General features: G+C 43.0%; 3 protein-coding genes, 1 long non-coding RNA gene, 1 other non-coding gene and 1 pseudogene across 9 annotated transcripts; 2 read left to right on the top strand and 4 right to left on the bottom strand.

The window, feature by feature from the left end:
• Positions 1-10,582: 10,582 nt before the first annotated feature.
• SOX7 (SRY-box transcription factor 7) lies at positions 10,583-28,353 on the bottom strand. Of its 2 annotated transcripts, XR_004818571.2 has the most exons (3): positions 27,914-28,353; positions 22,796-24,130; positions 10,583-10,797 (listed from the first exon to the last, which is right to left on the bottom strand). XR_004818571.2 is itself a non-coding variant. In XM_025462922.3 (2 exons), exons 1-2 carry the CDS (start codon positions 28,149-28,151, stop codon positions 23,202-23,204), a joined length of 1,167 nt encoding a protein of 388 aa, XP_025318707.1. In that variant the 5' UTR covers positions 28,152-28,353; the 3' UTR covers positions 21,287-23,201. The 2 variants fall into 2 exon arrangements, 1 of the variants encoding a protein (XP_025318707.1); XM_025462922.3 differs by lacking the exon at positions 10,583-10,797 and having other exon boundaries at positions 21,287-24,130.
• Positions 28,354-61,116: 32,763 nt separating this feature from the next.
• PINX1 (PIN2 (TERF1) interacting telomerase inhibitor 1) lies at positions 61,117-153,448 on the bottom strand. Of its 2 annotated transcripts, none has more exons than XM_025462921.3 (7): positions 153,267-153,448; positions 146,560-146,669; positions 144,601-144,693; positions 142,453-142,531; positions 128,712-128,804; positions 121,916-121,992; positions 61,117-61,999 (listed from the first exon to the last, which is right to left on the bottom strand). In XM_025462921.3, exons 1-7 carry the CDS (start codon positions 153,283-153,285, stop codon positions 61,526-61,528), a joined length of 945 nt encoding a protein of 314 aa, XP_025318706.1. In that variant the 5' UTR covers positions 153,286-153,448; the 3' UTR covers positions 61,117-61,525. The 2 variants fall into 2 exon arrangements, with proteins under 2 accessions (XP_025318706.1, XP_048956931.1); XM_049100974.1 differs by having other exon boundaries at positions 153,242-153,430.
• A 178-nt stretch (positions 153,449-153,626) lies between these two features.
• Positions 153,627-164,731, top strand: LOC125753645 (uncharacterized). The gene is made up of 2 exons (XR_007405940.1): positions 153,627-153,809; positions 164,321-164,731. It is a non-coding gene; the product is annotated as an uncharacterized LOC125753645 (long non-coding RNA).
• A 51,801-nt stretch (positions 164,732-216,532) lies between these two features.
• On the bottom strand, positions 216,533-531,669 carry XKR6 (XK related 6). Its single transcript, XM_049101362.1, has 3 exons — positions 528,489-531,669; positions 246,157-246,353; positions 216,533-221,770 (listed from the first exon to the last, which is right to left on the bottom strand). Exons 1-3 carry the CDS (start codon positions 529,256-529,258, stop codon positions 220,806-220,808), a joined length of 1,932 nt encoding a protein of 643 aa, XP_048957319.1. The 5' UTR covers positions 529,259-531,669; the 3' UTR covers positions 216,533-220,805.
• LOC112669656 (transcription initiation factor TFIID subunit 13-like) lies at positions 323,227-324,099 on the top strand (annotated as a pseudogene).
• On the bottom strand, positions 434,612-528,420 carry LOC112669655 (uncharacterized). 3 transcript variants are annotated; one of them, XR_007405978.1, is made up of 5 exons: positions 523,994-524,199; positions 521,607-521,729; positions 441,548-441,660; positions 440,965-441,023; positions 434,612-439,446 (listed from the first exon to the last, which is right to left on the bottom strand). It is a non-coding gene; the product is annotated as an uncharacterized LOC112669655 (transcript). The 3 variants fall into 3 exon arrangements; XR_007405977.1 differs by lacking the exons at positions 521,607-521,729; positions 523,994-524,199 and adding an exon at positions 528,074-528,420; XR_007405979.1 differs by lacking the exons at positions 521,607-521,729; positions 523,994-524,199 and adding an exon at positions 528,219-528,420.
• Positions 531,670-562,247: the final 30,578 nt, after the last annotated feature.

Genomic DNA, 562,247 nt, shown 5'->3' with positions numbered 1-562,247 from the left:
AAGTTTCAGATTTTTCTTAAAGTATTCGTCCTTTCATCCACTTACCTACTAACGTATTCATACATCACTTTTGTTTAACAACCACATCTCCTGTGTGGCTGAATCCACAGCGACCCAGAGGGAAGTATGAGAGCTGCCACCCTATTCTGCCCAGGCCTGACCAGGATCATAAAACACTCCTCCAGCCTGTGTGGGTGAGATGTGTGTGTGCACACATGTGCATGCCTGGGTGTATGCTTATAAGTATGTGCGCATGAATGTGTGCGTGTGGGGATAGTGAATATGTGCATGTGTTTGGGGGGAGGTGGAAGGGGCAACTGCTCCTGCCTAGGCTGTATGCTAGAGACCCCTGGTGCTGGAGCAGGAGAGTATCAGGCGCCCTGGCCAGCCTGGGAAGAAGCTAAACTGAGAGCACTGTTCTCATGTCCACAAGACGCTGGAAGCAGTGGTTGACACTGGACTTGGTCAATCAAGTATAAAAGAATTAATAGCTCCCTCTTGCCTTGCCTTTCTCCCACGTGGATGAGGACTCAACCATCTCATCCATACCCAAGGTCCCATCCTTGTCCTGCCAGTGCCCAGATAGACCTGCAGGACCCCTGAGGCTTTGAACCCTTTCAATCTCAGGCCACTCAGACCCTGAGCTATAGACAGGTGTTGTCATCCCCACTGGACCTGGAACTTCTCCAGGAGGACTCCTGCCACAGCCTGGCCAGTGTCTTCCTCTAGCACAAGCCAGGCCTCCAGCAAGGAGATGGCTGCTCCCTGTAGTGGCTGTGAGGGGAATAAAGTGGCTCTCGCAGCCCTGTGACCACACAGTCAGCCTGCAGGGCCCTCCCTTCCCCGCAGGGGCAGCTCTTCTCCCTAACGTGGAAGGGCTGGAGTCAGAGCTGGAGTTTCAGCCACACGCTAGGTGTAAATGTTAAAAAATGTTTGGGGAGAGAAGGAAGAATGAATGAATGAATGAATGAATGAATGAATGAATGAATGAAAAAATGTTAGGAAAATCCTGAAACTTCCTTTCTCTGCCCAAAGAGGTATTGAGAATCTTACTAAACTTCTCAGATATGAAACACTCCTTCCTCTTACCAAGGCCAAAAGCAGAGTTGTAGGTCTGACCATGTGATGGAAATAGGAATCTCTCCTGCCCTGCCTTGCCTATGGAATCCTCCAGTAGGCTCAGCCCTGTGCTAGAAGTTTCAACCTCAAGAAGTTCTCCCTAGGGGCACCTGGGTGGCTCAGTCGGTTAAGCATCTGACTCTTGATTTAGGCTCAGGTCATAATCTCAGGGATGTGAGATGGAGCCCTGCATTGGGCTCCCTGCTGGGCATGGAACCTGCTTAAGATTCTCTCTCCCTCTCTGTCCCTCTCTCCTGCTCCTGTGTGCACTCTCTTTAAAAAAAAAAAAAATTCTCCACAATTAGCAAGGGATATAAACACCCTATACCCATCTGACTTCCAAAATCATTTGGTGTACATTACTCAAGGACAAGCAGAGGAGGCCTGGGGCCTTGGTGTCCAAGAAGGAGGGGGACACCCCAAGTACTCTGCCTCCTCCAGTTCCTGCTCAAACACAAAGATGTCCTGGTTTCAGAACTTGTTCAATATCTATTTCATGGGTAGCTAAGTTGCATTTGGGAAGGAGATAGGGTGTCACAAGGGACCAGAAATGAAAGAAGCTACAGGAACAAATGGATTTAAGGGTATGGGAGTGGAGGCCTGAGGCCCATGGGAGTGGAGGCCTCAGGAGCTAAAATTGGACTTTCTACATCAAGGTAAGACCAGAAAATGGGTGGTCCCCTTGGGCAACCCCTCCCTCAAGCCCACCCCAGGGAGGACCACTGAACAGCCTTCTGCTGCAAGTCCTGGAGGACTCCAAGTCTACTGTGCGAGGGCAGCATCCCCACCTGTGCCCCCAGGACACTGACACCACACAGATGTGGAAACCTCAAACAGAGGAACTACCCTAAAACCAGGCTGAGATGGAAGCATCACTTAGAGCCCAAGAATAAAGCACCTGGAGGTAAGGTGACCAGACATTCTGTTTGTCATGGATGGTACCGGTTGTCCCAAGTGTGTCATTGTTTAATGGAGTTCTATTAAGAATTGCTTTAAAAGAAGCCAAGATCGGATCGGTATCCCTTTGCTTGTACTTCCATTTCAGCCCCAGTCGCATCTCTTGGTGTGTGAGTCACGTGTGCAGTGAACGAGTTTTCACTTAAACTCTGGGTTAAATCTGGAAGAGGAGGAAGGCTGACCCGCCTCGCCTTCCCAATCCTTTCCCACCCCACGGCAGCCCTCTCAGGGACACTGCATGCAGCTCCCCCTAGATGCTGAAATGCACACAGACAAGAGTCATTCCCCCCGCTGTGGTGGTGGAAGATACAGACTCAGTGTTTCTGTGGCTGCCAGGTGTGCCATGGCCTGCAGGGTACAGGAAGCCACAGGCCACCAGGCTCCAGGTCAGTGGGGGACAGTAGGAGTGAATGACAGGCACGAAGGCAGCCGTCTTCCTCCAGGCTTCATAGACACTCATGGGAGCAGCCTTGCTTCAGTGACTTTTCCACTTACTGTGTGGTATCAATCTACAGCTATTTATCTTAGTGTTTACTACTGCCTTCCATTTTTCAGTAAACCTTCAGTAGCAACGAGGTCTCCAAAAAAAAAAAAAAAAAGTGCATGAGTCATGAAAATGTAAATACATTTCCCTTTTTCAATAAAGTTAATGGCAAAACCGTAACATGCACAAAATGGTTATCAGCACTTACCATCTGCCCTGAGAACCACGGTGATGTCACTGACTACATAAAAAGCAGACACAGAGCTGCTCAGGAAGCATCAGCATCTAACTCAAAGGTCATTAGTGACTTTAAAAACATTGTCTAAAATCCTGATCAAACATTATTCTGGGCGTGTCTGTCAGGGTGTTTTTGAATGAGACTAATAGTTGGATCGGCCAGCTAAATAAAGCAGATTGTTCTCCCTAATGTGGGTGAGCCTCGTCCAGTCAGTTGAAGGGCTGAATAGAAACACTAAACTCCCGTCAAGTAAGAGAGCATGCCCCCTGCCTGACAGCATTTGAAAGGGAACATGAGCTCTTTCTGTTTCCACGGCAGCCTGCCAGCCTGAGACATCAGCTGTGAAGATTCGGGACTTGCCAGCTTCCAGAATCATGTGAGCCAACTCCTTATAATGCATCTCTTCTACGAGTACATATGATCTTCTATTGATTGGTTGGGTTTTTCTGGAGAACTCTGCTTAGTGTATTTGTTAATTCCAAATTCTCTTGCATACATGCTAAGAGTGAAGTGGTAGCTGTTTATTTGATAGCATCACTCAGAGAAGAACATCACATATGATGAAATAATGCCAGTTTTATATTTGTGGAATAAAATGCATAAATAGAAAAAAATCTGGTAATTTCAATAACAATTCACTTTTTTTTTCATCTAATTCAGACGATCAAAGTAAAGCTTCTAGAAATTCATTCTGTTCAAGGTGAACCATGTCTCAATATTGTGAATACTGCTGGAAATTCAGCTTTTTAGAAGTTCAGCAGGACAGACCCAAGTGATTGTTTCTGAGGTACTAGTATCACTTCAAATATACAAATGTTGTTAGAAGGGATATTCTCACTAAATTAAAAAAAAAACAACAACAACAACACCTCTAGAGCAGAAGCTGGGCCTCCAGAGGTCTGACCTGCATCAACAGGGTCAGAAAGTGTTAGAAATGAGGGTGGAAGTGAGAATGGTGAAAATTAACAAGACAGGAAACAACAAATGTTGGAGAGGATGCGGAGAAAGGGGAACCCTCTTACACTGTTGGTGGGAATGTGAAATGGTGCAGCCACTCTGGAAAACTGTGTGGAGGTTCCTCAAAGAGTTAAAAATATACCTGCCCTACGACCCAGCAATTGCACTGTTGGGGATTTACCCCAAAGATTCAGATGCAATGAAACGCCGGGACACCTGCACCCCGATGTTTATAGCAGCAATGGCCACGATAGCCAAACTGTGGAAGGAGCCTCGGTGTCCATTGAAAGATGAATGGATAAAGAAGATGTGGTTTATGTATACAATGGAATATTCTTCAGCCATTAGAAACGACAAATACCCACCATTTGGTTCAACGTGGATAGAACTGGAGGGTATTATGCTGAGTGAAATAAGTCAATCGGAGAAGGACAATCATCATATGATTTCATTCATACAAGGAATATGAGGAATAGTGAAAGGGATTAAAGGGGAAAGGACAGAAAATGGGTAGGAAATATCAGAGAGGGTGACAAACCATGAGAGACTCCTAACTCTGGGAAACGACCAAGGGGTAGTGGAAGGGGAGGTGGGTGGGAGGATGGGGTGACTGGGTGACGGGCACTGAGGGGGGCACTTGACGGGATGAGTACTGGGTGTTATACTATATGTTGGCAAATTGAATTTAAATAAAAAAAATCCCCCCCCCCAAAAAAAAGAAAAAAGAAATGAGGGTGGAAGAGGGATGGGAGAAAGTGATGAGGAACTCCACACAACAGACTCAGATTCCTTCCACAAACACATTGCACTCAGAGCCAGTTGGGATTCATTGGTTCATCCCTCAAATATCACTTGACCAGCTGTACATACCGGATGCTGTTAGGCATTAGGGATTCAAGGGTAAACAAGATAGACAAGGCTCCCATCTTTGAGCTCATGTTCAAATGCAGAACATGAAGAAGCAACTAAATGAGCAAGATACCAACTAGGATGCGAGATATGAAGACCATAAATAGGTGCAGAATTGAAGTAATGTTGGAGTGACAGGAACTTTGTTACTGAGGTACATATAAGTGCCCATTTTATGCCAGACACTGGGATAGGTCGCAAATATAAAGAAATGAAAAAAGACTCAGTGCCCTAAATGAGCTTGCGGTCTGAACAGGAGGCAGATGTATACACATCTAATGGTAACACGAGGAAGAAGGAGATAAATGCGAAAATATACATACGAAGAGGGGAAGTTTAGTATTATAGGAGGGATCAAGGAGAGGTTCTCAAATGAAGGACAATGTGAAATGAGCTTTGAAAGATAACTAGGATTCTAACTGAGGGGAAATAGAAGAAGGCATGTTGTACAGAAAGAAAATAAAAGCATATTACAGGCTGTGGCTGGAGGAGAAAAGGGAGGAGCCAGGACAGCAAGCAGACTGTGCCAGCTGGTGGCAGGGATGGCACAATGGCAAGTGACAAACCCACACATGAAGCAGGGGAGGGTTATACAAAAAAAGGGAGAGAGCGTGGACTCCTGACCTGTGGGAAAAGGAGCCTTTAAAAGGTATGGCCAGGACAGGGGCGCCTGGGTGGCTCAGTCATTAAGCATCTGACTTTTGATTTTTGTTCAAATCATGATCTCAGGATTGTGAGTCAAGCCCCACATCAGGCTCTGCGCTCAGCACGGAAGTCTGATCCTCTCCCTCTGCCCCTCCTCCCTTCCTGGTACACTCTTGTGTGCTTGCTTTCTCTCTCTCTCTCTCTTGCTCTCCTTCTTGCACACACACATTCTCTCTCTCTAAAATAGACACGTGAAGTAAATCTTTTTTAAAAAAGAAAATACCTCATTTTTTTAAAGGCTTAGGCAGAGGAGTAAAATTATTGGAGGGACATAGAAGCTAGAAGGAGACCAGGAAGGAGGTTATTAAAATAATTCAAGCCAAGTATAATATTAACTATCAGGTGTGCAATACACAAATATTTAGTAGGTGCCTATTGTGTGCTAGCGACTATTCTGAGCCCTGAGAATACTACACCAAACAATAAAAAAAAAGTCACTGCTCAGGAAAGTGCTAATCTAGTGGGGAGACCATAAGAGAGAGAGAGAAAATGAATAAACAAGTAAAATTGGATATAACACATGGTGACAAGCTGTGTGTGTTGAACACATACCGTGTGTACCAGGCACTCTTGTAAGCACTTGTTATGTAGTCACATATTTTATTCTCATGACAATCCTATGATGTACGTACTAGTATGACATCATTATATAAATGGAAAAACTGTTGAGCAGGGGTTAAATAACATCAGGCAGCATAGAGCTCATACTCTTCACCTCCATGTTTTACTGCCTTTCATGTTGTCTTTGCATGTTGTAGAAGAGAAAGAGGAGAGATTGATTGAGAAGTTGCATCTTTATCTTGTCACCATTGAGGTGTCTCTCCCCTGTCAGTGGTTTGAGCCAATGTGCATACACCCATTATCTGACTGAGGTCAGTAAGACAGGGCAGGGAATGCTTCCCCCATGACAGATGAGAACATGGAGGCATGGACAGGTAAAATGATTGCCCAAGTTCACATGACTAATAGCTGGTGAAGCCTTAGCAGAAGCAACCAGAACTTCTGTCCTCTAGATGAGAGCTCTTGGCTCATCCACCTCCTCAAAGGACACAGTCCCTGTATAAGTGTATACCATCCAGTGCCCCTATATAATGGCTTCTGGTACAGAGCTCAAGTAGGTGCAGAACTCAAGTAATAAGCCACTCTTCTTGTTCAGGGCTCAGACATGGAATGAGGCCACAGCGTCTATTCTTCGATGCTGGAAAGCCATTTAGAGCCCAGGGAACTGGACGTCTTTAGTGTATGGAGGACACTCATGTTCAAAATCTGAACCAGGAGATAGCTGGTGGTTGAAACTCAAAGCCAGGAATAAGCTCCAGCCTTTGGGGCAGCTGAGATAGGCTGACAGCTTCATGGAATATCTACTACCACATGCTGAGATATGGCACTAGACAGCCAGCTCCTCAAAGGTCCATGTCATCCTGGACACCTCTTTTGAGCTACCTCTTCTCATGGCTTCATCTCTGATTTGAGCCAAAGCTACAAAAAACCCTTCCAGGCAGATTTTGTCCACTTTATGCCAACAACACCTCATCTTCAGCATATGCCAAATGTCTTCTGCTTTCTGCCTGGGGACCTCCCCGAGGTCATAGCATGGGGCACTATCAGGAACCCACATGGTACTCATGCATGCACATTCTAGAAGTACAGGAGGCTTAACATCCCATGGAACAACCCAGCTAGTTAGAAATGGGAACCCATGGCTAAATGCTTCTCCTTCCCATCCCTCAGGTGGACAATATTGAGACAAAATCTGTAGGGTTCCTCAGAAGGCCCCAGTGGGATCAAGCACCAGTCACCCACAGTGGTGGATGACTCAGAGGCACACCTTATATTGGTTTTCCTCCTTCTCTGTTTTCTTCTGTTTTGTCTTCATTCCAGCTTATGTTGGTTTTCCTCCTTCTCTGTCTTCTTCTGTTTTGTCTTCATTCCAGCTCTCTAAGGTCACCTCCCCAAAACACTATATGCTGCAAGCAAACCTTTGCCTTAGGTTCTGTTTTTGGGAGGAGCGTAAGCTAAGACACACATCTTCATCTTTGGATCCCCATATACCAGCACTAGCTCTGTCTGTGTCCATTATCTATGGCTGCATAGCAAACAATCCCCAAATTTAGTGGCTCAAAACAAGTCATGATTTGCCACTTGAGTAAGATTCATGCGGATGGCTTTTCTCTTCTCCACAAGGCATCAGCTAGGACAACTCAGCCAGGGTTGAAGGATCCACTTCCACAATGCTTGAGCTCCATGGTTGGCAAGTTGATGCTGGTTGCTGACTGGGAACTTATCTGAGGCTGTTGACTCAGAGTCCCGATTCTCCTCCACACGGGTCTCTGTGTGTGGCTGCCTGGTTTTTCTCGCAACATGGCAGCTGTGCTCCAACCAGGTGCAAGTGGAAGCTGACAGTAAAATAAAAGGAGCACATAGAGCATCACTTCCACTGTGTTCTATTGGCCAAAGCTGTATTAGGCCCAGCCCAGAATCAAGGGAGTAGGAAAATAGGCACAGGGAGTGACATATTTTAGCCATATTTGATCTGCCAGATTGGCACAGAACACCAGGTAAATGAAGGGTTAAATAAATAGTTAATTACATAAGCAAATTAATTGATTAATGCTGCCAGCCATTACTCAAGGGTAATCTCCCCTGCACCCATATAGCCACTGTCACTCCAGCTGAAATTTTAGAGTAAAATACTACCTTGACACTAATTTATCTGAGACTGGAAGTTTTCTTGGCCTGGGTGCTGTAGAATTTAGAGCTGAAGAGATCCACCACAGACAGCTCACAGTACAGCCAAGGAAAGTGAGTCCCAGGGATCAGAAGGGATTGGCCCAAGGTCACTGTCATGGCCACTGTCAAGGAAAACACCCACCCAGGGCTCACGTGTCCAGCCCCTCTGCTCTTCCCGCCAGGCTGCGGTGCTGGGTGGGGGTGGGCGGGCGGGGGGTGCAGGAAGGCGGCCTTCCCCATCGGCAGCTCTGCCTGTGAGCCCCTTTCTAGTCTCTATCCCTGGACGTGCCGTGCTCCGATCTGTGCAAGCAGCTACGGACGACTCTCATGGAAGGAAGCCCATGAGACGGCTGAGGGTGTCAGTGTTGGGGAGGAGCTCAGACTGGACTCTCCTTAAAGCCTCTCTGTGTAGTGTGTGCCCATCACCGCCACAGCCCCCACTCACACCAGCTACTGCCCCATCCACAGTGGGTGCTCCTTCATTTGGGGAGCGTTTGAGGAACCCCTGGAATGCGTGAGGCACAGAGTAGTATGCAGACACAGCACAATAAAAGCCATCTCTAACTGAACACTGAGGACCTCCCGAGTGCCAGGCACTCTATCTCATTACCCTCATTTCACAATGGGAAAACAGGTTCTGAGGTGTGGGGGAACTTACCTGTGCTTCCTGCCTGAGCTGCTAAGTAACCTCCTGAGATCCAAACCCTGACCTAACCCTAACTCTCCACCCTTTCCCCTAAATCAGCCATCACACTGATTTGATCTTTCTCTTCTAAGAGGTTCCATCTGGAGGAGAAGCCAAAACACCATAGGGCAGTATGTGATGAGGGTGGCAGGTGCTTAGGCATGCAGGGGCGGACCGGTCACAGAGGAGGCAGGACTCAGGCAGGCGCAGGAGGGCACAGAAGGGTAGGCCCCAGCGACAGGGAGCGTAGGGCAGGGCTTCTGAGTGGGCGGAGCCCCAACCTGAGCCGAGGCTCCCAGCTGGATAGAAGGGTGGATGGTAAGAGTTGGAATAAGTCAATCGGAGAAGGACAAACATTATATGTTCTCATTCATTTGGGGAATATAAATAATAGTGAAAGGGAATATAAGGGAAGGGAGAAGAAATGTGTGGGAAATATCAGAAAGGGAGACAGAATATAAAGACTCCTAACTCTGGGAAACGAACTAGGGGTGGTGGAAGGGAAGGAGGGCAGGGGGTGGGGGTGAATGGGTGACGGGCACTGAGGGGGGCACTTGACGGGATGAGCACTGGGTGTTATTCTGTATGTTGGCAAATTGAACACCAATAAAAAATAAATTTATTATTTAAAAAAAAGTTGGCAGCAGGGTCAGAGGAGATAAGGCTGGCTGCTGGACTCCTAGGGGCTCAGAATATCTGTGTAGGAGTGCTGGGGGTGCTCCTGCCCTCCTAGTTCTAGAAGGGGAACTGGGAAGCCTGGTCTGAAGCTGCATTTGCATAGCAAGCTCTGTCCTTTTGTAAACTGTGTGCACTGGGGCACCATGCCCCCTCCACGAAGCCTGTCTTGGTGCAGAGGGGCATTGGGGACAGAAATATGAGAGAGAACCCTAAATATGAGGCCGTGTTCCCAGGGTAGGGAGCCACTGTGATTCTCAGGTGGGCCATGGCAAGATGAAGCATAAGGTGCAGTGCTCATTTATTAAGTGCCTGTTTGAGTCACTAGATGACAGCATGAGATTTCAATCCACCTATCCGCCCTAGGCAGGGCCAAGGGGTGGTCTCGATATCCCCATTCTTCCAGCTGAGGAAACTGAGGCTGAGGCTCGAGGAAATGAGGTGACTCACCCTGGTTCTCACAGCTAGCTAGTGGGGGAGCTGAGAGCCAGGTCCAAGTCTCTACCCCCTGTGCACACTTTCTCTCCCCTGCAGCAATGCACTGGCAGGGGTTCAATCTGGAAAGGTACAGGAGACAGGAAGACCATGTCTTGCACAGTCACGGTCTGGCTGGACAGAGAAGACGCACATGGGAAAATACCACCCAGAAGCACCCTGGGCAGTTTCTAGCAGAGGGAGACATCTCCAGGCTCAGGCATACCCCAGGGCCTTTGCCCCGCCTTCCCAGGAAGAGAGGTTTCCGCCCTGAGCAAGACTATGCACGTCAGAGGCTGAGGCCTGGCAGCCCAGGGCCCCGGGCCGATTCCCAGCACTCTCAGGGCAGCTGGGCCAAGCTGCTGACTCACTAAGCAAACTTCAGACAAGTCCTTCCCTCCCAGGCACCCAGCATGGCAATGAAAGTGGGCATCCCTGCGTCCCTTGCTGCCCAGATCTGAGCCTGCACTCCCCATGCCAGAGCAGCCGCTCCCACCAGAGCTGACTCGCAGCTGGTTGCACGGGGAAGGGGCTGCATGATACAGGAGATGAAGGACCGTGTTGTTTGAAAACTGACATTCAGTGGGAAAATATAACCCATACTTAGAAAGTGGAAACCGTGCCTACTTATTTTCCTAATACACACCACCAGAAAGAAAGCTCCGCACACTTCCTGGGGAACATGCACAGGAGGGAGTCCTAGGGTGGCTGTGCTTCTGGAAAGAGGGGTCCAGCTGAAGGCTGAGAAACCCTTCAGGTGTCTTCAGGTGGCGATTGTGTACTTTGCTCATTCTGGCACGAGAGGTAGGTCCTCGTTTAGGGCAACTCGGACTTCTTCAGCAAACCACAGGGTGTTCATGGGGTCTGAGAAGATAGGGAACAGAAAAGCAACTTCTAGAAGAGCCCACAACAGAATGTTCATCATCCAGGAAGAGGTATGCATGGATGCTGAAACATATTCAAGCTACATTTTTGCTTTTCAAAAATGTGAGTTTACAAAACAATGTAATGCCAAGAGTCTAAAATAGAGTTTAAAAATACTTATGTGAGCATGCGCGTATACCTAGGAAAAAAAGTCTGAAAGGAATACAACACAATGTTAACAGCAGGTGTCCTTTGTACGGAGATTATACGGAGGATCTCTCTCTCTCTCTCTCTCTCTCTCTCTCTCTCTTTCTGTTGTTGTATCTATGTATTTCCAAGCTTTCTGTATATATCTCATAACATGTTTAATGGAGGAAATAATAAAAGGTTTTTTAAATTAGGCTCAGGAAAGGTAACTTACCAAAGGGCTAAATTTACTTCCAAGGCGAACTTAGCATCCTTATTACTGTAGAATTAACAGCCAGTGGAGCACCTGGGTGGCTCAGTGGTTGAGGCTCAGGTTGTGATCCCAGGGTTCTGGGATCAAGTCCTGCATCGGGCTCGCCACAGGGAGCCTGCTTCTCCCTCTGCCTGTGTCTCTGGCTCTCTCTGTGTGTCTCTCATGAACAAATAAATAAAATCTTAAAAAAAAATTAACAGCTTGCTCCTTACTAATAATAATGCTATGTAATACTACTAATAAATGCTATGCATTCATATATATACACACATACACGTATAATATATATACATATATATATATATCATCTTCCCAGATGCAGTACCAATTTTCTTCCTAATCTGCTCTGGTGGGGACAATATTACAAATAGTTTTCATTCCTGACTGATGGCCAAGGGTGGGGTATGAACGCGGGCTAGGAGGTGGCAGAGAGCCAATGTAGAATTAAATTTTTCCAGGGATCACCAAGAGGTGATTGTCTTAGAAATTTATATCTCACCATTGATCATCTCCTGAGCTATTCCTATTGCTTCTATTTATTACCATAATCTGAAAATTCTTGACATGAACCAGTACCAAAGAAAAACTGAGTCACGGAAAAACAAAGCGACTTGTCTAAGATCAAACATCAGGCAGAGAACTGACCTGTAAGTATCCAACCCCTGCGTAGCTGTTCAATCACCCAACAGATGTTGATGGGACACCTACTATGTGCCCGATGCAAAGTAGGCCCCGTGGAATCAAAGATAAATAAGGTGCCTTGCGAGATAAACACATTCCCAGACTAGTGGGAGGATAGAGGGTCAAAAACAGAGATTGCCTCATTGCACCAGAGATGCTGTGTGATGGGAATACGCAGAAGTTGGGGCTGCGAACTTGGTTGGGGTAAGGACTGGGACAGGGTAGGTTGGATGGTGGAGGGTGCGTGGAAGAGGCTCTCTGAGGGGGAGGAGAACATTTGAATTGGGTCCTGAGACATGAAGGAAGAATCCACAGAGCAAAGATGTGGAGAAGGACTTTCCGGCCTGAGGGAACAGCCTATGCAAAGGCACTGCCGTGTGAGGAAACGAGTCCTATTTGGAAATTTGCTGTGCCCAGAACTCAGGGTGTGCTATAGGGAGTGAGTCAGGGCACAAGAGGCTGGCCAGGAGAGTGGGGCCTGAATGTCCTCTGAAAAGTCTAAGCTTTACCTCATAGGCGAAAGTTTAAGCAAAAAGGTGGTATTTCCAGGCCTTATGGAACTTCTAGCTGGACTGGAGGGGGACAGGCTCAGAGTGATAGCCAGTGAGTGATAGTGGTGAGGGCCTGGAGTGGGCACTGCCCAGGGTTCTCCAAGGACCATGGAGGAACCCCAGCATCCCTCTGGAGACCAGCTGCAGCCTTTGCACCGGGTCATGCCTGACGGGGAGGGTTGCTCCTCTGCGTCAGGGTTACATGAGGACCTGCCAGGCTAGGCTCAGATGACAGCGGCCTCTTACCTCATCCTGTCCAGCCCAACAGCCTGTGCAGGGAGGTAGAAAGATCAGGTGATGTGGGTAAGGTGGGGCTGAGTCCCAAGGAGGTGGGGCAGGGTGATACGTGGGAGCAGGGTCAGACCAGGTGTCCAGGGGCCTCATGTGTAGCCTGGTGACAGAAGCTGAGCCTGATGACAGAGGCCCAGAGCAGCGGAGCCAGGATGGGCTGATGTGGTAGGAGATGCTCAGGGCCTGGGTGTCAGAGGCACCGCTCCAGCTCTGCGCAGGGTGGCGCTGCACTGGGCACACCCCACCACTACCACTTCCCTAGAGACCACTCCATGCTGAGGCCAGGAGCAGAAAGGAGGGGAACTCCCTTCTTTTCTTTGCTTCTCTTTCACAGGCTTCGAGAGGCAGAGCATTCTTCCCCTTGGAAACTGTTGAGTATAACCTCCTAATTTATGGAAGTCCAGAGTGGGAAAGTGATTTACCCAAGGTCACACAGCAACACAGCAGGCATGTGGCTGAGCCAGCCCTGCAGAGCATAAAATGAAAAGGTGTGGACCCTGAATTTCTCCCTTCACCCGCCTCTCTCATCTCCAGGTATCCCACGAACAGGAGACCGCCCATCTGGGAGGACAGCAAAGGAAGGCCTGGCGGCCCAGGTGGCCCTGTGCCCTCAGCCAGGAGGCAGGTGGGCTTGCTGCTGGTGGAATTGGTACCCTCCTGGGCTGCACCTGGGCTCTTGAGGCTCAGCTGTGGTTGTGTGGATGCTCACCCCAGGGAGCAGGCTGAGAAACAGCCTTGCCTCGGGCACGGTCCCCGTCTGCTTACCGGCAATGACACCTGACTCCACTCCTTTGCCCCACCTGAGCATCAGCTCCAGGACCTGTGAAGGGGGCATAACCATACCTACGCCGGGATTGCCATGACAATCGCATGAAATACCAAATGGGAGGGCGCTTTATAAATGGCAGTGCACCGAGTGTGAAGGTAGAGGGGCTGCCTGGCTGCCCACGTGAGTGTGCACACTCAGGTATTGTCCACACCTACATAAACATTTTCACCTCGGCAAGTATGTGTTTGTCCGCACCGGGCATCAAATACTCTCCCTTTCTGCAGTTCGGTTAACTGAGAATCAGCCTCCACGTGAGGGTGGGAGTGGGGAGAGGGGTGCCTTCACCAGCGGGGCGGGAGGGGGTGGCCAGCCTGAGGGAGCGCCACGCAGTTGTAGGGGGCTCACCTGCTATGGGTGGCCCAAACTCCTGGTGGGGCTTGTGTGAATGTGTCTCTGAGCCGTGATCCTACACTCTGGGACTCTGTCCTTATTTCGAAACAGTGTTTTCGAAGAAGCATCTCTCCCTTGCCTTGGGAGCCTATGTTCCCAACCTGGAGCCAAGGCAGCCTGGCTTCCAGGGAGGAGACTGGCCCCGGGGGACAGGGTGGTGGGTGGGAAAACAGAAGAGGATGTTCTCTATGGGCAGAAGAGAGGGGAGCAGGAAGCCAGGTCAGCCCAGCGCCACTGAGGAGGAGGAGCTGTCCCCCCAGGCTCCTCCCTCCCTGGTGGGGTGGACTGCCCTGAGGGGGCCCAACCCTCTTAAATGCTGGCCACTGTTCCTGCAGTGCCAGAAGTGTCCTGAGTTCTGAGTCAGTCCCAGATGGGGACTGCTAGGAGGGCGGCAGGCCGTGAGCTCCCATGTGGCTCTCCCTCCTAGTTAGAGACCTAGAGGCCAGGAGCAGTGCTTGGAAAAGGTCAGAGACTCTCTGCAGCCACACAGCCCCGTGAGGGCAGAGCGGGCCAAGGGTTGGGTCTCAGGGCCCAGCCTGGCATCTGGCCTCCCATGACCTCCGCCCTCGGGGCCCTTGGACAGTTAGCCGGGTGGGAGGGGGCTGCTGTGTGGACCAACCGTGAGTAAAGGGACAGGTTTTCTAGGCCCAAACTCCAGGCATGAGATCTGACAAACACATGAAAGCTTTGCAGTCACTGCCCCCCTTGGAAATGGTTGACTTTGGAGCAAGAAGGCTTCCGCTCTTGGGGGGACTTGGATGGCGGGGCCCTGAGACAAACCGGAGTCCCTGGGCCTGGAGCCGGAGTGCCCTGAAGGTGGGGACCTCTGGGCCGCTGGGCCCCAGCCTCATTTCCTGTGGCTGCCATGGGGACAGGGGCGGGGGAGGAAGGCTCGGCCTGGGCAAGCTAATCTGGAGAAGTGATTTTCCTCCTCAGCCAGTCCCTCCCTGGCAGGGCCCTGGGCGAGAAGGTAGGCCCAGCCAGGGCTCCCAGGGAGGGGCTGGCTTATCAGGCAGGAAACACTGGGCTCCGGCCACATCCTCCACCTCCTCCTGGTCACAGCAGCTCCCGTGGGCAGGAAAATACTCAGCAGCCCGGCTGTTCCTCCGCCCTCTCAAGGCCCCTCCTCCCCACCTCTTCATCTTCCACCACTGCTGCTGCCCTTGGAGCCCTGCCCTGGCTCCCTGGCCTCCTGGCCTCCCTGCTGCCCCTGACCCCCTGCTGCCTTTTACCCTGGCCCCCCAGCTCCTACAGCCTGGGCACAGGGTTGGGGGAGGCAGGGATGGCAAAACAGGACACGGGGCTCCCTTGGCTCCTGGAGATGTCTGGGCGGCTCATCAGGCCCCTCTGGTCCTCGGAAGCCACCACTTGTTCCCTGAAGTGGCTGGGAACCCTGGGGCGGTATGCCTGCCTCCGAGCATAGTGCACTGGGATTCTATCCTCTGGGAGGCTTGTTCCTAGACTCCCCCACCCCGGGCCAGCACCCACCAGACCAGCTGGATTTTAAGAAGCACAGGAGGGAGGTCTTCTGAAGGCCTGCCACACGGCTCCTGCCTCCCCTCCCATCTCATTCCCAGGGCTCCTTTTTCTCATTACCCCTTGCCCCTGCACCTATGCCACTAGCCCTTGCCCACAGCTAAGACACTCCCTCCACACACTCCCGCCCCATCCAGCAGAGAGAGCCGTGGGGGCATCTTCTCCCATAGCCCTGTCCTAGCCACCCTGCTTGGCTAAGGAAGATGGACCACCTCGGTCCTGGAGGGTCTCACCCCTTCCCTCCCCACGGCATCTCCCCCGCCCCCCAGAGTGCTGCACCCGCTTGTACTACTCTCAGTGGCTGGCTCTCAGGCAAGTCCCCTGACCTGACCTCTCTGGGCCTCCATTTCCTTTCTTATCACACCTGGGGGTTGACAGCATGATAACAATACCTTCCAGCTCTGACCTCCAGTGATTTTTTTTCAAGGTCACAGAACTGGGCCAAGAATTTCCTAATCCCAAACCCCCTTGTTCATTCCAGTGAAAATATCACCATTCTGTTTACACTAGGACGCCTCCAATGGAGTGCTGGTCATCTGCAGAACAAATCACTTTATCACAGATTTTAAGGTTCCACAATTTCCCTGACCTTCATGGTGCCCTGAGATATGGAGCTGGTGCTTCTGCTTTTCAGGGAAGGGAATGAAAGAAAAGCAGGTTCTAGGACTTGTCGGGTTGGAATGGAAGAGCTATGCAGCTCTCTGCCTTCTCTGACATGATAAGGACTAGTCGGTGTGGAGAGACACAGGCCAGAGCACGCACATGTGGCCACCTGCCCTCTTCACATGACCTGTTACCCACGGAAGCCACAGCCCCACCTTTAGGTTTGTCATCAGGACTTCTAAGATGCAACAGCCAGCACCCCGAGGCCTCTGGAGGCTGCAAACACTTCATTCATCAGAATCCAGTGAGTTTTCCAGAATCCAGTGGAACATTTTTGTTGTTTTAAGGTCTCCCCCCTCACTTGTCCCAGACCTGTGCAACCTTATAGTCCCTCAGAGGGATGGAAGATGAGTGACCAGTGGAATTGTGGTGAGCAGAGCCAGGAGACCCACCATTAGACCCAGCTGTGTGACCCTCTGAGAAATGACTACACCCTATGCCTACATGCAGAACATTCCAGAAGTGCCCACGGAGTCCATGCTCCCATTCCCTGGTGAAATCCCCTACCTCCCTCTGTCATGCAGCGTACAATAAGACCTTCCTCCTCCCACCCCTCCCATGTCCCTACAAAGTTCAGCCTCTGATTAAGGGGAATGCAGACCTCAGGAGGACCTGGAGGAAACCACACCCTAACCAGGGCCTCAGACATGGCCCCACAGTGGCGAAGAGCAAAACGGTATGATCACCAGCCTGCAGGAATGAGGAGTACCTGAGCAAGATGGGGACAAATGTGTCCCTGTCCACAGATGACGTCAACCCACATGGACTTGGACTGAAGCAGGAGGGACTTAGGTGAGGTACAAGACAGAACTTTCTGGTGATGGAAGTTGTTGGACTAGCTTACAGAGAAAGATCCGTTTTTCTGGAGGACTCTCAGATCAGATAGAAAGCCATGTGCCAAGAGTGGCTATGACGCTGCCCTCAGTAGAGGCAGGAGAATGGTATAAATGACCCCGTGGTCTCTTCCAATCCTGCTCAGTGTCCAGACAAGGAAACCAAATGAGTCATCTGTAATCCCCCTGGCCATATTGTAGGTCTGTCCCCTTATATCTCCCAAACAAGCAATCCCAGTACAACAATTGCATAGTTCCAGATTTTTCAAACTAGTACCAGCTTCCAAGCCTAAAAAAACAAAAACAAAAACAAAAAAAAACCTCAATTGTTTAAAGAAACCTGAAATAGACAATAGGTATCCTGTACATGCATAGAAACTTTATGATTTCTCAAGTATCTACAAATCCACCATTTCCTTAGATGAAACAACAGGTTCAGGGATTTACTCAAATCCTAATTAAAATCCAGTGATGTGGTAACGTCAGACCTCTAGGTTCAGGCATTTTCCAGACACCCTCCTAGAGTGTTTAGAACTCTGAGTGCCCTGTGAATACAGCCAGCAGTGTATTGAGGTGTATTGAGGGACTCAGAAACCAACCCAACTGCCTTGCTGATAGAATAATCCTTTCCCCTGCGTAGTAACTTGATGCTCAGAGAAGGACATGCCATCCATGGTGTTTAGGCAAAGGAACACTCACAACTTGCCAATGGAAACCAGCAGCAAGCACATAATAGGTCCTCAGAAAGACAAAGCCACCATGACAAGTGAAGCCAATTGAGCATGATTTAAGTCACTCATAAGTAGTCTTCAGGTGTTTTAATTCTTCCTGTTAAGAAAGAGTTAGTTCATTCTGGGAATTGAATGGAAGCATTTTGTGCCTTCACTACCAATTGAGACTCTTTGGGAAACCCAACACACCAGCAGTTGAAGCAAAAGCTGTAAACCTGTTCGTAGGTCTAGATCTGGTGATACCTTGCTGGAAGACTAGCCAAAGATATAAACAAGTAAATGTTAACTGCAGTGTTATTTATAGTGGAAAAAAAGAAAAGTGGAAAATCGAATATGGTGAAACTTTTATGTTTCCTATGACTTTTGAGAGAATAAAGCCAAATACCAGTGGTACCTATATCTACACTGTGATCACACCAGGTACAATTTTGAAGACACAAATACAAGACTAAGAAGTTCGGCATACCAACATGACTATATTGAATATAGCTATGTCAAAGTCATGGAGTGGCTAATTTTTCTTTTTTCCAAATTGCCATTTCAACTGGAAAGAAAATACCTCTTACAGAAAAACTAAGTCTACAGCACAGGAAAATGTTTACTTAATATTAGTGAATAAAAATGTCTATTATAAAAGACATACGCATACATAGAGTTAGACAAAAAAAGATTTTTTAAAGACTGGATGGACATATGTAAAAAAAAAATTACCAGCAATGTCTTGAAGTTATGAATAATAGATTATCTTTTTTCTCTAAACTTTCCACAAAGACTTTCTCTTTTAAGAATTTAAATATCAATAGGAGATAGATAGATGATAGATATGGATGGATGCATAGGATGGATGGATGGATAGATTAAAAAGATGGATGGACTAAGGTAGATAGATGATAGATGATAGATGATGATAGATAAATAGATAGATGATAGATAGATAGATAGATGATAGATAGATAGATAGATAGATAGATAGATAGATAATAGATAGTGTGTGTGTCTTTTCTCCCTTTTTCCTTCTCTCTCCCCCTCCCCTCTCCCTTCCTTCCAAATCCCCTTCTCTGGGAGAAAATCAAGAGCCTAATTTTCAAAAGGAAAGCAAGCAGTTACAAACATTACAAAGCCAGCTCTATCCAGCTGCTCTGGGATGGGATGGTAGAAGAGATCATCCTGCAGTACACTTGTGCCCCTTCCTGACCTGTTTACTACAGACTACAATCTAGCAGGTGAGAGTGACTAGCCATAGATGTATCTCCAGCCTCAGAGCCCTGAGAATTAGACACACACAAAGGCTCCAGGTGTTGGTGTGCAGAGAGATAGGCAAGGAAATGGGGACCCAGGAAGTCTTAGGCCTTTACCAAGAAGATTAACTGGAATACTTCAGATGTTTATTCATTCATTCATTCCTTCATTCCTTCATGTTACTTTTGAGCGACTACTATGTGTCTATCTTGCTGGGGAAGATGCATATGGATGGGGGATTCCACCGCCAAGCAGTAAGCACTGTCACCAAGGTCTGCTCAAGTCCCATAAGAGCTCAGGGAGGTCAGTGACTGGCCCCTCCACCAGGCAAAGTTGGGGACATATAAGCTGGGTTTGGACAGTGTATGGGATGTCGTCAGACAGGTGTTGGGAGTAAGAGCTCCCCCCTCACTGGGATAAACACAGAAGTATGGGGAAGGAAAGTATCTCAGAGAACAATAAACTTTTTGTACAATAGGTACCCAGTGGTGGGTAGGGAGATGCTCTGAAAGGCTTCTGGAAAGAGGAAAAAGATTAGCTACCGGGGCACTCACATGGAGCCAAGCCAGGTGCCACGGGCGTTGAAGTTCATACAGTTGGGAAGGCAGGGGCTGGGGGCATATGAATACATTACCAGAGCTAATAAGTGAGAAACCCAGAAGCAGGAACTTCATTGCATTCACATGACCCCACTTCTGTGTTCACCCTGGGTGCTGTGGGTGATGAGCAGGTACTGAAGGATCTTTAGGAAGAGTGAGATAGTAACATCTACATTTGAGAAACGAAGGACAACTGTGCACACCCATCAATTCTCATCACCAAAGCGGAAGATGCTCTTGTCCCTGGGGACAGATAGGTTCTCAGAATGGGCAGCTAAAACTCTAAGATACTCCTGGCTTCTGAGCACAAGAATTTCACTCACAGCTGAGCAAAGTGAAAGAGCAGCCCTGTCGCCTGCCTGTTTCCTGCCCTCCCAGAGGCACAGACAACGTCCCTGCCCCCACAGTATGTCCTGCAAAGAAATATGCCCATTTGGCAGTGCCAAGGGCGATGTCCTGTGCAGACGCTGCCCAGTGAGTCCTCCAGACAGCTGATGACCCTGCAGGCGGCCACAACGGTGGGCCTGGAAGGCCATGAATTCAGGTTTTATCTAACTCTGACCCTATAATTTTCTCTTTTCTCTTTCTTTCTTTCCCCGAAGCTGTGATAGGTCTGAATTGGACTGCGTGTCATTCCATGCCATGGTGAAGCACTAAAAGAGTCATGAAGTCTCTAGACTACTCAGCTGACGCTGCCAACAAATGTATCTGATGAAATGCTGGAACTCCAGCCTCCACCAACTGAGCAGGGTGAGCTACAATGCACCACCTCCCACCTGGGCCTCAGTATCCCTGGCTGCACCATGAGGTGGATGGATGACAGGGCCCCACCTAGGATTGTGAGTGAGGATTAGCCCATAAAACTGGCCATAAATGTCCCTACACCTATAAAGTGCCATTAAAGTAATGACTATAGATTATGATCAGAATTGAAGGATGAACATATGCCCATTTGGGCCCTCCCAGAACCCACTCCTTGGCCCAGAGAGCCTGGAAGACACAGGGCTACCCTTGACTTGAACAAGTTACAACTGCCTCCCCACATAGAGAAGCCAGGTACCATGACCTGCAAGGGGACTGAGTAATCATCAGCTTTTTCCAGGCCATCTTTGGCTGAGATTTTAATCCTAAACCTCACAAGATGTTACATCCTTTAATTACCGATCCGGGTGCTTCTCTACCTTCTCCACAGCATTCCAGCAGGTTTTGAGAGCCTGCGATGTCTTGTTAAACCACATCAATAAATGCAGAGTAAAGAGAGAAAGCTAGGTATTTTTCTAGATTATTTCAAAAAAGGAAAAAGTGTGGCAGCCTTAAGTAAGCAAGCAATTGGGCAGAACTTACGTCCTATTACGTCCTATCTTGAGAGTGCCTGATAATTACCTCATTCCACTTTATAAATGTGAAGTCATCCTGAGGAGAAAATTGTTCTGCAGGTAAATTATGAACTGGTCTTTTCTTACGATTTTTACAACAACAACGCTGTTTCCAATGTGTCAAATAAGGCTTTATCTCTTGAGCACAATTCATAAAATAAACCAACCCTACTAGATAACATTTTTAAAATAAAAAAATTACTGTAGAAAGTATTTTGACCACTACTATAAAGGAGAACCGGGCATAATATCTATGCCTCCCTGGAACACCTTTTCTGTGTGCAAAACTATATTTCAAATGATAGAATGGTCATGGTACAAAAACATTTATTTAAATTAAATATTTTAGACAGATCAATATCTACAACCGTTCCGAAGCATGTATAGTTCTTACAAAAAAAAAAGTGGAACAGTTTAGCTTAATATCTGTGACGATGTTTTACAAGATTATTAATATACATTCTGGACTGCACCAGTCAATCATATTGTCAACGATTTACTATTTATTGCCAAATGTCATATACAGCAATAGCATAAAGATTAATTATATCTTATAAGTAATTTTATAGTAGGACACCTTGGAAGGAAAAAAAAGGATCTCTCAACAATATAAAATATAAGCTAAAAATAGGAGAATATATAAAACACATATTTCATACAGGCAATAATATGCTGCAATTAAAAGATAAAACAGCTGCCTTTTCACGCACTGCTAGGTATGTTCCTTCCAAGGAGGTTTGAGAGAAGGATGGAAATGTTTTTGGGGTGGGTCAGGGCTCAGAAACATTTTCTGAATCACAGTGCGTTTCTGTTCTTTGGGAAGTCTGTATAGTGAAGGGAAAGTTGAAGTGTTGGCTGAAGATGTTACCGAGAACCAGCTGTCTGGTGAGAAGAAGGGATTGCCATCTCAGCCGTAGTAGGAATCATGTTTAGTATTTTGAAGCCAGGGGATCTTTGAATTTGTGGCCAATTCAGGGAAGGAGGAAGAACAGTGCAGAAGAGAAGAAATCCTGGGAAAGGAAGAAGGGGAGTCGGAGACAGTGAGAAAGAAGCTCCTTTTGCACGTGCAGAGGGGAGAGTATGCTGAAATTTTGCTCAAGCAATCCACACATTCAGATTGGAGGTAAGTGATGTTGCTGTGCAGAAATCCTTTTTGGGCTCCCTGCTCTTTGGGTCGTTAAGAATATTGCCAACATCAACCAGAGTATCTGATGTAGGGTGGACAGACGTGCATTTAAGGGTGTGCATGCAGGTGTGTGTGTGGTGCACATCCCACATACACGGACTGTATATATTCAGGCTGTGTGTATTCTCTTGAAATGCGTGTGTAATAAAAAATAATTTATCTTTAAAAATAGGTTTAAAAACCAGTGGCTTGAATTCAATCCCATTTTCAATGGTGCAGTCAACCTTAGTGGTTAATTCCCCAAATCAAGACGAATGTTTTGTTTTGTTTTGTTTTGTTTTGTTTTTTCTCAAATTGGAAGAGTCCTTTTGCAAGACCATGATCATTCTGGAAGGCAGCCAAATGCACAAAGCCAGTGTTCTTGGGCTGCGCGCACGGAGTTATCGCCGGGTTGGCCGTTAATGAACTTGCTAAGTCAAACTTCGTCTTCCTTTTAATTAGCCTCGAAAGAATACTAGGTCAGAAAACCCTGGAGCAGAAGGAGCCTTAGATGTCAAGTCTGTCCCCCCACTTTACAGACTGCGGGAGGGGCCTGAAGGGGAAGAGAGAGGGGTGGGGGTTGCACCGGCCCTCCAAGGCCGAACCGGGACCGGATCCGGGGTCCTCGGGATCCCAGCCCAGGGCTCTCCTCACCTGGAGGACCCAGAGATCAGGCCCGCTGTACCCCATGCGTCTGGGTCAGAAGCTGGAGAGGTGTGAATGCGGCGGAGAGTTTGACACGTTCCTTCCCGCGATGGGGACCGGGAGAAGGGAATGAACCTCTACCGGTTAACCATCTTTCAGCAACTACCCTGCCTTACTCCCGGGGTGTGGAGCCAATGAGAACCCATCTGAAGGAATGCACTCAAAACGCAGGCGGCCGGGAGCGCGGAGACGCTCAGCTCGGCAGAGCCCCCTCTGCGCCGCGCACGGTCAGGCCTGCACGCCCCGCGGCGGTCGCAGGAGAGCGGGGAGCCCCGCGCGGTGGCCTCGGTGCTCCGCGCTCGCTCGGGAGGCGGAGGACGGCGGCGACGCAGGGCTGGGCTGGTTGCCTCGGGCTCTATGACACGCTGTAGCTGTTGTAGTACGTGGCCGTGGCATCGGCCAGCACGGAGATGAGGCTGGTCTCTGTGGGGCCTGTTGATGTCACCTGGGAGCCCGGGGCATGCCCACTGAGGGCCACAGCCCCTGCGGCAGAGTCCGGGTGGCCAGGAGTGTTCAAATACTGGTCGAACTCATTGCGATCCATGTCCCCCAGCAGTTCCACCTGGCTCAGCTGATCCAGGGCATCAAAGCCGGGGTGTTCGGGAGGGGGGGAGAGCTGGCCAAGGTGGGCGTGGAGGTTGGAGTGGAGAGGGTGGTAGGTGGCAGGGGAGTAATAGGCAGGAGACGGGGGGCAGGCGGGTACGGTGGACATCATAGAGACGCCCGGGGACTGCCCGAGGGCCAGGGAGCCCAGGGGGTGGCCGCAGTGGAGGGGGCTGGGGGCGTACTCCGGTGAGTAAGGGGGCCCCGGCAGGTGCGGGATGCGGCGGGAGTGCGCATGCTCCTCCTGGCAGGGGGAGGAGAAGAAGGTCTGCTCCGGCTCCAGGACGTCCAGGGGCGACATTTCTGGGGGCGTGGGCAGCCCGTACGGGTACGTGTCCACGCTGCCGGGGGTGCCGCCGCCGCCGCCGCCGCTCGGCCCCTCGTGGTAGCAGCCCCGCAGGCTGGGCAGGGCGGAGCCCGGGGAGTACTCACCCCTGTCCTCCTTCTCCCCCAGCGCCCCGCGGCCGCCGCCCCTCTTCTCGGGCAGAGCGTTCTGGTCCCGGGACAGCGAGCTCAGGAGGAAGCCCGGGTCCACGCGCTTGCAGAGGCGCTTGGCCTGCTTCTTCCTGCGCGGGCGGTACTTGTAGTTGGGGTAGTCCTGCATGTGCTGCAGGCGCAGCCGCTCCGCCTCGTCCACGTAGGGCCTCTTCTGGGACAGCGTGAGCGCCTTCCACGACTTTCCTGCTCACACAAGTCAGAGAAGGACGCTTTCAGCATCTGCGCCACCTGGGGAGGCCGGCGCACCTGTCTCAGGAGCCCGTGCCTCCCTCCCGGCATCCCACATGCACCTCCGCCTCGGTCCCCCATCCCAGCCGCGGGTCCCCCCGCCCCCAACCCACTGCAAGGACACCCACCGCGGACTCCTCGCACCCCGCTCCCAGCCCAGATCCCGGCTCTGCGAGGCCCAACCAACCTCGCCCCGCGTGCACCCCGCGAGACCACTAAGGCCCCCCACGCACTGGGTCACTTCACCTCCGCTGCAAAAGCCGCTAGGTGATGTAAACGTATAAACAATGCGGGATTCACAGCAAAAGGCCCGCCAGACCCCATGTCAGACACAGAATAAAGTATATAACGACCACATTGATTTAGGCTCTCTCTCTCTCTCTCTTTTAACCCTAAGTGGATCACGTCTAATCATCTGTGGCTTTTAATGAAAACCCTGTGCCTTGGCTGATTATCGCGCCTCTCAGGAAGCCAAGCTGTATTTTTTATGGCATAAATCCCACAGGCCTTCTTGTGAGGGAACTCAAGATCAGTCAATCTTTTCAGAGATATAAGTAAATTAGAGGATCTCACTTAGGGAACAGACCATTATCCCTCACATCTCAGGTTCAGTTAGGACCCTGCCATATAAAGCCCATTATGAGAATGCGAGCATCTGCCTGCAACACGCACAGGCACACGCGTACACAGTGCATGCACACATTTGCATTTGCATGCACACAGGTGCACACACTCATGCTAACAACGCTCCCTGCTGTCTCCTTAGTTAGTGGGCTTTGACTGTGGCAGGGGGCAACTGCTCAGCCATTGACTCTTCATACAGAAGCAAATTCTTTAGTTTCTCTGGGTCTCTCTTTTCCTCATTATAAAATGTGTTGCAATACTATCCAACTCAAAACTGTCTCTTTTAAGACGCACCCCACACTTGTAGCCCACTGGTGCTAAAGAGCTGGGTTTACTTGCATTTTCTATCCATCCTTACTCCCTTTTGTGCTGTTTTGTAAATTGCTCTAGCATCGCTGTCTCATCTGTCAGTACGTTCATTGCACATCCCTCTGGCTGCTGGTTTTCTGAAGGTCATTTCTGGACACCTTACACTGTTCTCTCCTTGAGTGGACTCGGGATTCTGCAACTTTGAAAGTTCCCTCCTGATTAACATATCCTGAAGTTTGAGACTGACTAGCTCTGAGGTTAAGTACCCCCACCCAGAACAGCTGGCACAGGCACCAGTACAGAGCTATGTGTACTGCTGCCTTGGTACCCCCACTGGCTGACTCTGCATGCCTGGCCCTCAAAGGGCACTGAGGGAGGGCAATTATTAGAGGCGCTCTACCATTGGGATATAAGTTTATAACTATTGTGAGAGAGTTGTCAATTAATATAATTAGCCATCGCTTAAAAGGGCAACTCTAAAAGTGTCAGGAACTCTGGGTTTGGGGTTGGTCAGCAGTTCCCAGCCGTGGCTGAGACTGCAAAGTTGTTGCAAGAGGCCCAAGATCTAGGTACACCCCACACCCTGTCTGTGGACTGAATATAAAATGTGACTCTAGTTTCTAAGTGTACGTGGATGCCATAATTTGAATAAAATAGTCATTTTACATGCCATTAATGTATAACTGTCCTTATGTGCCTTCTCACTCACAGTATACTAAAAAGAGTGGTGATACCAGGTGATTTTTTTTATTTATGCATTTATTTCCAGGTGATGTTTCTAAGGTTAATGATTGGAAAGCTTATAGTTTAAAAAGTTGGGACTCTTGCCTAGGTCAGAAAGGAAAGGGCTGGGCAAGATCATGGGGTGGAAGGGGGACATCCTGCTGCCCCCTATTAAGAAAGTCCATATTTTTTGTTTGAAGATTTTATTTATTCATGAGAGACACACAGAGAGAGGCAGAGACATAGGCAGAGGGAGAAGCAAGCTCCCTTGATCCTAGGACCCCAGGATCATGACATGAGCCAAAAGCAGAGGCTCAACCACTGAGCCACCCAGGTGCCCTAAGAAAGTCCATATTTTAAAAAGCTCCTTGCCCAGGGCCAAGGCCTGCGTGGTTAAATGGGAAGGAATCAACATCTTCCTGCAAAATGAACTACACCCTCTGGAAACCTAAGTGCAAATTGCCAACAGAAATCAGCTCACTAGAGGCATTTGTCAGGCAGGTCCTCTCACCTGCCCTTTCCCTGGGAGCACACAGCCACAATCCTGCAAGGCTCCCCATCCTGAGCTCCTCTCCCACCTCTGGCCTGACACAGCAAGGGAAACCTCACTCTGTTCTGGTCACAGGAGCTGTGTTTGAGCAAAAGGCGCAGTGCCTGGGCCCACCAAAAAAAAAAAAAAAAAAAATGTTGAGGGGCCACCACACACAAAAAAGTGTTTTCATTTCTTTAAAAACCTGAAGGAAAAAAGGAACTTTTTGGTAAATATTTTACTGTATTGTATATATATTGTATATATTAATATATTTGTCTTTATGCCCATACAGTATGAAATATAATTTTTAGTATTTTTTATGAAGAAAAGGGCTCCCTGAGACACTGATCCACCAGTGTGTCCTGGGCATATCTAGCCAGGGGACTAGACCATGGGTAGGAGGCTTTTAAAACCAGCAGCTTTGAAAGGGTTGGAACCCTCTCTGTGGGCCTATAGGTTTAGCCAGCAGAAAGGTGGGTGACAGCCCTCCCTCCATGGTACTGCGCTGAGGGAAAAGGAAAAAAGCTCAGTTCTGGGCAGGTGGGGTTGGGGAAGATCAGGCCAGCTTCAGGTGACCACATTCGGTCCCTTGTCTCAGGGCCTGGTGCCCACCATAACTACAAAACGCTTTGAAAGTTTCTACCACTTAAAATGAATAAAAACTCCGTGGAAAGGCAAAAAGGTTAGAAGTAGAGTGGAGTTGAAAGTGCTCAGCTCCAGACGTGGGAGAGAAGAAACCCCGAACTCCAACAAATTTTCCAACGTGCCCTAACATCCTTCCTCTGGCGTCCTGGGGTCTCTGGCTCCTCCCGGTCCCCAGGCCCGCTGCCCCCGCTGGAACCGGGCAGTGGCGGGCTCCAGGAGAGAGACTTCACTGCCGTCCTCAGCATCTCAATCACAGAATCTATGCTCCTGCTATTGAGAAATACACGATCGAATGGAGTCTATTTGCGTACTTTTTTTTTTTTTTTTGCTGCAGGTTTAATAATTAAATTAAAAGAAGGGATGCGTTCCCTCAGGGTCTCTCTTCACGAATATTCGTTTGATAATAGTCACAGCTTCCTTCTGTGATTGTGCCAGTGGTAAAGTTCAGGGAATGGTGGCTTTCCCGCTTCAGTATCCCTGCCAAACCCCGGTTCCACCAGGCCTCTGCGTTTCCGTCCTGACCTGTGTGCGCGCAGGTCCCGGTCGCCAGGGCGACGGGGACCTGGCCGCCGTCGGCCCCGCCTGTCCCCGGGGACCCCACTCTCGGCTCCCGTTCCAGCCAGTGGGCTTCCTGGCCCACCCCAGCGGGCCGCGCGGTTTCACTCCGGGCCGCGTCCCGATGTCCCCGCTCTGAACCCGGGTGGCTGCGCGCACACCGCGCGCGCACAGATGCCCGACCCCGCGGGCACAGGAGCGCCCCGCGCGCCCCCGCCCCGAGCGTACCCACAGGCCGGGCCCCAGCCGCGAGCCCCCGGGATGGGGATGGGGGCCCCCGCCTCTGCCCCAGCCCTGGCCCTGGCCCGCCGACCTCCCGGGGCGCCCGGCCCGCCCGCCGCCTTACTCACCCAGCATCTTGCTGAGCTCGGCGTTGTGCAGGTCCGGGTTCTGCACCGCCAGACGTTTCCTCTCGTCCTTGGCCCACACCATGAAGGCGTTCATGGGCCGCCGGATGCGGCTCTCCGAGCCCTTGTCCCCTGGCTGGCGGGGGGCGGCGGGCGGCGACAGCCCGTCCGACAGCTCGGCTTCCAGGGCCGGACACTCGAGCCCCTCGGGCCACGGGTAAGCGCCCAACAGCGAGGCCATGGCCGCACGGGGGTCCCCTCCCTCGGCTCCCAGGGCAGGCGCTGACCTGGCCCTCGCGCGGCCCGGGCGTCCAACTTGGCTGGCAGCCGCGGCCCGTCCCCTTATTTATCAGCTTGGGGCGGCCGCGTCCTCCAATGACTCTCGAAGGCGGCGCGGCCCCTCCCTCCGTCTCGGCGCGGGCCCACTCCCGGCGTCCCGGGCCACCGCGTCCCCTCTCCGACCCGCCGGGGGGGGGGGGGGGCCGCCTCCCCGCGCCCGCCCCGGCCCGCCCCGGCCCGCCCCCCGCCTCCCCAGTCCCTCCCGGAGTCCGCGCCCCGCCGCCTCCCGGCCCGCGCGCCCCGGGCGCAGGTGTCGCGGAGCCGGGAGCCGGGCGCCGCCCGCAGTCCCCTCGCCCCGGAGCGGAGCCGGACTCCGGGGCCCTGTCCCGACGGGCCGTGGCCTCCCGCGGCCACACTCCGCCAACTCCTCCCCGCCCGGAACGCCGCGGAGGACCGAAGCCAGACAGGTTTCGCTGGGCCTGGCCGGGCGCGAGGGACGAGGACCAGGAATCCCCCCGGAGCAGGCTGTGCGCCGTTCCCAAGAGAACACTCCTACTTTTTCCAGAATGACCCGGGCTTCAACAGCCTCGCCCCCAGCCAACCTTGGCGGCCGGACCCTGGCAAGGGCTGCGGATTCCTCCCGCCCGGGGTTGCACGCTGAGCTCCCGCAGCCCCCACCCTCCCTCGACGCCCCGGGCCGTGCGGACGGCGGTCCCGCGTCCTGGGTTCTCCTTTATTCACTCTGCCGTCTGACCTCTCTCCTCTGACACCCTCATCTCCACTAGTCTCCTAGGGCCCAGGGGTCTCCAGCTCCCACCTCTCCAGCTCTTCTCTCGGGGAATTTCCCTATGGTTGCCTTTTCTCCCGTCCCGCTGGCTCCTCCGGCTCCTCCGAGTGGAGTCGCTCAGACCCACCCCTCCCGCGCCCCCCAGGACTTTCCAGTTCCTCTCACCCCGACTCCCCAGGGTTGGACAGCAGCTGCAGGCTCTGGGCCGGCGCTCAGCTCGGAGGGCTGAGGGCTGGGAGCTCACCAGTCTCTCCAAGATGCCAGGCCCCTGCCTCCGAAGCCAGCTCACGCCCTACAATGCGTCGTGTCCTCCTGGTCCCTACTGCAGCACCAGAGCACAGTGGGCACTCAGCAACTGCCGAATAAATGAATAGGTGAGTGAGTGAACAAGGCTTAGACACACCCTACTGTAAAAACAACAACAACAAAAAAAGCTTGATTAGATCCTGGAATTCAACCTACAAATATTTACTGAGGGCCATCCTTGTTGAAGGGCTTAGTAGAGGTGACCCTGGAAGGAGGTAGCATGGTCATGGGAAGACCCTGGGGTCTGGAGTCAGGACCTGTCTTCAGCGTTTGGTTACTTAACCACTCTGGGGAAGTCAGGTATCTCCCTAGGCCTTTTTTCCTAAACCTAAAATGAGGACGATATTAAGACTTGATCTCACAGGGCTGTTGTGAAGATTCAGTGAGAAAATACATGAAAGCTTAAACACTATATGATGCTTGATGTTACTATAACTCTAGATGTAAAGCATTGTAAATGCTAAGACCAAATTTCAATATCTTAGTATGCACTGAGTTCATAGGTGCCTTGTATACAACATGTGTTCCCAGACCGACCTCAGGGACCCCAAGGGAGGTGGATGGAGTAATGCAACTTCTCTGTTGTTTTTTTTTTTTTAAGATTTTATTTATTTATTCATGAGAGACACACGGGGGGGGGGGGGCGGGCAGAGACACAGGCAGAGGGAGAAGCAGGCTCCATGGAGGGAGCCTGATGTGGGACTTGATCCCAGGTCTCCAGGACCATCGCCTGGGCTGAAGGGAGCGCTAAACCGCAGAGCCACCCAGGCTGCCCAACTTCTCTGTTTTTAATTCCCAATTTAACCTACAGACCCCGGATGATAATTTTCATCCTAGAAGGGACTTTACTTCTAAAATAGGTTGCTTAATTTTCCTCTCCTTTCCCAGCAGGATCCAGCAGCAGCAGCCCCTGGGCCCTTGCGCTCCACCCACTATCCTCACAGGTCAGAGCTGATCAGCAAAGGGAGAGGGGAGCCGTGCTGGCTGCAAAGAGGGTGTCCCGCAGCCGGGAGAGCATCCTGGAACCCGAGGTGGAGCGGCAGGGCTGGCTGGCGCCAGGGACCAAGCCGGGAACAGGGAGAAGAGGGGGGCGGTGCGGAGAGAATGTGTCCACGGTCGAGGCGGACATCCCTACCCCGGGAAGCTGAGGCCATTTCCCGTGTTGGACCCCTGTGCCAGAAATTCCTCAAGAAAAATCCTTAGGCCGGGACGGTCCAGGAGGAGCGGGGCGCTAGGGCTGTGCCAGGCCGCGGGAGCGCACCTCGTTGGGGGAAGGAGGGGAGGAGAAGGGATCTCATCCAGGGACCGGGGAGGAGGATTTGCGCTGCAGCCGTGGACCCCTGGAAGAAATCGGCTACCACCCTTTCTAAGCTCGTCGCTGCCGGGAGCAGACAGTGCATGCATGGCCTGGTCCCAGTGCGAGGCCCCTAGGGGACAGCGCCCCCTTGTCGGCCGCGGGCGTTCCCACTCCAGCCCCCAGCCTTGGCGCGGGGTCCGCCGGGTTCCCGAGCCCAGCGCGCTCGCAGAGGGGGCGGCGCCCAGGCACCAGCTTAGGAAGAGGCTCGGCCCGGGGAGCGCAGGGCGGTCAAGTGGGATTCCGGAGACCTTTGGCAAAATTGGAGAAAACAGCCGGGGGCGGGCGCAGAGAGAAACAAGTTGTGATTGCTGTTTCCAGTTGTTTCATTTCTTGCACTGCGTCTGGGGAGAGTGCACCAGACTTGAGTTGATCAGGGCCTGGGCGTTAAGGGCCACAGGGCTAGCATGGGTGCCGCCCTCTGCTCACGGGAACCTGGGCTCTTTTGCTCGCTCCATTCCTTCACTGCTTAATTTGCACCACACATTCATTTATCTGGGCAACTATATGTGAACGTGCCCCGGTGCAGGCGGTGCTAAGGGATGCGGGTCCCTGCGACCCCTCTGCCTCTCTCGTCATTGCGATCTTCAGTCCTCCCGAACTCCGTGTAGACCTCAAGCGTCCCCAAAGCCAGAGGCTCGAAGGGCTGAGCGGGGAGGGCCAAGACTGGCGACCCTCTTCCCTTCCCCCTCCCCTCACACCCAACAGCCCCAACACTTGCTGGGGACCCCCCAGGACTGCAGCCAGGTGCAGGATGAGGTTCCCAGTGGTGAATCCATAAGCAATCGACCAAGAAGTCTCAAGTAGGAGCTATGGAGTTGGGTTCACAGTGGAGGAATGGGGGTTCCTGCAGACATGGAAGAGCAGGGTTCCAGTAGCAGTCTGTGTGTGACTAGCAGGGACACAGTGGACACCACCTGAGTACCGGAGCACCATGCAGCTGGACCTGTCCGCCCACAGACGTGAGCCTTACCTTCCGGTGTGTATTGCATGAACTGGCTCTCCGCTCCTTCCAATGATTTTTGCATTCTTTCCTTCCTTTTCTTTTTCCTTTCCTCTTTCCCTAGTTCCCTCCAGCCCTCCCTCCTTCCTTCTTCTTTCTCTTCTCCTCCATATTTTCCCCTTTCTTTCCTCTCTCCCATGTCTTTCTTTAGCTCTGTAGTTGAACACCGGTTTTTAGGAACACAGATCTTGGAGTCTGAAACCCCCAGTGTAAATTGCTGCAACTTACTAGCCGTGTCACCATAGTTCATTTACTTGATCTCAGCCTCAGTTTCTTCATCTGTAAAAGGAGGATAAAATCACGATTACTGATATAGTAGTTGTGAAATCATCTCCTATACGTTAAAGAATTGTGAAATGTTATAATGAATGAATGACATTCTTAATAAAATTAATAGGTTTGGGCCTTCAAAACTTTCCCCTGGAGGAGTTTTCCTTACTCTATTCCAAACTTAAGAATTTTGGTGCCTCTAGGAGAAGGAGAAGGGGAACTGGGAGCACATTCCCTGCTCAAATTGGCAGCTCTGACACCAGAGCTGTGCATCTGGACTGAACTGGTAGAGCCAGAGCTGCCAGCTTTCATCTCTCCAGGGGTTTTGTGTGTATGTTTTGCTGGTGCATTTTGTCCCTCATACCAGGCTGGAAGTTGAAGTCATCATCACCACCATCATCTTGGCTCACACTAATTTATCTGTATTTGATTGACAGTCTTTGTAAAGGTCATTTGCTGACTCATCTGGGCTTCTATACAAATCCTCTTTGAAGCAGGCAGCCCAAATGGTGTTATTAAGCACTTTCCCTGATGAGGCAGGTGAGGCTCCAGCACGCAAGTGACAGAGCAGAGACGTGGCCACACATCTCTTGCCTTCCTGTCTTTGCTACCTGGTTGCAGGGCTCCCAGGGGTCAGCTCCTAGCTTCCCACGCTCAACAGAGCCCCAGGCTGGAGAGAAGGGCTCCTAACCAGCTGCTATGTCTTTCACTGTCCCTGTGCCCTCTCCAGTCTGGTGTCTCCAAGTTCCATGGGACCTTGCCTCATCCAAAAGGTGTTTGAAGTTCAAGGAAATGTGAAAAGCAAATGAGTAAACCCCATTGGCAGTGGGTGAAGTGCATGCTGGAGAGCCAGGAAACCTGTCCAGGCCTGCCAGCTGCCTCTCCTCCTACTCCTCAAGGCTGATCCAGCAACAAGAAGCCCTGACTTCCCTCTGAGAAGCTCTACTCAGAGTTTCTCTTTTCTAACCCAGAGGAAGTCTCTTCATAGTCATTTAGGAGAAATTCATCAAGGTCCCTAATTGAGAATAATTTGGGTAGGTGGGATTAAACCACACAGAACGGATTTAAGAGGTACCAGTGGGTTTACCAGAGCATAAGGAAACTCAGACAGAGCTTCATTGCATCTGAGGTTTAACTGCTTTTCTACAGGGGACAGAGGAAAGTAGAATAGGGTTTCTAAACGGCATTGTTCCTGAATGTGGCTAGTGTACACCTCCTGCCAATATCCAAGCCCCCTTGTAAGAAGGACTTCATACTAACAAAACACTGAGGTCCAGAAGCCCAGGTCTTCTTGAGATGGCCCAGATCAGACTTCCCATGCACAGAATCCCCCCTCTTCAAAAAAGTGCTCATCTCTGATTAGTCATGTCTCCCAACAAATGGTGGCAAGAACCCTGACTTGAAGTCAGAAGACACAAGTCCAGTCCATGGCCTACCACTGGCTGCACAGAGCTGAACTCTGTCACTTAACCAATGCACAGGGTGTAGAGTTATGTGAGATCCAGTGAGTTCATGAACGGCTTGCCTGTATTGTATGCACTCTCCGGGGTAAGGCAGAGAGAAGCCAGTGCTCATTCTGGGATTTGTGTTTGCTTCTCCCCAGCACTGAGGGCCAGGAGAGTTCCAAGCCAAGAACACACCTTTTCTACATTAATTTTCTCCTACTCCACTCTGAACAATGACCAGTTTTTCTCCTATAAGTACTATGTATGTAGGATTGCTGCACTGAAATGACCTCTATTTAGTCAGAAGCTAGACTTTCAGACTTTAGATGGAAAAAAAAACAACAAATTACAGGAAAAACCAATAGTTGTTTCAAGGGGGTATTTATCCTACTGCCTATTCTTTCCAAATGGAGGAGGAAGGGAAACTAAACTAGAAGTCATCTTTAAATAATACACAATGGCAATAGGAATAAATGGGAACAAGTCTTTTCTCAGACTATCTGTACATGAGTTTGATTTCTGGGTAAATAGTGGCAAGGTCATGACTGATGTCATGAGGTGATACTGATAGGGATCTCATCATGGAGAACTCTGTCATCAGCCAATGATTCTGGTATGAGAAGCTAAGAATACATCTTGTTTGTTTAGCTTATGAAATTGTCTTCATGGATGGATTTCAACTTAGCATTATTTTGTGTTGTGCTTTTTAATAAGGTATAACATGCCTATGGAGAAGTCTGTGGATGGTGACTGCTGGCTGAGATTTCACAAGGGGAACACAGCTGCATAAGTAATGCTCAGATCATGAAACAGAATGTTACTAGCCCTACTATTCTTTTTTATTTTTTTATTTTTAGCCCTACTATTTTAAGGCATCTCATTACCACCAAATTGTAAGTTCCCTTAGGGCAAGATTGAATATCATTCTATTTTATATTAATAGAAAATTTGAGGTATAGCAAAGCCAACATATCAGGGGACAGTTGCTATTGGAAAGGTAGTTACTCACAATTCCCAAGAGGGCACTCCATACTCTTGGAGACACATGGGGAAGCATTGGGAGAGGGGCAAAAGCCTTCATTGTGGTTTCCTTAGAAAGGCAGTGAGAGAGAGGAAGCAGGGTTAGGATTGGCTAGTCTGAAGAATTTGGGTGGGCTCTGGAGTATAAGAGCTGTCCCTGGTTATCTGGTACTGGCCTTGAGGTGATTTGGGCAGGTAGATAGTGGCCGAGAGTGCAAGATCTCCATAAAGGAGGTGGTTGTGGGTGTGGGTTTGTATCTGAAAAGTGCACTAGCAGTTGAGTTGTTTACTATGTCTAGGAATTGGCTAGCATTGGGAGGGGGCAGTCCCTTCAGAGTCAGCAAGGTCCCTGATATCAAAGCATTAAGATATAGACAACAAAGGACTCTGTTAATACACAGTTATTTTTGATACTCTAGAACCTAAAGTAATCTGTTGCACATAAAGGAAATTCAGTGGAAAGGGAAAGATGGAAGGAAAGAGGAAGAAAGGGAGGGAGAGCAGTGGGAACAATGTGCAGTGGGTGGGTGGCTAGGTGGACAACAAGACAGCTCACTTCCCACAAGCACTGAAGTAAGTTGCCCATAACAACTCATGTGAACAGGCTGCATTCAACAGCTCCTGGATTTATATTGAGAAAGATGGGATGTCTCGGCAGTCTTAGCTGTCCCTTTATGAAGACTTCACTGGGAAACACACCCCTCATTCAATATATCCACTTCACTGGGAAACACACCCCTCATTCAATATACCCACCCCATCATTCAATATATCCACTCAAGAACCATCTAAACTGGTTCTTGAATGATTTGCCCCACATTTCCACTAGTATGTAATAGTGATCCAGGAATGGATGTGCTCCAGTTTTCTACTGCTGTGTGATTAACCACCCTAATACGCTAGGTGACCCTGTGGGTCAGGATTTTGGATAGTGTACAGTGAAGGTGTCTGCTTCATGATATCTGAGGTCTCAGCTGGAAAGACACGAATAACTGAAAGTAACTTGAATGGTCAGGAGCTGAAGCTTATCTGGAAGGTTCTTCAGCCATGTGTTTGACACCAGGGCACTAGGGCACCAGGGCTGGGATCACTCAAAGGCTGAGCTAAGTGGAGACTGTTAACCAGAGTGTCTATTCATAAAATTCCATATTGTATTGGCTTCCTTTTAGCATGGTTGCCTGATTATAGATGGACTTCTTAAATGTTAACTAGGCTCCAAAAATGAGAGTTCCCACAAACAAGGCAAAAGCTACATAGTATTTTTTTACTTTGGCCCAGAAGTCACATGGCATCACCTCTAACCAATATTCTATTGGTCAAAGCAGTCACAAGCCTGCCCAGATTTAAGGGGAGGGAACATAGATCCTCAAGTCTCAATATGGGAAGGGTCAAATAATTGTGGCATGCTTTAAAACTACTATAAGATGTGTGTATGTGTGAAACGATGGTAGTAAGAACACCATAAATTTAAAATTGACAAATAACTAACTCATAACAACACTCCTTCCCACCCCAAGGTCAATGTCAAGACAAAGAAGTGTGTCACCCTCTTCTTCATGTCTTCTGCCCACATACATTACACAATACCATTCCTTTAAAAGTTCTTCAAAGCTTCCCTAAAGAAAATAATAGAAATAGGGTAATAATAATTTCATTTTTAAGATGGAGAATGCTGAGGCATAAGGTGTATAAGGGTCATAAAACAATTATAGAATGGGACTGGGTCTGGATATGGAAATTTCACTTGAAAAAAGCTTAATGAGTTATGAATCCACATTTGGAGCGGTAATTTGTAAAGTTTTATTGGAAGGAAAAAAAAAGTTTTATTGGAAGGGGTGGTTGAGGTATTTAGTAAGAACTGAAAGTGCAGATAAGGAAAATGGTTTCCAAGGCCTTCTTCAACTGGGTTTTTAACTGTTACCATCCTCTCACTTCCAACACTGGATCTAGTCAACATGTTTGGAGCAGAACTAGTAACAGTCCTGTTTACTTATATAAACAGGTATTTTACCTATTTATTTTTAGCTATTTATTTTTAAAAATAATTTGAAGTGCTCTTACAAATCACATCTTGGTTCATTTCCAAACATCCTACAGGGAAAGCAAGGAATGTATATTATTATCACCCTAGTTTTATAGATGAGCAGCTAAGAATAATAGACCTTAAATGACAGCTAGTGAGTGGCAGAATGGGTAAAATGATTCAGCCCAAGGCTCTCTCAAGACACATTTATTGCTTAATTCTCCACAAGATATAGGGCCTGAAAGAAATGAGGCTGGATCCAAATAAACAACATAATGTGTAAGAAAGTAAACTTTAAAATACAGAAACTTCCACTTCTGCCCATGATGGAGAAATAGGGATCAGATATATCTTCCCACCTTCAACCATTAAACTAGATGAAATATATAAAACTAGAGTTTTCAGACATTGTTCACAGACAGTGTGGAACAATAATGATGCTGGAAAAGATAAATAAACAAGGTGAACCCAATAAGGTGCCCTGCTCATTGTCTGGAGAAAGCTTCCAGATCATAGCACAGGGAAGAGAAACTGAAACACACCAGGGATTTTGCTGTGTCAAGGAGACAATGTTCTCAGCTCAGGGATGACAAAGCAAAGAAGAGACTACACAGAGGATGAGTCTGAAATGATTTGCAGAAGGGTCTCCTGGATATTTGGCTGAATATTCATCTGCACATGTATGTGAAAAAATATGAAGGCTGTATGGGGAAAAAATCTAGAAAAAAGTAGGATAAATAATCTGAGTTCACAAAGTTCCTGTCCCTACCGGCCAAGGTATAAAGACCTCTTAATACATGAGGCATCAGGTATTGTCCTCAGAAGAGTATTGCCTCATAAAAGAAGTACAACTCATAATCAGGATAAAAACAACAACAACAATAGAAATAGAATCAGAAATGGTAATGGAGATAGCAGATAAGTATTTTAAAATAACTATTTTAAATGTACTCCATATGTTCAAGAAGACAGAGGAAAACAAAAACATGATGGGGACAGAAATAAAAGATCTAAAAAAGACTCAAATAAAAATTTTAAAGGTGAAGTATACAATATTTGAAATACAAAATATACTAAGATTAACATCAGATTAGACATTATAGAAAAAATATTAGTAAACAAGAAACAACCTATTCATAATGAAAAGCAGAGAGAAAAATAACTGAAAATAGAGAAGCAATAACCCGTGAGACAATATTAAGTGACCTACCATAAAAGCAAGTGGAGTCCAGAATAAAAGGAGATACGGAAATCCATATTTGAGAAAATAATGGATAAAATATTTCCAGAGTTAATGGAAGCTATAAATCCACTGTTTCAATAAGATCAACAATCTTCAACCAGAAGAAATATAAAGAAACCACAAAAAGATACATCATGGATGAACTTCTGAAAATCTTAAAAGCAATCATAATTAAAATGACACAGAACTATAAAGAACAAAGATAAGAATTACAGCAGAGTCCATGCTTGAAACTATGCAATCCAGAAGACTACAGAATAACTTTTTAAAGTGATAGAAGAAAAAATTTTAAATTCACAACCTAGAATTCTATATCCAGCCAAAATATCCCTTAAAACAAAAGCAAAATAAAGACTTTTCAAACAGGCAGAAACTTAGCGAATTCATTTTCAGTAGCCTGGCACTACAAAAATTCTGAAGGAAATTCTTCAGGCAAAGGTAAGTGATACCAGATGGAAATTTGGATCCACATAAAGGAATGATAATATATGGGTAAATATAAAAGACAGCTTTCTACCTTAAGAACCTCTTTGAAAGATAATTGATTCTTTAAAACAAAACTAATAGCAACATATAATGGTACTTATAACATGTAGAAATAAAATATTATGACAATAGCCCCAAGGCCATGAGAAGGGAAATGAAAACATACTGTTGTGATGTTCTTATTTTATATGTGAGGTGATATTACAGTATTTAATGGTAGACTGATCAATTAAAGATAAATGTTGTAAACTCTATAGCAACCACTTTAAAAAAAGAGCAGAGTTACTGTTGACAAAATTATATCAGAAAAAGTTCAATTAATCTAATTTATCCAAGACATGAAAGGAGGAAAAAAAAAAGAGATAAAGACCAGATGGGACAAACAGAAAACACAGATTAAAACCCAATCATATTGATGATTACATCAACCATTTGTAGCTTAAACACTCCATTTAAAAGGAGGAAATTGTCAGATTGAAAAAAGAAGCAAGACTCAACTATATGGTGCCCATAAGAAAATCACTTTAGACACAAAAACACAGATAGATTAAAAATAAAAGCATGGGAATTCTAGTTTCCAGTCTGGCATGTAAGGAGCCTGGAAATCATCAATCCCATTCTAACGATAAGAAAAAAAAAAAAAAACTGAAAATCAACAACTCTTCTTAGATCCATCATAGAATTGAGGGTATGAAAAGTCATAGATATGAAATAATAAAAATATATATTCATCTCTGTCCTGGTTCCTAGGACAGAGCTTCTGAAACCCTTGCAATTTCCTAAAAAGGGCACTAGTAGCATCTTTGTTCTTTTGAGGTGATTCTGAGTGGGCATCTCGATGGCCCCTGGATAGAGGTTGGTCACCAGAAAGATCAAGCTTGGGAGGCACCTGGGTGGCTCAGTGGGTGAGCATCTGCCTTCCACTCAGGTCATGATCCTAGGGTCCTGGGGTCGAGTCCCACATCGGGCTCCCCACAGGGAGCCTGCTTCTCCCTCTGCCTATGTCTCTGCCTCTCTCTCTCTCTCTCTCTCTCTCTCTCTTTCTGTCTCACAAATAAATAAATAAAATCTTTTTAAAAAAAGAAAGAAAAATCAAGCTTGGAATTTTTCAGCCCCACTTTTACTTCCCCAGACATGGTAGTGGAGCTGCAAATGGAGTTAATAATTGATCTCGCCTACATGAGATAGCCTTCATAAAATCCCCAAAGTATGACATCTGGAGAGGTTCCAGGTGGGTGAACACATACATACCAGGAGGCTAGCGTGCCCCAAACTCCTTCGGGATAGACTCTCCTGTGCCCTACCACACCTTGCCCTATCTACCTCTTTATCTGGCTGTTCATCTGTATCCTTTATCATATCCCTTAATAAATTGGTAAACATAAGGGTTTTCCTGAGATCTATGAGTCATTCTAGCAATTCTGTGGAACCCAAGGAGGGGGGGGTCATTGGAACCTCTGATCTATAGTCAGTTGTTCAGAAGCATAGGTAACAAGTGAGTTTGCAACTGGCATTTGAAGTGCATGTACACAGGAGGGGAGCAGTCTTGTGGAACTGGACCTTTAGCCTGTGAGATCTGATGCTATCTCTGGGTAGATAATGTCAGAATTCAAGTAAATTATAGGACAGCCTACAGGTGTTTCAGGGAATTGCTTGGTGTGGTGAAGAATTTCCACACATTTGGTGACCAGAAGTGAAATTCTTTGTGTGAGTAGTAAAGGAGACTCACAGGCAAGAAACATACAGTAGGGAAGAACTGGTACTTCCCCCCTAAGCAGAAGGAAGAAAACAGGTTTTTCCAAACACAAGGCTAACTGCTGTCCCCAAGACTGAAGAGTCAGATAGGTGGATACAAAGAATCACAACTTACCTGAGCAGAAACCCATAAGGAGAATCTTCCACAGGAACCAGTACCGGGTTCCTTTTACTCAGTACATCATATCTGGCTTTCAAGAAAAAAAAAATACAAGGCATACTAAAGGCAAAGAACACTGTTTGAAGAGACAGAGTGAGCATCAGAACCTAACTCAGATATGACAGGGATGTTGGTATTATCAGACTGGGAATTTCAAATAACTATGATTAATATGCTAAGCGTTCTAGTCTAACAAGTGGACAACATGCAAGAACAGATAGATAATGTAAACAGAGAGATGGGAATTCTAAGAAAGAATAAAAAGAAATGTTCAAAATCAAAGCACTATAACAAAATTGAAGAATATTTTGAGTCTTTTGGTTCATTAGTAGACTGGATATGACTAAGCAAAGAATCAGTGAGCTTGGGGATATGCTTTTTTTTTTTTTTTAAGATTTTATTTATCCATTCACGAGAGACACACAGAGAGAGAGGCAGAGACACAGGCAGAGGGAGAAGCAGGCTCCATGCAGGGAGCTCCATGTGGGACTCAACCCCAGGACTCCAGGATCACACCTTGGGCCAAAGGCAGATGCTAAACTGCTGAGCCACCCAGGGATCCCTGGAGATATGTCAATAGAAACTCCCCAAACTGAAAAGCAAATAGAAAAAAATGGAAAGAATATTCAAGAACTGTGGGACAACTACAAAATGTATAGCATATGTGTAAAGGAATTATATTCTCATGTAGCAGAATAAAAGAACAGAGAAAAAGGAACAGAAGAAATATCTGAATCAATAATGACCAAGAATTTCCCAAACCACATAATCCAGAATCTCAGAGAAGAGTTCCAAGAAAGATTAATGCCAAAAAAATCTATACCTAGGTGTATCATATTCAAAGTGCAGGAAATCAAAGACAAAGAAGAAAATCCTGATATAGGAAAACTTGCCTTACCTAGAGAGGAATAAGGATAAGAGTCACATTGGACTTCTCTTTAGAAATCATTCAAACAGGAAGAAAGTGGAGGAAATGGTCCAAGTTTTCCACATCCTCACTATACTTGTTACTTTTGGTTTTGTTTTCCTTTCCATAACAGCCATCTTAGTGGGTGCAAAACAGCTTCTTGTAGTTTTAACTCACATTTCCCTAGTGATGTTGAGCATTTTCTCATGTGCTTATTGGCCATTGGCAAATCTTCTTTGAAGAAATATATGTTCAAGTTCTTTGGGGATTTTTATTTTTTAAAATATTTTATTCATTTATTTAATTGAGAGAGAGAGTGGGAAAGGGCAGAGGGGACGAGAGAGGCACAAGTAAACTCCAGGGTGAGCATGGAGCCCCATGCAGGGCTTGGTCATGCGAGATCATGATCTTAGCTGAAATCAAGAGTCAGAGATTAACCAACAGAGCCACCTAGGTGGTCCTCCTTTGGACATTTTTAAATAGAGTTGTGTTTTGCTGTTGAGTTGTAGAATCTCTTGATATATCCTGGATATCAATTCATTACCAGATATACTATTTGCAAATATTTTCTCCCATTTCATGAGTTTCATTTTTATCATGTTCTTTCATACATAATTTTTTAAAAATTTTGATAAAGTCTAGCTTTCTCTTTTGCTGCCTATACTTATGAAGTCGTATCCAAGATATAAATGTCAAATCCAATGTCATGAATTTTTCCTTTATGTTTTCTTTCTAAAAGTTTTAGAATTTTAGCCCTACATTTACATCTTTGATACACTTTGTTAATTTTTATGTATGGTGGAAGGCAAGGATCCAACTTTTACTTTTTTGCATGTGAATATCCAGTTTTCTTTAATACTGTTTGCTCAAGACTGCCCGTTCCCCATTTAATGGTCTTTGTCACCCTTGTCAAAATTCATTTGGCCAGGCGTGCCTGGGTGACTCAGTTAAGTGTCTGATTTCAGCTTAGGTAATGATTTCGGGGTCTCGGGATCAAGCCCCAAGTTGGGTTCCTGGCTCAGCAAGGAGTCTGCTTCTCCTCTGCCCCTTTTCCTGCTCATACTCTCTTTCATAAATAAATAAATAAATAAATAAATAAATAAATAAATAAATAAATAAATAAAATCTTTTAAAAAAATGTTTGGCTATACAGGTAAGGGTTTATTTCTGGGGGTCTCTATTCCATTGGTTTATTTATCTTTCTTTAAGCCAGTACCACAGTATTTTAGTTACCACAACTTTGTAGCAAGTTTTGAAAGCAGAAAGTGGGAGACTTCCAACTTTTTTTTTTTTTTTAATGATTTGTTTGACTATTTGAGTCCCTTGAGGTTCCATGCGAATTTTAGGATGGATTTTTCTATTTCTCCCAAAATATGTCCTTAGAATTTAATCAAGATTTCATTGAATCTGTAGATTGTTTGGGCAGTACTAACATCTTAAATATATTAAGTCTTCCAATCCATAAACATGGAATGTCTTTCCATTTATTTGTTTTCTTTAATTTCTTTCAGCAATATTTTGTAGTTTCTTAACCAAGCCTCCTGGGTTGAGTTTACTACTAAGTATTTTATTCTTTCTGATGCTATGTTAAATGAAAATTGTCCCTTAATCTCCTCTTGCATTACTTATTGTTAGTGTATAGAAACCAACTGATCTTTGTGTGTTGATTTTGCATCCTGCAACTTTGATGAATTTGTTTATTCTAAGTTTTGAAAAATACATATATAATCTTTATATTTTTCTACATGTAAGATCATGTCACTATGAACTGAGATAGTTTTACTTCTTCCTTTGAATTCTGGATACCTTTTTTTTTTTTTTTTTTTGGCCTACTTGCTCTGACTATGATGTCCAGTCTTATGCTGAATAGAAATGGTGAGAGTGATAGTTAAGAGACCAAACCGATGGTGGATGGAGTGGAGGTGGGCGGGGTGATAGGTTAAGAGGATGACGAGTATTAAGGAGGGCACTTGTTGGGATGAGCACTGTGTGCTATATGTAAGTGATGAATCACTAAATTTTACTTCTGAAATGGTGAGAGTGGACATCATTGAATTGATCCTGATATTAGAGGGAAAGCATTCAGGTCTTTCTTCTTTGACCATGATGCTGGTTTGTTCATATATGGCCTTCAGTATGTTGAGGTAGTTCCTTTCTATTCTTCACTGGTTGAGTGTTTTTACCATGAGAATGTTGAGCTTTATAAAATTCTTTTTTTTTTTTAAATTCTTTTTTTTTTTTATCAGTTGAGATAATCATTTCTTCCCTTTCATTCTGTTAATTATATGTATTACATTGATTGACTTTGTATGTTGAATCATTCTGGCATTTCAGGAATAAATCCCACTTGGATTATTGTGTAATCCATTCAATATGCTGCTGAATTCCGCTTGTGAGTATTTTGTTGAGTATTTTTGCATCTATATTCACAAGGGGTATTAGTTTGTAGTTTTCCTTGTGTCTTTGTCTGGCTTTTGTATCAGAATAATGCTGGCCTCATAGAACAAGTTTGGAAATGTTTCCCCCTCTTCCATCTTTAGAAGAATTTGAGAAAGATTGGTATTGATTATTTAAATGTTTGGTAGAATTCATCTGTGAAGCCATCCATTCCCAGGCTTTTCTTGGGAGACTTTTGGTTTCTGATTCAATCTCCTTTGTAGCTCTATTTGGATTTTCTATTTCTTCATGTTTCAGTCTTGATAGTTTGTGTGTTCCTAGGAATTTGTTCATTTAATCTAGGCTATCTGATTTATTGGCATACAATTTTTCATAGTACTTTCTTATAAGAGAGTATTTATATATAATCCCTTTTATTTCTATAAAGTTGGTGGTAGTGTCCTCTCATTTCTGATTTTAATTATTTGAATCCTCTCATGTGTGTGTGCTCTCTTTCTTTTTATTAGTCAGTCTAGTTAAGGGCATGCCAACTTTATTTATCTTTAATGAGAAACAATTCTTGGTTTTGTTGGTGCTCTCTATTGTTTTTCTATTTTCTATATTTCTTATCTCTGCTCCAATCTTTACCACTTCCTTCCTTCTGCTAGCTTTGGGTTTAGTTTGTTCTTCTTTTTCTAGTTCCTTAAGGTGTAGAATTAGATTGTTGATTTGAGACTTTTTTCTTTTATAATGTAAGCATTTATAGGTATAATTTTCCTTCTTAGAACTGCCTTCTTTCACTGTATCTGATAGATTTTGGTATGTTGTGCCTTAAATTTTGTTTGTATCAATATATATTCTAATTTGCCTTATGAGTTCTCAGAGTCATTGGTTGCTTAAAAATATGTTGTTCAGTTTCCACATATTTGAGAATTTACTAGTTTTTTTTCTGCTGTTGATTCCTAGTTTCATTCTATTATGACTGACAAAGATATGTTTCTGTGATTTCAGTCTTCTTAAATTTATTAAGATTTGTTTTGTGGCTTAGTATATGGTGTTTCCCAGAGAATGTTCCTTATGTACTTGAAAAAAACGTATATTCTGCTGTTGTTGGGTGGGGTATCTGTATACATCTGTTAGGTTCAATTGGTACATACTGGACCAATTGTTTCTTTGTTGATCTTCTGTCTGATTGTTGTTATTGAAATTGGAGTTTTGAAATCTCCTACTATTATTGTATAACTATCTATTGCTCTTTTCAATCCTGTCAATATTTGTTTCATATATTTTAGAGCTCTGACATTTGGTGAATGTCTTATTATAATTGTTATAGGTTGGTGAATTGACCGTTTAATGTATAATATCCTTGTCTCTCATAAGTTTTCAACTTAAAATTTTTATATTTTAAAAAATGTTCTGGGGGATACCTGGGTGGCTCAGCGGTTTAGCGCCTGCCTTTGGCCCAGGGCATGATGCTGGAGTCCTGGGATCAAGTCCCACATCGGGCTCCCTGTGTGGAGCCTGCTTCTCCCTCTCTCCCTCTCTCTCTCTCTCTCTCTCTCTCTCTCTCCCCCTCTGTCTCTCATGAATAAATAAAATCTTAAAAATGTTCTGTATGCTTATAGCTTCTCTTGGCCCTCATGTCCTCCATTACCACTTTTCTTTGTGTTCATCTAACTTGTAGTGATACATTTTGATTCTCGTCTCCTTTTTGTATATTCTTTAGATATTTTTCTGTGGTTACCAAGATATACATCCTAAAGTCATTAGAGTCTACCTTGAATTGATACCAACTTAATTTCAATCACATATAAAAACTCTATTCCTTTACAGCTCTGTTCCTCTCAATCATGTTATTGATATCACAACTGGCACCTTATATATTGCATAACCCCCATCATAAATTTACATTTCTTTGTCTTTTAAATACCATAGAAAATAAGAGTTACAAATCAAAACTATAAAAATATTATTTTTTATATTTGTGTATTTATCTTTACTAGAGAACCTTATATTCTCTCTCTTTTTTAAAGATTCTATTTATTTATTCATGAGAGACAGAGAGACAGAGAGAGAGAGAGAGAGAAAGGCAGATGGAGAAGCAGGCTCCACGCAGGGAGCCCGATGTGGGACTCCATCCCGGGTCTCCAGGATCACGCCCTGGGCTGAAGGCAGACGCTCAACCACTGAGCCACCCAGGCATCCCAAGAACCTTATATTCTCATATAGCTTTGATTATTCTCCAGTGTCCTTACATTTCAACTTGAAAGACTCTCTTTAGAATTTCTTATAGAACTGATCTAATGGCAGTGAACTCCCTCAGCTTTTGTTTGTCTGGGAATATCTTAATTTCTAGTTTTTGAAGGACAGTTTTACGGGATATAGAATTCTTGATTGATAGGTCATTTCCCCATCATCCCCCAATTTCATCATTTTAAATATATTGTCCCATTGCTTTCTCCTGCAAGATTTCTGCTGCGAAATCTACTGACAGTATTATTAGAGATCTCTTGTATGTGATGAGTCACTTTTCTCTTCCTGCTTTTCTCTATCTTTGGCTTTCAAACAGTTTGATTATAATATGTCTTGGATTCATCCAACTTGGAGTTTGTTAAGCTTCTTGGACTCATATCCATATATTTCCTCAAATTTAGTAAGTTTTCAGCTATTATTTCTTCAAATATTCTCTCTGCCCCTTTCATTCTTCTCCTTCTGGGACTCCCACAATGCTTATTTGGTATGCTTGTTCATGTCTCACAGGTCTCTTAGGCTCTGTTCACTTTTCTTCCTTTTTCTTTTTGCTCCTTAGAGTTGATAATTTCAAATGTCCACTCTTCAAGTTTACTGACTTCTACATATTTGAATCTGCTGTTGAAACTCTCTAGTGAAAATTTAGATATTGTATTTTGCAGCAGAGAATTTTGTTTGGTTCTTTTCAAATAATTTCTATATTTTTTATTATGCCATTTTGTTCACATATAATGTTCCCGAGTTACTTAGTTCTTTGTGTTTTCATTTAGCTCTTAGCAAATTTAAGACAGTTGTTTTAAAGTCTTTGTCTAGTAAGTCCACAGTGTGTTTTTTCAGAGACTATTTCTGGATATTTTGTTCCTTCAAATGGGGCATATTTTCCTGTTTCTTTGCATGTCTTGTGATCTTTTGTTGAAAATTGGGCATTTGACACAGCAAAGGAAATAGTCAACAGAACTAAAAGACAACCTACAGAAAGGGAGAAGGTATTTGCAAATGACATAGCAGATAAATGGCTAGTACCCAAGATCTACAAAGAACTTATCAAACTCAACACCCCCCCAAAAAAAGTAATCCAGGTCAAAAAATAGTCAGAAGACATTAACAGAAATGTTTCCAAGGAAGACATACAAATAGCCAACAGACACATGAAAAAAATGTTCAACTTTACTTGGTATCAGGGAAATACAAATTAAAACCACAACAAGATGCCACCTCACACCAGTCAGAATAGCTCAAATTAACAAGACAGGAAACAACAAATGTTGGTAAGGATGGGGAGAAAGGGGAATCCTCTTACACTGTTGGTGGGAATGCAAGCTGGTGCAGCCACTCTGGAAAACAGTATGGAGGTTCCTCAAGAGTTAAAAATAGAGCTACCCTACATCCCAGCAAATTCACTACTAGGGATTTACTCCAAAGATACAAATATAGTGATTCAAAGGGACACCTGCAACCCAATGTTCATAGCAGCAATGTCCACAATAGCCAAACTGGGAAGAGCTGAGATGTCCATGGACAGATGAATAAAGAAGAATGGAATAAATAAAGAAGAATTGTTCCATAACAATGGAATATTACTCAGCCATCAGAGAGGATGAATACTTACCATTTGCATTGATGTGGATGGAACTGGAGGGTGTTGTGCTGAGTAAAATAAGTCAATTGGAGAAAGACAATTATCACATGATTTCACTTATATGAGGAATGTGAGAAACAAAACAAGATCATATATTCCCTATGGGGAGGGAAAACTGAATGGGAAGTTACTAGAGTGGGGAAAAACCATGAGAGACTCTTAGCTAGAGAAAACAAACTGCGGGTTCCTTCCGGGGAGGTTGGGGTTGGTGGTGGATGGGGTAACTGGGTGATGGGCATTAAGGAGGGCCCGTGATGTGATGAGCACTGGGTGTTATATGCAACTGATAAATTGTTGAACTCTGCATCTGAACCAAATGATGTAGTATATGTTGGCTAATTGATTTAAGTTTAAAAAACAAAACTGGACATTTGAGAAAATGGCTGCCCTAAAAGTCTTTGCAGATTGGCAGGAAACCTTTACTAATTAGCATGTCTCTGAGTCTGAAGATCAGCACAGGGTGAAGGCTTAAGAGTTTCTTAGGTCTTTTCTGGGCATGTGTCCTATCTGGGCTTATGTGTATATGCTCTCTCCTTGTATCGTTCCCTCCTCATTTTCGTTTATTGCTTTTAACCATCTTAATTTCCCTAAGAGTCTCAGCCCATCTTCTTCTCAGGGTCTTAGATGTTCTGTTATATTCCTCTGCCCACAATCTCTTGTCTCCACACATCTGTACCTCTATAGTCCCCTGTAATTTTACATGCTGTGGCACCTACCACTTCCTTCCATGGCTTCCAGCCTAAGATCCAAACCTTGCTGCTATTCCTGTCTGAGCTCTGAGTCAGGCAAGACAGATACAAGTCTCTTGGTTGGCCCATAGATAGGCCCCTCTACTCTCTCTGGCCCAAGGGACAGAACTAAGGGTTGGGTCATTTCCTCTTGACTTCATTGTGGGGTAGTGAGGTGAAGGCAAGTGAATAGACCATGAAAACTCCTAGCATTTGAGTGTAGTGTATTCTTGATTGGGTGTTTCTTTGGCTGATTTCCAGAGATTCTACAAAGTTCTCTTAGTTAGCTTATAGTTGTTTATTTGATGTTTTTGTTGAAGAACTGAGACCTGGAGCTTCCTAGTCTGTCATCTTGCTGATGTCCCCAGTATTTAGTTTTTCTGAGTGATTTACACAGTATTTTTAAAAATTTCTTTTTCTAACAGTTCATTAAAAGATAAAAAATAAAATTGTGCATTGACCTTGTATCCTGTGAGCTTGTTAAACCCATATCAGTTCAAGGAGAATTTTAGGACAGATTCCTTGGGGGTATTCTATATACGCAATCATATCATAACCCAATATAAAGAGAAAAATGCAATGAAAGGGTGGGAAAAACTTTGGACACTTTACATTGGATGATATAAGAATGGCCAACAAGCACATGAAAAGATGCTCAATGTTATTAGTTATTAGGGGGAAATAAAAATTAAAACCACAATGAGATACTATTATACATCATTAGAATGGTTAGAATTGGGATGCCTGGGTGGCTCAGCGGTTGAGCGTCTGCCTTTGTCTCAGGGCGTGATCCTGGGGTCCAGGATCGAGTCCTGAATCAGGTTCCCCACAGGGACCCAGCTTCTCTCTCTGCCTATGTCTCTATCTTTTTGTGTCTCTCATGAATAAATAAGTAAAATCTGTTAAAAAAATATTAAGTGGTTGACATATTTAAAAAAGAAAGATTGGTTAGAATTAAAAATATTGAGAATATCAGGTGTTAGGATGTGGAACACACAGAACTCTCATAAACTGCTTGTGAGAATGTAAAGTGGTAGCCTTTAAAAAACTGACAGTTTCTAAGTTAAGCAAACATTTATCATGACCTGGATATTCCACTCCTAGTTATTTCTCCATGAGAAATGAAAGTGTATGTTCAAATAATGACTTGTATTTAAATGTTCATAGAAGCTTTGTGCTTAAGATTATGCAATTGCAAAAAACTCATACGGTCATCTGTTGAGTGGATAAACTGGTCTGTCCTTAAATGTAATCTACTTAGCAATAAAAATTTACAAACTACTGACAAATACAATAACACTGTTGAATCCCAAAAACATTATACTAGGTTGATATGGTTCCACTTATATGAAATACTAGAAACAATAAAACTATAATGTTGGAAAGTAGACCAGTAGTTGCCAGGGGGCCAGAGCATGAGAGGAGGTGATTGATTGCAAAGAAGCACAGGGAAACTTACTGGCTGATAGAAATGTTCTATAACACAAAAATTGTAGTGATTATATAACTATATCCACTTCTCAAAACTCATCAAATTGCACACTTGAAAATGGTGAATTTACTGTGTGTGAAGTACACTTTAGTCAGTCTGACTCTAAAAATACAACATTGAACACTAGACATGCGTTTCTTTGGGCTACAAGTACCCACTGCCCCACAATACAGCAAAATATGGGAATAAGAAGAAATAATTTAATTTGTTCACATATTGTTTATGATTTATTTATTCAAAAATATTTCTTAAACATGTATTGGGATGGGCACAGTGTTAGGTGTTAGGGATACAATGAGGAAAAGCTTCTCCCATGGTAAGTATGGGAAAAAGCACATATTCAATGCCAAAAGGAACAAAGAAGAGGGACATGTAATGTAGACTAGGAGTAGTCAGGGAAGTGGGAAACTGTGAGCTAAATACTGAGTAATGAATAGATTGTATTTCTTTCCAAACATGTTCACATAATGATCCTCAGGGATAGCTAGGATATGTAGCCTAGGAAATATTGGGGGCTTTGGAGTCAAGCAGGTGTGGGCTCCTGTAATGGTCTGGCTATTTACTATTTACTAGCTGTGTGACCTTGTGAAAAATGCCAATCAATTAGAATCTCATTTTTTTCACACTCTAAATCTGGGTAATCATAATTACCTATGGATTGTTTTGAGAATTAATGAGAAAATAATCACCTATATTCCAGCTTAATAAAGATGTCAATAAATGATAATGAGATACATGCATCAACCACACTCCCTGGTTACCATAAACTTCTATTATCCTGGTCAAATCCTAGGAATGAGTAAAGAAGGGTCTGGGGCTCCTGAAACTCAAGACTCTCATAGTGTCACACATGACCAGCAGAGTTGGTGTAGTGGTCTTTGTAGCCTAAGCACTTCTCAGGAGCCAGTCAGGAGAAGGACCTGGCCCAGGAACTGGGAGAGGAAGTCATCCAATCCTTTTCCTTCCTACCCAAGGCATCTCTGCATCAAACTGCTCCTCTGACTTGCATTTTTCTGAAATTTTTTTAAATTAAGCTTTTAATTTTAATTACAGTATAGATAACATACATTAGTTTCGAGTATACAATATAGTGATTCAACAATTTTATATATTAGTGCTGATCATAAGTGCCCTTCTTAATCCCCATTCCCTATTTCACCCAGCCCCTCACCCACCTCCCCTCTGGCAACCATCAGTTTCTTTATAGTTAAGAATCTGTTTCTTGGGACGCCTGGATAGTTCAGTGTTTGAGCGTCTGCCTTCAGCTCAGGGTGTGATCCCAGGGTCCAGGAATGAGTCCCGCATTGAGCTCCCTGCAGCAAGCCTGCTTCTCCCTCTGCTTATGTCTGCCTTTCTTGAATAAATAAAAAAACTTTTTAAAAAATCTGTTTCTTGGTTTCTTTCCTTCACTCATTTGTTTCTTAAATTCCACATACAAATGAAATCATATGGTATTTGTCTTTCTCTGAGTAATTTATTTCACTTAGCATAATCCACGTTGTTGCAAGTGGCACAATTTCACTTTTATGAATGAATAATATTCCACTGTGTGTGTGTGTGTGTGTATATATCACATATTTATCCATTCATCTATCAATGGACACTTGAGTTGCTTTCATAGTTAGACTATTGTAAATAATGCTACTATAAACACAGGGGTGGATGTATCTCTCTGAATTAGTGTTCTTGCATTATTTGGGTAAATACCCAGTAGTACAATTACTAGATCATAGGGTAGTTCTATTTTTAACTTTCTGAGGAAATGCTATACTGTTTTCCACAGTGACTGTGCCAGTTTATATTCCCATTTCTGGTGAAATTTCAAAAGTTCTCTCCAGTTGTTTAAGATTTTATTATTTATTTGAGAGAGAGAGAGCATGAGGGGAAACAGGGGAAGTGGCAGAGAGGGAGAGGCAGGCTCCCTACTGAGCAGGGAGCTCAATGTGGTGCTCGAACCCAGGACCCTGGGGTCACGACCTGAGCCAAAGGCAGCCGCTTAGCCAATTGAGCCACCCAGGTGCCCCTCCCTCCAGTGTTAAAACTCCCAGATCCATGAAGTAAAACTCAAAACACAAAACACTAGCTCTAGCAAAAAATTTCAAGGTCTCCACTCTTGACCACCCTCTGAAGAACAAAAACCTTTCCAGGAGTATAAAGGGGTTTGGAGCCTGGGGAGACAATCATTTCATCTGTCACTTCATGAACTGGTAAGCTTGGTCAAGGCACGTGGCAATTCTGAGCCTATTTCATCATCTATAACATGAGGAATGTAATAATACAGCTCCTACAGGGTTGAGGTGAGCAAGATAGGTTGTCTCAGGGATAAACATTTGCAAGGATCTTCTGATTTGAAGACCCATTAGATTATGTGGCTAGAGCACACTTGTTCTCCTTGTTAATATTTGTTCACTGGAGACAGAGAGTGCCTTGCCCTATCACAGCAGGATTTTGTAAACCCCCTAAGCTAAATTGCAACAACTTGCTCCACTCAGAGCCGCCTAGGAGATCCAGGTAAGGGCAGGATCCTGAAACCTGTCACCTTAGAAGTCTGAGTCAATGTAACCACACCCCAACCCACTGTGCCCTAGGGCCTGCTCACAGGTTACCTCCTCCAGTGAGGATCCCTAAGCATTCCTGGGACTCTGATGTCTTCAGGATGACCTGACCACACCTTGTTTCATCCTGGAGCTTGTCAGTCATGAGAATCACTGCAGCACAGAAAAAGTGGTTCAGGAGCCCTGGTGATATCTCCAAGAGGACTGCTGCTGCTGGAACTTCCTCATCTGAGGGGACACCAGCCACCATCCTATGAATGGGGTCCTCAGCTTTTTCTAAGAATCACTTTTTTACCCCTTCCATTTGGAAGAGAGAAAAATGCATTGAGGGCTGTCAGGTATTTGGTTTGGTTCGGTTCTTTTTTTTAATCTAATCCTACAACTATCCCTCAAGGGAGGCTTGAAAATTGGGCCCTGGGACGAGGTTATGAGATCTCCATAGCAAGGTGACAGTCACAAGGAAGGCCTAGGGGAGAAACGGGGAGGAATTCATAAGTAAGGTGTCAGGTTGTGTGGGGATGTCTTACATATACCCTGTATTACAGTGTTGAGGATTTGAAGTAAAGTGGAGGCTATGGCAACAGCAATGCACCTTTGATGATTCATTCTCATCCTGGGATACACTTCAGGTCTTCAGAGCATGCGCTCTGGCTTAGCTGTGGCTTGTTCATTTAATTCTTCACTTAAGAGTCCTCTGTACCTGCTATGGGCAAGGCATTGTCCTGGGTGCTGTAGAGATACAAAGCTTAACCTCACTTCAGAGACCCCAGGCTTGAAGGGAAAAATCATACATCCCTAAGTTCTAATACAAGGTAGACTTTGGTAAGTCAGAAAGCAATATGAAAATTCAGAAAAGGGAGAGATTGTTTCTGGGAGCTTTTTGAGTAAAGGCTACAGAAATTATTGACATCACCTGAGGCAGGAGTTGAAGACCAACAGGTAGAGAAATTTCAATTCAGCTGGGAAGTGAGCTCAGTGAGCATGTCTGTACAGCCTACACACTGTAACCATCCACATTTTGGCAACCCAAATGCAACTCTGTTCCCATCTACCCTTTTTCTTATGCTGTCTCTCGCTTTCTGGCTCTCCTCAACCCACCCATTTCCCCTTACTGGTCCCATAAAGGCTTTGTGTAGGTTGTTAGTACATCCAATATTTCTTAACTAGATAGTTTACTTTTATGCAAGGAATGTAGTCATCCATTTTCTAGGACATACTAACTTATTCACTAATAACCGAGCACTATAAAACTACACATCAGAGCACCTGATCTGACCTTTCCATCCCCACATGTGAATACAACAGGCTCCATACTGCAGTGCCTGCAGAACCCACAGGATAAACAGGGTAACAGTAGAAACTTCTTACTTAAATCTAAATACAGCCACTGCTTGCTGGTCCAGGGACTGAGACTGCTTGGGCAAACTGTGCTGAAACATTTCTCTGACACTGTTTCTAAAAAAAAGAAAGAAAAAAAAAAAAAAGGAAACAAGTCCCAGCTTGCTCCCACTAGAGTCAGCCAACAGGTGAGGGAAGATAGAAGCAAAGGTATGCACTGTGATCTAAAGCAAATGTTTCATTTTTCAGAAGCATTAATATTTTCTGTAAATTAGAAGAACTTTTTTTTTTTAATTGGCAAACAGGTTTTAAGAAGCTCAGTGACTTACTCAATTTCCCACTAACTTGGAAAACAAAATCCACTGAGAATTTCTCATGTGCAGTGTACCCTAAAATATTTTCTATAGTCCATACTAATAGTAACTCTAACTGTAATCTTTACATTGTCAATTGCTTTCAAATATATTCTCATTGTAGATATAAGTTGTTATGTGTAAGCCTCACTGGTAACCACAAAGCAAAAATGTATAGTAAATACACAAAACATTAAGAGAAAGAAATATTTAGAGAAAGCTTAAAGAGAGAGAGAGAGAGAGAGAGAGAGAGAGAAAGCTTACCACTGAAGGGAGTCATCAAACCACAAAGCAAGAAAGGAAGAAAGCAACAGGGAAGCACTACAAAAACAGCCAAAAAATAATTAACAAAGTGGCAATAAACATACCTTATCAGTTACTTTAAATATAAATGGATTAAATTCTCCAATTGAAAGACACAGAATGTCTGGGTGAAAAAACAAGACCTGTCTATATACTAGCTGCTAGAGATATACCTTTTTTTCCTTCAAATTTTTACTTTAATTCTAGTTAGTTAACATATAGTATAATACTGGTTTCAGGAGTAGAATTCATCACTTACACATAACACCCAATACTCATCTTAACAAGAGATACATTTTAGATATACAGACACACAACACAGACTGAAAGTTAAGGGCTGGGAAAAGGTATTCTATGCAAATTAGAAACAAAAAAAGAAAGCTGGAGTAGCTGTACTTCTATCAGACAAAATAGACCTTAAAACAAAGACCTTGTAAGAGACAAAGAAGGGCATCACATGATAAAGGGGTCCATTCAACAAGAGAATATAATTTTGGAAATATTTATGCACCCAACACAGAAGCACCTAAATATATAAAGAAAATATTAACAGACTTGAAGGGAGAAATAGACAGTAATATAATAATAGTAGAGGACTTTAATACCTCACTTACAACAATGGATAGATAATCCACACAGAAAATCAATAAGGAAATATTAGCCTTAAGTGACCACAAGACAAATCTTCATTCCATTAAGAGGAATAAAATCATATCAAGCATCTTTTCGAACCACGATGGTATGGAACCATACATTAATTATATTCTTCATGAATGTAACTGAAAAATTCAAATACACGGAGATTATACAACATGTGGCGGAACAAAATGGGTCAAAGAAACTAAAAGAAAAATAAAAAAAATATCTTGAGACAAATGTAAATGAAAATGTAACATACCAAAATCGATAGGATGCAGCAAAAGCAATTGAGAGTTCATAATTATGAATGAGCTTACCTCCATAAATAAAAGTCTCAGATAAACAACTTTATCCCTCAAGGAGCTAGAAAAAGAAGAATGAAGCCCAAATTTAGCAGAAGGAAGGAAATAACAAATAGAGCAGAAATAAATGAAATAGAGACTATATTAACAATAGAAAAGATCAAAGAAACGAAAAGGTTCTTTGAAAAGATAAAATTGACATAACTTTAGCTAGGCTCACCAAGAAAAAAAGGGAGAAGACTCAAAATCATAAAATTAAAAGGAGATATTACAATTGGTAACAAAGAAATACAAAGGATAAGGGACTACTATGAACAATTATATGCCAATAAATGGGACAACTTAAAAAAATGGATAAATTCCTAGAAACATACATGCCAAGGTTGAATCATCATGAAATAGGAAATCTGAACAGGATGATTACTAGGAGAAAATTTGAACACAAAGGTTACCAGGAGATTGAATCAGTAACAAAAAACCTGGTAACAAACAAAAGTTCAGGACCAGATAGAGTCACTGGTGAATGCTACCAAACATTCAAAGAAGAATTAAGACCAATTTTTCTGGGGATCCCTGGGTGGCTCCGCAGTTGAGCACCTGCCTTTGGCCCAGGGCGTGATCCTGGAGTCCTGGGATCGAGTCCCACACTGGGCTCCCTGCATGGAGCCTGCTTCTCCAACTCGGCCTGTGTCTCAGCCTCTCTCTGTGTCTCTCATTAATAAATAAATAAAATCTTTAAAAAAAATTTTTTTTAATTTAAAAAGATAATTTTTCTCAAGCTCTTCACAAAATAGAAGATGGCAAAACTCTTCCAAACACATTTTACAAGGCCAGCATTACCCTGATACCAAGATCAGATGAGGATGCCACAAACACAAAAATAATTACTGGCCAATATCCTCAATGATCAGAGATGCAAAAATTCTCAGCAAACTGTGAGCAAACTTAACAACATTAACAGGATCATACACCATGATCAAGGTGGATTTATTGCAGGAATGTGAGGATGGTTCAACAACTGTAGCTCAGGCAATGTGATACTTCATTAAGAAAATGAAGGAAAACAAATATAGGATCATTTCAATAGATGCAGGAAAAGCACTTGACAAAACTCAGTATGATAAACTCTCAAAAACTGGGTATAGAGGGAACATAACTCAGCATAATAAAGGACATATTGACAGGGCCACAGCTAACATTAGACTCAACAGTTAAAAGCTGAAAGCTTTTCCTCTGAGATCAGGGACAAGATAAGGATGTCTACTCTCACCACTTTTATCCTACATAGTATTGGAAGTTCTAGCCGGGGAATTAGGCATGGAAAAAAAAAAAAAGCACTCAAAATTGGGAAGAAAGAAGTAAAACTAACTATTTGCAGATGCTGTAATATTACATATAAAACCCCCTAAGGACTCCACCAAAAAGCTTTTAGGGTTAATAAACAAAGTTGGTAAAGTTGCAGAATACAAAATCAATACATAAAAATCTGTTGCATTTCTTTCCACTAATAACAAGTTATCAGAAAGAGAAATTAATAAATAATCCCATTTACAACTGCATCCAAAAGAATAAAATACCTGGAAATAAATTTAACCTAGGTGAAAGGCCTATGTATCAAAAAGTACAGGACATTAACAAAAGAAATAGAAGAAGACACAAATAAATGGAAGGATATTCTATGTTCATGGATTGGAAGAATTATTAAAACAACGTACAGATTCAATGTAGTCCCTATCAAAAGTTCTAGGTATGCTTCACAGAAATAGAACAAACAATTCTAAAAATTTGCACGGAACCACTAAAGACTTTGAATAGACAAGCAATTTTGAGAAAGAAAAACAAAGCTGGAGGCAAAACATTCCCTGATTTTTAAGTCTATTAACAAAGTTACTTTAATTAAAAATGTATGATACTGACATAAAAACAGAAACACATCAACAGAAGAGAGCCCAGAAATAAGCCCACACATATATGGCCAATCAATTTATGAAAGAGGAGCCGAGAATATACAATGGAGAAAGGACAGTGTCCTCAAAAAATGGTTTAGAGGAAACTGGATAGCTACACAGAAGAATGAAACTGGACCACTATCTTACACCATACACAAAAATTAACTCAAAGTGGATTAAAGACTTGAACGTAAGACCTGAAATCATAAAGCTCCAGAAGAAAACACAGGCAGTAAGCTCCTTGATGTAGATCTTGGCAATGGTTTTTAAAATCTGATATCGAAACCAAAACAACAAAAGCAAAAGTAAACAAGTGGGAATACATCAAACTAAAAGGAAGCAAAGGAAGCTATCAACAAAATGAAAAGGCAACCTACTGAATGGGAGAAAATAGCTGAAAATCATACATCTGATAAGGGGCTAATATCCAAAACATATAAAGTACTCAATGGCAACTCATACAACTCAATAGAAAAAAAATCTAATTAAACAATGGGCAGAAGATCTGAACAGATATTTTTCCAAAGAAGACATATAGATGGCCAACAGGTATCTCCCAAAAATGTTTGACATCATTAATCAGGGAAATGGAAATCAAAACCACAATGAGATATCACCCCAAACCTGTTAGAATGGCTATGATAAAAAAAAGATAAGAAATAGCACATGTTGGTGAGGAAGTACGGAAAAAGGGGAACACCTGGGCAGTGCTGGTGGAAATATAAACTGGTGAACTACTATGAAAAACAGTATAGAAGTTCCTCAAAAAATTAAAAATATAACTACCATATGATCCTGCATTTCCATTTCTGAGCATTTATGTAAAGAAAACAAAACACTGCTTTAAAAAGATATATGCACTCCCATGTTCACTGCAGCATTATTTACAATGGCTAAAATAGGAGGAAAACCTGTGTCTGTCAATGGATGGATAAAGAAATTTATAAACATAGAGAGGAATATTATTTGGCCATAAAAAAGAATGAAATTTTGCCATTTGCAACAACATGGATGAACCTCAAGGTTATTATGTGAAGTGAAAGAAGTCAGAGAAAAACAAATACCATATGATCTCTCTTACATGTGGAATCTAAAAAACCTAAGTAAACAAAAAAAGAAAAAACAAAACCAAGCTAATAGATACAGAAAACAGATTAGTGGTTGCAAGATATGGGAGTGCAAAAAAATGGGTGACTGGTGCTATTCTTTTAAAACAGAGAATATATAAATAAAAGTAACAGTGATATGTGAAGTAAGAGCACCGACAATAGAAAGTTTTGCTAACAACAGGTGAAACTGGATGTGGTAAAGGAGCATGGATTTGTGACCAGGGCAAAAGGTCAGTAGACCCTTGGGCGTTCTAGTTCCTGCTACCCTGTGGCCATCTCGGAGTCAGGTGGAGAGACAACTGATTCATCTGGTTCTCTGGGAGCAGCATTAATCTAGCTACACAAATTGAAGGAGGCCCTTTTAAAAACAATTTATCTGTAAAACGGAATTACAATAGCGGTTATCTTACTGAGTGTTGTGAGGACTACATGAATTATTTAAACTGCTTGGAATAGGGGCCAGGCACATAGGATTTCATGTAGTAGTAATTATTATCTATTAAAATTAACAAAAAAAAGGAAAGAAGGGGACTACAAGACAACATTTGGGAACCTCCTTGTTGGATAAATCTCCAATCTACTTGCCCTCTTAAAATCTGCAGAAAGCACTGAATACAAAATCTATTTTTATCCAGATAATATAAAGCAAAAAATAGGATTTATATGTTAACAATTTTAAAATATGCCTAAGAAATGCAGTTCTCAAGAGGATTTATTCCATTGTTCTGACTTCCACTTATATCCAGAAAACTAAGTGTCCTGAAAAAGAGACACTTGGGAAAAATAAAAGCTAAGGATGTCCAGAGAAAATAAAGATTTTTTTCCTTCAAAGCAAATGGTCACACAGTTTGTTCTTTGCTGATGGTGTGCCTTTTACTCAGGGTAAAAGGTACCCATTCGGTCATTAAAATCATTTCAAAGTTCTGCAGCCCATTAAAATAATAATCATCACAAAAAAATAAAAATAATAAAAAATAATCATCATCATCACAGTCTACAGGCTTGCTCTATGGAAGCTGCACTTCATCTTGCAGTGTGATTGCCTTGGAATGCCAAAGAATGTCCCTTCAGCACCTCTGGCCTCTGGTCTTCCCAGCTGGCCCCTTCACTCCATTTGACCTAGATGCATTGCACCTGCATCCTAAATACCTGTGTGTTTCCTCTGCCTACACACAATTCAGTGTATTCTCCTGGCACTTATTTTTATCAGTAAAATAAGTTTAATAACATATATATATGTACAGACACACACATACATATATACACACACATAAAACTATTTATATATTTAAAAGATAGCTCCCTTTAGGTTTCATACATTCCAACTCCCTTCTGGAACTCTAGTTTCATTGACGAGACAGGGCAGAGACAACTCAAGCCTCCGAAAAAAAAAATGACTTTAAACATTTTGGGTATTTTGGGGCACCTAGGTAGTTCAGTCGGTTAAGCATCTACCTTCAACTCAGGTCATGATCCCAGGGTCCTGGGTGGAGCCCTGCACTGGGTTTCCTGCTCAGCAGGAAGTTTCCTTCTCCCTCTCCTAAGCTCTGGAAAGAAAAGAAAAGAAAAGAAAAGAAAAGAAAAGAAAAGAAAGAGAAGAGAAGAGAAGAGAAGAGAAGAGAAGAGAAGAGAAGAGAAGAGAAGAGAAGAGAAGAGAAGAGAAGAGAAGAGGAAAGGAAAGGAAAGGAAAGGAAAGGAAAGGAAAGGAAAGGAAAGGAAAGGAAAGGAAAGGAAAGGAAAGGAAAGGAAAGGAGGAAGGGGAGGGGAGGGGAGGGGAGGGAAGGGAGAGAAAAAGAAGAAAGAAAGAATGAAAGAAAGAAAGAAAGAAAGAAAGAGAAAGAAAGAGAAAGAAAGAAAGAAAGAAAGAAAGAAAGAAAGAAAGAAAGAAAGAAAGAAAGAAGAAAGAAAGAAAGAGGAAGAAAGTTAGTTAAAAAAAAAATAAAAAGAAAAGAAAAACCCTGGGTGTTTTATTAGCCTGGATCAAAGCCTGGGACCTAAATTCTGGGAGCCAAGATAAATCTCAGAAACTAGACCTCGGGCTCTGAATTCCTAAGAATTTTCTCTGTGGGGTGTGTGTGTGTGTGTGTGTGTGTGTGTGTGTGTTTAAACAATTAGCCCTGTTCAGAATCTTTAAGGGACTTAAAACCAAACATTCTTTATCGATTTTTTTCAATTTTAAGCACCTCAGGGCCACGGTTCCTATGTAATGCATGACGAGAGTTAGAATCAAGGGCAAAAGGTCAGCAGACCGTTGTGCGTTCTAGTTCCTGCTACCCCGTGGCCATCTCGGAGTCAGGTGGAGGGGAACACACAGCCTCTAGTGCCCCAGCGCCCCCTACACCTGTGGTCACAGGCCTGGCAGAGTGGGCCAAAATGGCAACCTGCGAGAGCAGTGCAGGGAGCAGGCAGCCAGAAATGGGGTTCAAGAAAGCAGAGGGCTGAAAGTAAAAGGAGGGCAGGGAAAAGGGAGCAGAAGAGGAAAAGGATGGAGAAGGAACAGATGAGTAGAAAGAAGACAGAGGGCAAACAAGCTGCAAATGCAGTAGGGACGGACCTCTAAACTTGAAGCAAGCAAACTTTTTCACGTGTCCCAAAGAGGGCATGGGGAGGCCTGAGGTAAAGCTGCACAAGGAGAGATTAACTAGCACACAGGGAGACTGAACTTCGCCAGGGTGTGGCAGAAGGCAGGATGAACACAAAGAGGTGAGACCACTTGTGTGAGCAGGATGGAAAGATAGCTAACTATTTATACTTTAAAGTGCTTTCATGAGGTAGTCCTAATGTAGAGACTGCCTGATTTCCAGAGGAAATTAACCTCATGCTCTTAGAGCCTCAGCATTTTTGAACCTCCTGAGGACCTCCTTATCACTACAAGTCAGTCAGACCCATGACAGGGGACCGTCCCAGAGCACTAGCACATGGGAACAGATCTGACTGCCCACATTCAGTGAGGAACGGCTGGCTGGAGGCCTCCTAGAGAGAAGACCTCCAAACAGCCACCACTCAGTGGAAGAGGATATTAAAAGTTTCCTCATCAAAACGAAAAACACTGATTTGAGAATGTAATCATATAATACCTGCTTGGCAAAAATGTACGGTTGGCTATAGAACAAAAAGAACTATCTGAATCCAAACTATTGCCTCTTAATCCTTTAATTAGACTAAGTCCTTGAGAAGGAAGCACAATTCATTGTTACTGAAAGAAATCAAGAGCAAATATAGACTATGAAAAACCTACACACACACACGTGCATACACACATAACGATGCTTTCATATACAAATGAATCAACACTCATGCTGAAGGGCTTGCAGTCTAACATGAAATATATTTGTTTATGAGAGCCATGATTTGGGACATTAGAAAGTTCTCCAGAAATGTGGTAGGAAAACTGTGGTAAGAGGGCGAGACTCAGCAACCCCCGGGCATGTCAAAAGATGTGCACAAACTCTCTTGGGTGAACTCTGCTCTGACTTCAATCCAAAAGGGTTTGTACAGAGGGCCCGACAGCTTTAGTGGCTGGAAGGCCCCAGCTCGAGAGAATTTATTCGGAACCTTTCTTCTTTTTCTTCTTCTTCTTCACAGGTGTGTCATGTAATGTAGCGTCGATAGCTACTTCAACTTGGTTTTGTAGCTTTTTCTTTTCTCTCCTTTTCTTGGACTTTAGGGTAATGTCCTGGACATGAGGTGGCCACACACAATCTTCTCCATTTTCAGCAGAAACACCAGAATTCTTGTCCCAACAAGGGTCTCCAAGCTGCCACTCAACTTGGTGTCTCTTCTTCTTGGCCTTGGGTACGGTGTAAGTCTCCACTTTTCTATCTTTTGCCTCTTTCTTTCTTTTCTTTCCATTTTTTCTTTCCATTTGGGTCTCTGCAAAGTCAGGCCCTGCTGCTATGACCTGTGGCTTGTTCTTTAGCTCTGCCATCCTCTTGGCAAAGTACTCCTGGATGGTGAAGGCACTGGTCGTTGTAGTGGAGGATGAGTTCCCATCTGGAGTGGCAGGGCTGGAATCATCCTAAGGTGGGGGAAAAAAGTAAAACCAATTAAGCATCAACTGCTTATTCCTCACAGCATCCCAGAGGATGCACAAGGAGCTACTTACACTCAGGAGGCAGCCAGGCTGAGTGCGCAGCTGCCACCTTGTCTCTTTGTCCCTCACTTTGATAGAGCTGAACTGCAAAGCACAGAACAAGGTGGCTAGACACTGGCTGAATACTACATGTATTCAAACAGAAGCTAACTTTATAAGTAAGCTGGCAAGTCACCTACATGGAATACTGAGTAAACAGCTCCTTAGCAACAATGTTAGAACTGATGACTAAGTACCCAGAATCTCTCTTAAAAAAACAAGGACATTGAAGTCCTCCGGCTCTTTGATTTTGTTGGACACCTACTTCAGCTCTGTTATGGATTACACAAGTCTCTGTGCATTGACCTAGAAGCAGAGATGACACATGCATATGTTAACCCTTCCTGTAACAGGAGCCCAATGCCAATCCAGTACGTGGTATGTCAGAAACACCTGTCTCCTCACCCAGAAGAGGTCACATCAAGGTTTGAAGTCCAAGTGTTCCTTCTCCACCCACAGATTAGCATGGGGAACCCTTCTTCTCTCGGCTAGGGGTGGGGAGAAGGGAGATGGCCCCATCCCTACTCTAACATGGACTAGACATGTTAGACATGTCTTGTTTCCAAATGTAAGGAATTACTCACTCATTAACAGCTGGGATTGAGTGAGGTTTACATTTTAATTTTAAATAAATGTATTCAGCTATAAGGCTTTAGAAGTGAGAAAATTCCTAACTCAACAGGCTGGGATAAAAAATGAAATGCCACTATCATCCTATGGGTTGTGGCTGGCTGGCAATAAGATGATGAAAACCTGTGAGACAAAAGTAAGTATCTATGAGATGAAGAATACAAAGACTATGCTTTAAGTCAAGTCAATGTCCAGAGTAACTATGCCCACAGAAACCTTTAAACTAATTGAGTCATTAGACAATAATTCTAAACTTGGGTTTTCATAATTACCTGGCTTCTTCCTTCATATTTACTTATTTGCACAGAAGAGATTGGTCCTTTCACATTGGGAGTGCGAAATGGGTTTTCTGAATAAATTCGTTACTAAATTAGGATTCTACAAATTATTCTGAACTTGTCAAGTAAAGATCTGCCTATGCAGCTAACTTTATTACAAACCAACATATAAATGGACCATGCATTTTCTTGATACAGAACTAAAAAACCAGCTCAGTGGAATCCATGTAGCATTCTTTCTGAAACCCCAGGAGAATCAATATTCCATCAATGAACAAGTGGGCCTTGAGTGGTCACTGCCCCCAGAGAGCTCTCACCAAAAGGTACCTTGCCAACAACATCACAACATATCCAATTAACACAAATCACATTTTGGGCTAAAAACACAAAATCATGCGGTCAATTTTTAAAATTTCAAAATGTAAAATGCAGAACAGATGGAACAAACCAACTAAGCCTTGGGAAGAAGTTCAAATGTTACCTATCAGCATTCAATACTGGCTACAATCCCATCAGGTAATTTCACACACAAAAAATTTAAATACAGCGCCCCAGGAGGGGAAAAAAAAAGTCACTTGTCTTTTCACTCTTAAATGTTGAAAAAGCTGAAATTCTGCATAGAATGAAAAATCTCAAGGTCTCTTGGTGCTAGCTAATCCCCATTTGATCGACAAGAATCCTCTTGCCCGCCATTTAAGGGCACACAGCCACACCCAGACAGCAGACCGTCTGTGAAGGTAAGGTGGCCCATTTATGTAAAACAGGTCTCATTTAGTTTCATGGCATTAAAAGTAGTTTATCTTATGTGGGCCAACTCTTCTGATGTCTGAGGAACTGAAATTTAAATTATATCCTATGGCTCCTTACCTTGCTCACCCTACGTATTTTTACTTCCTGAATTCCCTCTTTGAACAGTTAAATCATAGGAACTAATTGCTCTTATTAATCACACTTTTAATTATTAGGAAATATAAAAGTATTTTTGAGTCACTTGTTGAATTCAGCAGGCCTCTCTAATCCCAGAAAATAACTATGCTCATAATCAACTCCTTATGGTGATAAGGATTTTAATAACCACGGGCCACTGCACACCAAGCTTAGCAGGGCATGGAGACAATCAAGAGGTGCCAGCACCCAAATCCTATTGATCTCAAAGAAAGTGTAGGCAAAACAATGGCTTGCTGAGGGCCATTTACTGCCAAGGGCAGCCACCCTCCTACATGGTAGGAATGTATGTGTCTGTTTCAAAAACCACGGAAACAGCAGTAATCAGTTGCAGATCTGATAGTTGTAAGAGCAGTGCCCAGGACTCCTACTTCATAAGCTCCTATTTTATGATTTTACACAGCATAAACCTAGTTTTACTATAGCGATTGTAATCCCCGTATTCTATATTCTTGGCCATGAATATAAAAGATGTACACCTTTTTAAGAAAATGAAAACTTTTTCATGTTTGGATTTACTTCAACGTGAAAATGTACTGAGAAAAGCAAATGACTATTTCTAGTCATTTGAAATAGAGACAAACTTGCATTGCTCTACATTTTCATTAATCATATAATACAACCTCAAAAAAAAAGCTGTAATGCCACATGTGACTTCGTCTACGACTCTGTAAACTTTTGAGAATGCACCAATTTGCTAGCAGTGTTCTAAAAACTAGCCAAATAAATTACAAATAGCTTGAAAACTTCCAGTTCCATACATACGACAAAGAGAGGTATGGTTAGCTAATCATCTTACTAAACATTTGATCTAAGCCTAGAAATTCAGGAAAGTTTTTTTTTCTTTCCTTAATTCTTGCTATTAACTAATGCAGGTCCTTAGGTGAATCCCATAGCCTCTCTAGGCCTCAGTTGGCTACCATCAAGTCAAAGTAGGTTAAACAAGGTCACTTCTAAGGTCCCTTGAGGGTCTACAACTTACTCATCTCTGAAATGACATTTATGATGGCCATTCCTGTGATAGAAGAGAGCAGAGAAGGTACAGGGAGGCAGTATAAGCAGAAGAGATGAACTCTGTTCACAGAAAATCACCACCCCAACTGTCAAGCCAAGATGCCGCAGTGAGACCAATGTTCCCACAGTGTACTCACAGAAAAAACATTTCTACATCACCTGTAAGAAAGCATGTGGCCGAAAAGTAGATCCAGTAATATCATTTGGAAGAGCTGAAAGAGCCAAATACTAGTTGTATTGAAGAGCTGTTCAGAATTTGTTTAAAACAACAGACACTATATAGAGGCTAAAATCAATAAAAGTAAAAAACTGGAGCAACTATTAACTGGAGGATGAATTTATTTTATACCTATATCCTGGAAATCATCCCAAATACTTTTTTTTTTCATCCCAAATACTTCTAAGAAAGGTAGTAACAATCTATAACTTTTAAAAATGATAATAAATTCTCTTTCTGTACTTAACAATTTTGAAGGTTCTTTTTCTATGCCTTGGCTTGAAGATCTCCACTGATCCTTCAACTGATGGGGTTTCAAAGGCACTGATCCTGCCCGATGCAGGATCTCCACTGAGCCTTTACATACCCTAAATTTGTGTTCTCCAAAGGCAGAGAGCATGGGGGATGTGTTAATGATTTTACCTGACTGGAATCAAAACTGTGGTGGGCTTCTGGAATGAATAATGGGCAACCTCTCCCTTGGCTTTTATGCCTTCACAGATTCTTTAAGTCCCGGCTTGAGTGGGCCAAGAGTTTGAATAGCTGCCTAGTAACACTAAGTCCAAGGAGAAATGCAGGCTTTCACTTGGGTCTAGTGAAGGATACAGGTAGCACCGTCATTTGTGGGAGCTGGGCTCCATCACGTGCAATCCCCCCAGCCTTTGTGCTGATCACAGTCTCCTGTCAGTTCACATCGGGCAGGGACGTGTCCGAAGTAACCATGCATGTTCAGGACAAAGCAGGATACCTAAGACGAAGAAGCTTTTCAAAGAAAGAGGTCCGTGAACGAGGAGGGGGGAAAACAGTAAGGGAATAACAAAGCAGTTTTAAAACAAACCTCTCCCTAAATTTGTAATATATCCACCGTAATGCCTTCCTTTTTGTCACTCAGAATGACCCAAGGGTACATTTAGAGTTTTGAAATATCTTACTAGTATTTTAGAAGCTACTCTTTTGAAAATATAAAGTGAAACAGTTTCTTGAGTTGTTGTTTCATGAGTTAGTATGGTCTGTCCCCAGAAAAACCTCAGTCTTCTCATTTCTCTCAGAGCTTATGAGTATGCATTAAAAAAAAGAAAAAATCTGGTAATCAGTTTTCCCAAATGATGGCTGGGGTCTGAATTTTTACCCAAGCAAGAAATATTCTGTGGCTTAGAACTCAGGAGGCTTGTTCCTCACTTCACAGAACCTCAATATGTTATTTTATTTTATAATTTTTTAAGATTTATTTATTCATGAGAGACACAGAGAGAAAGGCAGAAAAGGCAGAGATATAGGCAGAAGAAGAAGCAGGCTCCCTGTGGGAAGCCAGATGCAGAACTCAATCCCAGGACCCTAGGTTCAAGACCTGAGCCTAAGGCAGACATTCAACCACTGAGCCACGCAGGTGTCCTGAACCTCAATGCTTTAAAGTCAGAAAGGCACCATGGGAATGCTCCACTCAATCGCAGAAGGAAAACTTGACCCAATGTGGCCATACCTGGATGTACTGAAGAAAGCAGCTATCATTTCTTAGACACCTTCAACATGCCAGTCACTTATTATCATAAGTCAGCCCATGGGACCCTCACAGCAACCTGAGGAGCATCATTCTGCAGGTCTTGTGGCAGGACCTGGCAGCAGGAGGACTCAGATCCAAGGCTGCCAGACATGACGCCCTTTCTCTTTCCAACATGGTATCCTAACTTTTAGCCTGTGTCACACAGACTCACTTGTCACTGATTCTCTCTTTAGATTTGTATAGCAGCTGGTCATATAATCCATGGACAAAGATCCATGCTCAACTGACAGAGGGCAGAAAGTAACTGATACAAAAGCTTCGTGTAGAAAAAAAGCTCATCAGAAATAGGTACCACTTTCTAAACAGAAAAAAACTGCTTATCTAGTTTGCGGTTTATATAAATAAAATATAGCCCAAAGCCAGGCTGAAGAGTTTTATAATTAGTCAAAGTAGCATGTAAATTCACTTAGCAAAGTCTGAGGGTTTTGAAGCAGGAAGTAAAAGCCAAGTCCAACCTTCCACCTAAGGCAAGACTCCCTCATGGATCGATGTCTTAGGACTTCCACCCAGACACCTCCAATACAGACAGTGATTATTTAGTGAGACGGGCAGTCAGTCCCTCCTATTGTCAACTTGCTTTGTCTCTGTTTTCTCATCAGCAAGTTAGATTCTAGTGGTTCAAGCCTATACACTTTGTGCCATCCTGAGAGCTGGAGAATCTTAGGACCTAAACTCATCTTTGACATTCTGAATTACCACTGGGATTGGGGGCTGCAGGGCAGAGGGATGCAAAGGAAACAAGACCTTGTGGAGAGAGATCCTTGGGACATCAATTATAATATTCCACAATCATCTCAGGTGCCTGAAAGATGCCTATAACTATGCATGTCACCTTTTCTTCAATATCCACAGAATTGTGAGTTTGTTGTTTCCCTCAGTTATTTCTCTCCAGAGACTCTGTAGCTCAATGAGCTATCTGCTCAAGCACTTCTTGGTTCAGAATCTTCTGTGTCTTTCAAACATGTATAGTAAGATTAACAGCAAAATGCCCAAATAAAGAGGATTCTCTATTGTTCTCTGAAGAATGTTGTATTTTTCAGGGCAGGAAAACAGAGCAGTTTGGGTTTAGAATTCAGTGAGGTGTCTGGGGCAAACACACTCTAAGTATAAAATCTTAACTTATGATAGCAGATTAGTCCAATGATGGGGTTTCAAAGGCAAAAGCCTTTCAGCTCACAGGCCTTTATCATATGTCCCTGCTGATCTTAAGTGACAAGATGGTTGAAGCCTTTTGATTTTCATGTTAAAACACAAGAGATCATGCTGTAACAGTAATCCTTCAATGAACCTTCTTTCCTCATTGAAAGAAAAAGTAGACACCCCAGAGCTCAAAAGTAATGGTTTAGTAACTGGAGTTATTAGCTCTGACAGCTGTTGCCTGTGATGAACAAATGCTCGCTTCTACTCTCCTCTCTCGTCAGCTTGTGCTGGATTAGTCTGTGAAAAGTTAAGAAAGCCTGGCAAGTGAGTGGTTTGAAAGAACATTTTGTATCTTTTCCAAATTTTTCAGCAGGACAGCTCTGACAAATACAAATTATGTCTTGATGTACACTCCTGGGGTGTAGAAATTGCACCCATTCATTTTGGGCAGAAAAAGTCATGAAGTAATTAAATCACTTATCAGGATGAAGGCAGGCACTGCTGGAATTTGTATGCACTAAACCCTCTGCCAACACACAGAGCAGAATGGGCTGATGGAGTCACTCATTATGTGGGCCTATGATGTTCCTGCAGATCCTTTATACATAGCCAGGGGCATCACCTTCTTGAAGATGGAGCGTAAAATTCCCTCCTTCAATAAGCCTGATCCCTTGTGGAACATCCTCTCTTGTCTGTGGCTAGCAATTAATTAGTTACTTCTATTTTCTGATTTTGCACAATTTGCTGTGTAAGCATCTTCCCAAGAAAATGTTAAGTTCCTTGAGGGCAGAGATTGTTTCTATTTCATTTATATTTGGCACACACTCTCCAAGGAGGAACAATCACATGGTAAGTGCTCAAGGAAAGCACATAAGACACCAAGTCCAAGTGGATCAAGGCTGGGAGATACTCCCACTGCTACCCACTGAGCCACAAGCTTTGTATTTATTGGTAATAAATTTGTCTGCATATCAGGTAAGCCTAATGACTAGAAGGTGCTTGGAAGGGTAGGAAGGAGTCTGCATTTTGTAGTATACGTTCTTCCCATCCAGATGAAACCATTTCCTTCTCATCAGATGTCACTATGCCTCATGGTACACACTGCTTCTTTAATTACTGCAAGGTACAGTTGAGTGCCTTTTAGAGTGATCACCCAGTTACCCTCTATGGTCCTTAGTGATGCAGAGGAGTTCAGTCAGCCGATGCACACTTCTCCTCTGGTCTATTACTCCACATGTTACCTTAGTCACCTCCCAGGAGATTAAGTAAATCGGGAAAGAAAAACCATAGGTGCTGTGTTGTATGAGAATTGTCACAAGCACTCTGTGGGACTGGCTGAACAAATTAAAAGAACAGCCTGCATGGGCTGAATTGCTCTTGTCATCGAAAGAAAAGGTTGGACAGCAAGAAAGTTCTAGGGCCTATCAGAGTAGGACCTTATTCTGAAAAGAAACAATTGGATGAAAGTTCCACTATAAGCTCCAGTTGCAAGTTATTAAGGGTACAGCCTATGTAGCATCCTGAGCTAAAAATATAACCTGGGAAAGCCTCTGATTCTAGACAGTCATCAAAATGGGTTTGTCTCCAAAGTTTAAGCTAAACAATGATCAATACTGCTAATCAGAAAGCAGGAATTGTGCCATTGTGCCAGCACTTCTCTTCCTGCTTTCCAAATGTACCTTTGTGGTTTCCATAGAATTGAAAACATTTAGTGTTTTACTTACAGAACTGTTTCTGCATTTACAAAAAGTTTAGTGTGGAGTCTTGTGTTTTTTCTTGTTTTTTTTTTTTTTTTTTTTCCTTCAAGTCTTCATCATTCATATCTGGAGTTAGGCTAAACAAAGTTTCAGTTGTAACCAATATGAGGAATCTGCCAGGGAAACATAACTGCTTTTATTTGTTTGTTTATTTATAAAAGATTTTATTTATTTATTCATGAGAGACACAGAGACAGAGAGAGAGGCAGAGACACAGGCAGAGGGAGAAGCAGGCCCAATCAGGGAGCCTGACGTGGGACTTGATCCCAGGTCCCCGGGATTAGGCCCTGGGCCGAAGGCAGGCACTAAACCGCTGAGCCACTCGGCTGCCCCACAACTGTTTTTAGAGTTAAAAACAAAAAACCCTGATTGAAAAGAAATTTTGATTAAAAGTTGGGTTAAAAATAAAAAATACAATATTGGCAGAATTATGCAGCAACTCAACTGGAAAGCACCTACAGACACTGTGTATTTTGGGGGACAGGTGGCCAAGTGTGCAGATACAAACAGGCTCTAGGAACCCATGGCACGTGTTAGAAGCCCACTGTGCAGGGGTTCCAAGAGAGCGCTGTCTGCAAAAGGGTTGGCAAACTATGGCCCACAGGCCAAATCCAGCCTGCTGATCTCTGAACACCTCACAAACTAAAGAAAGGTTTTTACAGGGCACTTGGGTGGCTTAGTTGGTTAGGTGTGAGCCTTCAGCTCAGGTCATGGTTTTAGGATCCTGTAATTGAGTCTCACATCAGGCTCTGTACTTGGTGGGGAGCCTGCTTCTCCCTCTCCCACTCTCCCCTGCGTGTGTTCTCTCTTGCTGTCAAATAAATAAAATCTTTAAAAAAAAAAAAAAGGTTTTTACATTTTAGGGGCACCTGGGTGGCACAGTTAGTTAAGTGTCTGACTCTTGATTTCGGCTCAGGTCATGATTATAAGGTTGGGAGACTGAGCCCTAATTTGCGCTCTGCACTCAGCATGGAGTCTACATCAGATTCTCTTTCTCCCTCTGCACCTCCCCATTCCTCCCTCAATAAATAAATAAAAATATTTTTTTTTTAAAAAAGGTTTTTACATTTTATATGGTTAGGGGGAAAAAATCAAAAGACTATCTCATGACTTGTGAAAATTATGTGAATTTCAAATATCAGCGTCCATAAATAATGTTTTGAATTTCATCAGTAAAGAATTTGTGGAAGTTTGTTTTCTCTCTAGTATATAAATAAACATAATAGATGCTAAGCAAGTATTTGCTAGACAAATGAGTCAATTTATTATGAAGTATTTACTTTTTGAAAGTGTTAGATACTTTTGAGGTATACACATACATATACACACACATATATATGGAATTGGGGGGCTTTGAGTTTGATGGTAATTCTCAGTGTCCTTCACTTGCTACCTTCCTGAATTAATGCCAGTGAATGGCAGAGAGGCTGCTAATTGAGGTCTGATTTCAAGCAGCAAAAGATAATAGACGAGGACAAAGTTTGGTGGTGAAAGTTTTATCATATATCAAAAAAAGTTTGATCATATATCAAAGTGAGCTTTCAACACCCTATAGTCTTAAAGAGATATTTTTCTAATAACTTTGCTTGCAGTTTACAAACTCAGACAAATTAACTGGACATCTCAGAGAAGACAATGAAGAATTGGAAGGGACAAAATATCTTGTTCTGTACTGGACAACAGTAGAGCAATACAAATAATCCCAAATTCCTCATATTAAGGCCAATGCTAACAAAGCTGTTCATTTCTTCTTTTCTCCTTTTGCCTTATCAGCTGCTCCAATTACCATTCATTAAGAAAAGCCAACATAAACATGTTTTAAAAGGATGGTTCTCTATGGCAACAACTTCTCAAGTAACTGACATCAAAACTACTGACAAGAGTCATACAGCCTCTGGGGGAAAAGAGAGGAAAGAAAAAAGCAGCAGGTTTCCTGCCTCCCTGAAAGGTCCTAAGGCTTGGAAAGTTGCAGTGACTCATGTGACAACATTTCACAACATACTAGCCCTTATAAGATAAATGAGGCTCCTCCAAAGTTAGAAATGATCAATGTGACATAGACACCAAGTTCTTTGAATGAAGTCTAAAAATAACCCAAACTGACTATATTTTATAATTCTAGGTCAACTGGTTCTCTTTGCTGCTCACTGGAGGCAGGACAAATAGCTTTTATCCATAGTTGAAAGCTAGTATCTGAATCGTAAAGAACAGAAGCAGAGGCTACCAGAGGATCTGTCTCTTCCATCTTTATGCCACAGAAGACTTGAAAATTGTTTAGAAATCATGAAAACTCAAACTTAGGCTACCTATTATAGAAAGCATAGCATTTCCTGAAGAACTCAGAGAACCTAGCATTTTCAAACTGGGATTAGAATAGGAATAGTTATCTGGAATAGTCAAGATTGTTTTTAAGAGAAAGATAAATTAAGTAAATGAAGTCACTAACAAAGTTTCTTCCCTTAGTTCTTGTGTATTATGTAAAGTTAACCTTTCTATACTCTTTTTAATTGATCAGAAATCAAAATAATAATTAAAAACATATACTTCTTAGGGTAAATAATTCTATATTTAAAGGACATTTAAGTTACTAGTAAGACTAAATAAAATTGTAAACTCATGAAGCAAGTAATAAAAGTAAATGACACAAAAATGCAATCTTGAAAGGCTCAGGTCCAAGGATTTGGCCATCCTGTCCCTCATGAACAGCCACCGAGCAGCTACTATTTACCTGACCAGAGTTGGTACCCAGATAAGATAAGTCTGTCTCCTATCCCAAGGCAGACAGACTAAAAAATAATAATAAAAAATGAGACAGTGGTAGATCTCAGGTAAGTGGTCTTCCCACCACCAAAAAAATTAAAATAAAAAAAAATACATTGGAAGAATTTGTTTTTAGAATAAAGAAAAACTAAATGATAAGAAAACCAACAACAAAGCAACTTTCAACAAACCCCTAACTGATTATATGGAGATCACGATTTTAAAGAGCTCATAGCATGTAAACATTACTACTATTAAATACACAACTCCTCTGTGTTATTATACATATTAAACATATAATCTCTTATTTTTATGTAGGCTATAATAATTATTTTTTATTTGGTAAGGAAGAATGATAATATATTAAAAGTTTAAGCAAAAAAGAACAAGTAATGCCTCCTCCCTACCTGCTTGGAATCTAAAAAGGTTCTATAAAGTAAGACCTGCTTCCTGTTTCTGCCCCGAAGTGGCTCCACCTCTGTGGAAATTCAATGCCCTGTTGCACAGTGCTTCTCAAACTATCAGGGGTGAAGGGCCAACTATTTTTCTTTTTAAAATCTCCAGTCCATTGTGGAAGGAGACTTTTATACATAGACCAGGACTATTTACTAAGTAAATAAAATACAGTATACAATAACATAGAATACAATACAGTAAAATATTTAAGAATACTGGGAAGGTGAAATTTTAAAAAGACATAGTAAACACAAGTTCTTATTTATGAAACTTAGTATCAAGCTATAAAAAAGTTTCCAGATGCCTACCCTTTTCTCCCCCTTAGTAATTATTTTATTGTTTTATTTATTTTTTAATTTTTTTATTGGAGTTCAATTTGCCAACATATAGCATAACACCCAGTGCTCATCCCACCAAGTGCCCCCTTCAGTGCCCATCACCCAGTCACCCAACCCCCCGCCCACCTCCCCTTCCACTACCCCTTGTTCATTTCCCAGAGTTAGGTGTCTTGCATGTTTTGTCACCCTCACTGATATTTTCACTCATTTTCTCTCCTCTACCTTTATTCCCTTTCACTAATTTTTATATTCCCCAAATGAATGAGACCATATAATGTTTCTCCTTTTCCAACTGACTCATTTCACTCAGCATAATACCCTCCAGGTCCCTCCACATCAAAGCAAATGGTGGGTATTCGTCGTTTCTAATGGCTGAGTAATATTCCATTGTATACATAGACCACAGCTTCTTTATCCATTCATCTTTCGATGGACACCTAGGCTCCTTCCACAGTTTGGCTATTATGGACATTGCTGCTATAAACATCGGGGTGCAGGTGTCCCGGCGTTTCACTGCATCTGTATCTTTAACCTACCCTAACTCTGTCCTTGCCATGGGCTGGCCTGTGACCACACTGTGAGGGGCAGCGGTATAAAGTATTAGCTACCAAAAGAAAGAAAGGTGATGATTCAATGTAGGACAAGTGGCAATCACCTAAGTGTCAAAAATTGGACTCACATCTGACAGAATGTGTGATCTTAGACAAGTCACTGGCCTTTCTGCACCTCACAATAAGTCATTTGCAAAATGAGGAAGGACGGCTACTGAGTGACTTTTCTCAAACACAGTTTTGCACTGTGTGTCATTCTTCAAATGGATTCTTAAACAAAGGCCAATAGGTAACACATCAGAACTGTGGCTGAGGCGGGGCTAGGGAGATTGAAAGCTCATGTCCTAAAACTCCTCTCCCCTGGAAAGGCCCCTGACGCATCTCTGGAGAAACTCCGAGGGCTCTATGCGGAGTTGGAAAAAAAACAGCTATGGTTTTTAAGGTCCATTAAAATTCTAACATTCTACCACATAGCCTTGATAATTTCACAGCACTTAGAATCAGGAGACTAAGCTTTCAAGAATAAAATCAGGCCTACACTATTATATAATATACACAATTCTTAAACTTGTCATTAACGTTTAGAATTCCAGCAACTGGCTGTCAGAAGTGTCCAGTGAAAATTTCTTCCAAAAATGGTAACAAAGTATTAAGCCCGGTCTCCTCAATACTGTAAAGTCCTAAGTTGCAAACTGGGTGCTGAGGATCCAGATGATTCAGAATGATGTCATTCTTCCCGCTTCACCTGGTGAGGCTCCAAAGAGGACACAGAGGGAGATGGTAATGCCCAGATGCACATCACTGGTGCCCCTTCAAACTATAACATGAGAGGCGAAGCATTGCCTTCTCACCAACCATGGCCATGCTCTAACCCAAAGGAAGGTTCCTCTTCATCCTATTTTCATTACATCACAGGATGAAAATCTGGCAGAGAATGTCATTTCTGTTTTCCTGGCAGGACAGAAGGATAGAAGGAAAAATGAGCCAATATTTCACTCTTTTCTTCCAACACTGGGCCATCTGTGTGTCAATTTCTTATTTTTTTTTTTTTTTTTTTTTTTCATTTTTTTTTTTTTTTTTTTTTCATTTTTTTTTTTTTTTTTTTTTTTTCAATTTCTTATTATCACAAAAGCTCTCAAAACCATTTGCTTGATCTGTCAACAAACAAAAAGCCAAATAAATCTAATCCTTTCAGTCCAAACCTATGCCCTGGCAAAAGTCTAACCAAACAAAACAGTCCAGTGACTTACAACTCTTGGGTTGTTCTGGTAGTCCTTCCCTTCACCCTCCACTTTTTCTTCTTCTTTTTTAATGAGCGTTTTATTCTAAATTAGGTTTGTTAACTATAAGACGATATAAATTTTTACTGTATTAAAACAACTTTCAAAAAAGCAATGACCCACTTTCTCCTTTCTGGCTCTTATAGAAAGTAGAGGAAGGCCCCCAATCCCTGTTTGAAGTCCCTGCTGCCAGGAGCTGGTCGGTTTATGTCTCTTGTCCTAGGACAGGAAAAGGATGCACTCTCGGCACCATGTGCTAGAGAGAGATAAGGCCAGAGATTTCTGTCCTCAGCACCTTATCAGCTCTTCCTGCTACTTTCCAGAGCAGACAGCACCAGGACTGGCAATAAACTAAACTAGTCTAAGGCCCGGGGGGTAGAGGTGGGGGTGCGCGGTTGGGTGAGCAGCTTGAGATTGGAGGGAGGGTGGGAGGAAGGGGAAGGGGTATAAAATAGAGAAAAGAGCTGAGGTTTTTAATATATCTTAAAATGCTTCAGCCTACATAAAATTGTCCTCTCCCCTACCCCATTTTAAACACATTTGTTTTATATCTCTTTTTGCTAACACTGCAGTCACAAGGATAAAAGTTTTTATAAGAACTTCCTCTCTGGTTGGAATGCACCACCACTTTCCTTGCTTTGAGCCCTGCCCCTCACTGCCTTGTGCTACTGGCTCCTGGGCACGTAGCACAGGATCCATCTGCCGTTGATGCTCTGACAGGGGCCTATAAACCACAGGCTGCAGAGAGAGTACTTTCTAGCTTTCTATGGGTACCCATGCTTCATTTACACAACTAGCATTTTCTGGGCCCAATTCCATTTCCATGTTGCAAAGGAACAAGCAGGGCTATGAGACACACCCCCCAATACAGAAGGAGGTCAGTCACTGATGGCCTCTTTCATTCTGCAACAAATCACACCTGCGAATCCAAGAAGGTAGCCATGCATTAAAAATCCTGGTCCTTTTTGGGCTGGGGAACAAAGATCACTGCTGGAGAAGAATCTAGACCAAGCAGGGAAATTAAAAATTAGTTATGGCCTCAGTTATTTCTAACGAACTAATATGAAAATAATACAAATTTAGTGGTCTTCTTTTTAAAACTATTACCATGGAAATTTCCAAACATCTAGGAAAGTTGAGAAAACAGTAAAATGAATATAATAATAATATCCAATACCAAGCTTTAACCATTATCAACACATAACCATTAACAACTTTATTCCCATTAATTCAAAGCAAATCAAAGATATACTTCCATCTATTAATGTCTTAATATGTAAGTCTAAAAGATAACAGCTCCAAGAAAAATCCATAACTAGAGTACTATTATCACATAAAAAGATTAATAGAAATTCTTTCACATCACTAAATATTTATAGTCTGTGTTCACACTGCTTTTATGGTCTTTTAAGTTATTTCTTATTATGGTTCATTTGTCATCTATTGTGATTAGTTGATGTGTCTCTTGTCTTTTAGGCTATTCGTTCTCATTCCTTTTTTCGTTGTTTCAATTTCTTATTGATGAAACCAACTCATTTGTGCTATAAGGTTCTCCCAGAATCTGAATTTTGCTGACTGGATCCCTGTGGTACAGTATGGGTTAACATGTTCCTGTCTCATGGATGTCCTGTAAAGTTAAATCTAGAGGCATCTTTCTTTTCTAATGCAGTGCTTCTTCAATACAGCATGTTGCTTTATGAAAAACTGGGATGGATTCATGATTAAGTAAGCTTGGGAAAACAAACTCATGCTATTCCTCCCTTTGATTCATGATGTACACTATTATCTGAGATATCTAGTAGCTGTTACACTTCAGAAGTTCCCAAACTTATTTCACTTTGGAACCCTTCTTGGCATAAAATTCATCGACATCCCATGGAATTAGTGTTCTGCTGAACCTGCTTTAAGAAAGTCTGTTCATACAAATACTGCCATAATCTATTAAGATGAGTAGTTAGTTCTCTCGATTATATCTTACAGCTAAATCTTTGATTTACCTTGTTCTAAGGGGGCGGGCTTTTACCAATGAGCCATACATTTTATGCGAAACTGGCAGACACCTGGTAGAGAAGTGACAAGAGTACCAGACAAGCATTCTGTTAGGAAAACCAGCTTGCTAAGTGACTTTGGAAGAAGAGGCTAGCTCTTCCCTAGATATCTCATTATTAAAATGGTAGTAACCATTCCCAGATTTAGTCAGAAATATCACTCTTCCATCTTCGAAAGGAAGGCAGCAGAGAAATAACATGTCTTAAATCACACAAGTATGTATATGTCAAGTTTTAAGACTGCCTACAATCTATTTTCTTTTTAGCATTATGTGCAAGCCATCAGAACTATATATATTCAGAAAATTGGATAACCAGGGTGAAGAAAGATCTTAGAACCAGGCTCCACTTAAAAGTTTGTGCAGAGTTCAAACTATAGAATGATGAATAATTTCTAATATAATCAAGAGAATAAAAATGGAGAACATAATTAAGAATCAATGAACATATAACAAAATTAAAGTTTTAGAAAGCAATCCCTAAATATAAAATGAAACATATACATCTGATTATTCATTAGTGTTGAATACCTACACAGAATGGAATTCCAACGACTTTAAAACAGCATAATTTGACTGTACATACCCTAATGGGATACCCCGAGGACAAAAAGAACTGGTAAAACAGAACCAAAAAAAACACCTCAACCTGTTTTGATAATCAAGTTACTGCTGTTATTCTGTAACTATCATGTATGTAATGGGAAATAAACAAATGAGTAAATAATAGTATAATGGTTTCATTTCTAGAATCCATAGATTTCAAGAATTCTTATTGTGGGGAAATAAAGAAAAAAGATTAATATAATGTTAAGTCCTATGGTTCTGAATTTGAATCAGTAATACAAATATAAATTCATAATATGTTTTATTATTAAAATTATATATTTCTATCCATGTAACAAGGTCTAGGTACAAAGACCAAACCTAATGGCAATGAACAAACCTACTGCCCAGACTATAGTCTCTAAACATTATTTACCACAAAAAGGAACCAGGAAGAAATGGATAACTCCAAGTCTGAGGCAGCAAATATAAAAAGTAAGCCTGGAAAATCTCTTACAAGGTAGGAAGGAATGATGAAATACCACTATAGGGTCATGTCAAAAGAATTCAGGAACCAACTTGGAGACGCTTCTACTGGGCAAAGATGGAAAATCTGATCATCAATAAAAATAATAAAGGTAACATACTGAAACAACAGATATATTTCACTCCATGAGCGATAGAAAAAAGGAAAACTCAATTGGTCACTTTCAGACAATGCTAGAGAACCTTTCACTTGAACACTGGTAAATAAAAGTAAAAAATCATTTATTTATTACCTCAGGGTAAACAGATGTGTGGAAATTTCTATTCTAAATTTCATTCTAAAATTGGAAAAAAAAAAAAAAAAACAAGATATGAAGGGAAGCCATAGATTGAAAGAAACTTAAAAATAGGTATCAACCGTTACATGTGACCCTTATTTGGATCATGATTCAAAGAAATGTAAAGAGAGCCAAAACAAGGGGTGCCTGGGTGGCTCAGTTAAGAGTCTGCCTTCAGCTCGGGTCATGATCTCAGGGTTCCCAGGAATTGATCCCTGAGTCTGGCTACCTACTCAGTAGGGAGTCTGCTTCTCTCCTTCCCTCTGCCACTCCCATGTGCACTCTCTCTCTAGCTCCCCTGCCATCTCGAATAGATAAATAAAATCTTTTTCAAAAAAAGAAAGCCAAAATCTATAACATTTTTGAAAATTGAAATTGAACACTTATTGATTGTTAGCACACAATTATTAAGAGTATAATAATGGTCTTGGAATTATACATTTTTAAAAAGTCCTTTAGCTTTTAGACATATAAGCTGAAGTACTAAAATACTTATGGATGAAATGTTATGAGTTAAGGAATTTATTTTAGACTAACACAGGGGAGAAGTGTCTGGGGCCCCTCTCTATCCACCTTCATAGTCTAGCCATATACGTATGTTAGCTGTCCCCCAAAAGGCCCTTTGCTTTTTCAAGGATCTGTGTCTTTGTGGAAATGCTCTTCTCTCCTCCTCATGAGGACTTTCAACCTGGCCAACTACTGCTACTCCTTTAAGATGTCACACCATATGTTACTTTCTTTAATGTCTGCAAGCTGAATGCATCGCTACATTACCTATGTTCCAATGCCTTTGTTCCAGTTGATCATGTACATCTTGACTTCCCAACCGGACTGTGTATAGGAACTTTGTCTTATTTATTCATTTAATCATTTGTCATGCAACAATGCTACTGGGTGACAAGGTCAAATATCCGAGTTAAATAGAAGAAGGAATTAGAAAAGTCTCAAGCAGGGATCCCTGGGTGGCGCAGCAGTTTAGCGCCTGCCTTTGGCCAAGGGCGCGATCCTGGAGACCCGGGATCGAGTCCCACGTCAGGCTCCCGGTGCATGGAGTCTGCTTCTCCCTCTGCCTATGTCTCTGCCTCTCTCTCTCTCTCTGTGACTATCATAAAAAAAAAAAAAAAAAAAAAAAAAAAAGTATCAAGCAGGGGGGAAAAAAACAAAGAAAAAAGAAAACAATTAAAATAATATTTCTCAGCAGAAAAATGATGAAATAATGAGAGATTATTACCTGGAAGGAGTCACAACCAAGACTCTAGGCTGAGCCTGATCCTGTAGTTTCAAACACAGATAAATAGAAAACAGTCTCTGTTTATGGCTCACTCATAAGTTCAACACATAAACATCTAACTTTATCTATTAATTTTAAGAAAGTGCCAAGGTATCAGTTCTAGGTCTTTATAAGGAAAAAGGAGCCTAAAATAAAATGTGACCAATGATGATAATGTGTCATGTATCAAGATCAATCCAATTCCAATTAACTGAGATCCATTAAAAAACAGAGTATTATGAATGCCATGCCTTTGCCTCCTTAACAATATATTTATCCTCTTAAAAGGGAAGAAGGGATGAGACGAGCATAAGGATGAGAATCTAAAATTAAATGATTTTTTTTTTTTTCAGAGAGAGAGAGAGAGAGGCAGCAAGCTCTCTGACTTCAGCTACAGCAACTTCCTCCTAGACACGTCTCCAAAGGTAAGGGAAACAAAGGCAAAAATGAAGTATTGGGACTTCATCAAGATAAAAAGCACCGCAAAGGAAATAGTCAACATTTCCAACAAAACCAAAAGACATTTGACAGAATGGGAAAACATATTTGTAAATGTCTTATCAGATAAAGGGCTAGTATCTAAAATCTATAAAGAACTCATTAAACTCAACACCCAAAGAACAAATGATCCAGTCAAAAAATGGACATGAATTTTTACAAATGGCCAACAGACACATGAAAAAAATGTTCAACTTTATTACTTGGTATCAGGGAAATACAAATCAAAACCACAATGAGATACCACTTCATACCAGTAAGAATGGCTAAAATTAACACAACAGAAAACAACAAATGCTGACAAGGATGAGGAGAAAGGAGGAACCCTCTTACACTGCTGATGGGAATGCAAGCTGCTCACTCTGGAAAACAGTATGGAGGTTCCTCAAAAAGTTAAAAATAGAGCTACTCTATGACGTAGCAATTGCACTACTATGTATTTACCCATAGACACAGACATAGTAATCCAAAGGGGCACTTGCACCCCCATGTTTATAGCACCAATGTCCACAATAGCCAAACTATGGAAAGAGCCCAGATGTCCATCAACAGATGAATGCACAAAGAAGATGTAGTATATATATACAATGGAATATTAATCAGTCATCAAAAAAAAAAAAAAGAAATCTTACCATTTGCAACAATGTGGATATAATTAGAAGATATTATGCTTAGTGAAATAAGTCAATCAGAGAAAGACAATTATATGATCTCACTCATATGTGGAATTTAAGAAACAAAACAGAGGATCATAGAAGAAGGGAGGGAAAAATAAGACGAAATCAGAGAGGGAGATAAACCATAAGAGATTCTTAACTATAGGAAACAGGCTCAGAGTTGCTGGAAGGGAGGTTGGGGGGATGGGGTAACTGGGTGATGGACATCATGAAGGCACATGATTTAATGAGCACTGGGTATTATTTACAACTGATGAATCAGTGACCTCTACCTCTAAAACTAATACATTAATTAACTGAATTTAAATAAAATAAAATAAAATAAAATTTAATAAAGAGAGAGCGAGTACATACATAAATAAGCAGAGAGGCAAGGGGCATGGAGGGGCAGGAGAGGAAGAGAATCTTGGAGCCCAACGCAGAGCTCAATCTCAAGACTCTGATATCATGACCTGAGCCAAATCAAGAGTTAGATGTTTCACTGACTGAGCCACGCAGGCACCCCAAAATTAAATGGTTGATTTAACTAAGTGAAATGTCAATATTTAACTTTAAAAAAATAGCATAAATTTTTGAAAAGATTTTCTTAGGATCATACAGAAATAGGCACACCATTTCCAAACTAGAACTTCAACAACCTTGGAATAAGAATTAGGTAAATATCTAAAGTTTACACTTTATTTACAAGCTTTAGTGATCTGTAGAAATAAAACTAACTTTACTGCTTTCCAGAGTCTACTCAGCAATTCCTGTAATTTAAAGCTACCCTCCTTTTAGAAAGGGCTTTGATATGAATGTTTAGATTTTACTTTAGTAAAGTAGCTTCTGCAAGTTGGCTTTCTTATTTGTAGAAATAAAAACCCAACCAAATCTAGGTTGTTGAAATCAAGACAAAATAAGTGTAAGCACTTATTAAAAGGGATTTGGAGTTCAGGCTCACAAAATGCTTCAAGACCAGTCAAGTAAAACTTAGAACCTCCATATGATTTTAAGAGTTGGAATGAGAATTACAGAAATCCTGGATGTCAGGGCACAGAATTGACTGGAGGCTGGTTGTCATTATTGCTACTACTGCTTGAAACAACTCTGATGCAGAAAAGATAAACTTGTCAAAGAACAACAGCTGACAAATCAAAACCCAACCATTTCAGCCCTGTGCTGTTTGTGGAGATTGAGAGCCATTTGAAGAAATAAACCTCTGAGTGAACTTCCTAGAGGCTCAGTTGGCTTCAGATAAGAATTAACAGAACCTTGACAATCAGAAAGACCTACCAGCACTCTGATTCCTGATAAGAAGCGAACTTATAATTTAAATCTTAAGGGGGGAAAATTATTTAGAAAATCCTTATAAAGGTAAATCTCTTTAGGTTAAAGATGGAGTTTAAAACAGAATTTTCGGGTTGTTATAAAGCAATTCCAATGGAATTACTGAAGATTACAATTTAATGACTGACAAGCATCAAAAAATATGCTAAACTACACTGAGAGCTATTAGTGAGATCCTATTAATTTAGGGCTAGGTTTAAGCTTCTCATTCTAGGGAAGAAATGACCCAGCAAATTAACAAGTAAGAGTCCTGCTTAAGAGTTTACTTTAGAACCAAAGTCCACAGAGACAAGATTCTTAAAGTTCATCCAATAGTGTTTCAGTGATAAATTATTCAAATGACATAATTACAAAATAGCTTGAATTACAAAGCATTCCTAAGGCTAAGGAAAATAAATTACTTAAAAGAAAGGCTTTCAGGTAGCCTCATGGAATTTAATGATGCTCACTTAGATACAAACATTTGCTGTACTAATTACAATTAGTTCTTAACAAATAATCAGTATTTTTTTTTCCTGTGGCACAAAGTTTCTTTAACTCCAAGCTTCAAGAAATTAAAGAAAATCTTGAATTTTCACAACACTGAACAAAACAGTGTTGAAAGGTCCACTTGCAAATCCCTGATTTAGAATGTAGGTTGCCTGTGTATGTGTATCTGCATCTATACACACACATACCCTATTTAAGGCTGGAGTAACACATTGTTACAAAGGAACACAAACAGTGCTGTGACTAGTTCCTTCCTCCTTAGCTAGACAAGTATTTAGATTTATTGGCCAGGCATATCAAATTGCAGATGGTAGAATTAGTTACCTAAAAAGATTCTGGGCTGTGCATACTAGTAGAGGAAGGGGTTTTACATGGTTAAGATTGCAGATCTAGAACATAATAAGTAGAAAGATAAAGCTGTCCATTTTATCACTGAAAGTGCACAGATTCTATGGGACATGAAATGTTCGGATTGTACTTTGAGTCAAGTAACTTGGGCAGGTCAGCTTTTCTGTGTGTAGAAACAGAACCCTCCCGCCTCAGCCTAGGTTATTGAGGTCAAGACATAATTGTTTTTTCAAGACATAAATTTAAGCATTTGTTAAAATGGTATTTAGAGTTCGTGATCCCAGTCATTTCCCCCCTCATTTTCATTAATCCAAAATGCCTTGTAATGTATATATACAATAATCATTTGTTTCTTTGTCACTATAGTCATTAAAAGTAATTAGCTGAATTTGATGGCCAGAGAAATCTAATATTTTTTCAGCCTTTCTGTTGTTTTGTAGTCAACTAACCTTAGTGTAAGTTTGTGATACTCTGATGGGATAGTAAGGTGGTGAATAAATTAGGTACAATTTACCATGTGCCACCATGGGAAGAGCCTTAAACTGTAGGCGATTTTCTTGAGGCAAATTAAATCTGGTAGTGGCCAGCCCAAGTCTGTGAATGGTGTGGCCATTTTCTAAAGTCCATGAGAACGTGAAGAGGCCCTTATGTCATTGCTTCCTCTTCTCACCTAGTCTGTTCTGGGACATCTGTTTAACACCAAGTAGCTCATCCATCTCTGATAAGCAGGGGAAACAAAATGTGGAAGCTGTGTGATTTTTTCCTAGGCCAGGGGAGCCAGGGCCATGTGGGCAGAATCACACCCCCAGAAGGAAAATGGAAAAACCCCCAAACCTCTCTCCATTTGGCTGCTGTACAGGCAGGATCCCTTTGGTTCTATTTTCAGGAAATTAAAATGAGCACAGGTAACAAATGCTGTACTGTGCCCCCCAAATTCACCCTTCAGACCAATGAGTCTGTTCCCCAAGGAGCTGCTAACTCTCAGCTGTCAGGCCTCTCTGGGAACCTGTCCTAAGGTCACACTCCCACTCCTGGGGGATAGGGAGGCTGGACCCAGTGACTGGTCAATGCAGGGCCATAAAACCCAGCTTCTGTCAAAGATCTAGGGTGGCTTTGAAGAGGCCCCTGTGGAGTCAGCTAAGGACATGTGACTGTATCATACATAGCAGGCCAACTTCTCTCCTTGCCCAATCCTGCTTCCTCTTCTTTGCACCCCACCTCCCTCCCCAACTAGTAGCCTTGAAAACACCTCTCAAAGCATTTCCTACATGCTAATTAGTGTCCATTTTTAGACTAGGCTTCCCAAACTGATCTGCAACAACACTGGCCTCCAGGGCTCTCTCCAAAAAGAGTTCTCAGCTGGTAGCAGATTGCCTGTCTCTGTGTTCGCCTTAATGGTGGCCCACAGCTCAGAGGTCCACTTCCACCCTTAGTAACTCAGTGTCTACAAGCCAATGTGTACATTCTATTGTTTTGGAACATTTTTAAGATTCCTAAGTAGTCTCCCTGGTCTGAGTGAATTACCTCATGAGCCAACGATTACTCTGTGTGTGAGTGTGCGTGAGAGAGAGAGAGAGAGAGAGAGAGAGATAGAGGTGGGGGGGAGGTAAGAAACATGTGTATTCTTGGTTACAAAACTGCAGAGACTTTAGCAGTCTACCTGTTACCTGATTTTCCCCCCATAAACTCTACTGTTTTTAATGTGAATTTGCAAAATGTGACATTTTTCATGAATATGTACTTTGTGTTATACCAGAAATGCCCAGGCACTAAGCATCTGCCTTGGGCTAAGGTCATGTTCCCAGGGCCCTGGGATTGAGTCCCATGTGGGCTCCCTGCACAGTGGGGAATCTGTACCTCCCTCTCCCTCTACCCCTCTCTCTCTGCTCTTTCTCAATTATTAAATCTTAAAAAAAAAATTCTGTATTTGATGTGATATTTTATTTATGTTTGACATTAATTATTTTGAAGAGCTTACAAGTCTTTCTGATTACATTGTAAATCACATAAAGGCAGGAACCATATACCTGGTAAAGAGCCATGCAAGGAAAATTAATGATAAACAGGGGGTCCAGGAGGGATTAGTAATTTATGTTATAAAACGATCTTGTGTAGCATAGCATTTCTTTAAAAAGTGAATGTATTATTTTTTTTTTTTAAAAGTAAAGGTACTAAAGGACACTATAAAGATAAAATCAACAACATCCAGAATATGGAAAATTCTGTAAGACAAGGAACTCCAAGTTTTCTTTAACAATAAATTCCAAAGAAGTAAGAAATGGGAACCTATAGGTTAAGAGAGCAAAAAATCATTATCAATCAATCACAATATATAGATGTTGTTAGAATTCTAATTCACACATACACACAAACTAAAAAATTCTAAGACAGCTAGGGAAATGTGAACACTAACTGGATTTGATGACATCCAGGGACTGCAGTTTTTATTTTATTTTTTTTTAGAGTGTAATAATAATGGTACTGTGGTTATGTGTTTAAGAGTTATCTTTTTTAAAAAAAGATATCTTTTAAGAAAAAAGTCCTTATCTTTCAGAGATGTATAATGAAATGCTAAAATAAGATAGTAAGATAAAACGATATGATGTCTAGGATTGCTTCAGTAACTGGGGGGAGAGTGGAATACAGCTGACACAAGACTGACCATGAACTGATCATGTGAAGATGGGAATGGGTAGGCAGGAACTCTTTTACTTGATTTTTTCTTTTACATTTTGGGCTTTCCACAATAAAATGTTTTTAAAAGAGAATGTAGGCCTGCTAGTCTATAAGGAGAAGTTTTCCTCGAGTGCAGTAAGAAACCCAAGGCGTCTGTGCATAAGTGAAAGTGATCACTAACTGGCCCAACTGACGCCAGCAGTTCAATTATCATAAGAGAAATCATCATGAACTCCCATAGAAGAAACAAGGCAGAGGGGAACCCAACCAAAGCAACAAGGTAATCCCATATGCACGCTGACTCAGACAGGAACAGAGAAGCCAGCAAAGTGATGTGTTTCCCATATGAGATCATGATTGGCCACCAGCAGCCACTACTAATGTTAGAACAGGGTTTTTCCCTTAAAGAGTCACAATTCCTCTTGCTAGCAAAACAGGAACTGATCCTTACAGGAATATTATGTAATACCAGAGAACTGAGGCAATTGGGAAAAGCAGGATGAGGGGTAGAGAAGAGTGACAGGATGAAGGTGGAGGCTGGAATGGAAAAGCCTCTCAGGGGCCCTTAAAGGGATCAAGCCCAGGACAATTTCTGCAGCCTCATCCCTTCCAGTTTCTTCTTTCCCTCGATTACCAGGCAACCTACAGGCCTACCTTGTCTTTTCCACAAAGAATGAGCAGAACTAAGGAGATACTAGGTAAAGAGAAGAATAATGAGCCAATGAGAAGGGGATGAGGTGGAGCATTCTGGGCAAGCTCCCTTTCACTGTAGAGAGCAGCGGTCAAGTGAGGAACATTTTAGGAATGCAGCCAATCAACAGAGTCCATAAGCAACATACTTCACAGGCTTAGTGGCAGAGCTAAAAATGCAAGTCCTAAAGAGGTAATATGTATGAATTTTGAAAAGGTCATAATACAGTATGCATACATTATGATCCTGCCTCTGAGACAGCCAGGAAGCGGTAGACTCTATTTCTACCAAACCCACTCACTTCCCCATGCCAAGATTATAATTATGGTTATCCCTGGGTATCTAGATCATGGTTTTTTTTTTTTCCTCCTTCTTAGTGCTTATCTATAGGCAATAATTTTTCTGCAGTGACTACTGTTTTTACAGTTAAAAAATCATTTGAAATTAACACACACACATGCAGGGAAAAAACTTACAAGCTTAGGGAAGAGTGCTCTTTCCTCTAGAATGATCGCATTTGGACCAGAATGCTGTTATGCCCAAGAGGCAGCTGCACTAATCATAGGAGGGGGCATTTTCGGAGCTCTCTATAGTACTGGATCCATGCACTTTCACTTCTAGATGGTCCTAATGCCTCTCTCAAGGTCCTTCCCCCCATTAAACCACACCAGCTTGTGTCTAGAGGGATTCTAATGAGGCCAAATGAAAAAGGCTTCTGCCACATGTAGTGATAGCAGAAAGTAGCCAAATAATAAGAAAGCTTAGCAAGAAGACAAGGTTCAAGAGGGAGAATGGGGGGGATCCCTGGGTGGCGCAGCGGTTTGGCGCCTGCCTTTGGCCCAGGGCGCGATCCTGGAGACCCGGGATCGAGTCCCACGTCGGGCTCCCGGTGCATGGGGCCTGCTTCTCCTTCTCCCTCTGCCTGTGTCTCTGCCTCTCTCTCTCTCTGTCTGTGACTATCATAAATAAATAAAAATTAAAGATCTATAAAAAAAAAAAAAAAAAGAGTGAGAATGGGCTTTGGCAGATGTGTCCATGACAACAGTCAAAAGCAAGGAGCTCATAGTATCAAATGAAGTATGAAAAAAACTAGTTAATAGTAATGGCAATGAAATGACAGGCAAGTGAAATGTACAGTAAGTGGGAAGGAAATAAAGGAATGAAGTAAACTACATGGAAGGCCGAGGGTGGTACATACATTTTGTTAGCTAATGTTTCATTACTGATCAGTACCTACAGACTTGCTCCTCCCTTACATCTTTCTAAATTGCAAAACTAAACATACACCCTCCCCCCATGCTTTAAATCCTTTGGTTACTTCCAAATGTTTGCAGAGACTACAGTCTAAGCTCCTAGTACGTGTCTTATTAGGATTCTCTAGGAACCTACAGAAATCTTCCAACCCCTGGTCCAAAAGTCAAAACTAATCTACAGGGAGACTTTCTTTTCTTTTGATATCAAACCCCTCAATAGTGGTTTCCAAAACTTTTCAGTGGAGCACGTACTGGCAATAATATATATATAGCATCCAAGGGTAAATGCATACAGTTGCTCACTAGGAGCTGCTGTAGGTGACCAGCCCTGGGACAGCAGCTACTTCAGGCCCCAACCTGACTGTTCCAAAGGCTCAGGGAATCAGTATCTTGGCACACCTGCAATCCATTCATGCACACTGGCTGCTAAACTCGGCCTCAGAAATCTGCTGGCCTCATATGACTTTCTAGCAAGAGTTTGACTTAACAGGTAGAAGAAAGGCAAGGCTGGTCACGGCCTCTCTCCAACACTGACCAGGGCAAAAAGACTTGTACTGGCCTGTGATACCGCTATAGTCCCTGACCGGGCCCCCTAGTGGAAGTCCTCTTCTAGCCCGACCTGAATAAAGATAGGTTTTAGAAGTCCTGTGGCTCTTAGGACAACCTCTTCCAATCTCAAACTCTACTCAGAGGTGCCCTTTACACCTTGCCTGATGTGGGGAGAAACACAAACCTCCCTGTCCTGGCCAGGGCTTCCCCTTTCTTCCCTTCTATAACTCAGACTGAACAAGGGGTAGGACTGAAGTTTATTTATATTGTATCATAGTCAGAGTCTCTGGATAAAGGTCCATTTATTTAGAAACCTAGACAACCAGTTTCTAATCAGACTAGCACATTTCCCACACAAGTTGGCTTGTGCCTGACCTCCTAATGCCCTCTCCTGGCACTCTGCAGCTCTCCATGCTTTCTTTCAACTTTGTGTCTGCACGCATTGCTACTTCTGCTTGAAAAACCTTCCCTGCCTCTTCTCTTACTAACCCATTTGTCCCTGACGGATAAGCTATGACACCACCACCCCCAGGAAGGTGGGCGCCCATGTGTGCTCCTCTAGCATGCATTACCAAACTGCACTGAAATGATGAACCACTTCTCTCTTCCATGCCACTGTGAGCTGGGAGGCTGGACTATGCCTTATCTTCCCAGCCCAATGCTTTGTAGAGTGCCTGGCACACAGCTGATGCTCAAGAACTGTTTATGGGATTAATGAATAAGATAAAGCAGATTTATAGTAAAAAGAAATAATCTTAGTGATTAAATTAATGAGACATTTGCAAATGGTGTGCCATATGCAGACCATGGACTCAGATAAGGTTTAATGATATTTTTAGGATCTTCAGATGAACAGTTGTATTGACAGGTCAATGTAATAGGAAAAAAGAGAATTAGTTAAGGAACATGATTGCTTTCATGTTGTGATATAGAGCTCACAGTATATTCAACTCTGAATTAGAAACAAATTGCATTCAAATCTACATCTGTAAGTATATCATATATATATCATATACATATGATATACACAATATATGATATGGCTACAACCTGTATTATTTTCATAATATGTGCTATATAGGTGTAATATACAGTATGCATGATTAAACAAAATAAACCATTTTATTATTTAAGACTCCCATCTTATAGGCCATTTTGGGTATTGTTCAACCTTTTCTCCAATCAGGCATCTCTCACTGCCATGTGGAAGCTGATTCTCCATTCACACTCCCAGTTCTGTTTCACACCATCCTCTTCCTACTTCCATGTTTCTGCCATATCACACTCCCTAGATGTGAACCTCAGTGGACTAGTCAAACCATTATGAACATCTGTTGAGTGTGTACTATATACCAGTACTTTGCTAGGGATGGAGATCTTAGCCTTGAGGAGCTTTTAGAAGCATGAGTTTGAGGTAAGTACCTGCCCTCAAATCTTCTGAGTGTCTGAGCTTTCCTTTAACTATTTTAAAGAGCATTTTATCTAGAGAATCCTCTATTTGCTGGTATACATAAAAACTTCAAATTATTACTTATGGCAAAGACTCTTCTAAGCCAAGAGTTGTGTTACTGAGCTTGGTTTGTTCAAATGTTTTAACTAGATAATTATATCCCCACCAAAAACTTCAAATGGGCTCATGCTAAAGGAAGAATACATGTGTCCACTAGAATGTAGGCACTTGTTTTAAATATTATTATGAAAGGTTATTAATTTCAATAATCAAACAAAAAGGACTCTACTTTCCAAAGTAAAAGTAGGGTGTGTTTATAAGTCATTTAGCCTCAGGGATATCTGTCAAAGCAACATGAATGCAGTTAATATTGTTATAACAAATCATGATAACGTGAGTCACTTATGAGCGTTTTAGTGTATTCCTTATTACCTGCAGAGATTTAACTTAAGATAAATATAAAACAAATATTATTGAAAGGAGTATCTATTAACAGATTCAAACAAGAGGCAAAAATAATTCAGCTGGGGTGTGTGAAAGTTATACAGCCTAGAATAGCTTTAACATAAGAGGACAACTGCATTCAGTGATTTACAAATAGTTCTAAATTTGAACAAGTGTAAACTGTTTAAAAAAAAACATTTGCTAATTGCTTAGCAGTTGTTTGTCATTAAACATAATAACCACTCATTTTTCTCTTCAAAAATGAGAATGTTATGGGAAGGCAATGAGGGGTATTTCTAGGAAGGAGCTCAGAAGGACCAAAATATTAATGCCCATTCACTGGTAATTTAACATCAACTAAAATTTGTAATTACAAATATATTTGAAAATACATAGATCCTAGTGGTGCCTGGATGGCTGAGTCAGCTTAGAGGTCTGCCTTTGGCTCAGGTTGTCATCTTAAGGTCCTAGGATCAAGTCCTATGTTAGGGAGTCTGCTTCTTCCTCCCCCTGCTCGTACTCTCTCTCTCTTGCTTCTAAATAGATAGATAGATAGATAAATCTTTAAAAAATTTAAAAATATATAGATCCTGTAAACATTCATACAAACACCTCCATTAACCTATGAAGAAAGCAACTTTGTTTTCTCACAAAAAGCAGCTTTATTATGTATTTGCTGAAGGCTGAAATAGTCTTACAGCCATACCTTGCTTCATTGTATTTCACGTTCATGCACTTCACAAATACTGTGTTTTTTACAAATTAAAGGTTTGTGGCAACCCTGTGGAACAAATCTATGGGTGCCATTTTTCCAACAGCATTTGCTCACTTCGTGTCTCTGTGTCACATTTTGGTAATTCTTGCAATATTTCAAAGGTTTTCATTATTGTATTTGTTATGGTTATCTGTGATAGTGATTATGACTTATTGAAAATGATTCTTAGCATTTTTTTAGCAACAAAATATTTTTTAAGGTATGTATGCTTTTTCTTAGACATAATGCTATTGCACACTTAACAGATCACAGCATAGTGTAAACGTAACTTTTATATGCACTGGGAAACCAAAACAGACTTGCTTTATAGTGATATCTGATTTACTGTAGTTGTCTGCAAACGAAGCCTTAATATCGCTGAGGTATGCCTATACAAAGTGAAAAGGATCAAAGTTTTTGCTTGTTATTACTTTCAAATGAGAAGATAATGGATGCCTTCAAATCATACTTTTAGGATTTAAAACTAAAATCTGAGTGCATGAATATTTTAAAGCATTTTGGTTTTAGTGACATCAGATACATAAAGTGCTCTGAATCTTCCCAGGATCAGAAAGACCATTTATCTACTGTATTTATTTGGGGCAAGCTTCCTTGTTCATGTCAGAATGGGAAATTTAACATTACCGAAAAAGAGAAATGGTGATAAAGGAGGTAGAAACGAATATATCACATGCTCCCAAATATTTACAGGGGGTAAATGTTATGCTCCTCTAGAAAGTGGGTATTCATTTAGAGAATGAGAAAATAAAACTCAAAAGCATCTTGATTTTACAAGTGCAAAATTCTAAGATGAATTCACTCAACAACACAAATTACTCAGGTTGGGTGAAAGTGGTAATATCAAAGTAAGAAAATTCATCAGACCTGCATGGCTAAGGGCTATCAAACCTCAACCCCAGCCAATTAGGTTCACAGAATTTCTCTAACCTGGCCACTGACCACGAAGTTGGCTCTACTCCCATGCTCTCTTTCTTAGCTGCTATAATCAATGAGGTAGAAAGGGTCCTTTCTAAAAGTGCCAATAGAAATTTTCAACAATCAATGTCACCTCAAGTAAAAAAATCTCTACCTTATAACTTCATGACTTACTTTCTAGTCACTGCTTGTAACCAAAAAAACCCCCAAGACTCTTAAAGTTTTATTACCTAAATAGGTAAAGTTAAAATGCACATGACCTCACATTTTTATCTACTCTATGATAGGGAGTTCCAAATATTAGGACAGTCACCAAAACCTAGGAGTTTGCCCTTATTTATTCACAAGTATCATTTGTCTCTTTTTCATGCTGCCTAAGCAGTCGTTCTCTTTCAAATGAACACAGAATTTATACAGGTGAGTAAAACAGAGCAATTGCATTATCCTCACAGAAGAAAGGATATTTCAAAATGGTATTATGAGTAAAGGTATTTGAGTAAGGGTATTTCAAAATGGGAACTGGCTGAGGACTTTGGATGCCAAGTGGTGAAAGAGCTCTGAAATTTGGGGAACTAGTAGATTCAGGTGAGAAGGAGACAAGATTTCTAGGGTTACAGATACTGATGGTGAGAAAAAACACACCCATTAAGTGCTAAATGTGTGGAACTGGTGTGTCTGCTCACATAAGAAAAGCTCCTAAGGAATTGCAGGGAAAAACCAGGTAGAGGGGCAAGGAGTGCTCCCATCTGAAGTCAAAGACCCCGGGCAGGTGAAAGGTACAGGTGTTCCCTGGGCCCAATGGAGCTTAAAAGACTTTTGATTTGGTTAATTTCAACCAGCCTGGAGATGAAGAACCAATGCATTTTATCTTTTCTACCCTGTACTCCAGCCTCCATCATAGTGTCACTTGGTCACCGTATCAAATTTCAGAGAGTAGAATGGGAAAAAGGATGACAGTAATTCTCTATTATCTTGATGATCCATCTAGCTAGGCATGTCTCGACACTGCTGTTGTATTTGTTTTGTTTTGTTCTGGGAATACATTTTCCTTAAAATCATAAAATGTTTAGGACACAAGGAGTCCAAGAAAACGAACTTGCTAACTTCTGATAGGTTATAAAAACTCATTATTCTGTCTACATTTTTTAATTGGTAATTTCTTCTCTTAGTGACCTAGAGCAGCTTTCTCCAATGTGTTCTAAGAGATGTCAACAGGTAGTTTTTCAAAAGAGGGGTCCACAGTCCAATAAGTAACAGAAACTTTGGTGATGTACCATGTTTATTACTACATAAAAGGCTCTAAAAAAGATGCAGTTTAAAAACAAAGTTACATAATTGTATGTTTAATGTTTCCCAAATGTATTTGAACACTTGACATGATAACCATTAGCCCTTTCCCTCCTTTCCCCCAATATCTATTCATACTGTCTCTTGTTCCATGGAACACCTTGGGAAAACCCTGCCCTACAGTAACGCTGACAGTAAGAATCCACCAGAAGAAACAATACCACAACCTGAACTGAAGCTGATCCAGTCCCTGTCTCCCTGATCCCACTGTGGCCCACCAATCAGTTTGCAGCACAGTAAAGCAAAACAACAGCAAGTAGGCTGCTGAGCTATGGTCAAAAATATCTGTTGTTGTTTTTTCTTTTTAACACACTCGTGACGCTTACAAGTTATTTTACTTAACCTCTCCAAATCTTCCTCATATTTAATGCCTGTCTTGTCTACCTCTCAGGGTTGGAGTGTCTAATGGTTAATAACATTGAGACTGTACTCTCTACACCAAAATCACCAAAATGATGATTTTTGTTTAACCTCTTCCTGTTTAATCAAAAAGCCCCAGTTTAACACTATGCACCTTCAGTATTTAGCTCAAACCTGCAAGGCAGAGCTTGAAGTAGCCTATAGTGATGCTCTACTGATCTTAAGTTCTGAATACATGGTTATAGGAGGTTATAGCAAAATAGTTGTTAAACAACTTTGTGAAGACAAACATAGTCTAAGTCACGTGAATTATTGCAGTTTGAGGAGTATTAATAAACCATTATTATTTTTTTTTATAATTTTTTTTAATTTTCATTTATTTATGATAGTCACATCAGAGAGAGAGAGAGAGAGAGAGAGGCAGAGACACAGGCAGAGGGAGAAGCAGGCAGTCTCCATGCACCGGGAGCCCGACGTGGGATTCGATCCCGGGTCTCCAGGATCGCGCCCTGGGCCAAAGGCAGGCGCTAAACCGCTGCGCCACCCAGGGATCCCAATAAACCATTATTTTATTCACAGTCAAAAGAAATCCTCTAAATCAGAGATTTAGAAAAAAATTTGGGCTCGGGCGGCGGCTCTGTCCGGAGGTGGCTGCGCGGCCCCGCGCGGAGGGGGCTGTGCGGCCCCGGGAGCAGCTCGGCGGCGGCAGCTCCGGCAGAGGAAGAGGCTCTTTTCTTTTTGATTTCTGTTTGCTTCCCCCACCCTTTTTTTTCCTTTCTTTCTTTTTCTTTCTCTTTTTCTTCTCTCTTTTTTTTTCTTTTTCTCTTTTCTTTCCTTCTTTCTCTCTCTTTTTCTCCTTTTCCCAATACAACTTGTTTTTGGCCACTCTGCACTGAGCGAAATGACTAGAAGGAAAACCTCACCTCAAAAGAAAGAATCAGAAACAGTCCTCTCTCCCACAGAGTTACAAAATCTGGATTACAATTCAATGTCAGAAAGCCAATTCAGAAGCACTATTATACAGCTACTGGTGGCTCTAGAAAAAAGCATAAAGGACTCAAGAGACTTCATGACTGCAGAATTTAGATCCAATCAGGCAGAAATTAAAAATCAATTGAATAAGATGCAATCCAAACTAGAAGTCCTAACGACGAGGGTTAACGAGGTGGAAGAACGAGTGAGTGACAGAAGACAAGTTGACGGCAAAGAGGGAAACTGAGGAAAAAAGAGACAGACAATTAAAAGACCATGAAGACAGATTAAGGGAAATAAACGACAGCCTGAGGAAGAAAAACCTACATTTATTTTTTTTTTTTTTAAATCTTTATTTATGATAGTCACAGAGAGAGAGAGAGAGAGAGGCAGAGACACAGGCAGAGGGAGAAGCAGGCTCCATGCACCGGGAGCCCGACGTGGGATTCGATCCCGGGTCTCCAGGATCGCGCCCTGGGCCAAAGGCAGGCGCCAAACCGCTGCGCCACCCAGGGATCCCAGAAAAACCTACATTTAATTGGGGTTCCCGACGGCACCGAAAGGGCCAGAGGGCCAGAATATGTATTTGAACAAATCATAGCTGAAAACTTTCCTAATCTGGGAAGGGAAACAGGCATTCAGATCCAGGAAATAGAGAGATCCCCCCCCTAAAATCAATAAAAACCGTTCAACACCTCGACATTTAATAGTGAAGCTTGCAAATTCCAAAGATAAAGAGAAGATCCTTAAAGCAGCAAGAGACAAGAAAGCCCTGACTTTTATGGGGAGGAGTATTAGGGTAACAGCAGACCTCTCCACAGAGACCTGGCAGGCCAGAAAGGGCTGGCAGGATATATTCAGGGTCCTTAATGAGAAGAACATGCAACCAAGAATACTTTATCCAGCAAGGCTCTCATTCAAAATGGAAGGAGAGATAAAGAGCTTCCAAGACAGGCAGCAACTAAAAGAATATGTGACCTCCAAACCAGCTCTGCAAGAAATTTTAAGGGGGACTCTTAAAATTCCCCTTTAAGAAGAAGTTCAGTGGAACATTCCACAAAAACAAGGACTGAATAGATATCATGATGACACTAAACTCATATCTCTCAATAGTAACTCTGAATGTGAACGGGCTTAATGACCCCATCAAAAGGCGCAGGGTTTCAGACTGGATAAAAAAGCAGGACCCATCTATTTGCTGTCTACAAGAGACTCATTTTAGACAGAAGGACACCTACAGCCTGAAAATAAAAGGTTGGAGAACCATTTACCATTCAAATGGTCCTCAAAAGAAAGCAGGGGTAGCCATCCTTATATCAGATAAACTAAAATTTACCCCGAAGACTATAGTGAGAGATGAAGAGGGACACTATATCATACTTAAAGGATCTATCCAACAAGAGGACTTAACAATCCTCAATATATATGCCCCAAATGTGGGAGCTGCCAAATATTTAAACCAATTAATAACCAAAGTGAAGAAATACTTAGACAATAATACATTTATACTTGGTGACTTCAATCTAGCTCTTTCTACCCTCGATAGGTCTTCTAAGCACAACATCTCCAAAGAAACGAGAGCTTTAAATGATACACTGGACCAGATGGATTTCACAGATATCTACAGAACTTTACATCCAAACTCAACTGAATACACATTCTTCTCAAGTGCACATGGAACTTTCTCCAGAATAGACCACATACTGGGTCACAAATCGGGTCTGAACCGATACCAAAAGATTGGGATCGTCCCCTGCATATTCTCAGACCATAATGCCTTGAAATTAGAACTAAATCACAACAAGAAGTTTGGAAGGACCTCAAACACGTGGAGGTTAAGGACCATCCTGCTAAAAGATGAAAGGGTCAACCAGGAAATTAAGGAAGAATTAAAAAGATTCATGGAAACTAATGAGAATGAAGATATAACCATTCAAAATCTTTGGGATGCAGCAAAAGCAGTCCTAAGGGGGAAATACATTGCAATACAAGCATCCATCCAAAAACTGTAAAGAACTCAAATACAAAAGCTAACCTTACACATAAAGGAGCTAGAGAAAAAACAGCAGATGGACCCTACACCCAGCAGAAGAAGAGAGTTAATTAAGATTTGAGCAGAACTCAACAAAATCAAGACCAGAAGAACTGTGGAACAGATCAACAAAACCAGGAGTTGGTTCTTTGAAAGAATTAATAAGATAGATAAACCATTAGCCAGCCTTATTAAAAAAAAGAGAGAAGACTCAAATTAATAAAGTCATGAATGAGAAAGGAGAGATCACTACCAACACCAAGGAAATACAAACGATTTTAAAAACATATTATGAACAGCTATACGCCAATAAATTAGGCAATCTAGAAGAAATGGACGCATTCCTGGAAAGCCACAAACTACCAAAACTGGAACAGGAAGAAATAGAAAACCTGAACAGGCCAATAACCAGGGAGGAAATTGAAGCAGTCATCAAAAACCTCCCAAGACACAAGAGTCCAGGGCCAGATGGCTTCCCAGGGGAATTCTATCAAACGTTTAAAGAAGAAATCATACCTATTCTACTAAAGCTGTTTGGAAGGATAGAAAGAGATGGAGTACTTCCAAATTCGTTCTATGAGGCATCACCTTAATTCCAAAACCAGACAAAGACCCCACCAAAAAGGAGAATTACAGACCAATATCCCTGATGAACATGGATGCAAAAATTCTCAACAAGAGGATCCAACAGGATCCAACAGTACATTAAGAAAATTATTCACCATGACCAAGTAGGATTTATCCCCAGAACACAAGGCTGGTTCAACACTCGTAAAACAATCAATTGATTCATCATATCAGCAAGAGAAAAACCAAGAACCATATGATCCTCTCATTAGATGCAGAGGAAGCATTTGACAAAATACAGCATCCATTCCTGATCAAAACTCTTTAGAGCATAGGGATAGAGGAAACATTCTTCGACATCTTAAAAACCATCTACGAAAAGCCCACAGCAAATATCATTCTCAATGGGGAAGCACTGGGAGCCTTTCCCCTAAGATCAGGAACAGGACAGGGATGTCCACTCTCACCACTGCTATTCAACATAGTACTGGAAGTCCTAGCCTCAGCAATCAGACAACAAAAAGACATTAAAGGCATTCAAATTGGCAAAGAAGAAGTCAAACTCTCCCACTTTGCTGATGACAGGATACTCTACATAGAAAACCCAAAAGCCTCCACCCCCATATTGCTAGAACTCATACAGCAATTTGGTAGCATGGCAGGATACAAAATCAATGCCCAGAAATCAATGGCATTTCTATACACTAACAATGAGGCTGAAGAAAGAGAAATTAAGGAGTCAATCCCATTTACAATTGCACCCAAAAGCATAAGATACCTAGGAATAAACCTAACCAAAGAGGTAAAGGATCGATACCCTAAAAACTACAGAAGACTTCTGAAAGAAATTGAGGAAGACACAAAGATATGGAAAAATATTCCATGCTCATGGGTTGGCAGAATCAATATTGTGAAAATGTCAATGTTACCCAGGGCAATTTACATGTTTAATGCAATCCCTATCAAAATACCATGGACTTTCTTCAGAGAGTTAGAACATATTATTTTAAGATTTGTGTGGAGTCAGAAAAGACCCCGACTAGCCAGGGGAATTTTAAAAAAGAAAACCATATCTGGGGGCATCACAATGCCAGATTTCAGGTTGTACTACAAAGCGGTGGTCATCAAGACAGTGTGGTACTGGCACAAAAACAGACACATAGATCAATGGAACAGAATAGAGAACCCAGAAGTGGATCCTGAACTTTATGGTCAACTAATATTCGATAAAGGAGGAAAGACTATCCATTGGAAGAAAGACAGTCTCTTCAATAAATGGTGCTGGGAAAATTGGACATCCACATGCAGAAGAATGAAACTAGACCACTCTCTTTCACCCACACAAAGATAAACTCAAAATGGATGAAAGATCTAAATGTGAGACAAGATTCCATCAAAATCCTAGAGAAGAACACAGGCAACACCCTTTTTGAACTCGGCCATAGTAACTTCTTGCAAGATACATCCACGAAGGCAAAAGAAACAAAAGCAAAAATGAACTATTGGGACTTCATCAAGATAAGAAGCTTTTGCACAGCAAAGGACACAGTCAACAAAACTAAAAGACAACCTACAGAATGGGAGAAGATATTTGCAAATGACATATCAGATAAAAGGCTAGTTTCCAAGATCTATAAAGAACTTCTTAAACTCAACACCAAAGAAACAAACAATCCAATCATGAAATGGGCAAAAGACATGAAATCTCACAGAGGAAGACATAGACATGGCCAACATGCACATGAGAAAATGCTCTGCATCACTTGCCATCAGGGAAATACAAATCAAAACCACAATGAGATACCACCTCACACCAGTGAGAATGGGGAAAATTAACAAGGCAGGAAACCACAAATGTTGGAGAGGATGCGAAGAAAAGGGAAACCTCTTACACTGTTGGTGGGAATGTGAACTGGTGCAGCCACTCTGGAAAACTGTGTGGAGGTTCCTCAAAGAGTTAAAAATAGACCTGCCCTATGACCCAGCAATTGCACTGTTGGGGATTTACCCCAAAGATACAGATGCAATGCAACGCCGGGACACCTGCACCCCGATGTTTATAGCAGCAATGTCCACAATAGCCAAACTGTGGAAGGAGCCTCAGTGTCCATCGAAAGATGAATGGATAAAGAAGATGTGGTCTATGTATACAATGGAATGTTACTCAGCCATTAGAAACGACAAATACCCACCATTTGCTTCAACGTGGATGGAACTGGAGGGTATTATGCTGAGTGAAGTAAGCCAATCGGAGAAGGACAAACAGTGTATGTTCTCATTCATTTGGGGAATATAAATAATAGTGAAAGGGAATATAAGGGAAGGGAGAAGAAATGTGTGGGAAATATCAGAAAGGGAGACAGAACATAAAGACTCCTAACTCTGGGAAACGAACTAGGGGTGGTGGAAGGTGGGGGAGGGCGGGGGGTGGGGGTGAATGGGTGACGGGCACTGAGGGGGGCACTTGACGGCATGAGCACTGGGTGTTATTCTGTATGTTGGTAAATTGAACACCAATAAAAAATAAATTTATTTAAAAAAAAGAACAAAATTTAACCATACGCATCTAGGGAAAGAGAAACCTGAAATTCACCTTTATTTCTAGTGCTTCATCATCATGACAAAAAATTCCCCAAATCATCTTTTGATATTTTCTAATAATTTGCATTTAAACAAACTAATAACATGCAGAATAGTCACAAAGAAATTCACGGTAATTTCTTTAAAACTTTTGGTCATTAGAAAATAGTAAAACAGCAATTAATATCCTTTCAGTTTCTGATGGAGAGAAGAAATATGCATTAATATATCCATACCAGAAAAATATCAGTCAACTTAATAATGCAATGAAGTATAAAGTTCTAAATGGTGAATTTATTCAAAACAACTGCTATTTTTCTTTAGTAGGAAATAAAAGCAAGTATTTTTAAGGGAGAGAAAAATATATTTACCTTGATTTTTCAGGTATAAAAACTATACTGGAAGTGAAGAATAGATCAGGTGAGACAGAATCCATTCTGGATTTGTCCTATCAATAGATGTGCGTCTAAGATAATTGCAGACACGGGCAGGCTTTCCTTGAATAAACTCAAATAAACTATAATAAAGGAATTTTAAATAAAGTTAAATTTCAGAAAATTTAGTTGAACTTCTCCTAGAGTACATCTGACTTAGGTAACACTTAAGTGTCCACGAAAAGCATGTGTTGTTGAAATAATGAAGAGAAACACAATGCTTAGCCTCAAGGAGTTACCACTTAAAGTTGACTTCTGTGCCCTCTCAAATCCATTTGCTTTAAACATAGCTGGAAACAATTCAGAATGAATTACTGTGGTTACATACTACTTTTACCAGTTTTTAACAGGTGCATGGCTTAAAAGTCAATATAAAGGCATAGTTTCACTTGATGGACATTATTAAAGAGAAAAAAATGTAATTTCTTGTTATCAATCAAGCTTGCAGCTAGGACTCCTGATTAATAAAAGCCAATCAGGGAATTCAAAACCTATATTGGTGGGTATTTAGGAAAAGTCCTTTGGCAGTAAGCTGATTAAAACTAAAATCCTTCCATACCCTCCGCCCCATCAATTGCTTTTGTAACTCTTTCAAAAAGGGAGAGCCACTCTTTCTTAGAAGAAGCAAATTCTTTTGAGTCTAAATGCCTAGTCAGTGTTTTTAAATTGCACATCACAATCACCAGAGGCTTGTTAAAAATGTCTGTATCTAGAGTCCAGGTAAAGCCTATAATATGCATTTTTTGACAAGCTCACCAGGTGATTCTTCTGCCTAATAACTTAAGAACTGGAGGCAGTCAATAAATTACTGCTCAGTAGCTCCTCCTAGTGTCAGCTTTTCAGAAAATACTCGTTTTCCCAAATTGTGCACAAAAAGCGATTACAATAATAGCCCCTCATCTGTAGCTACTTCCAAGACCCCCAGTGGATGCCTGAAACTACAGACAGTACCAAACCCTACAGATATATATGTTTTTCATATACTTATAATGTTCTATTTATGGATTAGGTACAGTAAAAGATTAACACCTATAATAATAAAGTACAACAATTATAACAATATACTGTAATAAAGGTTATGTAAATGTGGTCCCCTTCTCTTTTTCTCTCAAAATATCTTATTGTACTCTATTCACCCTTCTTCTTGTGAGGATGTGAGATGACAAAATGCCTACATGATGAAATGCAGAGAGGTGGATGTGTGACAAAAGCATTGTGACGTAGCCAGTAGGCTACTTGTTGACCTGAAGACACATCAGAAGGCGGATCATCTGCTCTGGAACCACAGTTAACTATGGATAACTGAAACCATGAAAAGCAAAGCCACAGATAAAGGAGGACTGCATTTATTATCAGAACAGCAATCACCATCCAAATCTTCAATTACCAGGGGTCAGAGGAAAGGGTATTTGCTTCCACTAATGGGGAAAATACCTAAATACCTTTCCCTCTTCTTACCTATTTGGTTAGGGATTATTTAGGCTGTTTGAGTTACATATTTGCCTGTACATCATTTTCTGCTTTCTGTGTAAGAAAAACTGTCCCTTCCATCACATGAATTTTAAGAAAGTGAGTTTGTACACACACTTCTATGAAAAAGAAATTAGAGATGAAGACCCTTCCTACCTTCTTAGAAAACAGATACGGGCACAATGATACTGAAATTTTTGTCAATAAAAGACAACCTTTAGAAAAAGGTCTTTTATTTTTGCCTGATTTTAAAAATTTCAATGCATTTGGAACCTATTCTATTCCATTTGGACAGAAGAAAAAAACTATAGAAAATAGTAGGTTAATCAGTTAAATGTATGATAAACCTGCACTTATGTTTTCTACTATTAGCATATCTGAATACTGTATCAATGTAAGATAGTCTTAATAAACTGACTTTAAAAGGTATGTTCATTCCTTGAAGTGTTCTGATGTTACTGCTTTTATTATAAGACAAACAGTCTCCTTCAGGCCCTAGAGGCCTGACAGTTGCCAGGGAGATGATGAACAGACGTGACTGCTCCTGTTTCATTTTTCTCCAGCCTGGCTCTGGCTCATTCACCTTATTCTGCCTTCAATAGCTGCCAAAAAAGATTCTAATTCTTTTCCCAACCAAATCTGCCTGGCTTATGAAAGTCCATCTTTGATAAGGTCTGAAATGCACAGGTGACTGGCCTACCCTGGAGCAAGTACACAGGAGCGGCCCAGCCACTCAGACCAAAGCCAGCTGGGTAGCGACAGCAGAGCTAATACCACTTGCCGCCCCTCTCTCAGTTGGGGTGCAGTAGACAAAAAAACATGATGTCTGCAGGTATCTGAGTGAGGGTGCATGGCATCTGAGCAAGCAGCCATGGGCCATAAGATAAGAGTCAGCTGGCTGGCAGATAAGAGAACAATATTTAAGGACTATGGATTTGAACATGGATCTTAGGAATTTTACTGGGCAAAGTAGGTTTTTTCCAAGTTAGGGTGACTTCTGATGAAGCTGAACAGCGAACCTGTTATGAATTAGGGTCAAGGTTAGTCCTTACTGGGCTATTTGTCTCTAACTGCCTCCTGAGGCTCAGAAAGATTACATTCCTGCCTAACGCTGCATGAGTCCTAAGAGCCTCCTCAAGACTGAGACCCAAGTATGCAAGGAGCCCATACTCTTCCCACTACTTATGCTGTTTTTGCATTTGTTACTTCTGCTCTTTAGGATTTTTTGTCCTTCTTAGTTTTGACTTAAATTACATTTTTCTATCTACATTGTCACTTACACAAAGTTAGACCCTGGATTCAGGAACATTACCTAGTAAGAGCCTGATAGAACCTGGTACGGGTCTGTCTCAGGGGTTAATGAAACATTTAGCACCACATATGTATAAAAGCACTTGCCCAATTTAAGGGTGACCCCGTTGCTCAACTGCACCACTGCAATCAGATGTTACTGCAGGGTTTTACAAAATACCAATGATAATTACTTTGTGATTCTTTTATTGAAAGTGCTGTTCTGAGTAAATTGGATTTCTCTTGATCATGGTTAACTAAAACAATAAAATGGAGTTTATCCGTTTTATTGGTTGAGAATAAAGTACAAATTCCTAGTGTGACACTAGTCTCAAAAGAAAAGGCCACTACTCTTTTCTCTGTACTTTCCCACAGCCCTCGACCAAAGTGCTGACTTAGGAGGTCCCACGTATCTAAGTAAGTGGACAACGAATCTGGCCCAACTCTTCTTTCTGCACAGGCAAACCTTAAGTTTGTATAAGATAGTCACCTCCTTGCTGGATCCTTGGCATAGGTCTCTTCAGCTCTACATTTTATTGTCACAAACTCAGCAAGACACAAATATATGATATGTATGTACAGCTACTAAAAAAGGGAATCCTGGAATATACCACAGAATTCACAGATTAATCATGCCTCATGATTAATCAGAGAGCAAAGGAGGTGGGAGGAAATAAAGGAACGGAATGGGCTCCCATTTGTAGCTCATAGAATTGCCCCTTAAACTCTATTTCTCATGAAGTAGGAGAAAATTAGTATGACTTCAGGTATTTACTTGTACTTATTCCTGCCATTTCAAAGATAATTGGACTATTTACATCCACTTTATAACTTAATGAGTCTCACAGTACTTTCACACAAGTTATTTTATCCACAGTTTCCAGATGATGAAGCAGAAGCCTAGAGCAGGTAAGTGGCCAGATAAGTGGTGCCTTTATTCATTACTTAAGACAGGAATTCTCTCAGCCCAGCCCTTTGGTGGTCAAGCTCCAACCCTATGGATCTCAGTTTCCTTTTCTTAAAGTCAAAGGAAGAACCAGATGGTCTCTTTCAGTTCTATACCTTTCCTACTCGTTCAAAGTCCCACCGAGGGTAAAGTGACAGAACTGGCACTCTCACCTAAATACTGTGGCTTTTAAATCAATCAATACTCACTGAACTATGCTAAAGCACTTCTAGTGAAACAGAACTTCTGTTATCATCGTAACCTCCCCTCCTGGATGTTTTGTGCTTGTAATCAGGATCTCAAGAATCCTAACTGCTAGACCAATAATTTTGCCTAAAAGACTAAACAGAGATATCATCACAGTCTCCCGAGAGACTCTGCTGGTCACAGACTGAAAGTGGTAAAGAAAACATCACATCATGTACAAGTGCCACTGAAATGTGGCCAACTTATAGTACTTTTCCTCCAGTGTGAAAAGTAAAAGACATTCTATATGCCTTACAAGTCACAACCGTGTCCTACAAATAAACTGAGAAATGTACAATGAAGGTAAAGAAAAGGACCCAAAGACTTCCAAGAAATGAACAAACAAAAAGGCAGCTTGGGCAATAGAAAAGGGAAGGAACAAGATTTAGAGTAATCAAGAAACTCCTTGGAATAAGTCATAAATCCTAAAGTGTACATTTCTGAGCATCTTCCTTCTCCAGAACATACAGAATAACTTCAGGTACGCTAAAGACAATTTCCTCAGAACTCCTCATTCCACACATATGCATACATGCACACACACACACAATTCCTCACCCCACATACAAGGTAAACTTTACTCTATGAAAACAACTTTCATCCATGGAAAACCAATTAAATTTGGATACTCCAGATCTGGAAGAGCTTTGCCTTCCACTCCTTCCATCTCATAAAACCACCACTTTTTAAAACCTGATCCTATTCTGGGACTGTTGTCTCTCTGCCAGAATCCAAATGATGACGCAAACCTATTGGTGACCCTATATTCCTAAATCTTCCTCCTGGATCTAGATTTCCCAAGCCCTCATGAGTAGTCAGATGACAGTGGACTAAGGAAGAATCAGCTACTCTATCACCACACCACATTCTCCATTACATGCAATTGGGATGATGAACCATACATAAGTAAGGAATATGGTAGACCCGCAGCTGTGAGAGGATGACGTGCTCAAAGAACAAAGGGATTTATTCTGTAGAAGACTCAAACTAGCCATTACCTTTCATCTCCTTTATTGTGTCTCTCTGTTGGTTCCCATCCCTGATTTCTATTAATATTAGTATAGATGACAAGAAGACTTATTGAAAGGATTTGAGGAAAGAGTAAACTAGGACATATTAGGACAAAAATAAACAGGGCACTAACGACTATGCACTTGAAAGATGACCATGACATTTTGAACCTACCACACAAAATAATCACACCATTCTTTCAGTAGAGCTAAATTAAAGAATATTATAATTAGGAGATTCTTTACCAAGTTTTAGATTATGAAAACTCTCAATTAATACACAGTGAGCCCCCAATATTATTATCAACAATTAACAAGGTTTTGCCACATTATTAAATCATTTCTTTGATCTTCATGTATGTATTTCTAAGCAAATTCCAGATACCAAGTCATTTCACTCCTACTTCCTCCAGTATAGATCTCTTTAAAAAAAAAAAAAAAAAAAGACATTTTTTTTTTTATACTATCACATTAGACCATCGTGGGAAACTCTTTCATGAAGATGTTACTCCCTGAGGGCAGCGATTCTTGTCTGTTTTGCTCAACGATGCATCACCAGTGCCTAGAACACCAGTGCCCAGCACAGAGACATTTAATAACAATCTGAATACATAAACGAGCCACGACTTTAAATATCAATGCTTGTTTAATTCAACAACCTTGCATTCCTTGTCTCCCCTCCTCAATGGCCGGAGGCTGGACTTGGGCTGCACTGGACGACTCAGACAGGCAGAGTAGACAAGGCAAGGACAGTTAAAGGCGGAGGCAATGGTGTAGGGAAACAAAAATTTGAGAGGACAAAGGCTGTCTGGAGCTGACTGAAATGGTCCTGGTGATCTGTATTTTGGATCAGCGGGTGTTAGCTCTTAGAACACAGACCAGGTGAGCTGGTAGAGGGCCTAATACACTCAGCTAAGGGACAGTGCATTTGTTAGACACAGGGGACTATTCGAGCAGGACAGTAATGTCATAAAAGAGGGATTTCATGAAAATAAGTAAGAGGATGTCCTGATAATAGAAACTACTGGGGTCAGGCAGACCACTTAAAGAGAGTAATTCAGCGGTAATAACAATTGGTAGTAATAATGGCCATGACTTTGGAAGAAATGGAAAAGCAGAATGAATGTCATAGATATTAAAAATACAAAATCAACAAGAATCGATGATGAACTGACTGGACATGAGAAGGTGTCGAAGGAGAGAAAGAAATCAAAGATCATACTCAAGTTCATTATCTAACTATTCTGGATAAATACAACAAACAATGATGGAAAAGATATTGGAGCTTTTACTTTTTCCCTCTGCAACTCTGGGTACATTTAACATACTCACTGTCATTCTCAAATGAAGTGTTCCCACCAGTGCTTTAATCTAAGACTCAGGACCAGAGAATTTAAGGCTAGGTTCAAAGTCCCAAGGGCAGTTACCAACAGATCTAACACTGAAATGGAAATCTTCTCCTGTCCCTCAGTTCATTACTCTTTCCACTTTGACATCATACCTAGTTTCCATTAATCCTCCTCAATAGTGCAATTGTAACTTCTAAGGCCAACCTGTCAGGACGTGAGGTCTGTCTCTCCTGGCAGAACACCTTGTATTCCTTCGGTGGGAGAGGAAAATGGGAACCAGGGACAGGATGTCTGAGCTTTGGCTTCCTGTAATGTGTGTCTGGAGAAAACATACAATGGATGCAGCTTGCTGGCTATAGGAATCACACCCAAAAGGCTTCCATGTTAGGGTGTTCACCATGTGTATTTCTGGAGGTTTCGGATACTTTCTGCCAACCACTCACACATTTCTATACAAGAAATTAGGAATTATATATTTCCATGATATACTAAGCAAATTACTTGTGCTTAACCCACAGGAGGAACCAATACTAGAGCTGAGGGAAAGAAAGAGTAGTGAGGAAAGTCACTTCCTTCACTTCACAGGAGGGAGGGCTTCTTCAGTCTTCCTCAGCCATATATTCCAAAGGTGGGAGTAGGAGATAGCCATGAGAGGAAGGAGCAAGAGGCAAGTGGAAGAGAAAGTCCACATGAAAGACTAGGGATGATGTAAAATTTAGTTTATATCTAGGCCAGTCCTGTTTGAAAGCACCTTATAAGGAAATAAATCTGAGTAGCAAATAAGTGTTTGTTTGTTGTTTTGAAACAGGAATAATGCCAGGGCCAGGACTTGAAATCAACCCCAACCCCCCAGCCCAAGTCTTTTGAGATAAAATAGTTTACATTTGGAACTAATGGATAGGAAAAGGGGTTGGTAAATTTCCAAACAAATTTTTCTTTTGATGTGGAAGGGTTTCATATTAATGTTTCTGATCTTCCTTCCTTTAGTAATGATTTGCTGAATATCCCTGTGCATTAGGCCCTTGATGCACTTCCAGAATGGCGAACAAGAACCATTTTTTTCTCTAAAATAAAAATGTGTAAGGAATACAAAGCGTTTAATCTCTGGGTAGACTGACCTTGAGTTCCACCAGGCAGGACTAAGCTGCAGCTGGAGGGCAGGATGAGATGTTCAGCTGGCAAGAAGGAGGCCAGACTCTGATGCAATGGCCTCCCCACCCCATCCCTCACCAGAACCCAGGCCATGGTCCCCAAGTAAGAACGCCTTTCTAGACAAACTGAACCTCACCAAAGGAAAGTCCTGGTGCCTGTGCAGAGCTTCCCATTGGCTGTTTGATGACGGACTCAAGTAAAAGCCAGAGAGCAAAGGGACATCAGATTACAGGGAAATTCTCCAACATGAAAAAAGCCAAAACCAAAAGGAAAAAGGAGCTCAGAGGAAAAAGAGAAAAAACAACCTGGAGCTCTAATAAAACACTGTGCTCAGAGATAAGGGAGCACTCTGTATCTATGAAACAAGAACAGGATGCTATTTAAAAATAAACGAGGGCAGCCCCAGTGGCGCAGTGGTTTAGCGCCGCCTGCAGCCTGGGGTGTGATCCTAGGGACCTGGGATGGAGTCCCATATCGGGCTCCCTGCATGAAGCCTGCTTCTCCCTCTGCCTGTGTCTCTGTCTCTGTCTCTCTCTCTCTCTCTGGGTCTCTATGAATAAATAAGTAAAATCTTTAAAAAAAATAAAATAAAAAATAAAAAAATAAAAATAAATGAATACAAAGGAACAATTGGATGATGAGAAATAGATCTTGGAAATTAAAAATAGGGAGAAAAAACTTAAAATTTTAATAGAAAGATTGCAAGAAAAAGTATCAAGAGGATCCTTACAAAAGTAGAAGATACAGAAAAATAGGAGACATAGATGAAAAAAATCTGAAGAATAATCCAAGATGCCCACTGTGTCATTAGTGACTTCCAAAGAAAATAGGAAAAAATTATCAAAGAATGAATAAAAGGTTAATTCTCCAGAACTGGTAAAAGAACATGGATCTTCACATTGGAAGATTTATCAAGTATCTAGTGAATAAAAATACCCAACTAACTCACACTTCCATGAGAATTTAGAAATCCAAGGATATCCAAGGATAAAAAGATTCTAAAAACTCCTAGCAGAGGTGAGACAAAACAGATATACGTAAAGCACTAAAATAGAAACAGCAGCAAAGGAAATCAGAACGAACTAGAGTAATACTTTAAAATCCTGCAAAGAAATGCTTTTCAGTCCAGAATGCTATAATCCACCCAATCTGCCCTGGTATTAGGATAGAGGTTTTCAGAACTGTAGCCCTTCTCAGAAAGCTGGAAGAAGATGAGTGAGGAGACACAGGACAGAAGAGGTAGTGGGAGCAGAATGAATGGAAAAGTCTGAGATGATAGTAGTGAAGCAAACAAACAGCCAGTCAGAGTAAGCAGGAAGTAGGGGGTCCTAAGAGGGAGATCCCTTGGGAAAAGACTGCACTGATTAGCTGGTGTACTTTACATGGCAGAAAGTTTTATATTATAAGGTTATTAGAGGGTATAAAAAAAAATACATGGACATACCCTTTGTTCCCTGCCAGAAAACAACACAAAATTATAAAAGGCAATGTACACTTATAAAAGAAATTATAGTACACTATTTGGCTTAACCAAGAATAGTACCTATATAGTCATAAAAATACAGATACCAAATACCAAATTAACTAATACTTATGTCAGTACTTTGAGTGGTAAAAAGGCATAACCTACCAAAACGGAAGTCCAGAGATGTCAAAAAAATTAAGGCATCAAGAATATCCATGTAAGATATTTTACAATATGAAAATAAATACCATATAATTTTAAAAGAACTGGAAATTCTATAGGGAACACTTGGGAGGTGAAGTAGTGCGGGATGTGATGGAAGAATGCTGCTTTTCATTAGAAGCTGATGAGTGCAGCTCAATTTTTAAAATCAATACGTATCTATCACTTTGATTAAAAAAATAATAACAAACATTCAGTGAGTACTCCCTATCACTCTGTGCCAGGGACTACTTCAAATGCTTTATGGATGACCTTACTTAATCTCCAATCTAACAATCCTTTTAGGTAATACTATTATTAACCCATTTTAAGGATGAGGAAATTAAAGCAGAGAGATGTTGGGTAACTGCCCCAGGAGCTCCCTGCTAGCAACTGATGGAGCCAGGATTCAAAATCAGGCTGTGTGGACCAGAACCTGGAGATCTTAACTCTGAAGAAGACAAGAAAATATAATTTCACAAATTTTGGAAAAAGTGGATTTCCACCTATTGATAAACATAGTCACAACCCATCAGACTAACAGACATGAGTAAGTGGAAAGCATTTATTTTCTCATATCTAAAATCCTATATTTTTCTATCAACAATAAAAAACGCAGCCCAAACAGCAAGAGCAGCAGAAAAGAAAAAGTTGGAAAAAATTGCAGTCACACAAAGTATAGTTAAAAAATGACTAAGTTTCCTTGATATATGAATTTGTTGGAAAACCATTTATCAACAGCCTGTTTCTCTCTAGCAGAGTCCCTCAAGCCGAGAGCCATGTCATTCCCCTTTGACTGATTAATTAGCCAATCAGGGGACATTTTTCATTGTGAGGCATGATGGTTTATTCCAGCTAATGTTTGGTCTCTAATGGCGACATATTAAAGCCAACTCGGCTATTTTAGCCCTGTGGAGTGACCAAAAGGCAAGGATAGAAGATAAATCAAAAGAGCTCCCTTCAGTTTCCCTTCAGTCCTTAACAAAACCCCCAAGGAGCAAATGGCGGGAGGAAAGATCCTCTACCAATAAAGAGAAAAAAAACAAAGAAAAGAGAGGTGGAAATGCCTTCAAATCAAGGGGATCCTCTCCTGTGTCTGAGGAGCAATAATTTATCCTCTGTTGATTAACAGACCACTGATAGAACAGGCACCAAAAAGTCAATATCTAGCTCTTCTTCCTTTTATCAAAAGCTGTGCTCAATAGAAAATCTAGCTCTGCAATGCTTCTTACTCACTTGGAATGATTTCACTGGCACACTGAATGAGAAGAGGCCGCGAACAGCCTGATTTCAGGCACTTTTCACACTAGGATCTCACTTCAGTCAAGCAGTTGCCCACTGCGCTGCAAATCCTCCAAGCTTCTCATCAGCCCTATGTCTGTGACAGGCACCAAAGCATAAAGAAGAGATGGTCATGTATCAGAGGAATACAAGTTCCTACAGAAGAGAGATGTGAATATTCACATATCCAGGAGACAGGAAGCACCTCTCAGATACATATATAGTATACTGCCGAGCCCAGTCAGCAAAGTGGTTCTAAGCAGCTACTCTTTGCTGCGCAATTCCACTTACATACATAAAACTACCTGGCTTTCTCACCTTCAACTATGCCAAATATTACAATTAACAGTTTGTGTCAAATGAGATCACAAACATGTTCCAGTTGCCTGGAACAAGATCTACCACCACCACCATCTTTAACATCATCCTCATTATTTTATGAATCTCAGAATCTTTCAGACAGGATATCGATTCTCCTGATTCCTTGTAATCTTAAAGTCAGACTACTTATACACTTACAGTCAGATGCCTGGACCCCCTTGACATTTCAGTTTGAGACCCAGGATACGTTGCTCATGTTACATCTTCTTTTCTATGCCTTGTCCATTCAGAGACTCCTGCCCTTTGCACGAGGATCAACCATCAGTTCTCTGTAGATTTTTCTGGCATCATGGTAAAAATTAATGGTTCTCTGGTCTGTGTTTCCCTAATGTCTAAAATATAATTCAACAACGGAGTTCAATTCAACAAAAACTTCACTGAGAACCTACTCCATACCAGGCATGGTTCTAGATGCTAGAGAGTACAAAAATTCCTGCCTTCACTGGGGCTTCCAATCCATCGAGGAAAAACAGTAAACAATTTAGTGTATCAGTCGGCAGTAACTGCTATGGACAATAAAACAAAGGAGAGGGTATAAGAGTGTCAAGGTTTTTTGTTGTTACTGTTTGTGTTTTCAATTATAAATAAGGTGACATTTGGATAAAAATGTGAAAGAGGCAGGTGTGAGCCATTCCACATAAAGGAGCCACCAAGTACTTAAACTTGGGGTGGGAGCATTCCTGAAATACTAGAGGAATAGCAAGGAAGCCAGTGTGATGAGGGCAGAGCGGATACAAAAAAAAACAGAAGATGAGGTAAGGCAGTAGTATGTGTCTATGTGTATATGAGGGAGAGAAGACAGAGACTGGGTGGCAGGGCAGGGGGCATAACAAACAGAACTCCAGGCCATTGTAAAGATTTGCCTTTCATACTTGGGAGAGTTTTGAACATAGTGATATGATCTCAATTACACTTATTAAAACACTCAAGCTGCTATAGGAAAAATACTGTAGAAAAGACTCTCACACTCTTCTAGAGAATTTGTTACATTATATTCAATATATTTCTACATCTATCCCCTCTCACAGAAGACCATGAATTCCAAGAAGGAGGCCAAGTCCTACTGTCTTTGCAGCTTTAGCAATTAGAGTAATCATCAGGATATACCAGGTAAATTTTTATAACCACTGACGTTTCTCCAGCTTTTCCATTATTAAATAAGTGCCAACAAACTATGTTTACTGTAGAAAAGAAGAAATCAGAACTGTACATAACCTATAACAGGGTATCTTTTGTGTCTGGCTTCAAAAGCATTAATAGAAGTAAAGATTGTACTAGGTACAAAGAATCATCTTGGTTCAGATTTAATATCCTTGGTAAACTATTTACTATTTTGTCCTTTCATATCTCCAAGGATGTTATATTGTTCAGATGGACTTCACTGAAAGAAAAGGGCAGGGTAATGGTCTCCTGTCTCTTCTCTTAGATGGCATTTAATTCCACTTGTAAATATCTCCAAATGTTAAATTTTCTATGATGTCTCTAAGTAATTCAAACTGTCCACTCCTCCTTTGAGGAACATTCTTTATATCTAACTTAATCTCTAAAACTCACATTATAAACCTGTTTTCCCTTTCTACTGTTAATAGAATCAGACTCATTTCCACTGTAATGACAGAAATTGTCCTGCTTGATACAGGGGCATAAACTAGATGATCCTAAGTGTCTATCTGTCCTTGAGATCCTATCATCTTTTCATAATCAGACTCCAACAGTACTAAAACACTGTAAATCTTTGGGGAATAAGGATAGCATCAAATACATTTTGAAGCTTTTGAAACTTGTTAAATTCAGTATCATCATCTCCATGAATACTCACTAAGTGTTGATGGTAATGAAGAGCTTTTACCTTAGTTTATTTATTTTAAAGCAATAAATTCTTTGCACATTACATCTACCCCAAACTATACAGGACATCCCATTAGAAGGAAGATTACTGCTTTAATTATTACTTATATTAAGTATTAATTTTAAAATTGATATGCTAAGAAATCCTCTATAATTGCTATGATGGCAAAATGGTAACAAAAAACCTCTTTGCTGGAGGACTTTAAAAGGGAAGATTTAATGCACCTGGGTGTTTCAGTCAGTTAAGCGTTAACTCTTGATTTCAGCTCAAGTCATGATATCAGGGTCATGAAACTATCCCTCACATTCAGCTCCGCGCTTTGAAGCCTGCTTAGGAGTCCCTGCTACAACCCCACCCCACACACATTCTGCCAAGAAAGAAAGAAAAGAAAGAAAAGAAAGAAAAGAAAGAAAAGAAAGAAAAGAAAAGAAAAGAAAGGAAAGGAAAGGAAAGGAAAGGAAAGGAAAGGAAAGGAAAGGAAAGGAAAGGAAAGGAAAGGAAAGGAAAAGAAAAGAAAAGAAAAGAAAAGAAAAGAAAAGAAAAGAAAAGAAAAGAAAAAAGAAAAGGAGAAGGACTTGTTGGCAATGAGTGAGTTTAGTCAGTACATATATTAATAAATACTGCTCAACATATGACTATGTGCACATGGATTAAAATTTTCTCATTTCTATATTAGGTTTATTACTCACCACCTTAAATCTGTGTTAACAATTACAATGATGACAGTGATCTTGGCAGCCACAGCTAAGGTACGCTGGGCATTTACTGCATGCTAGCGACTTGCTAAGAACTTTACATGGCTTTATTTAATTTTTGCTAGATAATTTATTATTATCCTCATTTTATGAATGAAGAAACTAAGGCTCAGAGAGGTTAAATAACTTGCCTCAAATCAGTCTTCACACTACTCATGGGCTCAAAAGCAGGCTTATCAAACTCTAAAGTTAAAGAGCCTATTCTCAATGCCATACTCCATTGAATGAGCCTCCCTTTAGAAGAAGCCCGAGAAAAAATAATTCATTAGATGACATCATTTCCTCATTCCACTGGTTAAGACAGATCTACCAGGTTCACCATCAATACACAATCACAGAACCACAGAATGACAGCTCCTTAGAGAGCCATTTCAGTTTTCTAGGCAACAAACCACCGCAAAACTCAGCAGCTTAAAACAACAATCCTTTCCTTATCACACACTATTTCTGTGGGTCAGTAATTCAAGGAAGAGCTTGGCTGGGTGGCTCTGGCCCCAGGTCTCTCTAATGTGGTATTGACCAAAAAGTGATTAGAGCCAGCACAGCAGCGGGTGGCCAGGACCTTTCTCTTCACATAGTCTTGGGCACCTGCAAAATTCTCTGTGCCATACTCTCTTAGTGGGCTAGTTTGGGCTTTGAGCTTTCTAACAGCTGAAAGGCAACTGGACCGCTTAAATAAAGGCTGGAGCCTTGGAGAGCAACAAGTATTTTAGCCAGTAAGGCCTTGTAAGTCACACAGCATCCCCTCCTGTGACATTCTATCACTATAAGCAAGTCACAAGCCTTCCCAGATGGAAGGGGAAGGGACTGAGCTCCACCTCCTGATGAGAAAGCTGCAAGGATCGATCTAGAAGAGTATGTGGAATGGGAAATATCACTGAGGAAAGTCTATGGAAAACAGAATCTAGTAAAGGACATATAATTCAACACTCTCACTTTATAGATAAGAAAACAGAGTTAACAGGCTGAAAAAGGGCCATCGAAGACAGCTAACTTCACCTTGACACTCAACATTTCTAGTAACTCTTTTAAGTCTTGGATTGCTAAAACAACTTACTATTTTACCTCAATATTATTCAATTTCCTGCTTTAAGACACCAAAGATTTTTCACATTCATCTCCTGGATAAGGAACCTAAGTAGATAAAGCCAAAATTGTCCAAGTACAGGAGAATCAAGAAAAGGAATCCAAGAACGTTCCTTCCTTTTGTAGTCTATGAAAACGTAAAACTTCAAGTACCATTTCAAATATGAGTATTTCGTGTCTTCTCTTTACTTTAGAATCAGGAGACCTTAGCCTTGGAAGTACTCATGTGCAGTTAGTTCAGACTCTTATCAAGTACAAGAATTCCTCACAGAAACAAACTGTGAGGCACATCCTACAGCTGACCAGCCCATGCTGCATCCTTTCTCTGAGGAGAAATCTTCCTGTATATTCCATCCATCAGTACTAGTTCTTCCTTATGAAGCATAACAAAACAATCTGTTCCTTTTCTAGAAGACCAGTAAAACCATTTGGACATTCAAAGTCAGGATTTCTCTGTAGGCAAGGCAGAGTTTCTGCACTGCTCATTTGCTAGCTGCTGTCCTGCTTTCCAGATACTTTGGTCCCTAATGCCAGTCTCTGACCACATTCTTAAAATATGGCACGCAGGCTTCAAAGAACAGGCTTCAGCCTTTATTTCTGTCACGAGGGCAGAAAATAAGCAAAAAGGATGTTGCTTTCAGCATGATACAGCCCAAGCCCATGTGCAGGATGGCTGCCACACTACATACTTAGGCTTATGTGATACTGTAGTCAGGTTACAAGTCCTAGCCTCCAAGTTAATGCTCATTTAACTTCTACCAAATGAGATCTTTCTGGGATTAAATGAGACTTTGCTTATCTTCATAAAAGTTTATCTATTTCGTTTTGGTTAAAGTGTTTTCCAGCTTAGATTATTTTGGATCTTGATTTTGTTATAAGTGGTCAAAATGATGACGAGAATTACTGAAGTCACGAATGCTGGTAAAAAAAAAAAACAAACTTTAGACTGTAAATGTACTATTTGGCCTGTTTGTGGTATTAAATTTCAATTTATCTCTAACTAAAAGGTTCTTCATTAGAAGACTGCTTTAGCAAATACTAGGCTGGGAAAGCTGTCCAGCTTTTGAATCCTGATGCCCAGACCTGGGGTGAAGATTGGGGAAGGCAGAGTGATAGAGGTTGCAGGGAAGGGGATAGATTCAAATTTAAGAGTTCACATCCTGTAAACCGTTTACAAAACTCCACCTAATTCATGAAAATAGGTTATTAAAACGAACATCTCGACCTAAGGAGGAATGACTTTTGATTCAAGGACGTTCCAAGAAAAAATGTTTAAAAAGGCCTTTTCCAATCATCTTCCCTTATGAGGAATTGAAGTTTATAGAATTAAAACAATATCCCATGAAATCAGCAAGAAAAAGAGAAAGGTCTGCTTGGAATTGACTTTTCAGATTTGACAATCAGTCAGAAATGGGAAAGAAAGGGGATTCATGATAACTGACAAGGAAGGGACATAAGTCATGCTTTGGTTCAAAAAGCAAAAGCCGTCAGATTATTCAAGCAAAGAGATCATTACCTGGGGTATCCGGGGAGCATGCAAGAAATCCAAGGTTTCTAATTCAATCAGGTTACAGAGGGGGAAGAAAGTGACAATGATTTTGCCAAGAGCTTATGCCAGAAACATGCTGTTTAGAGAAACAAAGTAGGAATGCTGGTAACACATTCTCGATGCTTGATATGGTTTAGGAGTATTTTTGCTAGTGATAAGGCTGAATCAGGAAACAAGCTGGATAGAGGAAGGAAACTGGGAAGGTGGGGGAGGGAAAAAGTGAGAAGCAAAGAAAAAAAAAGGAGTATCAGGAAGTTCAACAAGATAGGAACTAGTGGAATTTGTTTTTCAGTGTCTCCAACTCCCACACCAAGTGAGAGAAGACACACACACACACACACACACACACACATTCTCTCTCTCTCTCTCTCTCTCTCTCTCCCCCCCCTACAACTCCTGGCAGGCAATGGCCAGCACAAGTACCTGCTGCAGGTCTCAGGGGGCTCCCTAGTAATTTCAGTTCAATATATTCGATCATTTCTTTGTCTCCATATAAAAAGCGCATACATCTCCAATTTAGGTGCACTCCAAACCAGAGTTATTGTCTTCCTAATACAAAGATGATGGGGAAAGGAAAGGAAGGGACTTGGAAATTAAAAATATACAACCAACCATTCCCAGACAGAGCAGTTTATTAAAAGTTTTCTGAGTAACTGGTAGCTTGTGATGATCTCTCATTATTTAAGCAAGTAGTTCTGAACAGCAAGATTCAAACAGGGCAACAGTGCCTCTAGATAGGCTCTGTGGCTGGAGGAAATACTGAGCACCAAGAAAAAGTAAGGTTCCTGGAGACAGGAAGGCTCTGTTCCTCTACATGACATAAGGCTCCCTCCTACGACACAAAGAAAATTTCATTGTGATTTTTTTTTTAAACTAGGAAGAGATTTTTTTAATGCAAAGTACTGGATTTTAATGATTCTTTTCGGATCAAGGACTCCCTGGAAAATCTGATGAAAGTGTTGGACTTTATATATCCATACCTACATGTACATGTGCCCAAGAATTCTGCATGCAAATTAGAGGAGTTCACCAATCCACTATAAGAAGTGTACCCCAGGGAGCTCTGCCGTACTGACATGCCACAAACCTGTCAGGTAATAATGGTATCACTTTATAGATACACATCACTTTACAGTTTCATAGACTTCTGAAATTATACAAGTAAACAACTTAATTGATACATTTTGACTTTTTTTTTTCTTAAAAAAAGATTTTATTTATTTATTCATGAGAGACACAGAGACAGAGAGGCAGAGACATAGGCAGAGGAAGACATAGGCAGAGGGAGGTTCCTGCCAGAAGCCTGATGCAGGACTCGATCCCAGGATCCCAGGATCACACTGAGCCGAAGGCAGATGCTCAACCACTTGAGCCACTCAGGCTTCCAATACATTTTGGACTTTAAAGACATCAAACAATCTGATTTCTACAAGGCATTTTCTAAAGATATGTAAGATAGAAGACATAAAATCCAGCAGAAGACATAAAATCTAACCGGCCTAAGTGCCCAAGGTAGATCACAGAAACTATGCTCAGCCCTTAAAACCTGGGTATTGATCATTACTGATGTGAGAAGACTCATCATATAATTGTGAGAGATTATGTGGTTCATACATACAATATTCAATTTTGAATTAGATAATTTTGTTGACAGTAGTGGCTGCAGAGGTTAAGGTGGTGCAGGGGAGGGGGTAACTGGGAGTAGTCTGAGGAAGATCTTTGCAGTGAGGGAATAGTTCTGTAATTAACTGAGACCGTGGTTACAGGATCTATTTATGTGATAAAGTGACAGAACTACACACACCAATTTCAATTTCCTGGTTTTTACTTTGTGCTATAGTTATGTAAGACGTAACCCCTGCGATACCTGGATGAAGGGTACAAGAAACCCCTCTGAACTTTCTTCAACTTCCTGTCCATCTGTAATTACTCCAAAATTAAAAGTTTTAAAGCAAAAACACAGGAGAAAAAAAATCAAGGGCTGCAGCTGTTTCTCGGATATAAACGTATTCAGATCCTTCAAATCATGAGACCAGAAAATGCACAAGTAACATAACATCTATGCTCTAGAAACTCAAGCTAGCTCTCTTAATTCAGTTCCAACAGCAAAGTATAATGGTTTCCAAAGCTGGACCAGGCATTTGTAATATGCTTCTGAACCCATCAGAAAGGTAGTGATGTTTTGAAAGATGAACCACTATTTTCAGCAATATGAGAGTAACAGCCAACCAGTTTCCCACAAAATGATGATAAAGTATTAATGACTTATGCCTTTGACAAAAATCTCAAAGAAAACTTCTAAGGCATAACTAAAATCATTTAAACATAGATTTTTTTTGGGGGGGGGGGACAGGAAAGTTAACTAACTTTGAGGTAGAGGAGAAAGGACAATGACTCTAGAGTCAGAGGCACCTGTTTGTGCCACCTTGGACCTTCATAACAAGTCCTGCTGAGCATTGGTTTCCTCATTGCTAAAAAGGTGACAATAATGCCTATTTCATAGGACTGTTCTGGGGATAAATGAAACACTATCATAAGTGGATAGCAAGTGATTGGCACACAGATGCTTCATAAGGTTGTAGTTTCTTTTCTATCATTACAACTATCAGGAATTATAGATATCAGTAAGTTTGGTTTAACGTGAGAGATAGGATGTTGCCCAAGCCAGGTGTGGTCAATGCCCAAGGTTCTTTAAATCTAGATGCAAAGACAAGATCAGTATCAGCTCCTTATCCAGAGCACCCACAAAGGATTATTGTGTTAAAAATCAATACTGCCACAGTGTCTAGGATTCTTTAGGTATTTGACCTCCAGCAGCACCTTTACCTTGGCAATGCCAAATATAAATTCTAGGCCAATGTTGCTATGGGGGTCAAGGGAGTAAACACAAAGTGATACTCCTTCCAACTACAAACAGGAGCCAAAAGAGGTGGTTTTTTCAAACAAATCTGATCAAAGGCCTCCTGCCCTTGGCTGTAAGAACTGTTGTAACTAATATGGTAAGGTTTCATAGCAACAGTTTATTCAAGGAAGGTATGGGTGTGCCTCAAGAGAGCCAACTCCATATGAAAATCCAAACGTATCTAAAACTTAAACTACACAGAGAGGTAAACCAAGAAACTGACTCTCAACTATACAGAACAAACTGATGGTCACCAGAGAGGAGGTGGGTGGAGGGATGGATAAAATAGGGCTAGGGAGAGCCCTTGTGATGAGCACTGGGTGTTGTATGGAAGTGCCAAATCACTATATTGTATACTTGAAACTAATGTTACACGTGTGCTAACTAGAATTAAATAAAAACTAAAAAAAAGTTAATCTGCTTTACAGAAATACTTTTTAGTTGGCATCTTAAAATGTGATTAAAGACATTCCATCTTACATATGCCTATAGATATGTGCTAAATGTAAAACATCACAGAGGCTTTGTCTATTCATGTGGTACATTCAACAGTGTGACCAGTAGCATCAGCATCACCTGGGAGCTTCTCAGAAATGCAGACCTTTGGGCCCCAACCCACCCTCAAGAACTGGAATCTGCAGTTTAATACAATTCCCAGATGGTCTGTGTACATATTAAGATTCCAGAAACCCTGTCCTAGGCAATATTCATAACATGAAAGCCAGGAGCTCTCCCAAGTGTTACATACCAATCCTTACTCGATAGTATCACTCGAGTTGTCTGGGTAGGTTTTATTTTAAATTAAAACTGTTTTTTTCTTCTGATACTTATTCCTGGGCCCTAACCCCAAATTTGGATTTAACTGGTCTGGGGTGAAACCCTGGCATTAGCATTTTTTTAAAGTTCCTCAGGGAACTGAGTGTAAGTCCTGTTACACTCTACTGGCAGACCAAGCACTGCACCTTGATATAAAACTGCCTCACCAAACAATCAGGATTTTCAATGCAACAAGAGGAAAGTCTTAAGCTGAAATGAGAGATTAAGAAGTACCTGGATATAAATGCTACACAAAACACAGTATTATATCAAGGCTGGTCTCTTCCACATCAATTGCCCGTAATAGATTTTTCCCTAGGCTAGTACCAGGGAATTGTTTCCGAAGCTCCTCAAATACAGGCTCACATCAACAAGGTCATGAATGACTACACCACAAAAAAGCCAAGAAATGCTCGATAGTACTGAAAAACCTCACGGCACCTAACATCAGGACTTACTGACAGACATCTGTCAGAGGATTAGAAACCTCTAATCTCCTATAAGAAAAAGCTTTTCTGTGCTTACCCACATAAGTTCTTTTATTTATTTTTTATTTTTTTTCACATAAGTTCTTTTAAAGTTCTACTTAAAGTCCATCTATAATACCCTTCCCTGATCTGTTCAACTGTAAAATTTCAAAGAGAGTGCTAAAAAAGACCAGGGTTGCAGGCAGAGGGGCTGACAGCAGGGAGGAAAAAGAAGGTCAAATAATCCAAGAATGCAAGGATTTGGAAATGCCAGCATAGTGGGAATCCAAGACTGAGAGACCTGGAACAGAAAGGTTATCATCAGAGATCCAGGGTGGGCCATGGGCTGATGCAAAGGTATAAGGTGTAGGGACCACGGGAGGGGATCGTTAGGGCAGGGCAAAGCTGTTAGAACACCCTTGAGGATACTGAAATTACTGAGGAAGACCAAAGTAGAATGATTCAAGAGGAAGACTCATACAAGACTGACACAAAGTCTTGAGTGAACAAGGCAAAGGGCCCTATCCAATCCAGGTCACACAGTAACCACTGAAGGGCAGAGGTGTGACCAGAAGCAGAACTGTCTGATGATCCTCAGTTCTTTCCATCAGCTTCTCAGTGAATGAAGCATCCAGTGTGGCCTGATGTCAGAACACCTCCTCCCTAATGACCCACCTGCCTTTGACATGACTCAACAGAGACTTACAGACACCGCCCCTGAGCGAGCCAATGGGGCCCAGGCCTGCCTCCTCAGTCCTCAACCGCTAAAGGTGTAGAGGCAGAAAAAGTGCTGAAAGATGGAATTTAGTCCCAACCCACAGAGGAAATCACCGAGCACGATTTCTAATAACTAGACTCTTTGAAAATAATATTAAGTAACAAATAGCTACTGTCCTGAAAAATTCCTGTCGGTCTAGAAAAAATCAGAAATAAATGACACAAGTCTTTTTTTTTTTTGTTCTACAGTCACCAAGGGCCTTGGCTAGGAGCCAATAAAGAAACTGTAAGTAGGACATATCAGATTAGTTGAGTAATAGCTATAGCAACCATAATGGCAGATTTTTGGAGACAACATCAATTTTAAAGTTTTATCCCTTTATCTCCAGAAACCCAAAACTTCTATTTTGATATCCAAACGACCTAACACTTTCAAATTGCTTTTAAAAGAGAATAGACCAGAACAGGAGTACATACATGATACTGTTCCTCCCCAAGCCATATCCCAAATAGTTATACAGTCCAAGCAGAGCAAACAAAACCACTACATGCAACCACCCCTCTCTCCTGGAATAGGAGAGACATTTTCCCCTTTGAATAAACCAGCAAAGACATTCCTCCCCAAGTTTATTCTAGTCCTCACACAAGGGAAAAAGCAGGTAACCATATCCTTTCTCAGAATTCTTGTAAAATATATTAACTTCCAACTATTATTATTGAGAGGATCACATTTAGCTTCTATATGAAGCCTCTCAAAGTGTTTTTTGGTAAGTTTATCTAAAAAGTACTACCGGTAACATATAAATAGTTCTATGCACAGAAAGTCAAGCAGTGTTGAAACAGAACATATATCAAATGTATGTGGCTTAATACCTCAGGAGTCTTCTTACTCTGTCTTTTTCCAAAAATGCAGTCAAGATCTGTTTTGCTCCGACATGATAGATCCTTCCCTAGAAAAACAACATGGTGCCTTTCAGTAATGCCATTCTTCCTAAAATAAGGAGCATAAATATAAACTAGGACAATCCTGAAAGCAAAATGGGTTTTGGAAAAGAAACAATTTTGTAAACTACTGATATTCTGCCTCCCCTTTGCAGACTACAACACCTTAATTAACAAATAAAATTAAATTTAAAACTCAGGTAAGTATTTTAGAACCGGAACCCCTGACATTCTCCTAATCACAGAAACAATCAAGAGTACGTAGCATGAGAAGAAAACTGGATTTTAAAGGTAACTCTACTACTGGTATGCCTTTAAGGTATGACTTCTGGGTCTCCAGATTCCCCATTTATAAAAAGATACTATTTATAAAGAGACATGAGTTACTTAAGATTATGAAATGCAGAATAAAAACACTGCTAGCTACATAGCTTTTAAACACACAGGAATGAGGGCACACTGTATTTTTAACACATAGAAACTTAATAACTAACTGAATGAATGAAAAATTTACAAGAATAAATGGAAATAAAAATGACTATAGAAGGGTGAAAGGATTTCAGATTTTTCTCTTTAAAACGTTCTTTACTATTATAGCTCTATCATCTTTAAGTAAAAGGATACATAATAAGAGCAGGAAATTAAATGGCTTCTGGCAAAGCACTGTCCAAAGGATCTATGATTCTTATTAAAAACACTAAACTCTTTCACTTAATTTCAAAACCCACAAACCAACTAATTTAAAATTCACTTCTTTGGAATTTCCTCTTCTACCAATAATACACTGTGAGCAGTCAACCAAATCTATTCCCATTTGTCAACTACATGGTAAATCCATTTTAAAATGTAACTGCTACATGTAAATTCTTGAGGCTCTGGGGGAGTGAGACTCTGGGTCAGACACAGGAATTTGTGTTCTGAGTAGGAAGCCTGAGTTCCAATGTCACAGACTCACTTGTCTTCTTAGTTTCCTGTAGCAAACTGACTTGGCAAAGTAATGGCATGACCCAGAAGGTTCTAGTTCACTGACTATCACTGGGGCATTCAAATATGATATTGCTCAGTGACTCCATGAAATTAAAAAACAAAACACCCTTCGATTTAATGCAAAGCCAGGCGCCATAACCAGTTTCATAGGCAGCAGTACTAGATTCAATGGTCCAGTCAGTACAACCTGTTCCTATCAGGAAGGATAGGCTCCTCTGGGGGCTCTGTGCTATTCCTTTTCCCTGAGCTAGAAACAAAGCCTTCCTGGTTCTGATTATTAAGCAGACCCAGACAAAAGACTCCAAAGGAAACCTCCTTAAGAACAAAAAGAAACATATCCCAGATAGGAGCACAGAAAATGAATCAGAAAGTGGGGAATAAAATTGGTCATGGTGGGGAGAAGGGGACAAATCCTCAGGAGGTCTAGAGATCTATTCTGAGCTTTGTCATCGGCATAACCCATTTTGCACTGCTAAGCACATTCAGGGTGGCAGTTTCTATTTCAGAAAAAGGGAGCTATACTTAGTTCAAAATATGTATCGGCCATCTTTCCCTAACCTACCTTCTGGAATGGAACAGATACCTAAAACAGACTCAAATTAAGATTTCTTTTAAAGCAATTCAATTAAAAGGAATGTTAGAGGGACCGAGGAAGGGAGGGTACATGCAAGATCACAATTCTAGAACAGGATGTCACACTATGAATGTGCAGAGATTGAAAACAAATCTAAACATAGGGCAAACTGCCAAGCTGGGGGAGACGGTAAGCTGTACCAATGAAGGTGCAAGTGTTTCTAAGGTTTTGGTGAGAGGTTCCTGTATCAGAAATATTTATCCTTTAGCAAAGTTCACTTAAGTAAGTGTAGAAACCAGGATTGCTACAGGCCTTGCTCTGGATTTGATCTGGAAAACAAAACACAGAGAAGAATTAAGAGTCAGAGACCAATGGAAAGATCAAAATCTGAAGATTAAAAAAAAAAAAAAATCTGAAGATAGAAGTGATACTGAAACAGTTATTAGTTAATGGTACCTGTTGAATAGTTTATAAATGTTATAAAATTATGGCCACTTTTGAATAAATATTAATATACTAAAACTGAGTTTGAAAGCTTATTGGTCTCAGTTCTGAATTAAGGTCAACTCCTAGAAAATACTGCTGATAAACTTAGCTGTTAAAGAGAATGACAATCAAAAACAGAACACAATAGGAATTACATGTTATCTGTCTGGATTTGGTTCATCTATCTGCTAGTCTTTAATTGGTCATAACATTTTGAGAACTAGGAAAAAATGCTTCCAGTGGCCAAGCTGATGTCACCAAGTCCATAAAAGGATGAGCGGGTGCTTTCACAGAAGAGTTCTTGATGATCTTTTTTAGCTGTGTTTCTAATAGTCATGATGAGGTTTTCCAGTCCATCAAAATGGCAAAGGAAGGGGGGATGGTACCGCTACAGCCAGATACATCTATGACACCAAGAGGTTCACATGGGAAGCAAATGAAACTACAAAAAAATATAAGGACTTAAGAAGCACAGAGATTTAAAAAAAAAAAGAAGAAGAAGAAGAAGAAAAAGCACAGAGATTTGGAACCTCGTATTTTAAGGGCAAAACTCATATAGAACCCAAAACGTTCTATAAAAAAAAACACAGTACTACAGTACCATATTAGAACAAAGCCTGGGGGGGGGGGGAACAAAGAAACTTGAGTTTTCTACTCAGGGTAATGGGGTGAGGGCCAGGAAATATAGGTGGGAGAAATACATACATTTGTTAAAAACAACACTTTAGGTATTTGTAGGTACCTTCACTTGCTTGGAAAATTCATTTGCATTCCCGAGTCAAGAAGGATACAACATATGTTATATTTTGAGTTCTGTTTTTAAGGAAAATACATTGGACCAATAATAAGCCCAGGTCAGAAGATTATGGCGGTAGCACTGAAAGGGTGACGTCAGAACACCAGGCAAGCTGAAGGAATCTGGAGTAGGGGGATGAAATAAGCGAGACCCTTACAACCAACAGAACAGCCAGAATTTTTTCACTGCCTGCAGTGGTGCTATTTTAGATTTAAACGGCAAAAGAATCCCAAGAGGAAAAGCTACACCCATCACTAGCAGAGGCTATGGGGAGGAAGCAAGCTAGGAGTACTATAGTCTGTGTGTCCAGGCTAGCGAGCCAGCTGCCAGGTCATGTGCTGTCCAGGCAGGTTCTGTGTTTAAGAAGCAAATATTGCCAATGGTCACAAGAGTAAGAAGTCTGAGTACAATCACCAGGATGAAGCTGCGCAACCACAGTTCCTGCCCCTTTCTTCCACCCACCATACAACTGTCAGGAGGCAGAGAGCAATGCTCTCTTGAAACTTTGCACTATATATTAAAACCTTTAAAAACGGTATTGTAGGGCAGGCCTGGTGGCTCAGCGGTTTAGTGCTGCCTTCAGTCCAGGGTGGGATCCTGGAGACCCGGGATCGAGTCCCACGTCGGGCTCCCTGCATGGAGCCTGCTTCTCCCTCTGCCTGTGTCTCTGCCTCTCTCTCTCTCTCTCTCTCCCTCTCTCTGTCTCTGTCTCTCATGAATAAATAAATAAATAAATCTTTAAAAAAAAAAAAAAACGGTTTTGTAGAATTTGATCTTTTCCTCTCCCTAAGGAGAAGACAGGGCCTGACAAACATTTTTCGAATTAAAAGAAACTGCATGCAAGTTTAGGCTTTTTAAACAAACATGGATGATACGAACTTTTGAATTAGATAATAAATTGTTTCATCATTAAGTTAAAATCATAAATTTGGGACTCAAGAAAGAAATATGTATCAGAATGAAAATGATATAGCTGATAGGTAGGCAGTAGCAAATTTTACATTGCTGTTTGCTACTGGAATCTCACTAAAGTCAAATTTTTGTCTTCATTCTTCCCACCAAGCTATGTATAATACCATCTTCCCATGTTTTAGTCTCTGGACCACGGATGCGAGTTACAGTATAAAACATCCTCATCAAAGAAGTGAATGAGTTACATTCACTAGGAGCCTACTGGCAGGCTAAAGTGTTTATCATCCATTATGCTGAACAACCAAAAGTTCCATAAAATGGGTCATTTCCGAGAAATCATAAAAAGGGACCTACTTTAGGACCCAATAATGATTTAAAAATCTTTCCTCATGTTATAACAGTAGAAGCAGAGTCTGGAAGAAGGTAAATGCTGAAGTGATCTGAGAGAGTAATGCAGCACCCAGGATCCCTGTGATCTGAGAAGATCATCCACCTTAGAGACAACTTAAGGTTTCTCATTCATATCCAGAACAATTGCTGTACAAGGAAAGACTTTAAATGAGAGAACTCTATTCTTTCTCCATGGCTTAAGATAGCAAATAATTATTTTCTGGATTTCTGCCTCCTTTTCTCACCTTTTCCACTCATTCCCCAATCTGCGTTTCCTCTATTTTCCCACTCAATCTCCTCTGCTTCCTTTCTGACTATGTATCTTGAACCCTCTTCCCTGTATACCAATGCCCCCCTTCTCCCCAAGCAAAGCTAATAAATCAGCAAACCTCATTCCAAGAAAGTGAAGGCATAACACACCAAACAGGCTGACAGGGTCACCTGCCAAGGGAGTGGCTTAACTAGAAATAGAAAGCAGATACTCCCAGCATCCATTAGATTAAAGTAGATTACAGAGGTTTATCCCAACTGCAGCAAATGCTTCAGGTGAAATCATGCATGTAGTTAGGTACTAAAGGGAAACTGGATTTGCTAAGGTGAAAGCTTAGAAGGCTGCCCTACCATCTAAAAGTTACAAGCCACTTTTAGTTTAATTGGCTCAGCATCTTTCTGCTATATCTTTTTTTCCTATAAATTCTAATGAAAAAAAGAGGGATTATTTAAGGACTGGTTATAAAGTGGCAATTTAGCCTGTACTCAGAAAGACTGAGGAGCCAGCAGGAACTGTCTTCTGTTCTACAGAGGGTCAGGAGTAGAGAGAAACCCTGATCAGAAACCATACAGGAAAACAACAAAGAAGGGCCTCGCCTGAGAGAAAGGAGAAGGGATAACATGAAGAGCCATACAAAAACCATACCGGCTGGGAGAGGTAAACAGAAAATGCCCATCTCTCCTTGTACATGTTCTGAAGCTATTCAGCTCCCAACTCCATTTAGCTCTGCCATGGGTTCTCACTTAAACCAAACCCAGACCAACCTTTTGGGGTTCTGACCCCAAATAAGAACCACCATTAACAGACTAGTGGGAATTCTAGCTCCCACTGCTATTCAGGCAAGTTCTAGGAGTCAGGGAATTCCCAATCATATTAACTAGACTAAAGCAAAGGGATGTGTGTTTCTCAGCCTATGGAGGTAGAAAGGCACATCCAGGGGGTACCTGGGTGGCTTAGCGGTTGAGCCTTCAATTCAGGGAGTGATCCTGGAGTTCCAGGATCAAGTCCCACATCGAGCTCCCTATAGGGAGCCTGTTTCTCCCTCTGCCTATGTCTTTGCCTCTCTGTGTCTCTCATGAATAAATAAGTAAAATCTTTAAAAAAAAAAAAAAAAAAAAAAGGCGTGTCCCATAGAAGAGCCATCATATGGTATCTAGATTACCACAATAGGATTACATTCATATTTATACTTGTAGTATGTAATAAGTAGGCTTTTACCTGGAAAGTGTACTTAATACACAATACTGTTCCATAGGAAAACATGGGGGGGGGGGGGGGTAGTTGAGAAGTTCAAGTTAAATTGTTTCTTACTAATACCAGACTGCCACCTCGTGGTTACACAGGACAACTGCACTTGCAAGTGGCTGCAATAGTGGCAAGGGAGAGGGAAGGTGTTGATAGAGGACATTAGGATTCACTGGCTACCCAGTTCTCAAATACATTTTCTAAAGCTACTTTGCAATGACCATGGAATGTCTAAGTTAACACTCCATTCAATGCCGGAATGGTGTAGAATAATGTGAGTCAGCTTGGGAGTGAGATTCCTCAAAAACAAGAAAATATAACTAAAGAAGTTGAGCGTGGAATTAAGATTATTTTCTGACCTAGCCACTAAAAGTCTCTGTTCTCCTTACACAGCAGGTTGACTTCTGCTTCCAGCTTTGCCAGAGGACTTACATATAGTCTAAAGCTAAATATGGGGTCCCACGTCGGAGCTAATGAACCCGCACTTTAACTAGATCTCCAGGTGATTCACAATAGATGCTAAAACTTTAGCACTGCTTTAGATCAATCAAACCAGTTAGTCCATCCCTACTTGTCCATTTTGCACGTAAAATATGAAAGTTGGAGCACCTAGGTGGCTCAGTGGTTGAATGTCTGCATTTGGCTCAGGTTGTAATCTCAGAGTCCTGGGATAGAGTCTTGCATCAGGTTCCCCATGGGGAGCCTACTTCTCCCTCTGCCTATGTCTCTGCCCCTCCCTCTCTGTCTCTCATGAATAATGAAATCTTAAAAAAAAAAAAAAGGGGGGGGGGGTAGCCCGAGTAGCTCAGCGGTTTAGTGCCGCCTTTGGCTCAGGGCGTGATCCTGGGGACCCGGGATCGAGTCCCATGTTGGGCTCCCTGCATGGAGCCTGCTTCTCTCTCTGTGTCTCTGCACCTTTCTCTCTTTATGTGTGTCTCTCATGAATAAATAAAATCTTTAAAAAGGGGGGGAGAGGGGCTAAAAATTTGGTGAAAGCTAAAAATGCTTTAAGAAACCTACCATGAACACAGATTTCAACAACAAATAAAGAACTGCTTAATTTTACCTTTTGTGAATTTCATATAATGAACACGGTTTTTGGAGATTTTGGACTTTTCTTCGAGGCTGAAAGTTTTCTTCTCTTTGTTGTCTGAGGAATCTTAAAAAAGAATGAAAAGTATTAAACTCTGACTCAATGTAATCCACTCTCATTTATTCTCTTACAATGACATGGTCTTATTTAAATGGAACCTTTAGGAGTCCTGTCATTTATTACTGAACTCCAATCAAACGATTAGAAATATTCTTCTTAAACTGTGTACTATGAATCAAGCATGACCATTCACACAAAATTTGTAAAATCCTCGAGGAAGAGAAATGAAAACTTGTGTTTACACAAAAGCCTACACATGAGGTTCATAGTAGCCTTATCTTTATCATAGTAAAATACTAGAAATTACCCAGAATTCCCTCAATGGGTGAATGGCTAAGCAAATTATGGTGCATCCTTCAACTGAAACATTACACAACAATAAAAAGGGTTTGGGGTGGACCTCAAGGGAGTCGTGCTTTGTGACAAAGGTCAATCTACCCACTGTATGTTCCATTTATATAACATTCTCAAAATGACGAAACTATAGAGCCAGACAGGGATGAGGAGTGCTGGGGTTGGAGGGGTGGAAAATGAGTGTAAATATGAAGGGGCAGCGTGAGGCAGCTCTTTTGTGGTAATAAAACAATCCTGTATCTTAACCATGGTGATGATTACATGATTTTATACACATGATAAATTCCACAGAACTACACACAGATACACACACATATATGCATGAAGGCTAAAAAACAATACTTAACAGTCTACACAACTGTCAATTTCCTGGTTTTGATGTTATGTTTTAGTTATATTAGATGTCAGCACTGGGAAAAAGTGGGTGAATGGTACTCAGGACTCTTTATAGTACTATTTTTGCAATTTCCTGTACATCTATACTTGTTTCAAAATCAAAAGGTCTTTTAAAAGGTGAATAAAGGTAGGTTAAGTGACAATTTTAAGAGATCAGGCAGTGTGACGGAGCAGAGCTGGCTGGCACTGAGCCATCGCCTCAAACACTAGATTTCACTGGAGACTCACATTAAGGACAAAAATAACAAAAACAAATTACTGAGGAATAAATTCATGTGTTGACTCCTTTAATAAAAGAAGAAAATGTGAGCCAGAAAGTTGTCCCTTGCCTAAAAGAGCAAAGCAAGTAGATCTAGAGTTAGAGTCAATTATAAGATAGTAACTAGTTACCCGTATTCCCTCACCCTTATCTATGTGTCAAGGTCAGGCAGCAGAGCACTGCACACACACATAATCATAGGGAGAAAGAGACTGAATTTTCCCAAAGTTATGTCATAAAGAACTACAGACACAAAGTTAGAGAAAGGGGGGAAAGGAAATTTTCACTTTAATACTCGGGCAAAACCAGCACATGCCCACTGAATGTTATGGTAGTTAGCTGTAATCCTTTCCAGAAATTAGTTTTTTTTTTTTTTAAAGACTTATTTATTTATTCATAAGAGACATGGACTGAGAGAGAGAGGCACAGACACAGGCAGAGGGAGAAGCAGGCTCCTCTCAGGGAGCCCAATCCTGGATCTCAGGATCACAACCTGAGCCGAAGGCTGGCACCCAACTGCTGAGCCACCCAGGCATCCTGAAATTAGCGATTTTACAAACAATATGGATTATAAAGTAAGGATCCGAAGGATATAAAGACAGATATTTTAAGGTTTCAGACAATGCCTGGCATGGGTTAATTATAGCACCAACCTGAAACCTTCTCTTCTGCAGTCACTTTTCAAGAGCTTGGGGTTTTTTTTTCAGACATCCCACAAGTAAATTTTTCTCATCTTTTGGAGGTCAAACACTTAAGGCTCATAATATTCTTAATTCTGGTGTTCCAAACATAAAGTCACTTAGTAAGTTCAGAGCTTAGATGATAGCTATTATCAACTGAAAGCTTATTAATAAAGAAGTACAAGGCACTGAACTAAGAGCTTTCTATGCATTCTTGCAGTTCACTTCACAATCATCCTACAGGGTAGAAGCCATGATGATTAAATTGACTTCAAAGAAAGACACTGAAGCCCAGAGGGATTAAATATGGCACACACAGGAGGAGGCTCTGAAGGGATCCAAACCCAGGTGGGTATGAGTGATAGTCCACATTCTTACCACTACACTGCATCCCCAACAGAGCTGCTCCTGCACTTCAAAGGACAGTAAGCATCACCGGGGGAGCTTTTCCCTCTGCCAAGGACACAGACTTCCCACAGTATATGGAGCATAGACAGCTAGATCTTAGGGGAATCGGCCTCTATCTACTAGTCCATATGTATTCTTTCTCCAAGCTGCTCGGATTCTGAGTGGATGCAGCAATCTGCCTCTCCTCCTCCACTTCTCTCACATGTTCTTCCCTCACTTTTCAAGAGAAGTGTGACTCTTCTCTTACCAGGAATAAATAAGGCACAGGCCAAAGTACTAGGAAGCAACCTTTAGTCAAAGCAGCAAGACCAGCTCCCTCCCCACACCAATGTATCTCACCCAGAGATGCATTTCCAGAAAGATTTTACTGTTATAATAATTATTTATCAAAATTTATAATGCCTCCCAGTTTTATTAATTGTAATCTACTGATATAATGACAACTTAATCCACAGAAAAAATATTCACCCCTAAAACCTTGGAGTCATTAGAAATAAACCGAAAATTTCTATGTATATGTTTTGGGCATTGAAATAGAATAGGATGATGAATTCTAAAAAGTTTAAGCAAAAAAAGGACATCTTAACATAAAATGCTATTGGGTATATGCAATGGAAACACTGTTTCAGAGGAAAGGGAATTAAGAAATATAATAGTTCTAACTACCAAAGGGCTTGCTGGGTGTATTTCTAAATACGTGACAATGGATATCAAATAGCTCTAGTATTTATCATCCACTGGATACATCTGAGACTGATGTAAGGGTTTTGTCTTAAAATTCCAATATTTCCCAGTAGGCCAGAAATGATATTCTTTGCAACTATCTAAAACTATGATTAAAAACCTTACAGATGTTGCTCTAAAAAATGTAAGACAGGACATACTGGTTTTCAAAATGTATACAAAAAACCCTTGAAGATCCCTGTCCTTAACAAGAGATCGGCATCCCAGTTTATTTTCAGAAATCTTTAAAATCACAAAGGACAAACTATCTGAGGGAAGTAACAAACATTTCCTAAAGCCCTGAAGTCAGTCTGCCAAAAAAGCGAAGTTCAGTCTGGTAGAGAGAACTAATTAATAAAATTATTCCTAAAAATGAAATTTTGAAGGATATACTGAGTTTTATGCCCCACCAGAAAATAAGGGTTATGTCTAGAATCTTTGCAGGATTCTAGGGAGAGGATGGTATGGAATCTCTGCTTAGTTAAAAGGCGTACTGTGTGAATTTGTAAACAGTCTTAAGGAAGTAAAAATATTATGGTAGAAAAATGTTAAGAGGTTATTGGGCCATCTGCTTTTCAGCTTGAATACGTGTAATATGAACAAAAATTCACTTGAATGAAGATATTGTATTTACCAAGGATTACATGGCAGAAAAATAACCTACTAGTTCTTCAGGTCCATTCCTTGGCCAGGTCTTCCCTTAAAGGAATATTCTAAAGGCATTCCAGCACCTGGTTTCTGGCCGGCTCTGTGCCTGCTGCAAGGCTACTGGCACCCTCTAGTGGTCTCGAGGTGGAACTACTTCCCCTCTGCCTTCTACTTGTCTTATGCACAGAAGAATCAGCCTGCACAGATGGACCTGTGGACAGGGCTGCATGAGGACAAAGGGCTACCACCTGGAAGTCCTGACTCACTCTCTGCCTTCTTAACAAATAATACAGGGTTCCCTGGGTCATTTCGCTGACTGTATTTCTGGGAATACACCACGAAGGCCTGACTATACTGTCTGTGCTTAGCCTCAGCAATTAGCACATGGAACAGTGATTCTATCCCAAACCAGAGTTTTTGCAACTACAATGGTATTTCTCAGAAAAAAGTAATCATGATACCCTCAAAGAGAAAAGGTAACTTATTAGCTATCACTGTCAAATCTCAAAAGCAAGTTGCTCAAAAAGCTTTCTTTCCTTAGTACCTACAAAAAAAAAAAAAAAATGAATCTCATGGCTTTCTTTTTGGAATCCTGAAGCTGCTAATTTCTTAATAATTCTATCACCTAATAAGTTAAAGTTTTCTCTAATTCAGTACATGAAGGAGAAAGTTATAATACCAAAGTGTGAAGTCAGCTCATTTTCCCTCTTCAAGGATGAATGTGTGGATCCCTTGAAGAAGAAAGAGAGCCCCAGACTCAAAACCTTCTGCCTCGATGACTATAGTCATGCAAAGCCAGCTCAAGACTATCTGACACACTAATCAGGTCACTGAACTTGTGTAGGAAAAGTGACTGCCATTTATACGTCACCAGATACTCATTAAGGTAGAATGTGTTCCCTGATATTCAAATCAGGTTACTCTTTAGTTAACCTTCATTACAGGTTTAATAAGTCTTAAATTACTTAAGTAACTAAGTCTACCAGAAAGGGACCCAGGTAATTTTTAGATTTCTTTTACTGTGACAAATATCATCACATATAGGAGCATCTGAAGCCTGTACAGTTAGTCATAAAGCAATCTCTCTCCCTGCCAGCACTTCCTAGATTAGAAAACAGAACACTGCCTGAATCAAGAAGTATCCAGCAATCCTGTGCCCCCTCTTCCTAGAATGGAGTTTCTCAACCCCTAAACTATTGACAGTTTGAGATGAATAATAATTTGTTTGAGGAGGGAGGGGCATAGCTATGCTGTGTACTGTAGTATGTTTAGTTGCATTTCCGGCCTCTACCGCACTAGATAGAAATAACATCTCCCCAGCTATGACAATGAAAAATGTCTGCAGACATTGCCAAATGTTCCATGAGTGCCAAAATTGCCTCCAGTTGAGAACCACTGTCCTAATAGCTACCATTATCCTGATTTTTGTAATAATCATCCTTCCTCTTGCTTTTTGTTTTGGTTTTAAACATTTATTTTTTTTTGGCGGAGAGGGGGACAGTAAGAACCACAGCAAGTTCATAAAACATAATGTCACAAATAACCTATGTAATTGCCAACCAGAAAAAAAACAAAAACAAAACAGAACCCTAATATCCCCCCCAACGTTCCCCACGGGTCCCTTCTCAATCTCATCCCCTTTCCTCTCCCCTTAAGTAATCACGATTGTGACTTTCATAGTAATTGCTTCCTTGTGTTTTAAAATAATTTGACCACCCCGGTATGGTACCTAAATCCCAAATTTTTGCCTGCCATCTTTTCTAAAAGTGGAATCATACTGGGTATTATTCTCTGTGTCTTCTTTCAGTCAACATTAAGTTAATGAGATCCTTCTACACCAGTGAACATACAATAGCCTACGGGCCAAATCCGACCTACCACCTGTTTTTATAAATAACATTTCACAAGAACACAGCCTACACCCTACACCCTACACCCAGGAGTTTATATACTGTACTGTATATTGCTGATTTCACACTCCAAGAGCCGAACTGAGTGGTTGTGACAGACACTATGGTCTGCAAAGTAGTTCTCTCTGGCGCTTTACAGAAAAAGTTTGCCAACCTCTGCTTTGGACTCTTGCATGTAAGTATACTTCATTTCTTTGCATTTACAAACAGAACAGTTTACTTCTCCATTCTATGGTTGATGGACATTTGGGTTATTTCAAGTTTGGGGACACTGCAGATTATAAGTATTCTTTCCTTTGGACTGAAGTGCATCCTTTAAAATTTCCTTTATTGAAGGTCTACTGGTGGTAAAGTTTTGTCTGAAAACATCCCATCCACTTTCTTGAAAAATATATTTGTTGAGTGTAAAATTCTAGGTTGCCAATTATATTTCCCTCTATATTTATTCCAATGTCTTTGGGTTCCACTGTTAGGAACTCTGCTTTCATTTATAACTGTTGCTTCTTTGAAGGGAATCAGTATATTTTCTCTGGCTGCATTAACATTCTTCTCTCTTTTGTGTGCATGCCTGTATGTGTGTGTGTTTGTGTGTGATGTTCTGCTACAATGTTACACTATTACATCTGCTATTATGTTTGCAAGTGAATTTTTTTTTAATATAATTTGCTTGAATTAAGTTTTCTGGATCTGTGGATGTGTTTTATCACTAATTCTAGGCCATCTTCAGCCCTTCTGCTCTTAAATTCTGCCGCTGCCCCATTCTCTCTTCTCTGCATTGCTGAACTCCTATTAGATATTAGATCTTCTCACTTTATCCTCCAACTAAACTTCTGTTTTGTATTTCCATCCTTTCCTCTTTCAGGGTTGCATTCTGGATAACTGTCTTCTGATCTATTTTCTAGACTTTCTTCAGCTGTGTCTACTTTGTTATTAAACCTAATAGCACACTCAGTATCCAAGCCTGTGTGTGCTAGAAACTGGTTCCATTCATCAATAATGCAAACTTAGCAAAACCTGATAGGAAAGAAAAAGCTTAGGAAACAAGGAGATTTGGATAAATATTCAAAGAAAACCCTCACCTTCCAAAGCTTTGCTACTTTCAATTATTTGGGAACTGAGAAAGTGAGGGGAACAATTTATTTTGGTATTTGTTTCATTTCTTTCTTTTGCACTAGATTTTAAGCTTCTTCAGAGAAGGGAATGAGTCTTTTTACCCATTTCTGCAACCTCAGTCTTCAAACAATACCACCAAGAAAGTGAAAAAACAAACCAAACTGAAGAAAATATTTGTAGATCATATACCTGATAAGGGACTGACACTTGAATATATGAGAAACTTTTACTAAACAATAAAGACCCATAACCCAACTAAACATTGGACAAAGGATCTGAATATCTATTTTTCCAAAGATGACATACAAATGGCCAATAATCACATGACAAAATGGCCAACATCTCCAGCTGACATGGAAATGTAAATCAAAAGCACAAGTAGATACTACTTTGTAGCCACTAGCATGGCTATAATCAAAAAACAGATAATAACAAGTGTTGACAAAGATGAAGAGAAATTAAAGTCCTCCTACACTGCTGGTGGGAATGTAAACTGGTGTAGCTCCTTTGGAAAGCAGCCCAGCAGTTACTCAAAAAGTTAAACAAGTAACCACATCACCCAGTAACTCCACTCTGTATACACCTTAAAGAAATGAAAATAAAAGCCACACAAATACTGACAATGTTCACAGCTGCATTATTCATAATAGACAAAATAATAGAAACAACCCAAATGGCCATTGACTAATGAATGGATAAATCATGGTATATTCACACAATGGAGTATTATTTGGCAACAAAAAGGAATGAAGTACTGACACAGGCTAAAAGATGAACCTTAGAAACATTATGCTAAGTGGTAAATCAGTCACAAAAGACCACATGTTGTAGAATTTCATTTATATGAGATGTCCTGAATAGGCAAATCCTTAGAGACAGAAAGTAAATCAGCAGTTGCCTAGGCTGGTTGGGGGGCTCATGGGGGATGATGGCCACTGGGTAAAGAGGTGATGAAATGTTTTAAAATGGGTTCTGGTGAAAATTCTGTGAATATACTCAAAGTCATTGAACTGTACATTATAAATGGGTAAATTATATGGCATGTGAATCATATCTCAACAAAGCTGTTAAAACACACACACACACACACACACACACACACACATCAAGTCCTTGCCCTAGCTCTCTCCAGATTCTTAGCGGTTTCTTCTGGGTTTTACTTCCTTCCTATTTCTACATAATATCCTTATATTGCTATGTCTTACCAATTTCCTATTGACTTCTGAAAATGGCACTAAGGAACAGGATGCAATTTTCAGCTGGCAGTAAGTGTGGACCTTGCTGAGACAATGCAAAGAAGCTAACTGGGGGAAGAATGTTCTAGAGAGATGGAGATACTAGTACAAAATCCTAAGGCAAGAGGATGCTTGTTATAGTCACAAACCAGCACAGGGATCAGTGGCTAGGATGGAATGGGTAAGAAGGGGAATGGCAGGAGATAAGGTCACAAAGGGAAAAGGTTCATATTATGAGATTCTACAAGGACTTTGGCTTTTATTCTGAATGAAAAGGAGGCAACAATGGTGGGGGGGAGGGGTAGTTGGGGCAGGGGTCTGAGTAGGAGCAGCACAGACTTACACTTTGAAAGGATCACTCTATTATGCTGAAGGAGACCATGGATGGATGAAGAAAGAGAAATTTAGGAGAATAGCTCCTAACCAGGGGTATTTTGCTCAGGAGACATCTAGCAATGTCTGCAGATATTTTTGGTTGCCACAACTGGGCAGAGGGAGAGATACAAACGACACCTAGCAGGAAGAGGTCAGGAATGCTGCTAATCATCCTAAAATGCATATGACATGCCTCACAGCAAGGAGTTACTTAGCCCAAAACATCAGCAGTGCCATGGCTGAGAAAACCAGCTTTAGAGGCTGCTATAATAATCTCTACAAGAAATAACAGTTGCTCAGACACTAGCTACAGTGCAGGGGACATGAAGCAGTCAGGGGTTGGGTATATTCTGAAGGTAGAACCAACATTTCCTAGTGAACACAGGTCCTTGGCTTCAACAACTAGAAGGAGGGGACTGACATCAACTAAAATGGGGAAGACTGTGGATAAAACCATTTGTGGGGCAGGGGTGGGAAAGTAGCCAGAACTGGAGTTTGAGTATATTAAGTTTGAGAAGTTGATAGCTGATGACACCTCAAATGAAGATACTGAGCTGGGGGTTCAATACAAATCTGGAGTTTAGGAGAGAAGGTAACGCAGTCTCAATAAATTACCAAACATTCCAGCCATGGTTTATATCCAGCCATCATGTAATAAAGAACTGGTGTAGCTAAAAGATGAGAGAGGTCCCAGGACTGAACTGGAGGGCCCCCAGACATGACAAGGCTGGGTAAGAGAATCGCAGCAGAGATTAAAGAGGAGTGGCCAGTGAAGCAGGAAGAAAAGCAGGAGATGGTGGGGTCCCGGAAGCTATGGAAAGCGAGTGATTCAAGGAAGGGTGAACATCACCTGTGGCAGGTTACCTTACCTGCCACAGGTGAGGTAAAATGAAGATTAAAAAAATGCCCACAGGATCTAGTAACATGAAGTCACTAGTAACTTTGCCAAGGGGAGTTTCTGTGGAGCAATAAGGCAGTCTGACTGAAGTGGGCTTAAAAGAGACAGGAGGAAGATTCCCTATCTTCTGCCCATGAAAGGGTAACTGCTATGAGTCATGCCCCTCTACCACAAGTAATGGGAAAACAAAAGATATGAACCAACTCATCAGACACTGGACAACAGGCAGTACAGGACTGTCATCCTTGACAGATGGGCAACAAAATGATGTGAGCTCTAGGACTGCCTGGCTTTCTGTCAAGAGGCAATTTCTGGATGTGGCATAAGGAAGGGAACCCACAAAGTGTGCAGGGTTGGGGGAAGTCTTACTGAAATGAAAACACATGTCCACAAAAAGATATATACACAAATGTTCACAGCGGCTTTGGGTACAGTAAGCAAAAACTGGAAACAACCAAATGTCCATCACCAGGTGAATGCATAAACAAAGTATGGCACACTCAATGGCAAACTATTCAGGAATGAAATGAACTATTAATAAATGCAGCATGGATAAATCTCAGAATCATGCTGGGAAAAATATGCCAGGCAGAAAAGAAAATAGAAACCTAATCAATATGGATAAATCAGGGGTTGACCAGGGCCAGAGAATGAAGTAGGGGGCAGGGGTGGGTGGGGAGGGAGGAGCAGGGGGCTGACTGGGAAGTGACCCAAGATAATTTTTTGTAATGATGAAAATTTCCTTATCAAGGTTACTACAATTACAAAAGTATATACGTTGACCAAAACTCACGGAAATGTACCCTCAAAAATGAGTACATTGTATTGTATTATATATAAATTATACTTCAATGAAGTTTATTTTTAAAAAATATTCTAGGTAGAGTCCTGCTTCTAGTAATGGTGAACTGGCTCATTTCAACTGTCTCTCTTGCAAAGAAAACTACAACACAATATTGGAGGGGCAGGGTGGATGGCTCAAAGACCTGACAGTGGAGCAAAGCAGAGAATTACAGTCCCAATTAACGGTACGGAAATCCAGAGAAGTGAGTGTGATGTTTGGGGCTCCCCCTCCTGCACCCCCACTGAGAGTCTGTCAATTCTAGAAGATGCAAAAGAGAGGTGGAACAACTAAGCAGACCATCCACATGACTCAAGGCATATTACAAGTTTTTACAAGAAGAGAATTAGAACTGAAATCAATGGATAGAAAATTTAGAGTTTTGTGGCAAAAGGGAGAAGTACAGAGAAGTGGCAGTAAATGAGATAAATGGGCTCAAGGAACAGTTTTAAAATTAGGTTTTAAACAGTTTTTTGAGTAGGACATAACACAGGTGGTACACAGTCATGAAGGTACAAAAGGACTACAGTAAAAGCGAAGTCGTCCTGTCATCCCTCTGCCCCAATACTTAGCTCCCTTCCTAAAAGCAATCACTCTTACCAGTTTCTTCAGTATTTTTCTGCAGATATTTTATGTATATAAAATATTTACAGAATAGATATTCTGAAGCTATTCTAGGTATATCAACCTCAGCACCACTGATATTTGGAGCCACCACCACTGATATTTGGAGCCAGTTAAGTCTTTATCACTGGGGGCTATCCACGTGCACAACAGGATACTAAACAGCTTCACTGGCCAGTATCTGGATGCCAGAAGCACCTCCACCCCCAGTTGTAACAACCAAAATGTCTCCAAACATTGTCAAAATCACTCCTAAGTGAAAGTCACGGATATGTATACCCAACCACACACAAACATGCATTTCCTCTCTATATTTTTCTACAAATGCATGCCATACATACGGTTCTTCATCTTCCTTTTTTACCTTAAAATAACTGGAGATCATCCATCAGTCGCATAAAGATTTCAAATTGTATTTACATCTTGCTGCCACCAAGTACAGCTATTTATAATGTTCATTATCGTAAGAGCATTCTATTTTTAATCTGGGGAGAAAGCACATCATTGCCTTTGATTTCATTAATGACAACTAGGAATAGCCTAAGTATCAAGCCCAAATGCATCCACCTACAAGTATCACTTTTTATTCATGGCACTATATTCTAATTACTAAAAGTAATCAGAGGAAATATTCTACTTTGGAGTTCCATCTATACACATAACAATAATAATAAAGATTATAGCAGCTAATGTATATTAAGTACTTACTATAGAATAGGCAGTGTTCAAAATATTTTAGTCATAGTAATATATTTAATTCTCACAAACACCTTTCAAGGATGGTACTATTATCTCCCTTTCACCAAAGAAGAAACCAAGAGACAGAGATGTTCAGTAATTTACTTAAGGTCACATAAGTACAGACATCAGAATCAAGATTCAAATCCAGGCAGTATGGCTTGAGTGTTCATCTCTAAACCATGACATTCCATTACTCTTCAGTCAAAACCTTTTAAGTCTTATATGATCACATTTGCACTCATATCTGTCTTTCTACTGATTTCAACCGACATCCTGAATATAAAGATGTTTCTGGGTCCTTGAGTTTTACCACTGCATAAATCCCGCATTCCTAACACCAATCTAGGTAGTGTTTTCACAAAACATTTCCTTATGTTCTTCTCTAACAAATTAGCATCTTTTATATTAGGACCACGTATCTTTTTACAGAGAATTGTTAGGATACTTCTAATAGTTATTCCATGGATAAGGGAAACTATCCAACTTACAGATTCCAACAAGAAGGAATCAGGGAAAATACAAACAGCACCTTTCCCTGCATGCCTCACTGCAAATCTTCCTAGAGTTGGATCTGCCCTATGATTTTACCAATGACCAGCATATCCTGCTAGCTACCTAAGCAAGGACTGCCCCATATAGCTACATATCCTCATGCCTAACTTGGGATCCAGCATGCAGCTCAACGAATGTTTGCTGAACTTGGCTAATTTTTAATTTCATTCTACAAAGTTCTTCCTCTTTTAATTTAACAAATATCTTTTGATAGTTCACTATGTGCCAAACATTGTGCACGGGGAACAGAAAGAAATTCCTTTTAAAACTATTTGCAGAATACAACTCAACAACAACAAACCCAGTTCAAAATGGGCAAAGGAATTGAAGACATTTTTCCAAAGAAGACATAGAAATAGCCAACAAGTATATGAAAAGATGTTGAATGTAATTAATCACTAGGGAAATGCAAATCAAAACCATAATGAGATATTGCCTCACACCCATCAGGATGCCTATTATCAAAAAAACGAAACAAAAACTACACAAAATAAAAAACCCAGAAAATAACAAGCATTCACAAGGATATAGAGAAACTGGAAGACTTGTGCACTGTTGGTGCAAATTTAAAATGGTGTAGTCGTTATAGAAAATACAATGGCAGTTGCTCAGAAACTTAAAAATAGAATTACCATGAGATCCAGCAATACCACTTCTAGATATATACCCAAAAGAACTGAAAGCAGGGACTTGAAGAGATGTTTATACATTCATGTTCACAGCAGCATTATCCACAAGAGCCAAGATGTACAACCGAAGTACACACTGAAGGATGAATGATAAACAAAACGTGGTCTATACATACAATGAAACACTACTGAACCTTAAAAGAAAGGCAATGATACAACATGGATGAACCTTGAGAACATTATGCTAAGTAAGATAACCCAGACACAGAAGGACAGATACTGCATGATTCCACTTATATGAGGTATCTAGAGTAGTCAAATTCAGAGACAGAAAGTAGAATGGCTGCGAAGGGCCTGAGAAAGAGAAAAATGAGTTTATATTTAAAGAGGACAGAGTTTCAATTTTATAAGATGAAGGGTTTTATGGATAGATGGTGTGGTAGTTGCACAACAGTATGAATGTACTTAATGTCACTGATCTGTACACTTAAGAATGGTTAAGATGGTTAATTTTATATTATGTATATTTTACCAATGTTTTTTAAAAACCTGTTTGCAGAAGAGCTAACAGTCAATATTTCTTCAGTGAATATCCAGCAAAATTAACTGAAGTTACATCCCTGCCTTCCTAAGAGCCATGAGACAAAAAACTTCCCTTAAAAATTAAACCAAAGGCCCACAAGTTTGAGGATTCTACCATCCATGTCCTTCCCCTCAACAGTATTATCTTTCTCTTAATTTAATGCGTAATGCCCAATATTCAATTGTTTCATTTCCAGTTTCTAGGCCTTAGATACACAATTTCTAGTACTGATGCCCTGTAACAAATTTTACTATACCAGAGTATTCTGAATTTCTGACATACATTCAAAGATACAATGCACTTCACTAGGTAGAATCAATACAAAAAGGCTTTTCTATGAAGAAAAGCTGGCTTCGGTTTGTGGTCCCACTTGGTACTTCTTGCTTTCTATTTTTTTCTCTTGTTTTGTATTTTAAAAGCAACTTTTTAGTCACAACTCAAGGATCCCTGGGAATCACTTTACTAGTTGAGGTGGTAAACTGATTTACCTTGCCATTCTCAAACTCCTACTGAGAAAAAAGTATTTGCTTTCAATGGTGAGAGCACTATTAAACATATACAGAAATGGCTATCTGTAATACCTTCAATTTCAGACATATTATGCTTACAGTAAAAGGAGTTGGTAAAAATTGAGACATTACATCTTCTATAAACCTAATGGATAACAAAGCAAAGGTTTTTCTACCTGTTGTTTCCTGCCCATGGCAAGTGTTCAGGTCAGCCAAAAGCTGGTTAAAATCATCCTGATGAGCAATCCAGTTATCCTAAAAATACCCCAAAAAATCAATTAAAGGCAAGCCTGGAGTTTAAATACACTGGTTGAGATAAGATACACTTTAGAAGCAAGGAAATCTGGTTGTTAATGTGAAGTTTTAAATGTTTCATGAAAATATTATGCTATAAATTTGAATGAAGAAATTAATACAAATTTAAAATCTAATTTATCTATATTAATATGAAAAATAGGCTTTGGGGTGCTTGGGTGGCTCGGCTAGTTAAGCATCCAACTCAATTTCAGCTTGCGTCATGATCTCAGTGAAGTACTCCATACTCAGCAGGCAATCTGCTTGAGATTCTCTTTCTCTCTCTGTACCTCCCCAACCACACACTCTGTCTCTCTCAAATAAAGAAATAAATATTTTTAAAAATTCAGAATATTTTAAAAAATCAAATTTAAATTTTTAAAATTTTTTAATTTAAATTCAATTGGCAACATACAGAACATCATTAGTTTCAGAGACAGAGTTCAGTAATTCATCAGTCGCATATAACAAACACCCAGTGCTCATCATACCACATGCTCTCTCTCCTTAATGCCTGTTACCTAGTTACCCCATTCCCTCTTCTACCTCCCCTCCAGCCCTCAGTTTTTCCCATAGTTAAGAGTCTCTTATGGTTTGTCTCCCTATCTGATTTCTTCCCATTTCATTTCCTCACCTCATGGTCCTCTGCACTGTTTCTTTCTTATACTCCTCGTGAGTGAAACTATATGATAATTGTCTTTATCTGACTGACTTACAAGATTAAAAAAAAAAATTTAAAAATAGGCTTCTTGGAAGCCTTCAAATGTGGATAGCTTATCAACAGTCCACTTATAACCAAATAATCAACAGGCAACCTCTTTGCTAAATACTATAATAAAGAAAAATAAAATTATTATTTTTTTCTCACTATGAGAATATTATGTAAGTCAAAGGGAAAAAAGCAGCAATAGACTTCAGGGCTCTCTTCTTTGCTCATTTGCACTTAAAATATTTTGCCTAACTCTATCTGTTCGTGTTGACCCCAATTTTACAAAAGAACACAGAGGAAGGGAGTAGGAAAGACTCCCAAGTACACTGGAGCACCCTCGCAGTACTAACACATTCATTATAACAAAAACAATTGGACTTTAAAAGAGAATAGGCATCTCCAAAACAATCTAAACCAACGGGAAGCAAGGTATCAATGTTGGAACTTGCCTCATACACACTTCTGAAGATGATGAAGTTAGTTAAGGTATGTTAAATAGGCATATTGGGCAATGCTTCTAAAAAATTAAGTGCACTATACATCTATCTCTAAACAACCACCTTCAAAGCCAACCTCATATAAACTCTTTCTTTAGTGTTTTAAAATTTTAGCTACTCTATCAGCATGATTACTATTTCTAGTCCATTACCTAGTATACTGAATCAAAATAATTTGGTTTACCTAAAACAGTTCTCCAGATTTCCTATCAGATTCTGTTGCCGTAAAAATTTAAAACAAAGCTTTCAGCTTAGGCACTTTATAAGGTAAACAATAATACTGAAAATGAAAAGCATGTTGGGCCATTAATTTTTAATTACAGTGTTATGTTTTCAAAGCATCAGTATTTAAGGGGAAATGTGAATAAATTCAACTGCTGAACACCAAGAGTCAGAACTAGACAACTGGCACAGAGATAGGTCACCACTTTCTTGCAGAAAAGACATTTAGTTTCTTTCTGAAACTAAACACTACCAACTTTTAATAAAATAAACAAATATCAAAACACAGTTAAAGATGAAAATTCCTTACTGTAACCAAAATTAGTGTTTTTATAAAAAGAAAATTCTTTTCAAAGTTTAGCAATAAAACTAATTTGGATCTCTCAGACATAAACAAGAATCCCATAAGGACAACAAGGGAAGGTGGAGGCACATGATGTGATGAAGAGCCAGCTTAGTTATGGGCTCTTTAGTTAACCATAACATGGAGGATACACCCTTGAACAGTTGAAAGCTGATCAATCTGATTGGATTAAAATGTTTATATTTATAAAAAAGCAAATAGTGCAGAAAAAAACCCCAGTAGACACAGTGTTGCTCACTTCATTATTGATTGTAGCTCCAAGTCCCAGATGGTTATTTTTAACTTGAACTTTAATATGATCTGTTGCTCCTTGCTCCTGAGCCCCTAAACCCTGTGGAGATCAAACACAAAGAGAATTAGCATTTTTATTAGGTATAAAGACAGATTGCATCTTTCTTCATCAACCATTCAATTATTAAATATCCAGGAGTGAGGCACTATTCTTACCCTCAAAGAGAACACAGTCTAATGGATGTATGTCTTCCAAAGTATGTCTGTAATACCAATACACACAGTAACAAATGCTAATTCTTCAACCTGACACCCACCTTACGGACCATGTAAACACTGTGGAGAACATGCCTTTTTGTGATGCTCACAATCAGAGTACTACCACCAAACTAATCGAAGCCCATTAGAGATATTACAAATCTATGGCTCTCTCCATTAAATAATTTTATAAGACAACACTGAGAAAGTAGAGAAAGGGGACCCCAAGTCCCCTGCATCAATTAACACTCATATTGTTAAGTGTCCCAGAGAACTTAAGTGTACTGAAGAAACTAAAAGGCAACCAGGTTGGCTCTAGGTTAAGTGGATAAAGAGAAAATAAGATGATATAAAAGAGACAGACCTCACAGGACCTTGAATATTATGGAAGGAATTTGGATTTAATTTTTTAAAACAACAGGAAACCGCTGAACTTCTAAGCAAGGAAATGCCATGATCTAATTTTTGTATTTTAAAGGGTATTGTGGCTGTTGTTTGGCAAATGGCCCAGAGGAAGAACAGAAGGAGGGGAGGGAAGCAGCTGTGAGGCTGCAGCAGTGACTGGGGCCAGCGATGATGTTATGTAGCCCAGGACAGGGCCCTGGGGAGGGAGAAGTAATGACTGGGGAGGCGAGAAGTGAGAGAGCTAGAGGAACCAAGCATGACCATTTGCACAAACGGGGAAGACTTGAGAAGCAAAAGATTGAAGGGAGGGGGGGGGTGGATCAAGAGTTTTATAACAAAAATGATAAACTTGAGGTGCTTACTCAAGTGGAAATGTCAAGCTAGGCTGGTGAATTTACAAATGTGAAACTCAGAGGACAGATCTGGACCACGTATAGAAAAGGGACAGAAAAAAAAGAAAAAAGAAAAGAAAAGAAAAGAAAAGAAAAGAAAAGAAAGAAAAGAAAAAAGAAAAGAAAAAGAAAAGAAAAGAAAAGAAAAGAAAAGAAAAGAAAGAAAAGAAAGAAAGAAAAAAAAAAGAAAAAGAAAAGGGACAGCTCTCAGAATTTAGAAAATTCAAAGCATGGTATGGAATGAAAGTGCTCACCTGAGCAGACCACAAAAAAAGCCCAGGCTGAACCCTGAGGAGCTCCAAAGCTCAAAAGCCTGGAGGAGGAAGAGCCAACAACACATTCAGGAGTGGCCAGTGAGGCAAAAGGAAAAAACAGATGGGAGGGCAGTATTGCGGAAGCCAAGACAGAAGTATTTCAAGAGTAGAGTAGTCAATTATGTCCAATCTGCTAAGGGACTGAATAACATGAGAACAAAAAGAGGAGCTACTGGATTTGTCAACAAGATCAGTAAAGTCCTTCAAAGGAACCATTTAAACACAAAGATAACAGTAGAAATCATATTTCAGTCAAGAATAAATGGAGTGTGAGGAAAACAAGAAAATGTGTATTCTAAGCTGTAAAGGGGAACAAAATTACTCTTAGCAACATAAAACACTGAAGGTTAAGTATGATTCTAAGTGCAGCTAATTAATAGGTACAATTTATGAAAGATGCCAATCACGGCAGTTTAAATGATAAAGAGAATTGACTTTCCTGTTCAATTCTAACTTTATCATTAAATTCAGTTATTTCTCCAAAATAACTTATTTATCTAAAATACAAATTTCTCCCAGTCTCCAAAGAAAGATGTGTCCTCCTCCTGATTTGCCTCTTTTTTTTGCTCCAATTTCTTTTGCTCTTCTCCAACATACCTTTCCTTTAGACCACCCCATTTTTTCTAGCATCCTCTGGCCAAACTTGGAATCATCATTGCTCCACGCAGTGTTTCTTGGATCCACAGCCCACTTCTGCTTCCTCCGACCTGTAAATAACAAAGTATCTCATCGGCAACTCATCTTTCAAACCTGGAAAATACTACACAAATATACAGGAGACCTAATATGTACACATATACTTGCAAAAAATGTGACAAACAATATGTTTTATTACATACAGATACTGGATTCAACATTTGATGAAATATCATAAGACTGGATCACTTACCCTGGCTTTCCCAACTGTATATTCTCAATATACAAATTGGCCTAAGATAAGAATAACAATGTTCCCTCCATATGTGACAAACAAAAATAAATGATCTACCATCACCTGGCCTTCCACACTCAACTAAAGGTAGAAATTGAAAGCACCTGTCAACACAGGCGTCACCATCACCAGTAGCAACAGCAGAGACTACAGCTTTCCTTCCCATACGTCACATACCAAATGCTATCCATACGTTGTACTCAATTTGCAGTAACCCAATGAGGATGGACATCCTGATCTCCATTTTTCAGACAAGAAAAATCTGAGATTTAAAGAAATGTGTCTAATGCCCCCAAGCAAAACTCGGAGCCTCCATACAAAGCAAGGTTCAAATGACGTCAAAGCTTATATTCTTAATCCACAGTCATTATGATCTTGAGGAGAGCCAACTATACCCTCCCTATCTGTGATCGACAGACACTTGTGATACCATCCCTCGTCACTAAAATGCCCTAAAGCCACATGCCCCTTTCTCTGAACTTCCAGAAAAAATTATCTGCTGCTTTTCTGGCATTTAACTCACATTCTTTGTATTGTGGCTTTTATATCCATCTCTTCTGTTTTCTATTAGACCATCATTTCCTTATGGCTCATATTTGTGTGTTTTTCTTTTTTATGCCTCAAGAAACAGAAAATACTGTGCCCATAGCAGGTACTCAGTAAACATGTAAATGGAGGTATGACTGAGTTAGAAACAGAAGAAATGAAAAAAGAAGAAAGGAAGGAAGGAAAATAATTAAGGGAACTGCTTTGAATTCCTTCATATTAAGTATTTTTTAAATGCATATCAATAACTGACCATTAGGAACTCAAATTTATAACTGTAGTTTCAAGGAAAATGACCAGAGATACAGAACCTCAAAAGTTCATAGAACAAGAACACAAAGCCTCAAAGTTAATTATGGCCAAGTAAGAAATTTGGAGGTCCTCATTATTATTCACCTACTGCAACAACCAAAGCGCAGTGTCTCACTATCAACAACAGTCTTGTAATTTCATCCTCCCTCCTCCCCTCCCTTCTTTCTTTAAGAAAGGTAGCTGAGGGGATCCCTGGGTGGCGCAGCGGTTTAGCGCCTGCCTTTGGCCCAGGGCGCGATCCTGGAGACCCGGGATCAAATCCCACGTCGGGCTCCCGGTGCACGGAGCCTGCTTCTCCCTCTGCCTATGTCTCTGCCTCTCTCTCTCTCTCTCTCTGTGACTATCATAAATAAATAAATAAAAATTAAAAAAAAAAAAAAAGAAAGAAAGGTAGCTGATACATACAGCACCTCACTTAGATGTGTCTGGAATCTTAGAAGCTGGACTACCCTACATCCTCCTACAAATGGACCTTGAAAGCTTGTTTAAAGGTTCTAGCGGGGAAGCGTAGCCATTCATATACCCTTGACCAAAGAAAGGTCCTCCTTATCCCTCCTGTATTGAGGAAGGTCGTCCTCTTCAACCTAGCATGCAGTTTCAGGAGAGGCAAACATGGAGCAGTGAGGAAGGGGACTCCCGCCTAGATCAGCCCAATCAACCCTGGCAATCAATGGAGTAACAGATGTCACAGCCAGATCACCCTCACACCTTCACAACATAATGTAAAAATAACACAACTTCCAGTCAGAGGGCTAATTTTACTCCACGTAAAATCAATAAAGAGACCCAAACTACATACATCCTAGCAAAAATAAGTAAACCTTTTACAAGCATGCAGAAAAAGGCTACTTATAAAGCAAAACAAGTTGGGCTCAAATCTACAGTTTTGCAGGAAAAATGTGACCCAAAAGTGCTAACCATGGCTAAGTTACTTTTTTTGGTTAACATTTATTTATTTATTTATTTATTTATTTATTTATTCATGAGAGATACAGACAGGGAGGCAGAGACACAGGCAGAAGAAGCAAGCCCCCCAAAGGGAGCCCAATGTGGGATTTGATCCTGGATCCTGTGAGCAGAGGCAGACTTTCAACCGCGGAGCCCCCCAGGCATCCCTAAGTTACTACTTTACTATCTTAGCAAATATACAGCTTAACGCTCCCTCTGCTAATAAACAACATACTAGATCAAAGCCTCGTTAACCAGTGTTCTCTCCATAAGGCTGCTTACTGGTATATCAGAATTCATGCCTCCATACAGTAAGTAGTGCTTGCCAGGGGGTTCTGAATAGGGCTTAAACATTTCTGAGAATGAATGAGGCCACCCCTTGCAATAAAAACTCTAACAGTTTATGTTACATATGTGTACGCAGCAGATAATAAATAGTGCTTATACAAAAGACCCCCAAGGTCAGTTCCGGCAGAAATGTCAGATATCCTCAACCAATGGGGTAGGATAGGGCTTCCTCAATAAGGATGTTAAATGGAGGGGGAGCGGTGCCCTCCCTTTAAATAAAAAAGGGCAACAATGGGTGAAATGAAATTTAATAGTATTCCATATTAGAGACTTTCCCAGAATCTTTACTACTCAGACATGTAGATCCTCCTAGGGCAAGTAGGCATGCCATGTTTCCCAAATTTATTTAATCAGAACCTTACTTTCCTGAAACACTTTCTGGCTCTATGCTGTAGAAGTTTCCAGGTTTGAGAAATCCTGGCAAGAAAAAGACTGTCACTGGTCTGTGCAGATTGGATCAACATTTACATAATGTGTTGTTATTCTTATTCCAGTTATTCAGCTTTGCTAACCCTATGTGCAGAATGGAGCATTGCAGGCCTCCCTGCTAGTGTTCGGAAGGCTTGCTTACAAGGTTAGCAACTTGGCTGGGAACTTGGGTTTCAGGAAGGTTCCTAGCATTCTCAGAATTGATGAAGGGTTCACTATGCCTGTTTATATAAACAATATGGTTTATACTGAATATTCGGTTTTCCTTCTGGGAGTCAGGAATTTTGGTATATGCCAAGCAGAGCCTGCCTAAAGACCAGCCTCCAGTAAACATAACAGCAGTCCCTAACAAACTTCCCTGGTTTGCAACACTTCACAAGTGTTGTCACAACTTGTACTGGGGTAATGAAGAATGTCCTATCTGACTTCACCGAGAAGACTCTGGAAGCTTGTGTCTGGTTTGCCTTGGACTTTGCTCCATGTATCTTTTCCACTTGCTGATTTTGTTCTGCATCCTGTAGCTGTAATAAATCTTAGCCATGAGTACAACTTTCTGCTGAGTCATATGTCCTGAATCTGAGCAAATCACTGAATCTGGGGTGGTCTTGGGATGCCTGACACTATGTGGAACAGCAGTATAAGTGACAGACGTGGGCCTCAGGGGAGAGTACCCTGAATTTGCAGAATCACTACTTGGGATGATGTATTTATTCTCTAGCAGGGACTCCCCCTATGCGGAGACCTAACTGTAGATGGTTCCATCAGGACACTTTTGGGGTAACCCCAATAAACAACCCTCCTTACAAGAGCTGTAAGAGATTTCATTTTTCAATCACTCCATGCCTAATACCACCTGGTTTATGCCAGGATTCAGCTTACTCTGAAAGGTATGTGGAGTCCTAAAAGCCAGGAACAGTTTTGTCTTTTTGTCTTGAGATATTCAAGAGCTCAAAATATACCATCCATGTACCATGTATTCCTATTTAAAAATTCAAGACAATAATCAAACTAAAGGAAACTGCAGTACAAAATCTTAATGCAATGAGCATTATTATAATCCATTAATTATAGTGTGATTTGACTACAAACATGATTGGAAGTATCCAAAAATGGTCTTAAAAAGAAAAGAATCTATGAAAAAAGTAGTAACTTGATAAAAATCCGTGTCTAAAATTCCAAATAACGTAATGACTGGGAAGTGAGTAAATTCTTGTCTTACATAGGGGGAGGTTTATCTAAGCTAGATTCCTTGTCTTACATAAGGGAGACTCAATAAAATAACACTTGATAATTACGGAAATACTAATAAAAAATATTTTTGAGACACCAAAAGAGAACTATTCGATTTTAAAAACAGGATAAGTGCCTATGGCGAAAATAAAACAAAATATAGTCAACATGGCAAAGGAAAACAGAGGAAACAGCATGTTTAATGAATTGAAAATGTTCACTAATGTTAAGTGGGGGGAGACTGTACCTACAGAATTACCCCAATTTTATAAACTAGAAGAAAAAAATAATTGCTAGGAAGTGAAATTATGAGACTAGCATTTTTCTTTGCTCCTATTTTCTTATTTCTAAAATAAGAACAGCAATCCTGGGGCACCTGGGTGGCTCAGTTGGTTGAGCATCAGTTGGTTTTGGCTCAGGTTATGATCTCAGGATTCGAGATTTGCACTCCACACTCAGCAGGGAGTCAGCTTGAGATTTTCTCCCTCCCCCTTTGCCCTCCAACCCCTACCTCGCTTGTTCGTGCTCGCATGCTCTCTCTCTCTGCCGAATAAATAAATCTTTAAAAAACTAAAATAAATTAAGAACACCAATCTTTTGTTTAGTATTTTTTTAAGATTTTATTTATTTGAAAGAGCGAGAGAGCGCGAAAAGAGCACAAGCAGGGGGAGTGGCAGAGAGGAGAAGCCAACTCCCCACTGAGCAAGGAGCCCAGCAGGGCTCAAACAACAGGACCCTGGAATAATGACTTGAGCCAAAGGCAGCCGCTTAGCCGACTGAGTCACCCAGGTGCCCCAAGAACACCAGTCTTATTAAAATAAGAACATCTAATCACAAGGGATGCCAAAGACAAACAGCAAGTTATTTTAAAAGACAACACAAAATATCATATATTGTCATGGCGAAGATTTGAAAATTTGGAGTCACAGTGCGGAGAGAGGAACTGAAAATATTCCCTTGAAATCATGCAATTTGAATTACTGATGCCTACAAACAGCATTTCACACCTTTATAATAAGCATTTCATATTTTGAAACATTTCATGTTCACTATCTCACGGATTTTTTTTAAAAGCCAATCTAGTAATGAAGATAATAAAGAAGTTTTTTAATATCCTGGAAGAAACTGATCATGGAAGAGACAAAAATGAACAGCAGAGCCAGGGCCAATGTGTATGCTGAAATAATCATATATCAGAGAATATTAAAACCAGAAAAGATCCTAGCAGCCCTAGTTCCACAAATGAAGAAACAGCGCCGAGTCCGTCTAAAACATATTCTTTTCCAGAAGTCTCTGTTTTAAAACAATAAACCGCTGGCCCAGTGACCAAAAAAAAAGGTAAAGACACAGAGATAACTAGATCAAATTTGTCACTTTCTAGCTCAAAGACTCGGGACAAATTATTTTCTTCTGAACCTGGATTTCAACTGCTGTAAAAAGGGAACGGTGCCTTCCTCCTTGTGTTTTGGGCTCCCATTCTTCCACTTTCTTAGATAAGAGGATGCTGACAGCATTTATTTCATTGAACCCCTGTGTGATTGCTGTTGGTCTGTTAAACAAGCTGTTTCTGTTCATTGCCCATTACGCACTTTGAAAAAAAGTGATGGGCTGGCTTTTCTTGAGCAAAGCTCGACTGCCATCTGGTGACAGGCAACTTTTAGTTAGATACGTCCCGAAAAAGTCAAACAGCCTCTCAGAGAGAGAGAGAGAGAGAGATATAGAGAGAGAGAGAGAGAGAATGAATTCAGGAACTTCACGAAGTGAAGACAACAGTCAAACTGAAGCGAGCTGCGGCGTTGCAGCCAACACTTCTGTCGTGCAAGAATGTTAACAATTCCAGCTAAGTCCGAACGGCCAGTCTTACTCAGAATCACTCGTTGGTCCTGCATCCTCTTAAAAAAAAAGAAAAAAGAAAAAAAAAAAAAGGCTAACTTCTTGCGTTTGATGTCTTCGAGAGCAGGATTTCACGGCCTGAAGAGATTCTGCTGGCCCAACCGCCTGCTTTTTTTAAAAAAGATTATTTATTTATTTATTCATGATAGAGAGAGGCAGAGACACAGGCAGAGGGAGAAGCAGGCTCCACGCAGGGAGCCCGACGCGGGACTCGATCCCGGGTCTCCAGGATCGCGCCTTGGGCCGAAGGCGGCGCCAAACCGCTGCGCCACCCGGGGACCCCCCACAACCGCCTCTTCGTAAGCAGAAGCAGCTGAGGCCCGGAGAAGTGAGAGAACAGCTCAGGGTTTGCTCGGCCGGCGTCCGGGCTCCCGGTCGACCCACCGCGCGCGCGTGCCCGATCTGAGCGCAAGGACAGGAGTCCCACGTGGACACTCGGTCTCTTTCACTAGCCGACCGGTAGCTAACTTCCCGGGAAGGCTGCGTTGGAAATCTCCGCGGCAGGCGGGGCGAGCCGAGCCGACCTGGGCTTCCCCGTCCCCCCGCCCCCCACCCCCCGAGGGGGCGTCCTCCCGCCCCGCCGCGCGCCGGCGACCCGCATCCCCGCGCCCCTCAGCCCGCCCCGGGGGCGTCGCCTGGAACCTTCAGCCTCGCGCCCTCCACTCACGCTCAGCCAGCATCGACATGTCGACAGCCTGGAACGCCGCGAGCCTCCGGACCTGAGCGGTGGCGGCTACCGAGCAGCCGGCTCGCGGAGAAGCGAGAAGCGCGGGGCCGGCAGACCAGGTGGACCGCGGCGGCCGGGCGCGTACTGGTGACGTAGTCGAGGTGCGACCGGCCCTCGACCACGTGGCGGCGAGTGGGCGGGGCGAAGGAGTTGGGGAGGTGCGCGAGCGCAGCCGCTCTGGGGCGCGGGTCGGAGGGCGGCGGGGCGGGGCGGGGCGGGGGTCCTGTGCGGCTTGGCCGTGAGTGCCCCGGGGCGAGCGCCCGGAGGGTTACCTGTGCCGTTCTCTGTTGATTACTAAATGCCAAGCACGGTGCTTTCTGGAAATAAACATGATCCCTGCCCTCTGTTAGCTCACAAGAAATACGTAAACAACAGAAGTTAGGGCGGTCCGTGCATTTGAGGAGTTTGAGAAACTCACCTGGAGGGGAAGACCTTGCACTACGGTGTCTTTTCATAATGTCCTACTTCTACCCTCTGGGGTAGGTAGGTAAAGCAGATACCTAAGCACCTATCTATGGGATCCCAACTTAGGGGGAGAACTAAATGTGGCCAAAATTTTTGTCTCTTTGTAACATGATGTCTTCAGCAAGACTAAGTTGCTCTGAGCTTTGCCTTTATCATAATTCTGTCTGTATCCACACCAATACCTAGCAAAATAATTTGAAGATGATAGGGGCTCTGCAGCCGTCTGTGACTTTTACCTGCAGTGTCTCAGTCTCCAGGGGAGCGCCAATGAGATTCTGGCGATGAGACTCTTAGGCAGTTAGGAAGGATGTGTTTTTGCACAGGTGGCCCTCCCGCGGAACTTCAGGTGATGGTATAGATAGAAGGCTTTCGGGGATGGCTCAGCGGTTCGGCGCCTGCCTTTGGCCCAGGGCGCGATCCTGGAGTCCTGGAGATCGAGTCCCGCGTCTGGCTCCCCGCACGGAGCCTGCTTCTCCCTCTGCCTGTGTCTCTGCCCACCCCTCCTCTCTCTATGTCTATCATGAATAAATAAAAATAAAATAAAGAAGGCTTTCCCCTCCTAAGTAGAACATAAAGAGAGCAGCCAGGTGCCATGAGAAGCTGTATGAAGGACTAGACTCCTGTTCTAGATGAATCTGCCCTTTAACTAGGAGTCTTGACAAACAGGGTTAACTTCTCTAGTTTCATAAAAATCAGAAAAAAGAAACACAAAAGAATAGTTACCTCTATCAGTGAATATCCAGGAGCTGAGGGGAGTGAGGAGATGCAAAATTAATGGAATTTTTATAGCTAAGTCTGGGACCCCGTAAGTTGTGACACGGAGAACAGGATTTAAGTGGGGAGTTGGACTTGCACAAAATTCGAAAGGCAGGATTACCCAAGTCTTTGGGTAATTAGCTTATCTGTTTGATGAGACCGGAGAAAACAGAAGGTAGTTACATAAGAGTGAACAGTAGTGAATTGATAAGGAAGTCAGAATTTTCAAGCACCACAGATGTTGGTATGTGACTGCAGAAGATGGTTCTGTCTCTTGGATAATTAGAAAGATTGAGACAACTTTTTAACACTGTTTCCGTGGTCCGGGCGATAGGTGGTCAAAACTAAACTAAGATTGTTAAGTGTAGCAGTGAATGGCAAGGAATGGTTATGCCTTGTGATCTGGTGAGATTCTGCCTTTCCAAGAAATGTTCAGTCAGAGGCCACAAAGGAATCCTATAGAAGGTATTATCCATTTGAGTGAAGGCAGGATAGACTAATGGATTCCAAGGTTTGTTCCAATTCCAGCATTTCTTGTGTTTGTGAAATATCAATGAGGATTATCTATTGAAAAAACTATTGTCAAGTTTGGAATTTAAAAAAATAATATATAGAATCCTATTTATATGTTTTAAATTGTCAGCTGAGAGTGAATATTATGCTTGTAAAAGTAAGGTGATTCAGTATAAGACAGTCTTATTCTTCAGTCTCTTTCTTGGCAGACCCTCTAAGAGCAGTACTTCTCAACCTTTAATGTGCATGTGAATCATCTGAGGATCTTATTAAAATGCAGTTTCTGGTTCAACAGGTCTGGGATAGGGCCAGAAATTCTGCATATCTAACAACCTTCCAAGAATGTGGGTGCTGATGATCCACAGACCTTACTTTGTGCACAGGCCATCAAACAACCAAAGGTATAAATGAACTCAGGGTTAAAGTATATTTTTTTTCTTCTGTTCAAGCAAAGTACTTGATGAAAAACACCTTTAGGTAAAGGTGACAAACACTTTCAATATACTTTAAAGAACTGAACCTGGATCCATCCTAGTCCTTTCCTTCAGGCAATCAAAGACCAAGATAAGAGACAGATGATTGTTAATTCTTTAGCTTTTTTTAATGTATATTTTTTATTGAAGTTCGATTTGCCAACATATAGTATAAAACCCAGTGCTCATCGTCAAGTGCCCCCCACAGTGCCTGTCACCCAGTCACCCCATCCCCCAACCTACCTCCCCTTTGGCTACACCTTGTTCATTTCCTAGAGTTAGGAGTCTCTCATGTTTTGTCACCCTCTCTGATTTTTCCCACTCATTTTCTCTCCTTTCTCCTATAACCCCTTTCACTATTTTTTATATTCCCTGTTTCTTTAGCTCTAGCGAATCACAATCAGCACCCACCCCCGCTGCCCCACTCCACACACACACACAATTATAAAAGCTAGTTACACATTCTGTACAGTTGCAAAAAAGAATTCTCACACGTTGTACTACATCTGTATACTATATGTCAGGTATATCACTAAAATTTTTGTCTATAAAATAGAACTGAATCTTTCCAGTTAATCTTAGCTCATTCCTAAGAGGCACCAGGCTGATATAAGGGAAGGAAAAAAGCAGAAAACATGACAGAGTCTAAATTCTACTACCAGCTTACAGTGTGATCTTGGGCAAGTCAGGTGGGGAGGGCAAATATTTCACTTCTTTTGATATCACTGATCCAATCTATGAAAAAAGGATGATCACTGAGATTATTCCAGGTCTGAAAGACTCTCATAAAATTACTCTAATCAGAAAAGCATAACTTGGGACGCCTGGGTGGCTCAGCTGTTAAGCATCTGCCTTTGGCTCAGGGCATGATCCTGGAGTCCCGGGATCGAGTCCCACATCAGGCTCCTTGCATGGAGCCTGCTTCTCCCTCTGCCTGTGTCTCTGCCTTTCTCTCTGTGTATTTCATGAATAAATAAAAAACCTAAAAAGAAAAGAAAAGAAAAGCATAAGTCAGTGATATGAGCATTAAAAAGAATATAATATCATAATATTTAAGAAGTTGGATTCTGAAGCCAGACTTCCTGGGTTCAAATCTTAGTTCTGTCACTAGCTGGTAACCTGCTGTGTCTCTGAGCAGATTACATTACCTCCCCATTCCTCTATTAAGAGGAATAATGAGATGATTTGATATATGTCAAGTGCTTAAAATGGCATCTGGCACATAGAAAGCATTCAATACAGTATTCAATAAAGCACTGTTATAATTTTAAAGGAAGTAAAAGTTAGAATGATTATTTCAACAAATGTTTGTTTCAGACATTGTGCTTTCTGCTTGAGTTACAAAGGTGAACAAAAACAGTCATGACCCTTACCCTTTTGTGTTTGCAGAGAAGATAGACATGAATCAAATAACTACATACATAAATATAAAACTAGACCTGAGATAAATACTGGAAAGAGAAAGACATGAAGCTAGGATAGAATATAAGAGGGGATTTAGGAAAATTCAAGAAAGCTTCCACAAGGAAGTGAGAAGTGTACAGTGGCCAGGAAGCCAAAGGTGCCATTATCCTCTCCAAACTGAACCCAGAGAGTCTGGAACTTGAACAAACCTGAGAGACTAATATCCATGAGCAGTCAATAACCAATGCCTTCCTCATCTGTGGCTACTTGTACACTGTCAGCAGCTACTTATCACCTGATGCCACCATCAGCTTTGTCTATGACACAGGCATGGGGCACAGCAAGGCCCTGACCATCCCATTCAAGAACCGCTACAAGTACAGCAGCATGCTTGATTATAACCGCCTGGAGAAGAAACTCTTACCCTGGGACAACTTCAACATGGTCACCTATGACATCGGGCTCTCCAAGATGTGAAAAGCCTCTCATATCAGGAAAAGCAACAGAAGATGATGTTTAGGGCTCCTGAGGGGAGAGCCAGCCAGGCAAAGCCCACACAGCTTTTCTCTGCTTTGTAAACCTTCATTATTAATCCAGAAGAATGTGCTTTCTCACCATGTCTAACTGTGAGGAAATAATATTCAAGGGACAGTTTCACAATAGGTTCCTTTCTTCTGTCGGCTTTTAAAGGGTTATTTAACCCTTTAATAGTTCAAGTTTTGTGGTGATTTGGGGCAAAAGCTATAATGCGTAGTAGTTTTTTTTTGTTTTGTTTTGTTTTGTTTTCATGAAAACCACAAGGCTTTTTATAAAAGTCCCTGACTGGCTAAAGAATGTATATTTGGAGGAGGAGAGTTAGGACAAAACAGCTTGCCCCATGTGGCCTCCAGGGTCATCCTCTGCATGTTGCATGGTTGCCATAAGCCACAATAAAAAACAGCACTTCTAGAAGAAGAGGAACATCTCTGCGGCCTGCCCTGAACATATGTATCAGTTGGCTTCTAATGCTTCATGTAGTGTCCAGTTATATAACCTCTGCCCTGTGAAATAAAGTGATATTATATACCATCATCCTTGGAAAAAAGAAAGAAAGTGAGAAGTGAATTAAACCATGGCCTATTCCAAGGCTTGATGTGGCTGAATGCAGAGCAAGGGAAAGTAAGGCCACATAATTGAGTAAGGGGCCAGTTCTTATAAGGCCTTGTGGATCATAATTAGGATTTGGATCTTTATCTCAAGAACTATGGGAAGCCATTGAAAACTTTTTAAGCAGGGGAGTAATACACATTATAGTTTCTAAAAGCTCCCTATGGTTTGTTGTATGAACAGAACATATTGAAGGCGGAAAGATATTTATAGGGAATCCAAATAGCAGGCAATTGTAGTTAAGGTGAAAAATGAAGGTGGTTGTAAAAGTGATGATTAGTTGTTTTTTTATATTCAAAAGACTTTTAGAAGGTAAGGTCAATAGAAATTGATGATAACCTGGATATTTGGGAGTTAAGAAAGTTGTCAAGAATCTCAAAATTTCTGTAACTGAAATGGTGGCATTTGGACATAAGGGATAAAACAAACTAAGTTTCAGACATGATATGATTGAGATGTCTTTGAGTATGAGCATCATCAGTTAGACATAGGAGTCTAGAGCTCAGGGGACAAGTTTGGGCTAGAGATAAAAGCTGAGAATCATGCAAATTCAACATTAAATAAAGCCATGGACAGTGAAGTGTGCATCCAGAAGGAATATGGAATGAGAACAGCAAAAGGCCGGGCTTTAAGGAAGTCTAACATTTAATGGTGAGAAGAGAAGGAAGACTCCTAGGAGAGATGGAAGGTGTTGTGTCAGAAGTAAGAGGAAAAGCAGGGGGGAAATATTTAAGAGAATGATGAAGTGGTCAATAATGTTGAAAGCAGCCAGAGATCAAGTATGAATACTGATGATTCTATGTAGCAATGAACCAATTTAATTGTGTCTGAAAGTCTCTTTGTAGACTAGGTGATTAAAAAAAAAAAAAAAGAGTAAGTGGAGGGAATTTAGAGTCCTGCAAGATAAAAGAGAATTTGAAAGAATTAAGGAACAGGTATTTTTTTCTCCAATTTCCCACTCCACACACCTAAAAAGAGAACCACCATTCGAAAGGGCACTTTGCCACACAGATCAGGTAGTGCTCTTGAAGTAGAAGTCTTACATCAAGCTTTCCGCGGGTATCCTGTTTGTCCCTCTGCCTATGTCTCTGCCTCTCTGTGTGTGTCTCTCAAAAATAAAATAAAATCTTAAAAAAAAAAACTACCTCTTAATGAAGAGCCTGTCCATGAAATTAATAAACAAAAATAGTCTTCATCTATACAAGGTTTCTTTTTTTAAAAAAAGATTTTTATTGTTTATTTATTCATTCATGAATAATAGTAATTATTATTATCCTGAGGTCCTCGATCTCAGGACCCCAGGATCACGACCCGAGCCAAAGGCAGGTGCTCAACCACTGAACCACCCTGGTGCCCCTATATGAGGCTTCTATAAGAAGAAAACAGAAAGTGAAAATGGAAACATTTCAGCTGATGAAAATCTACACCTGCAAAAACAACCAAAAACAGAAGAAAACTATAGAAAAAAAAAAAAGAAGAAGAAAACTGTAGATAAAATTCCATATCAAATTAGTTACTTGGTGATGTGGAGGGGACAAAACGAGTCAGAAATTCAGACTAACAGAAATGCACACACACACACACACACAAAACAGGAAGAAATTAAATGCAGATTGATTGAACACAGGAAGGAAATGGAAGTAAAATAGCAAAAGCATATCAGAAATGAGGACAAAATTACAAGGTGTCCAAAGGAATATATTCAAATTAAAAGTTAATAGGAGATATTGAAGAAAGCTAAGCAAACAACTGAGAGAGTGAAAATGAAATAATAAAAAGTTTAATCAGTGCCAGATAACTGTTGAAATGGAAGAGACTATTACTCAAGAAAACTCTCCAGAAATAAAAGAGGATCTGATTCTTCATATTTTAAAAGTCCATCAAGTACTTGGGAAAATTGAGCTACAACAATCAACTCCAAGACATATTCTAGCAAAACTATTAGATTTTCTTACAGAGAAAAATCCCTAAGTGAAATAATAAAATCATTGGACATTATAATAAATATGTAATATATACATAATATAAAATTATTGAACATTAATTAATGGACATAATTAATTTTTTTTAATAAGGGCAAAAGAATTAGGTCATCAGACCTCTCAATGTCAATGTAGAAAGCAAGGCAACCACAGAGCAGCAATTTTTAAGAAACTCAACGAAAGAAAATATGAATCAAGAATTTTATATCCAGCCTCGTTATCCATCAAGTGTCAAGTCTGTAGAAAACCAGTTTTAAACATACAACAACTCAAAAAAAAATAAAATAAAATAAACATACAACAACTCATGATCCTTTTTTGAGAAATCTAGTAGAGGACAAGCTTCATCCTATCAAGCTGGGAAAACTTTGTGAAAAAAGATGGTAAGTGGAGTGCCTGGGTAGCTCAATCAGTTGAGCAGCCCAATGTTGGTTTCAGCTCAGGTCATGATCTCTTGGCCCTGGGATTGAGCCTTTCATTGGGCTCCGTGCTCACTGGGGAGTCTACTGAAGATTCTCTCTTTCCTTCTCTCTCTGCCTCTCTACCACTTGTGAGCATGTGCTCTCTCTCTCTCTCTCTCAAATCTTTTTTTTTATTTTTTAAAGATAGTGAGCATTTCATATACATAATTGCAAACAGGTTCTTTCCTTGGTGCATTGACCTTCTACCAAAAACAAATCTAGGAAGTGGATTGTAGGTCCTGTTTTAGATAACATACCTTGGATGAAGGAGGTTGTAGGATCAGGTGAAATAAACCAGAGAGGAAGATTCCCACTTAAAGATGTTCTGAGGCAATTAGGGTCAGTTCATTCAAAACATTTTGCCTTTATTCTGTTGGGTGTGGAAATACTGCAAATCTGAGTCAAAGGAACCTTTCCAGTTCCTGTAATACAAACTCATGGGGACTCTCCTAACTTTGGTCTGAATGTGCCATTTATCCATTTTTTTAGTTTCTGCATTTTGGTTCAAATGTTCTAAGTATGTCTTGAGTTTTATCTCTGTGATCTGTGACAGGGATAGTGTTGGGCAAGTTACTTTCAAAATGTTTTCCTCTCCTCTGTAAATTATATGACCTAGGGTGTCATATTAAAAGTTTGATAATTTAGGGACACCTGCTCAGTGTCACAGTGACACATGGCTCAGTTGGTTAAGCATCTGCCTTTGGCTCAGGTCATGATCTCAGGGTCTTAGGATTGAGCCTTGCCGCAGGCTTTCTGCTCAGTGGGGAGCCTGCTTCTCTGTCTCTCTCTCTGTCTCTTTCTCTCTCTCAAATAAATAAATATATAAATAAATAAATCATTTTTAAAATTCCATAATTTAGAGAGGGCTTTACTACTTTCGAAGTCTTTTATAAATATCTCATTTTTATTTCAAGGATGCTAATGGTAAAATTTAATTTTAAGGTCTTAGCTTAGACCTTTTTGGCACTGTTTAAGTTAATCCAAGCCATCCTATCTTCACTCACAACCTCCTTCCACTATCACCCATGCCAAGGGAAATGTAAATCAAGGGTACTTAATGACAAGAGGGGGTGTAAAATCCAGGCATGTAAAATTACAGCTATTCCTTATCAGAAATTGAAGCAAGCAAACAAAATTTAAGTGGCAACTAGTTTTAAGTGTCTGCAAATAAAATTGGGGGAACTTGGGACAGCATTAATACCACAAGAAGACAATAACAAGGAAATTAGGTGGCAGATTAACAACATAACAAGCTTTTTTGTTTTTAACACTATTCTTGCTTAGCACTTTAGAGCATACAAAAATAAACAATACAGTACAGAACAATAAACAATACAGAACCTATGGAGCTCCTGTTCTAGGGAGGAAATGAATATGGACAAACTTAATTCTCAGGCAAGGCAGATTGTGTTAAATATTTTTTTAATTTAATTTTTATTTATTTATTCAGGAGAGACACAGAGAGAGAGCAAGAGAGGCAGAGACACAGGCAGAGGAAGAAGCAGGCTCCATGCAGGGAGCCTTACCTGGGAACCGATCCTGGGACTCCAGGACCATGCCCCGGGCCAAAGGCAGGTGCTAAACCTGCTGAGCCACTCAGGGATCCCAGATTGTGTTAAATATTTTAAAGTGGCGCAGAGTACTATAAAAGCATCAGAAGGAGAGAAAAAATCCTCTTCCCATGTCAGCATCACCTGGGAACTTGTTAGAAATGCAAATTCTCATGCTCCACACTAGACCTCCTGAAACAGAAACTCTAGGATGGATCCCAGCCCTGTGTGTTTTACTGAGCCCTGCAAGTAATGTTTATGCCAAAGTGGGAAAATTGTTGATGTCAGATATTTACACCCAGTAATATAGTTTCTAGGGAGTCCAGAAGGAAATGTTACCAATTTTATGTAAATGTTTGTATTCCAAAGTGTCTTGCAGCCTAAGATGTGAGATGAAAAATTGAGAACAATGTAAGTTTAGGGGAACTTATTAATTGTTATATTTATATGTCAGTTAAGACACCAGCCACATTTACCATCCTTGCTATGGGAAATTGCTCAGCTAGGAGTGGCAGCCCTGGGTTGTTTCCTTTATAGAAGCCCCATCTTTCATCTCTGAACCACTTTGCCAGGCTAGAACTTATTGGATGAGGTATGTAGCCACTCCATAACAAACAAACACCCACTGGTGCGTACCACCATAAAAAGCTGGCCAAGCATGGGATGATGGTGATGAGCTGAACTAGTCAGTCTTCCTCTTGGCAGTTTGAGCTAGGAAATAGGAAGAAGCAGCCAGATTATAGAGGTAAAGAATGTTTTAAAAGTTCTGTTTGTGGTGACCGCCCGCCCTTTGGAAGTAAGGAAAGGGGGATGTCTGAATGGCTCAGCGGTTTAGCACCTGCCTTCAGCCCAGGGCATGGTCCTGGAGGCCCAGGATCGAGTCCCACACTGGGCTCCCTGCATGGAGCCTGCTTCTCCCTCTGCCTATGTCTCTGACTCTCTGTGTCTCTCATGAATAAATAAATTAAAAAAAAAAAAGTAAGGAAAGGGCAAGAGGGAGAGAAAAGTTTCAGTGAGAGAAGAAATTTCTACAGAACATGGTTATAATTATCTCTCTCTGGCAAAAAAGAAAGAAAGTAACAGTGATACCTGGTAGCTATTTTGTTTTATTTTTTTTATGTATTTAGAATAAAGGTAAAAATAAACCTACCCTATGAGCCAGCAATTCCACTTCTAGGTATTTACTTTTTACAAAAACACACAAGAATGTTCATAGAGGCTTTATTCATAATAATTAAAAACTAGAACCAGTCCTAGTGATCAGCACCTGGCAGATGGATAAATAAAGTGGCACATTCCTGCAATGGGATACTGAGCAGTGGGGAAAAAGAAACTACTGACACATACAACAACATTCAATGGGATTGACAAACCATGGCCTATGGGCTGGCTACCTGTGTTTGTAAATGGAGTTTTATTGGAACAGCCACCCTCACTTAATGATAACTCTTGTTGAGCTGTTTTCTGGCTACATCAGCAGAATTCAGTAGCTTCAAGAGACTGTATGGTCCCAAAGGCTAAAATATTTACTACCTAAAGATATTAGGAAAAAGTTTGCTGTCCCCTGAATTAATCAAGAAAACATGATGCTCAGGGAAAGAAGTATATACTCTGTGATTCCACTCATGAAATTCTAGAAGAGCAAAACAAATCCAGGTGTGAAAAAATCAGAACAACTGTTGTCTCTGGGGAGTGGAGCACAAATTGGGAAGAGGCACAAGGAAACTCTCAGGGGTGATAATGGTGTGATAGATTTTGATCACCATTTCGGTTATGCGGTTTAATGCCTCTTTTGGGGGAACTCAGAGGTGGACTCTTAAGATTTTACATTTTATTGTGTAGACATGGAAAAACCTGTTAACAGACATTGAAACTTAGGTAACAGAATTTGTGCTGAACTATTTAAGGGAACATATTCTGATGCCTGCCACTTACTTTGAGATGCACCTGACATACGTGGGATTAATGGACGGAGAGAGGATAGATGTGTGAATGTGTGATAGAACAAGTGTAGTAAAACTTTGGTGGATATTCACTATAAGATTCTTCCAGTTTTACTTTATGCTTGAAAAGTTTCATAATGGATTGTTGGGGACAAAAAACAACACTGATAATGTTTAAGATAAGATGTTGGGGATGTTTTCATTTACATAAATACAAGGACTTGAAAGTAATGTTGTACCAACCTCTAAATAAGATAGAGTAACAAATCCAATAGTAAATAGACTCTCACTCCTTTTACAGGATTTTATGGAGAAATGATCCATGAAAAACAATTCCCTGCTTCTACTAAAGCAAATTTGCTGGATGTGGATGGCCCTGTCTTGATGGCCAAGAGCTGGAAGTTGAGCCCTGTGATCATGAAGGATGTTGCTGTAGTCCATGTATCCTTTCTGTTCAGATGATGGTCACATATATATGCCAACATTTGACTTTTTCTTGGATATTCATCCAGTGCAGGCAAGTTTTGACTGGAGGAGGCTTACCCATACTGCCTCTGCTTTCCGCCATAGCTTCCTGAACTGCAGGGAATGGGAAGAATGTCCTAACCATGCTAACCAGGGTCCTTGTCATGGGATCACAACCAAGAGAATGGGTGTCATTGTCATCTCTGTTCTCAAACTCTTAATGTAAAGTGTTCTCAATTTGGTTGAACTCAGGTGGTTTGAATGATCCAGGCCAGAAACCATTCTGTACAACAGAAGCAGCAAGTTGGTGTATAAAAGGAATACTGAGATCATGAGGGGCAAAGCTTGTTAAGGTGGGGCATTGGAGGGAATAGTCACAGGTCTGGCTGATGTGCTGGAGTTTCTCTGGTTCTGAGCAATTCGCGTCCCTTCACTTCCTGCAAGGCCCAGTTATTTGTCTTTTTTTCTCCCTTGGTCAATTTAGATGAGACCCTTCATTCCTTATTACCTGGTGGTCCCCTTACAATATACTTCCTATTATTTGAAGTAACCCAAATGAGTGCTGGTTCTTATCACAAAAAAAAAAAAAAAAAAAAAAAAAAGGAAGGAAGGAAGGAAGGAAGGAAGAGAGAGAGGGAGGAAGAAAGGGAGGAAGGAAATAAGGAAGAAAGGGAGGGAGGAAGAAAGGGAGGGAAGAAGAAAGAAACAAAACACATGGGGAAGTACTTAACCAAGTTGTACCTACATCTGATCATCCATAGTTCATGTAATTTTAGTAATTTAAAAAGTATGTAACTTATATGGTCTCATTCATTTGGGGAATATAAATAATAGTGAGAGGGAATAGAAGGGAAGGGAGAAGAAATGGGTAGGAAATATCAGAAAGGGAGACAGAACATGAAGACTCCTAACTCTGGGAAACGAACTAGGGTTGGTGGAAGGGGAGGAGGGTGAGGGGTGGGGGTGACTGGGTGACGGGCACTGAGGGGGGCACTTGACGGGATGAGCACTGGGTGTTATTCTGTATGTTGGCAAATTGAACACCAATAAAAAATAAATTTATTATTAAAAAAAAAAAAGTATGTACCAAGGGGCACCTGGGTGGCTCAGTTGATTGTGCCCAACTCTTGGTTTCACCTCAGGTCATGGTTTCACGGTTGTGACATCGAACCCTGCATGGGGTTCTGCACTCAGTGTGGAGTCTGCTTCAGATTCTCTCTCCCCATCCCTTCCTCTCTCCCTCCCTCCTTCTCCTTCTCTCTTTCTCTCTCTCTCTCCCCCCCAATACATACATACATACATACATAAAATCTTTTTTTTTTTACATACATAAAATCTTAAAAGAAATATATGTACCAAATAAAAGCCTAAAAGGTCAAAATACCTGAACCGTTAAGCTTATTTCTTGTTGGTAAGGTTATGGTTATTTTTTGATCTTCCAAATTAAAATTTCCTCCTGGTTATGGTTCATATATTCTTGCTTCTTTACACAACTGATAATGTTTTTATGTCATGACACAAATTCTGTGTCATATGTTGGCTGTTGGAGGATTCGTATTCCTTTACATATTTCGTTCTCAGGTTAGGTTTTTGGGGAACGATATGATCTTCTTGAGACTTTCTCCTAATTTTTGTTAGGTGGGTGCCCACTGGTCTTTTAGTTTAGGTGTAATCTGGTCCCACAACTGAGCGAAGACTTCTGAGGATACCATTTAATGCTCCATGTGTTCAGACTTCTTCCTGCTCGGGAAACACAGGTTATTCTTGGCCTTGCATAGGCTCTGGGGGTTTTTCTGCCTACTTTTCTCAGGTAGTTCTTCCCCAGCAGTTTCTGTACATGGGTTCCCTGCTCAGTGCCCACTGGAAGACTGGACGGGACCCCACTGATGGTATGGGGAGCCTTCAGTATAGTTCTCTTTTCTCCAAAGATAGCTCTGTGGTTTCTAGCTACCTTGATCTGTGTCTCCCCAACTCTGTGAGACCTCTGGGTTCTGCTGGGGTCCCTCCTCCATCCATGTGCAGCCTGGAAACTCTTTCCAGGCAGGAAACAAGATCAATCATAAGGCTCACATTCCTTACATCCCATCTTTCAGGACAAGGGGCACAGTTATTCACTGCCTACCACTCAGTGTCTGACAACCAGTGTTTTGTATCTTTTGTCCACTTTTGTGTTGTTCCAGATGGATGGATAAATCCAGTCCCTGTTATTCCATTGTGGCTGGAAGTAGACATTCCTAATACTTTCTGAATGTTTCAAGTTTTTTACAATTTGTGTGCCAGCTATGTATACTCACAAAAGTCTTTAAAAAGTAAAATTATCCTACACAGTAGCAAACTAGTACCATGAAAGTTTTAAGCTAACAAACCAGATTTGACCTTCAAATCAATTTTCACCAGTGAAGACAGATGAACCTAACATGGCATAAAGCAGAAAATGAGATATGTGCTCTGAATTACTTCTCTTACAAAACAACAACAACAACAAAAAAAAACAAAAACAAAAAAACACCACCCATCACCACCACTGTCTGTCACCAAAAACAAACTGTAAACATTTCAAAGAGCATCCAGAATTTCCACAGAACTGTACACTGTGGCCATGGAGGGAGGGGAGCCTGGAAGCAGGCTGATGGAAATAGCTTTGTTTTCTTATTTATTTAAAGCTAATTCTGCCCCGGAACGTCACTGTAGGCCTCTCCTCCACCCTCCCTCCACCATCCGGGGATACACAGCCCATGGAGTCTGCTTTTGTCAGTTAGCAGGGGAGCTTTGTCTATTATAAACTCCCCAAATGTACCAATACAGTTATGCAAACAATGAAAGACTCATCCCCTCTCCAGAGGGTTTCTCCTGCAGTCCTGCCAAAGCCTGCCTCAGGCCATTGAGGAACACAAACTGAGAAGCACCCTCCCACTCTCAGATTCAAAACACCAGAAATGGGTGCTTGATATGATATCTTGCTGAGACTTATCTGCCCATTCCCTGGTAGGGTGTATATGTGAGGGGGGAGAGTATCTTATCTTGCTACGTTATTCCCCCCTGTAATCTCCTCCAAACTCAACCTGGTTTCTGTTGCCTGACTTTTGAGTCAGGAGAAAGTATCTGACTTTTTTTTGTTAAGTCGACATGCCCAGTTAATACCAATTCAGGGCTCTCATCTTCTAGGCCTCCTTTAATTGATTTTCTTGTCCTCTCTTGCAGTATTTGTATGTTATAGAAGCTCAAATAGGAAGACAAAACCTAGCTAAGAGCTGTGTGAAGGGAAGGCTCTCTATTGATCCCAGTCCAGAAATGCCTTCTGGCTTCCTGGCAGCAGTTCTGTCCTGAAATTCCTCCTCTGTTTATACTTCCTATCAAAATGTTAGGACTTCAAGCTTTAGCCTTTACAAAATCTGTAAAACTCAGCAGTGGAAAAATCACTTCCAGAGATCAAATTCACACAATAATGTCAAAAGAAAAAAAAATCTGATTTCCTTGGTGCCTTACAGTTCTTTTCTTTATTGTCTTAGATTAACCTTCTCTAGCACTTGAGTGAGGTGGTGACACTTTAGTTTCTTATATCTTGAGATGTTTTCAGGGCTGCAGGTGGAAGAGGGGAGGGTGATAGGGATGAGGACAGGGAGATGCTTGCAAAGGGAATGAGTAGACCTCACAGGGTGGGAGTCAGGGTGATGGAAAAGGATGTGTGGTAGCCTGCCTAGTCAGTGCTTGAGTGGGTTTCCAGACCTGAGCTGCTAGCTGAGCCCCCCAACTCCCTGCCCCATCCTGAGAGTGGGAAAGCATCCTGTCAGGCAGGGACCATGGCAGTTATGAGTAGAGATTCTGAAATCTCCCAAAGAGGTTTCCCAAGCCTCATTCTTGCCTCTCCCTGATGCCTTCTAGAATCTTCTTTCTGGCTTCTGCTTCTCTCTAGGTAAGCAGTCCATAGTCAATGGAACTCTATTGATGTAGTCTGCCCTCCCCATGGTGATCCTCTGGAGTGCAGTAATTAACAGAGTAAGCTCCAAAGTTAGAGGATTCAAATCTAGCTCTGACACCTGCAAATTAATGTCATCTCTCTTATTCCTTATCTGTTATCCAAAGGGGTTGCTATAAGAAAAACCTACCAGGATGCCTAGTGAGCTGTAGCACTGTAATACCCCAGGTGGCCACTGCTGTTTGCCCTGAGAAGTATAGGCAGTTCTTGGGGCTCAATCTGCCCCTTCCTTATTTTTCATGTCTCTGTCCCTCTTTCATCTTTTTTGGTCCTTTACCAGTTGCTGACCCTGGGCAAGCTACTAAATGTTCTGTGCCTTGTTTGTTAAGGACAATAATGGTACCTCTTTCAATGGGTTGTGGTGCTAGTTAAATGGAGCAATTTAATGAATGCCCTAAATGAAGTTCTCACATCATTTAGGACAACACCTTATGTGGAGAAGGAACTAAAGACATCCTGTTTGTGTTGGAGTGCATACAGTTTTGTTTTTTCATTGCACACCAAGGGCACCATCTTAATCTGTCCAGTAGTGATCTCAGCATGGGTAACAGATGAGAGAGATTCCTGGGTGGTGGCTATCTTTGGACCTAGAATCCCATAGAATCGTAGACCTGTTAAGCCACCAGCTGGGGTCGTTGATGATTGAGGAGATGGTGAAGAGGAAGCCATGATCATGGAACACAAGTACTCACACTAGGTTTTTGTTGTTGTTGTTGTTGTTTTAAGGAAATCTCTAGAAGTCTTTTTAGACATTTTTGACTTACATAGAGTTAATTCATGTTTAATGTCCCTTTAAAAAATTTTCTTATTAGAGACAGTAAGTACTACCATTTGCAAAATTATAGGCACCCCATTTTTAAAAATCCCACTTTTAAAAATAAAAAGTATTGGTAATAATCTACATATACATAACATATACAGTTAGCATATGCACGGAAAAATTTGAGACTATATTCCAAACTGCCAATATTGGCATTTTCAGTGGAACAGGAAAGGAATTACAGGAGACTTTATTTTGTGCAATATATATTTTTATATTGTCAGAACTTTTAAATCATAATGACACATTTTTTCTTTATTATATCAGAATAATTTAAGTACATATGTTCTGTTTATTAATGCAAAAAGGGCCATGCATGCTCCCTTTAAAAGTATTGTCTGTATGTGAAATAGAACAAAGTATTTTGCTGGAAAACTTAGGTCGACTTTATCCACTCAATCCAAGGCATGCTGGAAACCCATTATAGGCACAGATGACAGAAGTTTGTCGAAGTATCAGAAACCATGGGACACAGTTAGCATTCTCCTGAGGCAGAAAAGTGGGAATGACATCCATCTGCCTGTGTTTGGGGTCCCATGTGGACACCGTTTGTCCTAACATGCCTGCCTGTTCCGAGCAGCGCTGCCCTGCCACAGAGCTTTGATTCTCCTGATGTCCCACAGTTTTGATTCTCATGATGTCCCAGTTCCTACTTCCAGATTTGTCTCTTTTAGGCCTCTAGGCTCCCACTTCTTGATCCTGGCTTGAATTTCCTTCTTTCTTTCTTTCTTTCTTTCTTTCTTTCTTTCTTTCTTTCTTTCTTTCTTTCTTTCTTTCTTCTTCTCTCTTTCTTTCCCTCCTTCCTCCTTCCTTCCTTCCTTCCTTCCTTCCTTCCTTCCTTCCTTCCTTCCTTCCTTCCTCCCTCCCTCCCTCCCTGTTTCTTTCTTTCTTTCTTTCTTTCTTTCTTTCTTTCTTTCTTTCTTTCTTTCTTTCTTTCTTTCTTTCTTTCTTTCTTTCTTTTGTTTTCTGGCCCCAATTGTCAATCACCTCTCCTATCCCAGACACTCAGATACCATGACCACCTTTCTAGGTCCATCTGGACAGCCCTGCCTGGCATTGGCCTATGACACAACTCTGGAAATTCCTAGATATCTGAGAGGGGAACTTTGAAGAAGTTAACATGGCTTTGAAACTCCCTTCTGATGAAAATGACAACTGCAACAACTGTGGTATTTGCAGGCAGGCTAGCCATCTATGGCCTTGGTTTTTAGATTCATCCAAGATGTGTGTATCAACAGTCTGTACCTTTTATAATTGCTGAGCAGGATTCCAAGGTCCAGGTGTACTACTGTTTAGCCATTCATCTGTTGAAGGGTATCTGGGATGTTTTCATGTTTGAACCATCACTACAAACATCCCTGTACAGGTTTTTGTGTGAACATGAATATCCATTATCTTAAGATAAATGCCCAAGAGCTCAATTGCTGAGTCATCATGTAATTGGACATTTAAATTTGTAAGAGATTGACAAAATATTTTCCAGAGTAGCTGTACCATTTCACTTTCCCATCCACAGTGTATGAATGGTCCAGTTTCTCGGCATCCTCTCCAGCATTTGGTGTTGTCATTATTTTCTGGTGGTATTTGATATTTCATGTAGTTTTATTTTGCATTTCCCTGATGGCTAATGATGCTGAACATCTTTTCATGTGTTCATTGACCACCTATATATCCTCTTTGCAGAAATGTTGGTTTGAGTCTTTGGCCCATATCTAACTACTTCTAAAAAATTAACTCTATAGAAAGTCCAGTGATGTGAATCACAGAGCCATAGGAAGCATCATTTTATATTTGTTAGCAGCTTTTGTGGGGGCTAAGGAGGGGTCAAGAAGATATACACTGTGCCCTGCCCTCTAACTTCTTCCTTCAAAAGACAAATATATACTGAGCTAATGGGGTCCAGGTTTCAAGATACCAACTGGATCACATTTTCTAGTGGTCAGGGTCACCATATGTGGTGAAAATCATGTGTCCTACACAGATGTGGCTTTCTTCCTGAAGACAGAAGGAACAGGCTAAACCAGGGTTGTCTCTCCGGGATGGGCTTGTCCAACTTGCTGTCTCTCTATGCCTCTCTGCATGTGCCCTTGTGACAGCCTTGTAGATCTTCAGCCAGCTAGGGAAGTAGATACATGTAAGGCAGAGAAGCCTCACTTAGAGGCACGGGCTCCAATCTTGTTTACCAGACCCAGTGCACTGGGGTAAACATCACATTCCCAGGTAATGATGAAGCACAGTTAAAAGAACCTCATTTGGTGCTATCAGGATCTTGCTTGAGCCACTTCCTTTTTCATGGAGCTATTAATTCTCTGAGTCAGACTCAGCATGGGGAAGCCAAAGGCAGTGAATGATAAAGGGAATATCTATTGATGAGATTTGGCTTTTAATGGGGGATGAGGTTGACAGACCCTATTCCTTTGTGCACCCAGGCTGGGTGAATCTTAATTCTTCCACTGTCTTCCCAGGGTGAGGACATTATGATACCTTCCTAAGGTCACTAGTAATCTCCTTCCAAACCCTAAGGCCTTCCCCAGCTCTCACTGTACTCTCTCCCTGTCACTGCCTGACATTCACTAATTGCTTTCTTTTTGTTTTTTTCACTAATTACTTTCTTTGTCATATTCTGCTTTCCCCATATTTTATTTTCTCCCCTGCACTATCATTTCTTCCTCCTCCAGATGTCTAACATTAGCTATCACCTAAGGTTCTTGTTTGGTCTTCTCTTCTTCTCCCTATAGTCTCACTCCCTTCTAGGGCTCATTCTTTCTCAGAATTTCAGCCACCTCCCCTTTTAGATGTCGCCCAAGAGGACTTCCCTCCTGGACTTCTGTATTCTTTCGTGTCCTCTGCAGCTCTTTGCTTTGCTATCAGTATGCCTCCATGGCTCTTTCTGCCTCAGGAGCTCTTCTTCCTGGTTTCCTGTTCCTAATACTGGCAAATCCACAGTTAACTAGACCCAACAGGGTTCTGTTCAGACCCCTGTTACAGTCAATGCATCCTGTTTTGGCAGAGAGGAGGTTTGTTAGGATTGAATGTGTACATGAAGTGGTATAGTGACAGTGTGGTGTGGTGGGAAGAGCACAGGTTTGGGGGGCCAAGAGTCCTAGAAATCATGCGTAGTTCTGCCACATATAGGACAAGGAGGTCAATTAACCTCTCTGAGGTTTAGTTTCTGTATCTATGAAATGGAGAAGATATGAATACCTAGCCAAATGGAGTGATATGCTAGAAAGTGAGTTATAAATGATAAGTAGTTGTATAGTTGTAATAATTGTGATAATGATTCTGTGTTTAACCTAGTTATCGAATGCCTTAGCTAAAATCCAAGTATTTTTCATCTTAAACTTTTCTTCTTCTTGGTCCAGGGATCCTATGTGGTTTTACCCATTGTCTATATAACAAAACCCAGATGAATGTTGAGTTCAGAATAAGAGGGCATGTGAGAGTTCTCCATTTGGAGAAGAACTACCTTTGGCATAGTTCAAGGCATTGTCTCCAGCTTTTTTCTAAGAATAAAGACTAAGGTCATGGGAGTCTAGTGAGTGGGAAAGGAGGGATGCCAGGATGTCAGCTAAACTGGTGCTGAGCCCAGCATATTTTTATACTCAAATAAGTTAGGAAAGAGGATTGGATGGATGGTTGTGAAGGGAATTGGGAAAGAAGTCTCCAAGGTCCAAGAGAGAGCTATGCTAGCTGCATAGGTTCTCCATTGAGCCGAGTATTAACTCTCTTTATTCAGAGTAATCTAGGGGTTGATTTCTATAGCACCCTTTATGTCTCTCCGATTGTGCAGTTAAATAGGTTTCCTTTCTCTTGTCTTCTTTCCCAAAATTCACCAGCTTTTGCTTAGTTTTACCTCAGTGAGCTCCAGGGGTTTGGTAAAGACAGAATGTCTATTCCAGGAGAGAAGGAAGGCAACAAGGGACCCTCTCTAATCACATACTTATGTAAGAATAGTAAAGCACTGGGTAGGTAGTGGTGACTTTCGTCCGTGACTTAGTGACTTGACAGAGCTCAATCTAAACACACACAAATTTCTCCTGAAATTGTAGCCTCTGCAAATGGTTTCTGACTGTTAGACTTCATGAGTTCTCATCCTTATTAGTTGGTGAGATGGGAAGGTGACAGACATTAAGTTTTCCTTCTAGGCCTCAACCTCCATAATATATTTGTAGAAAACATAAGCAAATATTAAAACCCACAAAAAGCCAGCTTTGAGCAATTGATCTTCTAGCTTACTATATTTACTTTTCATTATTTTGATTTTATTTTTAGAATGTATTGTTTCCTTCATCAGGAAAATCTGAGGTGCTATGCAAAAATACATAGGCCACAGATATTTTAAAAATATGAAGAAATCCAGTCAAAGGGAGAAAATATAGGTAGGAAAAATAAGATAAGTCAAGGGTAAAGTTAGTGTATAGAAATACATACAATAAACATGAGCTAAGAGTCCAATGTGGCCTTAAGCTTGTAGCAGCCAGTGTAAAAAGGAAAGTATTATATAATGCGAAGTGACTAGTATTTCTTGAGTGTTACTATGTAGTGTCAAAGATAAACAAAGCTGGACAGTATTTAAAGTGCTTAGGACAGACTTTAATCAGTACTATGTGCATTAGGGCAATAGGAAAAAGAGTCCCTCCAGCATGAACTAAACTCAACTTTGAACTGTAAAGAGGTGACTGGACATTATAAAGGAGAATGAGGGGATAGTGAGGATTAGTGAGGTCTCAGTAGGGTCAGGAAAGTGAAAAATTTTGAAAAGCAGGAAGGGGGTTGGCACGTGTGAAACCCTTCTGGGTTTGCCAACTGGTTCTTATCCTTCGGCTTCTCCCCTCCCACAGACAGGGCCCTATCTTCAGGCGTTGCCTGGACCAAACAGTGAATTCTTTTGGAAGCCTTGAGTTTTTTCAGGCAGGCACTTTAAGAGGGGGACTAGGGTCATCCAGGAGATGAAGACTTGAGCCATTATAAACTGTGTTAATATTTTGCTCAAGTCTTTGTAGGCCAAGGTTGAAGCCCAGTGGATGAGAGCGCTCAGGGGAGCCTGCCCACAATTTGGTCAAGGAGAGAATCATTGTCAGGAGCAGGCATTGTTCTACATTTTTTTAAACATGTATTATCCTATTTATTGTTCACAAAATCCTGCAAGGTGGGTGATGTTGTCCCTGCTTTACAGATGAGAAAACTGAGGTGCAGAGGTATTAACAAGTTTATACGGACAGTAAAAGCCAAGAATTAAGTCCAGGCATTCTGATAGCACAGCTGAAACTAATATCTTAATACTTAATTATTGCCATTATAAGGATAGGGCTGCCTCTGTGGATTGGGGGTCTCACCTAAAAGGTGAGATTATTTACTACATCAGACACCAAAGAGAAGAATCCTGGCTCTGAGAGGAAACAGAAAAGGAGCAGAGAAACTCCTGGAACACTGTCCAGGGGGATTCAGCTCTCTTGGACTTACTAAAAAAGTAGACAAGCTCTTGTTAAGAGAGCTTGGTTGGAGAGGGGAGGGGAGCCCACAACAAATAACCATCAGACAATAAAGTACAAAGAGCTGAGCCCCCATGTCCTGTACACCGCCACTGCTTTCTACACAGGATCTGTTTTTCCAGTTCTGGTTCTAGGGATTTAAGAATGGTGTCTGGAGGCTGTGCCAATCTACTAGGACCAGAGCTGAAATAGCTCAGATCATGTGTAGAACACAGTGATAGGGGACAGGACATGGGGGCTCAGCTCTTTGTATTTTATTGTCTGATGGTTGTTTCCCTTTCACTCTTACCTGATATTTAGTAAGGACATTTGGAAAGCAAATCTGGAGACTATCCCTCACCAAGTAGGAGAATCAGGTGGAAGGGGGGAAAAAAAAAAAGCCCACTTGGGAATCTATGCTCTAAGCAGAGCTGAGATTCCAGAGTTATAGATATGTTTTCTTGAAGTCATGCAGCATCATTTTATGATTGTAGGCTCTTGGTTCACAGTCTAAAAGGGAACAGCTACTCCCAGAAAAACAAACAGAAAATGAAAAATTTCCCATGTTTTCCTTCCTTCTCTCTGTTGATGTTGATGTGCATTTCCAGGCAGAGGGCAAGACACAGCAGATTTTCCATATTCCTAATGCAGCTTCTAAAATTCCTCCCTACACTCCATAAAAGGGGTGCCTGCGTGGCTCAGTTGGCAAAGCATCTGACTCCTGATTTTGGCTCAAGTCATGGTCTCAGGGTTGTAAGATTGAGCTCCACATGGGGCTCCTTCCTGGGTGTGGAGCCTGCTTAAGATTCTCTCTCTCTCTCTCTCAAAAAATAATAATAATAAAATTCCTTCCCTAGTGCCCAAAGCCCTTCTTCTTCAGAAGGATATAGATGGGGAGAGTTTGCATAACAGGATGAGTATATAATTCAAATAGAGTTGGGGGGTTTTCAATGTACATATAAATACTGTTAACTATTACTTTGTGTTCTACATTTTTCCTAAGTATTGTGTCATGTGTCCTTTTGAAGGAGCCCCCTAAACCTTTGCCCCTTTTGTACATGAGACCAGACCAGCCCCCATTGGCCAGAAGCCTCACAGGCTGCAGTGTGGTCTGAAAATTCAGCACTGATTAGTGCTCCCTTTCCAGCATCTGAAAAGGGGAGTGCTGAGGGGATCTGAAAAGCAGCCATGAAGGACAAGGCTGTTCCAGGTAGGCCCAGTGTTGTTTATCAAAGATTCTGGCCCCTCTCTTTCTCTGCATTTGTCTCTCCTGTGCCCGTTATAGGCTTCATATTTCTGCCATCCTTGTATATGCCGGTGGGAGGTAGAAAGGGGGATTCCTTTACTAAAGGTGCTGCAGCAACATATGCTTCCTTGGCTTGATATATATTGAGGGGCTGGTGTGTGGGTCTGCCCCATTCAAGAAGTCATTAGAAGAGGATTATGAGTGTGTTTGATTGAATATGCCCCAAAACCCAGTCTGCACAAGACAAAAGAACCTCTCCTAAAGGGTGGAAAATGCCTCAAGGCAAGCAAACAGGTGGAGGTCTACTCTCAGAGGTGTCAGTCAAAGAGTTTAAGGGGGACTCAGGCCACCTGGACTTCTTTTCCACTCTGCCCTAGTCTGGAGCAGAGAGGATGAAGAATTCCACTCCCAGTCCCATGGGTGATCTCTTCCTTCTTGTGGCGTTGAAGGGAGGAAATCAGGCCAGGTCTGAGAGAGAGTAAGCAAAAGAAGGGACCAGAAGGAAGAAGCTAGGTGGAAAGATGAGGTGCAGGGCAGGACACAGAGGAAAGATGGCTCAACTTCTGCCTCTCTTGGCTTTAGAAGAGTATGTCCAAATAGACCTCTGTAGACCTTGACTGGATGCCTGGGTCCAGGGGCTGATGGGTGGTGCACTGGGGCCTCCCGGAAGTAGGGTGTCATGCACATGTGTGTCTCTGTGTGTCTGTGTGTGGCCAGCAAGTGTGAACTTGACAGAACACACCATTAGCTATGGGGATTTTTGCAATAGCCTCTCACCTAGATCCAACTGTCAGGGACCAAGGTGTTCCAAATTTCTCTTTACAAGTTAAGGAGAAAAGAGGGTCTAGAATCACAAATCCCCAAATGTAAATACACATTGGCACAGGGGAAGAATCTGAAATTCTGGACTCACATTCCCTAAGAGCAAATTTTTCACACATCTGAAAAGGGTCTTCTGCATTGCCTTTGATGAACTGGGTTAGCAAAGCAGATCAACTCAATTTAGAAAGGATTTTAGTTTAAGGTAATAAGCACCTCCCACATCCTTTCTTTAGAACCCAAGCTCTCTTTAAACAGCTAAATCCTCTGCAAGCTCAAGATTACCAGCCAGTTTCATAGGAGTTTTGAAAAAGAGTTTTGGAAAGGATTGGATTGAGTGTGTGTGGTGTGGGGGGGAAGGGGGGTTCTATGCCTTTCCTGGTAGGTGAGTCTTCATAGCACTGAAGAGCTACTTATTTTATATAATTGGCAACTGATCATTTCTAAAGTATTGACTTAGGACTTAAAATATCTGTTAATGAATCTCCTGTGTGGGACACACAAATGTTCCCAGAAGAAGAGGCCAAAGATAGAGTGGGGGCAATTAAGGAATCAAAGGGAGGTCCCTTGACTCACCAGCATGAGTTGCCTTCCTCTGATGTGTTCTTGCTGGCTGAGATAAGCTTGTACTCAAGGAGCCTAGGCCAGAGGGGAGGTGCCCAAAAAGGGCAGAAGGAGATCAATCAAGTGGCTGATTGCTGAGAATGTCCATCTCTCCTCCCAGAGTATTAGACATAAAATCTCTCTCATTCTCTCCCTTCTCAGAGGAGTGCCACATTGAGCCAAACTTCTACTGGGAAGAAAGGTCTGATGGATCTCTTTCACGTGGTGTTTCTCTGCTCCGAGATGACATCTTTTAAAATTAGAACATGTTCAAACATACAGAGAAGACTAGAGATTAATATCATGAGGCTTGTAGAATTACCACCTCCTTTGCCAAATATGCTTGGAAAAAGTTTTCAATAAAGCCCTGTGGATGCAATTGCATTTGACACCTCCTCCCTCTTTCTCTAGGTTCCCCCTTTCCTGCTTCCACCTGTCCCCACTTCTGCCCACCTGTTCTCCCACCCTCCAGAAAAGAGCCTCAAAAGAGTACAATTGTATTCAATTTTGTGTTTATAAGCCCTAAGAAATTATACTAAGGAAGCAATATGAAAGCATTTAGTTGGTTGTCAGTGGGCTTTGTTTGAAGGCACCTTGCCCCAGGGATTCATTTGCAGAATTTCTACTGGGGGGAAACAAGTGTTATGTCCAGATAATATAACCCAGAAGTTTTCTGTTTCTTCCCACCCCTCACTCCCCAATACTTTTAACACTGATTTTTCTCCCTAGCTGCTTCTTATCTCATCTGCTTTGGACTTTTCCCTAATCTGGCCCTTATCCCAGCCTTTGATTGCTAGCCTGCGTTTAGGCTCCATGAGCAAGTAGTGGCATCTCAATGGTGCTCCCTATGTGCAAAGGTGGGTGTCAGTATATCAGGAGGCAGTTATTTGATGCCTGGAGGGCCCACCCACTTACCTCCTCATTTCCCCAGTAAAATCTCTTCCACTCCCCGGGGGTCTCCAGCTGTTGCCCAGAAGCCTTTGGTTGAGTCAGAGGCAACACTCTGCTCACATTGATGCCAATAAGCCCCAGAATTTTCCACTCCATGATTATTTGTCCCTCCCTGACCATGAATAAAGGAAAAGCCACACACACACATATGTTATTAAAATGAACTGTTTATATTATCTCAGTTGAGTCAATACATTATAATGTATTAAAATGGAAAGGTACAAAATTGAAATAAATACTTTCTGATTCATGTATAAATCTTTTTTTTGTCAAGATGACTTTTATCGTCAGTACATGTCACAAGAAAACATTTAAAATGACATTGAAACAATCATTTAAATCATGGTGCATGGAGGAAAAAGGTAAAGAAAACAACTTTTGGCTTGTTTTGGCATGAGACCTTGATACAATTTGGGTTCCCCAAAACCATGTGAAGGGTGGTAAAATAGAAATGCTCAAAACTGACTTAAAAAAATAAACAGGCTTTACAAAAACCCTCTTTTTGATAAACCCAGCCACTTCTCTACATGGTCTGCACTTACAGGAGATACATTCATTATTGTCCATGGGAAGACAGCAACTGCCTTTCGTTTTAAAGAGCTTGGTGGAGAGGCTGACGAAATACGCTGCAGCTGAAGGTGATAGAGAATGTTCAGGAGAACAAAAGTCTAGATGGTCTTCAGGAACGGCACTGAGAATGACGGGGTGTGGAGGGTCTCTGGAACAAGAGGTGGAGGGAAGGGAGCATGAGGAGTCCAGATCTGAAGCAAAGCCAAGTCTGAAGGATAGCCACGGTTGTCAGCAGTGAAAGCATGGTATGGGGATCTCTCCCCATCTGAGCAGTTCTGGGTTTGTCCTTAGCCTGGGCATAGTTCTGTTTCAGCAGAGGCTAACCCAGTGCTTTGGAGATGGGGCTGGGACTCTTTTCAGGCACAGCAGCATTGGGGAGACAGGGACAAGTGTAGGGGTTAACAATGAATGCCAACAAAGGGGCTTTATCTTCTGGTTCTGACTGCTTATTAGGTGGTTGTTAAGGCAATAAGGACTTTAGCAAACTAGAAGTTAAGGGCAGCTAAAATTCAGCCAGATTGAAGGTAAACAAAAGGTGAGAAGGAGTCCCTTTCTCCTCAGCTACCTTTCCCCCCAAGCCCAGGAGGCCTCAGCTCCTGAAGCTCTGAATTTACAGTACGCAGTAGCAGAGGGTGTGCCCTTTGGAAGGCTCCATAGAAAAGAAGGCGTATTCCTGACTTGGGGCATTCTATTCTCCAGACTCTTTCTTGAAGTTCTTTCAGGAAGGTGGGCTATGCTCACCCAGCTATCGAGCAAAAAGTGGAAGCACCAAGGTTTGTGCAGTTAAGGTAAATCCTTTGCTATAGACTGTTTCTGGCGCATCTCAACAGCCTTGAACACCGTATGTCCTAGAAAGGCAGGCTTGATGCTCATATGCTTTAGGGAGACCTGTGCTCATGTGGAAAACAGTACTAGCCTTTCAGGGTTCAGGAATATTTCCCTGTGTCAGATTGAATGACAGCTACAAAGTCCATGGAAGCATGAGATCCTTGGAAGGTTTTGTGAGCCCATGGGTGGGTTCTTAGGGGAGTAATAGAAGCTCCTTTAAATCCACTTACAAAGAGATGTACAGAAGACTAGAGAGAACAGATGGAAGAATCTTTTCCTTTCTTCTTGGTCTGGAGTAAAGGAGATGGACCTTGAAATGCAATAGGATAAATCTTGACAGTTGCCTGCCACTCTGAGCAGCTTCAGGCAAGATGCTGGACGATCAGACTACTGAGACCCTGGAATTGAAGAACTGGCTCTTGAGCAGTTGCTAAAACCACTTCACTCCAGCAAATGGACCACGTGTGGTCTCGGTGAACAAGACAGATATCCCCTCATCCTGTAGAATGAGATTGCAGTCTGATGCAAGAGCCCTCCAGGGAATGCCTGGGGCCTGAGGATTCAATGTCTTATGCTCTAATTACTGAAGACCCCCTCCACAGGGAGCATTCTTGGGGACAAGATGTTCAGAAAGAAATGCTGGTTGTTATGGCCAGCCATCTGAGGACTTGTGCTCTGAGTGACCTTTCTCTGGTAGAAGCTGTCTTGTTTTGGTCCTAAAAATAGGGGGCAACATTTCATCCAGGAATCCAAGGATTATGACAAGTCTATATGAAGCAAACGTGATCATCAAGCTGTGGGAGTACAGATGAAACAAGATTGGCCATGGGTTGATCATTACTGAAATCGATTGGTAGGTCTGTAGGACTTCATTGAACAATTTGACTCTAATATATATTTAAATATATGGTTTGAAATCATCCATAATACAAAACAAGTCCCCTTGGAGATTACCTAGCTTAATCCTTCATTTTAAAGGCAGAACCCAGTGGTGAAGTGCCCAAAGTCACATGGGAAGTTAATGCATAGCCTGTACTAAACACTATGACTCTTTCTGCAGGGATTAGGATATTTTGGTTAGCTTTACATGTTTAAACAAATGTCATATTCTTCAGCTCTGCTCTTACCACCTTGAAAAGCAGGTGTCTGTTTTCACAACTCCTGTCAGTTAGCCTTAAGAATATATTAATAACATACGTACCATACCTTCTCTCATGAAGCCCTAGGGAGCATTTTCTTTGAAGGCTCTCATCAGCCCCAACATTTCAAAGGGAGACCCTCACCCTAAAGTTTGATAGCACAAAGCAGTCACTGTAGCCACTTCTCAGGGGAACTACCACAAAGAAGGACACTGAATGTGTCCTTCCTGAGTCTCTGGCAGCATCCAGTTTCCTCTAGAAGCTGATAGAAGGCTTGGTGGGGGAAGGGGAAAATCACATTTATGACAGTGGTAGGGGCGGAAAGGGGTAGGAGTGTCAGTCCTTTAAAGGAATACATTTCTATAAAAATCTTCAACTCAGGGTACTTGATCTCTTTAGAGAAACAGCACTGTGATCTAATTGGAGTTAAAGACATCTCTCCATCGAATGAGAGTAAGACTTTTAAGAACTGGAGGCTGGGAGAAAGGAAAGCAGGACTCATTGGGCCCTTCTCAGTGATGACACTGAGAGGGAATCAAGGGGCTTCAGTAGCAAATCATAAACTTTATTTTACAAAATAAAATATAAACATTCTAGATACATCCTCATAAGCTTATGGGGACAAACCTCAAAGAGTCCTCCCAAAGGAAAACAGACCAGTTAAGCCAGATGCTTCTAGGCTCCAATAAGGGGGAATGTGAGGTCAGAAAACCTCTAGAAGAATGACACCCAAGGAAGTCCTTGGGCCCACCATTTTGTATAAGGAAAACACACTTTGAGTTCTGGTAGCTTGACTGAGATAAAAGTTACCAGAGAGGGGCACCGTCTGGCTCGTTTAGTGGAGCATGCATCTCTTAATCTCCGGGTTGTGAGTTCAAGCTCTACATTGGGCAAAAAGCTTACTTAAAAAAAAAAAAAAAAAAAAAAAAAAGTTAGCAGAGAGAGGTGCATATTAAATAAATTATGAAGACTTGCTTGGATTAAAAAGTTGTGGGCTTCCTGAAACGCATAGCCAAAAGCAGCTGTGGAAAGTTTTTCTGGAGCAATCAAATGCCCTGGGAATGGAAGAAATCCAAGAAAGTCAAAATGACTGCACAAGATGGGGTAGCTAGGTGGATGGACAGATTACTCTGATTATTAAGAAAAATCCATTCTAGCAAAAGATTTAGTAGGGCAGTTTATAGATTCTGCTGTTTCTTATTCTCATTGTTCTTCCTTGCCCCTCAAAAATATAGGTAAATAAGATAACAGCTCATTTCTCATTCAAAATCCTAACTCTCTTAACTTGGCTTACAGGAAGGTAGACTTGGAGAGGGAGTGTGTATATGTGTGCGTTCACATTGCCTGCCATCATGAAAAAATAAGCTCCTCTCTCCCAAAGACTTATATAAAGCATGACAGCATGGGAAATATCTGAATTTCACAAATTAAAAGAGAAACACTGAGCTACTGGTTATAAGTCAGGAGAGGGACGAAAGAGCATTTCAACATGGGATCTGATTCTGGCTCTGTGAATTTCTAACTGCATTTCATTGGAAAAATTACTTCATCTCTCTCTGGGCTTCAATCTCCTCATCTGTACAGGGGGGAAATTGAGCCTCACTGACATTCATAATCTGTGGATCTAGGGAACTGATTAGTAGTCTGGAATAGATATAAGGTAGGGGCTGAATTCTAGGATCAAGAAGTTCTCTGCTAGCTTTGCATCAAAGGGAACAAATTTTGTCTTTAGGAATAATGGGTAAATTTTCTAACAGGTTTCTGGGACTCCTGGCTAATGTCACCGTAGGAGAGGGTTTGGGAAAGAGAGATCCATTCCCTGCACAAGGTCAACATGTTCATGCCACTCTATCTGGTAAATTCTGGTCTTGGAACAGTCAGGCAGGAAAAGAGCAGAACTGGCCATATCTGTGGAGTCCTGCCCCTTTGCAGTCAACCTTGACTCTGAGGAAAAGTAGCAAGTGCTATTTAAACCTAATGAAAATTTCAATAAATTTTGAAAGATATCCACTACCAATGGTCAGTAATGAAGTCAATACTCATGGTCACATACATCACAGGAGGTTGAAATGCCCATGACAAGATGCTTATGAAGTGTTTGAGCTCTGAGGTCTTCCCTCTGAAGAGTGAGAAAAGCACTAGTTTTCTCCCTGGTCGGCTGTCAGGATTGACATTTCACTACAGAGCCAAGAAGCCTGAAGACCTTAAAGGACTTGCTATGTCTCTAGATCTGAGGAGGAAGGGAAGACCCATTTGGAGACATGTTGCATCTGTCTGCCAAAGACCAGTGTCTGCAAAACCTCCAATACTGGAAATATATGTGCTTCTAATACAACTATGTATGTTGGTTCCTAGCAGTGGGAGTGGGGTATCTATCAGAGTTTTGAGTAGGAAAATAGAAGATGGCAAACTCCTTTGTATGCCCTGAAGAAAACAAGCCCACAGATTCTGATTGGATTAGAGGAAAGGACAGAAGCTCAATTCCATTGGTCAGAAATACTGCCTATTGCCAAGCTGTGTGGGAGCCACCTAGCTGAAGAGACTTTGGATGCCAGGGTAACCTCAACCTGGAACAGCTCTTGACTTTAAAGATGTGCCTTCTCAACCCCCACCTCCTGCACCCCCCAAGCAGGTCCAGATGCCCTGAGGAGGAGAAAGGATGTTGTAAGCATGGTTTCTGAACACACAGCAATTAAATCTCTTAGGTAGTAAAAGACCCACTCTTGCTCTAAGTGGACTGAAGACTCAAGAATGTATTGTTGCCTCCCTTCCCCAAAAACCCAGCACTTCCTCATCTTACATATGATGAAACTGAGGCACAAGGAACGACAGACAGTTCTTCTGCATCTTTCATATCGATCTAGTTACACACCTGGGAGGAAAACCCAGGACCTCTACCTCAGAGTCCTTCAACATTTTCCACTGCCTTTCTCCATACTTCATGGTTAAAGTCTGTCTGCCTGTCTATCTATAATATATTATATGTATACTATTATGTATAAAATATAAATAATTCTCAGATTCCTAACTAACTTCCTGTCCTCCTCTCCTCCTTTATATAACTAAGTTTGAGAGAGGGGTGGAAAAAGAAAGATGTTCCATGATGAGGGAAAACCACAGTACTGCTCAAAGGAATAGGCTTCTGGAAGGAGAGATGACAGGCTTTGTCTATGGGGCCGGGGTGCTTCAGATCTGGACTGTACAGCAAATTAAATGGAATACAACTCAACAGAAATTGGCAATGTAGACATCTGTGCCAGACGAAGTGAACTTCCACAACCTGGTTTTAAGGAACAGTAAATACAATAGAGATAGATAGATACACTATGCTGAATCTTGAGTAATAAAACAAGTTATAAATAGAAGTATGCTAAATTAAAGACGGACATCATAGGGAATAGTCTGGTCAACAACCAATCACCATTAGAATCAAAAAGTAAACCGGCCTTTTCACTGAGTACCTCCACAACGTTTCTCAATGCACTAAGTACATTTTAACCATGCAAAAATACACAAACATCTTAACTAGGTTGTTTTTTTTTTTGTAAAAAAAATCAAACACCAACATTATGCATTTTTGTTAATTATATTGGTTAAAGTTACAGCCAGTGGCTGTCAAATATCAGATACATCATATACATATTTTTATACAGAATCTGGACAACACAACATTACACATCAGAGAGAGAAAGAGCGAAAAAGAGAAAGAGATTATTTGTTCCTTTGTGGGTTTGTTGTTGTTGTTCAGTAAAGAAATAAAGTAAAATATGAGAAGCAATGCTAAGAAGGAAAACACTTCAACAAGTCAGGAATACAGAGGGAGAATCGCTAATCAGAAATACAGGAGGAAAAGAGTTCATAGTTAGGTTTGTGTCTAGAATTTTCTTCACTAAGAAACAAAAGTGCACAACAGGTGTATTGGTTTGGAAAAGCCGAAAGAGCGATAACATCATGCTGTCTGGTTCCCAGCACGTTTCCAGCAAGAAGAAAAAAAATCATAATCACAAATTAATTTCACAAGTTTTGTTTTCAAAAATGTCCTCCCTTACCCAGGAAGCTGGGTATTGCAGGGGTGGGGGCAGCTCAGTTTCGAGAGTCCTTGGCAAAGGTTTGGCCAAAACCATTGGCCTGAAATTAGTTGGAGATATGAGCTGTCTGTGGAAATTCACGCAATGAAATGCAACGTCGGCTTGCTCCAGTCTAGGCAAGGATTCCCGTTGCCAGCCAGTGATCTGGCAGCGGAAGGACACACCCCCATGACAGGTTCTGCTAACCAGGCCCCATTCCTGCCCCTTAAACATTTGGTGTCAACACAATCCTAAGAATTCAACCTGGAAAGAAACAAGACCTTGAACACAAGCTATGGAAGCACTATCGTGGTCACGGTTAGATACAAAAATGTGAAAATTCAGATGTAATCAAAAATACAAAATCAGTTTCAATAAGATTTGCTTTTTTTTTTTAAACCATTACAGTGCAAGGTTTTTCAAATTACAGTAAAAGGTATGTGTCTGCTTACAGTAACTAGAGTAAGTAGCTGATTTTGTTCTGCTAGAATCAGAGGTCCCTGATAAGTGAGAATGCACCAATCTGAAATCAACCCAGCACAAGAAATGGATATCTTAACATAAACACAGTTCACTAAGGTCTTTACCCCTTCAAATAATAACAAAGGAATGGTGGTGTTTGCACAACTCATTAGCATGAGGTTCTTTCTCCATTACAAAAAGCAATAATAGACAAGATGGTATTAAAATTCCAACAGGAAAAGAGCTGGAGATCTGGGGCTGAAGGGTGGAGCATCTGAAGAGAGTTTCCCATGTCACTGAGCTTTCCCACTGTAGTTAAAAAGAATCATTTTATCGTGAGCCTCATTGGGCAATGCTGCTCTGTGCTTCAAACCCCTGTTCCAGGGAAAAGGAGTGGCACCACCTCATGGGATTAAAGGAAACCACAACGGAGTCATGCCTTATTGTGCCATCAAGAATCACCCCCCAGGAAAGAAAAATAGAACTGTAAAAACAAGGACTAGGAGGCGGGAGGGGGCAAGAGGGGGCAGGGACAGACTAGTAAAAGTGTAGCCCTCATCAAGACCACTGTGCCTCTTAGAGTCTTGTGTTCTGGAAAGGAAGAAGAGGAAAGAGTCAAGAACCCTAAATTACATGGAAGAGAAAGAACCACCATTCCCCTAGAGCTTTGCCTTTGGGAGTGGGCAAATGACTAAAAAGAGAGCAATGTGGCTAAATGAAGTGATAAGGTGACAGTTTGTGTCATGGGACAGGAGAAGAGAGACAAGGGTAACTGAGGAATCATCTCCTTTTGAGATTTGTAGAGCCAACCAGTCCGGGATGAGTTAGGAAATGCAAGACACACTGGAAGGCTTCAAGGAGCCCTTCTCTCTGTGTCCAAAGGAAAGGGGCAGATGTTTGGCAACCTTGGGCACAGCCATTGGTTCAGAAGACTTTGGAAGCCACACGGAGCCCCTCTTCTTCATGCAGCCCCTCTCCTGCCTCATCCTGGTGCCCATGAACCCCCCAAAACTACTCTTTGAACTTATTGACTGGCCCCTTCCTTGGTCCCTCTGAGTTCTTCTGAAGAGTATATGGCAAACTCTTTCTGGATTTGTTGAAATTAAAAGGGGATTATTTTATGCTGTCAGAAGCATATTATTTAGGACCTGGAATCTGCCAGCCCTTTGTAAGGCATGGGCAGCACCCATTCATCTCCTGTGGGATGAGCTTGGATCCATGTGCTTCAGGAGAGCAAACCCTTTACTCACACCCACAGCCTGAGAAAGGAAAGAAACATGAATTCCTCTGCCATGTTAGAAAGTTTCCCTCCCTTTGAAATAGAGTGTGAGATGCTGTGAGCCTTAAAAACATTCAATAACTTTGTTTATGGTCTGGCCCCTGGAGGAGATTTGGGCTTCCTCTACAAATTTCACTACATTCCTCAAGGAGAAAAGACGGTTCTGGCAGACATTGCCTCTACACTGTTCTGGTTCCTGCTGTCATGTGTGGATAGGGACAGCCTTAGTACATGGCTTCCTACAGCAGCTGTCCCATGGTTTGTTCTGCCCCAGCAAGTTGTGGAATCAGGAAGAACCTGGATGTGTGTGTCCATCACTTTTTGCATAAGGTATTCACACTTTCTCATTCCTTTAGCCATATGAGATCCTGCACCTTTCCAGGCTTTCTAATCACATTTCCTCCCTAGCTCTCCCAGAGTTCAGAATCCTTCCTGGATCTATTAGAGCAAGGTGGATACCCTAGAAACATTCTTTGTCCTCCCCACCCAGCTCTGACTCAAAATGCAGTCCAACACCTGGTCCTCTGGGGTACCAGAGGGAGTGACCCCCAAATAAGCCTTCTGCTCATGGCTCTGGGTGTCACTAAGTGGGTTCCCTGTCAGCTAAGGGACCACTGACCATGGGTCTTCCCTCAAATGAAGGATTTTGAAAAGGTACAAGCTGTTTTGTCTCAATGGCCTTACAAACACCTATGTTCTTCTTGAAATAATCTTCAGAGCTCTGCTTAGTTAGATCTGCTTTCTCTAAATGATGTGTTTCTAATCTGGTGGTTGATGGATGAAATAACACTTGAAGATATATGGTCACAGATGTATTTACATGAATGAAGCAACAGAATGAAGTTAAGGAATGACCTGCTAGGTCATGTGCCTTAAAGGCTTAAGAAATGTGCTAAGATCCTTCTGTTCTAAGCTCCCATTGCTGTCCCCAGGCAAATGTGAAGCCCAGTGAAAATGCCCCATAACTGGGCTGTAACACCCCCATTTTTGGTACCTGGGACTATTTAATACTATTTACTATTAATGATGGAGCTGCATCTGTCTGGAAGAGATCCCCAGAAATGGTGTTTTGGAGAGCAGGAACATTTAGTCCAGCGACATTGGTGGGAAGCAGGCTGCTGCTCTCCTACCTCCCAGGAGGATGGAGATTAGACATCACTGACTGGGGCATCAGATTCCCAGGTCAGACCCTTACTTCCTTGTAGTGGTGTGACCTTGGGCAGCCTAACCTCTCAGAACCTGTTTCGTCATTTGCATGTTGGGTGGACACTACTTTACTCAGGGTTGTTGAGAAGATCACATGAGATACTGCATGTGAAAGCACTCTGCAGACATTCAGGAGGTGTGGGTAGATAGCCTTATTCACCTCTATGAGAAGCATCACAACTACTACATGAAATGAATTAGATAACATTCTGTGTCCAGAGTGTTCTTAGTAAGGTGGTAATCTGCTGTAAGCAGAGCTCCAAAAGACAGTAGGGCTTGGGGGAGTTCTTTGCTTGCTTTGATTTTTTTTTTTTTTTTTTGCTCAATAATCTCTGTACATCCAATATGGCTGATTCTTGTCTCATGATGAGTGGATGCTCTGGTCTTTACCCCAGTCCACATAAATCACTTGACATCAACAACAAAGAAAGGATTTTAAAAAAAGAAAGAAAGGATTGAAGGAAGCAAAATGGTTTTTACCTTCAAGATATATATATTGTGAATGTTTAGTAGGATGATGAGAAATTGGTTTCATCTTATCAAGTAAGAGAAAAGTATAGTTGAATTGATTTAGGGGATGTTTACTTTTGATTTAAGGGCGATCTCTGTGGGCTCTTAACACTCATAACCATTAGGATGGGTTAAAAAGGGAGGAGCTAAACTTTTTTCAGGTTTCTTAGAAGTTTAGAGTCTAGAGACAGTTATTTGTCTCATTTGTTGGTTGAGTGTGTGCACTGATAACATGATTTTAGGATGGACAGAGCTTAGAAAGTATCATTTTCATTTTGCAGAAGAGAGCTGGTATAATGGGACAGTGGTGAATCTGGTGCTCCTGCTGCTACACCTGGATTGCAAGGAGGTATGACCCTGCTTGGGGGCGGCGGGGGGCGGGGGGGGGAAGTGGGGCTGGAAGACAGCACCCTGTGGCCATGTGATGTAACAGCACAGCTTCTTAAACAATCCATCTCTCTCCTACAGAAGTCCTTCCAACCTGCTCTCACCCAGCCATGTGTAGAGAAAAGTGCTGGATAAACCACAGGTGAACTTCTATGGTCTAGTTTGCTGACTCAACTAGGAGATTAAGGAATTACTATTTCCTATGGGTAAAAACAAAACAAAACTTTGTCTCATCACTGTTAAACAATGAGGACTTTTTAAATAATCAACACCTATGAACATAATCTGTAGCTTTAAAATAGACCTATGTTAAAATTATGTAGGTAATGCAATGTGAGTTAAGGTAATATACATACACATACTATATATCTAATATTTTGGAATTGGGAAAATGGTTGATGAATACAATAGATGTGATATGTCTTGACTTCAGAAACTCTTGATAATGCATCTCAAGACGTATGTTAGAATTCATCATGAGAATAGAACAGTGCCAAAGAATTATTCTTAACAGAAACTAATGACAAATCACTGTTGAACTAATAGGACATTATGAGAATGTTTTGGGGGGATGACCCAAGGGCTTCTTGTCTCATAATGAAAACTTAAAGGTTAGTTGACTGATCCAAGGCCAGTGCCATGCTATTGGCCCCATCTCTCTCTCTTGGCCATTCTTAAGAAAATGGCCTTCTCTCTAGTTCTCTGTAATCCATGTACACATTTATAGCATCTTGCTTAACCTAACCTCTGTAAGTCCATGAACTCAGATGGAGTCATATGCTCTGTGGACATAAAGTAATGATGGCTAAGAGCAATATTTAGAATGGTGTAAAGATGTTGAGTTTCAGGTCTCTCATGTTTCTTGGAGGCAATGCAGTAAAGAGGTTTTCTATGGACCAAATATTTGTGTCCACCCAAATCCATATATTGAAGCCCTACCCCTAACACAATGGTATTTGGAGGTGTGGCCCTTGAGAGATAATTGTTTCAATGGGGTCATGAGGATGAAGCCCCTATGGTGGGATTAGTGCCCTTGTAAGACAGAAGTGACTAGAGATCTCTTTCTGCCATGTAAGGATAAACCAGAAGGCAACCATCTGCAAACCAGCAAGAGACCTCTCACCAGACATCAGATCTGCTGGCACCGATTGATCAGGGACTTCTCAACCATAAGCAGTAAATATTTGTTGTTTTAGCTACTCAGTCTGTGTTATTTTGTTATAGCATCCAGCACTGACTAAGACAGACTCCATTTCTAACTTTCCTGATGTACATCACTTTCAAGTCTCCAGATCAAGGCTAACATGCTTATGGGTGAACCAACCTGCTCTCTTTCTATCTGAAGGAAAGAGGAATCATCTTATCCCTGTCCTCTCTCTCTCTTTGTCTCATCTTCTAGTCAAGCTACTTTTCCTAAGGCAGCATTGATTTTTGAGAAGGGATCCTAGTGATCTTACAGGAGAAATCTGCTAAAAATGGCTGTCAAGGGACCTAATATATTGGTACATGCTGGCAGTTACTTTAGGATAGGAGGGGAGGAAAAGGAGACACGTTGTTTTCAGGTCCTAAACCCAGGTGTGCCATCCATGAGGAATGTTTAGCAGTCCTTCAGAAAGATGGATGCAAGGAGATACCTCACAACGTTCCAGGTCATCACCTCTTCCTTTATGCTCAGAGAGCTGTTATCTATGCTTATCACTTTCAGTCTTATCTTCCAGCCTTGAAGCATAGGTTTTAGCTCTTCAATCAGACTGTGGAAGCTTAAGAACAGGATCTAGTCAAGTACCTGGGATATTTTCTGGGTGAATGTTGAGTAAGAAGACTAAATTAATGAGCACAATGAAGATACGTGGTGTGAGTTCATGAGTCTGCCTGGGCCCTTGGTTCTCAAGGGAGGAGATTTCCTTTAACATCAGGAGAGATTGCTTTGGTTTGGGGAACTGACATGAGGCAAAGCAAGATATTCACAAGCTTCCTAAAGCTAAGTTAGAGCCAGAGCTATCCCAGTTCTTCAGGTTAGTCAGTTTGAAGCAGCAACTCTTATTAGATGCAAAGTGTTGCTGTTTGCTTTCTTTTTAGCACCTTGGGCTCCAAAAACTAATGGTGCCACTCAATGCCCTGATTTCTTCTCTACAACATGGATGGATCCCGCCCTAAGGGCCTTTTGGGAACAATCAGATGAACATTAACTGACTTAAAAAGTAAATTCTCATAGTATATATATTTTAGGCACTTTTTTTTTCAGGGAAAATCATAGAAAATAAGAGAAAGAGTTTATTTTCCATATGTGAGATATAAGATGATTCCTCAAAGCCCCTGTTCTTAGGCCATATCAATATGAGTGGTTTATGCACTGGCTAAGCCATTTGGAGCTGCTGTAGGCTTAGATAAATGTGCCATTGTAGGGGTGAGCCCTCAAAGTTCAAGTAGGCAGAAGGAAAGAAAAAGAAGGTAAGATGCCCTCACCAATTTAAGCCAGGGGCACAGTGAGATGGAATAAAAAAGGCAGAGGACTTTTAATCAAGACACCTGAGCCCACATCATGGTTTTGTCATTAATCAGAGAAAGCTGGGCAAAGCATTCAGCCCCCTAAGTCTCATATTTCTTTTCTGTGAAATAAAGCTTTATATTAAGTCCCCCTTGGATAATAAAGTTACTATGAAAAATAAGTTAGGTAAGCTAAATAAAAATATATAGAAAAAAATTTAAAAAAAAAGAACAAAGAAAAACATTGAGCAAAGTTCTTGGTATGAGCTAAAACTGAGATGAATGATAATTTGGACAACACATTCTTGAGCAGATGACTGGAGTGTGAAATACATGGGAGCCAGTGAGTATCAGGATATCACCTTCACTCAGCCATACAGATAGTCAGGCTCAGCAGAACCACAACTAGTGGTGGGAGGTAAAGGGAATACTCAAAATTTAACATCTTGAAGCTTAGAGTCAAAAATGACTTGTGCAAAATAGAAGCCCCCCTTTTCTGAATGGATACTGGGCTGATATACTTTGTCGACCCAGGGGTACAGGGGGTCAGCATCCACTTGTTCTGAAGAGATTCTGGGTTATGGACTGGCAACAACACAGTTATTTTAAGAAGGGTAAAGAAAGAATGACTACAATGGACTAGACCTAGGAAATGAGGGGTTTCCAATTGGGAGGCCAAGCCTGTTTATCCTGTTAATTGGTTCTAATGTTCAGAACAGCCACCCCCTGCATTTCCACTGAGATGTGCTGAGAGTCTGAGGTTTTTATAAAAGGCCAGGCCACTCTTTGAATGAGAAATATGAATTCCAGGAATGGATCCATCAGTGGTTCATTGCTCTGCTTCTTTGTACCTTACATCACTCATCCAATGTCTAAATGTCTAATTTTTTTTAAAGTCTCAGAACATGGAGTTAAGATGAACAGATTGTGGAATAATCTATGTGTAGGACTGAGAGAATTAGGTGCCACTGGGGAAAGGTCAGAAAAAGCCCAATTTTTCTTGGCCTTCTTTTCCATCTATACTCATTTTGTGGTATCTGGGAGGGCCCAGAATCACTCTATTTATAGGAGCAACTAGGTCTTTGTTCAGATTCCAAAGACTTAGTCTCCATTAGGGTATGCTGTGCCCACAGTGACCAGCTTCTAGGCCGCTACAAAGAGCACCCAGAGCTTAATGAGGTCTGCAGAGCTTGAGCTCTGGGAAGTTGCAGTGGTCTCAACTATTCTGGAAGATTGGTGTGACCAGAGTTGAACTGAAACCTTATTAAGAAACAGAGAGTGGGCTCTTCTGTGTCTCTTGGGAAGCATTAAGCTTTAAGAAATTCCATTCATTATTCAAGACTTCCTCCCCTTTGACCTTAAAAACTCAGTGGTTCCAGACATCAAACCTGGAATGGTCCATTGACACCTTCCAGTCCTTCTGATTTCCCTTCACCAATGGAGATACCCAAATCATCACCACTTTAAGGTTTCATCTCTTCTGGCTTCTGCCATGTGGGAAGGACCAGATGAATGGGTTTTAAACACAGCAAAGTTACAGGGAATTAAATTTTGAGCCAAGGCATGCACATCAACGTATATGAGCACCCACAAGCCCTGCTGCAGGGAAGGTATGGGGAAGCCTTGGAAAGGGAAAAGCTATCTAGAAGGGGAAGCCATTCTCTGGATCACATTACCAATCAAAGAGAAACTGGTTGCAGCTTGAAGGGCCATTCTTTCAACAAAATTGGGTGAATGGTAACAGACCGTGAATGTTAATATTAACAGGCAGTATAGTTGAAACATAAGTTTCTGGAAATTATCTTGCTTTCTCATAAGAAAGCAATCAATGTGAATGAATAATGTAACATGAGCATGACCATCTTTGTGCATCCTATGGATCCTTCAAAACTCAACTCAAATGCCAATCTTTGTAAAGCCTTCTCCTTCACCTCAACTTGGAAGTATTGCTTCCTGTTTTGGATGCCCAGAACACCTCACTTAGGACTTTAATTCTCACTGTATTATGGTTATTTATGTAAATTTCTTGCCTCATATTTAATTCCTTGGGGTTTGTTTCATCTTTAGAGCCACTTCAGTTCTAGCTTTGCACTAGACAAAGTAGGTGTTCAATAAATATTTGATAGCCAAATAAATGATTGAATTTAAAGAGGGAATCTGGAAGGAAAGCTCAAGTGGGATAAAATAAATCCATGATCTGCCACCTTGTTCTTGCAAAAAGGATCAGTGAATGGAAAAACCAGTGCTTTGAGAAATCCAAGGTTAAAGAGTCTTTACCATGACTGTACCACATCTTGAATTTAGGTATCATTTATATCACTCAAATTCTTGTATCATTTACCACATCCCATTGAAATACACCTCCCCCTCTGACTTCAAAGTTCTTCAAGCATAGAAGCTATTCCTATTTCAAAGTAGGGTACCCAGAAAGCAGCTAGGGAGTCAAGTGGATTTCAAATTGAAGATTTCTCTGGAAGTTCAAGACCAATTAACAACCATGAACTGGACTGAAAGCATCTCTGTCTAGAATAATCACATCCCAAGACAACCTTCAAAGGGGGCAGAGAAACGTCATCCAGACTAGTAATGATGAAAGAAAAATCACAGCCTCCTCATGGCAGTATAAAAAATTTCCCACAACAGCCCTACAACAATAGTCAAGCCCTCAGATTAAGACACCTTGCAGAGACCTGCTCTCTTTTCAGAAAAGAAAAAGGAGAAAATAACACGTTTCCACAAACAAGGTCAGGTTCAATACCCTTTCCCCTTTCCCATGCTTGCTCTGACGTGTCTGGAATTCCCTCTCAACCAAGGGAGTTTTTGCTCATAAATCAGCAGCGGGGCACTACATGGACAAAACTGGGTAGTCTGGGTCAGAAGTCATGTCATGCCCTCTACTAGGGTTACTTTTAGAGATTGATTCACTCAGATCCTTCCCCTATAAGAAAAGGCTTAAATCTAGTGTTTAGGGCTACCAACACATGCACCTAAAAAGTCTCTACTTCTGATGCAGCAAGAAGTTCCTTCTATTTATTCTGAAATCTCCTAGTTTTCTGTGTCTTGGTAGTGATTTGGAGGTGCAATAGGTGTGGGCATCCAGGAAGATTGGCACCAACTATGAAAATGGCCCAGAACTTGCATTGAGAGTGAAGTCAGTCTAGTATTCAAACTTCAGAAGGGTCTCTAGTAAACAAGGTGTCTCCTATGGGAAAACTGAGGACCTGGAGATGTTAGAAAGATGGAACAAAAATAAGATGGTGTGGATAGCTCTGTACTGAATTTCTCTTGGCACTGGGTAGGCTGGAGGGTGATGACGCAAGAAACCCACCTAAAACCAGGCTCCTCTGAATCTGCAATAGTTATGTCACCAAAAGAGCAGTGAATAATAAGAATTGTGCTTTCTAATCCCTAAAAAAAAAAAAAAAAAAGCAAAACATTTAAAAATATTTAATTATTTCAAAAGAAATCTTGGAATCTGGGGAAGCTCAGTGAGATGGTAAATTCCTCAGAATCAAAAACCAACTTTGGAAGCATATTGTCATTGTGCCTTGTGGGTATGTGTTGTGTTTGTGTGCATGTGAGTGATTATATCATATATTCCCACTCACCTACTTACAAGTATATATATAAATATATATTTATCATTAGATTTTCCTCCCTTCAAATCAACACCAGTGTGTTCTACCTTCAGTACACATATATTATCTGAATTCCAATTCATAAGCAGACTATTAATACCATAAAAATGAGAAATAGCTGAGAATAGGCAAAGTATAGCCTAGCCAGAATTGTTTTAAATGCTGGTTCAGCATTGCTAAAGAACAAAGCAAAGCTCCCCAAATACAAGCTTAAATGTCTGTTATTAATACACGCTCATAGTTCTTTAAGATCATCAGAAGAAAAAAGGGAGAAAAAAAGGACATATATGAAATTAAATCTTAAGTGTTTTCCTTTTTTGTAGTCACCATACACATTTTAAGGGAAAACTTGCCATTTGTAGAAATGATTCTCCCCCCTTCAATTACTTTTCCCTAGCTTTCTCTAGAGCTAGGGAATAATAAAACATGCACAGAGTTTTGCTGATTTTTCATTTTTAAGGATATTTCACTCTAAATTATAGATCTTTCCTTGTCCCATTTAAAACATATTTAATGAGTTTGAGAAATGTCTTACATATTTTGGCAAAAGACACAGAAAAACAAGGGTTGTTGAACCATACAAAGTATCTAGGGCTCACAACCTAGATGTGCTTAGCTTAAGGAAAATAATTGTATTTAACACGTAGAAAAAGGGAATCAGTTGCAGACAATCCACCTTGCATTTTCTATTTAAGATTCTTTCACCCTGTACTGTAATTGGTCAGGATTCTTCTGAAAAATTAGTCTTTATGGCATTGCTGGCTTGTAGACTACAAATGTTTCCAAATCACCATCTCTCTTAACACATGGTATGGAAAGAGAGTTCCAGAAAGTTTAGAGAAGATGTGAGGGCTGGGCACAGGGTAGTTACCACTAAATAGCATAACACATAAGATCAACCTGGAGAAAATGGCAAAATCAAAAAGTCAAAAGCAGCCATATGAGATAAGAATGTCAGTGAGTACCATATTCCATGCCAGGAAATTGAAATTTAAAAAAAAAAGAAAAAGAAAAAAAGAAGAAAGAAAGAAAAAGTTGGACATAAATCAATATTGAAAGCTTCAAAAAGTCAAAGCCAAACCAATGTTTTCTTTTTCCCCCTATGCACAAACCTTTTTTTCTAAACCCAATGGCATTGAGATTAGTGATTTTATCTGGAAGATTCAAGTCTGCAGAGACACTTCCCTTCCATTTGCTCACTTGAGTCCACAGAAATAAAGCACCTTTGAAACCAAGAGTTGTTCAAGAATCCTAGTGTCTTATTCAATGTGTCGAAAAAGTACAGTTAAAATAATTAGAATAATTCATCAAATGACAAATACAATTATATTGACTCTAGTGAATAGGCAAAAGGGCTCCCCAGGACAATTCACAACTAAGAAGATAGAGCACAATAAAAGGCTATGACATTTCATGAATATTCTGTGTTATAGCTTTGAACTTTATTGCAAAGCAAAAAATATATATTTTTATATATATATATTTTTATCTACATTTCACCTCTGACATTGTACACAACACGAAAGCACAGAAAACCAAAAAAATCATAATGAGGTAGATACATAACACTTACAGATGGAGGAGACTAAAGAGTTTAAATTTGGCTTAATACTGTGGTCACCAATGTATGCATTTTTAACACAGCAGCAAGCATTGATTCACGGGCCAAGAAGCCCAGTGATCTCAAACCCAAAAATAAGCCCCATTTAAAAATACCTGCTTCAAAATGAAAAAATATATATATGTATATATATATTTTTTTAATTCAGGGAATCAGATGTGTTCAATTGCAAACCCTGGTGAAATTAAAAAAAAAAAAAGTTTTTTGTTTTTGCTTTTGTGCCAGGGTGAAAAAATGTTACTTTCACCTATCCAGTAAGGAGTAACCTGTCCCATGGGATTCTTTTCTGCATACCTGCTGGGCGGGGTTGGGGCAGCCTCAGGAGCTCTGCAGCCAGCTGTTGATTGTAAGGGAGCAGGGTTTCTTCCTTTTCCCTGGAGTAATGCTGACCTCTGCAGCTAAAGTAATGGGGACCTCTACCCTTTGAGGGCCCTTGAAACGCCTGAAAATGGCTGGAAGTCTCTGGTCTCTACCTTTCTGGGATCATGTGCTCTCCTAGAAGGTGAGGCAAAGAGTACTGACAGTTTGGGGACACTGGGATCATCCCATTTGCCTCATCTTTCCCACTTATAGCCTTTCCAATGGTGAACTGAGAAGGCCATCTTCCACCTCAATTTTAATTATGAATGCATTTTCACTGTAAAATGTGAAGTCAGGCAGTGGTGGCTGCTGCAGAAACCAACTCCTTCCTTGTCTGCTGTCTTGAATGGAAGGAGGATGGAGTGAAGAGAGAGAACACTTGGCTGGTTGAGGCAGCAGCTGGGAGGGCAGAACAATGAAATGATCAACCAAGGAAGGAACAGCTCAGGCAAGTGCAGATGGCCAATGGAGACCTCAGGGGGTTCAACTAAAAAGCAAAGGAGTGACTTGGGTTTGTTGACAGTGCCTAGAAGACCCCAGAAACCCTAAAAGGAATTCAAGAGAAGCGAGGCCCAGAGACATTAATAGGGATAAAAGTGGAATTGAATCTAAGTGCCTTGGATTGTTTCATTATCATTTTTACTCTAGATACGATCTGCTTTTGTAGGATTTGCTCTACTGGGAAATAACTGGGAACAGCTGCAGGACAGGCCAGCCTCAGGCAAGAGAGGAGACAGAGGGTCCTGGAGGAATGCTTGGTGAACTGGAGATAGTGGGAAGATAGGCACAGGAACTGATAAACAGGTGAGAAGATTGTCACACAAGCAAATTATATTTCAAGGAAGCTTGAAGTCAGCCTATGCTGGGCAGAGGCCAAGCACTGTTCTCCAGAAGCCAGAGTGTTAACTGTACTGTCCATGTGTTTGTGTATCATCTCCTCTGCTGGACCATCCTTCTTCTCTTTGTCTTCTCAATGCCTACCAGAGGCCTGGCACATAGAGGGCATCATCGAGGTTGGATTGCATTTTTGGAAAATGCAACATGGGATGGTTTGGGAAAGAAGAAAAAATGTCCACAGTGTTATAAGAGTTTTGAAGACCCTATATTCCCCCTCCTGGTAATACGTAGAGCATTTTCCTGCCTTCCTAGATGCATCTCAAGTGAAGACTCATATTTGAACTTTGAACATAAGACATCATAATGAGAGGAAATAATACAGTAGCAGAGCCCAATGAGAAAGGAACTGAACACAATTCATCTGAATATGTGTCAAAACTGAGGTTGCAGTGAAGCAACTCAGTGAGGCAACTGCCTCCGTCCTGGCTGGGCTGGAAGATTGGGGGATGGGTGTGCAATCTGTCTTGAGCACTTAATTCCAGAAGGCAAAGACAAAGTGGGCTTGCAACCACCACTCTTAAGTGATTCCCAGGCTTACCTTACAGGAGTTCCTGGGCCAGGCCAGGCCATGGGCACTTCCAAAGGTCCCAAAGCTCATTAATCCAGAGGCTAGATCTCTGTCCCCTCAGAGACCCAAAGCAAAAGTCATCAATCTGGATCGCAATAGGCAGCATTCAAATAATTATAAAATGAGGACTATCTGACTACCAGGCATTCAATAGTGAATGAAGGCAAGGAGATTTTTTTTCCCTTGGAGGTACTTGAGAAGAAATTTGATATCTTTTTGTCCATGACTGTGAGGATGAACAAAAATTAGGTGGTGTCTGAGTCTGCTTCAAACCCTGAGATTCCATTGTTCCTTTGTGCTCTGAAGAAGCTTCAGCTCTGCTCAAGGACTGAGGGATTTTTCTTTGTGTATAATTATTGGGCAATGGCAGGATTAGGATAGCATGTGTGTATGTGTGCATGCATGCACACAGGTATGCTCAGAGGCTACCCAGAAGGCAATAAGCTGACAGAATTGTAAGCAAACATGTAAAGCATAAGGCCGACTCAAAGAAAGAATAAGTAGGGTTCATTGTTCCCTTCCCCTAGCTCTCTAATCTGTGCTTTCCTGCCCACTTCCTGTCCTTTGTACTCTTCCTCTCTCATTTTTAGTTTTTCTCCCCTAGTCAGTTCAGGGAAAAACGTGACAGGGAAAAACCATTCTCTTAAGCTTGATATTTTGATGTTGGTCATTTCACTCCCTGGTTTAGGCATTCATAATGTCTCCCAATGGCTTATCATCCCAAATCCAAATTTATCAGTTCAGTTGTCAAGTCCTGTATCAAATGCATTTACCTATCTTGTTATTTTATTATCTTTCTGGTTTGGATCAATCACAGAGATCACCAGGCTCACCTCTGTGTTTTACACATGGGAAAACAGGCTCACAGAAGGCAAGCTACTGGCCCAGGAATGATGGGTACAAGAGCAGAATGCAAGTTCCCATGTTGCTTTTCCCCTGCCCTTCCCCTGGCCTTGCACGGGGAGCTTCTTGCAATGCCTGGCCTAGAATTGCTCTTACTCTCTGCCAGGTCATAGTCATTGTCTTCAGAAACCTACTCAGAATTTACCCTGTGAAGTTTAAATTTCTGAATTTGGCCATAAGTCCAACTGTTCAACTCTTCTCACAGATCCTTAGAGAAGTAATCCACTTATCTGGTAGTCAGCTCACCTTTCAAGACCACACACTTAAAAGCAACAACAACAAAACACAGAAAGAAGACACAGAAGTTCTCAGGCCAACCAGAAAAGACATCTCAAAGTGCTTATCGAAAGGGTCCAGTTCCATGGAAGTGTCCAAGAACTCATACCAAAGAGGTCACGCTCAGGGTGACTTGTGGGAAAAAGGCATCCTTTTTTATGGGGATACCTTATTGCATAACTCATCACTAAACTCATAAATGCCCTAAAACCTCCTGCACTCTTTTAGCCTCCCTGGCCATCCACAAGAAAAAAAAAATGCCAAGTCTGCCTTCATCCCAGCTAGTCCTTACTGGGTGCTCTGAGCTACCTGGTCTTTATGAGCTATTGGGACAGGGCACAAGGGGAGCCTGGACTTTGAAGAAGACTGACCCCTGGCTGTACCCCTACTGACCATGAAATCCTGTGCAATCGTGGGGTCTCCAGAGCCTCAGTTTCCTTATCTGTAAAACAGGGCAGAGTTTCTTGCCTTTTGAGATTATTGCAAGGACTTAGCTGAGATCATTGTATGAAGGCACCTGAGATGGAGCCTTACACATTACTTGCACTCAATCAAAGTTAGCCAAATCTCAGTTCTCTTCTCCTCCCACAAAGGGCTCTACTCCATCATGGCTGATGCTACCTGTCCCAGGTTACATTGGCCTGACTCTGACATCCTGACATTCCTGAGATTCCAGTAATCCTAAATACTCCTTTCCTCTAAAGGAACCATTCCCTTCCTTCATAAGAGGAAACACAACGTCTCTGATGGGACTTCTTCAGAATCAACCAGTCTGGGAGAGCTTGGGGCTATACCTGATTTCTCTGGCCCTCGAACTTGGAACTCTAAATCTATGGGCCCCACAGGATCTCAGATGCCAATCAGTGGCAAGAACCTGTCTAAAAAAGAGTCAGCCCACACACTCCATCAGGCCCTGTCCACTTTGATGAGGAAGATCTTCCTCAACAAAGGTTCTATTTGTGCTGCTGATGAATTGTCAGGCCTCAAGACAGGTATGTTTCCCAGATCTAGATTTGTGGTGGAAATTCAAAAATGGCCATGTCCCTTCCCAGAGAGGCATGTTGTCATAGCCCCAAAATAGGTACTGAACACTCTGCTTTGGCCTTGGTCAAGGAGCAAGAGATCTAGAACACTTCCACCCTTTAGGCCCTGTTCATTTTGAACCGAGCCCTGAACCTTATGGAAGATCTGCAGCCTCTGGATCCCTGAGGTCCTCTCAGGGCCGAGCACCAATGGGCAGGCCAGAGAAGAATGGGGTCATGAGGCTGGACCTTGGTAACCTCTGAAAAGCCCAGTCTCTCCACCTCCCCAGCCACTGTTTGAGGAGGATGAGGAGTTGGAAAATTGCACGGTGTTCTGGAAGTGATTCCCTTGATATTTTCTGAGCAGTAAGGACAAGTTGGCTTCTGGGAAAGACTCCTGGATCTGTGCATGCAGAACCATACCCCAGGATAGGCCTAAAGTTCTTCAGAATACTGCCTTTGAGGGTAAGAGTGCCCCCTTTTCACAAAGAGGAAGAAAGGATGAGTGATACATTTCGGGGATGGGTCTTAGCAGGTGTGACCTATGAAACAGGACAAAAGCAAATGAACAGTACTTCATTAAGATCCCCTGAGTAGCTAAGAGTATGTGTAGGAGTGAGGAGGCAAGCAACGAGGCCCACAGAGAAAATGCATTCTTATCAAAGGACCAATTTTCTTCCTTTTTCACTCCAAAGGAATTCCGTCTAAGCTCCCACCAGCCATGGAGTGGAAGCATGTTGTGCTGGAGCAGTTAGGCAGGCAGTGTCAGAATTTATCTTTTCAAAACTGTCTCGGATGGCTCGGCCACCTTGTGCAAGGTTTGTAAACCGTGTGCAAAACTCAGACTTGTGCAGACAACCAAAGAAGTTGAGAAGCTGCCTTCTGCGCGCAGGGCTTTCCCTGCCTGATTTTGTGCTTTGACTAACCCCATCATCTCTCTTCTTCCCAGCGGCTCTTTTTAAAGCCTGGTGAAGGCCTGAGAGCCCAAACTGGCTCCAGGGTAGAACCCGCTGTTCTCCCAATCCTGAGCATACGTTTCAAATACCTCTACAGGGCGTGCAGCCCGAGGGCTGATTTCGCACATGCTTTTGATGCCAGGCTCTTGAAGATTCTCATTATATCTAACTCTCAAAAGGAAAGCAGGTGCAATAACCCCACTCAGCATGTTGCAGCCATTGGCTGGCAGGGGAGGAGGGGGTCTTAGCTGAAAGTGGTGCAAAGGTAGGGAGGTGGGATTTGGCACTGGGTAGAGCAGAGAGAGTAGTGGGAAGAAGGCAATTGGCATAAAGCGAAGATAGAAAATAGTCACCCTCTGGGGATAGGTTACTCCATACAGATAACCACAAATAAGGAAACAAAAACACCTGGGTCAAATCCTTCCCAGAGTACGCCAGCTCCCCGGGGGGTGGGGGGGGCAGTCTGCATTCTGGACCAGGGTGTAGGTGCTGATTGAGCTGAAGGTCCACATCCCTCCCCCACCCCTCAACCCCAGAGGTCACATGCTCATTGTCCCACTTAAGCCAAATTTTTTTCTTGCCTTAAGTCAACACATCCCCAAAACGTATCCTATAAAAGTAGACTTTATCAAGAAAGCAAATATTTTGAATCAAGAAGAGGATGCAAACAAGTTGTAAACATGTAACTGAAACATAAAAATACACATCAGTCCACTTACAGAACCAAACAGGGTTACATCGAATCATTTAAAATGAAAGCAAAGAAAAACTCATCTCGGGAGCTCTTAAATTTAGGAAAAGAATCACTGGAGCATGCTCACCTTGAACCAGGGATTGGATATTGTGGTTCTTGTACAAAGGGAAATCTGTGAGGGGGATGGAGGTCCGAGGTGAAGGAGGGAGGAAGATTGCATAGTTGTGAAACAGTGGCTTCTCATCAAGGTGAACAAGTGCGTCCTCTGATAAAATAGCGTTTGATTTTTTTTTTTCTGTTCATTTCTGTTCACGATATTTTTCTCTGTCCACCAAACATGTCATACATTGACACATATATACAGTACACACACACACATGCTAGTGTTAAACACCTGAATTACACAGCCATACTTGAAAACGACCCCTCACCACTTGTTCCGTGCAAAGTTTGCATCCACCATTACCCTTGTGCTACATCCTGACCCCATTTCTCATCAAAACTCATCTTTTGGATTATTTCTTTCTTTAGCAAGGAAAGGGGTGGGTGACAACGGGGTGGTGGGTTGGGGGAGGAGGCTTCGGGGAAAGCACCGGAAATGGTTCTGTATTCTCACTGAACTTCTGTGGCAATGCCTCGCATTTTGGTTATGCGCATACTCATTTTTAAGAGATAGGAAAAACCAACTGCCTCTTTTTTTTTTTTAAGCTTTCTTGAGGTAAACATCATTTGCTAACACCTTAGGCAGCAGACACGTTTTACAGTGCCGTCAAGAAACTTTACAATAAGGAGGAAACAACACCAAAGTGTAACATCGATGCTCAAGGACATTTAGAAAGCACACCTGCATTTTAATTCATTTCCCCTTCATCTCATTTGACCAACTCCTTCTAGTCACATATAGAGCAGAACAGAAATGTGATTAGTTGCGTATATCATACTGGGCATCTCTTATCCCAACCCACCATAAACCTCTCTTGCTCACATACTAAAAACTGTGAGTCAATTGAAAAATTAAAACAAAGATGAACAGACTTTACATATTTTCATCCTTTCTATCTGCCTCAAGCATATATATATATATATATATACACACATATATATATATGATAGTTTACATTAATATAGGAAATAGCAGAGGTCTTTTAGTTACATTTTATACAGAACCACTGCATCTTATCTTTTTTTCTATGCTCTCTCTCTTTTTGGATAAACAATTGGCTATAACAATCTATAGTAAGGCTTCACAGAAAGAATTCTGCATGTTTTGTTTTTCTCTAAGAACCAAAGTTTATAAAATGAGGTTTGATTCTAGCACCTTATACAGTATTAGTGATGTTGTTCCCTTGGGAGAAATTAGCACTACCCAACATCTCAGGTGAATCCCAATCAGTTACACAGTTCTCAAAGGTATTGCCAAAGGGAGGACATACAGCACGGTGGAGATGGAGGAGCAAGAGGGAAACAAAACAGAACCCCAAGATTAAAGTCTCAGCAACATACAAATAAAATCTTAAAAATATGTCAAGTTGCCGTCTCCAAATTAATAATGATTTAGTGTTTTTCAGTGCCACCAATGAATCCTTTTAGGTTATCCTTCCCCATGAGGTCAGGAAATATGATGTCCATTTTAGATGGGGAGACTGAGTCTGGGAGACGGATACAGGTCATGGAGGAAACTGTCTGGGTTAAGAAACAGGGTTGGGGATGCCCAGCCTCTAGCCTCTTATTCCCAAACTATTCCTCATCAACTTTAATTGGGGAGTTGAGATTTTGGAAAATCAACTGATTGGCCACTGATGAGGAAGCAAAACAAACAAACATTTTTTAAAAAATATCAGCACCAAAGGAAGTTCAAAAGAAGCTGCTCTTTGCTCCCTTATCCAATATCCCATGATATGGAGACAGCAACTTTCACAAGAAGGGAGAAGCAAACTTGTCGTAGGAGTAACCCATTTCTTTTGTGGGTGCCCTTCCCCAAAGTCAAAACGCTCCACAGAGCTGTTATTTCCAGTTGAGTAGCATCGATTTTTGCAGAGGAATGATCAACTCCACCAAAGCTGCATCAGAACCTCAATTATATAATTATATAACTATAGTGATATCTCTATCTCTATATCTATTTATATATGTATATATTAAAGTCTTTTACTGCACTGGCACATAATACCAAGGAATAGTACTGGCATTGCTGTTTGCTGCAAGTGGCCGCCTTGACTGGAGTTACACAAGAGAGAAGCACCACAAGAGAAGGCACCACAAGGTTTCAAGAAGTTAAATTGTTTGTTGTCACCGCCCTGACCTCGCCATGGTGGGGAAACAGAAAAGTCCTTCATCTATAGCAAGGACCCTGGAAAAACTGATTCCAAAATTATCCCAACCCATGTACATCTGTTCATTTCAACTCAATAAGGAGAATAGGAAGAAAGAGCCTGACGTGGCCCGTTTTACTGCAATTTCTTTTTGGGTACTAAGAAAGGAAAACATTTTCAGGTTTAAAAAGAAAAGGAAGGGGAAGGACTCAGACATTGGACACCAAGCCGTCCTAAAAAAGTGAGAATAAGGACAAAAATCTTGTGCTAAGGAAAACCCTACATGGAAATGTGTCTCTCTAATATGATTTCTTGGTAGCAATGCATTAGGGGAAAAAAGAGAGAGAGACAGACAGAGAGAGAGAGAGAGAGACAGAGAGAATGACATAGGCACCATTAACCACAAATAGCACCGAGTCTAGATTGATGAGGACAGATAGATGTCCATGTCTGTCCACTGAGAACCATGAGTGTTGGCTTAGAATCAACATGACTTCATCCTTATAGCCTGGCCAAGAAAACAGGAAGTCATTGGCCATTCAGAGCACCAAGAATCACATGTGCCACTGATGAACCAGGAAAAGAGACAGGCAGCCAAAGACTGCAGAGTGGATGGTAAATGGCATTTTTATTTGTGTTACTTGCCGGCCTTGAAATGACCCCTTCTGTTTCTCATTCTAGTTGGGGGAACACATTCCACATGGGAACAAGGAACCTGTATTTGTTGCAGGAAAGTCTGAACATGGGGTGAGGGGTGCAGAGTTCCCCTCACCAGCCAGTTTCCTTCCTTTGCTCCTAGTCTGGGTCAAAAGAAGGGAAGTCAACCGGCTATGCTGGTGCAATCTGCAAGGCTCCTAGGATTTGCTATCTAAGCCAATAGTAACAGGATGGGGAGGCTTGCAACCAGGATCAATATGGCTCACTGCAAGGACCCCCTCTTCCCAAACTCTGGTCAATGCTTCAATTGAACGTAGCAGGCTGGTTGGGGTTGGGAGGAGAGTGGTGGTGGTTCTGATATAGCCATCTCTGTGGCTTACTATTTAAATTGGATTATTGCTTTTCCTTCTGGTTTCTCCAGCTGGAGGTTTTTAGCTTAAATTTTTTAATTGTAATGCTAGTCTATACTAAAACTGATACTCTCATTTCAGTGTGAAGAAAAATACATTATTCCTACCACCTCCCAGCAACCTGAATTATTTTTCCAAACCTACTTCTGGGGCATGGACAACAGGAGCAAACAAAAGACCTCTGCCAGAGGAGTCGTCCGTTTTCAAAGGATCTCCTCTAGAACCTTCATGGGACAGAGAAAAGTCACCAGGTTATATCACCCACCCTGGTCCTTTCCTCCACATCTCCTTCTCTGCTATCTTCACCCATGTGCCTCTTGCCATAGCAGACCTGGGGGTTTTGGAGTCTCTGCCCATGATTATAGGAGATGCTCTCTGTCCATTAATTTCTTCCAAGGGTTCCCAGAACTTCCTCCTAGACAGGAAACGTAACACTGGTCTCCAAGCCCCTGCTTCTCCATTGACCTAAGGTCCCTGGTATCCTGACCACAGTCCCAATAACCACAACAGGTGGAGTCTAGATGGGAAAGTGCAATTCTGAGCTGCTAGGACAAGGAAGATGGACTCCCCAGCCTTCCTCTTCAGCTCCTCCTGCTACAGCTGGCCAGTAAACATGGCAGAGAGAAGGCAAATCCAATTCTGTCATTATAACCTGCTTCCTAAATGAAAACAGGTGGAGGGCACAACCTGTAGCTAACCAAGCAAATATAGCATTGGTTTGTGGCCTGGAGAAGGGAAATCTTGACGGGCTTAGCTCAAAAGCTCCTCCTCCAAAGGTCTTCCTTATTTTCAAAGCCAAGCACTCCCTCCACTGGACTCTTGCAGCATATGCTTTGTGCCTCTATGTATTTATCATATTCCACCTTCCACTAGAGTTCTTTGAGCTTCTAGCCAAGTCGTAGTGGCCAGAGGGTGTTAAAGCTAAAAGAAACATTTTGGAAACAGAGAAATTGATGACTAGAAAGGCTAAATAATTAGTCCAAGGTCACTCAGTGCTGGGCCAGAGCTCAGATTTACCGATTTCCTCCTAGGAATCGGATAATACTATCCCATTATGATGGGTGGAGATGTCATTCTTAGCCTCTCTACTTCTCAAATTTCTATTCAATATTTTTCCTCCCTTACTGCATCACCCATGGACAAGGACTGTGTTCTGCATATAATAGATACTCAGTTAAAGGAAATTATTTTTTTTTAAATAAGAGCTTCTTTTTCCATCCAAGGGGCTCATTAATTATGTTGCATATGTCATCTGCCAAATGCTGATGGGCTCTCATTGATCTGTAATGCAGATTTTTCCGCATAAGCCATACCTACACAGACCATGTAGGTCAGATGTAACAAAGGGCAAGAGTCCCTCTTGGGCTTCCCCCTACCTTCTTTGGCTAAGCCACTTCTAAATAGTCCTTTTTCTAGAGAGAAGGGTCTAGAAATAGACTCATTTGTATTCCCTTAGGTTGAGAATTTGGTCAACAGTAGGTGGCATAAACCTGTATGTTTGGGAGGCTCAGCTGATAAATCTAATCCTTAGCCCATTGTTCACTGTAAATTATTTTTAACTCCAGCAAAAAGTAAAGGAAGACATAGTCTGAGCTTTGAAAGCTATATTCTGCTCACACAGCTGCTGCTCAGAACAGAAGAAAAGGAAAAAGGCAAGATTTGCAGCCAGATACAAGAGTAAGTCTCATGTGGGTGACTAAAGCTTCAACAGAAAACTCCCCATCTCAATGAAATGGACAGAGAGGGACTAGGTCACACAGCATCAGCTTGGAATTGCCAAGTTCCAGAACTTTCCTTTTATGGATGCATTTGTTCAGTGGGGGAGAGGGGAATTACTAGAATATCAAAATTAATGGTGTTTATGACTCTGCTTTCTTTAAATCCTCAAATATATATACATATTATATATATATATATTATATATATATATAAACTAGTTTTTCAGACATAGCTAATGCTCAAAGTAAATAGAAGCAACAAGAATATTTTGTTAGCTTTTTAGGGAAAATGATAAATTTTATGTACTCAAGGCTTTGAATTACCTGAGAATTTCAATAGTTTTGCTCCATAAAGAATCAGTTAGCAGTGTCACCAGCTTTATTGGGTTAAAATGGGAAGAATGACTGGTAGACAAGTATCCAAGAAAGACTAAACAAATGTGAAAACATTTTGAAAAATAGCCATCATTTTTAGAAGAGAGATTCAATTCCAGCCTTCTGACCCCTGCAGGCTGCATCACCTCACCAGGCAGATGCCCTGAGAGAGCCCAAGATCAGGTGAGCACATGAGGATACCCAAAAACATGACTGCAGGGTTAAGTCAGTGAGTTCAGGGCCACGGATCTGTAACCTGGTCTCCAGCAGACACAAAGTTAGAAAATGCTGGAAAATTGCCTGGCTACAGGGAGAAAAATGTATTTGCTTTGAACAGCAAACCACAGTGACAACCTACAGATACCAAGAAATGACAGAGATTTGAGGGGATTCTATTCCTCTTTCATTCTCTCTTCTCTCTCTCTCTCTCTCCCCACTCTTTGTCTGCCTCCATCCCACCCTTCCTCCTTTCCCTATTTGTATATTTTCTTCTGTAACAAATCTGTAATTTTTTTTTAAATAAAAGAAAAGAGCCACATAGGAAGGCAGGGCTGGACCATTAGCATCTCCAGGATTGTGCTCTCATCTTCCCATTTCCCACCTTCAACTTTTCCCCCTGGTAACCCAAGAAGCCGCTTTTTCAGTGACACCAATGGAATAGTCTTGTCACAAAAAAGTCCATTCAGGGGAGAAGATAAGGGAACTATTATACACTGGGAATGGCCCTGGGGATAAGGGGACATCGATAGGGGAGGATGTCACGTATGCTCCTGCAGTGGCATTCCACCTCCACTGGCTGCATGCCACACTGCCAAGACATGCATCTGTGACAGGTTGGGGGGAGGACCCCAAAGGATGCTCCTGTGGAGTGGGCTTGAAAGGGTCTCTAGGTGTTTTGTCCAGCCCCTGTGGTTTCCTCCCACCTAACACAAGGCCTTTTGGGTAGCAGTGGATATCTTACTCACACTCATCCAGATCCCATCTGTTCTTAGAATATGGCTCACATCACTACCGGTGGCTTCTCTTGCCCTTCCAGTCAAAGTAAGGACTTCAGAATGAAGGTCGGAAAAGAAGGCATGTGACTCAAAGCTCTGCATTGCCTTCGTATCTTTCCTCTTCATGTAACCTCAAATGCTCTTTACCCTATTGTGGAAGGACTGTTCTAGCATAACCAGATATCCTGGCACCTTGGGTCATGTGGGTTCTATCATCAGGGTGGGAGGGAATTTGAGTGACTTTTTCACACCCAGTGTACCTGTTTCTTCCCAGGTCTGTCTGGCACACTCCAGACTTGTAGCCCTCTGGACAATGGGAGGTGTGTAGTACTGCTCTAAAATCAATTCTGCCTCCTACAAAGCAATCGCTCTGAAATGTCTCTCCTCTGTTAGTTACCACAGGGGGATGTCAGCCTCCCCAAGTCTCAGGAGGGGAGGGGGGCTGCTTCATTGGGCCAACTTCACATCACGTGGAGACACCAGTACTGCAGGGCCAGACCCATCAGGTTTGGGTTTCCCTGGCCAGAAATCCTGGCAGCCTAAGGACATCTAATGGTGACCAGGGTCCAGGTAGTAACTTCCACCTTGCTTCTCCAGGTGTGCTTCCCTCTCTGCACTAGCTCTGGGGAGGACTGTGCTAATGGGTCAGAGTTATTCGGTTCGATTTGAATTCCAAAAAGTGGGGAGCTATTGAGAAAGCTGCTGCCCAGAGTCTGCAGGTTGCTCTTTGGACCTGCTGAGAATGCTGGGAGCAACAGGAGAGTCTCAAAGTTCCAGCGCAACCCCTGTCGGCCTCTCATCCCAGATGGAGGAGATGGAGGCACATTTCACTCCAAGGGTATCTTCTTGGCCCTGAGCCCCGAGGAAAGAAAAACCCATCTAAGCTAGGTCTATTTCAAGTCCGGCAAGAGCCCTAAACATCAAAATGCTCTGTTTCATCAACTTTTTAAGCCCTTTAAGGAAAAGATACATACATATGTGTGTGTAGTATACATATGTATACATATATATGCCCAAGATTGGCATATTTATGTATCTAGCTGTGATCAATAAGCTTCGAATGCAGTTATATGGTCTTGTCCTTTAATGAGGCTCCTAGATTCTGCACAATTCACAATAATCTCAAAATCTCAGATCACCTCATAGCTTGTGGCTTTCAGTGTGCGTTCTCAGTTGTGTGCGCTCTCTCTCTCTCTCTCTCTCTGGCATTTCACTATAATTTTGAGCAAATAAAAATGATGCCCTCAGTCATGAGGAAGTGCCATAGGTTCGCCTTCAGGGTGACATTGGAGGGAACCCTACCTCAGTGTGAGCCATCACTTGGCACAGGGGCTTTTTGTTACATTGATGCACTAACTGCTCTAGATAGCCCAGGGGGTGTGTAAAGGGTATTTTCACTTGGAGGCCCATATTGGCCTCAAAAGTTATCAGTGCATGCCCCAAATGCTGAAGTCATATGGTCAGCCCCTCTCTCCTGCCCTCCATTCATAAATCTCCTTCAAGACCCTTTTAAAGAGCCTCACCTTTTAAAGGCATACATGTGTATTTAAATGAAGAAAGAAATGCAGCCCAGCCTTGACCTTAGGCAGAGAGGGTGGGGCCATGGCTCAGAGAGGGGTTGCAAGGACAGGTCCTGTGTGGTTGATGATGTTTCTGGTGGAAGCGTGCAGCAACAGTGGGTTCAGGGAGAGGGAGAAGGCTAACGGAGTTCAGTTTGGACAAACATCCTGGCCTGAAGCAGTGTGCCTATAAGGACTTGCCTTAGAGAAGGAAGGCCTTCTGGAATGAACACCAGAGGTGGGACTGTCTTGGGCACAGGCTGGAGAAAGGCGGAGAAGCAGCTGAGAAGCACAGTATGATCTGGGGCCAGGCAGCACCAAAACTGAAGACATCTCTTCTTTAGGTCCTGGGTTGGAAGGAAAAGGGCTCTTTACTATCTTGGGTTCCTACAAAAACTCACATGGGGCTTCTCAAGTCCTGTGCCCAGGGTGGAGAGGACCCCTGTGGACCACAAAGTCCCATGTCTTTTCAAACCAAATAACCTTCCCTTTCTCTTTGTCCCTTCTGCTCTCTGAAAGGAAAAGAAAGGAATTCTTTTCTTTCCCTAAAGAGTGGCATCCTGTAATCATTTTAAAATAACAAGTGGTTTCACTCTGGTTCTAAAACACAGAGGAAGCCCCCACTGAACTCTGAGAATGTTCTTTCTGTGGCATGGAGATATCTGGGGATCCAGGGAGACAGCCCTAGTAATACTGAAAGAGCATTCCTCAAGTTAAGCTCTGGGGCACTTCCAGGAAGATTTGTGTTGAGACTGGAATTCCAACCTGCTTAGCTCAGTAGGTGGTTTGGCTTTTTGTAGAAACTAGCAAACTCTGGGCACATCACTCAATGAATAATTTGAGATGTGCTGTATTTTAGAATACTTGAGAATCCAGACTTGGTTGCTTGAATGTGTTTGGGAAGAGAAGAACTTTGCACATGGAAAAACAAATGACAAATCTTAAAAGGCTTTTGATAGCTAAGCAATTGAAAACTCCTTCCCCCACCACTGGAAAAAAATTTTTTTAAGACAGGTCATGTGTTTTGATTTGTTTTCTAATAAAGACCCTTGTCTTTGGAAGCCAAGACTTTCCAGCAAACAACAGTATACCAGACTCTCCAAGGACACAAATCAACCAAAACACATCCAGCTACTGTTCCAGCATAGCATAAGCAAACTGTTCTCTGGGTCTGGAGAGAGAAGATGAAGGCTATGGGAAAACTGAAGCTGAGCAGGACAAATGACCAAAATAATAGAACCATATCTGCTGGTCACACGATGCGCTCACTGAGATTTGCCTTCATTTTCCCCCAATGGGAGAAGATCAACCAATATTTGTTTGCTTCTCAGAATAGCATTCTCTGATGGAAGCCAAAGGATTTAAAGCCCTTCCTCCTTGCCCAAATATTTGGGAAGGAAAGAAGACTAGCCTTTCTGGGCGGAAAGACAAAGAACATCTTTCCCACATAGAGATAACGCTGTTATTCTGTCCTCTTGTAATCATTTAAAAATATTCATTAATCATAAAAGAGGAGAGGAGCTGGATCACCTTCCTCTTGCTCCATGACACCTAGCATGGTGCCTTGCACACTGTAGGTGCTCAGTTGAAGTTTAAAAGGATTGTAAGTAGGAAGCAAACTTGATAAGCATAATACTTTTATCCTCAAAGTGCTTTACCGAGACATTAATGACCTTATCCTCACAACACCCCTGTGAGGTAAGTAAGCAGTACTCTTCCCATTTTATAGAAAGAGAAATTGGCCCCAAGAGTGACTTGACCTAGGTCCGCAGAAGGGTAGAGTCCTGGATTTTTTTTTTTTTTTTTTTTACTTCTAGTGACATGATCTGTTCATGAGAAGGTGACTTTCTTTTCTTGAGATGGTTTCTCTGACTGTTTAGTAAAACAATAATGCTTAAATAGTTCACTCAGTAAAATTGATTTCCTCTGAAAAGAATATGCTTTGCTATTTCCGCCCCAGAGTGTGTAGGAAGTAACAATTAGATGGTTGCAAATAATTTCTTTCCACATACTTCTGGAAGCCTTCCTCTTCTTTATCATTCTTCCTACCCATCTACCAAGTCATTTTGTTCTCTGTGCTTCCACGTGTCCATCTTCGAAGTCCTCATTCATAAATGCCATACAATTCATTTGCCATCCATCCCAGTCAAAAGAGGAGTGCCGATGAGAACAGGGAGTCAATCTGAGATCTCGTTTATTCCTTCTTTCAGGTAACCATCAGAAATACCTTGTGGAAACAAATAATTCCAGCACGATTTGGCCTATCCACAGAATGGTCAGATACAAAATCAAACAGATGTCATTATTGAATTCCAAACTATGGTCTGGTCCCTTGTGCTGTCAAAACAATAATATTAGTCTTGGAGAGCAGAGTCAGAGCAGGTGGGAAAGGAGTTCTTGTCAGGGATCCATAGCCAAAGAGCAGGAGGATTTGCAGCAACAACTAGAACTTGCCTGGGTGAACTATCTGTTCCTTTGGGACAGTCTCAGAAGGTGCCTTTTTTTTTTTTTTTTGATAGAATTTTTACATTGAAATACACCTGAACCCCAAGGAATAGGGCAGAGCCAGAGCCAGGTTGACTGATCCAGAACATGTAAAGCTTCTAGAATTTTCCTCTCCAAGAAGATTCTCAGGACCAATAGAAAATCAAAGTTGTAGCTGGTCCTCCTGGAGTGCTAGTGTCATTCTCCACTGCTCCCACCTGCCCTCACTCTAGTTTAGTCCTAAGAAGAACATGAAGGTTCTTAGCATGGGTCTGTTTTCTTGCTCAAAGGGTATCTTGGTAGTTGAATTGATAACAGTCAAACCATAGTAAAAAGAAAAAAAAAAAAAGAAAAAAGGAAAGAAAAAGAAACTCAACTAAATTTTCCAATTCAAACGTTGAGGAAAAAAATACCCTGATTTGGATAAAAATCAATAGTGATATTCCCCAGCCCCTGTTTGTCTCTGAATCTTTGCCTGTAGGCTCCACTCAAAGCACACCAGGGAATGATTAAAACCCACCATTGGGACCCACATTTTGGCTGATGGATTTTTTTTTTTAAAAAAACAAAGTTTTGTTTCTTTATTCTGCAAAGAGGCAAAGAAATGAGTCCATTTGATGATGTGAGCCTTAAAGTTGAAAAAGACTGTGCGGAAGAACAAAAGTGAGGCATAGTTCCTAAAGAGCTTTCACCCACGTTAAAAACCATCCAAATGCTCCCCATGCACCCATTCTCTTGTCTGCCCAAAGCTCAATGAATATCAGTTTTCAAATTGATCCCTCCATATATTCTCTGATACTTTAGGAAAAATTAATATCAGGACATTTGGTTTAGAATTACAAGTGGCTGGCTTGAGCTAAGTGACCCCTGGTCTCCTGACCAGAGTACCGTTGTGCTGGGTTCACAGTGCTGTGAAGTATCTAAGAACTATAGGTGTGTGAGACTTCTCCCTTCCAGCTGTACTGCTCATCCTGTGGGCTTCCAGGTGCCACCACACCTGGAGAACATAGTATCCTTCGGTGGTTCTACTTCCCAAGTAACGAGGTCACCACTATTCTTTATATGATGCCTTCGCTACAGGCAATAATGACTGAACCCTCACAGTATCCCTGAGCAGGAGAGAAAGAAGAAGTAGGCCTTCTCTCCCTCCACTTTACAGATGGAGAAACCAAGGCACCGAGAGGTGAAGTGAGTTATCCATGATCACAGTGGGGACCCTGAATCAGCCTGTGATATTTCCTGATCTTTCTGGGTCTAAAGAAAAGCTTCTAGGAGGTCTACAGCTAAAACAAATCTCCTAACCCCACTGTAGCCTGAGGACCCCAGAACTATGTTGGGTATAGAGAAACAGACCAAGGGAGTTCATTTAATAGGTGGCCAGTTGTCTATATCCACCATGACATATGGCCAAAGGCTACTTCTAGAAAGATGTTCACTGAGTTGCCAATTGGCACTATACCCAAAGGAAATTATTATTTTTTTTTGTCCTCCTTGGTTTAAGGATGGATTTTAGGAGTAGTCCTTCCTGTATGAGCATGGGTGAGCTGACTGAGTTCAGTTTGCATTGTGGGGTCTTGTGATTCATGTTAGGGATTAGCAGGGGCAAGCATCTCCTAGCTAGGCTTGCATATTGTTCTGCATGGGATGAAGCAGGCCAGGGCATGGGATGAGGCAGGCTCCCCTTAGGACCTGCCTGCTCATTTCCAATTTGGTCTATTTTTAGCCCTTGACACAAGGTGTTGACCATGTGCAGGGGGATCTCCTACGGTTGTCCGTCTGCTGCCCTCAGGAGCTGCCATTAATAGCACTCCCGACCTTTGGCTCCAGTATATACCAGCCATGTCCTGCCAGCCACTGCAAGGAAAGGTACAGGGAGCAAGAAGGCACAGCCCCTTTCCAGGAGGCAGAGAAGAAGCAGATGGTGCCCAGGAGAGTCAAGTAAGGCAGACAGAACCAGGCAGGCAAAAAAATAAAGCTGCAGGCAGATCAAGGCAGTGCCCTTGTCTTTTGATATTTGGCCAATAGCACAAAATGCAGTGTTTTAAGCAAGAAATGAAATCTTTAAAATAGCTAAGGATGGATGAGAAAGAGGCTTGTGTTGTCATTCATTGCAGGGATGCATCTTTTTCCCCAGTGAGAGGTTTCAAAAAAAAAAAAAAATCTCTGAGATGGCAATGTTGCCTTTCTACAGGTTTTGCAACTGGGACAGGCACACGTCAATTTAGGATGCTCTGAGGGCAGCCCTCTTACAAACTTATGATGTTGAAGCCTGTGATAGGCTAACCACTGCAATTCCCACATCCAGGAGGTTGATCTGTGGATGGAAATGCAATGTTGCCTATGACTGTGGCCAGTTTTGGATGAGGAGATAATGAGACAGACTTTAACCTTGAAGAATTTTCCCATTTTATTCACCTCGTTCACACCCGGACTTTAATAAGAGGGGAGCTGATGTGGATTTGAATTCACTTCGCACGGGATACTTGTGAATGCGTCATATGGAGAATCTAGTAGTCAATACATGTTTGAGAATGAAATGAACAGAACTGCTACCTATAAGGCTAATCCAGCCACTGGGGTGTATCCTTCTCTTTGACCGTGCAAGGTCTTTCCAGGTCTTTTTTGAGCTCTTCAAGACTTTTCCTTGTTTCTGAGGCTACACTGGGAATATCACTTGAATCTAGGTGAGATTAATTGCAATGAGCTCTCTTCAAACTTTCCAAATTTGAATCCCCCCAAGCAAATCTGGTGGTGTTATTTTAACACTGTTCAGTTTGGCAAAGACCTAACAGATTTTTAGCTTTTTGATAAGACGATCAAATCAGTGTACACAAGGAGCGCCTCCTCATAAAGGCCACCACCCAAAGTGCTGTCATCACACAGAAGCAGCCCGACAAAGCTCACTTTGAGTAAGGAGCCACTTTCCTTAGAAAAGAAAATGGCATCCAGTGTGCTAAATAATTTTAGGTGACCCAATCTACCACATTTGAGAAGCCGGGACCCAGAGGGTGTGGGACCTATAGGTAGAATATGCCTCAGCCCCAATGTCCTTTGGAATCTGACATTCTTTTCTCCAGACCAAAGGCTCTAACCATGCACACTGCTGTCTTCTCCTTACACCTGTTCCTAGGTAAAGGAGAACATTTTGCCAGAGTCCAGGGGCATCAGGACTTAGGGCTTATTACCAAGCCCTCTATCCCTAGGAGCAAGCAGCAGGATAAATAGGCAAAGGGGAAGTAAGCTTTCTTGATCACACACATCAACACAGAGAGGGTAGTTTCGGTGTATACAAAGGAGTGGGGCACCATCCATTTAAGAAGTTCTCTAAACAATCTCAGCATCAGAAACCTCTGTTTCTGACACTATGTCTATGTGGAACCGAGTAAAAGTAGAGGGATAATTGAGAAGATGATGTCATTTGATGTTTTTTAAAAAAAAAAGAACTGTAAATTTTTCTAAGAATAAGAATCCTATTGGGCCAGGACCTGCTGCCTATGCCATGAGATGTCACAAGGCGAATAGAATCATCCTCATGACCATGGTCCAGACAGGGATTTGTACTCTTTTAAACCACTCTGGGACTCAGAAGGGCAAGTTAGGCCACCAGGGCCATAGAGTATTGGCTGAATTTGTGCTTGGGGAGGTAGAGTGAGGGGAACCCGGCAGGAGTGGGAGAGCCCCTGGGACCATAAGGAAGTATTGTGTTCCTCAACTGGAATGGGACATGTGGCAGCATGTGCTATCAAGAGCAATGGGGCCTGTTCCCCATAGCACACCTGGTTCCCAACTTATTTGGACAGGTCTGACCCTATAGAGCAAGGTGAACTTTCTAGAGACAGAGTGGAGAAGTGTGTTAAGAGAAATTTGAGGGTGAGTGAGGCCAGTGGGGGCTCATCTGGTGAACTTAAGCCTTCTTAGCTCCCTTCATCATGGCCTTGAGAGACATAACATTCTTATTTGGGATGTCACAGGCTGGTGACAACCAGCTCACGGGATGTCACCTCAATGTTTTATGAGGAGTGTGAGGTTTCCTTTCATTCAGAGGCCCAGAGAAGAGGCACACTCGCTGAGCAAGGGAGAAACAGGGCCTGCAGAAATGATGCTAACAAAATCAGCCTGATTTTAGAGATAGCGCCATATTTCTGAGAATGAAAAGAAGAGCCAAAGTCTCTATGGAGGGTTGTGGGCATATTTGATGGGGTGAGTGGCAATAAGTAAAGAAAGGGGACTAGTTTTCTTTTATTCTACAGCTCCTGGTACAATGCACTTCTCTCCTACCAGAACTAAATATTGGGAATTAATTAGTTTTCATCAGTCATTCCCTCCTCGGGTGGGGGTGAGGGGGTAGCTGGGGCAGCCTGACCTACTGCCTCATCATCCATAAGAGGTTTGTCAGCTGCTCAGGCAAATGGCAGACTAAAAGCAGGTTCTCAGTGTGGGATGAGACCACCACTTCTCCTGAAAACAAAGAGTGACCCTGCCACAGAGCTGTCTGAAAGGTCTGAATTTTCAGAACCAAAGTCTTCTGGATAGGGAGATAGATCTCCCGGGGGAGTAGGTGGAAAAAGCCAGCTGCCAGCAGCCCTGTGCAGGGGGGAAGCACACCAGAGGAGGAGAGAAGACCACAGGCAAGTGGCTGGGTGGGACTAGTGGACAGAGGGTCTCCAGGTGATCAGAAATGTAAGGACCTGCTATAGGCTGATGGTACCAAGAAGGCAGATGGAAACTCTCCTTTGGTCATTCTCTTTGTGTGACCCTGCCTCCCTCTCATCGTTTCTACTTCTTTCCAGACTTTTTCCACCTTCTGTCCCTATGCAAAACCAGATTTCCCTGCTGCTGCTCATAATGCATATTTTCATTTTCATCATTAAGGAAGTAACCAGTGTGAGGGAGGGGTGGGGAGTAACATTTCAAGGGATGAGTGTGCCCTCCTGACTAAGTCTTGCTAAGCCCAGTCCAGCAGAGGTTGAAAGAAACGATTTCTGAAATGTCCTGTGATCTTCTCATTTGTTCCCAGGGGCTAAGGCCCCAGAGGGCCCTCCCTGAGTTGGAAGTTGTTACCCCAACTTTTGGCGCTCTAGGTCTGTGAGCTTCGGTGATTTTCATTTGCGTGTAAACATAAACACACACACAAACACACACGTGCACGCACATGCTTAATGTGGAATAGTAGAATACAAGTGTCAAATTAAAGCCCGTGGCTGTGTCAAAATGAAACAGAAAGAGAAAGGAAATAAATCCAAGGAGAGGAAACAAGCCAAAGTGGCAGAGGTCCCAAAGGGATGCGTGGGGGACAGTGTTGAGGATTGTTCTAGTGATGGATGTCTAGAGGGCTCTAGGCACACAGAGCCCCAGAGCTGAGGCAGACAAGAGTTGGGACCCCAGCAAACCAGGATGGGATGGCCCCTCGCAAATGGCCTCACCTCCTTCAGCCTCAGCAGAGTAAGCAGCAAGCTAAGCCCTCGGTAGGAAAGCAGAATATAAAGGAAAAGCACCTCTGACCAGATTGGAATTCCCAATTAAGTGTTGAGTGGCCCATGGGCCTGTCCCTTAGCTGGACAGAGAGACAGTCCCACATGGCCGGTCTTTGCCAAGACCTAGGTGTGCTCTGTTCATCATGCTTCCTAGATGGCTGGGCACGAGGACCATGGGCTCTCTGCACCTCCCCTCCTTTCCTCCTTTCTGCCAGGGAGGACCTGAGGGAACAACTGAGTCAGGGGGACAGGACCACACTGCAAAGTTTCATAATAGCAGAGAAAATCATAGGGGTCTGAACAAAAAAAGGAGCATCCAGTTTATAACTGAAATGAAATTGAAAACTTGTTCTTTTTTTTCTTTTTTCTTTTTTTTTTTTTTTAACAGATTTAGATAAACAATAAAGGGGATGGGAAAGAAAAGCTTCTTTGAATAATAATTTTTTTAAAAAAACCACAAACATAAAAAAAAAATCCTCAGTTTTTGAACTTATCTTAAGAATAGTTCAATGTGAGGTCTTGCACCCTAAACAGTTATATCTGGAATTTAAAAAAAAAATTGCAGCTCCACACAACAAAGACAAACAGTATTTACTGAAAAATATTGTGCGTGTGCACGTATATATATACACATATACATATACATATACGCGCACACACACACTTTATATATATATATATATATCTTTTTGTGGAGATTTTTTTGTGTGTGTGATTTTTTTTTCTTTTCCTTTTTTTTTTTTTTTTTTTTTTTGTGCCCAAGTAGAGATACAATGGGATTGAAAAGATGCCCTAGAACAGAATATTCCTTACAGGAGCAATACTTTGAAAAGTAACATTTAAAAATGGTTGAGCATACTTGCAACACCTCCAGAAATTCAACTTGGTACAATGTGAAAATAAATAATTGAATCAAATCTTCACCCAAATGACGTGGCCTCAGACCCAGAGTACGCTGCTGGTATGAGTCTTGCCAATCAGACAGGGGCTGATATTCAAGCACCATCCCCTCCTCCCTGCAACCCACTCCCCAGCACCCTTATACTCCACCTCAGCCATACCCAGAGTCTGTCTTGTATCCATTTTCTACATTTCTGGCAAGACCTTGCAGCAGACACATACACACATATATACGTGTGCTATGGGCACACACATACACACACGCACACACACACACACACACACTCACTGCACACACAAAATTTCCCACTCAACCCAGATGCACCAAGTGAGCTGAATGACTTTCAGCCAACCACAATGGTGAAAGACAGAAGCACCAAACAATCTTTGAAATGGGTCAGTTATTACAATTTGACTTTTTTTTTTATATTCTAATTTTCCTTAACTTTTGTTAATATTTTTAAAAAGCACAAATGAAAAATGAAGAATTCTTTCCAGATCAATTTAAGGCTTCCCACCAAATGGAAACAGAAGAGGCCTTACACAATATCACATGTGATAAATGTATACCTTTCACGGCCTTAAAATGACAGAACAAATCATTTTTGCCGGTCACTGATTTAAGTATTGTGCCTTTAAATTGATGTCATTCTTTTTGCTACTATGCTGAGTTTTATTATTACTGATGTTCTTTGATTACATAAATGGAAATTTCCTTTAATTTGCTTTAGAATTGCCTGTTCTTATAGAATTATTGGGGTGGCTTTTTGTTTTGTCCTGTTTGCTTTACCCCAGGATGCAAATGTGATTCTTAGCAGGTGAATGCTAAAATGGCACATAGTCAGCCTTCAAGTACCTTTTCCAGCCATCTGAGTTTCAAACAGCTAGCCTTTTGGCTCCTAGAAGGCGCTGATAAGTTGGGGGCAAGGACAGGTGACAGGGAGAGGAATCAAAAAGGAGGAGGGGCTCCTATGCCTTTGCTTTTGGTAAATTTGTTTTGTTCGATACAAATAATTGGATAGGAAGAATGATTGCTTTGCGGTTTTTTGTTGGTTAGTTTTTGTTTTGTTTCTAGATTTGTTTCATTTGATTGTTTAATTTTCCCTCTCTTGGTGCAAAAGTCACCAGAGAGTTTTGCATGAGGAAACATGACAGTACTTAATGAAACTCAGCACCTATAAGGGCATAAGGCAGTTGAAGGTTTTGTTTGTTTGTGTTTGTTTTGTTTTGTTTTGTTTTGTTCTTTCAATCAGCACCAATCCCGTAAATGATCTACACTTGGTGTAAGGTATAAAACTTTTTTTTTCTTTTGGAGTGGAGACAACTCCTCCTTCTCCACCCTATGAACCATAGTGTGGGATTTTTTTCAATACTGTTTCTTATGTGTAAAAAACAAAAGAAAAGTTTTCTTTTTGTTTTTACTTACAAAACATAGAGAATATCTTTGTATACATACAGCGACTGGAAAGAAAGCTTATCTGAAGGGGTTGTGACTTATTCTTTTCTTTTTTTTTTTTTTGTAGCATTGGTGGTGGTGTTGGTGGTGGTGTTGGTGGTGGTGGTGGTGGTGGTGGTGGTGGTTTTGTGTATCAGGGGAAGGGAGGGTTATATTTCTTGTGAGCGGTGTTTACCGCAAACCAAACTTAAGGTTCCCTTCTCAACTTGGGTCAAGATGCTCTTAGAGTGAAGACTCATACTGTAACAACTCATAAAGGAGCGGTCCGTCTCGATACCGAATGCCTACTGCCGTCGGGGTGACATACTGCAGAATGTTAATAGTCCTTCTCAACCTCCTGTCTACAAAATGAGCATCCCAAGCTGGGTATCTCTTTCTTGGCATGTCAATCTTAATGAGGGGCCCTTCTGGGGGATAAGGACGCCCCGACGGGGTAGAGGGCACCATGGGTCTCACTTGGAAAACGGGCAAGCAAGTGTCAGCCGTGAGATCCTCCTGTTGTTCCGTTACGGCTCTGGTAGGCGTGACCTGGGTCCCCCGGTACCCAGGGGTCTGAGGCGCCATGGGCTCAACATCGGGGGGCAAAGGGATGCCCCAGAGCAGCTCGGCACAACAGGAGCTGGCAAAAATCTTAGCTCGCGGCCCCATGGGATGCAGCACACCATAATATAAGAGCATCAATGCGATCCCAGCCACAAAGCTAATAAAGACACAACACAGTGCTGGCACCGCATAGGAGTCAGTGGTCTCCGGGTTTCTGTAAAAATACCAAAGGAACGTCAAGGCAGCATTCTCGGTCAAGACTATCGTATAATATGCAAACATTCGATATCGAGTCCGCCCTTCCTTGACGTTAAACCAGCAGAAAATGTACACAATCCCTACCACCATGTTGAAGAGGATCTCCTCCCACTTGGACATGCAGAAGTCTGTTCCGCCATGGATGATCCAGAAGGCCATGGCGCACCAGTGAACCACCACGAAGATTCCGAAGTAGAGCTGGAATATGGAAGCAAAGAGGGCAAAAGAGATAACTCTGGATGAGATGGTGAAGAGGCGCCAGAAGAGGTGGATGAGGGCCCCTCTGTAGCTCATACTCTTCTTGTCGTCCCTGGAGTCCCGCAGCAGCTTGTGATAGGAGGCTAGCACCCAAGCCAGGGACATCAGGGAAGTCACAGAGGAGACACCTGCCGGAAAAGACACAAACCCACACAGTCAAAACCTTGGACATCAGGCGCCGGGCACAGCGGGGGCTGCCAGCCGAGGAGATGCCCACACACACCACGGTCTAAAGGAGGAGGGAGAAAGAAACACATAATCAGGTACTGGATTTTGAGGTCACAGCTGTTCCCTAAGCTGGCAACTTCTGGGGTCTAGGTTTACTTTTTACCACCCCCCCCCCCAGTCCGGAGATCCTGGGGACCCACGACTCAAGAGTTAAGCAGAGGCTGCTGTGCCTGGCCAAGGAGCCGCGACCTGGGCCTGCCATGGGGATTCACTGCATGTACTGTGGGCCAGGAGGCATGTGTTCCATTTTAAGGAATCATGAGCTTGCGGGGATCCTTGTTGCACACCGATGGTGGCCGGAGTCAGTGGCCCCGTCACCAGCAGCCTGTGCTCTCAGAGGAGCCCACAGAATGGATCACTGATAGTGAAGCCCCACAGCTTGCTCACTATCCCAAGTTACTACAGCTTGGGATTCTCCTCTGAGAAGGGACTGGAGTCTCTCTTGCTCTTTGGTCATCAGTTCACTCAAACTTCTTAACTGAGGCTTTTGCCTTCAGTTTCTCCATCCCCTGCCTAAGGCCATCCTGACCAAGGGCCTTGGGATATCCTGTCTGTTGTAGTGGCTGCCTTTCTTATTCATTCTCGCCTCTCTCATTCTCGTCCCATCCTTGTTGCCTTCTCCAACCTACTACTCTGCTCAAAGTTCTCTGAGGCTTTGACTTGGGAGGCCCTTCCTTGCCTGATCTCAGCCCTGACTCAACAGTCCTGTTGCTCATGCTTTGGGAAAGCCTTTTCCACTCCCTTATCCTCTGCATTTCTCCTCGGCGGGCAAGTGAACGTGTCTGATCCCAAGGGATACTTCAATTTCGTAGAGCAATTTTATTTGTAAGGCTGCTTATCGGTTATGTGTAACTAAATCAAACTAAACACAACAAATAGTTACTGGAGTCTCTCCAGCTCCACCCACAAGAAACGAATTAGGTAGGTATTACCACACAACTCCCTCTCAAGAGAGACTCCCCATCACTCCTCAACACCCTCACGCATCTTCTCCACTCTGTCTACCTGAAGGCTCTTTTGTTTTTCCTTTCTCCCCAGATTTCAGAACTAAATGCAACCAAATTCAATTAGAATCCTGAATATGGTCCTTTTGGCACCCCTCTTCCTACCAAGTTCCCCACTCTCACACCAGACACAATTCCCCTACAACATTCTTCCAGACTGAAGTCAAAGTCACCACATTAACCTCTGTCAGTTCAGAGATCCAGAAACTGGCTCATCAAGAGATTCATGAAACTGCCCCAGCTCTGAAGACTTTGATTTGTCTTTCCCTGGGGCCCTGCTCACAGTCCCACTCCCCTCCAAACATCAAGGGGAGTCAAAGTCCCCTGGCATTTTACACTCTCCCTGTATTCACCTTCCTCACCCACCTCACTCACATAGCTCCCTTCCAACATCTCAGAGACACTCAGGTTTACAGCTTGCAGAACAATATAGCACAATAATAAAAACCATTATGTGGCATGAGCGTAGAAAAACCCCAGATTGTTAACTGTTACAATGAGTTGTAATATTCTTTTATATGCTTTTGTAATATCAGCAACCGCCACTGAAAACAAACAGAAGAAACCATCCCAATTTCGCCATAGAAGCCAATCTTGAAAACACCTAACAAGTTTCCTCTCACCATTTTGGAAAGTTCTGGACACAATATTTTGTGTGTCCTTCTCCGCTCTTTGTACACACAGGACATTTCCACTGGCACCTGCTGAGGTCACATATGCTCCACAACCATGACACAGTGATAGTGCTAACCTTTCAGAGCCTCCTGTGTTCTTGATGTCTAGTGGGGTAGAGCAGGGAGGGGAATGGGACCTCTTGGGAGTCACATGATTTAGGCTATCAGTTTCCAGAGGGTAGGGAACGTGTGATCATCTTGGTAGTCGGTGCCAGGCTTATTACCAATCCTGGAGCATCATCAGAAAGTTCCTTTTAAACTTCTTTGTGACATCAGCCCTCTCCTGGTGAACTCGTTTCTTGATGTTAATAATCTTGGTGGTACAGCTGACCCTTAATAATCAGATGGGAATTCTATAGAAGTTGAATGGGAAGAAGACTTGATTTTTTTTTGTTCCTTCTAATAAATCAAAATGTATTACTTCTCCAGTTCTAAGAAAAACATGAGTGCCAAGCTCATGAAATAAGAAAAAGCAGCTTAGCTTTTGCCAGAGCACAGTCTAACTCAGTCTTATTCTGAGTGTGTTTTTGAACAGACTAGGCGGATGGAAGCAGGACAGCCCCTCAGCCTTCATTCATGGTACTGATCTCTGTGCTCTCTGTGTTGTTACACTTACCCCGTCCACACCAAATATGAATAAACAGAAATTCAAATGTCCATCAATCGCACATAGCAAAGCCAAATTAATTCTTCCTCATTATTCTATCTTCTGGGTTACCTATGACATCTCCAGATCTAATACTGTGGTTCTGAGGGCTAGTGTTCTGTTAACACCTGCCTCACCTTTCATGAAGTGTTACAGAAACTGCTTCCCTCAGAGCTAACCTGTACATGGCCTTGGTTCTTGGTTAATGTTTCTGGAACTGCTCTCTGGAATATGGCAGGAATGTTCCCCAAACATCATAAGACATTAATGTGAATTACAAGGAGGGATTGGGACATAGTTACATGGATGACAGATCACTTCTGTGGGGCAGTTGGCCAGTGGATGCCCAGCCCCAGGCTTGCCTCTCTGCCTTATCTGTTCCCAACTTGGTAGGTTTTAGGTCACCAAACAGTATATCCACAGGAAGCTTCATAGACCATCCACTTCAACCCACTCATTCAACAGGATGCAGAAGTGCAGGGATTTGGGTTCCTTACCAGGATTACCCTGAGAACCACTGACAGTACAGCTAGGCCCACAGTACAGCTCTCTGCTGGCCTGATCACGTTTGTCCTGGCTCTTCATTCTTAATGCTCCCTGTCCCTTTGTCAGTTTGGCTCTCGAGAGGCCCACCAGGGAGCACCTTTCTTGAGGTCATATGTAATAAAGGTCATCAGCCTTCTCTAATGGCAGATGTCTATTCTAACACCAAGCTGTTGGCCCCTCAGGGTCCTGAATGCCACACCACATCCTTGGCATTGTGCAAATGCTCCAAGTTAAAGGGAAAAGGGAAAGGTGAAACTTCTGATATGTGGCGTGGGTGCAGGATGCCCAGGGCAGAGGCCTTGCCCAAGACTGGAGAGCATGTTTTTTATTTTTTTAATTTTATTTATTTATTCATAGAGACAGAGAGAGAGAGAGGCAGAGACACAGGCAGAGGGAGAAGCAGGCTCCATGCAGAGAGCCCAACGTGGGACTCAATCCAGGGTCTCCAGGATCACGCACTGGACTGCAGGTGGTGCTAAACCGCTGTGCCACCAGGGCTGCCCTGGAGAGTATGTTTGTCTGGAGACTCTTTTCTTCAGAGTATGTTTGTCTGGAGTCTCTTTTCTTCAGAGCATGGTGAGCAGGGACAAAAAGGAACATGAGTGGGGGCCTCATGCCATGGTAAGCCTGTCCTACTCTTTCTGCCAGCAGCATTGGCAGAAATGATCCTGGGGGGGCGTGGTACGCCTGAAGGTGGCTACTTTCTAATTCACCACATTCACCAAAGAACTCCCTGTTCTATGCAAAGCTCTAGACATATTTTTTGGGGAGTCCAGAGTTAGTGCTGCTAAAGGGCTGAGTACATCCTAGAGGGAAACCAGAAACACCAGAGATCATGACCCCATTTGGAAAATAAATAAATAAATAAATAAATAAATAAATAAATAAATAAGGACCCCATTTGGGAGGTGTGTTTCTTACTGGATGCTCAACAGAGAGTAACACTTAGTCTCCAGGGACTCAGAAACCAATAGTACAGGATATTAGATACACTTGTTATCAACTCATCTCCGGGAAACTTTTCTGAATCCTATCTATGACATTGGTACATTTGTTATACTTGGTCAATGAATCAAATGTCCCATGATTTGCCACCTTTGCATCGTTTCTCTGGACAATGCTTGTGGCCTCACAAACCCACAGGACCATAAGTGCACCTTGAAGAACTGTCAGCAGAAGGTGCTTCAGGGCAACCAGCTAATTCTGGAGGCTCCACTGGGGCAAGGGAGGGAGGGAGACAGATGTGTTCTCTGTGTACCTGACTGTCCCAGAGAACATAGCATGATTCACTGAGCATGTATATCCATTATCTTATTTAGAAGAACTTGGTGATGTAGGTACTTATTGTGGGCTGACCTGTGTCATCCTTCCTGCAAAAAAAAAAAAAAAAAAAAATCATATGTTGAAGCCCTAATCCCTAGGACCTCAGAATGTGACTGCATTTGGTGACAGGGCCTTTAAAGAGGTGATTAAGTTAAATAACATCATTAGAGGCAGCCCTAATCCAATTTGATTTGTGCTCTTATGAGAAAGTGGGATTTGGTCACACAGAAACACCAAGAATGTGCTCACACAGAAGAAAGGCCATATGAGGACATGGGGAGAAGGAGGCCATCTGCAAGCCAGGGGAAGAGGCCTCCAGAGAAACCAACCCTGACTCCACCTTGATCTTAGACCTCCAGCCTCTAGAATGGTAAAGAAATAAAGATATGCTGTTTTAGCCACCCAGTCTGTGGCATTTTATCAGAGTAGCCCCAGCAAACTAGCACAGTTTTCTAATTCCATTTTTTAAAAGATTTTATTTATTTATTCATGAGAGACACACAGAGAGAGGCAGAGACACAGGCAGAGGGAGAAGCAGGCTCCCCACAGGGAGCGCAATGCAGGACTTGGTCCCCAGACCTGGGATCATGCCCTGAGTTGAAGGCAGATGCTCAATCACTGAGCCACCTAGGGGTCCCTAATTCCATTTTTTAGAAGAAACTTAAGATATTTTTCAAAAACCATATATCTGTCAAGAAGTAGAGTCAGGATTCAAACTCGGCCTCTGACACCTGTGCTTGAAAGTAACCACTGTACTAATGGGCCTTCCAGACATGATCTTAGAAGAGACTGCGTGAGGGGAGTGGAAAGAAAGTCTAGGCACCTGGGTACAAAGGATTTGAATCTTTTGCTGAGTTGACAAGAAGTATAGTAGCCATGGGTATCTGAGAGAGGCACTTGGTTTTGGAGCTACAAACCAAATTTGCATTCTAGTCCACCTTCCTCAGCAGAATAACATTCAAGCCACAAAGAAAGAGGTGACTCCAATAGAATTAACTGAGATCACTTTCCCTCTGTCAAGTGATTAATCTTCCAAGGCCTGCAGTGTATTCCATTGCAGAGGGAAGACGTACAAGGTTTTCCTTCACTGCTGTGGCTCACTTGGAAGATTTCTGTCTCACCTGAGGTCAACCCAAAAGCCAATGCATTATCCTGGCCAAGACCCAAGCCCAGAGGAACCAGCCTTGAAAGGGACCTTGTGGCCCCCAATGAGATTCTCAGACAGGCCTGGGAACATTTATGATTTGCTCCCACTATGGCTCCATGACTTTCTGTCTTCCAAAGATCAGACTGGAAATTGTTAAACACTTCACGTTCAGCTGTGACAAGTTCTGGGCAGTGACCTTCATGGCTTGCTCACTTTTCCTGGTGCAGATCAGGAGGTGGGGCTTGTAGCTGGCCCAATGAGCCAACTGGAGCCCAGCCCCACCAGCTGGGAAGACACTAACCTGGAGCCTCCTAGCGGGTCAGTCCTCCTGAGAAAAGCTCACGAGAGGGGCCTTCACGTTCTGATCACTAGACCCAGGGTTTAAGATTTCCAGAAATGGAATGGCCATACCTTATGGCTAGCCAAAGGAACAGAGAGGGAGGGGATGCAATTTGCAGTTGGACACTCCTTACCAAAGAGGGGTAGTCATTAGGGAGGGTCCAATTTGGTGGCATCAGTGTGATATCCAAGCATCACTCTCACTCAAACTTATGCCAGTTGGGGAATAAAATAAAAAATGTGAGTGTGGATGTTCCATTGCATGAGAAGCATAGGGACATGGTGTCTGGGGGAGGACAGCCTCTAAAAATCAGAGAGCAAGGGGCTGATGAAGTGGAAGAATCAGAAGGAAAGCTATGACATAGTGGAAGGGATCAGGGTACAGCCACCAGGGTGAGGTAGGGAAGTTGATACATGACAAGTCCAAAGCAGGGCCATAACCAGAGCAGGGCTGCACCAAGGGGCCATCAGGTGGGAGTCCCAACACATCAACAGAAAGAGAGCTTGAAGGAGAAACCAGACACTATAGTATCTCATGGGGAGAACCCAGCATGGGGGTTCAAGGAATACTCTGAGAACACCCAGGGGGTATTGAGAGATGGCCACAAGACTTTCTGAGTGCGAGTAGATGAAGTCAAAGGCAGGACCTTGTTTTGCAGGGTGACATGTGCACACCCAGTTCTGTCATCAGCTGCTGTCCCCCACCTTTCTGCCACAAGTGCTTAGTTCCACCACTAAATCACATGTTGGAAAAACATTTAGAAGAGGGGTTTGGTGGGGGCACTAAGCACAGGGTAGAGCAGGGATAAGAAGAGTCAACCACGCAGATTCCCAGCTCCCTCTCTCCTGGCTCCCTCCCATCAGCATATAACCAAGGTCAAGTTCGTCCCATCTTACAAAGACTAGATCCTCCCTGAACCCTATACCTTCTGCCAGTGAGAAGCCACCTCCCTGTGTCTCTTCTCTTCCAAACTTCTTGAGGGTAATCTTGCTTCTTAACTCCCCTGCCCCCCTCTTTACTCCTGACCCTCAGCCCCAGCATAAGTCATCAACCAATTCCTCAGAGCACCATGCAGATGACTTGTCTCTCCTGATGCTGTGTGACATTTGGCATTTGGATTCATTCTGTCCTTCCTCACACTTGACTGTTAGCTATTGCCCTAGTTATGCCATCCTTTCTTTGCTGGGCTGTTATCTCCATTTTATAGGTTAGGAAATGGACCCTGAAGTAAGAGTCTTCAATATGGCTGCAGCCATATTCTGACATTACATTCATACTCAATTTGTATCGTATCGTACCCCTAGAGGTTCTCCAAATCAAGAAACATGCTCAACTGGCTATTTGTCTACCAAGGTCAACATCTATATCTTTGGACCTTTACCTCTTCCCTGAAGCTAATGTAAGGGGAACTCAACCATTTGCTCTTCAAATCCCCCATGTGTATTTTCCCCATACCTAGCTCCTTTTAGGTGAGTGATTCTTCATTACACCCATTCAACTTCCCCATATCTTCCTACATTTTTAAAAAGTCCAGTCTCTTCTTGGAAATGCTCCCAAAATAAAGATAAAGCAGCTGTGTGTATGGTTCTCAAAACATTCCTGTCTGCCTCCTGTCCTCACCTCCATCCAGGAGACACAGCAAGGGAGCACTGATACAAGGTTACCTTCCTATTCAGACAACAGGGGGAGGGAAACAAGCCTCGCCAATGCCATCTATGAGCCAGGCCCAAAGACGCTGAGTAACTTGGCCAAAGTTACACAGGTAGTAAGCGAGAGAGCGAACAAACAAAACCTGGGATTATCTCACTCCTCATCTGTGATCAGTGTGCTTGAGCTGGCTCATCCTGGCTTGTGAGATCCAATTGTGAAATTTGCAGGAATTCTGTGGGCTGGCTAATGTCATGCTGGAGGCTTGAAATAGGCGTGGTGGGAATGTTGATACTACAGAAATTTCTACTGCTACAAATCAGAGGTCCCCCAACTCTGCTAAGAGCTTGTTGTTAAGTATTTACCAGCATGCTGCTTGTCAGGATCTATTATCCTTCTTGAAAAATGTAGTGGGCCTCATTGCAAGTTAGATGGGCCCCATCAGGCTGTCCTCCATATTCCAACACCATACTTCTAGGCAAACCGACATACTACTGGCTATCAGTGAGAATTATACTTAACAAGTTTGATGTGAAACCGATGAAGAAACCATTCCCTTTTTTAAACTTTCACTAACAATAGGCTTACAGTAAATAATTGAAGATCTGACAGTCTTTTTTAAGAGTCTTTTGCAAGCATTGACGTCCTCATTTTTGTCACATTTTTGTGTTTGGAAGGGTGTGATCCCCACATGAGATTACCACATGGTAACCACCTTAAAACACCCTTGATATTTCCAGACTGACCCTTAGTGAGGGTCCAAATAGAAGATGGCATCTACCATCTGTGGATGGAACCCTCAGGACCTACAAATATGTGTGGCTGAGTCAATGTGGAAAAACCCAAGGGCAATCAGAGTGCCCTAGTGTAAACAGAGGGAGGGAAGACTGGAAAGGCTTGGGAAAGCTGACATCTGAAAACCCGTACCACACCCTGAAGAAAAAGATGGGCCAAGGAGGACAGAATTTGGCCACTACACAGGTAATCCCTATAGTAGAACATTATCTCACCACGGTTTATAGGAAATATCTCTTTACTGCCTCTGTATCCAGGCTGATCTTCATCTGCTAACCGTTATTAATGATTTCAATAATAATGATCACTCCCCTCTACTAAACAGCTACCATGGCCCCAACTCTAGGCTAACCACTTGACACACATTAACTCAATCATTCTTCCCTACAAATGTATCTGAAGCAGTGGGCTGATCTGAAGATGGGGAGACTGAGGCTCACAGGCTGAGGAAATTTTGCATATCAAGTAGTTAAGAAATCACAGAATTAGGATTTGAACGCTGGCCTGCCTAAATCCCAAACTCAGTCCTTTTTTAAACACCCGGAAAGGTATGTCTCCTCACCCATACCTACAGATTAATGAATTAGCATTCAGATTTATACATCAATTTCTTATCAGTTTGGTTAGTGTGTGGCAGCCCTCTGATCATCTCTGTGAGCACTGACAAAGTCAAATTTGTGGGCCTGCCAATCTGAACTCTCAGCCCTGGAAGGCCCTGAGTGTCCCAGGATATTGGGAGGCACATCCATCTCCCTTGCCTGGACCTTTGGCATGGCCTCCTAACTCATTTCCCAGCATCTCTGCTTATCCCAACAATGTATTCACTAAGCTAATATGTGCCCCTCTGCGTGGCCTCCCAGGCATGGTAGGCTGTCCGTGGTCACTGATTTTCAGGGCCTTTCCCATGGGGCAATATGCATTCCTGCCCTGTTGAACTCAGTTGTGGTCTGTGGCTTGCTCTGACCAGGGAGACATGAGTAGGAGTATGTGTGTCACTTCCAGGCAGAAGGCCATGCTCTCCCATGCTCCAAGAATAGGCCACTCTGCCAGTGACCTGGGACAGATGTGCAACAAACAGGAAATGAATCAACTTTTTAAGCCAACAGAATTGTTTGGGTATTCTACACGGCAGCATGGCCAGCCCATCCTGACTGATGTGCCACCTTGTTCAGAGTTAACACCATGGTCGGTCCTTTTAAAAGCCTCCAGGGACCTGCATGCTACTGCCTGGGAGCAACATGTGTCATCTGTCAGTTACCTTCAGTAACTCCCTTCCCCAATGAGTGCAGATCTAATGTTCTTTTCATGGTGTCAGGCTTTCGTCCAAGGCCCTACATGATCCATCCTCTTGCCCTCTGCAGGGGCTTAATGGGTATTGTGGGGGTGGGAATCACCTCCCACCAGCTCCCCGAACTCCCTCAATCCTAGATGTGCTCCAGACTCCCTCCCACCTCAGCGCATAGGCATTTGCTCTTCCTCTGCCTGAAATGCCCTTCCCCCAGATAGCCAAGTTCCTCACCGAGCCCTTGACTCAGAGACCTGCTTCTCAGCCAGGCCATCCCTGACAACCACGTTGAAAAATTGTCACCACCATCCCCCATGTCTCCTCCCACTTCCCATGCTTTATTTTCTACCTTTGCATTTCCCCCACCATCTTGATAGACTTTATCTCTTATTCTCTTACTTGTTCCTTTTTTAAATTAAAAAAAAATTTTTTTTTAAATTTTAGTGCATCTGTTCCAAGGGTAGGGCCGTGATTTGGTCTGGTCCTTCTGAAACTACGTGCAAAAGTGTGTCATAAAAAAGTCTATAGCTATTCTCTGATTCCCAAGTGGGCCCATAGGAAAAGGGGCCTGTGACCCCACTAGTCATCACAACCACCCACCTCTACCCCTGAATATGGGACAGGGGAATTCCCTAGTTAGCCAACATTTATGCCTTTGTCCCTAGGAAGAAATAGTTGAGGGTAGAAGAGAGAGAGGAAGAGAAAATAACATTTATTGGGTGTTTCACATGTATTAGGCATTATGTCACATACTTTGCTTATGTTAGTTACTTCATTTAATCCTGACAAATGAAATATCTGTTGGTGTTCCATTTTACAGACAAAGAAACCAAGGCTCAAAGAGGTAAGTAAGAAGGTTTGCCTGAGGTTACTGCATCAAGCATGTCCTTTTATTCTTGACTGCTTTGATATCCAGCACTTTGCTGATCCTCCTAGGAAAAGCAAGAACTTGGTGCCTTTCCCATGCAAACCAACCAATCCAGAGGAGACCATATTCAGCCCACAATGCTCACAATCATCCATTTAACAGCAGGGCAAATATCCTCAACAGGGGTGATTTTGCCCCCACTCCCAGCAGGGACATTTGGCAATGTCCCAACACCAGGTGTGAGGGCTACTGGCAGTCAGTGGGTAGGGGACAGGCGTGCTGTTAGAGCTGCTGTAAGGCACAGGACAGCCCCCCAACACACAGAAAAGAATTATTTGGTCCCAGATATAGTGCTGATGAGGCTAAGAAGCCCTGTGATTGAGTATTCCTATTTCCTCAATATTCTCAGTAAGTCAAAAGCCAAACTGGGAACCTGGGTATTTCTGATAGCTGGAGATTGAAGCTTTCTAAAGAGTTCTCTCTGAGAAGTGACTATGCTGGAAGAGGCCCATGGGGTACAGACATAGTGCAACATTGGGAGAGGCTATGAGAACAGCATTTTTAAAGTCTGTTATCTGTATAATGAGTCTCTTCTGAGCGCCACACCAGGGGCTCACGGCCACTCTGGGAACCAGCGGATAACAAGAAGGTAGCACCGCTCTCCTTGAGGAGCATCAAGGTCGAGCACTGATATGTAAAGAACCCAGCAGAGGAAAGCTAAAGCTAGCCCTCTGTTTGCTTGTCTCCTAAGACACTGTCAGCGCTATCAAAATACTATCTTCACAGCCAGCTGGAGAAAGACAAACTTTACCGATTCTAGAACAAATGTCAGCCACTCAGCTAGCATGGTTCAGGCCTCACAGATGCCTGGATCCTGGCTGGCCTGGAGCACACGGTGGGGAAGACCATCTGCTGTCACTGGAAAGTTCCAGTAAATCCCTTCTCCTTGAGGAGCTCATGGCCAACTAGGCTCAATGCCCTGATGTTCCCAGAGTGAGTGCATTTTAACCCAGGTCGTGAGGTGCCCTGGGAAGGACACACGCCTTGGTATAAACAGATCTGCCTTTATTTTACTGTTTTTGGAACCATGGGTAAAAATGTGGATTTGGAGTATTTAATGAATTATGAGTATAAAACATATAGGCACAAATTTGATATATATATACATACTATACACTATATTCATATATCTATATATAGTGTGTATATCCGTATATCTATAGAGAGAAAGAATACACACACAAACACACACACACACACATTGTATATAAACATATTGAATACACATTGTGTATCCCATACTACCAAAGATGCGTCCTCATGATGGTCATGTCAAACAATCCTGAGCCTCAGGACACATGTAAAAGTGCTCTGGAAATTGTAAAAGGCTTCACATGCATTAGCTCTTCTTAAGTTTTAATTTTACTGATATTGAAATGACTAAGCAGTCAAGTCAGAGAGAGTAAAAAGCTTCAGCCTGGAGGGGGAATGGCTTTGAGAGATGGCTCCACTCAGCTTCTCGGTGCTGCTCTTCCTATTTGGAGTTTATAAAATCTAGACTTCAAATTTTTGAATTTTGCCATGGGATGTCAAGGGTGTGTTCCTGGCATATTACAGGATGAGATCAGACCTCTCGAGCCAAAGGCAAAGTTCATCTGCAGCCTCCCTGTCCTTCCCAAGCCCCATCAGAGACGTGATGGTGCGGGGCCTGCAGGCTTGGTGTAGGAGGGGACTTGGAACATTATAGTCATTTAGAAGCCGATAAAATATTTTTTTAAAAAAAGATGTGTTTATTTATTTGAGAGACAGAATGTGTGAGTGGGAGGGGCAGAAGGAGAGGGAGAGAGAATCTCAAGCAGACTCTGCACTGAGATCATGACCTGGGCCAAAACCAAGAGTCGGATGCTCACCCGACTGCACCTCCCAGGCACTCCAAGCTGATACAATCTTTTTAAAAGGCTGGAAGTCTGAGTGCATCCTGTCTCCCATGGTGTGGGATATGATATGGTTGTCAAAACCCTAGAAACTCTTATCAGCCAAAATGGTCTTGGATTCCTTTACGTGGGGCCACTGTGGCCCTGAGGATGACTGACCCTGAGTAACTAGAACTTCACTGTGGGCGTTCTGGCCTCACGGCCTCCACTCAGCACTCAACAGTGCTAGCTGTGTTTCCAGAGCTGGGACGGAAGCTCAGGAAAGGCAAGGGGCACAGGGTGGCTCTCGCATACCCTTTCGTTCTGCGGCAGCTCAGGTGAGCGGTTTGGCCGAGGGAAGCAGGGCTGCTGAGCAGGTGAGGATGGTGGGTGCCTGGGTGGGCCTGACTCAGGGGTGGTCCTGGCCCCTTAGCTCAAATTCTCTGTGGCCAGCGGCCCTGGATGAGAAAAGCCTTCCAGGGAAAATGACGTGGTGCCACCAGAGCCTCGCTGAGGACGGCAGCACCGTGTGCCTTCCGTGCCAGGCGGTAGAAATACTCGCCACCGTTGTCAGACTGCCCCCTTTGTGCCGAGGACAAACACGTTTTACTTACTCCTGACAAACCCCCTCTGAGGCAGGAGTTATTAGCTGTGGTGCACAAATGACGAGCCGCGAGGCTCAGAGGAGGCGAAGGCCGCGTTGGAGAGGATGCAGCTCCTCCGTGCACAGCAGTTGTGTAAAGCCAGGCCTGGTGATTTGCTAATATAGAAAATAAAATATTTATTTTGTTTGTTGTTAGCCACCATGCAAAACAGGACGCAGTGACTTTTCTTTCAGGTGACAGTCTCAGGAGCCCAGCAGGCGGACAAGCAGAAGAGGACTCAGAGGGCTGGGCTGTGAAAATAAGGGGAATGAGAGGGCCCCCATGTGGTCACGGGGTGGGGAGCAGATTTTCCAGCCAGCAGGCCCCTCAGCTCCGGGGCCTGAAAGCCTAGAATGCACTAGAAGGCCTAGGATTCGTCGAGGACTCAGCTCTCCGCTGGTCAGCGTCCAGCCAACACTTACCTCGGGTTGGCTGGCCCTCGAGGGAAAGCCACCCTAGAACTCCTCGGGATGTCCCGACCGGCGTTGCACTCCAGCTGGGTCCAGAATTGAATGAGTCCCTGGGGGCAAATTCTACAGATGAACAAGTTGAGGCTCAAACAAGATGTTTCGCCCATAACCACGCTGGACGTGGAACAGCTGAGGGGGATAGGGAACCACCCCAGGGGGGTTTCCTTCTTGAGGTCTCTGCCATTTTGCCCTCCTCCCCAGTGGTGAGACATGTGTGACACAGGAAGGCATTGTTTGTGACACTCGTGGGCTTGGAAATCTTGGAAATCTAAATCCTTGGAAATCCAAATCCTTGGAAATCTAAAGGAAGAGAAAAGATCTATTGAAGAGCATTTCACTGTAGTCTGTCCTGGATGGAGCTAAAAGTTCCCACGAGGCCCAGAGTTCAAGATTGTCTCTAATGTGAATGTCAAGCTAACTAAAGCCACTGCCCCAATTTCACTGAGATTTCCCCCTCTTTTCTCTTCCTTAGAGTCACAGGCTACCAGGACTGAAAGGGTCTTCAGGATTCCCTCCTGCCTTCACTCATAGTAGCCAGGCCCAGAGAAGATGAGATTGCAGGGATCTGCCCCAGAATCCGGCACGGCATTCTAGCACAGTGGACTCCCAACCCAGTGCTCCTTCTGCCAGCCTTTGCCCTCTGCATGGAATTTGGGGGAAGACCTCACAGGGGAGCAACTCTAAGAGGGGCAAAGTATCTTGTGTGGAAATGGAAATGTTCTCAGATGAACTGTAGTAGTGGTAACAACCCTGGGAATATACTAAAGTCAATGACTTGTACACTTCAAGTGGGTGAATTGAATGGTATGTAAATTGTATCTTAATAAAGCTCTTTAAATAAAAAACAAAACTAAAACTAAACAAAGCAGCAGCTCTGCTGGCAAGACCTCCAGGCCAGGCGAACCTATAGAAGCAGCCGAGGGACACATCTCAGCCTCCTTGCTACTACTCAGACACCAGAGGGCTCTCTTAGCTCAAGGCCTTGCCCTTGGCTGTTCTCTCATCCTGGCACACTTGCTTCCAAAATTGGCAGGGCTGGCTCCCTCCCATCCTCACATCTTTGCTCAGAAGTCACCTTGTCCAGGCAACCTTTCCCAGCTGCCTTCTGTTCTCCTGTCACCTCTCTTTCCAGATTCACCAGTCTCCTGAGTGCCTGTAATTTGCTAACATAGAAAATAAAATATTTGTTTTGTTTGTTATTTGCCTCTCCCTCAAGAAATGTAAGCTCTGTGAGGGCAGGGCTTTCTCTCTCTTTTGCTTATGGCTACATCGGGCCCCAGCTCCTAGAACCGTGCTTGGCACATTGCAGGTGCTTAATGACTAGTTGCTGAGTGAGTGAATACGTGGCCCAAATACAGTTTCTGCTCACTGCTTACTTCTGAATTTGCAGCCCCTCAGAACCTTCCCCCACAAGGTGGTACTGGATAGCCTGTGTGAGCTCAGGAAGCCTGCCCAGTGTCCCTCGTTGTTCGGGCACTTCACACACAAACATTTCCAGGTGGCCAATTGCTGTTTCATTGATGGCAGGTAACTCTAATAAAATCGATTTAGTTTGCCTTTCTCATATTTGTCCTGCTGCTTTAAGAAGTCTCCTTTGTCTGAACATCATTTTCTGTCACGCTTAAAGATTTGAATTCGTGAAGAGGCTGGATCTCACGTGGAGCATTCCTACTGCAATTTTAAAAAGAGAAAAGAACTCTGCCTCTCTTTTTCTCTTGGCCAGCTGTTAGGGGCAATCTCAGCCAGGCCTCGGTTCAAGCAGAAACATGCACTGGAAGCATTGAGGTGTCTGCTTAAAATCTGTGCAAATTCTGTTTAAAAGTGTAAGGCCTTAAAGAGCTGTCGAACAAGGAGCCGTCGGTAGCTGAAGCTGAAGGTGCCTGGTCAGGGGACCCTGTGTGCAGACACCAAGTATGCATCGCATAGGAGAGAAGGAGGGTGTCTCCTCAGAGCTGGAGGGAGAGTGGGGAAGCACCCACCACTCCCACCACTGTGGGGGAAACCGGAGAGGCCGAGTTTGTGTTCGGGCCCAGATGGTGGTCACGTCCATGCAACTCTCTTTCTTTCAGTGAAGATACAGGGCAGCCGGAGAAGGTAGTGAACAGGAGATTACACATCTTTTCCTTTCTTTATCTGCTCCTGGCTCAGCCACAGACAAGTGACAAGCAGCCTGGGAATTGACATCAAAGGCTGGAAGACTTCTGTGCCGACTTGGTGGGAAACCCTGGGGTAGCTCTTGGAGATGAGCAACTCTAGCCCAGCACAGGAGTTGAGCTATGGAGAAGGGTTCTCTCCACTGGTAAGGGCTGGGGGGCACGGAGGCTCCTATGACTCTGGACAAGGTGCTTCATTATCTGATGTTGTTTGATGCAATGGATCAATTGGGTTTTGTTTTGTTTTTTTAAAGATTTTTTGTTTAATTGAGAGGGAGAGCGCATGAGCACAAGCAGGGTGGGGCAGAGGGAGAGGGAGAAAGAATCTGAAGCTGATTCTGCACTGAGCTTGGAGCCCGACATGGGGCCCAATCCCATAATCCTGAAATCATGATCTGAGCCGAAACCAAAAGTCAGATTCTCAACCCAGTGTACCACCCAAGTGTCCCTGGATCGATTGTTTTAGTAACAAGTTTTACTTCTTGGTAACGAGAAAACTGAGTGGGAAATTCATTAGCTCTGGTGTAGAGCACAGATTTAAAATCTTCAGACCAGATTACCATCACTTTCTTGTGGTACCTTCACCTTTTAACCTTTTAACCTTAATGATTGAAGAATTAACTTTTGTGTTCCAGACATTGAGAGTGACAGCTAATGTCCCCATGAGCAGGACTGGAAAGATACCAGAATGCATTTTTTTACATAAGAAGAAAGGAATCTCCCAAGAAGAGGGACAGGGAAGTCCTCCATTGTGTGTGGGGGTGGTGGGGGTGGTGGGTTAGCCTGTTTAAGCCACCCAACAGATAAGAAGCAGCCCTCTGGGCCTTCCCTTCTTCTGAGAGCCCCACCTAGGAGGCTTGGTCCCTCACACGAAGGGAGAGCTGACCACAGAGACTGGCAAACTGACGCTGGAGAAGGTTCCTCCGGGATGCATACCGTCCTTCCTAGGGAAAGGAAGAAGCGCTCTGGGGGCTGGCAGCTGAAGACAAAGGCATAGACAGTTTAGCTCAGAAGGAGCAGAGAAATGTGAATGAACACTTGCCTTTGTGAATTGCTTGGATGCTGTCCGGGTTCTTGCTAGAAAAAGCAGTAAACGTGAAGCTGAAGTATAAGTCACCGAAAGGGCTTTGATGTAAGCAGAGTCAGCAAGTGAAGTTAAGAAAGAAGATTATTAGGAAGGTCAACACCAAAGAGATAGGAAGCAAAGGCCCTAATTAGATCCTAGAACTTGGCTGTTGTTTAAAAGAACACCAGTGTCTGAAGGTAGGCTTTAATATTTTCTCATGCCTCCTTGCCTTAGTAAAGATGCTTGTTTTTCCTAACTTTGGTTACTGATGGCTAGGTGGAGGGTAGGAAGAACCACCTGGGCGAGGCTTGGTATTTGAACTACATCCTGTAGATGCCATGCTGCCATCCCAACTGCAGGCCCAGTGCGGCAGGAAGGGGAGGCTTTTCTGAGAGCCTTCCTTGCTGTGTGACCTTGGGCAACTTACTTACCTCTCTGCGCTTCAGCTTCCTATATGTTAAACAAGGAGGGTGGATTAGGTGGCCTAGTCAACCTCTTCAGTTCTAAAGATCGCATTGCTCTAAATCCCTTTAGACACTGAAGTCGTGAGGTTCAAGTTTTTTGATACCAGAGGTGCCTTTCTGTGTACCCTCTGCCAGCATCTGGCTGACCACCACTCACAGGGGTCCTGCAGCACCTGTAAAGTTTTGCACAGTGGAGTGTCACCCATGAGAACAGAGCAGATCTGTTTTTGATCCTCTCTGAGAGAAGCGCTTGCCCTAAGGAGAAGCGGATCCCCTGTGGGTACCAGCTGGCGCTGTTTTATGCATGGCGGTGGCTCTGCCTTCAAGTTCCAGCTCCAGCCCTGGAGCTTCTGGTCCCATCCAGGGACTTCCTAGAGGATTGAGGGGGACACATATGGCTCAGAGGGTATCTCAGGATGCCTGGGGTTTTCTCTGAGGATTCCCAGAGGGACCTAAGAAGACAGAAGGAACATGCACTGTATGGAAATGAGGGGCACTGGGTTTTAATATCAAATCTCTCACTGATTGGGTAAGCCACCCACGTGTGTCTAGCCAAGCTCTCTTGGTCTCCAGGGTCAGAATAGAAACTAACCCCAAGGAAAGGCCAGCTAAAGGGCTACGTGTATTTATCACTAATAGGCATTTGAGGGAGCTGGAAGGGTCCTGCGTCTCAGGCTCATTCCCTCACCCCTTGGTCAGCCAAGCTTAGCTCCACAGTACGACAGCAAGTCTCTGTGCATGCTTAGCAGAGGTGGCTTACACAAAAGGCTCTGGAACACTAAGAATATTTTCAAAAAGCCAAGCCCTGGGCAGAGATTTCAGGGGCAAGAGGCAGAAGCATCATCTTCTGACCTTGTCAGTATAATTGCATCTAAGATACAGAAACACTACACACACATGCATACACACACACACACACACACGCATGCACATGTGCACACACACATGCTGGAGCTGATGGATCCACAGTGCATATCAACCTCTGCTCCCTCCCCGCATCAGTAACCACTTCCTGCAGAACCCCCAAAAGTCTGTCTCTTCAAGTGTCAGACACAGCCATCCTTGCTAAGGACCCAGGCATTGGGGCCCAACTACCTCGGCAAAGATCCCATCTGTATCACTTAGAAGCCTGTGGCTGCCTCGTGCTGTTATTTAAAGTCTCTGGAGCTCAGTTCCTTCATCTATAAAATGGGAACAATAGAAAGTATCTACTCATTGGGCTGCTATGGGACCTTAATGGGTTAATCCATGTAAACCTCTTAAACTAGTCTCTGGCACGCAGCTGAGCTCCCCAAAAATATTCAACTAGCACTCATCACCGCCGCTGCCCCCTACACTTGCCACAATGCACCTTATGGTCTCACCGCCCATGACCACTCACTCCCTGTCTGATCTTTGCTCCCCCAGGCCTCTGTCTCTTGGCGCTTACCATCCCCCTGTCCACAAGAGCCACCCAAAATTCTTTCAGGCCAGCTCCTATTCATCCATCAAGATCCAGACCAAATGTTACAGCTCCTGTCATGCTCTCAGACGCAGTTATATATCCCTCCTCTGTACATACGCCTAACAGAATTTAAAATGTGCTGCACCAGCCATAAACTCCTGAAGGACAGATGTCTTCACAAGCCCATTTCCAACACAGCACCTGGCCCATGGCAGGTACCTGACAAATGGTGGTGGTGTGATGCCAGGGGAAAGTGGTCATCTGAGCCCTATGTGAAGGATAACTCCTCAGTGTGGGCTTACCTGAAAAAGGCAGACTCAGGAGCCATGTGGGTGCAAGGGGCCCACCCCCATGCCCCCTGTCAATGTTCATGTGGAAGCATCAGAAAAACCCAGAAGGAAGGAAAAGTGACAGAGTTGCTAATTCTTGATCTATTCTCCCAAACCTATTCCCCCAGAGAGCCTCTCCCATCTCAACACACCCAGTTAGAAACCACCAGCTCTCCCCTCTGTCACTGCCTATACCAGTTCTACTAAGTCTTACTGTTCGCTCTCCAGAATGGCCCTCAAATTTGTGCAGTTGGTGTTATTTCCCAAATGCTCTCTTATCCCATAATTTCATCCCTGGGATCTCTTAGCTCAGCTCTTCTTCTTTTCCTGAATAGCAGGGGATCTTCTTTAAATGCAGGTCTGATCCTAGAGCTTTCCTGTGTAACTCTTCCCATGGCACTTGGCGCCAACTCAAGCTCCTTGCAGGGTCCCTTGGACCCTGCCTGATCAGGCCCTCGACTTCCTCTCTATCCTCCCCTGACATCACTTTCCTCCCCCTCCCTACCAACCTCAGCTATGCGGGGTCCTTTCACTTTCTGGAACAAGCCAGGATTTTCCTACCTCAGGACCTTTGCACATGATGTTCCCTCTGCCTGGAAGACTATTTCTGCTCCTCCCACAGTTGGCTCCTTTTTCTTCATTTATACTCAGCTTAAATGTCAGCTCTCTAGAGAGGCTTTCTCTGACGCTCCTGCCCAAGGTAGGCTCTCTCTACCCCTCACCATATTATCTGTGGTCTCAACACCAGGTTTGTTTGCTCCAAAGCACTTAACATGTGTCATCAGCCTCATTGTTTTTGTTCTATCCGCTCAGAAAAATGGGAGATTCATGAGGGCATGGACCACATCTGTTATGTTCTCTGTTGCTCCTCAGCACATAGTATGGTGCCCAACTTAATGCATCTTTGTTGAATGGCAGATGGTATCAAGTGCCCAGCACATGCCAAGCAAAGTGCTATAGAAGTGTGTGTGCAGCTCACTGGACCTTCACAACAACTTCAAAATTCACCATTCACACTTTACAGATCAAAAAGCCCAGTTAGGAAATGAACTTGCCTCATGCCATAAAGTCAGTAAGTGGTAGAGTTGGAAGTGACACTGTGTCTCACTTTTCCTGCCATGCTGACTGCTTTCCAAGCCCTATCACTGCCTACAATACTGGCAAAGCTTTCAGCAGACACTGCCAGTGTCACCATCAGGGTGACATGTCAGAATAATAGGCTCCCTTTATATCTTTATTTTATTTTTGTTCAAACTTTCAAGACATCTGATTTAAGGAAGACCCTGCTGAGATGCTCAAATAACTCTAGCATAATATTTGTATGGTTGTTTATTATTATCATATTTTTCACTTACATCTGGTCTTATTAGGAAATTGAATACAATCTGTCTTGCAGGCTGAATACTGAACTCTTAGCCCAACAATATGTGAGGACCACAAGGTGGGGATGGGAAAGGCTGGGAGAGGTTGGCATTGGGCAAGATCAACCGAAAACTCACCTATTAAAGTGACAGAGGCAGTGACCTTCCTAACCATCTACTAGCATTAACAGTATAAGTGGACAGGTGTCATCAAAGCTCACCAAAGCAAGGCCAACTAGCCATGGATCCTGTCAGCACAACTTGTAGTCCAATTCAGAAAGCAGATCTACAATAAAAGCTCCACCGACAATGACAAAATGACCAGATGTTGCATCTGGCATGACATCAGTCATGTCATCAAATGCTCCTAACAGCTTTCTGTAGTAGGTACTTATATTACCCCACTTCAGAGAAAACTGAGGAAACAAATGGCTCAGTAACTCCCTAAAGGTCAAACAGCTGTCATATAGTAGGACGGGCGTCACCCCCATCTTTCTACACTGCCACTAGCCAAGCATTCCCATGGCTGCAAGACTCCACAACATCATGTCCCTCCCAGGTTTGCAGACTTTCTCTCCCTTCCTCTAGTTTCTAATAGTTAAACTGATTTTCTTTAATGTGTCTACATTTCATAAGCCTTTTATTGGAAAAGAGAAGGAAGGCATCTATTTCTAAACAAAATGGTCCAGGGATAAGCAGACATTCTAGAAGTTAAGTAAGAGCGCAATCCACGCCCCCTGCAGTCTGTGCCCAGTGAGGGCGAGGTCCCTTCCTTCCCCTCAATCCAGATACCGCTGTAGACCACATCATTGTCTTGAGAAACCACAGTCCAACAGTAAAGGCCACTGACCAGCAGTTCCCAAATGCATTTAACCATGGAAGCCTATTTAGAGAAACAGCTATTCCACCTGCCAAACAAATGTGGGAAAATGCTTCCCCGACCTCTGAATGAGCCACTGGCTCTAAAAGAGGGGTGTATGGGAGGAAGAGCCAGGGGAGATCTCCTACAGCAGACACCCCACAGCAGCATGACCCTTGCTATTTAAACTTTTCTCCCTGGGAGGAGGGCACCCAAGCAGCCCCTCGTCTCGGCCTTCCTGGGACTCAGCCCCACCAGCCTCCCACATCAAGAGGGCTCTTGGGGAGCAACATCTGCTTCCCCTTGAGTGTCCAGGGATTTCACATTCTGCTTCTCTATGTCTATAATCTGAGAAACGATCATAGAAAGGACAGGTTCATCAAGAAGACTGGGACACAGATGAGCTGCGCTGCCAAAGGGGGTGGCAGGGAGTCTCTCCCTAGGATCTCACCCACACCACTCACCGCCAGGCTCTGGAAATGACAAATGCACAGCCTTAGGTGCCCTTAGAGCTTGACAGCTTACAACGTGATCCACATTCATTATATTCTTGCATCTCCCCTATTAGGTATTAGCACCATCTTCCCCGTCATACCAAGCAGAAATGGAGGCCTTGTAAAGGTGAGGGACAATGTCTAAAATCACAGCAGGGCATAAGTGGCAACCAGATTCTTGCTCTGAGATGAATGTCCTCGTGGGAGCTCATCCTCACTATCACTCTGCCACCTGCCTCATCTATTTGGGGTGTCAGGATGTGGCCAAGAGTGCAAGAAGGATAACTTGGCTGCTCTGGTGATACACTGGGGTTGGGGAGAGACTTGAAACTGAAACAGCAACAGAGGTTTAGATGAGGGTCTCAGATAGCAACAGAGTCAGAAAAAGGAAGAGAAAGAGGCCTCCCCCAGCACCCCCCTCAAGCTGCCCCATGGAGCATATTGCCCTGGGCTGGGGAGCTGCAGCCTGGGGATCTGAGGGCAGCAGGTGTGGAAGCTTCAACAAGCCAACATGGTCACTGTACCCATCCCTGGGCACTCCCTCATGGCTTGCACAGCAAGGATGTGCATGTCAGACCCTGTGACACTGGTCTTGCCCCAGAATCAATCCCTGAGCGATTCTCTTGGTCGTGAAACAAATGGTGTGTTCTCTGAATGCTGCACACTTTTCTCTAAAGTCCAGAGAAGCAGGGACTCCCAGGGCCTCAGCGTGGGCAGTCACACCAATTCATTGCCTGAGCAGATGGCCTGGCTCACGGGCACCCTGAAGACAGGGTTCCCACCTTCCCTCATTTTCCTGATGTCAGTGGCAGTGTGTGGGTATGTGAATGGGACTCTACCCAAGAGAAAGGACAGACCAGATGGACTGTCAGCCCTGCCGTCCACAGTGTGGGTTCTTGCTTAGTGTCCTGATGCCCCAGTGGAGCTAGCTGTCTCTTTAGCTCTTCTCCAGAATAGGTCCCTGGTGCTGCAGACTAGGGCTGAGCCCGGGCTCCAACAGCTGATGCCCAGAGGTTGGGCGAGACTTCCTCTTGACAGTGGGCACTGCTCCTCAAAGTTCCCCTTTCCTTGCTCCTGGAGTGAAGGGTTGGCAGGACTGCAGTCAGTGTTCTGTGGGACTAGGGAAGCTGCCCTGAGGCCTCTTTTCCTTGAGGGCACTTCAAGCTGGGGCTGTCCTGGACTGGGGATGGGCAGGAGGATTCTGCTGGGAGCCCAGTTCCCATAGGGTGGGGAACTCTGTTGGCAGTGCAGCTGGGTTCGAGACTAGGTCCTTGGGCTCTAAATGTCAGGATCAAGTTCCCTGCCCTAAACCTTTGGTTGGCCTTTGAAGATTAAACAATATTTTTGCCTAAGTGACTAGTGGAATGGAGATTACAAAGGGCCAGCCAGTCTGGAAAAGATAAGGAGGCAAAGCTGTTCCATGAAGGCCAGAGCTTGGCTGTCCATGACAGACCACGTGGAGAGTGCTCTGCAGATGTTCATGAACATGGTATGCTGGAGTACCTAGAGAAGCTGTGGGGTCCAGAGGTGAGAACCCACAGGCCAGGAGTCCCCAAGGGTCAGGGATTGGTGGGGCATGGAGAGCTGCTCTCTTGCTACCCCAGATCATACAAGCTCATGCCCTCTGGAGTCAGGAACCCCTAGGCTGAGTCTCCTCAGCAACATCTCTGCTCAAATAATCCTAGTGACAAGAAACTCACTGTGTACTGAGACATTCTTTCCATCACTGGATGGCTTCTGCTGTTTGAAATGTCTGCCACATGTTGAATCGATAACACTCTTTCTGCAGCTCCCTCCATCTCTTTGGGATGACCACCTTTCCTCCCTGACATCCCTTCAAATGTTGGGATTCATGCATCCCAAGCCTTCCTCAGACTAAACGTTTCCAGTGTCCCTGCATGATGCAATCTTCAGCCCCTCCTCATCCTAGGCTTTCCCCCCACTGCTGGAGCTCCAGTCCCACTGACATATGCTCAGAGATACAAGCATGGCATTTGCAGTCTGTCTGACCATTGGTGATCTGGTGTGAGACTCTGCCTTGACCCACAAAGTCTAACCTTAAAAGGGCTGCTCAGGCAACTAGGTGGCACCTAGAGACTTCCCACTGCTATGGAGCTCAGTGCTGTCTGACTGGGCTCTGGGGGCTTCTGGGGCTCCTTGGAGACCATCTGAGGCCATAGGGGGAATGAGGCAGGTGGGACCAGTGGATGAGTGCACCTGGCTCTAGACCCCCCACACCGATGTAACTAGAACAGAACTATTTGAGCATGTTTTTAAATGGGGCTGTTACATAAACTTGGGTTTGAAGCAAGAGCACCACAGCTTTAAAATGTCTAAAACTGCTGGCATTGCCTAACGTGATTTAGTCTTTTGTCACATGCCATCCCTAGGCCATCTCCCCCATCCCATGGATGTATAAACACCTCGGCTTAGGCTAGCACCAAAGGAAAGAGACCATTCCTCCTAGATTGGGAGACCCAGGGTGCTCTGTTCTTCTGTTCTCAGGGACACCTGAGCTCCTGGCTCTGCTCTGTTCACAACCTAGTGGTTGTGAGCAGGTGCAGTGGGCTTGCACACGGGTGTATGGGGAACATTTGGACCGCTCACAGGCTCTTGGTGTGGGCTGGGTCAGCATCACACAGGGGCCTGGGCATTCTGGGGACTTGAGGATCAGGTAGGACAATGGCCATAGGGTGTGCCAGGTACTGAGGGTGCAGGAGGTAGTCACCAAGTGGTCTCCAGATGGAGGACAGGGCCCTGTCCCAGCCCACGAGGTCATTTCCCCAGCCTCCTGTGGATGGGGGGAACACTCACAGGGCAGCGTCTCAGCGCTGTTCTTCTGGATCATTATGCAGAGCTGTAGCACCAGTTGGGGGGCGCTCTCCAGGAAGGTCTCAAGGAGGCGCAACATGTTGACGTCTGCATATTCGTACATCATAGCCCAGTAGAAACGTCGCTGGTGTTCCTTCTGCCGCTGGCTCTGAATCCCCAGGTACATGGTGCGGATATACCTGCAGAGAGAACAAGACAGAACACAGAGAGCGTGGGTAGGGGCAGGAAATGTGGAAGGATCATGCCATTCCCCAGAGCCAAGACCTGCCTATGACAATCTTCCCTCCTTCACTCCGAGGTTTTCCAGAATTTTGGACCAGGGTTTTTTGTTTTTGTTTTTTTCCTCAGCCCACAGACAAGGTGCTAAGGCTTTGGGCTAGAGGAGTTGGGGGCAGAAGGGAGGAAGGCCAGGAAGGGGGTCTTAGGCAAGTCCTCCCCATCCTGGCCTCAGGCTACTCATCTAAACAAATGAAAAATGAAAGAGTGGGACCAGATGATCTCCCAGGGCCTGCCAGTGAAGCATCACAGGTGAGCTCCGAGGACATGTGATCTTTCTCACATTCAGGATCCCAGGGGGAACATTCCAGCAGGATTTCATCTCTACCACACAGCCCTGCGGCAGGGGCTGTGATAGGTAGGGGCATGTGGTAGGTAGCCCTCTCTGGGGGAGGAAGCAGCATTTGTGAAGCTCCTACTAAGTACCACTGGTTGGCTGGCCATGTGGTGCCAGGGTCCCAATGGACAGGCAGGGGTAACTCTCATGTAGGACAGACAGGGAGCCGCTGGGCCATCGTGGCACCGGGTTCATAGCTGGAGAGTGGACTAGGAGCTTGCCCCAGGTTATTGGACACCAAAGTCTGAGCTCTACACTAGGGAAGCACAGAAGCTGCAACGGAGCATCTGAACGAGGGTGGCATAGGACACAGTCACTCTAATGTACTGACCCTGCTCCATTGCGGGGGACAAGGAGCAAAGAAGGTGGGTATAGGTGGAGGGCACGGTCTCTAGATTCAAATGCTGGCTCTGTCATTTGCTAATTGTGGGATCTTGGATGAATTACTACAACTCCGTGTCCTTATTGCCTTTCTTGAACATGGGGAAAAAGAAACAGCATCAGGGGGTTGGTGGGGAGATTACAGAGATAACATGTGTGGTGGATGCACATTCTGGGTTACCCATGGCTCACTGATACCTGAACTTTCGGAAGCTGTCTCTAAGCCACAGTCAAGGAGAGGATTAAAGGTACCATCTAAATCAGCCAGCAGCCTCTGGGGCCAGGATGAAAGCAAGGTTCAGGATCCAGTTAGGATACAGAACATGAACCATACACCAAGGGCCACAGCCAACAGGACAGAACCACATGTATGACATGTATGACCTTGACTGTCCCCTGGGAATGCCTATCACTGTGCCCCCTAAAACACAAAGCCTGAATCACAGAGGTTGAGAGAGTAGGGTTGATATACTATGTAGTCCCTGCGGTCCTCAGGCACAGTTAGATGCCTACTTGGAGCTGCTAGGCAGTCCCTCTTCTCTGTCCCCAACACCAACCCCAGCCTGGTCCCTGCCATCACCTTCTTGCCTGAATTGAAGCAGAAGCCTCCTAGCTGGTCTCCCAGGGTCCACTCTTGCCCCAGAACAACCCATTCTTCATAGAACAGTCGAGGTGCTCTTTGAAAGTCATAAATGCAATCACGCCCTCCCCCCTGCTCCTTTCAACCCTCTCACAGCTTCCCATAATGCTTTGAATAAGATCCAAACCCCTCCCATGGCTCACGGGACTGATCCTGCATGCCCCTTCAAGCCTACCTCCCACACTCTCCCTACTTCTTTCTTGTGTCTTCTCTGTCTCTTGAGGAGCACAGGAGCTTGTCCACTGTTCAACACCATCTCCCTAGTGCCTAGGGATGTAGAAGGAAGACTCCTGTCCTCCAAAGCTGAGGGGTCCTGGGGGTACAACACTGTGAAGGTAGCCCACACCCATGTTTGCAGCAAATTCATGAATAGCATCATAAACCAGTCCTTGAGAAAGGCTCTGTATCCCCCCACCCCAGAGCAATGAGAGGAGTGGGGAGGTGCCCAAGACCTTTATCAATGTTACAGAAGCTCATGCTTTAGAAGTAAAGATGCAAAAGCATGCACTTATAAAATAGCTTAAAACTGTAAAGAGATGCTCCTCTCCAATTCCAAAATGGCGGGCTTCTCTCCAGAGCACTAAGCATGTCCTGGACCCATCAATGAACAAGCACTCCAGGGTCTCCTAGACTGTGCACCAAGACACAGAGCAGCCTACTACACCACTGGTGTACTTACAATAAACACACTGGCAACAAGGACACCCATTTCACACCAGATGAATAACACTGAGTCTGTCTCTCTGGATCTCTAAGAGACTTTGCATGACACTATCTCTGAAGAGATCCACCCGGGGAAGCTGGGATGGACATCTCATTTCCCTCCATATGCCTTCTCTGCAAAGAGCAGAGCAATGGTCCTGCTGAAAACTAAAGGGGGAAAGATTGGGGGCAAGCACCAAGGGCAGGGCGGCTCTGCATGGGGGCTGGTGTTGTGGAGGCAGGTGCATCAGGTCAGCCCCCTGTTGGATGCCTCATCTGGTCATTGTCGTTTAACTAATGGGGAAACCAAGGCTCTGGAGTGAAACAGAGCACTGAATGCTGGTTTAGTTCCAGGTTCTATCGCTTACTGTCTGTGGTGTGTCCCACGAGTCATCTTCTCAAATCAGGGGACCAGGAGTGGAGGCTAGGAAAAGGGCAGGGATGCTGTTGGAAAGCTACAGGATCATTGAGAGAGAGAGAAAGAGAGACAGAGAGTGAGGCAGAGAGACGCAGAAACAAAGAGACATAGAATGAGACAGAGAGACACAGAGACAGGCAGGGAGAAACACATACACACAGAGAGACAGAGACATGGGAGGGAATGGAAAGAAAGAGAGTAAGGAGAGGAAAGCAGTGTCACAATTTGGGGTCTGAGGGAGAGGACCAACTGGAAGAAGTCATGGCAAAGATACATTTGGGCAGGGGAAGGCTTGCTGCAAGAATATAGGGTCAGAGGTAGTCTGGGAGGGGTTGAGGACCATCGAGGGTAGAGGAAAGTGTCAAATTGGCCCATCTGATGGTGGCCTAGGAGGCAGAGCCATGGAGGACAAAGATGCACTGGCTGAGGTTGAGGCTGCAGGTCCAGAAGCTCCACACGCACTCAGAAGAGCCATGTTCCCAGTGGAGCCTTGGTGCCTTGGGTCTCACAGGTAACTGTGGACTCCGTGACCCCAAACTAAGCTCTACCCACATGTGGCAGCTGTAGCACATGATGCCATGGACCAGAGACTCCCACAGGGACCAGATCACAAATTCATCCTACCTCAGGGGTGCACTCAGACCATAGACTCTGCTTCTCCCAGCCTCACAAGGTGGCACAAGGTGGAGAGATGGTTACACAGCAGAGCCAAGCCTACTCGTCCAGACCCCAGGCCAAGGTAGCATCAACACTCAGATTCACCTAAGTCTGTCCTGCTAGGGCAAAAGGAACACTTGATCTGCACCCTCCACCCCCATTTTTCCCAAGCCACAGGCCCCTGTGCCCATCACGGCCATAGAAATAGAAGGCAATAAGCCCAGAACATGCTGACTCGAGTGTCCTGTCTCAGAGAAACCAGCCTTGAGTTTCTTCTATGAGAGCATCACAGGATATGGGAAGAAACGAGGATGAAAGTGGGCAAAACCAGAGCCTCTCCCACTGTGCTGATGAGCAAACAGATGCTGCCCACCCAGAGTGCACCAGGATCAAGTCTTAAACCAAATCTGGAAATCATGCCTCCTGAGACACCAGCTCACGCAGCCTCCCACCCTGTCGTGGGAGCTGCACCGCAGAATCCGGTCCAGGACTTCCCTCCCAGTCAAGTGCCTTCTGCCTAATTCCACAGCCTCTGGCTCCTGCACTCTTCCTCTCTCTGCTTGTGTCCTTGGGTCCCCAGTAGGCAACTGTAAAATCCAGACTGGGTCTAGGTGACCTCTGGGGCCCCCCAACTGGCTGCCTCTGCTAAGCCTGCAGCCCCTGTGCAAAGTGTGGCCACAAGGTGGCGCCAGACCCTAAGCGAAGCGGGAAAGCGGCTCCACATGGTGATCTCATCCCCAGCAGGCAGCCTCCTAAGGCCTGCACTTCCATCAGCAGCACTGGGGTGCAGATGTCTGCAGGCAGGTGAGGCCCAGGGCGGGGGTCCCCACAGGGTGGGCTGCTCCTCCGAACCCTCATTCTCTCCCCTTCCCTGGCGGGTTCCAAAAGCTCACCATCCCCTGGACATTAGTTCAGGGGATAAGCCATCCAACTCTCTTCCTGGGTTTGCTTCCACATCTTATGGCACCTGTCATGCCATCTCGTTTCTAAGAACAGAGGATGGTGAAATGCATGGCTCTAAAAGCAGGGAGGCAGGTGTCATCGTAGAACGAAGGCTCAGGAAGGCTGGGCCTAGTCTTCAGTCTGCAGGACTGCATGGCCTTGGGCCAGTTACTCCCGAGGCAAGGCTATTCTCCATCCCAGAGGGCAGGCTGGAGGACCTCAAGCTTCCAGCATTTTTATGACTTCATCCTTTTTTGAGTGGGTGGCTTCAGAGAGTCTGAAGTATGGCCTAGCATCTTTATAAATAACAATAGCTAATGTTCATATGGCTTTCATATGCCAGGCGCTGTTCTGAGCATTTCGTACTTATAAATCCATTTAATCCTCATTTAAGCCTCTGAGGTAGATACAATATTACCCTCATTTTACAGATGGCAAACTGCAGCACTGCTTAACGAATGATCCTCAGTTTACCCAGCGAGGTAAGGGGGTGAGCAGGGCTTCAAGCCCAGCAGTCTGGCTTCAGGCCCAGTGCTCTTAGCTCCTAACCATGCACTGACCAGGGATAGACCATTTGCCTCTTTTCTTCTGAGTTTGGTCCAACTTGTTCCCCTACAGTGGGAAAACGGACCACCCTGGGCTCTTGTCCAGTTCTTCCACTGGCTGTGTTACCTTGGGGGACATCTCCTAACTCCTCTGAGCCTCAGTTTCCATATCTTTGAAATGCCTGGCCCAGAGTGGGACCCCAGGATATGCTGAATAAATGAATGCGTGCAGTCCTGCCCCTTCAAAGGGTCTCAGGGGCTCAAATACCTGTGAGAGTCTCCAGGAGGCCAGAAGGCTCAGAGGGCAGCTGTTGCCGCCTTCCAAGGCACTCCCCTCCTATCTTTCCTTCAGCCTACTCTGCTTATTCTCTCCCCAGTCCTGTCTCTTCCTTTTACTTTATAAACCATGGAATTGTTTAAAGCTCTTTCTATCTGAGACACCTGGGTGGCTCAGTGGTTGAGCATCTGCGTTCAGCTCAGGTTGTGATCCCAGGGTCCTGGGATCGAGTCCTGCATTGGGCTCCCAGCAGGGAGCCTGCTTCTCCCCCTACCTATGTCTCTGCCTGTCATGTGTGTCTCTCATGAATAAATAAATAAAATCTTTAAAATAAAAAAAATAATGAATAAATAATTCTCTCATGAATAAATAAATAAAATCTTTAAAATTAAAAAAAAAAAACTCCTTTTATCTGCCTCTAGAAGAACTTCCTAGTTCTCTGAGCACATTCTTACCTTTATACCAGCCCCTCTTGAGGGAATATAATTTGTTATCTTCTTTTTCCCATTGGCTCATCTGAAGCTCAGACAGGTCGAGCGATTCCCCCAAAGGCACAAAGCCAGTCATAGTTCAGGCAAATCAAAGAAGCTCTTACCCCATACTATGCTGCCCCTCTCCCAGGAGTTAGCTGTAGCTCTACCTAAAACTGGCTCAGATGGGAAATAAGTGATTTCTAAAAGAGGCAGGAGGCTGAACAGATTTGCTGTCTGGGCCTATAGTCACCTGCTGCTTCTAAATGACACTCTCAGAAACAGCATTTTGAAACCTCTGATTATAGAGAACAACCTGCTCTCAAAGCCCCAAATGGTTCTGTGGGGCCTGAAACTTAGAGAATCCTCTTTAAGAAAAATAAAGTCTACCGAACATTTAAAGTAGAAATAGCAGCAGTTCTACACTTTTTCCCCCAAAAAGTAAGAGAGGAAAGAACACTCTCTCATTCATGTTATGAAGTCAGCATTCCTCTGTTATCAAAGTCAGATAAACACCGTATAAGAAAATAAAACCACGGACAACATCCCCCATAAACACAGATGCAAAAGGCCTCAATGAAATATTAGCAAATCAAGTCCAGTAACGTATAGAATGATATACCATAGCCAGTTGGGTTGATCTTGGGAACGAACGTAAGGCTGATTTTACATGCAAAAATTAATCCATGCAATCAATTATATGAATAAAACAAAAACAAACATTACATTAATTGATACAGAAGAAAGCATTTGACAGAACTCAACATTGATTCACAATTTAAAAAGAAGAAATTCCGACAAACTAGAAATAAAAGAGAACTTCTTTAACCTCACAGATGAAGGATACCCACCAAACCTGTAGTTAATATCATACTCAAAGAAAGTTGAATTCTTTCCTCTTAAGATCAAAAACAGGCAGTGATGTCTACTCTTTCCACCCTTACTCAGCATCATATTGGAAGTCCCTGTCAGTGCAGTAAGAAAAAGAAATAGAGTATATATAGATTGCAAAGAAGGAAGTCAAGTTGTCCCTATTTGAAAATGACATCATTATCTAAATGGAAAATCCCAAGGGATATGCGAAAAAGCTCACAGAATTAATTAGTAAGTTTAGCAAAGTCTCATGATACAGTGTCAGCATATAAAATTAAATATATTTCTATAGACTACTAATGAACAATTGGAAATTGAAATTTTAAAAATATGCACCACTTAAATTAACTCCAAAGAGTGAAATGCTTAGAAATAAATCTAATAAAATGTGCAAGGATTGTATGCTGAAGCAACAAAACGATAATTTAAAAAATCAAAGAAAATGTAAATGCTAGACATACCATGTTCATGGGTTGAAAGACTCAATATAGGGATGATATAATGACAATTCTCTTCAAATTAATGCATAGATTTAACATGATTTCAGTAAAGGTCCCAGCACGAGTTTTTGCAGGTGTAGACAAGCAGATCCTAAAATTTATATGGAGTGGCAAGGAACTAGAACACCCAAAACAATTTTGGAGAAAAAAAGATAAATTTAAAGAAATCATGCTAGGTAGTGATTTTAGAACTTACTAGCAAGCCATGGTAATTAAGACATTGTGGTGTTGGCAAGGAGAAACAGATCAATGGAGCAGATAAGAATCCAGAAACAGACCTACACATATAGGGGAAACTGATTTTTTTAAAAAGATTTTATTTATTTATTCATGAGAGACACACAGAGAGAGGCAGAGATATAGGCAGAGAAGAAGGCTCCCTGTGGGGAGACTGATGCGGGACTCCATCCCAGGACCCCAGGATCATGCCCTGAGCCAAAGGCAGATGCTCAACCACGGAGCCATCTAGGTGCCCCAGGGAAACTGATTTTTGATTGAAGGTGCAGAGATAATTCAAAGGAGAGAAGATAGTCTTTTCAACAAATGATGTGAGCACAATTAGTCCCTCTCATGCAACAAATAATTTAAAACATATCAGAGATTCAAAGGCAAAACTATAAAGCTTTTAAGAGAAAATCTTTGTGACCTTGCATTAGCAAAGAGCTCTTAAAAATAGGACAGCCAACAATGATCCAAAAAAGGAAAAAATCGAATTGGATTTCAACAAAATTAAAAACTTTTGCTCTGTGAATGACATTAAGAGAAGGAAAACACAAGCTGTGGAATGGGAGAAAATATTTGCAAATCACATATCCGACTAAGACAGAGAAGAACTTGTCCCCAGAATATGTTAAGAACACTCAGAATTGCCTACTCACAAGAAGGAGGGCAGAAGAGCCCAAGCAAAGGAGAAGCAACAAGACTTCCTGCCTCTCCTTCCTTGGGCCTGGCCCCCAGTGCCTGCCGCAGAGGTCAAGGCTCCCCTGAGGGCTGAGGTCACCCCCCTTCCCCCTCCCCCACTCCACCCCCCCACCCTCCACCCCTGCCACCAGGGTGGGAGGAGGAATGGCTGTGGGTCACTGACTCACCCCTGGGAGACTGCCCCGAGCCCAGTTAGGGAGCAAATATGTAGGGGCTACAAGGATTTAAGGCAGAGCCAGCCTCACGGCCCCACCTCCAGAGGTCTCCCCGGGACAAATGAGCAGTTGAGCTTGCCTCTGGGGTGAGGCCAGGGATCTTAGGGTCAGATGAAGATCTCAGGCCCAGAAAGGGCTGTCTGAACACTCTCCAGCTCCCACCACTCACCTGGCACCTGGCTCCTTCAAGAACCCAATTCTGGGTGCTTATATTGCACCCAGGGAGTGGTGGTGCCTGGGCCCCTGTCTGGCCTTGGTCCCTAAAGCTTCCCTTAGGAAGGGAAGAAAGAACCCAAGATGAGGTTGGCATCCTGAAGCAGGAAGTACAAACAGGTCTTGCTGGCACATGGATGGGACTCCAAGTGCAAGTCCTGCCTTCCTTGAGGACTCTGTGCACAAGTCTCCTGGCTCGGGGCCAGCTGGTGTCACTGTGCCAGAGCCCACGTGCCAGTCAGGGAAGGACTTGACCTCAGGAAGCCACTAGAAATCTGCTGGACATATGCCTGGTGGAGGTTGTGGCAGACGCCGTGTTTCATCTGCAGCCCACAGGTGCAGGGGCGACCCTGGAGGGGAGGGGAGGGGAGGCCAGGTTCTGGGGGCGGGTGGAGAGTGGTGGTGGATCTCACCTACTTGCCTCAGGGGCATCTGCAGACGCAGTCTGATGGCAGAGCTGAAACAAACCCACACAACGCAGCTCCCGTCCTCCCCGTGGGGCTCCTAGGGTCTCGCCAGCCACTGGCGTCCCACCTTGAGGAGCGCGTCTTGGCTGCCAGCAGAAGCGCTCACCCAGAACATACGGGACTTGCACACAGAGACCACAACATGGTGGTCACGCACATTCCCCTTTGCCATAAGCTGATAACCTATCACGGGTCAGCAAGTCGCCTCCTTCCTCAGCTGGCAGGGGCCCCAGGCTCCCTGAGTCTCTCCATCCCACCAACTGGAAGGACAACCTCTTCCCTTCAGCCAGCACAGAGTTGTGGTTGGCTCCTTGCAATGGGCTGTCCTCCCGGGCCCTGGACCATCATGCAATTGGCTCAGGGCAAACGGGATGCCGAGGCTGAGGTCATGCGAGGACACAGCTCGGAGCCCGGCTGCTAAGCTGCCAGGAGGCCCACAGGGCTGGGCCTCCTGACCAGGCTCCTCACACACCAAGGGAGGGGACAGTAGAGGTTCGATGGATCCTGGGGGGGGGGTGGCGCAGACCCCAGCGGGGAAGAGCCCAAGGAGGGGGCTTTTCCTCTTTGCCTCCATGATACCAGGAGCCCCCTCCCCTGAGGCCCTGTCCTCCTTCCACCCTCCCCTGCGTCTGCCTCCTTGCCTACAGCCTTGCCCCACCAGCTGGACAGCATCCTGCCTTCTCTCACCTCACTCCTGCTGCTGAACACCCCTCTACTCACCGTCGCTCCCCCAACCACAGCCTCAACCCTTCCCTGTTAATTGCTTAAAGTCCCAAACTGCAGAATGTCTGCAGGGTCGGTACTCGGAGGAATAGAGGATAGTGTAACAGCAACACGCCAGCTCAGGATAGTGACCTTACCAGCCAGCACGCACCAGGCCTGCGTCTTTGCCTGCACCAGCTCCTTTAACCACGCCCCCCCCCCAACTGCATGGGGCAGGCATCATCAGCCCCCTTTGGAGACGAGGAAGCTGAGTGAGGAGCTTGCTGGTGCCACCCAGCCAGGGTTTGCCGACCCCACACATGCCCCCGGAGCGCTGTGCCCCTTTCTTCATAGCAGTGACCGGGGGGCTGCTGTGTATGTGCGTGAGTGGTAGCTGAGACCTGTCCCCACCCCGTGGGATCCTAAGCCCAGGAGAGTAGGCACTGAGCCCAGCTTTGCACCCCTTGTACCCCCCGCTCCTGGCATAGCACCTAGCACACAGCAGCAGCCAGCAGAGCATCTGCTAACTGAGTGAGGTGACAGGGCTGGGCCTGAATCCCCACCTCCCGACCACAGAGCCCACCATCTGGGTGGCCATGCTACCTGGTGGCTCCTGAGAGCCCCAAAGTGAGGACGCGGGAGTGGCCGGCGGTCTGAGACCAGCAGGGCACTGGCTCACCAAGGAGGACCCTGAAGCCCAGAGGTGGGTCTGGGCCAGTGCCATAGCAGCACTCAGGTCCCCAACAGCCGGTCCAGGGCTGGGGCCCCTCTGCCGAGCCAGGGCTGCTTCTGCCACCAGCAACCAGGCCTGTAGAGTAGCCACAGCTGGGGCTACACATTGACCCCTCCGTGGCCAAGAAGTGTTCAGTTCCTTCCAGAAAGACTCAGAAAGCTGACCTCAAACCCAAGACACTTTTTTCTGAAACTAACAATAATACAGTCATTCACCTGGAGAGTTCTTTGCTATTTTTTTTTAAAGTCTTTATATTTTTGTTGTGTTTAAATACAAGTAACCATGCCTCTAGAACCACTATGATGCACCTCTACTCTTCTCCTGGGTGAGCGTGACACACATGCTCTCTCCCACATACACACACACGCAACTGCATTCAGACACACACCACCCCAAGAAACCACTCCACACCAACACCACACACACACACACACACACACACACACACACACTGTACTCCCAATGTGTTCACACTTTGCACAGCAACATCCCCGGGGTGTACATGGTAAGCACATATGACCTTCATAGACCCACACAGCCACACCACATAGATGCAGTGTGTTCCGCACAGCACAGAGACACACATGTACCAAGTGCCATATACAAGTACATGCTACACACACCTAAGCCCCAACCGTATGGACACCTGTAGGCACATAACACAGCTCTGTGTCACAGCCAACCCTGGATTATAGAAGGGATGGTCTCCCACTGGTGCTTCCCCCCCCCACTCCCCCCCCCACCCCCGAGTGCTACCTCTCCTGGCCATTCACTGTCATCACAGCCTCCTAGAGGAGGGTAGGTGGACACAGAGGGCGGAGGGAAAGCCAAACCCACACCCAGCCCCGAGCCGTGTTCAGTAGCTGCGAGCCACCTCAGAACAGGGGCACTGCAGTACTAGGCAGATGAGAGGTGAGAGGGTACCGGGGTTTCCAGATCCGATGACACCCTGCCCCGAATTTCAAGGACAGAGCTAGGCTGGCTGCCACCAAAGCACCCAAGGGCTCACTGCCATCTGAACTGGCAAAGCACCCCCCCGACCCTGTTCACACGTATTCCTCGTTGCCCCCCCCACACCTGGTTTATTTGGGAATCCTGACCTGTCTTGAAAGCAGTCCAGGTGCTGAGAGCCGCTGTGCCACTGTAAGGTCTGCCTTGTTGTCTGGCCCATCCTTCTAGGGGTGGAAGTACGGCCCCTCATGTGTCCTTTCCATTTCTGACCACATCCCAAGGCTGGAAGGATCAGGCCAGTGGCCATGCAGTGGCCGTAGGAGAGTGTGGCCCAAAGGAGAGGTGGGGGAAGGAGGCTTCACAGGGCTCCTGTGGAAACCACACTAGTCTGGGACTTGTCGCCTGCTGAGGATTGCTGAGCTGGGCCACCAGGGCCACCAGGGTGTCAACTGGGGAGCCTTGAGGCTGCTGTGGCATAGAATTGCGCTCCCACCCACGTGCATTGGACTCTGCACCCAGTAGGAAGTGCTGTGGCAGTTCCCTGCGGTCCTGAGTGGAGCAGGCAGTAGGACAGAGCAAATGTCCTTCCAGTCCTTCCCGATCATTCACAGATCTCAGGGGGATCAGCACCTGGATTGTCACAGACAGGGCCAGGGAACAGCCGCAAGTCTTCGCCAGGTTACTGTTATCACCATTCCCATCTTACAGGGGAGGAAATTGAAGTCGCCCTGGATTTGGTCACCTAGGTGGCTCCCCCTTGGCTCTGCACCCAAGAATTCAGTCTCTCATCGCCCTCACCTCCCTCCTACACCTGCTCCCTGCTCCCTGGCTGCACCTAATGGCTGTCCATCCCGAGACCCTCGCGGCGTGTGCCCATCTCTATGCTGTCCCCACCACCTGGAGAGCCAGCAGGCTCTCTGTTCCTCCCCACAGAGTCCACAGCCTGCAGGTAGGTAGGAGCAGGGCCCTACCCCCACATGCCTTATTCCATCCACATCACAGTCAAATGATTTTCCTCCCCACCGTCCCCTTATCCTGAGTCCCCAGTACAGTAAGAGCTCCCATTTATTGCATTTCCCTGGAAGCCAGGCACCATGTAAGCACTCTACACATATTAAGTCATTTGACGCAAAAACTAAGATTGTCTACAGTGAAGCAATGGAGAGAAAGCCAAAGGACATAGTGACTGGGATTCACACCTGGTAGCCGGGGTCCAGACAGGCTGCTTCTAACCTGGTACACTATATTCCCCTACTGGTTATCTTTCCCTCATTCCCCCTCTTTCCCCATCTTATTTACCCTCTTCAACAACCTCATATATTGGATAACTTATTAGCTCCATTTTACAGATCAGGAAACTGAGGCTCAGAGCGATTAAACAGTACGTCCAAATCAGACAGCCTAATTTAAGTCTCTGTTTGGCTGTTACCTGCCTGTTTTCCACTCCTCGAGGCCTCTCTCCTCCACCACCATTGCTATGCATGCTATCCCCACTGCGGCCAACTCACTTATGTAGAGAGATGCCTCCCTAGCTAGAGTTTAACTCCCAGGACAGATATCTGTATAGCCAGTGGCCCCGGCCCACCACAGTGAACATCCTCAGAGGTGCTAACGTGGATACAGCCCTCGTGCTGACAGAAGACTGGTTTCATCAGGCCAAGAGATGCCTGCAACCCTAGATTCGAATACCTGATATGCACAGTCCCCAGCACGGATGGCCAGATTGGGGCCAGGAGCTCAAGGAAAGGGCAGGAAAGATTTGGGCCCTACACAAGAGAAAACTCACCAACAGCCGAGGCAGGATAACGCTACAGCGAGACAGGTTTTCTGCCCCTCTCTGGACAGTTTAGGAAGACAAAGCAAATCCCCTGGGGCTGTGAGCTGTCAGACACTCCCAGCTCTCGGAGGACAGCGGCTGCACCTGCCCGGGGCCCTCTGGGCCCTAGCACTTTATCACGGGCACAGCACTGCACATCGAACACCCACATGAGCATGGACACATGTGCCCACGCACACGTCCACCTGTGGACTACCTCAAAACCACTCAAAATGCCAGGTCCAGGTGGCTCGAGCCCTCGAGCCTGGCACAGGGGAACGTGTGTGCCCACACAGCCCCAGTGTGGGCCATGGGCCCTCTCTGAGGATGAGCACAGACCCTAGAACCTTCCACTTCCTAGCTGGCCCTGGAAGCCCCTACCTCCCCCTCCCCCAACACACACACACACTCCAGCTGAAACGCCTTTGGTGTGGAGGGAAGGTAGAGGGGCTAGCTGCCAGCTCACCCCTGAGAGCAGCGCATCAAATCAGAGCTATTTTTAGCCTTTCTCCCCAGCGTCCCTGACATCAGCTGAGCAATGGTGGCGGGCTCAGGGCACACGTCTGGGAAAGCAGGCATGAAATGGCATTTCTTTGCAAGGGCCTGGGAGAAATAGCAGAGGAAAGTAGCTTAAAGCTTCAGGGAGGGAGGTGGTTTCACTGGGTGTCATCCACCAGTCTTCTGGATGGGTCTTGGCTGAAGGGTGGCCTAAGTATCCTTCAACATTCCTGGGTTCAGAAGAGCGTAGCATGGGTGACAAACTGTCCCACTCTCCCCTGCCTCATTTCCCTGCCAGGGCTACTTCTCTGAGACTTTGCAAGAAACTTGATTAAAAATATTGAAACACTTTGAAAATCTACATATTGGGGGAATGCTTCTTGTTCTCCATTATAAGCACCCAGAAGGCCAGAGACCCAATTTTGGGGTTTCGGTTTATCTTTTGCACATGAGATGCATGGGACATTGCCAGGCACTTGGTTGGCATTCAGTGTTTGTCTCATGAAGGAATGAACCAAATACAATCCTTGAGCTCTAGAAAGTTCATGCATTTATATTCTAAGTGCCTGGGGCAGGTGTAAGGAAAGCCTCCCTACCTCTAGGATTGGGGTTGCCCTGAGTCTCCACTGGGACATCTGGGACCTAGAGTCCAGTGCAGCTCAGAGGCCTCCTCCTGCCCTTCCTCTCTCCTTCTCTTGTCCTCCAGCCTCACTCTGGCCCAGTCCAGGTCCTCAGTACTGAATGATTATATGACTGCGCTTGATTCTTCACTCTGGCCAACTCATGCTCTTTCCAACCAGGAAGTGAGCCTGTCGCGTTGCTAGAGCTGCCTTGTGCTTTTCTGCTTGGAAGAGGAACCATGGCCATGTCTGAGGCCACTTTGCTGTTCCCCAAATTAGGATGTAGACTCCTGACAAGAGCCTCCTAACAGTACTGTTCTGCCCACATGCTGGTCAAAGGGTATTGCCAGGACCCAAGGCAGCCTTGGGGTACACAAGCTGCCCCAGTAGAATGGGGGCAATCAGCCCTGCCTAAATGGGGGAGATCATTTATGGCTGGAAAAATGCCTCACAACTTTTTGAGGGGTCCATGATCCAAAGTAAGGTTGGCTGCATTCAGCCAGAGGCTTTGGATCGTGTGATAAACATGTGAACGTGACCCCCACCCCCAAGAGATGCAATGGCCTAGGAAGGCACGCAAGGCAGGAGGACATGCCTGTGCCTTTGTCATAAGGCTTAGGTTCAGGGTGTAACTAAAACACTCGTGTCCCCTCACTAGCCCCAGTAGATCTGATGGCCAATGAATGTGAAACATTCGAGAAGGCCTTTGTCTTATCCATACTCCCTCTTGGGGATCATGTACCCCAGTGGTTTATTCTCTCATGTTACCCTTTCATTTGCCCTAGCTTTTCCCTTTCAGATCCTCACAAGCAGCAACCCAGACCCCTCCCAACTCAAGCATTCTACAGAAATAATCGAGTTCCCGCTGCATGCCAGGCGCTGTGCTAGGTACAGGAGACCCAGGCTCGTCCCGGCCATTCCCCCTTTCCATCGTGCCTTCTCATCCCACTGCTCTGTGGGTCCCCATGGAAGATGCAGTCACTGCCCCAGTGGTGTGTGAGTTTTGTACTCAGGCTCTGGAAACCACCCTCCAGCTGTGAACGCTGCCGTCGGTGAGCAAGGAACGGACTGAGGATGACTCATATGACGACTCACTGATGGACTTGACCCTGTTGTCAAGGTTTTCCCACAGTGTCCTGTGTGGCCTTGGGAGCATTCCTACCCCCTGCATTTCCTTCTTAGTGGAATGAGTAGACAAGACCAGAGGTGCTCTCAGGTCCTGGCACTACATTGACCCTGCACACCTTGTAGGGTCTGGTCTGCTACTCACAGACTGCTTCAGATCAGAGAGTGGTCACCCTGCGGGACTTGGGCCATCTCCTCCCAGAGCATCCCTGCCTACCCACCCCAAAGCTGCTTTCCTGCATGGGAGAGGCTTAGGGTCTCCCAGGAGTGCAGCCCCTGCTCCTCCAAGTCCTCTTTTATACCCAGGCCTCTCTCCAGCCTAGGAAGCCAGACAACATCATGTGTGCTATTTCCTGGGGCCACCCAGGGAAGTAAGCTAAAAATAGAAATAGACAGTGGCATTTACAGAGGTTGCACTGTGCCAGTCAGAGAGTCCAGAGCACACTGCCAGGTCATGCCAGGCTAAGGCCCACTCACCAATGTCCTGGGCAGCCCAGCCTACCCAGAAGGCCCCCCAAAGTCTGGCAGAAGAGAGGGTGGCAGAGGCTGGGGTGTTCCCCTGCACCCAGGCCAGGGATATGCCATGTAAGCCTCACATTCAGGCTGCTGGCTTCCTGACAATGTCCCCACTCTTGGCTGGGACACCAGGGAACGCAGGAAGAACACCGGCTCAGAGTCAGGAAGCCTGGGCCCCAGGGCTACCTCTGCAGTTGACCAGCTTTAGGGTCTGGGACTCCTTGCCCCCTTTGCCCAACCCCAGACCCCCATCTGTAAAGTAAGGAAATGAATGATAATTTCCCAGTTCCTCTCAAATTTCTAGTTCTTAGAGGGCAGCCGTGTAGACTATAGCTGTTCCATAATCTGCAGGGAGAAGGGCCCATCTTTGTGACCCAGCTCTGACCAGTCTTCCCCCTCTCTTGGCAGCAGTGACACAGAAGAGGTCATAAGAGGTGGGGCAACCCTTAACCATATGGCCAGGGGTGAGGGCTGGCTCTAACCATGACGCTTACCAGCTTTACCCGGGGTGGGGGTAGGCATGGGAAGCAGTGTCCAGCCTTGGGCTTCGCTGACCTCCCAGGCTGGAGATGCCTCACTGCTGGGGCTCCTAAGGCCAGGAGGCAGCACGAGCCCCTTCTCAGGGCCAGAGCTGAGAGACCGAGTCTATGCCAGCAGTCCCTGGCAGGGCAGAGGAATCATGGGTGCGGGCCTTTGCTGTCATTCCCACTGACCAGCCCTGGGATGGCCAGAAGCACACCAACATCCCGAGAATCAATCACTTCATCCATAAAACGAGGATAAGGATTTCTTGTGGATTCTCTTTTAATTTCTTGCAGGTGTAAGTGAAGAATAATGTATCCGTACAACAGTCTTCATCTAAGAACACACCACCAGACCAGAAACAGCCTAGTCTCCTCCCTCAGACAGAGAACGCTTAATAATTCATTCATTCATACCTCAGCACATTCTGAACAGAATTTGAGATGGCAACAGCATATGATACAGTTGGCCAGCACCACAGACCCTTCACTCACTGGCCATACTATCCCTCTCCCAAGATTGCCTGTGAGTAATGGTTGAACATTTTCTAGGAGGCAGGCAGTTTGCTAGAAGTTTCTCATGTGCCATCTAATTTAACCCTCACGCCGGTCCCATCAGGCGGGTATTATTTCTGTGCCTGTCTACACTGAAGCAACTTGAGATGATCTGTTCCTTGCCCAAGGTCACAGCACAAGGTTGGGGGAGCTGGGACTCACACCCAGAACCGACTATGAGCCCCAGAACACTTCAGAGGCCCTCTGCGAAGGTGCTTGCAAGACCGCCAAGGGCTATTCAGTCAGGATCATTCATCCATCAGCTTTTCCAGGAGAAGCTATCCTGGGCCAGTCCTTGGACCAACATGGCATCCCACCCTCAACCCAACCCCTCACCGCACCCCTGGAACTCATGCTGCAGGTGCAGGCAGACCAAAAACAAAGGATCAAATAAATAACATCATCCCCCAGGGTGATAAGTGCTGCAGGAGAAATAAAGTAGTTAAAGGGATGGAGGCGGAGATGCATGTGTGTGTGTGTGTGTGTGTGTGTGTGTGTGTGTGCGCGCGCGCGCGCACGTGCATACAGCAGGAGAGGCCCTTGTGGAAGAGACAGGCACCACAGACATGAATGGGGGTAGGGGCTGAGCCATGCAGAAGGAACCCCCAGTGGGCAGCTCAGAGAGGGGAATGGCTACAGGAGGAGCAGCAGGGACACCTGCCCGGGGTGTAGAGATTGGGCAGGAGTAGGGGGACTTGGATTACCTGGGGCTCATCAGGGTGGAACTTGGTCTTAGTCCCAAATGATGGTAGTAGCTACTTGTACATTACACATCACATTGTCCCTTTCTGATCTTTGTCCCCATGTCTCTCTGCAACCTTACTCAAGTCCTTTGACCTCTCAGGAGCCTAGTGTCCTCACCTGCAAAATGAGAAGGCTGGTCTAGACAACCTTAACTGCCATCATCTCCTTCCATGCCATCAGTGGGCATTCGGGAACAGAACCTGATCCTCTCCTGGGGGTGAAGGGCATGTCTGGGGACATGTGGCCTAGCCTGGGGAGCTTGCAGCCCAACCTGTGCCCTCTACTCAGGCAATTTCTCTGGGAAGGGGTGCAGCCAGCAGAGTGGTGCTGTCAAGCATTTCCCGGGCAGAGGACCCTGATAGGAACAGCTCTTTCAGAGCCCAGGGCCCCTCCATGGCCAGCCCCAGCTTAAGCCAGCACAAAATGGGCCTCTGCACGGTGGGTGGCCTCTGTGGAGGAGGGGCAGGAGGGATGCAGTTTCCTCCTTACCAGGCTTGAGATGGACATGGAGAGCCCAAGCCTGGGGAGGGAACCAAAGCAAGGAGTCATCATCTGGTCTCCATGACTAGAATAGATACTGGTCTGGAGGCATGACAGGTGCATCAAGAGTCAAGCACCCATCCCTGGCCCTCCTTCAGTAGGCTAGGAAAGCATGGGATCAGTTTTGGTGTGATTCTGAGCCAGGCTGGGTGGCTGGGAAGAAGGGTCAGCTATACAGTTGTCTCTTCCTTCCCCTAGGCATGGCACAGTCTGCAACATGGCTTCCTGTAGCCTCCCTGCACCCCTCCTCAGCCTTTCCAGAGGCCCCACCTCAGGCCTAAGTCCCACATTCCTCCAGGCCAGGCCATTACTGCTCCCTAATGGCAGAACATTTTCACCAACCCCCAGAGAAACCCTGAACCCACCAACAAGCACTCGCACCCCCTCTCACCACAGCCCCTGGCAAGCACCACTCTGCTTTCTGTCTCTATGAGTTGCCTATCCTGGGCATTTCATAGAAATGGAATCATGCAATATGTGGTCTTTTGTTTCTGGCTTCTTGCACTTAGCATAATGCTTTCAAGGTTCCGTGGTGTTGTAGCATGTGTCTATATTCCTTTCCTTTCTGTTGCCAAGTAATATTCCATTGGATGGATGCACTACCTTTTGCTTCTTTACTCATCAGTTCATGAACATTTGGGTGGTTTCTTCTTTTTGGATACTATGACCAGTGCTGCTGTGAACATTCACGTTCAAGTTTATGTGTGGATGTGTGGTCTCAATGTCCTTAACTATATACCTACTAATGGAATCATCAGGCCATACAGTAACCCTGGTGTAACTTTTTAAGGCACTTAGGACTATTTTCCAAAGTGGTTACATCATTTTGCTTTCCACCATCAATGTATGAAGGTTCTAATTTCTCCAATTCCTTGCCACCATTTGCCTTTTTTATTTTAACCATCCTCATGGGTGTCAAGTGACATCTTATTGTAATTTCAATTTGCATTTCTCTGATGACTAATGATGTTGACCATCTTGTCAAGTGCTTATCAGCCATTTGTATATCTTCTTTGGAGCAATGGCTATTCAAAACTTTTGTTCTTTTATTAATTGGCTGGTATCTTTATTGTTGATTTGTAAGAGCTTTTTATATATTCTAGATACCAGTCCCTTATTAGATATATAATTTGTTAATATTTTCCCCATTCAGTAGGCTGTCTTTTCACCTTCTTGATGATGTTATTGGAAGTACAAAAGTTTTTAATTTTGGTAAGGCCCAACTTGTCTATTTTTTTCTTTTGTTGCTGTGGTTTTGGTGTTATATCTAAGAATGCTTTGCCTAACCCAAGGTCATGAAGATTTACTCCTAAGTTTTCTTCTAAGAGTTTTATACTTCTAGTTCTTACATTTAGATCTATGATCCGTGTAGGATGATTTTTATGTGACATGTAAGGTAAGAGCCCAACTTTATTCTTTTGCATGTGGATGGCCAGTTATCCCAGCACCCTTTTCTGAAAAGATTATTCTTTCCCCCATTGAATTGTCTTAGCACCCTTGACAAATATCAACTGCCCATAAATGTAAGAGTCTGTTTCTGGACAATTCTGTTCCATCGGCCCACCTGTTTATCCTCATGATAGCACCATGCTGTCTCACTTACAACAGTTTACAATAAGGTTGGAAAGCAGAAAGTATAATTGCTCCAGTTTTGTGATTATTTTTCAGGATTACCTCTCTCTCCCCTACACCCACCCTTTCTTTCTCTCTGCCTTCTAACATGTGCGGAGCACAAACCAATGTCAAGTGTGTCATGTGTATTAACTCAAGTAACATGACCTGTGAGGTAGGTTCTATCGTGGTCCCGATAGAGGATAGAGGACATTTTCTTCCTTTTGCAGAGGAAGATAATGACACCAAGAAGTCAAGTCACTTGCTTAAGGGCACAGAAGTGGTAGGTGGCAGAGTTGGGAGGTGAACCTGAGCCATATAGCTCTGTTTCTTTAACAGATACCAGATAGAGATGCCAGAGACATGGGAGTGAGCCAGTCTGGCCCTCCCCTTTTCTAAAGAAACAACTGGAGTATAGAAAGGCTAAGGTTCACTGTGACAGAGGTGAGATGAGATTCAGGTTCACAGATCTTGGTCTTTTCTGCATACACTGGCCACTTCCTACGTCCATGTAGCCTTGTGTGTTCATTTCAATGTAAAGTTGCCTTGTTAAAATGGCGGGAGGGTCACAGTGGCCATTTAGTGATTCCTTTGGATACTGGGCAAGAGGGCGGGGGCCATGATGCTGACCAAGCCCTACACAAATCCATGGTATTCTTCACAGGGAAAGGGGCCTAAACCTACTCTCCAGGGATCAGGGCTAGGGCAAGGACTGCAAGGGGTCACTGTTCCCACCATACTGTACCATCTATCACTATCTGTCTAGTGGCATCCTTGGAGTTTGTCTCTTTCTCAAAACTGTAAGTTTCAGGAGTTTAGTGGCCCCGTTTCCCACCCTTGTGATCCTATAGCAGCTGGCCCAGACCCCAGCAGGCACATAGCAGGCCTTGGCTGATGCTGGCTGAATGAAGTGAGTGAGTCATCTCTTCAGCCTCCTCATTTGGGGTCTAGTCTCCCCTAAATGTTAGCAGCTTTCATTGGATTCATACCTCCTGGACCTCCCTGGTGCCAAATGCAACCACCTTCTAGATGTTGTCACCCCTGCAGAGAGCCCCCCCTGGACAGAGCCTGGTGCTGAAGCTACATCTGTCTGTGAATGACAGGCCCACCAGCCCAGCAAGAAGGTCAGAGCTGGGGTGGCTCTAGGCAGGAAGTAGGGCTGCTGACTCATGAACCACCTGTCTCTGCACCTCCCTCCTGTCTGTCCCAAAACATCCTCTCTCAACGCATCCTAAGCCAAACCATTCCTTACTCCTTTTGTTCATGCTCTGCAGACTCCTGAAATGTCCTTTCCCCTTCAACTGATTAACCCCTCACTACTCAAGACCCAGCCCAAATATCACTTCTGGGAATACTTTGTCACTCTGGGCTCACTGGGAATTCATCACTCTGGCTCCTTCCCCTATCTCCATTCCCCCAAGGAGACAGCCCCTCCTCTGTTTCCCTTCTCCCCCAGAACCTGTCACTATGGCACTCAGTGCACTATATAAGATAGTCTAAGTTTGTTGTTTTGTTTTTCCTTTAGTCTCCTTTACAAGATCATGAGCTCCTAGAAAAGGACTTGTCCATATAAGGCTGGGCTCATGGACATGCTCAGCTACTTTCTGAGAAGGAAGGAGGGAAGGAAGGAAGGAAGGAAGGAAGGAAGGAAGGAAGGAAGGAAGGAAGGAAGGAAACGGGTAGAGAGTAAATCAGTGGATGAATGAAACTACAGGTTATCACCCCAGGGAAAGCATTGGAAAAGTCACTCAGTGATCAAACTAGTCTTCAGACAGCTTTTAGTGGATTATTGCTGCCTGGACCACCCAGCTAACAGCTTAGCAAGCCTCTTCCTACCCCTGCAGGAGCCCCCAGGGACCAGCTGGGAACCTACTTCCCCATCTTCAGCTCCTCCCTCTTCCCACATAGTCAGGACTTACATGCCCCTCAAGTTCTTCCTGTCATGGAGGAGAAAAATTGATCAGGCTAATTCACACTAAGATGAGAATGGCTTTTGTTATTCCACCAAACAGAGGAGATAAATGCTTGAAGTAAAAGGAATGATGGTTCCTGGCAGCCATGTTTCAGACAATATAACAGCTCCCATTGCAGAGTCAACCCCACACTCCTTTCTTCTACAGGAAAGATTGGCTTTACAGGCCTCCTTTCTGTAGAGAAGTCTGTCTGACCAGCCACAAAAATTCATCCTTAGACCAAAAGACTCACCTCTCCACAAACCAGGCAGAGCAATCAAAGTATGCACTTCTCAATCTACTGTTTCTCTTGAGTCTATGATGTAGATGAAATAGGTATTATTATTCCTCTTTTGCACATAAGGATACTGAGGGCTGTGAGGGTGTGACTCAGTGAATTTCACACACAGGGACATTTAAGGTCATGCACCGCTGGCCAGGCCAGTCTTCTTGGGATCTCCAAAACCACCCTCCCCAGCCATGGAGATCCTGCTAGCTCTCCCTGGCTCTATTCATCACAGGCATCCTAGAATATGAAGTCATCCTGTTTAGAGGGGAATCACTCCCAGAAATGGCTACCCAGAAACCCACTGTGGGCCAAATTTATATGTTGAAGTCCTGACACCTCAGACACTGACTGAATTTGGAGGCACGATTTTTAAAGAGGTCATTAAGATAAATGAGGTCATTGGGGGTGGGTCCTGATCCAATATGACTGGGGTCCTTGTAAGAAAATGAGGGTAAGACAGACACACCACCGACTGAGGGATGACTAGAAGAAGACACAGTGAGAAGGTGGTTACTATGGGCTGAATTGGGCCTCCTCTCACCAAATGCATATTTTGAAGCCCTAGCCCTACTGTGACTGTATTTGGAGTTAGGGTCTTTAAGGGGCATATTAAGGCTGAGATCATAAGGGTGAGGCTCTGATCCAATAGGACTGGTTTCCTTATAAGGAGAGAGAGACACCAGAGGTCTCTCCCTCCATGCACACACAAGAGGGAAGGCCATGTGAGGACTCAGGGAGAAGAAGGTGGCTGTCTACAATCCAGGAAGAGAGGCCCCACCAGAAATCCACCCTGCTGACACCTTGGTTTCAGACTTTCAGTCTTCATAACTGTAAGAAAATGAGTTTCTGTTGTTTGAGCCTCTCAGGCTGTGGCACTTAGTTATGCAAGTCATCACAAACTAACAAGGGTCCTAGGACCATCCATGTAGAAAGAGAGCCTTCTTTTATTCATTCAGCAAAGAGGTGCTGCATGTGTGCCAGACCCGGTGGCCATCTGGTAAGGAGGTCAGGTGGGGCCCAGAGTGTGGGAGGAGGGGTTCTGAACCCAGACTTTCAAGTTCCAATCCCCCTCCTGCTGCCAGTCATTCCTTCGACTTAAGCCAAATGAGGTAATGCATCCTATCTCACTTTGCAAAGATAATAGAAAGTTAGAGGTAGAATGGGCAGGAATCCAGCCCCTTCCTTTACAGATGAAGAAGATCCAAGAGAGGTGTGCTTCACTGTGACTTGTCCCCAGGTCTCCCAGCTCCTGGCCTGTGTTTCTTCTGCCATCTCCTGTGTTCCTTTGTGGGTCCTCGTCTGGAGCTACTTATTGCCAATGGGAAGGGTGCAAAGGGAAGGGGAGCAGGGGCCACTTGGTTAATCACAAGTTGTGAATCTGCACAATGTGCTTCTGTGGCTGGAGGGCGAGATTACCTTCCACATCCCAGTGGTCACTTCCTTGGTTTTGTTTCCCTCTATTTTCAGCCCAGGCTGAGATGCCCCAGCAGGTGGGGAGTGGGCATGGACGCTAGTGGCTTGCCATGACTCTAGCCCTGTTTTGGGCCTATCTTCTCCATCCTGGGGCACAAGCTCCAGACTTCCTACAAAGTGGGGATCGAGGCCTGCCCCATACTCAAGAGAAGTCTCCCAAGTAAGCAAAGAACTCACACTGAGGTGGGAGAGGGTGAGACCCTGGCTAATTGCCAGCAGGGAGGGACACTCAAAGCACAATGGCAACCCAGCAAGCTTCAGGGAATCAGGAGTCTGCATGAATAAACGATGTTCCATGAGAAATTCAGAAGGCACCAAAGAATGGGGAAGATCAAGCCAATGACTTCACAGAAGCCACAGCCAATAAGCAAAGCCAAATGGCTGGCTGCTCTCGTTGCCCCTCCCGCCCTACGCTCTATCCCAGCAGCCACTGAGGAGAGGTTGGACTAGAATTTGGAATTAAACTGCCTTCAGCTTCTCAGTTACAGGTGAAGCTTCTCTCACATCTTTCATCCTCATCAGAAGGAAGAAGCTCATTCTCTCCTTATAGGTCTTTCCACTCAGCTGTACACTTCATGTCTAGAGAAGTGTCTTTGAGAAGCAGACCTGAGGTCCACTGCATGTCCCTTGCTCCACTTACTCCCCTTCGTGGTGACAGGCTCCCAGTGATGGGGAGATTAAGTGTCAATTTCTGGCAGCCTCCCAGGAGACAGACAGGCAGACCCTAGGATACTGACGCCACAGTCATAGGAAGAAAAAATGAGAGGGCGTACAGGACAGATGGAGACCTCACCTGCCAAGAGTCTCTGACCCCCTGCTCTGAGCCCTATCTCACTTGTACAGCATGTTCTCATGCCTCCCTGGCCATCCAGTCCTGCCAACAGGGACCTTCACTTCATCCCATGGTGGGGCTCTCCTTCCCTCCCCGGAACCAGCTAAACTGGGGACTGGAGAAATCCCTGTGGGCCCGAATTGGCTTTTTTAATACAGGAACTCGAACTATATCAAATTAGGAGCCAACAAGTATACTTAATCTTGGAATCAACTCAATGTTATTATCCTTTTTTAAAACTGAGTTTTTAACTCTCAAAAAAAAAAACTAGTGAATTATAGTTAGATTTGTAATTAAACATTGACATTTTCTAAATGTACTAAAGTAAAACAAAAGAAGAAACACACAGAGATTTGGAAAGTGTATTAGTCCAATAATGTGCTGTGTGACCTTGGGTAAGTCACTCACCCTTTCTGGTCCTCCGTTTCCTTCATTTATGTCAGGTTAGAAGATCTCAATATCTTTGATTGCTATTTATCTAATCCCTGAATCTCAAAATAATCTCCAAATGGACTCTGAGCACAGTCTTCCATGAGGTTCAATTCTCTGTCTGGATGATAACCAAGACAAGTCATCTGGAAAAGGAATGTTCTATATGTGCCATCTGTGAGGAGCCTGGGAAACAGAGGACCGAACCCTAGGACTTGGGGAGCCTGCTGACTCTTTGGAGCCGGCACTAATGTAATTATGTGATTAGGACGTTCATCTTGGTTTTCACTGTGCTTCATTTGGTTAAATCAAAAGTGACAATGAGCTGCCTGGTGGGTGATGCCATTCTCCCAGGAGGGCCCATTTATTCTGGGCAGGGGTCATCCTGAGATCTGAATATCCACTAGCAAGGCGGGCAGATTAGGAGGCTTTTATCTCATGGGAAGGAGTGTGCCTGCCTCAGTGAAGGGTAGAAGTCATCAAAGCTGGGGCTGGAAAGGAATGGGCCACCACCCAAGCCCACCTTCTCCTTTCCCATTTGCAGAAGCACGCCTGGGTCTCTAGCTAACAAAGGTGGTGCCCACTTGCACCTGCAATTTCTCATCTTTGAATGGAATGACTCACTTCTTCTTCTCTCTCCTGCGGAGGAATGAGGAGTTCAACTGAGAAAGTAATACTGAGAGTTGGAGGGCTTCCGGAGAGAGAAAGCAGAAGGTGTTAGGAGGGATCACTTGCGTTCCAGTTATTTAGCTCTAAGGGCTTGGCAGCAAGTCCTGAGAGCATCCCTGCTTTGGGAAATGGGTGTCTCCTTCTGTGTGAAAGCTACCTCTATCTACACTTTGATGGGAACACATTAAGCATAAGAAGAGGGCCCAAGCCTCCTGGAGACTGGAGGACATACCTGTACAGGGCTCCTGCAGCCAGAAGTGGGGTACTGAGTTCTGACCACCTCTCCTCGGTCACCCTGGGCATCTGCTTGCTTTGTAGCTCCCCAGACATGGGCTCATGCGGAGATAATGCTGGCTTGTGTGGCTTTGCCTGCTCTCCAGGATGGCCAAAGGGTATTTTCTAGTAATTCACCTTTCCCTGCTCCCAAGTGAGCTTGGTGTGGAGGCCACAGAAACGAAAGAGGGACAGGGCTCCCCCTGCTGCCTCATAGAAAGGGGTTACCCTTGTTCTCTGAGTCCCCCAGTTGGGGGGAGAGGGCAGGTAGGAACAATGGATAGATGCTCTAGGGAAACTGGTTTTGCCCACTGTGTAATAGTCAGCTGCAGCTGCTATAACAAAACACTGTACACCTGGCAGCGTAAATGACACATAGACATTTATTTCTCATGGTCCTAGAGGCTGGAAGTCCAAGAGGAAGGCACTTGCAGATTCTGTCCTGGTGAGAGCCCACTTCCTGGCTTACAGATGGTGACCTTCTTGCTGGGTCCTCACAGAGCGAGAGACATCTCTGGTCTCTTCTTCTTATAAGGACACAATTTCATGATGGAGGCCCCACTCTCAAGGCCTCATCTCCAAATACCATAGCATAGGCTTCGACATATGAATTTGGGGGATTGGAGACACAAGCATTCAGCCTATAATACCCTGTATCAGAAAAGACAGGAAGAGGCAGAGGAATCAACCATATATGCAGCTGGACATTCCTTCGGACCCTTTACTCTGTGTTCCTATGGCTCTGAGAAGAATCCCAGAATGACTGGGAAGTGGTTCTTAGTGTCCCTTCCAAACATAACTTCCATGATCATGGAACGATGAGAGTGAAGCCATGAGGAGCACAGAGTGCAAAATTTAAGGTGGAATTCATTCTCAGGTGTGACTCAGTGCTTACGCAGCCCCGTAAGTGATGGCCTTCTCACATCTGTGCCCTGGTGCCTCACTTGACTCCCACTAGTCCTGGTCTTGTCTTCAACCAGCCCTGGGGTCCAGACTCCCTCCAGAATGCACAGAGGTCTTTTCCAGGCAGGTTGGTTCAGGTATAGGCTCCTCCAGAATGTCTAGGGAACCTTCAAACCTGGTAACTCAGGAACATTAGGCAGTGCTCAAGGCATTACCTTGACAGCCTCACCTCTGAGGGAAGGGAGGCATGAGTTCTCCTGAGGCCTTCCCTCTGATAAGGGAATAATGTCTCCACTTGAGAGGAAGAAAATGGAAACTTATCACATTTCCACTGAGGGTGAGGCACTCGTGCATCATTATCTTATTTGATCTCCAACACAGTCCAGCAAGGGAGGCTTGTTCTCAACTCACAGATAAGGAAATAGAGGCTCAGAAATGTAAAAGTATTTGTTCAAGGACACAGAAGTAGAACCCCAGTCTGACACCAAGTCTGCCTCATGGTCTCAAGGCCCCAATTTTCACTTATCCTCTCACTGTCTCACCTACTCATCCATCCGGTCCCTGAAGAAATACTACTTGAGGGCTGGGGAGCCTGGCTCAGTCGATTAGGCATCCAACTCTTAATTTTCGCTCAGGTCATAATCTCATGGGTTGTGGGATCGAGCTCCACGTTGGGCTCCTCGCTCAGCTTGGAGTCTGCTTCAGATTCTCTCCTTCTGCACCCCCTCCCCAAATAAATAAATCGTTGCATGATCAGGATTATTCTAGGAGCTTGGGATACAGTTGGCCTTCTCAAGATAGGAAAGAGAGAAACATGTAAGCTACTAAACAACAGTGCTATCAAGAAAGCAAAACCAGGATGATGTGATAGGAAATGCTCTTGGCATGGCCAGGATGGACTTGGGGGGAGGTCTCTCTGAGGAAGGGACATTTGTCCTGAGACCTGAATGACTAGGAGCCAGCCACACAGAGATTTAGAGTAAGAATACTCAGGGCAGAGGGAAGAATGAAAGTCTGGGTGCTGGGGGGAAGGTCAGTAGGGCTAAAGGCACCAGTTAACCCACCAATTAAGAAGGTCACACTGGCTTTCATGTGTCATCAAGCAGGGAAGCCAGGAGGCCATGGGGTAGCCAATTGGCTACTGGCAATATTCCAGACAAGGGAGGGTGGGGGCTTGGATGATGATGGGAGTCATGAGGTGGAGAGAGGTCGATGGTGCAGAATGGCTTTTAGACAGAAAGCTGCAGGACTTTGTCACTGACCAGCCATGAGCTGGTGACAGACACAAGAATTGGGGAGGGGACTCACTGTAAGCCAGAATGCTGACACCTATTTGACACTCAGAGCAAGTCATAGTCAACATCTGTTGAATGAAGGAAGGAAAGAATCCAAGGAAATTTTAAGATTGTCCCTTTGGGTAGAATCTCATTCATGTGGACACACCCAGATGGAGGCTGTATGTGGCTTGAGTGTGCCGGTCAGCTTCGTCCTGGCAAAACCTCACTCAGGTCCCAGAGGGAGGCAACCAGGGCCCAGAATGTCAGAAACCAGAAATGTGCACCCCGATTTGCTTCTTTTTACTTTTATTTTATTTTAAAGATTTATTTGTTTGAGAAAGAGCAAGAGAATAAGCACAAGCAGGAGAGGCAGAGGGAGAGAGAATTTCAAGCAGACTCCCTGCTGAGCACAGAGCCCAGTGAAGAGCTTGATCTCACAACCCTGAGATCATGACCTGAGCCCAAAACAAAGATTCAGAGGCTTAACCAGACATCAGTGCCACCCAGGCATCCCTCTTTTTACCTTTTATTTATTTTTTAAAAAGATCTTATTTATTTATTTTGAGAGAGGGAGAGAGAACACAAGCAGGGGAGGGGCAGAGGGAGAAGAAGACACTCCCCCCACCCCCGCAGCCCGCTGAGCAGGGAGCCTGATGCAGGACTTGATCCCAGGACCTTGAGATCATGACCTGAGCCAAAGGCAGACGCTTAACCGACTGAGCCCCCCAGGAGCCCCTCTTTTTACCTTTTTTTCCCCTCTTTTTACCTTTTAGGCCATAGTCACTTTGTTTCCCCACAACTCCCATGTGATCCTGCTGTTGTTGTAGGGGGGTGTCATGACAAAGAGGGAGGGCCAGTGATCAGGGCCAGAACCTTTCCCCATGCCAAGAGCCACAAGAATCATTCTTATTTCATTGACAGTATAAAGGGGCCATTTTATATTCATCAAACACAAACACATGTCTAATTCTGCACCACTTTTTTTAGAGTAAAAGCTATACCTTTTATTCAGGAGGAGAGCATTAAGCACCTTCCCCCCTCAAATGCTGATCTCACTGCATGCTGTTCTTTGAAGTACAGTGAAGGAAGTCTTGGCCTAATCACGACTTTGTTGGGGGTGCCAGAGCCAGGAGGAGGGGCGCCTCCTGAGAGCACAGAGGGGACTTACTTTCAATCTATCTTCAGAGGTAAGAAAATGCAAACCGTAAGTAGGCTTACATGCTTTTTTTTCTGAAGCATAATATTATCATCCAATGGAGGGGCTAGGAGATGGTGTCATACAATCCAGTCCCGTGACCTGCTTTGAGAGATAGAATCACACTGCGCCTCAGAGGCCCCCAACCTGAAGTCCGATTTGCCACTGCGGGGTTAGAGTCTGGCTGTAGCAAACCCCAAGAGGGACGTCCCCTGGTGCCCCGAGAGACAGGAGGATTCGACTGCCTCCTTCTGGGGCTGTGGTCCAGAGAGAATTCTCTCTGAAAGGTACAAGTGTTGGGGACCCCTGGGTGGCTCAGCAGTTTAGCTCCTGCCTTCAGCTCAGGGCATGGTCCTGGAGTCCGAGGATCGAGTCCCACATCGGGCTCCCTGCATGGAGCCTGCTTCTCCCTCTGCCTGTGTCTCTCCCTCTCTCTCTCTCTTCCTGTGTCTCTCATGAATAAATAAATAAAATCTTTAAAACTATTTTAAAAAATGAAAGCTACAAGTGTATTTTTGTTTCTTCATGTTTTGCATCTTTGGAACATAGAAGGGGGATTAGGTTCAAGATCTCTTATCTCCTCTGCTCCATTTTTAGGCAGATATCCTGGTTTATCCGTTTTTGAAGCTCCTGAGGATCTCAATTTGGGCTGCCATCAGAATCTCCAAGTATCCACTTTTGTTTGACCCTGAGCATCCTCGGTAGTCCCCCTATGGCCCCCCTGGGCCCCGACGGTCTGAATCCTCCTGACAGCCACCGCTTCTCTGCTCAGCCCCTCCAGTGGCCGCCTGCGCACCCAGAGCCACAGCCACAGTCTGACCTTCCCTCTTCTCCCCCTCGCTCACTTGGCTTCAGCCACACGGGTGGCCCTCAGCCATTTCAGACCTGCTCCTGCCTCAGGTTCGTTGCACGACCTGGTCCCTCTACCCAGAAAGCTGTTTCCCCAGAGACGCACATGATTCTCTTCTTCACTCTGTTTCTTAGCAAGGCCCTTCCTGGCCACCCTGCTTATTTTATTTTTTTAAAAGATTTTATTTATTTATTTGAAAGAGAAAGAGAACTAGTGCATGGGGGGAAGGGAAGAGAGAAAGGAAGAGAAGACTCTCTACTGAGCAGGAAGCGCCATGTGGGGCTCGATCCCAGGACCCTGGGATCATGACCGGAGCTGAAGGCAGATACTTAACTGCCTGAGCCACCAGGCTCTCTATGGCCACCCTGTTTAGAAGAGCAGCATCCCCTCTGAATGCCCCCCTCCCCTTTTCTGCTTTAGTTTTCCTCAAGCCACTTTTATTATCTCAACTATTTTACACTTTTTTCCTTTACACTGTTTCTTGCTTGTCTGCCCTCACTAGAATGATCGTGTTCCCAGGGCAGGGATTTTTGCTCAGTGGGAATCCCCAGGACCTAAGACAGAGTCCGGCACAAAATAAGCCGTTTTTAAGCATTCGTTGAGTCAATGAATGACATGAGCAGAGCATGAACGTAGGGTCAGCCCTGGATTCAAATCCCAGCTCATAGCCGTATGCCACCGGGTAAGTTAGTGAACCTCTGTCTAAACCTTTGTTTCCATGTCTCTAAAATGGGTGGCATAAGCCCCACCGCGTAGGGTGGCTATGGGGAAAGTGTAGGCCATCTAGCACAGTGAAGGACACAGAATAAAGATTCAATAGAAACTAGCATTCTGCTGTCTCCTGCACACCCCCGCCCACAGACGTCAGTGGTTGCAGAGTTCCCTGGTGGTGATGGAAGCGCTCAGTGTGTGCAGATGTGTACCCTGGGTGCAGCCTCGCCAGCCATCCAGAGTCCACAGACTGGAAGGTGTCTGAGCTCTCAGGGTACTCTTAGCCCTGGGTACCACTTGGGGTCTGTGAACTCCAACAATTCCCTCCTGGAGGTCCTGGGTTGCATTTACTTCCTCAACCTACCTCCCCAGGTCAGGGGCTGCTTGCAGCCTTCATGTATCCCAGGGGGACACTGTGTGTGGAAAATGAGTTGTGAGAGAGATAAGCAGTTGATTCTATAAACCCCGCATCCCCACACCCTCATGGGGCTTCCAGAACACTGGTTTTCTCAGCTCTGCTAGACTAAAGGGCACTGGACCCCTCAGGGCCTGTCCTGCTGACCCTGAGCCTTACTCAGGGCTGGAGCTTAGACCTGAAGGCTCAAAGCCACAGAGAGAGCAATGGCCCCCAGGGCTAGGGCCGCAGATTCTCCACAGGAGAACAATCGTGACACACACTACTCCCCAAGTGCAACCCAGTTCTACAGACCCTGGGCACTTCGATCAGGAGAAATGACACCACCACCGTCACAAGACATTCAAGCAACATTGTCTTGGTCTGGAAACAAAAAATTGCCCCCAGAAGTCTCCCAGCAATCTGCTGTCACTGTGACCTCTACTCACAGGGTGTCCCTGCCCATCCTGGAGCCTGAGTTCGGCTCTAGGCCAACGTGGGGGCCCATTATCTTCTCGGGTTCTCCAGCAACCGCAGCTTGGGACCCGTCTTGCTGCCAGCCCTGCTCCTGATGCCAAGGGCATGAGCCTGGGCTAACGTCAGCAGCATTCTTTAAAGCCCTCCTCCCTGCACATGGCTCACGTCCACAGGGCTTCAGTCTGACTCCGTTTCCCTGACCGGAGGAGATCCTGCAAAATCTGTAGTCCACAACACCTTGCACATAGTTTTCCAACCCTTTTCCATAAGGGGCCAAACTGTTCTAGATCGCCTTCCCTTCCCTCTTCCTCAGAAGGGCTGGCCAAGGACCACCAACTGGTGGGCACTACATGGTGGGCATGGCTCTGGGTGGGGTTCACTGTAGAGGGAACAGAGCTACAATGGAAGGCCAGGCTTCATTGGTCCCCTGAGGGCTCTGAGGGCCCACAGACAAACCTACATGCGGAGTTGCCTGGAGCCAGCTGTCCTTCCGCTTTGCTGTTGCGGCCGGCACCCAGCACAGTGTCTGGTGCACATAGAGCAACCGGCTGCATGAACGCAGGTGGGAGGAATACAAGAATATGGCCATGCTCTGGCTTTCCAGCCACTTTACATGGTAATCTCAGGCACTCCGGGGCCCTGGGGGAGCAGTTCCAGGTTACTCTCTTTCCAGAAGGAAAACCAAGACAGCAAACAGCTCACTTGAGACTCGGAGGATGGGAGGGGTTGAGGACCTGATGCCTGAAAACACACTCTCTCTCTTTCCAACAGCTGCAGGGTGTTGCCGGGGCAACAGACGGCTGTCTGACAGAATTTGGCAATTTAACTCTTACTCTGCACAAAACACGAAAGTGAGAAGGATTTAACAGATGTTCCCGCTTCCGACAGTTCACACAGAGGAGAGAAGCTTGTGATGCATCTGCTCTGGGCCGAGTAAAGGCGCTTCCGACTTCCTGGTGGTAGTCTCATGCTCAGCAGGTGCAGTCTGCCCAGTTCCCTGAGAACCAAAGGATGGCCTTCAACATCCCAAATACTCCATTTCCTCAAGGGCACTGAGCTCCCTTGCCAGCCTCGACCGAGGAGACTGAGTTGGAATCTTTTTCAGGTGCAGTGATATCAAAGGTCTATGGTGGGGACTCTCAGGCTTCAGACTACATCAGAATGACCTGGGTGGGGAGAGCTATTTGCTAAAACACATATCGCTGGGCCCTACCCATGGAGTTCCTGATTCAGTGTGTCTGGGACGGGTCCCAAGAATTTGCATTTCTGACAAGTTCCCAAAGGATGCTGATGCTGCTGGTGCAGTACCACACTTCGAGGCCACTGGTCTATATAGCCTTGCCACTCAGAGCATGGTGCTGTATTGTAGGGTCAGCATCACTTGGACATTTGTAGGAATGTAAGTTCTCAGGCCCTGTATTCAGATCTTCAGAAAGGAATCTCCGGGGGCAGGGCCTGGGAATCTGAGTTCTAGCAAGGCTTCAGGGGATGCTGTTGCACCCTCGTGGTTGAGGCACTTTGTGCCAGGGCAGCAGCGCTTGAACCTTTGCTGCCTATTAGAATCACCAGAGGAGCCCTTTGAGCACTCCGCTGTTCTCTAATCTCTGGTGGTAGAGGGCAGGCCTCCCTCATGTTTGGAGCTCCCCAGGTAACTATAAGGCGCTAAAGCCTGCGAACCTCTGGTCTGGAGCCCCACTCCACAAGTGTGGTCTCAGGACTACATGAATCTCACCCAGGAGCTGGTTGGAAATGCAGAGGCTCAAGCTCTCCATCTGCTGAACCAGAATTTCCATTCCAATGTGATCTCTCAGTGGTTGGTATACACAATGGATTTAAGCTCCATTGATCTAGGGACCTCTCCTGCCCATACCTACTTAGTATGACTTATGAACAAACCATTCATCCTCTTTGAGCCTCAGTTGACTCATCTGTAAAATAGGTTTAGTACGTAAACCAGGAACAATGTGTCACTTAAACGGTTGTTGTGCGATCAAGGAGATAATACAAGAACTTGTGTTCTAATAAATTGTGTAGGAAAATTTTCAGCCTCCAGACAGCCCAGACTGCCACCTCTTTGGGTTTTCTAAATTGCCCAGGTCTCTGTTGGTCTAATGTTCCTTGGAGCACAGCTAGGAGACTGAGCACCTTGGCCAGCTTGGAGGTGCCAAAGCTAGGTGGCCAATGCAAGCAACTGCCAGAGCAGAGGAAAGGGAGCATGGGGTGCTGGCCTGAGGCAATGGGCTAAAGCTGGAGAGTGCCTGGCCCTGAACTAGGGATGGGGCTGTGACCACAGGAAGTGGGGTGGGTCCAGATGAGGTAGGAGAGGCAGTGAGCTCTGAGCAGCAAGGAAGAAGGGCAGCACTGGTTCAGCACAAAGGAGCAGATATGGGGTTTCAGCCTTGCCTTCTTTCTCCAGACAGCTCCTCTGCTCCTGCTGGGTTAGGGCAAGGCCTAAGGCTCTGGCTGGACAAGTACTGGAGATCAGAGACCTGCCCCTGAGGGCGCCTAGATGGTGGACACCCCCAGCTCAGAGCATAGCCCCAAGGACCTCCCACCCTGCCAATCAGAACAGAGATGGAAAACACCTGTGCATCAGACCTCCTCCAGAGTCACCTTCTCAGGCATCATGGGACAGGTAGGATGGGGCCCCCCATAGCACCCTGCTGCTTCTCAGAGGCCCTCACCCTGGTCCCTGTGTTGCTTCTTCTTGCATTTAGGCTTTGTCACCTTGGCATCCTCGTGCTCAAGAGGATGGGAGTCACTTCTCCCTTGCAACCTGGTTTACACCTGAGTTTGCTCCTTCTGGGGAGTCCCAGGTTTCCTCCCTCCTCCTGACAGCCAAAGAGATAAGTGCACTTGCAGACTAGACATGACTTGCCTATTTAAAATTAAGTACAGAGAGCTTATTATTTATTTTTTTAAGATTTTATTTATTTATTCATGAGAGACATAGAGAGAGAGAGGCAGAGACATAGGCAGAGGGAGAAGCAGGCTCCCTGCAGGGAGCCCAATGTGGGACTCGAGCCTGGATCCCAGGATCACACCCTTGGCCGAAGGCAGATGCCCAACCACTGAGACACCCAGGTGTCCCAAGAGCTTATTCTTTAAATCAATAAGTAAAAATCAGTCAATAACAGAAAGTACAGGTCTCCTTCCATTCCTGTGGTGCTAGAATCTTCCATCTGGCCTGCAGATCTTCTCTATGCTGTGTGCACCAGGGGGCTACATCTGTCCGTGGGCTCCCTTGCCCTTTCCAGTTGGGTTTAGTCAGTGAGGAGAATGAGCAGGAAGTCAGGGACAAGAAGGGAGCCCACCTTGGAGCTGGCTGTGTCCCTGACTCAGCTTCTCTGGGTGACCCTCCCTGCATAGCTCACTCTGGACCACAGTGACCGCTATCTCCCTCCACCCACTCAGGGCTCAGAGCGTTAACAGCTCCCCACTGCTCCTGGCTCCAGGGCGCTGCCCTAGCTCTTGGTGTTCTGCCTAAATTCTGCGCACCATCTTTATTAAATTCTCCCTAAAGTACCAGCTTGACAGGTCTCGCTACTTTCCTGCCGGAACACGACCTGACACATTGATCAGGGGAAAGAAGGACGAGATGGAGGAAAAGAAGCAAGAGGAAAAGAAAGCAGGGGGACAGTGAGGAAGAGAATAAGAAGAATGGTCTGGAGGAAAAAGAATATATAGAGAGAAGGGGGGCTCCAGTGCCTGGGGAAGCCACACGTCCACCCCAGCAGTTTCTCCCCCCACCACAGAAAGTGCTATCCTTTACTTTTTAACTTCAAATCTGATTTTTTCCATGAAGACCTATTTTCTACCTCCAAGTTGAAATTGAAGGTGAAAAGGGAGCACAAAACATCTGAGGCTTTTAGAAGTTTCCTTAGGAGATTCAAGAAGCACGTCCTAAACTTGAACGTACCAGAATCACACTTTCAGGGTCCTTGATAAAAATAATGATTTTTGGAGAGTACCTTTAAGATTCTTATGTCCTAGGTTGGGGTTTGGATGGACCTCAAAATCGGTATTGTCACAAGCAGCCCAGGGACTCTGAGCAGCTGGTCGCATGTGCCACTATGGAATAATCCACTTGGATGCCTTACTCATAAATGTCTTGGTAACACTCATGAACTGCTGTCCAGACTCCTAAGAAACCACAGTCCAGGGATGCCAGGGTGGCTCAGTGGTTGAGCATCTGCCTTTGGCTCAGATTGCGGTTCCAGGGTCTTGGGATCCACTGCCTGCCTGGGATCCACTGCCCCTGGTCCCGGGGTCCTGGGATCCAATGCCTGCCCAATGCTGGCATTGGGCTTCCTGCAGGGAGCCTGCTTCTCCCTCTGCCTGTGTCTCTGCCTCTCTCTGTGTCTCTCATGAATAAATAAATACTATCTTTAAAAAAATAAATCACAGTCCAATTTTCTCAAACCAAGCTCGGCCTGGCTAGAGATGTTACCTAGTGGTATCCAAAGAAACTCAGTGAAAAGGACTGTTCAGGAAAGATTCAATTAAAGACAATGGGTTGGATTATATAAATTAGTAGGTGAAAGGTCTCCCTATGAATGGAGCAGAACAGGAGAAACGTGGGTCACTAACCTCATGCAGGCATCCCTGGCCGGAACTCACAGCATTAAAGGAAATAGAGTATAGTAGCCCAAAGGGAAGAGCAACAGCAGAGTTAAGGGCTAGATGGAAAGGCTCTAAAAGGCCAAAGGAACACTGCAATTCGGCCTTGAAGACAAGAACTTAATGGCGCTCTTTTAAGTATGAAAGGTCATTGAGAGGAAATGGAAGTATCACCTGTTCCTTTCACTGAGGGCTGAGCTCAAGTGAGGTCAAGGGCTCAGCCTTAAACTCCTGCCCAGGGGCCACTGGACACTGACTTTGCTGGTGGTGCACTCCCCCAAAGACTCTAATACCAAGACTAACTCTCATTCAACTGGGACAGTTTATCTGCAGTTCAGCCAAAGATGGGATACATCAGGTGGCCTTTGTTTCACAACCACAGTTTAGCTTCTTACCTGTATGAGGACAATGGATGAATGTTCCCCTCAGTTCCCACGTGGGTTCATTATGAAAATGCCATGCTAATCCCAGATGCCCAGAGAGAGAGCCCGCTGAGGCCTGCCCCACTCAGGTGACAGTGCATGTCAGACCCTAAATGCTCACCACAGAGAGGCAGGGCTTCCAAACAATTTTATTTGAGTTAATTGTCAACACCCTTTGGGCTCAGGTGGTAGGAGCAAGCTGTCTGGCTTTGCTCAGATACCTTGGCTCTTTTCCATGCTTTGCACTACCATAACTACACTTCCATCTTTGCACGTGCTTCTCTAAAGACAGGGAAGAGACAGATCACTTTGTGCATTCTATAAATAATGCATCCACCATCCTATAAGGTCAGGGTACCAGGCTTGGCAGCAACACAGTGCTGAGTGGTGGCCCAGTGACAGAGCCTGTGTACTAGACCCAAATCCACTACTATTCCTCGTGTGGTGATGGGCAGATCGAGACAGCCCTCTGGGCCTTGGGCAACTCATCTGTAAAATGAAGGCACTGGACCAAATATTTGCTCAGATCCTTTGTGGTCTGAATTCTCCATGTCTGGAAACTAACATATGACTCCACAAATATTCATTGAGTGCCCACCACGTGCCTGGCACTGTCATAGGTGCCAAGGCACAAAGTCTCAAGTTAACAACACAACAAGCCCTCTCTAGAGGATTTAAACATAAAATGACCAGGACCTGGAGATGCTCATTGAGACATCTAATGTTTGCAAGATACAGCATGTGAACCATTCATTCCTATAGAACCTCACTGTTATTCCTCATCAAGGTAGATTATCAATTCCTCTGCTTCAGTTTTAAGACAGGGAACAGACATAGAGTATATTATTTTAACTATAGAAATGGTTTCCCTTAGATAAAATTTAACGTCCTTACCCTTAGGTTTTATGAGGGAGCAAACTGAGAGACATCCATTTGAGAAAGGGTCTGTAACAAAATTCCAGCCAGACACTGTTACTTCTGCCTTTCATAAGAGGACACAGGGAATAAATCCCATCAGTGCCAAGATGTGCCTCTTCAGAAAAATCTGAAGTATCCTTTGATCAGGGAATATGACATATTTCTCTTTTTGCCTCCACTGTTGGGAAGCTCAGTGATAAGCTCAGTTGAGACTGCAGTCCTAGTCCTCTTGACACCTGGCTCACCTATTCTTTGGCCTCTTGTAACTGGGTTTTTATTTTAGATTCTTTTAAGTTTCCTGTTCTGGTGTGTTTTGTAATTGTGAATAGACTCAACACATTTTGGGATTGAGTAGGAATAAATATTCCAGAAAGTCACAGAAGGTGAAAACTGCAAGAGACCTTCTCTTGCACCAAAGGTAAGCAACTTATCTAATGCTAGGCAGTGGTTTGTGACTGAAAGGGGACTCAGGTCAAAAGCCCTGTCCCCTCCTTCACCTTTCACAGTATTATCTAAGTATCCTGGTAGGATCTCCTCTTGCTAGTGGGTAGCTGAGGTCCCAAATACAGGAGAGATGGAACACCTATTTTGAAAGAATGAACTTGACCCATGTTATAAGCTAAGAATTTAAAATAACCCATCACTAATCGTCATAGATGTCTCACAACAAAACAGCTATGGAAAAGAAAAATGCTACACTGGCCATTCCTGTGCACACTATTTGGGGGCATTCAGTGCCCCTATCTTCCTGCCATCCCATGTCCCCTTCTTTAGGCACTAGAAGCATGGAGCCAACTGTGAGAATGAGTAGCTCACCCAATCAGATACATTTGCATCACTTCTTGTGACAGGTGACACATACAATCAAAATATGTTTCTTGGAGCTAAATTCTCAATTCCTGATTTCCAAAAATAGATTTGCCAGTGTTTTCTTCTTAAGATGCCTTTCTATTTCTGTAAGCCTCCCTAGAACCTAATCCCATAAATGACAGTGACTTGCATTATTATTATGGACCTGTTATTAAATATCTGTTAAAATAGTTCTGTTCTTAGCACTGATTAGCTACAGGTTGGAACACTCTGCCCCCATCCCTATCTGCTCTGGGGTTTATCCTGGCCTGAACCCCAGGGACCCCAGGTGACTTCCCTCTCAAGGAAGTCTGCAGGTGACTGAGTCTCACAGTTTGTTCACATTTTGAATATCATCCCAGCTTCAGCAGAACAGAGCTTTCAAGGAGAAACAACATGCTGTTTGGAGTCTAAGTGTCTGTTTTGCTTATTGATAATGTAGGACCTTGGACAAATTCTTTCACTTCTCTCAGAATCATAGCTGTCTTACAGGGTTGGTAGGAGATGGACAGAACATATACATGAGGTGCTTTGTAAACTCTAAAAGGGCCATGGGTCATCATCTTGGGATGAATCAGCCATGGTGGGAATTGGTAAGCTTATTAAAATTGTACCAAGAGAAGATGGATAAACAAAATGTGGTCTATCCACACAATGGGGTATTATTCAGTCTTAAAAAGAATAAAAATTCTGACACTTGCTACATGGATGAACCTGGAGGACATCACACTAAGGGATAATGAGCCAGTCACAAAGACCAAATACTGTCTGATTCCAGTTACATGAGGTACCCAGAGTAAATAGACACAAAAAAGTAGAATGGAGTTGCCAGGAACTGGGTTGAGGGGGAGAGGACATGGGAAGTTAGGTGAAGTTTCAGTTCGGGAGGATGAGAAGAGTCCTGAAGAGGGATGGTGGTGATGGGAGTGTACTTCATGCTGCTGACCGTACATTTAAAAATGGTTAAAATGGTAAGTTTTACCTTATGTGTATTTTACCACAATACGAAAAAACTTGAAAAAGAACTATATCAAGAGTCACACACCACAGGTCCCAAGAGAGACACTGACATGCCTTTGGAAGGAATATTCATACATCTTTGGGTAAGGAGCATGCATCATTTAATTCAGTAAGCCATTAAGTAAGAGTTCTGCTCTCCCCCCATTTCGTGGGAATGTGTCTGATGAAGCTTAAGATTAGTTTCTTCTGGACCAGTAGGGCATTCCTGGACATCATTCAGGAGCATTCTTTGAGAACATGTTCTAGGACTAGAGTTTTAATTAATGGGACTGATGGAACATCTATTTTGAAAGAATGAACTTGACCCATGTTATAAGCTAAGAATTTAAGGTAACCCATCACCAATTGTCATAGATGTCTCAGTATCCAGCACAACAAATAGTTATGGAAAAGAAAGATGCCACACTGGCCATTCCTCCCAGGGCAGTCATCAAAATGCCCACTGCCTGGAAAGCCTACAGAGGGTTCCCTAAGTTTAGGGTTCCATGGCTGCTGGCTCTGGTCTGTGAATGAGGGAAGGAGTGACATTAGTTGAGCCTCAAGGTATCAGATTTTCCCAAATATTCTTTCATTCAATCTTCCCAACTGCCTTCTGGAACCTATTCTATCCCTACTTCACAGATGAGAAAGCTGAGGCCCAAGAAAGGCATAGGTTACTGATATTTCTTGAGGACCCACAATTTGTTGGTACTATAGAATGTAGACTAGGTGCTTTTCAAATGGCATCTCATTTTTCTAAACTATTTTTATTCCTCCCCTCCTCCTTTTTTAAAAGTAGGAAACTGAAGCTCAGAGAGGTTAAGCCATTTGCTTAAGGTCACACAGGGAGTGCATGAGAAAGCCAGAATGGAACACATATCTCTCCAACTGCCCAATGGTCCTTCTCGTTATATCCCAGTTGCCTTTGTGGGATGTGGGAGGGAGGAGTAGATACCTCAGTAGGTGTCTGGCAGCCAGCTGGGTCTCAACAGATGGCAGCAGACTCTGGTATGTTAGTCTTCAGAGAACATTGTGCTATATACTTCTGGTTTTAATATGTAAGCCAGGAATCAGGGTGAAACACCTCTCCTTAGGAGTGTGGGATGAGCAAGGACTGACTGGAGAGCCTTTTACTGACAGGAAGGTGGATGGACACAATGATACAGTGGGACAAATGCTGCCAAATTCTCTCCTGAAGTCCTTTCCAAAACAGTGCATGGGCAGCAGAGAGTTAGGACCACCAGCTCAGGGGGAAGCAGATGACTCTAGGAGAGGCAAGGGTCCTCCTCCTCAACCCCAACCTTGATCACAGGCCCTGCCACACAGACTCTGGTCATCAGGCAGCTCAGCCACATCCTGGGCTAGATCCTTTTGCAGGAAAAATTACTTTTTATTTCACCTCCAGCCCAGCTTTGGTAGGGGATCAGGTGACAGGTGAGTAGTGAGTTACCATCTAGGATGCTTGGAAAACTGTGTCACTTTTGTCCTCATTCTGCCCCTTTCCGTCTTGCTAAGAAATGTTACCCCAGTGAGATTCTATTTCTTTTCCAAGAGCTGCCACCATAGAAAAAGCCTCCGTCTGAGGCAAGTGGCAGAGGAAAGAACACAGAACTCAATGTCAGGATACTGGGGTTCATGGGCAGCAGGGGGACAGCGCTTGTGTCCCCTCCACAAATGCATATGTTGAAGTCCTAACCTACAATGTGATGATATTTTGTTTGGACCGGGACCTTGAGAGGTGACCAGGTCCAGGTGCTACCATGAGGGAGGGGCTCCATGATGGGCTTAATGACCTTATAAAGAGAGGGGAGAGAACTCTTTCTCCCTCCATGAACACACACTGAAGAAGGGCTGTGTGAGAGCATAGGGAGAAGGCAGCCATCTACAAGCTATGCCACCTGCTGGCATGTGACCTGAGGTATGGCTTAGCCTCTCTCAGCCTCAGTGTCTTCTCTGCAAGTGACCCACTGACTCTACAACCTGCAAGGTGCCAGCATTTGGGCCAGCAGCTACAGGGGATGGGAGAGGACCAGCAGCTACAGGCTGGCAAACAGCCCCTCTGCTGCCCTGGGCCAACAGTGCTGTGGGAGGGGGTGTGACGGCCGTGCCCCCAGCTGTTCCCCCATCTTCTACTCATGAGCAGGCAAGAGAACTGCTTCTCCCAGCAAAGAACACAGCACAGCATCGAGGCGGACTGCTGCCCACGAATAAAAGCAATTCTGGCAAAATCCCCCAGCTCTCTGAAAAGCCAGGTTCAAATAAAGTTGCAATGAAAAGCAAACACCAGCTAAGCAAAGTGTTTCAAACCTTTGTCATGTGAGTGGGCCAGAACAGTGGCACTTTCCCTCTGCGGGAGTGTTCCCGCGCCCTCGCCCACCAGCCTGCTCCGGGCCCAGGGCTTAAAGAAGGAAAATTATATCTCTCCTCAGGCCCACGCCAGCAACAACACATGTGCTCTTGCCGATCCGCATGGTTGGTCTGTGGGCTGGAAAAAAGGTGAAGAATCAGTTCCAGAGACTTTTTCAAGAAGTAGAGGCACAACCCCCTGCAGAAGCGCTGTCCAGAGAGTCAGGAGGCCAGAGCTCCAATACCAGCACAGAGGTGGGCTGGCCAGGAGCTGGCAATGCATCCGATGGTCTCTGCTCAGGCCTTGGCTGTCTCTATCACATTCTTCAACGGAGACTTGGGTTCGACTCCCTGCTCTACCACATGGACCAGTAACTCAATCTCTGAATCTCCCTCATTGGAAACATGATAGTATCAAAACTTGTCTTCCACATTGTGGTAGGATTTATGAGGTGATGAATGGAAAAACCTATGTATTTATCAAATAAGTGAACAGAAGAGTAAACAGGCCCAGCAAAGGGCCAGGGTTCTCCTTCTCTCCTCTACCATGGAGGCTAGATGAATGGGAAGTGACCAGAGAGGAGACATGATTCCCAGGAACCCAGGAAACCTGGAACAGTAGGTGGTCCAGTCTCTATTTGTAGGTCAGGGACCCACAAGCCAGAGGAGCCAGCACATGCCATCTCTGCATCCTACCTAGTCATGGTAGAGCAATTTGTGTGCATTGCTGTCTTCACTGGACTGCCAGCTACTTGTGGACCATGTTCCTGCATCTGCTCATCTAATAAGTGACTATTGGGTGTCTGCTAGGTGCCACGCAGTGGGTCCAAGGGGATGGAAAAGAGACAGCCTACCTTCAGAAGTGCCAACTCCGAGAGCAAGAGGGCAGAGCCCAGACCCTATTCCTCCCTTTATTCTAGTGCCTGGCACAGAAGAGGGCCCAATAAGTGTTTGCTGAGTGAATGAACACCACAAAGCCATTGAAGCAGTTCAATGGCATCCTTGTTCCTAAACCAGCCCACTCGCTGACCTTCTCACCCTCTCTCTCTGTCACTCTCTCAGAACAGACTACCCCGGACAATTTTGCAATTACTTAATTTACAATTCATTCCTCCCAAACTGATTTGGCCTCGCCGAAAGCAGAACATATCTGGCTGCCTAAGTGCCCAGTTACTTGAGGACTCAACTGACCCAGGAACATATGTGTGGACACAGAATGTGGTCATGACGCAGTATGCACGCCATCAGTGCCTGAGCTTGCAGACCCCAAGGCAGGTCATTCCTCCCTTGCTTGCTTCAATCATTCTACCACCTTACTGAGGCCTGGGCCACAAAATGTTGAATGACTTCCAAGGTCTAAGGATGCCCCCCTGAAAGAAACAAACTTCAAAGTGGTCAAGTGACATGCCTGAGCTTACAAAGCTAATAAGGTTTCTGAGTTCATGCCTGGGACCTCCCTGCATAAGACCTCATCTCATTGAAGCTTCCATTAGGAGCAGCTTTGCAGCCTCCCAAAACTGGCTGGCACCACAGAGGTTGACCAGCCCTGCCACCTCCGCGTACTAATATGGAACCCAGGGAGAGTTACCCCGCATTCTGATCTCATTGGTGTGCCCGCCCCCACTCCCCAACCACACTGTCCTCTGGTGGCCATCTGGAGAACATGTGAAAAATGATTATCTAATCCAAGGCACAGCTGAAGAAACAAGATATAGAGGTTCCTCAAAAGATTAAAAATAGAACTACCATATGTTCCAGCAATTCCACTCCTGCATATTTATCCAGAAAAAATAAAAACACTAAAGTAGAAAAGATGTCCGCACCCCATGTTCACGCCAGCATTATTTATAATAGCCAAGATATGGAAACAACTGAGTGTCCACCAATGATAAAGAAGTTGTGCGATATGTACAGTGACCAAAAGGCACAAACTTCCAGTTACAAGAGAAGTTAAGTGCTCGGGATGTCATGTACCATATGATGACTAGAGCTACCACTGTTGTATGACACATAGGAAACATGTTAAGAGAGTAGATCCTAAAAGTCCCCATCACAAGGGGATTTTTTTCCTTTTTCTTTTTTCTTTTCTTGTATCTATATAAGATGGACATTAACTAAACTTACAGTGATCATCGTTTCATAATATATGTAAATCAAATCATTATGCTGGATGCCCTAAACTTTTATGTCAATTATATTTCAATAAAACTTGGGGAATAAAAGAAAGAAACAAGAGAATTCCCAATAATCTAAGAGTTTGTTAGAGGGTTGGGAAGGTGGTAAGTCCCCCATCACTGGAGTAATTTGAGAGGAGACAGGTGACAACCATGGTTATAATTCAAGCTCTGTCACAAGTGGCATGACACAAATATCAGTAAATAAGCACCAACAGCTTTTGACAATCAGAACAGCTGGGCCTGGGCTCTCCAATTAATTAACACTTTTGTCACCACTCTCAGCAAAGGAAAAGAGCTAAAGTCCCTCTCTCTAAGGGTCTATAATTGAGGTGAGTCCTGGGATGGAGGCAGCATAGGGTCATGAAATGAGGTGGGGCTTTGGAATGTGTGAGTAACTTAGGCAAGGTTCTTAACCTCTGTGATTGGGGATAAGCCTGTTTTACCTCCCAACTTTGCGTAAGGATCACATGGGCTAATTTTTGAAAAGTGCTGTCAGAGCACTCAACTAATGGCAACTATTATTTCAGCCACTCATGGTAATGGGGTTATGACTTTAAGACGTGGCTTTTCAGAGTAGAAATTTTCATCTGCATCACTCTAACTTCCATATTTTGTCTCTTTTTGATCCCACATCTGAAACCTAAAGGGCTCACCTTCTTGAGCTTCCTTTCCATTTCATTAGCCAAAGTGATGGAAGAAGAAAGGGACTGGTGCCTAGTTCCTGAGCACCACCTGGGGTCTCAGTGACATCCTATGACAATCTAGACCTCTCCCTCTACTAACACCTAAACCATAACTCGCCACGATTCAGAACAGATTTATAGAAGAGAATAGATTTATTGCCTGATATGCATATTTAATGACCTTCAAAGATAGTTCATAAATACACCATGCAATTTATTGGTATTTAATGTTATACATTAATTAATAATTTTAAAGCCATCCAACATTTGCCAATTTGAAAAACTTAATATAACATTCAATAACTCTTGTCAAGACTTAATAAATTTCCATGGATTTATACATCCTGCAAAATGCACTCCATCTCAAACAAATTAAATAATGCATATAACATGGTATGGGGGGAAGAACAATTTATTAAAGCCGATTTAATAGGAAATAGGTGTATTTTACCACTTGAGGTTTTTATTAGGGACTCTTATGCATTCTCTTTCAAAGAAACAGAGAGGTATCTTAAGATACCCTGTTCACTGTGGCTATATTAGATGCAGTATACGCCTGACTCTAACACAGAAAGAAATGTGGTTCCTCTTTCCTTTCCTGTCCCAGTTCTGTTACTGGCCTTCCTCCTTTCTTAGCTTTGACAAAAGTGCTCACCCTCAGCCTCAGGCACTGTTTCCATGGATATGCCCACATCCAACCGCCTGACCCCAGGCAGCAAGGGGTTTCTCTACCCAAATTTGTGCCTTAAGCTCAGCACTCTGGTACTACTAAGAGGCCCCTACTCACCAGCCACATCTTTATCCCCAGAAGCAAAAAGACAACTCTCCCTGCAGGCTGACATACTACCTTGTCCTGTCATTCTCTGCCTAGGAAATTAAGTGACTCTCGTGGGCTGTGGTCAAGGCCACACTCCCTAGCTGGACATTCCAGGCCTCCTGAGTGTTGCCCTGCCACTTTCCCAGCCACAGCTCTACATAATCCCATGCAGAAGTCCCCTCCAGACAAATTACCCTGTTGCCATGCCCACATCCATCCCTCCTGTGCTTCCCCAGCCTGGTATCCCCAGTGCTGAGAGCCTCCTACTAAAGTCCTGCTTAAGTGTCAGGCCCCAGCCCCATCTTCAACATCCTTTCTGCAGTCTCTCTGAGTCCCCAGCTGGAAAAGAGCTTGCCTTCATCTGCAGATTCCCTGAGGGTCTGGTGGCAGATCTGACTCTACCTATCCCCTTTTCTCTTGTTAGGAAGGCTCTCTGAAGGGCCGTAGCTGACTCACCTGCCCCCCTACTCCTGCAGGGCCCAGTGGGGCTTAATATGCATTTGCTGAAATAACACATGGGAAAACCAACTAATGTTCCTGTATATTCACAGAAAAACAAGGAAGTAAGCAGGTGCTTGGATTAACAGGCACAGGAGTCCTGGTGGCCCTGGGCATATTCAGCCCCGCCCATTAGCCAGCATGATCCAGGTTCCTGGTGGAACCACCTGGAACCCAGGCCAACTCCCAAGGAGAGGAAGCAGCAACATCACCACATCAGACACAACCCCTCTGACAGTCTCTTCTCTAGTCAGGTCCTCTAAAAAAACTCTTGTCCTTCTAACTACACAGGCAACCAAGATGGCAATGCAGCACTGTGGGCAAATCACACTTCTCTGAGCCCATTTGGTTCTCAGTGAAGTGGGCTGAGCACATCCTGCCTGTGTCCTAGCATCCTCATGAGGCCACATGAAGTCACATGTTTGCAGGTCCTTTGCAGACACACAGAGCAGCTGGAACTGATGATAACCATAGCAGCTTCTTGAAGGCTTCTTGAAGGCTCTCCTCTGGGCTCTGACCAAGGCCTGTGCACTCTGGGGAAAGGTGGTTCAGGTTGGTGAGCTGGTATGCAAACCTGGCAGGCAAGGTCTTGCCAAAGGCTAGAGGACCTGCCCCTCTTGGTATTGCAGAGGCCTTATAAGGACCTCTGCAGTGACCCTGAGAAAAGCACCCATGGGAAGTTTCACCCCCACAACCCTAAGCAACTGCTGTAGTTGGCAATGCCCCAACCTCTCCCACCTGGACCTTGAGGTTGAATTCTATTCCAGGGAACATTCTATCTGAGGCAGACATGCAGGTACCAAAGGAAACCAGAGCCGAACAGTAGTTAAAGGTAAACGCAGATTTTATTCAGGAACCATTGCAGTAGGAGAAAGAGACCTCAAACTAAAACCAGGCTCAATTCCAAATATAACAAGGAAAAATGGGGAGTTATAGCCAAGGAGCAGGGAGGCAGGTCAGTGGATAGAAAGTTGCATAAGAGGGGGCTTCAGGGTAGGGACGATGGCAAAACTGACCCACCAAAATTCTCAGTGAAGGCAGGCCGCAGTGAGCTGACCTCACTTGAGGGTTCTTGTGGGCAAGGGGATTGATTCAATACTGAGAGTGGGGTTTCTGGCTAAACTGATTAGACAGGGCTAACACTGGGCAATGCAGGAACAGACATAGAAGTGCAATGCCAGCTGGAAAGTGGGTTCAGAGGAGGCTGACCAAAGTTTAGTCTTGGAGGTATCATCAGTGGTCACAATGAGATGCTTTGGGCAGGCAGGACCACAAAGTGGGAGGGGTCTCAAGAAGGCTCGCTGGGCTGGGCTCCAAAGGTGACACTCCCCATCCCTTTGGGGGTGGCTGAATTAGGGAGAGCAGCCCACAGGAGTGGGAGTGCACACAAGGTTGGGGAGGAGCAGTTGGCTGGGATCACAAGTGGGAAGGGACAGAGAAAGGTTGGCAAGGCCCTCTGAGGTCCAAATGAAGAGGACCCTGATTCCAGGTGGAGATGCTGGCACCAGATGCCATTGGTAATAGAGAGCTATATCTGGCTTATGTATATAGGAAGGACCACTCAGAACAGGGATTCCCATCCATCTTTTTCGTTGCTGGGTCCTAAACACTGAAAATGTGGCTAACACACAGCAGATGCTCAAATGGTGTTGTACAGGTTGAGACTGATAGATTTTGATCACCACCCTCTCATAAATTATGACCAGTGAACTCGGAGCTAGAGGAACTAGAGAGAGTGACATGTTTGGGTAGTAGTAGGACCCCATAAATTGTTGTAGCAAAAAGACAGCAAAAGTAAGTTCATAGCAGGAAAATTACCAGGGAAATGTGGATACTTGTTAAAAATTTTAAATTCCTATCCCATTCAACTCCCCTCCCCAAAACCTTCATTGTCTACTTATCCACATCAGGTAGGCTCAGGTGTGAATCTGAATTAGAAAAAAAGCAGAGCAACACACATACACACAAAACTCATACAAGAACTCAGAGATAGGCAGCATGGCCGTTTCCCAAAGACCTGTGTGCCCATGAGTGTGAGTTTGCATGCATACACAAGAAGTAAATAGATTTTATGAGAAATAACTTATTCAGAGCTTCCACAACAGCATGAATTCTATAAGTTGTCCGTTTGGGACTATAAGTTTGGGATCCACAACAGTGTTCCAGCTGGGGCCCAAGGTGGTCTGAACCAATGCACAACAGGGAAGATCCAAAGAAAGGAATGGTTTCCAAGATGGAGCCAGCAAGACTTGGTAAGACATCAGATATGAGGGGGACAAGAGTGAGGACAAAGCTTTGGGAAGAGATGAAGGGTTTTCAGGAAGTGGCCAGGTCTATCTGAACCCTATTAGCAGGTGGTTGGATAGAAGTAGTTAAGAGAGAAGATAGCTTACTATTCCTAACACTGAATCTAAAAATTCATAGAATTATTGGCGCAGAGATCTAGAATAAATCTCCCAATTTAATATCAACTATGCTTCCTAAATAATGAAATCTAACAAAACTTCTTTTAAAGATGTCCAAGCAGTGACATGGCCAGGCTTCCTTCTATAACTTGTTCCCATGGCTGACTACCCTTGTGTCCAGCAATCTCTTCCTTCCAATTAAGTTTAATCCTTCATGCTCTATCTTATGTCTTTCTTTACTTATTCCTTCTTCTTCCAGTGGAAGGGCCACCGTTTCTGTGGTTAATAATAGCACCTACTATTATATAGATAGGTCACACATCTCAAATCCAAATAACGGCTGATGGGTAAGTGGGCAAATCCATGAATTGTGTTTTTATTCAAAAACCTAATTGTTTAGAAACAGTTCATGGCTTCTATTAAGGCGATTCCGATTCAAAAGGCTAGTTCCTAACACTGTATAAGGTAAGGCCCACGCTGATCAAACAAACTTTTGTGCACTTAGGGCTACAGTCATCATAGAAACTTCGGTGGCTGCCCTAAGTCGAGGCTACTATGAGGGCAAGGACTTTAAGGTGGAAGTGCAATCAGTTCACACCACTGAAGTCTGCACATGTTAACTCTCCTCCTTATGACATCTTTCCAATCAGCTTTCAAAAGTGAATGGCAGGTGGCAAAATTAATAGGGGGCAGTATAGTAAAGATAAATAAAACATACAGTAAGAACTGCACATTCCCTTTTATTTCTCCCCGTTGAAAATCATTTCCAAGAAAAAAAAAAAGGCAGTCTGGGGACACTCCCCACGTGTCCTGGTTTCTCTAGGATCCATAGTATAATGCATTAAAAAATGATAGGCACACTAACTTGTTGGCTTATGGGCTTAGGTCCCACCTCTGAAATGGAACATGCAACTCCCTCTCCTATACCTGTGACTCTCCTCTCCACCCCAAGACTGAGACGGAATTGAGGTGGCTCTGTTGTGATGAAGAGCAAAATAGGTAAAATGTTCTGATTAGCATTGGTTAAACTTCACCAAGTTAGTATTGGTGAAAAGGCCACAGTCCAGGAGAGATCTCTCTGGAGTCAGTTTTATAAGCTCAGAGGAAGTGCTTTGGGTGCAAAAGTCAAAAGGAACCAGAAACTGATTTGCGGCTGGAGGTAGAGCCCCTAGCTTTTCTCAGAGTCCCCACATGCTGCGATCTTCACCTGCAGTAGGTACAGATGATGTGGCTGAAGGAGGACCAAGTTTGCCCCAATGACTGGAAGATACTCAGAGGGAGCAAGTCTATGGCAGGGACATATGGCTGCATGTCCAAGGACAGGCTGGAAGAAGAGCATCTAGGTAGGTCGGCCCCACTGGGACCCCATTTATGCTCCTTCCTAGTTCTGTGGCCTTAGGCAAACCATTTAACTTCTCTAGGCCTTTTTTAAATCTGTAAAATAGGGGTATATACCAATTACCTCACAAGTTTGTAAGAATCAAATAAAAGACTGTATAAGAATGTCCTGCAATTTGTAAATAATGTACAAATGTAAGCTCTGAAGTGGATCTGAAGTGAAAAATAATGTAACAAAATAAACTTAAGAAAAGTAAAAGGGAAGAATTAATATTGATACAAAAAATTAATGAATCAAAAAAATTTAAATGCAAAATTGATATATAAATTCAAAAGGTCTTATTTGGGGGGGAATAGAGTATATTGTTAGTTACTTAACAACAAAAGAAGAGAAGAAAACAGAAGTGCACAAAATAAGAAACAATCACAGACACAGAAGATATTAAAGGAGTCGTATATGACTTATTTGCAAATTATACAGCTCAGTCTGTGAATCTGAATGAAATGAATCGTTTAATAGAAAAGTACAAATTCCCCAAACCAACCTCTGGAAAGATAGAGGAAAGCTATCACAGAACTGATCCTTTAAAAAACCAGGGCCCAACTGGACTGACTTTACAGAAAAGTTCTATCTAATCCTTACATAGAAACAGACAACTGCAATGCTATTGAAACTGTCCAGAGCAAAGAAAAAGAAGGAAATCTCATAAAAACTAGTTTTTTATAAACTCTTGTAACATTGGCATCAAAACCCAAAAAAGACAAAATATAAATAAAAACTGCACACCAACTTATGAATATTATTACAAACCTTTAAATAAAATATTAACAGAATCCAGCAGCACAGTAACAGAATGACACCTCTTACACAAATGAGTCATGTATTCCACAAACACAAGGGTGTATTAAGAAATCTATTATCATAACTCTCCATAGTAACGCATCGAAAGGGAAAAATCATACAATCATCTCCATAAAGCCGAAAAGGCATTTCCTAAAATTCAACATTTATTCTCAGTCAAAATAAAACATGTTTTCTTCTTAATATATGATAAAATTCTTACATGCATACATGTACATATGCACACACACACACACACATCTCAAATCCAAAGTCTGTGTTGTGCTTATTTGGGAATTCTAGAAGTATCTGCAAAATGTAGATCAGCAATACAGATTTTTAGCATTGGTTGGTAGTAGTCAACTCAACTAGAGATAGAGTAAGAAAGAAGCTTAATAATTAGAGAGGAGATGGCAAAATAATTATGATTTTCAGGTGAAAACTCCAGAGAATCATCCAATAAGTAAAAGAATCCAACTATGTGGTTTTACAGAATTAATAGAAATTATTAGCTTTTCAAATGGAAACGATTAGTAAATGAAAGCAAATACCAACGTAATAGGAACACAAAGGGTAAAATACACAGGAACATGTTTACTAGGAAATGTGTGTGAACTCTGCTAAGACTTATATAAATGGAAAGGCATCCTATGTTCTTGGATGGATGGAAGTCCTAATATAGTAAAGATTTTACATTCTCCCTAAGTTAATTTGTAAATTTTTATTTTTTAAAAAGTTTTTAAAAAAGATTTTATTTTATTTATTCATGATAGACACAGAGAGTGAGAGAGAGGCAGAGACACAGGCAGAGGGAGAAGGAGGCCCCATGCATGGAGCCCGACGTGGGACTTGATCCCGAGTCCCCAGGATCACACTCCGGGCTGCAGGCGGCACGAAACGGCTGTGCCACCAGGGCTGCCCAATTTGTAAATTTTTAAAAAAGATTTTATTTATTCATGAGAGACACAGAGAGAGGCAGAGACATAGGCAGAGGGAGAAGCAGGCTCCTCACAGGAAGCCCGATGCAGGACTCAATCCCAACACCCCGGGATCACAACCTGAGCCAAAGGCAGATGCTCAACCACTGAGCCAGCCAGGTCCCCCTAATTTTTAAATTTAATGTGACTTCAATAAAAATACCAATGGATATTTGTTTGACTAGGTAAGTTGATTCTCAAATTCACATGAAAAAATAAATGAACAAGAAAACTTCTGAAACTTCTGAAAAATAAGACTACTAACAGATGCTAAAAATATTGCAAAACTATATAATAGTTAAAACAGTGTAGTTCTGACACATCAGATACAGACAAGTCTACTGAATAAATGAGAAAGGCCAGGTATAGACTGAAAAGCACACTGCAATAAGATAAACAACAAAGTGGCATTTTGAGTTAGTGGGAGAGGGGAATGGATTATCCAATAAATGATGGTGGCACAGATCATTAGACTTCTGGAAAGACAAAGGTGGATCCCTACTCCTACTTCACAACACATAGCAAATTAATTTCAGATATATCAAATATTTAGACATAAAATGAAATTATACTCGGATTAGAAAACCAATAGGAAAATATTTGCATAATCTCATCTCTCAGACAGCCTTTCTTTTTTTTTTATTGGAGTTCGATTTGCCAACATATAGCATAACACCCAGTGCTCATCTCATCAAGTGCCCCCCTCAGTGCCTGTCACCCAGTCACCCCCACCCCCCGCCCACCTCCCTTTCCACTACCCCTTGTTCATTTCCCAGAGTTAGGTGTCTCTCATGTTCTGTCTCCCTCTCTGATATTTCCCACTCATTTTCTCTCCTTTCCCCTTTATTCCCTTTAACTATTTTTTATATTCCCCGAATGAATGGGACCATATAATGTTTGTCTTTCTCCGATTGACTTACTTCACTCAGCATAATACCCTCCAGTTCCATCCATGTTGAAGCAAATGGTGGGTATTTGTCATTTCTAATGGCTGAGGAATATTCCATCGTATACATAGACCGCAGCTTCTTTATCCCTTCATCTTTCAATGGACACCGAAGCTCCTTCCACAGTTGGCTATTGTGGACATTGTTGCTAGAAACATCGGGGTGCAGGTGTCCCGATGTTTCACTACATCTGTATCTTTGGGGTAAATCCCCAGCAGTGCAATTGCTGGGTCATAGGGTATCTCTATTTTTTTTTAAAGATTTTATTTATTTATTCATGAGAGACAGACAGAGAGAGAGAGAGACAGGCAAAGGGAGAAACAGGCTCCATGCAGGGAGCCCAACGCAGGACTGGATTCCGGGTCTCCAGGATCAGGCCCTGGGCTGAAGCAGCGTTAAACCACTGAGCCACCCAGGCTGCCCGGGTATCTCTATTTGTAACTCTTTGAGGAACCTCCACACAGTTTTCCAGAGTGGCTGCACCCGTTCACATTCCAACCAATAGTACAAGAAGGTTCCCCTTTCTCCACATCCTCTCCAACATTTGTTGTTTCCTGTCTTGTTAATCTTCTCCATTCTCACTGGTGTGAGGTGGTATCTCATTGTGGTTTTGATCTGTATTTCCCTGACGGCAAGTGATGTGGAGCATTTTCTCATGTGCTTGTTGCCCATGTCTATGTCTTCCTCTGTGAATTTCTGTTCATGTCTTTTGCCCATTTCATGATTGGATTGTTTCTTTGCTGTTGAGTTTTTTTTTAATATTTTATTTATTCATGAAAGACACAGGGAGAGAGATGCAGAGACACAGGCAGAGGAAGAAGCAGGCTCCATGCAGGGAGCCTGACGTGGGACTCGATCCGGGACCCCAGGATCACGTCCTGGGCTGAAGGCAGACGCTCAACCACTGAGCCACCCAGGGATCCCTGCTGTTGAGTTTAATAAGTTCTTCATAGATCTTGGATACTAGCCCTTTATCTGATATCTTCTTGCAAATATCTTCTCCCATTCTTCAGATAGCCTTTCTAAATATGATATTATATCCAGAAAAAAGATCTACAACTGTTTTAAAATTAATTTTTCATTAAAAAAGATATAAAATTAAGACAACCCATTGGCAAGATTTTTGTAACTCATATTAAAGGTAAAAGGACAACCATCATCTTATATTATATGGTCTTGGTCCTCTAGAGAAGTTTTAAAAGTATTTTTTCCTACAAAAAGGTGGTCGAACTCTGTGATCAGCAAGAGAGAGACTTGGCAATTTTTGAGCAAAAAAAGGAAGTGGGAGGCAGTAGGAACGTCAACAGTTAAAAGAACAAACTTTAAAATTAGACACAGCTGGTTTAAATTGCAGCTCTACCACATATCAGCTGGGTGGTCAAGGGCAGTATTTCTTTTAATCTCACTGAACTTCAGTTTTCTTATTTACAAAGTAAGAATACTAAGATCTTTTTCATAGGTTTGTTTTAAGGATTGAATGAAATGCATACAATGGGCTTGGCTGAGTGCATGATATATAGTAATCTATAAATATTACCAATATATTAAGAAAATAATGTTTAAGCAGCTACAAATATTTAAGAAGCTCCAAAATACAATAGAGAAATGTATCTATGTATAGGATGAATAATTGGGTGCCACAATACTATATTCTGAAGAGGCACCTTCTGGGTTAGAAGTCTGAAATGACATCACTAGTTAGCTGATTCAAAGCTCTCAATAATCCATTTATAAGCAGCATTATCACCAATTTACGGTTGAGAAAACTAGGAAACCCATCCTTCCAGCTGTTCAGGCCCCCAACCTTGGCCCCCTTGGAGTCAGCCTTGACTTCTTTCTCTCTCATACCCCACATCTAATCTACTAGTGTATATTGTAGACTTCAAATATATATTCATATTTTAACCACTTCTCATCAGTCCTCATGTGACCGCCTTAATCCAATCCCCTACAATTGATCTTCCCTGCAGGAAAAACTCCTACCCTTGTCCCCACACTACTCTTCACTATAACCAGGGGGATCCCGTTAAACTGTAAATTATCTTGCCTCTTCTATCCTCAAAAACCTGCAATGACTTCCCATTTCACTCAGATCAAAATCCAGAGTCCTTATTTCAAATGCCAAAGTCCTTATTTCTGCATAGCAAAGGAAACCATTAGCAAAAATTTAAAAATCAGCTATAGCATGGGAAAAATATTTCCAAGTCATATACCTGATAAAGGATTAATATCCAAACTATACAAAGAGCATATATAATTCAGTCCCCCAAAAAAAATCTAATTAAAAAATGGGGAGAGATACTGAATAGACATTTTTACAAAGAACATATTCCATGTTCCATTCCATATTCCATTCCATATTCCATTCGAATGGTCAATAGGTACATGAAAAGATGCTCTATATCAGTAATCATCAGGGAAATGCAAATCAAAACCAAAGTGAGATATTACCAGACACGTTAGAATAGTCATCATTAAAAAGAGATAAGTGCTGATTTTGTGGAAAAAAAGAAACCCTTGTGCACTGTTATACAGTATAGATTGGTACAACCACTAAGGAAAATGGTATGGAGGTTTCTTAAAAATATAAAAATAGAGCTACCATCATATGCTCCAGTAATCTCATTTCTGGGTATGTATCCAAAGGAAATGAAATCACTATGTCAAAGAATTATCTGCACCTTCATGTTCATTGCAGCATTATTCCCAATAACCAAGATATGGAAACAACCTAAGTGCCCATCAGTGAGTGATTGGATAAGCAAAATGCAGTGTGTATTATGAGATATTTATTATTCAGCCTGAGGAAAAAAAATTATCCCATCCATTTGTAACAACATGCATGGAATTGAGAGTGTAATGATAAGTGCAATAAGCCTGACAAAGACAAACACTGTGCGATCTCTCTTATATATGGAATCTTAAAGAAAAAAAAAAAAGAAAAGAAAAGAAAGATAAAACTCATAGGAACAGAGTAGAATAGTGGTTGCCAGGAGTTGGGGATGGGAAGAAATAGCAGAGGATGGTAAGAGGGTACAAACTTTCAGCTGTTAGGTAAATAAGGTCTGAGGATCTAATGTAAAAGATAGAAATTAAAAAAGAAATCCAAAGTTCTTACTATGACTCTCAAGACCCCTCATGGTATGGGCCCGGATCTCCTCTCTGACATCCTTTCTTCCCACCCTCCCTTCTGTCTTTCCCATTCAGCCCAGATGGCCTCCTTGCTGTTCCTCAAATATTGTAGGCAAGCTCCTGCCCCAGGGCCTTTGAAGGAACCTAGAAGGCTCTTCACCAACATCTGCATGCCCTCCTCTGTATTTCTTTCAGGACTTTACTCAAGAACCACCTTCTCTGGGCCATGGGTGCATGAGGGTTTAATGACACTCTCCTCTCTGCTTTGGAACAAGTTTAAATATTTCCATTTAAAAATAGGTTTATTTAAGTCGACTTCTCAGAGGGGCTCCTTCCAGCCATCTCATCTAAATCTCAACACTGCCCCCAACAGTCACTCCATATCCCCAACCCCTGCTTTGTTTTTCATTCCTCTTCACTGTCAAACATTATCCTTATTTATATTATCATTTATCTGCCTACTTTCTAAGATGTCAGCTCCAGGAGTGGATGGATTTTTTATCTGTTTTGTTTGCTGCTGTCTCTCCAGCACCTAGCACAGATCCTGATAGGAAAGAGGTGCTCAGTAAATTTTTGTTGAATAAACAAGTGTATGAATGAGCTCAACCATTCTCCTAAGATGTTCAATGATTTTATTTGGTAAATTCTGGTCTCCTTTGGAATCTCTTGCTTTTGTTCTTTGGAAATCCCTGGTAGACTTCATAGACATTATGTAGACATATCAGCACCATATAGACACCGCCGTCATTTCCAGGAAAGCTGAGAACCCCACTGTCATGCAAATGTAATCCATGATCTGAAGGATGAGGAGGACTCTAGGCTCAATTCCATTTTTTTTCTATCCCTTTTCTGCTTTTCTGTGCAGGGTACACACAGATATCAGGGCTCTTGAGGAACAAGACAGTATAGATTTCATTACATATTCCATACAAAAGGGAATAATTCTGGGCCTGTTCTGAGGCCTGTCAGCAACTCAGAGTCAAGAGGTCTAAGATACATCACAATCTCAGACCTTGGCACCAGTTTATGATATCAAAGGAAGAAAAGAGTTCAAAGAAAGCTACTGATCCCAACTTGTCACAGAATAAATTGGCAAAAATAAAGAACCATGACTCTATGAATTCAAGGTCTGCAATCTGCCATAGGACTTAAGGCATAGATTTAATCTGCTAATAAGTGGCTTGTGGAGTATTTCCCAATGACAAAAATTCACAACATTCTAGGTGACTCATGGGAAAAGACAGAGAACACTATCCTGGACAAAAAGACTTACTTGCTATATGTTGGCAAGTTGAATTTAAATAAAATTTTAAAAAATAAAAAATCCTTAAAAAAAAAAACTTACTTGACATTTCCAATGGGATTCAATTCTGACATTCATTGAATATCACCAGGAAGAAGTTACATCCTTCTGTTGATTCACCACAGCTACCTATGTTAGGTACTAGGAAACAGACAAGGTGACGTCTACAGCCTAGTAAGGGGCATGAGCTCTGTGCCAGTTGTATTATATAGGGAGTTGGGTAGTGCCTAAGAGGAGCAATGTTCAGGTAAGTACAATCACCTGAAGAACCCAGTGGTTGAAGAAAATAATTGAATAAAAGACTCATTTGCTTTAATTAGGGGAAATGAATAATGAGATACCACCAAAGTTGAGAAAAATTATATGTGGATTAATGCTTTTCTTATAATTCCTTTGGTTGGATTATTAGAGAGAATACAAGAAAGCCGGATGGAGGGTCATTACAAAATGACTTGCAATTGGACATAAGAATAGCTAAACAAACAAACAAAAAAAGAATAGCTAAACATTGTGTAGGTCAAAATCACAAACCATATGAGACATGAGATCACCAATATCCACAATAGATATAATTCTTTTTTTTTACAATAGATATAATTCTAAATCATATATGTTTCTGTCTTTGAAAAAGTCATGAGGAAGGAGAGAAGAGTCTAAAATGACAACCTCTCAATACAGCAGGATGGCTGGAAGAATAGGTTCAACTCCTGGCTCTGACACTTGATGGATATGTACCATTTAGTAAGTTCTTTAGCCTCTCTAAATTTCAGTATTATCCATAAAATTGAGCCAATATCATTATCTACCTGAAAGAACTGAAGTTATGAGAATTAATGAGATAATGCATGTAAAGCATTTAGCATACTGCCTAGCAGATAGTATGCACTCAAAAAGTTTTATTCATAATATTGTAACAATGCGGTGGGGGCAAAATATCCTGTCTGGGTCACAGACTTTTGGAAAAAAAAGTGCTTCCTTATGAACAGGAAATAGTCTGGCAGAGGTTATGTGAGAAACGATCTGGCCACACTCATTGCCTCTGTCCCTTACTTCTAGTGTCTTTCTACTGACTTTTGTTTGCTATATGCAGAGTCAGATGAAATGTCATGATTCAGTTTTGATCTACCCACATTCAGGAGATCAGAAGGTCTACAGAGCAGATCACATACTGGGAATCAGGTCACAGTCACTGTTTACCATGTGATCTACAGGAGGTCACCATTCTCTCCTAGAAAGCAGTGACAGTCCTTGTAAAATGCCAGTTGAGATCATGACACTCTACACCTCCTATGAGAAGTTGTAAAGTGATGGACCCACTATATTAAAACAACAACAAAGGGGATCCCTGGGTGGCTCAGCGGTTTGGTGCCTGCCTTTGGCCCAGGGCGTGATCCTGGAGTGCCCGGATTGAGTCCCAGGTCGGGCCACGTCGGGCTCCCGGCATGGAGCCTGTTTCTCCCTCTGCTTGTGTTTCTGCCTTTCTCTCTCTCTATCATGAAGAGATGAATAAATTTTAAAAAACTTTAAAAAAATAAAAATAAAACAACAAAAAAGTTTTGTAACAGCTAAGTATCAGGATGCATAGTGGTTATGTTTGCAGAGTGATTTTCAATGCAGTGTTAGCAAAGAACTGCTCCAGGACAAAGGAAATTCTATTCAGGAGCTATTAGTGAGTGAGGCTGCCGCTGGCCATGGTTCTGAAAAGCCATCTCTGGCTCACAAGCCAGAGTGGCTGGGAGTTACCAGCGTGTGGGGCTGCTATGGAAGAGTTGACTGTTATTTTCAAACCAAGAGCTGCTGACCATGGATCTGCAAAGCCTTCTCTGGTCCAAATAATAGCTATCCCTGGTCACGACCCCCGGTGGCTCAAACCTGTTCTCAGTGTTTAAAGCTTTGCTCTAGCTGAAGTGCCTTCCTCTTTCCTTTTAAACTCTAGTTAGCTTTTCCTTGATTCTCTGGCTAACTGAAGCCCTGAGGATCATTATGATTCAGAGGGTTCAAAGAAGCAGGTTCAATTTCAAGATTAATTTGGATGTTAAGATCTGAACAAGGTGAGTCTATCTTTTCTGGATCCTCAAGATTGCCAGAGATCTTAGTTTGCAGCAAAACAATAGCTTAAATTAATAGAAGAACAGATGTGGGGGACCTTCCACACAAAGAATGACTTTTTTTCTTTTAATTTGTTAAATCATTCACATTCATTTATTGCCAGGCTCCTGTTAGATATTGGGAGATGGGATATGAGGGCAAATGGAGGCTATCGTGGGCCTGGAGACCTGATCTAGTCCGGGGTCAGGGGAGACGTCCCCAGAGAAGAGCAGGCAGGGGAGGGAGACAGAGGGGAATGGTGCTGGGCGGGGTTGGGGGCGGAAGGGTCCCAAAAGAGGGAGTAGCTGGGCGAAGGCCCTGAGACGGTGAGGAGTTTGGTGCGCTTGAGAGCTGGAGGAGAGCCGGTGTGGCCAGAGCGCAGGGTGCTGGGCTCAAGCAAGGTTCCCTATGGACTTGGGTGAGCAGTCTGTGGTCAACCTCTGGACTCAGATCAGATCAGAATCATGGTTTCTAGTCTAAATTTCATTAAAGGTGAAGTTGCGGGATTACTGTCATCAGTGATTTATATTCAATATCTATCCCCTATTCACTCTCAACTTTCTTTCCTCATCCTGTGTAAGATAACACTCTTCCTTTTATTCCTGACCATACATCCAAATTGGAACCGGTTCAAACACTTTTCATCTCTGGTTTTGCTTCCAAATACATGCAGTGGGTAAAGCCTAGTGAAAAAAAGTGGGAAAATATAATTGGATAATTCCATTCTCCACTAAGATCCTGGCTCCATATTTCAGCTTCCTTTTTATAAACAGGTGGTTAACAACTGATGTCATGAGACAGCCATGTGATGGGTACAGCAGGAAGCAAAGAACTGGGCAGGAGTCCTACCCACAGGCCTTCATAATCTAAATATCAAGATCTGCACTCTTCAGGGAATGGAGATCTATAAATAGCAGTGTGATATCATCACCTTCTAGCCTGTTGCTGCTCAGCTATCAATTATTTTTTTAAAGCTTACAAAAGAATTAATAGATAGTGGTAAATTCCATAGCACCATTTAACCATAAGCATGCATGTGCATGCGTGCATGTACACACACACATGCACACTACAGACCAATAGATTTTAGTGGCTACTTATTAGAATGAAGAATTCATCTATCCAAAAGCCCACTTCTCTGACTGTGTGCCAGAGCTCTTGTATCTAACTTGTCCCTAATGCCTACTCCATGCTTAGAGGGGTAGATGTGTTCCTCTCGATAATTCCCTGGCATTGTATATAAACAAAGTCTCTATTTTTTTCTATAGTGAAAAACTCAGGGTTTAACCTTGAATGGTAGCAGCCTGTGAACCTTTAAAATAGAAAGGAACTCTAATCCTCCTCATTCTTGCCATAAAGTGAGGCCTAGATTGGGCATGGCAGGAAAGAACCTGGGAGTAAAGCCTCCAGTTCCACATGACCTTGAACAAATTTCTTGACCTTCTCCATCCTGCTACCCAAGCAGTGACTCTGTATTATACACATTAATTCTGCATCTGGAGAGAAAGTCTCCAAGAGGATAAGTGTTGCAGTGACAGTTTTGCAGGAGATGAGAGAAGAGGGTTGTCCTTGGGGCACATCCACAGCCCCTGAGACAGCACCACCAAATGGACTTCCATGATCTCAAGCTCAGCTCCATTAAGTCCCTAAATGGTGCTAACCCTCAAGCTGATCTGAAGCAGCACGCCAGCCACCTCAGAAGGTTGCAGAATGTCACCTTTCCCTAGCGACCTTGGATTCTTAACACTTCTTTTAAAAATTGGTGTCTGGTCTCCATGAATAAATACCAAAGAGGAAGAGAAGAGGGTAGGTGGGAAATAAAGAAAAGATTCTGTTTAAAAATGTATATATGTGTGTATCTACATTTATATAAATAGCAACCAAAATGGAACATGGAGGGGCACATGCTATTTTAAGGACAAGCTGCAGTAGTAAAGTAATCTCCTGAGTGATGCTACTTTCTGGCCACATGCCCTCGCGTCCAGGCGAGGCTGTGGTGCTTTTTATTCTAGTCACATTGAATGCCTCTTGCGAATCCATCCATCTTAATCAGCACCTACCATTCGCAGCAGCAACCCTGCAGTCAGGAAGCAGAGGAGCAGACAGCAGGAGAGGACGGGTGTGAGGGCAGTGGTGAGAGGTGACGTCATAAAAGGAAGGAAAACAAGAAAGGGGATGGGAAAGAGCTGGTGAGGTGGGGGAGGAGGTGAAAGCCCAACTGGCCAGTCCCTCAGCTTCCACCTCCCTCATTCTGAATGGATGCTTCCTTCCTTGGTGTAACTCTCCCAGCCAGGTGGAGGGCTGAACGGTGAGCCAGCCTGGAGCCTGTGTCTTCAAGGGTGGACACACTGCAATGCTCAGAGGTTTGAGGAGCAGATGTCCCTACAACTGAAGCTCCTGATGCAGGGTGGATAGGAGGTGCATGGCAAGAGAGAGGCCAAATAGCTGTCCTCTGCATCTTCCCTCTGCTCTGCTTCCTCTGCTACTTGCCTCACCACATGCTGGGAGGCCCTATATCATGGAACAGCCCTGCCCCAGCTACCTGACTCATTCATATACCCTGAATCCTCCTCTTTTGTCCTTTGGAATGTGTCCATTGGAGTTTCAATCACTTAAAGGCCAGGATCTCCCAAAGGAAGTCTAGGGCTCCCCACCCCACATAGCCATAGTTACACAAGCCCCACAACCTCAGTCTTAGCCCACCCCATGCAAACAGTGTGGGGCCCTAGAGTGAATTCAGAGCTCAAAAAAACTTGTGCCCATCAAGCCTTGGTTTGTCCTATCATAAGGCCTAAATCCTGCCTACTATTTCACTCAACTGCAATAGTCAGAACACACTAGAAACTATAATTGACTGGGTTCCTAAAATCCCTGCCAGCCCTTGGGCCCTGACCCTAACCCCTGGCTGGGAACTGAAGTCCCTCTGCAAAGCAACCCACAAGGTAAGGTGACCACTCACCAATGTCATCATGCCAGGGAGCTCCTAAGATCTAAGCCCCTGGGGAAATCAGTACCAATCTGAATCTAGCCTGAGCTTGTTGTATGTCTTCAGACCCTCTTGTATTTTAGTTACTATACTATCTTAACTGGGCCAACACCCCAGGCCTTGTTCCCAACTTTCCCAGCTTTGCTCCTGAAGGTGGCACTCAGCAAAGCCCTCTGGAGTTTGATGTTTCCCAGGCAAGACTTGGCTGAAGGCCTTAACCTGGGACTAGTGGGGGGTTCTGGTCATCTCAAAGTTCAGAGTAAGTAGGAGACCAGCAGGAGGCTCTCTTTCAGAGGGAGTACAGAGGGGTCTCTGCAAGGTAACTGTCCTCAGGCCTGGTCAAGAGGTTGCAGCTGCTCTAAGAACCAAATCTAGAAATCAGACAATCAGAGTTAGAGGTGACTTATGTGTTATTTCCACATTATCTCTTAATGTGAGCCTGAGAGGTTTAAGGAGACTAAATGACTATGAAGTGCTTATTCTCTGCTTATATGTGTGTATTTATTTAATCATCAGAACAATTAAAGACAAGAAAAATCATACCCATTTACAGATGAGGAAGCTAACTCAGAGGACTTGGGTAACTTGTCTGAGCTCCAGGACTAATCAATGGTAGAGCCAGAATGCAAATAAAAATCTACCTAATTCCAAAACTCATGATGCTCCCCTCCCTCATTCCAGGAAAAGGACAGAAATAGCATGAGGATGAGAGAAGAGGAGATGAGTGGGACACACAGAAAACAAACTTCCTGTATCACAATCTACATCTTTGTCAAGACTGTTTTAAGAGATAAGGTTGACCCTTGAGTTACAGTCTCCAGTCTCCCATCAAGGACTGCCTGTATTTAGACAGTATTGCCTAAGAACCTGGGTGACATAGGCTAGAACCACATGACAAGAAGCCTTAACAAATAGTGACCATGGAAGATATAGACAAGAAAGCATTTTTGTCTTTGCTACCAGTGTGTGCTGGTAAGATGCAGGAGATGGGAAAAATCCATTTGTAATGTATTGAATTTGGGGTGTTAATTTGAAAGGCTGAACTAGAAATCAAGAAAGCTGCTTCATTGGAGGCTGCAGCATGCCAGAGAGTGAAATTAATGGAGGAAGAGGAGCCTCCTTCATTGGAGATGCCATGAATATGAGAGAGGTAAGCCAGCCAGGGGTGGAGCTCCTCTTCCAAGGAATAGGGAGTGAGGGGCCTCAAACAGTCCTTCAAGTCATTTTCTTGGTCACCTTCAATGAGAGGGCTTTGGGGACATCCCATGTTCCCCATGATCAATCTTCTCAGTATTTCTAAGATATTTCCTTGTTGTGGACCCCACAGCTGAGGGCTTTGAGATCTCATATCCTAAGGAAAGGTCACACACATACACACACACACACACACACACACACACACACATACACACACAGCCACTGAAATGCTGTACACTCAGATCTGATATCCAGCCCTTTCAGGAAACCACTCAACTATTGAGAATCTTAGGAAAGCAATGGGTACTCTGTAGGAAAAAAAATATCTAGACCCAGTTACCTGCATATTTATATTCGATGCCAAGGAAGAGCCCTCTGCTCCAGAGAGTTTCGCTGGACCAAAACAAGCTTCTGCTTCTAGAGACTGTCTTTGGGGAACTGGATAGGAATATCAGCACCCAATGAGAACAGAACCTAATTCCATAAACAGTACTCTCTAATGGGGTATGGATGGGAGCTTTAATCTGCTTTTACTCCAACTTTTCTCTCTTTACCATCTATCACAGATCCAAGTTATCCCCTGAGATTCTCTTGAGAATGTCTTTAATCCAGCTTCAGTGATGTTCAGCACCAGGAACACACTGAACAAGATGTAGCAGGGCAGGGGGCTGAGCACTGTGACTGGGGGGAAGGGGTTGACCCACTCTACTTACTGCATGGGGTAGTTGTAAGGATTAAGTGGAATTATGTCTATATATCAGTCAGGGGTCTCCAGACAAATAGAACCAGTAGGATATATAGAAATACACAGAAAGGAGAGTGATTATAGGAATTGGCTAACACAGTTATGGCAGTTGAGAAGTTCCATGCTCTGCTTTCTGCAATCTGCAGAACCAGGAAAGTCTGTGGTATAATTCAGTCTGAGTCTAAAGACCTGAGAACCAGGTGCAGCAATATTCAAAGGCAGGAGAAGAAGGATATCTCAGCTCAAGGAGAGAGAACAAATTTGCTTTTCCTTCACCTTTTGTTCTATTCAGCCCTTCAATGGTTTGGAGGAGGTCCACCCAGATTGGGGAGGGCATTCAGCTTTATTGAGTCGACCAATCCAAATGCCGATCTCTTTTGGTGACACCCTCACAGACACCCAGAAATAATGTTTCATCTAGCACCCATGGCACAGTCAAGTTGACACATAAAAATAACCATGACAGTCTATAAATGCACTCCACAAGGTTAGTTTGTTCTTGAGTCCGTTCTCCTCCTTTGGGAACAATTTCACTGGGCCATGTGACAGGGTCCTATTGATTAGGAATTAGTATATTATTCCATTGTTTGATGGGGTTTTGAGAGGTTGTAAATCTGTACACATTCATACACACATACCATTCATCAATTACCTTCCCTTCAATTGGTTTAGCTCCAGGGGTTGAAATCTCTTTGACAATACATCTTCTCTTTGCTGGACATGGTCAGGTGGGCATTTAGTGAATGTGAGTAGATCATATAAAAGACCTCCAATTTATCCTTACCGTGTGTCTTTGGGAAAGTCACTCTTCTGCTTGGGCCTCAGTTTCCTTATCTATATGTATGATAAGAGAGGTTAAACTAGATCTTCTCTAGATCTCTTTTCAGGATTAACATTCTGGGATTCTAAGCTACCCATCCATATAACTATAAATGGAGAGAGAACATTTATCTTTTTTTTTAAACAATTTTATTTATTTATTTATGAGAGACACAGAGAGAGAGAGAGAGAGAGAGAGAGAGAGAGAGAGAGAATGAGAGACAAAGAGAGAGAGAGAGAGAGAGAGGCAGAGACCCAGGCAGAGGGAGAAACAGGCTCCATGCAGGGAGCCTGACGTGGACTCGATCCCAGGTCTCCAGGATCAGGCCTTGGGCTGAAAGCGGCACTAAAATCACTGAGCCACCCGGGCTGCCCAGGAGAGAACATTTAAAGGAAGCAATACCTAGAAAGTTAAATACCTTTCTTTAGTAATCATTATTTATTGTCAATTTCTCAGATTAATAATATTTTTCATAAATATTGATTAAAATATCCTTTGTAACTAGTCATGACTGTCTGTTTTCTATGAAGAGGCCCTTTCAGGGGTGTGCAGAATTGTAGGCATGCTAAGTTTCCTATTAGCTGGGTGTCCAACACTCTAGAAGGCATTTTCTTCCTGTCCGTGATTTCTGTTCTTTCCTGACAATATTTTCTGACTGCTCCCAGCTAATTTGAGGAAAGGCTTTGAATTGTTTTTCTCTGGTCTCTGCTTTTTTTTTTTTTTTTTCCCTTACATTCTTTACATACGGCAGAAGTTAAGTGTGAAGAAGTGGAACATATCTCTACACTGCTGAGAGCAAGAAATAAAATTTTCCCAATTACAGGTTTCCTCTGTAATTTTCCTCTTTGAAGAATAATAAAACATTACACCCACCCGTTTGCATTCTCTTAGCTTCTTGTCTCCAGTTTAAGGAGAAGGTGTAAATGGAAACATACATATGCCGTTGTGTGAAGACTGCTCTGGTCCATAGAAAAGAGACTGGCCTTGGGGGAAAAAAGAGTCATAAGCAAAGATGTCTTTATAGTTCTTCCTCAAGCCACCTCATATGTACTGACTTTCATATCTTCTCTACACACTTTATTATACATGACCCCACTCAGCAAAGACTTACAGAGTGCCTGGTATATGTCAGGCTCTGTGCTTGACCCAAGGACTACAGCAACCGCAACAAAACCTTAGAATTATCTCATCTTTTCTGTGTGTTGGATGCTATTCTAAGAGCATGCTTTCACTCACTCAATCCTCAAGACAACCCTACCAGGTAAGTATAATTACAATTTATTTTGTGTAGATTGAAGAGATGGAGCACAAATTAACCCATGGCCAGAAAGCTAGTTAACTGGAAGAACCAGGATGTAAACCCAGAGAATGGAACTCCAGAGTCTATGCTTTTAGCCTCCTCAGAATATTGCAGACCCTGCCTTCTCCCTCTAGCTGGCAAGATAACCATATGAAGAAATAATTAAGGCACCACAGGTAAAATGTCTTCTTATAGCCCAGGGTTGTGGAGAGGAGGCCACTGCAGGTAGAGGGAATAGCACATACAATGGCTTGTAGACAGGAACCTCTGTAGGGGGACCATGAAAAGCAATGAGCATGCGGGTGAGGTAAGGAATATTGATTGGGTAGTATGTAGTTTTTATGTGTCAACTTGACAGGGTCATGGGGTATCCAGACATTTGGTCAAATATTATTCTGGGTGTTTCTACGAGGGTGTTTCTCAGTAAAATTAGCATTTGAATTGGTAGACTGAGTAAAGCAGATTGCCCTTCCTAATATGGGTGGTCCTCATCCAATCCAATAAATAGATCAAAAGGGCAGACCCTCCCTGGAATAAGAGAGAATTCTTCCTGCCTGACAGACTTCGAACTATTTTTTTGTTTGTTTGTTTGTTTGTTTGTTTTTTTCTGCCTTTGGACTAGCACTGAAACATCAGCTCTTCCTGGGTCTTGAGCCTGCCAGACTGGAACTATGCCATTGGCTTTCCTGGTTCTCAGGCCTTTAGACTCAGACTAGAATTACACATCAGGTGTCCAGGGCCTCCAGCCCTCCAACTACAGATCCGGGGGCTTATCAGCCCTCCATAATTGCATGAGCCAATTCCTTACAAGAAACATCTGTCTCTGTCTCTGTTCTCTATCTCTTTCTGCATCTTCTATTGGGTCTGTTTCTCTGGAGAACCCTGACCAATTCAAGTAGGAAGTGCTGAGGGGAATAAAAATGAAAGGCAAATTGTGTCCAAATGAAAAGTGATTGAGATCATGGATGAGAAAATAAACAAAGCTGTCTCTAGCCCTTCCAGAGAATTCCATGTTAATAAGCAGCCAAGGTAAAACTCTCAGAGTAGAGTGTCAGGCATGATCAGGGCAAGTGGGGGACATGGGGAAGGGACTTCACAAAGACCCATAAAATAGCACAATGAGAGGCATTTGCAGTCCTCCTCACAGAATGTATTCTAGAGCTGAAGGGGAATTTATAGAGATCCTAATCCTACCCTCTAGTTTATACAAGAGAAGGATGGGGCCAGGAAGAGGAGGCAACTGGTCTGGGGTGATGCCTGTGTGTGCAGCAAAAGGATGTCCCCAGCTCTCCCTGAGACACCGTCCAGAGCTCATTCCAAAGATCATGCCTCCTCCCACTGACCCAGCTGGCCCTGCCCAAAACACATCCTAGAAAGCTTCCCTGTGGTGTAAAGAATGGGGAAGAGTAGCCGCACATGCACGCGAATATACACACATACACACATCCCACGGTTGTCACTTTGAGCCTAATTGTTTTAACACCAGCTGTCAGGGCTGCAAAATTCTTCTCTGGTACCAGTGACCTGCAAGATCTAGAATAATGAGGATGTGTTTAAAAATAGTCCAGATTCCTGGAATTCACCTTTCCTTCTCACCCTCCCATCTCCATCTTACTGACAGGTCTGGTAAGAACTCCACTTCAAATTTATGAGTACAAAGCCAAAAACTATGATTCAGATTTATTAGGAATGGAAGAGAAAAGTAGTGGACAAGAGCAGGAGCTGATGAAACAGGGCCTTGGGCTGTTTGTCCAGCAAAACAGGTTAGAAAACTTGGCAGAGGATCAAACCCAGACTCCAGCAGATGGACTCTCCCCAGCTCTCCAAGTAGGGTGCCCATTTCCACTGCCCCCAGCCAGGCTTCAGTTCCCCTAGGCAGACAAGCACCTCAACCCCTATGATCTGAACACCCCTTATTGGTGTTAGGCCCACCAGCTCCCTGGAGCCCAGCTCAGACCCCACAGACTCTGCTCCCTGTCTCCAAGCAGCATGGCACTGAGGGATAAGCCACCTCTAAAGTCAAACGCAAGGTCAAATCCTGGCACAATTGCTAACTAACTGTGTGACTTGACAGTCAAATTCCTAAATCTCTTGCAATCTCAATTTTCCAACTATAAAATCTAGCTCCTATGATTGTTCTAAGGTTAAATGTGAAGTATAAATTATCCTCTACTCCATGCCTAGAAGTTACCAGAAATCCTCAAATATTTGTTCCTTTACTTTCTCTTTGTATGCCCAGCTGTCTTACTCTTTCAAACACACTTTGGTAATGTTAAGTAAGGGAAATTTCAGTCAGAAGGAGCTACTATGTTTGTGAAGGGGTTCAATCATGGTGTTCTTTATAGCATTGAAAACCTAAAGGCAAGTTCTATGTCCTACCTTGAGGAAATGGCTAAGATTTATTTCTGAGGCACCTAGGTGGCTCAGTCACTTAAGCATCTGTCTTTGGCTCAGGTCATGATCCCGGGGTCCTGAGATCTAGCCCTGTGTTGGGCTCCCTGCTCAGTAAAGAGTCTGCTTCTGCCTCTGCTCTCCTTGGGTGTTCTTTCTCTCTGTCTCTCTCTCATAAGTAAATAAAATATTTATTAAAAAGAAAAGAAAGATTCACTTCTATGAAGTTGTATGCAGGCATTCAAATTCTATTTTATTGACATGAGAAAATGCACATAAAATGATGTCAAGAGAAAAATTCAGCATGAAAATTGTATTTATAATATCATCTCATTAATGTGAATGAAAACACTATAATAAAATTAGGCAAAATGTTGACAGATTGGTAATGAGTAGAGGCCTTATCAGTGAGAGTTTTCTCTTCATTTGTACTTTTTTATTCCCAGAACAAAATGTTTAAAGAAATAAATGAATGGTCGCCAGATTTTTAGTTTCAAAAGAGAAGAACAGGGCTGATACTGTGGGGAACAAAAAGTCTCTTCCCAGGCACCAAAATAAATTAAAAGTTCTGAAAAAAAGCTGTTTTCCATATTTAACCAAGTAGTGAGGTAGCCCAAAGAGTTGGAGGAGATGAATCTTGTTCTACAGCCAGTTTGACTGGTTAAGAAATGAGTTGAGGGGAGGCTTTAAAGGAGTTGGCTCCCATCCTACAGACGAGATGGGCGTGACTGCATGCAGACAGAACCTGCCAGTCACTGTGGGACAGCATGAGACACTCAGCTCTAGGCCATGGTGAAAGGTGAAAGGCATGGGGCAGGGTCCAGAAAGCATGAGACAGCATGAGACACTCAGCTCTAGGCATGGGTGAAAGGTGAAAGGCATGGGGCAGGGTCCAGAAAGCTTCTCTGGGATTTAAGACCTACTAGGACAACTCTTGTGTTGCTTATGAACAATTGAGGATTCAGAGAAATACAGGAGAGTAAGATGTCTGGCCGCATTGTTTCCATATGACTTGTCCAGACCATGAGTTTCGTTAACAGGGATTTCATCTGTGCAAACAACCCAAAACTCTGTCCCTGGAGGAGTTAGGAGCACCTCACCCAACACACTCATCTTACAGATCAAGAAACAGACCCATGGAGGTAAAGTGTTTTTTCCGAATCATGGAGTCAGTTAAGATGTACTTTGGATAAGAATCAAGCCCTCTTGACTCCTAATCCTGTCTTCTTTCTACCAATTCTGGATGGTGAAGTCCACATTTTTAGAAGGTTGTTTGAAGCTCTATGGAGAAGGGGGCAGAAGCAGAGGCTGATGCAGCCCTACTGCCCTGGCACCCTCTAGTGAACAAACAAAGTCACTGCAGCTAAACTCCCCACAAGGCTGAAACAGGATCCAAATGAGAAACAAGCTAACCATGTATCACAGCATACTGTTTTCTTCCTCACTGAGCACATAATTGCATTTCCATATACATATACTACATGTTTTGGAGCATCATTATTCTTTCCTAGAGATTCTTTCTGTTGTTTCCTCTCCTCAAGCCTTTGCCTTTCTGCATAGGAAGGCATACCCCTCCCCCTACTTAAACCAAACCCTACACATATCTGAAATCCAGATCTAGGCAGAGGAAAGAACAGAACAGCTGCTGGGTGTATATGTAATGATTTAGCACATGGGAAATGAAAAAATGGAACTAACATTTATTGAGCACATGCTAAGTGTTAGATACCATACATGTATTTTCTTCTCTTACTGGAAAACAACCCTGTGAGAAAAGAACCCCATCGTTTTTGATGGGGAAACCAAAGGTCAGAGAAGTAAAAAATGATCTGCTGAGAGTCACCCAGTTAGGAAGTGGTCTCCTTATAACACACCGCCCTGAGGCTCCCTCAAATAACAGCTGAAGGAAATAGTGAGGAAGGGACAGGGTCTTGATTCTCAGAAGCTCCAACTATTATCTTATTGACAACAATAAAAGTTTATGCCAACTGAGTAGAAATGTGTCTGATGAGTAAAGAAAAATTCTCCTCTGCTTCCTGGAGCTGATCCCCGGGTGGCAATTCTGGGCCAGCCAGGTTCACTCTGTCACTGCCTCTGCATCCATGGGCCTCCACAAGGATGAGGGACTGCTATCACTGCTGCATCTCGGGAACTCAATAGAGTGAGGAAAGGAGAGCAAAGAGAGATTCCGTGTGCTGAAGCAAAGCTGGGATGAGGCAAAGAAGGAACTTCCTGCTTCTGCATGCCTCAGAACCTCACTGACAATGAGTCACCACAGCATCCCTGGCTGGGCTTCTCAGAGCCAGTCAAGAGCTAGCAACATGTAGGCTCTGGATCTCGTCCCACTGACAACCCAGGAGACCTTGGGGTGCTCATGTCCCTTTGCACTTCAGGCCTCCTCAATCCATACACCCTCTCTCACCACCTCCTTGCTCCCCACAGCACTTCCTTTCAACAGACCTATGGTTTCTAATCAGATCTTTGGGATTATAAGGATAACTCTGCTTTTCTTCTCTCATAGATGCCTTAAGAGGATAAGTCTATGTTCTTACTGCATGGGTTCCAAAGAATGTAGACTCATCCTGAGTTCTTGTCAGGGAAGTACAAATCACTTCAGAGCACTTCTGCCTCTGTGCACTTTGTTCAGGGCATGCCCCAGCCAGGAATGCTCTGCTCTCCCCTGTCCTGGAAGAGCCAGCACAGTCCTCCACAAGGACCCTCCCCTCTGAATTCTTAAAGCCCTCTATGGCATACTTCCTTTGTATTATAATTACTTGTGTCCATATAGAATCATCCCTCCTAGACTGAACTTTTCAGGGGAAGAATCATTCAGTATACTGACATGGCAATTTTATAATCCTTGAAAAGACCAAGCACTCAGCAGTGTTTGTCATTCTCTTCACTGCTGGGGGAGAAAGGAATCGTAGAGAATATAAATTGACCAATATATATACCAAGTAGAAAGGAATAGATGTGGTAAACGTCCAGATCCCCTCCCACCGCCCAGCACAGTAGGCCCTCAGTAACATCCCTGACAGGTGATGTGCTACTGACAACTAATTCCTCCCCCTAACCCCTGACCATGGGATGGATCAAGCCATGAGTTCAGTAACCTCAAGCGTTGTCTTCTCCCATCCAGCCCCACCACCATCATGGCCAAGATGCCAGCTCTGTACTGAGCACAGAGAGCCAGGAAAAGGGTAAATAGAACACAGTCTCCATCTTCAGATTCTAGTGCCCATTCCAGCTGGGATGTATAACTCAATCTTGGAAATAATCTGGGTGCAGTTACTGAGCAGGGCACCTTTGGATTGAAATTAGGGTTGTGTGAGATATTTGAACAGGAGGCCCCCATGAGAGCTCCAAAGCCCAGAGAAAGGAGGTGACTGGCCCAGTTAAGGGCAGTGCTGAGGGCAGACCCCAATTTCGCAGCACTAGGTTGGGGGCTTTATGCACTGTGCTGCCTCAGCTCACAAAATTCACAGCCAGGAAGGATTCAGAAGGGAGACTCAGCTGGGACTAAACAGGTTAATTCAGGAAGGACCACTTCCCACCCCAAAGCAACTAAGCTTTGAAGTAATTAATGTATTTTTTTTTACTATGTATTTTTTCTATGGCAGACATTCACAAAACACAGATCAAGCTGCATAGCACCTGCCTGAGGAGTGATCACATTCTATCAGAGGAACAAGTACATCATTGTCATCATTGTCATCCCCATCATCACCACCTCCATCATCAGCACCATCAACCCCATCATTATCACCACTGCCATCATCATTACCATCATTATCACAACCATCATCACTATCAAGCCCATCATTATCACCACCACTACCACCATCACTACCAATGCCATCACTATCATCATCACCACCACTATGATCATCATCACCATCAACCATCATCATCACTACACCACCACCACCCTCAACTCCATCATTATCACCACCGCCAGCATCATCATCACCTCTATCAACACCACCACCACCACCACCATCACCCCATCTTCATCATCATCAGTGGCAGCTTTGGTCATCATACAAATACTAGGTATGATACCTAATTTGTGTTAGCTCTGTGGGTCACATTCATCATCTCTAATCCTCAAATAATCTTTCAGGAATAGAAACTATGATCCCCATTTTACAAATGAGCAAAGTAAGGCTCAGAGAAGCCACACAACCTGCTCAATGTCATACTGCAAGAACTGGGATTCTGGAGTGGGTCTATTTGACTGCAAAATGTTCCCTCTTTCTGTTTTTTTTTTTCAGGCTGTCTCCATCAACAAATAATTATGCTAACACATGATAAATGCTCTAACAGACACAGGTAAGGAACTCTGGGAACACAGAGAAGGGTGTGGTTAATCCTGCTTGGGATGGTGAGCAGGAAGTTCAGAGAGGAAGATAAGAGTTAAGGTGAACCTTTGGGAAGGCTTTTAAATTCTGGAGGAAAGAGAGATGGCCATATGTTTCAGGGAGAGGAGGGAACATGTACAAAAACAGAGAGTGGGAAGGAGTGTTGGGCAATGAGTATACAGAAGGTCCTGGAGCACTGCATGAGTAATTAGTGAGTGAGGGAGAACAGTGACAGCTGGGACCAGAATGTCCCCTGAGCTGCAAAATAGTTACGTCTATGAGTTTGGAGGAACATTGGGAGTCTGGAGCCAGAGCAGTGAGATGCTCAAGTCTGTCCTAAAAAGCTCACTGTGGGACGAAGATATATCAACAAGGATGTTTATTATTCTGATGTTTATAAAAAGTGGCAACTGCCTACCAGGTCAGCAATAAGAAACTAGTTAAAGGAACTCTTTGCTCACCCATACCACGGAACACCGTGCAGTCATTAAAAATGAGAGTATGTATGATCCAGCAATTAATCTGAGTATATGCCCAAAAGAAGTGAGAGCAGGGGCTTGAAGAGATATCTGTACGCCCATGTTCATAGCAGCACTATTTACAATAGCCAAAAGGTGGAAGCAACCCAAGTGTCCATGAATGGATGAATGGATAAACTAAATGTGGTCTACACATATAACGGAACATCATTCAGCCTTAGAAAGAAAGTAAATTCTGATTCTGACACACGCCACAATATGGGTGAACCCTCTGGTTAAGATTTCACTCCTCAATAAAAGAAAAGAACTGCTAAGGAAAAGGCTCATTTTATGCCTATCCCTTTGCTTCCAGCCTGGGGTGCTGCTTTGATACTTGGAGCTGCAGCAGCCAATTTATGACTACAAGGGACAGTCAGGAGAGTCACAGAGACAGGGGTCCAACATCCTAATATTTTTAAATTGCTAAGTCATTCCTGGAAATGCCCATCTCCAGCATCTTATCATGTAAGATAATTAAGTGCCTTTTGGGCTTTTCTTTACTGAATATTCTGTTCCTTACCACCAAATACATCTCAAGTAATATGCCTTCCTCAAGACCAGGTGGTAATGGGAGAGCTTTGGTTGGTCTGGCAGCAAAGCCTGGGTCCCAAGGTTTGATGCCTGAAACCTGAAAACCAATTTGATGCCTGATAACCAATACTTCCTTTATAACAGGTCAGACTTCCGGAAGCCTTTACATGCACAAAGAAATAAGGCTGCTAACATAGTTGCCACCCAGTCATCAACACCACTTTGTCATCAATTTTTAAGAAGTTTGGCACAGAACAGATTACACCAAACCCACAGAGGAAGACAGGCTGGTGGAGCCAACTCTTCTCTACTCCACCCCAGCCGACCCCTCAGCAAAACACATCTGGTGAAAGATGCAGGAAGCAAAACAAAAAGAGGAAAAACTCTATCTGGATCTCATCTACTCAGATGAAATGGTGGGCCAGATAGCACTGTGGGTACCTAAAGTTTATTTTTGTTGGCCCTGGCTTCATTCTAGGCATCTTCCTCTGTCTGGGGTTGCTTCCCTTTCCTTGAGGTGGAAGAGGTAAAACTCAAGGAAGTGTGGCAACCAACAGGAAAGGAGCTTGAGGTCACAGAGGTGGATAGCAGGGCAGAGGTGTGTAGGCCCCAGAGCAATGAAACCAGGGCTAAGTGAGGAAAGACAAGGAAGCATGTGTCTGCCTTTTTCTGGCTGTTGCTTACAGGGACTGAACTGCATCTCTGACTGTTGCATTTGCTATAGGAGGAGGACAGCGAAGCCCTGTGTCAAACAGGGCCTGCCAGCTCTGCGTCTGTACCTCACTTGTGACACCTGTGGAGAAGCTGTGGTTTAACCAAGCATTTTTTCACAATGCCCTGTCCTGCTCAGAAACCCCACTGGCTCCCACTGTCTACAGAACCAAGCCCGATCTCTTTCACCCAGTCATCCACAGTACCCCACCACACCAGCCTTGTCTCCCACTTGGCTCCCCCTAAGGCTGGCCCTGGCTCTCAGGCAGGTGGGCCAGCACGTAAAAAATGGCGACTTGCCCCAGGGATTTCTCTGATTCCTTCTTCCTCAGATTGGAGCATCCCATCCCTTGCTGTGCTCAGTCTCTGGGGGTCTCCACAGGCTTCCCACAGAGTCCATCAGCAGACAGAACACACTGTCTGGGCTGAGATGCTGCTGGGAGCCTGTTGGAAGCCTGGGTGAGCCACAGGCCATGCTGCTCATCATGCAAGGCAATCCAGTCATAGGGCCCCAGGCCTGGTGATAAAGAGCACCTGTGTCCACTGCAGCCTGGTGGCCCTCCCAGAGCTGAGGGACACCACTTAGATGCAAGAGGACCTTCAAGCTCACAAAGAGCAAGGGCTAGAAGGAGTCATTCTTCTTAAACTGTTGTCTAAAGTTGTATAAGGAAGTTTTATAGCACAGACAAGAAGCCAGGCCCCCAGTTATACCGTTCTAGAAAGTCAATAGATGTGGGTTGGTTCTATTTCATAACTTCTTGGCCTTTGGCAAGTTGCTCCATAGTAAATCAATCTCTCTCTCTCTCTTTCTCTCTCTGTGGAAAGAGACAGGGCCTACTGGAAAGAGCATGAACTTTGGAAAAACAAATTTGGGTTCAAAATTGGTCCTACTCATTCTTCCTTCCACAGAACACCTGACCAGTATGCCTCAAAACTGTCAAGAAAAAACAAAAACAAGAAAAATCTGGGAAACTGTCATAGTCTAAAGGAGTCTAAGGAGACATGATGACAAAAAAGCAATGTGATATCCTGGACAGGATTCTGGAACAGAAAATGGACATTGGGGAAACTAAGGTAATCTGAATAAAATATGGATTTTAGTTGATAGTAATGTGTCAATATTGGTCCATTCGTTGTGACACATATTCCATACTAGCAAGAGGTGTTAATAACAGGGGTAACTGGGTATGGAATATATGGGGACTCTGCATTACCTTTACAATAATTCTGTAAATTTAAAACTATTCTGAAATGCAATGTTTATTAAAACATAATAATAACTGATCCCAGGAGCACCAGGGTGGCTCAGACAGTTAAGCCTCTGAGTCTTGGTTTTAGCTCAGGTTATGCTCTCAGGGCCATGGGATCAAGTCCCACATGGGGCGCCACACTCAGTGGGCAGTCTGCTTGAGGTTCTCTCTCACTTTCTCTTTCTCTCTGTGTCTCCCCGCAGTCACAAGCACATACTCCTATAAATAAATAAATAAATAAATAAATAAATAAATAAATAAATAAATAAAATCTTTAAAATAATAATAATAACAACTGGTCCCAGCACTTCACATGGTGTGACTTTGGGCAAATTATTTCCCTTCCCTAAGTGTCCATTTCTCATTTATTAAATGAGATAATGATTTGTACCCTGCAGAGATGATACAGCACATGTAAAATGCCTTTCTAACACAATGCCTAGCACACAATTAGTGATCATTAAACATTTTTTAAAAATTCCACCCAAGAGACGAGATGCATTTATGAGTCAATAATAACTAGTACACATTCAAAATTTCCCAATTTCCCCCAAAATGTTCTTTAAGCTTTCTTTGTTTCTTTTTTTTTTTTTTTTCCTTCAACCTCAAGGCTCATATATTCTGTTTCCACTGCCAGGCCTCTTTACTGTCCTTTAGTCTAAAACAGACGCCCCTTCCCACCATTTCCTCTTTCATGACATTGACACAAAGTGAAACCAGATTTTCTCAGGAGTCCAAAGAACGCAAGTTTCGTCTCCCATTCAAGTACTAACCAAGCCCAACTGTACTTAGTTTCCAAGATCAGACGAGATGGAGAGCATTTAGGCCTGTATGGCTGTACAGTGACCACCAGCTTCCTACCACTGTAGCAGCTGAAATCTGGCTAGAGTGACATGGCCATTTTTATTTGTAACCTCCTGTGATGCCATGCCATGCTTACTATGTGCTAGGCATTTTGCTATGCACAGTGTATACATTGCCTCTACATTTCACAGCAACCCTATCAAAACAAGATTATTATCTGTTTGACAGATGAGAAAACTGAGACTCAGAACAGTTAAGTAACTTGCCCAAACCCACAGCAGTCAGCAACAGAGCTGGAATTGAACTCTGGCCCCAAACTCAAGCACCTTCCCACACTGAAGTCCCTTTAGGGAACCCCCACCTACTAGGAGAGACTGACATGAAAACAAACCATTATAACAAGGAGACAAACAAGCCTACAAGGACAGGGGTCCCAGGTAGGGCCTTGGGGAGGAAGTGGATCCTGCAATAGTCACAGAGTGGATGGGCATCTTCCAGAAGAGGACAGGTACTGGCAGATGAGACTGAGAAGGGTCCTGAAATTTCCATTCATTTACTCATTCATTTATTCATTCATCCATTCATTCAACAAGTGCTTAAGAAGATTCTACTAAGTGCCAGGTTTATCCTAGCTGCTAAGGATACTGCAGAGAACAAAATGGACAAAGACCCCTGGCCACATGGAACTTAACGATCTAATGGGGAAGAAGAGAGTAAGTGATAGAGATGGCTTTAAGTCTTACAGACAATAGGTTGCGAGCAAGGCTGCGGAGCTCTGGAGGCTGGCTGGTGGCATGGCAGACGAGGAGGAAGACCCTACTTTTGCGGAAGAAAATGAAGAAATTGGAGGAGGTGCAGAAGGTGGACAGGGTAAAAGGAAGATACTTTTTTTCTAGGGCAGCCCGGGTGGCTCAGGGGTTTAGTGCCGCCTTCAGCCCAGGTCATGATCCTGGAGACCCGGGATCGAGTCCCACATGGGGCTCCCTGCATGGAGCCTGCTTCTCTCTCTCTGCCTGTGTCTCTGCCTCTCTGTATGTGGTGTGTGTGTGTGTGTGTGCGTGTGTGTGTGTGTGTGTGTCTCATGAATAAATAAATAAAATCTTTAAAAAAAGGGAGAGAGAGATTTTTTTCTAAAGGATTGTGATGTATGATGTATGGGTTTGGGGATGACCAGAATCCTTATACTGAGTCAGTGGATATCAATGAAATGACTCATACTGACTTCCATGTCAACTGGAAGACAAGGTCAGGTACAAGTTGAAGATATCATTTTCTTGATTTGAAAGGACCTAAGGAAGTTTGCTAGGGTTAAAGACTTGCTTACTATGAATGAAGAATTGAAACGAGCTAGAAAAGCTTTTGATGAAGCAAATTATGAATCTTGACACTTTCTGTATTTTCTGAAGCTTCATTATTTTCTGGGGAAACCATGTATAATAACTGTATATTTTCCACAGTAAGGTCCCAATATCTATCCATGTATATGCGAGATGGAGAAACACAAAGTTTTCAGCTTTTATCTTCAGGTCTTCAATTTTAGAGTGAAATTTGAGCCTTGAATTCCCTGCACTTATATGACTATACTTGAATTACTTGTTGGGTTTTAATGACCACATGTAAGTTGAAGTACCTTGCAGTTCCTTCTAACTTTGACTGTCTAAATAAGGAAGTAGTATTTATGCGTTGAGTGTATTTGTGCCTTTGTAGGCTATATGATAGCTGTTTAATATATGAAATCTAAAGAGCATCTTTGATTATGATTGCTAAGATGTTTCGTGTATTCTAAAGTTTTTAGACAACGGAAGTCTAAGAAGTTATTAAAAGAGTGAATTGCTTTTTTTGGTTTGCTTTTTTTTTTTAAAGAAGATAATACAAGAAAACAATAGTGTTTTGGAGGAATGTTTATCTGTCTTAAGATACTTGTTTTTTAATATTCTTTAGCTTACAAGAATGATTTTTTTTTTGTTTTTTAAACTAAAAGTTTCATGTGAATTCTTCTGTATTGGAAGGCTTTGATTTAAAACCTTTGGACTTAATAATGTACTAGTTGTCAAGTTTTAAGAGAACTCATTTTCCTAGGTCAGATTACAGCTTCTAAAAATAAATGCTTTCAGTAGTAGAAGTGGTGTTACTTAAAAAGCTGATGGAAGGATAAGCATTTGGGATAGTGTTTTATTAACGTTTGTTAGTACTTGTTCATTGTGGAAATATGTACTCGACTAAAATCGTATATGGCTATGGAAACTACTTTTGTAGTTCAGGATACACAATTTTTGTGTGTATTTAGCTTATCGTATTAAATTCTTAAATTTAGATTAAAATAAGAAATAAAACTGCATTGAAGGGGATTACTGAATATTTCTCTTTGTGAAATAATGTTTTGTGTGCTTATAAACATAAATCAATCAGTATGCAGGAGAATTTCACTTTCTTAACCTGTTGATACAAGGAATAAAATGAAAAATTAGATTTAAAAAAAAGTGTTACAGACAATAAAGCAGAGAAGGGACAGGGCATACCTGAGTCAGAGGGTTGTGATTTTTAATAGATGGAGAGGCCTCATTGAGATATTTCAGTAAAGACCTGAAGGAGGGAGTGTAGGGGATGCTGGTGGTAAGAGTGTCGAAGAAGAACAGTCCAGTCAGAGATAGCCACCAAGGCAAAGCAGCCAGCTAAGAGCTGTACCCTGCTCTGGGGTCCACTAAGAGGCCCACATGATTCCAGAGAAGTGACATTCATATACCTAAAGCTGTGATGAAATGGTTCAGGCATGTTCATGCCAGGCATCATGCCGCCAGCTTTGGAACCATTCACTCCGTCAATGATAGAGGCCTTTAGTTCTGTTTATGTCCAGGAGTACCCAAGTGAGGAGAATGTGGAACATGGCATGCATGGCCTTTAAGCCTCTTTTAGTGCATGCGGAGAAATCCACCTACTTCAACTGAATCTACCTGCTTCACTGAGCCTAGAGTCAGCCCCTCACCACATCCCCACACCCTGCCCCTGACCACCAGCATGGGGACACATGGGAAAGTAATGGCCCAGGCCAATTTGGAATCTGCTTAGGGAACTGCTGTGTGGGTAAATTACACCTGGCAAGTCACTATATGTGTCTGTGCCTCCATTTTCTCACCTGTGAAATGTGCATAATAATGACACCTATGAATAATGACACATAAGAAAGATTACATAAATTAACAAGTGAAAAGTATTCACAACACCATTTTCACATAGTAGAAGCTCAATAACTGAGCATCTGTCCATTATTAGTGTCGTTATAACCACTGCCGCTATTATTATTAGCATTGTTCTTGGGGGTAGCCCCAAACTATACTCTTAGTAGACCTAAGAGTTTCCAGCACCATAGCGGGAGGGAGGAGAGCTGGAAAAATGTAAGCAATGGGCAAGATATCCTCCCTTCCTGCCACGTGTCTTCCACTCCCCAGTTTAAATGCCCCTCTCCACGATCATCTCCTTCTTTTCCAATCTAGTGCCTTCATTTTTCTGGATTAACCTTGGTTTTGATAGTCTTCCCTAGTAACTCATCTGTATGTACATTAGCACCTCATTAATTACCACAAACATACACATTTTGCCTCATGTCGAGCCACTTCTAATCCATTGCCATAACAACACAACTCCATTCTAATAACTATCTGCGCTTCCAGGACACCTGCCATCCATGGCCTGGCTCACATGCCCTTGGGCCCCAGGAATGTGGCAATGCCTTGTTGAATTGCAGTGTTTTAGCTCATCAGAGCAATACAAGCTCTTCTACATCTTTGGACCACACCCAGCCTCAGTCTGAAGATAAAAATGTGAGGCCCAGAAAGGGGAAGTGAATTTCCCAAGGTCACACAGCAGAGTATGGGGGGGGGAGGGTAGTTGAAATGGGAACCTGGGTTTCTAAGTTAACACGTATTACGTGCTTACTGTATACCAGGCAGTATACAGTATTTCATTTTCACGGTGACCTTAAGTGGCAGATGCCATGAATACCTCTGTCTTACAGAGAAAGACACCGAGGCTCAGCGATGTTACAGAACCCGCCCAAGATCTCCTGCTGTATGTAGGGAGATGCAGGAGGAGGAGGCTGAGAAGACTGATCTGATCTACCAGCTGGTGTTCTAGGGGTCTCTCCATCAAGGAGAAGGGAGGGCTGAGAGAGAGAGAGAGAGAGAAGGATTCAGCACAGCACCTCACAAGGTGAGGTTGAAAAATGCTGACTCTTGTGGCCAAAGAGGTGCTGGATCGGGAAACAAGTCTGTGTGTATTTATTTGAGATTCATGCTCGCGGTTCTCCAGCTGCCTGCCTGGAAGGGCTCAGTCTGGGGCAGCCTGGCAGAGGCAGGCTCCAGACGATCAAGGACTGACTTTCCTACCAGCACTTGTCACTCCAGATTCATTAAGAGAGACACTTAATATTTGGCCCCTTTTTGTGAAATCGCAGTGCCTGTGTCTGGCCCAGATCTGTGCTGCTGATGGGAACCATGCCATCCATTAATCCCTAACTAGAGTAGAGAAGAGTATATCCCTGCAATTGGTATGGAAACCGGTGCCTGCATATTTATATTGATTCTCTACCCTTGCTTTGCAGAATGAATTAAACAAAAATCAAAACCCACTTCAGGCGGGTTCCTTAAGTAGGAGGGATTTGCTAGAGGAAGTCCAGGGGCCATAGAGGGACCTCTAGAATCAACCTGTTAAGGTTGACTTAACAGGGGCCGTCTACCAGCTGACCTGTACCCAAACCACTCCTGTGGGAGGTCCCTGTGAGGCCACCAACCTCCTCCAGCATCTGCGCTCCTCTTCCAACATCCAGGGCTGTAGGACAGACCCAACCCATCCCAGGCCGCTGCGTGAAAACTCAGCTTTGTCCAAATACTTCTTCACTCACTCAGCAGACAGGTCTAACGGGCCAGAAGGGATTTGTTAGGCTCTCCAGATCCATCATAATCTGAGTGTTTAAAGGTCCCCAAATGCCCATTTAGACAATCCACATTTTCTAACAGCTAGTAAATACTCTGGGACCGGGTCAGCATTTTTAAAGGTCCTTAAATAGCTCATTTGCATAATCCATATTTTCAGAGCCCCTAAGCATTTGTCCTACCTACATAATCTCAATCTTTATTATGCGTGAGGAAGAAAAGGCTCCCAAGGAGTGTAGCAGCCCTTCACATCCCTTCTGGGAGAATTGATTCTTGTTTTTTTTAAATGACCACATTTTCAAAAGCAGGCACAGAGCTAACCACAAAAGGAAAATATTTAAAGTGAAGCTGTTAACCTGTGTAGGCCTGCAAATGTTCTTTCCTTGAAGGCAGAAAAATCCCCTGCAGGCTCCCAAGGATACTAATTACACAACTGGCCCCTGCAAATACTCCAATTAAGGTTGGAGGCCTCCCCCTCCCTCTTTCACCCATTTGTTCCCTCCTGGAGGCCACGTAAGAAGAACACAGGTTCACCTGAACATCTTTCTCAGTGTTGCTTTTCCAGCTGGGTCTTAGTTCAAAGCCTTCCCTGGGATTAAAGAAAGGCAATTTGCTAGGAGAAATTCGGGGGTCAGGACAGTGGGCCATTCAGCGTACATCCTGGGTAAAACTTTTGCCCAGTGGGCCATGGGAAAGTTGATTCCTAAAGTTATCAGAAGAGAGGTCCAGGGACAGTAAGAAAAAGCCCCTATTAAGATAAATCCAAGGCAAGAAAGACCCACACTACTGTCCTTCTGCTTTCTGGGATGGAAAAATCATCTGTCCCATTAGGAAGGACATCCAAATTCTGAAACACCTGCCACCACAGGCAAAACACGGATGACCCTCCCCAACATAATGCTGAACTAAAGAAGTCAGGCCTGAAAGAGTCTGTATGATTCGGTTCCTACAGACTTCATAATAGACAAAGTGACTCTATGATGGGAGAAGCCAGGATGGTGGTTGCCCTGGGGTTAGGGCCAGAAAGATGTGGGATATTTCCGAGGTGCTCATAATAGCTTGATCCAGGTGCTGTTTACCTGGTATGTTTACTCTGGGAACATGCACAGAGCTACACTCTTTTAAGGGGTGGGGGTGGGGATGTGCTCCAAATCCGTTTAGTTCCAGTTTCAACTTCCCCAGTTTCTTCTAGCACTGCACTTAAATCTCCGGGTGCTACCCCTTTATTTGTGCTCTTCTGGGCATATCCCAGATGCCCAGCTCTCTGTGAAAAGGAGTTCCTCATCCGAGTCCGGATTGCTGACTTAAGAAAGGTCTGGGGCAGGAGGGAGTATTCATAGGAACAAGGATGTCTCTCAATGGACTGGGGGTTTCTTTGCTGTTCTTTGCCCCTAAACTAGAGGAATGACAACAAAACTCTGCAAAGACTGATGTCTCCCATTTGAATGTCTTTGAAGCTGGGAATGGGCGCCAGGCCCGTGACTGAGTTTCTCCATCCTCAGGCAGGCTGCAGAACCCGCCCAACTTAAGACCCACCGTCAGGTCCTTCAGAGACCGACTGGAGCTCAGAAGCAGCAAGAAGAAGGAGGTAGAGAAAGCCAGGGAGGAGCTTGGGGGAGAGAGATGACAGGGTGGGGAGGAGGAGAGGAAGAAAGAGAATTGACCTGTACTGCGGGCCTGCTGGCTTAGGTCGGTGGCGATGCCAACAAGTCACACCCAGGGCTCTAAGCCTCCGCGCTTTCTGGCTGGGCCGCTGGGCGGGGGCGACTACGGGGGCAGAAGGACTCGACGATGCGGGGCCTGAGCTCCTTCTCGCGGCAGATCCTTCGCTACCACCCTGCCCCGCCTGCTCCCCCACTTGCCACCACTCCTCCCGACCCCGCCCCACCCCTCCGCCCGCCGTCTGGTGCCCCCTGCTCCGGGCGCCCCCTCAGAACCCACGGGCTAGGCCGAGGGACGCGTCCCCTGGCAACCGGGAATAGGGCGGGAGGCTCGGCAGAGAGCGCGGTTTCGGGGTGGGACCTTCCTCCACCCCGACGGCGGCCCCTGCGCCCCCAGCCCGGGAGGGTGAGGGCTCGCTCGGCGCAGCCAGTCGGCGCCGTGGGGGCGGGCGGGCGTGCGCGCGGGGCGCCGGCCCGGGACCCCTGGGGAGAGTGGGCGCGGGGTGCGGGCCCGGGACCCCCGGCGAGAGTGGGCGCGGGGCGCGGGCCCGGGACCCCTGGGGAGAGTGGGCGCGGGGCGCGGGCCCGGGACCCCCGGCGAGAGTGGGCGCGGGGCGCGGACCCGGGACCCCTGGGAGAGTGGGCGCGGGGCGCGGCCCGGGACCCCTGGGGAGAGTGGGCGCGGGGCGCGGACCCGGGACCCCTGGCGAGAGTGGGCGCGGACCCGGGACCCCTGGCGAGAGTGGGCGCGGACCCGGGACCCCTGGCGGGCGTGCGCGCGGGGCGCGGACCCGGGACCCCCGGCGAGAGTGGGCGCGGGGCGCGGACCCGGGACCCCTGGGGAGAGTGGGCGCGGGGCGCGGGCCCGGGACCCCTGAAGGGCGTGCGCCCGGGGCGCAAGCACAGCGCGCCCCCCGCCCCTCCCCGAGCCCTGCGCACCCGGAGCCTGGAGACCCCACCGCCCGGCTCGGCCCAGCGCCCGGTCGCCTGCGCCCGCGCGCCCCCGCCCCCGCCCCCGCCCCTGGGTCGCCCGGGCGGTCACCAGGCAGTCCCCGTCCGCGCCCCGAGAGCGCCGCCCGCCGGCTGGTCGCGGGGGCACGCAGCCCTGGGCGGGGGCGTTCCGAAAGCCCCCGCCTTCCTCTCCTCGGCGGGGAATGACATCATCCCCCTGGAGCCGTCGCCCCCAAGCCTTCGCCTGCTGCGTCCGAGCGCCACCGAGGCGTCCCTGCCTGCTCTCGGGCCCCTCTCCTCCACACCCCCGCTCTGAGCCCGCGTAGCTTTGCACCCCGGGCCTCCCCATCTCTTCCCGAGCCCAGCCTGCGAGGCCCAGAGCCAGGCTAGCCTCCTTTGCCTCAATTCTCTCAGTTCCTTCCTAGCTTCCACTTCCTCTCAGACGCCCTAATTCCTGAGCAGACCACCTTTCAGATGCTAATAGGATAAATGGATAGACACACATAGATAATAGATTCATATAGATGATAGCTGGACATATGGGCAATAGAGGTAGATAAATGATAGATAAGGATAGAGATATATATAGAGAGAGATGGATAGAAAGATGATGGATGGATGGATGGATGGATGGATGGATATATAGATGCACAAATATATACAAAAAACCCGGGACTCCAGTCTGGCCAGGCCGGTACCCAGGCTCTCACAACCTACTCCATGGAAAGGAAGCTGCAGGATCCCAGCTGCATAAATGTGCAAACTGTAACGTGCCTCGAGTAGTTTTGTCTGAAAACCCAAGTTCTGCTTGCAGATGGCTTGAGCACAGCTCCAATCCTGCTGGGCTTGCCTACTAGCATTGCCAGACTAATTCGCCCATTCTTTCAGTAAGCATCTGCTGACCTACTGTGTAGTCACATGCTGCTGAGTCCTGTCAGCCAGAGAGCAACAGGGTGTGTGCGGACTTGCTAGGGGCTGACATTCTGTCATCAGATCCCCGCACACTAACTCCGTGTGATAGGTGGCCCAGGACAGGTGATGGATGGAGAATTAGGAAACACACAGGAAGGAAAGCATTTGACCTGGGTCTTGAGAAATAGGTTGGGGAGAGTCCCGGAAGGAAAGGCATTTCAGAGGTACCAGGATGTACCCTGTACATAGGAGTACAGGGTGGTAGGCCTGGAACGGGGCGGGAGGATCAGTTTTGCAGGACTGGACGGCCAAGAAGGTAGTGCACCGTGCTCAGAGAAGAGCAGGGAGCTGGCTCAGGCCAGATTGAGAGGGGCCCCAACCATCAGCTTAACTCATCAGAGTCCTCTGCTAGACCTGTCCCCAGGCACCTAAGGTGACATAAGTGAAACCTCAGGCTCTTGGCCAGATCTTCAAACTATGGACACGTGACAATAGAAGCGCTGATCAGCCCTCTTAAGGGAGGCGCTCCAGATGTCAAAGGGTTACACTGCTGTCAGCAGGCCTTCCATCTGCCGGGCCTGAATCCCCCCACCCACCCAGGACTGCCTCCCCCTCAGGGTGACTCAGCTCATGGCTCACTTCCTGCCACCAGCTGAGATGTAATTGGTTACCATAGTGATCCCAAGGCTCCAGTTCATACCTATCTTTCCTGGGTGTCTAAATGGCTCCTGAAATGAACACTGGGGCACAGCTGCTCACCTGCGGAGGTATTTGACAGGCAGCATCTCTGAGCCTTCTTGCCCTGCATGAACTCAGAATGGGGGCGATGGTAGGAAGGGGGGACCTCATAACAGATGTCTCCACCATGGGGATGCTAGGCTGGTACTTCTCTCCATAAGATTCAGGTCTCCAGAGGGAGAGGAACAGAAACAGGGAGGCAGGGACTAGAACGACCATCAGGGTTTAGTGTCTGTGGAAAACCCAGGACTTTCCACTACTCCAGGTCGTGACACATAGGTACCCTTCAAGAATACACATGGGAGAAAGGTACACTTTTTTGTCCAATGTTATCATTCTCATCAAAGTTACACACACACACACACATGCACACACACGGAGTGCCATAATACTATTCCTGAAATGTGGTCTTTTACTCTCCTGCCCCAAACCTTCAATAGCTCTCCAGTGCCAGGAAGGCCAAACTCCTCACACTGGCCCAGCCTCCTTTTAATCTCTCTCTCATGATCTGGCTAGTAACCATCCTTGCTGCCCCTGACAGTCCTACCGCCACAGCCTCAGCAAACTACTTCCTGCTTCCCACAGGTGTTCCAGCTACCGTGCTTATGCCAAGCTGACCTTCTGCCTGGACTGCCTCTACTCCATGCCCATGAACCCAGGTCACCCTCAGCCTCAAGGCTCAGCCCCAGTCCTCAGGCTTCCTCATCTCTGTCTTACCCCCAGTTAAAAGGTTGAAATCCCTCCTTCCCTCTTCCTGGTTTCATTTGCTGGACCCCTGTTAGAAAAGACAATCTGCCATGAATTATGTAGACTTCAGCCTATCTGTCACCCTCCCATGGCACATGGATTTGTTTATTTTGGTGTCCCTTTATTCCAGAGAGGGCCTAGCATGGAACCAGAATTAAAATGAATTGCACAGCACTGATTCACTCTCCCTCTCCTCTCTGTGTTGGTTCTGAAGAGCTTCACCAGAGATAAATGAGGAGACAGACCCTGGAAGGGCAGTCATTGTGCACCCACCCATGGGAGTTTCTCTCCCCTGGTAGAGAGGTGGGATGCCAAGAGCAGAGGGTCCAGATCCTTCACCTCTGGACTTCTGGACCATTCCCCCTTCAAAACGATACTTCCTTCCTGCCAGCTCTTTAGAGTTGCAGCAGCCCAAAGGGGAGATGGATTTCTGGGCCTTCTTCTCTGGAGATGGAGACAGGGCTTCCTGACATCCGGCAAAGGAGGCAAGAGACTCAGTAACAGGCTCTGAAACATGCAGATTGTGCTGCAGCTACTCCTAGGCCCAGCTCGGGGCCCAGAGTTCACCTAGTGGTCGAGTAAGCAGCGCTTGGCGGCAGGCTCTGGCTTCCAGGACGTGACTGACTGAGGCTGCGGTTCAGAACCCTGCCAGGCCCCAGCCGAGCTTGCAGACACAGCCCGTGCAGGCAAGGCTAACATGGTTAATTGGTTCCAACCTTCAGCTAAGAGTACAGCATTGATCGAGTACCCGTGGGGCTCAGAAGCTGTGACCTCTGAGGATTCTTTACTTCCTTATAAGCTTGAACCCAGAAAAGAGAAATCCGATCAGAGGTCGTGGTGTTTACTTCCAGCTGGGCCAAAGTGTGGCAGAAAGGCAGTGGGTTATAAATAGTGGAGAAACAACTACGGAGAAATCAATGGAGATGAGAGAAGAAGGCTCTCTTCCCCCTGGCAGGGCATGGCAGGGAAGAGCCAGACCTAGTTAGAGCAGATGACAGGAGACAATGGGCCACCTTCCTGCTCAGCCCAGCCACAGTCCACTCGCCTGTCTCAGAAGGGCTCGCACCTGCCCTGACTCCTGGAGCACAGGCGCTTACTGGATGGAAATGAGATGAGGGGACTTCAAGTGAAGGTCTCAGGAGCTGAGTTTGGACTCTTGGTGGAGTCAGGGGTCAGCCCCAATCGGTGTGACTGAATGCAGGAAGCGGGTGCCGTCTGCACACACCACACCCAGAAACCTGGGCCCATTCTCCAGTCATTCCTCTATCCCTACAGAAACTCATCCACACATGCAGTCACCCAAATATCTAGGCATGCAAGAATTAATTCAACAAATAGGAATTTGTTGAATTAAGAGTAGGAGTCCCTACTCTGTGCCAAGGCCCGTGCTAAGTTCTGTGTGACTTCTCCTGTAAAATGGTAGTAGTAGTTCTACCTATGACCTGTGCTTCATGGGGCATTCGTGATAATCAAATGAGAAAGCCTGTGAAGCGTTAAGCCCATGCTGGGCAGTTTGGCTTGACAGGGAGGAGCCCTTTGGGTGCTTCCAAGAGAGTCTCTAAGGGACTCCTTCCCCCCTCTCGGTCCTTGTAATCCCAGCCAAGGAGCCCTCGATTGACATTATTGGCTAGTTTTTCAGGCCAACTTTGTACTTTCTCCTAATATGAGGATTGAGGATATATTTTTGACATCCTTCCAAAAGTATGCTCCTCCCAAACTTGTGTATGACCCCAAGCAGGTCAGTTGACCCCTCTGTGTGTCTTTTCTCATTTGTAAACTGGGCATAGTACAAGTAATTATCTTATAGGATCGCTGTGAGGATCTGAAGAGTTCACTTACACAGTGTTCAGAACCGCTGGCACACAGTAGGTACTATGCAAGGGTGAGCTACTTATCAACATGACCCTATCTGCCTGTAGGAAATTAGGATTCACGCTCACCTTTTATCAAGGACCTCAGGGAGTCTATTGGACAAATGCTTCCACCATCAAGCCCTAGTCTCCCCAGGTCTTAACCCACCTCCATACAACAGCTTCCTTGTGGAGAAGATGCAGGTCCTTTCTTATAAGTTCAGACTAGAGACTTTAGAGTCTCACAGGGGAGGGAAGGGATAAGTAAAGAACAATGTATTTGCTCTTCCTACAATCTGGTGGCTGAAAAGTCTGGATTTTCATTGTGATAAGGAGAAGAACAAGGCATACAGCTAACATGACTGGCAGCTGAGGGTTTCTAGATGCTGCAAGCTTCCATTACCTTCTATCAGATTAAGGATGCTCTTAGTATCAAACCTTTAGGCAGAGACACTGCCGTGTTTAAGTAATAGTTTCCACTCACAACACAAATATTAATCGATCATTATTCTTTTCTTCAGAGCCTAGCATAGTTCATAGTAGCTCCTGGTCTTCTGCCCCTCTCAAGCAGAAAAACAGTCCCCGCTCAAAAGGAGTGATAGGAAGCTGTGACTGGGAGCCCAAGCAACATCATTTAGGATCCTCAAAGCTCCAAAGTGCATGGAGACTTTGTTGTGAAGCACATCAGAGTTCATGATTGCTGTATATTCTTGGTCTTGCTGTACTTTTAATTCCAACGAACAGCCAAACAGAGCTTCACATCTTCCCTTCTGTTTTATTCTATGTTAAGCCTTAACCAGCCTCCAAAGATACCACCAAGATAAGGCACAATCCCTGCCCTCAAGGAACAATTAGGGTCAGCTTAACTCCTTGAACTTGACCTTGTTTCACATGGACCTCTTTCCTTCTGCCAGTGTCCCTCACACCACCATGGCTGGCTAGTACTAATGACTACTTCTGTGTTCCCAAGCATTTCCATATAGCCCCTGCCTCTAGCTGAGCACTGGACCGGACACTGCAGAAAACAAAGAAAAGAGAGCCACCAGCTAGCTGTAAGGAGCCCACAGCCCACTGCAGAGCTTTGCAAGGAAGGTAGCCAAAACAGGCCCTGTCTTGGAAAGCTTGCAGTCCACAGGCAGCATGTCCTAGACAGAACAGCCCCCTCTTTAAGAGTGCAACGTTTTTCACGCATGTGATTATGACATGTAACAGACAGTAGAGGCCAAAAGCACAAGCAGTCTAGAAAAAGGCGCAGTAAAAAAATAAAAATAAAAATAAAAATAAAAGAAAAAAAGAAAAAGGCGCAGTAGAGCAGCATTCCCATCAGCACTCCTGGAGAAGGCCAGAGGGTGATGACTAAGCCCACCATCCTGCCTATGTTACCATGACCATGACCCGGAGGGCATCTTTAAACATGGACTCTGGTATTTGTGCTGTGAGTTCAGTAAACCAAAACTCTCTTGATGAGAAGTGGCCAAATGGTCCGGGGGTCCAAGGCAGAGCATCCACCATGTGCATGTGCAACAGCACATTAAGACATTTGGCCAACACCAGAAGTCAGATCCTGGACATGATGGGGGCAAAGACTGAGCATCAAAGTGTCAAAGTGGGTCATCCCTCCAGGGATGGAGCTGGTGCTCTGAGCAGAGAACTCATGTGCTTCCACCTGTTATCTTCTTAAATCCTTACAACTAGAACTAACATTGATGATTCCCCCTTTACCGATACAAAAACAGGTTCAAAAGGGTTACCTTGCCCACTGTGTGTCAGTTGGTAAGTAGTAGAACCAAGACCCAAGTTTCTTGTTCCTAAAGCCTGGGCTTTGTCACTTATAGGGTGCAAGCCTACAGCAATAGATAATTTCCATTTCTATATTTGTTATTAATATTTAATCAGTATTTAATCCATCAGGCACCTCTGAAACACCCTCGCTGTCCTAGGGCTGCAGCCAGGTGTCTCTAACCCGAGGCTTCCCAGATTTGGGCTCCTGCTTTCACAGCCCGTGGCAAAGTGCCACTCCTCTGCGCTGACTGTACAGCGCTCCCGGTTACCCCGCTGAGGCAATTTCAGCTCCAATTTGTTGAAACTCCAGACCAAAGGCTCAGCCTCAGCCTCTGATGTGCTGAACAAAAACCAGAGACAGGAACTTGTCTCAATCAGTGAGTCGGGATGAGCTGTGAGAAAGTGCCGGGGCGGGAAGGACGGCTCGCCCTCAGGTGTGGTGTCCCCATTTCTCAGGCGCCCAGCGCCCTCAGTCCCCACCTCGCCCTCGCCGCTGCCAGGACCCCTGCGCTCTGATCCCTGGCGGACCCCCACCCGCCTGCAGACCCCCTGCACCTCGCAGGCCCCAGGCCCCCCAGGCCTCTGATGCTGGTGGTCCAATAGGCCACTGTTTGAGAAACACTGCAGGGGGTGGGGGAGGCAGAAGCCTAGGCTGGGGCAGGAGGGGGTGTGGGAGTGAGGGTGGTTGGGGTCTGCGCTCCTGCAGGTGGAGATTACTTGATAGAGAGAGAGATGCTTTCCATCTTAGAATCTGAGATGGTGTCTTGGGGATAAGGGTGGTGGAAGAGGCAAAAATATTTTCCAACCCCCTCCCCCCCATTTAGGGTTGAGGAAACCCACAAGCAGAGAAGGGCCTATGCCCTCAGTATCTTTTAGAACTGCTTTTTCTGCCAGGTAGCATTTCCCCCCAAGGTACCGGCTGCACAACGACGCCTTCCTCCAGCCGAGAAGTTCTATACTTACTAAGACAGGTGTGCGCGTATGTGTCTTTTTCTGCATCCAAATGTTTACTCCTTTTCTGATGTCACCACTTTGGGTTGTTGACTCCTGTCCCACCAGCCTCTGCCGCTGGGTGACCTGGGACAATTCACGCAGCTTCTGATGGGTCTCCTCACCAGTGAGATGGGCATAAGACAAAACCTGGGTCATAGGGGCGCTCCAAATATTAAAGAAGGTAATTCAGGTAAAATGCCTACTAGAGTTTCTACCACATTAAAAAACAAAACAAAACAAACAAACAAAAACAATAGCATGAGTTGGCCATCATTGTTATTAATGAACTCAGGCAGCTCTCCTTACCATGTATGTGGCTCTCCTTAGCCCCTACCACCTGCTGTGGTTGGCCAAGGACTTCACCCATTTCCATGCCAGCCCCACCACACTCTGCCCTTGGGACCAAATTACCTAGACTTCTTAGAGGTGCCCTCCTCCCTCCTTCATTTCAGACACCTGGCCCCTGGCTGGCTGCCTAAGAGATGTGGAAGAGAGTCTCCAGTTGATGCCTCTTAAAAAGACAGTACACAGGGCGGGAGTTGTGAGCCCTGGGGAAGCCAGCCCTGGACTGTCCCTTCTTCCCCAAGGTTGCAAGCGTTATTAGTAGCAGCTGTGGCTGGCCCAGTCACATGGTGCCACTAAGCTGGTCAAAGCCTGCTCCCTAACTCAGCTGTCTCAGAGTCCCTGTGGCTCACAGTAACCAAAGCCTGCAAGGGAGGCCAGGGGGTCAGATCTCCCCGGGGAAGAGGGCTGGGACATTGAACAGGGAGAACAAGGTGCTCCCACCTTCCACAAGGCCTTTGAGCTGATCGGAGCATGTCACATCATGCAGGGGTTAGACAGGATTTATTTCATTAGAAGTTCAAATGCCTGTGACAAATTTCCAGACACTTTTGTTCCGGCCCCATCTCCCAAACACACACCCATCTGTCGGAACCGTGTGCTCACCTCTGCCAGATTCATGTCTACTCAAATAAAAACTTCAATTCGGTGGTTACATTTGATGTCCCTGCTGCCTTTCAACACATTTTTACATAATCTGACTTTAGAGCCTTCCTTTATAATATGCTTCTCTTCTAAAAGGAACCGATACTTTGGTTGATGGGAGTCTATTAAAAAAAAAATGCCTATTGAATACCTGCTAGGACCAGCCAGGAGCTAGACATTTGGAGTGCAGGGAGGAGCGGCGGGGGATAGAAGGGTGCCCAAGACACATCCTTTCCTTCCAAGAAGCTTCGAGTTGGGGCAGCGTGGGAGGGTGGGGGAGACAGAGATTCACGCAACTCATCCCAACACATGCCAGGCTTCGTAAGCACTCTGAAAGAGGTGAACGCAAATTGCTTCAGGAACGGAAGACTAATTCCTGCGTTTGCATGGGCCTGTGATTGCAAGCTTGCGGATTCGAGAGTTAGAATTTATGAATATACAATCGTGGTGCGTGAAATAAAGCTCTTGATCTAATAATACTAACACATGCTAGATAGAGTGTGACCAGATGAGTAATTAGTGAAGCTCTGGGGTGTGATATTGTTATCTGCCCTTGTAGAGGGAGGGATAGAAACCACCTACATTTGTCAACAGCAGTGTTCTCCAGTGTGGCAACCTCAGGCTGCACGTGGCTGGTGAGCACCGGAAATGTGGCTGGTCCCCACTCAGATGTGCCATGAGTGGTAAGCCCACATCAGATACCAGACTTAGTACGAAACATTTAAATATCTCAGGAAGAAATGTAATATTGATTACACATTTAGATGATAATATTTCTGATAGATATTGGGTTAATAAAACATCACGATATATACGTTAGTAAAATTAATTCCACCTACTTCTTTCTAGTTTTTTTTTGAATGTGGCTACTAAAAATGTAAACTCCCAGAGATGATTTATATTTTTGGGCTACATTATATTTCCATCAGCCAGGCGCAGGTCTAGAGCATCATTTAATACCCACAGGTCTCCAAAGTACCCATTAGTCCCATTTCAAAGACAAGCTAACCAAGGATCAGAGAAGTGGTGAACTGCCTCAGGTCATACACATTAGGTATCATGAATCATCTGGGTCCCACCTGCTTCCTCACCTGTGACACACAGCTTGTGCCTCCTGATGCGGTATAGTAAGAGCAGGACAATGCATTCTCAACTATCAAGTGGGGGCCATTATACACTAAAAGTAACCCCTCATCCATTGCCTTCTACTTTCAATATCCACTCATTGTTACAGCTCCCGAGGCTGGGCTGAGAGCCCCCTCCTCCCTGGTGCCACCCCACAGTCTGTCATCGCCTGGCTCATCCCACACTCCTGTATTGTGGTGACCCATCGTGGCTGCTACCGACACAAAAGTGGTTCCTGAGGGCACAGGGGGACCTTCCTCCCTGTATTGCCTATGCTTGACACTGCAGCTCCTGAACAGTAAATTCTCAAATGATTGCGTCATCAATCCACGACTTGCAATGAGGACTGGGCTCCTGCACAACCATGCTACTTTCTTGTTAAATAGCTGACTTTATTTTTTAGAGAAACTTCAGGTGCACAGTAAAATTGAGTGGAAGGTACAGAGATTTCCCCTATATCCTCTGCCCATCCTCCCCCACACACAGCTCCACACCATCAACATCCCCACCAGGGTGTACATGGTACATGTGCTACAATTGATGAGCCTACACTGACTCATCACTATCACCCAGAATCCAGTTTGTGTTAGGTTCACTCTTGTGTTCACCAGGTGTTGTACATTCTACGAGTTTTGACAAATGTATCACGACATGTATCCATCAGTACAGTTTCATACAGAAGAGTTGCACTGCCCTAAAATCCTCTGTGCCCCACCTGTTCATCCCTACCCCCTTGAATCCCTGGTGAACACTGATCTTTTTACCATCTCCATAGTTTTGCCTTTTCCAGAATATCATATAGTGGGAATCAAGCAGTATGCAGCCTTTCCAGATGGGCTTCTTTCGCCTAGTAATATGCATTTAAGTTTCCTCCACGTCTTTCCATGCTTCGAAATGCTCATTCCTTTATAGTGATGATTATTTAGTGATAACATTCCACTGCCTTCATGTACCACAGTTTGTTTATCCAGTCACCTACTGAAGAACATCTTGGCTGCTTCCAAGTTTGGGCAATTATGAATAAAGCTTCTATAAACATCCATATGCAGGTTTTTTTCATGAACATAGGTTTTCAACTCCTTTGTGCAGATGCCAAGGAGCACAGTTGCTGGATCATATGGTAAGAGTATGTTTAGTTTTGTTAAGAGACTGCCAAACTGTCCTCCAGAGTGGCCGCACCATTTTGAATTCCCACTGGCCATGAATGAGAGACCACACTACTTTTGACGAGCGGATGCCACCTTACTAGGAGCTCTACCTTGGTGTCCCCTGCCTACTGAGCCCAGGCCCCAGCTAGCCAATTTTACTGGGGCTCATGCAGGTAGTATTTAGCTCTTGGTAGATGTACCTTCGCTCCTTAGTAATAATTATGCTAATGGCAAGCACTTAATATGAGCTGGGCACTAAGAAAGCTCTCTGTGTGTGCCATTCCGCTCATCCTCAGAGCAGCCCTATGGGTGGGTGCTATCATTATCTCCATTCACACATGTGGACCCTGAGGCTCTGCTATGAGAGTGGCTTGCCAAGGTCACTCTGCTGGTGGGTGGTAGTGCTAGGATTCGAACCCTCTGCAGGTAACCCCTGGGCCGGGCTGATCCTGATACGTGTCTCTCCATCTTACTCAGCTGTGAGCCCTGTGAACCAGGGTCTTAGAAAGACCTTACTCACTGGGAACTGTGCCTCCTTGGCAGCCATCGTGAATGCTGGCTGAGCCCTCAGTGACCCTCCCCATCCTATGTCACAGGTACTGCTCTTCTCTTCTTGGCTGTCCCCAAGAAAGCCACTATGTTTCTCCACCATCTATGCCCCTCCCTCCCAGGCTCCTGCACCCTCACACCCCCACTTTTCTTTCTGGGCTGATGACTCTCAAGTCCGATACCCAACATGGCCCAATGAAAGACCCTCTGTCTCCCTATATCGGATTGTCATCAGCATTTCTCCCTTTAGGAGGCCCTCTGCCATTACATTCACTCTTATGGACTGACTGCCCACCCACCGCACCCCCACAGAATTCATGTGCTGACACCCCAACCCCTCATGAGATAGTATTTAGATGTGGGCGTTTAGGAGGTGATTGGGATAGATGAGGTCATGGGGACCCATGATGGGGGTGAGAGCCCTAATAGGAGGTGAAGGGACAGAGCGCACTCTCTACCATACGAGGACACAGCAAGAAGGAAGCTGTGTGAACCAGAAGCATTCCTACCTGAGCCCAGCCATACTGGCACCCTGACCTTGTACTTGTGGCCCCCAGGAACTTGAGACATAAATACTCATTTTAAGCCACCCAATCTGTGGTATTTGTTTGAACAGCCCAAATGGACTTAGAAAGACCTCACTGTCTCCCCTTGCTGAGCCACTGTATCCCCATTTCCCATCTCAGTTATATTTCCTTTGCTTTGCTGCCAGTCTCCTGAAACCTGGGGCTCCTCTCTCTTATTCCACCCTCACCTCTCAATTTTCTCTTCAAAACTCCCTTGGGCTAATCCTTTCCTTTCTATCCCTGCTACACTCTGCTATTCCAAGCAACTTCCATCCACTTTGCAGCAATCATTACAATCTAACTGGTCTTCATACCTCCAGTGCATCCTACCTGTAAATCTGCAACAGTAATAATAATACCCAAACCATGCACACCACTCCCCAATATGCTATGGCTCCCAAGTGCTCACTGGATTAAGTCCAGTCTTTATTATTATTATTTTTTAAGATTTTATTCATTTACCCATGAGCGACACAGAGAGAGAGGCAGAGACACAGGCAGAGGGAGAAGCAGGCTCCCCACAGAGAGCCTGATGCAGGACTCCATCCCAGGACCTGGGGATCACGACCCGAGCCAAAGGCAGATGCTCAGCCACTAAGCTACCCAGGCACCCCTAAGTCCGGTCTTTAGTATCCATAATTTTCAGGAATGCAGGCCCTTAGGCCATGCTTGTCCCAGCTCACCCCACATAGATCTCTGCCCCTGCCTGGCCAGCTCCTCCCTTGTCTGCCCCAACTGTTCTCATTCCATCTCTAAGGGGCCCCTGACTGGAAATGCCCTCATCCCTCTTCCTTTTCCATCTGGATGCCAGTAGGCCTTCCAGAATGGTCCTAAATCCAGTCACTCCATGAAATTGCCTAATAATGCCAGCCCCATGGAATAGTCTTTCCAGACTGCCCTCAAAAAGACCCCTGGTGCTGCCACTGCTTTTTTCTCCCCTGACACCTGGGAGACCCTTGTGAAATAAGTACCTACAGTGGGCACCTACAGTGAGAAGGTACCCAGAAATCCTCCAACTGAACACCCTTGATCAACGCAAATAATCCTAGTGACAACATCTGGTAAAATACAACCTCCCTCTTAAGAAATCTTTTTTTAAAAAGATTTTATTTATTTACTTGAGACAGAGAAAGAGAAAGAAGAAACAGGAGGCAGGAGAAGCAGGCTCCCTGCTGAGCAAGGAGCCTGACACGGGGCTCAATCCCAGGACCTTGAAATTATGACCCAAGCCAAAAGCAGATGCTTAACTGACTGAGCCACCCAGGTGCCCTTTCCTCTTGAGAAATCTGGTGCATGAGCTGAATGACACTCATGCAATGACCCCATATAAGTGTCCTATAGAACCTGAGATCCTGTGAGTCAAAGAGATGTTTCTCAGGTGGAGAGGGTATGGCTCAGCTAATGTCCTTGTGGCTGTGATGACAGGACCAGGTCTATCCCAGCCTCCTGTTGCCAAGGGCGAGGGGCCTCTTGCAACGTGTGTCAACGGCATAGACTGCTAACGGGTCATATCAAAGATATCCCAGGCATGGAGGGTGGGATGGCCTGAAGTGAAACCTCCATCCTTTTTTAATGCCCTCATCTGAAAGACCCTAGATGGGGAGACCAGCCAGGAAAAGCCTCCCTTCAGATCCATCATCCAGTAGACATGTTGCTGCCCTTCACAGATGTGAGTCATGTGCCACGCCCAGGGTAAGCGCTTTCAGTGCTGCTCCATTTGATTATAAAAACAATCCTATCAAACAAATGGTCGGTCTATTACCATTTCAAGGATTAGGCAACTGAGGCCCAGAGAGGTTGCACAGCTAATAAAAAGCAGAGTTGATCCAGGGGGCACTGAGCATCTATCTCCCTGGCTCATAGTGAACGTCCCTTCTATAACAGCCCCTCCCCTGATCCCAGGGGTGGGCCCTGCTGGCCTCTCTGAGATGACCCTGTCCATGGGATCCTGTTGATTGGACCAGAGACAGACTCCTGACTCAAACTGAGCCAATCAGAGGCCCTTCCCCAGACCCCGCCCAATCACCAGAAGAGCACCTGACCCAAGCTGAACCCATCAGAACTTGGCACTGGGAGAGAAAGATGCTGAGAGAGATGGAGAGCAGGTGGGTAGGGAGGAGCACCTCGGATTCTTTGGACATCTACCTCTTGATGCACGATCCCAGGGTCCAGCTACACTCTGGCCTTGGGTCTCCTGAGATCCCCGATGGGCTATGCCAGCTCAGGTGGTTTTAGTTACATCGAGAAGGCTACGAAGCAGTAAGAAAACAGCCCTGGGGCTGCAGGGACAGTCAGAGCCCACAGAGGCTTCTGGCTCAGGAAGCTAGCTCCACAGTGAAAAGAAACACTCCACTCTGCTCCACTCCCACATGTAGACGGGCAGTGAGGACAGAAGCATGAGGCGGTGCGCACCCAGGAAGCTAGCCCTGGAAAGTGGAGACTCGGGGACACTCAGCAGCTGTCTGCCAGCACCTGAGGGCTGCCACACACAGAAGGGGGAATCTCTCTGAGCTGGGCCAGGGAGCAGAAGGAGGACAAATGCCTGGAAGCCACATGGGGCTCAATTTCGGGGACTGGAGAGAAACCAACTAGGAGGTTTGCTCTCTGCTCAAGTGCCACCTTGTCCTCCAACCCTCCCCTAGCTCCTCTGCCTAAAACGAGCCTCCCATGTGAAGCTAGGACTCTGGTCACACTTCCTGGGCTATACATATCACTTTCTACCCAGTGTAATAGTAAGTTCATATTCAAATCTTCACTCTGTACTCGACTGGAAAGCGTAGAGGCAGAAGCCACGATTAATCTCTTTTTGTCTTCCTAAAGCACCCAGCCCATTCTCCAGCCCGTGAAAAGAAAGTGTGGAGGGATGTCTGTTGAGTAAGTGCACATCGAGACCCCCAGCAGGCAGCCTGTTCCACCACCACCCCCAACAGCTGTGTCCCATCAGAGCTTCTAAGGGGGGGCTTCTCCTGGGGACAGGAGACTGGGCTTACCACAAGGTCCTTTGCAACCCCTGAATTACAAGGTCTTGGTGCCCCCTAGAAGAATCTTGTCTTTGCTCATCCAGTTTTTCCTTTGCTTCCTTCACAAGTTGGCACTAGACATAGGGCTGAGAGCCAGATTAGCGACGAAAGCTGTCAAAAAATATCTCCCCTCCAGAAAAAGCAAGGGAAAACAACATCTTGGTGGGTTTTTCCAGGGGAAGAAAAAGTGAAATAGTCTCTTTCTGCCTTCTATGTGTTGCCCTAAAATGGCAGTTTTGCAGAGGGAAAACATATTTTTCCTGAGCAAAGCTGTTTGTGGTGTGAAAGATGGAGTGTGTGTGCTGAGTACAAAGACACAAATTGGCCTGAGGCTCAGCCACGCACGCTATTTTAGCAGGAGTTTAAATTGTGAAGGAAGGGGTTGGGGAAAGAAAAAATAAAATCTTTGTTTTGTGAAAATGGGGAAAAAAAATATTGGCCTGGATCAAATTCAAGCCTGGCATCTGGTACAAAGGAGGCCTGTAATAGAGATGCACTGGATGAAGGAATAAATTTTGAGGGGGCAAGCACCCTATTTGCTCTCTCTAGGCTTGCCAGGGAAGGTGAAAGCTCCCACCAGCAGCAGGGCGGCTTGGCACATGGGGCTCTGCACAGACTGGAGCACCGAGGGTCTGCCCTGGGGCAATGACCAGTCATCCCTCTGAGCCCTACCTCACATGGCGCTTGAGAAGACTGAAGGCAATAATGCCCATAAAGGCATTAGTACAAGCTCTGGCTCCTGCTGAGCGCTGAGGAGTGGTGGCGGCTGTGATGGTGATGGCATGAGGATGGTGATAATGATCGAGGTGGTGGTGATGGTGATGATGATGGAGATGATCAAGATGGTAATGATGGTGATGGTGAGGATGTGATGGTGGCTCTTGCCTCACATGCCATGGCCACAGCTACACAGCCCCTTCTTCCCCTCACAGCTCTACTAGCCCCTCTGTCCCAGGAAGGACCTGCCTTGAAGCCTAACCTGGACCAGGGCCACTCAAAGATAGTCTGAGAACCACCAGCAGCAGAAAGCTCCCTGGGTGTGTGTGAGCAGTGCAGATCCTCAGCCTACCCCAAAACTTCAGATTGTGACTCTTGGGAGGGGGCCTGGGAATGCATCTTTTAAACACTTCCCAGGTAGTTCTTCTGTACAATGGAAGAGAACTGCCTGTGAAGTCCAACTCCCTTTTTTACAAATGACAAAACTGGGGCCTAGAGAGGAACAGGTGAGCAGCCCGGGGATAGCAGAGCCAGAACCAGACCCTCAGACTCTGAGAGCAGTGTAGTTGTCACCGTAGCACAGACTGTCATTTATTCAACAATGATGGGTTGAGTGCCAACCATCTACAGAACACTATCCAGGACCAAAACCAAATCAGATGAAATGCCTGCCCTCAACATGCGCACTACCTGGGTGGGGGAGGGGGCCAGGCCAAGGGAACAGGGGAGGGGCTGCATGGGGAGGGCTGGAGAGAAGTATCGAGGGTCTCAATGGTTGTGTGATATAATGTGGAGGGAAAGAACTTTACCTGGGTTTTGCAAGAGGAACAGAATTTGCAAGCAAAATAAAAAGAATGCTGTGGGCAGAGAGAATAGCACAAACAAAGGGATAAAGGTGGAATGTAGGGGATATTTGTGGGAATGAGGCAGAAGCTCCTGGAGGGATAGGGCCCATGAGACACAGGGTTGGGGAGCCAGAGAACATGAGCCTGATACTGTGCTGAGAAGCTTGGATTTTATCTTATAAGCAATAGGGAGTCATGGGAGGCCTTCCAGGGAGGGAGGAGCATGCATCTTAGGAAGGTCAGCACAATGGCTACCTAAAACCAGGTGGATGGGAGGCATCCTTGGCCCCAAACCCTCACTCCAATGGTGCAGGCACCCAGGAAGGCCGGGGGCTGCCAAGCCCCAGGTGGGACAGCTGCAGCTGCCTAGGCCTGTCCACCCTCCTACCTCCCACCTGCCTTTGACAGGGACAGGGGTGACAAGTTAGAAGGGTATATATGTGACATTTAATGGCCAAGGCTGCTCTGTGCTGGGTCTTGACCCAGCACACCCATCTCCGTGTATCTCGGCTCAGGTTGCCTCTTCCCTGGTGATAATAAATAAGATGGGCTTCTCCTGGGGCATGTTGCTGCTGTGCTGGCCAAATCCTGAGAGGCAGGGTGGGAGAAGGAGGTAGTAGTACCAGCTGGTCCCCCAAAGACTCTGAGTCTCAGATCTACATTCAGTAGCAGCCTGATCTTGACCTAGTTGCAGATTGTCTCTGAGCCTCAGTCTCCTCATCTGTAAAATGGAGATGATGATACTTATATTAAGGGGCTACCCTGAGACTGAGAGACAGCATATGACAAATGCAGCTCAGCACCCAGCCCAGCATGGGCACAAGCTATCTGGTGGCTGCTCAGATAATGATGATGATGATATTCATGATGATGATGATGATGACAATGATGACAATGATGCAGCACCCCACTGCCAGCTCACCTCACCGCCAGCATCGGCAGTGTCATCAAGTCATCTTCCTGTGTCACAGCAGCTCGCAGGCACCAAGAGACCAAAACACAGACGGAGCCCTTGGCTTCAGACCCCAAGCAAAGTGAAGCCCCTGGAGAGATGGAGAAGCAAGACCAACTGTCTGTGCCCACACAGGCTTGTCTGGCCTCCACGGGGCAAAGGATCCAAACAGGGGTGAACTGTGGCTCAGTGCCCCCACACAAGGGCAGCCTGAGAGGGACCCCAAAGCCTGAGAGCAAAGTTGGCTCTACAGCTCAATTTCCAGAATGCAAGCTGCATCTCGGGGTTCACGGTGAAGAATCCAGAGGCCTGCAGGGTCCCATCCTGCCCAGAAATAGCACGAGTAAGGATTTCACAAGAATGGGCAGTAACAGCCCCTTCCGTGTGCACAGACAGTGGTGGGTCATTTACAAAATACCTTCCGACGCATCATCCTGTGGGGGAGGCAAGGAGGGGGTCAGGGAATTGATGCTGCAGATCGGGAAACGGAGAAGAGGGAAGTAAGTGACTTCCTTGAAGTGCCCCGGCTCCTGCAAGGAAATAGGCAGGTCTGCTCCTCACCTAGCGCCGCTCTGTGTCTGATTAGAAGTCACTGATGAAAGTCCCTTCCTTCCGGGTACAGAGAAGAGCTTTCTGGAGGTTGTAGGATTCTCAGAAAGTGTCTAGTCTGATATGCCAGATGGGTCGTCCCGGATGAGAGGAGGGGCCCTAGAACAGCACACCCGGTGCCCTGCCTCGGTGAATCCTGTATGTTTAATGTAAGAACCCCACAGAGATCTTCTAACCAAGTAGGTTTCAAGCTGCTGAACTTGAATCTCACCACCCAGTGTGGACCAGCGGTGTCAGCATCACCTGGGAGCTTCTTAGGGATTGCAAATTCTCAGTGTCCACCCCAGACCTGCTGAGTCAGGATCTCTGGGGGTGCCACCCAGGAATCTGTATTTTAACAAACCCTCCAAGTGACTGCACACTAAATTTTGAGAAGGCAGGACACTAAATCTGACGCACTCTAAACTTTGAGAAACATTGCTCTCAAAAGTGACGCAATGGGATCTGGGCAGGGTTCAGCAGAAGTTGGAGGAAGTTTCATGAGGTTGATATAACTATGTTGTTGTTTTCTTTAACTACTCTATATTTTTTAAGATTTTATTTATTTGAGACAGAGAGAGAGAGGGAGGGAGAAAGAGAGAGAGACAACAAGCAGGGCGAAGGAGCAGAGAAAGAGGAAGCAGCAGACTCCCGGCTGAGCAGGGAGCCTGCTACAGGACTCAATCCCAGGACTCTGGGAACATGACTTGAGCCAAAGGCAGATGCTTATTGACTGAGCCACCCAGGTGCCCCTGTTTTTAAACCACAATCAAAACAAAACAAACACACACACACACACACACACACACACACACACACACAAAACCCAGCCTGATGCTCTAATTATGTATCAAATTTTGATATCTTGGTGAGCACAAATACTATCAATGGGCTTATGTCACAGTTGTGCAGGCTGGGCCCGGAGCCTCTCAAGTTCGAACTCCCTGGAAGATGGTTGTGGCTGCACACACCCGAGCACATCAAATGCACTTGCTGGCATACTGAGCTGGCGCCCGCGGGCTGTGCTCACTGAATGGCAGGCGTGAAGATGCTTGAGACACCTTCCAGGCTTGGTGTGAAAGCCAGCTGTGCCATCACAGGAAATACACAACTTGTCCTGTTCTCATCTTTTCACAGAGAAGGTCAATGCCTTTCGTAGGTGTTCTATTTATTATTATCCCATTCATGTTTATGATATAGGATGAATGTCATTTAATGTCTCTACTGTGGAATGAAAATTAGCCAAGACTCCTCTGTCAAGTTTCTGGATTTGTTTCACCCAAGAGAAAACAGCTCAACAGTTACAAGTTGGGCCATTAGGAAACTCTTACCACTTACAGCTACTGATTTGAACTGATCAGAATGCTCTTAATACTGTTACACACACGCAAAACGGAAATAGTTGAACCCCAACAATGACGTGTCAGTATATTAAATAAAACCCGATTTCAAATCTGTGTATTGTCAGGATGGACCCATTTTTCCCCATTTACCAATTTAATAAAAAGTGAACATTCTAAACTTTAACTTATAGGATCTCTTTTTATATGAACAACATTACTTGTACGTATTTTGTATTTGGAGACTTCGTGTAGGATTTAATTTGAGGAAAAGATATCTCTACTTTTAAAGAGAGAGAAAATAACTTAAATCAATCCTCTCATAGATAAGGGATCTGGATCCCCATGAGGTTATGGGATTCACCTGAGGTCACACAGGTATTTTAAGTATAATTAAACCAGAGAACAGGGAAGCATTTGTTGTACAGCGGGACACTAATAAATCAAGGGGAGAGGGGAAGAGCATACATCAGAGACTCAGAGAAATAATTCTAGTCATTTAATAGATTTAGTGGTTTTCACCCTTTAAGAATTTGGAGAAATAATTATTTTTGTTCAATTTGGCCAGAGGGGGGTAAATGGGCTTCTATTGGTTATGTTAGACATAACATAGACATTAGACAATGGGAAGCCCACAGCCAGACCCCCAAACTCTCAGTTCACATTCCACTTTCTGCTCCTGGAAGGGCAGGTCACTTAGATCAGGTCACTCAGAGCTCACATTCCCCTGGTCACAGCAACTGGTTCCAGGAGGACCCAGAACCCAGCTGGAGCCAAAAGACCCAAGCAGACTGTGGCAGGAAGAAGCCTGAAGTGCGATCACAGCCACAGAAACCCAGAAAGGAAACGTACACCACTCAACTCACCTGCTTGGCCAATGAAAAGCTAAGAAGGAGAAACACACAAATGTATTTGTAAGTCATGACTAACTAAGTTAGTCACAAGATCTAACTTACAGCTCTGAAATAGAAAAGAGGCAAAGTTGAGGGGAAAAGGCAGGGAGAGGCAACATGGAAGGACAGAAAGTGGGGACCTGGGAGGGTGACCAAGGATGACTGTGCAGGTGAAACCCAGGAGCAAAGGCTCTGCAGCCTCAGGGGTGAGGGGCCCTCCAGCAACCATGGCTGGGCTGAAGCACCCTTCCCCTTCTTACTGGGCATGGCCTGTATGTGTTGGATGGGGATTTACAGGCTGGCAGGCCCCGAGGGACCTCTGTGTACCTCTGTCCTTCTACAGATGAAGACAATGGGGCCCAGATGGAGCCAGGGCCGGTTCCAACAAAGGAATTGGAGCAGAGAGCACCCCGACTTCCAAAGCAAACTAGAAGACTGGAACTGTTGGGTGTAAGGGGACAACAGGCCAATGCTGGTGGCCCACGAGCCAGCCCAGTGACCACCTGGCCTCTACGAGGATCCGCACCAACTCTCAGTTGTACTGCCTTCTTCCCTCACACAGCCCCCTGGATGGCAGGGGCTTGAACACATGTTTGTTGAATGAATGTCCAAGGCCCTAGCTATGTGTTCGACTCCCACTCAACAAGCAGACAAAGGTGGGGAAACTGCTCTCCAAAGAGAAAAAAGATGTCAGCCGTTAGCAGAACAAGCTTCCATTCACTCTAACAGCCTAACGTGCTAACTGCTGGTGCTGAATTATTCATGCCCCCACGGCTGGAGTTTCCTGCTCTCAACAATCACTCACGTCCCCATCCCATGGGGCTCTGGCCAGCCCTCCACCCCTCTTGATTTAGGGAGGGAGGCAGTAGGAAGACAAAGTCACCACAAACCCTTCTTTAGAAAGGACCAGGCTTTGCAGTGAGAAAAGCAGACAGGCAAAGGGGTCCTCACCTCCCTTCCTCAGAAACAGGCCTTTTCCCTCCTTCCTCTCTCCCTTCCTTCCTTCCTTTTGGCCTTCCTTCCCTTCCTCCTTCCGTCCCTCCCTCCATCCTTCCTTCTCTCCTTCCTTCCCTCCTTCCTTCCTTCCTTCCTTCCTTCATTTGCTCCTCCTTTGACCTCCTCTCAAGATGGGAATCATGGGAATCACAGGTCACAACTGTCTCTTTCCCACAGGGAAAACCAAACCTCAGAGTTTGGGGACCTGAAGAAGACCCAGCTGTTGAGGTCAGTGTATCAGTGCAGTGGACGCAGGGGGCACTTCCTGGACACCCCTCCGGGTTACCAGGGCTCTAGGCCCTTTATGGACAGACAACAGCACATTCCTTCTTCCCCTCAACGTATGTGTGAGGTAGTGGTTACCACCCCAGCCAAGGCCAGTGAGTAAACGCTGTTTAGAAATGAGGGAGCAGGGGCACCTGGGTGGTTCAGTGGTTGAGCATCTGCCTTTGGCCTAGGTCGTCATCCCGGAGTCCTGGGATCGGGTCCAGCATCAGGCTCCCCATGGGGAGCCTGCTTCTCCCTCTGCCTATGTCTCTGCCTCTCTTTCTGTATTTCTTATGAATAAATACATAATATCTTAAAAAAAAAAAAAAAAAAAAGAAGAAGAAGGCTGGTGAGATGGGAGCCAGAGGAGAAGTCAAGTCTCCCAGGGAACAGAAACAAGAAGCAGGGGGGAGAGGACCAGGGCCCAGAGCCCTGGGTGGGATGAGGGTCAGGTGGCTTGGAGGCGCTAGAAAGGAAGCCCCCTTCCAGTTGGCCCAGGCCAGGAGAGGGAAGACCTTGGGGCCTCACACTGCTTGTAAACTACAAATTGTTCAAAACTGTGTATATACGCCCACACACATATGTATTGTATACAAACATATAATGTGCACATACGGTCCTCTTGCCACACCACTGCCACTCCCAGGCCCCCTCACCCCGAGCTAGGCACTGTCCTGTAACCCTGCAGAGGGCTCTATGCATGTATAAGCATATAGGGACACATTGTCTGATTTTCCCTTTTTTTTTTTTTTTTTTTACCAACTGGAAGCATTCGAAACACACTGCTCTTCCCCTGGCTCTTTTCACTCCACAGCACCACTTTGGCAGTTTACTATAACACGAGGGTCCGCAAAGTGGGTCCTGTCGTGGGTCCTGCCATTGCGAAGTGGGGCTGCCCTGGGCATCCTAGTACTCAGGCCCTGAGGGGGCTCCACACACTCCTTTCCCTGCCAGGCTTCCAGAACCCAGCAAACACGGGGGAGGAGCCCGGCCAGCCCCATCAGCTACCCTGGCGCCAGGCCAAACTGTAGTTCAGCAGCCAAACTGTAGTCCAGAAGCAGTGACAGGGGTCACTGCGGGTCATCCCGTCAGACCTCTCCACACTGCAATGCCCCCTCACCAGCCATGGGTGACTGAGGCTTGTCAAGAGGGGCTGCTTTTCAAGCAGGACCTTCATGGAATGCCCAGAACATTCTGGGCTCCCCAAGGACGCTGTGCATTATGAGAGGATGAACAATTTAAGCCTATAAAATATAAAATATTAACTTAATTATTATAAATAATGCATGCCTGATGCCCTCTGCTAAAGACGAGGGGAAAAAAATAAACACTTTTAGTGGGAAGACTCACTGAAGAGGCAAGGATGGGAAGTGGAGGGTGGGGAAATGAGTCTCCCAGATAGGGCACAAAGCAGCGGGAGCTCAGCTCCCAAACTGCAAGTCTTTGACAATCTAAAGTGAACTCTCCTCCTCCCAGGCTGCTGCCTCCTCCTCCATGCAGCCTACCCTGATTTCTCCCTCCTTTACCCACTTAGAGCTCTCTGGAAGTTCTGCCCTCAAGGGATAGGACTGGACCAGACAGAAATGGAAGGGAAGGGATCCCTGGGTGGCGCAGCGGTTTGGCTCCTGCCTTTGGCCCAGGGCGTGATCCTGAGGACCCGGGATCGAATCCCACGTCGGGCTCTCGGTGCATGGAGCCTGCTTCTCCCTCTGCCTATGTCTCTGCCTCTCTCTCTCTCTCTGTGTGACTATCATAAATAAATAAATTAATTAATTAAAAAAAAAAAAAAGAAAAGAAATGGAAGGGAAGGGATAGTAAAATAGAAGAAACCTACTCTCCGCCTTGAAGAGCTAGTTTTTGGTTACTTGTGCCCTGATCTCGTTGCCCATCATCTGCCCAGCTCCCTGAGGGCAGAGACTGGGTCTTACACATCTTTGGATCCCACCCCTCTTTTGACAGCCCAGAAAACTTCTCCCAGGGGAGCTTGCCCACAGGAGGTCTCTCTCTCTCTCTCTCTGTCACCTCTGTCAGCACAGAGCGTGCTCTATCGCTTTTCAAGCATGTCTACAAATCTTCCCTCCGCTCTTCCCCCTTCCAACGCTGTCTTGTAAGCAGGTGGGGGTGATGGCTTTCCCATTCTACAGACCAGGAAACAGGCTTAGGGAGCAAAGCTAAAGGACTCTAGCTTTCTAATCTCCTCTCCCGGGATCTCTGCTTGCCCAGAGGCCTTATTTGTTCTTTGCATTGCACTTTCCACCCCGAAATCACTCGTATGGATGCTAATTATATCGATCTGGTTCTGATTGCCCCAGTCGTGCCAGGAGCGGAGGAAGAGCAGGTACTCCCAACTCCACCCTCCTTCCTAGGTCTGGGGGACTCATTCATTATATAATGACTCAAAGTTTTCATCTTCCTTCTTAAAAAAAAAATTTTTTTTTAATTTAAATTCAATTTGCAAACATTTAGTAAAACACCCAATGCTCATCCCATCAAGTGCCCTCCTTGTTTTCTTTCTATAAGACAGAGCTGCTACTATCCCCTGCCTCATTGAGCTATCGAGCAGATGGCTTAAACCCAATCACTCCTTCTAGTGCTTACCTTGGCACACACTAAGTGGTCTCCTGAGTCCAGCCACCATCATCACCAACCACAGAAGGAAAGCGCTGGCTCTGGAGCCAAAGGCCACAAAGCAGTTCGGGCTACATCTAGGACAAAAAAACAGAGCCCCTTGCTGCCAGGCCAGTGCTCGTGGACACACCCAGAAGGCTCTTTGAGTGATCCTCATGGTGACTCTCCTGTCAGCTGGGCCTCCCCAGCCGGCATGCTCACCCCCCCCCCCCCACATGCTCGGGAGCCACTCACCGCCCTGCAGGACGCGGTGCTCTCTGGCCCAGTCCCTCCTGAGACCAGACAGAGGGCAGAGCCCCGCAGAACCAGGGAACCTCAGGGAAAGCTCCAAGAGCCCTCCATCCCACTCCCACCTCACTGAGGAAGAAATCCTCTGTGGCTTTTCTCAGGTGACTCATCTAAGGTCAGGCTGGGTGTTCATGTCAGGACAAGACCAGATATTGCCATCTCCTCAGCCTCTGCATGGAGTCCGAGCTTCTGGGTTCACATCCCAGTTCTGCCCCTCAGGAACCCAGGAGCATGGGCTCCTCCTCAGCTTCTCTGGGCTTCAGTTTTCTCATGGGCAAACAGACTCAACACTTCCTCCCCGGGATTCCTAGGAAGAGCATACACCCAGCCTCAAATCTGACAACTAATTGCTAAGACCTCACTCAGTAAATGTGAGGTCTTCCTCCGAGGCAGATGCCCAGTTCACTCCACACACACTCACCGGGAACCAGTCTATGCCTCCACCACACACAGGAGACTGATAGGGCTTAGTGGATACCACCAAGAAAATTGGGAGGAAAGAAACGTGTTCTGTGTTTCAACACTTGTAAGTTAAAAAAACAACAGCCACAGAATGACCGTTATTTTTATAAAGGAAGAAGAAAGTAACTAACAGGTGTTGGCAAGGATGTGGAGAATTGGAACTCTTGGACACTGTCGAGGGGGGAGGGGGGATGCACAAAGGTGCATCTGTTGTAGAACACAGTATGGGGTTTCCTCAGAGAGTTAAACACAGGACTACTATATGATTTGGCAATTATACTTCTATACATATAATCATAAACTTAGAAGAACAGCGAATTGTGTAGTCCAAAAGAACCAAGAGCGGGAAGGGAACCCATGTCCACAGCAGCACTATTTGCAATAGCCAAAAGGTGGAAGCAACCTAAGTGCCCATCGAAGGATGAATGGATAAACAGATAAATGAAATGTAGTCTATCCATACAATGAACTATTTTATTATTCAGCCTTTAAAGGGCATGTCCTTGAGGACATGCTGAGTGAAAGAAACCAGTCATAAAAGGACAAACACCATATGATTCCATGTATAGGAGGTACCTAGAGTAGTCCGGTTCATAGACAGAGAGTAAAATGGGAGTTGCTAGGGGCTGGGGGAAGTGGAATGGGGAGTTAGTATTTAATGGGGACAGACTGAGTTGGCAAAGATGAAAAAATTCTGCAGATGGATGGTGCTGATGGTACAATGTGAATATACCTAATGCCACTAAAACAGTACACGTAAAAACAGTTAAGATGGTAAGTCTTATGTCTATTTTACCCCCCTCTCCCTCCCCATACACAGATAGCCATAACAATAACTAAAATAGAATTACATGGTCCCAGGAACTTTACTAAGCAAATGTTACTTTTTTTCAGGTACTCCTTACAATGAGCTTATAACTGGCAATAAAAGTCCCAGTTTTGCAGATGCTTAGAGTAGATCTCCCAGCACCCAGAGAGGAAGTTTGATTCTTCCCCAGCAGGATGGTCAACTACAGTTTCTATGGAGGCCTTGTCTCCTTCTGTTCCCACCAGCCAGTCCCTATGCCCCTCTGATGAGATGCTTTCAGACTTGCAGAAGCTCATACAGAGATCTCATCCTATGTGTATCAATCAACATCGGAGAGCAGAGGAATGGACGATGGCTGGGACCGGTGTACAGTCTATTTGTTCTAGGAATGTTGTTGACTCTAACTTGAATAAGTTATCCATGACATTTTGCAGGAAGACTCATTTTTTAAAACAATCCAACAAATAACACCAGCCAGGCCTCCATGGGACATCCTGATTCTGATAGGAGCTGAATGCTCTGACCTCGCACGACACCCTCCTCCGAAGAAGATACACAGCTCAAGAGAGGGAAAGGGACCAGGAAGGTCAGGAGCTTCCCTGAAAATCCGAGACAACTTTGGAAGTTTCCTAAGATCCTCCTGTATGTATCTTGTGACTCAACTTCAACAAATGAGTAGGAATCCGGGTCAAATGACATGCCTGCTCATTTCTGGGTGTTAAGCTGATAGCAGTAAACAAAACAGATGAGGCCCCTGTTTTCATAGAAACACAATTTCAGTGGTAGGAGACAGGCAACTAGCTGATGAATAATAAAGTAATGTCAGATAGTGGTAAGCGCTGCATACAAAATAAAACCAGGTAATACCACAGAGGGTGATGAGACAGTACCTACAGCCCAGCAATCCTGTGCCGGCAGTGGTCTATATATCTGTCCCAGTACAGCCACCACGAGATGGTTAGGGGATCTGAACTGAACAATCTGTAGGTCCTCAAAGTACCATCCCAGTGAGCAGCTATAGCGTCCTGTAGCTTTCTGATTTGAGTCCTGCCTTGACTCCTGCAGGGGGGCACAGCCGGCTACAGTGGTGCCCAGAGGCCAGGCTAGGCCTTTGTGGGCCTTGAGAAATACCTAGAGAATGGGCTAAAGATACAGGTTGATGGGGCCAACTCCCAAGTGTCAAACTTTCTAACTGGAACTTGAAAATTGGTATTTTTTATAGCACCCCAGGGGATTCTGATGAGCCCCAAGATTTGAGAAGAACTGATCTCATTGGTCTCCAGACGCCAGAAAGACCTGAGAGTGTGGGTACCCCTGTCTGGATTACTCTTGGGCTCTGTAGCAGGTGTACGGTCTTCAGGATTTGGATTACTCTCCATCCCAAGGAGCCCGAACCTCAGGCGGCCACCCCTTGGCCGGTGCTCAGTCTCTGCCTCATCCTGAGCCAGACCCTGGGCCTCTGCTCCAATTCCTCCCAAACTTGCATTCCCGAGCACTTCCTTTCCTATCCCACTCCCCCCAGTCGGGCAGCCTGTCAGTGAATGAAGCCGGGCTTGGCTGGCTGCCCAGGTACTCAGTGGCGGCGGTGGCTGCAGGTTTTTATCAATGGGATCAACAGGGCGTCTGCCAGGGATGAGTCAGGACAAGATCCTTGTGACTGCTGCCCCGGCTGGCATTCTGTAGGTCACCCTGTAGAAGTGGCTGGCCTTGGTGGCAGAAAACTTTTCTGGGGACAGGAAATGGCTCTGAGCTTTGGGGAGTTCAGAAGGCCTCCCCGGGAATGGGCACCATTCACCGGCTCGCTGTGGGGATGTTTATTTATATAAAAGTCTTACCTGGCATTCTCATAGCTAGAATAGGCCCTTTGGCTTCATGAAATATTCTGTTAGCATCTCCCACTGCCTCACTTTATTCTTATTTGGTGAGTAGCCCAAACTTTTATCTGTTCTCGCTGTTCTCAGGACAGGATCGGGCAAGAGGGCTCAGAGCTCTCCTTAGGCTGTTGCTGTGTGTTAGTCTCTTTATTTGCAGAGACATCACTGCCTAGAGCAGAACCAGATGCTTAGAACACAGCCTCAGGCTTGGGGCTGGCTGTCCCCTGAGCTTCTCTGCAGGGCCTGAGGGTTAGCCCTGGCCAGGGGTAGCCCGATGCCCAGGAGAGAGAACAGCCTAAAGACCAAAACCCTGCAGGGCAGCTGGATCTGTCACCGCCACCACCACCAAGTCTTTTACTCGGCAATTTGAGAGAAGGGAAACAAACCAGCAGGCAGCAATCAAACCCACCTCTGCAAAGCAGGACCACAGAGCCTGCCAGATGTGCCCATCTTCCTCAGGGGCTCGTGAGGGCCACATCAAGTGAGATACCCAGGTGATCAAAGCAAAAGGGTATGGGTGATACCTTCTAGTCATGGATGAGGAATAAGAAAGAAAAATAAAAGGTCAGCCAAATCCGATGGGCAGATTTCTCTACCATCTCTTCTTATTTACCTTTAAACACCCTTTAAGAATTACCAAGGGGCAAATAGGGTCAACACAAGGCAAGCACAGAGACACTGTCCCTGTGCCCTTGCAGAGTAGCTGAAAGGATATTTTCCTTTACCCTGCCTCAGTTTACCATCATCAAATAGGAACATTGTTCCAACATTTGTTGCTTTCCCAGGGCCCCCCGCCATAACCATCAAGCTATAAGATGTTCACCAATAGTTGCTCTGAGACCTTGCACAAAATGTTCTGTTCCTCAGGCTTTTTACTTGCAGAATGTAAATATTTGCAAAGAAATGCCAAAAATATTCTCTCACCCTACTCCTGGAGCTGGGGCTGTAGTGGCTAACACAGGATCCACTGTCTGTTCTATAAGCTCTATCATACAGGTCTCATTTGGGGTTGATTCAATGACATAGTTAAGTAGCACAAAGAAACATGCCCCATACAGATCGGGGGCCTGTGCAGCATCAGCTACAGAGCAAGGATATCATTTCAAGCATTGGACCCACTGTTGGCCTGTGGAGATTATGACTGACCTCAGCAATAGAGGAGGCCACGCCAAAGTCCTGGCCGGAGCAGGTCACTCAGTCCCTCTAAGCATGACCTCCTCATCTGTAAAAATAAGGGGGTGGACCTGGAAAAGGTGGCCTCGGAGGTCCCTCCAGCTCTGCCATTTTACAGTTCTACAAAGAACAAGGAGAAAAAGACAAGTGTGTTAACAGGAACATTTTTTTAGGTCCCCAGCTGAATCCAAGAGATAGAAAAGTGAGGAGAGGGAGAGAAACAGAGGTGGGAAGAAGCTTTCTCTTTATAAAAAATGCATCCTGAGTTTGGGGATCCCCAGCAAGGCAATGGAGGAAGAGGAAGGGAAGCTATCAGGGAAGAAGAAACATGTAGATATTTTTCTTTCAAAAAGATGAGACATTTGGTAGAGAGTGACTTCTCCTTCCCACATCCACATCTACCAAGTACTCACACATGTGCCTCTGTCCCCTGCCTTTTCCTTGTCCCCGAGGATGAATGGTCATGATCTGAGCTGGCCCCATAACCCAGCACCGGCTCAGAGACCCAACCCGGCACCTATCCCCTCTTTCCTGCACCATCGAATGGCTGGCTCTCTCTCCTGAGTCACGCTCATCAACATAAGAGCATTCTGTGCCTTTTCCTGCCTTCAGACATTGAAAACTATCCTTTGACCTCACAGTCCCCTCCAGCTACCACCCTTATTTCTTGGCTTCCACCTGGAGCAGAACATCTCAAAGAAACTGTCAATATTCAGGGCACCTAAGTGGCTCAGTCGGTTAAGCATCTGCTTTTGGCTCAGGTCATGATCTCAGGGTCCTGGGATCGAGCCCCATTCAGCGGGGAGTCTGTTTCTCCCTCTCCCTTTCCCCCTAGCTATTCTCTCTCTCGCTCTCTTGCTCTCTCTCAAATAAATAAATAAAACCTTTAAAAAGAATTTTAAAAAGAAAAAAAAAAAAAAAAGAATTTTAAAAAGAAAGAAACTATCAGTATTCACTGCCACCAGCTGCCATTGTCTCCAATCAAGCTTCCGTTCACATCTCCCCAAATCACCCTTGTCAAGAGTCAGCACAGACCTCAGTCTTCCCAAGTCCGATGATCAGCTCTGTGTCTATCGTACTTGGCCTTGTGGCAATATTTAATTCAGTGGGTCATTCTCTAGCTGTTGAAATCCTTTCTTCCCTAGGTTCCAGGACATCCTCCTAGGTTTCTTCAGGCTCACCGGAGGCTCCTGTTCTCTCTGCTCCCTCTTCTACTTCCCATCATCCCCCTGAATGCTGGAGAGGTCAGATCTTAGCCCACCATCTCTGTTTATTCTCTCCCTACGTGTTCTCATCCAGACTGTGGCTTTTAGTATCGTCTTCACACTGAAGACTCTTAAACTGACATCTCCAAGCCTTATGTCTGCCCAAGTGTCTCAGTCCATGAAAGCTGCAATAACAAAATGCCATCGCCTGTGTGGCTTATAAATAACAGAATAGCTTTACTTTTCGCAGTTCTAGAGACTGGAAGCGCAAGATCAGGAAGCCAGCAAAGCGGGGTTCTGGTGAGAGCTCCGTTCTGGGCTGCAGACTTCCACCTTCTTGTGGCATCCTCACTGGATGGAGAGCAGACTGGATGGAGATGCTCCCGGACTCTTAACAAGGACACTAATCCCATCATGAGGCCCCTCCCTCATGATCTCACCTAATCCTAATCAAGTCCCAAAGGCCCCACCTCCCAACACCATCACATCGAGGGGTGGGGTTTTTAGATGGGCATCTTCCAATCCAATGAGGGACTGAATAGAACAAAAAGGCAGAGGACTGACAAACCGCTCTTTCAGCTTGAGCTAGGACATCCATCTTCTCTTGTCCTTTGACAACTGGGGTCCTCACTGTCAGGACTTCAGACGCGGACTGATCTATGGCCTGCTTTCCTGGGCCTCGGCCTGCAGACGGCAGATCATAGGACTCCTCAGCCTTCGGGATTGCATGAGCCGATCCCTGGGAACCAATCTCTTCCTGTGAATCTATATGTATCCTATTGGCTGTTTCTCTGGAGAATCCTAATACATCCTCCTATACTGAAAGCCCTCCAGTGGTTTGCTATTCTACTCAGCATAATATCCCCATTTATTCCCATGGCCTGCCTCTCTATTCCTTTCCACTGTCCTCCTCACTCACTCAAACTGGCTTCCTTGCTGGTGCTCATACATTCCAAGCATGTCTCCACTCTGAGACCTTAATATTTGTTGTTCCCCTGCCTGAAAGGCCTGTGCCCCAGAGCTTTTCAGATCTAATATGCCTCTTCCGTCACTATGCACCCTGCTTGAAAGTCACAGCTCAGGGAGCCCTCCCCCATCACTGAATCTAAAGCAGCAACCCCCCCCCCCCTCCAGGTGCTATCCCCTTCCCCAGCTTGCCTGTCTCCATAGCACTTGTTATCATTAGAAATTAAAATGATTTATTTTATTTGTTTATTGCCTTCCCCATGAGCCCATAAACTCCAGGAAGGTAGAAATCTTGTCTGTCTTGCTCACCGCCGACTCCCCAGTGCTCACAACGGAGTCTGGCACGCAGATGGTGCTTGATAAGTATCGCTGGATGAACGATGAGGGAATGTCCAGGCATGCCAAGGGCAGAGGAGCGCGTCTTGCAGTCAACCCGCCGCCCGCCCCTTCTGGTTCCCCCTCCTTCCATCTCCCTTCCCAGGCAGGATCGCCTTGCCCACCCAGGGCTAGCCCGCAGGGTCCTAAGTGAGCCAGCCAGAGTTCCTGCCTCCAGGTTCCTGGTTGCTCTTCTCCTCTCCCCCAATTCCTGTCCACCCCTCCCATTGCGCCCCAGGCAGCATCTAATACAAACCCTATGCTTCAGTGTCCTGAATCACTGCAGGCTTCCTGAATGCTCTTCAGGAGGCCCTGGGGTTGTCTGATGCTGCTGGGTAGGGCTGGAGACATCTCCATCCCCAAAATACTGCACTCTTGACTGGCCACTGGTGCCCTGTGGTGCCCTTCCAGCCTCCACCCCAACCAGCTATTGCTACAAACAGAGTAAGGTAGAGAAAATTGAGACAATTCTTATACCTTCTGGTTTTAGGAATGAGTCTCTATGCAAAGTAGATCCTCCCCACCCCCTTTTTAAAAATAAACCTTTTTTTTTTTTTTTCTTAAGATTTTATTTGACAGAGAGAGAGAGAGCACAAGCAAGGGAATGGCAGGCAGAGGGATAGGGAGAAGCAGGCTCTCCTCTGAGCAGGGAGCCAGATGCGGGGCTCAATTCCAGGACCCTGAGATCATGACCTGAACCGAAGGCAGCAGAGGCTTAACCGACTGAGCCACCCAGGTGCCCTGACCAGCCACCTCCTTTACTTGTTTGCTTCCTAGCACTTGCTGCAAACTTCGTTTAGTATCTGAGCATTTGTTATCTGTCCCACAGAAGATGTGGCTGGAAGGTAAACTCATTAGGCAGGGACCGCACCTGTCTTATTCACTCTCATATCCCCAGCATCTGGCATTTAGCATGTGCCCCTTAACCAGCTTTGGAATTAATAAATGAAGAGAAAGGTAATCTGTGAACACCGCTCAGGAGCTAGATTGTGCTGATTCTGCGGGACAATAGAGAAGGGAAGTGAGAGGACCCCAACTCCTGAGGGAAGGAGAGAATAAAACATCGTGGGCCAGACGAGGACAGTTAACCTGGGCTTCCAGAATCTGGAGCAGTGCTTTCTGTTATTTTCTGTTTCACTACTTCAGATTCCTTCTTTCAGAGTCTGCATGAGCATTTGTAAGCACCATGCACTGGAGTAGGCACAGGATACAGGACGGTGCCCACGACAAAGACCCACAGCTCAGGTGTCCTGGGGCAGGCAGATGGCACACGAGGGAACAAATAAATACACGAGATCATTTTAGTTTGGGATAACTGGTATAAAGGCAAAAACAAAGACAAGAACAGGCTGAAATAAGAAGGTAAAGGAGATAGAGAAGGAGCCACGTAGACTGGCTGCCAGGAAAAGGCCCATTGCAGGTGGTGGCCTTCCATCTAAAGGATGAGAAGGCAGAAAAGAAAGGAAGATGGACAGAAAGACTGGGTGGGCCAGAGGGTAGAAAGGGCAGAGATTCTCAAAGCCCTTGGACTTGGCTTACACGCATCGTAATAAACAGAGAGGCTTAAGTAGAGATACATGTGGCTGTGAAGTCTCTGAGCCAAAGTGGGAAAGATGGTGTGTTCATGCACGTGAGTGAGTCTGTCATGAGGCCGTGTGATACTGGGAGGAGGTACCACCAGGAGCGTGGGGGCTGAGCATGCGGTAAGGTGTACAGGCATGTTGGCATCCCCTTGGGGCCTGAAGATAATTCTAGAGAGAGAGAAAGAGCAAGGGGGAGGAGCAGAGGGAGAGAGAAACCCAAACTGACTCCTCACTAAATAAATGCAGGGCTCAATCTCACAACCCAGAGATCAGACCTGAGCTAAAACCAACAGTCAGATACTTAACTGACTGAGCCACTCAGGCGCCCCAAAGCACAAGGGTTCTTACAAGCACTCTTGAGAAATCGATCCCTCCTATGGTGGTGCGGCGGACACAGTGGGGTCCTGGCACATTAAAATTTGGAAGACTTTAAGGAACAGAATTAGGGAGAGAAAGGTAACCGTTATGGGAAAAGGCCAAGGATGCAAAATGAAGAAGTGACCTGGGAGGGGGAATGGGGAGGAGAGCTTCCTAGAGCAGAGCCACTTTCAGGCCCCTGGAAGGACTGTGGACCCTCAGAAAGGAGGGATCCAAAGGAGCCTGACATCCCTGTGGAGGTGGGACGCAGGAGAGGCTCTGGTGGGAGGGGTCTAAATGGCTAATTTAAGGGGGGCGGGCAGGGTAGTGGGAAGAAACAGCAGATGCGGGGCTAGAAAGAGCAGGCTGAAAAATGTATTCTACAACCCTGCAGGGGGAACCCAAGATCATGTCAACTGGATTGAAAGCAGTTTTTGAGAGAAATCATCCTGGTGCTGACCTAGCAGGTTGAAGGAAGGGGAGCTAGGGCCAGAGAGAGGAGTGAGGTGGCTGTGTGGTCATCCAGGTAAGGACTAACAAGGCACTTGACAAGGGCCCAGGCTGGGCAAACAAAAAGAAGTGGTAGATTTGAGACAATGTTGCAAAAATAACTGCAGCCAATGCATATGAGTGTCCCCCCCGCAGCCCCGTAAACACTGTCGCCTGGATTGTCCTGCAGCTGAATGGGAGTCCTGTGCCGCCTACATTTGGAGGACACCTCCCTGCCTACCCTGCCATTTGCAGTACTCCTTAGGGGTGGGCAGACCTCCCGAGCAAACCCATTTTCCAGATGAAGAACCTGAAGCGCAGAAAACTACTTTCTGTCCACGGAGCCTGAAATCTAATATCTAGTCCAAGATCAGAAGTTGGTTCCAGCCGGACAGCACTCAATGGCAGGACAGAAAATCCTAGACTTCTTAAAGGAGCGGAAAGGGTAGGGAAGAGAGGCCAGAGGATGCAGCGGATGAGAAAGCCAGCAGGGGGACACGGTGTGGAGAATGCCCTGGGCCCTTACACCCATCACTGCTCACCCCTTGACCTGTCTTTCTGCCTGGCTTTCTTCCATCCAGGCTCCGTACCTGGCCACAGTTAGCTTTCATAAAACCAAATGGGATTTGGCAGCCCCATTCTTTCGTGCCTCTGTAACCTCGCATATGCTGTTCCCTCTAGCTGGAACTCTAGTGTCCTGGTGAGCTCCCAGTATTCCTTCAGGACTTGGCTCATGAGCCTTCCCTGAGGCACCCGTTGACGCGTACTCTTCAAATACCTCCAGGACACTCCCCATCATTGCATGGGGATTATATCTACTGAGGTTGTTTTCTCGTTGGCAGGGAGCCGGCACCCGACCCCTCACAAGGCCGCACCAGGTACGATCTCAGTAAATGGCTGGAATGGATTTCCCAGCTGTCTCCTCTACTACCCTGAGTGACTTGCAGACAAGAACTATGGTTTCTGCGTTTTGTTTTGTTGCGTTTTGTTTTTGCCTTTCGGTTGGATGGTACTGTTCTCAGGCCAGAACTGGGGATTTTCAGATGGTCCTGCCTCCCACCCTGGAGAGCACAGATGGTGCATGAGGCAGGCATCTAAGCAGAGATGTTCAGTAGCAAGATGTCACACACTGGAGTCATGACTGGCAAGCAAGGGGTGCCCGGGGAGCAGAGAGCCCAGCTAGAGAGAGTCAGGCAGGTCTCCGTAGGGGAGGGGCCTGAGCTGGGTGGTCGGGGTAGCCGAGAAGACCGCAGCAATGTCCACATAGAAGTAAGGTAAGTCACCTAAGACAGTGTGGTTTATATCTGTGTGCCCTCAGCCAGGGAAGCCCTGGGGTGAGGGCCCTCTGTGCCCTTCTCCAGCCCAGGTTTGCCATTTATGGCCCTCTCCACCCAACTCCATCCTACTCCCCATTTGATCATAACAACCCTGGTATCCCATTTCACAAATGCTCAGAAAGGTTATATAACTTGCCCAGGGACACACAGCTCTGCAGTCATGGATTTACGGTTTTGATTTATGTCTTCGTGCCTGCCCTTCCACTCTACAGCCACTGCAGGACCCGGGGGACTCTCTCTCCTCTCCTGTCCCCTCTCACATACCTCTACCTCTTTCTACTCTGGCTCAACCCCACTCTCTCCCCTCCCTGCACCAGCTGAATGAGACAAGGTCACGTCCAGACATCCAGTGACACGTGCTTTGTCCCAAAGCTGGCAGATCAAGAGATAAACAAGTGTGGGACCCAGTGCCCCAGACAAGAACAGAAGGAGGGACGAGAAGGAGAGAAGGTGGAAGGAGATGGGAGGAGGCCCGGAAGCAGAAGGCGGAGTATGATGTCAGCACAGGATCCGGTCACTCAGACAACAATGCCATCTGAATAAAAATGAATAAAATGCTCTTGCCTAGGTAAAAACCCTTGGAAATAACTGTGTTACCATCACCTCTAGAAGCAACAATGATGTGTACATGTGCGCGCACGTGTTTGCACATCCGTAATTGTAGCTTCTCGGTTGGCAAGCCCTTCCCTGCACATCATCTCACTTACACCTCCCTGCACTCAGAGAGTTGCCAGCCTGGCCCTGAGCCACTGGGGCGACCTGCCTAAGCTCTGCTGAGAAGTGCCACTCTGTCGCAGCACCGCATCCTGGCCTGCTGTGGGAACCACTGGCTCACCTCCTGCAAGTTGCTTAGCCCACTCAGCACCAACACCTCCACCCACTCCTCAAGCACCCAGTCCCCGGGCTCAACTCTTACAGATTAAAATTGTCATTCCCCTGCCGCTGAGAGTGTCCTCCAAGGATGTCTGGTCACTGCGCTGAGGGGCTGTTAAATCAGGGCTGGGGAAGAGCATGGAATGTGCCCAGGAGAGGCATCCAGGGAGCTGACGACCAGCTTGCCCTGCACCTGCCAAGCTGTGCACCTGGGATGGGCTCAGTGTGTCATCTTGGACAAATCCCTTCTTCCTGCAAACGTCCTTCTCTGTTATGAAGAAAGGGACAGGGCAAGGATTGGAGGTGATAAGGCTCATTTTCTTTCTAAAGTCTCTAAAGCCCCTGCATTAAGGAGCCCTGAGTTCTCCAGCCCTGCACACTTACCCCTCTCCATGGGTGGCCACTCCCCAGCCAGCAGGGGTGAAGCTATCAATCACGGGCAAAGATCAATCCCTGATCCTCCCTGCACTAATTAGAAAGAAGCTGGACCTCTTCCTCATTCTCAGACGGCAGCGTCTCCCAGGGCGGACCGCAGCTGGGTGCACTCACCCTCCCGGCTCCGCTCTGCTCCCACAGACAGAGGAGCTCCAACCTACTGACTGGCCAGTGCAGGAATTTATCAATGGCTCCTCCTCTCCGGAAACAGCTTTCATTGATCAAATCTGATTCTAGCCGGCTGTCCCAAGAATCCCCACGGGGATCAAGATTCACTTGCCTTGTGGATAAAAATAAAAACACTCCCCCCAACCCCTGTCCAGGAAACTTCACTTTCCCTGTCCTTTCCTTCTGACAAACTCACCTCACCGCAGGGGAGAGGAAGCAAGCCCCACTCCACCTGAGCAGGGAGCAAGGGGGAGCTATTCTCCAGATCTTTCCGCTGTCTAGAATTCAGTGATTTAAAAGTGCGTGTGCCCCAGGTCTTCAAACACGTGTGCACGTGGGCGAGCCCCCGCGGGAACACGGGAAATGGGAGGAACCCTGGAGCGCTGTGCTACAAAGGTGGAAACGTAGCGGAGGGCTTTTCTTCTTTAAACTCTCTCTGATGTTGCAATCATACTGTTTTATGAGAAATAAAACAGGATAAGAATAGTGAATGGGGAATCAAACGGTGGAAGTTCCAAGAACAGGCTGTCATGACTGCGAGCCATGCATCTTATAAATCAACATCTTTTAATGAAGTTAGCAGCTTAAGGGAACGGGACTGCCTTCTTCCTTCTGAGGACAGCTCTATAAAGGGAGACATACCCCCTTCCCTCCACCAGACATGGCCTTCCCCACTGGTCCGAGGCAAGGCACGTCTGGGCAGTGAATGCTGAGCAGCATCAGAGAAGGAAGACAGCTCAAGGTGATTCAGTCTTAACAACTAACTACTACTAACTCTACTAACTCTCCATGAGGCCTGAGTATAAAGCCTAAATCACAGGCTGTGTGGCCCAGACAAAAAATGCCCTTCGTGTACAGGTGTTTGAGTTGTCCACTGCCCAAGGATGCAATATCTTGGGTAGAGGAGTTGTTTACATTGTAAGCATATACCAACCTATCTGAGAGTGAGTGGGCACAGAGGTTCCAGGCCTACTGCCTGACTCCTACAGCAGCAGGGGGGGAAGGACCCTCCTATGTAAACCCACCTGGCACACTCATTAGTCCATGCTTGTCATGGCACCTTATCCCAACTGTGCTCTGGGAGGGACCCGCAGTCACTTCTCTTTCCCCCCTGCCCCTTAGGAAGCTCAGTTCCTGCCCCCACCAAGAGAATAATATGGAAGAGTTGCCTCGCCCTGGTGGGAAGCAGGCAAGGAAGTGAGGGTGGATGATGTGTTTCTGCTGTGTATAGGTTCAGAGTGTAGGGTCTGCCAAGTTCCTGCCCAGTGGGACCTGAGAGCTTCCCAGGCTGCATCATCTCATACAGGGGTTCAGGTGATACTAACTGACACAAACGATTAGGGAAGGGCCTCTTATCTTTTCTCTTCTTGGAATAAAAATTGTATATATTTAGGGCATAAGGGGTCCCTTTCCTAATGCATGCCAAGGCCCCCTAGGCTAGCCAAGGCCTGGTTTGGGAGGTCCTGTGTTCTCCTCTATAAAGGAAGAATGCCAGAGGGTGGCTTGAGGGTGTTGTGAAGGCAGATGGCCACATCTGGGGGGTTTGTGCAGACATTCGTGGGAAGAGGACTCACAGGTCCAGGAACCCTGCAGGTCTTTCTTAGTACCTTAGGTGGGGAAGGGACAGCTCTGGTTACATCCCCTCCACTGCAAAGTTCAGCTCTGCTGGGGGGTCTGGCTCGTCGCCCCCAAATTCCATATCCCAGGACAGCTCTGTCTGACAAATCACCCCTCATACTCAGCCCAGGTCAGCTTCTACGTCCCCCAAACTGACCCTGAAACGCAACAGCAGGAGCAGGGGCCTCTTGGATCCACCTAGAACTTTCTGAAGTGACCTGCACAGCCTCACAGTGATCTTCCCAGGACTGGTCAGCTCGGGAGGCCCAGGGGTCCCATTGCACAGAGAGGAAACCAAAGACGAGGGCCGGAGAGGCCTGGGCACCAGGGATCACAGTTCTGGTCACACCGCCTACTGGCCCAACCTTACTTCCTTCATGTACCCCCTCCAGACACTGCGTTTCAGCCAGACCAGATTGCAAATAGCACCCACCAGCCCAACAAATTTATTTGAAATGCCCCCACCGTCCTCCTCGCTTTATTTCTCTCCGCAGCCCAAGTCACTCTGCGAACACTACTGTGTTACCTCCTCCCGCAGTCCTCAGCTGCCCCTGCTGGATGCCCCACAGGAGGACATCTGGGGCCTCCGCCTGCCTCCCGGGGCTGACTTCTGCTCCGTGCCTCAGGCGGTAACCTTACTAACCTTATGGGGGTGATTCCTCTCTAAGGTGGTGGAGGTGGAGGCGCCTTGCCACTTGCTCTCCTCAAACCGGGGGAAGGCTGCACAGCCTGATTACTATTCCCAGGAGACTGCAGCCTGCCTTTTATTTCCACGTTCACCGAGAGGTTCACTTATTGACATTGTTGTAATTTACATTTCCCACGAGTTCCTGGGTGTCCGGATCCTTTCCAGGCTCCCGGCTGCTCAACTACGCAGCTGCTGCCGCCGCCAGCAGCTCCCGGGCTCTTTGGAGAACTGCTAAGTAAAGACTCCCCCCTGGTCACGGGAAAAGAGGAGCCAGAAGTTTCTTTGCAAAAAAACTGGGCTCCTGACACTTGGTGGCGAGACGTACAGGTACCCCAAAGGCAATTCCAGGAGAGGATCGTCATAAAAGCACCTCTCCCTGCCAGACAGCAGCTCTTCCTGTGATGGGCCGCGGGGACCACGGAGTTCACAGAAACAGCCACATCAGAGCAACAAGTAAAATCTCTCTTGATTTGAAACTTGAAGATGATGCCAACTGTTTGTGGCTCATCGCCTCTTTGTAATGGAAAGGGGAGACGTTAACCTCTTCCTCGTGTCCAGGCAGCCTCCTGTCTACCTTCCTGCCACTGCCACTGCCCAGGCTCCAGGCAGGCGACCAGCTGGGAGGACAGGAGGACGGAGCTTTTCGGGTCGTCCATCCCGCCTCTTGACTCAGCAGCCCCGGCCCCACTTCGCCCTGGCCAGGCTGGCTCAGGTGGTGCGGAGGAGCCCACTGGTTGGGGCCCATCAGCCCACGCCTCATCCCAGGCTGCCCGATGCCCACTCTCCTCCTCTCTCCTTTGCCTGCCAGAGTCTTCCCGCTGCCCACACCTCCTGCCCCGCCTTCAATCCTGAAACAAAAAGCAACCACCCTGCCTTCTGGAAGCCCAGCTCAGATCACACCATTGCTTAGAAGCCTTTCTTGGTGGGCCTGGACCCAATCTACTCAAAAAAACACTTCTCTGCTACTCTCCCTCACTTCGTACAACCCGTTTTCCACCAAAACTAAACAATAAACAACGATAATGTCAATTACCCTGCATGGCGTGCCCCAGTACTCTACCCCCTGCTCTATTTGTCCTTATGCCACTCTTGCTGTCCAACTCACTATGTATTTTACTGACTTCTCATATTCTCCATCCCCCTACAACATCAGCTCTCACACTGCAGTGGAAGTTCTACAGAGGAGGAATTTTGGGGTGTTTTGTTGGGTGCGGTGAAACATACAGGGCCTGGCACACAATAGGGGCTCAAGCACCATGTGTTGAATGAATGGATGATGAGAAGTCACCTGTGTCCAGTGTTCTCCCTTCACACCCATCATCTTGGTTCACCTTTGTGACAGCACCGAAAGGTAGCTGCTTCCACTCTTCTTCTTTTACGTGTGCAAGAAAACTCCTGTCTACACCACTTCCTCCATGAAGCTGTACCTAATCCCTACTGCTGGGCCTTAGCTTCTTAATCACTTAAAATAAATCTTTTATGATATGCACATCTATCTTCTACAATTAAATGGTGGGTTTTTGAAGGCACGACGCAAGGATCTGAATCACAGCCCAGAATACATGCAGCATCTTACGAATAATGAACGTGCAATAAACACTTGTTAAATGAATGGAGGGAAAGAAAATAGCTTTAAAATTGCTTTGTCTGAGCTGATTGAACCATAATGGAGGCCGTGCCTAATAGATTTGGAAGATAGAAACAGATAAAGATGAATGGATAAAATATATAGAGAATTTTTCATAAATATACCTAATAGTTTCTCAAGTTTTCATATATTCAAATTTACTCCATTGTTGAAATGAGCTAAGCTCTTAAAAATATTTATACTATCGTTTGTAAATACTGCCATGCCTGACACTATTCCCTTTATTATTTTAATCCTAGCATTCCTTTTCAACATCTAGGCATTTCTCTCAAGCTTAATCTAGGTATTTCTCTTACACTGTATATCTAATGTTATCTATGTAGTATATATAATATATAGGTATGTAATGTATTAATGCATAGTATATTGATAGAAAAGTTGAGTCTCCAACATACTGGGAAAACTTGGCATTGAAAAGAGTTTGTTACTCACAGATCCCAACAGAAAAGGACAAGCCAGGCCTTGGAGCACCACTTGGGGAAGCACCAAGGTCAGTCAGGAGGCAGAAAGAAAGGGGGGATCTGTGAGCAAGAATTTTTTTTATTGGGGTTTCTGCAGCAAAGAACAGCAAGGCAGGATAATAAGGCATAGGATTAGCTAGTCGAATAATTTGGGTGGGCTCTAGGGCATAGGAATTATCCCTACTTGTCAGGTACCTGGCCCTGGGGTGATTAGCACAGGTAGATAGTGACATGGAGTCTTAGAAGCCAAAAAAGGCAGTGGTTATATCTGAAAAGTGCACTAGTAGGTGTTTGCTATCTCTAGGAATTACCTAGCTCTGGGAAGGACAGTCCCTCAAGGTCAGCACGGTCCTGGGTGTCAAAGCGTGCAAATACAGACAATAAATAACATGGTTAATATAACCCACCTGAGGGCCAATATTGGTCCTGACTCTATGTTCTCTGACTCAACGAGCTGGTCCATTAGACTTGAGCCTCTAACTTCTTGTCACACCTGGCCCGGGGCTCATTCTATATCAGGGTGAGACCATGCTAGTTCACATAACCTGCCTGCAACCCTTGGACAACCTCTGGAAAGAAACAAAGGCTCAGGAAGGTGACTGGACTGGCCCTGCATCACCCAGTGGATAGCAAGGCTGGGTTCCAACACAAGACTAGTGCTCCTTGAGATGGTAAACTGGATAGGGCGTAGTTTAGGGTCCCATTGTGGAATCTCAGATTGTCATGGGGGAGGACCTTGGAAGTGCATCCAGTCGAAGTCCCTTGTTTTTCAGAAGAGAAAAGGGCTGAGAAGGATTCACAGGATCAGGATCAAAGTCTAGATCCCCTGTTAATTCATGCTTTGCTCTTCTCACCTCATCCCCCTGCGATATTCAATAGATTATTATTTTATTAATACCAGTACAGTCATCATCATCTTCTTCTTTATCATCATCTCCCTGGTTTTCATTTGAATGGAAAACCTGAGCTCCTTTGTTCCTAATGCAATAAGGAAGTCCTTGACAGGCCCAAACCCAGATGGAGACTGGATTCTTTAAAACCCAGGTCAGGCAACCAAGATCCTTGGAGGGGGTTCAACTGGCCTTAAGCTCTGATTAAAGCCTGCATCTAAATGAACAGAGCTTCGGATCTCCAGAGAAGGAAAGACGTGAGCTCAAAGGCATGTGGAAACCCAGTGCTGCTGAGCAGAGGCCATGGAAGCCCCTTAGGGCAGACTAGATGGAGGGGTGGGTAGGTAGGGGGGTGGAGAGGGATGGGGGTCAGCGGAGCACAGATTCAGATTTTTACCCACTTAAGGCTCAGAATTGCTCTCCAACCCCTTGGGCGGGCTACTCCCTCTACCTTTCCTATACCTCCTCACCTGGGAAGCCCTTCACCAGCCTTTAGATCCAGTTAAACTGATTCCCTCCTCTGGGAAGCCCCTCTGATCCCCATCCCCTCCAGAGGACAACCCATTGTGTCCACAGTGTTCTGTTCATCCCTCCCGGAGGGACTTTAGCATGGTGAGGGGTCTCTGACAACAGCCATTGCTAGCAAGCACTATGTGCCAGTCCCTTAGCACACATCATTCTTAATCGGCACAAATTCCCTGCAAGGTGGGTGTTAGTATTCCCATTTTGCAGATGTGGAAAGTGGTGCCCAGAGATCTGAAGTAACCCACCCACAGCCCTTCATCCAGCAAGTGAGGCAGAATTTGGACCCTACCACTTTTGCATGAACTCCATGCCTAAGGTCTATCCTGGTGGCCAAACTGCCTGGCTTTCTGGCTACACCGTGTGATCTTTGAAAGCAGGGACTCTGGATAATTATGTTTGGCAAGTCCTCAGATCTCAAATCTTTTTGATGGATGAATAAACAAATATATGAATGGACGCATGGACTGAGGTTGTTCCTTTTTATTCTCATGACCGGTAAGAAGATTCAGTGGAATGATATACAGCTGACCTGCTGTATCAAAGACACCCCTAGAGGCAACGGCTCAAACAGAATACGATTTGGTTTCTCTTGCATGAGATAGTCTAGCTGTGTAGACAGCTCTGTTCAGAATGTAAAATGGGGTGGCCTCTTTGGAAAATAGTCTGGCAACCTCTCAGAAAGTTAAGCCTAGAGTTGCATGTGACCCAGCAGCCTGCACCTAGTTCTGTATCCAAGAGAATTGAAAACATGTACCCACACAAAGTGGGTATATAATAATTTTTTATATTAAAAAATCTATTTTTTTAGACCACCAAAACTTTCACGTGACTGTTGAGAGCAGCATTATTCACAATAGCCAGAATGTGGATATAACCCAGTCGATAAGTGGATAAACAAAATATAGTACATACACGTAATGAGGTATTATTCGGCCATAAACAGGAATGAAGGACTGGCCTATGCTACACCATGGAGATATATCTGGAAAACATTATGCTCCGTGAAAGAGGCCAGATGTATATTAGATGAATAACGCTGGACAATACTTAATGCTTTGTGTATCAATCCCCATCTTTAAATAGGTATAATAATATGTTATAAAATTTTAAAGGAATTAAATGAAATGAAGTGCATAAAGAACTTAAATCAGGGCCTGGCACTATGCAAATGCTAACTATTATTATTAATACCTGCAAGAATATATAACCAAATGAGAGTTGGTTATTGCGTCATTTATTGTTTTAGGCAGAGATTCTTATCTTGCCCAGCACCCCCACCCTGGCCCACCCTTTTTCCCTTCTTCCTGGGCACATGGCTGCCCAGTTAGACCACATTTCTCAGCCCCCTTGGGCCACAATGTGGTCATATGACCAAGTCTCCCCACAAAACAGGAGCGGCCATGATACGCACAAGTGCCACAAGCAGGAAAAATACGAAAATACGTAGGCTCCCCACTTCTCCCTACTGGCTGCAGAAGGCAGCACATGGACAGCACCCACGGAGACCACGGGTTGAGAAGGGCAAGACTGACCCATTAGCCCGTGTCCCGATAGGATGACTTCTTTTTAAAATCTATTCTTTTAATTAAAAAAGGTGCCCAATTTAGTGTTTTAATATATTCACAAGGTGATGCCATCACCACCATCTACTTGAAGAACATTTTTATTACCCGCCAAAAGAAACCCTGTATCCATTAGCAGTCACTCCTCAAGCCTCCCCTCCTGTCCCTCACGACCACTAATTGGCTCTCTATGTCTATGGATTTATCTGTTCTGGATATTTTGCATACATGGGATCAGGGAATCCATGGTCTTTTATGTCTGGCTTCTTTCACTGAGGGTAATGTTTTCAAGATGTATCTCCATGGCAGAGAACATGCCAGTCCTTCACCAACGCTGTCGCTCTTTCCCGTGCTACCGGACACCTCCAGCTAGTGCTTTCACTGGGTAGATCTAAGGCACAGGCACTTAAGCAAGAGTTCAGCTAAATCCATCAAAGAATGACAGTTTATGGTGTTCTTGAACTTGGTGGGTATCAGAGCCATCTATGGAGCCTACTTAAACTATGAAGACCTATCCTTCTGCTGGCTCAGAATCTCGGGGCAGGGACAAGGAGGGGATATGTTTCAAAGCTTCCACAGGTGGTCAAGAGTGGACCAGAGTCTGAAAACACTGACAAAGCCAAGGATCAGCCAACGTTTTCCCGCATGCTCAGAGCATGCTGGGGTCAGACTCCTTTGGCTGCATTACCTCACTAGATCCTTCTCATACTCCGGTGAGGCCACTATCAGCCCCATTTTACATGAAGCAAAGAAGAGACCCAGACAGGGAGCTGGAGCTCCATCCTGCACCCTCTCCCTGGGTGTCCATGGCTCTGGCTCATCTGTGACACTTTCTGGGGAGGGACACCATTCACTCTTGACCTGCTTCAGGTGCTCACCACCCCAGGAATCAGCCTCATGCAACAATCATGAAAACAGATCATCCCCACCAACAGTGTGATTATTTACCTCCTTTCTGCCGTCTCCTCAGACCACGGAACCTCAAGCCTTAACCAGGGGTCACCTGTGGAGACTGCTAGAAAATACACATTCCAGAGCTTTTTCCTGAAGCTTCCGCTGCATTGGGTCTGGGGTTTGGCCTGGGAATTTGTATTTTATTGGGTCATCCATGGTCAGCCTAGTTTGGGAATCACTTTGTGGGGCATCTAATTCAGCCCTCTCATTTTATGAAGGTGGGAACACAAACCCAGAAGGGGCCTGCCTCACCCTGTGCATTAAACGTTTAATAGCTCCCTACTGCTCTGGCGCAGGCCTCCATCCAGCTCCTTCCATCAGAGTTCATTCCTCCTCTTAAGGATCTCGTTTCAAATGTTCAGAAAGCTCTCTTACCTCCATCTGGAACAGTTCTTCCCTTGCCTCCCACTTTGCCTAACTGCTGCTCATTCCAGCAGGCCCACAGCACCTCCTCCAAGCAGCCTTCCTCGTTCCATTGAATGATCCAAGGGTTAGTGTTCTCTGGCCTCCCACAGCGTCAGTAACTCCCCGCTGGACCACAATGACCTGTTGACTTGCTTTTCTCCCTTCAGTGTCGTGAAGGCAAGGATCACCTGGGTCCTGGCACATTATAGATCTTTGTGGAAGGAAGGAAGGAAGGAAGGAAGGAAGGAAGGAAGGAAGGAAGGAAGGAATAAACGGAATGAGCGCCCCGGGGCCCCCGGGGCTCAGCTTCCCTCTCTCCAGCCTCCAGGTTGCAAGAGGAGGTGGGACGGTGTCCCTTGGGCCTCAGGCACTGGGAGGCGCCACCGGCCCCGCGTCCGCGTCCGCAGCGGAGAGGGAGGGCCCGGCAGGCGGGCAGCTGCAGAGCCATCTGCTGCGCAGGCGGCGGCGCCCGCCCCAGTGTTTGTTTACAAACCAGCCTCTGCGTGCGAGAGAAACAGCGCTCGGCTTCCAGGCGCCGCGGCCGCTGCCAGCCCGGGAGGAGGGGCGCGGGGGGGAGGGGGGCACGCGGGGCGGGGGGCGCGCAGGGGGGACCCGCGTGCAGGGCGCACGGCCAGCAGGCCCTCGCGCATCCCCCCCCGCCCCCGCCGAGGCCGCGCTCCAGGTGGGCTCCCCCTCCAGCCAGCGCTACCTACGGCCCCGGCCCCGTGGAACACAGACCCTCGTAGCAAGAGTAGCCGCGCTGTGAGGGCGCCTTAGGACTGCACGAAGTAATGCACACGGTGGCACTTAGCACACACAAGCTACTGTAGCATCACTCTGGGTGACGGCATGGGTCTTGCGCATTTTACGAAATGTCTCTCCAGTCCATTTTCTCACCCAACTCAGGAATCCCCTTTCAGACACTCCCAAGGCCTGAATTAAAATTCATTCGAGGATCCCTGGGTGGCTCAGCGGTTCGGAGCCTGCCTTTGGCCCAGGGCGCGATCCTGGGGTCCCGGGATCGAGTCGCGCGTCAGGCTCCCTGCATGGAGCCTGCTTCTCCCTCTGCCTGTGTCTCTGCACCCACCCACTCCCTCCCGTCTATCATGAATAAATAAATAAAATCTTAAAAAATTCATTCGAGGGGAAAAAAATTCACTCTGAAAACTAAAAACGTTCTGGTATGCGTGCATTTCTGGCACTACCACTTTTACTGCCACTCCACCCTGCAGCCTCAAGCCTCAAGGCAGACTCAGAGCTCGGAGAGAGTAGCAGGCGGAGTCAAAGCTGAATAACCTTCGGCAAAGGCCACCCCTGAGTGCAGGTCTCAAGGGAACTGGCTGCCATCCCAAGGTGAAGGATGGTTACCTAGGCTCACAGGAGTGAGCGGTGATGGAGAACAGCAACTGGAGGAGAGAGGTGGAGCTGCAGCCTCTCCTCCTTGTGTCTACTACAGACCTTCCCTAGATGGCATCTGTGTCTAGATCTCTGGCTTCTTCTGCTGGAGTAAGTCTGTGGAGCCTTGATGGTGCTAAAACTAGGCATGAGATGGGGCTGCTCCCCATATGCTCTCCAAGGGATGGTGGTGGAGAGCACTTGTCCTGGGTTTGTGAGTGCCCAGGGACTTGTTTCTATATGATTAATTGTTTGTTTGGGTTTTTTTTTTCCAAGATACAAGGATTGAAGAGGTTACAAAGTGATGACAAAGAGTCAGTCACAGCTTCTGCCCACAAAGGAACTCGTATTCTAAGAGAGGGAGACAAAAGGAGCAGGAACTACACCTACCTACTGTGTGCCAAGTTCTAAGCTTGGTGTGTTTCTGACACTATTCTATAAAGAGACTTTCTGCGCCATGAACTGGGCCCTGAGGATGGAGTAGAGAGCAAGTCTTCTAGGCCAGAAGAAGCAATTAAGAATATAGACACCTACTGAATAACACAGGGGTTAGAGGAACCAATCCCCTATATGGTCAAAAATCCACATATAACTTTTGACTCCCCCAAAACATAACTACTAATAACCTACTGTTGACTGGAAGCCTTACTGATAACATACACAGTCAATTCACACATTTTTATATACTTTAGGTATTATATACAACAAAATAAGCTAAAGAAAATAAAATGTTATTAATAAAATCACAAGGAAGAGTGAATACACTTATGGTAACATACATAATATTTTTATTGAAAAAATCCACATATAAGTAGACCCACACATTTCAGACCCATGTTGTTCAAGGGTCAACTGTAACCTCAATGACAATCCATGTACCCTAAGGGAAATATGTCTTTCAATCTTGACACCAACCCCTATTTATAGCCCCAAATGGTAAATAGGATTATCCACATTTTACAGATACAGAAATAATGGCTCAAAGAGAAAAAAAAAATAACTGGACCAGGGTCTCTGAGCCAAGGTTTGGAGGCAGAACCAAAGTCGGTGTTCTGACTGGAAATGGCCTACCTCCTAGTTCCCAAAGGAAATAGTGGGGCTGTAGAATCATGTTAAAACTATGGATGATGAAGACTCTTTGCTGAGGCTAACACAGACTAGGACTACACTTGGAAAGCCCTGTTTCTAAAGTTCTGAGTCAATGAAAATGTGAACAGACACTCTGACTTGGAGCCACCATTAGACCATTCCATTTGGCAGAAGCACAGGCCCATCGGACACCACCCCCAAGTCTGGTAGGTGAAGAGAAGCCTCCTCTCATTTTCTCTCCATGCAAGTCCACTTCTTAATTCACTTATTCAATACACGGTGAAAAACTGTCCTGCCTGGGGAATTCCAAACCCCAGTCAGGGAGAAGGAAACAAACACCCCATACAGGGTTAGAGCTAGGAAAGCGCTGTCCATGGTACCATGGGAGCACAGAGGAGGAAGGAGAATTTAAAATCCGGGAGCTGGTGGGGAGGACAGGTTGAGCCCAGGTTGAACACTCTTGGCCCATAGCTGGAGGAGGAGGAGGGAGTCTGGGCAGAAGAAATGAGAAGACAGAGGAGAGCTCCTGGCTGGGGAAGCAAGGACTTGACTTGAGGCCATTAAAATGAGTCTGAGTCGGTGTGCATGGGTCAGGCAAGGACACAGCCAGGATTAGATGCTGCTGCACTTAGCTCCCCGGCCCTGCATCCCTTGGCCGCGCTCCCCCTCCCGAAGAGCAGGCAGGAATTGTAACGAGGTGAAACCAGGACAGCAGCAGGCTAACACATGCAGGGGAAAGCAATCTGAAAACCCAGAATTTCACGGGACAGGCAGGCCGGAATAGCCAGGATGCTGATAGAAAAACAGACCCAACAGTGGACAGCAAGTTAGATCCAGTCTGGAAGGGGGACAGGGCAGGAGGAGAAGCTGCTTACACCGGCACCATCCTGCATTCTCAGTGACTCAGGCTTACCTGGGCAGGATCTTCCAGCTGGAAAGGCACTCTGCCTAGAATGTAAGAGGCACTTGCCATGGGCTGGGAATGGGTTATCAGGAGCAATACTTATGTGCCCAGAAAATCTGGGGAGCCAAGGCCAAAGGACAGGCAGAAGCTTTCAGAGCTTCTCAAGAGATCCAGGAGTGAACATGTGACCTACAAGCTGGATGTTTATGGGCAGAATCAGGTTCTTAGCTAGGCTGATGCCCAGATTTGTATGTTCCTTCACTTAGCCCCACTTCCCCTCAATCCTCCCATCAGAACTTATAAATCAAATGTGCAGGCACCAAGACCTTTGGTTTTGTGAGGTCATGAGTCACTTCATCATCATGTCCTTTCCTCTAGGTGCCTGGTACAGCATTGGACCCAAACAAAATGGGGATCAAAGGGATCAAAGACTGATTAAAGTCACTAAAGGCAGAGAGTTTCTATTTAAAGCAGTTTTACAAAAAAAAAAAAAAAGCAGTTTTACTAAATCCTTCAAAAGAGCAAAGAATTCCACAGTAATAAACATAATTACCCTCTAATGAGATCTGGTCTTAAAGTTTGAGTTCTACTTATTTTATGGAACAAACTTTCTTTTAGATACTGTGATGTCTAGCAAAACGGTTCCTTCGCTCCTCCTGAGTACACAGCCACACCACATTTCCCAGCCTCCTTAGCAATCAGTGTGAACAAGTTCTAGCCAATGGGAGGTGAGTGGAAGTGAGCATCCCTTTCTGGATTGGCCCAAAAAATTCTCCCATGGGTAACTGTCAATCATCTTTCCCCATGCACTGGCTAGAGATGAAAGTTGGTGTAGCCTAGATTCTAGAATCACCTTGAAGGCTGCCCATGAATGAACCCACTGTACTCATATATGGACAGGAAATAAATTTAAATGCTGTTAAGCCATCGGCATCCTGGCAGTTATCTATCATAGTGACCCAACACTACCCTAACTGAAGAAGTACTTACTATGTGCACAGCACACGGCAATCCTGGCTAGGGTGGGTACGTACAGGTAAGAGTCAGTAAGAATATGCAGGGAAGGGGCCGATACTGGGAACATCTACTGAGACACTTGGCTCAGTGAGGAGTTTTGGAACATTTCCCACCACTGCTTCCACCCATTCTCAGCTGCACCTTGGACCTGACCATGATCACTCACTAATCACTTCTCCTCAATTCTCCCCATTAGTGGCCATTGTGCCAGACATTTGGACCTAACTGAAGGCTTCCATTTTTTTTTTCAATTAGAGTTTGAGTGAATGCATCTCTTTGTCTTCAAACTTTTTCCTTGAGCTAATAATTTTCCTTAAAATCTTCTGAACTTGCCGGTCGGGTCTGACAAAAAACTGACTCAATGCCTTGCTGCAACCTTTTATTACACTCAACCTTCTCAAGTTGCCTTTTATAGCAATGTGCATCAACCCTTCCATTTAGACTGGGTTTTTGGCTCTGTCTCTTTCACGCATCACTTCTCCACAGCCCCTCTTCAAGCCCTCCCGTCTCATTCTCTGCTCAGCTCTGCTGCCGTTTCTTTTCCAAGGAATGGTTTCCCTCACGTTCCATGCAATTCCTCCCTTCCCGGCACCCCTATCACAACCCCACTTATTCTCCAAGACATATTCCCTCCTTTCAACTAAGAGAGAGAAGTTAAAGCTTCCTTTTGGGTTCTTGTTCATTTCTGCCTTGTTAAGTCAAGCCATGTGGATAACAAATTAAAAATTAGTTGGTCATTACCATTCTTAGTCTCCTGCCTCCTGGGGTGGTAGCCTATTGTCTCCTGATCTTGTAGGTTCTAATTTCTCATCATGCTAAGGGGGGAGGTGATAAAAGTCCCATAATTTTTCAGACAAGGAAGCATAAACAATTTGTAAAGGAAATAAATTGCTAAGTCAAAAGTATATTATAAGAATTGTCATGATTTGTTCTCAAGTTTTATCTCCTTACACATTCTGTTTTTTGCCATTGTAAGAAATGCACATCAACTTTTATCAAATCTTTTTATACATTTCAAATATTCGCAGACTCCATCCTTTCATTCCTATTTTTCCTCCAGGTATTTAGACTCCTTGCAGTTCCAAAAAGAGTCATAAAGCTCACGATGGAAAGCACAAAAATACTAAAAAACTTATGAAAGACTGTGGACCAATTAAGGAAGGGGCAAGATCTATGGATCTGTGTATCTGAGACTAAGGATATTTACTGTCATTGAGCATAAAACTGAGCCTGAAACTTCAATGCAAGCAGAGGTAATGACAAAGCAGAAATGGAATGTGAACAAAGATTCCCAATGGCTAATATTAGAAAGCATACTGTACATGACTAGCTTCTTCATTACTTTTGTAATAAAGTTGTAGAAATGCTTCTAAAATATTTCTTTACTTCCTCTCTATTTGCTAAAAGGATATGACACAGCATAACATTAAAAAATCATTATCATAAAAATAAAGACAAGAGACATGCTCAATGGGGATATATGTGTGGAAGCAGAAATACTTATAACCTTCTTTGAAAAGCTAGACTCCAGGGAATGGACACCGTTGAGTACAGAACTTATCTCTGAACTTCCCAGCACCCACCCACTGCAAAGTTGGGAACATGAGAAGATTAGTGAATTTTCCCTAACTGTAGTCGCAGAGATGATGGCTTCCTAACCATGAACAATGAGAGGAAGTTTTCCCATGGATCTTACCATTTCCCTTAATCTTTAGAAAGAACTTTCCAAGGATTTTTGTCACATAATCGTCAAATTCCTGGCATACTCTATGGTCCAATGGCTTCCTCATATTACCAGTTTTCTGCCTCCAATGTGACTTTCCCTTTGATTCAGTCATTTGGGAACCATGACATTGATATGCACCCATATCAGCCATACTAACTGTAATCTTGTTTATACATGTTTTGTCTTTAGTTGCATTTTCATTTAATAAATTTTGTGGCATCAGGGGATCCCTGGGTGGCTTAGCGGTTTAGCACCTGCCTTTGGCCCAGGGCGTGATCCTGGAGTCCCGGGATCAAGTCCCGCATGGGGCTCCCGGCGTGGAGCCTGCTTCTCCCTCCTCCTGTGTCTCTGCCTCTCTCTCTCTCTCTCTCTCTATGTCTATCATAAATAAATAAATCTTTAAAAAAATTTTGTGGCATTCTAGGAACTCATAGCTTTGGCATGCTAGTTACAGGATGTTTTCCCTAATACATATTTAATAAATGCCTGTAAATATGATGCTATCTTTTTTTTTATTTTTTATTGGTGTTCAATTTACTAACATACAGAATAACCCCCAGTGCCCGTCACCCATTCACTCCCACCCCCCGCCCTCCTCCCCTTCCAACACCCCTAGTTCGTTTGCTATCTTTTTTTTAAAAGATTTTATTTACTTATTTTCGAGCGACAGAGAGAGAGACGGGCAGAGACAGGCAGAGGGAGAAGCAGGCTCCATGCAGGGAGCCTGAGGTGGGACTCGATCCTGGGTCTCCAGGATCACGCCCTGGGCTGCAGGCAGCGCTAAACCACTGCGCCACCAGGGCTGCCCTATGATGCTATCTTTAAGATTCTGTTAGTGCAGTTCTGATGACACTGGCTCTCCTCCCCACATAGTTTGTAAGAGAACCTCTGTCAGATAATGTTTCTTTCCACCTTTTACTAGATCCTGCCCATTTTAGTCTCAGACCATCACAGCTGACACACAGCCTCCTTGGCTTTCTACGTCTAACAGGATTGTCTTTCTGGCTTATGAATGACCCCCACCTGAATTCCATCTTTTCTTCCAGGCTAGTTCAAGTCCCACTTTCTCCATGGAGTCTTTCCTGATATCAGCCTTGAACTGGACTTTCCTCTGCTGATCTCCCAGAGCACTCATCTGGTTCCTAACATGTTATTACATAGCAAATGTCCTTAAATATATAGTAAGTTCTTGTATATATTCCCTAGCAACTAAGCATATAGTAGGTGCCCAATAAACATGGCAATGTGTCAGGGCTGAGCTCTGAATCTGGGGCCAGAAGACCTGGGTTTTGGGGTAAGCCACTCTTTAAGCTGCAGTTTATCCAGCTATAAAGTGGTAAAGAAGTGGATAGGGAGGGGATCTCACATTCTCTGAGGTCTCTACCATCTTGCCCCCCATGTTAAATTCCTGCTTTCTTTGGTACCTCCACTACCTTCTGTGTAGATTCCCCTATGGGCACCCTGACTTTGGCTTTTTCTGCTCCAAAAGTGCCTTGCGATTTCTCTCCAAGATGTCCTACCAGTGGATTCTTTAGCGGTTGTAGCCATTCTTGTCTGTAAAATAACTCCCTGTGCTCCTCACCTTCTGCTCATGGCAGGCATACCCAGCATCTTGGACAGCCTTCTGTCCCTGATCCCTGTTCTTAAACTGGCCTTAGTATCTGCTGGTTCTACACGGCCTATTTTCAGCCTCAGTTTTCCTGTACTGAATATCTCTGCTTCTGACCTTTTTCTTTCCTCAGGAATGCAGGACATTTTTGTCCTGTATAAACAAAGACTTCTTTCGTTTTTGCACATTAGCCACAGAGTACTGGACTGTACAATGATAGACGCATTCTCTTCTAGTCACAGTTCTACTACTGACTGGCTTTGTAACTTTGAGAACATGGCTTAAACTTTCTGAGCCTCAGTTTCCACTTCTATCTGGCAGGGATGACACTGTCTGGGCTGTCTCATAGTTACCAACTGAGACCATGGTGTTCAAAGTGTGGCCATTAGCACTTCCTCCTTCTGTTCCTTGCTACTTCCTGGGCCCACCTCAAGTCAGCCCCCTGTCCCACGATCTCCTCTGCCAGCTAATGAGGCCACTCCTGTGAAGAGATTTTACTCCGAAGCATGTGCACAGCACTTTAGAGTTTACACATCATTGTCTCATATACTACCCTTTGATCCTCAGTTGCACAAAAATTGAGGTATAGTTGTTAATCAGCCTTCAAAAAGGAGGAAACCTAGGGTGCCAGGGGTGCAAATCAGTCAGATGGGTGTCTGATTCTTGATTTTGGCTCAGGTCATGATCTTGGGGTTATGGGATCAAGTCCTGTGTTAGGTTCTGCACTGGGTGTGGAGCCTGCTTGGGATTCTCTCCCTCCCTCTCCCTCTGCCCTTCCTCTCTCTTTCTCTCTCTCTCTCTAAGAAAAATTCAAAAGTGATGCGGGTATAGGCTACTACATGGATGAACCCTGAGGACATGAAGTGACATAAGCCAGTCACAAAAAGACAAGTACTGCATGATTCCACTTACAGGAGGTATCTAAAGTAATCAAACTCATAGAGACAGAAAGTAGAATAGTGGTCACTGGTGGCGGGAGTGAGGTAGTGGGAGAAAAGGAATGGGAACTGTCATTTAATGGGAACAGAGTTCCATTTTGCAGGATGAAAAAGTTCTGGAGTTGTACAACTATGTGACTATATGTAATACTACTACTGAATGTACACTTTAAAATGCCTGAGATGGCAAGTTTTATGTCATGTACATTTTACTACAATTAAATTTTTTTAAAGATATGCAACTCTTACAATTTTTAAAACAAAGTATTATGATCATTATGGCCATTTTCCAGATAAGGAGGCTAGGGCTCAGAGAGGCTCACCTAGGACATGCATCCAGGTCTTCAATTCCTGACCTTGCCTTCCCCACTCACAAAGCACTGGGTGAAAGCATGAGAGGCACACCTAAGCCCCATGTATAGCATACAGCAGCCCCTCCATGCCCAAGGAGGAAGCCCCGTGCCCCTTCACCACAGCACAGAAAGCCTGTTGACCCTGGCTTAAGAGACTCCAGGCACTGCTGTCCTTTGTCCCCAAGACCAAGCTCAGCTCCCTTCCACCTGGCTCCCATCTGCATTTCTTGCCTTAACATCCTCACATTCTGGGGATGTCTGGCCATTGCTACGTGGCCAGCCCCAGCCAGCTACAGGCTGGGGTGAATACAGCAGTTGCCCACACAAGCCATGTTTCTCTGACCTCATGGTGTATGAACAGGTGCTCCCTCTTCTTGCTCTGCTCTCCCACCCCCTTGCCCTGCAGACTCAGCTCAGCTAGGAGCCTTCCCTGGTCTGTGACGTGGAATTAAATTGCCCTCCTCTGGGTCCCATTGAGCCTGCTTCCTGTCTGAGGCTGGTCACTCTGTTCTACCATTGCCTCCTCCCTGTTGCCCCCTTCCCCTTAGACCCTCAGTTCCCAGAGGCAGAAGCTCCCAGAGGCAGGAGCTCAGGGTTCCCCCAGCTTACCTCCTGTTGCTTGGAGCCTTGAGTCAGTGGAACAGGATGGGTACATGTAGAAGTTGCAAAGAAAGGGCAAGATCCCAGGTCAGGATGAATGCAGGGACAGAGCCGCGTGGTGCTGTCTAGTGGAAGAGACAGCTCATGTAAGCCACAGGTGGCTTAGGGCGCTGACAGAGGCACCAGGGGATAGGAGAGGCAGCTGTCTGCTCAGGAAGGATGATGCAGGCACTCAGTTCATTTGGCAGAGGAGGGCATGGCTCTGATTCTCCCACCAGAGGCAAGGGTGAGAGCCTGAGGTGGTTGTCTAGAACCTAAAATTCTAGGTTCTAGAATAAACCTGCACATGTGGGTTGAACTTGCACCCTTCCCTAGATTCCCTCAAACTCCGGACACTTGGACCATCCATTGTGGTGGCCTGGGCAGGACTTCCTGATCTGGGTGATCTTTTGATCTTTTTTTTTTTTAAGATTTTATTTATTCATGATAGACACAGAGAGAGAGAGAGGCAGAGACACAGGCAGAGGGAGAAGCAGGCTCCATGCAAGGAGCCCGATGTGGGACTCGATCCCGGGACTCCAGGATCATGCCCCGGGCTGAAGGCAGGCACCAAACGGTTGAGCCACCTGATCTGGGTGATCTTGACCAAAGTCATTTCTTCTCTGAGCATGAGCGTCCCCTTCTAACATCCAAAGAGTTGAACTGAACTGTCCTTGAGGTCCCTTTTAGTATTAACATCACACGATTATAAATGTGTACAATATTTTGTGGGGTTACTCACTATGTCCCATGTAGTGAAGGATTCTTTACCTTAGATATAAACTAAGCAGCAAGAGACATTACTGTGAAGGTAAAGTTTTCCAAGGTGAGAAAACCACCCTCCTCTGGGTTGCCTTACCCCCTGGATTGTGCTTATTGGGTCATCTGCCTACCTTGCTGGACCCTGAGCTCTTTAAGCTCCAGAGTCAGGCTTCACTTCTCCTTGAGCCTCCAGTGTCTGCCTCAATGCCTGACTCAACAGCAGCTTGTTTATTTGAAAAAAAAATGTCATAACTTGAACAGCCCCTTCTAGCCAATTTTCTTCCTATGGCCTTTGTGGCTGACCTCTGCTCTGCCAGGAGGGGCACTTACAGCTCTACCAGCTTAAACTATCGGAGATAACAGGGACCTTGGTGACCATTCTCACCTGGGGTGGGGGGTGCATTGGAAGATGAGCAGGGTGGCCTTGATTGTCTTAATGACTGGGTAAGGGGCATTCCTGGCACACAGTGTGTGCAGATTGGGCAGGCTACATATTCCGCAGGGAACAACAGTCCCTGTAATGAACTGTCCTACCCAAATGCCACTGGTGGCCAGACATTGATGCTTACAATGCTGACACTTCCTGTGACATTTTCCATGGTTTGTTGCCCTCTTTGCCTTGCCATCTGCTGAAAACCTTCTTTCTTTTCCCTGTCCTCTTTTTGCCTACACAGCGTCTTCTTCCCCTTTCTCTCCAGTAGCCTCTGCAGGGAGCTGACTGCTTCCAGCAGCTCTGACGTGGTGGCTGGGCTGGGGTCCCACACATGTGGATGGACATGTGGCAGCATGGGCTTCTTGTCTGAACACAGATTGCCCACCACACCTGTCCTCCAGGGAAGGACCACAGAACAGCTCCCCATTCCTGGCAAGTAGGTTGGCAGTAATCCTACCAGGACTGTTGCTGAGCCCCAACCCAGCTGGGTGCTTGTGGTACTAATGCCCACACAGGCTCCCATCAGCAAACAACCCATGCCAGTTAATATGTACCCTGCTCTCTTTGTCACTTCTCCCCGCCCCCCAAACACACACATTCATGGGCCAACAAGAAGCACAGTTATGTGCATTGGATCCCTGGTTGCCCACTCCAATGATCTTAATTGATGTCTTCCTTCAAATGGCATCTGCTAGGCAGTTAACTCCAACTTTTACCATCACTTCCTTCCATGCCTATAATCTTTCATCTGTTACCCCACTCTGGGTGACACTGCCACTTTTCAGTGGAGCAGCTAACCCATTGCTCCATATTTAACCTAAACTTGGTGTCACTAACTGTGGCTAATTTCAAAGAGCAATCACCCAGCCTTTTTTGGAGGTCTCGTCTCCTCCATCAGCAGGTCTGAAACCAACACCACAATCTCTGCCACCAGCTAGTTTCTGTAGTGTATGGGTTGTTGTATTTACCTCACAGTCTTTGCCATCAACTGTAGCATTTGGTAAATAAAAAAAATGGCTCTAGGGTTCCTCCTTAATGGGATAAAGAATGTAGGCCCTACTATCTTTCATGAGGTGAGCTTGTTCTTCTCCCCTGAAAGACCTGGCTGAGAAATCTACATTTGGGAGGACCTTGCTCAGCCCCTTAGCCTTGACAGGTGCCTGGGGCGGGGGGGGGGGGGTTCTTTCTCTGTCTGAAGCAGAATAAGCAGCCCCAACTACTCCCAACTCCTGTTGAAGGAAGTCAACCCTTCCATCTGTCCCAGATTCTACCTGCAGCATCTCTCCTGCAAAGCCCTCCCCGGAGCCCTGTCTGGAGTTGGTGTTGACAGACAGAACCTCTGGGTCACACAGAGCTCAAGTTGAATGGCTGAATTTATAATTGTTTCTCCTCCACTTATGCCAATGACTCCCTGATGGGTACAAGTATAAGCCAGACCCCAAATCCCAATCACCACCTTCCCTAGCCCTAAACCTGAATGTGAAGGCAAGTCCTGCTAAACTGCCATCAGCTCACTGACATTTCCCAAACAGTATTCCAGAGAGTATTAAGAAGCAAACAAAATAGAGTGGGTAAGGTTCTGGGGGCGAGGTTTCTTTACTACAGAACCTCCCAAAGCTTTAACACATCACTGTACCCCCATGAATTTCCAAGCAGAGGAGAGAGTATGTTTCCTCAATGATTCTAAAGAAATGTGTTTGCTAGATTTTCACATAAGTATAATCAGTGTAAGTTTGAGGATTTACGACCTATTTCAGGGTGGGATGAGAGGATCAGAGAGGGGCAAGTTTGGGTGCTGGTAGTGACTGTGGTAAAAAAAAAAAAAAAAAAAAAAAAACAGATAATAAGTGAGTAGGCTAGAGACACAGCTAGTCCCATCCCAAGACATGGGAGCACTCTACTACTCATTCCAAATGAAAGAAACAACAGGAACTCAAGCAGGGTAAAATGTGAACGTAGAGGTTCCTCATATTTATTATAGCACTTTCCAGTTTACAAAACACAAGTATGCACATGATTCTATTTGATCCTCATAACATCCTTGCATAGTGGACAAAGAAGAAAGCATACCCCATTTTATGGATTGGCAATCGGTAATTAAGTGGCTTGCTTAAGATCTCCCAGGTTAGTGGCAAACCAAGCTGAAAGCCTTCTGCCTTTCTGCTAATTACCCCTCATTCCTCCTGCTGAACCCACCAGACTGAGAGCATCTGGAGGGCAAGGATACCTCAGAAGTGAGTGAATGAATCAGCCAACCATTGGGGTGCCATCCCAAGAAGCTCAATAGTCACTGGCACACAGAGGCATGGCTGTGATAAGAAGCAAAGCACTCGGGCTTTGGTGACATACTTGGGTGACCATCTCTTCCTGGCAAGTTCACCTCATACACTGGATCAGTATCATGATAAAAGTAGCAGTCTGTTGTGGAAGCTACATTCACATTCTCATAGCTGGGCCCTGGTTGGGACAATACAGAGAGATGGGTGCAAGTTTTCAGAGCTTAGATCCAGTTGCTTTCTGGGCATGTGTTCATGGGTCAGGAGTTAGGGCTACTGAGGTGCTGAAAGAATATTAATAAAGACAAGGATGAGCCCTGTTATGGGCTAAATTGTATCCTCACCCCCAAAATTTAAGTGGAAGTTCTAACCCTTAGCACCTCAGAATGTAACTGTATTTGGAGATAGAGCCATTAAAGAGGTAATTGAGTTAATATGATGTCATTAGGATGGGCTCTGATCTAGTATGACTGGTGTCCTTATAAGAGGGGGAGATTAGGACACGGACACACACAGAGGGAAGACCATGTGAGGACAGAGCGAGGGCCATCTACAAGCCAAAGAAAGAGAGGCCTCAGGAGAAATGAGCTTGATCTTGGACTTCTAGACTCCAAAACCATGAGAAAAAAAGCTTTTGTCACTGAAGCCACTCAATCTGCGGTACTTTGTTAAAAATGCTCTAGCTGACTGGTACAAGGCCCAAGGTCAGGCTGGGACCGAAAAAGTATGAGAAGTATGAGATGGCCCAGCGCCCTCTCTGCAGCGGGCAACAGTCCATGTAAACGCCTCTCTGTGAATATCACAGGGCATCCATTCATGATTCCTTTCCTAATATTAAGTGTCCACTGAATACATGCACTACACCAAGAAAATCAGCCCAGATATAGCATCTGTTCCCTCCCTCTGAAAACCTTAAAATGTAGTAGAAGAGTAAGATAAAAACACATTACAAATATAGAGAAAGCACTCAGTTTTTTTAACACAGCGTGTCTGAAAGCCAGTTTGTTTGAACCCAGAATGTTTTCCCAGAAGCAGTGAACTCTCTGTGGTGGCTCTCCCTCACATAAATCTGCAACGCCCAGCTAACTAACATCAATGACAGTAAATAACCTTTAGAGCCAATATTGTCCTTTCATGTACCCTACCTCTTTGCATTCTAGAAACGTCCACCAGAGAGCCAGGACGATAACTCTCATTAGCCTGTATTCCACAAGAGGGTCTGGAGGCTCAGAGGGAGGTTCTGAGACTTGTCCAAGGTGGGCCCTGCACTGGTGGGGCCAAGAGTCAAACCAGAGTTTCTGTCCCCAAGCCTCATGCTGCATGGAGAAAGAAGGGAGATACCCTGTGTCCCCCTAACCACTGCTCTGGAACTCTGGTCAGAGAGAGAGAGTGGGACACACCCATCCAGCAACAACATGTAGGGTCCGGTTTGGAGTGGGAGTGGGAAGACATTGGTGATCAGAGGGCAGGATGGCTGTGGCCAGAATATTTGGATTGTGCCAGGAGCTGTCTACTAGAGTTGCTGCCATATGCTAAAGGAAACTGTGATTAGCATATTCCAAAATTAGGGTCCTGTCTGTATTTTGCTGTGAAGAGTAATCATTCATCATCTTATATGATTAATATCTAGTACATTTCCCAGAATCCTAGTCCCTCTGGGAATTCATACATACGTGCATGATTTGAATATTGGGATTCCCTTCTGATAAATAATAATTAAAGGCTATTATGAACTCTGGAGGCTGTGTTTAAACAAACGTGCTTAACAAATGTTGGCTGAGAGCCAATTATGTGTCAGGTACTCTACTGGGTCTGGGTGGGGATGAGAAGGGTGATTCAGAGACGCAGCCTGCCCACAAAGACTTCACAGTCAAACATGGGGGTGGGGGCACACCAGTACATGGAGGGCAATTGTAAGAGGTGACCTATGGTAACAATGACTCTGTAAGCGCACCCCAAACTGAGACACTCTGTGATAACATTTCCTGCTCACCTAAAACAGCCCAGATTTAGTCTTCACTCTAACATATGCACCGATCAATACCGAAGATGAATTAAACTGATGAAAATCAATCCTCAAACCAGTTTTTCTTTCTAGACCAAGAATTTTCATCAATAATAGAAAATTAAAAGATGCTACTAAAGTCTGATGCCTGCATTGCACATAGTTCAATCACAGGTTGTGAAAATAGATTAAGAAGTAGAAACTCTTGCCAAGAGGCCGTTCTGCTGGGCTTTGGCAGACTGAAAGGGACCAGCGTGGGGCAAGGAGTTCCAGATTAACTAAAGCTCCAGAGTAAAGCTAATGGCCCTGAGGAGAATTGTCCAATCTGGGTGGCTGCTAGTGAGGTGCTCTGCAGCAGGTGACCAGGAGCTCTATTGCCCATTCCATAGGCCAGGAGTAGAGGCAACAGGTCCCAGAACCCCACCAGAAAACAAGCCAGAGACACAGAAAACACCCAGAGGTCTGTTTGGCTAGTTTGAAGAAGTTAGATAAAAATTATTGAAACACAGATTTGGATGACGTCATGGAAGGTTAGGAATTACAGACTTTTAGTTGCTGAAGACATTTGAACTAGAAGGTAAGACTCTTCAAAAAAGCAGGTTTCCCTATTCTTGGGACAGCAGGAGCCTGGATAGTTTTTCAAATGTCCTACCTCTGAGGCACCCACACAGCCATAGCAAGTGCATGTGTCAACTGCAGCAGGAGCAGAAAGAAGGAGCCAGGCAGGGAGCCCAGAGCTATGGTTAGCAGAAGCCTTGCATGAGGTGGCCCCTGTGTCTCCCATGGCCTTTCTCCCACCTCAGGTCTCCCCACCATGGCAGTATCTGGACCACCCATGGCCCACTGTCACATACAACAGAGGAACCATTGAGCCTAGTGACACTAATGATGTGACAGTAAGATCCACCCAGCTGCACTGCCCAGCCCTGCCCTGAGCTGATGGAGCTTCTTGCCTCATGATTCATCCATTTATTCAATCAATCATTTCCTGGGCCCTGGCTTTGTGTCAGCCATTCTGCTAGATGTGGGAGATGGAGAAAGACATGCAGGTGATTACTGAATCATAGGCCCTACCCCAGAGAGCACAGTCTAGCAGGAGAGCCCTACATCCCATCAGCAAACATTCTCTGAGCACTTGCAATGTGCCAAAGCGACGCAAGGCATTGAAGACACCACTCCCGCCCCAGGAAATTCACAGTCCAGTGTGGGAGATAAGCAAAGGGGGGTAAAGTGATATGTGCTCTACAGTGGGTGTGCCCAGCTCAGGGCCACCTAGGAGAACTTGTCAAGTAGAAGCTGTGTGCCAGGCCGCAACAAGGAGATAAGGAACTGCTCTTGAAAGAAGTCTGAGCCACCAGAGCATCTGTAGGCAACAGTCTCTTGGGAGCAGGATGGGAACAAACTGTGCTGAGAACTAGGATGAGGGAGGACAGGTGACAGAGGACCAGGAAAACACACTGGAGGCTCAGTGGAAACCACAGTATTGTTCCCACAAGGAGGTGGCCCAGCCCGGGGCCCACAGCAGAGCCCTAGGTACAGGAGAGGCTCCAAATGATCCACAGCATGTGGCCAGTGGTCCCATCCTGGGAAGCTGAGGCATCAGGCAGGGCAGAGAGGGGAGTGGAGGGCCACTTCGATGCTGCCCCAGTCCCACAAGGGGGCTTGCCCACAAGGTGGCCCAGCATGTCTGAGAGTGGAAGTGGGAGAAGCCTGCTAAGGCTTGAGCTCTGGGAAGAAAATGATGGGGCCATCCACCATCCATGGGTTCCTTGATTCGAAATTTCTAGCCAAGTTTTCCTTGCTTGACCCTACTAGGGAAGTACATAGATACTGGGCACAAATAACCTAACCTTGAAGCTGCTCTCTAGACCCGCCTGAGTGAAATACTCAGGGTTAGGTCAGTTTCTTCTTCTGCCAAATGAAGTCCCTCCCAGGGTTGGGAGTAAGAAAAATCTTCCCAGGTTGCTTTTTCTTGGTGAAAGCTAACTCTTCCCAGTCAAGGTTGAGGATAGGAAGGATGATAACGACCCCACCCCCCACGTCAGACAGTGCTTCGCCCTTCACGAGGCATTCCACACGCATCTACAGCTTCCTTCTGGTGAAAACCCTGGGAGGCGGCTAGAACAGGCGTTGTTCCCAGCGTGCCAATTAACAAAGTGACTTGACGTCCAAGAGACATTTGCACACTCATGTTCACAGCAGCACTATTCACAATAACCACGTGGTGGAAGCCACCCACGTGTCCATTGTCAGAGGGGTGGGTAAACAAAATGCTATATATCCAAGCGGTGAGTATTATTCAGTCTTGAAAAGGAAGATAATTCTGACACATGCTCCAGTGGGGATGAACCTGAGTGACAGAAGCCGGTTACAAGAAGACAAGTACTGTAGGATTCCACTTACACGCAGCACCCGGAGCGGTCAGATCCATAGAGACACAAAGTAGAATGGGGGCTCCAGGGGCTAGGGTAGAGGAAATGGGGAGCTAGTGTTTAATGGGGATGGAGTTTCGGTTTTGCAAGACCAAAGAGTCCTGGGAGATGTGCTGATGGCTGCAGAATAATGCAAATCTACTTAACACCATTGAGCTGTACACTTAAAAATGACTACGGTGGTAAATTTTATGTTCTTTGTATTTTACCAAAAAAAAGTTTTAATGTATAATTTTTCTGTAAAAAGTGACTTGAACCCACATGTCCTGACCTCTACCCCATCACCACGGGACACCTGAGAGAGGACACAGGCTGGGGTTAGACCCGTGACTGGGTGAGTCTCTCTAGCCATGTGACCTTGCTCCTTCACCTCTCTGAGATTCAATTCTGAGCTACAAATTGAAACTAAAACACAATAATGACAGGAAAGTGCCCCGAGCGCAGGGCAGGTGCCCACTGAGAGCCAGAGGGCATACTAAGAAAGGGCTCGGCAAAGTCCAGCCAGAGCCCAGGGCCTTGGCCAGCACAGGTGTTCACTGCCTGCGAGCAGATGGGCAGAAGAATGTCCACTTACCCCCTGCAACCTTGACTCCCAGGCCAGAGGGACGAGAAAGTCCAGTCCTTTACAAGCAATAGTCTGACTCACTTGTTTCTTCAAAAACTGGAAAGTGGTGTCCAGTTGTCGGGAAGCCTAAGCAGCACCATACAGTGGTCAGAGTGGAGGCTCAGGGTCTGACGGGCCTCTTCTCCCTGTGTGACCCTGGGCGCATCACTGCATTTCTTCAAGCACCACCTGGGGAATAAAGCGTGGGGAATAATGGCCCATCCTTGGGGTGGCTGAGAGGGCTAGGTGGCGTCCCTGTTTTTGAGGCCAGCATACAGGAGGTCTTAGGAAGACCACGGAGAGCTTCCCAGAAGGTTCTGGGGCAGTGTCCAGGGCCCACAGCTGGAGCTATAAGTTTGGGGCCACACACTGCTGACCTCGTGCCCAAGCTGGGAACAGGAGGAAGAGTCAGGAAGAGTCCTACCCAAAAGCAACCTTCCCTCATGCTAGCTGGCCAGAAAAAACTATGGCTCCGTAGGCTGTGTTATGGACTGAATTGTCTCCCCCATCAAAATTTATTGAAGCCCTAAACCCCAATGACTCCATTTGGAGAAAGGGCCTTTAAGTGGTAAGTAAGGTTAAACAAGTGATAAGGGTGGGCCCTAATCCAGTATGGCTGGTGCCCTTATAAGAGAGGCTGTGTGAGGCTGTGTGAAGACACAGCAAGGAGACCCTCCGCAAGCCACGGAGAAGCCTCAGGAGAAACTAAATCTGCTACTGTGGTACTCTTGGACTCCTAGCCTCTAGAATCCCAAGAAAACACATTTCTACTGTTTAAGTCACTTAATCTGTGCTACTATGTAATGGCAGCTCAAGCCGACTAAGGCAGGACATCAACCCCAAGTTTATGTCTCTGCTCAAAATCCTGAGTCTCTGCCCCTCACTGCATCCCCCTGCACCAACCTGCTCTCTATCCCTGGCCACACTGGGCCTGCACCCAGCTCAGCAACTCACACCCAGAAAAGCACCATCCACCAAAATACAATGCTAACCACAAATGTGAGCCTTTTTCACATGTATCATTGGAATTTATATTTCATATATAAATGTAAACTTTCTAGTAGCCACAATAAAAAAATTCTTAAGAAGGTTAAATTAATTTTATTTTTTTAAGATTATTTATTTATTTATTTGAGAAGGGGGTGGCAGGGAGGAGCAGAAAGAGAGAAGAACAAGCAGACTCTGGTCTGAGCACAGAGTCCAACACGAGGCTTGATCCCACAACCCTGAGATGATGACCTGAGCTGAAATCAACAGTTGGATGCTTAACCAACTGAGCCACCTAAGTGTCCCAAGAAAGCTAAATTAATTTTAATAATATATTTAACCCAACGTATCCAATTATCATTTCAACATGTAACCAATAAAAAGTTATTCCTGAGATATTTTACATGTTTTGTCTTTCAATCTGTCTCTGAAATCTGATGTGTCTTTTACACTCACAGTATATCTCAGTTTGGGCCAACCCCATTTCAAGCGCTCAAACAGCCCCACGTGGCCAGTGGCTACCGAGTTGAAAAACACTCCAACACCAACTTTAAACTTCTTGTGAGACCCATGCTGACCTTCTACTGAATAAACCTCTTCTGCCTTAGTCCATTCGGGCTGCTGTAACAAAATACCAGAGACCAGGCAGCTTACACACAACAGAAAATTATTCCTCATAGTCCTGGAGGCTGTCATGTCCAAGATCAAGATGCTGGCAGATTCAGTGTCTCGTGAAGTCCCTCTTTCTACCTGATGGTCTTCTCACCATGTCCTCACATGGTGGAAGGGGCCAGAGAGCCTTCTGGGGTCTCCTTCATAAGGGCACAAATCCCATTAATGAGGGGCTCTGCCCCCATGACCTCATCACCTCCTAATACCCCCACCCTGGGGGGAAAGATTTCAACATATAAATTTGGGAGGACACAAACATTCAGGCCCTCCGCACACACATCCTCCACACACACACAACCTCCCTTGCTTCACATGCCTTGACATCTACTACCTTCTAACACACTGTGTGAGTTTCTTATCCATTTGTTGTCCCTCTCCACTAGAGTGTAAGCTCCCTGAGGGCAGGACAGTAGGCTCTATTTGTTCACTGAGGTATCCTGGAGGCCAAGAACAGTGCCTGGCACACACTGGGGGCTCATTATGGATGATGCATCAATGAATGGGCATGTGCACACCGCAGTAGTCAACAGGCACCCTTGCTGTGTAATCACTGACTGCTGGGCACTGTGTTCCTCTAGGCCCAGAGAGGTGGGGACCATGAGCAGGCCAGATCACTAGAAAGAACCAGACCAAGAGTTTGATCCTAAGCCCAGTATTCTTTTTGTGTGTTTTGTTTGTTTAGCTAAACTAATTTCATCCATTTTAATAGCCTGTATTTCAGGCTTAAAAGGCTTCCTAAGCTTGGTAAGTATTTTTTATTGTGGCAACAATATATACATAAAATTTGGTAGTTTCAATGGCAGTAAGAACATTCACATTGTTGTGCAACCATCACCACTGTCCATATCCAGAACTTTTTTCATCTTCCAACACTGAAACTCTGTACCATTAGAAAACCACTTCCCCTTCCCCCTCCCCACAGCCTCTGGCAGCCACCACTCTACTTTCTGTGTCTATGATTTTGACTGCTCTAGGTACCTCATATAAAGAGGGAACAAATAGCATTTGCCCATTGTGACTGGCTTATTTCACTTAGCATAATGTCTTTTAGGATCATCCATATTGTAGCCTGTATCAGAATGTCCTTCCTTTTTAAGGCTGAATAATATTCTGTAGTATGGATAGTACACATTCTGTTTATCCATTCATTGTTGACGGACACTTGGTTTACTTCTACCTTTCGGCAACTGTGCCAGTGTTCTTTTTAACACAACATAAGTGGGCCAGAGCTCAGAAGCAGGAGTATTCCTGTTGGGGAGGTTTTGACCTGGGTCTCAGAAGTGCTTACACACAGGTTTGGGGAAAAGGAAATCAGGTTGTGTTGGTCTACTCAGGCTGCTATAACAAAAACTTACAGCATGGCTGGCTTAAAAACAAAAATTTGTTTTCTCATAGCTCTGGAAGCTGAAAAATCCAAAATCAAGGTTCCTGTGGTAGTCAGGTTCTGGCACAGGCCCTCTTCCTGGCTTGCAGATGGCTACCTTCTCCCCAGGTCTTCACATGGCAGAGATCTCGGGTGTCTATTCCCCTTACATGAGGACGCCAGATTTGGGCTCCACCTTAATGACCTCATTTGACCTGAATCACCTCCTAAAAGGCTTCATCTCCACCACAGCTACATGGGAGGTTAGGACCTCACCATCTGAATCTGGGAAGGACAGAATTCAGTCCATAGCATAGGGCAAAGGAACTGCATGAACACCAACTGAGAAGTTTGCTCTGGCAGTGGTGAGGGATGGAAGCACGGGGTAGGGGGCCTACAGCACAGAGCCCATACCAGGTGTTGGCCATGAGACTGGGAGGAAAGCAAGAAATGGGAGAGGCAGGTGAGGCAACACTCAGGACTCAATAGGATCCGAGCAGTAGAACTCAAGCCCCTCTTAGCTGTGCCTCTTTCAATAGGGTCACCCAACCCTTGACTCCAGGCTCATAGTTTGGATATGAGTGGTGTAGGTATCCCTACATTAAAATCTAATGCTCGACTAATGCCAGCAGTAGGCTGGACCTAGGCTGGTGCTGGGCTTCTGGGGACCCTTATGTGGAGGGTGGAGGAGACCATCCAGGATAAGCCTGGGTAAGAGCCAGTGCCCATGTAAAAATGGGGAAATGGATGGGTTTGTTCTCACCACACTCATCTCCATCTGGGTGGCACCCCCTGCCACAGAGCCTACCACAGCCCATCATGGATGCAGAGGGACAGCTCAGGTTGGGAAACTGTCCTGTGTCTTAGTCAGCTCAGGCTGCATAACAAAGTGTCACAGACCAGGCAGCTTCAACAGACATCCATCTCTCAGTCCTGGAGACTACCAGTCCAAGGACAGGGTGCTGGGAAGGAAGGTTTCATGCCGAGGCCTCTTCTGGCTTGTAGGTGGCTGTCATCTCAGTGTGTACTCATGTGACCTCTGCTCTGTGGGCACCACCCCTGTCACGGGACCCTTGCCTTCATGAACTCATCTAATCCTAATGACCTCCCAAAGCTTCATCTCCAAATACAGTTACATTGGAGGTTAGTGCTTCAACATATGGATTTTGGGGATGCAGTCTCCCAGTGCTCACAATTCAGTCTATAGACTGAGGCACTGTGCTTTCTCAAAACCTCTAATCCAGACTCATGGTCTGTCCAGAGCAATGACACACACTCCTCATAGTGACCAGAAATTTCTGCTGGATTGTGAGACACCATCTTCTCTCAAAAATCATTAGCCTCTGGCAGTAAACATGGGGTGGGGGTTGGCCCCAGAGGCTCTGGCATCACCCAGACCCCAGTTTACCTCCCAGCCTGTCATGTACCAGCTGTGTCCCTTAGGCAAGTCACGTCATCTGCACACACTGCATCATCATGTGTCACACGGTCCTGATCATGGTGTAGGGTAGTTGTGGGGTTGCTTGAGGGCTTCACACAGGAGCACCTAGTACAACCCCCAACTGGTTCTCAGTGCTCCAGCAATGGTAGTTCTAGTATTGTTGTTGTCATCATCACCATTGTTATTATTATTTGGAAGCAAGTCACTTCTTTTCTAAATTCCGTAAAACCTAATGTAATTGAAAGAAACTGGAATTTGGACTTGACTCACATCCTGGGTTTGAGCCCCGGCACCAGCACTCACTTGCTATCATCCTAGAAGTCCCTTATCCCAAGACCCACATTTACCATCTGTTAAATAGATGTAGTAACGCCCAGGGTTGCAGGAGAATAAAACAAGATGACAAATGTAAAACTGCCGACAAAGTAGAAATAGCTGTGAAGTACAACCCCCTATCCACAACTCCCAAATCCAAAAAGCTCGAGATGCCAGAAGCTTTTTCATAATTCCTGGCAGTGAGATCTACCCTGAACCGACGGGAGGTTATTTATAATCTTCATGTGTGTGCACATTCTCGTGCTTTGGCCCAGAAACATTCACGCGTTTACGAGGTGCTGCCGGGAATCCGACTGGCGGTGTCACACAGTCCACACGTAGGTGCCAGATCACCTCTGAAACGCCCAAAACTCTGAATCCCAAAACACAACTGGCCCCACGCATTCAAGATAAAGGACCATGGACCTCTATGGGCAGTTCACCTTCTTCCTCACCAAGCTCCAGCAGAAGAGTGTGGAAGGAAGCCAGGCAGCTCCGGGGAATGGGTGAGGGTCCCACGCTCTCCTGCGCAGTGGGAAGAGCCCCAAGGCCCAGAGCAGGGAATCTCCAGGAGGTGATGACCTTCCACACTCAGCCCCCTTGGGTCACCTTTGGAGGAAGTGGCTAGAAGAGTCCAGGAAGAGGCTCGTGGCTCTCTTTCCCTCCAGCCCCCTCTGTAAAGTGGAAACCCTCCATCCTCCTTGGAGGAGCCCCACTCTGCCTTCCCAGCTCCAGAGCGAAGCTGGGCACAGATTCTGGTCCCCATGGCAACCGCTCCAATCTGTGTCAGCACGAAGTAGTCTTCTGCTGCTAAAATTAAAGGAGGGGGAACCCTCACACGTGTAGAATTTTCTGCTCCTCAGAATCCGGACCCCAGGGGATTCAAAGACGAGAAGCTGAACTTAGAAGCAGTCTCCCAGTGCTCAACCTCGCTGGCCACTGTGCTGCTCTGGGGTGCAAGGGGCAGGTGTGAGGACAGCACTTACTCTCAGGTGGAAGGGCCTCACCATCGACCTTGAACCGGACCCCAAGCCACTCCAGACAGCTGTGTTGTTAAAGCTCTCCAGGGAAACACATTCTGCAACCTCTCTTGGTACCTTACTCTAGGATTTATTGAGTCTCACTGAGTCTACTGGGAAGACAGGCCTATTTTTAAAATTTCATTTGGAAGGATAAAGTAGGGGAAGGAATTCCAGAGGGAAAGGAGAACTGACACTTATTGAATTTCTTACTGTGCACTCTGAGACTTTATTGACATCATCAACCTTAATCAGCAGAGCAAGCCTGTGGATTGTTGCCACCGTTTTACAGCTGAGGCAACGAGGCCCAGAGAGCTCTAGTTACTTCTCCAAGGCCACACAGCTTTGGAATCCTGGCATCAGAATCCAGACCAGGATTTAGTCTGCCTTTCTACCTCTGCCTTCTCCACTATGCCACCATGCTGCCAACCACATGTGAGTGGAGGCTATGTCCCACCACCAGACACCTTGAGTTGTAAGGGAGAACTACACTTGTAGTTCTAAGGAAGTGAAGGTTTGGGGGAGGAAGTGCAGGTATCTCAATAAGTGGTAGGATGGGGCCGGCTTCACAGGACCCAAGGATTACAACTCCCTTCCTGTGAGTCCTTGGACGATAGAGCGCCCAACACAGAACACTGATCAGATTGCCAGTTCTTTTTCCTGCTGCTTCTTTGCCCAGAGAGATGTTCCCTCTGGGAAGGATGTGCTGGAAGCTTTACAGAGCGTCCCTCCAACACCAGGTCCTCTATGTGAGGAGGACTCCAGCAGGCCCCACCTTGGCAGTCCCTACCAGGCCTCCACTCTGCGAGGGCCTGACCTGGCTAGACACTGAAGCTGGAGATGGGTGGTGGCCTGGTGCCTTCCGGGCCTGTTTGCAGTCCTAGGGTCCTGGCTAGAGAGCCACCCCTCTAAATCCTGATGGAGTAAAATAAGCTACCAAAGAATATGCCCACAAGCATACACAAACAAGGTGAAGGCCTCTACTCCCTCCCAAACCAGCTCAGAAAAAACAGCTTGCCCTAACCCCGTTTCCTACAGAAACAAGGGCACATCTTGGCCTTCCAGGCTCCCTGCTCTAGGCCTGGCCTAACTCTTCCACCTTCATATGTCTCTGCTCTAAATGCTTCTCTTCTATTGTTCTCCAAGCCTCTGAACATCAGTGCAGTGCTCCCGCTGCCAGGAACCGCCCCCCCCCCAACCACCACCACCACTAGTGTCTGCAAGCCCCAGTGCCCTCCCTCATGGCCCAGCCCCATGCTGCCTGCCCTGTCCCCACGGCAGAGGTAACGCCATGCCCTGATGGCACTCTGATTGGTCTCACCCCAGCACCCTTTCCACAGAGTGTATGCAAGTTTTTCTGCCTCCGCCCCAAGATCCCCCCAATGAGGTGGTTTTGTCCCAGGAGAAGTTCAACACCTGACAATCCATTAAGGCATGGATGTGCAACTAGTGCCCCAACAGTCTCAGCAGCGTGTTGGCCCTCCCCAGGGTGTGTCCGGCCCCCTCTGCAGCTCCTTTCCTGCTGCTGTCCCCTCACTTATTGCCCAGTGCTGCTCTGCTGCCATTCCTAGAGCTGCTCCTTCTCCTGGCCTAAGGCTCTCCTGGCCCTGGGTCCTGTGTCACCATTCCTGGAACACACTTTGTTGAGCACATCTCATGCTGGCTCCTTGTCTCCCCTCAGCTGATGTGCTTTCTCTGACCAGTGCCTTACCTAATAGGGTCCTTACCTCATGGTCTTCTGATATAACACCTGATTCTTTTCCTCCACCTCATGACCGATTGGTGCAGAGCCACTCAGTCCCTTCCTCCAGGGTTCCCTGTGCTAGACAGAGACCAACCCTGGGATAAGGGTAAAGGCTGGTCTCAGGGGTGATCCAAGAAGGTCCTGGCAGTTGGCCACTGAGAGCCCATCTGGAAGGAATGGTGAGAGGGGAAAGGGATGCTCACCCAGCCAGCCCTGCAGGCCTCTGGCCTTATGGCTGTGGGATCACAGAGTGGACATCCAACCTTCCTCTCCAGTCCCCAAGGCAAAGAGACCCTCTCATCAGGGCTCTGTTCCCAGGAGGAGTCTATTCCAACCAACTTAGTCCTATGGACTAAACACACCCTCCGATGGCCAAGGCAAAGGGGCACAGGGGCCAGACTGGGAAGACCCTGGTGGAAAGGACAGTGAACAAGGACAGAGAAACAGGGCACCAATGCACCTTCAAAACACCAACCACTTTGCAGTCTGAGCTCTGCTCCTCTGGGGTCAGCAGGGCAGGACATGAAGACCCAGGTCTGATTTTCAGCCACTTAAAAGGAGGAAACACCTCCTCCCCGTCAGAAAAGTGACCTCTGAGCAAGAGACACCCAAAGCGTACAGCTATGTCTGGGCATCTCTGTGTCGGTCTGTAGCAGTCCAAGGAAATACGTTGGAAGCAGGAGTGGGTTACGACCTAAATGTTTACCATAAATGAATAAATCTCGGTGCATCACCAAAGGATTTGATTATGGTTGTGTCAAACAACAGAATAAATGCAACTATTAAAAATAATGAAATAGACCTAGATTTCTGACTTGAGAAATGTCCGTGGTGAAAAAATGCTGCAGAACAATATGTTATTTTTATTTTTGTAAAATAAAATTTTATTATCTCATTTTTATAAAATAAAATCTGTGTATCTGCAAGTGAGTTTGACTAAGCATACAGATAAAATAGTCTGGAAGTTGACACCACACCAATAGTTAATAGCTGTCACCTCTGGGATGGAAAGGGGGTACTGAAGCCAAGAGAGGGCCAAGGAAGAAGGAAGATAATATGGTTTTTACTTTATATACTTTGAATTTGGTTTCAAAGACCATGTAATATTTTGCGATAAAAACCAATAAAGGTAAAAGAACTTAATTCAATAATCCCCAAAGATGCCCAAATGCTGTGAAAGAGTTCATGCTTGAGATCAGCATCGTCTGTCCATGAATGGGCAAGCCTCTGAAATGTTTGCAGAGACTCACCTCAAAAAACAAGAAAAATGCCCACTTGCGTATTTTAACTGACATATATTTTTTTGCTGTTTGCCTAATTAGAAGATCTTGCATCTCTCCAGTCATTTCAGTCCCCATAATAAGATAGCTTCCCAGCAAACTAACAAAAGGAGATCTCTTCTCACGCAATTTGTCCAAGCAACAGCGTATGTCAAATCAGGGATTTGTCTCCTTATAAGAAAAGACAGATTTTAGGAGGAGGGTAAAGAGAGAGGAAAAAAGAAATCAGAACATGTCAAAAGAGATATCTTCTACAATTCCACTGACCTGATTATTGGGCTCATTTTAACAGTTTAACTATTTATCTATTTCTTTCAGCAGAATGTAATAATCAGAGCTTTGAAGCTGTTAAGTCAGTGGTTGCCACTTGCTGGAGTCTGTCCACAGCTCATCGTCCTGGTGACAAGGTAGGCAGGTGCCCCTGGCTGGTCTCCAGAACCATCTGTACAACCCACTTCCACTTCTGTCCAGCTAGTCATCCAAGGAGTCTCTGCTGAGCATTGGTTTGTGCCAGGAAATAGTTAACGGGAGGAGACAGATACCCCTGTCCACAAAAAGCATATAACCTCATCAGAAAAAGGCCCTCCGAGAGAATGCCATGATACCAGAGATCATGGTTACCTGGTGGTTCCTTGTGGTTTACACAAGCCTCTCCAGGCACCACTTGTCCACTTGAGCTGCGAACCTCTGTGGAAGGAGAATGGAGCTCTTAGAATCCCCACCTTTCACTCAAAGACACCGAGGCGCGTGGAATAAGAGATGTATAATAATACAACAAAGTGAACATTTACTGTTCATACAGGGTCATGAAGGAAAATCAGCGGTCTGCAGTTATTTGGGACAAAGCCCTCCACGGCAAAACTCTGGGCACGGTTGAAACCATTCAGTCTGGGGAACAGCACCATAGGAAACTAGGGAACTTCTAGGGGTAGGAAGGGAGGGGGCCTGCACTTTCTAGGGTACCGACCTCAAAACTGGCATAGATTCGACAAACAGAAGACCAAATTCTGGGGAAAGTAAAAACTACTGGGAAAAGCGTGAAAATCACACTCTAAAAACTGTTGCTCCCACGGAAACTGGAAAGTGCCAGAGAAATCCAGAAAGTGGACTCAAACTTCGGCATGCCCTGAGCTTCCTAATGCACTCATCACACCGATGGAATAAATCTCTTCCTGCAGGAGCAGAATTACACAGTTCTCTGTGATCCAATGTCAAATAGGTTATCCCTTGATTAAGGTCTTAGTATGGATGAGAGTTTTATTGAAATGATTTTCCATTATCTGCACAGCAGTTCATCACAAATATATTTGGCCCAGTGCATTTCAAATATGATTTGATCACACATCAAAATTGTGGGCATTTAATTCGTTTTAATCAAGAAATTAAATGCATCTTGCCTTCCTCCTCTGCTGGGGTCGTCCTATCCCAGGAGTTCCGGAGCCTGCAGGCTCTGAGGAGCCCTCAGTGGCAACTCTGCTCAGCCTGGCTTCTCTCTCCTCTCCCTCCGGCTCCCCACCCTGAGTTCTGACCATCAAGTTGAAAGGGAACCTTACAATCAAAGAAGAAGTAAACAAGAATAAGCCCCATCGGCTTAATGGGGAGATAGAGAAGATTTAATGTGCATTAATTAGTAGGGGGCTTACTCTGCAATAGTTCATTAGGAGTCAATGTGAGTCCCACTGTTTCCCCCAGCGCCACTTCAGGCTGCAGCCTCACCGCCTCGGTCAAAGGCGGCAAAAGCACAGGGTCCTTGTCCTTCTCAGCAGGATGAGGTGCCAGCCAGCCAGAGGGGCAGTACACAGTTCATTGAACCCAACGGAGGATGCTCCTACCTGCTTGTCCTCTCTGCTAAGACCTGGGAGGTCTTTCGGCCAGGGCACCCAGGTGGAGGGGAGCCTGGGTAGCTTTGCTACCAGAAACAGCTCCTCTGCAGCCAGAACACGACACTGTGTGGCCAGGAGCAGAGTGAGCTGGGCGCAGGAAATTTAAAGAGTTGGTTTCTTCTTATAAAGGTGGCCCACCCTTGCTTGTGGGAGGGTATCTGTGAAGCTGACAACCGAGAATCCAGAATATCTCACAGAGTCAGAGTGGGGCTCAAGTGCTTATGTGCAATCACTTGGTACCGTGTTGTAACAGCAGGAGCAAGAGTCAGGCAAAGTTAGAAGGGGCTTAGTTACGACCACCGGCAAATGGGACATCTGCGCTGAAATAATGTGGGGTTCAACTTGCAACCTTGGAGAAGATCATGAAAAAGTGACCTCTAAAACCCCCCCTCTGCCCTTGGCACCTAGCTTTCCTAAATTCCCCCAGATTAGGACACTCTGCAGAGACTTGATAAAGCCCACATATTCAGTGGACACACCGGGCCTTCCTGAACAAGGATGGGCCATACTGTTACTCTGGTAACTCACAGTTCAAGAACTAAAGAGGAGCTAACGAAGCCAGACAGGAGGGGTACCTGGCTGGCTCATTCGGTAAAGCCTATGACTCTTTATCTCCAGGTTGTGAGTTCGAGTCCCACCATGGGTATGGAGCTTACTGAAAATAAAATAAAAATAAAATTTAAAGGATCCCTGGCAATGGTCTTTGGTCTACTTCTAGCTTTCTTCTACAAAAGAGAGCCTGAGCAAGGGGGCAAGGCTTTCCCACCTCAGGTCCTTTCTACAAAGCTAGTAAGTGGGAACGGTATTCTTTAAGATTCCCCAACTCTGCTATTCCTGATCCTTTGAGTCTCCCCTAGAACTCATGGGCTGTCACCAAAGGAGGTCCTGAGAGTGGCCTCCTTCTGGAGACCTGGCTGTCAGCAGGAGCCGAGCTTCCTCAAAGAGCCAATTTTGGGGTGCCCTACACTCTTGCAGTGACACCACCTACCATGCACTTGGGGCAGGGCCAGGTGGGATCTCAGGGCCCTTCTTACTACCTTCCTCCTTCTCCTTCCTCCTCCCCACTGCCCCCCCTTACCCAGCCCCTCTCCTTCCCAAAACTGGCTCCTCCCCTTCCCATGAAGGCCCTACCATTAGCAGGGAGTGCCATCATGAAATGTCTTCACCTCTCTCTTATGCCTGCATCCCACAGACAGTTATAGGCTACAGGATCCTCACTGGGATCTGGGCTTTATTTTTTTACATTCCAGGGTGGGCTACTCCCAGCCGAGGTCAAAGCTTTCCCTACCAACTGGGTTTCTCCTTTCAGGCCTGGGAATGCCCTCTTTGGGGGACTGGGCAAGGGACTGATTAAACTCGAAAAAGTCAACTGCATAATGATGCTAATGGCAGCGTTATACGTCAAAGTTAAAAATCTGAAAGAAAAAAAAAAAGTTAAAAATCTGAAATCGACTTAAGTGCCCAAAATGAAGGGAAGGCTTAGTATCAACGAGAGCTCTGGTAAACAGTCATAAAAGTAATTATGAAAAACACATAACTACAAGGGGAAGCGATCTGAATATTATATTAATTAAGAAGGCGAACTTGGAATTTTATGCCATTATGATTATAACTGTATATTTCAAATTTTTCAAGGAAATGCAGAAATATTAAAAAATATATATTTCTGCATTTCCTTGCAAATTCAGTTATTTGACTATATTTGAATACTTTGATTAATTTAAATAAATCTCAATCTATTAGATTAATTTAAATAAATCTAAATTTATTTGATTTATTTAAAATTCTTGAGGCAGGGAGATTTTAAGGTTTTTTAAAAACTCCTTTAATAATATATCATTTTTACAATAAATAACATTGAATGAAAAAATAAGAAGCCTGCTGAAAAAGGGGTCGGTCCTATACAGAGGTCTCTAAGTCCTGGCTCCTGGTCCTGTCTCGGCTCCATCTCCCCACACAGCCCTGGACACATCTCTCGGATCCTCAGGTTACACGATTATACACTAAGTAAATTACACAGTATAACTGCCAGCGTATCTTCCAGATCTGACTTCCTACGGTTTTGTCCACCCACAAACAGTGTTCACTGACCTAATTAGACCATGATTTCGACCATCGATATTTATCAAACGGAGGGAGCTGGAAATCTGGCCAGAACACCATCTGTGTATACTGTGCTCTCCAGAGCTCAGAGCAATTTGCCACATACGATCTCAGCCGTGCTTGACTCTGCCGTGCACAAATGGAAGCTACTAGATTGCTTCAAGGCTGGATCACTTAGCCCGTCCCAGAATTTAGGTATGATTTACACTGTCATTTGTAAATAAAAATCTCCCGTCTCTAAGAATTGCACCATTTACCACAGAGCACATCCTAATTTGGGGGAGGGGGGAATATTTACTCAGACAGCCCTTCATATTTACATAGCACCTCACGCTAATGGCACATCCAGCCGAACTAATGATGAGATGAAGGTGTAAATTTAGAGCTCCACCCACCCGCCGGGTGTGTGCCCGATTCAGTCCAAGTCTGTTGGAAGTGAGTTACGAGACTTCACCAGAGTTAACGTGTGGGATCTATTTTTTCCCTTTTACAAAGAGGCACTTGCCAGTAACAGTTTCGCTATTTCTCAAGACTCAGAGAAGGTTCTGCATTCTCTTCGGTTGGCAGTACTGGGACTGCTGCCAGCTTCAAAGGAAGGGGGAGGCAACTCGCACGGGGAGATGGAAGACAACCCTAACGTGCTTTGTCTTCCTCACAAATTTGCAATCGGTCAGCTCCCAGGAAAACATTGGCCTATGTCTCTGAAGTGAAGTATTTTCTGAATAATGGAATCCAAGGGACGCTCATCATCTATCTGTGAGGGAACTCTCAGGCTCCTTCACCTCAAACCAAGCCTTTGGGATCTGGAGCCTCGCCCTCGCCCCTCTGTATTCCAGGGACACCCCTACACTTGTTTCTCAGCTCCCAGCTCTCCCTCTGCCTGGCATGGCCTTACTCCAGCCCTGCTCTGTACCTGGGGTCGCCTCTTTCCTTTCTTCCAGGCTCTCCTTTCAGGCTTTCCTGACTCCCCCAAGCTTGGCCCCATCCATCCCATCACCCCAGAAAAGTCTGCATAAAGCTCTATTAGCATGAGCACTTATCCCATTACCCTTACAATTTTACCTCAGTGCTCCCCTGTGTTAGATGGGGAGCTATTTTACGGCAGGGCCATGTCTTCATCATTTCTATGTCCCTGGCAACGAGCAAAACTCCTTCCTTGATTTAGCAGGTATTCGTGGCGGGTCTGCTCTGTGTGCCAGGCACTGTGTGGCACTGTTCCCAATCTCAAGAAACTCACAGCCCTGTGCAGGGGAGCTACCCCGGGGAGAGTGCTAAGGATATGGTGTTAGACATGAAAGGGACATGTGTGTGTGTTTGTGTGTGTGTGTGTGTGTGTGTGTGTGGTGACTGCATTAATCCTCACACCAATCTCATGCAAAAAGCTAGTTTTCCTCATTTTCTAGATTAGATCACCAAAATACCCAAAGGGTTAAATGACAGGCCCGGGGTGGAAGAGTGGAGAGTGGACAATGATAGAATGGTGTGGAGGGGGGCAGGGTGAACCCAGTGTAGTACCCAAGAAAGAGAGCCTACCAGAGATCAGGCTGCTGGTAATCTTTGCTTTCTGGCCCAGGCTTGATTGGCCATGCGCTCAGGCTGCCATCCACACATCTCTCCTCAAAGATTCTTATCCCTGAGCCACCAGTGTGGACCTGGGAGCAGTAATGGCCTCTATTCTGCCATCTTTCCCCCACTTTCTTTCTTTCTTTTTTTTTTAAGATTTTATTTATTTATTCATGAGAGACACACACAGAGAGAGAGGCAGAGACACACAGAGAGAGAGAGAGGCAGAGACACAGGCAGAGGGAGAAGCAGGCTCCATGCAGGAAGCCTGACACAGGACTGGATCCCAGGACCCTGGGATCACAACCTGAGCCAAAGGCAGATGCTTAATCACTGAGCTGCCCAGGCGTCCCAGTTTCCCCTACTTTCTTCACACGTCTGCTCCAATGATCTCTTATGGAGGAAGGCTCAGTGGGGGCAAGTTGGCTCAGCTCTGTTTGCTTTGCTGTGGCATCAGTGTCCAACTCTCCAGAGTGCTTGGTCAGCCAGTGTCTCCCAGGGCAGTTGTCTGTCAGAGATCTTCCATGTTGTTCCCATGGGGCCAGCATTCTGCACATCAGCAAGACTGCTGTTTCCCAAACTGGGGTCTGCAGATTCTGGGGCAGTGATTCTGCCTCAGAATCACTAGGGGAGCTGTGAGAATGCACATGAGCCTCATCCTAAATCTACAGGGTCAGGATGTCTGTAGGTGGCACCAAAAAGTGTGCAGGTCGGGGGAGGGACCAGGACTGTCTGCAGATGAGGACTGAGGAGTATCTTCAGGTGGGACCCTGGGTTTCACAAACCCCTCAGGGAACTCTTATACTCACTGAAGTCTGAGCAGCACTTTCAACACAAGGAACCATGTGGCTCCCCTTTAGTGAGTGGGCCCGGGTTCCCTCTCCGTACATGCTCACAGCACTGCCAGCTGTCCATGTCCCCTCAGTTAAAGAATTAAGAGCAAAACCAAATGTGTTTTAAAAAACCAAGTAGAGGGATGCCTGGGTGGCTCAGCGGTTGAGCACTGGCCTTCGGCCCAGGGCATGATCCTGGGGTTCCGGGATCGAGTCCTGCATCGGGTTCCCCGTGGGCAGCCTGCTTCTCCCTCTGCCTGTGTCTCTGTCTCTCTCTGTGTGTCTCTCATGAATAAATAAATATTTTTAAAATAAATAAATAAATAAACAAACAAACAAATAAATAAATAAATAAATAAATAAATAAATAAATAAATAAATAACCAAGTAGAGGGAAGCCCGGGTAGCTCAGCAGTTTAGCATCACCTTCAGCCCATGGTGTGATCCTGGAGACCCGGGATCGAGTCCCATGTCAGGCTCCCTGCATGGAGCCTGCTTCTCCCTCTGCCTGTGTCTCTGCCTCTCTCTCTCTCTCTATGTCTCTCATGAATAAATAAATAAAATCTTAAAAAAAAAAACACAAGTAGAATGTGAATTCCTGACCCAGACTCTTGCTAAACGCACTCGCTCGGTGGGTTAATGAACGGGTTCTTAAATAGAAGTAATTTTTTGAACAAAAAAAAAAAAAAAAGAAGTAATTTTTTGAGAAAGAAAATCACATTACAGGGTAAACACAGAAGTTGAACTTGGCTGACCCAGGGAATGTTCTGGAAGTCTTTTTTTTTTAACTTTTTTTTTTTTAAGATTTTTAAAAATTTATTTATTCGTAGAGACACAGAGAGAGAGAGAGGCAGAGACACAGGCAGAGGGAGAAGCAGGCTCCATGCAGAGAGCCCGACGCGGGACTTGATCCAGGGTCTCCAGGATCACACCCGGGCTGCAGGCGGCGCCAGACCGCTGTGCCACAGGGCTGCCCCGTTCTGGAAGTCTAAGGACTAATGAGCCAGGGCCCAAATCCATGGCATACAGTTGGTGCCTAAGCAGTGCTAATTGTTGTTATCCATAAATAACAGCCTTCCAGCAGAGGTGGGCATGAAATGTGGGAAGTGTGGAGGTGCCTCATCAGAACTGTATCTTGTCATTTTATTAGCATGGTAAGGATCCTAATGGGATGAAGACACTGCATCGTGCTCAGCCCGCAGAAAAGCAACCCTGGATGGCGACATCTAAAATGTCAGAGTAAAAAGCTGTCAATAGCATGAAGTCAAGTTGTCTACGCTAAAAAGTGGCATGATGAGGTTAAGTGACTTACCTCAGCTACAAAGTAAATCCCCAGCGGAGGCAGGAATATAACCTGGGTCTCCAGTGCCCCACTCTGACAGTATCTCTTTTCTAGATCCTGCTGCCACCTCAGTGAAAGGGGAGACTTCAAATAAAAAGTCAGCAGAGTAGTTTGGTCTGCTGTGAAGAGAAACAGTGGTGTGGCTGCTGCCTGCATTCTATGAAAAGATTGAATGCTAGAAATATCTGAAAGCGAACAGAGACCTTGGAGGTCACCTGGCCAGACTTGTCCTGCAGAGATCAGTTCTGTCCCTTGAGATCTTCTCCGGGACATGGCTTCAAGGCAGAGACTGCGTCCCATAGAGAGCTGCCTACACTCTAGGGCTGGAGGAGTGAATAAGTGGAACCCATGACCCCAAACTTCCCCTTACCCCTGAGAGCATCCTCCTGCCCACCCCCCGCCCTGCCCACACTCCTCCATCTTGCCCTCACCTCACTCTGTTCTAAGGTCTGAAATCCGGTACATGTTAGAAGTCTTTCTCTATAGCATGCCTCCTTTCCTCTTACCAAGTCGTATACCACTGAGTGTGGGAACTCAGTGTTTAAAAATTGCTAAATTTACCCTTCGAGGAGGCATTCAATGACTGTCTCAGTGAAGAACATTTTTGGATGCTATTACTGGTTAACCACCCACATCCGTCCCTCCCCTCCTTTCTTGATAACAAAACTCTGAACTTGATGATTTTGCTCCCCGCAGGGAAGGTGACAGATCTCAAGTCATTGCCTCTGTCAATCCCAACAACACCATTCTTCCTGCCAGGGATTAACGTTAGCCACAACATGAGGGATTCTGGCCAAGGAGACATAGTGGAAGGCCCTCAGGAGAACTTATGGAAAGGGTTCCTCCACCTAAAGGAGAGACACATGGCAACAGACGACCTCTTCTTCCCCTGGACATTGTCATACTCTAAATTACACTGGGGTCAGTGAAAGCCATTTTGCAAAGGGAGGAACACCTGGGGAAGATGGTGGAGTAGGAAGACCCTAAGCAATCACAAAGAGAGTCAGGCTGACATTATGAGGACAGCAGAGCAAAAAGATGGAAGGAACCTGGGTCTTCGATGTCATCTTTGAGCTACTGATGTGACCAATCCCATCATCACATTAAGTAATGATTTCACGTTAAATGACACAATGCATTTTCCTTATTATATAGACTACTTGGAAATGTGTTCTCTGCACGTGTAGTCAAAGGCACCCTAACTGATTAGCAATCTCCCTTCTCTTAGCATTTAATTGATGAGACAGAATATAACCAGCACCAATTTCCAAAGTACACATAGGACCACCAGAGTACATATTAGTGTAAATGTTTAGCAGCTTAGAGATTCTTCTTATGTGACTGGAACACAAATTAAACTCCCTCAATTTCTAAAAATCTAAATTCCTGGTGGAGCCTTTTACATTTAGGCCACAATAAATGGCCCCCTGGTAAGAGGGACATCCATGACCTTTAATGGCTCTGGGGGAAGGACAATCATGTAATATTGCTGTGTTTACCAGCATAGTCCAGCAGGTTCCCCAGGATGGGGAGAAGTTGCATATTAATCAAAGGCTATGCTCCTTTTACTGTGGAATTGTTTAAATTCAGAACACAAATCATTTTTTCTTGAGGTTGGAGAGTTTAGAGGTCAAACCATGACTTCAAAACAAAATAAATACAAGTAATCAATGCCTCTGTAGGTTCCATTGCAAGCAAGGATTTGGAGAAAGCTATGTAGATTCATGTGGAATTGTTATCTTTTTTTGGACCCAGAACTTGCTTTTGACATCTCTATATCTGAGTTCCTGGTAATGGAGGAAATGGAAATTGACTTGTCTTTCTATCCAAAGAAACTGTGACCCAGTACAAAGTCCCTCAAACCAGGAAATGAAGCCCAGGTTTGCAGGATGGAGGAAGGAGGTGTCCATCCCAGAGTCACCGTTGGGGTCTGCCACCAGGCTACCGAGGGGAAGTGGTTTCTGACAACGCCAGCTTTATTTCTAAACTCGCACAACATCTATTACCTGGGTCTCACATAGACTTCTTGCCAAATATAGCTCTTTACTGCACTTTTAAAAATTCATATCTTCTCCTTCTTTCTGGATTCTGAGACTTGGGGAGCAAGAACCATAGCTTACATTTCTTTGTATCCTCCATCTTATCTCGGGGAAGGTCTGTATGAACAGACATAATAGCAAATAAATTACAATTGACTGATTCTATTTTTATGAACTCTATGGAAGAAACAGATGCATTTCACTAGTGAGTAGAATATGACCAACGTCCTGTTCGCCACAGGTGCCTAATCAAATATCAGTAACAAGTGATATCATTGGATTATCTGGGTGAGTGAGGCCAATTTAATGATCTACCAGTAGGAGGAAAGATCAGGTGTGTCTAGACTATCCCTTCTATGCTAAGAATCACACCGTGACTTCAGTCTACAGGCTGTTTTGGCATCAGGAGTTTAGGTTACAAGCATTAACTAGTGAAATCAAGATCTAGGAAAATAGGGCCAATGATTCTGAGGGCCAATAAGTCTGAGGTTTAATCTGAGCTCCCTGATCCTGAAAAAATAAACAGGTCCACTCTTAAGAGTAGAGAAGGCCAAGCCAAGTGGTTCCACCAGAAGCCTCTCTCCCTGGGCTTTTTGGAGTACCTCGGTAGCAGAAACAGCACATTTCCACCAGCTGTCCAAGGCATATGTGCTTTGCGGAGAGAAATGAAATAGTTGGTGACTCTGTGGCACACTGGGGCATGAACATGTGGTGCACTCCCATCAGCCAGATGGTTAAGTCTGGGTTCTTCTTGGTAAGAGAAAGGCCCACAAGACTGGGCCTGTTCAGGTCTGCTATGACCTCCTAAGAGGGTTTTACATGAAATCTCAAAAACCTAGGAAGTAGGCATTCTGCTGGAGGGATGAGATGCTCAACATGGGAAATTATCTGTAGATAAGAAGGGCTACACCCAAGGAGGGGTCACGGGCAGATTCTGGTGTCAGATGACCAGGGTTCAAATCTCACCTCTGCCACTTTCCAGCAGATGACCTTCTGCAAATCATTGTTACTGCTTCCATCAGCCTTTCTCTTCTCATCTGTAAAGTGGGGACATTGATGTATAATGATAGCTAACTCTTGTGTTGTACCTTCGTGGGCCAGGTAATGTCCAAGTGCTTCACATAGATAAACTACGCTATTTCCCTAGCTATTGCAAGGCTCAAAGGAGATGGCTGTGAGGGGGCTTATGACACCCTTAGGCACAGGGAAAAAGTAAATTCATTAAAGTAGGAGCCGACCTTTCCATTTTCCTTCTCTAGAGGCTGGACTGGTTTCAGGAATCCCATGATTACAAGTCTAGCCTGCTCTAATTGCAACAAAACCTCCCAGAAAGGGACTCGATCTTTATCTAGGCCCTTTGACTGCTTTTCTTGTCTTACTCTGGGATTTTTGAGGCTTCATTTGTTCATTCATTTATTGCACAAACACATGATCAAGTCCCTTTTGTGTTGCAGGCAACTTCCTATGGAGAAATCATAGCCCTGAGAGAGGGACAAACAAGGACAATACAGAGAGTGCCAGTGAAGAATAATGGGCCCCAGGGGCTGGCAAAGCAATAGGGTGAGTCTGAGACCAAGGGGAGGGGCAATGGGCCACAACGGAGTGAGCACTGTGCTGGGAGTCCTGAAAATCTCTAACTAGATTCTGGCCTCAGCTCTGACCACACTGAGAAGAAACCACCCCCATCTGAGGAACCACCTAGCACATCGGTTAAGTTAATGGAGGCTTTAAATCCTGTTCCGGTTCAACATTTCCATGCTATTTTTCTCTCTTGGCCACATTGTCATTGGCTGTTCATTTCACAGATGCTATTACTGTGAGAGCTCACCCAGTACTAAGCACTAGAGAGATAAAGCAGGAGAAGAGATACAGTTCCTGCTTTCTAGGTGCTAAGAGCCCAGTGGGAGATGTGTATAACTAAGGCAGTGGGAGGAGCAAACAGCCAGGCTGGAGAGGCCAAGAAAGGCCTCCTAGAGGATATCATGCCCAGCAAAGGGGACTGGGAATCAGATAGGGGGAAAGGGTGCAGGCTGTCCAACTCTATCTGGAAGTGTCGAGATACAGTGGCACTTTAAGAAGCTCAGAGGACAGTGTATCCAGTGCAGAGGTAGGAACCACACAGGTGCCTGAACATGACCAAGAAAACCCTTCTGTTTCTCTGTTGCTACATATCAGGGGCCAGGCGGCACCCAGCGGGGTGGCCTCTTCTGTCCTCTATTGCAGAAGAAGGTGATAATTACAGAGTAACTTGTTCTTTAGATCTGAACACTGGTCCCAGACAAGTTGTCAGGGGTTGGCCCACTAAGTCTCTGCACTGACCTGACAAGGACACAGAGGTCCCACAGCTACTGAGCAGAAGAGTGAGGACCACTGCTTGTGTCTCCCAAACAGCTATCCTTTCCCCTGGCCCACAGGATCCTGGCACAAGGACTGTCATACTTAGACGGAGTGCAAGACACAAAGACACTGGTTATGAAGGTCTTCCCTTGCATGGGAGTGGCAGTAAAGCCACTTAATTATTTTATAATTAAAATATTGCCAGATGCAGACATGGTGGTAATCTTTCCATCTTTAACACTTGAATATGCATTTTTTTAATTAATTAATTTATTTATTTATGATAGTCATCAGAGAGAGAGAGAGAGAGAGAGGCAGAGACACAGGCAGAGGGAGAAGCAGGCTTCATGCACTGGGAGCCCGACGTGGGATTCGATCCCGGGTCTCCAGGATCGCGCCCTGGGCCAAAGGCAGGCGCTAAACCGCTGCGCCACCCAGGGATCCCTTGAATATGCATTTTATATGACACATTAGTTTTTTAAAAATCAGATTCATAAGGTTATTTTTCTTTTGCTTTGAAATTAGAGTGGTGTCTTCCTGAAATGAGGTCTTCTCTATCAAGACCTTCATCAGAAAAATAGGATCCATCCATAAATCTGAAAGTGTTGTCTGGTAAATCTCCAAGCCCTGCCACCACTGCGCTTCCAAGTTCAGGTGGGATTCCTCGGGGTGGAGGTGAAGGGAGGTGGGAGCTGCAGCCTTCCACACTGGGAACTAGGACCATCAGCCATCCCCCAACCTCTAGCCCCAGCGAGATTAAATGCCTCCTCAAAATACTGTCCCTACAGCACCCGCTACCACAATGACAGCACCTATAATGGCTGAGAGAAGGGAAGACATGATAATAAATATTACTGCTCGTTGATCTTCCACGGCCCTAGCTTTGTGCTAGACAATTGCGTATGTCATCTCCATTAATCTTCCTGACTCTGTGAGACAGGTATGAATTCCATTTTTAAGATGAGGGAACTGAGACTCAGGGAAGTTAACTTGCCTAAAATTACACAGATAGTAAATCGTAGAGTCAGGATTCAGAGCCAGTCCTGACTTTTCCAGGATATGACTGAAGTGGTTGGCAGGGTGCCTGATGCTTAACCTATGTCACCCTATTGAGTCCTCACAATGTCCCTAAAAGGGAAGTACCATCAGGCCCACTTTACAGAGCAGATTAGTGGTTTCCGAGATGTCACACAGACACTGTGTAGAGAAGGTAGGGTGGGTTTCCTTTTTTTCCTCATTCAGGAGCCTTTGCCCCTCTCAAATGGAATAGGAAGCCTCAGACTGGCATAAGAGAGAAAGTTCCTAATGTGTAGGTTGGTGATAATCCAATTATCCTCCATCAACTACCACCCATCCAAACAGAAGAAGAAAATCAAATTAGAAGAAAAATCCCTATTACTCCAAAAAAGCAGCATTGGAAATATATACTGCAGTATATATTAATACAATACTCCATGTTGGGCTGATACTGAGGATGAACTAATTTTCTCTTGCTTGGTAAACCGCCAATCCAAGCGGTCCTCCTGTCCCACTGCCTTGAGTTCAGGACCCCTCCAACTAATCCCAGTGCAGCCATGAAGAGTTCTCCTGGTCCAGCAGCCACAGGGAAGATTCATTCTGATTCAGGGGCATGTTCCTGACAGGTCTCCCAGCTGTCTGAATATTACTCCCGCCTATAAGATCCTTCCATTCAGTCAACTGCAGCTATTAATTATCCAGCAAGCAGCTCCCACTCATTCACTCGAGCGGACTGTGAATCCATTACTTTCTTTCAGCCTTTAAGTCTCAGTTGTGTTTACAGCGGTGGCCTTTTAAAAAAACATCACAAAAAGTGTATCTTCTGTTAATGTTCACATTCCTTAGAGAGTCAAGACCTGGAAACTGGCTTTGAGATTCCAAGTCAGATAGCTGGGAGATCCAGAGCAGAAGGGGATAAGTGGTCAGAAAGCAGAGAAGCAAGGTGGGCAGAGGAGGGCAGAGGAGGGCAACCAAGGTAGAAAGTGTGCCAAGACAATGCAAGAGGGGGGCAGGCCGGCAGGGAGCCCAGGACAGGAAAGGGCCCAGCCAAGTGGAGGGGGCACCACAGCAGGCAGGGGCAGGTGTCCTGGGTCTCCAGGGCCTCCATCACGTCACACATAACCCAAAGAAAGAGAAAACACACTTTGTAATGTTATGAACAGCACATCAACACTTCAATCCCAGCAATGTTAACCGTGCTTTGGGATTACTCAAGAAGAGGACCGTGCTCGATGCGTGAGAAGCAAGCCTACAGTCATTGGACAATCAGGAACTTGATTATCTTTTGTGACATACCTCCTAATGCCAGCTCCATTCTCCTCTTGGCAGCCAGTCCCTGGACCCTATTAAGCAGGGCCAAGCTGGCACTGGTTCTGTTAGTAAGTCACATTTACCTCCCCAGCCAATAAAACAGACATGCCAAAGCTTAAAGCAAAGAACCAGGAATAATACCAAACCAATTTATATACTTTTTCTTTTTCAGACAGTGTCACATCCCATACAGTACATTCAGGACTTCTTCATAGTTTGTGACTGAAAAGGAATCCCTGTTGTTGTTTTGGCAGTCCAGAGGCCACCTTCTGGGCCCCCAGGCCCCAGTACTGCTGCTGCCCATCCTGGAGGTGGAAAGCTCCATCCAGACCCTCCTCTACTGGGAATACAACTGGTGGGGAAGGTGGAGGGTGGTCAGGCACGTGACCACCTCAGCCAATCAGACGTGCTGGCTGACCGCCCCCCCTCCCCCAGGTCTAGAAGTTCTAGGGTCACCTCTGCATATTGACCCACCTGTTCCCTCTGAGGGGACTTTGCCAGGGCACCAGCAGCTTCTCCCTGGTTATTTGGTCTCCTGTCCAATCCATATATAGGTGCCCAAATTCTCCCTCTACCTCCAGTTCATTCTTCCTGCCCCACCCACACTCAGACAGCCAGAATTGGATTCCATTCTTTGCCTCCCAGAAGACAGTCATTCACAATAATATTGGAGAAATATGACCAGCATTCTTAAAGCTAGGACTCCAATGATGCCATGATTCAAAGAAGCTTTGATAGATCCACTTGTCCCAAAAAAACTGGGATCTGCCAGCAGATCCTGAACCTTGGGAGGAGGATCAGGTCTTCCTGGAATGCTGTATGAGCCCCACTGCTTGAACCCAACCCTCCCATGATGTTCAGACAACCTGTGAATCTCTAATTCCACATGTAAAGGTCACTAACACTGAGAAATTGTGAGCTTCCCATCACTAGAAATATTCAAGCAGAGGCAGAAGGCAAAGAAGAGACTTCTGTCCAGGAAAGAGTGAAGTCCATATAATGATTGCTTTCAAATGAAGTTTTCAAACAGCCTACCTAGATAAGGAATAACCATAAAAACAAGCAAACAGACTGGGACTGGTTGTTGGAAACACAAAGTACAACGGCTGTCAGACTGAAAACTGTTTTCCAGGAGTATACTGGGCTAAAGAAGGGGTGTGAGGAAGGCTAGTAGCTTTAAGAATCCACAGACACTTATCTTGAAAAAGTGCAAAGAAAATTCCATTCAGCATCAGTTCAGAAAGATATTTCAGGCTTACACCTCTGAAATGGTGATATCAGAAGACATCTTCAAATCCATACCTGTGTATCAGTTTACATATAATAGAGATGTTGTTAAGTATCTCCTTGAACCAAAAGGCAGGGAGGGGCAAGAGGACTTTACAGAAACCCAATCCGACACAAAATGATAATTCTGACCCAGATCCTTTTGCAAAAGACTGAATCTCAAAACCAGTCTTACACAGCCAAGCATGAAACAAGCTGTTTCATTAAGGACGATTTCAGATCATGATGCCAGCACCATTTATTTGACCCACACCTCATACTGTCTTGTCCTGTTAACTAATTTATTGTGGCACTGTCTTCCTCTAACTAAATGCAAAGTCCCTAGAGAGGTGAGATCATGCCTGGTGCACTGGAGTCTTGAGTTTTCAGAAAATATGAAGGCAGAATGGCTGAATATAACGTCCTCCCTTCCTTCAAGTGACAAAAACGGAAGGGAGTACATGATACTCTTATGAAAATCAATGGGCTAAAGACATTAAATATTTAAATTCAAGTAATGAGGATTAAACCATAACCTTAACACTGATTTCAATGTTTTGGATATATAATCTGAAACCCATTTATTTCTTAAACCAGGGCTTAATGAGTTCCTACAAGTGCCAGGCATTAAAAATGAAGAGAATAGTATCTGCCCTTCAGTGCCTAGTCTAGCAAGATAAAATAAATCTTAATATGATAAATACCGTATTAGAGGTATAAGGCACTTTGGAGATTTTTGGAAAGTTATGATTATTTTTGAGAGAAAAGATCAGGCTAGGCTATATGTGCCTTGCACATAGAAGATGCTCAATAAAAGGACGAATGAGTGGATGGATGGATGGATGGATGGATGGGCCAATGGATGAGTGAAAAGAGGGTTAGGTTTGTATAACCAGGAAAAAGAGATAAAGGAATTCTAACCACGAAAACCATACAAGCCAAGACAAAGGGTCAGGAAAGCATCAAGTATGACCTGGGATCCCATGGCTGAAACATCAGGTCCACTGAGTAAAGTGCTAAAGCTTAAAGCTAGAAACAGAGGCTGGAGAGTCAGGGACGGGAGGATCAAGACTGCCTCACCAGGTTGTTTAGACCTTGTCTGATCAAGAAGGCCAGATGGAGGGAATGGTACTCAACTAGTCAGAGGAAAGGAAGTTTGGAAGCCTTCTGAATGGGGTCAGAGGAATATTTATTATACCTTCACTGAGTGCCAGAGTGGGGTTGAGTGCTATTTTAAAAATGAAGTATTTCAAGCATATAAGTAAAGAGCATTATACAAGGAACAATAATATACCCACTCAGCTTTGTCAAAATTTAACATATTGTATTCATAGCTTCATTTTCTTTTTGAGAAATAAGGCACTTAATAAACAACTGAAACTCTCTGCATCCTTCTCCATTCCATTCTTCTTCCTGAAGTACCTACTGCACTGAAATTGTTAATTGTTTTCATGCACAGTTTGATATTTTTGCTAGATATACTCTTATTCATAAGCTTGGTATATATTCACCCATACATATGCATATACATGCACCCACATATGTCTAATATATATAAATAATATTGTTTGGCATATTTAAAATTTCTACATAATGTTTTCGTACTGCAGATATTCTGTGGTTTGCCTTTTTCACTGAACATTTTTTTAAGATCTTTCCATGATGATACAAATGTAGTTCAAATGTATTCACTTTAATGGCTGTTTGGTATATCATTGACTAAATATCCAGACTCCTTTTAATGGATGCTTTTGTTATTTATGATGTTCTTGTCATTAAAAACAAAGCTGTAAAGGACATTCCTGGTAATGGAAATGCTGACTTGTTGATATGCATATCATAAACTTTATTAGATATTGCTAACTTGCTCCCTACAGAGAATAGAATAATTTACATATACACCAGCAAGATGAGTTATTATTGCTTGATGTGCTTGCCTACATTTCATGCTGTGAAACAGTGTTTCACTATTTTCATTTTTGCATTTCCTGGATTGCTAATGAGGTTGAACATCTTTTGGTCTTTTGATTTCTTCCTTAGAAACTGTCTGTTCACATCTTTTGCCCATTTTTTAAAAACTGGTCTTTTTTTCCCTTACTGGTTTGAAGGGAGTTCTTTATAAATTCTGAATACTAATCCTTATTAGTTGCATGCCCTACAAATATCTACACACAGTCTGTGGCTTACCTCTTAATAATGTTTTGGTGTATGTATTTTTATTCTTAACTACAACTCATAAAATATACATTATCAACTCTGTTTCCTAGATGAGAAAACTGATCCTATGAGACTTTCCTAAGGTCCCTTGGCCAGAATGGGGAAGAGATACAATTTGAGTGGAGGTCTTTATGATCCTAAGACCCTAGCTCTTCCCAATTACTGCTCCAGACCATCTTTTCAGGTTAGAAGTAGTAATTTGCATCTGTACCAACAAGAGGCACTGAGAATGGAGAAAAGGGAATGCAGCAAGGGTGACAGGTAGGAAATTATCAACAGGAAGTGATCAATTAGCTCAATGACAGGGTCAAGGACTAGAGTAAGCCTGTGTTCAAGTGAGGGTGACAGTGGTACTTCTTAGGATATAGAAATACAGGAGGAAGGAGTTTGGAGTCTGTTTTTAAATGTGCTGAAGTACTGGTATGAAGTTGTGTTAGAAATGTGATGTAGGAGACCTAGAAACCATCGGCAGAGAAATCCTTGCAATCGAGGGTCTGGGTGAACTAACAGAGAGAAGGAAAGTGAAAGGAGAGTGCTGAAGTCCAGCTCTGTTGGCCTTGAATCTATCCTACCCACGAGACTGTGAAATTCTGCAGGAATTCATCTCATACTAATTTTCTTCCTTCCATATCTGACACCAAACACAATGCCCAGCTCATAGTAAGCATTTGATAAGTATTTGCTGAATGGATGAAAACTTATATCCCTAAGGTAGGTCCACAGTATCTTGTGGAAAGTCCTGTTGTTCAGAATTTTTTGGCCCTTAGGTAAGTAATTCAGTGCAACACGACCACTGGGGTCAAAGGTATGACTCTATTCTGCAGTGAAGTGTATAAATATTCACAGTAAGTGAGAGAGAAAAAGACCAAAAATACCCTTAAATCACTATTTTGCAGGCAGCCCGGGTGGCTCAGCCGTTTAGTGCCACCTTCAGCCCAGCGCCTGATCCTGGAGATCCGGGATCAAGTCCCACGTCAGGCTTGGAGCCTGCTTCTCCCTCTGCCTTGTGTCTCTGCCTGCCCCCCCGACTTTCTCTCTCTCTCTCTCTCTCTCTTTCTGTGTCTCTCATGAATAAATAAATAAAATCTTTAAAAAAAATCACTATTTTTCTGCCAAATGAACTTATGCCAAACTTAAGAAAAAACTTTCACGCTTTGGAATGTGGAGTTGCAGATAAGGGATTGGGAGCCCCTAGCAGTGGTTTTTAAACTTTTCTAACTATATTGCAGTGAGAAATACAGTTTCCACTGACACTCATTACACACATGCACACACACACACATACATCTACAAATGTAAAACTGAAACAAATGTTTTATTAAAAAGCACTTAGCCTTACTATGTGTGAGACACTTTGATTTTTTGCCTATTTGTTTTATTTTTGGAATTCTGGTTATAGCCAATTAAATTGAAACTAAAGTCTGCTAATGGGTGGTGACATGCAGTTTGAAAAATACTTCAGAAGAATCCAGCACAGTACTTTGCATACAATAGATGCTGGCTACGAATCTACTGAGCAAAATGAAGAACATTAAGTATACAAACAGCACTATAGACTTTGAAGATTTATTTATTTATTTATTTATTTATTTATTTATTTATTTATTGTAAAGAGGGAGACATAGCAAGCACATGCAAGCAGGAGGAGGAGCAGAGGGAAGGGGAGAAGGAGGGAAGCAGACTCCCATTGAGCACAGAGCCCTACATAGGGCTCGATCCCATGACCCTGAGATCTCGACCTGAGCCAAAATCAAGAATCAGATGCTTAACCGAATGAGCCACTCAGGTGCCCCAGCACTTTGGACTTTGAACTTGGAAGTCTTTCAACAAACTCTTTCAGCTTGGGACCCCCCCTCCCCCATCTAAATTTTTGCAGTGGTTAGGTGGGGACTCTGACTGGAAAGATTTGTACCCTCTGGAGGCTATGATATCAGGTGTGTTGTGCTGGGGGGTGGAGGATATCAAAGATGATAAAAGATTAGGAAGAAAAAATTGCTTAGTTCACAAGTTCGCCAAGAGCTGGCCATGGCCCTGCCCTGCAAAGATCAGCAAGAAGTCTGGAAAGAGGTCCAAAGATAAACTCTTCCTCCTGGATGGTGATCAAGAAGCTCATTTTGCTCTGCTTCAGGACAAACCTCAGCCAGAAAAGAACTCAGGCTCCCTTTCAACCTCTTTCAATTTTTCTGGCCCACAATAATCAATAAATTGGTTTTTCATCATGGAAAGTTAGAGCTGAAATGGGCCTGAAGAGCACACAATCTCGCCAATTGGTTCCCTCATCTTATAGGACACTGTGAGCTACAAGGAGACCTTGGGTGGCCGGCCCCAGGGCTCGCAACACAGGGAGACCTGGTCTGGCTGCTTACTGCTTGCCTGCACACCCCACAGCCCTGCAATGGCCACAGTGGCCAAACCTGCCTCACAATCTGCCAGCCCAGCATTCTCATCCACTGTTTATCTCAAGTCACAACTTCAACCACAGCACAAAGATGCTTATGCAAGAAAAATTTGCCTGGCATAAAGTTTGGTGAGTCTGTGGCCCCCAGTGCCTGATGGTAGATTGGGTTTCGCCCTGCCAGTACTTAAGCCCCTCTCACGTCTCTTAGGCTATTAGTTATAATAGATTTTTGGCAACATGACCTTTCTTCCTCCTCCTCCTTGAAATGACCTAAGATGCATTCACATCTAGTTCACGTATTTTTTACATGAAAATGATGTACACAAGAGCATTGTAGCTCTTCAACCTGTATCTCCCGTTTTTTGATTTCTAATAAATAATAAATGTATTAAGTATAACACTAAATTTAGCCCTTTATATTTCGGTGTCTTTATATTATCTACTTTTTGTTTGGGGCATATATAATTTCTCAAACTGATCAGGAGACCTCAAACACAGAAAGGGACCTCTCCTTAGAACCTTCTGCCTCCTGCCCCTTACCCCTAAACATCCTCCTTTAAATAAGCCAGTGAGGGATGGTGGGACAAAAGTAATGAAGTAGTTACCAGCTGCCAGACACTAAACTTACATTGCCATGCCCACTCCCTGCACAGGCCTATGAGATGGCATTACCACCTCCACTGTTGTCACCACCATCATCATCATCACTGCCACCACCATCATATCTGTGGCTCTGAGATGCTAAGTTCCTTGCCCAAAGTCAAGGTCCTTCCTTGTTTTCTTCTCACCTCCTACAGGCTGACTGGCTTCTTAAAATGCAAGATGCTGCCTATGGGGTAGACACTAAAAAAAACATAGGTTGATTCATAGGCGAATTCCCTTATAAAATCTTTTTTTTTTTTGAAGATTTAAAAAATGTATTTATTCATGAGAGACACACAGAGAGAGGCAGAGACACAGGCAGAGGGAGAAGCAGGCTCCATGTAGGAAGCCCGACATGGGACTCAATCCCAGGTCTCCAGGATCACGCCCTGGGCTGAAGGTGGCTCCAAACCACTGAACCACCAGGGGTGCCCTATAAAATCTTTTAACGAGGCAGCTCCAAGCTAGAGAAATAGGAGTGTGTTTTCAGCGTTAACTAATGAGCATAGTTCATATTTGTACAGAGATACCAAATTGGCCATTTTGGGATTGACTTTCTTTTCCCAAGTTGCAAATACTAATTTGCAGCCTTATACCTCTTTTCAAATGAGATACTGCTATATATCAAAGAATAATGTTGGTTAATGTATACACACACACAGTATACAAGGTGTTAACATTTATAATTTGTAAATATTTTGTATTTTCTAATATATTGTATGTACTCTAGATATCCTTTAAAATACATTACATTTGTAAGTATATCGTCTCTTCAAATTAAAAAGAAAAATCCACTTGCCATAAAGTAGTGACACTTAAGCAAACCAGCCACGGAACTCAGAACTAGTCACATGATGTCAAATAACCACCACCTGGAGAGACTGATGCTTGCAAAGACTGCTGTAATTTTGCAGGGGCCTCCCAGCATACAGTTCCCAATCCCCCTCCTCCTGAAAGCCCTATGATATTCATTGTTCATGGGTAACGGGTAAGACAAAACACACCCATTATGCTAATAAAATGTAATACTCAAAGCAAACGAGAAAAAAAATCACATGCAACTTGGCTCATTCCTTTCAAAGTCTGTGTATCTGTGTAAGGTTTTGTTGTTTTTTTAAGTTTCTGATTCAATGGTACTGGTGTGTGACTCAGGCACTGGTCATTTTTTTTTTAATTTTTATTTATTTATGATAGTCACAGAGAGAGAGAGAGAGAGAGAGAGAGAGGCAGAGACACAGGCAGAGGGAGAAGCAGGCTCCATGCACCGGGAGCCTGATGTGGGATTCGATCCCGGGTCTCCAGGATCGCGCCCTGGGCCAAAGGCAGGCGCTAAACCGCTGCGCCACCCAGGGATCCCACTGGTCATTTTTAAAGGCTCTAACAGGTAATTTTGAGGTACATATGTGGTTAAGACTAGATCACATTTATTTATTTATTTATTTATTTATTTATTTATTTATTTAAAAGATTTTATTTATTTATTCATGAGACAGACAGAGAGAGAGAGAGAGAGAGAGGCAGAGACACAGGCAGAGGGAGAAGCAGGCTCCATGCAGGGAACCTGACGTGGGACTTGATCCCAGGTCTCCAGGATCACGTCCTGGGCTGAAAGCGGCGCTAAACCGCTGAGCCACCCAGGGTGAACAAGACTAGATCACATTTAATTAGCAGTTGTGTTTTCCTCAAGATGCTTGCTGCCAATTCCTAATTCTTCTGTCTTCCAGTGACATCTACAGTGAAAGCTAACTTGGAGAATCATTTCAGCTCAGGGCTGGGAAGACTTTTTTAAGCAGAAGAAAGCCTAAAATAAAAGATTGAACAATTTGATTGGTAAAAACATAACATTTTCTGAATGTCAACAAAAACTACAAAGTGAAAAAAACAAATAAGGGAAAATATGTGTACAAGACAGAGCTTTCAAGGATCACTGAGAAACAACAACAAAACAAAACTCCAAAAGGAAAAGGAGCCAAGGACCTAAGAGGCGTTTCACAAAAGAAAGAAATATAATCAATTCAGTCTCCGGGACACCAAACATATGCAAATTAAAACAAAGGGATATCATTTTAGACTGTCAGAGAGAGGTGGTTTAAACACAACACCCCCAAAACAGCCAGTGTGTGCATTGTTGGTTAAGGGTAAAAATTGGATCGAGCTCTCCAGAAACATGCCTCGTTAGTATTTATCAAAAGGCATTGTTTATCTAACAACTATTTTACATATATCTTTAGATTTGAAAATTCTATTTCTCCATATTTATCCTAAAAGAATAATCGGAGATGCACACAAAGATTTAGTGCAAGAATTCTCTCTTGTGGGGCGCCTGGGTGGCTCAGCTGTTGAACAACTGCCTTTGGCTCAGGTCATGATCTCAGGGGTCCTGGGATCGAGTCCCACATGGGGATCCCCAAGAGGAGCCTGCTTCTCCCTCTCCCTATGTCTCTGCCTCTCTCTCTGTGTCTCTCATGAATAAATAAAATCTTAAAAAAAAACAAAGAATTCTCTCTAGCATAATGTATTACACAATAGGCAGCAAACTAAATGTTAATCAGTAAGGGAGAACCAGATAAACTAGAATATATCCATCTGAAGGAATGCCAACTAGCAAAACAAACTAATAAGCCAACAAAAATCTCTTCAATAGTATTTCAGAATTTGGGAAAGCCTTCACTCTAATACTCATGTGAAAGAGTAGGTTACAAAACTTAAAGAGCAAAAAACAAACCAAGCCAAAACAAACCTTAATACTGTCATCATCTCAACTGGGTAAAATACGTTCATGAATGATACTTATCAAAATGATAACAATAGTTATCACTGAGTAGTAGGAGTATAGTGATTTTTTCCTTTATACTTCGTTAGTTTCCAAAATTTTTGCACTGAACATGTATTATCTTTTCTTTCTTTCTTTTTTTTTTTTTTTTTTTTGTATTATGTTTCTAACAAGACACTTGTAGAACACCAAAATCAAAGCATTCATGTTTTTTAACTGAATAAAGACACTGGATGAATCCAATAGTTCTATACCATTGCATTGCCGAGCAGAAAATGCCCAAGAGAGACAGTTTGGAAAAGGAAGTCAGACCAACACTGATAAAAAAGAAAGCAGCCTTCTCCTTAAAAAAAGTACTTTTGAAAATGAAAGACCATAGAGATCCACTCTGCCCTAGATCTCATCACTCCAGGGCCAGCTGGGGCTCCTCTCCCCAGATGGGGTACAGGACCCACAGACACAAACGCCATGCTGGATTTCCATGCTCATCCCTTTCTCTGTGCTAGGCAATATTTAGCTATTTCTCAGCTAAGAGTAAGCCTAGTCGAGACCTCCCTGAAAGTTACCCCAAGATCACACTAAAATCTGGCTGGAATAAAGATGTCGTGTTTCCGGTTGGCAAATTCTGAGTGAGATTTGGCCCATTTGCATATGATTTGCACATCCTTTGTACCATCTGACAGGAATGGCGCTCCATAAATCAAAGCCACCCAGCTCTCAAGTTTTAGCTCCATCCGGAAGATGGAAGGCAGCCTACAATCAAGTTAAATCCCATTTCCCCAAAGACAGTTAAATTTGTCACCAGCAGGACACTCGCCACCTGCTATCTTCCTGTTGCCTAAAAATGGCAAGTGTAAGAAGTCTCACATGACTATCTCCCTCGTCCATTAGCTCTGGCTCTAAGACCTCAGGAACTTCATAACAACAGCAATCATAAAAGTGAGTATTTTCTCTATTGGGTTTCCAAAAATGTCATTTTAGTTCTGTCTCCCCATTCCCAAAGTCATGAGGCAACCACCAAACTACAACTCCTAATAAAAACACTCCATGGGGCATCAAGCTCTGTTTCAGCAATCTACCTCTTGGGACCTGCCTTGTGATGTGTAAAAGGAGGTGACACCAGCAGTGCTCAACTCATAGGAGAGTTATAAAGTTATGAAAAGAAAAATGCATGTGAAAGTTCTGGTCGTCTAAGAGCCTTGCTAGTCCATGCAGTCTGTGAACCAGTTGTACTGGCTTCACCAGCCAGCCTGTTGGAAAAGCAACAGCATTTCCAAGTTCCACTCCAGAAATAGTCCGAATTTGCAATTGATCTAAATCCCTCGGTTATTCTATCTGTGTCTCTGTCTCTGTCTCTCACGCAGGGAGACACACACACACTTTGAGAAAGACTGAGAGCTAACCGACCCAGGGGACAGGAACAAATGAAGTGAATTGAAAATGAAGCCCTATTCTTACCAGTCTTTGGTTTTTCCGGATGCTCTCACCCTTAGAACATTATGTCAGAAAGCGCATTGTAGAGCTGTAGAGCTTTCAATAATTTCATGACTAGAGTTTGTCTTCTAATTCTGTCTTGGTGCAAATCCCTGAGTTACTTACATGGTAGGGTACATGGTCATTTATGTTTGTATTATGTCCCTTTTCAGATAAATGTTCCTTAAGGAAAAGTTCAAGATACCTCTCCTCTTGTAGAATATTCGAAGGACTCATTGTTTATTGTTTGCATAAGTGAGAAAAATCACCTGGAGCTCCTGTTTCGTTGTATTTTAGTCTATTTGCATTGTCGGACAAAGAGTTTTCTTTGTTCTTTTTCTTTCTTTTGAATCTTCAGTGGGAGAAATACAAATTTGTTGTTCAAAAGAGATAGAGAGAGAGAGAGCAGGAGCAGGGAAGAGAAGGCTCCACACTGAGCAGGGAGCCTGATGCCATGCAAGGGCTGGATCCCAGGACCCGGGGGGATCATGACCTGAACCGAAGGCAGATGCCCAATCGACTGAGCCATCCAGGCGCCCCTCAAAAGTTGTTGTTTTTTTTTTTTTCCAAAAGTTGTTTTAAAACAGACTCTCTGGCTTTGGAACTTTCTGGAATAGTCATCCATATTTAAATATTTAATGACTTTATGAATTAGAAATTAATTAGAAATCTTTAAAATTATTACTAGCAAAAAATAAAAATAAAAAAATAAAATTATTACTAGCTTCTGAATTTAGTCCACAGAAGTCTAACGAAAAGATGTGACAGTCATAAGAATTTTTTTACTAATGTAGTCTAGTACAAAACAAGAGTACAGAGAGCTTCCTTCCTCTCCCCCGAGCGCTGGGGGAGCCCAAGCCAAACCCCGGGGTAGGCATGTCGTCATTCTGACATTTCTGCCCTCGTTCTACCCAGAGCCCACACACTACACCCACAGCCCACCACCTCCCCATCAATACCCCGGCCCCCCATGACACAGCCCTCCCCCACACTGGGCAAAGCTCCCCCTCCTCCTGAGCTCTGCTCTTAGCTCTGGGGGTGGCAGGAGGGCGATCTTGTCCAACCAAACTCACACTCATAACAGTAAGCTCAGTGAGGGTCCTGTTGCCTCTTGTCACTCTGGCCTCTCACATAGTGCCTGGCACCACAGCTGCTGCTCAGTAAATACCTAGCGAATGTATTAATTAATCCATTAAGATGCTTTTTAAAGGCAGTGCCTACTATTAGCACAGGTCACCCCCGAACTGGGGGAACGTGAGAGATGATGGCTTCAGGTGAACATGCAGGTAAGAGACGGAGCTGGAAGCAGAAATGGCGCTGCTAGGCAAGGACAGGCCTCTGTGGAGATGGGGCCCTGAGATAATTGCTGCTTTATCCGAAGTCCTTGACTTCATTCCAGTTAAAAACTCCTGGTTTCTTCACAAGTCCCTGGGGAGGAACAGTGGGGGATTCATTCACTCGTCGAACAGCACACATTTACTGACTTTCTAACATATGGCAGCTATTGTTGCAGGCTTCGGAGGAACACTCAGGAACAGAGCAAAAACGCTGCCCTCTCTGAGCTGACGTGTTAGTGCAGGAGACAAATCTTTAGTGCCAGCTCACGGTAACTGCTATGAAGGAATCAGGAAGGCCTGAGTGGGATGCTCTTTTAGACAGGAGGGGAAGGGCAGGCCTCCCTGATGAGGAGACTTCTCAGAGAGAGCTAACCAAAGCAAGGGAGTGAGCCAGGGGAGGACCTGGGGAGGAGCCTCCAAGGCCAAGGGGGTCAGCCAGTGCAGAGGCCCCCAGAAGGGAGTGGGGACGAGCTAACGGGCCTGGCTGGTGAGTACAAGAGCGATAGAGCTACACTGCGTTCAGCAGCGCTCATTTTTTAGAAGAGAGAACAGAACTGATGACTTCCACCCAAGCCAAACCTTCCACAATAACTGGACATTGAGTGTTTAAACACAGAGTTCCCCTCATGGTGGTTAGCGCACAATGGTTTCACCCAGGAGGGGCGCCTGGGTGGCTCGGTGGTTGAGCGTCTGCCTCTGGCTTGGGTCTTGGGTCGTGATCCAGGGGCCCTGGGATGGAGTTTCGCATCGGGTTCCCTGCAGGGAGCTTGCTTCTCCCTCTGCCCAGGTCTCTGCTTCTGCCTCTGCCTCTCTCTGTGTGTCTCTCATGAATAAATAAATAAAATTAAAAAAAAAAAAAAAAAAGGTTTCACTCAGGAACCATCCAGAGAACCTAGGGATGAAAAATGGCTGGGGAGGGAGGGCATTGGTGGAAGACCACTATGGAGGGATCCAATTAGCCCACTCCCAGATGGTACGTTCCCCTGAAAGGCCCCAAATGAACATCATCCACACTTAACCTTTGTAAAGACTTCCTACATTGAAAAACAGAGCAGTTTGCCATATGATTTTCAACAGCTCAGTAAAACGTGTTGTCTCTTTGATCCGCCTAATTAAAATAGTAAAACTTGGAATCAAAGCAGTGTCATGCGAGGAAGCTGGAAGGCTCCAGTTTTAGTTTGGCTCTCATGTGTGCTCATCATCCTGTATTCCAAAAGCTTCTGCCGGCATTGGCCTTGGAGTCGGGGTTCTGAAAGCTGCCTGCAAGTGTGCTGTGTGAGCAGCAGGCCGCCCTGATGGGTCAGCTGGACCAAGGAGAGATGGGCGTCCCACCTGACCACCCCCCCCGAAGGAGAGACCACCATCTCCCCTACCCCAGCTCACCACGTTTTATGCAGATCTGGAGACATTAGCCGCTACTAAAATGCTTTCAAAAGTGTACCCGCGAGCACACACAAACCGCTCGATGGTAATGTCTGTACTAAATTCTGGTGTTGCATATCCATCCACCCCCACCCTCTGTTCTAGGCATCCCGATTTTTTGAAGTGTCTATCATTTATTTACACCAAGGAGATAATTGGGTAAGTGCAGTTATTACACAGAACATTATTCATTGGAAACCAAGTTTATGAGAGTGAAAAACTGGAAGGAACCTGAATAATGAAAATTATAAACTGCTGAATTTCCAGCACAGGGAGTTCGTTGGTTGCATCCCCCTAGAGCCGAGGTTACAGAGGCTGCTGTGAGCACGGATGATGGAGAAGTTGAAACTGCTGCTGATGATGATATTAACAGTAGTGAGATAGTGAACTTTGCCCTTTTTTGTCGTTCTGCACCATTTGAGTTTTTATAAATTATCTCCTGTTTATGATAAAAGGTGATCTGCATTTTGGAAATACAGGTTTTGAGAGACGGAAGAGAGGAATCATTACCAACGACCTCTCCGTCCTCCCTCACTTGCCAGAGATAATAAACTGCGAACCCATGGGAGCCAACAATTCTGGGCTATCCTCAGGTGAAAGTCCCACACGGGAGGAGCCACAGAGGACAGCCTGGGTCCCCTCCCACCTGCAGAATGGAACCTCTACTCTTCAGCATGAACTTTGGGGGCCTCCATGATCTGCTGCTTGACCATGCTCATCCTGGCCTGCTGTTGCTCCTGGTGCTGCCCCTGCCTGGCCTGGCCTCCTGGGACCTCCTTATGGAATAAACACTGCCTGCCCTAGAGGGCCCTTGCTGGTTTTTAAGTTTATTTATTATTTTTAATAATCTCTACCCCCAACATAGAGCTCGAACTTACAACCCCAAGATCAGGGGAGCATGCTCCACGGACTGAGCCAGCCAGGCGCCCCGGAGGGCCCCTTCCAAAAGCTCATCCTTCCCCAGAGGGACCCTTGCACTCCTGGAGGATATTTGCCATCCTGTCTAGCTAGCTGCGTGTTATGATCATGCTGCCTCAATCCCCAAATCATGTCACTGAGGGGCCTGGTCCTGGAAAAGAAAAATCCAGGTAGGAGAAACAACAGTAGCAAAAACAAGGAGGAGTGTGCACAGCTGCATCTAGATGCAGCGAGGGCTACCAGGACCAAGTGGCTGAAAAAGCCAGTATACAACTGTTGGAAACTCTCCAGTATTTTATTTTCTCTCTTCCTCAAGATAAGCCTGTCAGCTCCAATCTATACCAACACCGGTTCCCAAATCTCACCTTCCCAACGAGGTCTACTCTGAGCTCCTGAAGAATGAAGACCTGCCCTTCCATCCCACACTGGCGTCCCAATCGCAGGCGCTCTGCCCTTCTCTGTTTGTTCCATGGGATGATAGTCTGTTCCGCTCTACTACTGTGTGAACTCCATGCTTTGTGTGTTCTCTCCTCAAAGTGCCTAGAAGAGCGAGCGCCTGTCATTTGGCAAGCACCCATCAGTATGCTGCAGGAATGAACAAACAATTCACTCCAGTGTCCTGTCCGACTGCACCGTGCTTCCCTAGTTCCCCTACCAAACAGCTTTTTACAAAAATTATTTTTGCTGTAGACTTTCTGAAAAGGTAGGGAGAAGCAGGAAGCCAGAAAGGCTAGTGAGAACTCCGAGTGTGGAGATATGTAGTGTTTCCAGGCACAACGTTAAGGATCAAGAGCCCTTGCCCACTCATGATCTGATGCCCTGCAAGGCACCAGCGTATACGTGGGCTGAAACATTTCATTCTCGAGAATTTGAGTTTCCGTCAAGGTAAGGATGAAAACAGGGCTGGAAGAGGCCAGAGTTTACAGGGCTCAGCCTTGGTCTGCTCAGTCATAAAAAAACATGGATAAAACCAACAGCACTGGCCAGTAAATGTTGCATTTTAAGGATTTCTACTCTGTCCTGGTGCCACTTCCCTGCTAACACCTTTTCCTGATTCTTGCTCTTAATTTCAAAACTTTCAGGTGGTCATCAGCTTCACTACCAGAGGGGGCCACTTTTCTGGTGGAAAAGTGAGAGAAAAGACTTTTACACTCTTGCTCACTCAGACTTACGTAATAGTCCAAGATGGAATTCTAGGTCAGCTGCGGCTGGCACTTTTTTTTCCCCCTGAGGAAATGGCAGCTATGGAATTATCCTTACTTCTTAATTTAAACAGATAAATCTAAACATTATAATCTAGAAGAAGGGAGAACTGCGGTTTGCTACAGTGACTTCTTAGATGTTTCATAAAAAGCAAGCAAACCGGAATTGCTTACTGCTGGTAGATGTGAAAAGCAATGCTCCCAACACCTGTCTGACTTCCTAAAATCATCAAGAAGCTCAAGTGCTCAGACACTGTGCCACTCAGCAGCCCCCACACCGGAAGTATGCTGAATCAGACCCAACAAGAACAGCCAGAGGCATAGACAGCGATCTGTGAACCACACATATGCCTTCGCTTGGCCTAGGACTTAAGGATAATTCCTCATTTCTGAAAGTGGGAAACTATGTTACAATGATGATGTATTTCAGTATTTTTCCAGAAGATCCCACAAATGGGGCTTTTAAAATGGCGGAACTCATTCTGTGATGCAGTCTTCTTAGGTTAAAAGGGCACTTGGAAAGGCCACCAAGAGCCCCTCAGGAGCTAAAGAAAATCCTCATTCCTAACGGAAAAGTGCTGAGGTATGATTTGACTAAAAATGTAACTTGGTTTGGAGCAAGACTGAAATATTGGAGAGAGAAACTAAATTTCCTGCTTGTAACCATCATCAAAGACCCACAGTAAGTAATTTCTATTTTTTCTTCCAAATACAAAGTGGCAAATCTTTGGTCAAATGGTCAATCTATGGTGAAATGATTTCAATCAGTATGTGTCTATTTACAAACTCTTCTCTGCTACATACATAACTGAGAACGTTCAAAATATTTAACCCAAAATTTTGACGGCAAAGCGATGCCCTCCAGGATTGAGGAAATTTACAAACCCTCACTGAGTCTTCCGCCAGCAGGAAAGGATGTCAAGCACACAGCAAATGAAGTCCAGAACATCCCTCAAATCAATTTCATTTTATTTAGTAATTTCATTCTTGCTTTCAAGTCCCAATGAATACAGAAAGCAGGTGTCTGCCTCACTAATCTTAGCCCTGGGTTTAATAATTCAAAATTGGGTCTCCTAAGAAAAAGTCTCTAAGGAAAACAATGTAGAATATGGCAAGCTTTCCCTAATGAAGAATTGGGTGAGAAATTTGCAGTATCTCCGAGATAAAGGGAAGTACTTTGGAGTTCTGCAAAGCATGACTAGAGGCCATGGACTTCCTCTGAACTTGCCTACAAGCACCTGTTTAGGAAGGATACCAACCTTCATCTTTAGATGCCAAAGGAAGAAATCTCAGTATCTTTCTTGAAAACTCACTGCATCACACACACACACACACACACACACACACACATATGAATATATCACTTACCGCAGCTAGCACGTTAAGCATATGGGATATAAAATAGTCACACAAGCAATGGTATATAGAGTCCATCTTAAACTAATTACTGGAGATAAGCAGAAATAACACAATTTATAACCATTGCACTGTTTCTGGTCACTTTTAGTGTAGAATTTTTCTGCAGGTTGGTGACTCTTTTGCAGGCTGAAAACTTTTCTGCAAGGTAATAAATGATTTCCTCAGAATTTGTACTGTAGTGGGATTTTTACTTTGTGTTATTTGAGGTTTCCGTTTATCTTCACTTAAAGCTATTGGAAATCTGTATGAGATTTCCAGAAGGAGTTCTTGGTCAACCGTTGGTTGAAACAGGATGATACTAGCTGTCCTTTTAACGGTTTTCTTTTTTAAAATTAATCTCTACACCCAGTGTGGGGCTTGAACTCCCGTTCCTGAGATCAAGAATCACATGCTCTACTGACTGAGCCAGCCAGGCACCCCTTAACTGCTACCTTAATTAGCTTAAGACCGTGATTCCCACTATATAGCAATGTTGAAGTAATTATCTAAACCTACCCAAACTGTTCTCAAACTGTTCAATGGGACATAGGATAAACAACAGGGACCTTAGTATGTTCATCCTGCACATTTCCAAGAACCAAGCAAGCAGCATGCAGCCTTTTGAGTTCACAGGTTGATACATTTTTTAAAGTATCTTTACCGAACTAATTTGACATGGCAAGCTTTTTATTTTACCAAGGGTACACAGTAGAAGGAATGACATAAAAGTTTAAAACGGCAATTTTGAAACTGGAAAAAACTTTTGAAGTCCCCAGCCCATCCTTCTCTTTTTCCTGTTTTGCCTCCAACTGGCACCCATCCTTGGCTGAGCATTCAGCAATGTGGGGACGGACTTCCAGGACCAAGCTTCCTGGACCCTGGACTCAGGTCCATGGAGCACAGCTCACACATACTGACTGCCACTCCAACCCCTACTGCCCCCCCCCCCCACTGACCACCCCCTATCCCCCACTATTGATGCTGGATGGGTGTCTTTCTCTACAAACTACACTGCCGCCCCTACCCCATTCCCAGGACTCACTACCACTGTTACCTTTGACAGCCAAAGGGCACAATCCACTAGTTTAGACCCTCATTTACATGTCCTTTGTTCCTTTCCTCTCCTTTAACTTACCGATATTTAATAAAAATTTAATTAGTAAAAGCTCCTTCAAGGGTACAAAGCTACTTTATTTGGACAGTTTGCTGCATTCACACAGAAAAGCTCAATATACATTTCCAGTCAGCCCAATCCCGAGCACTTGGTAATTACAGCCAAAGCTTCAGAAACTCTTACTGAAGACACAGCCCCTATTCAGTCGTTTTACATGTGGAAAACAAACACATGTAAAAGTAGCTTCTAAGAATGCTTTGCACATTACATGAAAAGTAAAAATATTATATACTTTAAATTTTTACTCAAAAAATAATTTCAAACTATTAGGTTTAAAATACTGAGACCACTTAAGTTTAATATTTATTAGAGCAAGAATCAGAAAATTGTTACACACAGTATATACTCTTTTACACAAAACACATTTGCACGTTTCTGAAAGCCACTTGTAAAAATTGTTTTTGGAGTAATATCACATTTTGCACATCACGGTAATTTGGTAGTGTTTTTAAGAGATACTCTTTATTTTGTTTAAAGTAAGACATACCAGGACAGTCAATGTGGATTCATGGTTACCCTGAAATGTGGTCTATTTTTGGACAAGTCTTGCTTTCAAAATCCTATTGACATGATGACTTTCTCTGCATGTGCCCAGCTTTGACTAGGGTCCAGGGCAGGACACAAAGATCTTGGTAACTTGGCCTCATGAACTCATGACCCCAGAACTAGGAAGCTCTCACAGAGGTCAGCTGTGGTTTTCTCTGTACCTATGGCACCATGAGGTCTACTCCTGGCTTCAAGAGAGTCAGCTGCTGGAGAGGAAGAGGGCCCCCACACCCAACAGAGTGCCCAGCACAGGGCAGAGGTACAAAGGAGACGACAGTCAACACCGCAGCTCTAAATACAGTGCTGTGAATTTCTATAGGCACACTTTGCACAGCCCAAATCCCCAAGTCTAGATCTGCTTTATTTCTAGACCAGAACGTGCAGGAAGGGAGATGGAGAGCAAAGGACATAAGTGGACTCTTTTACAGTAAGCTGACTTGCAAACCTCCCATTACGGGCCAGACAAAACATGGCAACGGGAAGGAAGAAGCCTGAAATGGTGGGGTTTTCATTCTATCTTGACCTAATCAAGGGGCTCAAACTTAGGCAACATTGAGAAAGGCTGAAAAGGAAATGCAATACAATTGCCTGGGAGGGATTAAGCGGGATGGATTTAACAGGATGCTGGAATCCTGTATGCTCCACATTTCCCCCACCTTTAAGTCAATGGTGCAGAAACGGATGGCCAGGGAACAAGAATCGGGGCACAGATGGGCTCGGGTGCCTTTCTCGGGAGACATGCAAAGCATGGGGGAGACAGGTGCTAAAAAAGCCCCCCTCCCAAAAAAAAAAAAAAAAAAAAAAAAGCCCCCAACACTATATTCCCAGGGGAAATTTACAAACACCTTTGAGTCCAGAACATGACGTCTAACTTCCAGTCCTGTGCAAAGCCCTGGGCTCTCTCCATCAGTGTGAGCTAGTCACCAGCAGGCTGTTCTGACAGAAAGGTTTTAGAGGCCAGAGTATGCTCTCTTATGGCAAAGATACATTTCATGAGGTGGTTTTCTTGCTCTATAGGTCCAGGCCATAAAACAGTCAAATTGTTTCATGTACAAAAGCAATGCAGTCTACGATGTTTCCAAAGTGTGCTGCAGTTGTCAATCTGACTGTGCTCTTCCATCTGTTTACTCAATCCCCAAATCAGTTTCTTCAGATTTCTTCATTTTTCAAGGATGATCTTCTCAGCAAAGCTGTTTTTGGCAGGAAAGTCACAATGAACAACATAACAAGCAGGGGATCTGAGATTCCAAAGTGAAGATTAGAGCCATTCAAATAGAATTTTCTGTCAAAACACATTTCTAATAAGATAAATCAAATGTATCCATTCTGCGTCAAAATAGAACCGAAGACAGTTTTGCCTAATCTTATAAATGGCTTAATAAGGTTCGGAAACAATCATACATTCAGGAACTTGAAAGGAATGGAGAAGGAATTATCTGGGAATCTCAACAATTTTCCTGAGAATGTGTTATAAATTTCAGAGTCACAAAGTTACAGAATCGCAAGTTCCCAGTTACTATGTTAATTGGAAATACACATTTTATACCATTAATGTGACATCCTAACATATGAGAAAAAAAGGGGAGACTTAGGTAGAAAACTTTTATAATAATTAGGGATTTTAGAAGAAATATGTCCATTTAAAAAACAAAACATCAATACTCAACTTACTATGGAGTAAACGCCCCTACACCGGCAGGAAGCAGGTACTACCTAGAAGGCTGTGCCATACTTTTGAGCCTCAGCTCTATTTTTACCACTGTACTTGTGGGGCAGCTCTTTGTAGTCAAGGTTTGCTCCGTTATATTACAAAGCTCTGGACTTGTGGCTTCAGTTCAATGGAACAAGGCAGTATAAACATCCTTCAAGATTTGAAGCTCCCTTCAAAGGCCACAGAGAACCCCTGACAGAATGACAATAAAGTCAAAGCAAGGTCAGAAGAAAAATGAAGATGATATTTTAGATCAGGGCTTCCTGACCTGACAACCAGGGCAGTCTCTCTACCCTCAGAAATTACAGTCTTGTTGGGGAAAGTTACCCTCGTTTATTAAGGGGTCTAAAGGTACCAAAATACAAAGAACCATTCATTGTTCTAGGCTCACTTTCTCTGTGGGTCCCTATGTACTTACTGTACAAAAATTTACAACACTCTGTTCCTCCTCGGGGAAACTGAGTCAGACTTCTAAACTTTCACAGTGATGTGCCAGACTATGGAATATGGTGACCCATGAAGGTACAGATTTTCCCACTAAAATTCTGTTACAGTACAACTAAGGACAACATTAAACAAAAGTCACGTTTTATTTAGAAGTTTCTAGAAAGCAACCATCAAATACTGATTACATTCATGCCATCACTTCTCTATTATGCTCTGTATTCTACATTACTTTCTAAAGTTATACAACAGGGACAAAAGATCCTTTTTTAATAATATTTTCTCTAATATTGAAGACACTTATTTTGAATGATGTTCATCTTTGAGCTGCACACCCATTTATAACATGCTAAAATAAAAGTCAAACTCACTGTTAAGAAACACACTAATATTTCCCCAGATCAACTGTCACTAGCCTTAAAATACTACTGCATGCTAGTGTGAACTACCCAACTGAATATTAGAATGTCTGCTGTCCCAGGGATTTCATATAAAGCCTCATAATCTCTCCAGGAACTTAATTTCCCTCACACCTTAGGTTAACTATGTAAGAGTATATCCCCCATCCTCACCACCATTTTTTATTCTTGGGCTCTTAACTTTTTCCCTCTCTTGGGTCTCTTTCCTTTGTACGCAAAGTGTTCAGAATTTAAGAAGGCTTTTAAAATATTCATTCCAGTAGAGACCAAGTTTTTTTTCTGTCTGCCTTATTCCTTTTGGGTATATCAAATGCCGAGGCCCAGTCAATATTGTGGCTGGAATTGTCTTAGAGGAAACACCTCTATTGACAAAAGTATCACAGAAGCAGGGTTTTTAAAAAGCTAGCAGCAAATAGGCAATGCACATTTAAATTAAAATGTAATTTGATTTTTAAAAATCTCATGTTTTCGTTGTGCCATCTATTAAATATATATCAGTCAAATCTTCTTAAAGCAAAGGGGTGAGGGTTATGCTACAGGGTATCTTATTTAGCTTCTAGAAGCCTTCTAATAGAAATGTTATGAAAACTTTGGTTATACACAAACTTTCACATTATTGGATAATCTACCAATAATAAAACTTGCAATAAACAAATACATTAACATTCTACTGAGCTACCAGTCTCTATAGTTCCTTGAATGAATTCTCCTCTTTCAAGTTGTTCTAAAGACAGTCTTAAAAAGCAATCTTTCCCCAATTTTGGTCAGAGGTGTAAGGAGGCTGTTGTATTTGACTATCAAAAAAAACTGCCTCCACAAAGTTCCTCAAATCTCTTCATCCCAGCAGTCAACCATGGACTCACCCAGGTACTGCCTGATTCTCCTGTCAAATAACAAGTTCTCCAGGTACTCCTCTGGTCAAGCATACCCTAGAGTTCATATTCTGGGTCTACATGAAAATGAGTTTATGGTTTTAAAATAGTGTGTTCAGGTACGTGGAATAGAGCTAACTTGCAAATTTTTAAGGGGAAGTATTCCTTCTTGGAGATTCAAAGTTTTGTTTTTCCTCCTTCCCTTTTATACTAATACTATCTCTTGGTCATTTTACTTCGCACTGATTCATGCACCCAACAATAGGGGAGAGAGGGAACAACTCTTTTTCCTCATTAGCACTTCTGTCCTATATAATAATATCCAATTCAAAAATCAGCAGCATTTGGTCACAAGTGTATTTGGATAAAATCTGCATATTCTAATACAGACCATTCTGAGGTCATTTCCAGGCTGAAATTCTATAATGACTATTCATAGGACTGTCACTTGTCTCCTCCTGATCATTAATTACCTCTGGTCTAAGTAAGCTACCCTGCAAGGTAGATAGAAAGGAAAAGGAGCTGACCAACACAGCATGGGAGGATGACATAACCTGCCTGGGAAAACATGGCAGCCCCCAAATCTTCAAACTATAACTATCTCCAGAGAATGACACTAATACTGGTAGATGAGAATTTGAGACATGCATGTCAACTGAGAAACACAAAATTATAGTATCTGTTCTTCTATAGACTTTTTTTTTATTAAAGCTACTGATTGTCCTAGTAAGTCATTATATACACAAAGCAATAATTTCCAGAGTTCCTAAATATTTCCAACACACTCAACTTAGGGATCCAAGATTCTGAACATGCCATCACCAAAAAAAATTGCAAACCTAAAAAACAAAAAGGAAAAAAAATTAAACAATGTCAAAAGGAAAAAACTTTCTTAGAAAAGGTCAATATTTACTTTTTATTTTTCAAAATGACACTTTAAAGTTAATGTTTCTCATCTTACAGTTATAAGCTCTAAAGTCTAACATTAAAGTTCTGCTTAGAAACAAGGCAGTTTACTTATTAAGAAAAATATTAAACTATACTCAAACATATCACCTATTTAATATTTAAATATCTTCACATTTACAATTTCAGGCTTTAAATTAAAGTGGCATTAGCTCTAGATTTTCTTTTAAAAGCTATCATTATGGTGACATTCAGATGCAGAACTAAAATTACTGATTTCATTCTTATAGAACACACACCTTTAGAAACCACATTTTTAGTCAATTAACAGTGGTTACAGTCTTCGTACTTCTTCCCCACTAACTTTTAGCACATGAAATGCAACAGATGACTTTCAAAGTTCTTTAGCCTTATAAAGGGCCAATTTAGATAGGATTTATTTGAAAAAAATTTTTTATAAGGGTAAACATAAGAAACAAGAATTTCAAAAAATAAAAATGATCAGTACTTGTTTCCTATTAAAGCATTAATACATAAAAGTGAACTATATGAACAATTCTTCTACAGTTAGCTTAAAAAGTACTTTTTTAGATTAGCCTATTTAATTTTTCCACAGAAGAGTTCAGAGTTCACATTTCAGAAGAATAGAACAACACAGCAGAATATATGGAAAACAAAGAAACAACCATTATATCTGTTTCTCTTTAAGGACAAAGCTAGACTGACTTATTTAAGTATAAACTGAGATCGCAGATATAAAATCATGACACTCCAGTCAACCTACATAGTTCCTGGATTTACATGGCATGTGAATAAGTCTATCATCACAGAAAGCCACGTATATAAATAAAAATACATTTTAAGAATTTAAGTCACTCTCGACATTGGAGAAAATATTGTTTTTAAGATATATCTGCAATACAATGTATAAGAAAATGCTTTCTGGTAGAGAAATGAGGGAAGGTAGAACTAGAGCAACAACAGAGTCCCTGAAGAAAACAGGAAAATAAGTATGACTTTTAAAAAATACATTAAGTTGTCACAGTTCCGTAGAATCTGCCCTCTGTCTCATCCTCTGGGATGGGATGACAATTTCATTTTCTTGGCATGCCATCAATTAAACAAATGTGTAATTTAGGCTAAACATAAGTAAATTTGTGGTACTATTTCTGCTATGAATGCTAGTACATGTAGTACAAGAAAGATCAAATAACCACTTGCTCTGAAAAGATGGCTTAGTATAAAATCTGAACTTGAGCAAAGAACCTACTAGAATTCTATTCCCAGGGAATTAAGCCTAGGAACTGTCTTCTAAGCTCTGCTACGTCATTATTTTAACAGGACATGGTCAACAGGAATAAATAAATAGCACCCCCAAAAAACGTTTTACTGTAATAAAGACAAACAGTGCTATTCTCCTCAACTATAAAATATATTTTGAACTAAGTTACCTGTGATAATTAAAGCAGAGTTAACTGACACCACTAACATTCTTCACAGGACTTTACATCTTAAAAAGAAAAAAAACAAAAAAGCATACATAAGACATCAAAATTCTTTATGAGAGCAAAAGAAAGCTGTGATAAGACCCTTACTTTCTAGTCTGAGAAACTTAAGTCTGCAGCCCCTTTTATTTATTTTATTTATTTTTTTATTTTTACAGCCCCTTTTATTTATTTTATTTATTTTTTTATTTTTGCAGCCCCTTTTAAAGCAAACTCTATACTTTTCAAAGGAAGATAATTATTTCAATCTGCAAATTCCTAATGGGTGTTTTCACATATAAGAGATATTTTGTCACTAGTTAAAAGTCACTCACTAGAGCTCACTAAAAAGATAAAACAAAAGGCTTAACAATACATCAATTTTAAACAACTATTTACATTTGAACCAGTTTAGTTAGAATATAGCCACAAGTTGCTTAATACTTTTTGTTCACAACTTAAGATTTTTGTTTTCTTAAAGAAGGAATTGGGATAAGAGAACAGACATGGAAAAACATGAAGGCCTCTCTCTCTCAGGTTTTGCCATTACCATTCTGTTTGCAGTGGTTTCAGGACGAGGCGATCGCACACCTTCTAGTCAGAAATCAGATGGCCTCAAAACAAACTCATCTCAGTCTTAGGCCTCATGTCTTTCGCTTAGAGCTAAAAATAAAAATACATGTGAATGAACAAATGATCATGGAATGAAATCTCTAACATGACACATAAAATATCAAAAGCCATTTTTATCACAGAAAAATGAAAATGTACACATTTCTATCCAGAGCATCAGAATCCTATTTAGAATGAAAGGCTGCTGCTCTTCTTATCCCATCAGCTGCCAGGCGTTACAGTAACTATGATAATTTAATTCTAAGGCGGTTCTTACAGAGCTACACTAGTATTTTATTCATCTCCTGAGATTCTGAAATGTTCGTTTTTTTGTTTTTTGTTACGAAGTTAAACATAACAATATCATTAATGAAGCTAATGACGCTGAATAGCAACTTAGCTTTCTTTGTGCAAAAAAACCAAGGCAAGCAAAGTATGATGCTGAACCAGAACCGGCTGGCCCTAGAAACATATTTTTCTGTATTTAGAAACTCCTAATTCCAATAGCAGCGCTGGTAGTACATGAAAATTAGCTTGTTTCTAAAATCAAAATAAGGGATTCACTCATTCTACAAGTACTGAATGTTTCTAAGCACTGGAAGCCAAATGGTGATAGGAGAGCTGGGTTCTGGATATTAGCAAGTGGGGTCCTTGCTGTTTCTGAAGTTTTTGTCTCAAGTCTGGGCTATCATGCTAAGGAGACAGAAAATAAGGATTGCTGTGCTTCTATGAGAGGGAGGAGGGCAGTATATATGACAAGAGAATGAGACTGTAGGATTTAAAACAAAATCCATTGAGAAGCCTAAATCTTATGCTGCAAGTGACATCCAGCCATTATTTGGTCTCTGTAGTGTGAAGCTTATATTTCCAAAATCCTCATTAATCCTGAAAATTAATTCTCCTCCATTTCGAGAGCACTAGTAGTTTCAATCCTAAATATAAATGTCTCACACTATTTCACAAGGTTAAATCAGCCAAGCACCTTCAAAAATCACTTAATGTAAGAGTCCTTCATTCAACTGAAGCCATAATTTAAAACTCAGAAGTTCTGCCAAAGTTACACTTCAAGAACTGGCCCTAACTATGGTGTAATGAAGACAAATAGCTTCTGAGATTTTTTTACAGCACTCATATACTTCCATTATATAGGATTACAAAACTATCAGTAGTGTCTATACTAACAACATTATTATTTAATGCTTTGCATTCTCTGCTGGATCTACGTATACCAATGAAAGCCTTTAATTTTGTGGGAACATGGTACATTACCAAAAAATATCAAAACAAATCAATTTAAGCTCGATGTTCACCTTAAATCAAGAACAGGAAACATATTTCCCGAGTTTGCTGATCTTCTGTCATTTTTCAGGTGAAGTCCAATTACTTTCAATATCTAGACAAATGTAATGGTTTGACTCTGAAGTTTATAGGTTTCAGAGTTATCCTTTAAAGTAATAACTTGTAATTTATACTTAAATATTTAGAATAAAGAAGAAAAGAATTGAGTGTTACCTAGGTTTTAGGTTATGGTTTGCATGAAGTGAAAATGTATTTTTTTAAATCAATAAGCTTTTGGAAGTTCACTTCCCACTGATGCTCGTAAAATCATTCTAACAGTTTTGTATTTTGATGTATTCAGATTTTAATCAAGGAAAACTGAACCTTGGTCTTATTTCTAAGCTAGTCCCTCCTCCTTCCTTTACCACACGTGTTATAGATCCCAGCAAATTCCAGAAAAAAACATAATTAATACACTTTTTCTACATCATGCCTCAAACATTCACATATCTGTAAATACCAAATTTGTCCCACATCAACAAAGAGAACTCTATTCACCCCAGGGTTCCTCTCAGCTCATCCTGTCTGCTACCATTCTTGGGCAAAACCTAAAAGTAACAAGATGTTTCATTTGCCTCCCCAAAACTTGGATCCTTCCTTAAGTAACTTTTATCCTCATTCTTTTTTGCTTCAGTCATAGCCTGTTTTGTTTTAGAAGTTACAGTCCTATCCTTTCTCTGAACCAATCCACCTAGCCCAGAGACTGCAACAACAAATACAGCACCACTATCCTTTGCACAACTCTCACTACTCCTACTTGGATCAAGGACTTGAATGATAAAGTAACAAAAATTTATGACTCAGAAGACATGTTTTGTAGCTTACCAAGACAAGTAACCTTATTCTCAGTTTTAAGTTATACTAATCATAAAACTCCACTTGTCACATCAGGAATGTCGCATTGAGGTCTCCCATTTAATAAGATCAATGACTTCCAGTAAGGTAGTTATAAATGTAAACAAATCACAGAACCAAATTTCTGTTAAAATGCCTGTTATTTTAAGAATATCAATGTAAAATACATTCTCATGAAAATAATTTCCTTAGTTTAGACTGGTTTTCGTTTAACACAAAGGGTTATTACATGATGTACTAGGAGTGAACCTGCAACCTGATTATTATGATCTCTTCTTAGATTACTTTTTGATCCCAGCACTTTACACATTCTAAGATCTCCCTTCTGACATTGCACATCTCATTCCCTAATCTAAGCAAAAACCATAAGCATTCTTTTTTTTTTTCCTGATCATCAGCTGTTTATTCCTTGTACTGTTTAGTTGTAGCAGCAGCCTTAATTTACATGGAAATTCTACAATAAGTATTTACGTATGCACTTTCGCCAACACATCTAAATGGCACTGTAAACACAAAATATTTATCAATCAGAAAATCTCCAATCTCAAATTTAAGGATTCTATGGAAAGAAGAGAGTGCTCAAAAAATGGTGTTGAGACCACAGCTAGCCATTTGCAAAACAAGGATGGCGCTCTATCTTCATTCCTTAAGCCAAAATAAATTCCAGATACACTAAAGTTAAAACATGAAACTATAAAAATACTTAAAATATGGATGAAACTTTCAAAATAATTTTGAAGTACAGGAAGATCTTTAATTATGACATAAAACCCAGCAGCCAAAAAAACAAACAAAACAAATCCACAACTGATTTTTAAAAAGGCAAAAATCAAACCAAACAAGTATAAGCAAAAAATAAACAATAAGCCAAGGAAAATATTTATAGGAAAAATTTAATATGCACAAAATTTTTATAAATTTCTAAGAAAAAGCCACTGAAAAACAGGTGATGATTATCAACAATTCACTGGGAAATAAAAATAACCCGCAAATATATAAGTATCTTTAAACTCACTCAAAGTTTAAGAAATGGGAATCAAAAGGAGATGCTAACAATGGGTAATGATTAAATTCAAGAGTGTGGGAAACACGGCGCTTAAACATACCACTGGTAGAGGTGTAAATTGGTGCTACACTTTTGAAGAACAATGATGGTATCTACTAAAATTTAAAAACCCATGTTTTTGATCCAGAAATTTCACTTGAGACTAGATCCTTCAGATTGCTTCTCACAGCTAAGCAAAAATATCTGTACAGAGAGTTATTTATATACAAAAAATGAAAGAAAAAAAACCTGGAAAACAATTCCAACATCTGTCCAGTGTCCAAGTGTCCAAAAGGAAGCCGGTTAAAAAAGTTGTTACATCTCTTACTGCTGTGGAAAAAGGTGTCCTAAGATATACTATTAAGTGCATACATGAATGACATTGCTGAACAGACATGTGTCATTCTTTTCAAAAATAGTATTTTTTAAAGGGAATACCAAAACAGGTGAGCAAGAAAGGAAGAAATGAAGGATGCCTGGGTGGCTCAGTTGTTTAAGCGGCCAACTGGCCAACTCTTTAAATTCTGCTCTGGTCATGATCTCGGGGTCCTGGGATGAAGCCCTGCATCAGGCTCCACACTCACCAGGGAGTCTGCTTGAGAATTCTCTCTGCCCCTCTCATGCTCGTGCTTTCTCTCTCTCTCTCAAATAAATCTTTTTTTTTTCCAAATAAATCTTTAAAAAAAAAAAAAGAAAGAAAGAAAGAAAAAGAAGAAGAAATGAAATCTACGAAAAGCTACCCAAGAAACTTAAAACATAAGAATGGAGGAGGAACTTTTTAACTTCTATAGTATACAATTTTTGCAACATAAGTAACTGTTCTACAAGTAAAATATTTTTCAAGGATACTTTGCTATTTCAGCATTTTATTTTTTGAAAAGATTTTATTTATTCATGAGAGACACAGAGAGAGAGAGACATAGGCAGAGAGAAGCAGGCTCCTCACAGGGAGCCCGATGCAGGACTCGATCCCCAGACCCGGGATCACACCCTGAGCCAAAGGCTGACGCTCAACTGTCGAGCCTCCCAGGGATCCCGCTCTTTAGCATTTTAAACTATGCATTGATTTCTCTCAAAATGGAAAGAGATTTCACCAGCCAACCTATGAGTGTGAGGATTTGTTTGTGGTCAAGACCACAGAGGCATTCTCTCAGCTATCACCCCTTGAAACTAATTGTCAATGTGCCTGGGGTACTGTGCTTCTCAAACTTGGCCATCACTTACTTGCTTCTTCTTAAGGTTCCTTAAATCTACACCTTACACTTTGGCACACCTAGGATCCTTTCACTCCTACTCCTATACGTGATAGGCAGGTTACAAGGTTCTGACTTTACTTTTATGGACTTAATGAGAGCCCACTGCGTACCACAAAGTTAGTCATTGTTCATCCTATCTTCCATCTTACAGAGACCGTGCCAGTCTAGTAAAACTGTATTATTGTTATCAAATACTTCAGTGATCTTAGACTCCAAACCCAACTCCTTCACAATGACAATCTTGCCATTTAATGTGACACCCACTTTACAGACAATACATGAAACTGGTCAGGATTCCAGTAATATGTCATTAAAGAAAACCAGTCTCTTGGGTAGAGAACAAAGCAAAATGTGCTAAAAAACAGTATTTGTCCATTTTTTAAAATGGCCTTAATAATTACTATCACATTTGCCCCAAATTAGCACTAACCAGAAATAGAATTCCTCAATTATTTAGCACGATAAGTCAAAATTCCTGGGCATGGCCACATTTTGGCACTGTAGGAACCCTCTACCTCCAAAAGGGACATAAGGATCTAACTATGACAATGCATTGTTTGACTGTGAGCCGAAGTTATTGGTATGTACGCGATTTTAAACATCTTTTTTTCTTTTCTTTTCTTTTTGAGAGAGAAAGGGAGGGGGATCTCAAGCAGGCTCCACACCAACACAGGGCCTGATGCGGGGCTCCCTGAGATCATGACCTGAGCCAAAATCAAGAGTCAGACACGTTAACTGACTGAGCCACCCAGGTGCCCCATTTACCATCAGCATTTTCTTTAGCTAACAAGTCACTATAATGAGAGTGTTGTGGCACTTATGAGTAGATTAATCTGTATTATCTAATTTTACTTAAGCCTTCACACTAATAGATTCTTATTTCTAAGCCGTTTCTCTCTCCTATCCAAGGGTAAACAGGGATCTTCTTTTTAAGGCTTTTTGTTTAATCACATAACTCCTGTGGAACCTTAATCCATTTACAACTTCAGTTTCTCCTGGAATAGATCCTTTCTTTTTGCCTATAGACACATTCAGATTTCCTGATCCTAGATCAATCCATAATCCATTCCCTTAAATACATCATTCATTTCAGCTGATGTCCTTCATCTTTTTCTTTACTGTTGAATGGCCAAATTTGAAGAGTGATCTAGAGTTGACTCATTCATTTAAAAATACTTCCTGAAAAGTGACTACATCCCAGAGTCAAGGGATACAAACTAGATGGTTAAGGGATATGGTGCCTCCTCCAGGGAGCTTATAATTCCATTACACAGAAAATCAGATATTTATAAGTTCAAGATGTTAACTGTCATGAAGGAGTAACACCTGAGGCTATGATAGAACATACACAGGGGACTTAATTTAGATTGGGCTGCCACTCTGCACAACCTCAGCAAGTGCTCTTCTCTTCCTGGGCTAGGTGTTCTGGGTTGCACAGCTCATGTGGTCTTATATAGCAGCCCCAGGGGATTTCCTGGAGGAAGTGGCAGGTAAGCTGATTATCTAAAGGCTGAACAGGAATCATCTAGGCAAGAATAAAAGTAGCATTCCAGAGAGGGAACTAGCTATCTGAAAGTCTTCAGACAGGACTGGTGACCTGGGGGATCAGAAAGAAAGGCAATGTGGGCAGAGTACACAGAAGAGCAAACAGGTATGAGCCAGATCAACCAGTCTCAAACAGCACAATGAAGATTTGTGCTAAGTCCAGTGGGGGCTGCGTTTACCATCCTTAACCATCTAGCTCTTAGCAGCATGATTTCTACTCATACTATTCTCTAAACAGTCAGCCATACACTTTTAACATGCAGAATCTTCTCCATTCTCAGGAAGTGGCTCCAGGTATACCCCAGACATACTGCAAATTTGGTTCCAGACTAGTTCAAAAGCAATCAAAAGACTTTTTTGGTGTCTGTGTATATCAAAGCTATGTTTACACTATACTGCAGTCTATTAAGTGTGCAATAGCATTGTGTCTAAAAGAGCAATGCATGTTGTGCCTTACTTTAAAAACTTTAATGCTAAAAAATTCTATCATTTGAGCTTTCAGAGAGTCATAATTACTGATTATCAAAACTAGTAACGAAAAAGTTTGGTATTTTGTGAGAAATATCAAAATGTGACACAGAAACACGAAGTAATAAGCAAATGCTGCTGGAAAAATGGTACCTAAAGACTGGCTTGATGCCAGACTGCCACAAACCTTGAATTAATTTAAAAAATAGAGCAGTATCTGAGAAGTATAATAAAGTAAAAGCACAATAACACAAGGAAGGCCTGTATTCAGCTTTTGAAATGGCTTCTATCCTGTGCTTGAAAACATAAGCTGTCACTGTTTTTTTTAGGATCTTCTACTTCTCCCCGTATTCAGCTTACTGTTTTATACATGGTAGGTGTTCAAAATCTGCAAAGACAAATCAGTCTTGGAAGAAAACCGATTGATAAAAAGTTAATCACAACAGTGTAAGAATGCAACGTATTTAATAAGATTCTCCATTAGAAGTATCTTTGAAATGGCTTCAAGTTAATTTATGGATTTGCCTTATTTCCTCCTGTAGTGATGCAATATTTATGAATTCCAGAAATTTCTTTAAACAAATGCCCAATTATAACTTGATTAGTCCAGGAACATAATACTTAGATGGCACTGCTATCCTCTGTGCTCACCAGAGGGTACATGGCAGTGGTCTAGTTCTTCCATGCTATAAATTCTAAAAACTAGACAGCTGACAACCAGTTAATGTGTACATTCCACTGAAGAGTATAAAACTACTCTGTTACAAAGAATACAAGCCAATGGCATCTAACATTAAACTAGCCCTATCCTACAAGTTACTGTATGCATGCTTTACATACAGACCATTCATTTTGAAACTGTAGAATATGCTATTTCTTCCATTTTTGATAATTTTAGTAAATGCTAAAAGTCAATGGCCACCACACTTATTGATTTTAGCAGGAAATTACCACACTTATGTTCTATTAAATGAAGGTAAGTACCCACTATTTTCACCTTATTCGGGTAGGTACAAGATGTCAAATTTGCTGGGTTCAACATTTAATGACTCTGCCTCACATTCCATTAGAACTATTGGTACAGACTTAGAAATATAAGATTTATTTAAAAAAAAATACACTTCTTCTAACATGAGCTGTAGATACTTCAGCTCTTTGCAGATCTTTTCTTTATAGGTCTACAGAATGACCTAAGCTGCGCCCAGAATCAGGCCATCATATAATTAAGCTTAATTAGATATTTTCTATACAAGGCAAATAAAAATGTTCTTTCATTATACTTATACCAAATCCCCTATATTATGTGTCTTTATAACCAAGAGCAAAAGAACTCTAGAAAGTTTAAATGCTATTGATTGAAAAAATTTTTATCTGCTTCATCCTTTGTTTTAAAATGGCTTAAAGACCAGATTTTGCACATTTTGAAATTTAATGTGTATATGTGTCAGAATGTTTCTGCTTTCTGATATCTAGTTCTGCAGCAGATTAGAATGTTTATAGGCCTTTGACGCCTCAGTCTTGTTAATAGGACTATGCTTTCTAAAAGAGATGATCAGACTAATAACTGAAACAGCTAGTAACTGGGTGATACACTCTGACCATGACAGGAAAAAAGGGTCTGACCTGTGTCTGGAACTGAAATAGAAAATTGTGCCAGTGTTGCAAAATAGAATCATGCTATCTTACTGTAAACCTATGATAAATTCATACTCTATGAAATATAGGCCACAATATTTTTAATATTAACCTGACAGTTCTGAGGAAGTGTGTCATTTCTGGGTAGTTCCCAACCATACAGGCAACAAGTACAGCCCTCTCTGGGCTCATAAGAAGAAAGGACACAGTAATTAATACTGATGCACAGTAAAAACTGTTAGTATTTTCCTAGAAACACTCAGTAGTGATGGAGGGTTACAGCAGGCAACAGAAACCCCTGGGGGAATACCTTTAGTCTTCAAGACTGGATGACGAATGATTTAAAATATTTTTTATTATGGAAAATTCCCAATACATACAAAAGGAAATAGACTAGTGTAATGAACCCTCATGTACCCTCGTCAGTTTCAACAGCTAAAGTATCAACATCCTGCTTTTCTGTTTAACTGGTAGCTCCGCCTACTCCTCACTTCTTAAATAATGAGGATTATTAGTTTCCCTTTTTTTCCGGAGGGAAAATTTACAACTAAGTTTATTTTTTTTTAATTTTTATTTATTTATGATAGGCACAGAGAGAGAAAGAGAGAGAGGCAGAGACATAGGCAGAGGGAGAAGCAGGATCCATGCACCGGGAGCCCGGCGTGGGACTCGATCCTGGGTCTCCAGGATCGCGCCCTGGGCCAAAGGCAGGCGCCAAACCACTGCGCCACCCAGGGATCCCCTACAACTAAGTTTAAAAAAAAAATCTTAAATCATTTTTAAAGTGTACAGGTTAGCAGTATTAAAATATATCCACCTGGTTGTGCCACCACCACCCATCTCCAGAATCTGTTTCATCTTGTACAACTGAAACTCTGCTGCCATTCAACTGCCCACAGCCCCTCCCCATTCCCTGGGCAGCCACCTTCTACCTTTTATATCTGTGAATGTGACCACTCTAGGAACCTCACACCAGTGGAATCAGACAATATGTGCCCTTTTGTGCCTAGTTTCTTCTATTGGCATAATGTCCTCCAGGCTCATGTGTCTGCTTCTTAATGTATCCTTGCTTTTTACAGTTGAAGAATACTCATGTATATGTACCAGCCTCATTTTACCTATCTATCCGTCAATGAACGCTTGGGTTGCTTCCACCTTTTGACTATTGTGAATAACACTGCTATGAACATGAGTGTACAAGTACTCTTTTCAAGACACTTTTTTTTTTTAAGACACTTATTTTCAATTCTTTGAGTATATACCCAGAAGCAGAACTACTGAATCAGAAGCAGAACCACTGGATCATACGGTAATTCTGTTTCAGTTTTAGAGGAACCTTCATACTGTTTTCCATAGCAGCTGTACTAGTCCACATTCCCACCAACGGTGTACAAGGATGATAATTATTTTTAAGACAACTGGCACTTGACAAAAACTCTGAGTTTACAAAGCACTTTCATATGCACTATACTACATAATCTTTTCAAATACAAATGACGAGTTGGGAGTCCCAATCTGTTGGCAAGTATTCAAGTCCCTTAAAAATCTATCACCATTCTTCCCATATTTCCAAATAAATGTTTTCTTCTCATCAGACTGGTTTAAGCAGATTGTATTACACAATATTAGATATGTAGCTCACTAAATGCAAAAAATGTTAACAGTACAGGAATTAAAAGACCCAAATGAAAATGTAAATATAATGGAATGATACTTGTGGCTCCCAAAGAAAAACTAACCTTAAGACAGCTATATCTTAGCACACAGTCTTAACAGATACCAGCTACATAATTAGATAACACTTGTTCTTATCAAAGTCAGAAAAACACAAACTACTTCCCCCCCCCCAAAAAAAAAGGCATAACAGAATTATCAGAACTCAAAATTAAAACATTTTTTGGAAATTTTTCTGGAAACACCCCACAAGGCTGCAAGCAATCTACTCCCACAGTTCTCTCAAATAAACAAATAATAGCCTCTTGGCATAATCTTGAAAAGTTTTAGTGTTGACAATATCAGCTTCCCAGGGAAAAAGTAAAGCAGGAGAAATAAATTACATGCATTACTTAGTAATAAAAATAAAAAAGTTCACTAACACTCTAAAATTGAAATGATTAAAGGTACATACCCCACACACAGATAAAAATATTTACAATACTTTTCTTGACAATTTGCTTTCAGTTGCCGACAACCTTCTGATTGCAGAATTCATGCTTTTGTTGTAAAGTTAAGTGGGACAAACTTTTAGTCATATTTTAAAAATAAAGTGTTTTTAATGAGGGAATTCTATTTTAACAAATACCCTAATCTGTTTTTCTACTTCATATTCGACAGTTGATGAAAGTAGACAAACCTCACAAAGATACACCCCACCTTTAAGACCACCTACTACAATGAAAAGCCCAATGAAGTTTCTTCAGTGCCATCACCAACCTCAAGCTGCACCCAAGAACAGAAATACTTACTGATTGACTGATACATGCATTGATCAAACATTCAAGTGCTCAAGAGTTTAAGATCCTTGATCATCACAAGATATATATAACCTCTATATTTTATATTTTCAGAGGAACTGAATCTCCTGAAGAAATCTGAACTTGTGTTCTCTGCTCTGGGACTGCTCTTCCTTCATAGTTGTCGTGGCCCTCCTGCTTCATCTCACTACAGTATCTTCTCAAATGCTAACTTCTCAGGGAGGCCACCCTGACCAATCTGTCTAAAAGTCAAACAGCCCTTCCTACCATCCCATCCCAATCAATCCAGAGCTCCTTCTTTGTCCTGCGTGGCTGTTCTTCCCAGCATAATTTACTGCTAATATTATGTCATATTTTAACTTATTTTCCATCTCCCCAGAACTGATTCTAACTTCTTGGCATTTACATCTATAGTATAATGATTCAAGGAAGAAAGAAAAAAACTTTAATGCTATTCTATTATCAAGAGGGTAGATCATTTAGTTTACTCATCTTATTCCATCTGCAAAAGTAGCAGACCAGGATACTGCTACAGTTAAGTTTCTACCCTTAACCTCCGAGGGACTCCAGATCATCAATAACTCACTCATCTCTCAGGGACTCAGCATAAATTGCAGCTATACCTTAATTAAACACAGAACACAACTGACTAGAAACAAGCACGTATTTCATTATGTGCTCTGAAGTACAAAGTCACAGGTGGAAGCTGGAGAAAATATTACAAGGGCTCCTCAACAGAATTTGAATAAAAGTTTTTGTCAAAGCTCAAGACAGTACTGTAACTGATCAGTGAACTGATCAAGTAATTATAAAAGCCAAACTCTGTGAGTTTAAGAGCACTTCAGGGTTAACTGAGATGAAGAGAAGTAGGAGAGGGGAAAAAGAGTTAAAAAAAACATGACAGGCGATGGCAGGGTCGGTAAACTGGGTGAGCAGACGCTGGTAAGCAATCCAACAGCAGAGGAAGTCCATGGGGAAAGCTGGAAGCAAATGGAAGAGAGAAAGCAGGCAATGAATAAAAGCTTATACATCAGATGGCTACATAATTTCCAGGGTCTACCTTGTAAAGGGAAATGCAAAGCCCTTGTAAAAAATTAAATAAATAAACTTTCAAGGTAACAACAGGAAAATATTAAAGCCCGTGTTGGACCCTGCACACTGCCTGTGACACTGGCCCTGAGTATATGAGCTAAAGACCTGAGCAAGACAACCACTACTGTTTGAAGCAGCAGAAGGAAGGGAAGGCAAGAGTAAGCTCCCCATCTTTAAGTACAGTAGGCACTCACAGAGGCCACCGACACCAACCCATGGTACAATTTATAGGGTGGGGCAGGGCCAAAATATGTCTTCAGGCATTTTCAGGTTTGTTTGTGTTTTAAATAAAAGAGGGTGACGAAGTGGTAACCTATCAACAGCTACTAACACAATTTCCTATGTGAATAGGAGGGGATTAATCGCCACAAAACAGGAGGTTACTAGGCAGGAAACAGAACTGATCTATTTTGAGAGGCATCATAAAAAAGATCTGGAGATCAACATGGCTGCCTGAGAGCAAGAAGACAAGAATCCCAAAAATTACATCTGAAATATGTAACATAAAGAGAGACAGGAAAGATCTAAGACAAATTTTCTCCTATTGACTAATAGGAGAAAATGGCCATGGCCATTAACTCTCCACAATATATATCCTGTTAGGCAAGAAAATGGAGGAATGGAGGAATCTGGAGTTGGACAGGAAAAAGTTTTCATATGAGAATGGGTCTTGGGAGAGTTTAAAAAAAAATAGTCTAAAACAAGGGGGAAGAAAAGAACTTCATTAAACTACCAGTTACGTTACCATTCCAGAAGACAGATTTGTTTACTTTAGAGTTCATCTTCCAATTTCTGAAATGTTGTGGTAATGTGTAGGAGAAGACTGTCAGGTTTTTTTTTAACCACACATGTTCATTTATTTTCCTGATATCCTGATAGATTAAGCCAAACATGCTTCATGAGAAGAGAAAAACTAAGAAGAAAGAAAACAAGAAGCTTCACAGTAACACGTGGACAGTCCTTTTCTCTCTTTTTTTTTTAATCATCTCTGGATCATGTTAGGAACTGAAATCTGGGGGGATCCGTGGGTGGCTCAGCAGTTTGGAGTCCCACGTCAGGCTCCCTGCTTCTCCCTCTGCCTGTGTCTCTGCCCCTCTCTCTCTCTCTCTCTCTCTCTCTCTCTCCGTGTGTCTCTCATGAATAAAATCTTAAAAAAAAAAAAAGGAATCAAAATCTGAATTTAAACTTTTTTTGCTTTTATTTCTGATCTATGACAACCCAATTAAATACTACAAATGATTAAATCTGATGTTTCTGATAATGTCCAAAATGTATAAACGTAGATTCATTTATAGTTCATTTTTGTTTTTTAAACTATTTTAGCTTCTCATTATCATCTTGAAATTCAAAGCCTAGAGAGAGATCAATTTAATAATGAACTACTTATTTTGACCTCAAATAATGTATTCCCAACTTCTGAACTCAAATAGCACAAAATATTTCTAATAAATGCCTACCACTATTACTTTCCAAAGTATTGTTACTTCAATGTGTCTCTACAGCAGCCTCTATTAATAGGACTAGAATAATTGGTCCATCCTTCAAAAGAAAAATAATTAAAGAGGTTAAGATTCTTTAAATTACTAGAGTAAAAACTTCTGACATCTACTCTAAAATACTTTCTTCTCTCTGTAAATCAGTGCACCTATACAACAAAAATGTCTTTTACATTAAAGCAAAATTATGTCCTACCTCTTTCCCTCTGGCAACGACATCAGACAACATATTTGGAAAAAGGAAAATGGGCTATATAAGGTGATGGGGAAACAACGCTCCACATTCATCCCTCAAAGCAGTGATCCTAGGAAAGCAAAGAGGACACAAAATGGAGAAGCTAAGTGGATCCTGATGTCTTCTGTTGCAATTGTGGATAACGCCATTATTTTATTTTTAGAATGGTAAAGCCTGAATCTTGTAGTTTAGAAAGAATCTAAGGTCAGCTAGTCGAGACTTTCATCAATATTGTAAACAAGTCTATTAAGTGTTTATTCAGCATTTGTTTAAACATTTCAGAGGACAAAAAGGCTGCTTCTTTAGAAAATCTTTTCCATTTCAGAGCAGCTCTGTTGGAAATCATTTTGGTCCCATACAACTTAGAAAAAAATAAAAAATGTTAATTAATTACTTCAAGAAAAGGCTATCTTTTTTTTTTTTTTTAAATTGTTCAGTAAGAAGTTCCAAAATGGTTGGAAATCTCTGGTGGTTTGTTATTCTGATGGTTCAACATCAAAGGCCTAGGCTCCTTTACTTGTTTTCACTCTGCCATTAGCACGCTGGTTTAGCTCTCATTATGATTTCAAGATGGCTCCCATCATTCCAGGCTTCACATAGAGATATAATAATGTCCAGTGTAAAAAGATTATTTCTTCCCCTCCTGAATCTTTTTATTAGAAAAGATGATCTGGGGCATCCCTGGTGGCTTAGCAGTTTAGCACCACCTTCAGCCCAGGGTGTGATCTTGGAGACCTGGGATCGAGTCCCACATCAGGCTCCCTGCCTATCTCTCTCTCTTTCCCTCTAATAAATAAATAAAAGAAAGAAAGAAAGAAAGAAAGAAAGAAAGAAAGAAAGAAAGAAAGAAAGAAAGAAAGAAAATCTGTTGTGTGAGGACCCCCAAATACACATCTTATTGGCCAAAATTATACCTGGCCAATCACAGGCAAGGAAAATTAGTCCATTATAACTGGGAATGATCATTTGTCCCCTAGAGCTGGGGTTTGCCTCTCTTGACAAATAAAGCTAGGCAGAAAGGGCAGATTACTTAAACAAAATCAAAATTCCCTAAGGAAGAAGGGAGGGGGAAAGGGCAGAGAGATGCGTTAAGTGATCCAACATCTGCTATGGGTACATGGCCTCAAAATCTTGTCTTTCAGCAATTTCCAACCACTACCTCTAATTGGAGAAATCCCTGTGCCTTAACCGTACTACACATTCTATATATGCAAACAATGCGGTGCTGCTCTCCTCAACCCTAAATTCCTCTTCAGATTAACTATTCCCATTTCAGTGTACTGCTCTACATATATGACTTTGTATCTACACCATTTTACCATTTTGATCACTCTTCAGTTCACCAATGTCACTCATAAAATGCCCAGGATCCTCTTAAAATGTTTAGTACCAGTACAACGAAACTAATTAACCTCCATGTTTTATCGGTGCCATCTGACACTCTGCTGCTTCTCTTGGACTCTCTTCCTGACTTCCAATAAACTTAATGCAAACTATAACCCTCTTTGTCTTCTATAACCTACATTTTGGTATCTGTAAAAAATGATATAGTGCAGAACTCTCCACTTAATTATGCTGTGTTTCATCTTATTTTTGGCCTATCTTTCCAACCTAAGCAAGTGTTGAAATGTTTTTAATTCTAAAAACTAATATTTGCCACTTTCCTAGTTTTCAATTATAGAAATGCAAACTTAAGAAAAACTCACTGATGTTTATTTCTCAGCTTTGCAGAAGCAGGGCCATGTCACCTGGGGAAAATATCTTATTCTCACAAGAAGCCTTCTGGGATTGTATTAACTTGTTGAATTTCCAAGATTTCAGAAACCAATCCTCACAACATCAGCAAAATAATCTATTAGTTTTGTATTGAAAACAGCCATTTCCCAGGGATGGACTGACTTTCAATGGACTAACTAAAACCAGAATGTCAATTCAAAAACGTTAAGTGAAAATTAGAATAGCCAAGGAACCAAGAGAAATTAGAGTCTTGTGGCCAATGTATTCCCACCTACCCACCCCGTCCACAGACAAACCATGGTGGAAATCAATATAGAATCAAAATAAATCAGATAATTTAATCATTTGCTCAATAAATTCTTTCCATGTAGGCATTCCACATAGGAAGTCAAATTATAATCAAATGTTTATTTAGTGAGCATAGAAATCAAAGCAAAACAATCAGTTCTCTAACATGTATTTAACAATATCAGGGTAATAGTCTCATATATCATTCTCTGAAACAAGGTACTAAACAGGGTACTAAACAGAGCACTATGGCTGGTACTTGGATAAATACTGCTAAAATCTGCCTTGGTTACTTGACAAAGAAACTTCCTTCCTAACAGTCCTACTTCTTAATTAGTTGCAATATAACTCCACCAAACTATAATCAAGTGCAGATGACTTAAGATAAGATGGATTCGCCTATCTTAAGGCCTGGGAGTCATAAGGGTTGAATTCAAAGCCAACTCCTCCTTCTGGAAACCCTAAGGGAGAATAGAATCCCTTGCCTCTTCCAGCTTCTAAGGAATCATATGCACTCATGGGCTCAAGGATCCTTCCTCCATCTTCAAAGCAAACATCATCAGCAGTATAGTATCTTCAGATATCTGTCTTTCTAGGTTCCTCTTTCACTTATAATGCCCCTATGTGATTACATTGGGCCCACCTAGATAATCCAGGATAATCATTGCATCTCCAAATCCTTGAATTAATCATATCTGCAAGTCTGTTTTGGAATGTGAGGTAACATATTTATAGTTTCTGGGGATTAAGATGTGACATCATTGGAAGATCATGATTCTGCCCACCACAAAGCTGTTGTACTATAGTTCTACCACTGATTTTATGTTAACCAGTTTAAATTTAGTGAAAAAATAATTCCATTTTATCTTGAAACTTCAATACTTTTAACTGGGGAGGACACAGCTATTTCCATGCACAGTTCATACTAAAAGTAGACTGCATTTTCTATTTCAGTTTTCAAACACAAAATGGCAGGTGTTTGATTCATCAATGGAGAGGAAAAGAAAATATGAGTTAAGCAATCATTAAAGCCCTTAAGGCTGTATCAATTAATATGATACAAATTAATCTAATAAGAAATAAAAGCCAGAATGAAGTGAGTATGTAAATGCCAGCTCCAACAATTCCTCAACCTTAAGGGGTCCTTCAAATCAGGGATCTTACCACTTTTTCATTCTCCCTACTCCACTCTCATCCTCACACCCCAGCTTAGGTCTCATAGTCCATTGTTAATAATCATTCCCCTCTTTCACATCATGGTCCTTGGCTAGCAAAAACCCAACACTCTATACAACTTTCTGTCCATCTCATGCCAGCCCCAGGACAATTTAGCATGTAGGAGAAAACCTCCACCACTCATCTCAAATGGACTCTTTACAGCTGTCTTCTAATCAAAGTTTGTTTCCTCAATCCAGGTGATTCCATTTTTCCACAGAATTATTTAGCATCCTCTCTCTTTGAAAGTCTGTACTCTCTTCTTCCCCATCTTCACTCTCAGCTGCTTCCTACTTCCCTCAGCAAACAGAACTTCCATCAGTTCCCATCTCATCATCTACTCACTGACTTACAGTGTACCCTTAAACCCTCCTTTCCCTCCTGTTTGTCTGGGATTGATTGCCAATTGCTTCACTCTACCTCTATCTCTTTCCTTCTCTTACCAACTCAAGGCCGTAGGTGTAGCAATCCTCACCTCCTGCTTCATCAAATTTTTCCTCTCTTGTGGATCATTTCTATAAGCATACAAACAGGCTGTGATTTTTCCCATTATACTCACTGCTTCCGATCACCTCCCTCCCACCTCCTGATCCCACACACCAAGTGCTCAGCCTCAACAAGCAGCAAAAACTCATCAAGACCATCAAGAATCTTTACATGGCTAAATTTAATATCAATGCTTGGTCTCATTAATACTTGACTTAGACAATCAATTTCTCTTCTATGAAACATTTTTCACATTTCACTTCCAAGACACCATATACTGCTGGTTTTCCTTCTACTCACTGGCCAGTCCTTCTCACTTCCCTTTGTTGGATTCTTCTCAACTCCCTAACCTCTAAAAGTTGAAGTGTCCCAGGCCTCACTGTCTATGTTCACTCCCTTGGGAAAGTTTTTAGTCTCAGGAGACTTTAATTACTACCTGTGTTGACAATTCCAAATTTTGTATTTCTACTCTCGATCAGATCCTTGGTCTCTAGCCTCCTGTATCACAACTAGGTCCCTTATAGCAGTTCTCTTAGATATGTAACAGGTATCTCTGCATAACCCAAATTCCTGATCTTCCCTATAGACCTGCTTCTTGCAGTCTTTCTCAGCTCAATATATGGGAACTCCATCTCATCAAAAACCTCAGCGTCATCCTTAAAAACTTTCTTTCGCATCTACCACCATAACACATTAGATCAAATAAGCTCTCCTCTCCCTTCAAAATACATCCAGAATCTGACCACTTCTTACCATCTCCACTGTTACCATCTTAAGCCAAGCCACCATCATCTCTTACTTAGGTTATTACAACAATCTGCTTCCACTTTTGTTCCCCTTCTTTATTTAATACATGCTGGGGAGCCTAGGTGGCTCAGTTGGTTAAACATCCGACTCTTGATTTCGGCTCAGGTCATGATCTCAGGGCCCTGGAATCAAGCCCCATGTTGGACTCCCTGCAGGGAGTCTGCTTGTTTCCCTCTCCCTCTGTCCCTTCCCCCACCCCCACTCTCTCTCTAAATAAGTCTTTTAAAAAATAAAATATTTAATTATTTAATACATGCTATTTCTTTTTTTTTTTTTTTTTTGAAGTAGGCTCCACACCCACAGTGGGCCTTGAACTCATAACCCTGAGATCGAGTCACATGCTCTACCAATTGAGCCAGTCAGGTGCCAACCCCCACCCCCACCACCACCCTGCCGGAGTTCATTATGTGGAAATCCTAACCCTCAAAGGTAACAGTATTATGGCAGGCCTTTGGAGGATGATTGGGTCATAAGGACAGAACATTCGTGAATGCAATTAGTGCTCTTATAAAAGAGACCCCACAGAGATCTCTCACCCTTTCTAACATGTGAGCACACAGCAAAAAAGTGCCGGCTTTATTATTTTTTAAAAGATTTTATTAAAAAAAAAAATTAAGAGATGGAGGGGGGTTATGGGGAGGAGAGTGAGAGAAAAAATCTTAACCAGGCTCCATACTTAGTGCAGAGCTCGACATGGCTCGATCTCACAACCCTGAGATCATGACCTGAGCTGAAATCAAGAGTTGGATGCTTAGCCAACTGAGCCACCTAGGTGCCCCAGATTTTTTTTAAGTAATTTGTACATCCAACATGCGGCTCGAACCCAAAACACCCAGATCAACAGTTGCATGCTCACCTGCCAGCCAGCCAGGCACTCCTGCTACTTTAAACCAGGAAGAGAGCTCTTATCAAAACACAACCATGCCAGCACCCTGATCTCAGACTTGAACCTCCAGAACTATAAATTTCTTTATTTCTTTTCTTTCTTTCTTTCTCTGGAGGCTACCCAGTCTGTGGTATTTTGTTATAGCAGCATGAATGGACAAAGACAATATAACAGCTAGAATTTTTTTTTAATTTAAAACAAATTTTTTTTTAGATTTTATTTATTTATTAATGAGAGACACACACGGAGAGGGAGAGAGAGACAGACAAACACAGAGACACAGGCAGAGGGAGAAGCAGGCTCCATGCAGGGAGCCTGATGTGGGACTCGATCCCAGGTCTCCAGGACCATGCCCCAGGCTGCAGGCGGCGCTAAACCGCTGCGTCACCGGGGCTGCCTCTAGAATTTTTTTAAATTATGGTTTACTCTTTTGCCCCCCCTCTTAAAAAAAAAAAAAGATTTTATTGATTCATGAGAGATACAGAGAAAGAGGCAGAGACATAGGCAGTGAGAGAAGCAGGCTCCCTGCTGAGCAAGGAGCCTGATGCAGGACTCCATCCCAGGACCCTGGGATCATGATCTGAGCCAAAGGCAGTTGTACAGCCACTGAGCCACCCAGGTGCCCCCCGACTCTCTTTTAAAATCAGGTAAAATTTACATATGGTGAAATTAAATAGATCTTAGGTTTCAATTCAATTATATATACCCATGTAATCAAGGCCACAACCAAGATATAGAATTCTTCTAACCCTGGGCTATTACGAACAAAGCAGTTATAAACATTCTTATACAAGTCTCTTTGTGGACATAAGGGTTCCTTAGGGAAGAACCCAGGACAGAGTGCAGAGTGCTGTGTAATAGGATACAAACATGTACATGCATGTTCATAATAGCACATTCACCAACACCCAAAAGGTAGAAATCAATGTCCATCAACAGATAAATGGTTAAACAAAATGTAGTATATCCATAGAATGGCATATTATTCACATATAAAAAGGAATGAAGTACTGAATCATGCTACAATGTGGATGAATCTAGAAAACATTGTAAGTGAAAGAAATCTGACATTAAGGATCACATTTATATGAAATATTCAGAACAGGTAAATCCAGAGAGACAAGAATGCAAACTGAAGGTTGCCAGGTGCTGGAGGAAGGAGATAAATAGGGAGCAATTGCTTAATGGGTATCAGGTTCCTTTTTAGGGTGACAAAAATGTTTTGGAACTTGACAGAGATGTGATGGCTGTTGCTCAATACTGTGAATGTACCAGATCTCACTGAACTGTTCACTTTGAAATGGTTATGTTATGTACATCTCATCTCAAATAAATAAATAAGTAAAACCCACACAGAATTTTTATTTTTTGAAATAGAACAGCATTCAGGCAATTTAGAATAACACAAAATCCAGCGTTACCACCACCATACATTACATATGAGTTGTACTATATTACTGAAGTACGTTGTCTGGAGTCTTTCTAACTCCAGAGACTTTGTGGATTTTTTTCATATATAAAACGAAGACACTTCAATGGATTGTGAAGATCAACTGAGATAATGATGATGAAAACACACTGTAAAATGCTGTGTATAGAAAATTAGCTATCTTTATAGTAGCACCAGGTAGGGGATATGTGCTCAGTCTGGGAGGGCCATAGGCGGATATAGGCATCATTATTCTCAGGGAGGCAGCTTAAATTATTTTGAGTACCTAGTCTTGTAGGCACAGAGAGAGGAGAATCCAAGTTAAGCCACACCACCAAAGTGTCCACTGCTGCTTCTATAATAGCCTAGTTTGTCAAAGATCATACTTAGATGATCCTCAGCCTCAGTCAGTGTTTTAACCCTGCACTCAAGGCTGACTTGAAAGTGTTGCTATAAAGTGAGAAGGTCTTAAGAAAGACTGCGGGAAGTAAAAGAGGCTACTTTCCTGAAGCCATAAGCTTAAGAATCCCCAGTACACAGGAGTTAAAACAGGGAGTCAACTATTACATCATCTCAAAGTTTAATCCCAGTTAGAATAGGGTAATAAACTAGGGTCTGACTGCAGTAACTTGCTTACATCAAACACAAACCAACATATGACTAACCAGGTAGATTTAACATGTCCAAATTTAAATGTTCTTAAAGTGTAATATGTAGCACAGCTACCAAATTTACAAAGAGTGATGAAAAGTACTACCACTTAACCAACTTCGTGACAGGCACTGTACCGTGCAACATAATTTACAAGTATTATCTGCACTCCTTACAACAACCAAATAAGATGGCCATTTTAACCCCTATTTTTTGCCAAGGACCTGTGCTGAACAAAAGTAATGAGAGGCAGCTCTGTGACTTGACTTGAAGTAGGGTGGACTCTGAAGCCTGTGATCCATCCACGATACCCCGCTGCCTCTTGGCCCCAGAAAAAACTAGGGTCCTAATTCCTAGGGTTCTAATCCCTATTGAATGCAACTTCAATAGGTGTACAATTAACCAAAGGTCTTACTATTCAAGATACATCAGATACTAAACACCTGGGAGCATTAGTTAGGCAGAAGGGATTAATTCTAAATGGAGTCCACGTGGTTTGTAACTGAGGTAGAGTTGTTGGTTCAGGGCTAGTCTGGACTCTTGGGTCACAACTGGAGCCTGTCCAAGGGGCAACCTTGAAGGGCTAAATCACTTCAGAAGAATGGAAAGACAGAGAGCCCACATCTAAAACAATTCTTTGTATTTCTGCAGATACCCATGGGCCTTACACAAGGAAAAAATATACAGAAACATCAGAGTTCTCATCACTTCAACATTTAGTTAATGGGGCTCATAGGTCAGTACTCTAACATAGCTGCCATTTTGTGCCCCCTCCAATACATTACTGTCAATTCAAAAGAAAGGAAAAGACAGGCTATAAAAAGACTTCTTCAAACATGCAAGCAGAAAAAGCAAGCTCCACAAGAGAGGGAAAGAATGAAGCTGACCTCACACTCTTCCAGCAACATTCCATGTGACAAACAGAACAAACTTCTATCTAGTTTTGAGGAAAAGAAAAGTATGACTGAATAATGTCAGAACCTCCTTTTCAAGAGCTCATCTGAAGCTCAGGGCTACACAGTCTGAAACATGAAGGGTCACAGGGAGTCCAACACCCATAAGTCTTTCTCTTGTGAACATTCCTTCACCTTCCTGCATTAAAACTGAAATCTGACAGTCACCTGACAACACAGCTTTTCCTGCAGCTCTCAAGAGTGAAGGCTGTGTTCCTCCCACATGCCATTACCGGCACCCTTTTGGGGGAATCTGTATCTTGATCTCAGTGCCACTTCTTTTCCTTCTACAGTCACATGTCTCAGGTTCTCTGAAGGACCTGTCATCAGACTTGACCACCATGAAGAAAATCTCAACATATTCCAAAAGAAAAACCAACACAAGCCAGGGAACTGGAAATTAACAACAAAAGGCTCGTCAGACACGGCAATTTATTTGGAAATAAAACATCCCTTTTGAATTCAAGAGGATATAAAATGGGGTATTTCAAACTAGAAAGGAACTAGCATTTTTAATTAGAAATTAGAAATGAACTAGTACTTCTAATTAGAAATAAACAGTGCAAAGTTGACTACAGACCAAACACTGTGGAATGTAGTCAAAGCCACCTTTTAGGAGTTCACACTACAGTGAACATATCAAGTGATTCAAATATTACCCGAAGTTTCTATTCTTTCCATCGCTGCTTTGATTTGCGAGGCAGTGATGCAGAGTTATCAGGTAGAATGCACATAGGTAAACATTTTGGGGAACTCTGGCTTACAAGCACTGCACAGTGAGGAGCTACTACAATAAGGAGGAGCTTGGGCTCCAATGCTGGCTTTGCCACGACACTGACTAGCCAAGTGTTCTGCATCAGCTCTGAGTCTGTTTCCGACGTACAAAATTAGGAGGATAGGCTAAATTGGATGATGTCTTGAAGTCTCTTCTCACAGAATTAAATCATTCTACCTGCAGAAACTCCTCCCATTAACCTATTTTGAAAGCAAACTTTTGTGAGGCACATTCCCTGCTCTACAACAGAGTGCACACATTAACCTTTTCTTCATGACAACCACCCTAATGAATATTTCCTATTGTACTATGTGCCTTAAAACAGAAACCACAATTCAAAAGCAAGAATAAAATAAATTTCTGCCTTCAAAGAGTAGTTCCTTTTCATTTGCTGGGTGATTTCTCAATTTAGTAGGATGGATTGGGGAAGTGGGTGGGAAGGGTGGCAGCACACTCTTCTTTCTGTGGAAAATACTCCTGGTGTTCAAAGCTCAAAGGTTTATCACTGCAATCATGTTTTCAAAAATCAAGTAAACTGATTTTTTCACTGTTCCACAGATGGAACTTTTACAAAACTCTTATCATCCAACATTTCTTGAGTGGTTCCTCCTTGTCTTTAGATGATATCAAATGTAGAGCTTTGCCCTTCCACTTCCACAGGGAAACTACTAACTGTTCAAACCATCTCTTCTTCAAGAGTAAATAACTTACTCTACAATGTAATGAGAATATTCATGGGACAAGGCCAAACACAAAACACCATTTTTCATAGACTACACATATTTAGTGTCAAAGGCTTATTATATAAATTACAATACTTTAATTCTGCCTGAATTTTAATTTACCCTAAATCTACTAGTTTTGCATTTTGTATTTGTGTCTAATTTTTTAAATCAAGGTGAAAAGGAGGACAGGGAAACAAGACAGAAGTATTTTCTATCTAGCCAAGTCAACTGTTTTAAAGGATGATCCTTTCCATTCTTTTGCCAGTTCACAATAAATGTGAGAAAACAATTCAATTTTCAATTCTAAAAATCTCACCTACTTACTATACAACAGGATAAGGGAAGAGAAATTTGAGGTATAAAGCTAAAGTGTCCATCTGAATTCTCAGTTCCAGATTGCCTGGGAAATCCCTGATCATATTTCTTACCTAAAAGGTCTGACAATAAAATAGTAAAATCAGTTCTTCGGAGCCACAGAAACAGCAATGTCATTATAGATTCAACATATATGATTTTAGAAAGACAATGAAGTTCTTTTCAATTCTAGAACAGACTAGCGCTTAACATTTAAGATAAAGTAAAATTACTGAGTGGCTGGGTTTCATTTATTTATTTATTTTTGGGTTGCTGTTAAAACTGTTCACTCTCAGTTTACAGTTTAACTTTTTCAAATGCTTCCATATTAATATATTTTGCAACAAGGAATTAAAATTCATTTCCTCTTCACTTTCTTATCAAGTTCTGAGTTTGAAGTTTCCAAGTTTCCCAAAGAACAGTATTTTATGATGGTATTTATACCACAGTGACACAGTAGTATGGTAGATCTTTAAAGGGAAATTCAGGTTTCCTCTCTTCTCTTCTCCTTGGACTCATCAGGATCTTGGGCACTTCCCTTGGACTCATCAGGATCTTGGGCAAGAACCAGGACATGTATGTTACATAAGGACAGTACCAGGGCACAGATATAAAAAAAAGGAAGGGTTCAGTGAAAGTGTTGATGCATAAGTGGTGTGGTCTTTTTGGACTTCTTTAGGATAAAGGGGTTAGGGGTTCCCAATCACTTGATCTTTTAAAAAAAAAAAATCTTTCAGGACACCTGGGTAGCTCAGTTCGTTAAACAGCTGCCTTTGGCTCAGGTCATGATCCCAGGGTCCTGGGATCAAGCCCTGATCGGGCTCCCTACTCAGTAGCAAGCCTGATTCTCCCATTCCCACTGCTTGTGCTCTCTCAAATAAATAAAAAAAATTTTTTTTAATTTTTCATTGACTGCTTTGTAACTGGTTCTCATTCCTACCCACCTGTGATCTGCTTGTGACCTAACTTTGCTCTGGGTACTCTACACCCACAGGTTGGTCACTGAGAATCTTTATGAACACTGTATCTATATTCTTCACACTAAGGTACAGATTATAGACCATCTATCCAAAGCCACGCAGGCAAAGTAAGGAGTAACTTGGAAGTAATGTGGAAGTAAGAAGTAAAGTTAGAGGGCCTTTATAAAGAATGCTGGATCCACATATGTGCATACCTACTAGAATCAAAATAACACCAAAACTTCAGTCCTTATTTATATTCCACTTGACTATGTCAATGTTAACACAAATCTTGTGGAAAAACAAATATATTCCTAAATAGTAAATTCTGTAGTTAAACTACCTGAATTCTGAGAAGATGACCAAGAAATGATGCCATGATATCACATACAATGTGTCTCTGATTAAATAGGTATTTCCTGGTTCCCTAATCCTCTACAATCACTTTGGTTCATTTATTTTCAAGCACACCCTCTCTCTCTCCTGGCTTGTCTTCAGCATGATTCATTTCAAAGTGTCTTCCATCTTAATTACAAAAAAAACTAACCCTATGGTGAATTTTTCATTTTCGTACCTCCAAAGTCCACAGGCGCCAGAGAGAAATTCTTCAAAAAATATTCAAAAACTATCAGCATTTCATGGGGAAGGAATACAAACAAATATAAACATCAACACTATACAATAATTAAGACTACACTGAGTATTTCTCACCAACCAAACTGGCAAAAATTCAGTAACCTTCTGTTTGTGAAGCTGTGGAGAAATAAGTACCTTCTAACATTGCTGATGGGAGTCCAAACTGACCCAGTCAGTATGGAGGGCAATTTGTCAATATCTATCAAAACTGCACACGCACATACTCTTTGACACAACCTGTAAATATCTAGAAATTTATTCTATAGCTATACTAACAAGTGTGGGAAGATTAAATGTATATGTGTAGATGTATGTACGTGTGGCATATATACACACAATAGCACAGTAATGATGGCAAAAGATTTTAAGAAATGTAATTGTCATAAAAGGTATAGCAGTATGCTACTATCTGTAGAATGATATAAGTGTGTGTGTTTGTGTGTGTGTAAAAGGACAGGCAAACAACATTGGGTATCTTGGGGGAAAGATGAAGGAAAACTTCCTAATATATATCTTTGTTTACTTTTTAAATCTTATGCTATTCAGCCATTCAAAAAAACTGTTAAATACTAGCTTTAGTTAGATCAAGAAATTTAACTATTGTTTCTAAGGAATTTTCCCTTTATATAACACAAATTTAAAAGAAAAACTCAATGTTTTCCATCATGCCATCTTATTTTTTTAATGCTAGTTCAAAAACCTAGGTTAACATTTCCTAAAAGACTTCTGTTTTTTCCTTTTTGACTCCCCTCACTCACTCACCCCCCACTTCTAGCAACCAGGAGTGTGTTTATCTGTGAGTTCAGTTGTAGTATTTAATTTGCATTTTTTTAAGATTCCACATATAAGAGAGATTATATGGTATCTATCTTTGTCTAACTTATTTTACTTAGCATAATGCCCTCGAGGTCCATCCATCTTGTCACAAGTGACAAGTTCCATATTTAATTTTTTGAGGAAAACCTCCATACTGTTTCCCAGCGGCTATACCAATTTACATTCTCACCAACAGTGCATGAGAGTTCCCTTTTCTACACACGTGTACCAGCACTGGTTATTCTCTTGACATTTTAATAATAGCCTAACAGGTGTAAGGTAGTAGATCTCATCGTAGTCTTGATTTGCATTTCCCTGATAATTAGTGATGCTGAGAACTTTTCAAGTTTGTTAGTCATCTGTATATTTTCTTTGAAAGAATTTCTATTCAGATCTTTTGTCTATTTTTAAAATCAGACTGTTGTTTTGCTATTGAGTCGTACATACTTCTTTGTATATTTTGGATATTAGTCCCTTGTCAGATATATGATTTGCAAATATTTCTTCCCATCCAGTAAGTTGCCTTTTCAGTTTGTTGATGATTTCCTTTGCTGTGCAGCAGCTTTTTAGTTTGATGTAGCACCACTTGTTTATTTTGCTTTTACTTTTAGTGTCAAGATTTAAGAACTTCTAGCCAAGACCCATGTCAAAGAGGTCTTGATAAGGAGCTAATTTTTAAAAACTGCTTTAGTTAGATCATAAACTTAATTATGTTTCTAAGGAATTTTACCTTTTCATATCATAAATTTAAAAGAAAATCAAATGTTTTCCATCATGACTTCTATTCCAAATACCACTCTCTTCCTTGTATCTTATTTACATCTTTCAAGTAAATTTCAGTTCCTAAATCCACACACACAGTCCACACACAGAAATCTAAAGAGGTATAATCTGCACTAAGAGCCTAAAAAGAAACAGAAAGAGGGAATAGTTGTACTGTCTGTGTAACAAACACAGAGAAAGGCTGAGATCTTAAAGCTATATAAAATGAAAGACATTGAGTAAAACAAGATCACATAAACACTCAATTCAATGCAATGTTAAATCTTTGGAATTATCTTTTCATTGAAATTCTAGCTACCAATAAGGATTATGACAGCAAACAAGAAATCTCTGGGAGAAAGATAAAACAGGGTACTCTGTTACATATCTAGCATTATTTCCTAGCACTGTTGATCCAATGAACCTTATCTTCTCTACATTCCAACTAATACAGTGAATCTTGAAATTCAAAATTTCTGCTCCCCCTCCCCCCCCAGAGATTCTGGTTCAATATGCCTGAAGTAAGGCCCAAGAATCTGCATTTCTAACAAGCACCCAAGTGACAGGATCCTGCTACTGCCAGGACCACACTTTGGAAAGCACTGATCTTAATACAACCAAGTAATCGACTACGGACACTAGAATATCTTCAAAGTCAATGTCAATGTATCACATCGTAGGTGGTAGTTCCAGAGCTACTGCCTAAGCAACTCTTTTCTACAGTCTATAATAATTTCCTCTCAACTAAACCTCTTATCCAAATGTCTCTGTCTTATCTGCTAATCCCCAGTCTTCAATTTTTTTCTTCATGCTGTTTCCCTTTCCTATATATATATTCTTGGTAGACTTTCATTAGTCTCTGCCACTTAAACTTCTGTCATGTGATGTGCAAGGGGGGATAAAAGCCTTCCAATGGAAATGCCAGAAATAAATGCCCCAAGGACAAAAGTCTACTTGAGTCAGATTAAAGAGATTCAAGTTAAAAAGAAAGGTTATAAGTAAATTTACACTTTCTTGAGATCAAAAACTTCTGTAAGGAATGTGAGGAAAAGAAATGCATTTGACATCTAATGTTATAATGAAGGGAAATACTGAACTGCAAGTTAATACTGCAAACATATAAATATAATTGGCTTTAAAAATAAGCACACGAGGGACAGGGTGCAAACAAGCACCAGGAATTGAAATTTAAATGCATATTTATTAAAAGTTTTATTGCTTTTAGGCATCAGAATAAAGTAAAATCATTGTTGTTTGTACCATCTAGGATCACAGTCTGACTCATCTATAAAAATACGGTGTCAGCTTCATACAGAGCACCTCTCTGTGAGGCAAGTTGGAGGTGGCCTGGAGTAATAAACCAAGACTCGAACTCTGGACCTAAACTCAGATCCTTGGACCAAATGTGAACATTATCCTTAAGATTCCCTTCCTGGAGAGAGGGCAAAACAGGATATCCCAAAGTCCTCTGGGAAGGTACAAGGCTGAGAACAGACTGAGCTGGAGAGAGTGGAGCTTCCCTTAGAACTCTTCAGGGAGATTTAAAGAGGAACAAATGCTAATATATCACAGGCTGGATTCAGTGTAGACCTGAGTCCTAGAAGAACTGAGTGTGTAAGAACAGCCCCATCTTTAAAGGGAAAAGCATTACCAGTAGGGCTATGGTTCTTCTTTGAAATTAGAGAGGGAGCTGAAATACCCTTTGTACAAAACTCTTCCAGTCCTCAGTAAAACAACTTTAGTAGTAGTAAAATAATTTTTACTATTTTTACTTATTTCCCATAGAAGTGCCAGGTCTCACCACCATCCTGTACTCAAAACATAATTAACACTATACCTTCCATTACATCATAAACATCATTAGATCATATCATCTCCTATTTTAAAATCTAGCAAGGACTTCCTCTCACTTACAGAATAAAGTCTAATTACTTTGACTTTCCCTATGTGGCCATTCATGACCTGGCCTCCCACCTTTTTGCCCTAATTTTCTATCAAAAAACTTCATCCTCAAAAGCATCATTTAGGCTCATACCTTTGTACTTCTGCACAAGCTATTGTTTTATATAAACGTCCTTCATCACCACTCCCCCAGTTCCTGATTATAAGAATAAGAACTCTTACACTCAACATTCGAAATAGCCAAGCAGTTCTTCCTTTATGATGCCTTCCTTATCCACCCCTGAAATCACTCAAGTGTGTCTCCAAGGTTTTTTTCAAATAATTATTTTGTTTGTAACTAAGCTTGTTGACACTATACAGTGAATAGTGAAAATGTACAAAGAATAACGTTGCAGTTTTTATTAGATTTAAGTCAAAGACATTACTAAGGCACTTTTGAATATGAATATTCCAGAAATTTCTCTAAGCCATCTGATCAGAACAACTATCTCTATTATCTTACTTTGGAAGGTACTGGCATATATCTGAATTAAACTCAGAATATCTCAAATAAGCCCTAAATAATAAATCTATTCTATATTCAAACTAAAACAATTTTAATAGAATTTTCCTTTCCATAAAAATAATAAAGAAGGCATTCTGTAAAATGTGGTCCTGAACAAGTAATATGTACAAAACAAATGTGTACTTAACTTCTATCTTCTCAAAACAGGATGAGCAGAAAAGAAAGATATGCTTGTAGCAACCAGAAAGTTTTAAGGTCTTTCAAACCATATAAAATGGAGCTGCAGAAAAGTGTAAGTGTTCTCAGGATAGAAAACTGGAGCTGAAATGTGGTATCAGACCAGTTGCAGAAAGTTCATAGGAGCCATCTAGGAAGGTCAAACCTAGTACCCAGATATGCAAGAAAGCTTCAAAACACATAGCTTGTTGGCCTTGTCCCATATTGTCACATACTCTGATCATGTGTGAATTTCACAAAAGATTCATATTTGCTCAGCTAGTTGGGTATTACAGTTTGCTCATACTCCTTTCAAACTTTATCTTCAGAGTCTTTTAAGAGATGCTTACATATTATTCCAACTTGTTGAAGGGTAAAGGTGGGCCAGTCCTCCTTCATCTAGGAGGAAATTGGAGAACCAGGTGCTATGGATGCTGAGGAGTGAGGCTGACTTTCCAAAGTACCCCATACTTCTTTCAGAGAGCTTACCACAATGTGTGTTATAGTCTGCCTAAATTATGCCTGTCCTGCACCTTCCCCATCCCCAATACTGCTTAGGGGCCCTGAAGAAAAGGATTTTTGTCTCATATTCGGCTAACATCAGCAAAAATTAAGAAGTGCAGCTATTAAATTTAAGTAAGAATGTAGAAAAATGGGTAGCCTCATACACTGTTAGACAACTTGGCAACTACTAATTGTCAGTGAAAAAAATATACACCTGTTGACTCATTTCTGTATCCCAGGCACAACAGCAGGCATTCAAAGTGTGCTGTGTGTCTGTGTGGAGTAATATCCTAGCCACTAGTGTTTTCATTTGTCAGATTTTTTTTTTAAGATTTTGTTTATTTATTCATGAGAACACAGAGAGAGAGAGCAGAGACACAGGCAGAGGGAGAAGCAGGCTCCATGGAGGGAGCCCGATGTGGAACTCGATCCTGGGACTCCAGAATCACGCCCTGGACTGAAGGCAGGTGCTAAACCGCTGAGCCACCCAGAGAACTCCAATTTGTCAGATTTTTATGGAACTGAAACATACAGAACTTGCATCTGGAATATTTTTACATTTTTTGAAAAGAGGACTCCATGGTCCTTCTCACTATGAATGCAAATATAATTTGGTACAATTTTTTAAGAAGGCTATTTGAATATACAGATTCTTCCTCGGCTTACAATGGCATTATCTCCTGATAAACCCACTGAAAACTAAAAATATGGTTAAGCTGAAAACGCAAATTATCTGCACAAAAAAAAAAACCACAAAAAGGAGCACTGTGAGAGGAGAAAAAACCATCTAAACTAATCTTCTAAGAGTTTGAGAAAAATAACTTTACATAAAAGTGAGCAACAGAAAATACTGAAATCAGATCCCACACAAAGTTATTATTAAGGAAAAGACATTAAACAGCAAATACTCCACAATGAAAGCACACATAATTAATTAAAACTAGATAAAAGACATTAAGATGATACAAGGCATGAAAGAATGTAAGTCAGAATTTTTTTTTTAATTCTGAAAAGAAGATGGTAAAACTTAAAAATAACAAAACAAAACACCATTTTAGAACTGAACATTATAGTGGTGCCTGGCTCGGCTCAGTTTGAAGAACATAAGGCTCTCAATTTTGGAATCATGTGTTCAAACCCCCCATGCTGGGTGTAGAGATTACTTTAAAAAATAACTAATTAATTAATTTTTAAAAAGAAATGAGCATTATTTTAGAAGACAAGAGCAAATAAACACATACTTTAACAGATAAAAGGATAACTTTTTTTAAATAAAAGAAAATGAAAAGATAAAAAGGATACAAGAAATAACAAATATTAAAGATGGGCAAGGATATCTAACACAAAAAAATAGGAGTCTCGAGCTATTTTAGCTCACAATGCAATAGAACTGAATACTGGGGGCAGCCTGGGTCGCTCAGCGGTTTAGCGCTGCCTTCAGCCCAGGGCCTGATCCTGGAGACCCGGGATCAAGTCCCACGTCGGGCTCCCTGCATGGAACCTGCTTCTCCTTCTGCCCGTGTCTCTGCCTCTCTCTCTCTCTCTCTCTCTCTCTCATGAATAAAATCTTAAAAAAAAAAAAATAGAAGAAAAAAAGAACTGAATACTGAAAATAAATGCAAAAACATTTTCTTGAAATAAAAAATGATGTGAAGCTACATACTGAAAGAACGTACCATACAGCTGAGACTACCAATCCTGATAACACCAGCCATTTTCTAAAAAAAAAGTTATTAGACTTTAGAGAAAAAGTCCTTTGAATATCTAGGCAAAAGAGCGTGTGACTTATTGAGTTAAATATCATTGGACATTGCCAGCAATATCTAATGCCAGAAGAAAATAAATAAATATATTTAAGATTTTTAAGGGGAAAAAAATGCAAGCCAAGAATTTTATATCCACCAAAAGTAACCTTGAAGTATCAAGTTGACACTATGCAATAATCCTAGAAAAGTTGTCCTCACCTTCTGAGGAATCTACTAGAGAGTAAGTTCAGAACACTAAAATTATTACAAAGACATACATAAATACTAGTATAAGCTAACTATATATAGTTACTTGAAAAACTAAGATTATGAGTTAAAGAGAGGGATTATAATATAAAATAGCTTTATAACACATTGACACAATATAACTATTAAAAACAACTGGAAAAATGGGGAGAGTATATTCATAAAAACTATGTTCTATTTTGATTCTACAAGAGAAATAACAGTTCTTACCCCCCAGAGCTCTTTCATGTTCATACACTAAAATGCTAACAGCTAGGTTTCACATTAGAAAGATGAGGAGAGGGATCCCTGGGTGGCGCAGCGGTTTGGCGCCTGCCTTTGGCCCAGGGCGCGGTCCTGGAGACCCGGGATCGAATCCCACGTCGGGCTCCCGGTGCATGGAGCCTGCTTCTCCCTCTGCCTGTGTCTCTGCCTCTCTCTCTCTCTCTCTCTCACTGTGTGCCTATCATAAATAAATAAAAGTTTAAAAAAAAAAAAAAAAAGAAAGATGAGGAGAAAGAAAATAGATAAAGAAAAAAAGTAATACTAGAAAGTTTTCCAACTAAAGATGAGTTTCTTTGCTGAAATGGCCATGAACCAGAAAAAAGGATGAAAAGATCCACATTAAGGTACACTGGTATGAAATTTACTTGTAGAGGACATGATCATCTACAAAGAAACTCCCATCAAATCTACCCAAAAAGCTACTAAAACTAAAAATATGTCAACATAAAATAATCAATTATGTTTCTGTAAACCAACACTGAACAGTCAGAAACTAAAATTAATAATACAATACCATTAACAATACTGTCAGAAAATATGAACCACTTCAGGGCAAATCTGACAAAAAACACACAAGAACTTTACATTGAAAGCTACAAAATAATGTGGAGAAAAATTAAAGACCCCAAAATAAATGGAGAGATGTGCCATGTTCATGGATCAGAAAGTTCAATATTATTAAGACTTCAATTCTTCCCAAACTGATCTAGAAATCAAACACAATGCCAATCAAAATCCTCACACAGTTTCACAGAAATTTACAAAATGACTCTAAAATGCATATGAAAATGTAAACAACCAAGAAGAGCTAAAACAACTCTGAAAAGGAAAAACTTTTCCTTTAAGGATTTACAACGTTTGAGAAGTTGTCTTCAGAACTAATTTTAAAAGTTTTAATAATCATAATTATACTGGAATTAAAAGTTTTTAAGAAGTTATAGTAATCAAGACTGTGGTACTGGCATCAAGATACACAAAAAGACTCATGGAACAGAAGAGAGCTCAGAAAGACTCATACTTTTTACGGTCAACTGATTTTCAACAAAGGTGTAAAGAAAAGTTAGTGAAAATAGAATTATCTTTTCAACAAATGGTACTAGAACTCATAATGCAGTAAAACTGGAGATTTATGACAATAGTAACAACAACCCAAAATTCACTAATCTATTAGAATTTAAAACACTCCCACAAATGAATATTTGGCCAAAGGGGAAGTCAAAGATTTAATTATAGATTATCTAGAAAATTATAATTTAAATAAAAACCATGTCAAAATCTGTGGGCCACTACAGAATCTATTAACACAGGAAAGCTCATAGTTTAAATATCTAAGTTAATAAGAATGAAAATTAATATGCATATAAAATGAAAAAGTCAGAGAAAGAATAACATGAATCTAGGAAATCAGAGAAGAGGAATTAATACCAATATCAACTGAAATCAACACAAAAAAAGAACACTATTATCTCTGATTAAAATTCTACATAACCTATAAATCACTCTAGGTGATTTAAATCACCTATAATCAGCCTACTTAAAATTCAGAGAGAAACTATAATATCAAAACTGAAATTGGAAAAAAATACAAGAGCAAAAAGAATTATAGGAGACTATTTTCTTAACTCAATACTCATAAATCTGAGAATAAAGTCCAATGAATAAAAGTCAGTAAAACTGACTCATGGAATAGTAAACCTAAATATGTAATATTTAGTTCCCACATTTCAAAAAACAAGCCTAGAGATTTCATTTGTGATCTTTTATATAGTCAAAGAGTATGTTTTTCTGAAGCTATTCAAATTGTTCTTACAATCAGATAAAAGAAAATCTGTCAACTCCTTTTAAGAAAGGAAAAGAGTAATAATGAAATGCACGAACACACGCACACAAAAAGACATGTTAATCTCATGTATGAAAACTGAGGACTGGGGATCCCTGGGTGGCGTAGCAGTTTGGCGCCTGCCTTTGGCCCAGGGCGTGATCCTGGAGACCCGGGATCGAATCCCACGTCGGGCTCCTGGTGCATGGAGCCTGCTTCTCCCTCTGCCTGTGTCTCTGCCTTTCTCTGTGTGACTATCATAAATAAATAAAAATCAAAAAAAAAAAAGAAAACTGAGGACTACTCAAAATAATATCCAAAAGAAAGAACATAGCAAAACATTGAAGAAATAATACATTTGTCAGGATTTTTACACCACCTAGATGATTAATAAGAAGAAAATACAGTCACATTTTTACAAGCATAAAACAATAAAGTCTCCATTTAGAAAGAAATGTGGATGATCTATAAAAGAAATCATACAACTCAACTGGAGGATGTAAAGGAAATCTTAAATTAATTGAAAAATCATGTCTTATTCTGAATTGGAAGATTCAGTATTACAAGTTGCCAATTCATATCAATCTAATAAATCAATGAAGATATAAATTTTAAAAATTATAAATTACAAATTATAAATCTATAAATAAAAATCCTAACATATTGTGTAAACTTCAAAATGATCCTAAAGTTCACTTTAATGAATAAAGAAGCAAGACTGGGGATCCCTGGGTGGCTCAGCGGTTTGGCACCTGCCTTCGGCCCAGGGCGTGATCCTGGAGTCCCAGGATCGAGTCCCACGTCGGGCTCCCTGCATGGAGCCTGTTTCTCCCTCTGCCTGTGTCTCTGACTCTCTCTCTCTCTGTGTCTCTCATGAATAAATAAAATAAAAAATAAAAAATAAATAAAAAAGAAGAAGCAAGACTGACCAGGAAATTCTGAAATAAAAAGTATCAAACTTATAGGTTATACTAATATAGCATAGAATTTTACACACCCAAATAGGAAAATAAAACAATAGCAGATATTAGCAAGGATGTGAAGCAAACAGCCAGTGGGAGTGCAAACCCAAAACAGCCACTTTATACAAAAATTTTGTCAGTATCTATTAAAATTGATCATAAGATAATATGCAGGGATCCCTGGGTGGCGCAGCGGTTTGGCGCCTGCCTTTGGCCCAGGGCGCGATCCTGGAGACCCGGGATCGAATCCCACATCAGGCTCCCAGTGCATGGAGCCTGCTTCTCCCTCTGCCTGTGTCTCTGCCTCTCTCTCTCTCTCTGTGACTATCATAAATAAATAAAAAAAAATTTAAAAAAAAAAAAAAAAAAAAAAAAAAAAGATAATATGCAGAGAGAACAAGAAGAAAACACCACATAAAAATAGTAGAGAACAACATGACAGAGAGCTGAACCAAATAAAAATATTAAAATGGATCAAAAACATATTAAAACAAACAAAACTGTTAACAGAGCAATTTGACTCCCAACAGAAGTGTATATAAACATGCTTATCAAAAGATAAATGGAAGCATGTTTTGTTGTAGTGTTATTCCTAATGTCTAAAAACTAGAGCTACTCAAATGTCCATCCACCGTATTAATACAAATAAGTAAACTGTATTCGAAAAATGAAATCCATACAGCAATGAGAAAGAACAGTTTACAACTAGTACACACAACAGTATGGTTGACTCTCAAAAACAGTGTTGAAGTCAGACCTCAGAGAAACTGTAGAATTCTGTATGATACCACTCATAGAATTCACACATAGGTAATACTCTTCTAATGGTGTTAGAAGTCAGGTGTGTGTTCACCTTGGGGTGGGGGTTAGGGGTAGGTAGGAAGAAGTGTTTTAAAGTCTAAAAAGTCACTATGGACTCTTTAGCATTTCTGTGGACCTGGCTTTTTTTTTTTTTTTTTTTTAAGATTTTATCTATTTATTCATGAGAGAGAGAGACAGGCAGAGACATAGGCAGAGGGAGAAGCAGGCTCCACGCAGGGAGCCCGACGCAGGACTCTATCCCAGGACTCCAGGATCAGGCCCTGGGGCTGAAGGCACCAAACCGCTGAGCCACCTAAGTAGGCTGCCCCAAACCTGGCTTCTTGATCTCAGTGCTGTTCCCATGGAAGTATTCACTTTGTCAATATTCACTGAGCTAAAACTAAAAAAGACACAATCTAAGGACTATAAATTAATAAACATGTTTTGGCTATCAGATTAAAAGACTGACAATAGGGATGCCTGGGTGGCTCAGTGGTTGAGTATCTGCCTTAGGCTCAGGGCATGATCCTGGAGTCCCACATTGGGCCCCCTGCATGGAGCCTGATTCTCCCTCTGCCTGTGTGTCTGCATCTCTCTGTGTGCCTCTCATGAATAAATAAATAAAATCTTAAAAAAAAAAAACTGACAATATTTCCATGAAGGATATACAAATTAGTATCCATTTAGAGTGTTTTATATTTGTATTCTAAGATCCAGAAATATTTATCTTACTAAATACTAACACAAATACAAAAGATTAAATATATATCACAAAGTTGACTGAAGAACCTTCTGCATTTCTATATATACATTTTGTATTCATAAAAAATTAGAAATCAACTAAATATTTTCAAAAGGAAACTGTTTTAACATATTACGGCACAAAGGAATGTACAACACAATGGAATTCTTTTTTTTTTTAAGATTTTATTTATTCATGAGAGAGACACAGAGAGAGAGAATGGCAGAGACATAGGCAGAGGGAGAAGTAGGCTCCATGCAGGGAGCCCAATGTGGGACTCATTCCCGGGACTCCAGGATCACGCCCTGAGCCGAAGGTAGGCACTCAACCGCTGAGCCACCCAGGCGTCCAACACAATGGAATTCTTCGTATACATTACCAGAACTAGATGTACAGATATAGAAAGGCATGCAAGATGTTAACTAAAAATACCAATTTGTAAAATATTCCATATTGTATACTCCCATTTCTATAAAAGTAAATAAAAAGCATGATTATTCAACAAGCTTTTAATAGCGGTTCTTTCTGGGTAAAATTAATGGGGAATCTTTGCTGTCTACATTTCACATTCTGAATGGTTTCTATGATTGAAATAAACATGCGTCATACTTTTGTAATCTGAAAAATAAAAAATTAATGAGATGGATGGCAATATTTCAAGAATGTATGCTTTAAATATTTTTTAAAACCTACTGTTGTATTATCCTTTATGTAAAAACATTTGTAGTAAACACAAGGTGAAAGTAATTTAAATAGATAGGATTTCCTTCTCCACCCCCACCCTCCTGTTTAGGTTATTTTCTCTTTGATTCTCACCTCATTTCTTAAATTGCAATATTATCTATATGAAAAAAAGGGAGCTGGACAGAATGATCACTTAAAATTCCTTCCAACCCTGAAATCCTGTATTTTTTTTCCCTTCCCTTTTCCTCTACCTCCTGTAGCCATAATAAAGATGGGTATTATTTCACTATATTCACTGAATGGAGTTTTATTTTCTTTCTTTAATTTTTTTAGTTTTAATTCTTTCTTTAGAATTTCTCCCAAGGAAAAAAGAAAACCCAAACTAATTTGCTTCATATAAAATTGTTTGTGGGGCAGCCCCAGTGGCTCAGCGGTTTAGCGCCGCCTTCAGCCCAGGGCATGATCCTGGAGACCCGGGATCGAGTCCCACGTCAGGCTTCCTGCATGGAGCTTGCTTCTCCCTCTGCCTGTGTCTCTCCTCTCTTTCTTTCTCCTCTCTGTGTATTCTAATGAATAAATAAATAAAATCTTTAAAAAATTAAAATAAAATAAAATAAAAATAAAATAAAATTGTTCGTGAGTAGCTCTGAAAAAGCACATTCCTCGCTCTCTCTAGGATGTTCTTCCAGTTCTCCCTCCACCCCCACCCGCCGCCCCACCAAATAGCATAGTCATTGGATACTTAGAAAACAATATTTTTGTCCCAAAGTACCCAAGCAGCTGAAAGTTGCTACTATTAAAAGTAAGCCACAGGGATCCCTGGGTGGCGCAGCGGTTTGGCGCCTGCCTTTGGCCCAGGGCGCGATCCTGGAGACCCGGGATCGAATCCCACGTCGGGCTCCCGGTGCATGGAGCCTGCTTCTCCCTCTGCCTGTGTCTCTGCCTCTCTCTCTCTCTGTGTGTGTGACTATCATAAATAAATAAAAATTAAAAAAAAAAAAAAAAAGTAAGCCACAGATGTGCCTGGCTGGTTCAGTATCAGTAGAGCATGTGACTCAATCTCAGGACTGTGAGTTCAAACCCCACACTGGGCATGGAACCTACATAAAATTAAAGTAAACAAACAAAAATAAAATGAGCAACGTTAAAATTGTCTTGATTTTGCTTTCCTCATTTTATTTTAAACCATGTCTACTAAACTTATACACCTAAGTGGACTTACACTAATTTTTTTTTGACTTACACTAATTTAAAAAAATCACAGACACATTTGACAAATATGGGTATATATAAGCCACCATAATTCAAAATATTTATATTTACCTCAGAAAAGTATTTTGTAGTACTGCAGCAGGAACCATGTAAGAGCAAAGAACACAAACATAATTTACTATAATTTTCTACTATTTAATCTATTCAGCATGGCAAGACCAACTTTTTGTTCCTGAACAGTAACAGAAGAATGTTGTATAATTCCACCCATGTAAACACAATGTGCCATTTCCTAAAATCCCATGTTAAAAACTACAGAATTAACAGAAGCAACAACAGAGCAATCCAGAAAGCACAGTGAATTCAGATCAGACAAACCTGAGTCCTATTTTCAGAAAATGTAGACCCAAGATCCATTTGATAATCTCTCAGCAAGTATTTTGTCCCTGATATTCTCAACTTTTTTTCAACACGTCAATTCACATTCCCTTTTGCCTCATATTTTCTCCCCCTTTAAAAATACCATTATAAATCTGTCTCTAAAAGTGCCTAACAGCTCCCATCAGCAAGGGAAATAATTATTAACAAACCTGACTAATGTTATCATTTTGACTCTACAGAAGCAATGGTATCATTCTCATAACTGACTGGGAAGAAAAGAATGGGTCCTGTTCAACAGGTTATTAAACTGAAGGTTGAATACCACTTAGAGACAAAAACATCACAGGAAAAAGGAAAACATGGTAACCAAACTTAACAAATTACTGTAAGAAAGAAGCCTTTCTTAATTCCCAATTTACATTAGGAGCATACAGGATAAGACTTTTACTAGAAGTACACAGAATTCAAATGATATCTTAAGAAAAATTTCCCAGCAAAGGGCAGTTAAAACATTGGAATAAATCAATGGTATCAGCAGTGTGCTATTAGCTGTGGGGGAAGTCTTTCTGAAGACATTAAATAACAGCATGTTTCCTTACTCTGTCTACAGCGGTCCTCTCTGAAATATTCTGGAGAAGGTCCTTAGCTCTGATGCCGATCTGATGTAGGCATATTGCTGATCTTATCTACATCATTTAAGGTTTGACACTTTTTTAAAGTAGGCTAATATATAAATTTTTTAAGCTTTGAATCTAGATATATAAAAAAAACTGTGGGAAGGACAAAAGGACAAATGGTGGGAGGATGGGAGAGATGAAAGGAAGGAGGAGGAAGGAAAAGTCAATGTACTCAATGACTCAAGAATGATTGGCCACTACCAGAATGAGATTTCTTGCACCTGAAGAACTTTAGTTGAACTTTTTTTCCAAATAAAGTACACATGTGACCAAAGGTTCTCATTCTCCAACATTAGCAACACCAATCTGTTTTATTTCACTAATTTTTTTTGCTAAAACAAATGAAAAAAAAATGAGAAGAATTAAGATAGTATTCCAGAGAACTAAGCCAGAGCAGAAAGCCAAGAAAGGATAATTTGATCCTCAACTTGCTTTTGAAAAGAATACAGTTGACCCTGGAACACAGGTTTGAAATGCATGGATGCACCGGTGTGCAGGATTTTTTAAAATAAAACAATCATAGTACTACAAATGTATTTTCTCTCCCTCATCATTTTCTTACTAACATTCTCTTTATGTGATGGTAAGAATACAGTATACAATACATATAACATACAAAACCTGTTAATTAACTATGATATTGATAAGGCTTCCAGGAAATAATAGGCTAATAGCCCTTAAGTTTTGGGGAGTCAAAAGTGAAACATAGATTTTCGACCGCATGGAGGCCGGCACCCCTAATCCCCACATTGTTCAAGGATCAACTGTATTTCTTTTCTAGTTAATACTTTCAACTGGTATAAACAAATTAAAACGTAATTAGAATTGAATTCACTGAGTCACAATTCCCAATGACAAAAAAATTTCTAAGCAGTCTTTGGCAAACTTTTTACTTTCCATAATGCAGCAAAGATATTACTGGGTCACTAGGGCTTGAGACTAGCACAAACTCTAGCTGACAGATTTGTCAGATAACAAGTTATGTACTGATATAGATGGAAACCCAAATGTTTATTTTCTGATCATAGCATCAACAAAGAGTAATCCTAACAAAATTTTGCTATTTGGAAAATTTAAGTACCAATTTTTAAATTAAAATTAGAGTACAGATTATCCTGTTATCCAGTGAATTATAAATGCCAACATTCACAGTTAAACTCAGTGAAGAAACTTAACCTATATAAAAATAACCATCATCAAACCTGAGAAAAGACAGATGAAGATAATGAACAACTGAGTTCAATGTTAACTCATTCCTTTAGATAAATGCTCTCAATTGACCCAAATAAGCCAATTTACTAGGTCTGCAGATAACATAAACTATGAAATATTATGATCTAACTCATGCACATACCATATATAACACTCAAAGCAAGAACTTTGTAGAACTGGTTTTTATAACTTCTTTACTGATGATGGTGGTGGAAGCCACCTAATTCTTAGGACAGACAACTGCCTTTCTCAGTAATGGCATCTCCATCATTAAGAGCTGTTCACACTAAAAGCCTCAAGAGGTACCTTGAACTCCTTTTCATTCTCTCATACATATAACTAATACATTAATAAATCCTATTGCCCCTTTCCTTCAAAATAGTCCCAGACTGCAACCACTTCTTACTACTTTATCCATACCACTATCACCTGGAGTCAAGCACATTCCCTCTGGATGACTGCAAATAGTCCTTCTAATCAGTTTCTCTGTTTCCACCCTTGACCCTACTCAAGACCAATCTCAACATAAAACTCAAGACAATCCTTTAAAAATATAAGTGTGCAGTGAAGTTGCCCTTGCCTAACAGGAAGGTCTGGCCGTTGCCTGGGCTTCTGGGACGTAATCTAATTCATATTTGATAGAAGTGACCTTGTTTGGGGAAGAGGCTGGTCACACCAGATCTTAAAGTAGGGCTGGCCATACCCAACAGTCTTAGAATGGGGACTAGCCATACCAGAAAGACCAATTTAGTGTGGAGGCTTCAGGTCACATGGAATTAACAGACCTATGGACTGAGTTCAACTTCACGGCCAATCAACCAACCAAACATGCTTATGTAATGAAGCCCCCTTAAAAACTCTGGAAACCAAAGCTTGAGTGAGTTCCCTGATTAATGGTACTCTGTACAGAGGGTCAAACATCACGTACACATTGATACCAAGAGCATAACAGTCCCAACTCCACGGGAGAAGAGAACAGAAGCTACACATAGAGAATTCTCCAAGACCTGCCCCAGGAGACTCTTCCTTTGGCTAATTTTGATCTGTATCCTTTTCCTGTAATTAAACAACTGTAAGAATAACAGCTCTCAGTAGGTTCTGTAAGTCCTAACAAACTATGGAATCTCAAGGTGATTCTGGGAACCCTCCTGAACTTGGAGCTAGTGTCAGGAGTGAAGACAGTCTTGGGACCTGCACCCACAACCCTCACAGTTTGGTTAACTTCAGGTAAGGTATTAGGATGTTCCTGCAAATTAACAGAGGTTCTAGCATACTTGTCATCTTTTCTTTTTTTTTTTTTCTGTTGGTTACTTGTCTGCATGTAAATATGGTCTATCCTTCCATTCTCCAAGAGAAAATAAAAGTACCCTATGCTCTCCCCTCTTTTTTCTCCACTGCTTCAATCCTTCTGTTCAAATCTTCTCATTAGTCCACCCTCACTTTACGAAACTCAAAAGTGAATTCTAAAATTCTCTCGTCATATTCTCATAAATCTGCTATGTAAAGTTTCTACTTCTCCTGGAAGAGAAAGACAAATAGGAAATACAAAAGATTTTCTACCAGCACAGCCTCATATTTATTTGAGCTGCATTAGAGATGAAAACAGTAAGAATCTTCTGGCCAGCCCATGTTTTCATCCTGAGGCCCCCAATCTGGCACCTGTTTCTCCAATCTTGCTATGGCATACTCTCCAAAACTACGCATTTTACAAGCTTACTTTATTATTCAAAAAGACTCCTCTCAGCTTGGCTATGGTCACCACTGCCTTGTCTTGCTTCGGGCTTCCAAATGTTAAAAGGCATTATTTAACATTTGGGCAGACTGAATCCCTGCCTTACTAGTTAATTAAGGGTCAAGTGTTCCAGAGCAGTAATTGAATATGTTTAAAACAGAAAGGAAAAATCTGTTTTTATATCAGTATAACCAAAGACTTTTTTAATATGAATATTAAAGTTTCATTTTATAAAATAAACACAGGACACCCCCTCAAGGAAAAAAACTATTAAAAATTTCACAAAAGTTGTGCATTATCTTTAGGATATGGATCCTTAAATGAAATTTGAGAACTATATGCACTACAAAGTTTTACACTTCTTAAAAGAGGCACATGCTGTTTGTTTAATACACATACGCAGGTTTTACCTGTTTTGAGTTGTCTCTCAGCATCCAACATCAGCCCTTGCAGAGACTACTACTGAAGGCTAACTCGCCTCTCCCTACATTTGCTCAAACCTCCTATCCACTTTCCACTCTGCCCTCGGGCCACTAAATCCTACTGCAGAGTGATTCCTAAAAAGAAAATCTGATCTCCCATCAATGGCTTTCTGGAGTCTTTAGATAAAGTCAAAATCCTAACAAGACTCTCACCATGTCCTGCTCTCCCCTGCATGTGTACACTTGGGCCTCCTGGGTCATCTTGCACAAGACCGACCATCAGCCTCCCCAGGCACACTCCCTCCCTCATAACTGTTCCCTCTGCCCCAGATTCTTCTCATCCCTCAGGTTGCAGATGTCACATTACAAAAGGCATCTTTGCTGATGGCTTCCCACATATGAGGGAAGCTCTCCTCACAGCCTCACATCAGACACTATACCTTTTGCAGCACTAACCAATCCTGTTCCATTTGTCTCCACTAGACTGGAAGCTTAAGAATGGGATCTAAGTCTTTCTTACTCACTGCTATATCCAACTGTGCTTTTGCACATATTTGCTGAATGAATTGAGTCCAGAAGCATAATATACACTGACTTTAAAGGTTCAAAGTGGGCAGCACCAGTGGTGCAGCTGTTTAGCGCCGCCTGCAGCCCAGGGTGTGATCCTGGAGACCCGGGATCGAGTCCCACGTTGGGCTCCCTGCGTGAAGCCTACTTCTCCCTCTGTCTTTGTCACTGCCTCTCTCTCTCTCTCTCTCTCTCTCTCTCTCTCGTTCATGAATAAATAAAATCTTTTTAAAAAATAAAGGTTTCAAAGTCAATTGTTAGTACAAATTATGTAATTTTATTAAAATTTCTTTTCAAAAATCCATCACAAAAGGAAAATGCTCTTAAAAGTGAAAATTAGGGCAGCCTGGGTGGCTTAGAGGTTTAGCGCCGCCTTCAGCCCAGGGTGTGATCCTGGAGACCCAGGATCAAGTCCCACATCGGGCTCCCTGCATGGAGCCTGCTTCTCCCTCTGCCTGTGTCTCTGCCTCTCTCTATCCTTCTGTCTCTCATGAATAAATAAAATCTTTTTTAAAAAGTGAAAATTGTTTATTTGCCGTTACAATACTAGACAGTTTTCAACAATAAAACCAGTACACACTTTTTGAGTATTTAAAGACAGTATGTTTTCACTAAGATTTAGAGCAGAAAGAATATAAATTCAAGATTACTGCCTAATAAAGTTTCATTTTAAATTAATTTCCAAAGTCAATTAATATGATGCCCAAGGGGCATTATAACTACAACCAAAAACCTCCTTTTGTTAAGCATAGGGTCAAATCTATGTTCAAACATGTGCTAAATTTTAATGCTTTATTTAGGAATAATTTCCTTCATAAGAGGTTTAATTCCTTTATAAATAGTATCTATCAGATTAGAAACTAGTGATTAACACTGTGGCCTAAGTTAAAAGAAAGGGAAGAAAAGAGGTCACCATAAAAATTAAGTCTTCTTCACAGCTCAGAGTTAAAATTATCTAAGAGGAAAAGAAAAATATCAAGCGAAGAGTCTCCAAGTGCAGAACCAGCTGAAATCACTTCTAAATGAGAAACTATTTAGAACAAGATAAAGCTACCACAGATCCTAACCTCATTCTCTTCACCCTGAAAAACAAGAGTGCATGAACAATTGTAGAATTTCACATAATACACTTATTTTTGATCCTTTTATATATATATATCCTATACCCTAATTACTTCAACCAAGTTCACAAAGGGTATGGAACGTCTGATACTTTTTCCATCACCAGAACTTAGCAAAGACCTTAAGTATATATATATATATTAATACAAGAAATTAAACAAGCACACTGAATACAGTAACAGCAAGATGGAAGGAAGGTCAGGCCATAGTCTTATACATAAATCTGATCGTTCTATATACAATATATAAAACCAATTAAGTAAAAATTAAGTTATTTCCTAACACAAACTATTCTGTGTTAAACCCTTCCTCATTTTCAGGATCTTATTTCAATTACCCACCTTTCTTTCTCTACTGGCTTCTCCCTTTCATTTAAACACACTCAAGTCTCTCCCAACTTAAAATTCTTATCCCTCAATCTCTTCTAGCTCTGATTCACCAAGCCCCTTCATATCCAAGGGTTTATTTTTTTTCCAAGGTTTTTTTTTTTTTTTTTTTTAATTCTTCCTTCCTCCCTTCCTCATAGAGAAAGAGAGAGAGAGCCTGAGCAGAGGCAGAGGGAGAAGCAGGCTTCCCTCTGAGCAAGGAGTCTGACACGGGGCTCAATCCCAGGACCCTGAGATCATGGTCTGAGCCCACGGCAGACAGACGTTTAGCCTGAGCCACCCAGGTGCCCCATATCCAAGTTTCCTGAGAAAGAGGTCTACATGTCTCCACCACCTAATCACTCCTTAATTCATGCATGTATGATGCAAGTGAAGCAAACTACTGAGCCATAAAACTAAAGATGAAAATAATCTGTGTACAAAATCATTATTTAGTCATGTGAACATTTCAAAATTTATAAACTGAGAAACTTATCCAAGTCTTTTTCCATTTTATACCTTCTCCTACATCTCCATCAATTTTATATCCAGCCTGCCTCTCACTTCAACTAGACCATGGCCAGCTCTAGCTCCTCAAACATGCATTCTTGCCCACGTCTTCCTTGGTTATATTCCCTCTGGTTACAATGTTTTTCCAATCTTTTGTTGATTTAAGTCTTTCTCATTCTTCAATGCCAAATTCAAATGGTATCTCCTCTCTGTAGCTTTCCCTACACCCGAAATAAAACTACTTCCCTAAGGGTGTTCCCATAATACCTTCCTCAAATTTCCCTGATAGCATGCAACATATCCTATTCAATTTTTTTTTCTATTCAATTTTTTTAACTTGCCTTCCCTTCAGCTGTTCTAAATTACTGGAAGACAGAGTGTGTCTTAATTGAAGTTCTGAAGAGTTTCAAGGATCTGTGAAATCCCTAAAATTAGAAGTGAAATTTTGTATATCTTATGTTTTTGGACAGACAGGCAATAGCAATTATCAGTTTCTCAAAGAGCCATATGACTCCAAAGAAGTTAAAATTATGGCCCCCTAAATTAGCACAGTATCTGTCACATAGTAGAGACCCATCCATTAAGTGGGTCTCTAAATTGTCATCAATATATCCATACAATGTGACTGGATAGGAAGAAAAAAATCTATTCGGAAGAAGAGAAAACAAATCTCCTTTACACAATTCGAAATGACATATACACACACTGCTCCCTCCAGGAGGTGGAGCTTAATCTCCTGCCCACCTCCCAAGTCCTTGCTTCAAAAGAATCCAGTGGGAAAAGAGAAAAACAGTCATTTTACAGTGAAGAAATGTGAAAACATCACCTGAAGTAAGGGATTAACTACTTAATTGAAGACTGACCTCACCCATGATATCATGCAGGTATCATGCATTCCTTGATTTGATGTATCAAGAGACTTCACCCCTGTAGTATTCTTTCCAAAAATGTGGAACTTTTGTGTAATCACAGAAAAAAAATATCAGACCAACCCAAATTGAGGGACATTCTATAAAATGCCCGACCAGTACTTTCTGTCAGGGACACAAAAACCAAGGAGAGACAGAACCTGTCACAGCCCTAAGGAAACTAAGAAGACAGGATGACAAAATGCAATCTGGTATCTTGGACTGGATCCTGGAACAGAAAGACACAAATGCAGAAACTGGTGAAATCCAAAAAAAGTCTGGAATTTAGTTAATGGTAGTGTTCCAATGCTGGTTTCTTAGTTTGGACAAAGTTACCATGGTTCTGTACAATGTTAACAATGAGGGAAACCAGGTAGGGAGTACACAGAAACTCTGTGCTGTCTTTATCATTTTTCTGTAAACCTACAATTATTCAAAAAATAAAAGGTTTGTTTTTTGAGACTATTTTCATGTAGTTACAAACTTCTCAGATTCCCAGTTTCCAAACTCTCAAAGAATTATTAGCAAACAGATCAGTTTTCCAATCTCCAGTGAGTTATATTAGACATGCTTTATAAAGGATGCTATCCTCAAACCAAAGCAAAAATCTATCAATTCTATTTATGAAAATTATAAATTACAACTTAAAAGTTAGTGATTGGCATCTATTTCTTGATAGTGAAGTTTCAAATGTGTAACTAATGACTTTTAAATCTGAACTTCTCAACTCTCTACGTTCAAGCATCCTATAGTGCTAGGCACTAAGACACAATGTGCAATGGGGACAGAGACCAATAAGCAATAATAAATGGTCAGGTACTGGGGCAGTGGGATACAGAGTACAAGGGGGAGCAGAGAGCAGGAGCTCTCTGGAGTCTCGGGACTGTTTGAGGGAGATTAAGATGGAAGTATCAGTAAAATTTTTTAAGGAAAATTGAGAATGAGACCTGAAGAGTAAGAAGCATTAGCCAAGAAAAGAAGATTGAGTACACAAGGCAAAGGCAAGAGCCTGCACAAAAAGACTTATAAGTGAGAGATATGGCCAGTTGTTCAGTGTGGCTACAGATTAAGTGCTAAGCAGGGCATGGCAAGAAAAAGTAGCAGCCCAGTTTTTCAGTCTACTTTTGGGACTCATGCATAGAAGCTTGGCCCACAGTTTCTTTACTTTTCCCAATAATTCTAGAGCAACTAAAAAACTTTTTGTTTACTTGCCATAAAGATGGACCAACACAATTCCTCTTACAAAGATAACGAGCCTCGACACCGTAACACTCAACGACAAAAAACACAAATGTTTAACCATAGTCTCTATGCTCAATACTATCTACACAATTTTCTTTGCCCCTAGTATGTGCAAAAAGACCAGGAAAGCAGGTTTTTAAAATGCATAAGATGGCAAAAAGCTGGCAGACATTACTAACATAATGTTTTAAGTTCCACATTTAAGTTCAAATGTATCGGGGGATCCCTGGGTGGCTCAGCGGTTTGGTGCCTGCCTTTGGCCCAGGGCGCGATCCTGGAGTCCCGGGATCGAGTCCCACATCAGGCTCCCGGCATGGAGCCTGCTTCTCCCTCCTCCTATGTCCCTGTGTCTCTGCGTCTCTCTTTCTCTCTCTCTCTCTCTCTATCATAAATAAATAAATCTTTAAAAAAAATAAGTTCAAATGTATCAATAACAATAAATATAAGTAGTGATAAACCAGGGAAAAAAGGGAGGGAGGGATAATTACCAGAAAGTTAATCCCACCATACATATAAAAATGAACCTCTCAGCTTTGCCGTTCCTGCAACAGAGGACCCATCTGACAGTACGGCATGCGGTTAAAAGTATAGGTTGTGAAGCCAAACTGCACAGCTCTGAAATTCAAATCTACCACCTGACATCTGTATTATACTGGGCAAACTACTTAACCTCTTCGGACCTGAGTTTCCTCCTTCGGAAAATAAGGATATTGGTAGCACATACCTCAAAGATGTAGTCTGATATTTAAATTAGCTAATACACACCAGCTATCATTAATATCCACTCTATACTCTCAAAGGTATACATTTCCTGCACCCTCACTGAATAGTCACCCCACCTCTCCCCCCAAAGAAGGCACGTCAGAAAGTAACAAACAGAGCGCAGCCCGGGTGGCTCAGCGGTTTAGCGCCACCTTCAGCCCAGGGCCTGATCCTGAAGACTGGGGATCGAGTCCCACGTCAGGCTCCCTACATGGAGCCTGCTTCTCCCTCTGCCTGTGTTTCTGCCCCCCCACCCCCTCATGAATAAATAAAATCTTTTAAAAAAAAAGTAACATTACCTCAAATCTACTTGATCTACTCTGTATAAGAAAATCCTTTTCAAAGCTTAGTTTACTATTAATAATATATTCTCTACAACACATAAAAACAATCACACTTTTGTGTTACAACACTTAGGAGAAATATGATCTAGACTACAGCAGAAATGGACAGTTGCCTACCTCTCTCACTGCTCCACTTCACCTGTTAACAAAATCCTGATTTTGTCTGGATATTAGTTGATCAAATACTTTAAGGGAGACTGAGCCCATCTCCATTCCCTGCATCAACAGCATCATCATCACCCAGGAACTTGAGCGAAATCCAAAATTTCAGCCCCCAATCTAAACTTGCTAAATTAGAAACTCTGGGAGTAAAAAAAAAAAAAAAAGAAAAAGAAAAAGAAACCCTGGGTCCAGAAATCTGTGTTTTAACAAGTTCTCCAGATTATTCTGGTACACACAAGGCTGAGAACCACTGATGAAGAACCAATGAGCTAGGGGATCCCTGGGTGGCTCAGCAGTTTAGCGCCTGCCTTCGGCCCAGGGTATGATCCTGGAGACCCGGGATCAAGTCCCACGTCGGGCTCCCTGCATGGAGCCTACTTCTTCCTCTGCCTGTGTCTCTGCCTCTATGTTTCTCATGAATAAATAAATAAAATCTTAAAAAAAAAAAAGAACCAATGAGCTAATAATGGCAATCCCTATTTCTTGTCAGTAAATGGTTTAGGAATAGACACATGACAATTCTGACCAAGGAGGGTCACTTCTGGAAATTTTGCTTATTAAAAATGAACACAAAAAAGGGAACTTCCCTCTTGTGGCCTTTAGATGTTGACAGGAGGTCTGATGCTTAGAGCTGTGTGGCAGCCATCTTGCAGTCCTAAGAGGGCAAGCCAAAAACTGACCTGCCACACTGGGTCACTGATATAATTAAGGGAAAAACAAAACAAAACAATCATGGATTTGCTCTATCCAGAAGATCTTCTGATATTTGAGATAATACCATATTTCATCAAGTATAAGATATTTCAATGGTAGGATGCATCATTATTTTATGAATCATCAAGGGAAGGACTGCTGTCAACTGAAATGACATACTATTGGGCAGCCCCGGTGGCGCAGCAGTTTAGCGCCGCCTGCAGCCCAGGGCGTGATCCTGGAGACCCTGGATCGAGTCCCACGTCGGGCTCCCTGCATGGAGCCTGCTTCTCCCCCTGCCTGTGTCTCTGACTCTCTCTCTCTATCTCTATGAATAAATAAATAAAATCTTAAAAAAAAAAAAATGAAATGACATACTATTCCTTAAATGTTCAAAATGTCTTGATTTCAGGAACATTCCATTATGAAGAAAAAGTAAACCTCTGATTTGAAAACAGTAAATTCCTTATTGTTTAAGCCAAATGAGAAAGGGTTTTCTATTGCCTGCTGCTAAAAACATCCTGATTTTTAAAAAAGGATATTATGTTCAATTCTGGGTCTTCAATAAGATCAGAATACACAAGAGATGGGCAAGAATAAATGGTGGAGAATCTTGAAATATAAAGTAAGAGAAAGTAATATATTTACACTGAGAAAAGAAAATTTAGAAGAGGACACTGCAAGTGTCCTCTGGACTGGAGTATCTGGAATATTGAGAAAAAAATTAGACTTTGTATAGCTCCAGAAAATACTATGAAAGGCATATTTTAATTTAAGGAATGAAATCTACCAATGCCAAGAGTTGTCTTTAAAAATGGTTCATACATGGGATCCCTGGGTGGCGCAGCGGTTTGGTGCCTGCCTTTGGCCCAGGGCGCGATCCTGGAGATCGGGGATCGAATCCCACGTCAGGCTCCCAGTGCATGGAGCCTGCTTCTCCCTCTGCCTGTGTCTCTGCCTCTCTCTCTCTCTGTAACTATCATAAATAAATAAAAATTAAAAAAAAATAAAAATATAAAAAAAAAATGGTTCATACATTCTAGCAGAAGCACAACAATCATTTAAAAAAATTAAGGGTGTAATTCCTGTACTGGTTGATAGGTGGATCAGATTATCTCCAAGGACCTTTCCAATTTTAAGACTAAAATTTTATAAGCAGATTAGAGTACAGCAGAGTCATTAAAACATGCAATCAAATCATAACTGTCAATAGGACCTGATCTAGGCAGAGTACCTAGGAGAAATTAAAGAAATCAAGGATATGGGATGGAATTCACAACCCTCATGGGGTTATAAGAATGGCTGCAAGCAGCTCTAAGCATCAAGGCAACAATCAATAACATCTGAAAGCTAGAGGAGAGAAAGTCCTCTTTTCATGGTCATATCTAAAAATAAACAAAAACTTCTAAGTATCTACCTACCTCTAATCTAGATTCCCCTGCCTGGGATTTAACGTTCTCTCTCCACCACTACTACCTACCTTGACATACCTTCTACTTCTTAAGGAATCTAACTCAGTGTCCATATCCCAAAAGCTACCCATAATGATTCTTTCTTCCCACCCTAGGCTAATTCCTGTCCAATGCCTTTGCTCATGATGTCTCCTACACACCTACCATGTCATTAATCCTTTCTGCCCACCTGGAATTTGCAAATCTTGAAAAGTGAAAGGGAACGGAGAGAGAAGCAGGCAGTACACATGGCTGTATTAAATTAAATAGGAATAAATGTGCCTACCCCAGAGTAAACCCAGAAAAAAAGTCTCCTTCTCTGCCACCTTCTCAGTCCACAGGAGCCATCCTCAGACATCCTCAACTCTGAAGCTTCAATGGCTTTAATTTTCCAAATGGTGACTAAAATTCACAAGGTCCTAACTTAGAGTAGTCCTGATCAACTGCAGAAAGGGGGGAAAAAATCCTAACTTTTTATGATAATAGGTACTGTTTTTTTTTTTTTAATTCCATTTAAAGACAGCTAAACTGGAATTTTATTCTTATTTTATTTTTTAAAGATTTTATTTATTCATGAGACACACACACACACACACACACACACACACACACACACACACAGAGGCAGAGACACAGGCAGACGGAGAAGCAGGCTCCATGCAGGGAGCCCCATGTGGGACTCGATCCCCGGTCTCCAGGTGGCATTAAACTGCTGAGCCACGGGGGCTGCCCTAAACTGGAATTTTAAAATGGTTTCACACTGCCACTGTGACAGTAAAACATTACAGAACATACTTTATAATTACAAGAGGAAGTTCACTTTTTTGTTGCTGTTTTGGCTTATATAAAAATATGACTTTTCACTTTCTAGAACTTTTGAGAACATTATTATGAAAGGCCTAGTGGTTAACCCAGTGAAGCACTGAATCCCATAGTTTTACAATGATCTGTCTATCTGACACGGGGGAGTCAGAAAAAGAACTTTGTAATTAGCCACAGTGAGTTCAGCTCTTTAAACTCTTACACACTAACACCCAAAAACATCCAAGGGCTGGGTCCTAGCCCAACTTCCCAGCATAAGCATTTCAGACCCTGCAGGTTATGCATTCAGCACTTGATCTCATTCTCAGTCCAGCTAATCTGTTTGGACTATGAGCATCCCAAAATACCATTTCAGGAAAAAGAAAACAGCTCGTTTTTTTTTTTTTAATAATAAATTTATTTTTTATTGGTGTTCAATTTGCCAACATACAGAATAACACCCAGTGCTCATCCCGTCAAGTGCCCCCCTCAGTGCCCGTCACCCATTCACCCCCACCCGCCGCCCTCCTCCTCTTCCACCACCCCTAGTTCGTTTCCCAGAGTTAGGAGTCTTCATGTTCTGTCTTCCTTTCTAATATTTCCTACCCATTTCTTCTCCCTTCCCTTCTATTCCCTTTCATTATTATTTATATTCCCCAAATGAATGAGACTATAGAGACCATATGATGTTAAAACAGCTCGTTCTTAAAGAGAAATAGTTTATTTCTTCCAAATTGTTTTCCCTGTCCATGAAAATGATCAAAAATCAAGATATTTAATAATAAAAAATCGTTCAAAAACATCAAACCATACTCTTGTGAGGGTCAGTCCTAATAACCATTCTTTCAAACATGAGGTTTTAAAAATACAGTTTTGTGTAAAGTATAAACACTGCAAAGCATTTATTACCCAGGATAATGTATTACCAACTCTATTTCCATACGCACTTAATTCTAATATATAATTACTGTTGCAGGAAAAATGTGACCAGCACACCAGAGACTTTGTGTCTTTTATTGCTAGTGTCATTTTCCAGGTTCTGACACAGTAGAAGCAGCTCACAAAATCCACCTAAATCCCTGCATACCACGTCTTTTCTTGGTCATGTAATTGTATGTCCTGCATCTGCTGCTGACAGACATCCATGATAAAATTAAGTCTCATTAATAAAGCCTAAAGGCAAAAATACATACTGAATTTGGTAGAAGCACTTATTTAGTGGGACAGAATACATACCCATTTTGTTTTCTGCATGTTCATTTGTTCAGTTTCTGACAACACTAACAGCCCCTTTATTTCATGGTATGCGCTGCCTTGGCACTTTAGAAACAGAAACTCCCTTCTACTCTCTTTCTTGGTATCTCATTTCACAGTTGAGGAAGTGAGGCAGAGAGAGCTCACTCATCTGTCCAAGGTATCCAAGATCACAAAGCTGAATGAAGGGTTTACAATTTACTTCATTCTAAATCTTCTCTGTCACTGGCCCAGCCCTTATTGGGAAAATTCATGCAAAACAAAAAGATAAACAGACATCAAAAAGACAACCATTCCTCTACCCAGCCATCCTGGTAAGTTATAGACCTATGCTTCCAAGTGGTAATGTGAAAGTAAGTTTCTGGAAGAGTCACTCTCGTCTTAGCTTCACACTTACTTTCTCTCCCATCTATATAATGAGGACCCCCGTCTATAATGAAGAAGAATGACCGTGACCAAGCCAGCACTGCTTCCTACCTGCCTCCCTACTGAGTCAGCCTATTCATGGCCAGAAAGCCAATCCTGCAGGCTTCTGCTTCAATTCAGGTAGAGTAGTGAGGTTTGAAAGTGCCTCAAGCAGAGCCAACAGTTCTCTGATCCTTTACAGTATCAAACTCAGCAATTGTGTGTCATAGCAGCCATGCTAGAATGAGGTCAATTACTGCAGGCACTCACTAGACTTTTCCCTTTTCTCCACCCCTGGTGTTCCGGCTCTTTTCCCAGCACTTGCTCAGAACTGTTGTTAGCCTTTTCCCCTTGGCTTTACTGCCCATACACTTATGTTATTCTCAATCTTCTTCCCTATGGATTCCTATGGGAAAAGTGAAAGGTGTGAAAAGAGAAAAGTAAAAAAAAAAGATGAAATGAAATGAAAATTCAAGAAATTCTTGTATTACGTCGCTGTTTTTTAAAGACTTTTTACTTACTTAATTGAGAGAGAGAGCACGTGTGCAAGCTCATGAGTGGGGAGTGCAGTAAGGAGAGAGGCAGAGGGAAAGGGAGAAACAAATTGATGTGGGGCTAGATCCCAAGTTCCCGAGATCATGACCTGAGCCAAAGGCAGATGCTTAACCAACTAAGCTACCCAGGTGCCCTTTAAGTCACTAATTTAACAGATACATGGTTTTGTTCCTCTCAAAAGAACCAAGCATTAAACTACAATGAATATGGTCTCAATATAATAAACACAACACACACATGCCATAATAGTGAGAGTCTTTGATTCTTAGCATTCCCCTTCTCTTTTCCATCCACTAATTTCTAACTACATTGTTCTTGTCTAACCATGTAATCAACTATTTCTCAAAATTCCCTTGTCAGATATAAAATATTAGAAAGAACATTAGCCTCAGACACCTGAGACCTGGTTCCTAGAACACCACCATCACTTACTTAAGAAATGATGTCATTGGGATCCCTGGGTGGCGCAGCGGTTTAGCGCCTGCCTTTAGCCCAGGGCGTGATCCTGGAGACCCGGGATCGAATCCCACGTCGGGCTCCCTGCATGGAGCCTGCTTCTCCCTCTGCCTGTGTCTCTGCCTCTCTCTCTCTCTGTGTGACTATCATGAATAAATAAATAAAATCTTTAAAAAAAAAAAAAAAGAAAGAAATGATGTCATTGAGAGATTTTGTTTATTTATCTGCAAAACAAAGGCAATCTCACCTTCACAACTGAGGATTCTAAGGAAATAACGTGTAAGGACACTGAAGAACTAGAAGAACCAACAGGGTTAAGACACACCTTCCATCCAAAAAACTCCTCTGAGGCAACGTCAGTACAAGGTAATCCAACCTTTGTCTTGACAATAATTATTTTAAGTAGAGAAGTGTAGCTCTATTAAGTCAATATGCCTTTATGGAGAATTTTAACCAAACTATGTTTCTGACTTAACACCCAGACAAGAAAGTTGAGGGGCAATAAGGGACAACTGGGAAAATGCCAGTAGTGAAAGGTCACTGCAACCTCAGATTGACTTCATATAAACAATTTATTACCAACTGTTTTTCAATTTTTTTCCCCCACCTCAGTCTTGATAATAAATACAATGTATTAGGTCCTAGGTTGAACTTTGGAAAAATTAACAATGATCCCCATCCAATATCAGAATGATTGATCAACAACAAAAGTAGCCAAAGAATACCAGAAAAACATTATGTATTCTTACATCCGAAGTCTCAAATTCTTATTTAAGTGGTCATTTCTAGTTTGTGTACAGTGCTAGAATTTGTCTCTTCCTAAATACACTCTGTCTTACACTACCTCACGTTACAGGAGAAGGCAGGAAGGTCTTAAAAAGCCACATGCAGTGGTCATCATCCGATGTTCTGCCAAATGATGCCAACTTTCCATATCTGCAAACTCATTATAAATGTATACTATCCACTGGACAGAAGACTATTTGAGCTGTACTTCAGTTTTGCCAGTAAATGCAGAACTAAAAAAACTGTATATAAATCAAATCATATTTACCATGCCTCGAATTCTTTCAAAAGTGCATTTGCACAGGGTGAAAATATATCCAAAAACATGGCCTTAAGATATAAAGACCAAAAGACACTAAACTTTTTTTTTAAATTTGCATTTAGTATTTAATATTTATTTAATCTAATATTTAATCAGAAAAAAATATTAACACTACTCAGACAACAACAATCCAGAAAAACAGTGTAACAAATTTTGGTGACTGCCAGGGATACATAAAAAGATGGTTTAACAAGCAATGAAACACCTCTCATCTGTAGAATTTGTGGAGGTAGGAAAATGAAATGCTTTCTGAGAGCACTGAAATGGACCAGCAGAAGGTACCCAAGTCTGACAAGATGAGGGTCATGGCAGCAAAATGGCAGAGTAAGCAGCTCAATGCTCCCACCCACAGCCCCCTACAGTACCTGGCATGGAAAATACACACACCAACTATCAGAGCCGACTTTATAAGAACTCTGGAAAACAAAGACTTACAGCAATCAATGAACACTGAATCAAGGAAAAGTCAACTTACAGTGGTAGGAAGCTTTGTGGCATTTTCATTTGTCCTTACCCTACCCTACTCTGGGATGATAGAATGTCCTACAAAAAGTGGAGCAGACTTGATCTGCAACTTACTGTATAACTTATAACCTGTCTGTAGGCCACTTGAAAGACTGACACAAGGTATAGTCTCTGTTCCCCGGAACTCAACTCTCTCGGGCTGCTCAAAACACTGGAAGGTGGACAAACAATCTGCAGACTCCTGAAGTAAAAGATTACAGTTGAAACATAAGATAGACCACCCAAGGTCTAGGAGGAAAACTTAAGAAGAGAGCTTCTTTGGGAAATTAGGGCAGTTAAAAGCATCCCTGTATCTGAGTAAAGTTAGAAAGCTGCAGGTACACCCAGAGTAGGAGGCAAGCTCAGGGAAAACCTTAGGCTTTTCACCTCATGCTGGATGCTAGACTAGTTCCAAGTCTGGCTAACTTATGAAAATAGACACCAGCACAAAACCAATCTGCAAAGAATTGGAGAGGTTTGTTTGTTAGCTTCTGGCATTCAAGGAAATCTCTGTGAAAATATCAGCTGAACACAAGCTAAGAAACAGAGACCTCAGTGATGAGGACAAGAAATATAGTCCCTGCAAAAATATTTGTTAAAATCACTAGATACAAGAAATACTACTGCCCTCAACAATAAAAAAAAACTGACGAAGGGCAAGAATCTGATTTCCAGAGATACCACATTATAAACATTGAATTCAAATGTTCATTTTTTCAGTTAAAAAATCACAAGGCATGAAAAGAAAATAGAAGGTGTCCATTCAAAGAAACAAAATAAACTGATAGAGGGCACCCCGGGGGGCTCAGGTGTTTAGCGCCACCTTCAGCCCAGGGCCTGATCCTGGAGACCCGGGATCAAGTCCAATGTCAGGCTCCCTGCATGGAGCCTGCTTCTCCCTCTGCCTGTGTCTCTGCCTCTCTCTCTTTCTCTCTTTCTCTGTCTCTCATGAATAAATAAATAAAATCTTTAAAAATAAAAATAAATAATAAAACAAATAAACTGATAGAAAAAGTCCTCAAGAAAGCCTGACACCGGAAATACTTTGAGACAAATGAAAACGAAAACAAAAACAAAATCAAAACATACCAGAACTTATGGGAAACAGCAAAAGCAGGGCTTAGGAGGAAATTTATAGCTGTGATGCCTGCATTAAAAAGGATGAATGATCTCAAATCAATGATCTAACTTTATACCATAAGAACAAAGAAAATTAAAACAAAAGCTAGCTGAAAGAAAATAATAGTGAACATCAGGGAGGAGATCAATGGAATAGAGAAAAACAATAAAGAAAATCAATGAAAACCAAAGTGGCTTCTTTGAAAAGATGAACAAAACTGACAAACTTGTAGCTAGACTTACGAAGAATAAAAAGACACATTAACCTAAATCAGAAACGAAAATGGAGACACACTACTGACCTTGCAGAAATAAAAAAGAATTATAAAAGAATTCTATGAATTACACATCAAATTAGTTAACCTAGAGGAAATGGGACAAATTCCTGGAAACATACAAATTATATAAACTGACTCAAGAAAAAAAAAAAAAAAAACAGAAAAATCTCAACAAACCTAAGCAAGTAAGAAGATTGGATTAGCAATCAAAATCTCCCAAGGTAGTCCAGGATGATGGCTTCACGGATGAATTCTACCACACTTTTAAAGAATTAACACCAATCATTTTTCAAACTCTTACAAAGAATAGAAGAAAAGGGAACACTTCTTAATTCATTCCATGAGGCTGCAATACACTTACCAAAGCCAGGGAAAAACACAAGAAAATTAAAAACCAACATCCCTTATGAATAAAATTTCACCATGACCTACTGGAACTTACCCTGGAATGCAAAGATCATTCAATATATGAAGAAAGTGAAAGAACTACCTACAGAATGGGAGAAAAATATTTCCAAATCATGTATCATTATGGAATGGATATCAAAATACATTTTTAAAAAACTCCTACAACTAAACAACAAAAAAATCAAGCCAGTGGAATGTGTAAAGGATATGAAGACATTTCCCCCAAAGAAGGTATATAAATGGCTAACACTGCATTAGAAGCTCAACATCATCAGTCATTATGGAAATGCAAGTCAAAACCACAATAGGATACCTTCATACCTACAAGACTAACAGTAATGAAAAAACTTGGAAAATAAGTTTTGGTTAGGATTTGGAGTTATCAGAACACTCGCACATTGCTGGTAGGAATGTACTAAATGCCAACGTAAAATAGTGCAACTGCTGAGGAAAACAGTCTGGCAGTTACTCAAAAAGTTAAACATAGAATCACCGTATGATCCAGCAACTCTACACCTAGGTATGTACCCAAAAGAAGTGAGAGAAAGAACCTAAATATCTGTACACCAATGTTCACAGCAGCATTATCCATAAAAGCCAAAAGATGGAAACAACCCAAATGTCCATATAACCATACAGCAGATTATTATTGTTTTAAGAAGGAATGAAATTCTAACATAGATTGTTAAGACAGAAGAACCTTAAAAAATATGCTAAAGTGAAACAAGCCAGACACAAATTTATGATTCTACTTATATGAGGTACCTAGCATACACCGACAAATAAAGACAAGAAATAGGAGAGGTAACTAGGGGCTGGAGAAAGGGAGCACTGGGGAATTATTGTTGAATAGATAAAGAGGTTCTGTTTGGGATGTCAAGAAAGTTTTGGAGATGGACAGTGGTGATAATTACACAACCCTGTGAATATACTTAAGGCCAATGAACTGTATACTTTAAAAATGGTTAAAATGGTAAATTTTATTTCACATATTTAACTGCAATAAAAAATATATGGTTATAATGCTAATTTATATTATGCATATTTACCATAATGATAAAATCTTAAATGGTTATTATAGTTTTATGTTAATATGTTTTACCACAACAACTTTTTTTAATGTAAAAGCAGAGCAAGAGAACAGAATTCATATGATCTCACCAATGTATATAATAAAATTTCTCCTGTAGAGGTATGAAAATAGTCTGTAATTTCTAGTTGGGATACACGATGTTAGATCTGGGTTAGTGACTAGTATCCCATGGTAGTCTTTTTTTTTTTTTTTTTTTTAATATTTTATGTATTTCTCATGAGACACACACAGAGAGAGGCAGAGACATAGGCAGAGGGAGAAGCAGGCTACCTGTGGGGAGCTCAATGTGGGACTCAATCCCAGGACCCCAGGATCACGACCTGAGCTGAAGGCAGACACTCAACTACTGAGCCACCCGGGTACCCCTACCCCTATCCCATGGTAATCTTAAACAAAGGTGACTTATTCAAGCTCCTGGCCCTTAGATAATGTCTTGTACTGAGCAAAGAATGAATTATAGTGCTAGCGCACTACTGTACGCAGTCCTTCAAAGTGTTACACATAGAATTATCATAGGACCCAGCAAGTCACTCCTAAGGTATATGCCCAACAGAAATAAAAATACAGTCCATACAAAAAACTTGCACTATTCCTAACAGTCAAAATGGTGGAAATAACACAAATGTCCATCAACTGATAAGTGGATAAACAAAAGGTAGTAAATCCATACAATGGATTATTCAACCATAAATGGAATGCACTACTAATACAGGGTACACCACAGATGATTCTTGAAATGTTATGTGGAAATGAAAGAAACCAGTCAGAAAAGACAATATATTCTAAGTATTGTACAACTCTATCCATATGAAATATCTAGAGCTCCATAGAGACAGGCAGCAGATTAACAGGAAAAGGGAGAAGTGGGAAGTGACTGACAATGGGCACAGGGTTTCTCTGTGGAGGGATAAAAATGTTCTAAAATTAGATGGTGGTGATGGTTGCACAACTCTGTGAATGTACTAAAAACATGGAGTTATACACTTTATGGGGGTAAATTTTGTGGTTGCCGTTTACATCTTAAGCCGCTAAAAATAAATGCTGCTGTTTGACATTCTGATCCTTGTATCTCAAGTGCTGAAGCAAAGTCTCAGTGGGGAACAACAACAGCATCTGTACACACACATTCTCAGAACCCTCATTTGTATCTTAAGTCTCTGCAATGTTGGAAAATAGTCTTAGATTTGAATAATTTACAAAAGAACATTACTTAGTAACCTCTACTGTTACAAGAGAATAGTAATATTCTTTGCTTACTCTTCACAATGGCCCGTTCCAACTTAAGGACTTAGGTAAGCAACCTGGAATTCTTGACTCTACTAGTTTAGAAATTATAGGGAAAATTGAGAAAGTACTCTGTCTTCTTTATATACATTATTCTCGAGTTCCTGAAGTCTGTATTATAAATGTCACATGCCTTGTGCACACAGAAGAACATAAGAAGAAAGGATTTGCTGGAGTGTGTGCCATTGGAGAGGTTAACTATACATAGGGCATCTCAGAACAAAAATTGTCATTAAGAATTCTGCTGGTGCTTGAATTAAAGCCTTGCACACGCATGTGTACATGCACGCACACACACACACAAAGATGCACATGCACATACACAGAGCTAATTCAAAAGATGGTTTGTTTGGGGGGGGGGTGTTCAGTCTGGGACAGTTTACCTATTTCACTACTAATTAAACCAGAAATTAAGAGCTGCAGCCCTCAAAATACCATTCTTTCACTACAGCACATACTTTAGGTTGGTCTGGCCACCATTATGAGTTTTCTCCTCTACATTTTACTTTTTTGCACAAGTACACTTTCTCACCAGTAGAGCTTCTCACAGGAGTCACTTGGTTACTACAGTGGCATTTTCCTCCTGTTCTGAGTGCTTTCCACACACTCACATCAACCTCCCAAATACAATGGGTTTGGCTGACTGTAGCTGGGGATGACAAGATAGAAAGGATAGAAGGTTTTTTTTTCCTTTTTTGAACTACAGAAAAAGCTTCCACATAAATCAATTTTAAATTGCAAAGCTTTTCTTTTCCTTTACTCCTCGGCTGTCTCTAGATATGTTTGCCTACTCAGCGGGAGCAAAAGCCAGAATGCACACAGGCTCCAAAGAAAAATATCCAGAATAAAACACTACAGAAGACTCATGGGGGGAAACGTTTACTTTAACAAAGCAAAACCAGAAGGAGTATTCCTGCAAGCAGTCTGGCAACAGCAGAGTTGTTTCAAGTCATATATTTAATTAATTCTACGGAATTTCTTCTCTAGTATTTAAGTTATTAACATATCTATAATTTCCATTCATCTAATTCTTGGACCAAAAGGTATGCTTTAAAAATATAACAGCTTCCAGAGAACACAGGTGGGTTTCCAAAAGAAGGCACAACATTGTGAGAACACAATTCTGAAGCCAGACTAGCTAAATGTGAATCTCTTAACTGAGCTCTCTGACACTGAGCGAGTTACTCAACTCTTTGGGCTTCAGTTTCCATACCTCTAAGATGGGGATAGCAATACTAACCTCACAGGATTGCTGTGAGGATTCAGTAAGTAATACACATTAAAGCACTTACTGCTCTGCACTTAGGAAGCCCTTGCTGTCAGTCACTGTGATGACAGTCTTTCCAATTATGAGTAATTATCAATTAAGGAAAGTGACCTTTCCTGGCCACTTCCCTGATGGAGGCTCTTCTTTTATCAGCCAAGCCCCAGTGGTCCTTCAATGCCCCTGCTGCCTCCAGAAAACTAATGCATGATCACCACTATGAACAGCAATCAATTTGGTTATGATGCAACCACAGCCACTACTAGAATTCTAGTCACTCTGATAACCAGTAAGTTGATAGAAAAAAATGGGGGGGGGGGGGGGGAGCCAGGATGAATACAGCACCTTCCTGCTGATGGTGATATAACATGAGGAAAGGACTTTCACTTTTTAAAAATATGTATCAGTATTTTTGTCTGACTTGTTCACAATATTTTTTTGTTTGAAAATGCTAAAGTTTCAATAAACATGTATGAAAAACATTTGCTTTCAAGTTAAAACAACTACTTAACCAGGTACAATTCAAAACCTATCTCTATAAATCCTATCCTACATGCAATTCTTCCTAAGGATCTGATGGAACAAAATAACTACAGCTGTCAATTTTCCTCTCAGTGAATGAGGAATGAGGAGGGAACCTGAGATTGCATTAGGAACACGTGCGGGGATTCCAATCCAATCGCTTCCTCTCTAGCAGTAAGTCACTCCTCTCTCTACCAGATGGCAAGTGACACTCCAACAAAACCCACATATTTAAAACAAGTGTAGAAATGTTTATTGTACATTTCTTTCCAAAGCAGCTGCTCAAGAGAATGTACTCATGCCGGAATAAGGAAATCAGTGGATGTCCGACTAATGAAATCTTTTTACGAGCTGCGCATGCACAGACTCCAACACTGGTAGCTGCCAGCTGCTGCCTAAATACTATTTTCCAACATCTTCTGAAGGCTAGTAGTTACTCAAATAGATTTTTAAAAGAAAATGAATGCAAAATATTGTAATTATTAGAAGATTATTATAATTAGACATTCTGTTCCTTCCTTTGATTCAAGGAACAAAGTGGCTGTGACTATAGCTGAGAACACAAAGTGCCTTCATTTGCTTGCTTATTAATCCATTCTAAGGTTATACTGACTTACAGGGAAGAGACCGTGTCCTTAGCCTTCTTCCAATTCCTGCTCTTACCTGAAGTCTCCTGAGCAAGTCCTGCAGCTCTTTCCATTAGTTTCTTTCCCACTATCCAGTGAGGCAAAAGAGAAAGAACCACCAAAGGATCTTTTCCCCACCTTGCAAACACCCTGAAGCCACATTCTAGATAGGAGAATATGTAACCAAAGTTCTAAAGTAACTTAGAAGAATCCCCTTCCTCCTTTCTAAACCTAGTGACAACAGATTTTATAAAAATACAGGAGGGGAAAAAAGCAAATAGAATTTGTTTGCAAAATCCAGTCCTCAGATCCCTCTCTAATAGGTTCTTAAAATTTTTTTTGAACTTTTGATTATCTACCTGAAAATAATTATTTCACTTTGAGCCTTTCACAAGGCTTTCAAACCTTGTCCAGTATGTTTTCCTCGTCTACCAGACCAATGACACCTCAACGTAATCACTACCTTCAGCAGTCTGTCAACAGTATCAATGGTGCTCGCCAGCATTTTTCATAATCTTTTCTGACTGTTGAAATAGCACCATGGCACTAAAAAAAAACCCCACAGGTTCGCAACTGTCTCCTTATCAAAAAATTAGAGAAATGATGTTTGCATTTAAAGTTTACAAATTAAAGAGTGCCTGGGTGGCTCAGTCAGTGAGACATCTGACTTTGGCTCAGGTCATGATCTCAAGGGTGAAGGCCCTTGTGGGGCTCCCCACTCAACAGGGAATCTGCTCGTCCCTCTGCCCCTCCCTCTGTTCATGCTCATTCTCTCTCTCCGAAATAAATAAAATCTTAAAAAATAAAAATAAATAAAAGGCTGAAAAATAAATACTAATTTCTAACCCAGAGAGGTGGACTGAATCATGCACTAATCCATGGATGTAAAACAACCAACCTTGTAAAACTCATTTCACAAGTTTTCCAACTTGTGTGCCCTGTGTTCCCAAACTGTTATCACTGTTGTACATACTTAGCATCTTTAAAGCACTTTTACAAGTTATCTGATTTCAAAAAATTGAAGAATCTCATAATTGAAATAAACCTGAGAAAGTATCTAATCCAACTGACTGATATGCCTAAGTCCTGTTCGGATGTCCTTAAGATTAATAAAATAAGTACTATCATTTCCAATTTACAGAATCAGAAACTGAGGGTGAGCTGAGTAAAACCGCCTAACGCAATAGATGATAAGCAAGATTCTGCTATAGTTACTCTGTCAAGAATAAATCCCCCCAAAAGAAAACTTAAGCATGATATTGATACTTTGAAGGGTAAGAAATGGTTTCAAATACACTGGTAAACCAGTGATTTTACTATACTATCCCTTTATTTGTTAAATAAGTGTAAACACTTTTTAAAAAGTCATATGAAGCTAAATTTCTTACCAAACTCTTTTCTGAAACATTTAGGTACCATCCCACAAAACTCCCTGCCATCCCACAGCCCAAGACTATTTAAAAACCTGAGTGAGGAGGGAGGGGGACACCCGAGGCACGTGAGGTGTCATGGTGCCCCATGGCACTACACCCACTGGAACAAGATCCATAAGCAATCAGTGCATCTTGGTAAGGTATGAGAGTATCTTTCTCAAAGAAAACCCCCACAAAGCCTCCAAATCAGAGCAAGAGACCTCCTCTGGCTGTCTTCCTGGTTACTATTTTTAGGCAGTTCAACACTGGGCAAAGGCTGGCACCACTGGCAACAAGATGTTACTGCTGGCAGCGCGACGGACTCCAGCTGCTCCGCTGACAGCCACTTTCAGCATGGCCCAGGTTAGGTGAAGATGGAGAGGAGAGGGCAACTCCCACAGAGCAAACACGCCATGTGTGCCAGATACCCCGCCAACATCGTCTCATTCAAACCTTGAATAACCCTACCAGGAAGGCAGAGTTCTCATTCCACCAGTGGGCAAACTAAGGCTCTGAGAACTCAGTATTCTGTTCCAAAGCCTAAGCCTATGGCACTATAGAAATGGGAGAAAAAGGCATTATCTGCAGGATTAAAGTAGTGCAAAGTGAAGCCCTACTAGATATCTTCTCATTACAGTATGGAGTAAGGCAGAACAAGTTGTGTAACATCACACGTAACAGTACAGCCACAAAGACTTCTAGTTATCATCCAGCAAAGCTTGTAGATTTCCCCATTTCATAACCTTCATTATCACCTGTTTTCAGCAACACCTAGTTTCCATATCTGAAGAGGTACCTATACCTAAACAGCTTTCATTTTTGAGTCAGACTGATGTGTCGACGGTGAAAAACAATTTTAAACCCTACTATGCCGAAGTTACGGGTGTTACAGGTTGAACTGTGTCCCTTAAAAAGACAGGTGAAAGTCCTATCTTTTTAGGACTTTTAAGGACCAGTATCTCAGAATATGACCTTATTTGGGAACCAGGTATTTGAAAACATAATACATTAAGGTGGAGTCTTACTAGAGTAGGCTGGTCCCTAACCCAATATGACCGTATCCTTATATGGAAAGCAAAGTTGACACAGACACAGAGGGAAAAATGCCATGCGACCATGGAAGCAGATAACAATGTTACGCAGCTTCAAGCCAAGGACTGGCTGCCACCACCAGTAACCAGCAATGGATGAGGACCCATTCAAGCCAGGCTCAGAAGGATCATGGCCCTTCTGACACCTTGGTTTCAGACTTGACTCCAGAACAGTGAGAGAATAAATTCCGGTTGTTTGAAGCCACCCAGTTTGTGACACTTGTTACAGCAGCCTTAGAAAGAAAACGAATACAATTGGTCTAATGTATATTCCAACTGAAGTCTGTCTAACATAGAAAGTCTGCAGTCCTTCTGCACCATGAATTATGCAGAACTGATCTCCTCATACTTCACTCTATAACAGAGGCAAGAGATCGGTGTACAGCATAGACAGCAGGGTATGAGGTCGCAGAAGTGGGGTGGGAGCCAGGTGTTCCAACCAATAAAAGCAGCAGGAAACTGTCCTACAGAGAAGGGGGTTACCCAAATTGACACTATTACTGGCAAAATGACTAAAAACAGGCCACATGTGTTTTCTGGCCAAATCAGTAATTTCACATGTTCAACAATTAAATGCCCTACTCTGGCATAATCTTTTGAAGTTAGCAGCTCTGGAACTGACCTGCAGCAAACTCAAGAATAATATTATGAACTTTGGAAAATTACAAATGGGCCAAAATAATGAATGTATTAAAAATGGATTACTTCATTAAATAGTCTCACTTCTGTGACTTCAGCGGGTCATCAGGCAGTTATGAAAGAGTACAACCTAAATTCCAACGGAAAAGAAACTGTGTGCATACACATTAAACTTGAGGGAGAACAAGAAAAGGATACAAAATTTCCTACAAAATTTCTTTCCTTACAAAGAAATCACTAAAAAAGGAACATCTGCTTCTCCCTCTGCCTATGGCTCTGCCTCTCCTTCTCATGAATAAATACAATCTTTTAAAAAAAAAAATCACTAAAAAAATGAATGTTTACAAACATCTGAAAGGTTAAAAAAAAAAACAAAACAGAAGAACTTGAATCAAACAAAACTTCTTTAATTTGAGTGATAAATAAAATTTGCTTTAATTTGAGTGATAAATAAAATTGAGACAAAGCCCTTAAAAGGCAATTGCTAAAGTACAGATGAACACTTCTTTAATTCTCCATTTTCTGACTGGTTTTGGTTCTGAATGGGGCCAGAGGAGTCCAGTACCCCAAAGAACAGGCATCAAGTTAGAGAAAACCCAGATACGGTTGAGAGTTAGGTCTACAAGTTGACAGATGCCCCCTTTATAAAAAGCAAAAAACTGATTATTAACTTACTAATTCCTACTGGACACCTAGACTTTAGCCACCAACACAGAAAACAGATTAAAATAAATCACTACAAACTTCCAGTTGATGTAACATTTGACAGGCAAACGATTCAAGCCACCTCTTGAGCCAATCAGACCCTGGGGGAACTGTCACAAGCAAACCCCACAAGCTGGCAGCATTAGAATGAAAATACTTCCTGTGTGTGCGTGCATATGTGTATTTAGACCTATATTTGCATCACATGGCATTGAAGTTCTACCCTTCACTGAAGCCTGACTCATGCTGCATGTTCAAAGACTCCCCCTCACGTCCATCTGCTGATGTACTCAGTATCTATCATTCAGTTGCATGTGGCTTAAGTGCCGTGTCAACACCATGCAATGCTTTAATGCCATGTTTGTTCATTCTTTCAAACAAATAGCATACTATATACAAATTTCTTTGCAAAAAAAAAAAAAAATGAATGTGAATCAGACACATAACCTATTCTTAAAGGAGTAAAGAAGAACAAATTATAAATAAGATAAAAAATAAAAATACTAAGTGCCAAAACTACTTCCTCTAAACAAAGTTCACAATCAAGAGGGATTATCTGAATGGACAGATCTGGACCCATTTTCATGGTAAAGGTAACAATTAAAAGAGGTCCAAAAAATTTTAAGAATTTGAACAGAGCAATACAAAGGGCTGACTAGGTAGGGGTTTCTGAATGTTGGCACTCTATGCTTTAGACTCATGTAATTCTTTGTTGCAGAGAACTGTCCTGTGTACTACAGAATGTTTAGTAGCATCCCTGCTTCAACCCACTATTTAAAAGTTTGGGGTATGCTCTGTGAACGCAGATCTCCTTGATCTGATAGTAGTAGGTTCAGAGAAGTAAGATCTGTTAATAATGTTATAAAATGGCTAGTTAACATCCTTGCTGAGAGGACTTTCAAGAGTTATTGCATAATTAAACCACTTATACACAATATTTTCCTTACCAACTAAAGGAAGACAATCTCTTTCTGTCAAAAGTTTTATGTGTGTGATAATATTTTACAATAACACTTTTTCTTTCTTTTTTTTTTTAATTTTTTTTTTTTATTTATTTATGATAGTCACAGAGAGAGAGGCAGAGACATAGGCAGAGGGAGAAGCAGGCTCCATGCACCAGAAGCCTGATGTGGGACTCGATCCTGGGTCTCCAGGATCGCACCCTGGGCCAAAGACAGGCGCCAAACCGCTGCGCCACCCAGAGATCCCTTTTTTTTTTTTTTAAAGACTTTATTTTTAAGTAATCTCTACACCCAGCATGGGGCTCTTGAAAGTACAACCCGGAGATCAAGAGTCACATGCTCCAGTGACTGAATCAGCCAGGTGCCAAAACAGTATTCTTTAAAAAGCTCACATTTTATTTTATTTTTTGGTGCTAGATGTTTTTGACTTTTATATCAGACACACGCCTGCCTGACCTTATTCTTGAATATACATAACTCAATTTTTATACCAGCATTTATCAAAGATAAATTACAAAGTGACTATAGTTTTCCCCTTGGTTTCACTTATAGTAATAAGAACAGTCATTTAATACATATATTTGTAACTGCTTTAGCATTATTACATCTTTATTTGGAGAATTTACTTTGAACACCTAAGCAAGGTACTTTGATATGTATAGAAAGAGGACTGGATAACAGTTGAGGAAAATTTGGCCAAGGAGAACCGTATCAATTCCAGGTACAATCCTCACTACTCTGAGCCAGGTGGAAAAAGCTGTTAATATCGAACCCTTATTTAGTGAACACTTACTATGAATCAAGTGCTCTGCTCAGACTTTACATTTATTAACTACTAATTCTCAATCACATAAGGTAGTTAATATCCTCCACAAAGCTGTTCCTGATCTTTGTACCCAAAAAAAGCAGTATTTTTTCTATGAGGAAACTCAGAAACAGAGAGGTTAAATAACTTGTCCAAGTTAACAACTGCTCTGAGGCAAGCTTGAAACCAATCACCCAGGCTCTACTGGCTCCCACAGCCCACCTTATTAGGCAATGCTGGGCCATATGACCACAGGAAGAGCATTCTTTTGATTTAAAATACTATCCATTTTTTACTGGAGTAATTTCAGATATAATAATCCTGGGGTTCTCTTTTTCAAATCTGACACTACAGGTATTACTGTGGAGGATAACACTAGGACTTTTTACCTAATAAGGATCACACTGTGTTACAGAAGTGTCCAATTTTAAAATATTTTTAAGTAACACAACTGAGACTAATCGCCAGCTGGACAGTCTGGCTAAAACACTAATAAGAGGTGTGCTGTAAGCTAAATAGGCTGGCTCTAAGGACAGTACTAGTATTGCTTTTTTTTTTTTTTTTTTTTTTTTAAGCTGGCAACATTCCTGGGCTAGGAAGAGAAAAAGACTTTGCTTGCTCGTTCATTTGTATGTTTTTAAGTTTTAAGCCCACAAAGAAGTGAAAATATCTGAAGGGGTTGCTGATTTTTTTAACTGGTAAAATACACATAACATAAAATTTACCATCTTAACCATATTTAAGTGTACAGTGGCATGAAATATATTCATGGTGTTGTACAACCACCGCCGGCATCCAACCACAGAACTCTCTTCATCTTCCCAAACTGAAACTATACCTAACTTCTTATTCCTCCTCCCCCAGGCCAACGGCCACCATCACTCTACTTTCTGTCTCTATGAATTTTACTATTCTGGGGACCTCACAGAAATAGAATCAGACCAGTATCTCTCCTTTTGTTACTGGCTTATGTCACTCAGGATAAAGCCCTCAAGGTTCATCCATGTTGTAGCATGTGTCAGAATTTCCTGCCTTTGTCAGGCTGAATAATATTCTATGTACATGCTATATTTTGTTTACCCATTCATCCATCCATGGACATTGGGACTGCTTCCACCCTTTTTGGCTATTAAAAATAATGCTGCTATGATCATAAGCATACAAATATCTCTTTAAGTCCCTGTTTTCAGTTCTTCTGGGTATATAACCATAAGCGGAATCACTGGATCATATTTAAATCTACATTTAATTTTCTGAGGAGCCATCATACTATTTTCCATAGTGGCTGAATTCTTTTACATTCCCAACAGCATACAAGAGTCCCAGCTTCTCCACATCCTCACCAATACTCCAATACTTGTTATTTAGGTTATATTTGTTTTTATTGGTTTTTTTGTTTGTTTTTTACTGTAGCTATTCTAATGGGTATGAGGTGTTATTTGCTCAATTTTTTAAAAAATTATTGTTGGGCAGCCCGGGTGGCTCAGCATGTTTAGCGCTGCCTTCAGTCCAGGACGTGATCCTGGAGACCCGGGATCGAGTCCCACATCAGGCTCCCTGCATGGAGCCTGCTTCTCCCTCTGCCTGTGTCTCTGCCTCTCTCTCTCTCTCTCTCTCTGCCTCTCATGAATAAATAAATAAAATGTTTAAAAACAAAATTATTGTTTAAGGTTGTATCTGTATCAATCAAGAATATTATGTGAAATTAAACAATTCACTGATTTTTATTTGGCCTTGACAAGAGTTACCTAAGATCTGTGGTAACATTACTATAATGCCACTAAGCATAATTTTGGAGAACTTATATCAAAAGTGAATTTATGAATTAAAGGCTTATGAATAAGCTTTTAAACACAGTGTAAGCATTATAACATCTGCAGCAGTATTACATTCTGCAATGCTTGGATGTAATAGTACTTATTTTGATCAAGCTCAAGGGTCACCAGTAGCTTTATACAATCCTGGGGAGTCAGGTCTGTTTGTAGTCTGGGTAGTATCACCTGGCTACAATAGATGTAATAATAGGAGGAAAAGACCAAGCCAATTCAATATAATATAAATAAATATACTGAAAGTATTAAAAGTATATTAATAAGATCAACAGGACAAAAATTTTTATCTCACGTGCATTTGACTTTTAACACCATATAGCTCCTTTGAACGGTTTTAGTGTATACTTTTTATTCTAATTCTAATTTGCAGTTTTATCACTCAAGTATAATAGTCTGAGAAGATATTAATTACTTATTAGCCATACAGGTCACATATTTTGGCTTTGTAGAAAAAACAAGGCTCTTCATCTAGACCCCTCATACAGTCTCAACTGGTGATATTATGTAGAAGAACTTTAATTATTAAATAGCCTCTAAATAACAGACATATTTATCATTTCAATGTTTTAGTAACTAATTTTTAAGAGCCAATTAAGAATACCAGAAGGGCGCCTGGGTGGCTCAGTTAGTTAAGTGACTGACTCTTGATTTTGACTCAGGTCATGATCTCAGGGTCCTGGGATCGAGCCATATGTCGGGCTCCATAGTCAGCATGGAATTTGGGATTGCCTCTCTTTCTCCCTCTGCCCCTACCCATGCTCACATTCTCTCTCCCTCCCCCCCAAGTAAATAAATAAATCTTTTTAGAAATACCAGAAAATGCAACCTAAATAATATTTGGAATTGACAGAAGAAGCATCTTAAAATAGCTGACTGTTAAACCTTCAATACTAGAGTAATAGGTTCTATCTTTAAAATATCTTATGGATTCCAATAAGAACCTATAAAACATACTGACATGCTTGGATGAAAGAAAATATCTTAGTTTAAGTTTTACACTGAATCATATTTAGATGCTTCAACAACTTCGTTAGAAATTTTTAGGTAGGGATCCCTGGGTGGCGCAGCGGTTTGGCGCCTGCCTTTGGCCCAGGGCGCGATCCTGGAGACCCGGGATCGAATCCCACATCGGGCTTCCGGTGCATGGAGCCTGCTTCTCCCTCTGCCTGTGTCTCTGCCTCTCTCTCTTTCTCTCTCTGTGACTATCATAAATAAATAAACATTAAAAAAAAAAAAAAAATTTTTAGGTAGGGATCCCTGGGTGGCGCAGTGGTTTAGCGCCTGCCTTTGGCCCAGGGCGCGATCCTGGAGACCCGGGATCGAATCCCACGTCAGGCTCCCGGTGCATGGAGCCTGCTTCTCCCTCTGCCTGTGTCTCTGCCTCTCTCTCTCTCTCTCTCTCTGTGACTATCATAAATAAATAAAAATTTAAAAAATCTTAAAAAAAAAAAAAAAAAAAAGAAATTTTTAGGTAATTTTAATCCCTCCCCAGTGGTTATTAACACGAAGAATCTAGGATTTAGTAATATAAAGTTCCAGCATAGGGATCCCTGGGTGGTGCAGCGGTTTGGCGCCTGCCTTTGGCCCAGGGCACGATCCTGGAGACCTGGGATTGAATCCCACATCGGGCTCCCGGTGCATGGAGCCTGCTTCTCCCTCTGCCTGTGTCTCTGCCTCTCTTTCTGTGACTATCATAAATAAATAAATTAAAAAAACAAAAAAGTTCCAGCATAAAATTCCAAATATAAGTATGAATTTTACACACATATTTAAGTCTCTACAATTAACAGGTGGAAAACAAGGGACTTTCAGGGGTACCTGTAGGGGAAAAGTGCCCAACAAGGTCCCCAAGTTGGCAGGACATGGCTTTGTTCAAGTTACATCAGCTGTGCTGACATATCGAGATCCCAAATTGCCCTAAATCAGATGAGCTATTTCTTAAAACTTGAAACACTAACAAGAGTTCGATGTACTACACTTAAAGTGTTTGAACTTAGTTATTTTTAAAGGTTAATTTAAATAGTTACTTGTTTTACCTGACCAATTAAAGTAGGGGTTGGCCTCAGGCTAAGGATAGTACATTTTTAAAGGGTGCAATGAAACAGAGGACTGACATGGCTCACAAATCCTAAAATATTGAATTAAAGCATAAATCAAAGTTCTAAAAAGAAATGGTCTCTTTTATACTTTAATCAATAGCAATTTACATCACACACCGTTCATGTGAAGGATACCCCATGTAAGCACAAAATTCTCTCTGAGTCTGTCCACCCAAACATTACCTTCCTCTTCTGGGGTACGAAGCTGTTGCCTGGGCAGGACTACATTTCCCAGCCCTGCCTGATCTGGTTACAGTCACAGGGCTATTTCTTCACCACAGACTGTCAGCACAAGTGATGTGTGTCACTTCAAGGCAGGGTTTTTTAGGAAGGAATTATGCTTTCTCCATATTTGCTTTCTTTTCACTGGCTAAATGCTGAGTGTTGAGTCCTTAAAGGAGGTCAAAGCCACTATCAGCCAGGACCACCACAGGAGACAATACATTTCTACTGTGCTAAGCCACTGAAATTTGTTACTACAGTTACTGAGGAAAAAAGCTGTAACAGTCACTACCATAAATGTTGTATATTTGCTGCCTTTCACATTTAACTAACTTCTACTTAATTTGGAAATTCTCCCAATCATCCTTTAAAAAAAAAAAAAAAACTATGAAAACAGAATGTTTATATTGCTGAAAGCCGTCTGTTTATTCTAGCCATCAGTCTTTTTCCTTGACAACTGGCTACTGTTGCTCTTTTTTCTGTTTACTGTATGCTCAGATGAATTTTAATTTAAAAACTCAGTATAACCACACTTCAAATGAACCAAAATTTAAAACCATTCCTGCTCCACATATGTAGTTCAAATGATGCGGCATTGAGACATTACCATATTCCACACAATGACTAAATTACAGAAGCAGAAATTTTAAAATGGATTAAAATAGCCCCTCTTCACTTCTTTATTGTATGTAAGGGCCAACAAACCATGAGAAGGGTAATAAATTTCACTTAACCTTGAAACACTAGTATCTTCCAAACTAGAAATTTCCGAAAAAACAGAACCTTGGTATTTTCAAGAGCTGCATCTTGACACCGTCACAGATTCAAAAATATGTCAGTTATGGCAAAATGCATGCTTCTGTAACATGGATTCTCTCAAACTCGACTGGCAATATGAGAATGACAACAGTGTAATGGGAAAGCAGTGTTGGTTCATGAGTGATTCTTCCCAGCAGGTTAATGTTTTGAAGCTATCAAGGGCAAGATTTTTCACAAATAAGAAAAACTTCGAGGGAAAAACAAAATGAATACTTTAAGAAAAATGGTGATAATCTTATCAAAGTTTTACCTTCCTTTGGTACAAAACGGTGGTTGCTTTATCGGCTTCAGTACCCATTATGCTTACCACTACCCTTGAGAGGCTTGTGAACAAATTCGTGAAGGTTATCCCTTATATCAGAGCTTTAATTATGGTGAAACTGGCCTCCAGTAGAAACTGGTAGCTCCAAGAATCCACATATCAAAAACAAACAAAAAAAAGCATGTCCCAGGGTAAAATAAGGACTAGAATCATTTTGGTATGGAGTATAAATATCACCCAGACTATTGTGCTGGTATTTTTATTCAACTGTCACTGTTTTTGTTAGTGCTCTAGTTACAAAGTTCCACAGTTTTAAGTAGTCTAGCCTTAATCCTATTTTTCCCACAGTTGTTATTTTTAACACGTGAATTTTGCAGAATGAGAGGTTTTTCAGGAACATATGTATTACACTACATTAGATATGAGCCTATCACAAAATGAGATAGTGAACTGCGCATGCCAAGCGAACAGACAAAACAACACAATCCAACCTCATAGATCCCCCATTCGAAATCCTTCAACATGTCTGACAGGTGCTATTTCATTTAATCCCAGACTGCTACATCTAAAAAACTACCTAAAAATTCTGTGGTCCCTATCAAACAGGGGAAACCATAAATACAGTCCACAAATGCTACAAACATATTCTCTTTTTCCAAATTTACAATGGAATTGCTTTTAACTTCACCTTCGTCTTAACTTTTGTTTAATTTGCAAATAGAGTAATAGACAGCTTCTTTTTTTCCAGTTTAAAAGTACATCATCGGGCAGCCCCGGTGGCGCAGTGGTTTAGGGCCGCCTGCAGCCCCGGGTTTGATCCTGGGGACCCTGGATCGAGTCCCACATCAGGCTCCCTGCATAGAGCCTGCTTCTCCCTCTGCCTGTGCCTCTGCCTCTTTCTCTCTCTCTCTCTCTCTCTCTGTCTCTATGGATAAATAAATAAAATCTTTAAAAAAAATAAAAAATAAAAAAATAAAAGTACATCATCTACTAGGTCTAAGCAAAACCATTTAGGATTGCTTAAATTTTGAAAACACAATTTCCTTTTTAGAAGACAATCTTTTGTTCAGAGTCAGCTTTAATGAAAATTGCCTTAAAGGTAAAATGGCAGCATCATACATAGACAGGGCTCTTTAGAACTACTATCTAGTTGACTACTCTAAAGGTTCATTCCTTACAACCAAGATGACAGATTTGAGAGTTTTGCTCATTTTGATCCAAAATTAAAGGATCCAATCCACACTGTGCTTGCCCATACACTCTGTGGGCAGCCATTGAATCCCCTGACCCCAAGATTCCCAGTTACAAGAAGCCTGAGTTTTCTTACCACTGCCACAGTGCATTCCTAGATGGAGCCCGAAGGGATGTTATTTGGGTATGTGCAGATTTTAGGTGTCCTTGCTGATCCACTGTACTGATAACCCTACCAACATGGAATAACAGAGTAAAACACTGTATGATCCCTTCCTTAGTTATCCTCCCTCTGCCCACAAATCTATAAGGCAAAATGTAATTAAGTCATTTTTCTTCTCTGCTTCCTTCATTCCTATCTCTAATGAAACCCATTTTGTACCTTTTAGATCACTTCTCTCCTTTCATTCACCAGTTTCCTTTTAGGAATCCTATCCTTGGCACTGACTTCAACAAATAGGACATTTCTGAAAATTCGAGACCTGAAATTCACTCTAAATTGAAGATCAATCTCCCCAATACCATAAAATGCCTCTAACCTGTTATTTTGGAACACCAGCAGTGGTAATTTGTGTTAATGACCCTGAAGTACTTCAAACTTCCAAAGAAGATTGTGAATCAAAGGAATATTCAATTATATGCCATACAGTTTTAAAGTTAAATGTCTACAATATCCTAAATCTTTAGTATACATACACATGGCAAATCTAGCTATTTGATTAATACACTTTTACCTACCCATTCCAACTAAGAGTAAGGTCCAATCGGAGATTGTTTAAATAGTGGTGTGATCCATTAAAATCATCATCACAGCTTACATTCCACCCCTCAATACATAGTATGCCCAGTGCTTACGTTTGCAAAAAACTTTCCAAGCAATTCTAACATAAACTCCTTCCCCTTGAGAACTACCACCACTACAAATATTGTAAAAATCAGCCTGTACAACTGTGATTATCACCTCTGTGCAGTGCTGAGGCAACTTTGTGAAAACACAGGCTTTAAAATAGAGAGATTCCAAGGCCCTCCCAGACCTACTACATCATAATCTGTTATGGTGGTACTCAAATATCCAACTCCCAGATGATTCCAAAGCACAAAGTCTGGAAACAACTGTTTTATAATCTTAAGGATCTTAAGAACTGCTATTGTCAGTGACTAAGAAGTCACCAAAGAACCAACATAGGAGTGCAGCATTTAGGTAGGATCTGCAAGAATAAAGAGTGGCCAGAGAGTGTGTGGTCAACCCTACATAGTCCTTTCGATAATACAGAAATCCGAGGGATGGAAGGTGCATCTACCCTGAGAAAAAGATAAGGGTGAAGTATAGAAAATAATTTCCTAGGGATATGGACCTAATGGTACTACTCAGTTGCTTGAATAACATTAGCAGTTACAATTAACCAAGAGTCATAAACCTACCCCACTATCTGCACAGTTTGAGACATCAGACTAGAAATCAGAGGTCTCAGGGGAACTTAGCTTTACATCAAGAGGCCCCAGTGGTTCAAGAATATCATTTCTCCACTTTCAATAATCTGAACAGCAAAGTACCAAAGTAAAGTAATTAGCGAGAAGAGACTTCTGATTACAAGAAGTCTGATGAAGAAAACTGCACATATTTTTCCCATCAGTGAGATCTGCCTTCAAAACCTTTTTCCACCTGTTACCAGTAGTATCAGATTACTTAACCTCTCTAAACCCATTTCTTCTCTGTATAATGGGTGCAAAAACTCATTAAAATTTTAAAAAGACAGTATGTGTAAAAACAGACTTTTCTATATAGTTTTCTTTCCTCCTTAGTAATTTCTGTATCTTTCCTCCACCCTTCTTTAATTTTAGTCAGGCATACTAATAGTTTATACATGGTTCTATTAGTCCTTACCTCAATTAATTGCTATTACACACAAGAAACACGAGACATACTTTATTTTGTTCCTCCAAAAGTAACATGATGTTTAAACTCTGTTTACTGACAACCCACTGAAAACCCATCAGGGCCTAGGTTCATACTAATTTCTGAGGACAGATTTTTGTTTTTTTTACTCTTAGGTACTGATTCCACTAGAGAAGTGTCTCTCAAACTTTAAAGAAGGTAGGAATTACTGGGGAGCTTAAGATACAAATCCCACAATGCACCAACAATTTCATAATTGGTAACAGGCAAGCATTCTCAATGGCTACTAATGCCAGGAAGTAAAAGGTTGCTAAGAAACAGAATATTGACACTTTGCCAAGTTATTAGCCAGCAAATTACTTCCTGACTGCAAAGGGAAAAATGTACTTTTATACAGAAAAATCTGGCATCAGGATCTTAACCAGGAAATAAAACGTAGCACCACTAACAGCGCAACAAACCAGGTACCATGTGCTTACTGAAACATATGATGCACAAATAGAAAGTAAGAAGCAGTATTTTAGGCAAAAATACGTAGCCCGAATAAAATCAAGCACACAGATGCACCTTCAAGTTTACACAGAAAAGACGTAAGTCAGATGACACTTGGAAAAAACAATTAAGCAATTCAAAATATAGAACATATGAGAACCAGCCTAGACTCTGCAAAAGTCAATTATCATGAGGGAAATAAAAATTAAGAGAATTGTTCTAGAGTTACAGAAACAAGAAAAATGTGTGAATTGTTATTTAATTCCTGTTTGGAAGGAGAAAATCTAAAAGATAAATTGTTGGGGACAACTGGGCAAATGTGAATATGAAGCAGCTATTACATGATTCTATAAAATTATGGAATAATTATTGAATTATTGTTAATTTTCTTAGATGGGATAATTGTATTACAGCTATGTAAAATTATTCTAGTTATTTAGTATTTGAAGTATAAAGAGGTACAATCTCATAGCATGTTAGACACAAACACAGGCTGACAAAAATATCTATTACTGAAACCAGGTAGATGGTAACAAGTATTCAACATATTATCCTTTCTACTTCTCTGTATGCTTAAAAATTTCCATAATGAAGTTATGAAAAAATACACATTCCCTGGCCCAAATCCCTGAGGCTAATTCCTTAGGCTGGCAATGAAGTAAGCCCACAAATCTGTGTTTCAATTATCCCTGGGCCTATCCTAAAATTCAAGATGTTCTCTGACCACTCTAAGAAATACAGCTGAAGAAGAAAGTAGACTGTGTCTGCTGTCTAGAAGAGTTTGGGTTCTTAATTCCCTGCCAGCTCTATTTTATTGGCAGGCTTCCCAAGCCATAGATTTGGTATCTTCCTCACCTTTGCTATCTTTCTTCATGTGTCTGGTATATTTAAGATGGACTGAAAAGGGGACATAATGGTAAAAGACAAAGTTTCTATTTCATGTACCTCTGATTCTTTGAGACCATCTCCCCAAGGTAAGCGATAATTATCAACTCTACCTCCCTTCCAAGAGTGCTATAAAGAAACCTTGCTTACCTTTCTATGAACTGAATATTCAAGTTTCTTCCTAGAAATGAGTAATGAGCATACAGTCCAATGTCTATAAATTGATAACCAAATAAAACAGAAAAAGCATCCTCACGATTAAAAAAGACCAAATATTGCACTCAAAAGTTTTGATTACAACAATCTAAAAAGCTTATGCTCAAATAGGGCTACTAAAAGGCTTTTACAAACTAAAAGGCTTTTACACAGCAATGGAAGCCAACAAAATAAAAAGGCAATGGGAGAAGATAGTCACAAAAGACATATCCAATAAGGGGTTAACATCTAAAATATATAAAGAACTCTTACAACTCAATATCAATCAATCAATAAACAAACACTCGAATTAAAAAATGGACAGAGGACCTGAATAGATATTTTCTCAAAGACACACAGATGGCCAACCTGCACACAAAAAGATGATCAATTTCACTAATTACCAGGGAAATGCAAATTAAAACCACAATGAGATATCGCCTCACACCTGCTAGAATGGTTATTATAGAAAGACAAGAAATATAAGTGTTGGCGAGGATGTAGAGAAAAGGGAATCCTCATGCACTGTTGATAATGTAAATCTGTGCAGCCACTATAGAAAACAGTATGTAAGTTCCTCAAAAAATTAAAAATAGAACTACCATACAATCTAGCAGTTCCAGCTCTAGGTATAAATCCAAAGGAAAAAAACACTGAAACAAAAACACCTTGAAAAGACGTATGGAGGGATCCCTGGGTGGCGCAGCGGTTTGGCGCCTGCCTTTGGCCCAGGGCGCGATCCTGGAGACCCGGGATCGAATCCCACATCGGGCTCCCGGTGCATGAAGCCTGCTTCTCCCTCTGCCTGTGTCTCTGCCTCTCTCTCTCTCTCTCTGACTATCATGAATAAATAAATAAAATCTTTAAAAAAAAAAAAAAAAAAGAAAAGACGTATGGACTCCTATGTTTTAAATCATTATTTACAAATACAATAGTCAAGATGTGGAAGTAACCTAAGTATCCATCAACAGATGAATGGGCAAACAAGATGTGGTGTATTATCCAGCCATAAAAGATGAAATCTTGCCATTTGAGACAACATGGATGGACCTATAAGGTATTATCTATCCTAAGGAGGTAAGTCAATGATTTCACTTATATGTGGAATCTAAAAAACAGGGCAGAAAAAAAACTCAGATACAGAGAACAAATTGATGGTTGACAGAGGGGAGAAGAGTAGGGCAATGGAAGTGAAGGGGATAAAGGGCATAATCTTCCAGTTATAAAATACATTTGAGGCAGAAATGTAATGTACAACAGAAATATCGAATTACTATGTTGTATACCTGAAATTAATGAAACACTGTACATCAATTATTCTTCCATTAAAAAAAAACTATTTTAAAAATGGATATTTCAAGATGGAAGTGATACAAGAAACTTTGTTAGCAATATGTAAAATACCTAGGATTTGGTGATTTGTTTTAAGATGTATTAAAATAATGTAATATACCAAGATTGATTCACATTAGACAGAAAAATCTAAAACTGAATCCTATGTAGAAATGTATTAATGACATTGTAATAATATTCAGTGAGTCCTCCAAGCAACACCCAGAAATATATATGGAACCAAAAAAGTACCTATACCTTAACCTAAGTAAAATAAAAACAAAATTTACTTAAAATTATTTCCTAAAACAGCTCACAACTAACATGGAAGCTATCATTAAAAAAAGGAATTTACAAACACTGCTTTTTCAAAGTTAGAGAATACATACCAAATAACAAATTGCAGTAGGTGATTTTGAGGTTCTTCTCCAGTAAGGTTATTAATCTTAGTGAAACAATTCAGAAAACCTCCAAAATATATAGCTGAGATATATGCATTGCTTTAGCTTAATCTAACAGTAAAAAATGTAAAAGATTACAAAAAATGAGCACTTTAAAAGACTAATTTTAGCCGAAATTATAAATTCACAAAATTAGCTAATAAACCAGCATTAATAAATTTTCTGGAAGTCTAAACTTCTATAAATTTTAACATTAACTACAGGAAGACATAAAATGCCTCTACAGATAGCAAAGTTACTAAAAATGATGAGAATGTGTGTAGTATGTCAAAATAACATATGGTAAAATTTCAAAGCAGTCCCTGGGAAGCCTATACATTTTTAAATATTTTATTTGTTCTAACTAGAGCATGAATTAAAAAAAAAAAAAAAACTTCAGAGTACTAATATCGATAGCATAATAAACTTTAAAATTGAAGAGACCTTAAAAGATCATTAACTTTAACTCATGACTTGATAAATACGAGAAAATTAAGGTCAGGGACTTTTTTTGTAACTTGAAGAATGATAAACCCAATTTCTTAACTCCAATGTTCCCTTTATACCATGTTACATATATCTTGTTCTTTTTAAAAAAACAGAAAGCTCCAATAACAATAAATAGTCGATTGTCTTTAGGCAAATGTGTCAAAAGTCACTGAATTTTTTAAATGAGGCTGTATGTTCATGACTTTTTTTTAAATTTTAACTTACCAAACAAATCCAGAATTCTAACTAGAAGAAAACAGATAAATAGAGCATCATAGAGAATAAATTAAAGTGTTAGCCATAAACTTGTTTGCAGAGAGAACACTGTAAAGCAACCAGCCCAGGGTGAAAAAGGCAACATGTATAAATAAACACAGTTTACTTAATTTTGCATCCCACAAAATCTTTCAAGAGTCCAGAATTTATCAGTTACATTTGTCTAACTTGGAATAAAATTTCCAAAATCAAAGCAAATAATGTTAAAAGACAGAAATGAACTGTTTGTGACTTCTGACATGTGCCAACTAGACTTCCAGAATGCTAGACTTCTGTCATAGAGTTTAATGCTTTGTTTCTGGGATCATTCTGGAAATCCTATCCTTCCCACTAGTTGCAATGTTACTCAAAGCATGCCATTGTTTTCATCACCTTTCCTTGTAAATTCAGCATAAATGTCAAGTTTTACTCTTTCTAATCTCTCAGAAATGAGAAATACTCTTCAGAGATGCTCTCTCTCTTCATAGTCAGTCTCCTTTAGGAAGCAGTTCTTCAAATTATATATGTAACTCTTCCCCTCATCACATAGTTCTATGATTTTTCAGGTGGTGGGAAGAGGAAAAGATGACTAGATAAAGACAATTTTATATCTTTCTCTTTGATGATATCAAAGGGTCTTCTTGCCCACTGCAAAACTATAAAATTATTATCCTACATTTTCCTTTAGGTTTAATATCTTCTGTTTACATCCTTAATTCTTTTAGAATTTTTGTTTTTATACGGTAGAGATCAGTTCTTCCCCCATTTGGGTAGTCATATGCCCCCAAAATCACTCGTTAAATAACTCCTTTCCCATTCATGGATTAGAAATGCTTTACTATCTACTAAATTCCCACAAACCTGTCTATTTATTCCCACAAACCTATTTATTCTGCTTCACTACCTATTTGCCTAATTCCTCTGCCAGCCACACATTGTTCTAGTTATTGACACTGAAGAGCACAACCATTTTCTGATTTTTCTGATCAGTCTCAACATTTTTCAACACAATTTTTTTGGTTACACAAAAACGTTTACTTTTCTCCGATCAATTTTTTCTGAAGTTTCTCCTCAAAAAAAAAAAAAAAAAAAAAAAAACTTTACTGAGTTTTTGAACCAGAATTTCATTAAATTTACCAATAAAAATTTTTAAATTATTTTTAAAATAACTGAGATGCCATCTAGTAATAAGATACATAAAGCCACTTACACACGCACACTCACAAACAAATACATGTATACAATCTTCATTTGACTGTGACTAGTACTCTGGCCCCATACAAATGAAATTTCCTTATTTGCAAGGTAACATTTCCATTCCTAAATCACAAAATCTTAGAGCTAGAGGGACATTATAGATCATCATTTAGTCCAACACCTCTTGTAAACTCAGTTATGTTTACCTCAAGCCTACTTGAGAATCATTTCAAAATTAAAATTAATACACCTTTTACATGCAACATAATCATAAAAGTACTCCTCGGATCACACACAAGGCAAAGAAGTGGGCTGCATTTACTGAAGACTGCTTTCAATTTAGGAATCCTTTCAGAATAAGATCTATACTCAGCTCAAAGAAAAAAATAGAGTACCATAAGTACATTCACTTGTAACAGCTCCAAGTACTTTTTCAGATACTCATGTTTCCAAGATAAATCTTTTTGTTACAGTGTGTCCAGGAACCAAACTTCATAGTACCTCATCATTCCATTCCCAATTGTTGCATCATATTTATTAATAACACAAATCCAACAACAATCTGCAAGTGGAATAAGCTGAAACAATTCTAAAAGTGTTTCTCAAGCCTGGCTGCCCATGTAATCACCTGTGGAGCTTCTAAAAATAAGCTTGAGTGGGTTGCACCCTAGGACCTTCAGTATGTTATTTTTCTTTTTTAAAGCTATAGTAGGTTCTGTTCTCAGCCAGAGTTAAGAATCACTATTCCAAAAGATTCAACAAAAACAAAGATCCTTAATATGTCAAGTATCCCTATATATGGGGTGGGAGGGTGGGTGGATGGAGAAGTAGTAATGAAAAAGCATCTTCACCAGCCTAGCAATACTTGCTGCCAATTAAGAGAGTGTGTCCCTACATTGTCAATCTTAAAACAGAAAAAATTGCGGGAGTCCCTTGGTGGGTACTCTTGGTTTGGCTCAGGGCACCACTGAGCTCAAGGTTGTGAGATAGGGCCCTGAGTAGGGCTCCATGCTCAGTGAGGAGTCTACTAAGTAATTTCTCTCTCCTTCTCCCTCTCCCTCTCCCCCTACTCCCTCTCCTCTCTTCCTCTCGAATAAATAAATCTTTAAGAAAAGAAAAAAATTGAGAAAAACAAAGTTTTTTTGACTGTTCATAGATTTGATGGGGCCATTACGATGTGTGAAACCTCTCCATTCCTCGCCCTGGAAGGCAACCCTCCACCCCACACCATCTCCCAAGAGAAAGGACCGCTGATATTTACTTTAAAAATGGCTAACACTATTAAGATTTTATATAAATTCTCCTTTTACTTGGTGAAATAGAAGGATATAAACACATCCACAAAAATAAATAGGGAGATTAATGATTTGGCCATGATGCCATGACATTAGATGAAATTTTGTTCAAACTGTCGCTTCACTACCGTGGAGAACGGCCAACAACACACTGACCACCCTCTGAACGCAGCACAGAAGTAAAGAAAGGCCATTACACCGAAGAAAAACACTTACATACAATGCAAATATGCGAACTAAATCAAACTGTTCTGAAGGTCTAACCCTCCAAGAAAATGATCACACTTTCTAATAACAACACTTTCACTAAACTGAAGCCGGGTGTGACTCATATTCCTGTTATGAATGACTCATATACCTTCTATCCCTGGGACAAGCACCTGAAAAATAGAGCACACAAAGCTATACTATAAGCTACATGTTAAGTAATTACTGAGGGTAAAGCATGCATTAAACAGACCTCAATCACACAATAATACTCTGCAAAAGGTTCATGAAACCAAATCATCTCACCGACAACTGTTCCATGCTCCAATTCTGGCCTAGCCAAAAATATTTTCTTATATTCTGTAAACTTATTTGATGAAACAGTATCAAGTATGTGCTATCTCCAAAGGAAAGGCATCACACAGAGAAGTTTTACCACCCTACTATCAAGAAAAACTAAATTCTCTTAAATAAGCACTAGGATTTGTCAAAGCAAGAGTTAGATAGCTTTACGTTAGGAAAAAAAAGAAAAAAGCCATGTGAAGAGAAAAAAACCACAGAAAAAACAAAAGTATTTGTGGTTTAGTGGAATCCATTTTAACAATGTACAACTCTCCCAACATCTTTTCTTAGAAATGTGGCCCAAATCAGTGATAGAATTCCTAGGCCTTGGCCTTTTTGTCACATGACCACACGAAATAGCAAAATTTAAGTAGCAAATATAATTAAGGAAACAACTGTAACCCAAAAAAATCTGGAATAAAAACTCGGATGATGTATGATTAAGTAATTGCCCCAAAATTAGAACAAAACAAAGGTAAAAACCTTTCTGTAAAGCATTTCAAATGAGTATCTTCATTTAAGCCACATGTCTAACAGGCACCAAAGAGCAGATCCTGCTCCTGGAATATTTCAAGTAAAACCAGCTTTCTGGAAAAAATTGAAATAAATAAAATCCTTCAACAAATACTTCTTTTGAAGTATGGTTACCTTGGAATAACTAAGTTAATTCACATATCTTTTGACACTTTATACTTTCAAAACTTCATGAAATATTTAGACATATATTCTAATCTGGAAAAAAATTATAAATATAGTAAAATCACAGGCATCTTTTTAAACATACGTATGCCACTGCAAATCTTAAAAGTCCAATGAAGATCTGGGAAACAAATACACCACCCTATTTTAAACAACTTTAAATCCTAAATCCACACTTAAAATGTACTTGTTGGTTTGTTCCAAAATCTGGACTTCTTACTTTGCCCAAATACAATTAATTAATCAGTTGGGGGGGGGGGGGATGTTCTGCCTAAAAAACTTGTGAAACTGAACTCCATTTCATTATGTCCAAAAAGCTTACTGCTAATAACTATCTAGGATGGATTACATTAGGAACAATTCTCTCAGGAACTTTAACCTGACACCAAGATTCTTACTGCTAACACTTAACGAGCTGAAGACAGGGAGAGATAGGGGACTTCAGCTTGTTCAGAAGAAACCTAGTTATTAAATTTATGCTGTTATATTTTACTAGTATTTCAAAATCTTTCTCTTCCCCATTCTTCTAGTCCTGCTCCCCCTTCGTTCTTTTGCATCTTACCAATCAGAAAAAGTATCCCCGGTATCAAACACACTACCTTTTGATTCTATATGGATTTGGGTGTTTAGAGATGTTTTTAGATTTAGATTTCAAATTCAAAACATGTCTCAAAATTTTTACTTGACCCCAAGCTACACTCAAAATTGCTAAAAGTTAATCTTTTTTTTTTTTTTTTAGCCCTATTTTATCTCCCCTACCTCTTTCTTACAAGCTTATCATCAGGAAACCCAGTTATTTGCAGACAAATACAAATAGCCCTTTTGCTAGGAGAAAAAAAAAAGGGGGGGGGCTGCTTGGTTCAAGCTAGAAAGACGAGTAAACAAGCCTGGGAGCACCAAGAAAATCAAGAACCACTCACTCGTCCCCCATCCTTAATCTGCATATAAATTCTATAGGACAAAGTTCTCTTGCATTCACTTTCATGATTTGACTTAATTCAGTCCCATGCTTTCTGAAACGTTTTTATTTAAAACTGTGAAGAGAGAGCTGGACAAACAATTCAGAAAACAATGAACTTTTACCTCCCATAACTCGAGTACATCTCAGTTAACCGAAATACAAAGCACCTAAAACCTCCTACTAGGTGCAGAATTCAGGGCCCAAAACGTCTCCTCCCAGAAGCAATGTACCTGAAGAGCTCTGTGTCATTTACCTTCAGTTAAGATTTGTTTCTTGCAACTGTTTACCTACAAACTCAGTTTCCAGAACACACTCAAGCTGATTTAAATTGGAGGGCACAGATTTACCAAGATCTTAAGGGGATCCCTTCCTTAGTTTAGCCAGTTAAGATTTACAGCCAAAACAACATCTGCCAAGTGGTTTTTGAGGGGCTCACCACGCACAGGAGAAATTTACAAAAGAAGGAAGGGCCGCAGGGCCAAGCTCTGGGCTTGTGTAAACATAAATCACCTACGCACTGGCCTGGCTACCAAAACCAATGTCCCTCCAGAATAGGCGTTCAGGTGGTTAATTGACTTCCTGGAGGTGAGAGTTAAACGCTTACACCCACCATATACTACACAATTTTACCTGTCACCAGGAAAAGGGCACGTCTAATCCAGCTACCCCCCCCCAAAAAAAAAAAAAGTCGTTTTTCCTTCAAGGAGGGCAGCGGTTTGGAGTCATTAGCAGGGGCTGGGGATTGCAGGGGGGGGAGGGGGCGTGGAATAAAGGAGTGCTAAAAGGAGAGGCAGGGCCCCACACAGGCCACTGCGGAGAGAAGACTGGGGAAGAGGGGAAGATGTCTCACCGGGGGGGGGGGGGGGCGGGGGGGGGCAAAACCGAGTGCAAAACCGGCTGGAAAAAGGGAGGTCCCCCCGCCCCCAGGAGACGAGCTGGGGTGCAGAGAGAGAGCGCTAAGGGCTGGTTACCTTGGGATACAGGGGAAAGGGACATCGGAAACACAGAGGTCTTCCGGAGAGGCGAGGGACGGAAAGGATGAGGCAGGGTCTCGGGTAAGTGCGAACCGGGAAAGCAGGCAGGCAGGCAGGCAGACAGACAGACAGACAGACGGACCGCGGGACTGGGGCCTCCCAGGGCCAAAAGGCGTGGCCAGGGATCCGGATCAAACGACGGTCTTTGGGAGACGCCAGGGCAAGTGCGCGGCAAACCCCTCCTTCAGGACCCCGGGCCGGGCCAGACCCATCCGGGGGGCCCGGCCGCGAGGCACCTCGAGGGCAGGACGCGTCCGGAGGGCCCCGGCCCGGCCCGGCCCGCGGGGGCCCTCGGCAGGGCCGACTCCGGCCCCGGCCCCCGCCCCCGCCCCCACCCCCGCAGCGCTCTTACCTCCACACCTGCCCCATCTGCAGCAGGTGGATGACCGACTGCCAGATCCACACGGACAGGCGGCACAGGCGCTGCGCCCCCGGCGTGGCCGAGGCCCCCGGGCCGCCGCGGGCCGCGCCGTGGCCGTAGCCGGCCCCCATCATGGGGGGGCCCCGGCTGCTGAGCCCCTCCACGGCGCCCAGCCCGCCGCCCGTGTAGTCCTGCACGAACCAGCGGAAGCTCAGGCTCTGCACCAGCAGCGACGGCACCAGCACGAAGAAGAGGGTCAGCCCGAAGAAGCCGTAGTCCCCCTTGCGGTAGTAGTCGAGGGCCAGCCACAGGTCGGTGCCCACGTCCCCGAAGAAGACGAGCAGCGCCAGCACGATCCACAGGCAGTCGAGCCACGGCCGCTCCACCTGCGGCGGCGGCGGCGGCGGCGGCGGCGGCGGCCGGGCGGCGGGCGTCGGGGGCTGCTGGTCCGCGCCGGCGGCCGCGGGCGGCTGCAGCGGCTGGTCCCCCCCGTCGGCGGCGGCGGCGCTGCGGCGCGGCTTCCTGCCCAGGAGGGAGCGCAGGCAGGCGGAGCGGCAGCCCCAGTAGCACGAGGAGGTGTTGCAGCAGTGGCAGATGTGCAGCGAGCTGCTCTCGCCGGGCTCGCTGCCGTCGCCGCCGCCGCCGCAGCCGCCTCCCCCGGGCTCCCCGTCCTCCTCGCCGCCGCTGCCCACCGCCTCGTCCAGGTTGTGCAGCTGGGCGAAGCCCACCCCCACGCCACCGCCATCGGATTTCGCCGCCATCTTGACTCTCTTCCCAGCTCCGGAGGTTGGGGGGGGAGGGACGGGAGGGGGGGGGAAGAAGGCAGGGAACGGGGAGGGGGGGAAACGAATGGAGAGGAAGGGGGGCGGGGAGGAAGCGGGGGAGCAAACGAACGAGGGGGGAGTGGGCCAGGGAACCCCCTCCGCTTCCGGGTAGTTGGCGTCACTTCCGGGCGAGCCCCCCAATCGCACGGCGCCCGCAGCTCCCCAGCCCTACCCTCCCGGCCAAGATGGCCGCCCTCCTGTGCCTCAGCTGCTGGGCGGGGGACCGGGGGGTTCTCCCCGCCAGGGCTCCCCTTCCCCTCTTCCGTTGACCCCGAAACCCATCAGGTTGACCCCTCGGCGTTTCTGAATCCCGCTGGGCCGAGTGATGCGGTCCAAAGTGATCCCTGGAGGGGGCAGTGCCAGACGTTTTGGGGTCCCCTTCCTCAGCGTCGCAGCTCACAGCTTTCCTCCAGGAGAAACGCCCCCTAACACCCTCCCGGCCGCTGGCGGAGGGGCGGGACCTCTGAGGGAAGGGGCGGAGCTAGTGCAAAGCAGGTGATTACGTGTCACTTCCGGGAGATAGGATGACCTCATTGAGTAGTTAGGCACCCCCCCCCCCCATCAAGATGGCTGTGTCTCACCTCTTTGGTTGTTTGGGTTGGTTTTTTTTTTTTTTCTTTCAAAATTCTCTCCTACTCTTTTTCTTATTTGGGGGGGGGGTTCTTGAGAAGTTACATAAATCAGTTTAGATTCCCACACACAACTTACTGATTCTCACTTGTATTTAGACACCTCCCTCCTCTGTTGACCCCCTGATTTTCTGGTCACTGACAACTTTACCATCTTTAGTAATAAAGTTTCCATCATTTCCTTAAGAAAACTCCAAACTCCAGCTAAAAGTCAGCCTATTGAGGCTTGTACATTGAAGATTAAATTGGCACTCGTGACCTTGAATGTATTTTCTTCATCATTGAAATGTATTTTTACCAACTTCTTTTTTGAGTATATATATGTGATTTTAAAATCATGTGACCTTAATTTGTAAAGTTCTGAACTAGCCAGCGTTTAAGCTGTGTCAATTACTCATTCAAGCTCTTTGAATGTGTTAAGACTGCCTTTTAGAATTTTTTTGGTGCTAAAGCTCTGTCAGTAAACATGGCTTTAAATGAGTGAAAATGTTATCGTTGTGCGATATCATTAAGACAGGTGCAAGGTACACGGCTTAATGTTAACAAATTAGAAAAGTGGAGCACCACTGAGTGGATTTGAATTACAATGATATAGTGAAAATATGTTTGAAGACAGACCAAGCAAGCTACGTGGTTACAGTTGTTACTGATCAAGTAAAAAAAACACTGTGAAATTTAAAAAAAAAAAAAAAGTTTTAAATCCTGAATTCTGTCCTTGACCAACAGATTCTTGTGTTCATTTTTCTGATTCTGCCTACTTCTATCTTCAGTGAAACCTGATAAAGCCATAATTTTCTTTGGAATATTGAGGAAAATTTAGGTAATATTTGCACTGAAGTTCTGTGGAAGAAAGGTGCCTTTGAAATTTTCAGTATTATTTTGAGGTATATGGTATTTAACACTATAGCATCTAGCTAATTGGGAGTGTCAGAGCAAACAAGGTTTCCATATTTTAGGACACAACTTTTCGTGAGCATTTATGCTAAGGTAAATCCTGTAAAGACTTTACAGAAAGTATTCATGGAGAATTTTTACCCCAGCCATTGAGGAGGGAGGTAAGGGGAAAGGGAGAGAAGTAATTCCAAAATCTACTTTGGGAAACAAACCACATAACTGTACTCCTTTATTTCATATTATGATTTAAATCTCTTTTTCCCTACGGTAGTAAAAATTACAGCCAGCAGGTAACAATACGTCTGCATATAGATGACATTCTATTTCTTTACTAAATCTGTATTAATGGCATTTTAGAAAGACAGATTAAGTGTAGATTAGGACTGCCTAGGTTTGGATCCCAGTTCCACTAAAATAATAATGTGAATGGTAAAAAGGGAACCACAGGCCCAAAATAGCATCACGCAGGCCAAGTCACCAAACCAGGGCTTAATATCTCACTGCAGTTTTGACCTCCCCCAGAAATGTAGTCTTAACCAGTCATTCAGGACTTTTCTGAGTGGCACCAATGAAGTAATCTGTCACATGGACCCCCTCTATCCACCAAAGATGAGACAATCCTAATAAGAACCATTGTCCTTGCAGCTAAGGGAAGAAGACCTTGCCTGGTACAACTCTTTCTCTTCTTTTGCTAGTAACTTTTGTGCCCATCCTCCTTCCTGTAAAAACCTTCCACTTTGTAGAACTCTTTGGAGCTCCCCTCTACTTGCTAGATGGGATGCTGCCCAATTCATAAATCATTTAATAAAACAAGTTAGATCTTTGCATTTACATGGTTGAATTTTTGTTCTTTAACATGAATAATCTGAGCAGGATAATTAATCTCCTTAAACCTCAGTTTCCTCCATTGTATGATAGAAATACAACAGTACCTTCTCTGAAAAGTTGTGGGGTAGATTAGAGGTGGTAATCCATTGGAAACTCTCAACAGGACACCTGATAGGTAGTGAGCACTAAATAAATGATAACTGCTATTTTTATTACCATTGCTGTTATGATTCTGTTTGCATAATACCAACGTTTTACTTAAATTCCGTCATTCAGTACATTTGGGATCTCTAATAAATGTAGGCATTTTTAAATATTCCTAGGAAACAGATACAATTAATTTGTGTTTTCAAGTATATTTTCTCTGCTTAAGCCTGTGAGGCTATGAAATGAGATACAAAAGCACGCAACAATGACATATTTATGATTCCTATTTCTCTGTGCCCTGAAAGAACATAATCTACTAGTGAAATTAGCTAAGTAAATTATACTCACTGTATAAAGCTGACAAATGGGACTGAATCTAAAGGGTTTATCACAATTGAAATTTCAAGTAGATATATAAGATTTGCAGGCTATCTAGTGATTTCAACTTTACATTTGCTATTTCAACAATTTTATCATTCTGACTTCTGTGAAAGGGATACATTGTGGAATCCAAAAGGTCCTAAAATTAAAATCAGTTACAATGATAACAAAGCCGTTATGAAGACTCATTGAAAGGTTAACATAAATTTTGGCTGTGCTATGAATAATACTTTTTTTACCCAGAATTTTGGGGCAATTAGGCATACCAAGTGAGTTCAGAGCTTAGCAACAATAAATAGTGAGCACTCAATAAATTTTGGTCAAATAAGTGAATTGGTTAATTTTTGAAGTAAATGAAATTTACCCTTTCAAATGCCTCCCCCAAATTGTATTTTACATTTGATAACATAAATCTTTAAAAACCGTTGATGTATTACAAAGATACCTTGATTCTTTAGTAAACAGGGAAGAAATAAATAAAAAGAAATTCATTGACCGCTGGTCTGCTTTCTTCAGAGCATACCAGTTAACCTTTTCTGAATGACTTGACCTTAAGGCAGCCTTATGCTAAGAAGCTCTGTCTATCCTTGAGCTACTAAGGATATTTTTGTTTTTGTTGTTTCTAAATAATTTTTGATTATGGGATACTTTTGTTTTTGTTGTTTCTAAATAATTTTTTTTTAATCTCTGCTTTTTTTAAATTCAGTCAGTTAACAACTTTGACTCCTTTTACTTCCACTTTGACATAGGCTGGGCTGTCAAACCACAAAGCATGTTGGAATTACATGCAATATAATGGTAAATAGATTTTTTAGAGCCTCCTCTATGAGTAAAGTAAGACAGATTTAATACATGGAAATTGTGGCATACAGTTTGAGAGAAAGACCTTTGGGGTTTTTCTTCCCAATTCTCTGCTATTTTCAGAAAGGCAAAGGGAAATTTAATGTTAAATGTTATTATATATTAGACACCATCCCAAACATCATTCCAGTTAATCTAACAACAGTCCAAAAAGGCATGGGGATTGATATCCCCATTATAATGGCTAGAAAACAGCCTCCAGTCTCTCAAATGACTTACCCACAGTCACATCCATAGGCGATAAGGTAGCTGTGAATTAGAATCTAAGCAGGTCTCATTCCAAAGCCTAAACCACTTACCCTCCCTTTGTCCTGGGCCAGCCAGCTATCTGGCCTCTTGAAATGAAGTCAGTCTTACTGTTCTAGTCACTAGAGGGGCGCTCTTATGATGCTGATACACATTAGGGAAACAAAGTACTTGAATTACAACATGAGGATTTGCCCCTAAAAAAAGCATAATGAAGGGGCTTCCTCATACATTCTTCACCAGGTTTTCCTCATGTGAGCCGTAGTAAAGCCTCAAACCTTATCAATTTTATTCCTTGTATTTATTGTCTTTAGAGAAATAGGACTTCTTTGAGCACAGCAGAGTAAGCTCATGGAATCCATTATCCCTAAAAGCTCCATTTCTATATTTGATTTTAAGAATTGCAATTTGAGTGAGCACTTTCATACATCCGTGTTGGTGTTACAAAATGGTACAATATCTATGGAAGGGTATACGGCACAATCTATCAAAATTAAAAATGCAATCATCCTTGGAGACAACAATCCTTCTAATGGGAATTTATCCTACACATAAATATGCACATGTCAGGGACGCCTGGGTGGCTCAGCTGTTGAGCGTCTGCCTTTGGCTTAGGGCATGATCCCCAAGTCCTGGGATTGGGTCCCGCATCAGGCTCCCTGAATGGAGCCTGCTTCTCCTGTCTCTGCCTCTCTCTCTGTGTGTCTCTCATGAATAAATAAATAAAATCTTTAAAATAAATAAATAACTATGCACATGTCAGAAATTACATGTGGACAAGGTTATACATGTAGCACTGTTTATTGTTCATAATAGGAAGAAAAATGAGGAGGAAAAAACCCAAGTGTCAGTCCGAAGAAATACTTGTTAAATAGATTGTGGCACATCCACATGACAAAATACTATATGGTGATATTGAAAATTTATGGTTTTCATTTTAATGATATAGAAAGAGTTATAGGACACGTTGTTATACAAAAAGAGTAAGGTGCAAAACAATAAAGCATGCTACATTTTCTGTAAAAACGGGAGGGGGGAGTAGAAGGTTATCTATTCCTATTTTCTGTATTTGCATAAAGCAGTTCAAAAAAGATAGCAAAGAAACTAGTTCAAGAGATTACCTACAGGATGATGAACTGCTGTGGGAAGAATTGTGTGAACATTGGGATGGAGGGGATGGGAGGAAAACAATAAATGTTTACAGGAGTTTTTTGGCGGAATGAGGAATGTGCACACATAGGTGGGGTTGCAGAGATATGTAGGAGTGAAGGGCTAGGCACATCTGAATTTCTTCTGGACAGTAACACCACTGAGAAGTATTTTGTAAAGATGTTTGTCTGTTAAGAACTCTGATATCTGTGAATTGACTTAAACCCTTCTTGAACTTTCCTATACTTTTATCCACTATATTATCTAAGTAAGGATAATGAGATCCATGAATTAACTCCCCAGAGAGCAGAGTACAGCACAAGATCATCATACATACACTTAACTTATGTGAAATCAACTATTTACATTCAACCAAGAGAAAATGAGGGGCAAGCATTAATAAATCAAATCATACAGGCCACTTCAGAGAATGGGTGTATGCCTTCACAGACAGGGTGAGACAGGTAATGGAAATATGCTATTTCCACAGTAGACTTTGGTCCCTTAGATTCTCATGACTGTCTTGCCTTGCCATGTGTGATTCTAGAATTTAAAGATTTGTGTTTGTCCTACAATATGGCCCCCAAACTCAAGCCAAGTCCTTTCTCTGATCTTCAACCAAAGATACAAGATTTGGTCTGATGCTAGAGGAAAAGTTTGCTGAGTTGGTCTTTTGACAAACTGATATGATGTCTCCAAAACAAAGGAAATTTTGAGCATACACAGCTCTTATGCATAGTGCTGACCTCAGACCCTAACAATTGACACTGGTACCCCAAACCATGTGCAATCCCTCAGTGGTGTCTCCTTCACATTTTAGACATGTTTCCTGGTGTAGTGCTTCAGAATGTGACAGACACCAAATTAAATCAAGTCTAATTTAATTGAGCAAGTGTTTATTGAAAAAATATCTAACTTCCTTTGTTGCAAAGAAAATGAAATATAATTTCTACAAACCACAATCCCATTAAAAGCAGAAAATAAACGCCTACAAATAGCAGTTAACAAAACAGCATTATAAATAAGTCCTGAAGTGATGCTAAAGTCTAAAGACCAATTAGAGAGTATAACATAGGATATTCATTCATCAACAAATATCTAAGTGCCTACTACATGTCAGGCATGGTTGAAGTTTACAATTGAGTCAAAGTGACAGACACAGAACAAATAAACAATTGTAAAAATGAAAACATGAAAGTATTTATAAAAGCTTTAAAAAATGCCCAAGAGATGCTTTGTTGGTTAGTTGGTTGGTTGGTTTCTAAGTAGAGAATCTACTGAAACAGGAGAAATCAGGAAGTGAAAGTGACATTTAAGTTGAGACCAAAAGATGAAGTGGGACCAGTCTTGGTGGACTATGAAGTGGGAGTGGGAGTAATATTGGAAAATACTTTCCAGATGGAGAAAATTACCTGTGTCAGGCCCTGAGCTATGTACTGCTTAGTCTATTGGAGAACCTAACAAGAGGCCAGTGTGTAAGCAATTAGTGGACAATGGGGAGAGTAGACCAGAGGAAGACTATGATATAGAGTTTCAGTTTTGCAATGAATGAATCCTGGAACTGTATGGTGGTGATGGTTGCATAAAAATGCAAGTGTACTTCATATCATTGAACCATTAAAAATGGCTAAGATGGTAAGTTTATGTGTATTTTACCACAATAAAAAATTTGGAGAAAAAAATAAACTGCGAGATTGAAGAAAGAAGCATGTCTACCATGCTAAAGAATTTTTATTTTATTTGAAGTGTAAATTACATGGGTACAGGCAGTAATAACAAGGATTGGAGAAAATGAGAGAGGAGAGTTAAAGAAGACATTGTGGAAGAGGAGAGAATTAATAAAAAGCATTGGCACAATGAACAAGAAGGACCTAAATAAGAGGAGTGGTTGGTATGAGGCAGGAATTCCATGGCTGCAGGCAGCGAATTGGGCCAAACAAAGAAGGTTTTGTGTGGACAAGTGGTAAGGCTAGAGGAGAAAGATGAGAGTGTGAAACCAGAAAGTTAGGCTTGATGCTGAAGGCAATGGCAGCCCTTGCCATCAATGCAGGAGAATAAAGAAAAATGTGAAACTGAGTGACCAAGTATCCAAGCACTTGGAGCTAATGTGTGAACTATGGGCAATTAGGAAGGAGAAAGAGGGAAAATTAGTGATGGTTGGACTCATGGGGGGAAATCTTTAAGTGCGAAGGGGGGACCTTGTTACATTTGGGTCCCATCAGATCTCTATTTTTATCCTTCCAGACACAGGAGTTCCAGATCCTAGTTAACCTTAAACAGAAGTCCCTGTATCCCACTGATTGATTTCATTTAATAAGTTTACATTGAGTGCTTATAATATATTTAAGACTGTTCTAAGCACCCTGGAGAACAAACAATTCTATAAACATACTTGACCTCAAGCCAATCACAATCTTCTGTGCATGTTTGGGACCGTGGGGATCATATATTTTCAAGTGATGATTAAATCATGCCCTTCTTTGGATCTTCCTCTTTTCTAAAAAAAAAAAAAAAAAAAAGTATAAAAGTTTTTATTTTTGTATTCACAGAATGTAAGCTTTGTATTTAAATCTCAGCTTTGTCATTAACTAGCTATAGCATTTGAGGCAATGTTCTTTCTTGTTTAACCCTCAGTTCCTCACCATTAAGAATAGAAAGAATAAAATTTATGCCATGGTGTGATTTGTGGTAGTTTAATGAATAATGTGTATAGGAAGTATCTACTTCTGAATAAGTGGTCAATTCTGACCCTTCCCTGCCTCGTGTTGCCAGATCCTTATGAAAGTTTTCCTGGTTCCCAAGACCATTATTCATATCACATTTTTTCCTGATTTTATAGCACTATGTGATCGAGTAAGTATATAGGCTTTGTGTGCACTTGGCCTTTTATACCAGAAATTGTATGACGGAACAAACAGTCGTGCAGCCCTGAGTCTGAATTTCCAGCTCAGCCCCTTCCCGGGCCAAGTTACTTCAGTTCTCAGATTTATTTTCCTAATGTGTAAAATAGCAGACTGTTTTCCCAACAAGCTTATTGTGCTATCAATGCCCAGTATACAAAAGGTGCTAAATAAATATTAGTCATCCCTCCCTACTGACTTCCTGTACTTGTTTCCTATTGTTGTTATAACAAATTACCACAAATTAGAGGCTTAAAGCAACACAAATTTATTACCTTACAATTTTGGAGATCAGAAGTCCAAAATGGGTCTCAGTGGGTGTCTGGGTATCAGCAGGGGGGTGTGTTTTTCGGGAGGCTCTAGGAAAGAGTCCTTTCTCTGCCTTTTCTAGACCTGGAAGCTGTCTGCATTCCTTGGCTCCTGTCCCTCTTCTTTCTTCAAAGCCAGAAATTGCTTTACCTCTGTGACCACATCTTTTCTGACTCTCCTTCCTTCTTCTTTCTCTCAAAAGGACCCACCCGCATAATTAGGATAATCCCTAATGCCCTATGTTATTTGAATTATATCTGCAATTTCTTTTGCCATGTAAAGTAACATTCACAGGTTCCAGGGATTAGGATACGGCCATATTGAGGGAGCTCTTATTCTGCGTTCCACTCCCTTTAACTTTTTCCTGATAAGTAAACTTAAGCTCATCATCCGTGGCCCTCTGTTGACTCTGCCAATTTTCTTAATTGCTATGATACTAACTTCACTTGGTCATCCAGATGGCTAACTGATGATTCACTCACAAATTCTAAGACCAGTGAGCCAGAATGAATTTAAAGAGAATTTTGTGTACAACTCCCACGCTACATATTGGGAAGAAGAAGCTGACCATTGAAGCCATTTATTTAAGGTCACACTGAATCATATTAGTGCAAGGATTAGGATTTACATTTCTTGATATTCGGGCCAGCACTTTTACTACTACATAATGTGAATTATGCTGATTCATATACCTCATAAGGTTACATAGATTATTCATTTTCAGTATTTGAAATCTCCTCTTTTATCTCTATTTCTTAATGACAGGAATGCTGGACTTAGAGATTAAAAAGTCAAAAAGTAGGTCTGCATTCCAACAACACCATTAACCACCTTTATGACTTTAGACAAATCTAGATTGAATTTCAGTTCTCATGCAGAATAAAAATATTAATATCTGTTCTATCTTCCTCCAAGGCTTGTTGTGAATACCTTTTTTTGTGAGTTTACTGGATGCTTTCTAAATCATAAGGAGATGTAAAAATATGTGGAACTATTTTTATCCAAGTTGAGGCCTCCTGCCTAATCTCCCTGACTTTATTCTCTCTTTTCCCTACCAGCCTACTTAGCACCATCAGACTAATAACTTCAAATACTATTGTAAGAACATGTAAGGGCTCGTTATTGCTACTGTACCAAATCCACTCTACACCCCTTCATTTTCTGATCTCCCATAATCTTGTTCCAACTTACGTAATCAAAAGTCATTTTTACTGGCCAGAACATACCCTTATCCTGAAAATGTCCACATTGTCCACACTTATCCAGCTCATTCTTCTGTTAGGGCTTTGACCTCCCTCCCCTTTTTTTTTTTCTATATTCACAAAGTCATTTCTCCTCCTCTTTGCCCAACCTTCAATTCAAAAATTCAAAGCAAAAGCTTTTAAGAAGGTGTCATGCTATCGTTGGCCCCACATCACTCCCATCTTTTAATACCTATCTCAGATCCCACCTTCTTCAGCAAAAATGTCTTTGACTATGCCTACATAGAACAGTATCTTCTTGCTCTGAAATCTTGTAGCATTTAGAAGCTCTACCACACACTCTTAATTTGTATGCAGTCTTCCATTCTCTTAATTCTTGTAATGATTTTTAAAAAAAATTAGAGCCAAAAGAAACTATTATTTCATCTAGCCTCTCTTTTAAATGGTTTATTTTTTAAAATTTTAGTTATTTATTTGTGTGAGAGAGAGAGCAGGGGGAGGAACAGTGGGAGAGGGAAAGAAAGAATCCCAAGTAAACCCCCACTGAGCCAGGAGCCTGAGACACAGGGTTGGATCCCAGCGCCCTGAGATCATTAATGACCTGAGCCAAAATCAAGAGCCTGACACTCAACCGAGTTACTCAGATGCCCCTAAATTTTTTTGTTAATTTGTGGTTGACACACAATATTACACTAGTTTCAGGTGTGCAACATAGCGATTCAACTTTTCCATATGTGGTGCTATGCTCGCCACAATGTACTCCTTAATTATTAATCTATTTCTATTACCTATAGGAAAAGGATTGTGCTACTTGAAGGAGTAGAATGCCAGTTGAACATAAACTCTGCTAACCAGATTATCACACTTCCTTTTTTTAAAAAGATTTTATTTATTTGTTCATGAGAGACAGAGAGAGAGAGAGAGAGAGAGAGAGAGAGGGAGAGAGAGAGGCAGAGGCACAGGCAGAGGGAGAAGCAGGCTCCATGAAGGGAGCCTGACATGGGACTCCATCCCGGGTCTCCAGGATCATGCCCTGGGCTGAAGGTGTTGCTAAACCGCTGAGCCACCCGGGCTGCCCAATTATCACACTTCTTGAGGATATAATTCATTGAGATGTTTTTTGTCTCAATCTTTGGTAGCACAGGTAAAGAGACAAAGAAAATGGTGAGATGCAAAACAAACCAGGATGAGAAGACACAATAGGAGAAACCAGCTGAGAAAGTCCTTTTTATATTGCTAAAGAAGGGAAGACAGGGATCCCTGGGTGGCGCAGCGGTTTGGCGCCCGCCTTTGGCCCGGGGCGCGATCCTGGAGACCCGGGATCGAATCCCACGTCGGGCTCCCGGTGCATGGAGCCTGCTTCTCCCTCTGCCTGTGTCTCTGCCTCTCTCTCTCTCTGTGACTATCATAAATAAATAAAAATTAAAAAAAAAAAAAAAAAAAAAAGAAGGGAAGACAAAGATCTGGGATGAAGAAAGGCCATGCTTGGTGAGAGGAGCAGGCAAAAGAGAGAAGACGAAACATAATGCAGAACAGAGACAGAAATAATTTACCCGCCACATGCAAATTAGGTACTGTGAGGCTGAGTCAAGCACAGAGTGGGCTTTTGGGCCCACTTGCAAGCTCTTTTAGACGTGTAACTTGAGACACAGCAGCCATGAAGTAAGAGGCCCAGCATTTGTCAGCAGCATTTTCTGCTCCTGAACAGAGCTCCCTCTTTGTTGCAACATTTTCAGGCAGTCTCCATGGGGCAAAGTATTCTTCTGGATGCCAGGCAGGATACAAGAATTGAGTAAGACACTGTCCTACCTTCCAAGGACCTTAGATTAGGGAGGAATCTGAGAGGCACAAAGCAAAATGTTCTAAGTCAGGGATCCACACTGGTGACCAAAGAGCTGGATTAAGCACGCAGATGTGTTTTGTGCGGTTGCTACAGTGTATGTGTGTGAAATCTAGAAGCCTTTAAGCACCCTCCATTCTGACCCAGTTCCCACCATTCCCAAAAGTCTTACTACAACGGCTCATGCATTTACCTACCTCATTGGTCCTTGAAGGCCTTGGAGTTTGCATCCCTCTTGGGTAAGTGGATACGTTTGATTCTTGGGTTTTTATCCTTTTTCTATCACCTTGCATCACAACGGTTAACACGATGATATTCTTGACTAGATCAAACAAGTCCTTTTCAAGCTAACAGTTACACCTCCAGTTTCTGTGCTTTTTTCTTTGCTAACAGTGTTTGCTTTTGTTCCCAGAACTCTGCACTAGACTGATAGTCCTAATGATTTTTCAAGAATAATCCCTAAATCCTTTTCTTGATCTCTGTGTTAGAAGATTATTTTCTGCCTGGACACATCACTGGGCTGGCCTCCTTGTGCCCTGATTAATTATTAGTTTGTCTACATTAAATTACACTTGCCATCTGCTGATAAAATCATGAAAGTGTCCAAGCTTTGTGCATTGCTCTCATTCTTTATTGCTGGTTAGTTCCTCCCAGCAGCTGAATCAACTGTGAACTAGGGGATTTGGTTTCCGATTCCTCCTCCCAAGTTTCTTCTCTAGAGTGGAATTTTTGAACACCTAACACAAAAATCAGTATAACCAAGCTTCTGGCAAGAATAAAGAAGTGAGAAAGGTACTGGGTAATTTAGAACAACTTCATAATGGATCATAAAATAATGAGTTCTAAGAGAGATACATTTAAAAAAGAATGAATAACAAATAACAGAAATAAAAACAGATCCCTCAAATATAATGCAACAAATCAACATGAAACGAAACAGCATGGATAATAACTTTGAATCATAGAGCTCAAATTTAGATGTGGAAGAAATAAGGCATTGTTTTATTTTCCATTAAACAATTGAATTTCTATTTCAAGCCCTGATCTTCTAAGATTGGCAAACTTTCAGCCTCAGTCATCTTGAAGTGGTCCTCTCTGGGATGTGATAGGGTTCTGAGGTCTCACTTAGGAGCAATGCCTATGTATGAGTTTGCTTGGGCTGCCATAACAAAATGACACAGTCTATGGCTTCAACAACAACAGAAAATTATTTTTCACAGTTCGGAAGGCTAGAAGTCTGAAATCCAGGTGCCAGGAAGGTTGATTTCTTCTGATAACCTCTATCTTTGAGATTTAGATGACCATCTTGCGCCCCACCCCCCTTTGTCTTCCCAGGATTTCCTTCTTTGTATACTTGTGTCCTAGTCTCTTCTTATAGGGACCATAGTAGGATTGGATTAAGACCCACCCATATGACCTCATTTTATCTTCATTACCTTTTCAAAGACCTTTTCTCCAAATACAGTCACACTGAGGTTAGGTTTCAATATACGAATTTGGAAGGGTGGCAGAGAGCACAACTCAGCCCATAATAGCCTAGAATGGGGTAACTCCTTCTGGCCATCAGCCAGTCTTTCACACAGAGATAAAAACCTTATCTCTGGCCACAATGCGTCAGGCCCATTCAGGCCAACTGTTTTCTGCTGCTTTCAAGCAGGGTTGGAGTATAAGAATGATTTCATAGTGTAGGATCCCAGAGCACATTTTGTTCCAGGAGAAAGGCCTGTCACTATCGTACTACACCCAGGGTAATGACAGAGAGGCCTCTGCTCTTCTACACTACAAGTTTTTGCTTCTGCCATCTAAATGGGAAATGTTTCTTTTTGGTTTTGGGAACATATTCCCTACCTTGGGTCCTATCATCCTTAATGAATTTGACTTTTTAAAAAAAGATTTGATTTATTTATTTATTCATGACAGACACATAGAGAGGCAGAGACACAAGCAGAGGGAGAAAGAGGTTCCTTGCAGTGAGCCTAATGCAGGACTCAATCCCTGGACCCGGGATCATGCCTGAGCCGAAGGCAAATGCTCAACTGCTGAGCCACCCAGGCGTCCCTGAATTTGACACATATCATGACAAGTATTTGCTAGTACCTACATTAAACTTTACACTGGGGACTCATGAAATATTTTGTGACTTTGGGGTATAAGACACAAAAATGAAACAAATGCCAAAACATGATAATCACTGCATCTGAATATTTCTCTTTTACAGCAATTTTTTTCTGATTTAAAAAAATGAGATATATATTCTTGGCTAAAAACTTGAAAAACATAAAGTGAAAATCATCTGTTACCTTACCATGAAGAAAGACCCATTAAATTAAAAAAATTTTTTTTTAATTTTTATTTATTTATGATAGTCACAGAGAGAGAGAGAGGCAGAGACACAGGCAGAGGGAGAAGCAGGCTCCATGCGCCGGGAGCCCGATGTGGGATTGGGCCACTGCGCCACCCAGGGATCCCTAAATTTTAGACTCCTAGAGTACATTTAAACAGCTTTTATAGATAGCTGTTGCTCACTTGTTTATTCAATATGTATTGATGTTTGCTATATGTAAGGAAATCCTTGTGCTTTTGATAATTCCCTAAATGCAGCATTTCTTACAACAGAGTAAGCTAATGCCCTTTGGATCCCAACTTAGGTTTTTCCAACAAACCCCAGATAATGGTGATTGAACAATACTTGAACCCATGACCCACCATGGGAGATAATGTCCGCAGGTCCAAAACAACTTTTCCTCCCCAAAGAGGAGTCCAGTGGTCACATGGGGCTGGAGCAGCACTGCTATGAAGGATCATACTTTGCATCCAGTCATTAAAACAACAACAACAACAACAACAACAACAAAAATAGATGTCGCGGAGAGTAAGAGCAAAGTCTCTAGAACGAGGCTGCCTGGGTCTGAATCCTGATTCTACCGCTGCATTTTACCTGTGTGGCTCTGGACAAGTTAGGGGGTCTCTCTGTGCCACAGTATCTTCTGGAGATGACAATTACCTCGACATAGGTTGCTATAAGAATTAAATGAGGGGATCCCTGGGTGGCTCAGCGGTTTGGTGCCTGCCTTTGGCCCAGGGCGCAGTCCTGGAGTCCCGGGATCAAGTCCCACGTCGGGCTCCTGGCATGGAGCCTGCTTCTCCCTCCTCCTGTGTCTCTGCCTCTCTCTCTATGTCTATGTCTATCATAAATAAATAAGTAAATAAATCTTTAAAAAAAGAATTAAATGAATTAGTACATGTAAACTAGAATAGTACATAACACATAGAAGGTACACAATAACTATTAACTATCATTTTATTTTAATTTTGAAAAATTGTGCCCCACGTGTTCTGAAATACATACACACACACAAACACATGCTTTTTGTCTTCTGGTCCTAACCCCAAATGATTATATTATCAATGGCATGGGCCACTTAGTTGACAAAAAGGAGTCAGACAACCCCGTAAACAGTTGACTGCAGATGGTAGTCTGCAAACACTTGAATATTAACCTGCGTTAATTGCTGCATTCTAACATGAATAGATTGATTTAAAACCAACTACCTCCAGAGAAGACATTCCCAAAGGAAAGAGGACTTGGTTTCCCTTCCTCCTTTTTCCCTCTCCCACCTCTGCACTCAAATGCTTTATCTTGGGAATAAGGAAGAGCAGTCCCCTTAGGTCTGCTAACTGCTGGAGAAGTCCAAGTCCACACAGGAATGGGTCATGGCTGGCACTCGACACTTCCAAGACTAACTCTTTATCTCTCCTCTCTACTTGTTGCAACAGATTTTCCAGTGGCAGAAAATGTGTCCACTCTTGTTCACAAGTTTCACACTTCATAGTTTGTTCCACCAGAGAAATGCTTATTGACCTCTTTTATCTTGATGCCAAAAACCCTAGAGAAACAACTTGTGCTCTGTTTCCAGGTGCCATCTCCCAGGCCAGTGGATGGGCCATGTTTGGGTGGAGGGCAGAGTGAGTCAGATAAGAGCATTTCAGGGTAGGTCCCAGGAAGGTTGGGTTCCCAAGAGAAGGAGGAAGCTGGGCAGAAACTCCTTTAAAAGTCCAGAACAAACAGATTTATCATGTATACCCATGGCTGGTTGCCCAACTGATAAGAACATCCATTTTTAATATTCATTCATAAAAAGAAATAGTAAAATATACTCTTACTTAAATGTGTTTAAAATTGCAACCCAGATGACTTTTTAAATGTTTATTTCAATCTACTATGATTCTGATTTCTGAAGTGAAAGCTGGCATTTCCCAAAAAAAGAGGAGGGATAATATAAGTGCTCTTTATCTAGAGAATAGAAATAAGAACCAGCTCTCGTGGCAACATACATTTGAAAATGTCTGATTCTGAATAAAGAGCCTAAAGAAAATGATTCATGGCTTAAAATAAACAGGAACTAGGAAGCTAAGTGTCAGGGTAAGAAGGTTTTTGTTTGTCTCTTTACTTATTTGCTTACTCAAAGCAAAGATAGGAAAACTCACCTCAATTAGGAACTGACTCTGTACCAGGCATTGGGCCAGGAGTTTATACGTTATTATTTACGTTATTATTTAATTTTTACTACCCACCTGAAGACCAGAAATTATCTCCCTTTTGCCCAGAAGAAAACTGAGATGCTGAAAAGTTTAAGTGATTTCCCCAACACAGTAAGTAAGTGATTTCCCCTTAACATCAGTAAGTGGTGAAGCTGGGATTTTAATTCAGGTTCATCTTAAAGTTGACTGCAGGAGTTCATGCTCTTTATAGCATACTCAGCAGGCAAAGTAGGATAACAAAAGAATTGGTCAGAGTTAAGTAGGAAATGGAGTAGAGTCCTTAGTACTACTGTGGGTAACCTTCCATTTTAGAAAACGTAAAATAGGAAATTACTAGATTATACTTTAGCTACTTAGATTAATTTAAGGAAGTTATCAAAATTACCTCTACTATCTAATGGAAAATGAAGGACCTCTTTCATGGAGGAAGAAAATAACGTAAGAATGAGTAAAAAGGGAAAGGTGTATTTATGCATCTATTCAATAGCTCAGAAATTTTGCTGTTGACTTTTTTTATTTTTTAAAAGATTTTATTTATTTATTCATGAGAGACAGAGAGAGAGAAAGAGAGGCAGAGACACAGGCAGAGGGAGAAGCAGGCTCCATGCAGGGAGCCTGATGTGGGACTCTTTCTGGGGTCTCCAGGATCACACCCTGGGCTGAAGGCAGGTGCCAAACCGCTGAGCCACTGGGGATCCCCTGTTGACTTTCTTTTTTTAATGCAGCTCAGTAGTAAATTGAGATATAAACAATTATGGGATGACTTAAGGATATGGTAAGAATTGTTTAAGGTATAAAATGCTAGTTTGGGTTATGCCAGAAAGATTCCTTGTAGTTTAGGATTTTAGTATTGACAGTTTAATATTTTCAAGGTACTTCAAAGTTTTAGGACAGATATGTGAAAATATATAATTATTGTAACTGTGATCAGTGCTCTTATTCAAAATATTGAAAATAAAAGTACAAATTATATGGAACTTAATAGTCCCAGACTTAATTAAAACTTTTTAAGGGTTTGTAATTATAAAAGGATTTTGAGGAAAATTATTTATTAAAACTTTTTTTAATGTTAACCACTTATTAACAAATATGTTTTAATGAAACATTTTAACAAAATGTTTGATAACGTTCAACATTATTAAACATTCTGTTCTTTATTAGATAGTTAAGGATGAAGTTGGGTTTTTTTTTTTTTATTTTAGCTAACATACAGTGCAATATGGTTTCTGGAGTAGAATTCAGTGATTCGTCACTTACATAAAACACTCAGTGCTCATAACAGCAAATGCTCTCCTCAAAACCCATCACATATCTAGACCATCCCCAACCTACCTCCCTCCATCAGCCCTTAGTTTGTTCTCTGTCATTAAGAGTCACTTGTGGTTTGTTTCCCCCTCTCCTTTTTTTGTTTTCATCTTTCCTATATGTTCATCTGTTTTCTTTTTTAAATATCACATATGAGTGAAATCATGTGATATTTGTCTTTCTCTGACTTATTTAGCTTAGCATAATGAATGCACTCTAGCTCCATCCATGTCGCTGCAAATGGCAAGATTCTTTTGAATTTCTGATGGCTGAGTAATATTTCATTGTATACACATATCACATCTTCTTTATTCATTCATCAGTTGATGGACATTTGGGGTCTCTCCATAGTTTGGCTATTGTTGATAATGCTACTATAAACATCAGAGTGTGTGTACCCCTTCAAATCAGTACTTCTGTATCCTTTGGGCAAATACCTAGTAGTGCAATTGCTGGATTGTAGGGTAGTTCTATTTTTAACTTTTGAGGAACCTCCATACCATTCTCCAGTGTGGCTGCACTAGTTTGCATTCCCACCAACAGTTTAAGAGTGTCCCCTTTCTCTGCATCCTGGAGAACCCCTGTTGTTTTTTGTGTTGTTAATTTTAGCCATTCTGACAGGTGTGAGGTGATACCTCATCGTGATTTTTATTTATATTCCCCTGATGATGAGTGATGTTGAGTATCTTTTCATGTGTCTGTTAGCCAGCTGGATGTCCTCTTTGGAAAAGTGTCTATTCATATCTTCTGCCCATTTTTTAACTGGATGATTTGGTTTTTGGGTGTTGAGTTTGGTAAGTTCTTTATAGATTTTGGATACTAACCTTATATCAGATGTGTCATTTGCAAATATCTTCTCCCATTCTGTAGGTTGTCTGTTAGTTTGTTGTTTGTTTTCCTTCACTTTGCAGAAGCTTTTGTCTTCATGAAGTTCCAATAGTTCATTTTCGTTTTTGTTTCCCTTGCCACAAGTGTTGCGTCTAGTAAGAAGGTACTATGGCCAAGGTCTAAGAGATTGCTGCCTGTGTTATTCTCTAGGATTTTAATGGTTCCCTGTCTCACATTTAGGTATCTCAAAGGATGAAATATTTCATTCTATATGTTAAACAACTGCTTTACCAGGTTCTATCATTTCTTCAGTCCATGTTTAAAAATCTCAAAACAATAGTATATAATGGAAATGTCAAATTTTCCATTATGGTAACATAAATTATCAGTTGCCACTATCTCCTCAGTAACACAGGTACTATTAAGACATGTCATATAATGTAAGGACTTGATTTGGGTACTGTTGAAAGGAAAGAATCTTTGTGGATCCAATTTTGTCTAGCCTTAAGCCATGCCATTTACTGTTCTGGGCTCCATTTTCATTAGGTAAAAATAACCTTGCCCTGTAGATATATCTTACAGTTTTCAGGAAGATGAGGTGAGATCAAAGACCTCCTTGTTCATCTCTGTACCCACCCCCTTAAGGGACCTGGCTTGCAGTGGGTATTCTTTGGGTGTTCAATGGATGTTTGAAGGGTTATTGAAGAAGGAAATTCATCCGAGGAGTCTTAAAATAAAATCAAGCTTCTGTAAAGCCAGGTCCTCAGCATTCCTACCCACCAGTAAGCTTTTACTACCACCTGGTAACGGTATTTGTGTTGGTGTACTTTATATTAAGACTATGGACTCACTGAGTCCTTTCCAAAGAAAAAAAAAGTACAATTCAAGAACATATCTGTAAAAATTAACTTAATTTGAAAGTTTTAAAAGAGATTAAATATGAACTTTTCTTCATCCACCTTCCAATTTCAAAACAGAAATAAAAGTATTGAGTAAAAGCTATGAACAATTAGAATAAACTTCAGTTCAATATTAAGGCCACTTAAAGAAGACAAGGAAAGAAAGGGAGAGGACAAAGAAGTGGAAGGATACAAAGTCCTGAGGTAGTGCTCCCATCCCCTAAGGGGCAAAAATTTTAGACCTCAATGTCTAAAATTGCTTTTACAGTGCCTGGCTTTAAATGTATAAGATATGTATGCATTGAGTGAAATAGTTACAAAGAGTTGGGGCAGGAGGTTTACATTCCTAACTTGGAAGCAGAACTGATCTTGAAATCACTTCTGCTCATTTTCAATGGTGGGAGAAGGGAAACAACTTCACACATCAGAAGGGAAATATGTATTTCATGGAGAATTAAAACAATCATCTTTGTGACTATCAAGCATGTTACTTTCAAAGACTCACTGACCATTGCTTTATAGCAACTATAGGCAAAAAATGGGACCCACGGCCCAAAAAAGTTGAGCCAAAATAGGTTGGGTATGCTTACATCTCTTTTCACCCATCATCATCCTCTAGAATTATTGTAAAACAGAGGTCTCTGTTTTCACGCTTCTAAAAAATCTGTCATAAAAAAAAAAAAATCTGTCATAATGCTTCAGGGTGATTCCTTCCTCCTTCTCTTTCCCCTTCCACTGGAACCAGTCATTCTCCTCCCCCCTCCCCCTCCCTTTCTCCTACTTCCTCCTTCTCCTTCTGGTCCTCCTCCTGTCCCTCTCCTCTTCTCCTTCTTCTTCCTCTTCTTCTCCTCCACCCCCTTACCTTCCTCCTCATTCTCCTCTTCTTCTTTATCATTAACATCACCCTCACAATGCAGCCCACCTTACCTTTCCAGGGTTTCCTCCTCACTACGAAAGTCCTAGCTACCCTAGACTTTTCCTCAGTCTCCAAACATACTACTTACATGTCTCTGTGCCTTTGTCAGTTCTATTCTTCTTTTTTGTCTAGAAAATGTCTACACTTTCTTAAAAAGCTGGGGTTATCTTCAATCTTTAACAGCTATTCTCAACCCTAGCAGAACAAGAACCATCTAAGGAAATTTTTAACAATAATGCCTGGGCCCCAACCCCACAGAGACCCTGATTTAATCGACTGTTTGAAATGTGCAACCAGGGTTGAGAACAATTCATTTCTACCTTTTTGTAACCCTTTTCTCTATGTAGACGAAATCATTCCTTCACATGAGTTTCCAGAGCTTTCTCTACATATCTCCATCATACTACGTAGTACAACGTGTTGCGGTTCTGGTTTTACTATTTTGCTCACACGTTAGACCTGAGCTTTACTGGTATGGGGGTCATTTCTTCATCCTTTATATGCCATATCAGAATCAGCTGGAGAGGTTTTCCAAATACACATCCCACCCCTAGAAAATCTATCTGAAATCTTGAGACGTAAGTATGAGAGCAGGGTGGATGTGGAGGATGAGGCTTTTGTCTTTTCAGTTCTTCAGCGACTCTGATTATCAGCCTCCAATACACTTTCCCCACCCCAGCTACTGCTCTGACTTCCTTGGCGTTCCTTCTGCCATGAAGTCTTGTTTTTTCTCTACAACAGCTCCCAAAGGCACACCATTCCCCCGTTTGCAGGGCTTGGTGCGCCGTAAGAATCATCTCTCTGAAGTGTTTGCTCTGTCACACTCCTCAGAAACTTACACAGGCTTCTGCTTCTTGAGTCATATTTAAACTAATCATGGGCTTTGACATTTTCCACTAATTTATCCAACAGTCCTCACTCTTCCCACCACCCTGGGGCTTCTTGTATCCTTGAATTAGCAAAATATCTTTCTTCCTCCTGCCCCTACAGCTCTCCATATTCTGTTCTTCCACTGAAAAAAGGCTACTTTCCTCTCCCATTTACCAAGCCACATCACAGGTTTTTTAAGAAAAACAAAACAAAACAGGACAAAATTTGTTTAAAAGTCACTGCTTAAACTTCTGTAAAGCCTTTCCTTACCACTACTAACATTGCTGTGGACTTTTTTTTTAAATCACTGAGTATGCATCTTGTTATTTTTCTTGGTGTATTTTGCATTTTATTTTGGTTTGTTTCTTTTTTTGTTCAGTGGAACAAATAGATATGAAAGCAGAAGACCTTCCTAGCTACTTTTTTTCAGGACTTTCATCTGAGGGGCGCCTCATTGCTTCTACCTATGACATGGAGACAATCACCATAACTTTCTCCTACTTACCTGAATTCAGTGCTGGAGGATCACAGAAGATAAAGCCCATGGAATGTGCTTTCTGGGTTCTAAACTGGCTTCTGAATGAAAGACAGTTAATGCCATTATTATTTTCTGCCAACCAACTTCACTGCAATAGTTCTGCACAGAGCTCTGTATCAACAGAATCCTCATCTGGAAGCATGTTAAGCTATTTTATAGGAAAGAGGATACAAAATGTTGATACTCTACCTTCATTTCATTATTATTCTAATGGTGTTTATTTAGTTCCATGTTTCCAACAAGCTTTAAGTCATTTGCATGTTCTGAAACTGAGTTTAAAAGTTAGCGGCAGAAGCCACATGTAGCCACAGCAAGGCACTGGACATAAGGCAGGGTCTCTCAGAAGGGCAAGTGCATTGTGGGAAGAAGAATCCAGAATATGTACTTCATTCTCCTTGGGCTCTTTCTCAGCAGCGGTTCTGCTTCTGAAGCAACTTAGGAGCCCCAAAAGAAAAACACCACATGCAGTAGCCAGCCTCCCACCCCCATCGTTCCTTCAGCTCTGCCTTAAGCAAGTCACAATAATATTTGGAATTGGCAAAGCAACTTCTTTCCAGGGCGTTCACAGCACTAATACATTCCCTCATTAATGCACACAGCACTCCTGTGGAGGAGGTGGGTGGCAAGCAATTTCAAATCCTTTTTTTCTATACCTACCAAAGAGTCTTTGCTTTCAATAGCTGACACAAATGAGTGAACCATTTTGGTTATAAGATTATGATTCGCCCATCACCCCCCATTAACGCTATTAAAACCACCTTTGTCCTTCTTAAAATCTGTGCAGCCAAGTGTGTGCAGAGTTTAAAAAGAACATAAAGACTGTCCCAGACATCTGTGTGTGAGACCAGGCATTAGATACGATGTCCTTTGTCTGGCTTTGGAAAACTCCCATAGGACAAATAGGATTAAACGTGACACTTCTCTTTCTCTGGCAGCCTCCTAAGCCTCACCCCTTTACACAACCTTTTATCCACATACACAGCCCTCTAGATCTCTGCCCTTACCATCATGCTGGACATCCAGAAACTCCTCTGTCTCCTTCAGCCTCTTGTCTCACCCAGGCAAGGATAAATTGCTTCCAATATATAAGAGAAAGCAAACAAGCTGGAGGCCCAAGTACTAAACTTAGGGCATTCCTAGGCTCCCCATTTCTGCATCCATGCTGGAGGCCCAGAGCCTTCATGTTGCTCCTCCCAGAATTTCCTCCATGACAACTCTTCTGGGCCACACTTAGAGCAAGTGCAATCTACATTTTCTGGGCTTTTTCTGAGCCTTCATCACAATGTCTACTCTGCTAAATAAATAGATTTACCAATGGACAGTTGAAAGTTTACCACCTGCAGAATAGAAGCGGAAATAAGAATTAGCATTTCAAGTACCCACTGTATGCTAAACACTGTGTCAGGTAACATAATATCTGACAATATTATGTTAAAAAATATATATATATTTTTAACAAGATTCCTCCCATTTGCAAGAATACAGCTGTGATGCCATAATTAACAAGAGAATGACCACAGGTACTTCCACCCAGTACCTAACTCCAAATCAAATAGGACCAGGACGGTCAGGCCACAACATTCAAAAAGCCACTGTGGTCAAAACATGTTCTGCCCTGTGCTGGGGGGATCAGTTTGTTTCCAAGGGGTAAAATTCTGCAAAGTCTGAACTGCGCAGAATCTGACCTGTACAAGTCAATACCGTGCAAAACAAATTTCATTGTCACAATAGCCCAGAAAGATGTTCGTATCTCTGGTTTGCATTTCACTCACCAAAATCACAGAGGCTTAACACAACAAGGGTTTAGTTTTCACTTTAGCATATCATCACATCTGTGCTCCATGTGGTTGGTTATTCAAGCACCCAGTTGATGGTGGCACTGTCATTTTGTGACTCCAATCTCTGTATCTTAGGGCTATCTTGGCTACCACAGCAGAAGAAAGCCTGGAGAGTCATGCACAGGTTCTTCATTGCTTTAGTAGAATCACTTGTGGTCATATTCCACGGATATATACTCACATGGTCACATTTAACTCACTGCAATGGGACAGAGATGCATGAAAACAGATGGAAAGTATCATGAGTAGTTGTGGTCATGCCAGGGTAGTAAGAATGTACACGTCAATAGCTATACTTCTGGGTCCTATAAGTACACATATTACATGATTAATGGTTGCATTAAAACCCACCGCATGACTGTACCGTACCTTATTCATGGAGCCCTCTGTCTGGGGACATCTAAATTGTTTTTCATCAATTAATATCTTTCAAACTCTTACTATGTTCAGGGCCCTGTAGATGGGGGACCAAGAGGGTATTTACAAATTCAGAGGGGAAGTCAGACACATTCAGAAATAAATGTCATTTGAAAAAATTGTAGATTCAGATGGATGAAACAAGAAAAACACCAAGCATTTTTGGGGTCACAGAGGAAGCAATCATTTCCTGTCAAGGCACTGGGCAAGGATTCAGAGGGAATTTATCCATTTCATTTAAAGACTAAAGACTTTACATGATCACAGGGTTGAGATCAACTACACAATGGGCTTCATGCTGGGCATAAAACCTGCTTAGGATCCTCTTTCTTACTCTCCCTCTGCCCCTCTCTCATACCACCCCCCCCTTTTGTGCACTCTCTCAAAATAAATAAATAAATAAATAAAAATTTAAAAATAAAGATTAAAGACTTCAAAGACTTCATGGGTGCCTGGGTGAGTCAGTTGGTTAAGTGCCTGCCTTCAGGTCAAGTCATGATCCCAGGGTCCTGGGATGGAGCCCCACATTGGGCTCTCTGCTCACTGGGGAGTCTTTTTCTCCCTCTCCCTTTGCCCCTCCCCTTGTGCACATGTGCTCTCTCTCCCTCTCAAATAAATAAAATCTTTTTTTTTTTTAAATAAAGACTTTTAGGGATGCCTGGGTGGCTCACCGGTTGGGCATCTGCCTCCAGCTCAGGGTGTGATCCTGGGGTCTTGGGATTGAGTCCCACATCAGGCTCTCTGCGAAGAGCCTGCTTCTCCCTCTGCCTGTGTCTCTGCCTCTCTGTCTGTGTCTCTCATGAATAAATAAATAAAATTTAAAAATAAAGACTTTAAAGACTTCAATTAAAGACTTTAAGGAACGATAAATATTTCCTAAGAGATAAAGAACCAGGAGGGAAGGTATATGTGTTGGGCCCATTATCTCTATGTTCAATGTTTATTTTTTTATTTATTTTTTTTTTAATTTTTATTTATTTATGATAGTCACAGAGAGAGAAAGAGAGAGAGGCAGAGACATAGGCAGAGGGAGAAGCAGGCTCCATGCACCGGAAGCCCGATGTGGGATTCGATCCCGTGTCTCCAGGATCGCGCCCTGGGCCAAAGGCAGGCGCCAAACCGCTGCGCCACCCAGGGATCCCTATGTTCAATGTTTAGAAGTGCAGATATTCTGAGGAGATGAGGAGCCACCCACAGAGGGTCTCTGAGCACAGGGATGTTATGGTGAGATCTATTTAGACTCTCCTAGAGATAGCCCCCATCAGAGTATTAACTAATTATTTTTTTTTCTTTTCCTCCCTTTGGGAATTCCTAGTCTTCATGAACATATTTATTTTGCTTCTATCCTGGGGTTTGTAATCAAACATGAATTTAATCTGACTAAACACACATACCACAGAAGCAAACTTTCTATTTTATCCAAAGAAGTCTGTAATCAGGCATTCAAACTCCTTCAGCTTTTTTTGGGTGTTTCTCGTTATCCTCTTTGACATAAACATTCTTGTAAAATATTGCAACTTCAGAATGAAGATGAAGGGATGGAACCCCATACTATAGTTTGGTTCTGTCATATTGAACTTAGTTGTGCTGAATTTGGACCCTGTTATGACTAAAGGCCAGTCTACCATCTACTTGCTGTGTGCTTTTGCCGAGTTACTTAGCCTTTCTGTGCTTTAGTTTCTTGATTTAGTAAGAAACAATATGTATTGACTATTTGTTCCTTCCTTGATGAAATATTTCATATGGGCTAGGAAGTGCACCAATCATAGGTAACCATAGTAAAAGTGTTTAATCCTCTTTCAAAGAAGGAAGGCAAGGAAAGAAATGAATGAATATAAATTGCATACCTACTATGTGTCAGCACATCTGCTTGAGATTGCACATGTGCTGTGTTAATTCTGACATGACTCCCACAGGGCAGGCGTTCCCTATTCTATAGTGAATAAGCCCAGGGTCACCACAATCACTTGCACGGTGGCATTCAGCAGGTATGTGGCTGACTCAAGTTGGAAGGGTGTGAACTGTTGGGCCCCAAAGCCCAAGCCAGTTCTACTCCACACAGCATGAGATGCTAGGAGCAGAAGCTCATGTTTCTCACACGGTATTGTTCTTTGCAAAGCCATATATGGGCCTCTTGGTATCCATTTGTGGTAAGAATGAGTAATCTCTTGGCTCTCCTGACATACTTTTCTGGATCACATTCAGCTGTGATGGATCAACCCCACAGTTGGGGTTCCAGGTTACCTCCCCCGCTTACAGATGCCCCTCGCCCACCAGTCCAGACTCTGTTTTCACTGACGTCATTGTCTCTGGAGGATTCCTCTGAATCACCATTTGGTCACTCCCTCTTAATTGCTGACAATTACTGAAGTTCCCAGTCCTACAATAAGCAAGGAAAAGGGTACCATTTTCTAAGACATTTGTGTTTAGTGTTGCTGGCAGCTTTGTAAACTTATTAGTGCTCTGCATACCATATAATTAAGATCGAATTATCTGAGAGTTTAAAATAGTGCCTGCTGCTATTGTGCTGCTAAAAATGCTAAGTAAAAAATATTTGCTTCTTTTTTTTTTTCTTTTTAGACATGTAGTTCACCTCTCTACCCCTTTTCTCTGAAATTCTCATTCTCAAAAGGGACCACAGGACTGAGGTCAACTGGATGGAGGATGAGGGCCCACTAGGCTCAAACACTCTGCTTTAGAATGCTGTCACATTAGGAGCACAGGGACACATTCTAAGACATCTGCTGTGGCACCTTCTAGAAGGGGCCTGCAATGCTAGGCAGATGAGAATAAACAGAAAGCTGGAAGGGCAACTCACATGAAGGCTGGGACTCAGACGTTAGGCCTGTGCCTTGGTGAGACTGGACCAAAAATGGCTCAAGGCTGACACTTCAGAAGAGTACCCAACTGTGTAAGTCATCAACACCTAGTGCCATGAATAAACAGAGAAACCCAAGAATACACCCAGTGTAGGAGCCTGCAGAGAAAATTGGGCCAGAAAAGGGGTTATCTAGGCACATGCATGAAGCTCCCAAGACATAGTTCTGGGTTTCTCCTTGTCCTTACTGGGCTGAAAGTCTAGTGTGGGGGAGGCAGAACAGAAAGGCAAGGAAGATATGCCAGTGCTGAAAGCAACAGACACCTACAGGCAGTGGGTGCCCAGGGTTAAGGGGAGAGTAGGAAGCGTCACTGGCAATATGGAGCCAAAGGGGTCTTGGAGACTACTAGGGGGTAGCCAAACAGAGGGGAAGGAAATCCTCAGGAGAAAGAACAGCACCATTAAAGCCTTAGAGGCAGCAGAGAACAGATAGGCGAGTAATGCTGCTAAATGTGAGGACTTACATGGCCCCAAAAGCAAAGGTAAAAATGCTACCTGATTTTAAACAGGAGAGAAATATGAGCAAATTTCCATTAAAAAACAGTAACTCATACTGGTTATAATTGAATGACTTGGAGGCTGAGAGCAAAGATCAATAAGAATAGTGATTCTCTAAGTGTGGTGCTTGGGCCAGCAGTCACCTAGAGCTTGCTAGAAATGCCACTTCTGGGACCTGATGAATCAGAAACTCTAGGGGATAGGGCCCCCCTGCAAGTTTTAGTGAGCCCTCTAGATAAGGCTCAAGATCTAAAGGAGGCCAGTGCAGTGAACTAGGTGAATAAAGATGCAGGTGAACAATGGATGAAGGCAATGGTGGTAAGAATGCAGAAAAGGCAACAGATTCAGGAGTTATGTGGGTGGAATCCCTTTGTACCTCTCTTATTACATTTTCCCACTTTCCACTATGTCTAATCCCCTCCCTCTGTGCTTTGTGTCCCTAAGTGTCAGGGACAGACTTCATTTCCTTCTAGACTCTTTAGCCCCCTCCACGGTCCTTTCTGTCATGATCGGTCCTGAGACCCAGGGGTGGGACTGGCCTCATGAAGGGCTTACAGAGGCCTTGCAGGGACAGAAGCCTCGGGGAAATGCAGCTATATTCACAGCAACCCAGACCTCCCAGGGCAGCTAGCAAAAGAGGCAGAGAAGAGAAGATCAAGAGAGAAGTGGGAAAGAGAAGGGTTACTAAGGAAGGAAGGAGAAAGATAAAGTGGAGGGAGGCAGAGAACCATCAGGAAGGAGGAAGAGAAGAAGGATAAGAAAGAGGAGTTTGGGAAGGTAGATGGATTTGAGCATTAGCTCTCTTCCCCCTTCCAGTCTCAGCACTTCCAACTCTGGTCAGAGTTCTTCCTGCCACTCCGGGTGTGGCCCATGCTGTCCTCCATGGGAGTGGCCCTACCTCATATCTCCAGATCTTCAGGATGCTGCTGCAGGTCAACAAGACCCACATGCATGCTCTGGGAGCCAGGTACCAGCCTGGTGTGATGGAGCCTCCTCCCTCCTGTGTCCTCTTTGTCTATTTTATAGCTTCCATAATCTATGATGCTGTCTCAACAATGTTTTAGGAAGACATTATGTCATTGTGGTGAAGAATGTGGCTTCAAAGTTGTGAGTACATACCCTTGCTCTGCCACCTATAGGCACCTAGAATAGTGCCTAGCATATGGTGGCGTGTTAAAGAATAAGTCAATTCATGTCTGAGTACTAGTGAATCATTCTGAGTGAATCATTCTGAGCTTTAGTTTCCTCACCTGTGAAACAGGGATAATAATAGTACCTATTGCATAGGGTGGTTAATAGAATGAAGTATATCAAGTGTGTATTGGGGACCAGTTACTCTCAAATGGTGGAAAGGACTTGCTGCCCGGGGGTGGAGTAGAATAGCATTTCCATCACACACTACATCATTGCTTCTCGGTGTAAGGTCAGAACCACCTTCCTCCAAACCATCTGGGACAGGGCTGAGTATTTAAAGGCATCAGAAAGGGAGATTTCTTGGCCCTATCCCAAACCTACTAAAAAGGAATCTTTAGGCTTGAAGCCTAAAACCCTGAATTTCTATAAGCTTCCAAAGTGATTGTCAACCCACGCTAATGTTTGAGAGTTCTATATTAAGGTTTCAGTTTACAAATTAAAATTCAGAGTCAACACATGAACATAACAGTTCATAGTTGAGGACATCAGACTTTAGGGTGAACCTTTCTAGAGCCAATTTTATGATATAATGAAAGACCATACACTCTATAATGGAGTAACAAATGTGTTATCTTAATACCTGGCATCTGAATCCCTCTTGGAGAGGGAATTGTCCTTGATGAGTCTGTTGGCACTAGATACTGATGGCATGGGTTAGCCTTGCTAAGACCAGAAAAAGAAATTCCTGAACTTTTCTGAATTTAAAATGAATAAGAGAAAAAGAAAATAAGAAGAGTGGGCTGAGCTACAGAGAAACAGAGAGGAGGGAGGCTGTAACCATGGTTTGGAAATAACATAGGGACTTTTGGGGAACTGGACTACGTAAACTTGGATTTCAAATTATCTGCATTCTTCTAACTTGAAAGCCCAATCTTCTCAAACCCACAGCAAAATGTTCTATGTCTGCAATGTTAAGTGCAAATGTATTTGCATACTTTCCCCAACAAAGAACTATGTAGGAAAATGATATGACCTTTATGCAGGGTTTGGTCATTGACTTCCTTTTCTTTCTCATCCTCTCATCTGACTCTCAGTTGAGTGAATTGACAAATCCACTTGTCTTCTGTTTGGTGATGTTTGTCAAATTCATCCCTTCTTCTCCATCCCCATTGCTATCACTCTGTCTCAGAACTTCCCACTGATCACTTCTGAGCTTGTCTCTCTGTCTGAAACTTCTCCCATCACAGGATCAAGCTAGTCCTCCCACTTCTGCCAAAGTTAACTTTATAATGAAACATTAATGGTGAGAAATAGCATAACACGGAAACTAAAAGTATATGTATATATACTCTAAAGCCAGACTTCCTGGGAGTAAATTCTTTTTTTATTTTATTGTTTTTTATTTCTAAAGTTTTAATTTAAATTCCAGCTAGTCAACATACATTGCAATATTAGTTTCAAGTGTACAATATAGTGATTTAACACTTCCATACATCACCGAGTTCTCTTCACAACAAGTGCACTCTTTGATCCTCCATCTCCTATTTCACCCGTCCCTTCACCCATTTCCCCACTGGTAACCATCAGTTTGTTTTCTTCTTTTATTCTTTTTTAATTGAAGTTCGATTTGCCAACATATAGTATAACACCCAGAGCTCCCATCAGTTTGTTTTCTATACTTAAGAATCTGTTTCTTGGTTTGTCTCTCTCTCTCTCTCTCTCTTCCCTTTGTTCATTTATTTTGTTTCTTAAATTCCACATAAGTGAGATCATACGGAATTTGTCTTTCTCTGACTGACTTATTCCACTTAGCATAATACACTCTAGCTCCATCCACGTTGTTGCAAATGGAAAGATTTCATTCTTTTTATGGCTGAGTTATATCCCATTGTACACCACATCTTCTTTATCCATTCATCAATTGATGGACAGTTGAGCTGTTTCCATAGTGTGGCTATTGTAGATAATGCTACTATAAATATCAGGTTGCATATATCCCTCTGAATTAGTATTTTTGTATTCTTTGGGTAAATATCTAATCGTGCAATTACTGGATTGTATGGTAGTTCTTTTTTTATCCCTTTGAGGAATCTCCATACTGTTTTCCACAGTGGCTGAACCAGTTTGCATTCCCACCTGCAGTGCTAGAGAGTTGTGGGGGCAAATTTTAAGTCTCCCTTTCCATTGGCTGTGTTTTGGGGTTGGGTTAGTTATTTAACCTCTCCATCTATTAAATATGGATAATAATAGTGCCTACCTTTTGGGATTGTAGTGAAGATTATGAATTACCATGTGCAAAGTGAAAGGAAGCCAGATGTGAATGAGTATATACTACATGATCTATTCCATTGCTTAAAAAGACCATGTAGGCAATTTATGGAATTAGACAAAGCTCATACTTTAATTAGAATTCTTCATGACATTCAGAGACCTTAGCATTTAGGCTGTCAATCTGCATTTTCTACCTCACCTCTCATTCTACTGTTCTCAACCTAAGCTTTAACCACCTTAAGTTATTTAAGTTCCTAGGATATGCTATTCACCTTCTAACCTCCATGGTGTTATATCAACTCTTTTCTTTTTATGTAATGTTCTCCAATGCTAGCTCTTTTCTTTCCTTTTTTTGCAGGGGACGGGGGAGAGGATGCTCTCCCATTTTTCTATCCACTGTTTAGAGAACTCCCTGAGTGATTCAAACACACACACACACACCCTTCTGTTTCAAGATTGTCTTGTCTATTTTGGACCTTTTGCATTTTCATATAAATTTTAAAATCTGTTCATTAAGTTCTACACACACCCCTTGCTGGACTTTTAATCAAGATTACATTAAATGTTAAATCTTTCCAACAACATGGTACATCCTTCCATTTATTTAGGTATTTTTATAATTTCTCAATAAATTTTTGTAGCTTTTAATGTAGAAGTCTGCTCATTTGTTGATCACTTTTGATACCACTGGTGGTAATATTTAGAAATTTTGATTTTCTTGCTTGTTGTTAACATATATAAATACAGTTGATTTTTATATATTGATCCTATATTCAGTAGCCTTGTTAAATTTACTTATAGTGAACTTATGTTGTCTGCAAGTAATGAGTTTTCTTTCTATTTTTAAAGATTTTTATTTATTTATTTGAGATAGACCACATGCACATGCACATGCACATGAGTAGGGGGAGAGAGAAAGCAGATTCCCTGCTAAGCAGGAAGACTGATACAGGGCTCAATCCCAGGACCTTGAAATTGTGACCTGAGCTGAAGGCAGATGCTTAACTAATTGAGCCCCTCAGGCATCCCTAAAGATTTTTTGAAGTAATCTGTATACCCAATGTGGGACTCAAACTCCCAACCCCAAAATCAAGAGTCACATGCTCTATCAACTGAGCCAGCTAGGCACCCTGACAGTTTTCTTTCTTCCTTTCTTATTCTTATGCCTTTCCCCCACTTATCATATTAAATAGCTTAGGACTGCCAGGAGAATGTCGAATGGAAGCAATGATAGTGGATAATCTCAACTTGTTCCTCATTTGGTGGGGGAAAGTTTTATAAAAAGCTGGAGAACATACACTACCGGTATTAACACCTGTTGAAATCTGTAATAGTTAAGACAATGTGGTGTTGGTGCAAGGATAGACAAGGAGACCACTAAACAGACTAGTGAATTCAGAAATAGGCAAATATATATATAGTCACCTGAAATACAACAAAGGTGACAAAGAAGAGGAGTGGAGAAGGGTGATCTTTTCATCAAGCAGTGCTAGATTGACTGGATATCCATATTGGGAAAAATGCATCATGATTCTCACCTCATACCAAACAAAACAACCATCCCTGATGGATTATATGTCTAAGCAAGAAAAGTAAGGCAACATAGATTTTAGAGAAAAAAATGACAGAATATTTTCATGACCTTGGAGTAGATAAAGATTTTTTTATACAGGGTGAAAACAGTAATAACCACAAAGTAAATGAATGGATAGATTGGATTACATTAAAATTAAGCTTTTCTGGTCACCAAACATGTCCATGAAGAGTTTGAAGGTGACTTATAGAATGGGAGGACATTTGTGTATGTCTAACAAAAATTCTTATTGAGAGTATGTGGGAAAAAAAACCCTCCTTTAAGGAGTAAGAAAGAGGAATCTCTCAATAGAAAAATAGACAAAAGGCATGAACAATCACTTCAAAGAAGGACGTCCAAATGGCCAATAAATCTAAGAAAAGATGCAAAATGTGCAAAATGCATTTGTCATTAGGGAAATGCAAATTAAGACCAAAATGAGATACTACCTCATGCCAACCAGAATGGCTCAAATGAAAGAGACAGAACACATGAACCACTGAAGAAGACATAGAACTTGAATTCTCATAGATGGTTGATAGAAGTGTTTCACAGTCTTTATGAAGTTAAACATATGCTAACTCTCTGACCTCTGATCCAGTATTTCTACTCCTGTACTTATAATCACCAGAAGACATTTACAAGAATGTTCACAGCAGCACTATTCATAGTAGGCAAACACTGGAACACAGTAGAATAGCTATTTTACTCTAGAGACTACTATATAGCAACGAGAATGAACAAATATAGCCGTATAACAACATGGATAATTCTCATGAGCATAAGGTTGAGTGAAAGGAAGCCAGATGTGAATGAGTATATACTACATGATTCCGTTCATGCGAAGTTTAAAGACAGCTAAACCATCCTCTGTTGTTAAAAGTTATGAGTCTGTTCTAAAGGGTTTAGTGACTGGGAAAGAGCATAATGGGGCCTTCGGGGTGCCAATAATATTCTATTTCTTGATCAAGGTATAGGTTACATGAGTATGTGCTTTCATGAAAACTTATCCAGCTCAATTCTCATGATTTGT

Source organism: Canis lupus, chromosome 25 (assembly GCF_003254725.2).
Source record: "Canis lupus dingo isolate Sandy chromosome 25, ASM325472v2, whole genome shotgun sequence".
Lineage (NCBI taxonomy): Eukaryota > Metazoa > Chordata > Mammalia > Carnivora > Canidae > Canis > Canis lupus.
This window is presented reverse-complemented; position numbering and strand designations above follow the sequence as displayed.

Excerpts from the sequence above, each read along its gene's own strand:
- SOX7 (XM_025462922.3), bottom strand. The coding sequence starts at position 28,151 with ATGGCCTCGCTGTTGGGCGCTTACCCGTGGCCCGAGGGGCTCGAGTGT. Across the intron at positions 24,131-27,913 it reads CGAGCTCAGCAAGATGCTGG|GAAAGTCGTGGAAGGCGCTC; the intron begins GTGAGTAAGGCG and ends TTGTGTGAGCAG.
- PINX1 (XM_025462921.3), bottom strand. Across the intron at positions 142,532-144,600 it reads GAGCTACAATCAATAATGAA|GATAACTGGATTGCTCATCA; the intron begins GTGAGCAACACT and ends GGGTATTTTTAG. Across the intron at positions 62,000-121,915 it reads AGAGTAAGAAGACTCCTGAG|GATGATTCCAGCCCTGCCAC; the intron begins GTATTAAGCCAC and ends CCCCCACCTTAG.
- XKR6 (XM_049101362.1), bottom strand. The coding sequence starts at position 529,258 with ATGGCGGCGAAATCCGATGGCGGTGGCGTGGGGGTGGGCTTCGCCCAG. Across the intron at positions 246,354-528,488 it reads CAGATGGGGCAGGTGTGGAG|GTATATCCGCACCATGTACC; the intron begins GTAAGAGCGCTG and ends TTCTCTCTGCAG. Across the intron at positions 221,771-246,156 it reads CAGCGCTGAGACGCTGCCCT|GTGTCTCCTCTGTGACTTCC; the intron begins GTGAGTGTTCCC and ends CTTTTCCGGCAG.